At 39.9% G+C, this 576,716-nt stretch overlaps 1 protein-coding gene and 1 long non-coding RNA gene across 6 annotated transcripts; one reads left to right on the forward strand and one right to left on the reverse strand.

The window, feature by feature from the left end:
• Window positions 1-214,069: 214,069 nt before the first annotated feature.
• On the forward strand, window positions 214,070-435,285 carry CNTN6 (contactin 6). Of its 5 annotated transcripts, none has more exons than XM_043550995.1 (24): window positions 214,070-214,370; window positions 257,511-257,645; window positions 298,804-298,930; window positions 310,283-310,407; window positions 337,589-337,654; window positions 338,923-339,018; window positions 352,352-352,555; window positions 354,379-354,481; window positions 367,380-367,564; window positions 369,973-370,109; window positions 374,441-374,570; window positions 376,037-376,187; window positions 399,001-399,128; window positions 406,317-406,492; window positions 406,833-406,950; window positions 407,921-408,079; window positions 408,170-408,319; window positions 412,940-413,010; window positions 419,155-419,389; window positions 420,072-420,187; window positions 421,630-421,816; window positions 431,444-431,556; window positions 433,308-433,476; window positions 434,200-435,285. In XM_043550995.1, exons 2-24 carry the CDS (start codon window positions 257,591-257,593, stop codon window positions 434,298-434,300), a joined length of 3,102 nt encoding a protein of 1,033 aa, XP_043406930.1. In that variant the 5' UTR covers window positions 214,070-214,370; window positions 257,511-257,590; the 3' UTR covers window positions 434,301-435,285. The 5 variants fall into 5 exon arrangements, with proteins under 5 accessions (XP_043406930.1, XP_043406929.1, XP_043406932.1 ...); XM_043550994.1 differs by having other exon boundaries at window positions 214,071-214,370; window positions 310,232-310,407; XM_043550997.1 differs by lacking the exon at window positions 337,589-337,654 and having other exon boundaries at window positions 214,071-214,370.
• On the reverse strand, window positions 429,133-439,015 carry LOC122466539. Its single transcript, XR_006292152.1, has 3 exons — window positions 438,650-439,015; window positions 429,361-429,370; window positions 429,133-429,143 (listed from the first exon to the last, which is right to left on the reverse strand). It is a non-coding gene; the product is annotated as an uncharacterized LOC122466539 (long non-coding RNA).
• Between the last annotated feature and the right edge of the window lie 137,701 nt (window positions 439,016-576,716).

The raw sequence follows: 576,716 nt of genomic DNA on the forward strand, positions 1-576,716 counted from the left end.
TGTTATAGAAGGTTCTTGTTATACATGACAGCCTGGCAGTTTAGGAGGAAAGGACCTCTTTATGTTTGAACAGAGCTGGGACTTCATAGAGGGTGAAATTTGCCTTTCTTCTCTCAGTGTGTATGTTGTTGGGATCAGATTTGATTCTATGTGACATTCTCTATCAAGGGAAAATTTAATACATTTCATCTAGCAGTTAATGAACATCTCACTTAGAATACTTAGCTACCTGTTTCTGTTCATGCTCGGAAGCATCTAGTTTGCAGTTAGTCACACCACACAGCCGACTGGCAGCATCTAAAATAAGGTATTTCAACCTTGTTGAGGTTGCATAACTCAGATACCACTCAGTCCAGTGAGGTGTGGCTATTCATATGTGATCAAAACAGTTTAGTTTTGGATGTGGCTATAACTGTGGTCTATCAGAGGCAGGCTTAATGTGTAATACACATCTCTGAAATTGTGCTGTGTGTAACTTACAAAAAACAAATTAAACCAGTTAGATATAGTTTAAAATAGAGGTGTGTATTATATTTTAAAACTCACACCCTTACATTCATTAAAGGCTGATTTCAATGGGAGTTATGTTCCTAAATACTTTTGAGAATCTGGGTGTTAATCCACTTCAACTAAAGTCAGTAGAACTATTTACTCCTACTGACTTCAGTGGACAGTGGACTGATCCCTAAAATCAACTCCTCCTTATGCTGGCGAGCCCTTACTCAAACACGCAAGCATTCCCATCACAATGTTTGAGTGAAGGCTCATCAGTATAGCAATTGCAGTCAAGTCCTAAAAAGGTAGTAAAAGGCAATGACACCCATTTCCTTAGGTTTCCCAACTTCCTATCACACTCTTCACTAACCATGAATAAAATCAAATAATAAATACCATGCATCTTTGGAAGGAGGGAGTAGAACAAACATATTTCTAATTTTTTTTAGAAAGTTACATAAAGATACAACAAAACTAACCAAAACTGATTTTTGTAGCTTCCATACAACAATTAGAGAAGGGCAGCTTTCAGTAGCCTTCTTCACTCAAACAATAGCTATTGAATTGTTTGTTTTAAGTTGCTCTTGCTCTAACTACCAAAATTTTACTTAAATATTTCCCTACCTCTATTAACTGAATACCTAAAAGGCTTTCAGATCCATGAGTTCTGAATGCAGAAGTGGCATCAATACACACTGCAGCGCGTGCTTTCAATTATAGCGTAATCAGTTGTGTTAGGGCAGAAGAACTGATGAAAATAAGTATAATAGCAATTGTATTAGGCCAACAGGGTCAACAGCTAACCCTGCTATATTCTGAAGAAGGTTTTTTTTAATTCCAGTAATTGGCCACAACCACCAGCATCAATTGACATGCTGCCACTTTTACATTTTTCCTGCTCTCCTGGTTCATATGCAAGCTGCACTGTAAGATGAACACAAATTGCCCACTAAAGTCAATGAAAGTGATTGCTTTTGCTTATTCAGGGGGTACATTATTGATCAATTTTGTTCCTTCTGAAGCAGCTTCAGTCACTACACCACCTCTAGCTCATGGTAGATGAGCTGTTTATAAGTAACACAGGCTTTGGAAAGCAAAGGGCCAAGCTCATAATAAATAAATGACTGGCATTTATACAGTGCCTTTTATGCAATGATCCCAAAGCATTTTGCAAAGTTTGCAAGAGGATTTACAAACTAGCCCTGATCCAGCAAAACATGCAATCCTTATTTTTTATATATTAATTATCTGCATTGTGGTAGTGCATAGGGACTCCAAACAGAAATCAGAGACCCTGTTCCTAATTTGAATTTTGTGAGTAGTCCTGTTGGGGCCTGCACACAGTACAGGAATTACTGTAGGTGGGTTCCAAACCCCACCAACAATAACTGAAAATCAAGGAAATCACCAATTAAAGCAACCTTAGTTTGCATGCCTTAATTAACATACCTCAGAATAACCAAAACAAGTTACACACTCACCTCAAGAGGTTTCCTTGCTCTTCTGACATGGACCACAATTCCTCCACCTAATTCCTCCACAGCACTCTCAATGAACATTCTTAACAGCAAACTCACACTTTCTAATATGAAAAGTAACAATCCATGGTATACTAGTGCACATACTTCCATAAACTATATGTCAACCTTGCTGAGGTCAATTGTGCGTTGGAGTGTAATTTATAGGAATTCAGAAAAGGTGTGACAGATGGAGAGTTCATAATACATCCACCAGGTGGCACTTAAATACCTCCTTACTGTAGAGTCAGGTGTTTGAATTCCTAATAGATACATGATAGTTGATATATGTAGAATTTACTGTACTGCCTCTAGTGTTGCTCTTCCCTCTGGGCATTCAGTCTGACTATTCTGTTCTATTTGAGGTAAGCAAATCATTCACAGTCAATAGCTGTTTCTATTAATTTTGTCTTGTATTATTATGGTTCTTGTTATTAATCTGGGAAACAAAGATGAAACATGAGCAATGGATCTGTTCCACAGAAATGTGAATGTTGAGATGGATGAGTGGCGCAAGCAAGAGACAACCGGACGAGGAATTGGTATGTTAGAGATATGCTCAACCCATAAAAGGAAAAAAAAAAAAAAGAGGTAAAGGTTGTTTGGTCATGTAAAGTGCAGACCTGACTACTATGTCGGTAAGAAAGTCCAACAGATAAAGACTGAATTAGAAAAGACGGGGAGGCTGACCCCAGAAGAAGTGGTGGGATGTCATAAAGGAAGAGGTGGTGCCATAGAGGACATGGCATTGAACAGAGGACTTTTGAAGGAGAGGACTCGTAGAGTGGACCCCATTTGATGGGATTAATACAAGGAAGAAGAAGATTATTAACTATTTGTATTCAAGTAGTGCCTAGGTGCCCTTATCATCCCATTGTTCTAGATGCTGTACAAATACAGCTTGTGCCAGTTTAGTCATCATTTATCAAATAATTTTGGTGGATAATTCTAGGTCAGTGGATTGCTCATAAGCAGTCTATTGTGAATATTCAAAATTGTGAGCGATGGGTAGCTTTCACTGGACACCTAAGTCACATGAAGCTGTAGCTCACGAAAGCTCATGCTCAAATAAATTGGTTAGTCTCTAAGGTGCCACAAGTACTCCTTTTCTTTTTGATAAAAATAATTATAGAGGTATTTAATGTGGCTCAGAGATTGTCATAGGAGAGCTCCTTATTATGAGGGCTAAATAAAAACCCAACAACCCTGCACCCACTTCTGCAGTGATACTTGGCTTCCTTCTTTATGGATATTCAAAGAAAATCAAAATAGATACTTGTAGAAATTATTTTTTCTACTTGATTATGTTGGCGAGTTCCACATAGCAGAGATAAGAACCATATCATCTGCATTTTTCATATTACTGGTCTCTGTTATCCTTTTATGAGTAGAAAAGGACTCATTTTCAGCCTAAACAGCTGTTTTTTTGTTTGTTTGTTTGTTTTTAAATTAAATTAAAAACTCTGGTCAGCATGTGGGAATTTAGCTGTCTATCTCCAAGCAGCACACAAAATGAATGACACTGCGTTTTAGTTTTATTGTTACGCCCTCTCTCCCAATCTTAGCTGAAAGAAAATAAAATCAAATAAATAAATAAAAGAGTAATGGGTTCCATTTAACTTCCTGTTTTCCTGCCAAATATGTAGCAATTGGCTAGAAATTCTGCTTTTAAACTCTGGTAAAGGTGCACTGTTTTTGTTTCATTTTATACACTGGCCTGAGTGCAATGCTGAGGATAAGAGATGGGACTACTGCCAAATTTAAATTTTGTTTGTATACTTTGAGAAGAAGGGTGCTGTTCAGATGGGCTGAGCAGTGGGACAAATCCTGTTTCTTTCACTCATACAAGTAACCACAGTGAAGTCCCTTTTGAGCAATAGGAATTATTTGTGTGAGTAAAGTAAGCAGGATTTGGCTCTGGGGTGAGACAGATTTCAGTTACTTCCAGACTTTGCAGTCCCTAGTGGGGTTTTGTTGGGTGGATATCTAATTATTAGCAGATGAATTTGAGCCTTATGGGAGCTGGTACCATCCTGAAACTCCTGCCCCCCCCCTAACCCCCACAAAGTCACTTGTTTTCTGTTACATTATAGAACTTGAACTAAAAGGAAAGGAGTACTTGTGGCACCTTAGAGACTAACAAATTTATTTGAGCGTAAGCTTTCGTGAGCTACAGCTCACTTCATCGGATGCATACAGTGGAAAATACCTTGGGGAGATTTTACGTAAAAGAATAAATGGACACAAATCAGACGTCAAGAATTATAACATCCAAAAACCAGTCAGAGAACACTTCAATCTCTTTGGGCACTCAATTACAGACCTAAAAGTGGCAATTCTTCAACAAAAAAAACTTCAAAAACAGACTCCAATGAGAGACTGCTGAACTGGAATTAATTTGCAAACTGGATACAATTAACTTAGACTTGAATAAAGACTGGGAATGGATGTGTCATTACACAAAGTAAAACTATTTCCCCTTGTTTATTTCCCCCCCTACTGTTCTTGTCAACTGCTGGAAATGGCCCACCTTGATTATCACTACAAAAGGTCATCCCCCTGCCCCGCTCTCCTGCTGGTAATAGCTCACCTTTCCTTATCACTCTTGTTACAGTGTGTATGGTAACACCCATTGTTTCATGTTCTCTGTGTATATAAAATCTCCCCACTGTATTTTCCACTGAATGCATCCGATGAAGTGAGCTGTAGCTCACGAAAGTTTATGCTCAAATAAATTGGTTAGTCTCTAAGGTGCCACAAGTACTCCTTTTCTTTTTGCGGATACAGACTAACACGGCTGCTACTCTGAAACCTGACCTAAAAGGGTAACACTGGAATGTAATTCACTGAAGTTCTGCAGCAACAATGTCACAGTACAGCTACTGAAAAGACAACACAATCCATCTTCATTAGACCTTTCATGAACGTGTTATTGTAACTACCTTAACACATCTTCATCACTATTGTTGCTATATTCCAGATCTAATTTTGAATGCACTTCAATAGATAGTGCCTAGTTTTAATTTCACTGGCTATTGGAAGGAGGTTCCTCTGTGACGGCAGAGCTGGCCTACCCTGTTGAATTAGCTATGCAATGAATTTTTACCCATTGCTGTTTGGGTATTTTGGTTCTGAGAGTATATATGTGTCAGTTTTGCCTACACATTTTCAGCTTCCCCTGTTATTGATTCTTACTTTATCTGATAGAATTTTCTCTTAAAATCTGTACGTCTCTAACTTAACGTTCACTTCTTCAGTATGATTTGGCTTCATTGGCAATAAAGAACAATGAAAGCATGTGATATTAACATTTGCAAACAAACATTTTTAATAAAATTCATTCTCAAATCATCTTCTTACTATAGTTCTTTTTTTCTATGCAAAAAGCCCAATTTTAAAAACCATTCTGCAGGTCATAGGAAAGAAGGTAAATAGAAAGGTAACTTAATTTATAACTATTGGTCCATGTTTAGGTGCAGTGTTTTTATTTGTTGATTTCTGCCTAATTGACTGTGGATTAAAAACCAAAACCTCTGCTACAAGTATTCACACCGGTCAGCTGGGTAAATAAAAGTAAAAAAATATTACTAGCATGATATTGCTGGATTTTATCTCTATTTCTACTCTTCATACATTAAAATAATCAATATAATTATGGCAGCTCCATAGTAAGAATGTAATTTGAATTTGTTTTTAGATTAAAAACTTACTTCATAAATAAGGGTAAATTACTCACATGTCAGACTGTGTTCACACCAATAGCTTTTTTACCTGGGAATATTGTAGTTCTGTAGGATTTTCACAAACACATTCCAGGACAGACTTCTGTACTCAAAAATGAGTTGTTCTAATAAGAAATCATGTAGATTAGCAATAATAATGCCCCTATGCACCATTCAACCAATTTATAATTGATGCATTAAAGTCTAGTATATTTTCATTTCTTCTTCTAGAATGTTTTATTGCCTCCTGTCATAAATATAAAGGGAAGGGTAAACCCCTTTAAAATCCCTCCTGGCCAGAGGAAAAATCCTCTCACCTGTAAAGGGTTAAGAAGCTAAAGGTAACCTCGCTGGCACCTGACCAAAATGACCAATGAGGAGACAAGATACTTTCAAAAGCTCGGAGGAGGGAGATAAACAAAGGGTCTCTGTCTATATGCTGCTTTTGTCGGGGATAGACCAGGAATGGAGTCTTAGAACTTTTAGTAAGTAATCTAGCTAGGTATGTGTTAGATTATGATTTCTTTAAATGGCTGAGAAAAGAATTGTGCTGAATAGAATAACTATTTCTTTCTGTGTATCTTTTTTGTAACTTAAGGTTTTGCCTAGAGGGATTCTCTATGTTTTGAATCTAATTACCCTGTAAGGTATCTACCATCCTGATTTTACAGAGGGGATTTCTTTACTTCTATTTACTCCTATTTCTATTAAAAGTCTTCTTGTAAGAAAACTGAATGCTTTTTCATTGTTCTCAGATCCAAGGGTTTTTGGGTCACCTATGCAAATTGGTGAGGCTTTTTACCAAACCTTGTCCAGGAAGTGGGGTGCAAGGTTTTGGGAAGTATTTGGGGGGAAAGACGTTTCCAAACAGCTCTTCCCCAGTAACCAGTATTTGTTTGGTGGTGGTAGAGGCCAATCCAAGGACAAAGGGTGGAATATTTTGTACCTTGGGGAAGTTTTGACCTAAGCTGGTAAAGATAAGCTTAGGAGGTTTTTATGCAGGTCCCCACATCTGTACCCTAGCGTTCAGAGTGGGGAAGGAACCTTGACACCTCTATAAGTACTCTCAGTTTTCTGACTCTACTATAGCTCCTCTGATGTCAATAGAGCTATGCCAATTTAAACCAGCTGAAGATTTTGCAGATTGTTCTGCTTTGGGAGCATACACCTTATTACTTTAAATGCATTTTTATGATCAGACATTTTCCACTGGGATGTGCTGGCCACCGCTTCCCACCTCTCCCATTGTCTGGGAAAGGCGAACTGTGGCCACTGGGAGTTGCGGGCAGCTGTGAAAATGTAAACAAACTGTCTGGCGGCCCGCCAGCGGATTACCCTGATGGGCAGCATGCAGCCCCCATGCCGCAGGTTGCCCACCACTGATCTAGACCATTCCTGACAGGTGTTTGTCTAACCTGCTCATAAAAATCTCCGATGATGGAGATTCAAAAACCTTCCTAGGCAATTTATTCCAGTGCTTAACCACTCCTGACAGTTAGAAAGCTTTTCCTAAGGTCCAACCTAAACCTCCCTTGCTGCAATTTAAGCCTATTGCTTCTTGTCCTGTTCTCAGAGATTAAGAAAAACAATTTGTCTCCCTCCTCCTTGTAACAACCTTTTATATACTTGAAAACTGTTATTATGCCCCCCCTCAGACTTCTCTTTTCCAGACTAAACAAACCCAATTTTTTCAATCTTCCCTCATAGGTCATGTTTTCTAGACCTTTAATCATTTTTACCGCTCTTCTCTGGATTTTCTCCAATTTGTACACATCCTTCCTGAAATGTAGTGCCCTCAACTCGACACAATACTCTAGTAGAGGCCTAATCAGCACAGAGTAGAGCAGAAGAATTACTTCTTGTGTCTTGCTTATATGTATGATATGATAGGTATGCTATTAGGAATGAAGAAGAGGTTCTGGGCCTTTATTTTTTCAACTTGAATAATATATTTTACTAGATGCTTTGGTAAATTAGATTAAAAGTGTGTGTGTGTGTGTGTGTGTGTGTGTGTGTAACTGTACCTCAGACTTTCCTTAATCTGGGCACAATAAATCCATGAAGGAAAGCCACCCAGTTTGGCCCACCAACTCTATTACTTTCTCAAGTCTTCAGCCAAATTAGTCATCATCTCAGATTACAAATCCATATTCTTTATTTTAATTATACCATAGTCTTTTAGAGTTTCACTTACTCCTTGGTCTGAAAATAGGTCTTTTCTTTACGTAGTCCTTTCATGGAATTAGGTACCTATTTTGTGAAGCAACAGACAGTGATAAGGCTATTTTTTGTGCCATTCAAAATGATGGATTGTCTAACTAGAAGATCATGACACTGATGGACGGATATCTTCTTGGAAGGACCTGATTCTTGACACAACGGTAGACATCGTGATGAATGGTCTTTTATCATCATGACAGGTTAATGAGTGAAGTCTATCTCACTGCAAGACCAAAATGTAATGATGACCTCTTGGGTAATTAATTAGCAATATATTCTCCTCATCTGCTTAGTTATTTTTGAAGGAGAAAAAATACCCTGAGAATTGTCCCTAAACATGTTTTTAGTTTTTGTTTGACTGTTCAAGGTTTTATTTATGAAGACATCAGCAATAGGATTTTTTTAAATTCTGCATTGTTCTTGGAAAACTGAATTCCCCCTTTACTATTGATCATCACATCATTTGTGTCATTGTCTTTTCTAGAGCAACCTCTTTTTAAGACTTTTTTAAAAAATTATTCTTTGCCTCTGTCCTTCCCACTGACCGTATGTAGTGAGTTGCCTGGACAGCCAGGTGATCAGCAGTATTTTGAGTGGGAGCTGGAGCAGGGTTAGGAACAGTCTGTCAGAACTGCTAGATAGCAGGGAGAATCCCCAACAAGGTAGCAATGTTGAGCAGACTGGAGTAGCTGCTTTCATTAGGAGATCATATACCTGACTTGGGGGGTCACCTGGCTAGACTCTTGCTTGCAATTGGCTGGACATTTAGAACTCACAGATAATTACCTCAAATGATTCCTCAGGCTCAGAGGACTCAGGCTCAGAGATGACTCATCAGGCTCAGAATTCTCATCACAGGAGCAAGTTCTTGAGAGTGACATTAGCGACACTGGTGAACAAGCTTTAGAGCTCCTCACATGTCCTAAATGGAAAGTGGGTTGTTCACCATCTGACTGGTCTGCCCGATGATCTCCAGTTGCTTCTGACCTCCCGGGCATGTTAATTATTATTTCCTATTCCCTGAATCCTGCCAACTGACACAGGAACAGAGAGGGAGTATTTACTTTGATACTTTTCTGGTGGCCTCAATAGCACTGAGTTTTCTTAAGGCTTCACTTCCCCATCCCAAAAAGCACAGAGACCCTAAGAATGGAAAGCTCCCTGACTTCATGGTATGTGGTGGTGTTGGGGTGGAGGTGATGTTGATAGGCTCGAGAAAACAGCCAAAAGACTTGGTTGAGGAAGTTTGACAAATGTTTGAAACACAGGTTTATAATTTATATTTCTCTGTACATGTGTCTATGTATATATAAAATCAAATACACATTTGGTGAAACTGAGGCAGTTACTTGACCTTATTTCTCAATCACACCCAACCAGAAAATTAGGATAAAAGTAGGACCCAGTGAAATCAAGCTGCTGCAATTCATCTAGGTGTTTTGTGGTAGACTAATTTCAATAAATGTTGTAAATAGATTAGTTTGTCTGAAGGCAAGAATTTTTTTGTTACCAAGCTGTATTGTGAAATAGCAAAATATTATTTTCAAGGGAATCTGTACCAGCCCTTGTAGACTGTTAAAGTGTGATATTAATGCCACTCGGACACAAGTTGATACTGTAAGTTGAAACATCTCTGGGGCCTTTGGGAAATGACCCATGGAAAGTAGTGAAGGGCTAATTCACATGATTTGGAAGTTCAGTTCAGGTAAGCAACTAAAGTGACAATACCTATGTAAATGCTGTCTGAAGTCTCCAGAGTTTTTGGGTCTGTAAAACAGGTAGGAAATCTCATGAGAGTAGACTCTTATGCGATTACTAACACTCTCTGCTTCTAGTTTGGTTGGCACAACTCCCAGTATGAACTCTCAAAGCATCTTGGCACTTAAGCTTCTGGTTGTAACCAGGAAGTTCAATTGTGTATGAAGATGAACAATGAAATACAATTTCTGAACATTTGGAATCCAGGAAAGTTCAATTCAGAACCATTTCAAACTTTTGCGAATCAGTTCAAGTTGGTTCCTATTTTGTTCAAATTGGACATCACTAATAGAAAGGAAATGTGGTGCTTGTTATTTGGTGTCGTTTTGTGGTATTGTGAACTTTACCCTCTTTAAAACTCAGCAACATTTTTAAAATCTGCCAAAAATGTCAGTAACATGATTTGACACCATCAGAATCATTGCTTGCATTCTTTGATGACATTCCCTTTAGAAAGATCAGAGACAGATCAAATCAGTTTTTCTCAACAATGGAATAAAACACTTTTAATCACTTAAATATTTTTGATTGGGACTAAATATGTGTCTAACTTTAAGCATGGGAACAGTTCCACTGAAATCCATAAATGTAGGCATGTGCTTAAGTACCTTGCTGAATGAGAGCTTTAATTGTATTGCTCTCTTGCAACAAGATTCCATTTTTTCAAAAGAAAATAATGAGTTTTATAAAGGTTTTTTCCAGTTTGGTAAAAAATTAGAATATTTGCCTTAGCTCCAACTAAATGTCCTTTTCTTGCCAGCCATTAAATTATCCATTAGTCACTCAGATCTGAAAAATAGAGATACTGTCAGATTTACTCTAGTATTTAAGAAAATCCAATATATTTTTGACTGTTATTGAGACTGAGTTTCTATACGGTGGTACTAAAATTGCTTAAGATTCCACATATCAGTGAGAAGGAGATTGTAACCATACCAAAGCTCTTAGTGTTTATCTGGCTTGCCTGATCTTCTAGCAGTTAGCTTAATATGAAGCGTAAAACTCCATGATGGATCAGGCCCAAAACTACAACTAATGATAGACAGACACCTCATAAACCAGTGGATTTCCCCAGCCCTCTGACAATGCATTGATTTTTACATGATTCACACATTTCTTGCCATTAATCCAACTCGTTCTATTTTTGCTGGTGTTCATCTTAATCACTCATTATTCCTTGACATAGCCAACTTTTAAATGTCATATGTTTTCATTCCCAGAATGCAGAATCAATCTCATTATATCTTTTAATACAGAGCTTTTACTCTTCTATCCTCTTCCTAAGTGAATAAATCAATTTATATTTAACTAGGAGAATGGTATCTTTGCTGTTGGCAAAGTGGAAGAGTGGTTACATTTATTCTGTGTTAAAAATGTTACCTTGTTGGGTGCTGTTATAGAGTTTGGTGCTGAACTGGTTGCTAATTTACTCTGTCAAATCAAACTAATCTTACCTCAAAATTCACTCGGTTATGTTAAATGCAATAGGGATGAAACAAAAGTGTTTCAGTGGAAGGCCATGTCCAAATTAAACAATGTATTACAACAAAACTGCACGGAAATTCATAGCATTAGCTCAGCCAGTAAGAAAGGTGTATATGCAGATTTTATTTTCATAGAAAACCAGTATTTTCTATGTTCATCCACAAATATTTCGCACGCTTAGATATCTTTACCAGTAAAATTTCCCCCCTTTTAATTATAACATGGAAACTCATATAATAACATCATATGTGCAAAAGGGGCCTTAACATAGGGCTTGTCTACAGGGCAAGATACTATGCATCAAGCCATGGTGGGAAATTACAGCACACCAGCTTGTTGCACAATAATGTCTCATGTGGACACTGCTACAATTCACTGAATATCCCAGAATGTGGCTTGATGAACCATTACTTGACACCATGGTACGCCAAACCGCACTCTGGAACTTTCAGTGACCTGTAGCAGGGTTCCCATGAAACTTTACAGCACAGTAAGCAAGTGAGCTGTAGTTTCACTCCCTGGTTTGCTGCACCAAAACTTGCCCTATTGGCAAGTCCTTAGTTGTTTATAAGTCAATATACTTACATTGTAAGCAACTTGGGGCAGGAGCCTGCTTTTTGTTCTGTGTTTGTACATCACCTAGCTCCTAGGCACTATGGTAATACAAATAAATAACATATTCCCTTATTTTGATGAAATTGTCAAGCCAAACCAAATCTCCATTATTACAGATGCTCTTCTACAGTCACATATGATAATTCAGAGGCAAAACAAGTGGTTTTGGTTTACACAGTTGAGTGTTCTTCCAACCTTTTGTGTCCCAGATCATTAAAAAGTAATAAAGACAGCATGCAAAAGTTTCCAGTTGGGTTTCTAAGCTAACAGAATTAACAGGAACAGTTATCAGGACCACAGAGCACTTTTGTCAAATGATACAAAGCAGAATTCTTCATTAAGTTCATCAGGCTATTTTCTAAGTTGACCCTAACAAACACAAAACAAACAAATGTCAAACAAACAAACAAACACCACCACCGCCACCAACAAAAAAAATTAAGTTACAGAGGGAGACAAAGGAGACGCTACCTCCAAATTTCAGGATTATCCAAATAACTGGTGGATTGATGGTCATGTCTGAGTATTTTTTTCAATATAATTTGAATTCTTTATTAGGAATTTATCTATATTTCACTAAATGCACAGCTGTACCATAAAGTAATGCACATAGACATATATATTACATTCACATGGTATATTTCACCATTTATATCAGATTAGATTTTATATCTTTGTCACCGCATGGATGTAGGAAGATTTTATTGTTTGCCATTCAAGATTCAAATAAATGGGTATGGGTTTTTTCCCATGTAATAGTTTTACAAAAGGAGCAGAGAAGTTGGGCCTTTTGAAGCTTCAGTCATCATTTTTAACATTTTCAGAACCAAATGTATTTGTGCGAGCAAAAATGGAGGAGAATTAGCCAGCTTCAGAACAATCCGTAGCTTAATTTCTAAATGCTGTTTTTATTCCTTCACCCCTTTGTAACAGGAGAATGCAAATCCCGAAATCAGGGAGTTCAGGGTGCCCATTTTGATCTACAAAGTGCTAATCATGGGTTTTCAAAAGCACCTAATCACTTAACTCCCACTGATTTCAGGCCCTTTTGAAAGTCCCACTATACGTGATTTGAGGTCTAGCTACCTAAGAGGTGCCCAGTGATGCTGACACTGAAGGCAATTCATAACTTCAGAACCAGCATACCCTGAAATATGTCCACAAGCTATGTCATCAGCATTGCTATAGTAATCATGTTCCACTGGTTCCTCCTCTGCATTGTATAAATGTGAACCATAGAGCCACTACTCTACTGCAGTCATGTCAGCCTTCACATCTTGCTCTGCTGAACACATGTAATGCTGCATCTAAGAATTGGTGGAACACCCCAAGGGAAAATTCAGTGTTGACCTTTAACTTCCCAAACTCCTCTGTCAATATTTAGACTATCTGGGTGAAATCCTGGCCCACTGAAGTCAATGGGGAATTTTGCCATTGATTTCCATAGGATCAGCATTTCTCTCCCCAAATGAAGTGGCCAGATTTTCAAAAATCCTGAGCAACCAGCAGGAGGAGAGACTGCATGCACAGCTCTCTTTTGGAAATCATATACCAATTATTTACATGCCTAAACTTGGATTTGGGAGCCTAACTTTAGGAATCAATTTTTAAAATCTCAGCCATTTACACGATTGCTCCTCCTGAAATTTGGTGGCTAGCACCTTGAGGACCCCGACACAAGCATCCCATTGTTACCATTCCATTTGGTGACTTTCAAACTTAAAATTCATAATCAAGTTTGTTAGAATGTACTTCTTCTTTTTTGATGGATGAGACATGAAATGAATTTCATGCACAATTAAAAACCCTGCAGTCTATGGTTTGTCATAATTTATGAGCCTTTTCTAGGAGCACTGCATTAATTGTCCTATACTAATATTACATAACAAAGCTCATAGGGTACAGAGACATATTAAAATGATGTCATCTTAGGCAGAACAACCCTTGAGCACTTTTTTATTGGTAACATTTAATGGCCTTTATACCTTGACAATGAGTTAGATGTGCTTGTATCTGACACTTAAGGAATTAACCAGACACAAATCATCTGTAAAAGTCTCTTAATTCAGTGACAACTGATTAGAACTGTCTTCACTTGAAAGGGAGGAAAATTACTTATTAGGGTGCAATCCTGCAAGGTGCTGTGCATATGGAGAACCCATTGATTTTACAGGAGTGTTGAGCACTTTGCAGGATTGAGTCTTTAATTCCTACCCTGCTGGAAGGATTTGGAAGAATTTGCTTTAACAGAGCCTGTGCAGATCTATTTTATATGCATCATCCATAGCGCAGATGAACAGCACTAGATGTTTACAATATATCTAAGTGCAGACCTGAACCCTCGCAACTGTATCTTGTTTTACTAATAGGGGACCTCATTTTCTTAATTTATGTCAAAGCGGTTGCTGTGGGGAAGATATTAATAGGCTATTAAAAATAAAATCAAAAGCTTTAGAATTTATGGAGTTGACTTTTTTAATGTTTGTTTTCTCCACCAGGAAACTCAGAAGAAAGCTTAAGACAGAGGCCCAATAAATATCTTTATATGACACACTGTCTTATAATCTTAATGTTACTGGCACTCGATAGTAAATGGTGTTTTATGAGAGAAAAAAAGCATCAAAGTGCTACCTAGATCAGTGCCTCAGACTAACTGCACAAATTATAATCATTGATCTTTAAAGAATCTGAATTTAGGAGCTGATTTCCTCTCACCCCCCACTGTTAGGACTTAAACAAAGGGCTTCAGTGCTATGGACCAGATCCTTATCTGTTGTCAACTAGAGTAGCACCATTGCACTCAAAAGAACAATGCTCATTTACACCAGCTAAGGATCTGTCCCACAATTTACAATAGTGGGTCTAGTAGAAACTGGAATGCTAGTAGCTTCAGTTCATATATATGGTGACACCAATATCTTATATAATCTTCATATAAAACATTATTATTCACATTGTTTTTTAAGCTGCTGTTCATAGTAAGGTGTATAGATTAGATGGGTTGCAAAGTCGATGATTCTTAGGTTTATTTAACATAACGAAAGGCCCCTTCAAATCCTGATCCTGTGCTCCCTACTTGTGCAAAATTCCCATTGAAGCTAATCTTCCCTCTTTGTGCTTTCCTTTTTTCATGTGGTATTCTTCAGCAGTTTGATGAGTTTGATTTCTTGGTCTTGAAGATTTTAGGACAGATCTCCAAATGCAAATCCAGGCGAGCTTTGCAAAGATTTCTGAAGTGAACCATGTTCAGAATATCAGCAGTATCTTATATTGCCTCTTTTGTTATGCTCATTATAATGAAAGGTACATTTACTGTATAAAAAGTGTGATCCTACAGGCTACATGTAGGAAAAATTCTCATTGAAATCAAGCTCACTGTACTTGCAAAGAATAATGAATGAAAGGAGGAAACCACTGCAAGAAGACAGAGGGAAATGTAATTAATAGCACTTTCATTGGTAGCCACATGAGCCAGTTTCACTCAGTGTATTATCTATATACTTTTGGAGGTGAACTGTCACTTTCTAAATGAAGAGCTCTTGACTATCTTCCTTAATTTTTCCAAAGGCTCAGCAAAAACTGTTTAGTGAGATTTTCATTTGCTTTCTGCTTTAACTGAGAATTAAAGGAGAATGTCTGAAAGAGGCAACAATGAGAGAACAAGGGCACAGGAGGCGATCAGGCTTGTTTAACTCTCTCCTTGTATATGGTTCTGCTAAGCTTTGTTTTTCAGTCTCTGTTGTACATTGACAGGGCTGTCACAAGTTATTCTGAAAGCATTCTTATCTATCCATTAACTGTTTTTAATTTTATTTTTGGCTTGAAAAATGTATCCCATCCTGGCATAGAGAGATGTACATATCCTTGGCTAAATTCATCACTAGCATACGTGCATGAAATTCCCATTGATCTCAGTTTAAATTAGCGATAGGCCTGATCTGTATAGTTCAGTCCCAAACATAGATCCAAATCCAAGCATCCCCGGCTTTCAGGATGTACCATATCTGCTCACTAGAGGAAAAAACCTGTAATGTGAAGTTTGGATCAGGATTAAATTATTGTTCCTCTGCCTGAGAAGAAATTTGGATTTCCAAAGATAAGAGCAATTATTACATGGCTACCAAGAATTTCATGGTGGTAGACACCATACCTACTCATAACTCTTTGGATCAATGGTGATTGAAGCTTGTAGTTCTGGAGAAGAAGGATGCAGGTTCTTCTATCACTTGAGCCAATTAAAAAATTTCCTTTAGTCATTAGCAGTATATGGACTACTAAACACATCTGATAAAATCTGATTCACTTCATTGGAGCACACTGATATGCATATTCTCTAACCCATTATCACAATACAAAATAATTTTGGGCCCATGTCCTTGTTTTTAATTTTAAGTTAAGATCCAATCTATTATTTTGCATTCTCTATCGAATCTTATACCACCCTCATAACCATAGTACCTGAGTGCTTCCAGAAGTGTGTTAAGCAATACGATTCCACAGAATCACAGATTCCAAGGCCAGAAGGGATCATTGTGATCATCTACTCAGACCTCCTGTATAATACAGGCCCTAACGCTGCCCCAAGAAAACATCTAATCTTGATTTAAAAATGGTCAGTGATGAAGAATCCACCATGAGATTTAGTAATTTGTTCCAATGGTTATTTACTCTGACGGCTAAAAATGTTATGCTAGTGTGAATTTGTCTTGCTTTAACTTCTAGCTATTGGATTGTGTTATACCTCCCGCTGCTAGACTGAAGAGCCCCTTATTAATTATTTGTTCCTCATATAGATACTTATAGACTGTAATCAAGTCACTCCTTAACCTTCTCGTTGTTACGTTAGATTGAGCTCTTTGAGTCTAGCATTATAAAGCATGTTTTCTTGTCCTTTATTAACTCTTGTGATGCTTCTCTGGCCTCTTTCCAATTTGTCAACATTCTTCTTGAATTCTAGGCATCTGAACTGGACAGAGGAGGAAAAAGACCTGTGTGTATTGGCTGATCATAGGATGACTATGAGTTGCCAATGTGATGTCGCCGTGAAAAATGTTAGTGCACTCCCAGGATGCATGAGGCAAGGTATTTCTGGTAGAGACAGGGAAAGGTTAGTACCATTATACAAGGCACTGGTGAGACCTCATCTGGAATAATGTGTGCAATTCTGGTCTCCCATGTTTAAGATGAGTTCAAACTGGAACAGGTGCAGAGAAGGACTACTAGGATGATCAGAGGAATGGAAAACCTAACTTATAAGAGGAGATTCAAAGAGCTGGGCTTGTTTAGCCTAGTCAAAAGAAGGCTGAGGGGAGATATGATTGCTCTCTATAAATACATGAGAGAGAAAAATAACTCCTCTCCCTCACAGTATTTAAGTTAAGCACCAATGTGGACACAAGAACAAATGGATATAAACTGTCCATCAACAAGTTTAGGCTTGAAATTAGATGAAGGTTTCTAACAATCAGAGGAGTGAAGTTCTGGATCAGCCTTCTAGGGGCAGTGGAGAAAAAAAACCCTAACTGGCTTCAAGACCGAGCTTGATAAGTTTATGGAGGGGATGTTATGATGTGACTGCCTTCAATGGCATGCAGCCAATCTGCGACTGCTAGCATCAAATATCTCCAGTGGCTGGTGATGGGACACTAGATGGGGAGGGCTCTGAGTTAGTACAGAGAATTATTTTCCAGGTGTCTGACTGGTGGGTCTTGACCACATGCTCAGGGTCTAACTGATCACCATACCTGGGGTCAGGAAAGAAGTTTTCCCCAGGTCAGATTGGCAGAGCCCCTGGGGTTTTCTTCCTTTCCTCTGCAGCATGGGGCATAGGTCACTTGCAGATTTAAATTAGTGTAAATGGTGTCTTCTCTGTATCTTGAAGTCTTTAAATCATGATTTGAGGACTTCAGTAACTCAGCCAGAGGTTAGGGGTCTATTACAGGAGTGGGTGGGCAAGGTTTTGTGGTTGGCAAGGTGCAGGAGGTCAGACTAGATGATCATGCTGGTCTCTTCAGACCTTAAGGTCTATGAATCTAGTTGAATGGAAAGAGTGTCATTATCACTATCTGATGAGGCCATATCATCTGTTTTTTCCCCATATACACAATAGAAGTATTTATTGCACACGTCTGCCTTTTCTTCATTATTATGGATTATTTTACCATTTACATTTAGTAATAGACCAGTATGATTATCAGGATTCTTTTTGTTCCTAATATATTTTAAAAACTCCTTTGACCCGCCTTCTCTAACATAAATGCAGAACAGAATGCACATTTTAAAAGTGTGATTAGCATGCGGAGGAATTAAGGACAATAAGAAGGAGTGTGCCTTGTGCCTGGAATGTAAGATGGTGAGGTTTATGATGGACAGTTGTGCTTGTGCCAGTTTGTTTCACAGTTTGTGATACTTCTCTCAGAAACTTTATCGCTCTGGTAGAAAGTTCCATTATGCCCAAGGAGTGGAGTTGTCAATTACGGTCTTCATCACAGAACGTTAGATGAGCTTTCAGATAACATAGACCCAGGCCATTTAGTACCTTGAAGAGAAGGACTTTGAACTTGACTCAATGCCTGGGAATCCAGTGTATAAAGTAGAGGTCAGATTTGTTGTGCTTCCAGTAGCCTGTGTTGCAAAGGAGACGTTTTGCAGTATTTGCACTATTTGCAGTTGACGTTTTCTAAAAGTTGATGGTTTTGTGTTTACATATATTGGCATTGCTATCAATCAGATGAGGTGATGCCAGGATGGGAATGAGTCTTGTAGCCAATTCTATGAGAATGAGTGAGGGAAGCTGTGTGTTATCTGCGTATTGCCGACAATAGAGTCCATGTCATCTGACCAGGTCACTAAGTAGCTGCATATAGATGTAGAAGAAAGAGTGGAAGTTGATTTTTGTGGGATTTCACAAGTGAGGGGTCTAGTGGCGAAGGTGCAATTTCTTACTACCCTCAAGTTAAGAATCTCTCTTAAGATTCCTATTACTCTTTGAGGCACAGTTAATCTTTTCTGAAGCAACTTCACTTTTTATTCTAAATACATTTCAAACAAAAAATGGTTCAGTAGTCAATAGTGAGATATTTTGCAGCTATTAAATTTAAAGTCAATCCAGTCTTGTGTATGTGCAGAATAATTTGCAAGATTCTTCATCTTGAGAATAGGAACTAAAGAAATTGGCTCAATCAAAGATACTTTCAGGGCAACACTATAAGATGGCTGTAAAATATGAATTTAGCACCTATCCTGCACTTCAATTAAAGAAAAAGGGCCTCTTCTGAAATAGCTTTGCTGTATTTTGAGCAACCAGCTCTAGCATGTATTAATAAAATTTGGTGCATGAAAATTGTCATGCAGGGTTTTGGGAATGCTACCATGTATTAGTTATTTATTGCTCATTTCCTCTTCTTTTGGTTGATTAATATGCTTGAGGTTATATTCCATAAATATAGGCTAGGCCTAATAAGTGCCCTCTACTAATATACTGCTGTATGAAAATATCAGAGAAGCACAATTCACACAAATAGATACTGTGACACGGCTCCCATTGAAATCAGCGGGAACCAAACATGCGTGTGAGGGAAGAATTTGGCTCTTTTACACCTCAGGCATACAGTGAGGGATGCACCCATTCAGAGCTCACTGTAGGACTGGAACCTTTGATGGTTAAAATAGTTTCTGCTGAGTGATCTTAAGGGCCCAATCCTGCAAGTTAATTGATGCCAACAGGAGTAGTACAAATGAAGGTCTTGCAGGAACTAAGGCTCAAATCCCCAAAGGTTTTAGGCTCCTAACTTCCATTAATTACAATTGAAGTTGATTGTCAATGTATGTTAGGAACCTAAATACCTTTGTAGACCTGGGCCTACTGTAAGACATTTAATTTTTCAGTGCTACACAGTTTAGCACTGCAGAATCAAAAAAGTTCTGTCTAGAACATCTGCCTTCAGAGAATGATGCCTTCTCGTCTGTTTACTTCTTAAGTTATCCTCACTGATGCATTTAAAAAAAAAAAGATCCAGTGACTAAAACTGATAAAGGGTAATACTCTTTAAAAACTGCCAGAGTGTGTTGCTGTTGTATTCATAGATATTAAGGTCAGAAGGGACCATTATGATCATCTAGTCTGACCTCCTGCACAATGCAGGCCACAGAATCTCACCCACCCACTCCTGCGATAAACCTCTCACCTATGCTGAGCTATTGAAGTCCTCAAATCATGTTTAAAGACTTCAAGGTGCAGAGAATCCTCCAGCAAGTCACCTGTGCCCCATGCTACCGAGGAAGGTGAAAAACCCCCAGGGAAAAACCTCTTCCAATCTGCCCTGGAGGAAAATTCCTTCCCGACCCCAAATATGGCAATCAGCTGAATCCTGAGCATGTGGGCAAGATTCACCAGTGAGATATTAGCTCATGCTGTCGTATTTTAAATAAACAAATAACATTTTATTCCTGACAATTGAGGCAGGAGTTTATGTCCCTCTCAAGAACCCCGAGCCTTACCACCATCTCATGAAAGAGAAGGAAGTGACAGTACAAAGGGAGACCAACAGCAGCAAACCGAATACAGATGATGAAACAGAAATTGAAGCTAAACTGTGAAGAATTGCTTTGCACAAGTGTCTCTCTCATGAAAGGAAAGTTCCTCTTTGTAAATGTAGTCAGGAGCCTTTTTAGTTTGACAAAATGCAACTAAATCATATATCTGCATTTGTCTCTCTGTAAAAGGGTTTATGTTTTCCCAAAGAAGAAAACCGTAGCTGTAAGTGTCTGTAAAAATAATTTGGTTTTCAAAACAATTGCACTGTATTGCCTATTTTACAAAACAATAACAAAAATCCTGGGTTTGAGAGGATGATGAGATCATACCTACTGGGTAGACACAAGAACCTTCAAGGTCTGATCCAAAGCTCACTGATGTCAGTGGAAAGATTCATTGATTGCAATGGGATTTGGAGCAGGGCCATAACACTTTAAGGAAAACTTCATTCACTGAGCACAGACCTACAGTCTTAGGGCAAAATCATGTCCTGAGTCACATGAGTTTGCTGTGAAGAGGAAGGCAAAAGGCTCTGACCTAGATGCACAAAGTGAGTTAGGTGCCTAAGTCCCAGTTTCAGGATCACTCTTAGTCACAGAAAGTCTGCAGAGCCCTGGAGGTTCCCAAGCTTTTGAGGTAAAGGTTCCCTAGAAACCTATGTTTCTGCCTCTGAGCTCGTGCACTGTTGCCTTTCTCTAGGTGTCCAAATGCCGATCTCCCACCTAAGCCTCAGAGTGATTTACAAAGCAGGGAAGACAGCACTCACGGGTGGGCATGCTGACCACACTGGGATCCTCAGGTGAGTTCATGGAGAACAGCTGTGAGGGGGAATGATCTCACTCAGAACCTTTAGCCCAGTGATTAGGGTACTCACCTGGAGACACACAGACACACCCGGTTCAGGCACCCCTGCTACCTGGGAGGAGAAGAGATTTGAACAGAGGTCTGCCACCTCTCAGGGGAATGTGCTAATCATTGGGAAATTCTGATATGGAGGTTTCCTCAGTTTCTCCTATGAACTGTGTAGGAATAATGAAAAAGTCATTGAAGCAGGAGGACTGGATCCTGGGTCTCCCAGCTCCTGGGGGAGAGCTCTAATCACCAGGCTACAGTGTCATTGTCTGTCTCTCTCTGTGCTCTGCATCATACTACGTAATTCCTTTGTGCATTCAGATGTCTCTTCCTAGTGCACAGGCACAGCAGATGAGCAGGATTCCAAGGGGACTACGGGAATAGCTAATATGCCTCATCCCATAGGCAACATCCTATGGTGGTTGAAGAGCCCTAAGGCAGCCTGTATGAAGAGGTCTCTGCTCCTCCTACTCATATACTTCCTTTGGCAACTGGGACTACTGAGGAGAGTTTGCTGGTTTTGTCCTTTGGTAAGGCACTTTAAGCATTTTGCCTCAGTCCCTATGAGCCATCCTGAAATGTACTGGCGGATTGGCTCAGGAACCCTTTAGGCAACTCTACGAGCTTGGAAGAGCAAGATTTTGCCCTCCCTGATAGAGTTGGGTGGATTATTAAGGCTTTTGTGGATTATTTGTTTGCATTTTTAAACAAACTTGCTTCTAGTGTGTTCAAGCTCGCTTGTATTTACTCCCTGCAAATATTCTAACAAGTACGCTTGCCAAGAGGAATGTTCAGTAAAGCAGCCAGGTTTATGCAAATATTGTAGGGTATTCACAGAGAGTCAATTTCTACTTCACAGTCTCAGAGCTAACCTGAAATGAGGAGTTTAATCTCCTCCAGTCAGGGAACTGAAACATACTGTTTCATGTACCACATGCTGTGTAATAACAAGTTTCCCAAACTAAACTGGCTCTCTATTAAGAGAGCTCTTTACAGAATTGGTGCAGCTGTAGCTGGTATTCAAGCCAAGTGCATATAGACTGTCTTCCTGTTGTCCCCTCCAAATGCTTCTGTCAAGGTTCCTCCCCCACTCTGAACTCTAGGGTACAGATGTGGGGACCTGCATGAAAACCTCCTAAGCTTACTTTTACCAGCTTAGGTTAAAACTTCCCCAAGGTACAAATTAATTTTATCCTTTGTCCTTGGAATATCCACTGCCACCACCAAACTCTAACTGGGTTTACTGGGAAACACAGTTTGGACACGTCTTTCCCCCCCACCCCCCAATCCTCCCAACCCTTGCACCCCACTTCCTGGGAAAGGTTTGGTAAAAATCCTCACCAATTTGCATAGGTGACCACAGACCCAAACCCTTGGATCTGAGAACAATGAAAAAGCATTCAGTTTTCTTACAAGAAGACTTTTAATAGAAACAGAAGTAGATAGAAGTAAAGGAATCACCCCTGTAAAATCAGGATGGTAGATACCTTACAGGGTAATTAGATTCAAAACATAGAGAATCCCTCTAGGCAAAACCTTAAGTTACAAAAAAGACACACAGACAGAAATAATCATTCTATTCAGCACAATTCTTTTCTCAGTCATTTAAAGAAATCATAATCTAACACATACCTAGCTAGATTACTTACTAAAAGTTCTAAGACTCCATTCCTGGTCTATCCCCGCCAAAAGCAGCATACCAACAGACTCTTTGTTTCTCTCCCCCCTCCCAGCTTTTGAAAGTATCTTGTCTCCTCATTGGTCATTTTGGTCAGGTGCCAGTGAGGTTACCTTTAGCTTCTTAACCCTTTACAGGTGAGAGGATTTTTCCTCTGGCCAGGAGGGATTTTAAAGGGGTTTACCCTTCCCTTTATATTTATGACAGCTTCCTTCTTGGAACCTGTGGTCCTCTCTCCACATTCCCTGCAAGGTACTACATATACCATGTGAATGAAAGCGACAACCTTGTAGAGGGGTGTCCCCTCTATATATCTCTGGCAGCATGGATTTTGAGAAATTACGGTATCATTAGCTGCTACCGTGCCACATGGAAGGAGCAATGCAGAGCCGGTGTTGCTCCTACCAGTTATTAACGCCACTGGTTATGCAGATAGAATTTCCTCCTAGTTTTTGAGTGGAACATATGGTGTAAAATGACTGCTCCTTAGCCCTGACATTTCCCCAGTTTGATACATATCTTTCCTTTCTCTCAAAGCTGCTGGACATCTGACTGGGCGGTGTAATGTACTGGAATAAGTAACAGAGTTCTCCCCTCCCAATAGCACTTCTCTAGCTACAGCAAGTCACTGCGTGTTTTTGGGCAGTGTGTGTTAATAAAATTAATTCAGGACTCTCTGCGTGCGTGCATCTCACCAAGCTGCTATGCCCCAAGCCTAAAGATGCCACAAGCTGGTTCCAGGGTTCTCCAGATCTCCTGGCGTAGGATTAACAGCCTGTTTCAAAGCCCACTGAAATCAAGGGAAAGACTTTAATTGACTTCAGTGATTTGGGGCCTAGGTGCTTTTATTTTTTCCCCAGGGGTACTCCACCCCTGCTCCACCGAAGGCCCCACCCACACTCCACCCGTTCCTCCCAGGCCCCATCCTCGCTCTTCCTCTTCCTGCCTACACTCTAACCCCTCCCCCAAGCCTCCACCCTCCTGCCGCTCACTGCTCTCCGCCCTCTCCCAAGCCCCTCCCCCAGCCACCACACAGCTGATCGGCGCTGCCAAACAGCTGTGCCTGGTGGGTGCTGAGCATCTACTATGTTTTTCTGTGGGTTCTTGAGGCCTGGAGCACCCACAGAGTTGGTGCCTATGATTTGGGGTAAAACAATTCTTTATTGGACTAGGTGTTTGTGAATTATTTAGTGCATTGAAATTTTCTAGGCGTAAGAAAAAAAATCTTTATCCCAGCGGAGTCACATTAGTACTTTGTGGGGTGTTAAACCCATGGTTGTAGATAATGGATTAAGGCCCCAGTCCTGCAAAGAGAAGTCAATAGGTGGGATTCACAAAGGGGACTGAGGGGGAAAACTAAGAAGGAAATGTTGGCAACTCCCAATCTAGAAGGTTGGAGACCCAAGTTCAAATCCCTTCTCCACATCAGGCCAGAGGTGAGCCTGAATCCAGGCCTCCCACTTGTGAGTGAGTGCCCTACTCACTGGGCTAAAGGTTATAGGGGCGGTGGGGCATGCCCATCTCCTGTGGCTGTCTTGTGGGGTTTTAGGCATGCTACTGGACTGGACCCAAAAGCGAGGAAGGCAGAAGAACATTCAGTTTCTAAATCCTGCTGTGGTTTAGACATGAGTTCGGCTCTGAGCTGTTGGGCAGTATCAGGACTGAGGCAATTTTAGGCATACCCAGAAATTAGGGCACCTTGGGACTAATGGCAGAAACAGGTGCCTAGGAATTTTAGTTTAGAGGGAAGCTTAGCAGGGGTTTTGTGAATGCCTGGGGCACCTAAATGTTGGCCTTAGGCACCTATCGTGGTAGTTAGAGCTTAAATTTCAGCAGCCTCCAACACTCCATTAGCCCACAAGAGACATTTTAAACCTGACTCTGTGAATCACTGAAATAGCTGAAAAATAGTTAAATGAACAAAACACACAATTGCATAAAATAAGTGGCAAATGACATTCATTGCAGCAATTTTTACTGTAAATAGCTCTCTATTTTATTTTTTTATTGATTCACAAAAAAAGAAATCTACAAGAGCTTCTGTGACCTTGTGAAACACAAAAGGAGGGGAGAAAAGCCCCGAACCGAAAAGCTATTTTTGTAAATAAAATGTCACAATTACTGGAAAACAGCTTCTTTCACCAAATTACTTTAAAAAATATACCTGTTATTGTCTCAGAAAGAGAACAACAAATACTGACCATTATAAAAGGAATGAACATAGGCATTTAATAAAAGTTTTAAAATCTGTCAAATAATCAATCTCTCTCCCGCTCGCTAGGAAGACCCCCTAGTTAAAACTGTACCCTGGTTTCATTATAGACCCTATATTTGGTTCCTTGCCCTGTAAAAAAATTGTCTAGCAGTATGGCAGCAGGTCTAAGAAAATCCTAACAGTGATTATCAATGGAAGTATATTGGATCATACCAGAAGATGATCTGGCCCAATATCTAAATTAAAAAATAATTGTACTACTGGTAAAATTTTCTTATCTCTGTTTCAGCACTACCTTCCCCTGGGAGGAACTGCATTTCAGATTATAATCACCCTTTGCAATCCATAAACAGGCCAGGACCAGAAACTAAATAAAATGAAACCTACCAGCAAGAATATTTCTCTAAAGATAAGTAACCAAAGAGGGATTCTTCAGAATTTCTCAGATTTAATTGGGGACGGGGGACATTTTAAAATAGGCACAGACAACAGAACGGTAAATTTATTCAAAATATACAGGGCTCTCCGTGTTTATATCTTATGATGTTTATAGTTCTACATGTTGAATTTAGTTTAGGACTCTTTTCTGAATATGGGGTTCTTTGGTGTAGCAAAATACAATAAATGAAGATGAGGAGCTACTGCATATGAATAACAAACTATCAAAAGACATGTACATGAAGTAAGTTTTCCTTTAATAGTCAGGTAACACTTTGAAATAATAGCCTAATTAAGAGGTCTTCTGTTGGAATAGAAGTTTGTCACAGGATAATGGTCTGCCACCACTAGAGAATTTAAAGTATTGTAAAGCTATTCATCAGCCACAAAAATGGTTGCAATGTTGTAACATTAATTAAGAGCAAGATATTTATGCTCTGACAACTTTCTTTCACCATTGACTTTATTTTGGTTATGTCAGATAATTGCAGATGTAATTTGTGTGCTGAATGCAAAGGCTTTTCAGTTTCTATACTTTTACTGAATATCAAATTTTTTATAGATTTAGGGAGCAAATTGGATTTATCACCTGAAACCAGCTATTCTTAAGAGTAGTTGAAATATATGACAGCACTTTAATGGATAAACAATTGACCAATTTGAAGATTCCTTATTCTAGTAAATATGTCAGTGATGGCATTCTGATTGGCTAATGTAAATTATTTAGACCCATAATTTATTATTCCTCAGGATGCAAAACTCACCATGAATAACTACTTTAGGATGGTGGATACAATATGTATTATCTATCATTAATGAATTATTTTACTATTTAACAGCCAATAGTGTGCTTGACATCTAGAAATAATTTTGGATTGTGAAGCAAAGTTAAAAAGTCCACTGGCTTACTAAACCAACAAAAGCCTTTTGTTTAAGGCTCTGTGACAGAGGGTACTGGCCATACAAGTCTCAAGATGACCTTGGACACAGAAGGTAAGGACACCAGAGAAGGGTCAGACTCAAGAACAAACTCACCTTTTCTTGCTTGTCTTTAATATTTAAGAAACAGGCATGAGAAGATTAAGATTAAGGGTGGAATCCTGTTCCCTTTAAAGTCGAGAGTTTTGCTATTGACTTCAAAGGGGTCAGAATTTCATCCTGAGGGTCTGAGCAGTCAAGCCAGCTAATGTTCATCAGCTAATCAGGCCCAGTTGTTTTCTATAGAACATGGAGAAAGGATAGCCGGTATCCCAAAAACAGGATGAAACCATCTGGGCTGCTCAGAAGCTCAGAATGAGCAGCTTCTGGTTATGGTGGAACTGCTTTACCTCAGAAGGGAAGGACTTGATGCTGGAGCTGTGTTTTGTTTTCACCTGAGGGGAATGAGAAGAGCCCCAGTGAGGGGCATAGCACTGCACACACCAGACCTAGGTTTAATTTATATGTATTCAGTGGGAGTTTGGCCTGACTGACTGTGCAGGAACAGGCCCTTCGAGGATTTGTTTTTGTTTTTTAAATCCACAGCTAAATAAAGTTGTCCATTCTCTTTTTTGCTGCCTTCTGTTTCTTATCCCTTTCATTTTAAACAATGTTTTCTGGTGATGTTGCAGTAGTGGAACTCCAGACATGCCAGGCAGGGCTTTCTCAGGTCTGCAGAGCATGACAACTCCTCCTCCCAAATTTAACTGAAGAAAGCATTTCCTGTTTATCCCCTTGAGTTCCAGCATCTCACTACAATTTTTGTGGCTGTAATTCATGCTCAGCAATCTGGCTCGAGTCTCAAACCACTGAGCTGGCAATCAATTTCCCACTGTTATTTGGGTAGCAAGCTAAATCTAAAAATGGAACTATTAATGGATTACAAACAAGTTCTAAATCTGTTAAGTAGGGGCTGACAGATTGCATTAAAACATGTGCCCTTAAGCGCTGGGTGGCACTGAAAGTGACTAGTGATACATGATACTATTATTGACCTTTGAGCTGTGTAATTTATCAGAAAGGAAAAAAAAACAGTTTATTTTGTACTGCATGTGAACTAAACCACTATGGGAAAAGCTTCACACTAACACAGTTAAACATTATCTGTAAAAACTAGTAAAAGTCAAGTTACTGTGGTGCATGTTTTCTCTGATAATAGTCTAGAAAACAAATTGATTGCTGGGCCAGTTCCTTTATTCCACAATTAACCTCAATTCTCAACTTTGCATGGATGCAGCAATCTGTGGATTAAATGCAGCAATCTGTGGATTAAGGGAATAACTTGCCAGTGTGGTGTACATAGAATGCAGAGTCCCTCCATCGATCTTATTGAAGGACCAGGGCCTGTCCCCTGCAAGTAGAGATGCAGCTTCAAGAATCCTCCGGTGGGAATCACCCAAACAAGGAAACTCTTTTTACAACAGCAAGTTCCTATGTGCCAGCATGACTAAGGTGATACCTCCTGCAAAAGGGAAGAGCTTTCAGGTGAGAGCAAATCTCTTTCATTGGGTCTGTAGCAGGAGATGTGCAAAGAAAATACTATACCCAATTGAAATTTAATATTTAAAACAATGGACTTTTTGGGGGGTGAGATCAGCTCATTATAAATGGAAAAACTGAGAAAAGGGTTGTGGTTCACACTCAAGCTGCCCCAAGTTTAAAGTATACAATCTGCTTTATGCAACAGAGATGCCAAGAGCTATCTGCATGGCTTATATCTATCACTTCAACTGAGTGAACAGAATGAACTGGTCTTGAACCACTTGTTTTAAGCACATACTATATAGGTTTAGTAGGGTAACATCAGGCATGCACATTGTCTTTCTCCCTTGACAAGGGCATCAAATATAGAAGCCAAAGCACAGAAGCTATACAGATGGCAAATACACAGTGGCCAGGATCCAGAAGTCAAATGCACAGCGTCTCCAACAGCAGGGGATGAGGAATGCAACAGTTTTGTTGGCATTACAAATGTCATCATTTGGGGAACAGCAGTTTTAGTGTCTGTTGGGGTAATCCTCTTACAAAATATTGCAGTGAATTTGTTTTTCGCTTTAACCAAATCTGGCGACGTTTACCGTGCTGTAGAATATTGAATAAAGAGTTCTGTTTTGGCACATCATCGCCTCAGATCATCAAATAGCGGACAGTATCTCTGACCATATTTCAGATCTGTCCTCATGGACAGAGTTACAGTATCCTAACCCAAATAATTCAAATTTAGGGGCACAGGTCACTTTCAGTTTACACCAATGCACATCAGAAGCAATTCTGCTGAGTTATATGGTGAAAAACTAGTATAAATGTGATCAGTACCAGACCCACAATATGGAATTTCATACTGAAGACATGCACGCCTATCTTGCTGGGTAAACCATCAGCTGAGAACAAGGCATAAGGTGATATCCTCAGCTGGTGAAAATTGCCCTAGTTTCACTGAAGTCAATGGAACTGCACCAATTTAGACCCGATGAAAATCGGTCCCATGGGCTCAGAAATCAATTATTTGAGAATAGAATCTGAAATGTTAATCTTACTTCATTCTAGCAGCATGTTCTGCTTATGTAAGATTCCTTCTTCATGGTAGCTTTGAAGGCCAGTTCTTAATTGTGTGGAGAGTTTTTGTTTTTAATTTGTCGCCTATTTTTAAATCTTTTCTGATTATGAAGCAAGTAAAAGAGAAGGATTGCTTAAAGAATTTTCTTACACCAGTCTTCACTGGATTTAAAAGCCTTCAGGAAACATTTCAAGTAATCCAGAAAGACTGAAGAGTACGGATGTACATCCAAGGATGTAAGGACTAATGTATGTAATAACTGTATTTCTTTAAAATGACTTTCTCAGGCAGCGTTAAAGGCCTAGATGTAACTCAGGGATTGGATTCAGGCCAAGCTGTAATGGCTGTGCCGTTTATCTTTCTGTTTTGTTTTTTTCCCCCAGCAGAAAAAAGCAGAACAAGCAGTTTACTAAAAGATTTAAACTCTGCTTTCACTCCGTCTCTCACTTAGACCTTCCACCCCAAACAATCTCAGATCACACAAATCAAAAACTAAATTGACTAAAGCACTTCAAAAACAGGAGACCTGCTGCTAAAGCTAGTTTTACTTTCTTTGTCCACAGGCAAATCTTAGGAACACCAGCATCCTAACAACTAGAGTACTGAAATGGGACATGGGAGACCTGGGTTCTTTTGCTGGCTCTGTGGCTGGTCTGTTGGGTGACCTTCGGCAGATCATGTCCCCACTCTGTGCCTCAGTTTCCCCCGACTCTAAAATGAGGATAATGATACTGACCTCCTTTGGAAAGTGTTAGGTAGGGCTTTTCATCAGTGGATCCCAAAGTATTAGGTGCTAGTATTAATCCATTGATTTTCAATGTGATTTTGCTCCTTAGGCACTTGTGAATGTCCCATCTCTAGGCATCCAGCTCTAGGGATGGGGGGATGGGGAGGATTCAAATTGCATGGCTCATTCAGTCTTTTGATTCACTGTGTAAATGGCCAGAAAAGATGGCAACAGTGAGAGATAACGGTCCCACAAGGAGACCAACAACTCATTTCACCCTGAATAATGAAGCTTAACCAGAATTGTTTGTTCCTGAACACACAAAGATGCCATAAGTTTTAAGGAGTGCGTATATAGTCAGGGGTGGAATATGTTCCACATATGCCCAAGTTTATTATGCATTTCTGAGCCAGCAGTTGCCAGAAAGAAAATGGTGTAATGTCATCAGCCTGAGGTGGGAAGATCTCACCAAGAACATAGTGTTCATACACCTTTAATCTTTGATTTTTGTAGGATGAGACATGATTTTCTCCTTCCATTAGCCACTGCGTAAAAGATGATACCAAGTTAGCAGACACCTGGTGTAACACAGTGGTTCACAATTCCAGGTGGCCTAAGCATTATGTCACACGTGTTTCTTCTTTCCTGGGGTACTATGGCATATCTGCAAAGCACTGGTGTTGGTTTGTTTGTTTGCTTGGTGTTTTTGTAAAACATGCTCCCACTTCCCTGACCCTGCAGTGAACACCCCAAATCCCAGGACCATTTATCCTGTATCTACTCTTCCCCGCACCCTCACCAAAAATTAAACAAAAATCCTATTTTGACTTGATTTTTATATCCAGTGTTGCTAAAATAGTTTATATTAGAGGAGATTTTGTCAAATTATGGCAGACTTTAGTCCAGAGTGAGTCAAACTTCAGTGTGTTTGCTTTCCATTCAAAATATTGTCAAGCAATTTGTGCAGTTGGAAATGTTGCCCATCTTTAATTGTATTTAAATATCTGTGGTGTAATTACCATACAACTTAATTTATGAGAAAATCCAATCATCATATACAACATCCCGGTACTCACCCCATGCATGGCTGATTAGCTCCTAGGCGGGAAATAGAAACCAGATTCTGGGCCTTGCTCTGACTGTTTTGCACTGCTCCAGTGGTGCACAATCAGACACACTCCCCTCCCTCCCTAACCTTTTTACCTGGGGATTCCCCTTGTATAAAGGAAGTCTGCTCAGTCTCATACTAGGTGTACACCACCACCAGCAAAGGGACATGGCAGAGGGGAAAGTAGTGTAGCATGGATACCTCTGAACTCCATCTATTCCTAACTATTAGAAGGCCTTTTGTGGTCATTGGCAGGAATACAAAAGAGCAATTTTTGGAATCGTCCATCTTATGCTGGAGTACAAACAAGTTCCTGGCTGTCCTCAGAATCAGAGGTGGCTCAGTACCGCCGTTGCTCTATTCCCCATTCCATGGTGCATAGAACATGAGCTCTGGAGCCAGGCCTTGGTCTTTCGAGGGAGGGGAGCGTATTCTTTCACTTTGGTTTCCTTACCATTCCATCTTGTTTTCCTCCCTTTCTGTTTGGGAATAAATTCTGCCATTTGAAATCAACGGGAGCTGTGCAAATGTAACAGAAGGCAGAAATTGGATTCTTTAACTCATTTAGTTCTATCATACCAGAATGTCATTTTCAAGCTTAGCAACAGGAAAGGTTGGTGAATTTATTCGGAAGCAATCGTTTATAAGGTTTTTCTGTCAGGTGCTCTTTGCATGCTAAGTGAATGAACAAAAAGATGGGAGAGTGGCAATAGGCCAACACAGCAGAAGTTATTACTGGCCAGCTAATAGTTAAAAGAATTTAGATGTATGCAGTGCAACAACAACTAGCCTCCCAATAAAGTTTACATGGGGGAGTGGGGGGGAAAGGAAACTCAGCTATTTTCCAGCCAAAATAGCTGAAAACGAAAGCAACCCTCAAATACAACCCTGGTTGTAGAAGTGCTTCAGGGTGCCTGTGTTCCACAGCTAGGAGCATAATAAATTAAGTTAAGTAGTAGATGCCTAGGACAAAACTCGGTGGGATACCTGAGCTATCTCAACAGGTAGAGAAATTGAAAATGAATTGATAGCCCTGGGACAGATAATATTGGAACCAAGCAATTATAGTGCCAGACCATCCAACATGAAAGGCATGGGGGCCAATAATGATTTGCATTGAGATAGCACAGCATGTACTGTATGTCACATGATGTCTCAAGGCTTTTCACAGCCATGTAAAGTCATAGGACAGCTGCTGAAAAGAAAGACAAAAAAAAACAACAACAGGAGTATTCTTTTAAATAAATCCTAATAAACGGGGCTTTATCACAAGTGGAAAAAAGCATCACGTTCTTTATGTGCATGGTGATGTTTTACACCATGGAAACATCCATAACATCACTAGAAACCTGCGCTGGCATGGCAGTTTCACTCATCCGGCATGAGCGAGTTTGGTTAGAAAAATAGAATAAGGGAACCATATATCTCGGTCCTCTTGTTTCCTTTCAGTTCTGTGATGTTGCATCCTCCCCCTGTACTTTAGTCTAATGCTGCCCTGCTGGTCTAATGGAAGAGTGAGCAACAAGCAAACACTGTCTCCAGTTTCACTTCTTGTGTTGCATTGTTCGAAGCAAATAGGCACCTTCAGCATGTTAATGGCAGTACCCCTCCTCCCCTGCCCCATAACAAAGCAGAGCTGCAGGTTTTAGCAGAATAGACTCACTGTGATTTTGAATTGTGACCTTTTATTTAATTAAAAACACTTACCTGGGAGTTATTACAAATGTATAATTAACCTCTTCTTCCACATCCCTGATGATGGCTTTGTTCCCTCCCTATGGGCAGTCACTCTTCTCTCTGTTGCTTGACTCTATTCATTAGCACCAGGATACTTTCCCTAGGAGCTGTTACTCTTTGGGCCAAGTTGTCCCTAGCCCTAGCATTGGAAATAGAGGAAAGGGAGAGGGTGGCAGAAGCTTTTCACTTTTCCCTGCACAATGACCAGGGACTATCACAGCCCCTGTGTGCTAGGGAGCACCAGGACTCCTCCATTCATGAGCTCCAGGAGGCACAATTCATCCCAGCACTGAGGGGAGAAAGTAGGGCTTTGCCGGTGGAGCTGGCTGGGCACAGAGAGGGAAGCAGGCTGTACCATCTCAAGGCACATACACTTACTTGCTCCATCTGTGCAGCCAGGATTTTGGAGCGGGATTGTGCCTCTTGAGTTTTCCCAGGAATTCAAATACTCACCTGCCCCACACAGGCATTGGGAAGCTTAATATTTTTAAAGCATTTTGAAATAGTCAGAAGGAAAGTGCTAGAGAAAGAGGGGCTGTAATTACAATCCCACCCCTTTAAAAGCTTGGCTGTGACGCAGCAATGGGAGTGGTCCGTTTAGGAGGAAATGTTGGACCGCTCTTGCTGGTGCACCAGTCGTGAATAACATCATAAAACATGTGTTAGCATCCTGGAAACATGTTGATTGTTTTACTGGCATGAAGTGAGCTACGGTTTATTTCTGAGTGCCAAAGGCTCAACACATTTACTTACTGTTGGACTCGCGACAGCTACAGGTTATCAGTGCAGCTTAATTAATTTATGCTCAACTTCAAAATAGCTCTGATAAAAGCAGCACCTGGCCATGTGCTTTTTGAAGCACTTTCACTTCTGAGAGACAAACCCCCAAATTAAGGCTGTAGCTAAATGTGACTTTCTCACAGAATTAAAGGCACTTGTCTCTTTTCAGGATAAAGGGGAGTTGATGTCAAATGGGAGGAATGTACTTGGCCATTGACAACTGGTCCAGTCCCCTAAATAAAAGGATCTGGGATCTAAACTGATCCTATTAGCAGAAAGGTGACTGGATTGTATATGGTGTAACAGATGACCTCAGTATCCTCTCAGAGAGTTTCTAAGGAAGCATGAAGTAGAGTGTGTAAAGAGAGGACAAGTAGTTCAGGAGAGCAACCTAAGGGCAAGAATGATCTGACCTATGTGGCAAGGCAGAGGACTAAGGGCAAAGAGCTGGGGCAGAGAGGAGGAAGCAGGTAAGGTAGTACAGTCACTAAACTGTCTGCGCCAGCCTTGCTGGAGTGCCAGTCAGCATAGTGGGGGAAAACAGGTTCCACTGGGCAACTATTCCTCTTTGCCTATGACTGCCCAACTTGGGAGGGCGAGGAGGTATTTGAACCAAAACAACAACAACAAAAGGGGGTTTGCAAAAATGTTCAAGATTGACTTTTGTCCCAGTTCAAAGTAGGACATTTTTTCAAACTCTCTAATATTCTCAGGGGACCCAGCAGAAACATTTCCATTACTCCCCACTGCCCCACCTTGTGTTGCCCAGGATCCTCTCTTCTGCACACATGAAGGCAAGGCTCAGTGGCAATTCAGATCTGTGTCCCTAGACCCAAGGCTCTTGCACACAGCTCCGCCCATGTGCCCAGCACTGAAAAAAATCCTAGGATTGGAGGAGCTTCTCACGTCATCGTGACAGCTTCTGTGGGCTCCAAAATCCTGTGACTCATATTCAATTCATGAGAGTTGGCAACACTGCAGCTGCTCTGAAGGGACTCCCATTACCCACCGTACTGAGGGAACTGCCATCCTATCCCCTCCATCTTCCATGTTATCACTGTTCTCTGCACTCCCCTCAGTCTTCCACCTCTCCCTGTACCCCATTCCCCATCAACTCCTAAATCTGCCTCCTACTCCCTCAGCGTCCTGCTTCTCATTCTTCCTATTCACTTTCCATGGTGTGTCTGCTGCTCCTCATAATTCTGGAGTCCTGTCTAGACCCTTGAACCATAAAGTGGCAGCCATTTTGTCTGTGGCCATGGCTTCAGTTTCACTAAAAACAATGAGATGTGGCAGTCAACTTTATTAAGGGCAGCTTCACTTGCAAATAAAGGTAGACTGTAGGGTAATGGCAGCCATCTTTCTGGATTCAGTAGTAATAGGAGATGGCAGACATTTTGAATAAGGAATAAATCATGAGTTGGCACCTTTCATCTTGTTCTCCTGAGCTACTTAAAAAACACCCCAAAATTGCTAGAATCACAATAAAATAGAGCTGGCAATATTGGAACAAAGTAAATTACACCTCACAATCTAGAATGCATTTCCAGGGAAAAGGTTCTTCTTCAAGCCTTGTCTACACTCAAGCATAGCTCTGATTCTGCAATTGGTGGCCGGCAATCAGAGTAACTGCACCGGTGCTGACCCCTGCAGGTTGAGATGGGCAAGCCGGGGTTTGCACGAAGTGAATTAAACAATATTTAGCCCTCCCTTGGATGTAGATGTTATAACTTGTGTTCTTCATGCTGCACTTTTAAACAACTCCCGCATTCTGCAAAGGCCTTCAGAGTTGTTGTACCCACCACAGACGAAGCACATGTTACTTCATAAGACTTTACTTTGAGATTGTTTTTTGATGTTGTTCTCTTAATATAAAACAAAGATCATACTGCCTGAACGTTTATGATTGTGCTTAGCACTGTTTTATCCATCTCTAAAGAACAAAGTGTGAGACAAATAAAAACAGAGAGGCAGCCCCTTGAGGCTCTGTTCATGCCTAGTTTTTCACATACAAGTAGCCTTTATGAAGTCCTACTGGATTCACTAGAACGACTCACATGATTCAGCATTTGCAGGATTAGGCCCCATACCTACACCAAACATAAAATTCCATTCACACAAAAATTTTCCTTTATTGTTATACTTACTCTGATTTTTTGTGAAGCTTTAAGAAGTTAACTAGCAAAAATAATTTGTTTCCCCAGGCTGTTACATGTGAAATATTGCAGAACATAACATTTGCTACCATCGTGTTGTTCACACTGCTTGTATGATTTTTCCTCCTTCCTGTGTCCGTCTTGTCTATTAGATTATAAACCCTTCGGGACTTCCTTCTACTCTGTGTTTAGCAGTACCTGTGCAACGGGGCCCCGATCTTAGTTAGTCCCTAAGTGAAACCATAATAAATATGTTTAATAATAATACACTTTCTAGTTTGTTATTTCAAAATTTAAAAAAACAAAAAAACCCAAACCTTCAGACACAGTCTAGCAAAAAGAAATAAGATGCTAGTGTGAAAAATATTATTAGCCAAATTTTATTATTCGTTGTAACTCGTATGCATGGTTCTCATACTCCTTCAAACATGCTGTATCGTACGCTCTCATATTTTGTATTCTGAAGCCTTTTTGTAACAATTAACAGTGAAATGTATACACAAAATTAATATGCAGCCCAAAGCGTGGAGCAGATATATATTTTTGAAGTTTTGATAGGCTACTGATAAATAAGGCTAACTAGATTTCACATTTGACCTAATTTTTAATTAAATAAAACATGTAGAGATGCTAAATTAAAGAAAATGGATGATCTTTCATTACAATCTGGCCTACAGCCTTGTCTAGCCTCAGTATTACCCATAATGTAGCTACACTGATATAGCTGCACCAATGTAAATTTCTGGTAGAGATGCAGCACAGTTGCGTACACCATGCTTTACAATGGTTCATGCCTACAATAGCAGTTGGCTCAAGTGCCACTATACAAGGGTCTAAAAGCTACCAGGTAAACAGGCTTATGTTTCTGATCATTTTAAATACTGGAGTATGCTAGATTTAGTCAGTTCACAACATTAAAAAGGGGTTAATATTGTGGGGTGCATCAGAAATCAGTTCTTGGACACATTAGTAATGAGGTGGAAGCTGGGAGTGAATGAGCAAACACTGCCACTTGGTTACACAAAGTTTTGATCTCATTCAAGAGTAAGGCAGACTGTGAAGAACTCAAAAGACCTAACAAAACCAGGTAAAATAAAGAGCCACACAAAAGTAGTGAAATTCCGTATAGAAAAGTGCCAAGAATGCACACTACAAGAAGTAGTTGAAAATACTTGTAGACACAGGATTCTGAACTAGTTCTAGCCTCTCACGAAGAACTTAGACTCATGGTGATCAGCCAAAGGGACATGTTTGCTTCATATGACTGCCAGAAGAAGTCCAGAGGAGTTGTGGGGTTGTGTAAAGAAAAAGTTAGAGAATAATACAGGGTTAATGACATTATATACATCTTATACAGCCTCATCTTGATTAAAGCATTCCATTTTTGTCACAACTGATCAACTTGTCTCAGTTTGTGCAAGTGCCCTGAGGTGAGGCTATGGGGAACATCTACATGCCTACGCACTTACAGTACCCTTGAACAACCCATCTACTGTTCAATAGACCATGAGGATGATCAGTGAGGGGGTTGGCTACTTCAACTTTTTAAAGGGCTTCCCAGCACACATTTCCCCGTTCTGGTCTGGCCTGAGCCATACTGTCTTGTGCTGACACGCTTCTGCTGCTGCTGCTCTGCTCTTACTCAGGGCCCACCCAGCTCCACTTCCCACATCCACTGTGTCTCTTCAAACAACAAATACAGGATATAGAATTTTTTTTTATTCTTGCAATAAATACTGTACTTTTTTTACTAAGACAAGTTGCATGAGAAAAAGCTCTTTGTGCTGGGAATAAGCACCTGGAACTGATGGATTCCTACAAGACAAAGTCATAATCCTCTGTCTCCCCCATTATTATCATCATCGTCACAGCAACCAACCACAATGTCACATACAGAAGATTATGACTTCACCTAGAGAACAATCATACGGAATCAATGAATCCCTAAGGAACACAGATCCTGTTTTCATGCAAATCACCCTGGTAATAAAAATGAAGGAAGAACACTCCTCTAGCTCCTGACCTTCACAGATAAGCAATATGCTATATGAGCAGAATTCTTTCTAAATAGAATTGTTTTCAGACTTTCCCATAAGGCATAATCTAGTGACCAGATTCTAGTCTCTTTAAAATCACAGATCCCAGTTTCATATTAGAAGTGTTTTAGATTTCCTTATCTAAATCCATTCATTTCTTTTCCAAGTCTGTGTTACAGTCTTTGTGCATTTACCACTGATAAAAAGTTTCTGTCTTATATGGTGTCCATCACCATAGTATCTGAATGATTCGGATGTAAAGGTAGTTGAAAGAATGACAGTTGTTTTTGTTTTTAATTTCCTTCAAAAATATTTTTCTTTTTATGAAACAAACAAACATGAATATGGTTAGTTAAAATGCTTCAGTTTGGGGGGGAGAAATGTTTTTGAAAAATTAAAAAAAAAAGATGCAAAATTGTGAAAAGCAGATTTTCAGTTGAAAGAAAGAAAGAAAGAAACCAAACACCAGGCCTTTTCCCTGCAAAAAACAGTTTTGTCAGAAAAATGTCTGATTCATAAGGTTTAACAAATATAGACACTATTTCCTTAATATAGGCCTGGTTAAGAAATCCAGGATTGAGTGGGCCCCTATGCAGCCTTAATGTGAGCATTCTCGAGCCTGCATGTCTACTGTGCACGTAGGTCTGGTGCAAAAAGCAGTGCATGTGCTATAACCATGTAACACTTCCCTCCATAAAATCATTTGTCTACAATGGATTTTGCAGATGCACGAACACATACACAAGTGATAAACTACTTAGTGCATGTGCAGGCTCTAAATGCCTCTTTTTCCCCCGCATACTGTAGAGATACAGTTATGAAAGATTGGATTTGGAGATGCTCCCTCATAAGGCACTGTGTTGTGAGTGTGGGAATTTGGAGATGTGCCCTGGAGGCGGGGGCTGGGAACACTGCATGGTCGCGTGCAGCAGTTCATCAGAGATGCTCTCCAGTTTGTTTTATTAAAATGTTATTCCTTTCTCATTTAATGAACCCCAAGATCATTACACATACTACACTTAAGTCAGGGGCAATAAATTCTTTCTAAAGGTGGGGGGCCACAAGGGTCCGCCCCCACCATGGCCCCACCCTGCCTCTCCTCTTCCACCCTGAGGCGCCGCCCCTCAGCGAAGCCAGAGCTGGGCTGGGGACCCCCTTGTCTCCCCTTGTTCCAGTGCCCGGACTTAAGGATGTACGCACAGTGTTTTGAGCATTAACAACGATGGCCAGACTCAAAGACCCCAAAGTCTTGTGGGTTGGCTGAATTGGTAGTTGAATAACAGTGCTAAAGGAAAATGTACAGTGGTTTATGCAAATTATACTGTGCAAGGTATGTAGATATAACCATTATGTCAAAATGCATGAACAGTGAAATACAAGAACGGTCTGTGGGAAGTTACACACACACACATACACACACTCTTTTATTTTGTATAGTTATAGTCTACGTGTGTAGTAAGGCAAGTAGAGATGGGTTCCGGTGCTCATGTTCAGATGTGGCTCCTGATCCAAACATTCCCCAAATATGAGGGGTTTGGGATCTTCTTTTCTTAAGAAGTCCATCTCTACTTTGAACATGTGAAAAGGCAAACATCAAATGCACAACTGTGTGATGGGAGAACAGTTCAAACAGGCACTTAAGGTGAAGAGATTTACAATTTATCTACAGCAAAAAGGCTGATTGTAAACAATAATCTGTTAAGTAGGTTTAAAAGCTTGTATTTACCATTTAACAGCCCACAAGTACCTGCTTTGCTCCTTTATAATCACACTGTGTGCCCCAGGAATTTGCTCACAAGAAGTCTCTTTTCTCACTTTGACAATTTTCATTAACAGCTGCTTTTCCTGCACACAGCAACTAAGGAAGGCCTATGTGACCAGCATGCTCAAACAAATAAAAATATCTACATTTGATTTGATTCACTGGGCTACAGTGAATGTTTAAAAAGTGGAGGGCTGGGTTTAGAAATGGTGTAAGAAGACATGAACAATTACACTGTGGTAGCAAATGTATAAACAATAGTACTCATCTCTAGAATTGCAGTTGGCCACTAAAAGATCAGATGTATCAGAAAACAAGGGACATTTTTCACTCGTGCTTCCATAAATCATGTATGGCTATCGTGATATTAATGAACTGGCTAGTATGTATGCATACAACTACCCCCTACTGAATAGAACCAGAACGGCTTGTCATAGTCCCCAAACTGTTAAAAGGTAATTGATTCTTTAGCTTGGCTAGTAGAAGCCCTTGCTCTGCAAATTTTAAAGCAAATATATATATATATATATATATATATATATATATATTGCATGTAATCAGTGGAAGGAAGCTTCTGGTGTTAAAAATAGAAGATCAAGCAAAAATAAGAGCGTTGCATCCTCTAGTCTCAGTAAAAATAACCCTGCCACTCATTAAAACTGTAGGTAAAACTATTCCTATCAATTTGCAGCCTTTTTTCATCATAAAATCAGACTTCCCCCATTCAATAAACTTAAATAAACTAAATGAAAATAAAGAATCTTTATGGCATTTTAACATTTAGCACCAAAACATGCTGTGGCAACTTGAGTGAAACAGCTTATCTTCTTCCTTCTTCTGTTCTGAACATCCCATAAAGTACTAAAGTCCCAGATCTGCTACCCTTACTCACACTGAGTAGCACCTTTCACTCAGGTACTACCATTAACTTCTGGAATTGAGTTAGGGGATGAGGTCTGGAATCTGGGATGGAGCCTTCGGTGGCAGCTATTCAACTGATGTAAATTGGTATACCTGTCTAGTCAATGGCTGAGGATATGGCCCAATTTTAAAAGTGTCCTTTAAATAGCTAAAACTAATTTTTATTTTGTCTGTTCACAAATTCATTTTTAGTGATAAATGCAGAAAGTGCAAAATACATCTCTTGAGTAAAACTGAAGTATAAAATCAATGATACTCCAAGAATAACTACACTTCATGAATCCTAAATAAAATGGAGACAGTTAATCATAACCAAAGAGGAAGCGACTGCTTTGATTGTCCCCTGCTGGTGATTTTTTCCTTCTTTTCATCCAACTTTTGCAAAATACAAAAACACTTAGTGTGTGAAGATAAAAGGGGGAAAATGAGGATGATGTTATGGTAGGGGGTCTACTCTAGACCACCAAATCAGGATGAGGGGGTGGACATGGGAGGCAGGTGTCGAAGGCAGGGGGAGGCTATGCCTCCCCAAACAGCCTTGCGTGGCTCCGCCCATGCTCTGCCCCCAGGCCTTTTCTGTTTCCTGGGCTGTGATGTGGGGGGGCTCTTCCCCCTGTGGCCGGAGCTCCAGGCTAGGGCTGGGGAGCTAATAGGGGCTGGCCTGTGCTCTGGGGCTGGGGGAGCGAGATCACACTGCCCACTGTCCCAGCTCTCTGGGGCTGGGTGCCACCCACCCGGGGCTAGGCTGTGCCATCCGCTCACCCACCCAGCGCTCTGAGACTGTGGGGTGGAGACGTGCCTCCCGCTCATCCGCCTGGTTCTCCGGAACTGGCGGGGGGCGGGGTGGGCATGATGCTCGCTCACCTGCCTGGTGTTCTGGGGCTGGGGGCACTCAGTTGGCCTGTGGATATGGGGGAGGGCTGGCTGCTGGGATGGGGGGGACTCAGGGCTCTGGGGGGAGGGGTGGGGCCCTGGGAAGAAGGGATGGTCCGGGCCAGAGGCTAGCCTCCCCGAGCCTGGGGTTCACCCGCTGCCCATGGAGGTGGATGACGCATTTCTAGAACAAATAACAGAAATATCCAAAACACACGATTGGTTAGTAATGGGTGAATTTTAACTACCTAGATATCTGTTGGAAAATTAATGAGGCAAAACACAAATTGTCCAATAAGTTCTTCAAATCTACTAGTGACCTCTTGTTTCAGCAGGTGGAGGAACCAACCTGGGGAACAGCCATTTTATACTTGATTCTGACTAACAGGGAAGAGTTGGTTGTGATTCTGAAAGTTTAAGGCAATTTGGGTTAGAGTGATCATGAAATGATAGATTTTATGATTCTAAAGAATCATAAAGCAATAGAATAAGAGCAGCAGAATGACAGAGTAAGATGAGATGAAAACAGCAGAATAAGGACAATGGACTTCAAAAATGCAGACTTTAACAAACTCAGATAACTGTAGATAAAGTTTCATGGGAAGAAAATGTAAGGGAAAAAGGACTTCAGGAGAGCTGGCAGTTTCTCAAGGATACAGCGAACTCTTCTGATGCAAAGAAAAGATAGGACATCTAGTAAGAGCTCAATATGGATTCATTAGAAGCTCGTTAATGAGGTGAAAATGTAAAAGGAATCCTAGAAAACATGGAAACATGGACAAATTGCTAAGGATGAGTACAAAGAATAGCAAAAACATGTAGGGACAAAATCAGAAGGCTAAAGGCACAAAATGAGTTACACCTAATAAGGGGCATAAAAGGCAATGAGTCTCTTTAAATACAATAGGAACAAGAGAAAGATGAAGGAAGATGTAGGTCCTTTACTTCGTGATAAAATTCATCCTACGGTATTGAGTGATTGAGCTGAAGTAATAGCGGAACCATTTGCGATGATCTTTGAGAAATCATAGAGAACAGGTGGAGAACCAGAGAACTGGAGAAGGCAAAAAAAGGAACAATAGAGGATGTGGAGAGCTATAGACCAGACAGCCTAACTTTGAGACCTGGAAAGATACTGGAACAAATTATTAACATTCAATTTGTAAGTACCTAGAGGATAATAGGGCTATAAAGAATAGTCAGCATGGAATTGTCAAGAACAAGTCATGCCAAACCAACCTTATTTCATACTTTGACAGAATTACTAGCCTAGTGGATAGGCAATGAAGCAGTAGACATGGTATATCTTGATTTTAGTAAGGCTTTAGTATGTACTACCTAACATTCTCATAAGAAAACTAGGAAAATGTGGTCTAGATAAAATTTCTGTAAGGTGGGTGCATAATTGCTTGAAGATCATACTTGAAGAACAGTTATCAATGACTTGCTATCAAACTGGGAAACTATCTCATGGGGGCCTGCAGGGGTCTGTGCTGGGTCTGATACTATTTAATATTTTCATTAATGGCTTCGATAACCGGGTATAGAGTATGCTTATAAAAGTTGATTATGACACCAAGTTGGGAGGGGTTGCTAGCACTTTGGAGGACAAACTTAGAATTCAAAACAACCTTGACAGATAGGAGAAGTGGTCAACTAGAAGAAATTCAATAAAGATAAGTGCAAAGTACTACACTAAGGAAGCAAAAATCAAATGCACAATTATAAAATGGAATAACTGGCTAGGTGGTACAACTGCAGAAAAGGATCAGGGTATTATAGTGGATCACAAATCGAATGTGATACAGTTGTGAAAAAGGCTAACATTCTGCAATTATTAACAGGAGTGTCGTATGTAAGACATGGGAGGTAATTGTCCCGTTCTACTCAGGTCTAGTGAGGCTTCAGCTAGCGTAGAGTGCCAAGCGCTGGGTGCCGCACACTAGGAAAGATGTGGGCAAATTGGGAAGAGTCCAGAGGAGAGCCACAAAAATGATAAAAGATTTAGAAAAACCTGATGTATGAGGAAAGGTTAAAAAAATTGGGCATGTTTAGTCTACAGAAAAGAAGGCTAAAGGGGGACCTGTTAACAGTTTTCAATAAATTAAGGACTGTTATAGAGTTGATGACCAATTGCTCTCCAGGTCCACTGAAAGTAGGACAAGAAGTAATTGCTGTAATCTGCAGCAAGATAAATTTACGTTAGATATTAGGAAAAGCTTTCTAACTACAAGAATAGTTAAACTCTGGAACAGGCTTCCAGGGGAGGTTGGGGAATGCCCACCTTTGGAGGCTTTAAAGAACAGATTGGACAAATACCTGTTATGGATGATCTCGGTATATTAGATCTTGCCTCAGAGCAGGGGGCTGGACCAGATTACCTCTTGAGGTCTTTCCTAGTACTACATTCCTATGATTCTATTATTTCACCTACGAGGCAGGTTTTTAGAATGTTCGCTGTCATGCTGTCTCCACCCTATAGATTACCCACTTATTTATCACAAGAAACAAAGAGATTAATTTACACTAGTAAAACTTCCCCCTGAGACCAAACAGACGGTGTGTATACCATCAGTGCCTGATCACTCTCGATGATGTGTCTTTCATAGTTGGCTACTGGCTCTGTGCCAGTAATTGATTTCTCTCAAATGTCTTTCTTTCCTGGGTTCTTACTGGCCCTGTGCTAGTGCTTGCTCTCCTACACAGTTAATGTGATCTATCCTGACTGCTCTCTAAAGTGTGTACCTTAAGCATCACTGCGTGTCTTCAGAATGTAACTTCCTTCAGGTGGCATGTGTTTAGCTCTTGATCTCTTCATATGTACAGGACAAATGTTGTGGGAAGCTGTATTCATTTTGCAGTTGTAAAGAATGGCCAGGGTACAAGATGGAAAATGCCATTGTATAAATATTGATAGATCGGGGGGATGGTTCATTGGTCCAAGAATGCAGAAATAATTTAACCTTTGAAATATTCATGAGTATTACAATGTGTGTAGGCATTTAAATAAGGGCCAAAAGTGCTAAGTGAGAAACGAGTGCTTAAAAATTTGATCCCAATTATGGGTGCCGAACCCTTGAGATGTTGGTCCCGTGCACCTGATCTAAGACCCATTGAAATTACTGTAAAACTTCCCAGGGGGCTCAGTAGTCTTTGGGTCAGGCTTTATATAATGACAAATTATTGCTTACATAGCCCTGTGAATGTTAATAAAAGTAGGGGGCAGGGTTTAGAAGATCGTGTAAGTAAACATGTGAAATTAGAATATGGTAGCAAATGTATCAACAATAATGAAACATACTAAAATATAGAATTGAAACTGACCACTAAAAGATCAGACATGCCAGAAAACTAGGGATTTTTTAAAAGATCTTAAATCAACCACATTCAAATGAAAGATAAATTCAACGTAGATACAAATGAGGTAACTGCAAAAGTGAAATGCCAGTGCACTGCCACCTCACTTATCAGTGGATAAAAAATAAATTCAATATGACTATACCCCTACTATCCTTATCCCTTATTTTTTTATGAATGCTCATGCTTGCTTAAGAATCTTGTGTCAGTGACAGTGGAAACTGTAATTGGGATGTTTGTAAACCGTTTGTGGTCATTCATTTGTTTGTCTAAACACTTCATATTGGCTGAGAAAAGCTAGGTGCTTTTCTTACTAGTCATTTGAACATCTATTTTATAAGCCATCTTGATTTTCTTTTTAAACCAACATTAGAGCTGTATTTTTTATGGTATGGAAGTAGGTTTATATTTCTGATAACATTTGGACAAGGTAACAAAGATTCTGCCTTCTCAAAACTGCAAAATAGCCACGAAACTAGACGATGTTTGGGAAAACTCTAATCAAAACCTTTATGAGTATCAACACATCTGTTCTTATTTACAGGCATTAGAAGATACAAGCAGCAGCTCAAAATCAAAAAGAGGTAACATTAATCTGATCGACCACCCCTGCAGATTTTAAGTAGTTCAAACTTTAAAATACATATATATATAAAGGTTTGGCTTGACAAAACTCTAATTACGATTCTCATGTTATCTGTTCTGCCCTTGGCCAATATCCAGCTAGCAATATTTTCAATCCTGTGACAGAAGACATTGTTCATGGCTTTGAACTCTTCTCGTTTAACACGTGAAAGTATCAATGCACACCATTAATTTAGGCTTTTTCAAACCAGTGGGTTAAAGGTTTGTCCAATTATGTTACAACTTTAAGGAAGAGGAACTTGAAAGCATATGTATAGAAATATAGGTACCGACACTACGTTCAGAATTAGGATTGCAACACAAAACCAGCAAAAGCTGAGAATTCAAGGTTAAAGATGATGCCTTTTTTTCTTAACTTACAAGGCAAAAATGGTGAGAGTTACAGATGACCAGAGACGGTTATTTTTTAAAAGTATACAGCACTGTTTAAAAAAATAATAATTCTGGTGTACCAGATAATAATACTGCATTATACACAACAGTAATATGCACCTCCCTTTTCAGCTTTCAATGTTATGTAGCTGCTGTTGGCATGAAACCTAGCGGCTATTTAATGGTGCACAGCAGCAGTACACAACAGAATAAACTGCAAGCACTCCAGACCACCAAACCAGACCTGATTGTCTCTTACCTCTGCAAACGTCCATTTCCAGATCTGAATCTGAACACTGTGGCTCAGGATCCGTCTCTAGCTATAGAAGACAATATGTGAACACCAGGTCCTGCTGAAACTGCTAAGGGGATTTCTGTAAAGTAAGCAGGATGCAATTAATTACACAGTTTGGAATTGGGCCAGCACATCAGAGATAACACCCTTACACTTGTAAGTGCCAGTGACCGGGACCTCAGCTTTGCACCTTGTTCAAAGGGTAGCATCTTCAACCTCCCCCTCACCCCCGTGGCATCTGTGCTGTAACTGATCCAGAGGAAAGAGCATCACCTGCAGAATCACTAATGCCATTTCCAGAAGCACCATGGGCATATCTTGGAGACTTCATATCCAGCTACTGACCAGGCCTTGACTCTCCTTGGCTTGTAAGATATGCGTAAATTATAGCCCGAATAAGGAAAACAACGTCAGTAAAACAGCAATAAGACTCCAAGCCCACCATGAGATAAGCTAGATTGACATTACTTAATTCATTTATGCATATCATTAAGAGAAAAAGTGCTTCCTAACTGCTTTATTTGTTGTGAGCAAATCCCTCATTAATCATGGGCATATCACCTGAGAACACTGGTAAAGTCAGTAAAGTCAAATAGACGAGTGACAGGTCCTGAAGAGAACACAGTATATCTCATCTGGGAATGCATTTGCCCATTAGTCAATGCATAAACACACATTTGAACTTTCAGAGATTTTAGAAGGGGAGCCAAGAAGCGAAGGGCTGCATACACACTCCCATAATTAGATGCAAGAGGAGAATCACAGGAATAATTGTCTGTACTTTCCATGTTGCCTGTAGGTTATCTATTTGCTGTTACACACGAACCTTATCTTCTCCAGTCATGTTGAGTAGAGAGAGAGATGGCAGCAAATTAAAGGGGCACCTGGCCAAATTCATCATCCAAATCAACTGATTGGAGCTATTCTAAGGATGAATTCAGACCTTTGGTTCACCTTCAGAAATACAGGCTTTCTCTTGGAACTCTTATTCATGCAAATAGCCCAAATGAATTTGTTGGGAAAACTCTGATGGTCTTGTAACATGAGACTGAGTCTCATAATGAATGGACATTAGCTTAAAGGTTCCTATGTGGACTGTTTTCCATCAGATAGGCCTGTTCTGTTCAGGTCCAACAAAAAAATAGCCAAGTCCAAAAGCCTGCTTAAGCATTCTTCTATAAATAAAGAGGTAAGCAATATGATCAGCTGGTGTTCTGTGCTTCTGAAGAGTTTCTATAGACCGTGAACAGGGTAATATATGGAAGCATACATTCCACTTTTATTTTCATCCCCACATGAACAACATACTTACTTCCAGTGTGATGCAAGGTTCCCTGGTACATTCAATGTCTATGACATGTACCCAGAAAAAAAAAATGGCACAAAGATTTATTTGGAGGTGCCAAAAGTTGCAGAACCTGATAATTAAAATCAGTTATTTACCCAAAGTCTTAGAGTCATAATTAATATATGTTTCTACAATTAGAGATATGTATATGTCATGACATTTAGGTTTATTGGATACATGTTTTAAATTATGTCACATTATACCTATGCCACATGAATTGCACATACATCTGCTTCTCAGAGCTATTCAAGATGCTAACTTTCATCTATAAAACAAGGTATTGTTTAGGAGCAGCCCAAGATCAAGGATTTCTACCACCCAAGCTGAAGGAGAATCTGTTAGCTTTTAACAGTTTAGGGACTATGACAAGAAGTTGAGCCATTCTGATTCTACTTAGTCGAGGGTAGTTGTTCGCATACATACTAGACACTTTATTAATCATCACAATATCCACATATGGCCGATAGAAACACTAATGCCACATCTGACTGACATCACTAACACTGCCAAAACAAGGTGCACTGATTATGCATTGTTATTAAAAGAGTAACAATTTGCCATACAAAAGGAGAGGAAAAAAAGTGAAACAGCAAATAGGCAGTTGGTAATGAGCTGTGCTCAGCATGAGTAGAAAGTCTGAGCACTTGATGGGGTACAGCATATAATTAATTAGTAAAACATCTCCCTCTAGCAATATTTTGCTCTTCTCTCCACAGCAACTATGTTGCCAAACCAGGGGCCGACTACCATGCTAACCATTATTTGTATGCATGCCCATCCCCTCTCCAGTCCAAGGTCAGGGCATTCCCTCCAAAACCCTTGTTCTGTTTTTCAAGTATGAAACTTACTGGAAACACATCAAGAATCTTTGACAGTGCATAACTTTCTTCCTCCTCTCTGAGGAACACCACTTCAGAACAAAAATATAATAGAGCTCACAGTGTCACCAGACCTGTTGTAAAAGGCACTTGGGCATTGTGAAGATTCATGCTTAACACCTTTATATAATTTGCAGGAATATGTATGAAGTCTCCACTGCATACTAATGCTGTATTATGCAGTTGTGCAAAAGAGCAGGGTTGTATTAAAACAGTTTGGATGGCAAGGATGAAGAGTGAATAACAAAGGCCCAGGTAAAACTCTACCACATCACCTGTGATCACAAAAATATTAAGGAACACAGTGATGCTGGGCCTGCTCTGACATATACCTCGTGCAATCCCAGAGACAATCCTGGCACAAAGGCTGCATTTTGCGGGAGAGTGGGAGAAGCAGAGGAGAGGAGAAGGGGTGGCTGAAAGGCAGCCGGTGTACTTTATTGGACTTTTATGAAACGGGGAACCAGGGACTCTGCAGTTAGAGGTGCTGGAACTAGGGGTGCGGGAGGTGCTGCCGCACCCCTGGGCTTGAAGTGGTTTCCATTTCATACAGAGTTTACAGTTTGATTCAATGGCTCTCAGCACCCCCACTATACAAATTGTTCCCCAAACCCCTGTCTGCAGTTCTAACTCCAGCTCAGCTTTGCCTGATTTGTGTGAGCTCAAGCAAATCACCTAATATTTGCATCTAATTTCCTGATTTGAAAACAGTGATCATATTACACACTTATCTATGTCAGAAGGGTGCACCTGGTTGTTTGTGCAATGCACTGCAGGCATAAAGGTATGCAAGTGCAAAGTATTAGTGTTTTATTAGAACATAATAAAAGAATGACATTTACATGTCCTCATGTACAAAGAGAAACTTGCTTAATTTTAAGGAACCTCTTGACTCTGGAACTTCTGGAGCCCACAGTAACTTGACCAACTGGAGCTCCACTCGTGAGTAAGAGCCAGCTAGTTCACTAATATTTTGTTCTGTTGTTCTGCCAGCTGTGATGCGCTGAATCGGGCTATCATAACAGTAAATCTGTGTTTCGGAGGGGTAGCCCTGTTAGTCTGCATCCACAAAAACAACGAGGAGTCCGGTGGCACCTTAAAGACTAAAAGATTTATTTGGGCATAAGCTTTCATGGGTAAAAAACCCACTTCTTTGGAAAAAAAAAACCACTTCTTTATCTGAAGAAGTGGGTTTTTTACCCACGAAAGCTTATGCCCAAATAAATCTCTTACTCTTTAAAGTGCCACCGGACTCCTTGTTTTTTAGTAAATCTATGATCCATGGTATTATTATTTTATTCGTTGGCTGTATTCTGGCAGCAGTAAATACAGTCCAAAGACATTAGAAGACAGAGTCTCTGCCCAGGAGAGCTTACAAGCTGAGAAGACAAGCTTTATTTACATTTTAGAAGCCTTTTGTTTCTTTTAAATGGCAAAATATGATCTCCTAATAATTATCTTATGCCATCCTGACATTTAAGTTAACGTACAGTATGAAACCAGAAAACACCACCTGTTCTGCAGAGGATTTCATACTCTTCAGGGTAAAATCTGTTAAATAGCACTCTGGCTTGGATAAAAATACACTCCTTTACTGCGGGGCAGGCGCAATCTTGAGTGCAGACCGCTATGTAAATCAGATTAGTATAAATCAATCTATGATATATTTTTAATTGTTTAACAGGAAGCCTCAAATGCAGTGAATAGATTTTTGCATATTGGTCTGTTCATGAATTTTAAGAGGGGAAAAAGTCATAAAAAACAATATACAGCTGTGCTATTCTCTATCTGTATGGGGCCAATTCTGAGCATCTCCTTCGAGAATCCAACATGCCTTCAACTCACACATATGCCAAGTCCACCCAGCTCATGACAATTAGACTTCATCAGTTCAATTTTAATATAAAGACCAAACTAATTAAGGGCCTGATCCAACACATTGATAAGGCCAGTGGCAATTAGCAGAGATAGTGAAGGTCTCATAGTGAGTATTTCATATCCCTACTAGCCTTTATTGGACTGATAAAGGACCACTACAAAGGGTTTAATTGCTACTGTACTTTGTTCACATCATACCTTAGTTTTGGACATTTTAGCTTTTAAAATGCTCACTTTGCTTGCCAGGCCTTTCATGGGGCCAGAAGCAATGGAGACATCTTCTGTGGGTGGAGATCTCAACTGGAAACAGCTGAGGCAATGTTCCATATACCTGCCTTCCTCCTCCTTTACCTTCAGATGCTTCTTCTCTCTTGTACCCCTAACCACTTCCAATTCCTATGTCCTGCTTCAGGGTGTAAGAAGTGGGGTCGGGAAGATCACATGCTGCATCTAAGCCTAAGGCCTGAGCCACCCACTGTTACTGTCACTGGGAGTGGTACTGGTGCCTGCTGATTGGTTTCTGTTTGGTGATGGTAGAGGATTGATGCAGTTTGCTGCCCAGGTGTGCTAGGCATGGTAGAAAACTTGTTTCAGCCCCACCCTTACTCTAATTGCTGCATTTCTGGTGATGCCAGGGGCTAGGCTGATCACCCTTTTTGGTTCTGGAAGAGATATTTCCAATTAGGCAAACTGGGCAAACTGCTGTGTGGGTTTTTTCACCTTTCCAGAAGGGCTGGTTTGAGTAGTTTAGGTTCAGTTGTTGCAACTTGGTCCTGAGCAAAGCATTGCATGGTGAGGGGGGTTGGGTGGGACTCAAAGGTATTTAGGTGCCTAACTCTCCTTGAAACCAATGGGAGTTAGACACCTAAATTAATTTATGAATCCCACATTTCTCCTCCATGTCTCACACAGCTTTTGGCTTTCCCCATCTCATCTCTTCTACCTCCAGCGAGGAGGAGAGAAGTCAGGGTTCCTTTGCAGTCCTGGAGATGGAGAAGGGAATATGGGCTTCATAGCCACCCTCAGGTTTATAGTTCTCCATGGTCTTTGGTGCCATTTGAGATACGATTTGGAACAACCTGTAGGTGATTACCCCAGTTAGGTAATAGTTTAAAATAAAGTTTTAGCCCCTGCATTCAACCTCTCTCTGATTTCAGTTCCATTGTTCCCTTGTACACATGAATTGTGTCTGGCTGTTGTATGTTTAGTGTTAATTTAGCATTTGGCTTCTGTCAAATAATTACTACTCAGAGAATCAGAACAATGTATTTTGAGGTTCCAGTTTTCCAAGAGGATTTCAAGCCTGAAAATAACTGGCTTTTTTTGTAATAGGAAATAACATAAAATATTGTGTGTAAAAGAGAATGATGCCATTTGCCTGAAAATTAAATCCATAAGTAAATAATATAAAAACTACTAGGTAAGAGGTAAAAATGATTTATGTAATTAAAATACTCATGTATTATGAATAATCCTAATTTACATGAGTATATTAGGTCATTTTATAGTAATTAGCTGGTGCAGAGTTTTTTCATCAATTAAACTAATTGCTTTTTAAACTAGGTGTAGATTGAATATTGATCTTTTTATTCAGCTCACTTACATAAGCAAATTAGATCTAATTGCATGCTTGCCACATCATTACTCAGTTATCACCAATTGCAGAAAAAAATATATATATTCTTGTAAAATAATGCTCTCTTTCTGGTATTTGAAGTGGGTTATTTAATTGAGGTGCTTGAAACTGTGTTTTGTCATCTATCAAAATAGTAAACATTTTTGCAGGCAGAACAATATAGCACATTATCAGTTAACTTAATGCACCAGATCAGATCAAAACAGGTACAATAGATGCTTAGAAGTGTGGCTGTTTCTTCTGAAATGTGTTAAAAGGAGTCAAGAGAAGTGAACACACACATAGAAATAATGGATACTGACCATTCTGATTTACTATCACTTTACTTCTCATTTTCCAACATTAATTTGTTGCTTGGCTTAGAAAGGATCAAAAAGCTGGCAAATTTCAGGTTTTCACCAATAAAGAGCAGAACATCATTTTCAAAAGCTAAGTAGGGGGTGGCAAAAGTTGTCATGCTTTCTCTGCATGGCTATCCTGGATGGTTCACAACACAGTCACTTTCTATTTTAATTACAATGGGATAAGAAAGTGATATAATCCTTATATTCTAGTTATAGATTTCTTCTCTATGTGATCTAATTGTCACGCATTAGCTGTTGAAGAGAGGCTAGAAATAAAACCTCAACAGCTCATAATAAAGTGCTTTTAATTTTTTTTTGCTGGGGGGGGAGGGGCGTGGATTGGTGGATTGTCCCTGTCAGAGAGGCTTATTTTAATCCTCAGATCTCCTACTATTAAAATATTATGGAGATGGGGAACTAAACGTTCATACTCACATAAAACATACCTGTTACAATTCTTTTTTTTATTTTGACACTATGTGGGGCTCTGTTTTGATATACGTTTCCTATGTGAAATAAAAATAAAATAAATTGTTTTCACCTAGTTTTATTTATTATATTGTGTTGTGTGGTTGGTGGTTTTTGTTTGTTTGTTCAGAGACTCAAACTACAGAATTGCTCCTGCTGACAGACATTCTGGCAAAGTTAACTAGGTTGTCTGAATGTCATTTATATTATAGTAGGGCCTTAAGAACTGAACCAAGATCAGAGACCAGTTGTGCTAGGCCCTGTGCATATTGAGATAGCATATTAGTGTGTCAGGACAAGGACTAAGGACCAGATTTTAAAAGTATTTCAGTAGCTACAGAAGTAAATAAATGCCTAGTGGGATTTTTAGAAGCACCTAAACAGGGTAGGCACCTTACTCTCTCTATCCATCTTTTGTACCTAAATACCTTAGAAAATTTGGCCTTTAGGGTATGTCTACACTGCAATTTAACATGTGCGGCTGGCCCATGTCAGTTGGCTTGAACTCACGGGACTCAGGCTAAGGGATTGTTTAATTGTGGTGTAGACATTCAGGCTTGGGCTGGAGCCTGGACCCTGGGACCCCATGAGTGGGGTGGGTCCCAGAATTCAGGCTCGACCCAAGCCCGAATGTCTACACTGCAATTAAACAGCCTTTTAGCTGGAGGTCTGAGAGCCTGAGTCATCTGACACGGGCCAGTCAGAGGTGGTTAGTTGTAGTGTAGACATACCCTAAGTGTAGAAGGTAGGCAATGTATGGGGGGAAAAGCATTAGTCCATTTTAGAGACAGGCAACAGAGGCACAGAAGGTAGGCTTCCAAAATGACCTAAGTTAAATCAATTTCCAAAGTCATCAGGTCCAGATTTTGAAAGGTATTGATTGATGCAGATAGGTGCCTAGGGGAATTTTCAAAAGAATCTAGGTGCCTAACTCCCAAAGATTTATTAACAGTCAGTGGGACTTGGGTGCTTTTGAATATTTTAACCATAGAGATTACGTGAGTTGTTCAAGGCCATACAAGAAGTCTGTGGTAGCAGCAAGAACTCAGTCCATATCTCCTGAGTCCTACCCACCACCTCAACCACAAACCGTTCTCTCTCACTTCAGGAGAGTTTCTTGCTTCACACTAGGTACCCGTAGGAACTGTGATTTGGTGCAGATCCCACCGTACAAAAGGTTTTTCATGTAAACTGTACAAGTGACATAGGTAGATTACAGTCTTGCTTACCTTACAAAGAGTGTTCTTGCAAACAGACCAGTGGTCAGAGTCTGCCCTCCTCTATGGTGATATTGAGAGCAAAAGTATGAAGGAACACATGGGGCTTTAAAGAGTGTCTTTACCACAAGTGATGAAAAGGAAGGGCTGGGTGATAGCAGGCACTACTGTTATTCTGGAACAGGGCTGCTATTCGCCCTGTGCAGGTGGGTAGGCAGTGCGTAAACAGGAACGGGAAATGAATGGAGCTTTGACTCCATCCGATGGCTGTGAGCCAGTGCTGAAAGGAAAGCACTTTGCTTCTGGCTCAGGATGGGTGGAATCAAAAAAGCAATTGTGACTTTCAGTGTCACAATTTACCCCTTGGTTACTCCTGGGAATGTACAGCCATGTGCCAGTCAGGACAGATTATTTGTTAAAGGCTAGATCGTAATCTTACACCTATTACAGGGGCAGATCTAAAATGATGTAAATCACAGCACTATGTCTATTTACACCAGCTGAGGATTTGACCCATAAGGTTACAGATATGTATAGAATGGGCACTGCTATCCCTGCATTCATTACTTTCCCTTCCAAGCTCTGTCTGAAAAATTGGATTCTTCTTTTCTTTTGGAATTTGTGTGAAGAGTTTTGTTGTATTATTTTGTTTTATTGCACTCTGCTTTTTCCCGACTGCACAATAACCCCAAGTGCTTTTCCAAGGGTTTACTCTATAAACACAATCAAATATATTCCTTGTCATTTGATTTAATGGGTCGAGAGAAAGGGTTAGAGCACACATGCAACTGGAGCTGATCAAAAGCTGATAGCACTTTCACTGGGAAAGCCTAGACAGGAACTATCCTGTGTGCACTGGCTATTGATGAGGCCAGAGACCTAGCAAGATAGGATTTCCAATTAGCTCCAAATGGAGGGGGAGGCTGGTGTAACTATCATTCGCACAAATACATGTTATTTCCTTCAGACTGTCAGAGGTATGACTGTCTAGTCAGCTGGAAACTTTTCAGCTATAAACCTGCTCTAGCATGAATTGGTTTTGGGGTGGAATGAACTTTGAAAAGACAAAGGCTACTGTTGTAAAATAATAAAATAGGAGAACAGCAAGGAGGAAGCTGAAGTTTAGTCAATTCACTTGTTGCATCAGAACTCATTCTCAGGAAAAATGAGGGCTTGCAGGGAGCTGGATTCAATGAATCTCTAGAGAAATTCTTTGCAGACATTCTTACAAAAGATATGCTCGGCCGTAATCCTGGGTGTGCTGCACCACTGCAAAAGCAAATGGAAATTACTGTTTAATTGGCATGTTGAGGATTGTACTTATGTACGGGTAATCCCAAAGTGACATATAATTAGGCTTGACAGAATTTGATTTTTTTAATATAATTTTTGTCAGGTAATATCAGCGTCTATTTTAAAGTATTTTTCAGTGTTTATCCATTTAAATATTCACAGTCGTGCAAAAGCATGGAAGCTCAGACCATGGGGAGTGGATCAGTCAATAATTATTTAATGAGAGTAAACACTGAGATTCAAATAGTTAAAGCTTTATAATGGTTAAAACACAAACTGTCAATATTATATATCAACATGTTAGCCTTAAAGCAAACTCAAATGAGTTCTCAAGCAGCATTTTTCTTACCTTGCCTATCTGTAAATTCTGGTTATTATCGATGGAAATAATTTTTGTCTGTTTGTGTATGTACAGTGAAATTGATGTTTAAATTTCACTGTACATACACTGTTTGTGTATGTACAGTGAAATTGATGTGAAATTGATGATAAAAATCTAATCCTTCCAAGCCCACATACAATTGGTGTCACTGTATATATTCTCACCCAACTCCTCGTTATGCAGGGTTTCCAGCTAAAGGTGGGATGCTACTGGCTTACCCCATATCCTCTTGGTTCCTCACTGCTGGAATGGCCTGTTGAAACTGTGGCTAGCCAGGTGTGAATTAGAGCAGCCCCAAATTACACTGGGACCTGCCCTGCAGTGTAGCTGGCCTCAGTAACAGTGGGAATGCAAGAGTGGCTTATAAATAAAACTACTTGTCATTGAAAGCATCAGCTGAAGTAAGATAATGAGAACTGCCTCACTAAATGCAATGAGTATGTGTTATTGTTATTTAACTTATGCCGTGTATGCACTACTGTATTTCATTCATTTAACTCCAATACATTCATTTATAAATTTCTATCTTAAGGCTTGAAAATGTTTTCCTACACTTTATTCTTGCATAATTTCAAAAGTTTTGCACAGATATATCACACTTAGACCTCTGTCCCTTAGGCAGATATATCACACTTAGGCCTACTCCCATTTAAGCCAGTGAAAACATTCTCAGAAAATGACTCGATGGGAGCAGGAACATGGTTTTAATATAGTATTAATTGATTTAATTTTGGGGGAGGGGGGTGGTATTTATAGTTGATGGGTGGTTTGTTCTTTCACTTTTTCAAAGTTCTTCCCTATTGTAAAACTGGAACATATGGAGCATAGTTGTCGATGTCAAGGCCAGCTAAGAGCATTCTTATAGCAACTGTACCTGGAAATTTGATCAATAAAGGTATGCATTCTTTTTCCTGAACAAAATGACATTCTATTCCATAAGGGAACTTAGTGGTCCATACTATGGGAAAAGAAACTCAAGAAGAATATTCAACTACTGTTACAGTAGAACCTCAGCATTACAAATGCCTCAGGAATGGAGGTTGTTTGTAACTCTGAAATGTTCTTAGCTCTCAACAAAATGTTATGGTTGTTTTTTCAAAACTTTACAACTAAACTGACTTAATACAGCTTTGAGACTTTGTTTATGTAGAAGAAAAATGTTACTTTCCCTTTATTTATTTAGTAGTTTACATTTAACACAGTACTGTACTGTGTTTGCTTTTGTGTGTGTTTCTGCTGCTGCCTGATTGTGTACTTCTGGTTCCAAATGAGGCGTGTGATTGACTGGTCGGTTCGTAATTCTGGTGTTCGTAATTCTGAGGTTCTACTGTACATCAGTTAAATGTTCCTGCAACTTCTTTATTAAATGATGAAGTCTCATGTTTGCCTATGAGAATGTAACATAATCAGGCCAGATTGTCCAAAGGGAATATCTCCCTTTCTCAGACAAACCTGAGATGTGCAAGTATCCCAATTTAGGCACCTGGAATAGCATTGTAGGTGCATATTTTGCATGTTCTTATTGCACCTGCAAAGACAGGATTCCTATCCTTTTTAGATTAAAAAAAAAACCCTACTCAGATATATAAGAAGAGGAGGTTTATTGTATAGAAATATTATACTTTTCCTGAATACAGTTGGGAACCATCTCTCTGAAGAAGGGAGATAGATTTTTTTAAAGTAAGCCATATATTGCCTGTGCAAATAATCCCATTTACCTAAAGCATCTCTGTCTTTTATATCTAGATCACCAGGGCTGCCAGGTTTTTCTTCTTTCAGCCAGAAGTAGAAATGACTACATATCAAGTGCAGTGGATGATACATTGTGCAACTCCTTCTATGGACCTCCTCAATGGTAGGAAGATACTTACTCGTTATCATAAGTACTGAGTTCAGAATATGTCTCTAATTTTACTTGTTGAACACAGAACTTTCATTTGTTTGATTTTTTTTTAGTTAAGTGTATATTGGATCCTTTATACTCCACACATGGTATATTCTCTGAGGTACAAAGTATCCTAGAAGCCTGGGCCCAACTGTCCACTGCCATCTGAAACTGGCACTTGTGGACAAAGCCATTTCTATAAATAGAAGCTGCATGTGAGTTGTCCACTGAAAATCAAACGGACTACACATGGGTTTAAAGTGAAGCACATACTTAAGTGCTATTCTAGATCAGGACCTGATGAAATATGCTGATCCTGGTATTAGTTTTACAGCATCTAAGCCTGAAACAAACTCTGCCACATTTGTCTACAATACAAAATTACCATTTTCAGTGTCACTCAACTCTAAATACTGATTAACCATGTACCCTGTCTGATTCACAGCAATAAACTCACCCAGAAAGCAGGGCATAAATTAATGAATTATCCTAATTTCAACTGAGTATTCTTGTTTGTTTTCTAGACTAGGTGCTTCAGGGCTTCACACTGTCCTTATTTATATGCATACAAGCCCATTGGTATTCTGTGAGTTTCTACAGGTGTGAGGGTAGAGATTGGCCCCTGTGACTTTTCCTTCACACCATTTTGGCACATGAGCTTCCCCAAGACCTTCTCTCTTCTCCTTCCCATTGGCTTTTCAGAGCTATTTGAGAACAATTAGAAACCAGTGAAAGAGGATTTGAATGCCTGTGCATGGATGAACTAGCCATGATGCCCAGTTTGTTCACCACTCGTTTGATGTGATTGCTTTCCATATTTGAAAGTCTGTACTGAAAATGCACGTTTGCACTGAGCCAGGGCAGCCAAACAATTTGTTGACAAAGGAGAGAGTGGTGCTAGATAGAGATCCTCCTCTTTGCTGTCTTAACCTATAGTTCTGAAACACCTTTGTTGCTTACAGGTGCCTGGCATTCTGATATGTGAGAGGTGGAAAAGCAATGGTCATGTAATACTGGGAAGCAAGCTTCCTCACTTTGTATATAGAGCCAAATGCTGATGCTACGTGCTACCAGCCAACTCAATCTCAAGATATCTTGGCACATCTCTATAGATGGGGGCGGGCCTGGGGAGACTCTGGAGACATTGAACAGCAGCAGCATCAATATTGCAGAGTAGGTCTAGCCTAGTCCTGGAATGAGCAGAGCATGGTAATATTAGTCACAAAGAATCAATATACCTCTGTATCTGAGCAAGGGTATTTCTGGGATAGCTTTGGGGTTAGAAGCTGTGTGTGCATTTGAGGATACAGTGGCTGATACTTAGAATACCAATATAAACAAGAATGGAAGGACTCAGAGAGAAACTTTGCTGAACTTTAACATCCCATGCAGCAAATAAAAAAGAATGAAGCGTAGCAAGTATGGAATGGACAATCTATTCAGGAATGCAAAACTTGAAATGTCTTCATGTTTGCCTCCATTCAAGTCAGCAGAATAACTAAAATGATGCCAAGGGACACAATTAACTTTGAAAGCAAGTGTCAGCCTTCTCCCTGGAGATTGTTTTCTATTGTTATTGTAAGTAACAAGATTACTATAAGAGAGATTGGAAGAAAATATTTTTCCTCTATATTCACAAGTTACATTATATATTTGACAATACATTGTATAGAATCATTTCCTCTGGTTCCCTCATATACGAAGTTAATCTCTGATCCAGCTAATGAAGCCAGGAAAGCAGATGACTGTACCCAGATGGAATCACGTTGAAGTAGATTGGAGTCCCATGCAGGAACAGGAATCTACCTTTCTGAATCCACTTCCAGGATTAAAGTCTTTTCTGTCATCAGTGTCAATCGTTCAAACAGCAACAGGGAGATGGAAAGGGAGAGAAAATCACCACATTTTATAAATTTGGAATCTATCGCACAGGCATTTTTGTATTCAGAGAAGAGCTGTTAGAGATTTTTCAACAATGATATTTTTCACTGAAATTTTTAATTTCAACAACAAAATAAAAAAGGAAATGATGAAGTTCCCTTCCTCCTATTTTTTTCAGACAGCTTTACAAGTAGCTGAAGCTATTTAATATTTTTGAAATTGACCAGATTTTAAATTGATAGTGTCTCTATAAGGCAACAAGTCAATTTCGGTAGTGCCTATTTTCAAATGTTCATGACTTTCTGGAGCATTCCCTGTTGGGGATGAGTTTTACATGCTTGCCCTCAACTAAATATTCCCCCTCCCTTTGGAGTATTTGATCATTTCAGCCATTTTTAGTTATACAATCGTTAAAAAAAATCATTCATACGCATAAGAAATTTTGGCCACAATTTGTGTAGGGCTAATTTAAAAAGCTAGTGAAGCCTGAAAGCTCAGGCTGGGGATGCAGTAGGCTTTGATGAGTTTCAAAGGTCCCTCTGTGGGGATTTATTTTTAAGAGATTGGCTTAGAAATGAAGTTAGGATATGGGTCTAAGCCTGCCCAATGGAAAATTCCGTTCGTCTATCAATAGCCCTATTCCACCACCAGGTGAAGGAGGATGGGGTATGGGGAATGAGAGAGGCAGACAGCAAGGTCCTTGCAGCCCAGACCACCTGGCCACTGCAAGGACAGGTAGCCTTCCTCAACTGCCACATGGCCCATGGCCCCCCTCCAGCTCCTCAAAAACACTATTTCTTAGAAAGTGGGAGGTATACCTGGGACATGGATCTCCAAATGGGGGCTCCACAAAAGTAGTTTGGGGAACCTTTAGCCTAATGGTTTATGGCCAGGTCCTTAGCTCATTGAAAGCATGGCTCCCCCTATAAAAGGTTCTGAGCATTTCTGCAAGGCCTCCCCCGGTTACTTTATTTCCCATTGAAGCTGGTAGGAGTTGAGGACAGTCAGCACTTCAGCAACAGGCAGGATGGAGTATTTTTCAGAATCAATGTTTGTCTCTCCTGCTGCAGCTTACTCAGAGTCTATTCCTGATGTTCTAAACTTATTTCCTTTAAGAGAAAAATATTCTCAAAGAAACTCCACTTTCTGTAAGAACAACTGTCTGTCAAGCCCATGCTTTTTAGTGGCTTCCTAATTTAAGCACATTCTTAATTCCAGGAGGAGCAAAAGCTCCTTTGTTCTTTTTGCTTCATGCACTATTTCTTTAATGTATGTATGTGTTATTACAATACCTTTCTATTACTATGATTGTTCTCGACACATTTTTCCTAGCAAGGCAATTTTGGTGTCAGCTTTAATACAACTGTTTGAAAATTCCTCCAGTTTGTGGACAAATTCTCACTCCAGGTGCAAAAACCCAGTGACATTTTGTCACAAAAGTACATCCTGCATTTTCTCTCTTTGTGATACATTTAGGCTTGAAAAGATATTAAGAACTAAATGTGATATAAATCCAGTGAGCTATTTACCTATGCATTTTCACTACACCAGAGAAGAAAGTTAATCCTTTGCTGCTTTGTTGCAGTGTTTTATAAGGAAATGTCTCCAAAATAGTTTGGTTTTTTTTGTTTGTTTTTTTTAAATTTGCATGATTGCTGCAAGGTTTCTTTAATGAGCCTTCAGGGTGATAAAAGGCACAATTAAAAATTCTAGTTCCCTCATTGATATTTTTATTTTGGAGCTCCTAGTTACATGTTCAACTTTATAATCCAGATGACTAACCTTTCCTTTTGTGCAATAATTAGATCTCTAAATAATAATTTCCTAAAGTATTAATTTGGTTCCTGGCTCTTTATCTAGGATTATTTGCAAGATATGGTTCAGATTTTCCTCTTAATAGGTGAAGATGTTTAATTTAGAACAGAGATTACCAACAACTGCTTTAGTTATTAAATTAGCAAACATGAGACATGTTTATGATGTTTTGATATTTGAGCATTAAGATGGTTTAAGATACACATCATAAAGATGAAATATTCCATTGAGGAAAGAGCTGTTTTGTAGGGATTCATGTGAACATTTTTTCTGTTTTGAGCTCTGGGTTTCATACACCCTGAGTTTCATTTTGAGTTAACTCAGGCCATGTCTACACTTACCTCCAGAGTGATCGATCCAGCAGGGGTCGATTTATCACATCTAGTGAAGACGCGATAAATCGACTGCTGAGTGCTCTCCCGTCAACTCTGATACTCCACCGGAGCGAGAAGTGAAGGCGGAGTCTAAGGGGAAGCATCAGCAGTCGACCTACCGCAGTGAAGACACCGCGGTCAGTAGATCAAAGTATGTCGACTTCAGCTACGTTATTCACGTAGCTGAAGTTGCATAACTTAGATCGATCCCCACCTCCCCGCCTCGGGGTAGACCAGGACTCAGGGAGGGGTCTTTCACAGCTATGCTTTGGCTGCTTTGCATTTTGGTACAAGTGCAAAGTAGCCATAGCCAGCAACATACTCCTCAAAGAGGAGATACCAAGTGACAGCACCAGCTTACTAGTTCTACCGCACTTTTCTTGGAACATGGAGGGGAAGAATAAGAGAAAGGGGGTGTGGTCATTGCACCCCGACTCTCCAGGTGCTGGGATGGTTCCCTGCAGTCATAGGGAATTGGGAGTAAAATAAAGAAGCCATAATGTTCCTTTCATTTAACATAGGGACCAAACTAGCTGCAGGATGAGGAGGGCATAAAGGTGGCTTAAAATATCCTTTGCCTCCCCTGCCACCCCATTCTGAACTGCACTCACCACAGCTTGGATGCACACCAGGATTGTGACCACAGCTTCAAAGCCAAACTTGGATGATGAATTTTATTTGGTTTCACATCACAGCATGAAAGACCACTTGCATTTTTCATGAGCTTCCATTCCAACCTAGACCTTTAGCCCATATTGGCTCAAGAGCCGGTCCAGACTCACTCAGGACTGTGACTCTTAGATAGCCTTTCAGGGAAATTTAGCCTGGACTTTTACCAAGCAGGTGCCTATGGGGTTGGCATAGGAGAACGTCATAAAGCTTTCAAAACAGCAGTCATGCACCATTGACTGTGGTGTGCTAGGAAAGCTGCTCTCTAACCCCACTGGCTACCACTGTGTGATACCAGAGATACTCAGAATAGTAACTACTGTATCTCAGATAAAGTTGTGTGGCTTTTATTTATTTTTTTAAATGGTGGCCACCATCCTTCTCATTGGAGCTTCTTTTTTTCCCTCAGACGTCACACACCCACAGACAGACAGACACACACACACACACTGAAAAACCACACTTTCTTTACATTCTTAGAATCTCTTTACTCTGTTCCTTGTCTCCTAGCATTATTCTGCTGAAAAGCAAGAATCTGAGAGTTAAGATTTTTTTTTTGCAGCTATGTGCTATTTGATGCTAAAAGTGCAGCACAGAGAATTATGTTTAAAAGAAATCAGTGATACAGTAGAGATTAGAGAGAAGGAAAGGAAGAGAGTGTAGAAAAGTTAAAATTAATAACCTTCTTTGTGTAATATATTTTACAAAAAAGAAATATCCATCACCTTAAGCTTGAATCTTTCATTCTTTGGATTTTCCTCTTAGCAGAGGGACTGTTTAAAAAAACCCACCTTTTTAAAATTAATTTAATCATAATCTCTAATCTGGATTTAAAGAAATCTTCTGGGAAGATGGCACCCTTTGATGACTTCAGTGAATTATTTTGTTTAAGTAGTGCCTGGAAAACACAGTTAAACAAAATTTCAGAAATTTGGACCAGGGTTTGCTTAAAACTCACTCAAAATACAACTAAGAGTATGAAAGAAAACTGTTAAAGGCTCCATCAAGTTTTCCAAAGTCAGTCACAGCTTTTTAAATCTTTAGCTCTTTGTGAAAAACACTGTTATCTTCCAACTGAGTGATTTAAAACTTAGACACATAACAAATGCCAGAGCAGAGCAAACAAAAGGTCTGATTTTCACCATGCCTCAACTCAACCTCCCTTTTTGCTTCAATTGTAGATGCAAAATAGCAGGCTGGCTTGGACAAAGAGTTTTGCGGGGGGGGGGGGGGGGTTGTTTTGTTTTTTAAATGTCTGCTTCTGGTAATAGTTTGTACCATGTGCTTTCAAGGAAGGAAGGGGAAGCTCCTTTGTGATGCACTTAGGTCATTGTGCATAACAGTAACCACATTGCAAGCACCTTGAGGGAATTATTACTTCCTGATATCCAGTCATTCAGATGATATAAAGTACGAGCACCAGTAGATTTCTAGAAGTAACCTTTCAATGTGGGTGGAGAGAGGGTGAGTGCCTCAGACTGGTGCCACGACCACCACCTGCACCCTATCCTCCCCACGCGCTTTTAAAAAAAAAGGTAATATCCATTATGTACCTGCCACAAAAGGCAAGAACATTGACAACATTCAGGACACAATATTTGCACTGTTTCTTAATGGTTATTTCTTCTTAATTTTTGCCAACACACATTAATGTTTGCAGTAGCATTACTATTATGTGGAATTATTCCAGACTGTTCATACCGCATAAGATTTGGCTCATGTGACTTTTCTACAGCCCATTTTCCAAGTTCTACCACCTGTTAAGTTCTTTCAGGTCCTCGAGGAGCAAAGAGATAAGCCTCCTGACAGGCCAATTCTATCACTTAGTCGTAGCTCCAGATGTTTAACTGGATGTTTTGAGCATCATTGGCTGGTGTTCCTCCTCTCAGTGTGTTGGCCCATAGCTTCATTTGAAGGCTTTCCAGAAGAAATAATGGAAATATGACAAAACAAACTGCCAATATTTTAAGCTGGACAGTAACATGCTCCCCGTCCAACTTGCCTTTCTGGAGAAATAATGCACACTCTGTCAACACAATGTGACATTAGGTGGCTGCTGTCCAAGTCTGTTTTGAGTGAAGTAATCAAGATGCTGACTTATCTGAACATTATACACAGAAGTGTAGAGTGGGTAAGCAATTGAATTGCCACTGATACAAGTAATCCAGGTCATCTATTATTGCTTGAATCCTTAGCTCAGCTTTCTTTGCTGGATTACAGCTCCACATATAAACTATGTAATGTCCCTTGGATGATAAAAGACTTCTTAAATGCAGTTAATTCTAAGAATCAATATCACATTTTACAGGCCCTAATGATTAATAAAGTGTTGTGAGGAAAAGGCCAGCTGTACAGATTGCTGCTAAACAAATCATATAGCCTGCTTCTCTATTAGTCGGCTTTCAATAGACATAGCACAGCAAGTCAGATTTTGCTCACAGTCATATCCACACACACCCACTGCGGAACATAGATAAATAAAATGTTTGTGTTTGCACATGGACTAGGTTTTCACACAACTTAGGCAGGAATTTGGGTTTCTAATTTGTATGCCCAATTGCAAATTGGATAACCACTGAGTAGTTTCATTCATTTAAATGCACAGTTATCCCATTTGAATGCATAATCGTGGCCACTGCATGTATAAGTTTGGACCTAAATTTAAAACTCTGTCACATATTATTTAAAAGACAATGTCCCTTCAGTAAAGTATCTCACCTGAGAAAAATATATAGTTAAGACAATATAATCTGTTAAGACAATATAATGTATTATTATTTCAAATCAATAGCACATAAAACATTAACATGTGCCTGTTTGTCAAAGGCTCGAGATCTATTTTGATTGAGTTGGGGATTGCTCCTGTGTTGAGCAGGGGTTGGACTAGATGACCCCCTGAGGTCCCTTCCAACCCTGATATTCTATGATTCTATTATTCTACATTGGATATTTACATTATGGGACCAATCCTGCATACCTTTTGTTAAATGGGAATACTTTCAGGAGTAAAAGTTCCATTATCTTGAATGTATATTGCCTTATCCAGCACTCACTGCAGTCAATGAAAAACTTTCCACTTACTCTAACATTAGATTAGGGCCAATAGGACCTATCTCTGTTCTCACTTGCATGGGTGAAACTCATACTTCATGTTACAGAGCAGGGTTCAATTGAGATAGGCAAAATTTTGTTAAACTGAAGTTCTGAAAATCCAAAGCATTTTTTTCTTTAAGCTATAGTATGTTACTCTTCCATTATAATCTCTCAAACACCTGCATATCACATACACCATTCAATTCCATACATAATACTGTATACATAACCATGCTGCCGGGGACATAGCTGCCTTCACTTTCAATTAAGGAATATGCAAGCAGAAACAAGGGATGGGGGAATAGAAACTACAGGCACATATTCAAAGTAATGTTTTTTGGTTTGTTTTTTTATGCTGCTTTTTCAAAATGAATCAGACCCAGATTAAACTAGATGATCGGAGGGAATTTGACTTCAGCAAAGTTAAATGACACTTTATTAAAATAAAACATTTGGGTCAAATTCAGACCCAATGTAAGCAAATGGAACTTAATTGATTTGGGAAGGTTAGCTTACTTTCATCCACTGAAGTCAATGGACTCTGACCCACTGGAAAGCTCTAATGTTTGGGGTCCAATTTTTCCAAGAGTGGCTAGCAATTCTGGATGCCTAATTTGAGACACATTAACAGATCCAGGTTTTCTGTGGGTATGTATCCAGCATTTTCTGGAAGTCAGGCCCCTTTAAGCTGTTTGAGTTTTGATCCTTTTTCTTTCCCCTCCCCTGAAGAAGCACCCAAAATTATTAGTATTATTTGTATTTTTCCCCATAAATTTTAATCTATCCTTATTAAAAGCCAGTTATCAGCTAGAGTAACTGAATACTTTGAGCTTGTCTACAGGGTATTGCAAAGTGCACTGGAGGGGTGTGAATTCTAAAGCGTACTAACATGTTGCGTACTAACTGAGTCACATAGACCCTGCTGGTGTGCACTAACAATACCCTAATGTGCATTAACATATGGACAATAGGGAATATTTAGTGCACACCAGCAGGTTTGTTAGTGTACTTTAGAATTCACTCCCCTCTAGTGTGCATTGCCATACCACGTAGACAAATCCTTTGAAATTTAGAACTAAAAAATACACTGATTTCCCCAAGTGCTTTGTTGTACAGAGTCAGATAACTTCTAGCACACTAAAAGAAGCTACCCTTCTTACATAGCAGGTATTAGGAGTCAGATTTGCAGTGGTGGAAGGGAGCAGTAACCTGAAGATGAAATAAATCAAATGACTTCTGTCATTCTGGGTAGTATTAAATTTGCTATGGTGAGAGTCACTAAATCAAATGTGTGACGTCCTCTGACAGAAGTGGTTCATGTGGTGGGTCAAAATAAGCAATAGGTTTGTACATGAAGGGATCAGAGATGATTTCAAGTTACCCAAAGCTAACTCCCAATATAGTCCCAAACTGGCATAACAGGAGCTATAAAATAGCCATGGAACAACTATCATTTCCTTCAGGTTGACCTGTACAGTATTGTTCAGATGAAAAACAAAGGGTTGTTACATGTGAAAACAGTGCTACAATAACACCTAGACTTGTGGAATCAACTGACACAAACCAACCCTCCCCCTCCCATGCACACCACCTTGACAAACAAGATTCCTTCAAACACCTGTTGTCATTTAATCACAAACAGTTGTGGTAATAAATAAAACCTTGCCACCAGGATAAGTGCTCCCCAACTTCCATTGCTCAGATACAAAGAGAGAGATGTTCTCATCAGGCAAATACCAAGGTAGCAGTTTCTCTAGCAATGATCTCATGAAAGATTTTAAGAATTTTCTCCCCTCAATCCTGGGACTTTTTAACAGTTCCAGACAGTGTGTAGTCTGAATTTTTATTATGGGAGTATGTGTGTATGGGGAGATGGGGAGGAGAGGCATTAAAGCAGCTGCATAACCTATGATGTTGTCAGATAACCCTGACAACCCTGTTGTCAGAGTGTATGCCCAGTGTTTGAACTGTTTTATTCTTATCAGATTTATAGGGATGTTTTTTAAATGAAAAAGTACTGAACTTATTTATGACCCAGTACTACCCTAATAAAATTGCAACCACTTAAAGAGGTCAGAATTTGGCCAATAGTTTTAGCTGTATGTATAGGACGATAACAGTTTAGGCTAGTTTAAATGCATAACGATGTCCAAAATTTTGTTGTTTGAGTTATTTTCCCAGAGCCCTAAATCCAGCTACTCCTCTGTAATCCCCTTGTGTCATATGAATTTCCCATAGGGAAGTTTGCATTGTTTAAGTGGGGTAAACCTGGCTAAAGTGTTTCTTTGTCAAAACCCATTAAGATGGAGTGGTATCTGTGTGTGTGCTGTATGTTTCCAATTAAAATGGAAAACTAAAAGCCCAGGGATAAGTATTTCAGTCCTATTTCAATCTGTAAGCATGTTTAGGCTTTGGATTTAAAAGGATCCTAAAATAGAAGTTTGTAATTGTAATGGACACTCCAGTTGAACCGCATTAACCATCACCTTCATCCTCATTTGCCTTCAAAAATCACATCATGTGGAACCTAATTAACCCATTTACAATTTATTAATGATTGGCTTCTTGTTTTCTCTACTAACTTGGCTACTTGAGCTAAAAAAGAAAAATAAAGAATCCTTGAGCTGAATCTTCAAAAGCTCTTCTTCCTATTTCTTTATTTTGAAATTCCTAATTAAATCCCTAGGCACAAGTGGATATAATTTAGAAGGCAACTCAGGTCTTTAGGCCTATACAGATGTCACTAAAAATCATCTTTGAAGGATGATTTCAGAAACAACTATGGCACCATTAACTAGAGTAAATTGGAGGCACACAAGGAACAGACACTATTATTTTGACAGCAACTGAGTTAAATAGAGGTTACAAGGAAAATCTGCATATCGTTGTTGAGTTGATCACTAATTAGGAAGAGATTTCATTCGAGCATGAGTCTATTTTTTTTTTTTAAGATGTGCTGAAAAGAACCTGAACACACTGAAGAATTTGCAATATGTGAAAGGAAAATGTGGATTTTCAGGGAGAACTTAAAGAATGTGCAAAATTAGATTCTGATTCACAATGCTAAGTTAAGATGGCCTAGGGAAATATTTTTTCACATATAGGTTAGTTTTGTTTAATCTAATTATTTGTTGCTTATGAAGTCTGGTGCTCTTGAAAATGCTGGTCTGGAAAATCTTCCATACAGAATACGAAACAAGGTAAAATTCAGCTTGCTGCAGATTTCTTTATAACCTGAAACTCAGTCCATGTTCATAAGAAGGCCATTGAGGTTTGCAGACCTTTGAGCAAAACTGCACTGAGTTTGCAGGGAACCCAGGTCATTCAGGTAGAATTCATAATATAATACTCCAGTGGTTTACCCAGTATGCTAGCCCTCTGTGCACCCTTTATATATATATATACACCTTTCAGTGAAGCAGCCTGGACTAACTTAAAGACAGCTTGTCCTATGACCCACTGCGGCCGCTACAATCCACAGGGATGCTGTGAGTGAAACTCTAAAGGCTTTATTAGCAATACCTTGCCCCCACCAAAGGATTCAGAATAAGACCTGATCTATGCCACTGTAGTAGCTGTAGTGTAGACATGCCCTGAGATTACCACTTCAAAGGAAAGGTGACCTGTCTGGTTTTGGATCATCTTCCCACAATGACATTAGAACAGCCTGGTAATACTCCCCTGGAAACAAACAGAAAATCCTTTTGAATGACTTTTGCTGCACACTATTCCTCTTACACCCAGATTACAGAGTAGTGGTTGCCACATGAATGTCTAGATACAAGGCAAATGTGAAAATCCCTATGAAACCAAACTAGACCTCTTCAATCAGAAAGTGCCACGTTTGTCACAGGACTCTTGCTAGCACCAATCAGAGCAAGTAGGCAGTTGCTTAATGTCAGCTTGTCCTATATAACAGACAATTCAGCTTTACCATTATTTAGAGCACTATTCCCTAAAGAAGTATAAATAAGAGAAGCTCATCATAGACCAGAGGCTCACCCATTAGGATTCTTTGTAGGCTCTGAGCTCACAGGTGAATAGTGTCACCCGCAAATAATAAATTTAATCTAGCATGATAGCATCATATCGATTATATATATTGTGAATTTTCGGAACCCAAAATGTCAGATATTCAAGTAAATATGTTTCTGCTGTCATAGGAATGCTGAAACAGGGAGATTCTAATCTTGCCGAAGAAGAAGCTGTCCCTGCTTGCTGTCCTAGCCAGCCAATATTTTCAATTTCAGAGGTAAAATCCTAACCCCATTGAAGTCAATGGGACAGAATTTCACCCTAAGGTCCTTAATGCGAGGCATCCAAGTTTGATAATGTTGGCCATAGAGAACAGAGTTAAGATGTTCTTACTTACTGTTCTTACTATAAATCCAGCAGAAAGGACGCAGTTCTTTATATACTTTCAGTGTACCTTTTTTTTTTGCAGTACTTTAAAATAAGTCATTTTCTGATCAGCAAGAGTCTGATTCTCCACTGCCTTGCCCCAGCATCGTCATTTATACCCATATATTGCGGGTTTAAAACGCTACCACCAATATAAGCAAGTAGCGAATCCTGAGCTGGCAGCATTTTTCCCTAGCTTGCATATGTGTAAATGATGACAGATGGCGCAAGGCCGTGGAGAATAAGGTCCTTTGTCTGCTGAGTCATTTTGAATGCAAGCTCCTTAGGGCTGTGACCATATCTTCTTTTCTTCTGTATGGGAGCGCATACACAGATCAAATAATAAAAAAAACTATTAGCGACGATGTACAATTAAGGGAGAGGAGAGTTGGTTGCATAAAATGTATGTGAGGGAATATGCCCAAACACAGGCAGGGCTAAATGCTCCCTGTCTTATTTATTCCCACTGACGTCACTTGTCCCAAAGAACAATTAACCCATGGTTCTATTACCTAAGGTCATATTCCTTCTCTTATTATCCTGCAAAGGGGATCTTTACAATACCTTACCTAGGAATCAGAATTACAAGTCAGTCATTTATAGAAAGAGAGACAAGGTGGCTGAGGAAATATCTTTTATTGGACCAACTTCTGTTGGTGAGAGAGACAAGCTTTTGAGCCACAGAACTCTCCCTCAGCAAGTGAATGGCGGTTAAATACACAAAATGTGCTACAGCCTATGGATTCAATGGCAAGCAGGATCTGGCTTATAGTTTGACTGTGCTCTCCACATGGGGTGGCTGATCATTTGCTCCCAGCAATAGGTCTCAGTCTTATTGGAATAGCACGAGCAGGCAAAAATCACATCGAGTTACCCACTACAATAAGCTAAAACAAAAACAAAGCTGCCCTTTGCTGTAGCCCACCGAAATAGCTCCTCTCCAGCCAAGATTCCAGCTGTCAATGAAAATCTTGCTATAGAAATGTCCTTCCTCCTTTTATAATCTGCATTAATGAGGTTCAGATGCCTGCAACTCCCTCTTTGATTGACAGCTGCACGTAGCCCTTGAGGCGTGGCAGGGTTTTTCCCTTCTTGGGAGCTGGTTAATCCTGGCTTCCCCTTGCTGGGTGGGGGGAGAGATAGGGGTACATACACCTTGTTATGCAGATCCAAATCTAAATCTACAAGGGCCAGCATACCTTTGTGCATCCGTTTGGTGCCTTCCCACCATTCCCAGCATCTAGGGAGGCCCAGAGTATGAGGTTCCAAATGCTCTTTGCCCAGCTAGCGTTTCGACAGGATCTAAGGCAATTTTGTGTGCCGCAGACACAGCACTGGAGACACTTTGTTTTAAAGCTAAAATAAAACCAGCTCCATTTTATCCGGTAATGAACTCAGAGGCTTGGGAATTTACCTTGGGCAGCAGCCGAGAGCCAAGAAGGGAGAAAACAATAAAGAGGGTTGAGCCAGAGGGTACTGGTGGAAATCGAAAGGAGAACCGACTGTACTGCAATATACAGTAGCTCCCTAGGCACGGCCAACCTAGTGTGCCGCCGGCATGGGTGTCTTTCATTTTTCTAGGGTACAAGCAGCTCCTTCCCTCCTCTCATTCACTCTCATATTTGACAGACTAGTGCAGTAAATTCCACTTTTGCCCATGAGGGGGCTGGTCCTGTAAGGTGCCTAGCACTCTTGGGAGGTGCTGAGCACCCTGAACTTCCAGTGCGGTCAGTTGTGTTGCAGCATGTGACAGAATCCAGTCCTAATAGCACCAGTCTGTGAGCTAACTGTGTTTGTTTGCTTTTTTTCCTTCAGAGGTGTGATTTCTCTCTGCTGTCCCAAAGAATAACCCAGAAAATCAATGCATTGCAAATACAAGTCAACAATGAGCCATTGTCTCAGCTTATGCAAACAGCACAACCCCTGCATCCATGCAATCAATCATCTGATGGAACACAGCAACCTCTAAAGTGAACAACAAAGCACCTGTCTTTAGCAGTGGGGAAATAGGAAGCCGTACCTTGGCAGCAGAAATGTTTAAATGATGATAATTGGGGTATTAATTAACTTTTTATTGATATAAGGAGTGTAAGCTGCCCAGCCCATCCTGTAAGAAGAAGGGCTCTGTATGGAGTACAGAGAATCCCAGATGCAATAGTAGCATGTCTATTCACTAACTGCAGTTCCTCTATATATTGCAGATCAGTATATTGAGCGCAAGTCCACGTGATGGGAACAAGGCCAGCAGAAGATGGCTCAGAGTCAAAGAGCTGCTGATCTGTGCCGTATGCTCACACGGAAGAGCGCCTTCAGTTATGCAGTGAATTGCCTCAAGTTAATGCAGAAGTTTCTGTGTTAAAGCCACCACAAAGCCCAGCATAGGGCAAGGGTGTGTGCGTGTGTGTGTGTGTGTGAATGAACAGTAGGGAAGTGATAGAGGCATCCCATGGCAACAGGGCAATCAGCTAGATGAGCTACTCATGACGGGTATGACTATGCCAGGGAAAGACAGGAACTGGGTTTCCAGTGGATCTCTAGCCTACCAGACCGTTGCCAACCCTGTCTCCATCAGCCCTTCATTGAGAATGAACACTCTTTGATGCACTTCCCCAAATGTCACATAATTTATTTGACAAGCTTTTCCTCTTCTATGCTTTTTCAGTGTGAGAGTGGAACATAAGTGCCAGGCTCCCTCTTACTCTTACCTGTGTCTGCACTGTAAATTTTCCTTTGCTGCCCGTTCCCTCTCTTTCTCTAGCAATATGCTTAACAATGCACTTTTCTATTGAGCTCTTCTTATTAATGACTCCCTCTTTGTCTGCTTTAACTTTTTAGCTCTTACACCATACATGGTAGAAGCAGGGAAAAAAGTCTAGTTCTTTAAGACTCTTTGAGCTTACGTCCAAGAAGGTGCCTGTTTGTCAAATGGCCCATGCTATCTTATTGTATATCTGAATAGATTTTAGCCTGCAGATAGATTAAGCTTCCAAGGAGACAGCACAGGCAGGCACGTAAACTTTTCTGGAACTTAAATAAATAAAATCTTGGAGGAAAAACTCACCAGCTAGAAAATCCAGGCAGGGTCAGGACTTACAAATTTCCCTGGGGCCAGTTTTTGGGGCAGGTGCCTCCTGTCAGCTACAGACCCATTAATCATGGTAGATCAAAACATCATGCAACTGGTCAGGATATATGTGACACATCTGATGTAACCCAAAATGCAGCCCTGTGCCAAAAAGAAAAAAATGACATTTAATCAATCAATAAATAAATACAATTTTTTTTTTTTTTTTTTTTGCAAATCCCAGAAGAAAATGTCAGGGTGCAAAAAGAAAGAAACTAGTTTTAAAAAAAGTAATTCTGTATATACATAAACCGATTAATGTAGCTTGAATCCCACCCGCAGTAACAACTTAATTTCAATCAGTAAATGTCCTCATTATTTTCAAATAAAAAGGCGAATGGAGAAAGATTATACACAGCCCACCCGCAAGGCAGTGTTGGAATGATCTTTATAGATGTTTTTCACTGAGGACTCAAGTCACTTATCCAAATGTTGAGACAGAGAATTAGCAACTGAACTATTTTTTTCTCCTTATATCTCCATATAATAGTCAACCATATAACACCACAATTCAGAAGAGAAAGTTAAGGCAAACTTTCCCACTTTAAACTCCTTGGCAAATTTAAGTAGGAAGATAACAAGCACCATAGTGAAAATTTAGCCAGGATATGAGGGTTAACAGCTCCTAATTTTATGCGGCCTAATCTAAAGCCAGCTCACATAATAATATCGGCCACGTTGGGTCAGACCAATGATCCATCTAGCCCAGTAACTTGTCCTCCGACTGTGGCCGGTGCCAGATACTTCGGAGGGAATGAACAGAATGGGGTAATTATCAGGAACATAAGAATGGCCATACTGGGTTAGACCAAAGGTCCATCTAGCCCAGTATCCTGTCTTCTGACAGTGGCCAATGCCAGGTGCCCCAGAGGGAATGAACAGACCTGGTAATCATCAAGTAATCCATTCCCTGTCACTCATTCTCAGCTTCTGGCAAACAGAAGCTAGGGACACCATCCCTGCCCATCCTGGCTAATAGCCATTGATGGACCTATCCTCCATGAATTTATCTAGTTTTTTTTTGAACCCTGTTATAGTCTTGGCCTTCACAGCATCCTCTGGCAAAGAGTTCCACAGGTTGACCGTGCATTGTGTGAAGAAATACTTCCTTTTGTTTGTTTTAAACCTGCTTCCTATTAATTTCATTTGATTCATTTGACCCTTAGTTCTTGTGTTATGAGAAGGAGTAAATAACGCTTCCTTTTTTACTTTCTCCATACCAGTCATGATTTTATAGACCTCTATCATATTCCCCCTTAGTTGCCTCTTTTCCAAGAAAATCCCAGTTTCATTAATCTCTTCTCATACTGAAGCCGTTCCATACCCCTAATCATTTTGTTGCCCTTTTCTGAACCTTTTCCAGTTCCAATATGGTTTTTTGGGGATAGGGTGACCACATCTGCACGCGGTATTCAAGATGGGGCATGATCATGGATTTATATAGAGACAATATGATATTTTCTGTCTTATTATCAATCCCTTTCTTAATGATGCCCAACATTCTATTGGTTTTTTTGACTGCCACTGCACATTGAGTGGATGTTTTCAGAGAACTATCCACAATGACTCCAAGATGTCTTTCTTGAGTGGTAACAGCTAATTTAGACCCCATTGTTTTATATGTATAGTTGGGATTACGTTTTCCAATGTTTGCATTTATCAGCATTGAATTTCATCTTCCATTTTGTTGCCCAGTCACCAAGTTTTGAGAGATCCATTTGTAGCTCTTTGCAGTGTGCCTGGGACTTAACTATCTTGAGTAGTTTTGTATCATCTGCAAATTTTGCCACCTCACTGTTTACCCTTTTGCCCAGATCATTTATGAATATGTTGAATAGGACTAGGCCCAGTATAGACCCTTGGGGGACACCAGTATTTACCTCTCTCCATTCTGAAAACTGACCATTATTCCTACCCTTTGTTTCTTATGTTTTAACCAGTTACCAATCCATGAGAGGACCTTTCCTCTTGTCCCATGATAGCTTATCATGAGATCCGTTCCCTGTTTTTCAGTCTCAGCTTCTGGCAGTTAAAGGCTTAGGGACACCCAGGGCATGGGTTTGCATCCCTGACCAACTTGGCTAATAGCCATTGACAGACCTGTCCTCCACGAATTTATCTAATTATTTGTTAACCTAATTATAATTTTAGCCTTCACTACATCCCCTGGCAATGAATTGCACTGGTTGACTGTGCTTTTTGGGAAGAAATTTTGACTTATGTTTGTTTTTAAACCCGCTGGCTATTAATTTCATTGGGTGAGCCCCAGTTCTTGTGTTATGTAAAGGTGTAAATAACACTTCCTTATTTACTTTCTCCACACCATTCATGATTTTATAGATCTCTATCATATCCCCCTTTAGTTGTCTCTTTTCTAAGCTGAACAGGCCTGTTAATGGAACAACAGCCATTGACTAAAATGGATTTTGGATCAGGCCCATGAAGAACACCATGTTATATTTAACTGGTCACAAATATTTAGGAGTCAGTCCTTATGCTTTGCTCTTATTTGAAAGATTGATAGCAGCATACTTTTCCTAACACTATGCTGGGGAAGTTGCACAGCTGAGGTTTCCCCTCCTAGTTTGACTTTGTGTGTTCTTCTGGGATTATACAACAGGGTAGTATAGGGAAAGGATAGTTGTAAATTATGTTCAGCCAATACCAAAAATAAGCAATACAGGAATTCTCATAAGAAGACTGAGCTAATGAGAATTTCAAACGAAAGAGCTATAGATAAGTTATAAGCATCTTTTCCAGAGTTTATCAAACCAAACTTCTGCAACTTTCAAGGTTTACAAAGTACTATTCAATAGGGCTGGATGGAAATTCCATTTCACAAAAAAAATTGAAGGTTTAAAAATTTGTTTTAATTCTATATGGGAATTAAAATGAAATATTTCAAAATTACTCTCACACACCTCTTGAGAGAGAGACCGACTGCAGAATGACCAATAGAGTAGCAGTTAGGGCACTCACCTAGGACACTGGCTCAGTTCCCTACTCTACCTGATTCAGAAGAGGAACCTGAACTTATGTTTCCTACGTCGCAGTAGGAATTGGCTATTCTGACTATTGGCTATTCTGGGGTTTCTCTCTCTCTGTGACCATAAATTCCATCCTGGGCCTGAGAAAGCTTTGATGAAACTGAAGTGTTTCCATCAAGAGCTTTGGTTTTGACAAATCAGCATTTTCTAACTAAAAAAGGATTTTGTCAAAAAATTATTGACCAGATCTATTTCTGGTAAGGAATGAGCACCATGATAACGTCGCTTTCTGTCTTTCTCTTGCTCCCGTCCTTATTACCCCCTCCTTCAGTTGGCAAGAGATAACAAACATTTAAATATCTGGAGAAAAGCCCTTAAAGTTGTCATTTTATCTTCACAATATTTCTTGATTTTTAAAAGAAGGGAAAAGGATGCATAAAAGACTTGCTAAACCTCAGATATCGGAGCTCTTTATATCTCATGCCTTAATCACAATGCCACAGAAGACTTTTCGTTTTCAGAAAAATACAAACTAATGTTCAAATCTTCCATTTCTTTTGTTAGGACAGATAAAATGAAATTGTGTCAGTTACATATGCAAATAGATTAAGTATTTTTGTTTTTAAATTCATGAGCATTGTAAGAATACGTGACACTGTCATTGAACTTTAAACACCCCATAGTTTTAAAAAAGCACTTTTGGCTAGCAAAATAAGAAAATCTTTTCCCCCATGTAGATGCTGTGTCTTTGTTCCCAGTAGACAAGCTAATGGTGTATAAAAAAGCTTTAAATTTTTCACTCAAACCAGCTGTTAAGATAAAAAGAACAGTGACTCTCTTAGAAACATGTTGTATATTAAATTCACAGGTCTCAAAACAAACATGGCTTTAACTTCATACTGAACAGAGTGTGCTTTTGCCGCATTGGCATTTATCACATATTTGACAGTGAAGGAACTACTGAATCACAATTACAGATGAGAGGATCTCCAAAGGTACAGACATTTTGTTTTGTTCTACTCCAAAACTTGTCCAAACTTTATTACAACTTTTTGTGACAGTTTCCTTCTCCAGTAGGCTAGAGAAACATCAGAACTACCAAAAACCTCTAGGTTCAGGGATGACAAAGTTTGGGACCAATTCTTACATTTATTTCCCTAACAACTTCTCTTGTCCCCTAATCATATAACTGTCATTCAAAATAGAAATATTAGAACTGGGACAAATGAAGCTAAAGGTCAGATTTGGCAGAGAATAGGCTTGGTAGAATGGTGTAGGTGTGAAGTTTGACTCTTTTCTCAAGTACTCTGATGTAAATGAGAAATAAATCTGTTTAAGTCAATGGAGTTACACCAGAGTAACACTGTTATAAATGAAAGGAGAATCCAGTTCCATTGTCTCTGACTGTGTGAGGAGAAGGGTTAGTTGAGCATATTTTAAAGTTTGAAACAACAGCCAAACTAATTTATTATTCAACAAAAAGCAAACATTAAGTCCTGCCTAAAAGCCTTATTATCTTTCCAAGAGCCACTTTACAGGTTTTCATAATTCAAATACACATGTTTATAATATTAATTATGAAGCATTTAGACGTGTCCACTAGTGGAAAGGCTGGAACAGTACTATTTTTAGCACCTTGCATGAAGGCCAGTTGTTTGGCGTTTGAAACCTTTCAGGTTATAAAAGTGGGTATTGAAAAGTCACTGAGTCTCATAAGTGTTCCTCTTGTTCTGTACTGCATCTGAGACAGAATAAAGGGAGTCCACTCAGATCAAAGGAGAGCTCCCTAGTTCACTGGAATAGGCACGCCTGTATAAAATGGTATAAATACATAATCAAGCAATGCAGATTACACTGGGTCAAAATTACACTAGCCCAAGGCTGAGATGAAGCAATAAGCAGTCTTGGAATAGCAATGGGTTTAATATTCAACATTTTATGGCCTGGTAGAATAGTGCAGGTATAGAGCTTGATTCTTCTCTGATTTACTCTGATATAAATCAGGAATAAATCTACTTAAGTCAGTGAAATAACACCAGTGAAAATGGCTAAAAATGGAAGCCTAATGCTATTGGAAAGGAGACACTTTCCCAATGTGATACATAGCTCTTGCTTCTAGACTTGGAAGGTCCTAAAATAATGGATGTTAAAGTCGCAGCACTTTTACTTGGAGAAAAGCTACTTTAGGTAACTTGCAGAGGTATATTTATTAGAGTGAGTTGAAAATCAGAATTTTCATCTGGCAGGAAATTCCAATATTTCCATATTTGTTTTCATCCCATATTGAGACAAAATATTGAAATAGCACAACCTGGTTGGACATTGAACTTCATCCATCTGAGACATCATGGTGGCTCATGGAAGTTGCCTTATGAGTGTCTTGTGACCCTGTTCTCCTCTATGGGTCTGTCTCTATGGCCAGACTGCATCCTCCGTGATGCATTAGGATGATCATAGTATTCCCATGATGCACTGCAATGGTTCATCTATAATGGAGATGGTGGTGCATCATGGAAGATGTAATTCACCTAGGGAGCCCAGCCCATAGAGGATTATGGGAGCATAAAACACCTAATGTGCAACTCTCATGAAGCTCCACAACAAATTTTCCCATAGAAACTGAATTTTCCATCCAAAAATTTATTTCAGTGTTTGACGGAACTCATGAGAAATAAGGGTGCCTGATGTTACAGTTGCATGGATGAAATATAGACCCAACGAATAGTTTTTAATCTCTCCAAAACCTTCTTCTTCTTCTTCTCCTCATTATTATAGTGCCTAGAAACTGCAACTGAAATCTGGGTCACATTGTTTGTTTGTGGTAGACTCTATACATACTTAAAATAAGATGCAGCCCCTGCCCCAGAGTTTACAATCTAAATAGACATGAAAGACAAAGGGTGGGCATTATTCTGATTCCCATTATATAGATGAGGAGCTGTGGTATGGAGAGATTAAGGGCCATATTTGTAAAGGTGCTTAGGCACCTAAAGATGCAGGTAGTTTTTGAGTGGAATTTTCAGAAGCACCCAGGTACATAACTCTCATTGAAATCAATGGTATTTAGGTACTCAGGTGCATCTGAAAATCCCAGTTGGTGCCCAGCTGCATCTTGAGGTGCGTAAATACCTTTACAAATTGGTAACTCAACCAGAGTCACACTGCAAGTTTGCCTCTAGTGTGATAAATAGAGAAATCTCCTGTAATTTCTTGAATAAACTTTACTGAATTAATTTAAACCTTATCTAATTCATTTTAATACCTTTGGGGTTCATTTTATTAAAAATGCATTTGTTTATGTGTTATTGTGGGCCAGGGATTGTATGTATTACCAGGAGAAGGATGAGTACAGCTCTTCCAGGTACTGAGAACAGTAGGGGTGACTAGTCAAAGTCACTCAGGTTGTAACATCTCCAGAGAAGCACCATCCTCTGGAAAAGTTTGCATAATTTAGTTCATAAAAAAAGAAAAGGTTTTTGATTAAACAGCCTGATGGTAAACTGACTTATGATCTTCTTGCTGATCCAACAAACAGACAGGACCTCCGGTCCATGGGGGGCCCCAATCTTCAGGGAAGGGTTGGCAGGATTTGGCCTACTGAGGCCCCACAGACGGTGTTCTTGTTCTGTGCAAAGATTGTTATGAACTTGAAACCACAGGAAAACTCCTTGGTGGGGTTTGAAGGACTGCTCACTTGCCAGAGCCCATACTGGAGTTGGGATGGACTCTGATCAGCATGCGTGTTGGGTTTTTTATTGTTTTTAATTGTTTCCTCTGTACTGCTTTTAACTTTAGAATAAAATATGCTTGCTTAGAAGGAGCAGTGTGGTAGATTAGCTGTGTCAATTACATGCTAACCATCTCTGAAATGAGGGCAAAATAAACCTGCTCATGCAGCATGTGTTTTGCTGGGCAACTCACACTCTAGTCAGAGAACTGTGCAGTCTGGGAATACCTCAGAAGGGAGAGAGACGTGTGTCTCCATCCAAGAGAGGTTATGGCTGAGGAGCCTGGAGCCTAAAGTGGGTGCCCATGATGAAAGATAAAGGGGCAATATAGTGCAGTTGCCCTGAACGGACACACCCAGGCCTCCTGAGTTGTAGTTGAGTGCCTTCACCCCAAATCATCCTTACTTCACCGAAGAGTACAATAAAACGTGTGGCATATACAGAACATCTGATTGTATGCATGTTTAATCTGCCTAATTTATCCATGGTTTCATCCTCCAGCTGTGGTGTGGCCATCCCCAAAACACTTTCTTGCCACACACTCCCTACGTTCTCTTTGTGTGCAACCTCCACACAAAGAATAAATTGTTCAGTAAATATATATATATATTTTGAAGTAAATATTTACTTAAAGGAAAAAGACCTGAGATGCCTTCTACTAGTAACTGAATCCCTGACTTGCTTTTTGGTCATTTTCTATTTTGAAGCCACTGGCCTGACATGCCTATTAATACATACTTTATGCTATACATCAGCTATATTTTTACTCAATGAAAGAATGTGACCTACTTTATTCCACTTGTATGTCTCATCTTATCCATCTAAAGGCTGTGAGTTATGTTTGTTGTGACAGATAGTGCACTTAAGGGCTGTTAATCGTCTGTACTGTTGGAGACAGAACTTTGGAGAAATGAAGCCACTTGTATCTGCCAACTGTAAAAATTAAGCAACTGCTTATGAAAACACAAGGGGTTTGATCAGGCAATTTCCTTCATGCCCACTTGCTCCCCATACTATTCACTGAGTAGAATGTTACTCTACAAATACCTGCTGAAATCAATTTAGGTAATTTGAACAAAATATTATAAGCTTGATTGTAACTGGCCTTATGAAGTTGTGCAAGATAGGAAGCGTATTTAAATGCTTCCCTCCCTCTTCCCACAGCCTACCTGAATCATTGTTCTATGGGGCAGATGCTGCTGCGCACTCTGGTGAATGGAGAGGAGAAGATAGTGACTAGAGTCTTCAATATTGCTAATATCAAGCACTGAAAAATCACGAGTCAGGACGCCCAAAATCTATCTATCTTCAGTTCCATTTCTTTGTCTTCTGATCTGTAGGGGGCATATGCTTCACATTTTCAAGCTTTTCTCAACAACCATGCGGGGCTAGAACCTTGCTATTTTAAAATAAAAAATGAGTTTCTTGACTCCAGCTGCTGGAACGTTAAGAAAATTGTGACACTCGTGATAAAATCATGAGAGCCGTCAATGAGTCTTGACTCTGCCCCTACCATGCACCAGCCAATAGGGCCGAGAAAGTGCAAGCTAGGGAGTATTTCTGAACTGTAAAGGGCTATAGGAAACCACTAGCCCCTTAGGAACAAGAAAGGGAACAAGAAAAAGTGTGACTGCTTTCCTTGACTACTTGTGGGGTGCCTTAGCTATATGCTGTCCCTTATACAGAGCAAGATGACTCTGGGCTAGTTATCTCACAGCATAACTCCATTGTCTTCAATGAAATTATGCCATCAGAGAATTTGGACTACAGTCTAGCCCTTTGATATCACACATTCATCCAGCTGACTCTGGAACTCATTAGTTACCAAGATCCTAAATACTCTGAATCTGTTACCTTCAGTACATGCCGCAGACATCATCTATTAGCTTGGATTTTGTGAGAGAAGGGAGCTGGAATAGGGAGGAAGAATGATTTCCTCTGTTAGGATCAGTTTTTTCAGTTGCTTTATTTTAGCTATGTAGGTAAAGTTGTGCTACTGGATCTGCCATTTGCACTGATAGAGTTTTTAAAGATCTGTCAAAGGTCTAGATCACATGATAAGCTAATTGTATGTATTTGGTTGATAAACACATGTAAAATATGCCTAACTAATACCATGGCAGAAAACCTTTTTAATAAAATAAAATTTCCAGATCTGAACCCATCTGAAATTTGTGATGTTCAAAATGTAGCCTGAGATCAGATCTAAATTTTATCATTGCAGTGAGGAAAATTACCAATATTCTAAGGCCAGCATATATTTGCTGTGCTAATTAAAATTTATGCCCAATTTTGTGAACAGCGTCTTCTCTTGATTTATAAAAATCTAGAGAACCCCTCTGCAATTCTTGTTTTCCCTCTTTCTAGTATGATAGTGAATAAATAGTACATTATCAAAGCAAATTATCTCTCCAAGACAGTAAATTTAATACATCATCAAAATGAGACACCATGATGATGAATTTATGAATCATCCTTGACAGACAAGGTCAAATAATAGATTCAATATTAAAACTTCATATACAGTATTTTAGAAGCACTTCCTTTTATCAGGGTGGGAGTTTATATTTAAACTCACTGAAGATGTGCCTTATGCTGTATATTTTATGATGAAATGTTTAAACCGATGTGCCATCAATGACTGAAGCCTCTGCAATGGAAGGGAGTTGATGAACTCAGATGTGTCCAGATGATTCTAGCAGTGAGTCATGTCCCATGCTTCAGAGAAAAGTGAAAAACTTCCAAGGTCCCTGCCAATCTAACCTGGGGAAAATTCTTTCCCAACCCCAAATCTAGTGATCAGTTAGACCCTGAGCATGTGTGTAAGACATACTGACCAGACATCAAAGAAAGAAGATTCACTGTAGCTCTTCAGACCACTGGTCTACCCCATCCGCTGTCCCATCTCCAGCTGTGGCCAATCTTGGGATGCTTCAGAGGAAGGTGAAAACAAACCAAAACCAGAATACATCTGGCCAATTGTACATCGGGAAAAATAAATCCTTTCAGAACTCATATATACAACCATCCGGATTTTCCAGGTAAAGCAAAGATTCAAACATTTTCTCATGTATGAAGAATACAGTGTATTTTCCCCAAAATTACAGCTCTTACTCTGAGTGCAGAATGAATTTTCTGAGAATTTATAAAGAAATTCATTAATTAGTTTATGAGTTAAAACTTTGAGCAACCAGAGTCAGACTGTTCATCTTAATGGAATAATGATGTCACTTCAAACTTGGGGAACAACCCTGTCCCCTTAATTCTTTAGCCTGGCGTGCTTTTTACACTGCTATTCTGTCAGAATATCCACTCTTGGCCTGCTCACACAGCCTTCAACATGCAAATTTAATCCCAGCTAAATACATGAGAACTCTGACAAGCCACTTATGAATTAAACTGCTGGGCGACTCCAGCAAATTCTTAGTCCCAGCCTTGTTCCCCCAGAAATATGTGTCTTGTACTGTCCAACACACTACTGAACAATGCAAGCTCATAGAATGTCTGTCATTTCATCAAAGGAAAATGATATATGCACCAACCTTGTTATCCCAAATGGAATTTACCCACACATTGTAATCCAAATGCACTGGTTAAGATAAAACAATAAGACAAATTTATTGACTACAGAAAGATAGATTTTAAGTGATTACAAGTGATGATGTATAAAAGTCAGGATTGGTTACAAAAGAAAATAAAAGAGTAATATGCAAGCTAATACCTAACTTAACAAGCTAAGTGAACATAAAAGCAAAAGGTGTTGTCTCACCATGCAATGTAGTAAATTTCACAGGATGGGTCTCCTTTCAGCCTGCGACCACTCTCCCTTAGCTTAGTTCTTTGAGAGTCATTGATGTCATCAGCAGAGAGATCGGAGGAGAAGATGTGAAGTCAAGTGTTTTCCTCCCTCTTTATAATTCAGTCTCTTGTGCTAGAAACATCCTTGCTGATTCATAGTGACATGAAGTCCATAGCAGACATGAGGTTTGAATCATCCCTGTGATGAAATGTAAATTTCTTGATTACACCTTCCCCCACTGCTGGAGGATGGCTGTAGATGATGGCCCTTTAACACCTGACTGTGGTGCTTGTATGTCTTTGTCTCTGAAAAACTGGTTTGTGGGTGTTGCCCAGAATTAGAACATTAGCATTATGATACTATCTTTAACTGCATGATCACATACTATTTTTTCCAAAAGACCCCTATCTTATTCAATGCACAGGATGGATGGTGCACAATTAATGAGCAGCTATTTGATATTTTTTTTTATCTCATTGTTCAATTTGTGGCCACATACCTTATTTACTGCACATTATTCAAACTCTGCTATTAAGAGAGAATTATTAGTTTCCTCATGAGATTTGGTTTTGGGGATCATCACTATAGCATAGGAGTGCTTTACAAACATTAATTACTTTATCTTCCCAATAATCCTGTGAAGTAAAGGGGTGGTGTTATCCTTATTTTACAGATAGGGAATGGAGACACAGAAAGATTAAGGTCAAAAGTTTCCACAAACTTTGGTTTCCCAATTTGAGATACCTAGGGTCTGCTTTTTTCAGAGTACTTAGCTTTATATAGCACTTTATATAGTTAGGCACACTTTCCATTTTCTTCAGCTGCAGCTATGAGTGCTCAGCACTTCTGCAAATCAGAAACCAGGGTTTCAAGTTGGGCATCCAGAAGATGAAGAAACACAGAGGTAGTAACCACCTCTGAAATGTTTTGTATAAGTGACTTGCCTAGAATCACACACTAACTCTTTGACAGAGGCAGGGATAGAATCAAAATTTTAATGGTGTATTCAGCTGCCTTAACTGTGAGACCACCCTTTCTCCTCCTATAATCCCTTGACTCATTCACTACACACCTTCCAATTTCTGTGACAAATGAGGCACGGGTCCTACAGGCAGCAGTCTCCTTTACTACACAACCCTAATTTGTCCCCACAGCATTGCATCCTATGCACTGATGGAGGCTGGTGTCCTTAGGAAAAATAGTAGGTGATCATGCAATGAGGGAGAAAGAAGAAAAAAACCCTTTCATGTTTAAACATCAATTTAATATAATCTTGAATAACAGCCATGAAAGTGGCTTAATCACAATCATATGATTAGTGCACAGTGTCCCTACAGGCAGAGTTAAGGTTCTTTGGATGCCCTAACTGTGTGTTTCCATAACATAAAATATTTGTATATTACTTAAGTTTAACCCTAATTTTAAATTTCTCGAGTTAGGCTTGGGATAGTTATAACATACCTGTAATGTATTTTAGCTTAATATTACTGATATATACTCTAAAATAGAGAAAAAAATGACGTCAGTTTTCCATTGGAAAATTCAGGTCCACCAAAATTGAAACACTATAAGAAACTGTCAATTTTACTGAAAGTTTATTTTGGAGGAAAAAGGTTTCAACAATGTCAGACCAAAACATTTTGATCTTTGCTTTTGAAGTGACTTTTCTTTTGGACAAAAAAATATATTCTATTATCATTTATAAAAGTTAAAATCAAAATGAAATGTTTCAATTGATCAGATTTTTTTTCAGAATATATGTACACAGAGAATTTTAAAATTTTGGGATTTTGTTCTGAATGGGAAGGAAAACAAATGTTGAAATCTCGAAATCTTCCATGAAATGGAATTTCTGTTCTCTGTCCAGCTTTATTCATAACCTTAATTTTATTTTAACTTAGTTGTTTTATCTAGGAATATATGTATGTATGCATGCATGAATAAACTCACAGATGTGCTGGTCACTGATTGTTATTGTTTCAATGATGCTCCATATTCACATTGTCTAAAACCTTAACATTTGATAATTATGCATTACAAACTAATAACATATGATCATTCATCCATCCACCATAGGCACTGATTCTGCAAAGACTTCAACATTCTTCCTTTTATACATTGGAGTAGCCCCAATGGAGTCAATAGAACTGCTCACACTTGACGTTATTATTCGTGTGTGATGCTGTGTATAAGAAATGTGACTATTTATATCGTTGTTACCACTGTTACATGATTACCATAAATCTTGTACAAAGTATGTCATGTAAAGTATTAATAGAAAAGTTATGAATTGCTAAGTATGATTATCCTGTTTATATTCATGTATCATCTTTGCATCTAAAGTTATGTATATTGGCTACATTCTTGAATCTCAAACATGGGTTGTATTCCTGGGTGATAACCCAGATAGATTTACATCAGGAATAGACAACTATGTGTTGATGGCCCATTAAGGACACTCCACTCTCACAATGGGCCATTGAAGAAACTTATCCCACCCAGTAGACTTTTCCTGTGGTTGCCTCAGACACCAAGGAGCCAGTGGCCACCCTCCGTGATTCACCAAAACATATGGGGACATATGATGTGGACATGTGACCTCAGACTCCATCTTTGTCAGTAATTTTCCATATTCAGAGGCTGCAGACCTTGTTTGGAACAGTAACTTTCTGTGCACATGGCAGAAGATATAAAAGACACCTAAGAATCTCCATTTTGCCTCTTTCCTGCTCCAACTTCTCTGGACGGTGGACTTACAACTAAAGGAGTATTTTGAACTGTGAATCTTCCAATCTTTTGTAAGTTACCAGAGAGACTTTTGCAAACCAGCAGTCTACTCCACCACTGCTACAAACATGACATAAGAACTTTTCAATCATCTGTATGTATATAATGTATTAACCATTTTAACTCTCTTCTTTTCTTTTATTAATAGATCTCTGATCCTTTGGAATTAGTAGAACCTCACATATGTTGAATTAGGTTTTCAATAACTTCTCATTGTATTAGACCTGTTTGGATGGGAACCGGAGGCTGAAATGCCTAAAGGGGACTGTATTCTGGTTAAACAGGGTGGTGCCATGGAAGCTCTTTTGTTACTTGGTGAACCTAATTATAAAATAAACCACCAGTTTGGGGGGATTGTCTGCTTAATTCTTGAAGTCTGCCCTGACTGTGGCATTCTCAGTGTGGTCCATCCCAGGCACTCAGTCACAGCATGTGTGTAACCTTTGGAGAATTGGGGCATGTTGTGGAGCATGGCTTCCCTGCAGCAGCCCCTTCTGGCTGAGTGTGGTGCTGCTTGTGCTCCCTGCCTCACTTTTCCTCCCTAAGATGAGTCTCCTCAGGTTTGCAGACACCACCTATGCTGGAGATGTGGTTTACCCCTCCAGCCAAGTCACAAATAAAATGTAACTCCTTCCAGGGTAGCAAAGAGTCACACTAAAAAGTCCCCACAAGCAAAAGGTCCTTTTCCCCTTCAGGATTTATCTTCACCCTGCCTTTTGGTCTCTGTTCTCAGCCTCTTTCTGGCTCTGGGATAGAGCACTCAGCCTCCCAGTGGGTTCCCTTGGGACCTTGTGTCCTTCCTTGCTCCCATATACAACCTGGGACCCCAGACTGGTTCTCCTGCAGTACCCAGCCTCCTGCAAAGCATGGCTCAGGGTCTTCCACAGAAGCCATCCCATTCACTGGTCTTCCAATTCCCAGACTGAGCTCTATCAGTCCTTTTATCAATTTCAGGTGTCCATTAAGCTATTGTCTGACCCCTTACCTCAGCCCCCTCAGCCCGGAGAGCCCATAATTAATTATGGTACAGGGGTGGCTGGCCGCATCTCCCCACAATGAGACCAGTCACCCTGACAGGGCATAGTGTTTTCATAGCTCCAATCACTGTACAATGTAAAATAGAAGCTGAAATGTCTACATATTATATTCACAAATATACCTAAGAAACATTTTAAATATTTATTACTCTGCCTCTCGTCCCTTGATACAGTTATGACAAATGATGGTGACAATGTTATAATAATTTACCATATGACTAGTGGATTGAAGGTTTTTTTTAACTTAAAATACTGCATTCCTTTACTTACTAATATTTTTACTCATTTTTATTGAGAAGTTTGCATAGCTATGCAGAGAGATAAATACAGTGTGTTGTTAATCTATCCAGCAACAGATGTCTGATAGAGACTAGCTCTGTAAATCAAAACAGGAATGAAAGCAACTTCATGCACTCTCAAAGGCAGGATGAAGCGTGCTTATTCTTTCAGAAATCAAAGAGAAGGGTCAAATCCTGAACCTGTTTATATCTCCACACTATGTGGTGGATCTTGGGAATCTCACATCTGAGGCAACAACAAGTCTAACCGTTCTTTGTACACATTCCCTTTCATCATTTTCATTCCTGAGAATTACACATTGAGCCAATAATGCTGCAAACCTTAATTATTTCCTCAACACCTTCCCTATTGAAACATTATCATTCATTTTTGAAGCCCCAGGATAATTTGCTCATTTGTGCTTTTACATGTACTATGTTAACATTGTGTGTGTGTTTTTTTTTTATATTGAATCTTTCATCAGTGGAATTGGTCAATTCCTCTTCGTTGTAATTTTTTACTGACTGTGGGAAGTTCTTCTTTGGGGTTTTCATTGATACCTAGGGATGGGCCACCAGAGGAATTCTTGCTACTTACCAATGCCCTTGAATGTATTATAAATAAATACTGATAGAGCCCCATATGGAGTGCATCAGTGTCTAATATGGTAACAAAGACATGGCAAAATATAGCAAGTTTCACATCCAAAAGAAAAGGTCTTACTCATCTCACCAGGCACAGATGAGGCAGAGTACTCTTGGCTCCCTCTACTAACCAAATATGAAAGGAGACCCATAAAATCTAAAGCACTCTTTCTCACAAACTGTAGATTCTCTCCCTCAATCAGGGGTGCTGATATTGGCTCCAGAAACTCTTCCCATTGTTTCTCCCATCTTATCAACACTTTCTCAGTCTTGTCTAGACTGAACTTCAGCCAGCTAGCTCTCATCCAAATACCCAACTCATGCAAACACGGGATCAACATTCCACTGCACTGGATGGGTCAGACAAGAAAGAAAGAACTGAGCCACTTCAGGACATCAGACACAGCAGACCATGTGTCATACTAAACTCACCTCCCACTTTCCCCCAAAGCCTCATATCTATGTTGAGCAGGTGCAGTGATAAGATAGAATTGTGCATGTATTCAACATAATAAAGCCTCCTTGAAGCAAATGAGCCATTGCTCCAAATAACCCAATGGGGCCACCTTGAAAAAAAGGAGTGCCACTGAGCAATACAACCCATTTCTGCTAAGGAACCTAAGCAGGCAGCAAAACATATAGCTATAACTTTGCCCTAAACCCACTGGGTTCATTTGTGTAAGTATGTATGGATGTACACTAAACACCAATTTGCAACTCTGCTCCATCCGAGTTGGAAGTAGATTGCATGGTTCCAATACACCCTTCCAAGGAACAGATGAAGATAAGAGAATCATCATGACTCCTTTACCTCCCCTCTCTCCCATTCCATCCAAGCTCTTGCCCTGCAAAGTGGCACACAGGGATGTGCATGACACCCAAGTATGCTTCCCTGCCCTTTGGCATGGCACAACCACACCAGTCCCACACTCTAGGAGACCTCCACAAACTTGAGAATGGGAGCAGGATTCACTTCTTAATTAGCATGAGTGTAAACTGGTATAGGCTGGTGTTGTGACAATCAAGGTTCAGTCATTCCAAGAAGGTTTAACCCCCCACCCCAAATGAGAAGATAAACCATCTTATTGCATAATGTATTATTGTGCTACAAAACTGTATTGAGTAAGATATTTTATGAAAAATTCTAATGTTCTGAACTTGGTAGTCGTGTATACACATCGTGATTCTGAATTTATGTGTTTGTGCATACAGAAAACTGTGTTCATAAACTTCCACTCCACTTCATAAGAGGGCAATGAACAGTATGGTAGGGTGACGCACCTCCCAAACCAGTTGTTCGTACAAAAAAACTTCAAATGCCTATCCATTTTCCAGTCCAGGAAAAGACAAAGATGGACTATCAGAGTTAACTAGAAAGACAAAGTATATGAGGTAATATCTTTTATCTTTTATTTGACCAACTTCTCTTAGTAAGAGAGACAAGTTTTTGAGCTACACAGAGCTCTTCCTCAGGTCTGGGAATGGTGTATATCCTGGACTTTCTCCTTGGATTATATGCACCTTAACGTACTCACAACCACCTTCACCAAACAAGAACACTCCACCAGAGAAGTAAATCACATCAGGGAACAGGCCACCCAAATATCCCAAGGGAACCTGTTTCAATACAGAAATAAAATCCCTCTGACCGCACACTCCTAGTTTTCATCAGCCATACTGGAATCCATATGAGGTATCATCAAACAATTACAACTCATGCTCAATGGTGACACCAGACCAGGCCTGAAGAAGAGCTCTTTCGAGCGCTAAAGCTTGTCTCTTTCACCAACAGAAGTAGGTTCAATAAAAGATATTACCTCACCCACCTTGTCACTCTCATTAGAGTTAATTGGAAAACATTGAGACATCCCGGCTAGAAATTTCCCCACTCCGAGTAACCAGGAGTCACCGTGCCAGGAGAGAAAAAGAAAAAATTAAGAAAAAAGCCTTTTAAACAGAGGCTTGTAGCTGAGGTTTTAAATCTAGAAACTGAGGGACAGCCTCCAGTGGGGAAGCTGTCTGTGAAAGCTGGATCCTTCCTATACCTGGTAAAAGGCAATAAGTAACTTGCATTACAAAAGGGATTTTATCTAATATAAAAGTGTTAAGCCTGAGGTTTATATCTATATTATATTAATTTATATTTATATAAATTATATTATATAATTTAATTATATTATATTAATTTATATTAATTTCCTGGATAACTTGTGTACATTTGCTTCCATTACTATGTCATCTTTGACTCTTTCTATTAAATAAGCTTTTTGTGTATTTCTACCCCAAGTGGGTCTCTGGTGTACAAACTGTGTGGACAGTGTGCCAAAGTGAAGAACTGGGGGCTGATTCCATGCCTTCAGAGGTGAGGAACCAGGGAATTGTCTGGGTGTTTGGTACTTAAGAACTTGGGGAGGATGGATTTGGGGAGACTCCGGAGTAGAAGGCCTGTTGGCCACCCTGCAAAGAGTGACTAGGCTGGTAGAACCTTGTGCTGTGAGCAGGTTGCTGAACCATGGCTGCACAACGTAAAGACCTCAGCGTTATAGGGCAGGCAGTGATAGAACCCCTTGCCAATCTGGATGGGCCCCAAATATCACAAAAGAGTGATGGGGAAAGTGTAGCATGAAAACAGACCAAATGGGCGGCGGCGGGGGAGGGGGGTTTAATACAGTGTAAGATAAATCAAGGGGATGTTCATTATTTGGGGCAAAACATGGGAATTGTTCCTGCTTTGAGCAGGGAGTTGGACTAGATGACCTCCTGAGGTCCCTTCCAACCCTGATATTCTATGATTCTATGATTATTTTATACATTCTTAAAACCTATTGTTGGGCATTTTTCCTGCTACAACAGCTTGTTCTGTGCCCTTGGCATGTAACTTACAGTGGCCATTGTCACACTTCACCACCATTTATTGTCCAGTAAACTGAAAAGTAGATTTTCATCATCTCCACTTCTTCCTTTGGTCAATTTTATGCCACATTTCATTACCAAGTGTGTTTATTTTTATGTATTATTAATATCTTCTTTTATTTTCCATCCTGAAACTACATTAATATCTATAGCACATCAATAACAATAATAAAATAACAAACCAAACCCATCGTTATTGGCTTATTGAAAATACAGCTTATAAGGAGAACTGATTTTGACTGAGATTTTCCTGTTAGTACAATCATAGTGACAAAAAAGAAGACAATAAAATGGATTTTGCTGCATCTGCAATGAGCATTGCCAAAGCAAATCATGCTGGGTATATGTGGCAGCACCTAAAGGGTTTTTTATATAACAATCTTTGATCATTTGATTTCTTTTCTTCTCTTCTCTTCAAGGATTTCCACAAAACAAACAAAACAAGCAAAACAAAACACTAACATTTGCCAGTGGCCACTTCCTTTTTTTATTCATAAGTGATGGATATTACTAATGATAGATTCATAAACTGCAAAAGTTTTCACAGTCCCATCTGCATAGTTACTCTTCATGAGAGATGTATTATGCACATTCATCTGAAATTGTGAAAAATGCAATATAACTTTAAAATTCAGTTTATCAGTAGGGTGAAAAGCCATAATATGCTGCACTTGGGAAGAGGGAGGAAATGTATAAACATTTCTGTCCAGGGGATACCTGTTATACACCTTTTCCATCTTAAATTGAACCATTTAACACAACTCTATCATATATATCCACAAGGGCCAAGAAATACATATTCTGCTCTCTTTGGTTTATACCAGAACAAATCCATTTCATACAGCTCAGTATTGCTGGTGGGTTAGGGAATATTTGTTTATTGGTTATAATATGATCCAGTTAAGAAATTTACTACTGGCAATGGTGACAAAAATTGAGGCTTTTCATATCATTATATTTTCACAGCAAAGCAATATTTTTATTACAATAAATCTTTTATGTCCCCATCGGCATGCAAGAGTTTTTCATGGGATATATATATATATCCCATACATACACTTACTTTCAACTTAATCTAGAGGGGTATGGATACCATATCATGAGTTTGGGAAGGGCGATGCAAATGAAATGGCACTTTATTGAGTATGGGAATAACTGTATTAAGAATCTGAACAAGCCTATTGTGTACTAAATTGTTCCTGAAGCCTCAGCCCACTCAGAATGAGCTGAATGCTCATGCAGTTAGTTAAAAACAAACCAACCCAAAGTGTTGTGCCTTTTCTCCAGCCAACCTGACACATGAGTGCTCACCAAGGGTCGGATCCAACTGCCATCGATGGAACAGCTTGCTTTAACTTTACAAAGTGTTAAATTAGGCCCTTAAAGTTCCTGCCACTGAAATAAATTAATAAATAAAATAGGGTTATGGTTGCTCACATGTATTTCCTGATGTATTAAAAAGCAAGGAAATCAATTGTATCTTTCATGAACAACATAATGCAAGTCTCCAAGCATTAGCCCCCTACTATAATGACATTAATGTGCTGACAGACTAAAACCTTCTTTAACATTCTCCCTTTCAATTCAATAATATCATTAGGCCTGGTCTACACCTCAAAAGTTTCACCAGCACTATTATATTGGTAAGGGGTGCATCTCTGGACTTAATTATGCCAATTAAAGCCTCAGCATTGTGGCATAGATGCAGTTATAGCAATATAAGGCACTTTAGATTGGTACAGCTCTTTCACTTCACTGAATCAGAATAAGACATACTGGCATACACATCACCTGTATAACTGCATCTACTCTGTATGTTTGTGTGTTGCCACTTTAATTATACATGCATAGCTAAAGTAGAAGTGGCGGATTAGCAATGGGGCCCGTGCTCAGGGGTCCCAACCAATGGGGGGGCCCCAGAAAAATGGGCACTCCTATGCCCTGACCTACTCTGCCTGTCCGATGCTCCCACCAGGGAGTGGGGTCAGGGCGCAGGGGCTTGCCCTGCTCCGCCCACCCAGCGCTCCTGCTGGGGAATGCAAGCCCCTGCGCCCCAACCCCACTTCCAGTCAGGAATGCGGGTTGGAGGCCAGGGTGGGGCAAGCCCCTGCACCCTGACCCCATTTTCCAGGCAGGAGCACTGGGGAAGGGGGGGAGCTGCAGGTGGAAGGGGGGCCCCACTTGCTCTGGCCCAGGGCCCCATAAAAGCTTAACCCCCCTCTGTAAAGCAGCAATACGTTTAAGTGTACACAAGGCATTACAATTAGTTCAAACACCAGACAAATGAAAATCACACTGCAATACACAGCTGTAACTTGAAATTTTAAGTTATTTAATAATCTAATGATAATTAGCCTCTTTAAAATTCAGACATCTTCACATTGCGTACACCAGAATGTAAAGGAATGCAAAACCGATTACATACTCAAAATGTCTTCATTTATCAAAAACACCAAATAATCTATTATATCTATATTAACTTCTTCTATGTAAAACAGATCAACCTCTTCAATCTACATCTCTAAAGAAAACCAGATTGAAATATATTTCATATGGCCATGTTCTGTAATATTTGTGCTGGTTGAAATATTTCATTCAAAACTTTATTTTGACAAAAGATGGCATTTTTTCAAAAGCAAACTTTCACGGAAATCTTTATGTGTTTTTGAAATTTTCCAATTCTTTTTACAAAAAATAAAAACCAAGATTTGTTCCACTTCTTAGGTGTTTGCCTTTTCTGTCTTTTTTTAAACTTTCCCCTATTTTCTTTTTAATTTTCCCACTGAAAAGTGTGGGTGAGTAGCAGGTGAAAAGATGGAAAGGAAAGGAGAAAAGGGAGAAAAACTCCAAATAATAAAAATAAATAACCCCCCCGAAAGTATTTTGAAATGTTGAAAATTTCAAAAAATTCTGATTTTTCAGTGAAAAACAAAACACACTTCTCATTTTTCAGCACAAAGTTGGAACATTTCTTTGCATGAAAATTTCAGGATATTAAGCACTTTTCATACTTTTTAAAAAAAAACATTTACCATTTTTCAACCAGCTCTGCATAACACATTATAGAATGAAACATATTAATGGGATGGAATCAAGGATGTGTGACAAAATATAATTATATATTCCTTGATTTGTTCACCTACAGCAGGGATCGGCAACTTTTGACCCGTGGCCTGCCAGGGTAAATCCTCTGACAGGCCGGGCCGGTTTGTTTCCCTGTCACGTCTGCAGGTTCGGCCGATCGCAGCTCCCACTGGCTGCAGTTCGCCATCCCAGGCCAAAGGGGGCTGTGGGAAGTGGGGGCCAGCACATCCCTCGGACCACGCCGCTTCCTATAGCCCCCATTGGCCTGGAGTGGTGAACCGCAGCCACGGGGAGCAGCGATCGGCCGAACCTGCGGCCTCAGCTGATAAACAAACCGGCCCAGTCCACCAGGGGGCTTATTCTGGCAGGTTGCGTGCCAAAGGTTGCAGATCCCTGACCTACAGCAACAGCATTGTTAAATTTTAGTGTTTGTTATGGGGCAATACACTTAATGAACTTTTACCCTAAGTTAATGAACTTTTGTTTGTGGGCATTTCTTATCTGTGTATGTGTTTATGAATATATAAATAAAGGGGCTGAGGTTCCAGGGCTTGAAAGTGGTGGAGGGCTGGAGAGAGGATAGTTGTGAAGAGGAGCTGTGGAACTGGTCAAAGAATCATCTCTTGTTCTAGAAATTTAGCACTCTAAGAAAAGAAAGCATTACCATTCCTCCAGCTTTCTTTCTCTAAAACTAAAAGCAACAGCACACTGAAAGCTGGAAATCTTATGTGTTATTTAAAGTTTTCTCTGTAGGGAATGCTGAGGGAATGACTGAATCACAAAACTGGCTGAGCTGAAAGACTGTCCTTTTGATGAAGAAAGCTTGTGACTTACCCTGCAGAAATATATTGTACATCCCATTCTCAGTTGAAAATAGCTGACACAAAATCAGGTTGTGCAACCTTCATTTGGCCCCTTTGTGCATATGCATTATGATACAGTCTTTAATTACATGACCATATACTGGTTTTCCAAAGGCCCCTGCCTCATTCAGCATGAAGGATGTATGGTGTTCTAGGAATGAATCAAGACTGTTGGCTGTAAATCCCTTACTTCATTTATTGCAGAAGTTGGAGGATTGTTATGGTTACCAGGAGTTGAAGGCCCAAAGCTCTCTAAAGGCCTGCTCCCTCAACCGAGGGATAGAAGCCATGGGCCACAGATCAATCCTGGAGACAGCAAATGAAAAAAACAGGGATGGAAGTGATGATTAAAGGTTAAAAATCAGGGTTTCAGAGGGGGACACCAAGCAGAAAACTCCCAACAGCATCCACTGCTCCTCAAAGGCTAAGGGGTCAGTGGACACCACCTAACAGAACTCTGCCAGGAGGCATGATCAGATGAGGGACCGGAATAGACCCCACATTCAGTTGCCTCCTCCAACTTCCTCCTCCAGGTATGATGGATGGACATCTTGGTCAGTGCCAGGAGAAGGTTGATAAGGAGGTATTGCAACTTTGTTGGGACACAGATGGCGTGTGTGAAAAACAGAAGTTGTGGTGGAAAGTGCAGCCAGAACCTGAGTGAGAAATCTGGAGGGGCTGGAAGAGGGGCTGCAACCTGCATAGATGTGAACCAGGGTCTCCCTCTCACCACAGAGAGGACAGGTTTCACAGGACTTCATGAACCATGCCAGGTACATACCTGTGCTCATGGCTCCATGGAAAAGCTGTTGGAAGGTGTATTGTGAATGAGGCAGAGGATTGCAGAAAGAGGGAGAATGTTTTCCTGGTTAAGTCAATTGAATGACAATCCCTGCCTCTGCCACAGAGCCCCTGTGAGATGGTAGGCAAATCACCAAAATGAAGCTTTTCACAGGTGGCCACAAACTGTGTGTTCTTCAATTTATGGGTGCCTAACTTGAGACACCAGGGGTCTGAGCACTCACATCTGCAACTGAAGTCAATGGGAGCATGAGGTAAACACATAAAGTGCTATCAAATGCTAACTGCTCTGAAACATAGGCATCTCTATTGTGCCCCCCAAATTAGTGTACACTTTTGACAATAATCGCTCTGTGCCTCAATTCCACATCTGTAAAATGGGATTAATAATGCCTCCTCACACCTCTTGGGGTACTGTGGATAAAAATTAATTAATGTTTGCGAAGTACTCCAATGCTGCAGAGATGAGCTCCATAAAAAGAGCATGAAGAAATGAACAATTTTGTATTCAAAGCAGGGTTTCAACGGGGTGCAGTAAATAAGGTTTGTGACCAGACATGGAACAATGAAGTTAAATACTGAATAGCAACGCATTCAGTGAGCACCACTCATCCTGTGTACTAAATGAGGGAAGGGGCCTGTGGAAAAAACATCATGTGATCATTTAATTAAACACTGTGCAGTAATGCATACACCCAAAGGGATTAAATTGAGGCAACCTTAATTCTGACATTTCCTAACTTGTAAGTGCTTGGCTGTGAAACATTAACATTTTAAATGTATTTTTGGTGTATATTATATAGTACAGTGTAGTTCAGTTTTAATGTGGGGAGAAGGAAGATGGGAGTGGGGAGGCACAGTAAAGATCAGAGCTGGAAGGAGATTTTTAGTAGCTTGAAGAGTTAAAGGAAAAGTAAAGTGGTAAAGAGCTCCTGTTCACCAGCTGGGTGTTCCTGAGCTCAAAACATCTGTAATGATGATTCACCAGCTGACTATTTGTTTCATAGAATCACAGAAGATTAGAGCTGGAAGAGACCTCAGGAGGTCATCTAGTCCAACCCCTTGTGTGACGGTGCCCCCCATAAGGCTTTATGGAAATATACTTATGAATGTATATATATATGACGTAACTGGAATATGTTTTATGCTACATATGCCATGTAACATATCTCTATAGAGGTTATGATCTACTGAATCTATTAATCCTATTTGTGGGCATGTATCATTTTTGTATTCAAACTTATGAATATTGGCTGTATACTTGTCTGATTCTAAGTAGGTTTTAGTGAAGCAGTTGGTCAGCTTCCTGAGAAAACACTATTCTCAGTAAAAAGAAAAGGAGGACTTGTGGCACCTTAGAGACTAACAAATGTATTTGAACATAAGCTTTAGTGAGCTACAGCTCACTTCATAGGATGCATTGAGTGGAAAATACAGTGAGGAGATTTATATACATAGAGAACATGAAACAATGGGTGTTACCATACACACTGTAATGAAAGTGATCACTTAAGGTGAACTATTACAAGCAGGAGAGCAGGGTGGGGACGGAGACCTTTTGTAGTGATAATCAAGGTGGGCCATTTCCAGCAGTTGACAAGAACGTCTGAGGAACAGTGGGAGGTGTGTGTGTGTGTGGGGGGGGGAATAAACATGGGGAAATAGTTTTACTTTGTGTAATGACCCATCCACTCCCAATCTCTATTCAAGCCTAAGTTAATTGTATCCAGTTTACAAACTAATTCCAATTTGGCAGTCTCTCGTTGGAGTCTGTTTTTGAAGTTTTTTTGTTGAAGAATTGCCACTTTTAGGTCTGTAATCGAGTGACCAGAGAGATTGAAGTGTTCTCCAACTGGTTTTTGAATGTTATAATTCTTGACGTCTGATTTGTGTCCATTTATTCTTTTACGTAGAGACTGTCCAGTTTGACCAATGTACATGGCAGAGGGGCATTGCTGGCACATGATGGCACATATCACATTGGTAGATGTGCAGGTGAATGAGCCACTGATAGTGTGGCCCGTTGCCAGCTGTGTCCACGTGTCTGTTCAGGGGACACCATCATAGGGCCTAATCACATCAGCCACACTATCAGAGGCTTGGCTGGTAAGGAACTCAGTCATGCATGGACATGAGACTTGCCAAGGTGACTCCAGAACGCCATTTTGTAGCTGGACTTTGCATAGGAAAGAGGAGGGGGTCTCCAACCACAAAAGAAACACTACTTAAACCTCTGGAAGATCACTTTTTACAGAATAAAACGGATTTATTTGGGGTTTGGACCCCATTGGGAGTTGGGCATCTGAGTGTTAAAGACAGGAACACTTCTGTAAGCTGCTTTCAATTGAGCCTACAGCTCATAGGGGACGTGGTTCAAACCTGGGTCTGGGTTTGCAGCAGGCCAGAGGGTCTGGCTCAAACCAGGCAGGGCACTGAAGTCCTCAGCTGACAGGGCAGAAAAGCAGGGGCAGAAGTAGTCTTGGCACAGGTGGCAGTCCCAAGGGGGTTTCTGTGATCCAACCCGTCACACCCTGCTCAAAGCAGGACCAATCCCAACTAAATCATCCCAGCCAGGGCTTTGTCAAGCCAGGTCCTAAAAACCTATGAGGATGGAGATTCCACCACATCCCTAAGTAACCCATTCCAGTGCTTCACCACCCTCCTAGTGAAATAGTTTTTCCTAATATCCAACCTAGACCTCCCCCACTGAAACCTGAGACCATTGCTTCTTGTTCTGTCATCTGACACCACTGAGAACAGCCTAGCTCCATCCTCTTTGGAACCCCCCTTCAGGTAGTTGAAGTCTGCTATCAAATCCCCCATCACTCTTCTTTACCGCAGACTAAATAAGCCCAGTTCCCTCAGCCTCTCCTTGTAAGTCATTTGCCCCAGCCCCTTAATAATGTTCATTGCCCTCCGCTAGACTCTCTCCAATTTGTCTACATCCTTTCTGAAGTGGGGCGGCCCAAAACTGGACACAATACTCCATATATGGCCTCACCAGTGCCAAATAGAGGGGACTAGTCACTTTTCTTGATTTGCCGGCAATGCTCCTACTAATGCAGCCCAATATGCTGCTAGCCTTCTTGGCAACAAGGGCACACTGTTGACTCATATCCAGCTTCTCTTCCACTGTAATCCCCAGGTCCTTTTCTGCAGAACTGCCAAACAGTCCCTAACCTGTACCGTGCATGGGATTCTTCCGTCCAAAGTGCAGGACTCTGCATTTGTCCTTGTTGAACCTCATCAGATTTCTTTTGGCCCAGTCCTCCAATTTGTCTAGGTCACTCTGGACCCTATTCCTACACTCCAATGTATCTACCTCTCCCCCCAACTTAGTGTCATCCGCGAATTTGCTGAGGGTGCAATCCATCCCATCATCCAGATCATTAATGCAGATGTTGAACAAAACCGGCCCCAGGATTGACCCCTGGGGCACTCTGCTTGTTACCGGCTATCAACTAGACATCGAGCCGTTGATCACTACCCTTTGAGCCCGATGATCTAGCCAGCTTTCTTTCCACCTTATAGTCCATTCATCCAATCCATACTTTTTTAACTTGCTGGGAAGAATACTGTGGGAGATCATATCAAAAGCTTTTCTAAATATCATATCCACCGCTTTCCCCATAGCCACAGAGCCAGTTATATCATTAGTAAGCTAGAGTGTGTGAGATTGCATTGCCTGATGATGATACACCAGTGATATGTCATATTTGGTCCTGAGAGTCTAAGTGTATATTTACACTGCAATTAGACACCCGCAGCTGGCCCGATGGGCTCACAGGACTCAGGCTAGTGGCTGCTTAATTATGGCATAGACATTTGGGCTCAGGTTTCAGCCTGAGCTCTGGGACCCTCCCATCTCACAGGGTCCTAGAATCCTGGCTTGAAACATGTATCTCTCACCAACAGAAATCGGTCCAATAAAAGATATTACCTCTCTCACATTGTCTCTCTCTACTGCAATTAAACAGCCGTGGGTGTCTACTTCCCCTGTAGTTGTAATATCTAATGAACAATAGTCCTGCATCCCAACTGTCTGCAGTCAGTTCTTATTACTAGGAGATCTATTGCTATCAACAAACTGGGTCTTGTACAAAAAGTCAGGCAGCTGTGACTGGTTATTTCAGACTTCCTTACTCAAGCAAAAATCCCATTCAAGTTATTGTGAGTTTTGCCTGAGCAGAAATGCAGGCCTGAACTCCTTTTCAGAAACTACAAGTACTATGAGTAAAAGAAATTCTGAGGTTCTGAAAAATTGGAACTTTTATCTAATTCATTCTGAAACTTGCTGCTCTTTTTCAGCCCCCTCTTAACTCAACTGGTATTTCTCTCAGTCTGAGTCTCAAAACATTACAGAGCCTCCCAGATGTCATACCCATACTTTCCCCAGTAACAGCTACATCTGCTCGCCCTCCTCTTACAGGCTGTCCTTCCCTTCTAATGACACCAGCCCCGACTTGATTGCATCTTTACACCAGATGCTCTGTTCTACAGCAGCCATTGTTCTTTTGAAACCCACCTTTGCAATTCTATGGCCAGCAGCTCGTGAGTACAGTAGTTAATATTGGGCATTCAAAACAAACAAAACAAAATAAAAAATACTTTCTTTGTAGATTTCTTGTTCTGCTTAATGTCTATGGTGCCACTACAAACCTGCTAAATTCCACTAGAGGGTGTAGTAGCCATATGAAGCAAAGAGAAAAAAATAACTACTTTCTCTATTTCAAAAACATATATTTAAAGTTTCTTATTTTTATTTTGCATTTATTATGGTCTTCTGCTGAGATTTCAGTAACATATTATATACTTTCCTGTCTGACGGAAAGTACAGAACACTGGAAGTCAGCAATGATAATCCTATTACAGGCTTCCATGCATAGTACCTGTGATTAAATGTTACTGTTTATGATGTTGAAGTATAAAAGATAATAAATGTATCTAGAGACTGGTAAAAAGCAGGAATATACGTGAAGCCTTTTGACAAGTCAAATCTTTTTTTCTGGGTTCATGCATGCCAGACCTATGAACAAAAGACACTGAAAATGATTTTAAAATAATGTGACATAAAAATATTCGTAAAACATTGGGTTCCTGCCCAGACAGAAATTGAAAATGATTTGCTGTTTCCTTTGATATAAAGATGGTGCAAACATCATAAACTGGAACCATGTCTGGGTACAAAGTTTCCCAAAGTTCAGGGGTATTCACTTATGTGGTTTCAATTTAAACAGATCGCTCATTGGTGTGGCTGAGGTGAACTCAAGGATCCTTTTAAAAAGTGAATGTCCTATGAATGATATAATATAATTAAAGCATAATAGGATATGTATGTAATGTAAACAGAAGGGTTTGTGTTTTTCCTCATACAAATCTCTACCCCGGCCTTTACTGGGGAAGTGATTCAGCTGCAATCCTTATCCTAGTCAAGAGCCGCCATCCACCCTAAAGCTTAATGCTAGGCCACGGCCACCCTACATACTCAACCCTAGCTTCAGCCAGTGGCCCACTCAATCCCAGGTTGAGTTACCAGATCTCAACCTGGGTCCACTATCTGTCACCAATCATAAATCTAGGGCCAGGGCCACCATCTGCCCCATCTATATACCTTGCCCAAGACAATTATTGGGGCTCAACTCTACCACTAGTCAGGGCAACCCTCCAGATCTAACCTTAACCCTACATTAGGATCACTGCCCATGCTCAACCCTAACCCTTACCGCAGGCAATCATCCAATAGCAACCTTAATCCTGCCCTAGGACCTAATCCTAAACCTAGCTGGAGCCAGTAACAGCAGCCCAAGGCCTGGATCAGTCAGCCACCTTCTCCCGAGGCCAGGGTAACCAACTTGTCCCATCCCTAGCCGTAGCTCTAGGTGATCATCCAGCCCAATCCTAGCCCAGGGGAAGCAACAGAACCTAACCCTGGCCCAGGACCATCATCAGGCCACAGTGCCAACCCTTATCCTACTACCAAATTCCCCAATCCTAACCCTGACCCAACATCTGAATCCAGTCTTCACTCTAACCCTGGTCCCAGGACACTATTCAGCCCCAAACCAAGCCTTAGCCCAGAATAACCCTAATCCTTGTCTGGGTCTCCAATCGATCCCCAACCCTAAATTTGGCCTACAGCCATCATCAAGTGCCCAGCCACCATTCAGACCAAACTCTAAGACTCAACTGGTGTCACCATCTTGTCCAGACCCTAGCCTTAGCAAGGGATCACTAATGGGTCACAACCCATCCTGGCCCAACACTAACCCTTGCCCAGGAACATCATCTTCTTCCAGCCCTGGAACTTCCCCATGCTTTAGGTGTTCTAAGTCTCTAACTGCCAAAAGCTGGAAGTGGCCAAGGAATGGCTCACTTGATAATTGCTCTGTTCTCTTCATTTCCTCTGAAGCATGTAGAATTGGCCACTGTTGGAAAACAGAATACGGGGCTAAATGGGTGTTCTTATATTTATGTTCTTATGTTCCTTGTCTCAGAGGTCATAAAAAATGTACTGATACCATCCAATTCCCTAAAATGTCAGAGTCCTATAATCTTGTTAAAAAAAAAATGAAATTCCATCACTAGGCAATGACAAACCCTGCAAGCTTCAGCTGACCACTTGAGATTCCAGATGGGCCACGTACAGAGGGTTTTTTTTTTTCTATTAGAGATGGGTTAGAGAAACATAGCCTGAACGCAAATCACGATCCAAATTCAAACTTCCCCAAAATCTGGAGGTGTCAGATTCAACATTTCAATCCACAAACCCAGTATATGAAGTCAAGATCCAGATGTGAATCTGAGATTCCCCAGAATATAAGGGTTGATGTGGGCGGAGCGGATCTGGTGCTGGTATTCATGTTCATTTTTCCTTTCTCCAGGTATCAATTGTCCATATCCACATAATGTACCTGATTGTACCTCTCCAAAACAATTACAGCTAAAAGCAATTGATTGGACTACACTATTTTCTTCATTCTTACATCTTGTTCTGATTTACTGAAGCTGCTGTGTGAAAAAGGATGTTTAATTGTCAGTAACCTCTGAAAATAATGGGATGTATGCAGTGCTTGCCAATAGTATCTGCCAGTTACTGTTCACAGCTCTTCAATCAAATAATTAGATGCAATGTATCTAATTCTTGACAGCCTGCTCTACCATATTGTATAAGAAGTTGTATTTTCTTCAAGGAAAAGAAATACAGTATCATCAATAGACATATATATCTGTTGATACTGTAGTTCTTACATATATATCCTGCTTTTCTTTATGCAACAGTATTAGACCCATTAATGGAAAAGATGTTTTTGAGATAAGTAAATTCACTAGTCCTATGCTTATTTCCTTCATCAGTAGATTATCTAATATCTTTCTTATGTCTATTTTAGGCTTATGTCTACACTACCAATTTAAGTTGGTATAACTGTGTTGCTCAGGGTGTGGAAAATCCATACGGCTAAGCAACACAGTTATACTGATCTAACCCCCAGTGTAGACAGCATTCTCCCATCAACATATCTAATGCCTCCCAGGGAGGTAGAGTGCCTACACCGAAGAAGCTCTCCCGTCAATGTAGTAGAATCTTCACTAAGTGCAACAGTGGTGCAGCTGTAGTACTATAAGAGTGTGTCTACACTATGAAATTAGGTCGAATTTATAGAAATCAATTTTTTAGAAAGTGATTTTATGCAGTCGATTGTGTGTGTCCCCACTAAGCACATTAAATTGGCGGAGTGCGTCCACAGTACCGAGGCTAGCGTCAACTTTCGGAGTGTTGCACTGTGGGTAGCTATCCCACAGTTCCTGCAGTCTCTGCCGACCATTGGAATTCTGGGTTAAGCTCCCAATGGCTAGTGGGACAAAAACATTGTTGTGGGTGGTTTGGGGTACGTGTCGTCAGTCGCCCCTCCCTCCGTGAAAGCAATGGCAGACAATCGTTTTGCACCTTTTTTCCGTGCGGGCACCATACTGCTTTCAGCAGACGGTGCAGTAGGACTCCTAACAGTCATCATCAAACCACCACTTCCACTACAACTCTCCTGATGCTATGAATCCACCTCACAGGTCCTCTATATGACCATCGTCATCCATCGCTTCTGCTGTCACTCTGCTCTCCTGCTCTCCTGGTGGTCTCGCAGGGCTGCTTCCACTGCAACTCTGCTCGGCTGCTCTTGTCTCGCCATACCATGGCAAGCATGCAGCCCACTCAGCTGTTGTGTCCTGGCAGCAGACGGTACAGTAGGTCTGCAAAACTGGTCATTCAATCACCGCTTCCCCTGCAATTCTGCTCTCCTGCTCTCCTACAGGCACCATACCATGGCAAGCATGGAACCCGGTCAGATCACTGTGGCAGTTATGAGCATTGTAAACACCTCGCACATTATCATGCTGTATATGCAGAACCAGAACCTGAAAAAGCAGGTGAGGAGGCGATGGCAGTGCGGTGATGAGAGTGATGAGGACATGGACACAGACTTTTCTCAAAGCACAGGCCCTGGCAATTTGGCCATCCTGGTGGCAATGGGGCAGGCTAATGACATTGAACGCCAATTCTGGGCCCAGGAAACAAGCACAGACTGGTGGGACCACATAGTGTTGTAGGTCTGGGATGATTCTCTGTGGCTGGGAAACTTTTGCATGCACAAGGGTACTTTCATGGAACTTTGTGACTTGCTTTCCCCTGACCTGAAGTGCAAGAATACCAGGATGAGAGCGGCCCTCACAGTTCACAAGCGAGTGGCAATAGCCCTCTGGAAGCTTGCAATGCCAGACAGCTACCGGTCAGTCAGGAATCAATTTGGAGTGGGCAAATCTACTGTGGGGGCTGCTGTGATCCAAGTAGCCAACATGATCACTGAGCTGCTGCTATCAAGGGTAGTGACTCTGGGAAATGTGCAGGTCATAGTGGATAGCTTTGCTGCAATGGGATTCCCTAACTGTAGTGGGGTGATAGACGGAACGCACATCCCTATCTTGGGCCCGGAGCACCAAGGCAGCCAGTACATAAACTGTAACAGCATCACCCATGCATCCGATGAAGTGAGCTGTAGCTCACGAAAGCTTATGCTCAAATAAATTGGTTAGTCTCTAATGTGCCACAAGTACTCCTTTTCTTTTTGCGAATACAGACTAACACGGCTGTTACTCTGAAACCTGTCAAAAAGCATCACCCTGGCAATTTTGTTATTACTCATAAATGTGCCCAGTTCCCCTCTCAAGTAGAATTCCGCTGATGCATTTGGCTTCAGTGTGTCCTTCTTTTGGATATCCCTATATTGCCTAAGGCTATATGAAAATAATGATAGGTGCCCACAATTATTTGAACTTGTAATACTGCAGGTGCACAAATAGAGGCCTTGTGAGGTCTGGGCTGAAAATAAGACTCTGAGTTTCATTGCAGGATTAAACCAAGCTGACAAAGATTTGTGAAAAGGAAAACACGTGTTCACACCCAAATATCAGGACTAGAGAAAGTGACTGTCCAAGTAAATTCTTTTTATACTATTATTCTGTCTTCAAATGTGCTATAATATTTCTATCCTTTAAAGAAAAGTTCCAAATACATTCATACATTGAACGAAGTACCCAATAGGGCCTGATCTTCAGAGGTTCTGAGCACCCACAACTCTAACTGAAGTCAGTGGGAGCTGCGGGTTTTCGGTACTTCTGAACATCAGGCCCATAATATTCAGTTCAGAGCTGTGGAGCTACTGACAGTTGGAGCACCATTCCATTCATGATCTTATGGTCAGGCACCAAGTTGGGATCTAGATCATCTAGATTCAACTATGTCAGAAATGTTGTGTGTGTCCTCAGCCAAGTCATTTAGGGCCACATTTTTAAAGGTATTTAGGCATCTAAAGATGAAGATAGGTGCCTACTGGAATTTTCAAAAGTACTTAAGCAAGTTAGGCATCTAACTCCGATTGATCTCCTGCTTTAGGCAGCTTTGAAAATCCCACTAGGCACCTACTGCATCATTTGGTGCCTAAATATCTCTGAAAAATCTGACCCTTAGTGTCTGTTTCAAAGCTTGTACTCAATGGAAAGGCTCCCATGGACTTTAATGGGGTTGACAGCAAGCCCTTAATCTCTGTTTCTCACTTTCCCGTCTGTAAAATTAAGTTAATATTACTTCCTTTGTTCTTGTCTATTTAAATTATAAGCTCTTTAGGACTTTCTCTATGTGTTGCACTATGCCTTGTAAAGTGGGGTGTCGATTTGTGTTGGTGCTTCTCAACACTGCTAAAATACCATAACATGCTTCTGGTATTATTCCCAGATCTATCCATTCCTGTACTTGCTGGTTCTGATTTTCCTTTCACACAGCCATATAAGTGAGCAAAATCTGGTCCATTGTTCCTGATGATGGGAGTCAAAGGCAAAGAATTATAACAAAATAAAGTATTAAAAGTGACAGACATTGCTATCACCAACATTTCCTGATGTCCTATCCATCATTGTTGAAAACATATCCTCTAGAGCGGGTCAGGGAGTTTTTGATAAAACACAAAGAGTTGGTTGTTAACACATTTTTCAATTCAAAATAATTTTGAAAACAAAATTGAAAAAAGTTTTGTTTTGACATTTTCTAAATGAAAATTTCTGGTTTATGGTTCCAAATAATTTTTATTTCAAATATGAGCTAACTACAGTCAAAAAAATAAGTCAAAATCAAAAGGAACATTTTGAAATTATCAAAACAAAACTTTAATTTACTCAAGCAAACAAACAAACAAACAAAAGAATCAGATGTTCAGTTTGGGAAAATTTTGAGGACTTTTTGGGACAAAAATTTTGAAATCTCAAATCTCTGCAGGATGGGAAAACCATTTCCTACCTAATTCTTATTTGCTTGTTCACGACATAGGCAAAAGAGGAGATAGGGTCCTGTTTTAAGTCAATGAGCAAATTTTATTACATTGGTCACTTTTCCTTTGTTTAGCAGTGCTACACAGCTGAGATCTTTTGACACAGATGATTCAGAAATGATACTTCATTGCACTGATAACACTATTTTTAACTTCGTCCTTATTTATCAGTCCAGCCTTGGTCATTTGTGACAGCAGGCTGTGTTTTTGTGAGACTTTATTGCACAAGATAATAATAATTATAAAATACTGTAGTTATGGATCAAATCCTGCTCTTCTTACATCTGTTAGCTTCAGTGGGACAACTCCTGTTAATATACTAGCACTGTTTGTTCCTGAATGCTTTTCAAATAAAAGTAGAGGATGCAGTCATAAGAAATTAATCCTGTCCTCAAATCCTACCCATTAACCTTCCATCCTTGATTTCCAGTAATAAAAGATTTGTGATTCCGCACATAGCGTAATCTTTCCTTGCAAAAATAAAAAGAGCACATGGATAACCAGGAAACACTTAACATCAAATTAATAACACTTGAAAATTATAGTCCATCAATTCCTGTTATACAGTAGGTCTACATATTTCCACATGAATAATAAATTGAATCCTTATAATTAACATTATTCCAATGCATGAGGACTATAATATATCATGCATGATTGTGTGTCTGATTAGTTCCTTGTGACATTAACAGTCCAGTGGATAAGTTATGATTTTTCCTTATCAAAAGCAAAACCTAACTAGCATATTCTTTGACTTGTTGAAAGTAAACTCATGATCTGAATTTGAAACAATCTAAATTATTTACAAGAACAATGAAAGCAGGAATGAATTTTAAGACCATTTCTGTAACTGGGGTTTGCTGGATTTCCCAAGGTTTGTTACTTTGTTGTAAGCTAAGCCTGACTTAATCTGTTCACCACCACTGTATTACTCCAGTTAACTGGTGCAACTCTATTGGTTTCAATGCAGTGGCAAATCACTCCCTTCTTTTCTCTATTTCTCTTTGGAAGCTCTTGTAGCCCCAATCATCAAAATACCTGAGCTCATCTGTAGTACCTGAGCTCCAAAATAAAAATAGAAAACAAAAAAAGTGTGTTTTACACATTGGTGACTTTTCATTGTATTCCAGATAATCATGACATTTTCAGGAGACACGGAACATGACCAAGATACCTGTGGAGGAGTGGTAGAAATCAATAGCTGAGCCAGCACTCTGATCATTTAAATAACAATTATTTCCCCCCCAGAAGGACGTGTCTGTGCTTATTTAGTGGATAAGAATGGGGTAGGGGAGAGAAAAGAGCTAATTAGCCCATTTGCACAGAGTGTAGAAGAAGGCACAAAAAGGAAATGCTGGAAGGAGAGGCAGGCTAATGGAGCCAACCCCAAGAAGGATCTCTGAGTGCAGAGATCTCATCTCTCATCTCAGCTGAGAACTGAGGAGAAACCTGATGCTGCAAATTTGATGGAGTATGGATCAGTATGGTGTTGGGAAGAGCAATGTAAATAAACTACATGGTGGTGTTTAACAACTGAAGGTCACCAAATAGTCTGTGTAGCTAGAGCAGATGACAGGTGTAGGACCTCCCTCTGGTCCCAATACCTGATTCATCCTGCTACCTATGAGTATCCTTAAACAGTCTCTTCTTTCTTATGGATAATTCAAACATGTGGTCAGATGTCTTTCTATTTAATCCTGGGAAGCTATGCCTTTGCAGTGCAACACTTTAGGAGTGTGGTGCATGCTGCGGCCTCTCAGTATTAGCAGATGTCATTTCTGTAGGTACCACTATGGTAGAGTTTTACATAGATATATAATAGCAAAGGTGACATTTGTATGCAGTTTGGTACATGCGGGTATTTTAAATTATTCGGTATCATGTATATAGGGTCTGAGCTAAAGCCCAAATAAATCCATGACCAACTGAACTCATTGGGCTTTGGATCAATGTCATCAGCATGCTAGGCACTGAAAATAGGTACAAAACATAATCTCTCCCCTAAGCTTCCAAATATCTCCATGCTGTAAGAAGTCTTAGCCACTGGTAAATCATTTCTTATTTATATGGCTGCATGTTCTCCACTAACTGCAGCTTTGATTCATTTATTCTTGTTGTGTTTCATTCAAATAGAGAAAAGATATTTAAGCATATCATCTTGCCTTGAAATGAGGGTGCGAGGTGTTAGCCAAGGAACTCCCATTATAATTAATGTGATTTGTACTGCTTAAGCCCTGTGAAGTAAGTTGAGTAGCTTAGTCTTCTACACACACATTTTGAAAATATATTAATTAGTGAAATCAGCTTCTCTTTTTTAAGCTAAAATTAAAACGTCATTTGCTCAGACTGTACTATTCTGTGTTGTCCTTCTATATCTCTCATTGTTAAAGTCCTGGGTAACGTTAGACAGATGACACTATATGAATACAGGATAAAGTGTCTTGAATTCTGTTCCATGGTGCTACATTGTATATCCTTGTATTGTAAGCTTGGCAACCTGCACCTGTATTTTTCAAAAGGATAATACCAGTATTTATCTTAAAAGTTTATCCATTGTACCTGCTGACAATTTCTATGAAAGACACTGAATGATTTTCTGTTCTGTTTGTAGTCTTCTCCTATCCGGAACAGCACCCAAGAGATGACACTGATTTTGCTGAAGACAAAAATAAGTCATTTTTGCTTTTCCGCAAGCAGTGCATCCTGCTACTTAATATCACTTATGCATGTAATTTAGTAACCTGGACCAACAAAATAATTTAGACTCAATATTTTAACTGGCTGTATCTCTAACAGATATCTAATAGATATCTTTATTGTTTGATGAGAGTTGGCATATGAGAAAGCAAGTTTTGGTTTAAAATGCCATTTGCATTTAGTTGGGGATTGGTCCTGCTTTGAGCAGGGGGTTGGATTAGATGACCTCCTGAGTCCCTTCCAACCCTGATATTCTATGATTCTATGCAACTTCTTTGTTTGCAATAAGATGACCTCCACTGATAAAACTAGTATTAAAAATCTCAAAAGGGTTTTGATTTACCTTTTGCAATTTACCAGTTGCTGATAAAGTGCTTGAGAAACTGAGAATCACCATAATGGGAGGTCGAAGGAAAAGGGGTGGAAAATCAAAATAAATAACAGTAAATTTTGCACTTAGATAGCATCCTTCATCCAAGTATTTCAATTAATTAGGGCAACATCTTACATACATTATGACCAAATCTTCAGTGGGAGGAAATTGCCGTATCTCAAGTGAGTTCAACACCAGCTGAGGTTCTGGTAAAAATCAGTAGTATTTATTCCACCGAGTACTCCCACGTACTTCAGTGGGACTAACTGAGTGATGACTGAATGTGTGTCTTTTCTAATTTGCTCCATTAGTTCAGTCAACAGTGTCATGTCTGTCTGGTTTCCCTCATAAAGTTGTTTTGGGGCCATTTCATGGACTGGATGAGGCACACCACATGTTGTGACAGGCATGTGTAGGACCCATTAATCTTGAAAGGTGTGTTGTGGGAGGTATTAATGTGATGTGGTATGTCCTATATTGACAATTGTAAAAATGTTCTATTTATGTCTGTTTCAGGAAATAAAATATTTTTCAGAAAATTTTGTTGAATTCGACATAATTTCTCTCTCCCACACACACAAGTCTGGAATACTGTTTCAGTGAAAAATTTCCAATCAGCTGTAACTTGGAGGCCCTGTTTAGGCACTGTGTGCTAGGTTCTGCACACACGCATTACAAAAAGATGATGCCTGTCCCAGACAGCTTACAATCTAAGCACATAAACAGAAACAAAAGAAAGAAGTAAACAGAAGTCACAGCACAACCGCTGTTTCACCATCTACAAGTACTTTGTAGATCACATCTGCTAAGCAGTTCATTCTGGTTTGACTTCTCCACTGAAATTAGTGGAGATCTGTTGATTTACACTAGTGAGTATCTAGCCCCTTTAACAAACAATATGAAGATCTCCTTTTTTAGCTTCCCTTTAATCTGAGATTTGACTTAATCTTCCAGGCCTCTATTAGCCTACAGTTTTATAGTATTTTACATCTAGAAATATCCACCTGCTCAAACATCTCTCTAGATAAACCATCTAAAGCAAAAACATCCAAATAAAACAAAATAAAAAACACACTGTAAATATAGAACTGATACACAATTTGACTTTAGAATGAATACACTTATATATAAAGCCCTAAAAGTCGCAAGCAAAATTCATATTGTGCAGTTGTTCCCCCTATGGAAGCCCGACATACAGAATGATATGCAATACAATATCAGAGTTGCAGAGGCCCACAAAGGACACCTGTTACATCTCAATTTTTTATACTGCAATAGAGACCAAATTCTCAGGTTCAGAACCAGTCCTTTCCCTTATGTGGGTGTTTGAATTTGTTTAGCAATACTCCTTCTGATAGCATCTCTGTGCTCCTATGAATTTACTAATAGCATATTTAAAACATTTTGATTTCCTTTTAAAAGTATGTAATCTATAAGAATCCAGACTAAAGAAAATATGCATGAATATAAAAATCATGACAGAATTGAGAGACTATTTCACAATTATAAAGTTTCATCTGGTTTGAGGTTTGCATGGTTCTAGTTATATGCTTTCTCTGTCTTCATTAGGCATCAGTCTGAAAATATATTCCGAAATTTCGGGGAGCTAAGGGGGGGAGTGCAAATATTCAGATGTTTGGTCAGCAGGTTGTTTATTGGGTACTTAACTATCCATCCATACGTGGAAAGATTTTAATTTCCAAAAGGGAATTGTTCCAGGGCTGTCAGCAATATCCTTGTTTGAGTCCTCTTTGTATCTTGATGTTAACATAAGTATCTGTGATTGTACCTTGTATCTGTCTTATGTCTTTTCTATGTACTGTGCCATTCCCTTTTCCAAAAGCCATTCGTAGTTATAGATAGCCAGTCTGACAGAGTTCAGTGCAGTATGACCTGATATACACATGTGCTGAACACCTGCAAATTCTATTGACTTCCCATGGGACCTTAAGTCTTGCAGCATCTTTGCAAATCAGGCCATTACTGAGGAGGCAAACAAACTGCATGGTTTCTCTCCTGAAGACCTTACTTTTGTTCTTTCTCATTTTGTTGTTACTGTGTATAGAAAGAGATCTGTCACCCTGTAAATTTAAGAGACATTGGGATGTTTGTTATATACTGTGTGTTACCAAAAAAATGCAGAAATACTTTTGCTTTAGGAAGACATAGTGGGAATGTGTAGAATAATGGGAAATTTTGATACTTGAGAAGTATTAAATGCACAAAGGTAGGTCTGTACTTTCACATAATGGTCATTAAATAACAGTTCTACCAGAACTGCCAAACATCTGTAAAGTTGAAACTACAGATTCACGAGGAAAAGATTCACACCTAAAAGAGGTTCACATTGTTCTGTATTTAAGTCAGCAGGAAGAACAAGACCTAATTTATGTTTACAATGACTCAGTTTGATTAAAAAGTCATACTTCACTAACTCTAAAGATGCATTTCTGAACATCCATCTTTACATTCAATTAATTCCAAGTAATATTTGCCCTGAAAATGTAGAACATGTTCAACTGCAATAGTGATAATGCTAAAGCAAGAAATCCCTATTTAAAACACAGACTCACTTCTGTCCGCATTCTTGCAAGAACATTACACCTTGGTTTCCTCATTAATAATGTTCTACTTTAGCCTAATATGTAACTCAGTAATGTGTCATTCAGTGGAAATGAGCATGCAAACAGAATGCATTTTACATATGGTAGATTTCAAATGACCCTCTTCATTTTACTTACCATAAAGTCAGTAATTTCCACTACTGCAACAAAAACTTGCCTACGTTTCTCAAGTATCAGAGTAGCAGCCGTGTTAGTCTCTATTCGCAAAAAGAAAAGGAGGACTTGTGGCACCTTTGAGACTAACAAATTTATTTGAGCATAAGCTTTCATGAGCTACAGCTCACTTCATCGAATGCATCCGATGAAGTGAGCTGTAGCTCATGAAAGCTTATGCTCAAATACATTTGTTAGTCTCTAAGGTGCCACAAGTACTCCATTTCTCAAGTAGTATGTGTCTAAAATGGTCATCTGCTATATGAATTAATGTGCTTTTTTTGGATACTTGCATTGTGTGGGTAAAGATTGGGGGTGGGGATCATGAGACCTTGATTCTATATCCATTTGTGCCAGTAATTTTCAGTTGAAATTTTGTAACTGATGCAAATGAGAGCAGGAATAGAGCATTATCTGTGCCTCAGTTTCCCAGCCCATAAAAATGGGAATAATGAATGATGCTTACTTATATAAAGTGTTCTGAGATCTATAGATAGTACATGATTGACAGTACTTGACATTGCTGGCCCAGAATTGTTTGAAAACGAAGCCAGAGTTCTACAAGAAAAAATCTGCATGCAGTTGTAGTCCACATTTCCACCTGCAGTTATCATGACTTCATTCATAATTACCGCAATTGCATGACCAAATGGGTGATTAGATGTCAAAATGTGTATCTATGTATGCAATCCTAATTAAGGCCACATGCAAATGTTGGTATGCAATTTTGTTCCAGAACATTGTCCCCCTAAATATTAATGTTTTTTGTCCATATACCTGAAAATCTCTGTCACACAGAATTTCTGCTCTGTGACTTGCATAAAAAATAGCACTATAAAAACCTAATTCAAATTAAAAATATTTGAATATTTGACCTTTTTCCCACCAATATGCTGTTTCAAAATTGTCCATATGAGCTGTTTCAAAATTTCCCATAAGGATGCCAAGAAAAGATCATCTGAATTAACTGGTGCAACTGAGCATTTACCACCACTCGTGCAAAGTTTGTTAGCCATGGGAATTTAGAGTTTAATAATGTAATACAGTACAATTTAATGTGTAATATACAGCCCTGCGATGGAAACGACTGTAGTTCTTCATGGCTAGCAAACTTGGCAGGTGTGGTGCTTCATGTTTGCTCACATCAGTTAAGCATTTGTATGATTGTTAGCATCCCAATAGACAACATCATCTTTGACAGTAAAACCATTTCTAATATGTCTTCATTTACATTACCATCTTGCTAGGTTTTACTTATTTCTCTCTAACCTTGATGGAAACCCTCTTTGATATGTGGTTTCAAATTATGTAGCTCCACCCTACCCTCTGATGCATAATGCACATTATATATGTTGTAGAAAGGGATGCTACTGAACCAGGATTTGATCCCACCAAAGCCCATTGAAGTCAATTGGGACTCTTTCTATTGACTTGAAGGGGATTTAGATCAGACCCTTGATGTATTCAAGAACCAAAGCTTGTTTCCTCCACAGTGAAAATATCTATCAGAAGGAAGGCTCCTGTCTTTATGTTCAAGTGGTGAATGGTCTGGTATCTGAACTTTGGTATCTTCTCTGACAGTGGAGTATGCCATGTCAACAACCTTAGTTTACAAATCACTGTCAAACTGTCAAACCAGTCAGGCATTGAAAACACCTAAGAAGCTTTTTTAAATGTTGGAAGTGTTCTGACATAATACATTTACATATTGTTAAACTTCCACTAGATTTTATTTTTATGGAGTCTTTTAAATTGTGAACAGTTCTAAAGTGTTTCTTATGAACATATTTTATTGACTGTTTTGGTTTATTTCATTTAATTGCTTTCCAGAAAAAAATATTCTTTAAACCAAATTCTCTTTCTTTTACTTAGAATTAATTTAATCAAACAAGAATTTTGCTTTGGTGAAGATTGCAAGATTCAGCCCTTTGGTTACTGCTTAATGTCTTGGATTCAGCCCCTTAAACTAACAGGCTACGATTCTCAGAAGTGGCTTTCAAAGCAGATAATGGGAGAATATTAATATGGGGTGGTATACATCTGCTGACCTCTTCTAAGGCCCAGATCCTCAGGTATGGCTGAGGAGCAAAGAATGTAGCTCAGGACTGAGGATGCACTCATCCAACCATAGGATGGCTGTGTGCTGGCTGGTCTCGAGCGCAATTTAGAGCTCTCTGAAGGCTGCTGTAAGTTACAATGGCCCCAAAAGGCTGAAAGAGCAGCCATGTATAGACAAGGAAACCTAGACTATGCTCCTTTTTTCCTTGGTGATACCCAACCCCACCACCCCCCATTGCTGACATCAGGAAGGGGGCTGGCACAGGAGATGCTATATCAGTTCTACACCTCCAAACAATGTCTTTATACTGAGTGCTTTTCCCATGACTGGATGTGCTAGCATTAAAACTTGTGCTGGCAAAGTAGTCACTGCCGCAGAGGATCTGACCATGAGTATACACTGCTGCATGTCCAAATATATGTACAAAATATATCAAGCTTTCACCCAATTTTTAAATTATATATTTCAGACAGATACAGAAAGATGACAATGGTTCCATATGTTTCTTTATACAAATATGAGCAGAACAAAGAAAAATAACTTTTATATAGAATAGAATCATAGAATCATAGAATATTAGGGTTGGAAGAGACCTCAGGAGGTCATCTCGTCCAATCCCCTGCTCAAAGCAGGACCAACACCAACTACCATAACATTCTAACCAACACCAACTACCATAATGTTCTACCATAACTACCAGTATACCATAACAATGTTATACTCAGCCTCTTAGACATGCCCAGTCACCCTAATGCACATTCAGAGGATGGACTTGTAGTAATGAAGAATTAGTCATGCACAGATCACTCTAACTTGTGTGTTTACATCAGGCTTAATGAACTTAAACTGGGCAAAAGACTGCACTCACATGGATGCTCACTAGTTTGAACATTTGACCTTTAAGGCAGAGGAAGCCTGAAAGATGATGATATTGGTGAGCAAATAGGTGGCACTCTTTCTTTTGACTTTTGAAGCGAATCGGTACATTAACATGGTGTTAGGGGGCACCAAACTTCTGGGAGCACTGCCTTTTAAATGAAATGTAAAATTTTACAATTTCCAGTTCACTAATTGCCTTTGGAAATTTTTACAAGAGCAGAGATGTGATCTGGCCAGTTTTCATTATGGATAATTATTCTGCCATCTTAAATAACCACGTTGCTTGACTTAGATAAGGTACATTGAGTGACCTAAAACAAATCAAACATCTACCTCATTGCAATATAAATATCTCAAACAGAAAAAACTAGAGGTCCTAATTCAATTTTTACTCTAACTCAGTCAAACACCAGTTGGCTTCAATGGGTATTTGGTTGAGCAAGGATTAAGTAAAGGAACTCCAGGAGTTATCCCTGTGATATCATATTGGAAGTAAATAGAAAAGAAATTATCATTGTAAAATTAAGGTGAAGGTTTTCTCTTTATAGCAGTCTGCTGTAGTCCCCTTTCCCCAAAGTACTGTGTAGTGTTAACCAACCATTGCTAGTGATATAGAATGTGATCCCAATACATACAATGTTCCATATATATGCCTCTATCTAGCACAGCACTTAAGCATGTGCTTACTTTCAGCATGGAAGTAATTTCAATAGGACATTTGCTCTTGGCACGCAATTGTGTAAAGTACTGGAAACCTGCAAAATAGAAAAGACAAATTAATCTCTACTTCAGGGATTAAATCGTGGCTCCACGGAAGTTAATGGAGTTTTGCCATTTTCTTCAATGTGGGCAGGATTTCACTCTACATCTTTTGCAGTGTCTGTGGGTTAGACCAGGCAAGGAAAGAGAAGGTATTATAAGTCCAAAACAAATTAGCCTGTTTCAACTATTAAATCTTTTCCCTAGAGATTTCTTCACTGACTTTATACATGATAAATCTTAGTATTACTAGGGAAACCTGCGTATTCTGAGGCAAACTTGTTTTAATGTGCCACTGCTAAACTTCAAAGAAACAAGAGATGTAAGATTATATGCCCCCTGACACATACTGATGCCATTTTTCTAGACGTATGTCAAATATCTGTAGTGCATGGAATTGGTTATGCTTTCCTCAGGCTTGCAATTTTAGAGAGTACATTGTACGTTATTTTTAAGAAAATGGGAAAAGTTACATCACAACTGGGTATTTCCAATCTTTCTTTCAAAGCTCTAATAATTACACAAAATTGTAATTACTATCAATCAAGTTACTGTTTGTTGACTTTTGAAAAGCCACTGCAATAGCCTGACAACAATAAAGCATTTCTCCAGTACTTTAAACTAGAATTAAGCTGAGGTCTTTCAACACCCATTGCATTGTAATTATATCAGGCACCAGACCTATCAGTGCTTTTACTAGTCTGGCTTGAGAAATATAAGTGAGTCTCCTTGTCACAGCTATTTTTGTTAAGACTAAGACCATAAAGAAATATTTTTTCTTCTCTGGTTTGTTAAAGGCTTCTGCCGCTAGACTAAAGAATATTTTCAACGATCCACATTAAAATAGGGAATTCTTCTGTCTGCTCTTGTTCATAGATTAGAGTAAGGACAGGGTTATTGAAACCCATTGAAACACTCAGTTGTCCAAGACAGCATGAGACAAAATAAGTGATTCTATTTCATTTTTTACTGCTTAGAACACAATCCTGAGGCTTTCATTCAGGCAAAACGTCCATTAACTCCCACTGGCTTCTGCGCCTACTGACTGGGTGCTTCACTCTAAATTTAGATCTCATCCATGCTAAAAGTAAGTGGTATTGTTTGAAAAACAATAGTTTTCTAAGGACCAGATTATGCTCTGACAATAAAGGGCCTGTAGCATTATAGGAAAGAGCGGTCACCACATATTTCTCTTTACAAGCCCTAATATGGTCTGTAAAGAGGTATGAGGTAGCCTATCTGCATTGCAGCTTCAGGTGATTGGGGGCACTTTCCCACTCAGCTGGAACTCACAGACTTCAAGGCCAGAGGGGACCATCATGATCATCTAGTCTGACCTCCTGTCACAGAATCTCACCCACCGATGCCTGTAACAGACCCCTAACCCCTGGCTGAGTTACTGAAGTCCTCAAATAATGATTTAAAGACTTCAAGTTACTGAGAACCCACCATTTACTCTAGTTTAAACCTGCAAGTGACCCATGCCTTATGCTGCAGAGAAAGGCAAACTCCCCACCACCACCACCACCACCACCCCAGGTCTCTGCCAGCATGGCATGGGGGGAAATTCCTTCCCAGCCCCCAAAATGGCGATCAGTTGGACCCTGAGCATGTGGGTGAGACCCACCAGCCAGAGACCAGGGAAAGAATTTGCTGTAGTAACTCAGAGCCCTACCCATCTGGTGTCCCAGCTCTTGCTGTTGGAGATATTTGCTGCTATCAGCTGTAAATGGGCAATGTGCCAGGGTAAATGTAAATGGGCAATGCGCCAGGGTATCAGCTGTAAATGGGCAATGTCATCATACCATACCATCCATACATTTATCAAGCTCAGTCTTGAGCCCTCAAATATGCTAGCCAGTGCCATAGGAGAGTACAACAGAGCAACAGATGGGAAGCAACTTTGAGACATAATGTACTTGTTACTATGGGAAGCTTCCAAATAGCACAATCTATCCTTATATGGTTCAATTACTTATTTACTCCGTAAGTTATGTTGAATTCAGTGGGAGTTCTCTGCAAGGAATGCAAGACTGAGCCTTTAAAAGGCTTGAGACAGAAACATACACAAACAAGCTGAATGTAGGGCTATGATAAGAACTAAAATGCCACTATAACTGTATCACTACTAATATACTTGAACTAGAATAAGGAATAATATAAGAAATGACAGTCCTAAAAACCCATTTAAAGTAACTCTTTTAGGCTGAAGTCCTGCAAAGTGAAAACTTAACTTCAATGGATGCCAGATGAGTGCAAGGGGTCTGCTATGTTGTTCACTTGTCTGAAGTGGGACCTTAATCAGTAACTAAAAAATACAGGACAGCAAGTCAATGCCCTTTAATCTCATAATTCTCTCACATTGTGATTGATGCACACCTTATATAAATCTTTACCTTCAGAATATTTCAATGAGTGAAGGAGTCCTTACTTTATTCATAATATTTTCTTAGGCTATGAGTTGGTTTTTCTAATTTTAAATCATAGAATCGTAGAAGTGGAAGGTACCTTGCCAGATCATCTAGTCCAATCCCCTGCACTCGTGGCAGGACTAAGTATTATCTAGACCGTCCCTGAGAGGTGTTTGTCTAACCTGCTCTTAAAAATCTCCAATGATGGAGATTCCACAGCCTCCCTCGGTAATTTATTCCAGTGCTTAACCACACTGACAGTTAGGAAGTTTTTCCTAATGTCCAACCTAAACCTCCCTTGCTGCAATTTAAGCCCACTGCTTCTTGTCCTCTCCTCAGAGGTTAAGAAAAACAATTTTTCTTCCTCCTCCTTGTAACAACCTTTTACATATTTGAAAACTGTTATCATGTCCCCTCTCAGTCTTCTCTTTTCCAGACCAAACAAACCCAATTTTTTCAACCTTCCCTCATAGGTCATGTTTTCTCGAATGCAATATACCACATTCTGTCCCACTTCTGCTTCACTCCTGTTAGAATAAATTAGCTCTGCCAAGTGGATTTTTAAACTGGGGTGAGGGTTATCTCATTAGAAACCTAAATATATTTTCAGCTGTCAGTTATTAAAGGGGTTGCACTGAACAGAGAAAATCAATAGGTACAAGCTTATCAGTCACAGTAAGAGCCATTTAACAATAAACCTAGAAACAAAAACACACACACAGGAAGTCTAAATAGTAAAACAGCGAGAATATGTAATACAGTGGACGCCAGCCATAGGACACCAGTGATCATAGAGTTAGGCAGATAGGATTTCTGCTTTAATAAGAACAGATCCATACTCCTTCTCACCTTTTTCTAAAACACTGAAATTATTTGAATTATGTGAAATCAAGCTGTGAATTGGTGGTGGAGCTGAAAATAGAACTGAGGAGTCCTGACTTCTTTCCTGATTTGCCCCATTCTGATAAATCACAGCAATTCAGTCTAATCAAATTCTCAATCAAACACAAACATCTTTTTTATTGAGATAACACACACACCGTACCATCAAGTTGGGTTATTAACCACATACCTGAATTGATTGATAACCATTTTTCTGTGACGGAGACCCATGCACGCATACTTGTGAAGGGATGTCACATGGACTAGCGATTAGAGGAAAGGACCACAGACTAACAGAAACTTGATTCTAACTCTATCTGAGCCATTGACTTTTTGCATAATCATGGAGAAGCCACATAACCTTTTCATACACCTCTGAAATAGGCGGAAACTCACGATCACTTTAGAAAACAGATGTTGAATCTGAACTGGATTTTACTCCCCATGGCATGTGCCATGTGGCCCAATAATATTGTTCCTAAGAAAACAGGGAATCAGACCACTAGGAGCAGGCTGTTTGGAAACCTTTTGGAGAAGCTCTTGAGAGCAACTGATATCTCAGTTCTTATGACTCGCATGTTATGAAATTCTCACCCAACTTTCCTTGAATGTAATACAATTAGGCATAGCTACAATAAGAATCTGGATAAGAGCAGACCCATCCTAATAATTAATTTCAAATACCTGTTATATGAATTTCACTATCTTTCCATTGAAACAGGGATATTTATTATTTGTAACTAGCCATCAAATGTTCATGTAAACATATTTCACTCATTGTTTGTTCACTTAAACTGGTTTCTTTGCATTATTTCTGGTGGGTGATTGGTAATCTAAGAATTAGATATCTAATGTTGTTTCTGCTCCTAACATGGATCACTAAAACTTTTAAAAAAAGAAAAAAGAAAAGAAAAAGCAAACACTGGAGAACACTGAATGACAAAGAACACACCTCTGGCACAAATATTTGGAGGCATAGCCCTTCTTAATAAAACTTCTGAAAAATTTTTAGAATAACAACATTCAACAAAATTTGAATTTTTTTCATCAAAAGGTGAAATTTTGATCAAAAATGAAAAAAAAATCATGAAAACATTTGCATTTTCCCCATTTTCTAACCAACTCCATTCATGAATACCCAGCAACAATCTCAATTATTGAACAGTGAATAACTTGACCACCACAAATAACAGTGAATTGAATTCAATATTTGTATTTGTGAATCATTGTTTGTATTATTTGACCATCTCCAGATTGGTTTATTTCATTTTCTTGCAATGCATGCAATAAATTATTGCAATATTTAACACGTTCTATAGAAACAGGACCTTGGAGAATGTAATTATAAATGAATCCAGATTGTCACAAGAGGTCTTCATTGCCATATATAGATACATCTTCAGCAGCCTGCCTTTAATAATGGATTTTTTCAAAACAAGAGATGACAGTTTCTACTAATGAAACTGAATATGTTGGCCTTAAGCCTCCCTACTGCTGTGTGAAAGAGCAAAAACATAATAAGGCAAGAAGAATATCTGAAATCATTTGCAATATGCCATAGGTATTTCTAGTTAACAACTAGGAGTATACCATAAATAAAATTGCCCAGTGGTGAAATCCACTACCGATATAAGAGAGCGTATGTGTCTTTATATAGGTAACACACTGAAAATTGCCAACAAAATTGAGGATAGTGAAGCATTTAATTTAAATAGAGATTGAAAGGTTATATTTCCCCCCAAAGTATAATTTAAAGGATTGTCATTAATAGGAGTTGAGTGAGAAAAAAATTGTGAATATGTGATGTGAGCTATTTCTGAAAATTACTGAGGCACGTGAAATATGGAACCCCATGAGGTCATTTTTAAAACTCTTCTAAAGAGAAGAGCCATACATTAGTTCTACTTTCTGTTTCAACTGAATGGCCCTCAACCCAGTAAACTCCCTGATGTTCACTTTATCTACTTCAGCAAAATAAAGGCGTGAGTTGACACTGCCATGATTTTAACCTAAGATCAAAGCAAGTCAAGGTATTCCAAATCTAGGACCTAATTTCGATTATGCATACAACTCCCAGTGCAATCTATGAGAGTTGCACCTCTGTAAGTGGGAGTGAAGTAGGGCCCTTTATATTTAGGCCAGTAGATCTGGCATTCAGTCTGGCATTATCATCAGCACTGTTGGAATCAATTCTCTCTTAGCTACTTTAAAAATAGATGAAATACTGATTAAAATATTATATCATATTATGAGAGAACAGATAGATGTTTGTAGTTTTGATTTACCTAGGTTATATTTCAGCCATAAATCACATCATTATGTAGGAAATGCAAAAATACTAGTTAAAAGGCCAATATCTGGCAAAGCAGTGGTAAAATATTTCTTACCAAATTTTGGTAAAGCACATTTGAATCAGACTCACAATAACGCTGGCAGAGACAGTTAGCAAGATGATGCAGATTTCTTTTAGCCAATACTATTTAGATTGAAAAGTGGTTTTGTTTACTTTGGATTAATAGCATGAGTCATTGTCCCTTTTTAGCTATTCACTTTTGACTAATCTTGCAAATTGGAGGTCAGTCAAGGCAGGCCAAATGTGTAAACAAAGCTTCCAAACTGCCACTGCTTATGTAATTCAACAATAATTAAGCTGAAAACTGACAAAGAAGAACAGTCTTATAATATGATGACATTTTAATTTATTATAATAGCTAAGTAGAATTTATTGACAAAGGATTGAAAGAGTGCATCTCAAAATAAAGCATGGACATTTGTAATACTAATGATCTTCTTACATTACATTCAAGTCTTCGTGTAGTTATATCTGGGGGATCTGGAGGTTAGAGGATCACAAATTGAATATGAGCCAACAATATGGTGCAGTCCAGAAAACAGCTCATATCAGCTGGGGTGTATTAACAGCGGGGCCGTCCCTAGGGGTGTGTGGGGCCCGGGATATAGACGCTGAGTTTCCATCTGCCATGGGGAGCTCCCCCCTGGTTCCGCCTAGGCCCCGTCACCATTCCACCCCTTCCCTCAGGGCACCAACTCAGCCCACCCCACCTCTTTCCCGCCCAGTTCCACCCCCTCCCCTGAGCATGTTGGGCCCTCGCTCCTCCCTCCTCCACCCCAGCGTTTCCAGATGCTGCGAAACAGCTGATCGGTAGTTGGTGCTGGGAGGGAGGGGGAGGTGCTGACCGGCAGGGCCCGCAGGCAGGCAGGCAGGCAGGAAGCACTGGTGGGAGTCTCCTCCTCACTCCCCGCCCCCGCTCGCCCACCCCGTCTCCCACCTCACCTCCCTGCCCACCTCCTCACGAAGCTCAGAGCCCCCCCAAAGCATGGGGCCCGGGCCCCAGGGCAGTCACCCCAATTTGCCGTACCCTAGGGATGGCTCTAAGTAACAGGAGTGTCATATATAAAACATGGAGGTGATTGTCCTGCTTTACATGGCACAGTTACTGTGCTCAGTTTTGAGCCCCACATTTTAGGAAATATATGGACAAGTTGGAGAGAGTCCAGAGGAAAGCAACAAAAATGATGAAAAGTTTTAGAGAATCTGACTTCTGTGAAAAGGTTAAAAAATTGAGAATATTTAGTTTTAATAATAGAAGACTGAAGGGGGACCTGATAAGTCTTCAAATATGTTAAGGGCTGTCTTAAAGAGGATGGTGATCAATTGTTCTCCATTTCCACTGAAGGTAGGGTGAGAAGTAATCAGCTAAGGGAAACTGACGTTAGATATTAGGAACAGCTTTCTAGCAAAATGAATATTTAAGTATTGGATAGACTTCCAAGGGAGATTATGGAATCCCCATCACTGGAGGTTTTTTAAGAACACATAGACAAACACCTTTCTTGGATGGTCTAGGCATACTCGGTCCTAACTCAGCATAGGGGACACTGGACTAGATGACCTCCTGAAGTCCCTTCTAGCCCTACATTTCTATGATTCTATATATTTTTGAGTTTTGTAGTCAAGTAATGTGCCACTGAATTAACCCTGTCATAGACTCATGAGCAGATTCTAAGCTTTTGGAGGCTGGAGGAGGAGGGGGGAAGAAAATCCCTTTCTTGTCCTTTTTGTTGCAAAACAAACCTTCTGAACACGAACTGAGAAAAACAGATACAGTATTGATTTCCCTATCTCAATGGGTTGTTCATTCTGAAACATAAAAATATGTTTTTGAATGACTCAGTATTCTTAACTCTTTGCTGCTGATCACTTTAACATAAACATCTAGCTAATATGCTTATTATTCCTCAAAGTTGTGTGTGGGGGGGTACTGAAGGCAATGAGGTATCTAGGGTTGATCAAGAGTTGACTGATGAGGTGGTGGGGGAGGGAGGCATCAAGTCATACTTGTCTTTGCCTCAACCATCTTCCTGTGTGTCATAAGCTGTAGAGGTCCCGTATTCAGCTGTCAAAACCAGCAGCTTCCACTCTTCTACGATGCAGTTAAGTGTTCTCAATATACCAATCCTCAGCAGAGTGGAAATTGAAAATCTGGGAGTAGTTTAAAATATGTTATATTTAGTATTAAAGAATACAAGACACATTGAACTGATTGTATTATCTATTGTCATTTTTGATGTAACAATTAACATTCTGATTTTGAAACTTTTTGAACCAGTCACAGGGCATGTAGTCTGCTGAAAAATTCCATCATTGAGAGCTGGAGAAAGGATGGGCCTTTGCAGAACATTCACATCCGGTTTGCTGCAGAGTACATGTGATTGAGTAGGCTTCACCTTTCATCCTGAAAGAGTCACATTTAATACACTATTTAAATACAGCTCTCTCTCAGATGAGCAAAGCAAGTGCTCCACAAGCATGAAGCAATGCTACAAAAAATTTATGACCCCAATCCTCCAAGAAATTCAGTGCTACTTCGTATGGGTATAAGATCCTGCCCACTGAAGATTGGTTTTTGGGCTTGCTCTGTCCTCACAGCAAAAAGGGGTGCTTTTACATGGAGATAGGTATCTAGCTGTAAAATCCTACGAGACAGGTAGAATTTATCTTGATATAGCTAGCTAACGTGGAGCTGAGGTGGTGGGGAGTGTTGACCGCTAGATTCATCAAAGTAAAAACTACTTGTGCCTTGTCTCCATTAGGATTTTACTTAGTTTTCTTCACTTATTGATCTCAATCTTGATATGAAAACACTTTCTTTTTTGCCCGGAAAATATAGCTTTTAGACAAGAACATGATCATATCAAATTGATCCTGACAAGGACATTATAGCTATAATTATCTGTGCATCCAATGTTCTCTAGAGAACTTCCATCTCAGAATGATCAAACTCAATCGTGATTAGCTTTCTAAATCTAGCAATGTTTGAGAGCAAGTCACCCCAGAAATACCGTTTAGGTGTTACTGCTTCATTAATGTTGTATTTAGGATGTTATTGTGTACTGGGGATAGGTGTAAAAAGAAAAAGAAAGTAAGATCTGACCAGACACGCTTTCCCCAGATGAAAAGGAAATTGAGGTTCCCAAAGGTTCAGGTGCACTTTTTACATTATATTTTCACACTTGAGTGTCTCTGAACTTCTCTCTCCTTTGTAGTTCTCCTTTTAAACAAAGTAGCCCAATACCTGTGGTCTGATTCAGAAGTAAAGTGCTACATTGCAATTTCTGCTAAGAAAGGCAAATTGGAAAATTAAAACAAGATAGGGAAATCACTATTTCCTTCCAACATAGACAGTGTCACAGCCAAGAGTCAATCTGGAAAAAAATTGGTGTTAGAGAAAAAGGAGAAATAAAGACAATTTTTTAAAGTGCCTTGGCTTCAGTTGAATGATTTCCTTAAAGGTTGCTATTATCATTTAAATAGGTGCGGCTAGACTTTGAAGTTAATACCTTACTGAGGTGAATAGTGGAGTACAGGTCCCCCCTCGGCTGTTGCTATTGTTTAGCAAGAGACAGTTTTCTGCAAAGTTAGGTTAACAGGGCAAAAGATCATCCTCCTCTTTGTACTGTAAAAAACCTTCACCAGTGGAAAGGCTAGATATTTATTTTATTTTTTTTTAAAGAAAGCAAGAAAGAAACCAAAATTCTGGGGAAATTAAGAATTACAAGAGGACACTTTTTATTTATCCATTTACATTAAAAAAATGATGAATCGTACAAGTTTGGCCAAAGTAGTATCTCACAATTAAAAAAAAATACTGCCCTGTTATTGCAAGTTACTCTGCATGGATGGACCCATGCACCTACACAGAGCCAATTGACTTTAACTGGGCTACATGAAGGCACAGGGCATCTATGCATAGCCAGTTGCAGGATCAAGAGTTAGTTGTATGTGTGCTCTGATTGCATGTGTGCAGGTAAAAAGACAGATACTGTGCATCATGAAAAACCACTTCCATAAAGCCCCAATCCTTCAACCACTTATACATGTGTAACTTTGCTATCATGAGTAGCTCCATTAATTTAAATGAGACAATGTGTAGGACAATTCAGCACATGCATAAACATTTGCATGATCTAAGCCTTAACCGGGAAAAAACATCGCAAGGCTTTGCCTTGAATACCACTTGAAGCTATGTGTTGCTGCTAGTTTCCCACAAAAATAACACGGGACCAAGATTGCTGTTTGCATTTGTGTGTGTGCTGTCAACGCAGGGCACTAGGGTTTGCAGGTTCTGTGGTTTATTCCTCTCAAATGTATCACTGGTGCAAAAAAAAAAAAAAAAAAAATTGAATCTGGCACAGGGGAAACATGTACCATGTAAATGGGTTTAAAATCTGAAACCAAAGCCCAGAACAGTGTTGGCATAGTACCTGCAAAACACATCCTTGACAACAGAGGCTTTTTTCAAAACCAAAACGTGGTCACATTGGCCAATCTGTTTTAATCCTGCCTGTGGGTTGGCTTTCGATACTGGCATGAATGAAGCATCACTTATCCAATTACACATTGGCATATTGCAGCTTGTTAATGCAAATGAAACAGGAGACTATCATTTTTTGCTAGGATAGGGAAAATGGTTCTGAAAGGACATTTTTAATCATACTGTTAGGAAATATAGTGTTAGCCAATACATATATGCTAGGCATAGCATACACCACATTAATAAGTATTGTTATAATATACATTGTATACATGGATGCTGTAAAGTTATGTTAACTGAATGTATTATGCTCTTCCCAGAATTCAGTTCACCCATGTCAGGCATCCCACAACACTTTGCAAAGCTAAAACCAGCTTTGGCATAAGAAAATAGGGAACTTTTCAAAGCAAAGATGCATGAATAGTTTGTACAAAGTTCAGTTAGGGAGTACTCTGATGGCGCATCAATTCATGAAATGTAGTATTCAAAACGAGATATGGGAAAGCACAGGGAGATACTAAAGACAAAGCCGGCTGGTAAAACAAACTTTGAGTGATGTATAAATAGTGCTGTAGCTTGCAAAATCATTCTATAAATACTACTCGTTGAAAAGTATATCTTTGAAGTATACCTTCTGTGTAAGGTGAACTTTCTGTGATATGAGAATTGCTTCCCAGAAGAGGATTATGTAGGCCTCCTTTGTATTGTACTGCTTTGTCTTTAGACAATACGTTGCTATTTTTGTCTCTTGAACACTTTTAAGAACAAAACAAGAGAGTAGTCAAACAATTGGCTATAACTTTTAGTCAACAGAAACAATCTTATTATCAGTTCCTCCCAGACTCATCATATTCTTTTTGTTCCGAAATTCATGAGCTAAGTAGCTTGATCTCTCCTATCTTTTCACCTCAGCCTATCCACTGGTGTGATAGCCCCTCCACTGTCACAGGGCTTGCTGCAAAGCTACTGTAAGACAAAGAGCTTTTAGCTAGGAACAGAATGAGCTCTCCCTCCCAACCAGCAGCAATTTTCCTATTCCTGTGGCATTGGTTAGTGTTGCAGGATAGCCTTTGTTTCTTGAGACTCTGTCTTCCATTCATCTAGATTATGTCTCTTCTGGTTGAGCTACAGGCTGACTTTCTTGTTTTTGTGCTCGCTCTTTCATTAAATCAGACTTCACATCCTGCGGTTGATCAGAATTAAAATCTCTTTTGGACAAAGCAGACAGCCAGCCTGTTCAGTTTTGCCTTGCTCAAAATTAGCTTTAGTATAAATCATTCTTTAAAAATAATAATAATAATAATAATAATAATAATAATAATAATAATAAAGGTGCATCATGACAGGTTTTATTGAAAAATGTGGATTATTAAAATAATCTAGAAAGACGACATTTTCATGGATAACACAACTAGTTCTTTCAAAGGATATGATTGCAAGGTCTTGCCTACCCTGGGATTTCACTCACTGATATAGCTGCATTAGTGCAAACTCCTAATGTAAATATGAATTGCACCAGGGCTGCATGTTTTGCACTAATGCAATTCAAAACACCAATGCCTTAGAGAAATAGCATTGTGTTAGCAAATGACACAGTCAGGCCTGCTTGCTTATAATCCCAGCTCTGTCACTTTTTTGTGACTTTGGGCAAGTCTGTTAACCTCACTGTGGGAATAGTAATGGGACATCTGTCTATCTCACAGTGGTGTTCAATTAGTTAATATCTGCAAAAAATTTAGAGGTATTTGGAACAAAAGTGATTTATAAAAGCAAAGATTTAGTTTACCACGATTCTATTTTTGCTGTTATCCAAACATTAAGAGGGATAGATGAGAGACCAGACTGGGTGCTAGCACTGGATAAGGCCAATGTAAGGACATCCAGCTTCTATTAGAAAAGTCTTAAACTGTCAGTGCTTCTTTCCATCAGGATGAGTAATTAAGACAAAAATTAGAGCTTTTGTTGTGATTACTAGAAAAAACTGCCTTTATACCGACCACATTAGCTTAACTACTGTTGTAAATGAATCAGGTAAGCAGACAATAAGAATACTGGCCTGCTGTCATCTCAGACTGTGACCAGACCAAATAAAGACACCACAAAGTAGACAGTTAATGACTCATCAAACTTCTTAACAACTCTTTATTAAACACCTTTGAAGAGTATGAATCTTTGAGATGAAGTTTGTGTCAGTTACCGACTCAATAGAGACTCTTAATCGTCTAGATAAGCTCTAAAAGGCACTTCATAAAGAAAATCCCATTATTAGTCATAGTCCAGCCTGGCCTTCACCACATATACGTAGGGCAATATTTTGCCATGAAAGCATTTTATTTTATTAATCATTTATTTTAATATTTGTTATAACAGTATGTTTGAAAATGTTCCTTGTGTGTATACACAAAGTTCTTTATAGCGTCATTCCTTGCACAAAAGAAGGGCTATTTTATGCATTAAAGTATGGAAAACTATTGATTACATATCGTTAGACCTTCATTCCCCCTTCCAAGCTCATGCTTGCTAATATGTTTACTGCAACAGTGTTTCACTGCTTCACAGGACCAGCCCAGACAGTTTCATAGCTTCAACAACCCACTATACTTGCTACATGAGAGTTGCTTGTTTAAGATCACTTGATCCTGTTGTGGTCCAAGTTACGTGAGGATGTTATGTGGGTCATTGTCTTTGGTTAAACTTATGTTGCAGTGAGGAAAAAAAATTACAAATGCGTTAAATTTACAAAACTGAAACAAATGATTTCAAAATTATCACTGTGACTCATACAGCTTAATTGGGATGGCACCTCTTCCATCCTTTCTCCCACATGCAGCCTCACCCACATTTATCAAAGATGGAGGCAAAAGTCAGGATGTCTTTACCCTCGAAACAGAATGACATCTCAACCAGGAATAGTGTGATAGTATAGGATTCAGAACTCTGTCTGGTTCTCACAACCAGATCTTCATCTAGTAAACTGCCATAGTTCCACTGAAGCTAGAGTTCCAGAATCAGCCAGAAAACCTGCAGGAGCACATCTTCCCTGAAAAACAAGAATCACGTTAACTGTGCATTTGGATGCTTCTATACCGCACACCATAAGATTGGACTGTGACTCAGGTGGGAGCCCAATCCCCACTTTCATCCACATACAAATCACTCTGGCTCCGGTCAGCAAACATTCAGGATGAAGGTCCCAGGATTCTGCTGGAGAGGTGTGTCAGTGCCCGAGCTCCACTGTGACTTGGTTTCCTGTCATTCTGCATTGTGCATGCAGCTCAAACTCAGAAGGTCTGCGTAGCACAGTATAGATGTGTTAGCACAGCTGAGAGACCCGGGTCCAGCAATTTTAAAACCCAGGTTTACAATGAAGTGTGGAAACACCAAATCCACAAGCCTGGGTCCCACAGACCCTAGTTTATGATGGAGTGTAGACATATGCTTTGTCTCTCCAGAACAAGTGCTGTCTTTTTATTTGTGTTTATATAGTGTTCAGAACTAGAGCTAGCTGAAATTTTGTTGGTGAAAATTGAAGATTTGGTGATACCAAAATGTTTTGCAGAAAGAAAAGGAGGACTTGTGGCACCTTAGAGACTAACAAATATATTTGAGCATAAGCTTTCGTGAGCTACAGCTCACTTCATTGGATGCATTCAGTGGAAAATACAGTGGGGAGATTTATATACATAGAGAACGTGAAACAATGGGTGTTACCATACACACTGTAACGAGAGTGATCACTTAAGGTGAGCTATTACAAGCAGGAGAGCGGGGGGGGGGGGGGGGGGGGGGGGGGGGGGGGGGGGGGGGGGGGGGGGGAGGAGAGGGGGACCTTTCTGGTGATAATCAAGGTGGGCCATTTCCAGCAGTTGACAAGAATGTGTGAGGAACAGTGTGGGGGAGGGGGGCGGCAGGGAAATAAACATGGGGAAATAGTTTTACTTTGTGTAATGACCCATCCACTCCCAGTCTTTATTCCAGCCTAAGTTTATATTATCCAGAACCTCATAGACTGATCTGTGAAAGGGTTAATTCAACAACATAAGTTATTTGTAGTGAAACCCCTTACTGAGTCCTGCTGTAAAGTTTCAAGGGAGAGATAGGAAAGGAGATCTCAACGAGAGAGAGCTTCTTCCAATAGCCCTTATCTTAAAAAGGAGGGACTTGAAGATTTTTATCTCAGGGTAATGTTGTCAACACAGCATTCTCTGAAGGCAGGAGAAGCCACAGTGTATGCTAGTAGTTTTTGGATTCCATTTTGGGTCATGTGAAGTGGTAAGATTGTTAGGCTTATAAGTGCTATTATTTATACCTTTATACAGCACCATCGCCTATTAGGAATGCAATATTGCAAAAAACCGAAACCTTACTGCAACCTGCACAGAGTTGGAGGAGGCTAATTAGTTAAAATAAATTAGAAGTAGGAGCAAGGTAGGGTTACCATCTTTCAGGTTTCCCCCGAAAGAGAAAGCTGCCATGGGAGGGAGGCAATTAGTCTTATTGTTGCTATCTTTGACTGACTCTTGACTTCACTTTTTCAAGAGCCTGCATCCCATATCTCCCATGCTGTACTTTGACTGTACACAAAAGACCTTGAAACTTTGACTGTGTTTTGCAATGTACATGTCATTGAAGAAAAGAGTGGAGAAGGGGACAACAGCTCATAATTTCTGTTTTTCTATATTACATAGAAATATAGTTTAACTGAAGATACTTATTCACCAATTGACAGAACCACAGTGCAATGTCTTATATTGGGTAAATCTCCTTTATAAACCAGTAGGCTGAAAATGTCTTACAGGTGAAAATTTCTGATTCTGCAACAGCTGAAATACCCTAGTATAACAGAATCAGAGCTTTGTTTATTTAGGATCAGATTCTAATTCCGTCATCCATGTGGAATAGTAACTTACTCTGCTTCCAGTCCATGGATTTCAAAGGCAGCAGTCTAGCCCCTACTTACTTGTCCTCCTGCTTCTGAAATGGCCTGCTTATTGTAGAAAGAGGATTTGCTGGGTCTCTGTCACAGCTTATTAATTACCCCACATTGGGGAAAGGTCAGTTAAAAAGCTTTTTAGAGGAAGAGAGTTAATATATTTTCTTGGTTACAACTACTCTTTTTTAAGACAGGGTCACTAAATTAATCTGTATTAAACATCCACTCTTCTGGTCACAATTTTATCTTCCATTTAAAAGAAAACTTAGTAACAAAGCAGTTAATCCTATAGTTCTTTACCTCCAAAGGTCTCTCCCAGAAATTTCCTGTTGAATACTCATTAGGACTATGATCAGCTACTGGAAAATGTCTTAATTTACATATCTACATAGCCACACTGATAGATTCATCTCGTAGGTCCTCTTAACATCACAAGGGAGCGTCTCAATGGGGAAAAAGCTATAAACAGCAGAGTCTCAAAGGAATTCCTTCTCACTTCTTTGTTCTTGTCCATTATATTACTATCATGAGAACCAGCTTGCTAGTAAGGAAAATCAGATACTTTCTGAAGAAAAAGTAGTGTCTTTAGGTTGGTGTCTTAATATAGGCATTCTGTGTAAATCTAGGTTCGATCAGAAGTTCACCAGCAATGTTTTCGTAATCACAGAATCAGTTCTCTGGAGCTTAGAGCCCTATTATGAGTAGCTCTTGGAGGTAGGCACAGTGCTAGGTGCTGTACATACAAGAGTAGACAAAGCAGGGCCTCTGAGAGTGGTAATAATAAACTGATCTATTACTCTGTGGCAATATGAAGAGGTAACTGGAGTTAACTTGGAAATGACACAGGTAATGAATGTAACAGATATGGCTATATCTTTTGGAGATCTTACTGTATTAAACTTATGTATCACTGTGGGCCAGGGACTATATGTAATTACATGGGGGACTATGGCCACAGCCAATCCAGGAACTAAGAACAGTGGGGGTGATTAGGCAAAATCACTCAGCATTGTAACATTTTCTGAGAAGTATCACCACCAGGAGAGGCTCACATATATTAATTTAAACTGGATTCCCCAGAGACCAACGGATAAAGAGAGGACTTTGGGGTAAATAGCCTGAGTTTAAACTGACTCAGGGCTTTTTTCCTGCTCCAGCAAATGAGCAGGACCTTCTGACCAAGTGGAGGAAGGAAAGGCAATCTCTGTGATTTTTGCCAGACCCCTGCTGGAGTTGCGGGGTGAAGAGGATGATCTCTGGTAAGTTTATTAGTATTATGTAGGCTCTTGATTGTTTTTTTTAAAATATTTTTCTCAGCAATTCTTTCACCCTAGGTTAAACTATTACTTAGCAAGATTGTACTGGTTTCATTTCTGAAGACAAGTGTAAGCTAAGAAAATGCCAAGCTGGGTAGAGTCTTCTTTCATTTTTTCCAAGTGAGGAAGAAAATGTATGTAAACAAATTCAGACATATGTTTGGGACTGAGTTTTTTATCCGTTCTATTAATGGGCCCTTGCCTTTGTTACCTTAGTGTGTCTACATTTTTTTATATGCATATAGCTTTGTATAAATCATTCTGAGAATGAAAAATTAGATTCACCCTCACATTTGGTCTCCAAAGAGTGTCTTGATTTAAGTCCTGTAGTAAGCTTATTTCAGTCACAAAAATACAAGCTTCAGTTTTCACAATCTGAGCAGAAGGGAAATGTTTTTTTGAAATGAATAAAGGAAAGGTGTTCCTAACTTTGGGATGATTTACCATGTGACTCCCTTTACATATTTGTTGTATGGAAATGCCATAGTTAAGGTTGTCCTCTTTAACTATGCGATTATATGCTATTTCTCAAATGCAAAATGATAGCATACAGGATCTTCTCCACCCTTATATACATATGCCTTCTTACATTCTTTTATACATGAGCTGGACCATTATGACCATTAAATTAGTATATCTGTATTGACAGATATTTTTATGGAATTAATTCTCTTCTTAGTAAGGTCTGTATTCTGGTCATCAGCACTCCTATACTATACATTTGGGCCTGATGCTCCACTGCCTCACACCTTGTGAAGTCACGTGCAGCTGTGCAAACTGGATGTAAAATTTTGAATTAATAGAGTAAATTATGACAAGAGGTGCCACAGTGGAGGATTGGGCCCTTTCTTTTTAACCTGTGGTACAGCCTTCACATCTTGACAAAGGTATTCATGAGCATCTCACAATCTCTTATACGTTTATTCTCACAACACACCTGTGATGTAGGGAAGTGCTACAATTCCCATTTTACAGGTGGGAACTGTGACACGGAGAAACTAAATACCTTTGAGGATTTAAGCATAATTTACTTGCTCTGGGTCACAAAGAAAACATGTGGAAGAACAGGAAATTGAACCCAGGTCATCTGAAGGCTGGGCAAAGAACCTAACCACTGGATTATCCTTCCTTTCCTGAGGAAGTTATGGAAGGGTTAAGTTAACATAGTTATGAACAGAGCCCTTGCTTATATTGTGGCTTTAAGATGAAGTTACCGGTCTGTAGGTAAGATGGACCAATATTAGCTACATTAAAAATCTAGTGTAGACAAGGCTTTAGGTGGGTCAGCAAATTCTCAATATTACTGTTATACATCTAATATAGAGGTTGTTATGCACTTCTTTCATGCATGACTCTCCTGGACTCCATCTGGAATACAGAGTAGAAAACGACATTCAGTAATAACTAAGCATTTAGAAAATATGGTATATTACAATAACCTATCTGAGAAATAGTATGTGATCATGTAATTTAAAATTTATGAAAAAGAGTTTTACTCTACAACCTCAAAGTTCTGCTGATCTGCAAGAAGCTTGACAAGAACACATGTACATTCCAGTATGGGGAACTATTTAACCAGACTCGAGAAGAATGTCCTCTCCTGCTCATGATAAAAAGGTTCATAGGATGAGTTGCCCTGCCCCTTCCTCAGTATAATTCTGCCCCCTTCCTCCAATTTGTGCCTTTCAGCCTCTTCGCATTCCACAGGATGGCAGAAAAGCTGTGCATATTAACAAAGGTAAAGTGGCTAGAAGGAGTCAACATCATGCAGCGCTTTCTCTCTGGGAGACTAATTCTCATCCCTCTTTTCAAATGCAAATACTCTTTAAACACAGAGCCTGATGCAATGGGAAACTTACTGTCTGATCTTAGAAAGACAAGGTGGGAGAGGTAATGTCTTTTATTGGACCAACTTCAGGGTATAATTGGTGAGGAAGACAAGGTTTCCAGTTTACACAGAGTGCCTTGAAGAAGAGCTCTATATAAGCTTGTAAGCTTGTCTCTTTCACCAACAGAAATTGATTCAGTAAAAGATATTACCGCACCCACCTTGTCTTTCTAATATCCTGGGATTGACATAGTTACAACAATGATACAATCTTAGTGTTCCTTTGTAGCCAGCTCTGTATGCAAAACTGTAGAATGCTCTTTTGATGGTGGCGGCTCCTGTTGGGAGCAAGCCAACTTGCATTGTAGACTTAAACTGACTTGAGGGCTGGGTAATACATCCCTCACGCTGCATCTGTCCTGCAAGAGTGACACCCAAGATACAGCACCTCTCATCCCAAAATGCTGTACAAACTTCAATTGATATACACTGATCACTTCACCCCATATGTCTTTAGTGGGTTAGAGAGATTTAAAACCCACTCTTGTACTATCAGGCAGCTGTCTGACTCAACAAAGTGACAGGACTTGTGCATTTTTCTCTCCTGGCTCTTCTACCAGGCCAGGAGAGAAAAATGCATGAGTCTTGTCATTTTGTACCAGTGTGTGTATGTGAGAGAGAGAGAAATGTAGTTTCGTCTTTGCTTCATCTACCACTGAAGTGCAGCCACTTTTGGGAAATTGTAGCTGTTTTGCAGTGCATAGCAATGCGGCATAAATCTCTAGGACAGAAGGTGACTAGGACTTTATCCAACTGAATCTACAGGTAGTTTTAAGTCCAGCTGAGCCTTGTAAAACTTGAAGATTTTGGCTTATATGGATTTTGCAAATCATAAAATGTGCATTTGGTTCATAGGGTTTCTCAGAGATTAACCCTTCAGGATTGCTTCATTTTGTGGGTTCACATACATCTGAAACGCTGAAGCAAATTCAGTATGCTCAGTGTTCTGTGGCTCCCACTCCTGGTCTCTCTTCCCTCCTCCTTCTCCTCCACTCTTTTCCAGTCTGGGAAGATCCTCTTCAAGGGATGGTGTTGTAATGAAGGTTTGTGGTGTGGGCCAGAGCTGACTGGAAGTGACAATTCTGTTTGGTGGCAACTTTCAGGGTATCAAAATGTGTTTTAAATTCACAGAGGAACAAAAACAAAGCCTTTCAAAAGATTATGCAAAAAACAGAATGTGTCAAAATGACCAAGAGTGAGTGTCTGTGAGGCCGGGAGTTTAGGACACTGGCCTGGGATGTGGAAGACCCAGCTTCATGTCTCTGATGTGGCTGATTCAAAGAAGAGGTTTTCATCCCAGATCACTCTGATTCTGGAAGAGCAGGAAGCTGAGTCTCCAACATCTCAAGCCAATGCCCTGACCACAATCCTGTAGTGGGGGAGTCTCTTTCTGGTCCCCCCCACCAAAAAAAAATTGATGAAGACTTTGTCAAAACCAAAACAACGTATTGTGGCTAAATGTCATTTGTTGAAATTGTTCCACTGAGCTCTAGTGAGGAAGCACCTGGGCTAGCCACAGTGCCAGTGGAAGAGGTTCTTGAATATCTGTCATCCACAGAGCTGAAGAAGCAGGGTATAATTGTTCTCCTGCTACAGAAAGGAGTGGGGGTTGATCAAGTCTTTGAAGGATTGTGGGTTAAGAATCTCACCAAGCAGCCCTCTCCAAAAGCACTGGTTAACATGTGCTCCCGAAGAGTCATGTGGGAAGAAAGGCAGCTCATCCAGCTTATAAGAGAATGAGCTGGAAGAGGAAGTGGAAGGTGCTGGGCACTTCACAGACTCTTCCAGAGGACTCTTTGTTAAGCTCAGATATATATCATAGCCTTTTCAAAACCATTAAAACCATCTGAGACTTGGAGGGGAAAGGAAAACAAAGGTTACTTGCCTAGGGAAGAAAGTTGCAGAGGGACACCACAAAACATCCCTTTTGGAGTTTGGCCAGCTTTCCAACAACTAAGGTGCTAATAAAAGGACAGCACTCTCCCAAAACTGCAGAGCAAAAGTAAAATCACTTTGGCTGTTATTTGCTTTGACACTGACAAGAACACACACTCAGTCTGGGCAACCAACATTCTCTGCTCATCCATGGGAACCAAAGATTTGATTGGGGTGAGGAGGGGGGAGTGTGTGCAGGGGGGAGATGAGTTTCAGACATATGAACATATGGTTTCACATCAGATGATGGCAAAAAACTTACATGAACTGTGGCTTCTTTGCAGAATATTTAACCACTCACTTGCATCGTTCCCTGTCTTTTGCTGAACGGGTGCAATGAAAAACAATTTTGATTCAAGATTTTGATCCCTTACTACAAAGTGATTGATCATAGCAATTTCTTTCAGATAAACAGAACCCTCCAGATAAGCTCATTTCAGAAACCAAGGGCTATAAATGCACTACAGACCAAAAACTAATATTTTGCTTGTCATGTTTAAACTCAGAGCCAATTGAGCTCAGAATAGTTGTATCATAAAAAGAGAACTCTTTTAAGAATCTTGATTTAATTAGCTTCTGAGAAAGAGAGCACTCTCAATTTGTTTGGGAGTACAGTCGGACATTAGTCTTTTCATTCTGTAAAATTTCAGTGTATAATATGTGGCAAATCTTACAGCATTAGAAGAACCAGAAGCAAGAACGTGTCCTCTTACAGAAAAGGAACAAAGTGACTACAGAAGAGGCGCACAGATAGTCTGTGTCATCCAGAAACCTGTACATTGTTTCAGATAGATATTGGTTTCTCCTGCAAAACAACAATAACTACAAATTCATAAATGTGTAATTTTCACTGGACACATGTTCTGTGTATTACCCTTACTTTGCTGACAGGTTGCCTCAAGCAAATGATTGCAGAGGATGGAAACAGCAGAATTCTGAACACAACCACAGATCTGATACATAAAATTAAATTAGGGTTTTGTTTTGCTTATCAAATTATTACAGTCACAGAGATCTAGATGAGAACTGTTTTCAAAGTTCTAGAGTGTACAGACCTAAAAATGGAGCTCAGCTCATAGCAGGTATACGGGGACAGCCAAAAAGTTTGAATTTGGAGCTGAAATTTCTCAAAGATTTTTGGATTTGCTAACTACATGGAATTCCTTTTTTATTTTTTTATGGTGATATTTCTATGCAGAGAAGAATGATACATACTTCTGTTTACTAATTGGAAAAAATTACTGTAAATGCATGGACAATTTTAACTCAATATTTTTCTATGTGATGATTATTGAGGGGGAATCTAAATTCTGAGAATACTACATTTCAGCCATAGGAAGATGTAGCTCACAAAAGCTTATGCTCAAATAAATCTGTTAGTCTCTAAGGTGCCACAAGTCCTCCTTTTCTTTTTGCGGCTACAGACTAACATGGCTGCTACTTTGAAACCTGTCACTTCAGCCGTAGGCTTTCCAATCTTTCTTTCCTACCTTTAACTTACCTATTAGCATACTGATTAAATACATTGTAATGTGCATGTGAATTACTATACTCTCAAGCTGTGCATGAAAATTGTGAGGCTGAGATTTCCATGGGTTTCAGATTATATTATAAATTACAAACTCAGACCAGTTTCACTGAGAAGTTTGCTCAAGTTCACAAAACTTTGGGGTGAACCTGGGCTCATTTTTTATTGTTGTTTATCAAAATCATTCAGAATGTATAATTCCACATTGATTTCTACATAGAACAAGGGAGAACTCACCTGTTTCATTGAAATTTTGAAGTCATCTAGCTCCAAAATCTGAATGTGAAACTCAGTGAAAGGAGCATAATTTCTGGTGGATCAAAACAGAAGCAAATGTTCATACAAATCATGAAGAAGCATGGCTGACAAGTTTCAGACTGCTTTGCTGGTCTAAATTCATGTGTGTGCATACATGTAAATTGAGACAGAGCATCTCAGTAGGTTTATGAGGTGATGTTTTCAGTTTCTAAGAACAGAGCACAATATATTTCACTCAGATTAATCTCCTGTTCATTCATTCCTGTGGTGGCATTGCTGATTTCCTGTATCATAGCCCTTGCCATTGGCAAACATCAGGGGAGAAACAATATCCTGAAATAATAGGGCAAGGAAGGTTTGTGGAATCCCCGTCACTGGAGAATTCTAAGAGCAGGTTAGACACACCTGTTAGGGATGGTCTATATACTTGGTCCTGCCTCAGTACAGAGAGATGGACTGAATGACCTCTCAAGTTCCCTTCCAACTGTACATTTCTATGATTCTTAAGGTGGATAAATCCTTCTGAGGGTACGTCTGCAATGCATGCTTTTTTTTTAACAGTGTGTAGAGTACATACTCACTTAGCACCCTCAGCCCAGGTATAAATAGCAGTGTAACTGGTGAGGCAGTGCTTAAGCAAGTAGAGGAAAGACATACCTGAAGGTTGTTGGTGTGGATGAGAATACCTCCCCTATGCCCTCGCCACTTTTCCAAGCTGTGCCTTTCTGTCCTCACTGCTATTTTGAGCAGTGTAGGGTCCTGCTGCTGGGGCCTTTCCCTGTCACAGGAATAGACTCCCTAGAGGAGTGGGAAGGCAGCAGGGGAAGGCTGCCAGCCCCCCACCGCTGGAGCCCTTCCCCACTGTAGGGAAAGTCTCTGGCAGCAGAAAAAGGCTCTGACAGCTGCCTGCTGCTGGAGCATTTCCACTCTGTAGGAAAAAGCTCGGGCAGTGGGGAGACAGCTGGGAAAGGTTCATCTTTCCCCACTGCCTTGCCCCACCAGAGTCTTTCCTTATCACAGGAAAAGACTCTAGAAGCAGAGAAAGGCTCTGGCAGGGTGGGGAGGGAGACAATGCGGAAAACCTCCAGCAGCTCCCCACTGCTGGAGCCCTTCCCTGCTGCAGTGAAAGACTCCAGCAGAGGGGAAAAGTTCTGGCGGAGGGGCAGTGGGCAAAACTCAGCCTCCTCCCTGCCACAGCATTTCCTCACCGCAGTGAAAGATCCCCTCTGCCAGAGCCTTTCACTGCCATGTATATCTGCACGCCACGCTGTAGACACAGCAGGGTTTTCACTGCAGTGAGTAGCTACACATACCTTACATGCCGCCACCGTTGGTGCATAGTATAGACATAGCCTGAATCTTACACTGACGAGCGCAATCTTTAGTTAAATCCCTTACCTGCAGAGGCATTTTCTTTAATTAGCCTTGCAAATAAGAAACCTGAATCAACCCACAGTCAATTTTTTAAACACAGATTGGAGTATGTGTCCTGACTAATGAAACATTATTTTTTTCTGAAGTATGGTTTATCCTATTACATACCCTTTGGAAACAACCTCCCAGCATTTGAGATTTAGTCTTTTTATATGTGCACATATCTATTCTCAGTATTAATGGTGTGTGCACACACATGCAGCTATATATCTCTTTCTTAGTGGCAGTATAATTATGAGTGTGCATAAACGTACATACATATTTAGAGGAACGTCTTCGTGTCTCTAAGGTAAGCAGTCTAAGACTCTGAATAGATGCAGTGAAAAGATTCATTCATAGTAAGGAGCTAGATTTACATAGTCACTTTTCAGAGTAAATTCACACGTTACGAAATTTGGATCTGACTCTGCTCTCACTAAGACCAATAACAAAAAAACAGTGCATTCATATTACGGCAACATTGGGTCTTTATTTAGGACCAGTATAACTCCATGGACCAGAATGTCTTACTTGGCTAAGCGGTGAAGTAGAAGTCCATCCCCCGCTTGCCCTATCTGAGTCTTGGGTCCAGAGCTGATACAGAACATAGCTCCTGCTCTAGGGATACTCCCCCTGTGACAAGTGGATAGGGAGGGTTGGGCCTTGGCTCCATAATCTCTGGCTGCAATGGCTGGCCAAGTGTGAGGGGGGAAGTAAGATATTCCCCTTTTAAAGCTGCAATAACTTACTTCCGGCCAGGAGGAAGAACAGTAAGTAGAGAAGGAATCATGTCTGTCTTGGCTAGAACCTCAGCTAATGTAAATCGGCATGGCTCCACTGTATTACATTAATTTATATCCACTGAGGAGCCGGTCCTTTGAAATTCAATCCAATCCCAGGACATCTCCTGAGGGAAGAGGAGTTGCATTCTGCCCCCTTCTCAGGGCTGAATCTACAGGCTCATTCTAATCCGTTGTGAATGAGGGTTGCAGGGGTAGTCTGCTTACTTGACTTAAAGCTCATAAGAGGAAGGCAGAGTTAGGATATCTGAATGAAGTGAGAGATTATGCAGCTAATGGAGTGGTGAAGTTAACTCACTTGTTTGATTAGATGATGCATTTGCCAATATGGTTGTCTCTGGAGTGCCTAGGAAGTGAGAGCAGCCAAATGTGGAGAATTATTACTAATCCAATTTTAAAATAAAACAGAGCAATTTGAAATCATGCTCATTTACTGGGTAAACACTGACAGGAATTAACTAGGCATTCTTGGCTTTGGGGAAATATAAAGATATGAATACATGGGGAGATATTTTGCTCAGCTCAGTGGTTACAGGCAAGAATTGTGGTGGTAAGTAGCTCTTATTTTTACAGGGATACTGTATTAGTGCCCTCTGGAGAATGGCAGGAGAAATTTAAATTAGAAAATTATCAAGTGCCTAAATAACGTTTACACATGGTTATATATAATATCTTACACAGATACGTCAATGTTAGTTCAAGGAAATTCTTTTAAAACCATGTGCCGCTATTTTAGGCACAGATTGTGACTCTGCGCCACCTCCATTTCAACCATCTTCCCCACTGGCACAGTGGCATGCTGAACAGTCGTTAATTAGTGTCAGATAGTAAGGCTAGCTAACATAGCTTTATCCCATACATTCTGAAATGTGTTATAGATTTTGCCAACCAGAACCAATCTTAAAAAATCACCTCAGATTCTTAATAACAGCTATCTCGTGCCCCAGTCTCTTCAGGCATGCAGGAGAGTAAGCACCTTTTCCCTGCCAAATAATACCTTCCTGGGGCCCGGTGTAGTGTCACTGTGCCTCAGATATTTCCCACCTTGTAAGTAAAAAGGTAGAGAGGGCTCAGAGAGGTGCAGAGAGCAGGCAGAGCCTTGTCTGTGTTTCCCCCATTACTTTCTGGCCTGTGAGCTTGGCAGAGCAGGAGTCAGCCGCGCCTTTTTCAGGACGACAGGAAGGAAGGCATTGCAGATCCGAATCTAGGGGGAAGCAAGGTTGGACTGACTCTCTCAGACAGAATTTTGCATGGCGATGGTGCCAATAAGCCCTACCATTACCCAAGGCTGATAATAAACTTTCAGTCTAACCATAAAACTTTAAAATTGGTTCTAAAAGACTCATTTGAAAAAATTATTTTCACTCCAGCATTTTGCTGCTTTTCTCACTTTCAGCTGCAGAGATTTTTGATTCTTACTAACCATGAAGATCAAAATCAAAATGTGTTAATGATATTCCTATCTCCCAGCTGGCGCTGCAAACTCTTTTAGTACTCTGCAGGAGAAGTGCAAGTACAAATGTGAGCCCCAGCACCTTGTTGCGAGTACAGTATCCCACATTTCAAGCTAACCATTCAAACAACAAGACATGTAAGAAAACAATTTCTATTCTGAATGAATAATTGAACTGCTTCTGTGGGGAGGCATCTAAAGAGTCATGTGGCTGAATATCTTTTAAAGAACTTATTAAATCTATCCCAACTGGAAACCATCCCACACACACAGACCGCATTGTTGTTTCTCTCAGCTTGGTTTAATCGCTTGTTCTGTGTCTATACCGTATCTGAATACGCAATATATATTTGGTGAAGAAATATGGCAAACTACAGGAAGTGCTGTTAATTAATTATTAATTATTAATATTATTTTATTAATAGTTTTTTATTATAAGGTGGAATTTTCAAAAGCACAATTCCCAGTGAAAATCAACAAGAGCTTTTGAAAGTCACACCCCTAATGATTTATTGTCCAGACTATAGTAGCACCCAATGGCCCCAATAAGGATTTAAGTAATTTTTAACTCTTGGCTCATGAAACAATTATGTGGTCAATTAAAATTTAACAGTCAGAACCTTCACTGTTAGCCAGCTGTTTTGTTCTGCACTACTGCAAAAGTGGAACGTAGCTGGAAAACTATTTAGCCGGCTACCTGGGAATTCTTCCTGAGGAAGAGAAATCCCTCAGATGGCATTCTTTTCTAGATATTTTACTATCCTCATCACTATAGCATCTGTACACCTCCAGCAGTGCATTAATTGTCATGATTAATATCTGTCATGTATGGTTCATTATTTTTCTCATCCTCCCCGCAAGAAGAAAATTGTGTGTGCATTATAGTGTGTTTTTTAAACAAAATTATGCGTGCATATGTTTATTTTATCAAAAGCAAGGTCACAGGAGTTCACCTTGTACTTAAAATGGAAAGTAGTGAGGTGGTTTTTAATGCCTATGGGAGTTCATTCCACAGTCTGGGACCATTTCCAGTAGACTTTGCCTTCTGCACAGAGGAGTTTTACCTTTGCAGTAGCCAGCTCCATTATGCCTGAGGAGCAGAGTTGTCAACCAGAGTCTATTCCCCCACAGTTTTAGGTGATCTTTTACATCTACCAGACCCTTGAATGCCTTAAATACAAGCACTAAGATCCTGGACTTTTGATGTTCTGTTGAAACTGAGTGACACTTAGGAGCATCTCTATGTCACTCCCCCACAAGTCCTCAACATAGAGAACATTCCAGCGGGAAAGAGGATCTATCCAGAGTGCAGGTTTCATCTTTTTTAAAATCTGAATATTTTGTACATTTCTATGCAGTATGCAATTTTATCCATGAGCTGTTCAACCTATTTAGATTGTAACGACCTCTTCTGTAGAGTGCCATGCATTCCTATAGTACTATAAATTAATAATATTAACTCTTAAATCACATACAAATGGAAGGGAAATCAAAATAGAGATTTATTATTTATATTATCTCCCATCATTTGGTAAGACTTTGTGTTAGGGGCTTTAAAAGCAATTTTGTGCTGTAGTTAAGGGTGGGGGTGTGAATACTATGCAGATGAAATAGACAACAAATGCTAGAGATGGTTAAAATACCCCCTACAAAGATTCTGCTGTTTTGTGTTTATGGAGATACTTTCTTATCCTTATTTCTACCCTTCCCATAGGGATACTAATGTGTTTTAGATATAATTTGTAGAGCTTTGAAAGGAACAGTGCTTTCCTGTACTGAAAGTGCTGATTTGGTGGAACTGTACATCGTACATCAGGACCATACCTTCTGGGAATGATGTCAACTCACAGCAGGTTGGAAGGATGCTTGAGTTACTGGGATGCCTGTGGTTATCTGAGAATACAATAACTATCTGTCACTGAAACATGAAACCCTTTTCTAAGGAAAAAAAATAACCAAAACCTTCCCAGAAACAATACATGGAATTAATACCTGTTTCCTAGTTTGCAGTGTGATTTTTTTTATTTTTACTCAAGCTATGCAGTCTACCTTTCTTTATGGCTCATTTGGGGCAGTTCAGTCCTTACTCTGGCAAAATTCCATTGAGTTTTTGCCTTATTCCAGCTTAAAAGATATTGTATCTGATCCAAAGCTCATTGAAGTCAATAGAAAGACTCCCTATTGATTTCAGTGGGCTCTGGGTCAGGTTCTTGGCTCAAAGACTTTCCTGACTCTTCAAGTATCTTCTGTATTTAAAGTGCAAGGCAGCCTAGCCACTAATTGTTTCATGTTAACTCTTCTGAATACGGTGCTATTACTTGTTAGCTTTTTTCATTTAATTGAAGTCTCTGAGTCAGAGGCTATTAAATCTGGTGACAATCCATTAACTACTGTGTGCAGTGCAAACTCTCAGATCTCTCTTACTGAGGTGAAGTCATTGTTTGATGATCTTTGACGTCATATCATTGAAGTTTCTTATTGACCACTATAATACTGCTAAACTTTCAGCTAAAAGACCAAAGTTTTTTTTTTCCTTATGACATAGAATACAGGGCAATGTAAAGTATATTCATACATTAGCCACTCTTGTCCTTTGGCAGGCTTCTAAAGTGTATTGTGTTCAAGATTATGGAACAGACTGAGTCAGCGTGGTGACCCATTAAAAGCTCTTTGTGCTACTTGCTGCATGAAAGGTTTGGGTTCAATAACTTGAGCTGGCAGAGATTGGATTGGAAACAATACAAAGGCAGCATATTATCAGCCCCAGGTTGAAGGCTGAGGGAATCATTCATAATTAATTATTTATACAACAAATGTCAACTCTTTTTCTGTTAACAAATTATCCATGAACAGATCGTGATTTTCTTGAGGAATGTATTAATCTCTGTGAATAATTTATCATCTGCAGCTTATTTATGGAGAGTTTATTGTAACTGAAAGTTGAACAGGTTTGATTGGACATATAAGTCATATGGCATTTTACTGTCCCCAGCTGGATGAGGACTAAGATTCCAATAATTAAGCTTCAGGTGCAAATGCTGGCATTTATGAATTCAGAATGTTTTTGTGAATGTTCTAGAATATTTCCTTGAAGTTTTGCTATTTTGGTGAAAATTTCTGCTAGAGAACCCCTTTGCTGGAATATTTATAGGAAATGGGCATAAAGTCATTCAAATCAAAAGCATTTATGATATTTTTATTACAGATATATGTATAATTTGTTTTTTCAATATTCACCCAGCTCTACACTCCCATCATCAGTTCTTATGTGTATCATCTCAACACTCCATGTGATACAGATTTTTAAAGGTCTTTAGGCATTGAAATATGCAGACAGGCATCTAGATGGATTTTCAAACATGCCCAGATGTTTTTGAAAATCCCACAAGGCACCCATTTGAATCTTTAGACACCTAAAGACCTTTAAAAATCTAGCTCATATTGTGTAGGGCACCCATTGTGATAGGCCCTGTTCATTCACATAATAAAAAGCAGTCCTTGCTCCAAAGAACTTGCACTCTAAATAGACAAAGAAGAGAGAAAGGAAAGATCATTATGCACATATCACAGAAAGAGAAACTGAGCACAGGGAGATTAGGTGACTTGCTCAAAGATACAGGAAGTCTGGGACAAAGCCAGGGAATAAACCAGATCTCCTCGATACCAAGCCAGTGCCTTAATTGCAATCTTCCCTCTCAAGCCTTTCCTGCCCTCATTGGCTAATGATCACAAGAAACTCAGAAGCAACCCCCTCGAAACAGTAGTGCTTATAATACAGACTAAAGTTGAGTCTGAATCAAAACCCTGAATCCATGTGCTCTCCACAGTTGGGTTTGGGCACATCTTTAATTCCAACTTATTGACTGGCAGCATCTGCACACATCACTTTGTTATGTCAGGGTGGCAGATGAGAAATACACATATCCAAGGAGCTTTTCTAGAGATCTGCAGGTAATAGGCTGGAACATATACCTTTGCTGGGCTTATTTTCATCAGCTTATTCATTGCTCTATTACTAAGTAAGTCTGATTAGCAATACTCACCCTTCGTTACTTTCCCACTTGTGTGACTGTAAACTGTCCAGACAGTTGTACATTTATCCTCTCCAAATAACAGCACAGCATGTTTTAACATCTGCTATTTACTTCAGCATTATTTCTTTTCTACCCAATGAAGATGGAGCATACACTAGAGCACTGAGTTTCCTTCCTCTGCCAGGGCATTCACAGGACAACAGAACATGAAGGAGACCAAAGAGATCTAGGAAGAAGAGGCTGGAGAATTAGAAGAGCCTGTGTGCTAGGAGATCACTGGCAGGACCCTCCCCTGCTCTCATTTAGGAGGTTCCACAAATTTCCTCTCCTCTGGTCTCAGTGAGAAAGGAGGTGCTATCACATCCATGTGCTCCTCAGACTCAGATGGGTAATGCACAGCTCTGCTTCTCTGCCTCTTTAGCATTCTGGGGCTAGTGTACCCCAGATTCCATTGGGCAATTAAATGTGATTTCTACTTAAACTAGTGTAGTCAGGTGAGAATCTAGATCTTCATAATAAATTGCCAGTGCAATTGTAACACCAGCAGACCCCGGTCGTCGGCGGGCGGGATTGAATCTGGAGCCTCTGGAGCTTAGTGCATGAGCCCCTACCGCATGAGCTAAAAGCCAACTGACTTTTAGCTAAGGCTGTAGAGTAGACTCATTAATCTCTCTCTCTCTCTCTCTCTGTGTCTCTCTCTCTGTCTCTCAGTGGTGTTACTGCCACTAGATGGGAGAGAACACCACACCCAGGAGGTGTGTGGGTTACGCAATGTAACTGGGAGAAATATTTTTTGGTCCTATTGCTACCTGATCCTTGAAGAGCCTTGTCTTGGAGATATGGAGATGGAAGGGTAGAATATGAATTAACAAAATGTAACCGGGAAAGTGAGTTGGAAGAAGAACAGGAGGACACACAGCCATTCCCTGAAGACAGAGCAAAGATGAATAAGACTATTTAGCGACTCATACAGAAGACACCTCAAGGTAAGAAGGGAGAGCCTGAGAACCACTGGGAGAGGGAGGAGACTGATATTCAGAATCTTATCTGGGGGCTGCATCTCACCAAAATAATAGAAACTCCAAATGCAAGTATAATCAGAATCCAAAGATAGGACCTTATTCTGCAACAGGGCTGACCCTTAAACACACAGAGTCCCCTCATTGAAGTTGATGTCCCATGCAAGTGTATGGATTAATTTCAGGCTCTAATGTATTCATTTATCACCAACTCAAAGTAAATCACATTCCTAATGGAGTGAAAGACTGACTTTTGACTCCCATACTGGTTTGTATTATGATGAAATGAGGCAATGTCAATCATCAATGCCTTTATGAAGGCTGTTTTGGCCAACCACTATTTTAAATAAAAAATTGAAAACAAAACCAAAATGGAGCAAGGGATGGTTTTCAGGTTTTGCTTTTGTATCTGGAAAGTGGGCAGGTGATACCGGGTGCATCTGATTCATCAAAGGGACAAAACAAAGTTTGAATTTTTTTCTATAAAAAGTGGGACAAAATGTTCACACAATATTTTGTGGGATTCATCCAGTGTTTTTTTTACCAGCTATACAGTTGATCATAAAATTTCAAAACTCAACGTTTATGAACCCCAAAAAAGGGATACATTCTTCACGGTTTATTTTGTGTGTGAAAAAGGTTCCCATTTTCTGACCAATTCTAGTGGGTATTTTTAATGAATAACAATCCCTGTCATTTGAGCCAATATAAAACAAAAAATAGATATGTGGGCATATATATTTTAGCATAGAAGCTGCTGCACTCTATTAGCATAGCAAATGCAAAAACTTCTCTTGTGTTTATTCATTTAGGTGGTGCCAGTTGTGTTATAAGATCAACTAAAAGGTGAAAATATCCATAGAATAGATTTTCTAATGTTAACTGCCGATCCCCTCATATTAGTTGCATGTTCCTTGTATGGAAGCCAGTATCAAATGTATGCCCTTTATTGGTAATAAGAGTAGAGCAGCACTGGTGTTGAAAAATGGAAAATTGTTTTCCTGGTGTAGACAAGGCCAAAGGGAGCAGAGGAGGGTGCCGTCAATCTCCTGAGAGTCTTGGGCTAGGATGGCTAAAGTGATCTTACTTCTTTTGGCTTCTATGTGCCTGCGCAGCCCGCTCAGTGACTTTTCTTTCTGGAAAAAGGCACCTCCTTCTCTCCTGCCATTTGCACATGGTGGAACTGAACAAAGGAAATGTGCTGTCACCGCTCAAGAGAGAGAAACTGCCTCCTGAAAAGTCTTGCTCAGATACCAACTCGGTGGTCTTTTATCATTCAACTTCAAGCACAGAGAGTTCCAGTGGGAGTTCCGAGCATAAGGAAATGAACCTCAACCAACTGAACTGGCACTCAGAGACTGAATTACCCTGTTGCCACTGTGGGCAGGCCTGCCACCCTTTGGGGTTGTTGAGGCAGAAGAGCAGGGCTTGAACTATTACTCTCTATAGTGTACTTGTTTGGGGGAGAAATGACTCCATTTTCTAGTGCTGTCAAACTGGTGCCTTTCTTTGGCACTAAACTGACTTCAAAGCACTTATGAGGAATGTACCAGCAGGGCTCTCGCCTTAAGGGCTGGAAGGTTCAGGCTAGCCAATTCTGATTACAGAATGAGCTACACCTGAGAGAGATTAGAGGGACTGCTCTTTAATGAGCATCAGGGGGTTGCCATGAAGGTGGAAAGTTCAGCAATAGAGACTGCTTGGATTGAGTAGGCTCTAGAAAAAGGTCCTGGGAGTTAGGACTCAAATTCCAGCCAGGTAAGCGTCTTGAAGTGACCAGAACAGGAAAGGCCCCAGGCAGGAAGACCAGGAAGGAGGAAGAAAAACCTTTGTTTGTGTGGACTTTTGGATGGACTTGAAAACTGTATTATGAATGTTTGTTAAATGTATAAAAGGACAACCAGAGAAGGGATGGAAATGGACAAAAGGGTTTTGGGTATTTTTAGTTTTTGAAAAGTCCAAGGGGGAAACTGAGGCAGGCTGTCTGTCATGTGACTTTAGGCCACAAGGGGGGACATGGGAGGCAGCCAGCCCTGTTACTAAGAAACAACAGAAACACTGACATAATCATGGTGGCTACTAAAAGTTGTGTGGATGAATATATAATTGAGGGACTATTCTGAAGCCCACTGAAGTCAGTGGAAAGAAGTCAGCAGGAATCAATGGGCTTTTGTTAAGGACCTGAAGAGATAATTCATTTCCACAAGAAGAACCTTCTGTTCTCTCTTCTAGGTTGCACAATATCTCTAGTAAGACCCCTCCTCTTTTATAATTAGCTATTTTGCTAGATACAAATACTGTAGAGGGGCAGAAGAAGGGGATGGTAAAGGGTTGCAAAACCTCGGTGGTGGTGTTTTTTGTAAAAGCAAAATCAGGGACAGTGTGACTTTGAGTCCCATTGTATCTGAATCTTCCACATACAAATGGGCTTGTATTATTGGTACTGATTTTGGCCCATTTCTCCTGCTTACTGCGCTATCATTCAGCTAGTAAGGGACAAATGTTGATACCCCTACTCATACTAAGTAACACCTTACTCTGCAAGCAGTGCACCAGATAATGGAATAAGATACTACTCGATGTGAGCAAGGGTATCAGAGCTTGAAGTGCGTTAAGACACAGACTAGAAGTTTTTCCGTTGATCCTATAGTGGACAACAATTCCATTTTACCAGATGAAAGGGAAAAAAATATAATTTCAGGGCTATGATCTACAAAGTCTTCATTTAAGGGGGGAAAAATACACCAACGTGAGACAAGACTACATCTTAATAAACAGATTGTGTAAGAGTCTTTCCTTCCAGCACTGAAACAAAAACAATAAAGATCTTACGTCTTGTTAATAGTTCTGCCTTTAGGGGAGTGAAAAGAAAATTACCTAGAGAAAAATAAGTCTCATGGCAACTTCTTTCAGGCTGATGGACTCAAGAGACTAAGGTGTTTTTTCCCTCAAATATTTCCTTAAGTATTCAAGTAAAGAGTTGTCAGATCAGCATTGTACACCATCTTTTATAGGTAAATAGAGTCTATCTACAGTGCCATGGGTAATAAAGCACCACACTGCTGAAGCAAGGACATTCAGAGCCTCTCAGCTTTCACTACTGAATCCATCTACTGTATCTATCTGTCTTCCCAGCATACTAAGGTAGACAGTATAACACATCTGTTTATCATCATCACTACTCTATATGTCTGAAGCTATATACAAGGATATGTATAAGGAAAGGATAAATGTATTAGATTAACATGATGCAGTAGTCACAAGTCTTTTCTCTCACATTATCTGGAGAAAACACAATTAGCTTTTAGCAAGCCAACACAAGAAAACCCTTGTGGGTTTTTTGTGGGGGGTGACTAACAAAATGCCATACTATATTACACAAGGAATGTTTCCGTGCTTTTTAGGATACTTTTAGCACCTTGGTAAAACAAAGGTATCTTATTTTAATGAAGAGATAGGTATTGCCAGGAATGACTGGAAACCTTTTCAAAAAGTCTTCCCCTCACACTGCTCAGGTCACCACCAGCACGGCTGGCTTTGCTAACCAGGGCTCCTCAGATTTCTTTGTACCTGGAGCCAGCTATGACTAACTCTTGCAGGTGCATAGGGCAGCCCTATGCTGGAATGTCCATAATTTGGCTCTCTTCACATACACATACCCTTTAATGTAAAAGGGCTACCGTTTTTGCCTGCAGTGCTACTTTGTTGTGTTAATTAATGAATGACAGACATGTCAACTTTCACATTTAAGTTTTCCTAGTTTTTGCTTTTTCTTCATGAAATGATGAAAAAATATATATTAGAGGTAAAAGTTTGTTAAAGTCATTGCAACACCAACATCTAGTTCGATATCAGACGTGCAGGACATTTTACAACAAAAGCATAAAGATGACATGCCACAAAATCTTGGTCCCTTGGTAGCGAATGAAGCTTGAAATCATTGTGTTAATGGCTAGAACAGGAGTGTCAGAAAAAAGTTTTGTGGTATTTATGCTTTTGCAGAAGCAGAACTGGGCTTGGGAAAAGGTGGGGAAACACAGACAAAAGGATTGTCTGGTAGGTAGGGTGCTAATCTGGGAATAGAGAGATTAAGTATCTATTCCCTATCCTGCCACAGATTCCGTGTGTAACTTGGGGCAAGTCACTTAGTCTCTCTGTGCCTCAGGTCCCCTTCTGTAAAATGGGGATAATTACACTTTCCTATCTCTCAGGGTTGTTGTTAAATGATGATGTTAAATGATGATAAATGCAGCAATGATTGCAAGATGCTCACATTCTGGCGTAATGGGAGCCATAAACATTCCATAGGTAGAAAACAGTTTCTTCCTGGAGTCATTATGCTTTTGCAGGGGGGTGAATGATGTGCTACGTCTGAAAAAAAGATGTAACCTTTATTCTTTCCAATGCTCACTCCGTTGCGCTATGTTGCACTGATGCATAGCCCATCACCCTGACTGGACAACTGTGAGTCCAATAGCATCGCCTGGAGAACTAGTCAAGCTCCCTCTCCCCAAACCCTGCAGCCAAACAATGCAGACCTCATGCTTTAAGCCCCAGTCCAGCACAGCACATGTTTAACTTCCTGCACTTCAATTAATTCAATGGGACTTTTTCACCTGCTTAAAGTTAAGCTTGTGCTTAAGTACTTTATATTCATGGTCTTCAGGGATGTCTTCTTACTGCAAAGTAGTGATGTGCAAGCCAAAACAAGGTTCTGTTTAGGGGGGTTATTTGGAAGCTTATCCAAAATGTACATAAACTATCTGACCTTATTGGTGTTGAAAAGCTGGTCTGGAAATTTTGGAGGCAGGGCACTCCACATCTAGGACACTAGGCATTTTTCATCTGGCACATTTAGTACAATATCATAAGAGATGTGTAAAGAGTAAAATATTTTATTCATTTATCATTTCTGATGAAAAGTAAATTATTCTAACAACATTTACCCTTCCACTCATTTATTTGAGAGAGAGAAGAAGTGAGCAGCTGTTGAGAGCACTCTAGACACAAAGATTAGACTGTTTTGGTTTCACTGTGTCTATTTCCACTGTAATTGTCTTTGCAGTTAGACAGGCTGCCCTTTTCTCCAGTCCTTGATATCACTGCCCAAAATTCAAACACTCAGAAAGATTACAAGAAGGATAGCCGTGTGGTCAAGGATATGTCCTGGAACTTAGGAGATCTCAAGTCTGTTCCTGGTTGTGCCACAGACTTCCTGCCATATGATGGGCAAAGTCACTTCATCTCTCTGTCTTCTCCATAACAAAATAGAGAGAATATTATTTCCTGTTTCCCATCTGACATCTATCTTGCCTAGTTAGATTGTAAGCCCTTTGAGGCCAGGACTGGTTTTTACTACGTTTGTGGCATACCGTCTCCCACCCACCTTCCATGCTACCGAAACTGCTCTCACCAAAGTCTCTGACCACCTCTTCCTAGCTAAACTCAGAACCATACTTCAGCCTCAACCTCCCTGACATATCAGCCACTTTTTACACAGTCTACCGTGCTCTTGAAATCCTGTTCTCAGTTGGCTGTTATGCTTCTACCTCTGTAATCACTCCTTCAGCTTCAGAGGATCCTTCTTATTTTCTATCAGGGGTTCCACAGGACTCTGTTCTTGATTCCTTTCTCCACCCCTTCTATACCTTTTGTCTGGGTAATCTCATCTGCAAGCACAAATTCAGCTACCATCTCCAGGCACATGATTCCCATATCTACTTAGACTAGTCTCCTGTCCAGACTGACATTTCTGCTTGTCTTTCCGACATCTCCTTGTGGCTGTCTAGCCATCAGCTCAATATGGCTAAAGCAGCACTCTGATTAATACTTTCCCCCCATATTCTGTCCCCAACTCCTTTCTTAATCACTGTGAACAACAGCACCACCACCCTGCCTTTTATTCAAGCCTGTAACCTGGGCATCATCTTTGACTTGGATCTTTCTTTAGGTCCTGACTTCCAGGCTATATTTAAATCTTGCAGATTCTTTCTGCATAACATCTCTAAGATACGGCCTTTCCTATCCAACCCCACAGCACAGTCTCTTATCCAGATTCTCACCGTTTCATATCTCGATTACTGCAACATCCTTGTCTCTGGCCTTGACAAATGCAGTCTTGCCCCGGCTCATATCCAGTCAGAAGTCTGCTGCAAAGATCAGTCTCCTAGCCCATTGTTTTGACCACATCACTTCTTCCCCCCTTGTCTATCACATCAAACATAAGTTGCTTGTCTTCACTGTCTGGGCCCTCATGACCTATCTCCATCCTACCTATCATTGCACATTCACTCTGCCTGTGATCAGCCAATGATGTCAACCTCCATCTTAAATGTTTCACTAGTTTAATTTTTCAAACAAACACCGGTGTGCTTTGTGTCCCCCATTCTTGGGAGAAGCTCTTCACTCATTATCCTCATTCAAATCCCTCCTTAAAACTCTCCTTGGCCTTGGGGCCTCCAAAAACTTGACACGGGATAGGCCATTGGTGTGCCAAGGCCACTGCCTATCATGCTGACCAATATTGTCTCATTGTTTGCTTGTACTCCCCACTCCATCTGTCTGCATCTATCTTATACTTAGATAGTAAGTTCTTTGAGGCAAGAACTGTCTTTTTGTTTTCCGTTTGTACAAGCACCTGGCACAACGGAGCCATGACTGGGGCTTCTAGGCTTTGTGGGGTAATACAAATAACAAAAAAAAATGATCTCAGCTTGGGCTTCTAGGCAATACCATAATGTGAATAATAATGATGGATAAAAAGAAAATTGGAGTTTTGTCTGAGTAAGGGCTGTAGGATTGTGTCCTCTGACCCCCTTGTCTGAGCATTATTGTTATTATGATTTAATATTATGACCATTGTGATAGCACTGAAGGGCTACATTGTGCTATGCACTATGCAAACATATAGTAAATGATAGTCACTGACGCAGTTTGTAGTCCACATCATATTCAAGTCCTTTGTGTCTACATTAGACAGATGAAGAGCAACATAAGTAATCTGATTTCTTTCTTTTCTCTGATTTCTGTAGCTGAAAATACTTTCACTTTTATCTACTAAACGCTACTGAGATCTTTGTGAGGGTCCGTCGTAAAAATTTTTATATAATTTGCAAATAATTGAAATCTTCTTTTCAGATTTCTAAATACATAATTCACTGTCCCACTGAGGAACCCAAATTGTAGCCATTAAAAAACTTTGCTCATGAAGGACAACAAAGGAGAAAGTAAACATTCTTATCTAACCCATTGGTCTAGTAGGAAATATGAAGAGATGACATCAGAGGTCTTTACAATCTCAGATGGTAGGCATAAACCATTCTGATCCACTGTATAAAGCAGGAATGAAATGTTTGGAGAACAGCCATTTTCCCTTTCAAATGCTCTCTCAGCACCTAAAGATCATGCTGTCACAACTTGAGGAATCTCTGCAAGAAAATACATGCTGTTATTATCTAGTGGGATTTTTTTTCCTTTAACATCCTGCCTGATAAGGAATTAGAAATCTGGCTCTGTTTAATGAGTTGAGTGATAGTCCTTACAAGATAATGGGACCTTTGTCTTATTGCAAATGAGATTATAGCTTCAGTTATACTTTCAGGAAATGATCCATGTTCAAAAGCCAAATTAAAAACTTTGTTCAACCTTGGACCTAGGATGTATCTACAACTCACAAATTGTAATTGAGGATTTTGATCCAAACTTTTTTTTTCAGTGACTTTCCTAGACATTCTAGCAGAATATTGTAGCAATTTTTCCTTTAATCCTAAACTTGGAACATTCCTAATTAAATTATTGCCAAGACAACTACAGAAAGAAAGTTGGCTGCAATATTTATTGCATTCCAGAAATGCCAAATCAATTAAGGATGGAAAAAAATCACATTACACCCTTCCAGTATAATTTTTACTGGGCCTTGATTTAAAAATTATTTCAGGTTGTAAAATATTCTACTTACTTCTTTTTATATTTTTGTAAACCTCTCACTCTCAGACATTGACTGGCATCAGAGTGAGAAGTGAATATAGGCTTGTCCCAGGTCCCATTGCAGTTCCACTGGTTTCATTTGGAGTTGGATTAGATGCCAGAAGAAACTACAAGAACAATCTATCTCCAGTCATAACTGACAGGAAGTGTAATGACCTCATATGTAAATTCATCCAGCCCTACTTCAGATAAGTAGCGTTGGTCAAATTTTTCCACTGAAAGTTTTTTTCCCAATGAAATATGGGTTTCACTCAAATAGAATTTTTTTTTCACGGTAATAATGTGAATTTTGTCTATATCTTCCAATTTTTGAAAAGGAAACTTTGAATCAAAACTTTGAATGTTGAATTAACATTTCCAGAGGAAAATGATTTGTTTTGAATTAATATTTCAAAATGTAAAAGAGCTCAATATTTGAAAACAAAAACCTCTTTAATTCATTCAAAAATATATATAAAAAAATCAATGTGACTTTTCTGAATCTGAATTTTGGGAGTTTTTTGTTCCATGAAAATATTCAATATCTCAACTTTTCATCCTGGTTTGTCAAGAAAACAAATGTTGAAATATATCAGAATTTCCCTCAGGATGGATATTTTCCAAACAGCTCAGCTGAGAAGCATCAAAAATTTGGGATAGTTATCCAAAACAAATCTGTAGATCTTGTCCAGGACTGCTTGTCATGGTAAATCAAACCTAAATTACTTATTTCCTGCTTTGAGGAAAAGTGATCATCTTTCAAAATATCTGTTAAAAATACCAGTTTAAAATGCTGTAAATGTAGCAGATAGACACTTAGACTCTATAATATATTCGTCCCCAAAGTCCTTTAGTGATCTGATCTGGTTCTGCCTGGCCACACAGCATGTATGTGCTCCTTGAAAAGGTTTTTTCCTCTGGGGAATTTTCACTTCACTTAGACTATTCTTTGTAAATTAAGATCAAATCAGATCCATTTTGTAAATGAAGTGAAAACTCTATCGGGCTTCCTGAATAGATCAAAGGAAATGCAAACCTTTATCTTTTGTGTTTTACTCTGCTGTTTAACAATGTCTCTGCAGCTGAAAGTCTTCAATGGAAAAATATATACAGAAAATGTTTAATGCTTTCAAATTGTTTCAAACAAGCTTAAACATGATGGCAATGCACCTTAATAGTGAAAAAAAATCACTTTCACCAGTGCTGAAGCTCTGCATTTACCATCAGTTTTGGGTTAAATTCTTCTGTCAGAGTTTCCTACAAGGATCTCCTGATGTTTTGGCTTATTTCTGCATATGTGCAGAGCCAGCTAGATGCAAAGAATGTAGACCATACTTACTGAATGAAGGTAATGAGATCCTTAGATGTATAAACAGGGGACTAAGAGTAGGGAGATTATATTACTTATATATTTTCTACATGTGTGACTGCTACTGGAATACTGTGTCCAGTTGTGGTTCCCCAGTTAAAAAAGGATGATGATAAATTGGAGAGGGTTCACAGAAGAGCCATGAGAATAATTTGGGAACATACTTTATAGTGATAAATGCCAGAAGCACAATCTATCTCTCTTAACATAGAGAAGGTTAAGGGGTGACTTGATCACAGTCTATAACTACCTCCATGAGGAATAAAAATTGGATAATGGGCTCTTCAGTCGAGCAGGCAAAAGTATAACAAAATCCAATGGCAGGAAGTTGAAGCTAGACAAATTCAGACTATAAATAAGCCACTCCTTTTTAACAGTGATGTTTAGTAGCCATTGGAATAACTTTATCAAGGGTTGTGGTGGATGCTACATCACTGGAAATTTTAAAATCAAGATTAGATGTTTTTCTAAAAGATATGTTCTGGTTCAAGTATTTATTAATTCAGGGGAGTCCTATGGTTTATGGTATACAGTAATCAGACTAGAAGATCACAATGGTCTGTGCTGGCTTTATAATCTCTAAATCTATGACTTCATTTACTTCTTTGTCTAGAGGCTGGATATTGCAGTATTAGGGGGTTCCAGACTTACATAGCTCAAGCACGTGGTCCCACTTCAAACAACATCTAACTCCATATCTGTGTCTTCGTTTATATGAGTTTTAGTTAGTTAAGGTCATATGCTGATATGTATGCTCACAGTGTTCCTTGTTTTGTGACTGGGTACTACCAAAATCAATGGGCCTACTTGTAGAGTAAGGTACTATTGGATGAGTGGAAGGATATAAGAAACTAACCTTCCTTACTCCAATTGCTATGTGAGAAATGAATTCCTTCATCATCCTTGTGATGGGTTGGATCACAGAAACCCCCTCGGGGTTGCCAACTGATGTGCCAAGACAACTTCTGCCCCTGCTTTCCTGCCCAGTCAGCTTAGGACTCCAGCACCCTGCCCGGTTTGAGCCAGACCTGCTAGCCTGCTACAAACCCAGATCCAGGTCTGAACCACGTCCCCTGATAGCTGTAGGCTTAACTGAAAGCCCCTTACAGAAGTGTGCCTGCCTTTAACACTTAGAGGCCCAACTCCCAATGGGGTCCAAACCCCAAATAAATCCGTTTTACCCTGTATAAAGCTTATACAGGGTAAACTCATAAATTGTTCACCCTCTATAACACTGATAGAGAGATATGCACAGCTGTTCCCCTCTCCCCCAAGTATTAATACATACTCTGGGTTAATTAATAAGTAAAAGTGATTTTATTAAATACAGAAAGTAGGATTTAAGTGGTTCCAACTAGTAACAGACAGAACAAAGTGAATTACCAAGCAAAATAAAATAAAACACGCAAGTCTATGTCTAATCAAACTGAATACAGATAAATGCCTCACCAGTTCCAGTAAGCTTCCTTTTACAGACTAGTCTCCTTCTAGTCTGGATCCAGCAAGCACTCCCACACCCTGTAGTTACTGTCCTTTGTTCCAGTTTCTTTCAGGTTTCCTTGGGGGTGGAGAGGCTATCTCCTTAGCCAGCTGAAGACAAAATGGAGGGGTCTCCCATGGGCTTAAATAGACTTTCTCTTGTGGGTGGAGACCCCCTCCTCTCCCCTATGCAAAGTCCAGCTCTAAGATGGAGTTCTGGATCCACCTGGGCAAGTCACATGTCCATGCATGACTCACAGTTTTTACAAGCAGGAGTCATTGCCCACATGGTACCTTGAATGTCTTCAGGAAGACTTCTTATGTGGATTGGAGCATTCCAAGATGCATTGTTCCTTAAGTGCTTCTTGACTGGGCACTTAACTTTGCGAATTCCTTTCTCCAGGAACTGACCAAATGCTTACTAAGGTTATTTAGAAATCAAGCCAGTACTCGGCCAATATTCATAACTTCGACTAAAAAATGATACATGCACACAAATAGGATTAGTAGATTCAGTAGATGATAACCTTTACATAGATACATTACATGGTGTATGTAACATAGAACATATTCCAGTTACATCATATATATTCATAAGCATATTTCAATAAAGCCTTATGGGGGGCACCATCACAATCCTCCAACTTCATTCCTTACTCTGAGTGGGAACAGTGTTGTCCAAGGGACATTATACTTTTGCTTGAAGGTCAGGGACGCAATAGCTAATGCACAAGATTGATTCCAAATAATATTCTACAAAAATGTTAAATAACCAATAAAAGCCTAAAATTGTGTATGAGCTCTGCTGGATTATGTTTTGGATAATAATTACTTATTATCCAAAAAGGTCGTGTTTACTTTTATCCAGAAGGTGCAGCAGGAGGTTTTTTTTGTAATCCTGACCCATGTTAGGCTACTGGGACCAGGAAAAATAAAGACCAGTCTCTTAACAACACTCTACCTTTTCTATAAAATTCATTATTTGATGTACTTTTATCACATCCACTCTTCTTGGTCTTCTTTTTTAGGTAAGCAATCCCAGTCTTTTCAATCTCTTTTTAGATGAGAAGTTGTTTTTTTTCCCCATGCCTCTAATCATTCTTGTCACTTTTTCTGAACCCCCTCTAAACTTAATTGGCTTCCATAAGCAAGGAAGGAAACAACAGCAGGTGGCAAACAAACTTGCGTGGTGTGGAAAGTGAACAAAACTTTTGGCAAAATGAAGCTTCCTGAATACCACAATCAGGAATGGAACATGGCAGAGAACTGGAGGACATGACTGCAGCACTTTTACTGGAAGCAACTAGTTTTTCAGACATTGGTGAATGCAAAATCCTCCAACTGCTCCGTGTGGCAGGGTTAGTAGCGTTAGAAATGTGCAGTGCATTCTAGTGGGAATATGAAGAAGACTGCAAACTGCCAGACATAATCATTCAGAAATGTCAAGAATACTGTGATGTCCACTGTCACTCAAGAAAAACAAGACTTTCTTCAAAAGAAAATAGCTGCCTGTGACCATTAATCATTATGTTACAGACCAGTCGCTAAGTCATGTGAAACTGAATAGTTAAAAGATGTATGTCTTCACTTCAATAGAGTATGTCTTCACTGTAGTGTAAGCCCGGGCTCAAGCCTAACCCTCCTTATGTCTACACACAAATCGTGCTAACACAGGGCTCAGACCCAGGGTCCATGGACCCCCCCACCCCCAGGGCTGGAGGGTACAAAGTCAAGCCTGAACCCAGGTTCAAGACCCATTGCTTAGCAATGTAGACGTAGCCCCACTAGAAGTATGCTCTGGGAGTTAGCCAAAAATATTCCACAACCCCACAGGCAGACTCTTTGTCCCCTGGATATTGAAGTTTGGTGGACAGACAAGTTTTTCCACACTGCACCACAAACAAAGGGCTATAGTGTCTATATTTTGGGAGGTTGCTAGGAACTCTGGGATATGGGTTGTTAGACTCGGGCCTGCATAATTCACTGTAGACACTGGAGCCCCAGATTGGGATTCAGGGTCAACAATTCCTAACCTGGGTTTATGTACAAGTGTAGATGCTCACGCCCTAGGTTAACAAACCTAGAGTCTGCTAACTCGAGTTCTACTAAACCTGGGCTTACGTTGCAGTGTAGACATACCCTTAGAGACCACACTATTACTAGTCGAACTGATAACCAGGCCTAAGCACATTTTATTGGCAGTAACGGACTTGACTTTGCAAAGAACAGTGGATATTTGCAAAGCTAATAAACTGGGCTGCCCAAATTAAAGTGTTAGCAAGCAGCAAAAGAACGGAAAAATATCTAATTAAAAAGACAGAAAGAGAGAACACAAGGGTAAACAAATGGCAGAGACCAGATTTGTTTGTAATACATATGGAGGCAATCACCACAAAACTCAAAGGTGTCTATTGCAAGGGTTTCAGAGTCATGCAACTATTTCACAGGGCTGCTGCAGAGATGTATCTGTTCTCTTTATAAACAGAATATTTTAGACTCCGGGGTTGTCAATTCAGCATCTTTTACCAACACTAAGCACATGACTTTACAGATACTGATGTCTCAGAGAGGTTATGGTATAGTTTATAAAGCTAACACTTAAGAATCAATTGCGATTTTAGCATTCAAATCAGCTTTTTTATAAACTGATTAGTATTTCTGCTTCTAGGCTCAGATATTCTTAGAGTCCTTGCTACTGTAGGAATTATGACTTATTTCAGCTGACAGAGCTATCACTACCTCCCATCTGGTATTTGTAATCTATCACAACCCATAAAAATTCTCAGTGGCTTTGGCTGACAGCTACCTAAAAAAAGAAATGTGTCACAGCCATAGCTATATGAAATCTAGCTCCATCCTTTTAGGAGTTTACATAAACTTATTTGTTTGTTTTGTTTTGGTCCCTGAGGGCTTGTACAAACGGGGCCTAGTTCCTTTTTACAGAAAGGCTGCTCTGGTAAAATATAAAGGGGTCTTAAAAGAGGCAGAAATGCCCTCCCCTCTGAGAATAACCCCTGTGCTGCGGGACTTCCCACGGGAGTTAATATGGTATATCAGCTCTGTTCCCAGACCCCAGTCTAAAGGCTGGTATGAGGCATGGCCAGAGCTCACTGCATCATGCCTGTTCTCTCCTTCCCAAAACACAGAGGGCTTTCCTTGCCAGAGAAGACTTAACTTTGAGGGTCACTGAGGTACCTTTGAAAAATGCATTCTTTACCTTTGGAATGGTTTGAAAGAAAGGGATTTTTTTTTCCAGGGGGATGGATTCCTTTGGCCTTATGACAAGGTCTTTACTACCACCATAATTTAAAAATATATAAGGTAGACACTAGACTGTATTAGCAATGTACGCAATATATATTTTAAGGTGGAAAAACACTTCCAGCAAGTACAGTTAGTTGAAGTTCATTTGCCATCTGGTTTTGTTTCCTTCTTTGGTTACGGACAAATATTTAAGTTTAGAGAGAGTTCAGAAAAGGGTCACAAGAATGATTAGAGGCATGGGGAAAAAACTCTCTCATATAATAAGAGAGTGAAAATATTGGGATTGCTTGCCTTAGAAAGGAGAAGAATAAGAGGGGACATGATAAAACTATATCAAATTATAATGCTATAGAAAAGGTCGATAGTGTCTCCCTTCTAAATGACACAAGAACAAGGGGACAAATAAAAACTGATAAAAGAAAACACTTTTTTACACAAAATATAATTGTCTGGAAGCTGAAGCAACATGAATTCAGACTTGGAAATAAGGCTCACATTTTTAACAGTGAGGTTATTAACCAATGGAACAACTTATCGAGGGTTGCATTGATTCTCCATCCATACCAATTTTTAAATCAAGATTGGCTGTTTACCTAAAAGATAAAGCAGGAATTAATTCAGGCTTTGTTGTGACATTACCCCAGGTACAATCTGACTGTTGAACAGCTGCATCTCCTTAATTCTTTAGCCTGAGTTGCCTTTTACACTGCTTTGCTGTCAGAACATCCAATACTGGCCTGCTCACACAGCCTTCAGCATGCAAATGCATTGCCAGCTAAATATATGAGCACTCTGACCAGTCACTCATGAATTAAACTGCTAAACGACATCCACAAATTCTTAGTCCCAGCCTTGTTCCCCCAGAAACGTGTATTTTGTACTGTCCAACACACTACTGAACAATGCAAGCTCATGGAAAGTCTGTTATTTCATCAAAGGAAAATAATATATGCAACAGCTTTGTTATCCAAGATGGAGTTTCCCACACACTCTAATCCAAATGCACTGGTTAAGATAAAACAATAAGATATCTTTCTGTAATTAATAAACTTAAGTGATTCCAGTGATGATGCATAAAAGTCAGGACTGGTTACAAAAGAGTTCAGTTTTTTAAGAGTCATTGATGTCGTGAGCAGACAGATGGGAGGAGGTGATGTATAGTCAAATGTTTTCCTCTGTCTTTATAATTCAATCTCTTGTGCTAGAAACATCCTTGCTGAGTCACGGTGACATGCAGTCCATTGTGGATGTGAGATTTGAATTGTCCCTGTAATGAAATGTAAATTTCTTGTGTACACCTTCCCTACCTGCTGGAGGATGTCTGCTTAAGGAGGTGATGGCCCTTTAAACACCTGTCTCGGGTACTAATGTCTGTGTCTGAGAAACTGGTTTGTGAGTGTTACTGAGAATTAGAACATATTTCAGTAACAAGCATACAGTAGAATTGTATAACCTAGCACATAATGTTGCTATATATATTTTTACAGGATAACGATATTCAGCAGATTGTGACTTTTCAAATGATACTCCACAAAGCATACTTTGTACAAAATTTATCATAGTCTTGTGAAAGTGATAACCATAATAAAATAGGTTTCAGAGTAGCAGCCGTGTTAGTCTGTATCTGCAAAAAGAAAAGGAGGACTTGTGGCACCTTAGAGACGAACAAATTTATTTGAGCATAAGCTTTCATGAGCTACAGCTCACTTCACCGGATGCAGTGATTCATAGATGAAGTGAGCTGTAGCTCACGAAAGCTTATGCTCAAATAAATTTGTTAGTCTCTAAGGTGCCACAAGTACTCATTTTCTTTTTGCATAATAAAATAGACTATCATACTTGTCTTATACAAAAAGTCAGACAAGAATATCACAGTCTTTGGTCTTAGAATCTATGCATCTATGACTGTGGACCTCATTGTCACAGGATGTCATTGACATCAGCAACATAGGTAGATTAAAAAAGAGATTGAACATTTAAAGTGATAACAAAAATATCCAGAGTTATAATGGTATAAAATATTCAGAGTATAAAACATCTGACTTTGGGGTTTAAGCCATTCTCTAAAACCATAATAGATAAAGATGGTGTGAAGACTATCTCACATCTGCTTATTGAGGGGTTTCTTCCACCTTTCTCTAAAGTATCGGGTGCTGGCCATTACCAGAGACAAGATATGGCACTAGATAAATGATGTGTCTGATCCAGTCTGGCAATTCTTGTGTTCCTATCTTTAAACAAGAAAATAAATTAATATAGATTCACCTGTCCCTCATCCTTATGGTCTCTAAGAATATATATATATATATATATATAGAAAACTTGATAACGGTTAAGTTGCTGATGCACTGAGACCACAATCTATCATTGCTAATATTGTCTCATTGTTACCCTATACTTCCCCGTCTATCTATATCCTTCTGTTGTCTCTTGTTCTATACTTAGATTGTAAGCTCCTAAGGGCAGGGACTGTCTTTGTCTTCTGCATTTGTATATAAGAATTTGCTTTTCATCAAATCTTGGAAACACACAGAGTTTGAAAAAACTCTGTTTTTCACATTCATTGATTTTAAGAAAGCATTTGACTCCGTTAAAAGAGACACTCTGTGTAAAGTGCTCAAGTTGTACTGTTTTAGCAGCAAGCTGATTCAAACACTGCAGAGTCCGTGTAATATGGCTTGGCATTCAGCATGAGTCAGCTGCAAACTGACAGAATGTTTTGAAGTGAAAACTGGAGTCAAACAGGTATGGATATTCAATCCAATAATTTTTGTTCTCTACATAGAAAACATTTTGGCCAACTCCCTTAGTAACACTGATGGAGGCTGCAAGATATTGGGGCCAAATCATCAATCATCTTGGCTTTGCAGACAATATCATAGTGATAATGCTGACAGAGAAATATAGCCAAGAAGCAGCAACTAATCTGTACACAACAGACAAAGAATGGTGAATAAAAATGAATGAACAAAAGACCAGACGAATGGTAACACCACCCCCACAAAAAAGGGGGAAAAAAAGAAATAGGCTAAACAAGTCATTTATAGTACAGTATAGATATTGAACAAGTTAGACAGCTTCTCCTACTTTGGTTGCATCTTACCACGTGACAACAGCTATAGAGATGACATTGACAAGAGGATAGCTACTGCCAGCAGAATGTTTGCATGACTGAATACAACTATTTGGAATCTTATATCAGTGCGTATAACAATTAAAACTAGATTATATACAATTCTCATTGTATCCACGTTACTTTATGGTTGTGAAACATGGGTACTGACAAAGTGTCTGGAGCAAAAGCTGCAACCATTTGAAATGAGGAGCCTGCACTGTATCCTTCATGTCACAAGGCTAGATTGATTACAAAATGTTGACATCCATAGAAGACCAAAAGTGTAGTGCGTGAATACAATCATCCAAAAGGCACCAGCTGAAATGGTCTGGCCATGTTACTAGAATGACCACATACCATCTGCCTGAAATTGTTCTCCATGGAAGAGTGCAAGGTGACAGGCTGTGGATGTCCAAGGAAACAATGGTATAACACAGTATATAAACCATCCAGATAGACTCAGATGGTGGCTCAGATAGATGTGAGTGGACTCTGCTCATAACCTTGGCCCTACCCAAACTTGTCATTGGAAAAAACAGAAGATGATTGTTTGTACAGCTCCTAGTACAATGGGATCCTGGCGTAGGATGAGAGCCCCTAGGTACTATCGTAATACAACTAATAATACCACTAATATATATGATTTATTACAAACTAAGAAGGAAATTTGATTATGAGTCACTTGTTTATATCTTGGCCTCATAGCACTGGTTTTAGATTGAAATAAACCAAAAACTCCAAGGGAAACTCAGTCAGCTGCCCAACATTTATCTAGATTTGCATTAAACACATATTGAAACACCCAAGTTCACTTATAAACAAACTGCCTTTATTTTACATTGAGTCCAAATTTACCTAAAAGGGTTGTGACCCACAGCAAACCATTCAGTCGAGTTTCAAGTTTGAAAGAAAGCCAAAAATGAGGTGAGTTTCATGTGACCTCTGGTTTTGTAATGAAAGTTTCACAAGTCTCTAGAGAGAAATACTTGGTGCATATTCATGAGCTACGAATCAGCTGAGTAAGTTACCTGTTGCTATTGGATTGGTGAATAACCTTCATGTGGAAATATCCAAAGTGCTGTAATCATTCAGCATATTTTGTTTTTCTTAACCTAATTACCATTGTAACATATTCTGAGAGTATTAGTGAGACTGGAATTCCCTGATGTGATAGGAAAGTATTTAATACAAAATTAAATCTTATCATATTAAGTGTAATGTTTATCATATCAGTGACTTGACCAATTAATAAATGCTATTTCACTAATATGACAGTTCCTGATCCAAAACTTGATTATGTCAATTCATTTTTCCCCACTGTATTTGCAATATAGTGAAAAACAACACTTTGATCTTGTAGCTGGGGTGGTTACCTGCTCCTGCCCTGTGGGAGAGAGCCAGGGCTGAGGGCAAGAAAAGCTAGGCTGATTGGGGAAATGGCTGCAGCTGGGCCACGCCCACGCCCCAAACAGGCCTCAGCTGGGCCTATAAAGGGGCTGCTAGGCTGAAGCTTAGCCAGTCTCTTGCTCTGTGTTCAGAGAGGGAAAGGCCTGGCTGCAGGAACCTGAGGGAGTATCTAGAGTGGGGGAGCAGGAGAAGGAGAGCTCCAGCCTGGAAACCCCCAGGCTGTGAAGCCTCGATTAGGGCCTATTAGGTACTGAGGTTGCAACGGGGCAGCCCACGGGTAGACAGAGGCAGCAGGTCCAAACCCCCTCGCCTGTGGTGAGTGGATGATGCACTGCAGTCTGCCCTGGGGAGCAGGGCTAAGTGATGACTGGCAGTAGCCAAGACTGAGGCAAGGTGGGGGTAGTGGGTGGGGGTTCCCTGGGGAGGGGAGACCCTCAGGGATTGTTGGGGTTTACTACCAGGGGCAGCACCCCAGTGGGAGGAGGCACCGGGTCCTGAGAGGGACTGGGGCTGGCGGTAAGGTGGATCGGCAGAGGGTGCTCCAGAGGCTGATGAGCTAATTCCCAAGGACAGCCAGCAGGAGGCGTCTCCAGGTGCGTCAGGCTCTATTACAGATCTGAAGATATGAAATTCACTAAAGGTGATGTAAATTTCCTGTGCCTGTATATCTAACCTGCATTTGGTACTCAAGTGTAAAGATCTAGTTTTTGTGTCTGTTATACAATCATCTCTTTTCAGTTGTGTTTATGTATTGAAAAAGAAAAAGCATACAATAATATGAAAACTGACAAGTGAAATAATTGTTGAATTTTTAAACTAACCTGTATACAGTTAAATATTGACCTAGCCTGTTGAATATTTGATAGGCTCATTTTAAATTAATTTCCAATTGTCTTTTCGGTTAGTGGAAGGAGACATTTTAAGGTCTTTCTCAATATTACTTTTCCATTATTTCCTGACAACGTTCAGCTAAATTTCACTAAGCATCAGATATCATTTTACTCCAGCCCCCCATTTCTACTGGTATTGTTATAGAGACAAAAAAACATAGATGAGGGTTTAGATTTTACATATTTGTTTATTACAGGAGAGACCTTTCCTTTAGTTTGTGAGGGCCAAATGCTGGTTTTACATGGCTCCAAGGAAGAGGATGATTGGTTGATTTAATTAAAAGGTAAATACACTTTTATGCTTCATGAGGTCTCATACAAACTCAGATCCTGCAGCTGGTCCCAGTTTACCAACTGGCAAAATCATCACCACAAAGTAATTCAGTACACCTTAGGGGAAACAGTGCAAAGCTCAGAAGTCCACCAAACCTCAAGGATTTTGACAGGACAGCACATAAATTACTTTAAAGTTAAGCAGATTTTTAAAATGCTTTCCAGAATAGGGATGCTTTCTAAATCCAGGCCTTACAGACTTGGGGGCCCAGTCTTTAATGGTGCTGAAAGTTTTAAGGATCCATGGATTTCAATGGGAATTGATGGAAATGATCTAACTACCAGTTGAGTCAATGGAAACACTGGCCCTCAATCCCTTCCAGTACTCTGCAGTATTTCTTCCTTATACACTAGAAGACAGCATTATATTTTTCAGATCCAGTTAGCAGCAGTGTATCTATTTTTATTACCATCATTATTATTATTTCTGCTATTAGTATTTAGAATATAGCATTAATATTGCAAAATTATCACTATGTGATTACAATATATGTAGCAATATTCATTGCTGAAAAATTATGTACAGAGTAAACTATGACAGACCTACCCATTCAGCATTAAATTTAGATATCAGATCCACAAAGTAATATAATTTACTTTCACCTACTAATGGTAATATTTTGAATAATTAGTTACAATTGAGCCTGAAGGATCCAATTTGCATTTAACTATCAAACTCTTACAAGCACATTAAGAGCAATAAATGTGTCAGCAACGTTTAATCATGCAATACAATGCATAAAATACTTCAAAATATTCTTAATTGGCAATGCAATTTTGTTTTCTGTCACTGTATATTAAAGCTGTTGAGACTTTTTCAACAAAATGTGTTTATAAAAAATGCAAACTCATCAAAACCAAAACTGAATGTGAAACAGGACTGGTTTTAACAAATCTCCCAACTCACAATATTTTTTAAAAAGCTTTGAAATTGTTGAAACCTTTCATTCAGACATTTTCAAACTGATAATTCCACTTTTCCTGTTCAAAATGACTCATCATATAGAATTTTCATCTTATTAATTTTTTAAAAAATTAAAAAGAGGTTGGAATCAAATTATTGTAACAAATCATTCTGATTATCCCGAACCAAACTACATTTTGGTTCATACATTTTTTTTTTGGTCCTGATTTGGAATGGGGGAAATATTTCCCAAATATTTGCAGGATGGGGAAAACTGCTTCTCATCCAGCTTTACTATAAATTTCTGAGGTCTACATTTTATGCATTTCACACGACAGTAAAATTTAAATGAGGTGTGTCACAGACCTAATTGAGCTCCCACTCCTGAATGCTCCTCAGACTACTGTGAGAGGGTCCAGTTGCTGAATCCCATTTGCTTACGGCTTGCTGAGTCTAGGCAGAGTTTTGACATTATCTCTAGCTGTGGGCCTCAGGGAACACACTCCAGGTCCAGACCTTGTACGTGACCCCTCTCTTGATAGTGGATCCCTTCTATCCCTGTGATCCAATTGCACAGACCCTGAAAGTAGTCCATCATCCCCAAGACTCCCCAGCAGCTAATGTGCTCCCCTTCACAGAACTCCACCCATGTGGCTGCTCTGGGTTCACAGGTTAACTCTTCAGGGACACCCAACGTGTGTAGACTTTGCACACATGTCTAAAACACTATTCCTAGTTACTTAAGAGAGCACAGGACAGCCCAAATCATTTAGAAAACAACAAATTCCCTAAGCGCAAAGCACCTCTCTGTAGTTTGCCTTTCTCTTGGGAATCCTTGGGTACTATCTGTGTTCAGATAGGCAGGGTCTCCCCTGCCTCATCCAGACTGCTGCAGCAGCTTCCTTTGGATTGAGGAAAATGGCCCAAGATCATTAGTAGAGCAGTTCTGCACTTTTATAACCTCTGGACTCCTCTGTCAGGGGACTCCTTAGATCAGCCTCCTCAGGCAGTCCCAGACCTCTACAAACTTACTTCATTGTTAGGTGACTTCTCCATCGACAAACCAGTTTTCTTGAGTGGGAGCCAGCATTCTGTCAAGGATGTTTGTATTTGTAGAGAGGACCATCCCGGTTCAGTGACCATCTATTGCAAGCCCTGTATCACTACCCAATGAAATTTCAGTCCAACATGCAGTTAAAAGGACAATGGAGAAAAGCAAAGGGCTGAATATGGAGTTTGCAGCTAGGCAAAGATACATACAGAGGCTTCATAATCTCTCACATAATTCATAAATTGTATGGACAGATTCCCCAAATTGCCACAATGTGTAAATTTTAAAGAATGAATTCTGCAAGATAACAATAAAGAAACAGATTCTGATTCATTTACTCAGGGTGAGCTGTACTTTACTCCATAGATTTCTGTGGAAATAGTTGCTGAATATGTTACTATGTAATGAAAAACAAGGGTATCAGAGTCTAGCCTAAAGTTAGCCAGGTGGAAATATTGGTCCTGAGTTTGAAAAATATTGAAGAATTTACTGTGACATTTTAGGCACAGCCATATGTTGGGGAACACATGGGACTGTTCACCAGGGTGCATTCCCCAGATATCTCCCAGAGTTCCCAGACACTCACCAAACAAGCTGCTGCATGGCTGTCCATTAACTCAATGCAGCCTTACAGATGGAGGGTGAAATCCTGGCCACACTGAAGTCAATAGCACAATATCGTTGGCTTAAATGTGGCAGGATTTCACCCACAGTTACACCCAATGCCTCTACTGACCATATGCAATTTAAACAGGATTTATTTGTGAAGTTGTTCATATGAATGAATAAATGTTTCTCCCCTGTATCTTGTCTGAAAATCAAAACTATATATTATGTAAAGCAAGCGAGAGTTCTGAAATAGGATTTCTAAATTGTATTTGGTAAGCACCAAAATAATCCTTATTTTGTGGAATGCTTTCCTTAATTTGAAGGTATTGGAGCTAAAATAAAGACTTGCATTAAAGATTTTAGGAGTCTTTCATATGACAGCAATTTCAATTTTACACATATGCATAGATTTTTAAGACCAGAAGGGACCATTATGATCTATTTCAGAGTAGCAGTCATGTTAGTCTGTATCTGCAAAAAGAAAAGGAGTACTTGTGGCACCTCAGACTCACAAATTTATTTGAGCATAAGCTTTCGTGAGCTACAGCTCACTTCATCAGATGCATGCAGTGGAAAATACAGTGGGGAGATTTTATATACACACAGAGAACATGAAACAATGTGTGTTACAATGCACACTGTAACGAGAGTGACCAGGTAAGGTGAGCTATTACCAGCAAGGGGGGGGGGGGACCCCTTTTGTAGTGATGATCAAGATGGACCATTTCCAGCAGTTGTCAAGAACGTGTGAGGAACAATATGGGGGGCGGGGAATAAACATGGGGAAATGCAAACTGGACACCATTACGTTAGGCTTGACTAAAGACTGGGAGTGAATGTGTAATTACACAAAGTAAAACTATTTCCCCATGTTTATTCCCCGCCCCCCAAACTGTTCCTCACACGTTCTTGACAATTGCTGGAAATGGTCCACCTTGATCATCAGTATAAAAGGTGGGTTTTTTGTTTTTTCCCTCTCCTGCTGGTAATAGCTCACCTTATGCATCCGATGAAGTGAGCTGTAGCTCATGAAAGCTTATGCTCAAATAAATTGGTTAGTCTCTAAGGTGCCACGAGTACTCCTTTTCTTTTTGCGAATACAGACTAACACGGCTGCTACTCTGAAATTCTCCTTACCTGATCACTCTTGTTACAGTGTGCACTGTAACACCCATCATTTCATGTTCTCTGTGTGTGTGTATAAAATCTCCCCACTGTATTTTCCACTGCATGCATCCGATGAAGTGAGCTGTAGCTCACGAAAGCTTATGCTCAAATAAATTTGTTAGTCTCTGAGGTGCCACAAGTACTCCTTTTGTTATGATCTAGTCTATTCTCCTGTATAACACAGGTCACATAATTTCACCTGTAATCCCTGCATCAATCACATACCATGTCTATAAAAAATAAAAACCTCTAACCTAGATTTAAAGAGTTCAAGTGGTGAAGATTAATCCACCACATCCCTTGGTAAATTCCAATGGTGGTTAACCCTCAGTTAGAAATGTGTACTTTATTTTTAGTCTGAATGTATGTAGCTGTAGCTTCCAGCCATTAGATCTTGTTATACCTTTGTCTGCTCAATTAAAGAGTCCTCTGCTATCAGAAATCTTCTACCTATGTAAGTACTTGCATATCATCTGGCTAAAGAGATACATTTCCTTTTATGCAGCCAGGGCAGTTTCATAGGTTCCTTGCAGGATCAATGATAGATAAAACCCCATGCCTTTATTCTTTTCCCTTGAAAGAAATATCCACAGGAAACAGTAAATGCAATGTGTGTCCATCCCTCCCAGTGGTGCAAGGTAGGGAACACCCTACCTTACAATGAGGGGAACTGTGCCTTGAAATGAGAGGCACATTCGGGGTAAATAGTCTTTCCCACATTGCCTGTCTTTGTTATTTTATTACTCTTCCCTTGAAATGTTCTCAAAACTACCATTACCCCTTTGCCTGTGAGATTCAGTAAATCACATTCTAGGAAGCATCCAGACAGCACCTGTAAAGCTTCCCAGTCTCATACCATGCAATGGCCTTTCCAGCAATAACTTGGCACTTTTTTCCAACTGGAAATAAAAATATAAACATTTCCAAACCTCACTTTCGGGTTCCCTGTAAGTCACATTCTAAAAATAGGCATAAGTTCAGGCTAAGGGAAATTTTATTGTTTCAGAGCTGATTTAACCAACATGTGCTGAACCTTTTGAATCCAGATCTGTTGCGATCCCATCTGGTTAAAGCACTGAGCTAGGACTCAGGAGATCTGGTATCAATTCCTGGCTCGCCACAGACTTCCTGTGTGACCTTGGGCAAATAATACTTCCTATATTCCACCCTTCATCCAAGTAGACTGTATGATCTTTGGGATGGGGCTGTCTTAAGCCCCCTTCTCTGCATACGGTACAGAGAATAAAGGAACAAATATCACCTAGTACAATGGGGTCTCCAAGTGCTGTTATAATACAAGTCACAATTCCCTTTTTTTTAAAGAGAGGCTAATTGGGGGGTGGGGGAGGAGACTCATTTCTTTCCATTTGCTCCTTTGAGTCCCTTTTCTCTCCTCCAAACTTCTACACACTAGATGGATTTTCTCAGAGCAGAAATGAGCCCTTGCCAGAGGACACTGTCACAATATTCCTATTTCAAGGAGCTAGCAGCAGGTATCTCAAACCAGACCTGAGGCATTGGGTAGGTTTCAGACTTAAGAAATTAAATGCCTACAGCACCTCATATGGTTAATAAAACTGGACAAATGGAAGCACAGCTACAGCAAGGTTTGGCTTTTAAGCCCCAGACACCTTTAGTTTATGAATTAGCAAGCCTTTTTCATTTAATCGTCTGTAGGGAATTGCTGTTTCCTGCCCTGTTCCTTGTGGCTTTGCTATGCTTTTATTGTAACTTTTTTATTTTAACCTTCTCTTCCTTTTCATTGCCTTTCAAGAAAAATTCCCCAGGGGCGATATGATGTTCAGGTGAAGTTGGAAAGCATGCGACTGGCTGGTCTTTCACATAGTGCTTCATAATAATTGACAGCGGCAGGTTTTGGAAGAGACAGTCATCATTTTAAAAAAATAGGAATTATTCTACAGTTTATATCTCAGTTACCACAAGGCCAGTTTAAATAATAAAAGTATCTTCTCCAGGGTGTAGATGGGAGGGGGAGTCTTCTGATCTATTTCTTTTCAGTTTTGTGCTCACAGCTAAAGAGTCTGAGAACTCCCTCTTATGTTATATACCATCTGTGAGAATTGTGGCTGATATTGGTTTGTCAAGGTTCCTTCTCCACTCTGAACTCTAGGGTACAGATGTGGGGACATGCATGAAAGACCCCGTAAGCTTATTCTTACCAGCTTAGGTTAAAAACTTCCCCAAGGTACAAACTTTGCATTGTCCTTGAACCGTATGCTGCCACCACCAAGCGTTTTAAACAAAGAACAGGGAAAGAGCCCACTTGGAGACGTCTTCCCCCAAAATATCCCCTTTCTACGCACCCCCTTTCCTGGGGAAGGCTTGATAAGAATCCTCACCAACTTGTACAGGTGAACACAGACCCAAACCCTTGGATCTTAAGAACAATGAAAAATCAATCAGGTTCTTAAAAGAAGAATTTTAATTAAAGAAAAGGTAAAAGAATCACCTCTGTAAAATCAGGATGGTAAATACCTTACAGGGTAATCAGATTTAAAATCTGGAGAATCCCTCTAGGCAAAACCTTTAAGTTACAAGAAGACACAAACAGGAATATACATTCCATCCAGCACAGCTTATTTTACCAGCCATTAAACAAAAGGAAATCTAATGCATTTCTAACTAGATTACTTACTAACTTAACAGGAGTTGTAAGGCGGCATTTCTGACCTGTTCCTGGCAAAAGCATCACACAGACAGACAAACCCTTTGTTTTCTCTCCCCCCCGTCCAGGTTTGAAAGTATCTTGTCCCTTCATTGGTAATTTTGGGTCAGGTGCCAGCGAGGTTATCTTAGCTTCTTAACCCTTTACAGGTGAAAGGGTTTTGCCTCTGGCCAGGAGGGATTTATAGCACTGTATACAGAAAGGTGGTTACCCTTCCCTTTATATTTGACATGGTTCTTGAAGGAAAGAGTGGATTAGAATTGCATTTACACTGATTCTAAGGCTCCTTTATACTCTGAAAATGCTCTAAGACCCCCCCTTCACTGTCAGAGTAGTGTAAAGAGGCCTTAGTATACAAGAGAATCCACGTATTTAACTAGACGCCATATCAGTTGCCTGCTTGGTATACAATGTGGAGCAACATGCTATAATCTTGATACCTAAATCAATGTGAGTATGTGTATGCATGTGTTTTTAACAATAAACATATTGTAAATATAATTGTTGAACCAGAACCTATCAACTGTGGGCTAGACAAATTCTGCATAACAATAAAGCTTTTACTAAACATAACCGTGCTAATTCCATATGGTTTACTCATCACACTCTGTTGTTCCTCAGTAGGTGATTGGGTAAGTAATCTCTAGTCATTCTGAAAGTATTGATAGAGCCTCTTATTAGAATGACTAATAACATTTAACTCTCAGATTATGTTTATAAATGGCTTCCACTTAATACTTTAAATAGGTACTTTATTGTAGGCTTCTTTAGTACAAATATGTTGCTTAGGCTATGATAAAATGACACTCCTAGGAATACTTATAACAATGAGTAGTTTGGGTAGTGATAGAAAACAGACTTATAAATGTTTTATTTACACAACTCTCTGATTTTTTTGTTCCCTTTTGTTTCTGGAGTGCCGTAAGAGTCTCCTTCTAGAAAAAGCAAACCCTGCAGGGAATCTGTATTGAACTTTTTTGCCCATTATTAAAGCGTATTTTTAACATAGATTATTTCAGGCACAAACCACAGCTACAATTCTTTCTGAAGCAAATGACAGACTTAATCTTGTTCTGATCTCACGTGTGCTAAGGATCAGTTAAGCTGCTAACACAGGTACAGTGTCTAACATTTATTGGATGTTGTAGTCAGGGCAGAACTCTGAAGTTCAGGTTCATTCCTGACATTCATATCTTATCTCTGACAATTAGCTGTCCTGAAAGCACCTTGTTTGCGTTATCATCATGAAGGAAGACCGATTTGTACTCAGAACATTGCCTCTAATGTTCTTTTCTGCTTCTAGCATGTAACGTATTTCATTAACCCTTTTCTTAGGGAACAGCCTATATACTCAGGCATTGTTTAAAAACAAACAAAAAGTCTGCCCTTTCAAAATGGCCTGCGCAAACATCATTTATATATGACTCATTTATATAGCTTGTAAATCTGATGAATCTCAGGATGAACGGTGCCATATAAATATACACTATTTTTATATCTATTACTAAGGAATGAATTCTGGATTTCTTCTGAAAACTGAGATTAATAATCAGGGACATAAAGACACCAACCTAAAAAAATCATAGCACTTTGATTAAATGTGTGACAACATTTTTGTTCACTAACCTTGGTCATTTTTCAGCCTAATTATTTTCTTCCTCTGCCTTACACATATATGCTTTTCACGCTGATTTTGAAAGTTGCCCTGTCTGTGTGTGCTCTGCTGGCATGAAATGCACGTGGGATTTTGAGTAATTCATTTTTTTTAAAAGGAGCTACATGCAAATGGTCTTTACATATTTGAAGTAAAAGTGCTTTTGAAAGAAAAAGAGAAGTAGCAGAAGCTATGTGCGTCACGTCACCTATCACCATTCTGATTTTCTGCGTTCACTTGATAGAAAATAACGTGATTCATTATAAATTTCAATGGGAATTTGATGTTAATCCTCCAAGTAACATCCTGGTGTCTGCATTGTATGAATCTGTTATGTTTTCTTCAGTGGTCTGCCCAGTGTGTTTATTCCTTGCTAGTCAGGCTGCAGCTGCAGGTGCTTTTATTTAAGTTTTCTTGCTCTGTTCAGGTTAAGTTTTTTCTCTGAAACAATCATTATATAGAGAGACTACATCAGCCTCTAAGCTCTTGGTCATTAACACCTGCCTATTAAAGTGAATATTTTATTCCAGATATTAATTTAGAGCCACCACAGGGCTCACTAAGTATGTACTCTCCTTTCCTTCAGGGGCTTTTTCTGCTTTACAGCAGAGCTGCTTACAGTGCTACTTTGAACTCCATACTGCTGATCTTCATAAAAGCAACCCTGGAGTTCTTGCCCGAAAGAAAAGCCTCTTCATTAACACTTGAGAAGAATATGATGAGGCCAAGACAGAGCCCTGTAGAAGAAACATTGGCTGTTTGGAATACAAGATTCTTCATTTTATTACCATCTGTACTGCTAAATATTATGGTCCAAATCCTGCCATCTTTACTCATTCCGTATTTGGGCAAAAAAAAAAAAAATTTCTAACAGAAATATAACTTTGACACTAAAAATCACAAGTTTTTATTCTGATTTTCTCTTCATGCCTTCTTATACCATTTCAGATACATGAAGTCCCTTTTTAAAAAAAAAAAAAAAAAAAAAAAAAGGTTTTAACTTTCTTTTTTTCTTTACAGGTATGATTCATAGAGGGATTATAACTTCGCCAGAAGAAAATACCAAAGTGTTGACTTTTTATTTAATGTCTCAAATTCATTTTTTTAGCATTGCCCCTTTCTAACCTGAGAAGTTGGTCATAGTTCAGGGCCCTGGGATGTTCCAGTTGGAAGTAAAAAAGTTAATTGAGTCTAGTATTTTCTTTGATGCAATCTTGTTTATTTGTAAGGAATGTACAAGGTCCTGCTTCTCTGAAGACAGGACAAACCAAGAACAAAGAGCAGCTTCTCAGCTTACAGCCCCATGTCTCTTTAGCAAATACCAGACCCAAAAGCTCACTCTCTAGCTTTTTCCAAAGTCACACTGTGCTCACAGGCTACTGCTTGCCTTTCTTGCTTTGTGCCTTGCCTCTCTCTGTTTATGGTATGGTCTCAGTGTCTGTGTGTTCTGCTTCACTCGCATTCAACTCACCAAAAGCCCTCTGCTCACTCATTCAAAATTTTGGGCTGGTTCATTCTGCCCCTTTTGCCTTAGGGGTGTGTGTGGGCAGGGAGGGGCTTCTGATTAATACATCCTGTGAAAGTTATGCTAATCGAAGAGTGCATTCACATCAACTCCCAATGAGGTTTTAATTCAACCCCTAACAATGTTTCACCCAGCCTGCAACAGTATTTTAAGATACTGTAACTTTTTATAACAGGTTCATCCCCCCCCCCCCCCCATAGTACAGTTAAAGAATTGCAGTTAATAGGAAGCTCTATGAAGCTCACTGGTTCCTGAATTAATTCTTTCACTTCTCCGGTCTCTAGTTCCTTTCTTTAACTCTTCCCAATTTCAGTTGCCCATATGACAAAATGACCACCCAATGAACATAACTTAAAGAAGAGATTTCTTACTTTTCCACAATGAGGATTGTGTTAGAAATTTGCTAGAAGATTGAAAGCCAAATATAAGTTGCCCTTATATAATAAATATATACAGTGAATCATATCTTTATGCTCCTTATTTAATGAATCAGTTGCTACAGAAGGTCTAAAAACCTGATGTAGAATAAAAGTTTTAATTGATTTTATGATGCAATTTGAGAATCCATGAAAAGGCTTACATTAAAGATATACACTACTGATCTGTATTGTCTGACTGGATTTTATGCTAGCAGGAATTGTTTCATTTATAAACAACTTAAAAATACGTTATCTTTATTTGGTTTTATAACAGTCTATAGTAGCATGTCCTCACTTTGTGGACACCCCATCATCTCTGGTTGCTTATCACTTGTGGCCCTCTGCTGGACTCTCCTTTGGAACCACAATGCCCTTTCTCAGATTGCATCTGCTCCCACTTCCTCCCCTGGGTGTTCTGTAGCTTAGCCCTCTGGCCAAGTCATCACAACCCCTTCTGAGGTAACACAAACAAGTTTAAATGAAAGTCCGAACAACTCTTCATAAAAATATCCTTTCCATTCCTCTTAGGCTTCACTAGAGCTCTCTTGTTAGATCTATGTCAGGGCTTCCCCTGCAGGAGCAAAGCCTGCTCCTGTAGTATTCTTCCTCCATTGTTTCTTGTCTGTTTAATCTTACCTGAGGACTTGTCTCTGCCAGTGAGGCCTGTCTTCTGTACAGTCTCTCTCAGTCTCCTTACATAGCCTAGCTCTGTCTTCTCTGGCCAGGAGGCAATTAGTTAATCACCCCTTCCCCTACTCCAGGGGCAGGACGTGATTTCTTATTTTTGCCTTGCAAGTGATATGGGTTAAGCCCCATCACACGTCATTAAGAAATACTAAAGGAAAAGTTGCTTGTTTCTTTGCTAAGAGCTATGTAAGTGGATAAGCATCTATTTTTGTCACCACTTAGAGTGTAGGGAGCTAGAACACCACTTTGATGTGGGGCTTTAAAATAACTTAATTGCAAGGCAGAGGGTAAGGAAAAAATGTTATGAAGTTGGAAAATTGTTTGAGGAATGTTATAGTCTGGTTTAGAGAAATCTTTCTATTTGTAGGTTGTAACTGCAAACTCCAGATCTGTGATTAACCTTTAATATAGAAGAGATAACACTATTTAGCTGACAAAAACATGTCAACACAGCATGAGCAACAGAACAAAAAGCCAACTTTTCCCTCAAATCAATTCCAGTTCTGTAAACAAACCGTACATTCAGTTATAACAACTAACAAAAGATCCCCATTTTTTAGCATACAGTGTACGGGATATTCATATATAATGTGTATCTTTATAACTCAGGAACTACAGAATTGAAATATGACTCATATTTAGGCCCGTTAGGGTCCAAGGTTTACTTGGTGCCCAACTTTGCATATAATATGACATCGTGGATGAATGTACAGCCAGGGTCACAAATACAAACAAAAGAGTGGCTTACCTATCTAGAAAATAAAGAGTAAGCAGCTGTTCCATGCTCTTGAGAAGAGCCTAGCCAAAGGAGTGGAAATGTTAGTGGCCTCTTTAACAGGGAGCAAGGCTACTGGAGAAGTGTATTGGTGGATTTCTCCAAAACATTTTTATCTCTTGTGTGGGAAGAGGTATCTACCAGTGTAACCTATTCCTCAGATCTCCCAGTGCAAAAATAGACAAATACCTACATAATAATACCTAGCTATTAAATAAATAAAGTTAGGGACAAGCCTATGCTAGTTTAAAATGGCACATATAGTATGCTATTTGGAGACAGAGAAGAGTTTTGAAGATGAAATCATGTTGTAATACATTACAATACATTAGGATAAGAACTACAATTGCTCATATTCACAAAGTGACAAGATTTAAGCCAAGCAACAGCTCAGCCCTGCCAGGACATTAGCCCCATAACCCACACTGCAGAAAACAAATCAAGGATCAGTGAAGGAGATGAGGCACCTTGATTTGCTGACAGGCTGATATAATAGTTGATCCAAAGAAAATCATTTGCTGTACAGTGACTAGAAGGGGGTGGTGGAAGGGAAACATAGACTGAAACTGCAAATTGAGACCATTGTCAAACAACTGGGTTTCCAAAGGCTTATGATGACTTCAAAGGGAGTTAATGAATACAGTATTAGACAAATTTGAGAGTGGACGTTCAGCTGTCTGTACCTGTGGAATCACTGTCATCATTCTAGAAAAGGCCTAATTTACCCAACATGAATAATATTTTTCTTTGGAATCCCACTGTGAGTCTCTAGTAACCCTAACCTTTTAACGATAGCTCAGACTACATAATGCCAATCAAGTGTTTTGTGTTCTGTACAGAAGAATCAAAAAAGAAAAGAAACATTTTGACAAAGGGTATATTCACCTAAAACATAAGACAAAAAGAAAGAAACAGAGACTAATGTACTAAGCTGGGACTCAGGAGAAATGAGTTCAATTCTTGGCTCTATCACACTTCTTCCACTTGAGCCTAGTCTGGCAAGTCATTTAAATTCTCTTTGCCTCAGCTGCCCTACATAATTTGGGATACATTTTCATTCCCCCACCATTTTTCTCCTCTGGGTATTTGGAAGATCTTTTGAGGCCAGGGACTCTTTCTAACCGTAGCACTTAGCCCAATAGGGCCCTGATCTTGGTCCAGGCATATAGAATCATAAAATCTTAAGACTGGAAGGGACCTTGACAGGTCATCTAGTCCAGTCCGCTGCACTCATGGTAGGAGTAAGGTATATATATATAGGTACTAATCAAAGAGTGATAGAACGTAGGGCTGGAAAGGACCTTGAGAAGTCATCAAGTCCAGCTGCCTGCATTCAGACAAGTTAAATAATTCTAGATCATCCCAGACAGATGTTTGTCCAACCTGTTCTTCAAAACCTGCAGTGATGAAGATTCTCGTTGGAAACCTATTCCAGTGCTTAATTATCCATATAGTTAGAGAGTTTTTTCCTATTATCAAACCTAAATCTTCCTTGTTGCATATTAAGTCCATTAATTCTTGTCCTACCTTCAGTGGACATGGAGAACAACTGGTCACAGTCTTTATAACAGCTCTTAACATTTTGGAGACTGTTATCAGGTACCCGCTCAGTCTATTTTTTCTTAGAACTAAACATAACCAAATATTTTAACCTTTCCTCATAGGTCACTTTTTCTAAACCTTTTATCATTTTTGTTATTCTCCTCTGGATTCTCTTTAATTTGTCGACATCTTTCCTGAAGTGTTGTGCCCAGAACTGAGGCCTCACCGGTGCTGAGTAGAGCAGAACAATTACCTCCTGTGTCTTATATATCAGTGGTTCTCAAAGCTGGTCTGCCGCTTGTTCAGGGAGATCCCCTGGCGCCCCGGACTGGTTTGTTTACCTGCCGTGTCCGCAGGTTCAGCCGATCGTGGCTCCCACTGGCCGCGGTTCGCCGCTGCAGGCCAATGGGCCCTGCAGGAAGCGGCGTGGGCCAAAGGCCCCATTGGCAGGGGGAGCCGCGATTGGCCGAACCTGCGGACACGGCAGGTAAACAAACCAGTCCGGGGCGCCAGGGGCTCTCCCTGAACAAGCGGCAGACCAGCTTTGAGAACCACTGTTATATATCACACTCCTGTTAAGACACTCCAAAATGATATTCACCTTTTTTTGCAACTGCATCACTTTGTTGACTCATATTCAGTTTCTAATCCACTGGAACCCCCAGATCCTTTTCAACAGTACTATCACCTAGCCCAACAGTGAGTAAATCTTTCCAGTCATTCCTCCTTACCAGTCATGGAATTTGTCATTCCCCCCTACCACTCACCCCTGTCACTTACTTCTGGTCTGCTGCTGGCAACAGCTCTGCCTTTAGAGCTGGGCTGCTGGAGAACGGCGGCTGTTGGCCAGGGCATTCATGTTGTTTGTGGCACGGGAGGACTATTTTCCTAATCCTGCTCCGGTCCCACCCTGCAATACCCATTCCATTATCCAAGTCATTAATGCAAATGGAATAACACCAGACCCATGAATGACCGCTGTGGGACCCACTACATTGGCCAGCCAATTTTCACAGTGAACCATTGATCACTACTCTTTGAGTATGATGTTTCAACCATTAGCGCACCCAACTTTATAGTAATTTTATCTAGACCACATTTCCCCAGTTTGTTTAGGAGAATGTCATGTGGGACTGTGTCAAAAGCCTTACTAAAATCAAGATATATTGCACCTACTGTTCTCCCCCCCCGCCACATCCTCTAGGCCAGTAACCATGTCAAAGAAGTAAATTAGTTTTGATTCTTCAGGATTTATTCTTAACAAATCCACGCTGGCTGTTTCTTATAACCCTATTATCCTTTAGGTGCTTTCCTATTGATGGTTTAATCATTTGTTCCAGTATCTTTCCAGCATCAATGTTAAACTGACTGGTCTATAATTCTCTTCGTCCTCTTTCTTCCCTTTTTTATGTTTGTGCTTCTCCAGATCTCTGGGACCTCACTTGTCTTCCATGAGTTCTTGAAAATAATTAATTGCTTCAGCTAGTTCCTTAAATTCCCAAGGATGAATTTCATCAGGTCCTATGATACAGCTACTAGGACCACTCTAATGAAAATATGAATAAATACTGTTGACCGTACCTAAGCTGAAGAGAAGGGAAGAAGTTTAAACACCGGACTTGAAGTCAGAGAGCTGGGTTCCTTTCTTGGCTTTCCAATAGACTTTTTCTAAGACACTGGACAAGTCAATGTCTCTGTTTTATTCAAGTTCTTATACAGATGCCATCACTGTGTCACCTTAGTGCTGTGATTTCTGCGCTTCAGTTTCTTCATCTGTAAAATGGGCATAATATTTATATACCTTCTCCAAGGGTTCATAAGGCTAAACTCATTAATGTTTGTAAAAGAGTTCACAGATCCCTGAACAGAACGTGCTATGGAAGCAATGAATATTATTAGAAGAGACAGAGATCACAACCAATAGCAAGTCTGCTGTGAAATTAACAAGAACCCTCTTTGTTTAATTTTTCTAAATTTAACGAGTTCCAGATTCTATCTCAGGTATGTGCCATGCATTGTTTACTGTGTGGAAAAATCTGTTACTGTGATTGTGCTTGCATCTCCATTAGCAGGTCTTTTTCTTTCTTGTGAGATGCACAGAAATATATAATGCTCTTCTGAGATTAAAATCTGTCCCTAAATCTTCAAAGCAATTACATAGACAAAAAGCAGCAATCTCTCACCACCATCCAACTTTCAGCAAGGAGGAATCACCTGATGAGAAACCTACAGTAGATTACCAGCTCAGAGAAAAGACATATCCCCAAGAGTGATCAATAAATAAACTAATATGTCTAACTTGATCCTGCTCCTATGTGAATCTATAGGACTTGAGTTTTGTCTCTGATTTTGATGGAAGTACAATTGGGCCTTTTTATTTTTTTTCCCCCTTCAGGAGAAGTATAATTTACAGAGCTAAAGCAAAACAAAGGAAGAGCAGGAACCCAGGAAAATACAACCTTTTGCCATGTGCTTCTGTTCTTTCTCTGCTTTAATTTAATGCTACTTGTTTGCTGGTATCTTGAAATAGCTTTTTGAAAAGTTTATCTAGAAAAAATGATTAAAAAAGCAGCAAAAACAGCTGTTTTTGAGATCCACAGAATTGGATGTTTTACGTTTATTATAACTCTTTATATTTTCAATAGCTATCTGAAAATTACTAGGAAAAATCAAAAAAAGAATGAGTCATTAAGAGAAAGAAAGGAGTACTCTAAATTCAACCTAAATCACATATTATTGTATTCTCCCCTATGCATTTATACTAATAATTCCAAATGCGATCACTGATTATTAATGCTTTAAGGAAAAGAAGAAATGATTTTCAAAGTGGAGTGTGTTATCCTGGCCTCATTGAAATCAATGAGTATTGTGATTTCAACGGGGCCAGGGTTTCACCCCAAATATTGTCACATAAACAGGAAGGGTATAGTCCTGGCCCACTGATGTAAATGACAAGATTCCTATTTCAATGGAGCCAATATTTAACCCAAAGAAACCAGTGCGGGCCTGGTTTCAAAATAAGGTAAACAGTTGCATATGCAAAACTGAGAGTCATTGCACACCTAATTTACAAGTGCAATTGTGTGATTAATTTCAACATGCAATTATCATTGCACAGTGAATATCTTGTTGCACAGATTGCCAGTTCAGTTACATTTCAATCATGTGCATAGTTGTGTGCATGGCTTCTATATAACTTGTCATGCACAAAATCACTATAGCACAGCTAAATAATATCACAATTTTACAGATAGAGAAACGGAGACAAAATGATTAAAGAGCTTAACGAAGGGTACAGAAAACATTAAGAGCAAGTATTAAAACTCAGGTGTTTCAGTCTCTCCACACCAGCCTACACTACTTTCTCTCAATTCGGAGTAAATCCACTGGGATTAACAACAACAAAATTGTCTATGAAGTTCAATTGATTTAAAAATTGAAATAATTACATTCTGCTGTTAATCTTTAAAGAAAAAATTCTTTTAAAGACCACATTTCTTGTACCTTTATTTATGAATCACACCATTCTCCTATAAGATATAAAGGAGATGATATATTATTGTAGAATCTTTCTGTAAGTGTATGTGAATCCATGAATTATGGATGTGAAAAAAACCTGTAACAGAAGAAAAGATCATTGCTATCATCTATAATCTCAGATACAGGAGCAGTGTATGCCTGACCATGTACTGTAGCACTTAGTGGTAAGTGACAATGTTATACGATACTGCAACATTAAAAATGTAGATTTAGATCTGCAATAAAAGAACTGAAATTGATTCCAGTCCACCGGAGTATTCATGAAGCTGCGCTGTGCACAATTTGCAGTAACAAAATGGTGATTCTTGAGTGACTCTATACCTTTTTCCACATTACAATAGACATTTTGATGTACACATACATTATTTAAAGGGGATGATGCTTAGCTGTAGCAGAAACATGAATGTATCTAAATCAACTCTTGAACATCTGTAGGAACATTTTTTTCTGGCAATCTTTCATAAATTTGCTTGCACATTTTGTTAAATATTCATCAACTGTTTTAAACAGTACCTTATCCTTCTGTAGGATGAAATAGTGACATCAGGTATATGCATTATCTATCGTGATTATATTTGCCATAGAACTCTGGGGGGAAAGACAGGAGAATGAATGTTATGGTTCACTGCCCAGTTATGATTTGCCCTTGTCATTTTCAATAACATCTCCTCAAGTCCTGTGGTCCTTATACAGGCAAAAAATCCATTGATTTTATAGGTATTTACTCTGTCGTTTTTACTAAGGCTCATCGAGGGATACTTTTATTAAAAGCATAATCCAAATTCCATTAAAACTAGAGGAGAGGAAGGCGGGCCAGTGGCTAGTGTTCTAGTCTACTATTAGGAAGACTTGGATTCATTTCTCTCCTCTTATTGTGTGACCTTGGGCAAGTCACTTAGCCTCTCTGTGCTGTGGTTCCTCATCTGCGAATTGAGGTCAACAGCACTTCCTCACTTCACAGGGGTGTTGTGAGGGTAAATGCATTAACAAAACAGATTCTGACAGAGTCAAATATTATGGCAATGGAGTACATATAAGTTCCTAAAATAGAATGGAAAAAAAGAGAGTTGCTTTGAATTCCTAGAAATATGTATGTTTTATTTTTTTTCCTGTATATGAAAAACAGTGGCTAACTTTTTGTGGAAGGCTCTAGATGATTTCACTGATAATTAAAGAGAAGGTGTTTTATAGTTTTCTTTGAATCTTTATATTATTTCCTGCAATTCTGTTTGTGTATGCATTTATTTATTTATTTGCAGAGGGTAAAAAAATGAATCCAGCTAACAAAAAGAGAGACTTGAATTTTTTAATTTGAATTTTGTTATTGTAGGGTAGATTAATACCTGAAATAGATGTTTTCTCTTGGTGAAGATTTATGAGATACTATACTTAAGATATTATAAATATCCCGTACACTTAAGTAAATGAGATATAATCAAGAACTAAGCCCCACATCTAATCAACTAACTAATCGATGTATTGATCAATTGTTCTCAATAGATCTTGCTCTCTATAAAATCACACCTGTGTTGATTCAAAGTTACAGATGGCTTGACAAGTCTACCCTGAGTATTTTGAGACATATATTTAGGCATTTCTTCAATACTTTGACCTTGAAAACCTCTTAATTCAGAAAACATGTCAGTGACATAAATGAGGTCAAGGCTTGTGAATCTGACAACTCTTGGAGATTCGTTTCATTGCCTCTATTCAGGAACGGTTTTTAGTAGTCAGAAGCAATTATCGTCATTGTAGGGGAAAATAGGTTCAAAATATCATCTTAGAGACTGGGAGAATAATTTTTGGTCAAGCTATTGGTAACTTAGCCATCCACAGGTGACACACATGAAGAAATGGGGTCAATTAAGTAAGTTCTTGAAATGTTTCTCTGTTCACTTGGATGCTGAAATAACAATTTTTTCTCTTCTAATAAAAATGGGCCAGATTTATGGCTATATGGTGACTGGGACAGAGTTGGCACCACCTGTAATAACTTATGAAAATTGTATCTTGACTGGGTTATTGTGATGTTTACTGTATGCATATACTGAGTTAATGCAGTAGCAGGATTGTCAGGAAATACAGCTAGGGAAGTGAGGGGTGGGATCCTGATATAGATTTCTCTGCAAATTTACAAGACAGCGCAACAGCCATTCATTCTGAAGCCCTGGCTCAGCCCCCATGCTGGGCATCCTGGATAGGTTTTCCTAGGAATGACTAATCCCTGGGGTTGGGTGTGAATCAAAAGTCTTGGGAGGGTTTAAAAGAGACTTATGCTCCTTCAAGGAGAGACGTGTTTTTGACAGCTAAGATGAACCCATACTTCAGTGGTTGGGGTGTCCGGGAAGTCACACCTGCTTGGGTCCCCAGCAGGAGGATGGTTAGACCCTAGGTAAGACAGACGTGCATATAGACCTTTTTTGGTTTGTTTTAAATGCCTTTTTCTTTTATGTTGTGCTTTGTTCCTATGGTTAACTAAACAATGCTTTTGTTTTAAGATGGCTCTCTTGGATCATGGCATGAATCACTGATCCAAAAGCAGGAACTGCAGGTACCAATCACAGTCAGCCTTGCTTGGGTAAGCACGGCGTAAGAGTGAGAGAACTGTGGGATTCCACCCTGAGCCAGGCAAAGGTACAAAGGCTGAGACCTGGGGGGCTGCACTCAGAGAGATGTGAGAAGGGGTCCAAGATGTAACTTGTCCTGTAACCATCACAGCGACCACGGTGTGCCAGTCTGCTATAAACCCAGCAGAGCTGTCCCCTGAGGAATTCCCAAGTATGGTGGAATCTTCCTTTGGTGTATGACCACTGTAGCAGCGCTTTCATATTGTGCCCTCCCTGGCCCACCAGTGCAGTGCCCATGGGGAAATGGGGATTGCAAGGTTTCTGGTGCATTCATCTGAGTTCCACTGCCAGAACATTTCCTGGGGGCCACAGAACAGACCACCCCAAGACTACTATTTTTTCTGTTGGGGACTAGGCCAGCAAATGACAGCCTGACATCAGGGAGCTCATAAAGGGCTGGTTCTGGGATGAGTACAACTTAGCTGAGAATCTGGCCAAACATATTTGGTTTCAAGCAGCGCACTTTTCAATCCAGCACCCACAGACACATTTTTTGGCTTTTTTCCATGGGAGTAAGAATGATTAGAGCTGTTCAAAAGGAAATTTTCATCAACAATATGATTCCACATGTAAACTTCCTCTTTGTTAGGTTGCAGCTGCCACTCTGTCATACACTGTGCTCACAAAAGACAATGTTATGCGTCCGTAATGGAATTCTATACAATCTTTCACTGCCACATGGTATTACTCACTGACCTGGACGCAGGTTTGATATTTAAAAAACTTGTTTCTGAATAACTAGGTGAGTATAATTAATCTAATTTCATGAACACAGGAATGATGATGACATATTTCCACCCTCCTTCTTGATTTTCTGGATTCTAGGTTTTATCAAATACCCCAAAAATATATAAACCAATTTTGTCCGTTCTCTAAGGTTTGCAATTTTTTAATTCCCACAAGCAGAGCTAATTGTTCTCTATCCCAACATTGCTGTCTATCAAGCTGGGCCTTAAATTCATGTTTTTTTTCCCCCCCAAACATTATACAATGGCAATATAATTATTTCTGTTTTCAATAATATTGAAACAATAGACTCAAATCTACTCTCAGCTACATGGCTCTAACTCCTATTAAAGCCAATGGGAGTTGAGGATGAGGGAAATACTGTTTTCAGTGAGCTAAGTTCTGTTCTACATCAGTGCAAATTTGTAGTTGCTCCAATGAAGTCATTCGTGTAACTGTGGGTAGACGGGCATCATACTGTCCTTTAGTTGCAACTGTAATGACTTCCTGATAGATCGAGAGCAGGGTTTGAACTACAGGCCCATAGTAAAGGTGTCGAGTTAAAGGAATAACTAGGCAGCTGGTAGCACTAGTAATCAGTTATCTTTTATATACAAAAAGAAAAGGAGTACTTGTGGCACCTTAGAGACTAACCAATTTATTTGAGCATAAGCTTTCGTGAGCATCCGATGAAGTGAGCTGTAGCTCACAAAAGCTTATGCTCAAATAAATTGGTTAGTCTCTAAGGTGCCACAAGTCCTCCTTTTCTTTTTGCGAATACAGACTAACACGGCTGCTACTCTGAAACCTTTTATATACACTAGCCGTTAAAAAGGGTTGTGATACACAAACTTTGCCAGTGAGGTCTTGTTTACACAGACACCTAGTTCACAGCAGTCTGGGACGTAAAACTACTTCTCACTAGTTTGCTGCATGTTAAGTATCTGCGTGGACCCTACCACTGTGCACTAAAAGTTCCATAGGGAACTTCTAGTGTGTAGCAGCAGGCTCCACCCTAACACTGATTGCTCTTCAGGCTATTATAGGGCAGGTTTACACCCCAGGTTGCTGCAAACTTGTCTTTGTGTAGACAAGCCCTGAGTTAAACAGCTATTTGATAGACCTAGGTAGAATGTGATTATCATGATTAATGGGCTTTGTTCTTGGTTCTGCGAGGAGAGTGTGGTCTAATGATTAGATCAGGAAATCAAAAGATAGAATGTTGGCTGCTATTTGTTAACAGTTCTTTGTATTTACATAAATTGAAAATCTCATTTTCTCCTTGCTCTGGCTCTGATTTATGCAATATATAAATATGGTCTATTGTCCTTTTCACACGGTGTTTGAAACCACAGTACCAACAACTCTGTTTAAACACAATGACTTTCTGTTGAGGATCTATCTTAGCATGAGCTATTTTTGTCAAAATGACATTCTTTTCTAATATACAGTTCTCCTCTTCACCAGCTAATATTGCTTGTGCAAGTCACACTTCTTAATTGCATTATTCACAAGGCATAGGAAGTGCAAAGGAAGGCGAGGAGATTAAGTTAGGAAGCTTCTGCAGTGCTAACTTGAGCAATCATTTCCCCTCCTTCCTGCCTCCTCCACCCCCCAAGTTCAATTATAAGAATCTGACTTGTTTATAATGAAGGATCTGAATACACAGGATGCAGAAAACCCGCTCTTGTTTCACCTCTTTCTAGAACCTTTAGACATCCACAGCTGCCCTACTAGGGATAGTATTAATACATTACTTATTGGAAGAATACACATCGCCTCAAGGATTATGTACAAGCTATTAGCAGCAATATGTATTGGGTAATATATGCTGTTTACTAGTTGAAACAGCCATCAATTTGATTTAGGTTATCAGCACTCAGGCAGCACAAAGCAAAATTAAAATGAGCTACTAGGAATTTCTTTAGAAACAGTTGCTTTTTCAGTAAAGCTTAGGCACCAAAATAGAATGAAATAGTGCAAGAATTGCCTTGAGCAAGTTTGAACAAATGATATCAGGGACACGGGATCAACTTCATGTACTATCTATCTTTTTGTTTGGAAATTTCTCTCAATAACTCCCTCCCATCTTTTCCTATATTGGTGGACTGAGGAGCTAATTGGTTTTGAGTATGGATTACGTCTGGAGTTCTCAAACTTCATTGCACTGTGACCCCCTTTTGACTATAAAAATTACCAGACAACCCCTGGAGGGGGGACCAAAGCCTGAGCCTGCCTGAGCCCCACTGCCCCAAGGGGTGGGGGGAGAAAGGGGCAAAGCCAAAGCCCAAGGGCTTCAGCCATGAGCAGAGACCCTGTAGCTTGAGCACTTCCACCCAGAGCCAAAGGCGAAGCCTGATCCCCAGCGCCCAGGCTGAAGCCCTTGGGCTTCGGCTTCAGCCCTGGGACCCCGCAAGTTTAATGCCAGCTCTGGCGACCCCATTAAAACGGGATCCCAACCCACTTTGGGATCCCAACCTACAGTTTGAGAACTGCTGGATTAGACACATGAAGTAATTTTGGTATGAAGCCAAATAAAGGATGGGGAATGAGGAGAGCATCAAAATCTTATCTCTTCTGTGATTTTTCATCCCCAAATCACTGGGTTTTTGTTATTAGTTGACTGCATGAAAACTCCACTATCTTCAACAGTAAAAGAAATCTCACAAGATCAAGAGAGACTCTCTCCAGAATGGCTATTCTCCTGTGATTGAGGCTGCAGGTGAATCAGAACCAGAAAATAAGCCTCTTTAAGTTTTGCACACAACCTAGAATTGAAGGTTTCACATTCAGGGACATTAATCTAACCCTGCTTCTAAAATGAACAAATGACTGTTTATGCATTTTGTTTAGTAGTTCTGCATGCAGTTTTGTGGGAGCAGACTCAGAAGGTGTGTATGGAAATGTTATCGAAAATGATTTTCAGCTCACATAGAAGTGCACACAATTACCCCTAAGACATGCTTTTATTTCACTTCAGTAACAGTTATGCTATAACCTTTCAGACATTTAGGGTGTTTGATCACTGATAATAAATGTTTAACAAGCTGGGGTTTTTTTTGTTTGTTTTGTGTTGTTTGTTTTTGACTGTGTGGCATGGAGCCTGCATAGTTTATTTTTAGTAGTCTGATAAAATCCATGGTGCTGTTGAAATGTACGTAGCAATTTAAGCAGTGGAAAGGAGACTATACAGAGATTTATGCAGAAGACAATGATATGGGGAAAACATCAGGTTTTTTACAAGAGGATAATTACAGGGGCTATTAAACTGTTAGGAATTGGTTGTATATGAGCTCATTATGAGAATCAGTAGGTTTTGGTAGTCTAAGAAAATCAGGTAGCTGTGGTGCTATCCTTTATAAAAGTGCAATAATATTTGACATTGATAAACCGAAATACTTCAGGATGCAATAGTGCAGTGGACCATTACTGTGGAATGTATTAGTAATGGTTTAGGAGATTAATATGCCAAGCTGTCTGGAGTGGCTCATAATCATGAGTAACAACCTCAGGGCAAACTGTGAAGAAGCAGGGCACAAACCCCAAACTGGTTGTGAGTTCCATACTTAGATTTCCCCAACCAAGTGCCAAGTGTGGACTCCTCAAGCACTATAACACGGAGTCACAGACAGTCCCCTTGGGTACTACGGTCAAGCTTGCCATTGTGATAGATGGTCCCTTACACCAAAAATCACAACCATCATAGAAATGTAGGACTGGAAGAGACCTCTCTGGTGGATCGGGTCACAGAAACCCCCTCAAGACGATCACTAGATGTGCTGGGATACCACTGAAAAGAACCCCCCCCCTCCCGAGAAGGCTTCCCTCCACTCCTGTCTTGCTGAGTAAGACTCCAGTCAACTACAACACAGACCAAGACCCTCCAGTCAACTACAACACAGACCAAGAGGTTGGGCCATGCCCCCCTGCAGTTCACTGAAACTGAGATCCACTCATCTCAGAGGCTTCTTAGTTAACAGAAACTTTCCCAGCATCCAGTATTCAGTCTTTCTGGGAGTCTAAACCCCAAATAAATCTGTTTGAGTCTGTATAAAGCTTATACAGGGTAAACTCATAAATTGTCCACCCTCTATAACACTGATAGAGAGAGATGCACAGCTGTTTGCTCCTCCAGGTATTAGTTACTTACTCTGGGTTAATTAATAAGCAAAAGTGATTTTATTAAATATAAAAAGTAGGATTTAAGTGGTTCCAAGTAATAACAGACAGAACAAAGTAAGTTACCTAGCAAAATAAAACAAAACACACAAGTCTAAACCTAATACATTAAGAAACTTATTACAGGCAAAATCTCACCCTCAGAGATGATCCAATAAGCTCTTTCACAGAGTGGAGTCCTTCCTAGTCTGGGCCCAATCCTTTCCCCTGGTACAGTTCTTGTTCGCTCCAGCTCAGGTGGTAACTAGGGGATTTCTCATGACTGGAACCTCTTTTGTTCTGTTCCACCCCCTTATATAGCTTTGGCACAAGGCAGGAATCTTTTGTCTCTCTGGGTCCCCCCCGTCCTTCTAAATGAAAAAGCACCAGGTTTGAGATGGATTCCAGTACCAGGTGACATGGTCACATGTCCTGTGAGACCCCAAGCCTTCATTCTTCTTGGCCTGACTCACAGGAAGGCTTGCAAGTAAACAGAGTCATTTACAACCAATTGTCCTAGTTGATGGGAGCCATCAAGATTCCAAACCACCATTAATGGCCAACACTTTGCATAGTTACAATAGAACCTCAGAGTTATATTTCATATAGTTTCAGATACGAGAATGATACATTTATAGAAATAGGATGACCACACTCAGTAGATTATAAGCTTTGTAAATAAGCTTTGCTTGCATATTTATACCTGCCCCTGGAAATTTCCATTACATGCATCCAACAAAGTGGGTATTCACCCATGAAAGCTTATGCTTCAATACGTCTGTTAGTCTATAAGGTGCCACAGGACTCTTTGCTGCTTTTACAGATCCAGACTAACACGGCTACCCTTCTGAAGCTTTGTAATTATACCTGACAAGAGACCTGTTGCATGAAAAATATTCCAATTACATTATATTCACACCCATTAGCATATTTTTCATAAAATCATATGGAGTGCAATGTCACAACCTCAACAGGTCATCTAATCCAGTCTCCTGCACTCAAAACAGGAGAATAATATAATAGTATTCAGGTTACTCCCAGGCCCAAAGGATCAGTCACTTAACCCGGGGCAACTACACAGTAGATCTCTCACCAAAGACAACACTTGTAGCCATTCCTACAATAAACTATCTAAAGATTTATTAACTAAGAAAAAGAAATAAGAGAGTTATTTACAAGGTTATGGCAAGTAAACAAACACACTCAAATGAGTTACAGTCGTAGGTTCCAAAAGGTAATAGAAGCTGCTGTAATATGCAAGCTCTTTAAGTCTTCTAGGGCTAATCCAGGCGAAACAGCTGGCGATCTCTTGCGTTTGCTTAGAAATCTTCACACCTCAGAGTTCAAGCAGCATAGAGATAACAATTTTTTCATGACAAGGATTTTCCCTTCCCCAGAGTTCAAGCTAATGGGACCAGTGCTTGTGCAGGTCTCCCCTTCATGGGTGTGGGGAGAGCAATCAACAAAGTCTTTTGTCCACTGATGTTCCACAATGGCTTGGCTGGTATGTATAGCCTTTCTTTTGTTGGAGAGAAGATGATGCCTCTTTTGGTAAACTAGTATTGCTCACTTGATAATTCTTCTCTCCTGGCTGGGTTTACAGATTCAGAGAAAATATTTTCATAGTTACTAGCAAACACTTAAAGATTACCTTATAACCTGGGATACAGATATTACAAGAGACATGAATGTATGCAGCAACTCATAAGTGTTTCATAAAGTCTGAACACTGAACGTATTTTTATAAATCTAATACCTATTTTAATGATACTAACACACAGGTGAGCCAGACTGGTTTCCAGCTATGCATTTGTCAGTGTTCAGTGAGACCTAGGGGCCTTGGCGCGAGCTGACAGCAGATCCGCCAGTGTCACCAATATTGTTCTGAAGCTGGGTTATAGAAAGGCAACTCCAATAAACTGCCATAAAAAAAGTTTCAATGGGATTACTTGTGGAGTAAGGTGCTATTCAAAGTAAGTAAGTGAATGACAATCTGATCCTTTCCCTTTATTGAAGGATCTCTGTGAAACCTAAATTCATAGACCCTAGTAACTAATACATTATGTTCTGAATCCCCTATGAGAAAACATGGGTTATCAGAAAACATGGTGATGAGTGCAATATAGGAATCTGACACAGAACAGAATAGACTCTAATTGATTAGATTAGACTAGACTAGGCTGAAGTGGGCTAGAATAGGATTCCTAAATTTCCCACAGACTTTAGGGAAAGTTATAAAAATCAGTCATGGATCCCAAGTTATTAGTTTTGCACTCACAACTGTTTCTCTAAAAAGAAAAGAAGTACTTGTGGCACCTTAGAGACTAACCAATTTATTTGAGCATAAGCTTTCTGTTTCTCTCTTTCATTCAAAGAAAAAAAAGACAGAAAGAAAAAAGATCAAGGAAAGAAAAATAAATCCATGTCAAATGGAAAATCAAAGGAAGGATTACATTTGGAAAAGGAAGGATTAAAGGCAGAAAATAGTCAATGGGCCAAATGTTTCTTTGGAATTACTCCATTCAATTAAATGGAGGTTATATCAGGAAGGAATCTGGCCTATTTAAACAACACAAGTCTATTTTTTCAAAGAAAGTTATATCTTTTTTCACATCAGGTAAATCGATTCTGTACCATCTTAAAAACGATAAATGAAATCCCAGTCTCACTGAATTCAGTGGAGCCAGGATCTCACCCTGGAAGTCTATTCTTTTTCAGAAGTGAGTGCGGCCCACAGCTGTAATTCATTAAAAAATTAAACCCTTCCTGAGTTGAGATTTGTACCAAGCTCTGGCTTTTAAAAATTTATAACTCCTCTGAAAACAGGCATTTAAAATGGAAAGCCAGAATGATCCTTATTTACAATATCCCACCTCCTAACATAATACTATGAGCCAACCACAAGAAGAAAAACATTACTGTGTGTAACAAAAAAACTAGCCTGTACAGCTTCATTATAACTCATAACTGATGCTCAGTTTTCAGAGGCATTAATTTAAATATATGTATCTCTGAGGAGGAGGAGGAGGTTGATAGGATTATACATAAGGTTTTTTCCCCATAATGAAGCTTAATACAACTTTACAAAATTCAATTATTACTAGCCAATGGTGAATAAGAAATATTTAGGGATTGATTAAAACAATTCTTAAAACAAATTATACCACTGTCAGAAAACAAGAAATCAGGTTGTCAAAACACAAGGATATTTCTAGGCAAAGCATCTAGCAAGTGACTTAACACAGATGATTCCTGTCTGCATATTATATTAGTTTCATTAATTTTAGCTACATCTAGAAATAAAAATAATATTTTTGCATGTTTGCCATTTGGAAAAAAAAATCCAAATGAAAAATGCCTCCAAAGATAAACCAAAGAAGAATCCAGAGAAATTTTATGTTTTAATTTTATCCAAGCTAATTCAGTGCTGTAAAAACAAAAAAAATCTATGTACAGATGTATAGCTGTTGAGATCACAAAATAGCTACATTTTCTGCAGTAAAATCAGATCTATAAAATTCCATATACTGTTACCACGTATATGTAATTAATACATTGATGTTATGTACTACTTACCTGGATGAAAACCAGGCATAAGAGTAAGCAATATAAAATAAACTCTTGTTAATTTTTATTTTAGACTAGACTCCAGTGGTGGTGGAGGCTGGAGGTGCTCAAATACTACACTGCTGAGAAGTTTATGAGTAGATCGATAGAGCAATGCAAGGATGAATTAAGCCCTAATTTTACACTGGTGTTACACCTTTGAAATCACCCTAAACTGAGAGCTATACTAGCATCTAACTGGAGTAATATTGTGGTAATATGCAGATAATGATAATGTAGTGGTTATATACTGTACATTTATACAACACCACGCACAGTGGGCTCCAACTCACTTAATATACATATTTTTAAAAATCATAATCTAACAAAATACAGTCATTTTTTCCCATTTAGCTTGCATTCCATTCTCTTTTCCTTAAGTTTTGTGTAAACAAATTTAATGTTGATGAAATATGCTGGATTGGCAGCCCTGGAAATTGTCTACTGAGTTTTTGCCTTCACTGACCTGAAAATTATATCAGTTTTCTTCTGCAGGGATCACTTCTCGGAGAGAACTGGTCCATTGCCAGACACATTTGGTCATTGGGCTCTTTTTAGGCAAAAAGAGTATCAAATTGTGTAGATTAAGGTTATCATGGAGGATCCTTTTTCTTAGGACCATTTTAGCCCTGAGGAAGCAAACAGTGAAAACTTTCAGCCACTAAAATCCAGGAGCATAGAAGTGGAAGTCTCTCCATGTTTTACTAATCACTCCCTCCCTCTAAGCCACTGACTCCCAGACCTTCACTTCTCAGTCACTCAGAGCTAAAGATGTATAAATGGGAAATAGTCAATATTTGAGGAGGTTGAATTTTGCTAACTGTGAAAATTGTTCCTATAGTGTGGAAGAAAAGCCCTCAAAAGTTTACAAAACTTCTTGCTAAATAATGGGGCCATTGGAATAAGGAAGCTAATATTCCCTATGCTACCTATCTGACATGGACATCTTAAATATTTTAAATTTTCACTCATTGTAAATGTTATTTTCCTCCCCACTTTTCCTTTTACAGGTAGGAAAATTGTTGTTCAAAGCCAATATGAGCTGTGAATGATCAGTAGCTCTAAAAAATAGGCCACTTATTTAGGTGCCTGATTGTGTATTAAGTACCTAACTTTAGGAACTCATCTCTGAAAATGTTGGTTCAGCCCCAAATGAATAGTGCTTAAAAGGCCTAGCAGGCCCCAGGTGCTGTTTTCACTAGATGAGGAAGCAAGGGGTGAAGGTGGAAGGCTTACTGGAGAAATTTCATCTTTAAGATAATTCATTTTTACTTGGATTGAGATGGGGGACATAAGTCCATGAATAGAGTTTCTATAAAAGACTGGGGCACAGGTGGTCTGGCCTAGTGGTCACTGCTGGGCTGGTGTCACAGAATCAAGGCTGACCATGAGGCAGTAGTCACTGAACAGGGACCAGATTAACTGCTAGCTCCAGAATAAATAGGCAAGCATCAGTGTCAGGCTGGGGTCAGAGACCAGTGCCCAGGAGTAGTTATCAGTCTGAAGTCAAGAGGCAGGTACGGGGGCAGGGGTAGAGTCAGGCCCTGGGTCAGAAAGCAAGTTAAGGTCTGGAGCCACAGCAAGCCAGAAGTTTCTGTGGTTGCCCAAAATACATCCTGGGGAACCTCCAGGGTTAAATAAGAGATGTGGGACAATCAGAGGGTCACCGGTGCTGTCACTCTGCCTCTTTTGGGCAGTACTTCCTGCTGTGCCTAATCTCTACAGTGCTCTTGGAGATAGCTGTGTGGTCTCCCAGAGGCAACGTGGGAACATCAGCTGCTCCCCAAACCTCAGTTGTAGTCCTCTGGATCCTTATATTACCCACTCCCTTCAGGGTCACCCTTCCTTCATGTTGGTGCTAGGTCTGGATGGTCTTGAAACTTTTTTACCAAGTCAGGGGTGTAGACATGAGCAGCAGGTTCTCAGGAGCACTTTTTGGGAGGGCTATGTTTGCAATCTATGAGGCAGTACATTCTCTCTCTCTGCAGTCTAGAGTCAGGATAGTGCAGATTGCATATTCCTCGTGCTCTTGGACCTTGACCAGCAGGGGCAGCCATTGTGATTGGTCAGGAAAGGGGATCTCCAGTGTAAGACTTCAAGAGGGATTCATGGAAAACAGGGTGTATCTTAAGGGACCAGGGGATCTGCAACTTGAAGGTGATGGAGTTGATTTGTTGACAATCCAGAATGCTCCAAAGATCTGGTGGTATAGCTTGAGGGATGACCTATTCATCATGCAGAGGTGTTTTTCAGTGAACCAATATTTTCGGCCCACAGTGAGAGCTGAGCCTTCCTGAGGTTGATGGTGCACATACCATGTGTAGTCCTTTTCCTTATTTTCAAGGTGGTCCTTAAGCTCCTACTATGCATAACTAATATTGGATCCAGTTGGTGACTATTGGGTTCAGAGAGGCTGCCTGCAAGGCCAGGTGGAAGGAAGGGTGGAATACATAATTTGCAAAAAAGTGGACACTGTTCCATGGAGGGGTGGTCATCGTTGTTGTATGAGAACTCAGCATAAGGGAGGAGGTAGGACTGTTATCTTGGTGATAGCTGACAAAGCACCTTAGGTATTGCTCTAGTACTTGGTTCACTGTTTCTGTCTGCTCATATCTGTGGGGTGGTATGTGGAGGAGGTAAAAGCATAAATGTTCAATAACTTGAATAACACCAAAAGCATGAGACAAACTGAAGGCCTCGGTTTGAAGTGATATGGTCCAGAAGACCATGGAGACAGACAACATGCACCACTAGGAGTTGAGCTGTAGTTTCCACAGAGGGTAGGGATGAAGTGTGCCATTTTGATCAATTGGTCTACAGTGGTCAAGATCACCATGTAGCCATCAGAATTGAGGAGTTCCTCTATGAATTTCAGGGTGATTGAGGTTCAGGGTCTAGGTGGGCTCTTCAGAGGTACTAAAGTGCCAAGGGGCTTAACACAGGATGTCTTACTTCATGCACACATGTCACAAGAGTCAACATAAGTCTGGACTTCAGTTCATTTACGGGGCCACAAAAGGACATAGGAAGCCATACAGAGAGTCTGAAGGTGGCCAAAATGGCCTGCCAATGGAGAGTTATGGCAGACATAAAGCACCTCCAATGAGGGTTGCCCTAATGGTACATATATGTGCCCACCAATCTATGTTACCCCATCCTGTGTGGAGTATTGCATTTTGGCTCTGGTTCTCAATTGTTCAAACAGTTCCATCACCTTCTGAGCTAATGGATCATCCTGCAAGATAGATCAGATTAGGTTGAGCAAGACTTGCTTATCATAGCACTAAAGATGTTGCAGGGTTTTGGGAGTCAGGGTGGTTCTTGGATCAGCTCCTCACCTTCTTGGCAGTATTGTAAGTAGCAATCCCATGTAGCCCCATCATAGATCCATATGTGGTAGCCCCCCTCTGTTTGCTAGTTTAGTGACAAAACTTCTGAAAGGCAAAGATCCACAGTAGGCGTCTGGTTCTTCTACAGCAAGTATTTGCACATAGTATATAATCTTAGGGAACCACATGGCCTTATCCCCTCCCAAGGAATCGAGGTTAATAAGTTGCAATCCATAAGCCTTCTGGAAGAAAAAGCCAACCCCTTTTAGAGATGGGCCCAAGCCAGACTCTATCATGCAAACCTCTTTGATCTCTGGTGCTTTAGATACAAAAGGAATTTAGACCCAAATCACCACTGATCTGAGGTTTGCAAAACAAAAACTAACCGTTTGTTTGTCTGTTACTGAGATGAGAACCAAAACCTTACCTGAGCACCCTCCTTTCCCAGACTTTGGGGTTCTCATTAAATAGACCCAGATTCCAAATCATCCCTGATGCTGGCTCTACAAAACTAAGCCGAACTGATGAGGTTTGGCAAAACCAAATCTCATCTTCCTTGGTCCATCCTCTCTTTATTCCCAACACAATGGCCTCATGAACGTATGTGTAGTTCAACGTCAGAAAACTAAGCCAGGTAGAGTTTGATCCTGCCAACCCCAGTTGAGAACCATGCAGTGCAGGCACTGGGAGCGGAGTTGGGCCTTTTCCTTATGAAGTGTTCTGAAGAATGAAAGCATTTAAGAGCCACATCCTTACCAGAGTCCACAGCCCAGCATGGATCTTGGAAACTGTCTCTAAAGCCTTCTCCAGATGTCAGCTTTAATTAAGGGGAGTTCCATATAGGGCACCAATGGGACCTTCCATATAGCAGTGATTTGGAAATTCACTAAAGCTGCTGCAGGGAGCTCACTGTCCAGCATGTACAATCAGTGAGACTTAGAACTGCAACTCCCAGAATGATCTACAGGAAACACCATGCCAAGGGAAAGTGGATATGTGCACAGAACATACGAAGGGAATATGTTCAGTATCGTCTTGTATTGTAAAGGACAGCAAGGAATGAAGATGTGGTAAACCAAGACCGCAAGGGCCTGTATAGTTAATGGGGATCTGGTGCTGTTAAAAGGCTTATAATGCCATCTCAGTGACAAGATATCTCTTTAATGGTCTACTGCAAGGGTAGGTGGTCTGCTGTAGTGGTCACTGCTGGGCTGTTGTCCCAAAGTCAAATATGGCCACGAGACAGTAGTCAGTGAGCAGGGATCAGAGTAATTGCTAGAGCTGGGATCAATTGGCAAGAGTTGGGGTCAGAGTCAGGTCAGAGTTGGAGACTGGAGATTGAAAAGTGAGGCAAGGTCTGGAGCCATAGAAAACCAGAAGTCTGCATGGTGGCTTGGACAACTTCCTGGGGCACCCTCCAGGTTTAAATAGTAAATGTGGGCCAATTAGAGGGTTTTAGGGTGCTGTCACTATGGCCCCTTTGGGCAGTACTTCCTGCTGTGCCTAATCTCCACAGTGCTCCTTGGAGTTTGCACTACATGTCCTCCTGGTGGTAATGTGGGAACATCAGCTGCCCCAAGCTCCACAGACCTGGTTCTAGTCCTGCAGATCCCTACATATACCCTTAAAAGGAACACTGGCCCCTATGTGCAGCTATAATATCTAGTGCTTCCAGAGGAAATTCAGATTTGTCTGGTTCATTGAAGCCACTTTATTGGCTAAGCTACCTATTTGTTTCATTTTTAAAATTTTCCAACCTTTGTCTCTCTAAACAACCGTTATCTGCTGTCTTGCACTTGTACTCTAGATGGAAGAGAAAGTAAGCAGTTGCCAGGCCAAATATCTTACCAGTGGTGGAACCTTCCTGGATGCATGCACATATCATTACAGACATTTTTTTACTTCTTCAGCAAACTTTAGCTTGTATAAAAACCTCATTTTCTTTTCTCTGTATTTCTAGTTCAGACTAATAGCACTATTTTTGTTAAGCTACAACAGAACATATGTGGAATTACATATGGAGTTGCAAAATGGGTTTATCTCTCACTTGGCATTAAGGGTGGCATAGCTGACACCTGTGTTACCTTCTCTGTCATCCCTTGGATAGGATGTGAGAGTCTGAGAGGAGCTGGCAGTTAGGGGGCTCTGATCTCACAATTCTCAAAACTGAAGACAATTCCCCTAGGGACCGGCACCTGCTGGCATTGCCTGGACGCTGCTCTCTAATTGGCTGGAGTCAGGGGTGGAACTGTGCAAGGCATAGAATCAGCTCCTTGAAAATCCAACCCCCTCTCTTACACCCAGCATATTTTGGCATATGAGAGAATTTGACCCACAATTTTTACAAAAAATGACAAATTGTTTAGACTATTCTATGTTTAACACAAGGCTGGAGAACACATGAATGAAGCTGCAACTATCACTGCCAAATAGATGCTAGAGAGGCAATAATTTTACACCTCAAAAATGGGTGAGAGACTTATTGGCTCAACCTGCTTTGGATTTTATGTGAGCAGCAACACTGCGGCTAGGATAAGTAAAAAAAGTCACTTTGAAATGACTCATACTCAACTCTTGCCTGAGTTTGAGGCTGCACAGTCAGAGAAAGTAGCTTGGAGGAAACAAAAGGCATATAGTAGAGTGACTGATCTTGAAGCTAGGGGTTTGGAAATGAAAAAGAAGGGTGGGAGAGATATTTAGTGATTGATCTTCCCTGTTGTGCAGCAGGCATCAGGAAAACAACTCACAAAATATATCAGCAGCTAGAGAAAAAAAAATGCATACGGAATTCCAAAAGCATTTCTTCCAAACAGTGTAGAGGTGAATATAGCCATGAGCTGGGCTTGCACAAATGAAGTGCATACTGAGTAGAAAGGCGCTGGTGTGGTCAAAAAACAAGGCACTGATGTAGATTCTGTTCTTAAATACAGTGTCAAACATCTGGACTAATCTGAATGAAGTCCATAATGTTATTCTGGATGCACCAACATAGTGTACAGCAGAACTGGGCCAAAAGTGCAGTCAAAGCTCCATGTGCTGCATGCTGCCAATTCCCACACAAGGGCAGAGTGGCAAATGTATATTCAGAACACAAGTAAAAGCATCATGTTAGCCTCCCGCTCCCCTTTAGACAGACAAAAATTTGATTGAGCCACTGAAGGACATTAAAGAACATATGCTTTATGCATGCACCGATGTTTGCAACTGTGACAAAGCAGGTGCCCTAATTCCCGTACCCATTAAGGGAGGTCTAGAACCATGCCTTGGCACCAGTAATGTTGATTACTTTCCATAGCTGCAAAAACTAGTATTTAGTTCATTGTGGTCAAGAGAAATAGTTGCCTGTCGTAAGCTGTCACCAACCTGATGCATTGATACCCTTCTATTCTGGAGCATTCTCAGTATAGTTCCTCCACAATCACATTCAAAGGACTTATTAATGTGGCATGTTCCCTTTCTAACAGTAGTGTCCGGTTGATGTCCCCCTTTTGCTTTGTTATCCTTTGGCCACCTGTAAGTACAAGGACTTGACAGTGGCTCTGATACTGACCTTTGTTCTTTTTTTGGTCATAGTGCTGCTGATAGCCAAGTCCACCTGCACCTGGGTCACTGAACAAATATCAGTAAGTGCTACCCTGCTGCAGCAAATTTCTCGGTACATCTTTTCCTTCTGCATGGTTATTTCCACTAAATGGGCCAATCAGACCCCTATGGTGTGAGACGGTGAGACTGACTTGGCCTTAGGGTGAAATTGCGATTGCATCTTGGAGGCAAAGGGAATAAAAGGCCAAACTTTTCAAAGAGAGCTGCAGGTGTTCAGCACAACTGAAGATCAGGTTGCTTTTATTTAGGTGCTTAAATATGGATTTAGGTGCCCTGCATAAGACATCCAAGTTTGCACATTCTGAGATTAACTTCCATGAACTGTAAACAATACTTATTCTCGCTCTCACACACACACATGCAATGAAAGTACAAAAAGTTATAGATTTCACTATAACATCTACCCCCATATTCAATAATATGTTATATTTCTGGGTGGGCATTGAAAGGCCAGGAATTATGAGCCCAATCCAAAGCCAATAGAAGTCAATGGAAAAACACCTTGAATACATTATTATAGCTTAGAAATCCAGCTAAAACTTTGTCCTTACTAGAGCTGGTCAGAATTTTTTCATCAACAGTTTTTCAATGAAAAATGCTGCTTTTGTCAAAATTGACACCTTTTGAAAAAAGTGACAATTTTGACATTATTTCATTTAGAAAATACAAAAACAAAAACAAGCATTTCAGTAACATAGAAATGCCCCATTTCTATATTTTCCAAAGAAAACATTTCAATATTTTAGTTTTGAAATTATTTTTCAAAACAACATTCTTTTTTTTTTTTTCATTTTTTTTAAAGATTTAATGCTGGAATTGAAAGGAATTTTTAATTTTATTTTATCAAAACAAAACATTTCAATAGACCCAAAACAATTTTGAGGGAAGGGGAATTTAGGGAAATTGATTTTTTTTTCTAATTTGCAATGGGAAAAAAAAATCAAAATATCTGAATTTCCCATGTCATGTAAAATCCAGTTCCCATGTACCTCTAGTCCTTAAATCCCTGAGGACCAGTTTTTAGGTGGCTGAATCATGAGTGCACAAAATGGGTGGAGAGGAAGAGAAAGAGAGCCCCACATTTTGTGCTGACATAGCATTCCAGTAACATAAAGTCTTCTCATGCATGCCCTGGCAAGTAAGACCTCACACTCCAAAGATGGGGGGAAGAGGAGGTTGGGCAAAGACCCCATCCCAGTCACACACCAGTAGATTAGTCTGGAAACCTGTTGAGGTGTATGCAATACCCCCAAAGCTGCAGCCCGCTCCCTGAACCAAGGAGTCCAAGTTCTACAAAGACTAGTTACTTATAGACACCTCTGGAGACAGATGAGTAATAATAATAATAAGAGTCTGAGACAAATCAGCAAAATTGAGTCCCTCAGTGGTGCTTTTTTCTTTCCTTTCCACAGTGATATCTACTAGGAGAGACATGACAGCTTTAACTCTGAGTTTCTCTGCTTCTTTGGGTTTAAGAGAGGGTATTAAAGTTACTTTAATGTAGTCTTTTTGTAATATCATATCATTCATATTTGATCAGTGACATGTAATGTTACGGAACAGTCACACACTTAGGGAGGCCACAGGCAGGGATTTACAGAATGGCAATATACCAGCATTCCCTTTCCCACAGCCTACAATCAAAGTCCAATGTTTTTTTTTTACAATGAAACCCCCTGCCTCCCGCTGTGCACACACAATAGTTTAACTGTAAATCAGGGTTCACTATAAACTGAACTGCACTTTCCACATTTCATTACACTGAAACAATTTGGACTTTCATTCTACTTCAAAACGAAAGGCATTTTCTATTTGAGCCACAGTGTATTCTGTTTTAACTGTGATGTGTCCACATAAATTAAGAGCATTAGTAACAGTTAAGCACAGTTTATTGGATAGGAGAAACTTGCGAAGTCCACAATAAGCTCTTATGGCAAAGAACTTTTCTAAATATATTCGAGTCTAGTGTTCCAAGTTTTGTTCTCTCACAGTTACGTGGCTACTTCCAGCAGAACCCGTTGCGTGATGTCTAGTACCCTACATTTATAGTCACCAATTTCTTTGTAGGCCTCAGCAGAGCACAGAGGGTGGACATTGATCCAACGACCATTTCGCAAGCTCAAGAAGTGCACCATTGCAAGTTCCAGCCTCCATTCTTCTAGTTTTCTTTTCCTTAAGGAAAATCAATTTGAGAAGTGACCCACTTATCTGATACTTCACATCCAGGAAGCAGCAGCCACAAATAAAACCTAAAAATCAGGAAACACAATTGGTGCTTTGCCGGCCTGTTGATTGCTAAAGCAACAACAACAAACAACACAAACAATTTGTTTCTTAAGGTACATGCTATGAATAAAAAAATAAAGCTACAAAGCCATCATGAGGGTACTAAAAAGCATCGCTAAGAACGTTATAATTGTCTTGATGTCTAAAGCTTTTAATGATGAATTGTACTTGCACATGTATTTGAAATGGAAAGCACATTCAATACAACACCAGCAGCTATTTTAAAAATATCTTCAATAAAAGCTTTTGTGTTTGTTTTACTTATAGTTTTAGAGCTTCAGTTTCCAATTATCTCCAATCAGGCCTGACAGTTCAGTTCTAGGGTTAAAGAGCTTCCAGTCCCATTATAGATAAGCTCACAGGTATTGATTTGAGCCTTTTTTTTTTTTCATTTGGAACTAAATATCTGTGGAGGACAGAAAGTTTTCAAATCCTTTGCTATGTGGCAGAATTGCAACGGCAAAGAGAGAGTAATGTCGATCAAATGAAATGTAGAAACCAGTTTATTGTAAACGTTGGTTCCTTGCATTATTCATGCAGTTTCAAAGGTAATCGCCCACCTCCCCTACCCCCACAAAAATTGTCCTTAACAAACGATGCATTTTGCATGAATTAACTCCAACCCAACCCTTCTCCTTATCCTGAAGATTGAGAGCGATCATTGAACCTTAACACAGGGACTAACTTCATCAATATAAGCTCTCCCTTTCCTTTATCATGTTATAGACTCTCAGGTTCAAAGGTCTTGTTTTAAATTATTTATGTGTATGAGTTCATCTGATGGCTAATTACTGCCTATGTGCAATTAAAGCATTACTAACTGTTGCACTTCCATATTAGTGATTATATCTTGTCCCATATCTAATTTGTCATTACCTCCCAACCAGTAAAATTAGGATCATACCCTCGGTAAAATAAAGAGCAAGTAGATAGCAGATAAAGTTGAGAAAAGAGCTGTGTGGAATTCTCAGCTACAAATAATAATTAATAAGCAATAATTAATAAACTAGTGTATTTTGACTTTTTGATGGGTTTGGTATGAAAACTTCTAGGAAAGTTGGTGGTTTTCATTTCCTTTTTTATGTGCAGCAAAAAATCAGCTAAACATACACTGTATGTATAATGTATAATGGATTGCTATTGAAACTCGAGCTGGGTGAACTTGTTCTACCAAAATATTTTTTTGGAAAAAAAAAGACAAATTCCAGTGTCAGTGAAACATTTCACAAATTCATGTTGATTTCACTGAATGGTTCATTTAGATAAAACCAAGTGTGACACTAAGAGCATCCCAATGCCAGAAGGCCAGGGGCTTCCCGATGTGTAGCAATGAGTGTCAGCTGGCCTGACCAGCTCAATGTAAATCAGATTGTGTTTGGCAGGCAGGGCTTAAGTCACCCTGTTCTAGACAAAAAGAATGTAGTTCCTCCTGCTGGAGTATGTCTCCAATATAAACTGAGCAAAGAAAGACAATGAAATTACATTTACATGCCAGATAAACAAAGCCATCAGACAAACCAGTGTGGAGGATGGCCACTGAACAATCTTTGTGGGGGATGAAAGCTGCAGCTCCAGGAAACTTTCCTATCTCTTGAAGCAAGGTCATTGAACTTTGGAAGATATAAGCAGAGACATAAAGCCATTTTCACAGAATCATACATGATTAGGGTTGGAAGAGACGTCAGGAGGTCATCTAGTCCAACCCCTGCTCAAAGCAGGACCAATCCCAACTAAATCATCCCACCCAGGGCTTTGTCAAGCCTGGCCTTAAAAACCTCTAAGGATGGAAATTCCACCAGCTCCCCACGTAACCCATTCCAGGGCTTCACCACTCTTCTAGTGAAATATATATATTTTTAATATCCAACCTAGACCTCCTCCACTGCAACTTGAGACCATTGCTCCTTGTTCTGTCATCTGCCACCATTGAGAACAGCCTAGCTCCATCCTCTTTGGAAACCACCTTCAGGTAGTTGAAGGCTGCTATCAAATCCCCCCTCACTCTTCTCTTCTGCAGACTTAATAAGCCCAGTTCCCTCAGCCTCTCCTCATAAGTCTTGTGCTCCAGACCCCTAATAATTTCCGTTGCCCTCCGCTGGACTCTCTTCAATTTGTCCACATCCTTTCTGTAGTGGGGGACCCAAAACTGGATGCAGTACTCCAGTTGTGGCCACACCAGTGCCGAATAGAGGGGAATAATCACTTCCCTTGATCTGTTGTCAATGCTCCTACTAATGCAGCCCAATATGCCGTTAGCCTTCTTGGCAACAGGGGCACGCTGTTGACTCATTATCCAGCTTTTCATCCACTCTAATCTCCAGGTCCTTTTCTGTAGAACTGCCCCTTAGCCAGTTGGTCCCCAGCCTGTAGTAGTGCATGGGATTCTTCTGTCCTAAGTGCAGGACTCTGCACTTGTCCTTGCTGAATCTCATCAGATGTCTTTTGGCCCAATCCTCCAATTTGTCTAGGTCACTCTGGATTTATCCCTACCCTCCAGCATATCTACCTCTCCCCCCAGAGAGCTGGCATGCTTCACCTGAAAAGTCAAGAAACCGAGCACTTTGGGCTCTGAGATTGGGGTGATGGGTTATATCACAGAAACCCCCTTGGAGCTGCCACCTAATGTACCAAGACTACTTCTGCCCCTGCTTTCCTTGCCAGCTTGGGACTCCAGAACCCTGCCTGGCTGTGCCAGACATGCTCGCCAGCCACAAACACAGACCCAGGTCTGAACCACATCCCACAAACTGCAAGCTTAACTGAGAGTAGCTTACAGAAGTGTGCCTGTCTTTGACACTCAGATGCCTAACTACTAGTGGGGTCCAAACCCCAAATAAATAAAGCTTATACAGGGTAAACTCATAAATTGTTCAGCTGTTTGCCCTTCCCCCCCACAGGTACTAATACATACTCTGGGTTAATTAATAAGTAAAAAGTGATTTTATTAAATACAGAAAGTAGGATTTAAGTGATTCCAAGTAGTAACAGACAGAAAAAAAGTGAATTACCAAGAAAAATAAAATAGAACACGCAAGTCTATGTCTAAGAAAACTGAATACAGATAAAAACCTCACCAGTTCCAGTAAGCTTCCTTTTACATACTAGTCTCCTTCTAGTCTGGGTCCAGCAATCACTCACACCCCCTGTAGTTACTGTCCTTTGTTCCAGTTTCTTTGAGGTATCCTTGGGGGTAGAGAGGCTCTCTCTTTAGCCAGCTGAAGACAAAATGGAGGGTTCTCCCTGGGGTTTAAATAGACTTTCTCTTGTGGATTGACACCCCTCCCTCCCCCTGTGTAGAATCCCAGCTACAATATGGAGTTTTGGAGTCACATGGGCCAGTCAGATGTTCCTGCATGACTCAGAACTACAGGTAGCAGTCATGGTTCACATGCTACCTTGAAGGTCCTCAAGTAGACTTTTTATGTGTGTTGGAGCATTCCAAGATCCATTGTTCCTTAAGTGCTTCTTGACTGGGCACTTAACTTTGCAAATTGCTTTCTAAAGAAGTTAACCAAATGCCTTATAAAGCTTACTTAGAAATCAAGGAATTATACAGCCAATATTAATAACTTCAAGTACAAAAATGATACATGCATACAAATAGGAGAAATGTATTCAGTAGATCATAACCTTTATGGAGATATGTTACCTGGCATATGTAGCATAAAACATACTCCAGTTATGTCATATATACATCCACAAGCATATTTCCATAAAGCCTTATGGGGGGCACCGTCACTATTGTATCCTGGCTAAGAACTGGCCAGCCATGCTGGAAGAACAACTGTGATGAGAAAATCTGCTTTGAACAAAATACTCTAGTTTGTTAAATTAGGTTTTCATCTTATACTTGTATTTTTTTTCTTTTTTGTGGGTTTCTAACCATTTCTATCCCAATTCCTCCTGCTCAGTATCTCTTGTTTTTTGTTAATAAACTTGATCTTGTTTTATTACTCAACCATCTCAGTGCAGTGTTTAAACAGAAAGGTAAAGTCCTCAGCCAGGTATTCCTTCAATCTGTGATAAGAAGCTGCCAGCAGGGTTGATCTTTTGAGAAGTGATCTCAATCAACCTGGTTGAAAATGCCAGGGAAAGAACTTGGGATAAGCTATTTTGTGAGAGATAGGGGAATGCCTTGTTAGTTAAGTGTAGTCTCTAGAAAGCAAGTTATAATTTTGTTTTATATGTAACCACTTGTTTTCAATATTCTTAGGCTCTATCATTTGAATCTCTGTTCTTTGATAATAAACTTATTCTTAAAAAGAAAAGGAGTACTAGTGGAACCTTAAGGACTAACCAATTTATTTGAGCATAAGCTACAGCTGTAGCTCACGAAAGCTTATGCTCAAATAAATTGGTTATTCTCTAAGGTGCCACTAGTACTCCTTTTCTTTTTTGCGAATACAGACTAATACGGCTGCTACTCTGAAACTTATTCTTGTTATCACTCATATATATGTGTGCGTATGTCTGTGTTGAGCAAAGCCTGAGTTTAATCTTACTAGCTGGTGTGTATTATTCCTTTGGGAATAGATAATCTAAGAGCACTGTGAGTGTTCGGTGGAACAGGGACTGAGCACTCCAGAGGGGCACTTGGAAGACCTGGGGAATGGTGTGTGCCTGTTGCCAATCTGTACAGAAAGAGCGAGATTTGAGGAGCCTGGAAGATGTTGCTTGTCCTGCCAGATGATGGTGGTTTGAGGGAGCTTATCCACAGACAAAACTCCACAACTAAGGGCCGGAGGTGACGAGGTGCCTCCCAGCTCTGAGAATTGCCACAGAGTACCAATATTTAGACTTTATAGAGATGAGAAAAATAGTTTTAAATGGATGTGATGCAGCTCTGTTTTCTTCAGCTGGATAGGAGAAAAAGTAAGTTACAAAAGAGCACGAGGGCTTGTGAGAAATGGGTGATCATCAGCTCCACTACATGCACCTCCCTTCTTCCTGGAGGATCATGGAAATAACACCTCAGGATCCCTAAGTGACCAGGGCACTGTGACACTGGGATGTGGCTGGAATGATGGAGTGAAGACAAGGCATTTTCTCACAGGATCACCCTCTCTGTAGTTAATGGAGAATATGCAGTGTGAGTTGATGCTGAGCCTTGTAAGTATTGCCTTATATTGATTTCTGCCTCTGCATACCAGAATCTTAGAGGAGGGGCTATTTTGGGATAGTTGCTGCCAGGGAATCATTTTGCCATGAAGCATGTGTGTGGAGGGGGTGGACGGTGGGAAGGATTAGTGCAGAGGTATAGATCTAACATACAAATAACCCAGCCCTCCAGAGATGCCTTCTGACTCATGGGATTTCCCTACAGATATCAGTGAATGTGCACGTTGGAAGGGCCAAGCCATCTGTAAACCTGCTCCACATGTCTTTAAACAGAACAATCTGAATGTAATAAACTCTGGGATTTGACATTCACATAATTCCCTGGCATTTAGGATTTTCTCCCAAGTGCATGATATGGCCAGGATTAGTTGTCAAAACAAACACATTGCACAGGTGCTGGCAAAAGCCTGATCTTCATTTCCTGGCTGCAGTAGCCTGTCACAATTTAGCATTACAAGAGATTTTTCCCCCCACCTTTTACATGGCACTCACAAAATATATCATTTAAAATGTTTTTGTCAGATTTTCATTTAAATTTTGAAAGATGCCAACCAACTTTAACATAAAACACTCTAAGAATAACTGACACATTATATTAACTGGCAAATAGTTTGATAAAAAGTAAGACTGTTTTAGGACAGAAACACAAGTGGACAGAGTTAAGGTTGAACTTTGTATCATAATTGCATTTATTGAATTCTGAGGTTTTATTTTCTGAAACTTAATGTGGTATTCATTTTTTGAAATGGAAGGCATATTAATGAATACTGTATACCTCCCCCCACACAAACACATCAAAGATTTGAACTATATAGATGAACTGCACATAGGACATTTAAATTAAAATCTAACATGCAAGACATTTAATTGTTATGCCAAACCAAGCAGAAATGAACCACCATTATTTGACAGCATAATGACCTGAAGAAAATTGAACAAGTTATTGTTCATTCTGCGTCTGATTTCTTTTGCCTTGGAATCATCTAAACTATTTTTGTTCTCCTTTTTAGCTCTTCTGACAAGCTATGTTACATTTTTCACTAATCAATTAAATCACTTATATATATTTTTTATTTAACTTGTTAAGCCTTATGCACCAGATCCTTATCTGTTGTAAATTGGCATAGATCCATTGACTTCATATTACTATTAGTTTTCACTTTATAAGAATATACAATTTATAAATAGTTACTCTAAATTGTGTATGTTGTCCACATATTCACCAATATAAAGCTCTGTATAAAGAGGGACTTTTACAATATAGGCACACAAAAAAAAAGACCATGAAACCTCATTAATTTCAAAAGTCCAGCTTCCATTTTTGATGATAAAAAGACTGTCAAATCTCACTGACATAATGTTCATATTTCAACCATTTTCTGTTCCTATTCATTCATATACACTTACCAGGACTCAGGACAAATTAAGTCAAGGATTTAGAAAGCACAGGGAAAGGTTATAAAGTTTCAGAAACCACTATGTGATATCTATAGGTAAATAATAACTTTTTACTGGTGAGCGCTGCATTTCATTTTGACAGGTATATTTTCATTTTTCATAGATGTGAAGGCTAGAAGGAACCATGAAGATATTCTGATCTCCTGCATAACACACACCAGAGAACTTCAATTTAAAAAAAGGAATATTATTATTATCCCTATTTTATACACGGGAAACTGATTAGAAATTATATTAGTAAACAGAACAACAACCATATGTCCACTGTAATTATTAAATGGTTTTTATCTCTGTCTGCCAAAAAGGTTGATGAAAACCACAAATCTAGTTTAACCATAGCTGTTAATTCTGTGAAAATAGTTCCCATTTTAGATTCTAGGAAAGGTACTATGATTGCAAGAAATCCAATTTCCCATTCATAGACCCTGTGGCTCATTCTGCACTTATGCTTCTCATGTGTTAGGAAATTTTTTTAAAAACTTTATTTTAAAATATGTTTTCTGTAAACTCAGTCTTGCCAACTGGCAGCGATGGAGTCTAATTTTACTAAAAGCTATGCTTGAACTGAGTTTTGCCTGTGTAAGGAGTACAGGACAGGACCTTTAGGACCCACTTTCAGTGTTGCCAAAGTGACTAGTTTAGGATCAACAAGAACCTTCCAATAACAAAAACCCTACAGACAGTATAACTCCTAAATAGAAATTGGTGGTTTAATAATTCAGCTTCCAACCAGTAGATGGCACTGCCAAAATGAAAACAAAAAAACATGTCCTGGCACAGATTCTGATGCCTTTGCTCACATGGAATAGAAATTTTCTATCTGAGTTGTGCTTTTGGAAATTTTCTATATGAGTTGGAATGATTGGTATTATTCAAAGTGAGCACAGCAAAAAGAATCTTGCCCTATATTATTCACTGCCGCTTGGCAGTCAAACCACTAGTCTGAAGCCACGGAACTCATGCTACATTGCAGGATTCCATCAGAAATAAGTATAGCTGATATAAAATCCTTGATCTGATACACTTTATGAACTTGCCTGAAACATCCTTAGATTTGATATCACAGTCTGCATCTCACATTTTGAGTGACTGAGTACATTATTTTAAGATACAAATAGTATATGTTTCTATCTGACATTTGAAGAGGAGATGGAAAAACTGAAAGCCCAACCCTTCAAAAAAAAAGCATCAGAAATAAGAATGAAAAAGTTACTCCTTTTTGCAGGTGTATCGGCTGTGATATGTATACCTTTGGCAGCATCACAGCCTGTCTATAATTCACTTTTTTACTGAGGGGAAAACATCAATTATGGAAAGGCCATGATGCTGCTCAAGGGGAATTCTGAGTTTTTTTCTCAGTTCTGCCTCTGGTTCCTAACTCAGATTCTTGGTACTGGACAACACTTTCTCCTTCTTTCTCTTTATCCATTTTTTATTTTGTGATAAAAACACTGGAGTCATCTGCAGTTAATTTCAATAAACCTGACTGGTTAAAGATTCCCTAACTAATATAGATAGGCTGGATCAGTTACATGGGTTTGTGTTGACCATTTCATGTGTTCCAGCAATTTGAGACTGAGAAATCTCTTCTTTTTACAAAGAAAATGGGGCAGGAGAGACTATCTTCCAGACATTCAAAAGTTTTCTCAACAAACTCATCAGACTAAAACCTTCTAATTCCTATCTTTCAGTTCATACACTAGATTTCACTGTGACATTTTTAGTCATATCGGCATTCTGCTAGATTTAAGCTGATAAAACTCTTCCCTGTATATATATATGTGTGTGTGTGTATATATATATATATATATATATATATATATATATATATACACACACACACACCGGTGATTTGCTGTCTACTGGAGAAATCCCATTGAAATCCTTGTTTGAGTTCACTTTTCCTGGTTATTTTGTAATGCAGTGACTATTATACAACATGTTAACAGAAGTGAAAAGTAGTTGATAAATATAACAGGTGCGTTTTCATTTTCATTTTTGGAGAAACTTCTTTCAAGGGTTTTAGATTTCTGAAAGTACAGCATGGGTAGGAGAATATAATGGATTTTTGTGTTTTTTTTCTATTGACATTTTTAACACACAATTAGATCTGGTTGGAAATTTTCTGAAGGAAGTTCTTTTCTGCTGGAAAATGCAGAAGAAAAAAAAGAGAAATCCCCAATTTTCCCATTAAATGAAATATCCGGTTCCTGTCCGGCAATATAGACCACTTACTAAACAACACCATTTGTTTTGAGGGGACTTATCTCAAATCACAGAAACGGTTTCATTTTTAATTTTTGTTTTGTAGCTAGATGACCAACTTATTACATTGCAGGTATTTGCTTCTGCCTTTAGATTTTTATTTTTTATATAACTTAGGAAAGATACCCACATTCTTTAGAAGAAGAATTTTAGTGATAAATTACAAAAAATCCATTAGAATTTCCTCCCTAATTAAATATAGCACTATTAATAATATTATTTGCCTAATTCACAGGGTATTGAAAGGTTTAATTAACTGTGTGAAAAGAACTTTGAGATCCTCAAATGGAAGGTATGGTAGAACTGCAAAATATTGTGTTAGAAATTAGGAAGAGTGGTTAAACGTAGATTGAAATAGGAGATGGAGTTATCACCACATTGGACAATGGTGGACACGCCCTACTGTGTCTATGGTATTTATACAAGCCCCATGTTACCTGAGTGCTTAACTATATTTAGTGGTTGTTGTCTCACAGCACCCCCAATGAGCTAAGAGAGTACAATTATCCACATTTTACAGGCACAGAGACTAAGGGACTTGCACAAGGTCATACAAGAAGTCTGGGGGAGAGAAAAGAATGGAACATGGTTCACCAGAGTAGTAGGCTAAGGCCTTAACCACAGAACCAGTCTTCCTCCCTGCATGTGTGGCAGAGGGCTTCTTCAAACCAGAAAGAGTAGGTGAACTCTCTTCTCCTTTTGGGGGTGCTGCTTCCATCACCCTTCCCCCGCCAATGTGATCCCCCTTACTTCAGTCCTTACTCAGGAACATCTTCAAAACCCCATGATATGGCCAGCTGAGCTAAAACAGAATTGATGTTAGCCACAGTACTGTCATATAAAGGTTTATGTAGCCTAAGGGCTTGTCGCTGCCTGGTGTGGCATTCCATTCTGTAGAGGGCAATGGTCCACAGCAACACCAGCTATTATATACATTTCAGTGTGCATGACACACAATTGTGAGATACCTGCTGTCAAAGTGATCCTAAGTTCACGTATATGGCACCATCGAGTTGACTACACTAAAAAAGGGACAAATTAAATTTGGTGTAAATTCACCAAAGTCAGTAGAGTTATGCTAGAAGCTTAAACTGGTATTTTGCATGTATGTTTTATGTTAACTACTGGAGTCAATCCAAATGATCTAAACAAAATAAAACGTTCCCTCTGTTTTATTTATCTGCATGTCACTTTGGTCTTTTTGGCACGTGCATGTCTGTTGCCGTCTGACTTTCACTTCCTTTTGACGTCTTATTGCTCAGGCAGGCGTGCAATTAATCCCATTACAAACTAATGGATTTACATGGGGATTACATTAAACTGGTTTGGTGAAGCAATAGCTGTGAAACAATGCACTTCTTCCGGGCAAAATGTTCTGTAACCTGCCATTTCCATGCCCCTCTCCTGTGAATACAAATAATTTACTAACTAAAGTAGAAGCATCCTCAGCTCTTGGCCACTCCACTGGAACAATCCCAAAAAGAGTAGTGGAAATCAGGGTGGTTTTGAAGTTTATTAATAAATCGAATTTGGTTATGCATTACTTTAGACAAGCAAGTCTCTCTTTTTTTTTAAATATGCAAAGCACAGAAGGGTTATTTAAATGTTTCATGAAGAGAGCTTGTGTTAGAATGTAATCTCAGTCCAGACAGACTTCCTACTAGCTTAATCTGATGTAGTGCACGGAGCAGTTGTGGGATCAGGAAACAAACAAAATTATTTCCACTCCTGTTCTAAATCTACTACTGGTTAGTGACCCAGTTTTCAAGAAGAGAGGTTTTCTGATTACCTGACAGGCGCTCATATCTGTATGAAAAGAATTTAATCTTTCATGCACAAGTACAACACTGCAAACAAATGCTACTGGTGTGAAAGCTGGGCTTTTGCTCTCTCAGCTTGCATGAACGACGATTAGTAGAGAGCTGATTTTTATATGATTTCCAGATAAGAATATTCAAAAGCCGTAGCGGCTATGTGTACATGTGATTCAAACACGAATCGTGTGGGTCCTGTCACGAATACAGCAAGAAAGCGGTGTATTTCATGAGTAGTACCAGTGAAGAGACACGCAATGCTCAGTGGATAAAAGGCTTGTAGTCCCAGCTGGGAAAATAGTTCCATTATCTCCCAGCTGCATAGACATTCCATACAGCTTGGTTCTGCCTGGATGAACAGTGTGGCTTGCTGAGAGCTTGAAACAGTTCTGCAGAAAATTGTAAAGATCCTGAGAGATTTCACTGTTAAGATCTGTAAGTACAAAATTGTGGTGTCTACTGCAATGTGAATAATGCTGGGGAAGGTGCATTTTCTCTTTCTTTTGGTGATTTTCATGAGCATAAGAGGTAGAAAATGTAGAAAACAACAAATCACTGCTTTATTTATGCTGTGTTTCAATGAATTACTGATCCTCAAAATGTATTTATTCTTTGCTAAGGAAAAATATATATTGAATTTGTATTCAGGTGAGGTTAGGATGAAACATAATAGAAGACTGTGCTGCTACAAAGATACCACCGGGGTATATTTTTGAATGTTTCACAAGCTCTGTGTTGCAGTAAAACTAATGGGCAACACAGAGAATGACAGTGCTAATTTTGGCACTTTCAAAGGACTTGATACTGCATATTAAAAGGTGGGGAAGGTAACATGAGACTCATCTCATTTTCTAAAAGCTGAAGGTTCAAAAGCAATAAACATTCGTCTTCAGACGATTTAAGTGAGTCTTTAGATGAAAGTTTCCCCCTTTGTTTATTTAAAAGGGGGGAACAAAACAAACAAACAAAACAAAAAATCCAAACAAATGAGGTGATAACATATCCTGAGCTTGATGTTTTCATCCAAAGATTTATGAATGAGTTGCAATTTGGATTCTGTCAGTTATGTACATGGTATGTTGCAGCTTTAAAGGAACTGCAATACTTTATTAAAAGTTTTGGAAGTTTGTGGGTCCAGAAACAAACAATAGGAACTGTATGATGATCGTTCAGTTTTGCTTTATGTCATGGTATACTTCCATTGTGCTTTTTGGAGAACTGCAGACATTTGTTGCATCTTTAAAGGGACCCTTCTTATATTACTGATATAATGAGCCTCCAAGATAGGAATTTCTTACAGCATTCATAGAATAATTACACTTGTAAAACAATAGAACTGTTTAGATAATAGTCTATTCATCCTTTTGTACTTTTTTGCAGTATTTATAGGTGCATACTATAAGGTGAATGCAGAATAGTTACTTCTTCTAAATCACCTTTATTTTTTTTTCTGAAGGCAGAAATCAAACAACTTGCTTCCTCTTCAAATATCTTGAAAATCCTGTAAGTCTTATGTGGGAAAAGAAAATTAAACCTTACAATGCTTGCAGTTCTGAGCACCACAGCAACACAAATAATATATCTTCACCAGCAAGCCTTTGCCTTGGGGCTTCAGGGGTGTTGAGTCAGTGGTTTGTGTTTCTTGTGTCTCTGTTTCAAAGGTACGGTCACACAAAAAGTCCCCAATTCTTATCTAGGTGATGCTGGTGACTACTATATATCAGACTGTGCAAAAAAGAATAATAAAATGATCCCATACCTATGACAATCTTCTTAAAATTCTAGTGAGATACTGGTCTTTGGGGGTTTTATTTTTAGTAACTAGCACTGTCTTTCAACTCGAGAGTAAATCTATAAATAATGCAAAACAACTTTGACACTTTAAATCCAACTGGAGATATGCTTTTCTTTTTTTGTTTCCAGCTTTGCAACCATAATTAAGGAGGCTAGCCATGAATTATGGGATTTCCGAAAACCAGTTTCTTGCAGTTTAGGCAAATTTTGTATTGATCACTGTAGTCAGCACCACCATCAACTGTATCTTAGTGCTAAATTGTTGTCTTGTTTTGGTTTTATGTTATGTCTAATTGAGAGGGCAGAGGTTGTAGGAAATGTAGTCCTGCCTCTGTGTGCTGGAGTTGTTACTTGCAGTGTTCCAACAAATCCATTGATTTCTATAAGCGAGTATTACAATATTTTCCACTCCCAAAAGAAGAATGTAACAAGGGCCTGGCATCAGAAAGGGGGCAGAGTGCAGATTGTGTGTTTGTTTTGTGTGTCTGTGAAGCAGTACCATATCTTTTGTTTTGTATTTTAACAGAAATTATTCATTAAAATAATGTGTAACTATGTATACATCAATGTTGCTAAATTTCTTTCTAAGATTTTGCAGTAACTCTGTATTTACTTCATGTTACTACAAAACAACCCAATTTTGTGTTCTATCATTTAAATTATGGATTGAGTTTATAAAAGATACTCATCACAGATGCTCTCCCAATTGCCCTCACAATGCTGACAGATGAATGCAGTTTACCCTTCTAATGAAAAGAACACTCAAGAGAATTAAAATTAGGATTTCCCTAGCTCTGAGTCAGGGCTCCAAATGCTTTCCTTTCTTTCCCAACTCAGTGGGTGCAGACAGACCCTTCTTGATGATATGTTCCTTTGTGGCATGCCATTGAGAGATGACTTTCAAGTAAACTCTCTTAAAGTGGATGAATTCAAAAAAGATTGATTCAAAAGTTCCCCCTTTTGCTATCAAGGTTGTAGTCCAAGAGGATTATACAGAGACATATGGCCGAAGTTCTAGCCCAGTTTTCACTGGGCCTTCCATTGCTGGTTGTAGGCCTAAATAATTCCAGGTACAATTTTGTATTTATAGTTATTATCCCTTGGTCATCAAAGTGTCTGATTTGTGTGTATCATCAGTTATGTAGCTGTCCAGTTTTCAGAGTAGCAGCCGTGTTAGTCTGTATTAGCAAAAAGAAAAGGAGGACTTGTGGCACCTTAGAGACTAACAAATTTATTTGAGCATAAGCTTTCGTGAGCTACAGCTCACTTCTGTAGCTCACGAAAGCTTATGCTCAAATAAATTTGTTAGTCTCTAAGGTGCCACAAGTCCTCCTTTTCTTCTTGTAGCTGTCCAGGTGACTTTTGTGTTTTCAAAATGGCAGACCAGCATTTGATAATCTCTGTGACTTATTCACATTATCTAAACTCTTAATATAAAAATGGGATGTACAGAAAAATAATGTTTTCCCAAAACAATGTGGGACTGCTTCACACTGTAAAAATCAAAACCCTACCAAAACACTGCACACACGGTTCTCCCCCTGGGTTGAGCTTGAGAGGGAGGACAAGCCACATGTGACAGGTGTTCGTGAAGTTGCTAAATGTACTATTCGAAGGTGCTCAGATACTGTGGGGATGTGAGTGGTATAAGCACCTGAATAGAATAGAATAGAATAGAATAGAATGCTGGCAAGACACTTTTTTAGAAAAGGGAGCAATGAAACTTAGACATGCAAGAAGCCGATTCAGAATCTGTCCCTTGAGGTGTTGGGAGAGAATATGGTGCCCATTTTCTTTGTTTTATACCTTCATGCTCCAACTCCATCATCTCATTTATGACATTTTAGCACAGTGGATTCCTGCCCTGTGGATTAGATACAGTTAAGTAGATTAAAAAGCAGTTTCTCTGCTTTTTCTCCTGAGGACTAAAGGTGTTTTCACCCATTAGTTCAGGGACTATAAAATTAATTGCCCCACAATAGTCACATGATAATTAAAGACTCAACACCTCACTTCATTTTTAGTATTTTGCCTTACAAAACTGCTTCTTTGATGCCATTGCAGCAGATAATGATTTCCCAAGATCCCTTTATCTTCTAGTCTCAAATGTCTGTTTCTCTCTCATAAGAATGAAAAGGGAAAAATTGTGGGTTACCAGCAAAAAAAAAAAACCATATCTCCCCTGCTTTTCTGTTCATATATTCATGGTCTGCATTCTCTTGAATGTTGCAACTTCAGTGCGGACAGAAGACAGATGACCTCTTTTCAGTACTGCTAGCACCAGCTGTGTGCCATTTAATCAGGGTATTTCTCACTGATAAAATCTGTGGCTTGTTTTCTTTTGCCCCAGTTGCATGGGTGCTGCAAATCTCCTGTTGTCTACTTGGGATCTGGCAAACTGGTTGTCCTCTTTTCGGGGCAAGTTTACAACATGGCTCTGTCTACATTTCCCGCTGATGCTAACCCCAGTTCAGCTCCTTTGGCATTAGCAGTGCTGGAATATCTACTGTTTATGGCTGACACCAATGTTTTTAATACCCTGCTGTGTGGTGGGTTACTTGGCACAGTATTAAAATTGCCGGTGATCCATCCATGCTGGGGCCCACAAAATTACTAACGCTGGTGGAGCTGTGACAGCAAAAGCGGGTGGGAAAATTCCTAGTGTAGGCCTATGACTCTTGAGTTCTCTTTTATGTATATGCAGTAGTTGCATTCGTTCTCACCCTGTGCAAAGATATGCATGGTGTGCAATCAGGTTGCATGCATTCTGGCATCACCTTCTGCACCCTTTAGGTTTTAGACGTCGTGTAACCTCTTACCTGTGGCCAGGAATATAGTATCACCCAATTCCCATGTCTGATTTTTGTCACATACGCAGCAATGTATGTTTCATCGACTTTAGCAAGGTATGTGCACTTCCATTCTTTTTTACCGATGGCACAGAAGCAAGTCTTTACTATTAATATGGCAGTGATCGACATGTGCTAGGTGCTGTACATATAGGAAGCGGTCGTCGCTGGCCAGAAGAGTTTAGTCCAACCAAACAAAGACAGAGAATGGGGGAGGGGGGCAGAGCTGGGTGTGGTGGTGTGCTTGGAGGGGAAGTATAGAGACATAAATAACATATTCATGCAGAGGAATCAGGGTGACCATAGAGACATGGCTTGTTAATTGCTCCTTGCTGTTCTGGAGCAGGTTTTGGTAGAGCCTGACTCCTGTCCCCTGCTGTCCTAGCATGCCCTCACTGCCCCTCTACAGATCTCAGCTCTGGCTGAAGATTCTTCCAGTGGAGTCTTGGTGCAGGGTGGAGAGGCCCTGGTCTGTAGAATGTCACATTGTGGAGAACAGAAGTTCTGGGAGCAGTACCCCACTCTAACCCACTACTTTTCCTACTCTTGCCACACAGCACCTGTGCTACTGTGGGCTTTCAGGGGAGATTGTATTTGCTGCGTTTTTCTGCCGATCCATCTAAAGCCGTCCTTTGTGACTGCCCCTGTCAAAGAGCAGGTGCTTAGTGCCAGCCATATGAATAAGTATAAGCAGACATCCAAACATGCATGTGAATCAGTGGTGGCAGGACTCCAGGCCAGGAACACCCAACAACTGACTGTCGTGAGCTAAGATAGCTTTGATGATGTGCACATGCCTTCTCTAGCTCTGAGAGGAATTCACTGTCAAAAATTTAAAGCGGTCACATAAGATGGGTTCCTAGCCTACTGGAATCATGCAGAATACTGGGCAGGGCTTGGGCATTCGAAGGAATTAACCTGTCCTGTTTCATTCCCCATCAGAAACTCCAATGCACTGGGTAGTCTAAGTGTCCTTTGTCTGTCAAAGCTTTGAGCCAGATTGTAGCTGGTCCCTGAATGGGTGTGCTGAGGAGGGCACAAACATTTTTAAATCTCACACAAAGGGGCCACCCATGGTTACATCCGTTCTCTCAAATACAGGGACAGTTCCCTGCTAGCACACCTGAGGCGCTAGCTGCCTCAAAGACAGCAGGGAGAAAGCTGAGCCATGGCTCTTTGTCACACACAGCCTAAATAACTGGCTTATTGTGGAAGGGAGATCCCCCTCAATGGTGGTGTAGCAGGCAGGTAGTTCTGGGAGGCAGTGTGCAATGCCTCTTGGAACTCACACAGGTGCATTGGCCTAATTGGCACAATCTGGCATGTTTTGGGAATAGCTTTTCAGGTTGTTAAAGTGTGTACTGTGGTCTCTGTGGAGGGTTTTTTGTTTGTTTTGTTGATACAAGTGGAAGGCATGCATGGTACATACTGCAAATGGAGTGATCGGGGGAGAGAGAGAGAGTAATATGGTTCTAGCCTCTAAAGACGAGACCAAATGAAGGAAGATGGTCAGAAACACAGTCCGTGTTATTAAAATTCTTGGCAGCATCCACTGTAAAGTTCTTGTTAAGAGAGATGGAAAATGGCAAAAAGATGAGAGAAACAGTATTATGTCCTTTTCCTCTACACAACTTTAATAGTAGAGGGAAGCCACACAGACACAATTGGGTTCCAAATAACCAAGTTTATTAACTATACACAAACATGCAAGAGCTGGTGTTCTGACAGGGTTCTGATGGCTACACCAACAGAAGATAGGAAGAAGACCGAATACAACGTTTCCAAACTATTTAAAGGGACACCATCCACTTCCTATATAGTACATACTCCTCCCCCTACAGTATATAAGAACATATAAAAATTACAAATATATTACTATCAATAATATACAACATGCTACAAATTAAGTCTGAGAGGTGGTTTATGACTTCTCTCTACGTAATGTTTCAAAGACATCCCAACAGTATCTGGAACAGTGTCTGTACTTTCTGGTGTAGCTGTATCTGTGACATCTTCCTCCTCAACAGTGTCACTTGTAGTAGAAACAGGGACGTGAAGCTCACTGGTACTATTACAAGTCATTGTCTGCGTCTGTATTGTAGGTTCAGTATTTTCAACAGGCATCACTGGTGTACTTAGGTGCCAACTCCATGGGTCCTCTGGGGCTGGAGCACCCACGGGGAAAAATTAGTGGGTGCTCTGCACCCACCAGCAGCCAAGCTCCCCGCCCCGCCTCATCTCACCTCCGCCTCCTCCCCTGAGGGCGCCACATTTCCGCTCCTCCGCCTACCTCCCAGCGCTTGCCGCCGCCAAACAGCTGTAGCAAGCTCCGGGAGGGATGGGGGAGGAGTGGGAACGTGGCACGCTCAGGGGAGGAGGTGGGGCCGGGGCGGGGATTTGGGGAAGGAGTCGAATAGGGCCAGGGAGAGGGCAGAGTTGGGGTGGGGACTTTAGGAAAGGGGTTGGAATGGGGATGGGAGGAGCGGGGCAGGGGTGGAGTCAGGGCGGGGCCAGGGGCAGAGTGGGGTCGAGCACCCACAAGCCAGTAGAAGTCAGAACCTATGTTGGTGTAAAGCCTCTTGCTGAATGAGTGCCTACAAACTGGTTTACATGTCTTCTCCATGACATGTTTGGTGCTATTTCTGGCTTGATTCAAATGTGGGCCATAAAATAACAGCCCAAAGGTGAGTAAATATTAAACTTGTTTAAAGGCTCATATCTCTTAATTACTTCTCAAAGAATAATTGCTGATATATGACCTGGGTTAGGACTGAAGACATACCAAGCCAGTAGCTAGTTTAAAAAGATGTGTGCTGTACACAATTACATACAGAGAGCAAGGCAAGAGATTCTAGAATGTCTTCCAAAGATGTAAGCTATTTGGGAGGAGCGTACTATATTCAGTTAGAAAAATTAATATTTCTAATGTCTCATTACCCAGTACCAGATAGGGCTGCATAGGGTAACAATGAGAAAATATTGTCTAAACAGACAAGATAGACAAGGTGGGGGAACAGTTAGAACGCACAAGTAGAGTGAATAATGTGACAGTGGCAAACGTCTTGTTAATCCACAATTATTTTATTGTGTTTTGTTTTTTGGGTGGTGGGTTTACTTAGTTAGGATTAAGCTAAATGGAAAGAAAAGAAAAGGGAGGTGGAGTGCTGGGGAGGAGAGAGTAGAAGGGACATGTGTGGAGTGAAGTTTAGTTTGAAGAGACTGTGAGACGGTTGGATCAAACATCCAATCAGTGCATGGCAGAAAAAGTCAGAGAACTTTCTACAGTTTTGACCGGAATGTCCAGGCATCCCTATTTTGGCTGCTTTTGCCTCTACAAGCTCAAGTCTCTGGCTGGCTGTTAGGGTAACCAGACAGCAAGTGTGAAAAATCGGGACAGAGGGTAGGGGGTAATAGGCGCCTATGTAAGACAAAGCCCCAAATATCGGCACTGTCCCTATCAAATCAGGATGTCTGGTCACGCTACTGTTTTCTGCAGTTTTGCCACAACACCACATGGTAATGAGAAGAGGAGGTACCCTCTGGGTCTTAGTGCCCTGGAGTATGTGTGGAAAGTCTATCCTGCACAGTTCTGGGTTCAGGAGAGTGCTGTCCGGAGGGGAGGTCCCAGCAGGTCGCCATCAATCATACCCCTTCCCTTCAGTGCAGCCACCCCTGCTTTCACTGCTTCTTGTCCTACCAGCTGTAGTCTCCGGCATTCTACAGTGTACAATAGATTTACAGAGAACAGAGGGATATTAAACTAATCAGCAAAGTTAATTCTTATGCTATCTCTGGTCAAGTAATCCTTAAAAGGGCTGTTTGGCAGTCATATGCATTTGTTTGAGTATAGCAGAGCAATCAGTGCATTTGTAGAAAAGTACTTAAGCAACAGAAAACATCACCCTGATAATAAAGGGAGTTGCTGTCAATTGTGTTTGATAGTCTTAAGAGCCACAAAAACACAATGCAAGAGAAAAGACCCACACACAAGCTGCTCAAAAGTTTATTTTTAAGCAAGTGTCTTCAGTGCCACCTAGAATACAATTCCAAACAAGAAGAATACCCTGGGGACTATAATATGGGTGAGGAACTAAATGTACATAAACTAGATGAGGAAGAGCTGAAAAGCCCATAGAAGCAGCTGGGAGCAAGGAGAAACAACTAGCACTATGTGACCTAACTGTTCTCAGCAGACCATCAACTCGTGCTCCCAGGACCTGAGAGTCCCACAGGCCACAGAACTGCTGTCCTCCACAGTGACATTGCAAAGAATATTAATTCAATGCACCAAACTAAAATCACAGTTAGAAGGAAAAGCCCACATTTACAAGATGACAAAGCGAAAATACAAAAAGCTCATGGAGATGTTAATTACTGGATGAATTTCCAAAATGTCTTACAAAAAAATTACTTAATAAATCATTTCAAAGTAATAAAAAAAGAATATTTTTCAAAATTAAGAAGAGTTTGCGTACATCAAATAAGCATAAACTGGAGTCATTTGAGGTAATGACTGAGGTCTAAGTACCGTCGGTGACCTCAGAACTGATCAAGATGCTAAAAGAAATTTAAATAGAAGTGAAACAAATAAAAACATTGACAGACTCAGGATCCTCATTAGATACAGGCCTCCTGGAACAGGATACCAAATCCCTTTATAAGACCTGATGAGTCGAAGTCAGGCCTGCCTGTCTGCTGACATCCCTATAATGTCACCCAGTAGCAGTTGTACCACACTTCCACATGGCCCCATGACCTGCTGAAGACAAAGACCGTGGGAAGTCCTGTCTCAAGGGGTCTGACAGATAGCAGCCTCATGACTCCTGATTGGATCCCTACTCTGTATAACCCAAGCTGGATTCCTGGAAGTGTCCAGGCAACAGTGTGGAACTTCTGTAATTGCCACGATCATTTGTGCTCCCTGCTCCTGAACTCCTGGTTTTGACCTTGGGCTTGGACTCCTAACCCAGACCCTGACATCTGAGTCAAACTTGGACCTTTGGTATTGACCTTGGCCTGGAACCTGACCATGAACTGGTCCCCAGCCTGAGGTTTGACCCTGCTCTGACCCTAAGTCCTGACTGCCCTCGTTGGGATCATGACACCATGGCTCATTCTCAGAAGAGTAGGTTAAAAAATGGGAATTTTTTTCATGAGAATTTACACACACACACACACACACACACACACACACTACTCCTTTTTCATGAGAATTTTTTGTCAAAAAATTATTTTAAAAATGAAAATTCAGCTCTAATGGTCAGGAGAGAAACTCCTCTAAAATAAGTTCATCGCCACTTACAGCCTTAGTAGCCTTTTCCACCTAGTCCTTAAAAGACATCTTTTCTTTATATGTATTTGTTTATTTAAAACCAGATTCTGCCCAGCCCATAAAGTGTGTGTGTGTGTGTAAAGGGGTAGGGTGTCAAGTACCCCATTCCCTGTTCCTCATAAGGTCAAGCAGAATTATTGCATGTGTTCTTAGGGATTCATCCATTTTGTTCACTCTTACGCCTCAAGAATCACAGAGAGCCACAAAAAGGTGGGGAGAGACAAGGTGATTTCTTCTTTCCTCCCCCTACTCTATGTCCAGTCTTCATGCATAGGGAAATGAGCTTCACCTCACAATAGGGTATAGTAATCTGGATGCAGAGGCTGTGCACTTGGGAATTCTCCTCCATGTGTTTGTTAAGTGTGTGAAGAGTCCCACTGAAGTCCTTAAAGCTAGGCACATGCTTAAGTGTTTACTTGGGCTGGGGCTCCAAATACTCAGCAGTGCATCTTGGAAGACAGAGCCATTATATATCCCGGGCACTCCAGCTCAAGCATTTCCACTGACCTCAGCTGAGAGACATGGTCTCTCACAAAGACAGGTCCCAAGCCACTTATGGCTCTATAAATCAAACCCAAAATCTTAACACCGCCTGAAAACCAACAGGGAGATCAAGCAGATTCCAGAGCACTGGTGTGCTGGCTGAGATGCTCTGCTGAACAAATGGAGCACCAGCTTCAGTTTCTGAGTTGATTTACAGAGTAGACGCCTGCAGGGCATGCTCCAGTAGTTTAACCTGGAAATGCCCAAGGAGGAGAGTGCGCAAGAGAAAAAGATGTAACTTCATAATAAGACATCTTGATGACTCTTGCTACAGGATTGCATCACAGCAATGTAACAGAGTCAGTAAACATTGGCTCCCGCCATACGATAGGGTTATAAACCTTCTATTTATCTGATACATATCAGGCAACCAGTCCAGAAAATGAAAAAAAAATAGTCTATTACCAGCACTCCTGTGTGTTGTGCCTTTAGTACATGGCATCAGAAGTAAATGAAATCTTTGGCAAATATGAAGCCAGCTGAATCTCTCACCCTGAAAGGGAACCAGGGAAAGAACTAGCACTTCTAAACTTTCCTTGGCAGCAAGTGGTATTGAAGAGAAATCAGAAAGGGTAAGGTGCTCCTCACTGCTGCATATGGCAGGCCCAGAGGCATTGCAAATCTGCAGGGCAATCCCGTGGGGACAGGAAGGGGACTGCACTCTGCTAGACAAAGTCATTCCTATTTCCCAGAGTACTGTGACACATGCAACAATGTCAGTGGGGAAAGGCACATTGTTGAATAAATCGCATGAAATCAACAGAACTACTTCTGAAAATTGGCTTAATCCCTGAAGAGCAAGGTTACATCCCTTCCACATTTTTTTTAAGCCTTAACTCTTCTAACTCTGGATATATAGAAAACACAGATGTTGAACAGGTAATGCTAACAGAAATTTTGGGGAGAGAGATAAAACTTCATGATTCAATTAGGAATTAGGGGCAGGGTCTTTACTGGGGGCAGATTATTTTTCATCTGCCTACTGTGGAGAGTTTTGCACCTTCCTTTGGAACTGGCCACTGTTAGTGGACAAAAAGAAAAGGAGTACTTGTGGCACCTTAGAGACTAACAAATTTAGTGAAGTGAGCGACAGCTCACTTCATCGGATGAAGCTGTAGCTCACGAAAGCTTATGCTCAAATAAATTTGTTAGTCTCTAAGGTGCCACAAGTACTCCTTGTCTTTTTGTGGATACAGACTAACACAGCTGCTACTCTGAAACCTGTTAGTGGACAGTCAGGCCTAATGGTCAAAGGAGTCAGACCTAGGATTTAGAAGAGGCATCAGTAGCCAGGAATAGGAACCAACAGTCAGAACTGGGTTACCAGGAGTGAGGCAAGGTAGTGTCAGGGCTGGGTCCAAGACAGGGGCAGGGGCTGGGTCCAAGACAGGGGCAGGAGCTGTCACACCCATAAGGAAATGCTTTGAGAAGATACCAAACTGCTGGGTTTAACAGCTGATCTGGTGACTCTTCCCACCATTCAGGTGCTGTAGCCAATCAGGCACCCTGCTACAACTTACTCATTAGTTTTCCTGGAGATTGGCCGTTCTGCTAGTTCTGATTCCTGACACTGTTGGAGGCAGGAAACTGGATTACAGTGACCCTAGGTCTGATCCAGTATGTAAATTCCCATCTTGCTCTAAATCAGTAGAAATTCCTATGATCCCACCAATTGCATATTTGGGCCCTGTATTGATATATATTCTGATTTTGCCTGTGGTTAGTATTGTTGCCCTAATTTTACAGATAGGGAAAGCAAGGCTAAGAAAGATAACATTATTTACCTGGGATTAGAATGATTTGTATTAGATTAGGTGGAGGTCAAGAGATCTGGGTCCTAATCTGGGTCTGACGTTGACTTGTTCATTGACCTTGAGAAATCTCTGAACACTTCTAAGTCCTACTCTGACTTTCTTTGTAACTAATGTCTGTAAAATAAGAGCAAAGTATTAAAGTCAATAACAAGATCCAGACAGAATCCATGGCTTCCTTGTTCATTTAAGATCTGAACCAAAGCACACTGGAATAAATGGGAGTCTTTTCACCAAAATCAATGGGCTTTAGATCAGACTTTCTAGATCCCCAGAATTCATAAATGCAAACTTTCAAGTGAAGATGTCTGTCTAGTCTTAACATTATTCACTATGAATTTCTGACCCTCAAAATTGTGAAAAAACCCTGAATTTTGGAAATAGACAATTGTGCAAAATGAATAGTATGAACTTTTTGATGTTTTTCTTATTCAATTTCTCCCAGCTGCATTGGTTAAATTAATTGTAAACTACTAGCATCCCAAAATGAAAGTGTGACAACAGCTTTCTTTTCCAATCAAAGTCTGGAATGGATGTCACCAAGATAATTCCACTAGGCATAATGCTGTACCTCCTCATTTGATCCCATTCTTTAATCTATTTTTATGTATTTTCTTTGATCATGCATGAGAACCAGAAAATATTCCAGCAAGGACAGATGTATTTGACTGCATTGGTGAGAGCTGTTGTTTTTAAAATGGTAAAATGAAGAATTGGCCACATGTTAAAAAGATCACAGTGGAGATTTTTGCTGTTCTTTTATTTTACAATGTCAGAAATGTAATGTTTGCTTTTGGGTAAAATTCAAATCAATGCAACCCTCATAACCTAATAACAGGTTATATATGTTATCCAATATATAATTTGTTACACAGTCTATCTATGGCTTCTATTTATTGAGTCATTAAAAGTTTATTTTTGTAAAATAGACATTATGTGAGTAGGGCATAACAAGGAATAACCCTTCATACGTACCATGCTATACATTAAATTACCCTTAAAATAAGTCATTAATCAAGTAGCTGCAGCCTAATGAGACCAAAATACACAACAGCTTGAAACCTTTCTTCAAGGGACAACTTTGTATTTATAGTATCACAGCATTTTCCATATCTTTTTATAGATTGGTTGGGTGGGTCCCACATATTTTTCCCCCGCAAGTTACAAAATGGTGTGTTGGTATTTAAAGAATAAGTGTTTTTCATTGTGCCATAAACTACAGCTGCCTGTGGAAATATAAGGCTAGAAGAGGGATAATACACTGTGTCTTGAGTAGTGGGTAGTGAATAACTGCACTGACCCAGGAGGTGATCTGGTAGGTACTTCAGACTGCTTATTTCCCCCATGGCCATCTGCAATGATGCTGGGGGGGTTATTTACTCTATGCTTCACCTCTGTGCATTTGCTTCCTGGGGGAATATCTGGCCCATTAGATCCATTCCCCCACCATTCGCTCATCACCTGGAGGGAACATTCTGGTAACATGGCAATGCAAGAGAGGATGGGCATCCTTCATCCCCCAATACTCTTCTACACAGAAGGGTCAAATATAGCCCATAGTAACTTGTATGTATGTACCTCCAGATAGAATATTTAATACTTGCTGTTAGGATTGTGTACATAATTGTGAAGTAAATTTCAATTTGCTGTACTTAGCACTCAGGTATTTTTCTTTTCTAATATACATTTCCCCCCTTTCTATGTACACTGATCCTGAGGCTGTTCAGCTGCAAGGTGGTCGCAGCCATGAAGTAGAGCAACCTCAGGGCTGCTCTTTCTTACATTGGCTGTTCCAGAAGCTGGGGATTGCTGAGAGGCAGACTTGTCTGAGTCATGCCCCACAGCTAGGATTGCCAGTTTTGGTTCGACGTATTCCTGGAGATTTAGTCACATGACATAATTGTGACACTATGCCCCATATTCTTCATAGAGATATGGTTATGATATGATTATGGCATAACTAAGATGTATTTTATGCAAGATGGGTTACATGAGATATCACTGGAAAGGTTATGATTTACTGAATATGATTATCCTATTGGTATGCATGTATCATTTTTGTATCTTAAGCTAGGAATATTGTCTGTACGTCTATTACAAATGTGCTTACACCTGGCAAACCCCCACTAGACAGAATTCAATCAGTCTGGATGGCCGGTTTGGAAGGGCCATTAGGGAAAACAATAGGTCTTTGAAGATGCTAATCTCCCACCAGGAAGTCTTCCAGGGGACGCTACAAACAGCCTCTGAGTTATGGTTGCAGGGACATGTGACCAAGTCACCTGGTACTGGATTCCATGATAATACTAGTATTTTTCCACAAACTGGGGGTGGGGATCACACTGGGAGACAAAGGATTCTTGCCATATGCAAAAACTATTTAAGGCAGGGGAGTGACATCATCATGGTTCACTCTTCATTGACTCCCCACCCAAGAAAGAGGACTGCTGGAAACACCTGAGAACAAAAAGACTGGACTAGGGGAGAAGGGCTGAGCCCAAGCTAGAGGGTGTCTTGCCTGTGAAAGGAATATCTGGAGCGTTAAGCTACAGGCAAGTGCAGCTTGCCTTCAAGAATCTCTGCAATCTGCCTAAAACAGTATTTAGGGTAAGAGTTTGCTATTTATAACCAGGTTTTTTAGTATATTAAGCTTAGATTGCATGTTTGTTTCATTTGCTAGGTAATCGGCTTTGATCTCTTTGCTATCACTTAAAATCCATCTTTTGTAGTTAATAAACTTGTTTTGTTTTGTCTAAAACCCAGTGTGTGGAATTCATAACTTGCGGCAGAAAGCTGGGTATATCTCTCGCCACGTTGGGGAGGGGGGGGCGAATTTCATGAGCTTACATTGTACAATTCTCTGTGCAGCGCAAGATGGTACAATTTTGGGTTTACCCTCTAGAGGGGGTGTGCACTTGAGTACTGGGCAATTCCTTAGCTGAGCCTTCCCAGGCAGATCTAATCTCAGCATCTGCGTGTAAAACTGCAGCAGGCTGTGTCCCTACTTGTATGTATTTTGGTAAAGTGCAGTCTGAAGCCTGAGGGAGGGCTTGGCTGGCTTGCCTCAGCACTACAGTGTAAAGGGAGCCCACACTTATGGGTCAGGTGGGCTCAGTGGTACCCCAGTTCCCGGTGGTACCCCGAAGGTAGGGGGGAACCCATTACAATAATCTTTAATTAAAGATGAATCTTTAAATCCTGGAGACTCCAGGCCACTCCTGGAGGGTTGGCAACCCTATCCATAGTCAACCCCCTATGCTCACTGCCGGGAAGGGACTAGTACAGGAGTCACACCACATGAGTGGGGCCCTACCAAATTCACGCCTGTGAAAAATGCGTCACGGCCTGCGAAATCTGGTCTCCCCCGTGAAATCTGGTCTTTTCTGTACTTTTATGCTGTACTAAACAGATGTCAGTGTTTCTCAAGCGGGGGGTCCTGACCCAAAAGTTCACCGATGGGTCGTAAGGGGTTCGTGGTATTGCCACCCTTACTTCTGCACTGCCTTCAGAGCTGGGTGGCCAGAGAGCGCCAGCTGCTGGCCGAGGGCCCAGCTCCGAAGGCAGCGATGCAGAAGTAAGCGTGGCAATACCATGCCATGCCATCCTTACTTCTGTGCTGCCGGCTGCAGCTCTGCCTTAAGAGCTGGGCTCCCGGCCAGCAGCCGCCGCTCTCTGGCCCCCAGCCCTGAAGGCAGCGCCGTCGCCAGCAGCAGCCCAGAAGTAAGGGTGGCAATACTGTGACCCCTTACAATAACCCTGAGATTCCCCCACAACCCTCTTTTGGGTCAGGACCCCTACAGTTACAACACCATGAAATTTCAGATTTAAATATCTGAAATAATGAAATTAATAATGGTTTAAATCCTATGACTGTGAAATTGATCAAAATGGACCATGAATTTGATAGGGCCCTACGTATGAGGGTTATGCCTGGGAGGAGGAATTTTCCATAGGCTAAATTTGTTGGATTTTGGAATGTGTTGCGTTTCTGGATCTGTGCATAGCCATTCAGATGCACTGGAGGACCTGACTGTACGTCTCTCCTGAGTTTCTTCAGACTTCCCAATTTAGTTGTATGCATCCCTAAATAGAACTGACTAAACCAGCAAAACATATTTTGTGTTCATTTGGAGATGTTTTGTTCATTTGTCATGTGTTTTCTTAAAGATATGTTTGTGATACATATGGTTCATCTCAATCAATGATCTGAATCAGTTTCCAGCTGTTTAGGAAAGAGATATTTTTCATCACTGCATGAAACGTAACTATGAATCAAATAAGTTATTCACTTCTTATTTCTACCATATATAAAAATGTGTCATAACTCATTAATAAATGACTGAGAAACTGCAAGATTTTTTTTTTCACAATAGAGTGTAAACTTTTGAAACCAAACACACTTTCCAAATTGGAAACAAAAAACAAATGAATAACTCTTTTTCAATTATTAGAGAGATGCAGGGGTTTTTGTTGTTGTTGCTGTTGTTTTTTTGGCCCTCCCGATACAGGGATCATAAGTAGACATGAAAGGGAAATGGTTTTTCTAGTCCAGTAAGAATATTTTGAGATTTACAGAAAATTAGCCTTGATGAAATGGGACAAAAAATCAAAATCTCAAAATTGTTCACAAGCCAATAATCCAAAATAAACAAATAAACAGATAAATAAGTAAATTGATTGGGTCAATGGAAATATTTTGTTTCCATTTTAATTTTTTTAACTTTTTTTTAAAAAAATTTTTAACTATGGTTAAATTTTTAAACAAAAAAGTCATTCCAAGCTGAAAAAAGGAACTTTTTATAGTTTTGGTTTTGAGGAATCTCCATTTTCTGATTGTGACACAAAAACCCCTTGGCAAAGGGTCTCCTGTTCTTTGGAAACAACTCTCACGTCAGACCTGACAAACTCATTACACCAAATACATATCTTGTAGGACATTTACATATAAAGGTTTCAGAGTAACAGCCGTGTTAGTCTGTATTCGCAAAAAGAAAAGGAGTACTTGTGGCACCTTAGAGACCAACCAATTTATTTGAGCATGAGATGAAGTGAGCTGTAGCTCACGAAAGCTCATGCTCAAATAAATTGGTTAGTCTCTAAGGTGCCACAAGTACTCCTGTTGTTTTTACATATAAAGGGTAACATGTAACATATCTACAGAAAGTTGGTAATGTGTCAAGATTCAGTATCATCGTGAGATATATGTACAGGTAACATTTAAGGAATAATGCATTTATATTGAAAGTCTGTTTTATGGACTTGGAGTAAACAGTAAAGATTAGTGACCATGATGCTTCAATAACAGCCTATTCAAAAAGGGGGAGTTTCTGTCAATGCACCCTGTCAATGCAAGGCTCAATTGTTTAAACTTACACAATGCTAAGACTTTGAATGGGAAACCATCAAAGGCAAGGACAAATAATTGAAACCACTTAAAGGTAAAAAAAAAAAAAAAAGAAAGATTACAGGAAGACAAGGATTTATCCTTAAAAAGAAAAGGAGTACTTGTGGCACCTTAGAGACTAACCAGTTTATTTGAGCATGAGCTTTCGTGAGCTACAGCTCACTTCATCGGATGCATAGCATATCGTGGAAACTTTATCCTATCTCTGAATAGAAACAAAAGACTGGTTTCAGCATAACAGAGTGTGTGTGAAAGGACACTGCATCTATTCACTGAGGAAACCCTTTGAGGAGTGGGGTATGGGGGGAGAAATTTTTGAATGCTTAGATCCTGGTTTGTCTGAAACCAGCCAGCTCTGCAAAAGACGGAATTTTGGGTGGCAAATCTACTTTATTATGTAGGAAAAGTAATTATAAATGAGTGTGGCCACAGATTCATACTTTATGTTTTGTTTTGTGTTGTAACCATGTGTTTCCACCACTGTCTCTTATTCCTAGTTAACTCTTTATATATAAACCTATTTTTGTATTATTAAATATGCTCACTAATGCTGTGTGGTTCACAGGAGCAGTGGTTTAAGGTAAAACTGGTAAATCAGAGTACACTTCACCTTTGCGTGCAGAGGATCTGGAATTTCTCTGACTAGCCAGTGTCAGGGGCTGGATATCAGAGGGGAACGATTCAAAGGGGGTTGGGAATTGGGGTGTGCCTACAAGTCAACCTGCAAGGTGAAGTTAGGCCTAACATAGCCTAGAGGAGAGTGTTTGAGTAGCTTAAGAGCTGGTGGTGTCAGGGAGCTGCCACAAGAAAGACTCCTGTTCACTAGAGGCAGGAGGGTAACAAGGAGACTCCAGTCCTGGGTACTCCAAGGACCGTCACACTTGTGAAGAACAGATTGTTTATTGAAAAATTTCTGACCAGCTCGATTCAAAGTAAACTTTCATCAGAATGGCTGCACTGTGTAGGACTGTCTTTAAATTGCAATTAAAGATCTGTAGAGGGCCAGGTAGGTGAGGTAATGTCTTTTATTGGACCAACTCCTGTTGGTCAAAGAAACAAGCTTTTGAGATACACAAAACTCTTCTTTAGGTCTGGGCTATGTCTCTATAGAGATACACACCTAGAGATACAGGCAAACAGTAAGTGGAAATGCTGTTTAAGAATCAAGATTAAACGGACTGATGATCCTAATCGTTAAAGGCCTGATCCAAATCCCACTCAAGTCAATGGAAGTCTTTCTGCTAAGTAGCATGAGCTTTGAATCAGGCTTCATATAGCAAACATTAGTGATTCATTGTTCTATGACTTATGACCCACATAACATAATTAAGCTTGAGATATTTTGAGCTATGTGGTCTAAGGGGCTTCCTTGTATGTATTGTCTGGAGCTGGTCAGAAAACTGGTGGATTTTCCCGCCAAAATTCACAGAAAATGTTGATGAAAAAGTTTTCATCTAATTTTTCTGCAGAAAATTTTGATTTTAATCAAAATACCAAAACTCCACAAATATATTGGTTTTCCATGTCTTTCAGTGAATTGTCACATTTTTGCACAGGAAGCAGAACTTTGTTCAAAATCAGTCAATCAGTCAGTAAGTCAGTCTAAAACAGTTTTTTTCAACAAGTTCGTGGCTTCTGACTCCGATAGAGAGAGAGGAAGTATTTTTTTAATGCCAGTGAAGTTTACTGATATTCTAATGAGCTATAAGAGCTAAGGAATGTGGATTCTCTAAGTCCTAATAACATGCAGAAAGTCTTCTTAAACAGAATAAAGTCTTTTCATTGGGTAGGTGATCAGATAAGGAATACATTTTTTTTTTGGTCTGAGTCCAGGATTGGTGAAACCTTTTACATTCAAAATCATGTCGTAATAACATTGCTTCAGATGTGAAGGCAAGAAATGACAATGCTATAATTTAGACCAAGATCACTGGATGGACATTTTCATGCACATACCACAGGCTTCTCATTCTTTCTCCCATTCCTATTCCTTCTCCTAAGCTCTCTCCAAAGCAAGTAAGTCTGATGAATCAAAATATGCACACATTGCTAGAAAACATCTTGGACTGAAGAAAAGGCTGATACAACAATAGCAGTGACACCCATTGTAACATCATCAGAAATTACTAGTGCCTCTATACCCTATGTGAATGCAATCAAACATGTGGATGATAAGAAACCAGAGAAGAGCAGTAAAATCCCTGAAACCAATCTACATGATTAAGAACATAACTCTGTTGAAAATAATATTAGTATGCAAAAATGCAGACCCTTTTAATGTTGAGATCCTCCTCAGCTCCTGCTCTTCAAACAGGAATTTAGTCTAGCGTCATTAGAGACTGAAATTTATTTTTAAGATAAAATAAATTGAATTTAAAATAAACATATTGAGGTTTATTGATAGGAGGGCTTTACAATTATTTAAAATTGTATGTGCTAACACACCCATGACATGCATACTGTAGCCTTTATGTCTGAGAAAGTGTTTGAAGGCTGATGGACAATGGTTCAGGTATTACATGTTCTCTTTTCCTGTTACAATTGTGAGAGGTGCCCCCTAAAAATATGACAGATGGCTAGATGAACAGTGTTGAGACATAGACACTGTATGTGCATGCTGTATATACATGTAGAGTGTGCTACATGTCCACAGCTTTACATAGGAGAAGGATTTCATCAAGGAAATTCCCATGCCACAATTTGAATTCCATCCTCACCCCTTCTCATTGCTGTCTGTTCCTTTCCTTTTCTTTTCATATTTCCACCCTCACTTCTATTCAAATACTGTTAAATGACAGGAAGGCACTATATTGGGCTGAATGGGTGTTGGGATGAATCCTAGTTTGGTGGATTTGGGCACTAGTCCTGGTCTGGGTATATTATAGTATAATTGTTCTGTATGTTTGTAAAGAGCTTTGAACAGGTGTGTTTTCAAATAGCTCAAAATAAAGAAATAGATGGCTCAAACAGAGGTAGTTATTGACATGTAATTAGTTCACATGCAATCAAAACCTGTCATGGACTGTCCCTAAACAGCACAATCATTATGGTCCCCCATTGTGCATAGGGGGCAGGATGCAGGGAGATTACCTATTGGTTCATTGTTTTCTGAGTGCCATCATGTGCCACTGTTTCATGGAGACTCCTAATACCTTACCATAGGTGGGGCTGTGCCCAGGGAATCTGCAGCTAGTTGGATCCCCCAGGCAAACCCCCTCTCCTCCAGGCAGTATGAAAAATAGCAGTAACCGTAACTATATTACACAATGGCCTGAAGGCAGTGACTGTTCCTTTCCTGACCCCTGCAGAACTGTCTTAGCTTATAGGTGCCCTATCTAGCAGCATGTGTTTAATGATTAGCATGTGAGTAGTCTTACTGATTTAATGGGTACTGACTAAGATTAAACACAGTATTATGAATTACTGTTAATATTAATAGCCATGTTTATTACAATAGTGTCTAGGGACCAACCAAGATTGGGGCCTGATTATGCTAGGCACTGTAAAAATATGCAGTAGGAGACAGTCCCTGTCCCAAAGACATTACAATCTAAACAGATAAACACATTGTTAAATGGTTTGCTGGATCAAGGCCATGATCCTGCTTCTCTGGCTGTGCACTCACCAGAAAACGATCAATAATGAACAGCCAAACCACACTGTTGTAGGTAATTTGCTTCTCTTGATACAAAATCCAGGTCAACTTTTGCTGGTTGGTTTGTTTTATTTTTATTTATATGCTGCAATACATTTAAACTCTTATAAGCAAATATATATGATAAGATTTACTGAGTCAGGATGTTTGCTTTATTATGCTCTATCCATATTTGCATTTGCAGAGGTTTAAAAAAACAGGGTAACATAAGGAGATATGGAGAAATAACACACTGTCATAGTTATGTCAAAAACCAAAAATTGCCATTTGATTTAGGACACGTAAATATTCCGTGTCTTATAATAAGATTGACTTTAACCATATCAAACTCTACTAAACAATAGAAGGGACATTTTAAAAATGATCAAACATTTTAGAGCGGGTATGCTATCCTGGAGAAAGTAAGTACTTTCTATATCATTGTCAAAAGATAAAAATTGCTTCTTGATTTAGGGTCCTATAAAACTGTACACAGTTGTGAGTCACTAGAAGAAATCTATAAAACCATTGTTATATGCATGGTGGGTAATTGTGACATGGATGGAAGGATTTTGAAACATCTCTCTAGTCTCTGCTGCTACTACATCTGTATGAGCACTGGAGCCCTTTGAAAAGCTTCCTAATATTGGAGAATACTAAAAGATGACAATATATTAAGTGTTTAGGTAATGCTTTTTAGATATAGGAAATTTATAGGTACTTCTGGGAAAGATGTTTCCACTTAGAAAGTGATATGCCCTTGACTCATGTATAAATATTACAGAGCATGCATGAAGCTGTATTGAATTGACAGAGGTATATTCAGATCTTTGTGGGCATGCAACCATAAACCAGTAATCTTGGAAGGCACTGGGGAATGTAGGGACAATGGATCTGTATTCTGGTATGTTTAAAACATTTTGATAACACAAAGAGAATGAGAACATGCATTCAAATAGGAGCAATACAATGAACTAGGCAAGCATGAGAAACTGTTATTAAATAATCCAAATAAATTCAAATTAATTAGAGATTACATTTGTATCTATTTTATGGTCCTGAAGGATCCTTATGCACTTTACAAACTCCAAATAAAATTTTACTCTTACATCCGCTTGGAGGATTTTGATCCCAATACTCCACTCCCCTTTCCTAATGAAGGAAAAACAGAACGTCAGAGTTGAATCCCATGATCAACATCACTGAGATTTTCCTTCCTCTTTAAAAACAGAATGTTAGAACTGTGGATCTTGGAAGAAAACTTTGCCCTGAACATTGAATTCATTCCACCCACCGTTGAAATGCTGCCATATATGGGCTTAAAAAGTGGCAGCTGTTTAAACTATGTACAGACACAATATATAACTGTTTAGGATAGAAAATATAGAACATTGTAAACACAGGGAGAATTTAGCGAGATGGAAGGGACTTACCTAGACTGGATTCTGATCAAAACACTTGGGTTAAGAGTCTTTCAAATAGACAAAGCTTCAGGTAATATCAGTTTAATTTTCCCTTAAATTAATATGGACCTCTGAGTCTTGTCAATTTCAATTTGTTTCATGGTAGACTTTTAGTACAAAACTGTTATGATGACTAGCATTTAGACAGTAGGACGACATATGTGAATAAGTGCTATCTGACATAAGTGAGGCTTGCAGAAAATGGCCTGCGTGAGATAGGTAGATGTTAAATCTTTTACTGTTAGTTTTTTATACTTTAACAGGTAGTTTAGTGTTCTGCTATTCTCCCTTCCATTAATCACTATGATTCAGACTACATATTTTAGTGTGTAAAGAGTCTAAATTAAAGTGATGATTAGATGGGTATAAAAAAGGCTTCTCAGAGAAGTGATGGAACAAGAAAGCAGGTTCAAGTTCTATTACTTTTTGAATGTACAGTTTAAAAGATGAGAAAAGAAAGCAGAAATGAAAAGGCGATTCACTCTCTTAAAGTGTCCTCACCGTGTATTAAGCCATGGGGCCGTTTTGTCCTGGTGGATGGAGAAAGTGACTCTATTTAACTGTAGGGATAGAATTTGTTGGCAGGCTGGTAGGAAGGGGATCATTGCCCCTTTAAGGTGTCTCCCTCCTCCCCGAGAAGATTACTGGGAGACAAGATATACCTGCCAGTTTGTCTAGCTCAATCCCCAGGTCGGTCACTTTATGGATGGCCCTTCTGTTGTATTTTCAATAGAGAAGTTTTGACCAAAATATTACATATTAATAAATTAATATCTACATATTAATAAATCCTAAGTAAGACCATCCTTATTGTTCTTGCCTTGGCTAGATATAAAAGTTTTTTTCCCTAAATATATGTGCACCAGTTTCTTATCTGGCATAAATAAGCATGGCTCCATCAAATTCAAGGAAGCTATGCCAATTTTCACCAGCAGAGGATCTCTCCCATTGCATTTGTTGTCAAAAAATGTAGAACACCTTCAGAACAATAAGCTCAAGCACACATCACTTTAGTGTAGCCAGGAAGAAAAAAACATTCACAAATACTTATTATTATTCAAGCTAAAATTCTGTCTAACATATTCAGAATCTATATAAATTGTCTGCTGCATACACAGTAGATGCAAATGTATTAATACACACATCTGTGACTTGGACTGAGTGCAGTATAATTATCAGGAAAGAGAATCAATTAAAACAAATAATCTGTCATGTGTGAAGTGGGAGTCCAGTAGTAATTAATGTAATAAAACATATTCATGTTTCTCTCTATTGCCTTCTCTCACTTGTTTGGTGACAGTTGATATGGTCTGTCTTCAGAATCCACAAACAGCTCACATGTAGTTTAAAGGAAACAATGGATTTGGGAAGAAATTCATTAATAAACAGACATGAATTAATCTTAGTAATAGAATTACATCATAATTTCTGAGCAGTAGGAAGAAGTAGTGACCTGGTATGTGAACTGACTTTGAAGGAACTAGAATGTGACTTTAAAGTTCTACGTTTAAAAAAAAAAAGGATATTTTCTCATAGAGGGAAAGAAATTAGATATTAGTATTGCCTAAAATTCTGCCATTGCTCTGTATTCTCTAACGTTCTGTTTTCTTCACCTCATATTAACACATTTTTTCTGTATATGTTCAATATTATGGCTTGTGGTAACATATGCTTTATTTTATAATCTTCCATTTAAAGGGGAATTGCAATATTTTATAATCTACATGTTATAATATGTTTGATTATGCAACTTGCTATAGCGTGCCTGTTAAGAAATCAAAACTGCATATAATGCCTACTTTGTAACAAGCTATTAAAGTAAGACATGGCTATGTATCCTTAATTAAACATTCCTAAATCACTTATTATTAGAACTTTGGTGGAAAATATCAGCCCTTCTAAGGACACTATCTTAGCCCAGTTTGAGATACTGAATTCAGACAGAGTTTGCAAATTCTGATAAGCACCTGCAAATTTCAAAACCCTCAACCCTCTGCCTGTGTGACCTGTATTGGTGTGTGCATTATACACACAATTATACAATGTTGTACTAGGTGGTACGCTTTACACACAGCTCAGCATAGGGGAGGAATGGCACTCCAAGCAAGACAGGCTGCTTGGCCTTTCATCAACCAAAAGGAACAATGCAGATTGTTCCCTGCTGTGCACTGACCTGCTCCACAGGCTGGTAAAGAGGGGGGCAGAGCCAGGGGCTGACTTCCTCCCCACCTTTGTCCTTCCCCCACTGCCTTAGATGGAGTAATTACTGGGCAGATCCTAGTGACACAGCCTGTTGTTGTGATTGGCCCTTGCATGGATTACACAAGGGGTGGGCGGAAAGATCCTGGTACAGGACACCCGCTCCTTCCTGCACACCAGTACAAAGGTCAATCACAGTCTGGCCTTTACCATTTGGGAATATTCAGACTGTAGATATACCTGAAATTCATGGCCTGTGAAATTCAGAGGAGAGAAAAACAGGAGAAAGGAAAAGTTGTGACATTTTGCAAATTTGCATCCATTCTGTCCCCTTGCTGTCCTTGAGTATAGTGTCATTGGCAATGTGGACACTGCGTCATACTGTGGCTGTTTCTCATTTGTACCAAGGCATTGCCAGAGTAGTTTAAAGGGGCTTTAGTGTAACAGGCTTTGGCGTGCAATAAGATTTTGTATCCACATAGCATGTCTGTCTTTTTTGTTGCTTTTTGTTATGCAAATCCAGCACCTCCCTTCCTTTGCTGCAGAGGGCCTTTTGGCAGTGACACTGGTGGGCTTCTATTCTGCATGGAAGATGGGCAAATGGAGGTGGGAGTGATACACAGGGCATGTGTTGTGCACCACAGAACACTACACTCTGCAAACTCCCTGAAGTAGGTGGGGTATGAGTGATTCTTCAGCCATGTGAGGGTCTGCAAATAGTACATCTAACATTGGAGAAATGTGTAGAAAATGTGTCTACCAAATGCAGAATCCCACAGAGTCTGGAGAAATGCGACATTCTAGTTTTTGTTAATTATTTCAATGTTGCTCTACCTTAGGGTTGTACTGCTGCCCATCGCCATAATATCAGAAAGCCGTCCACACAACATGGACTGTCCTTAGTGAAGCCCTTTGTGGACCACTGGGTCTCATGCTTTTTCCCGTGGCTCTTGCTCAGATATCATCCTTCTCTTTTTCTGGATCCCATCTACATCTAATCCCACTGTTCTGCAGATTTGGTTATTAAGTTTGGGAGCTTCTGTTGCCACTGGATTAGGTAGAATCCTGTACAGAACATCTAATTTAATCAATCTCTTTAAAATGCTGAAATGGATTATCCCACTCACACATTTTCTTTTCTATATGGTAAGAAATTACTTTCACTAAGCCCAATTCAGACCTGAGCTAAAACCACTTGCTGCTTCCAGCTTTCTCGGTATTATCAAAAGAGATTCTAAATTATACTAATAAATAGAAACAATTTCCATCTGCTTAAGAAGAATGAAATGACAAAGATTAGCATTTTAACTTGAGTCACTTACTTGTTAAACAATACACCCTGACCTCAACGTTTATCTACTGGCATGCATGTACACATGGATGTGTGAATAGTGGTTATGAATTTATTCTTGGGGAACAAATACAACATATCAGATATCTATTGCCCAGTTAATATAAGACACCCTGCCTAGCAGCAGGAGATATAGAACTGCCTGGTTTGTATTTATACTATTTAGTATTCCGGATAGCCACATTTCTGGATGGTTCAAATTTACCTAACCCATAAGAATTCAGGCCTCCTTGCTTAATGTAGAAATTGACCTAGTCTCCTTATTTATTGTTTTGCAGCAATATCTGGCTATTACAAAATCTAAATATTTCTTGACAGCTCTCTGGAAAAATCTGAAGCTAAGAATTCGTATTCATGCTGCATTAATACTTTCTGCCAGGCTGAAGACTTGATTGTTATTAAGCTGGCAAAATTCCAGGTTCTGGCCTAAGAAGTAACATTAGCCCTGTTTTCACTTTTTAATTTGTTACAAGCTATGATACATACATTCATGAGCCTGGAGTGATAGGTGGCCTTGCTTTCCTCCCGACTTTAAAGGAATTTCTCAGAGTGCCTGGTTCAAAAGAGCATCTCACCAGCAACTCATGGAAGTAACTAAACTCTTCTGATCTTTTGCAGCTCCACCCATCCACTTTGTGTAGAGAGTTAAAAAGGAGAACCTGATTTACAAATTTCACTAACGCAAGTGAACTGGGAGGCCATTTGAAGTGCCCTTTCCCTCAGATTTTTGTTTGTTGGGGGTGGGGGGTTGGATGGGTCCGGGGTTTTGAGGGCTGACTGTTTGGGGAGGCACAGCATTCCCTACGCCGGTGTAGTGTATTAAATTTCTCCCTGTAGGAATGTGCTACTTACGGTGTACTACTTACGGCTGCCAGTCCTGGTGCTCTGCAAGTAGCACATTCCTACAGTGAGAAATTTAACACACTACACAGGTGGACAGAACCCCAGACCGACAACAGGCTGAGCAGCTCAGCCCGCTGCCGGCCTGGGGTTCCATCCGCTGGCTCCTGCCAGCAGGGGTCCCAGCCGCCGGCCCCGCTCAGCCCGCTGCCGGCCTGGGGTTCCATCCGCTGGCTCCTGCCAGCAGGGGTCCCAGCCGCCGGCCCCGCTCAGCCCGCTGCCGGCCTGGGGTTCCATCCGCTGGCTCCTGCCAGCAGGGGTCCCAGCCGCCGGCCCCGCTCAGCCCGCTGCCGGTCTGGGGTTCCATCCGCTGGCTCCTGCCAGCAGGGGTCCCAGCCGCCGGCCCCGCTCAGCCCGCTGCCGGTCTGGGTTTCCATCCGCTGGCTCCTGCCAGCAGGGGTCCCAGCCGCCGGCCCCGCTCAGCCCGCTGCCGGCCTGGGGTTCCATCCGCTGGCTCCTGCCAGCAGGGGTCCCAGCCGCCGGCCCCGCTCAGCCCGCTGCCGGTCTGGGGTTCCATCCGCTGGCTCCTGCCAGCAGGGGTCCCAGCCGCCGGCCCCGCTCAGCCCGCTGCCGGCCTGGGGTTCCATTCACCCAGGCCGGCATCTGGCTGAGTGGGGGCAGTGACTGGGACTCCAGCTGGCAGCAGCGTGCCAATAAAAATCAGCTCGCGTGCCGCCTTTGGCACGCGTGCCGCAGGTTGCCGACCCCTGGTATATGGCCTCTATGAGACTAGGTGACTGAAACATCCTAAAACAGAAGCAGGGAAAGAGGAAATGATAACCATATACTCAGAAACGATGCCACATAGATCCCCAGTTCTGCAGCATGTCTATATTGGATCCCTTGTCTTTTGAGTGCAAGGTGGCTTCCTAGTAAATTCCTATTTGTGAATATTTGTGAATATATATTATTCCTAGTATACCTACCTAGTGCCTTTCTTCTTGAAAGTACTGTTGAGATGCTAATTAATTCTTACACCCCCCTCTCTGAGGCAGCTCAACACTATTTTTGCCATTTCACAGACAAAGAGACTGAGTAAAAGAGATTAAGTGGCTTACCCAGGCTATAGGGTGATGTAGTGTTAGAGCTGGGATTAGACTTTAGACATGGCTGGCACCCAATGCAGTGTTCAGACCAGGACTCCTTTTCAGCAGGTTTTGATCCGCATTGTTAAGTCCACTCATTCCCTAGCAATCAGAGTACAATGTGTACCCTCAGTCCCCACTCATGAATACTCACACTGACCCCAGTGGGGACCCTTTCAGTAGGATCTGCAGCTGTGAAGGAACATGTCTGACCAGCTTGTTCTCCTTAAATCCCTGAGTGAAGCTGATGAAAAGTTATCTATCTTAAGTACTTACATGGCCCCATCACCAAAGCATCAGACTGCCTCACAATCTTCCATGCACTTATCTTCACAACATCCCTGTGAGGCAGGGAAGTGCTACTATCCCCATTGTACAAATGAGGAACTGAGGCACAGAGAGTTTAAGTGACTTGCCCAAGATCACAAAAGAAGCCTGTAATAGAGCAGGGACTTGAACCTAGGTCTCCCAAGTCCTCAGTCAGTGCCTAACCCCTGGACGATCCTTCCTTATACTACAGCTTTCCATAAGATTTTTCTGCAGCTGCCCTCTGTGCCCAGAAAACCTGCCACTTCTTTTCAAAGGAGTCTCAGGATTATTGCAGAGGTATATGTATAGGGGAAACTCTTACAGAGTGACTTTAATGGATGCAGGGTGTAAGGGAGCACTTGACCCAGCACTTATGCCCCATAGTTACTTTTAATGTCTACTTGTTCAGTATCACTTCATGTTACACTGGATTCCCTCCAATCTGCTAGCCTCTTCTATGTACTCTTATTCGCTTCACCTGGCATGCTTTGTATGCTAAACACATTATTCCTTTTCTCCCCCCTCCAGAATACAAAATGAAAGTGTGGGGAAAAAACAGTCATTTAACAAACTAACCATAACATACTTTTTTTAATAAGAAAAGTTACTAGGAAGTTACCACAAGGCTTAGCAATAGTCCCAGGATAATATTATGGAACCCAGATTTTCAAGCTGGCCAATTATACTGGAAGGAATAATAAATGACCAACAGTGAAATAAGAATCAGAAGGATCATTTCAGATGTAGGAGCAATGAACAGCAACTGAGATTCTATGCAGGTAAATATGCAATATGTCTGCAAGCCAAGAATTAAAAAAAGAGGGACTATCTCAATAAATGATACATTCCTGTTACATATTGATTTTTTAAAAAGAGAGAGATTTGTGTATAATTGTAAGAAAACCCCTCAGCTGCCAGCTGGATGCGTGGCTCTATGGTAGAAGACAAGTACTAGAATGGAGATGGGAGATATAATACAAATCAAAAGACGCAGAATTACTGCTATGAAAAACACTAGGTAGGCCTTTCCTAACAGATTGTGTCCAGCGCTGGTCACTAGTAACAGGTGCCTGCAATCCTAGTGAAAGTTGCCACTGAAGTCAGTAAGGTGTGCAAGGAGTGCAGGATCAGGTGCTTTGCTAGTAAAGGATGTTATTCCTCTTGAAGAGAGTGCACTGGAAAGGTATCAAAATAGTTTTAATATGAAAAGGAGGACTTGTGGCACCTTAGAGACTAACAAATTTATTTGAGCATAAGCTTTCGTGAGCTACAGCTCACTTCGTCGGATGCAACTCACGAAAGCTTATGCTCAAATAAATTGGTTAGTCTCTAAGGTGCCACAAGTCCTCCTTTTATTTTTGCGAATACAGACTAACACGGCTGCTACTCTGAAACCAGTTTTAATATGGTGTTTAATAAACAATCTGTGATGTTTAATATGAAGCCAGTGTCAGCCTTTTAAACACTGAATAAGGGACTTGATGGCATAAATTAAAGTGTTACTGTGACATCTGGCTCACATTGTAACAACCTCTGCATGAGATCTTGCAAGACAAAAGATCTTCAAGACACCACTGTAATGGTTTATCAGCAGTTCCATTATGAAACCCCCTTTCCTGAAAGAGACATCCTCCCATGTTGTTTAACTGCATTTCAGTTTTGATCCTGGATTATTAAAATAAAGAGGAGTTTTGCCACTGATTTCAATGGAAATAAGATCAAGCTATTTATCTTTATCATGCTTAAAATATTTTGGAGGCTATTTTCCAGAGTTCTTGATTTGAGTTTTCACTTAAAGCATATATTTAGTTTCTTTGTTATGTATGAATACATGTGTGTGCTCCTTAAACATACAGCTCTTAATATCTGAGTTAAGAAGGGATTTCTGAGAACTTTTAAAGTAATCGTTAATTACATTAGGAGTTATAATCATTTTAAAGGAATCCTTTACTGTTTTCCATATATCTAATCTAATCTATCTATATACCTCTCTCTCTCTATAGATATAGATATCTATATCTATATCTTATTTTTTTAATTGATGCAGCTCTATACCACATATCAAAATTTAAGACAGACTGCTTTTTAAGTTAATTCATATGCTTATTTTTGATTTTACAACACTATTATACAGATCACCCTTGAGGTTATTGTCATAGAATTTTTTATTCTTGAAAAATGTCTGTCATCACATGAAGACTCCAGGATCTAAATTTAAATACAATGTTTATAGATCTTATGATGGGGGCGGGGGGAGAGAAACCCTTGAAAATATGTTCAGACCCTATGAAAATCAGGCTGTAAGATTTTACCTCATCAGATTACATAGGATGAATTACATACAGGTTATTTCCTTAAAGAGTTCCATCTGGTTGCTGCATCTTGTTTGAAATGATGTATTTGCAGGGCTTTCATTTGAATCTGGCAGTGTTTTTCATCACATGGTATTGACTACTGAAAGTGTTTTGTGATGACATATTGAGAGGATACCTCAGGTGCTCTGTGGTTTTAGCTCACCATCAGATCAAGTGTTTATGCAAAGTTAGGTCTTGTGAGGTTGCCATTAGTTATTGCCATTGGCATATTGCTACGATTCTGATTCAAAGGTTCTGAGCAAGAAGTTGGACTTTCAGACAGTTTCAATAAGTAATATACCTTGGGTATTTACTGCATTATTTAAATACTTAACAATAAAATAATAAATAGCATGAGTCTGGTTCCTGTCATTCTTTCTGTTGGAGGACATTGCTCCTATTGTTAAGATGGGGGTGATGGCAAAGTCTAATAACCCAGTTATCAGTGGGACTAGATAGGTTTGTTATGCTATACTGTACTCCCGTGTCATCTACCACTAAATACACTCCTTTTACCTCCTTCTCTCACTCTCATCTGTATGCCTTCTTCTATGGTTTCAGAGTAACAGCCATGTTAGTCTGTATTCGCAAAAAGAAAAGGAGTACTTGTGGCACCTTAGAGACTAACCAATTTATTTGAGCATAAGCTTTTGTGTTTATCACTACAAAAGGTTTTCTCTCCCCCCACCCCACTCTCCTGCTGGTAATAGCTTATCTAAAGTGATCACTCTCCTTACAATGTGTATGATAATCAAAGTGGGCCATTTCCAGCACAAATCCAGGTTTTCTCCCCACCCTCCCCAACAAACTGCTATTACCAGCAGGAGAGTGGGGTGGGGGGAGATAAAACCTTTTGTACTACCAACAGGAGAGTGGGTTTGTTGGGGAGGGTGGGGAGAAAACCTGGATTTGTGCTGGAAATGGCCCACCTTGATTATCATACACATTGTAAGGAGAGTGATCACTTTAGATAAGCTATTACCAGCAGGAGAGTGGGGTGGCGGGAGAGAAAACCTTTTGTAGTGATAAACACCCATTTTTTCATGGTTTGTGTGTATAAAAACATCTTCTGTATTTTCCACAGTATGCATCCGATGAAGTGAGCTGTAGCTCACGAAAGCTTATGCTCAAATAAATTGGTTAGTCTCTAAGGTGCCACAAGTACTCCTTTTCTTTCTTCTATGGTGCGTCCTATAAATGAATAGCCCTTTCAGTCCCAATGCTCCAGGAACGCGCCCCCTCACTCTCAAATTCCTCCTCGCAATTCATTCATTTATGAAGCACCAAAACATTAGTCTACATCAGTACAAAGTTGTCATTAATTATTGTTATTAATATTTTTATTTTAAAAAACCCCAACCAGCCAAACTTTCTCCAGGCTTGTAACTTTCTGTTTCTCCCAGTGCGTTTCTGTTGAGATAGGCCCATGTCTTCTTCTGCATGCATGTTGCTGGTGCTTATCAGAACTTCAAAATAAAATAATAATCAAAGCAGAGAACTTGGAGTAAAGGTTTCTCACTACAACAAAACCCCAAAACACATGTTACGGCAATGGGAATACCCAACATAGAAGCAACATCCTAGTAATAGTCAACTGCCCCTAGGACACACAGCCACAAAACACACTCATACCCTTTCTAATAACCTCTCTTTTGATTTCAGCTATATTGTCACCCTCAGTACACACATCATGCTGCAAGTCAGCCTTTCAGAGCTAAATTATTTAGGGTTAGAACAGGTCCAACCTCTCACCCATAGCCCTATGAGCTGCTTGCCATATTAGCATTCTGGTCACAATGCTGAGGACCAGGTTACTTGGTGCTGCTACTCCCCCCATGAATAGGTCTGGACAGGGACTTTGCAGGGCCAGGGTTCTGACCCCACAACCCCAAATCCCAGCCAGCAGATTTGGCAGGGCACCAGGGAAGTAAAAAGTCTGAACTTCTCCCTGGTAGCACAGGTAGGAGGCGGGAAGAGGGAAGGGAAGGAATTGTGGCTCAGAAAATCTTCTTTGAAGCAGTACTGACACCAACAAGTGGGCAAGTTGGGGTATGTCTGCCATGTGCCAGGAGAGGGCTGCTTTAAACTCTCTCCAGAGCACTACATACAGCCTGGTGGCAGAGGGTCCCTGAAAGAGTCTGTATTGCAAATACTCGGGTCCCCTTCCCTTTCTGGTCAGCCTCATTCATTTTATGTGCTGTGCTCCTGGTCCCCAGAAGAGCAAGGGTTGCAGAGGGAATAGCCTGCTATGTTCCCACTATAGGAAGGCTTCCAGGGCCCTAGCTTGGTTTCCACCAGTGCAATCCAAGGAGTGAACTGAGCCTGTCAGTGAATGCTCCAGAACCCTCCTGTAAAGTAGAGAAAATTTATTTAAGTGATATCTCAGAACTGGGATTTAATCAGCGTCAGAGCTGGAGTTTGATCTTAGGAGTTTCTGTCTCCCTTACTTATATGTGCCCCAGATCATACATACTGGAAATTATATACTGGAAACAAAAAGAGAAGTAAACAGAAAATTGTATGTGAGGTTTACGTCTTCCAGCAGGCCTCTAAGATCTGTGTTTTTGACAATGCAGTGAGACAGGAGGTCAACGGCAGCCAATCTGTTGGTGAACCACTGTATATGTTGCCTATAGAAACTAATTAGAGTAGCCTTTCCTCCTTGGAAGAAGCGTGGCAGACATCACTAAACACTGCCATCACTGCTGCAGTTTTTTCTTTACACATTATCCATATTGCCTCCGGAAGCATTTGTGTGGCCTCTGTTTTCCTATCAAGCAACATGAGACATATAATTACCGCACTTTGTCTCACTTCAGTTTGATTTCATTTCTAAAAAGAGTTACAGGCTAACAGCCTATGGTCTAGGTCTGCCACATTTACTCCCGTTTTGAATTTTGGTTAGGGAACATGTTTCACTGATACCCTTAATAGTTGCGGTTGCTTCTGAAGCTAGGGACTGGTCTGTAGACCAGTGAGATGCAAATGGGGCTGGGTTTGGAACTGGGGCTCAATCACACCTGGGTTATGCAAGGCCTTTGCTCTTCATGGGGTTACCTTTAGAGGTATTGGGGGGTTAAAATGCTGCTGCCCCTTGTAAATGGGCATCGGCCATTGTCAGGTTCAAGAGGATATAGGGAATAAAGAACAATAATGGTTATGGAACTGGAACCCTGTAGCAGCGCAAAAGGGCCGGTAAATCAGCCAGGGATCAGTGGAGCACAGGGAAGCCCCAGCCTCCCATTCCTAACTGGGTATTATGGGAGTTATAATAGGAAGCATTGCTTTTGCCACTGCTTAGGGTAAAGCTGGGCAATTAATGGGGAAATAATTAGTGAATATTTGAATCGAAAAAAATCCATGAAAATGAGATACATTAATTGACAAATATTATTTGACCATTTCTCATTAAGCAAACTCTTCATTGAGTGACATCTGGGCAGCAGGTACTGTAATGGGAATGAAGCTACTATGTGCTAGAGACAGTTCAGAATAGAAACTACTGCCAACCAGCTGCTTGACTTTGGGCCTGTCCATTGTCTTCAGTGGGGTTTAGGTCAGGCCTTATGTGTTAATATAAAAGCTAGATCTTATAAACTGTCTTTTGTAGAATACTGAAAAATAAATAAGTGGCCACAAAGTCTGCAGCAAGAAGCACACAGTATAAGGCCTAATGCAAAACCCATTGAAATCAATGTCTTTCCACTGAGTTCAATGGGATTTAGATGGGCAGCTTTGCACAATTTTGGGGAACAAAAATGGAGATTTAATATAAAAGCAGTAACGTTTAAAACAGACATTTAACAGCCCAGCTTTGAGAAGATTTGAATGATCTGAGTATCTAAGCACTACACTGTCATTCACTGGTATAAATAAGTTTCTTTTTCTTATTGATTACTTTGAATAAATAAAATATTTTCATTTTTAAAAGTAGGAATTCCTTAAATGTGAATGATGTTCGTAGGGTAAGGTTGGCAATGTAAATGGATTGGAGCTGATCCTTTGCTGAAGCTAGTGAGCATACAGTGCAGCTCTAGAAGGGAGGGGTTGCAAAGCTGTCCAGGTACAAAGCCAATCTCATTGTGTAACCTAGAGCAGCCTGAAGGCTGCTATACATTATGCCACCCACCAATCCTAAAAATGCTAATAAGGGATCAGTGGGGTACAGGGAAGCCCCATCCACTCTCCCTTAATTCTCAGCCTTGTTCCTGCACTGACATAAGGGAGCAGGGGCCTCAGAGCCACTACACCAACTTTAGGGCCAACTTTGCACCAGAACAGCACAAAGGAGAATCTCAACCTTTATTTATCAAACATAGCACAAACTAGAGTGAAAATGATAAACACTGAAACTTTACAGTCCAAAAAGTTGTCTGGAGTTGAGATGATTGACCTAAATTATACCTTTGTTGGTACAGTCTTAAAAAAAAAGAGAGAGAGAGAGAGAGAGAGAGAGAGAAAGCTAATATGTCTAAATCTTCTATGTTATAGGGGAAAACCTCTAGTGATACTGAAATCTGAGTGTGTGAAGCAATTTCTTTTTTTTTTTTTTCTTTTTATGCCCAGGAGACAACCCTTTTAGAATGATTACAGCCATTGCATACTGTGTATCAACCAAAGAAAATTCGAAGTACTAGTAAATCAGCTTCAAAAAGCATGGTATTTATGAGATAACTGTACGTTCACTATGCTTTTCCAAAGGCTTGGGTTAAGTCCAAGGGTTGTGATTGTATTATAACAGCTATTTTCATTATGACTTATTGGTAAAGCAGTTTACTCTTAAAGGACATTTTTATGCTATTTGTGAACCATGCAACATGCAAGGGTTTATATCTCTTATTCTCTATAATTGTGTTAAATGCAGCAAATGATTACAAACTGTTAACGTTAGTTCTTTTATACGGAGTTTCAACTCTTCATAATTGTGGGCATTCATGCATATTTTGGGAGCACAATATTGTTGCTTGTATTTGCACTTGTAATAAGGTACATGTGCAAATGATCATCTAGATGGCCCACTGGTAATTTACACGTATATCTTAAATATGATGTGTGTAGTCACCATAACTGTGCATGCAAAGTATACACACATTCTTCAGTGTGTGATTAGAAACTCTAGAGACTGCATTGTAAAGCACAACTAGCTAATTTATATCTATATTGCTTTCCTTGTTTGGCTATGAGACATACACAATCCAAGCTCTAGACCATTAAATACTGAGGGTTGTACATAGCCCATTTTAAGTTACACTGCCCCCAGAAAAAGCAAGGCCAAAAACATTATGTCATAACAAGATTTGCTTTCTCTTCTTTTATCCAATAGTAATTTTGCATTTATACAGCATCTTGCATCCACAGATCAGCCTGGTAAAATGCTGGGTATGCAACTTCACTATCAATGGAGAGATGGGTTCAGCTGAGGAACAGACCTGCCAGTCCTTCAGAAGGAATTTCTAAAGTGAAGTTTATAGCATTTTAGAGGTAGGGGGTGTATTGAAACTATCTTAGTTATCCACAGGTACCATAGAGCCATGCAAATACTTGTGAAGTCGGTTGTAAAAGTGAACCAAGAGAAGCTGCAGTCACATATAAAAGGGGTAGAACTTGGTCGCTAGTGTTTAACAAAGGATGTCGAAAAAACTGACAGCATATATTCTGTCAACGGGTACATGCGTATCCCACTGAGGTGTTCAGAGTTAGGAATTTTCATTGAAGGCTGAAAGTATTTTAAAAAAAATAAAAAACCCAGAGATTTTGTGTACTAAATTTGAATTAGAAACAAGCCACAGTATTTTCAGCTCCAGAGAAACATTTTTCAGTAGTAGTCTGGAAGGTAAAACAAATGGTGACCCAGTTCCTTTTGCAACAAGAGAGGAAACAGGAGCCATCAGCATCAGGGAAACCTTAGGCAAATAGTAATTTCCCCCCCAACAAGATATGATTCAATAATTTGGAAATAAGCAATAAATGCCATAACAATGGAGGTAAATCTTTCCGAAGTCAGCAGAATTGGTCTCCCTTGCCTTTGCTCCATATAGTTACAAGTATTTGCTATTCATTCTGTTATGACTACCTGGGAAGGAGTCTGAATGTAGAGTGTCTGAGGGATGAAGAGTTTGAAAAGAAAAATGTATCTGTATATCATTAGTATTCATGAGAAAATTCACATTAGATGCCATAAATCAGGTGCTCAGGAGACAATATAGAGATCAGGAATAATGGTGAGCCAAAAATATAAGCCTGGCTGGGACAGACTTCAGCTTCTTTCCTGGTAGCTGAGTACATGAAAGGGAGAAATAGATATTATAGGCCAAATTCATAGTTAGATCTCATGACATAGATATTTGTGTAAGTGGATGGGAGGGAAGGTTGGGATTGCAGAATAAAATCTTCCAACACAGCTATCAAGAAGAGTAAGATAAGCACACTCCTAACTTATCTCCCCCTACTTTTAGACACACACTCTATCATATCCTTCTTTCTCTCTTCCTGCTACGCTTCCACACTTCCATCTCCTTGCCATGTGAATTATGCCAACACACTCTCACTGGTGTATATTTTGGTCCCATCATTAACATCACTAGTGAATTTGACCTACATCCTCTGCTGTTAAACCCTCTGTTTTTCCTCTTTGGTCAAAGTGTTACTATTTCCGCAATCATGGCACAGCATTTTGTCATCGGTAAAACTGTCAATGAGCTTGTATTTAACGAAGAGTAAAATCTTGTAATTTTCATTGCCCAACAATGTTCTCCTCTGTAAAATGTCGGTTTTCCACCTGAAGTGACTGTCTTTCACTTTTAGAAAACGAACAGACAATCACAGCAGACATGAGAAATGTTGCAGATTTTCATGAATATCTGTTACGTCACCAGAAATGACTCTGGCCCAGACTAAGACTATGTCTATACTGTGTACCTTGCAATGAAAATTACAAGATTACAAGATTGCTTGTAAGGTAAGCAGTGTAGTCACTCTTTGTCACTGGGAGAAAGCTCTCCCGGCGACAAAATAAAACCACCCCCAACGAGGGGCAGTAGCTTCAATGACAGGAGAGCAGCTCCCGCCAACAAAGCGCTGTCCACACCGGTGCTTTTCATCGCTAAAACGTTTGTCATGCGGGGTCACGGGGTTCACACCCCTCAGCGACAAAAGTTTTAATGGCGAAAGTGCCAGTGTAGACCAAGCCTAAAACTAGCAAATGGGTTATTCAAAAAGAAAGGTTAGTAACAAAATAAAGTTTTAGAAAATAACCCAAAGCACAAATCTACTGAGTATTGTTATGCTATTTCATTATATATCTGTCAGCTCATCCTAGTGCTGAAATAAATCTATATATCATATTCTTCTAAATTCTTCCTGTCTAAGAGAAGAACAATCAAATTTCAAACTTTGGGCTTAAGGCATAAAAGAATTTTCCCTTTATCTACCACATCACACTGGATACGATGTCACAGGAGTCAATACATTTGTTTACACCAGGCCTGAATTTGGCCCCAAATCATCAATAGTCTAGATGCCGAGACAGAAGTAATTCATGAGTATATTACACTGTGTCCATCCTTTCCAACAGAGCTGGGCAGATTATTGGCTGTGAAAAAAAGACTCAAAAGTAAGTCACACAGTAACATGCAACACAATCTGACTAAGGGTGGAAGAACTGGGCCCTTAGCGATTCCTTTATACCCACTTCAGCTATCTTTTTGTCCATCAGACTATATAGATATATTCATCTCAAGCATGCAACTATATATACCAAGCACATAACCATATGACCCCCACATATGACTTATTACTCATTTCCCCCCCTCCAATGTCAAAAGGAGAGGAAGTGACAACTAGAGTATAATATCTGATGGGTGAATTATTTTCCATTGATTTGTTTGCTCTAATGGGAAAGCAGCAAAACACCAGTACTGACTACTTTTGTAACAAACGTATTTGTATACATTACATGCTGTTAATAAATGGACATGCAACCAGTACTTCTATGGGAAAAATCTAATGTCTCCCCCATGATCATATTTAGCATGCCTTGTTTTTTATCTAAGTAGATTGTGTGTTTAAAGTATGGCATAACAATTATAATAAGTGATAGCACTACATCCAGAAAACAAAGAGTATGACGGCACGATTTATCATGTTAGTTTGCCTGATTTAATGCCAGACCGGGGTTCTAGTCTGAACCAGATTTTCTCCGACTATAAATATTTCAGGGTTTTTTCATTTATTCTTGATTTAGTTTGACAGTAAATAATCCCATGGAAGCTGTTGTTGGAAAGCTGTTGTAAAAATTATTAAGTACTTGTTTGCCCGTAAGGTCCTTGTTTCTGGCAGAGTTTAAATAAGTAAAATAGTTGGGCTACCTAAAGAAAATAGATTCAAAAAATTTTTTTTTTTTTACTATCATGTGCAATAGTTTGTGGGTTTGAGGTTAGAAGTGGGACAGCAGTTACAAATCAGAAGATTAATAAATATCTTCAGCTTATACGAATGCCATGATTACTGGATATGTAGTCTTTGCTATTGGCAGCAGCATGTGCCTCTGTGTTACAAGAGACCCAGGTTTAGATGCAGTTTAAGTGTGTATTATCACATGCTTCAGCAGAACAATCTGACTACTAGGTTTCTTTTTTCCAGAAACCACAAGCCATTTATATACTCATAGATTAATATTTAACTGCCTGTCTCTGAAAGCTAAAAATAGTAAAGCAAGGCTCAGCTGTGCATCAGACACAGTCCTGTTGTTGGGGGTAGTATGGAGATGCATCACCTCAGATGAGGGTGGGGCCACCAATGTCATGTGAAGAGATACAATGCTTCCAGCTCCCTGTTACATTGGCAGTTGAAGAAACCCCTTCAGAAGGCGTGTGTGAGAGATACTCTGCCCAGGATGGCCACCCAACTCCTCTGTCTGACACGTCTGGAGGTGGAGCTGAGGTACAACTCACTTTCCACCCCTGGTTCCCCACCCTCTTCAGTGTGCTGTACATCCTCAGGGGAGACGGGAAAGAGCAGTCACTGTACTCCCTGTGTCCAGAGGGACTGTGATTCTGCTAAGCCCTGACACAGGCTATGCCCTTTATTCCCTTCCCCCCCCCCCCACTGCACACCTGCATATCAGCCCAGGTCTAATCCTTAAGGTTTAGGACAGACCTATACAAAATGACCACCGTAGTTTCAGATTGGGCAAGATATTCTTACCCACTTCTAAATCCTTGAAAATCCCTTCTTTTCACATATTCGTAACTGTCTAAAACTTCACCTTTTGAGATACATTTTAGGTGAAATAATTTGGAAGATAGGTGCTATTAGTAGGGTACGTATACTGTGAATTCTGATTTGGTAGCATTTTACAACCACTTTGTGCAGGTGCAAATAACACCTAATGCAGAAACCGTAGAGACTCAGGCACTTGTTTGTCTATTATGAGAGCATCTGCAATCCATTAAGGCCAAGCTTTTAAAGTTAGATTCCTAAGTCCATATTTAGGCACCTGAATAAGTTGTGTGATTTTCAAAAGTGCCGAGCACCAAACATCTCTCACTCTCTTAAATCTTACTTCTTGCTTACATCAGTGTAAATTAGGAGTAACTCCACTGAAATAAATGGATCCACACGGCTGTAAAGTGGGACAAAAGAGAGGAGAATTGGGCCCTAAATGTCGAACCTAGTTTGTCACTGGACAATTTTCAGCACTTAAAAGGTCCAGAATGATTTTCTAATTTGATAGACCCACTTTATCGAGTGCTTTCCAGTTTTGACTTTTTAATGAATTGATTCCCAACAGTAAATTACTAATTTGCCATTTGGGAGTAAAGGCCAAACTGATCCTTTTTTTTCTTGATTTAATTCATCATACAATGACTGAAATGTCAGAGGAAATTAGCGCAAATTGTTATTTAAACCCTTGGGGAAACATGTTTTATTTCTGAAAAATAACCCTCCCCCCCAAAAAAAAAAAAAAAAAAAAAAAGATTTTTATGTGTATGATATTATATTGCTTTAACCTTAATTGTGAAAGTTACAATTCTACTATTAATATAAACCCTGTTCATTCCCTTAGATCTGCCAATGCATCTCTTCCAGCCCATGGTGAAGATGGAAGAGCCACTTCCTTTCGGCACTATGTCCCCAGCTCCTAGGGCATTATGGAGGGTTCTCTGCTGGGTCCCGGATTCATTCAAGTGTAGGGGAAACTCTGAGTTTGCTCATAGCTTGGGTGAGATGCTCACAGTCCCCCAGCAAAGCCCCATATGGAATGCATAGATATTTTTTTCCGATAAGCTCCCTGTCTTTAGTTATTAGCAGATATTATTTCTTTTATAGTTGCATTTTCAATCATACTGATAAAAATTGAAGGGGGATAACCAAGAAGGTCCTCATTAAAACCACAGTGATCCTCATTAAAACTGGCATTCACCATTTGCTAGTAAAATTAACATTAAGGTGGCATTCGTGGCATTTCCTTCCCGGGAGTGTATTTAGCATGTGGAATAATGTGGAATACTACAACATTTATCAAGGTTTGTGGGGGGATTTGTTTTGTTTTCTGGTGACTAATACATCTGATTTAAGGTATTTAAAGAAGACCACAGAACTGAGCTTCTATGAAATCCTATTGCTAGTATGAGAAAGTGAAGAGTTAAAGAGTCTAGTAATCTGTAATTTGAAAACCCACACAAATATAAACGCTTGTTTTCAGAATTCTTATCTGACTTATTAACTTTTATACATCTCTCTTATAAAATAAGATGTCTTATATTAAAGAACATACACCGGATTCTCAAGCTGAAAAACTCCTAATTTCAGTGGGACATTTATTTATTGCAGTGGGACAACGGGGCCATATGCATTTGGAATATGGGCCATGTCAGGGTTCCTTCCCCACTCTGAACTCTAGGGTACAGATGTGGGGACCCGCATGAAAGACCCCCTAAGCTTATTCTTACCAGCTTAGGTTAAAAACTTCCCCAAGGTAGAAACTTTGCCTTGTCCTTGAACAGTATGCTGCCACCACCAAGCGTTTTAAACAAAGAACAGGGAAAGGAGGGAGACGTCTTCCCCCCAAATATCCCCCCAAGCCCGACATACCCCCTTTCCTGGGAAGGCTTGAGAATAATATCCCAACCAATTGGTTACAAAATCATCAAAGACCCAAACCCCTGGATTTGGAACAATGGAAAAATCAGTCTTAAAAGAAGGATTTTATTTAAAAAAAAAAGGTAAAAATCATCTCTGTAAAATCAGGATGGAAAATACTTTACAGGGTATTCAGATTCAAAACACAAATGATCCCCCTCTGGGGAAAACCTTAAAGTTACAGAAAACAGGAATAAACCTCCCTCTTAACACAGGGAAAATTCACATAAAACAAAAGATAAACTAATCTGCCTTGCCTGGCTTACCTCTACTGGCTGCAATATTGGAGACTTGGATTAGGATGGGTTGGAGAAGATGGATTTCTGTCTGGCCTCTCTCAGTCCCAAGAGAGAACAACCACGTAAACCCAAAGAGCACAAAAAAAGTCTTTCTCCCCCCCCACCCCCACCCTAAGATTTGAAAGTATTTTGTCCCCTTATTGGTCCTTTGGGTCAGGTGCCAGGCAGGTTAGCTGAGCTTCTTAACCCTTTACAGGTAATAGGATGTTGCCTCTGGGCAGGAGGGATTTTAAAGCACTGTATACAGAAAGGTGCTTACCCTTCCCTTTATATTTATGACAGGCCAAATTCTGGCTTTTGCTGTGCATATGTGCATGACAGCAGAAGTTGCATGGATTGTAGGAACTCCATTTGTATTCCAGCCAATTCCAAGACAAAAACCATCTAGGAGAATTACAGAGCAGGCAGCATTTGGGGGTGTGATTTAGCCTATTTATGCACACGTACTGTCGCCCATCCAGCTAATGGCTCTCTGAACAGATCCATAGAGATTCTTCCTACTTCTTAGCTGGGGAAATGTATTCCTGTGCCAAGGGTCCATGAAAGGCCTATGCCCTATTTAAGTCCTTCTAGAGCAACATTTTGAGAGCTTAATGGAACATAAAGTACACACAGGACTTGCATGAGCTGTTTCCCCAGGGCTGATTTTCAGCTATTAAGTGGCAGAAAGAATCTGTAGGGATCTGTTCATAGAACCTCTTGCTATATGAGTGAGACCATACATGCATAAACATGAGGATCATGCTTCTGTGCCTGAGGTCTTTTCTAACATCTAGCAACAGCAAATGGCCTCTAGGGACAGAAACTGCTGTTGAGGATTACCATGCCACTGGGGAATCCCAGCCATGACCCCTTTCCTCTGGCCATACTCTTCTTCCTGCTATAGCTGGGAGGAGGAATGGCATTACAAGAAGCCTACATTTCAGGTCTATGGCATCTGAAAATCACCTTTACTTCCCTGCACGAGTTATGCCGCATTTGGAGACAGGCTGTCCCACAGTGCAGCTGGAAATGGCAACATCACAAGGGAAGTCCTGGCTCTGTGTATTTGGTTTATATTTACATTTTAACGATTCAACATGTCTCACTATTTTTTTTTTAAACAGAATATAAAGACAGTTCCAGGAAGATATATTTTATTCTCTGCTGATTGGATGGGAGGGATTTTTGACCTTGGAAAGTGGAGATGATGTTGCTATGGAAACTAGTAATTCTGCTGCCACTCCTGAGCTGCAACACAGGTAAAATGGCCCATTATTACTGTTTGTGATTGATAAATATGTCTGCATCATAATTCCTTTTTTTAAAAGAGAGGCAATTACCAAAACTAGCAGTACTTATTCTCATGAACCAGTGAGTAAGCAGCTTTTCTTTAGGAAATCCTTTATTGTTCAGCAATACACGCTGCTGACTTTGAACCAGAAAAAAAAAAAACCAACATGTTTGAAGTGCTACAAGAAAGCAAGATATTGGGCATCAACATACTTCTAAGCTGTGCCATTCAAAAAGGAAAAATAGAAAATTATATATCATGAGAAATGTGTGACTATCTTCCAATTTTCAGAGGATCGTCTGTTAACTGAAGTTTTCACTCAATGTGCATCTCAAAATGTGAAAATTAGCATGCCTATTTCTGATGGTTTTGGTCCATTAACCAAACAATTTGCATCTTCTTTTCTGCAGTTTATTTGGATTGTCTACGTTAAGGGCCCAATCTTTCTACCGACAAAGTCAACCCCTAAATTTGCATTGACTTTTAAAGGTTTTAAAGCAATTGGTCTATTTGTCAAATATTTATGATGTAATTATATTAATTATAGCAACCTCAAATGATGCTTAAATTAATTATATCATGCATGAATCAGCAGCTGTATTTGACCTGAAGAATGAACAGAAGATAATGTAGTATGCAGCCTGAGGTAGCATTTTAAAATAAAATTAAAATGTAACCAGGTCATATTTGATCTAATAGACTCTAGGTATAATCTAGAATTTTAGTATTTCAGTAATATAGATCTTGCCATTAGATGAATGCTTAACAGCAGCTGCGTCAATGACAAATAGCCACGTATTAAGCATTTTAAAAGACTGTTTGTTTCCTTGGCAACCTGGATTCCAGTATATCAATTAAAATAATTACATTCTGTTATTATCTCTGTTTTAATTCTGGACCAAGTCCTCTGCCTGTTGCACAGCCTGCGTACTCACAGACCCATCATCCCTGCCCTTGTCCTCAGCCTCTCCCCATATTCAAAACACCCTGGAATGCATGAAGACACTCAGTATATGCTGTGTGAACACTGCCTTCCCTCTCCCTCATGAGCTCTGGAAGTTCAGTTCCAGTCAGGGATCAGATGAGGGGGCAAACAAATGTACTGATCCTCTCCAAAGCTCTGCCCACAAATCAAGCTGTGACTGTTCCTGGGCATACCCAGGGTTATGAGGCATTGGGCTACACCTGCCCTTAGCATGAAGAAGTCTTGGCTGTGCCTTCCAGGGGTCAGCTCCCCAAACTCCACTAGTCACAGGCAACACAAGCACTCCGCACTATGCCTGCTCTCTCTCTCTTTCTCTCTCTAGATTAGCGATAGGCACACTTCAACCCCTGAGCCCACCAAATGACTTCCCAGAGTGTCCAGCCCCTGTTCTACTAGACCTTCATTCATAGTTTCTCTGCATCCAAAGAAACAGGACACTCGGCTTACTAGTTTCTCCTCAGATTGCCACTCTGTTTGGCACACAGTACTTCAATATGTTTATAGTGAAAACAAGTAAAAGTCTTTTAAACAAAGTATAGAGATTCGAGTGATAGGAAGTCGAAGTATTGGAAAAAAATCTTTACAGATAAAATAAAACTATAGCACACAATCTAGAACCTAGACTTACTTATCTAGATACTGTCATGTCTTATACAGCAATGCTTGCCCAAAGTCCTTCTAACGTTTTTCAGCCAAGCTTAGTTGTGATCTTCTATTCATGAGACAAGTCACACTGGCAGCTTGCCTCCTTACTGAAAGACCCGTGGTGTCTCTTTGCACCCCCAGACATACCAGAACAGTGCATTATCCTTCATAAGCAGGACACCCCCTACTGATTGTTTTTTCCCCTGTATACTCCTTTCTTATAGATTTTTCAATTTCTTAATCAGCATCTGGCTCAGTATTCAAATAAGCACACAATACACAATGGCCAGACAGAGGGATAAAAGTCTTTTACCCACAGCCTGAAAGGAGCCTGTCTCATACATGTCACCTCCTAGTTACCTGCCTTAAGAACATAATTTTCAGTATAGACACATAACTCCTTAAATACTATCCATCCTCACATTTAGCAATATTATCATGAAAAGTGGGCTACTTCCTCTCGGTAGAAGCTTCACATGCCACCTTTTAGTGAATTATTATGCTTATATCCAACCTAGGGGATCCCTGTAAAGTCCTATGCACCCCTTATGCCGGTTGGCATCAAGAAGTCCCTGGATCACAGAAGCCTCCACCTACTTGAGATGCCACTCACACCAGATTTATAGAGTTTTATTATAGCATTGTCCCTCTTCTTCCTTGCCTTCTTTTGTCAACAGTGAAGTAGTTAACAGTGCTGACATTTAAACCATCATCATTAGGCTTCAGAATCTTCACCCATTTGAGATGAATTTCACACCTATCAAAGCTATTGATTCAGGTTACCTGGAGACTCACACAGACATCACTACATCATTATACACTCAGTTCTCAATCTGCATCAGTGGATATACTCATTTTATTACTATTTCAAGATGTTTATTATCCTGCATGACTGATTTACGTTCTAACTATTCCCTTTCCTAGTGTTTATCAATATTTATTTTTAAAAGGTGTGCATGATTTTGTAATTATGTAAACTTATTTTCATATTCTTGTGCAAACGTCTTTTAAAAGGAGCTCAGTATGCCGGACACTTTTGAGTTAAGGGATCCAAAAAGTGTACTGTTACACTGGAATATTCAGTTTTGTGAAGACTATTAAAATATAGATGAAAGACTTGAAAACAATAGAAAAATGATGTCCAAGAAAGATAGCATTCAAAAAAGTCTCATATAATCGTGTTATTAGTAAATCAGGTACATAATACAGCAATCTGGGCTTGATCCTACTGCAATTTATATGAATGGCAAAATTACCATTGACTTAAATGAGAGTAGAACCAATCTGACCAGGTATATGAATGTTCATATTCTCAGCTAGTATAAATCGGCATAGCTCCATTGACTTCAATGCGGATTTATACCAGTTGAGGATCTGGCCTGAAATCTCCATAGTGGCCATAATCAATCCCACTGTAAAAAGACAAAACTTCTTTGATTTCTTAAAAGCACGAAGTTACACTGGTGTGGAACTGGTATAAGGGGAGTTAAGTATTGGAACCAATAAGTCTACAAATAATATCTTAATTAAATTAACTGCATGCAAGACAAATATATATGTGTATTATATATATATATATTCCCGAGAACCACAGATCTTACATGCAGCAACAAATATTCCTTCCATTTCTCATTTTTCACAGACTATGTTTATGTGGCTCAACAAGGTTTTTTTTGAATAAATAAAATAGTAACAATAATATATGCATGCACAGTGGCACAGTGAAGGAACAGATTGGGCTTTTCTTTTCTTCTTCTTCTGCTTCTTCTTCTTCTTTAATAACCCATTGCTATTTCAATGAGATAATCAGATCTCCACATATCACCAGAGGCAAGGAGGAGGATGAAGATAAACTCAGTGATCATTATTTTAAATTCTGTATTTTTGTTATAAGGATGCCTAGTGGCTGTCTCTTTCCCATTCTTGCTGAAATGCAAATGTCACTTGGTATTAATATGTTGAGGGAGAAAATCCAACTTCAGGAATAAGGACTTGGACAGAATGTTAAAAAGCTGATCATAATAGAGCAGTGGACATTCTATTTGTGAAGGAGAAGCATTCTTTCTTCTCACCATCTCTCGGTTTTACCCTATCTGCTCTGTCACTTCCAGCCCTTATTCTGCAAGGATAACGGCAAGTCATCTCAAAAATTAGAGGAAGGATGACCTTGTGAGTTAGGCACTATGCCGAGGCTCAAAATCAGGTTCAGTTCCCAGTTCTGCCACAGACTTCCCATGTGATCTTGGACAAGTCACTTAATCTCCCTGTGCTTCAGTTCCCCATTTATAAATAGGGAAAATAATACTTCTCTGTTCCCATTTTTTTTGTGTCTTTTCTCTTTAGCTTCTAAGCTCAGTGAAGTAGAAACTCCGTGTGTGTGTGTGTGTGTGTGTGGTGCCTAATACATTGGGGCCCCAACCCCTGCTGGGGCTACTGGGCACCACTGAAATACAAGTAACAGTGATATTATTAATATAAAAGAAAAAATATTGAAAGCAGCTCAGCGACTCTCCCATCCCTTTTCTCCCTCCCACTTTAGGCTGTGGGTGGGGGGGGAAAATAACCCTACTCTGAGATTGGGTCTTGAGGGAGGGGACACAGAAGTCCCACGTGTTCTGCACTCCCTCCCAAAAGCATCTCAAAATGATGTTAGATGGGAAGTAGAAACAGACCTGCCAGGGACTGCCTGTTGAGCAGTGAAAGGAGAGGGGAACTGTACGCTCTAGTCTGGTTTTCACAGTAGCCAGTCTGCTGTTTCATTCCCAAACTCCCCCTTGAGTTCTCTGCCATTTGGGAATAAGTGTGGGGTGGGGCGGGTTACCTTTGCCGCTAAGGTCGCCACCCATAGGTGCCGATTCCGTGGGTGCTCCGGGGCTGGAACCCCCACAGAAAAAACAGTAGTGGGTGCTTATCATCCACTGGCAGCCCTGAGGATCAGTTCCTCCCGCTTCCCCCAGCGCCTTCCGCCCACCATGATCAGCTGTTCAGCAGTGAGCAGGGGGTGCTGGGCGGGAGGGGAGGGGCAGGGGCAGGAAGAGGTGGGGGAGGAGGGCAGGAAGAGGCAGGATGGGAAGAGGCAGGGCAGGGGTGGGGGCTTGGGGAAGGGGTGAGGTGGAGGCCTGGGGAGGAGTAGGGGTCGAGTACCCCCGGGGAACTCAGAAAGTCAGCACCTTTGTTGCCACCTATTGTTTCTGGATTTAAAGATGCTTTTTTGCTCTCCCCTCTCCACCAAGAACCCTTCACCCTTACCTGCCCCCAAGACTCTGGGACATGAGCTCTCCCCTACCAGATTTCTTGCAGCTGCTGGTCTTCAAGGAAGAAACTGCTGTCGTTTTCTAAGATAGTTACTGCTTCTGCAGCTGGCCTGTGCCCTGCTGACACATGGACTCACTTTGTTAGGGTGTAAAAAGAAAGAAAGAAAGGAGATTGTGAGTTGGGATGCGCCTAAACATCCAAAATTAATCACACACATTATATATACTGAAGACCAAGACTGGCTAGACCTTCCTTTCACATTCAGTGGGAGATGTAGTTGTGTCTTCTGTGGCTGGATTTTGAAACCGTTTAAGCTGGGAGAGAAATTCCCTGACGTAAAATGCTCCAATATTCTTTTAGGTTGTAGCATGATGAATATGGAAGACATTACATCCCAGGCTGTGCCCACAGTCTCTAATAGTTTTATTTTTACTATAACAGCACCTTTAGGAATGGAACAACAGACCATATATTAAGACAAGTGACATCTTGTCCAGTCCAGAAATGTAGAGGCCTATCTGAACACACAATGACACTTGGAGGGCCACCAAGGAGTCAGAGTTCTGATGATCAGGCACCTCTCTGAAGAGATGGAGGTTCTCATGACCTGGGGAAATACTGACCATGAGAGTTTTCTGAAAATGAGTTCAAAGCAATAGAAGATGGGTTAGTTGGTGATGGGACATCCTTCTCAGAAGCATTAGTTGTGATATTTAAAGGAGGGCCTCTCCCTCCACCTTTCAGTGTATGATGGGATGTCAGTCTACATTCTGACACCAGTTGAGGTGCCTGTAATTTGGAGGCATTTCTTAAGATGGTGCAGCCTCTTTTCCCAATGCTCGGAGCATGCAACGAAGGCTGGTGTAGAGTGGGAGAGATGAGGCAATGCACCTTCCTCCTCCTCTTCAAGAATACCCATAGGGATCTTTCCCTGAAGTGCAAAGATTGCTGTTGTGGCTGACCTTGAGGTGGGCAATACAAGGGAGGGAGAAGGCTCCCACGCAAGTGCTAGCCACAGTCTGTCCCTCGGTGACCAGCAGCACATGCATTCAAACACAAACAAGAGTCTAAATCTTTTTTCCATTGACCAGAAAAATACTGTTGTCCAGAAAGCGGTAGAGCAGTAGAAGCACCAGCTGGCAGAAGAAATCCTCTCTGTGGTGCATAGCAGATAGGGAATTAAAAATAACTATTCCTAACAGATTGTACCCTTAAGGCTGTTAATGTAAATGTGTTGGTGACTGCCAGCTTTGCAGAAATCACTCAAGGGAGGTACCTATCACACAGGTTTTCCATGTAATGCCTAAAAGTAGTCTTACATAGAGAATGAGCCATTATTAAATACAGGGAACGTTTTGCTCTCAATAACACTCTGATGGTGTTTGCACAAAATTTGACCCACACTCCTTAGTCTTAGGAGTGATAGCTAATGCTAAAATGCTGTTTGTTTCCCTCTGTCTATTTAGAAGAACTGTGGTGTGTTGTTATCACAAGGGCACAAAACACAGGAAATCAAGCTTGTCTCTGGCTTCCTTCCCCAGGGCACACCCTAGCCCAGGCTCAGATACTATTGTGACAAGGAACATAGAAGTAGACTGATCAATAAGAATGTTTTATTGACAATCCATTTCAACAGAGGCTCATTGGTTAGGGTTTTCAAAACCAATCAGCGCTGACCTATCTCGAGTTCCAGGGAATTCAATGGAAGTTTTACCATTAACTTCAAGGGGAGGAGAATTTGACTGATGCTGAACACTTTTGAAAATCCCATACATTCCATTTTGAAATTGCAGAGATTTCAACGTTGCTTTTTAAATTTTTAAAAAAAAGACAACTAGAACAATGAAATATGGTGTCTTCACTTATCCCAAACACAATATAGCACATCAAACCGACCTGTTAAACACAAGGAACAAGAAGTCCTTTAAAATCATGTAACAATATTACAATCAGTATCGTGAATAATCTTTGCTCACAGTTCATTTCCAAGAAAACCATCGACTCTATTGTGAATTCCCTGTAGTGCACAAACATATGGTGCAAAAGAGGTTAGAGCACAGACGCTTCTTTGAGGATCAATTCACTTTCAGGTTTTAGGTTGCATTGATTTACGTGTCAGAAAGATTTTATTTACAGTTTTTAATGTTAAGTTATGCTTACTAGAATGCACAGAAGTCATTACTTGAGGTATCTGTTCAGCTGGAGGTTACTATATGTGGGCAATATATAACTCCAAATGTATAGCCTGAAAATCCTACCACCTAGTGCTTTAAAGAATTGTTATTTCAAAATCTCTTCAATGCGTTACTTTGTTAGACAATATATTCTCTCTAGTCAGTTTTTGTATGGTGTTTTTCTATTTTAAATCAAGTAATTTTATCTTTGCCTATGAGGCTTAACTCTAGAAAATAACATTCTTTTGGTACTTTAGAAATAATTTAGTGTTTTCATTTTGGTATGTAGCAGGTTCAAAGAAAATTCAATTGCACTTCATTATCTCTGCCAAGAAGCAGAGAATTGTAGTTGATTAAGGATTTAAAATATTTTTGAGCATTTTTCTATTGCTTAAAGTGGTAAAATAAATGTTAAAAAATCAAATCTGAGAAGGTAATATGAAAATGTGTAGGTAACGAGAGTGAATAAATCAGACCCAACCACTGTTTTCAAATGTAAATTTGTTCTAATTTCCTATAACCACAGAATGATGGAAAGTCTATGAAGTCACCTCGTCCAGTCTACTGTACCATCTAGGATTTTTCTCTGATCTAATGGACTTGATTCATTTTATTTATATGTAAACTCCTCTAAAGATAAGACTGCAGCCACCTCACCAGTTAGGGCTTTCAATTTTTCAGTTCACCTAACTATTAAGAAACGGTTTCTAGCATCTCACCTAAATATATCCTGGGCTGGCTTTCAAACCTTACTCATTGACTGTGGATAATCCTTCCCTTCCCTTTGTCTTATCTGATTGAGTCTTTGGCTTTGTAAACCTCTGCTAAAATGAGAACTAGTTCCCAGATGCAAAATTCAGAGCTGGATTTTGAATCCCTCCAGAGTTTGGGCTGGTGTTCGGATTTGGATTTCTGTTCAGCACATTCCAAAAATGAAAACTCAGCTATAAATATGGATTGAGAATGAGTTTCAGATTCAGCCTCTTCTCCTATCCCCCAAAGTCTAAAGGAGTTGGGAGTCACATTATTAGTTCCAGGCTATTTCTAACGTCTTGTCTACATAGAGAACTTAGTCCGCAGTGAGCTAGTGTGTGAATTTAAAGTACACTAGCTACTCTGCAGTAATTCCCTGTGTAGACGCTCTTACGGCACACTAAGGGTATGTCTACACTACAAAATTAGGTCGATATTATAGAAGTCAATTTTTAGAAATCTATTTTAGACAGTCAATTGCATATGTCCACACTAAGCACATTAAGTTGGCGGAGTGCATCCTCACTGCCATGGCTAGCATCGACTTACGGAGCGGTGAACTGTGGGTAGCTATCCCACAGTTCCCACAGTCTCTGCCGCCCATTGGAATTCTGGGTAAAGCTCCCAATGCCTGATGGGGCTAAAACATTGTCACGGGTGGTTTTGGTTGCATGTTGTCAGTCTCCCCTCCCTCCCTGAAAGCAAAGGCAGACAATCATTTTGTGCCTTTTTTCCATGTGGACTCCATACTGCTTTCAGCAGACGGTGCAGTAGGACTGCTAAACGTCATCATCCACCACTTCTGCTGCAACTCTGCTCTGCTGCTATTGTCTCAATAGCGAATTTCTCCATGTTGTCTGTCATGGGCTCCCGGGTATGCGTGTTCTTCCTTGGGAAATGTGCGTGGTGCTAACCGTCATCCTCCACCGCTTCAACTCTGCTCTTATGAATCCACCTCGCAGCTCCTCTGGTCATTCTCTATAAATATCTATTCTTGTGGCATCCGTCGTCAGCTACTGCTTCCGCTGCAACTCTGCTCTCTTGCAGACGCCATACCACAGCAAGCATGGAGCCCGCTCAGATCACCGTGGCAGTTATGAGCATTGTAAACACCTGCGCATTATCCTGCAGTATGTGCAGAAACAGAACCTGCAAAAGCAGGTGAGGAGGCGATGGCAGCACAGTGACAAGAGTGATGGGGACATGGACACAGACTTCTCCCAAAGTACAGATCCCAGCATTTGGACATCCTGGTGGCAATGGGGTAGGGTCATGCCATGGAATGCTGATTCTGGGCCCAGGAAACAAGCACAAACTGGTGGGACCACATAGCGTTGCAGGTCTTGGATGATTCCCAGTGGCTGGGAAACTTTCACATGAGTAAGGGCACTTTCATGGAATGTTGTGACTTGCTTTCCCCTGCCCTGAAGCGCAAGAATACCAAGATGAGAGCAGCCCTCACAGTTCACAAGTAAGTGGCAATAAGCTCTGGAAGCTTGCAACACCAGACAACTACTGGTCAGTCGGGAATCAATTTGGAGTGAGCAAATCTACTGTGGGGGCTGCTGTGATCCAAGAAGCCAATGCAATCACTGAGCTGCTGCTATCAAGGGTAGTGACTCTCGGAAATGTGCAGGTCATAGTGGATAGCTTTGCTGCAATGGGATTCCCTAACTGTGATGGGGCGATAGACGGAATGCATATCCTTATCCTGGGACCGGACCACCTGAGCAGCCAGTACATAAACTGCAAGGGGTACTTTTCAATGGTGCTGCAAGCACTGGTGGATCACAAGGGACATTTCACCAACATCAACATAGGATGGCCGGGAAAGGTACATGATGTTCGCATCTGCAGGAACTCTGGTCTGTTTGAACAGCTGCAGGAAGGGACTTACTTCCCAGACTGGAAAATAACTGTTGGGGATGTTGAAATGCCTATAGTTATCCTTGGGGACCCAGCCTGTCCCTTAATACCATGGCTCATGAAACCATTCACGGGCATCCTGGACACTAGTAAGGAGCTGTTCAACTATAGGCTGAGCAAGTGCAGAATGGTAGTAGAATGTGCCTTTGGATGTTTAAAAGCACGCTGGTGCAGTTTACTGACTCGGTTAGACCTCAGCAAAACCAATATTCCCATTGTTATTGCTGCTTGCTGTGTGCTCCACAATATCTGTCAGAGTAAGGGGGAAGATGTTTATGGTGGGGTGGGAAGTGAAGGCAAATTGCCTGGCCTCTGATTACACGCAGCCAGACATGAGGGCAGTTAGAATAGCACAGCAGGGCTCGCTGCGCATCAGAGAAGCCGTGAAAACCAGTTTCATGGCTGACCAGGCTACGGTGTGACAGTTCTGTTTGTTTCTCCTCGATGAAAACCCGCTCCCTTGGTTCACTCTACTTCCCTGCAAGCCAATCGCCCTCCCCCCTTCGATCACCGCTTGCAGAGGCAATAAAGTCATTGTTGTTTCAAAATCATGCATTCTTTATTAATTCATCACACAAATAGGGGGATAACTGCCAAGGTAGCCCGGGAGGGGTGGGGGAGAAGGGAAGCATCAGGTTGGGTGGTGGATGAAGGGAGGTGAAGGGAGGAGGGAAGGACAAGATTACACTGCACTTCAAAACTTATTGAATGCCAGCCTTCTGTTGCTTGGGCAGTCCTCTGGGGTGGAGTGGTTGGGTGCCCGGAGGCCCCCCCACCGTGTTCTTGGGCATCTGGGTGAGGAGGCTATGGAACTTGGGGAGGAGGGTGGGCAGTTACACAGGGGCTGCAGCGGCGGTCTGTGCTCCTGCTGCCTTTCCTGCAGCTTCATCAGATGCTGGAGCATATCAGTTTGATCCCCCAGTAGCCTCAGCATTGCATCCTGCCTCCTCTCATCACTCTACTGCCACCTCTCCTCTTGCTCCTGCAACCTCTCATCTTGCTCATCCCTCCTGTCCTCGCGTTCATTTTCTGCTTTCCTGGACTCTGCCATTGTTTGTCTCCACACGTTCTGTTGAGCTCTTTCAGTGCAGGAGGACTGCATGAGCTCAGAGAACATTTCATTGCGAGTACGCTTTTTTCACCTTCTTATCTGCACTAGTCTCTGGGACAGAGATGATGGGGGAGCGTTGAAACATTTTCAGCTGCAGGAGGAAAAAAGGGAGAGTAGTATTTAAAGAGACACATTTTAGAGAACAATGGGTAGACTCTTTCACAGTGAACCAAGCTGTTAACATTATATTGCATGTGTGCTTTCGGCACAAGGTCGCATTTTGCCTCTTATTGAGGGCCTACCAGTTTGGTGTGGGAGATCACACATGCAGGGCCGGGGAACAGAATTTGGCTTGTAGGCAGCCATATTAAGCCACAGTCTTTCGGCTTCTTCAACCTTCATAACATGTGGGAATGGTTTCAAACAGCAGCGCCCTCCTTTCCCATACCAAGCACCCATGGGGTTGGCCATTTAGAAGAAGGGGTTGTTGTTTTCAGGTTAACGTGCAGCACAAACCCAACTAACACCCCACCACCACCCAATTCTCTGGGATGATCACTTCACCCCTCCTCCCACCGCATGACTAGTAGCAGGGAAGATCCCTGCCAGCCAAGCGTGAACAGCTCAGCGTGAACCCCCACCCCACCGCATGGCTAAAAGCGGGGTTGATTTCTTTTCAGCCACAGGCAAACAGCCCAGCAGGACTGGCCACCTCTGAATGTCCCCTTAATAATGTCCCTGGAGGATTTCCGCTCCACATTCTGCCAGTACCAACAAAGCATGGTCAAAGATTCAGAGTCTGTTTCTGATATCTCTTCCACTATTTTAATGAAAAGAAACTCTACTGAGGTCAGTAATATTGCATTTGTGTAAAAGTAATGTGAGATCTGAAAAGAATCTAAGACCACTGCTTCCCCATTGGTCTGTCTGTTTCTTGTTTCATGTTTAATTTGTAAGCTCTCTGGGGCAAGTTCCATCTTTTTGTTCTGCTGGCACAATGTGTTTCTGGTCAAAGACCAAGACCTCTAGATGCTATGATAATACAAATAATCAACATCAATGGTGATGATAGATAGTAAGAAAAAATGAGTTCATGTGCACTCTCAGGAGTTGATTTTCAAATGTATAAATCTCAGATAATTGAAAACATTTTTTTCTTGAAATGTTAAAAGTGATTAGCTTACCTAATAAGGGAACTTGTAGACCAAACCTGATATATATTCTCATAGACAATAGAGCTACGCTCACTGATACCAGCTGTGGATATGGCCCAATATCTCTTTCCAAAACTAAAAGGACAATAGCTACTACTTTTCAGTGAGTCATTAAACACACAAACAAACAAAAACCCTCCATTTTTGGAGAAGCTTGAAAATAAAATTTCTTTAGTTGTTATTGATTAGCTACTTCCTTTTCATTTAACACATATTGAGTTGGTTTGGGATTTGCATGTTTCTTGTAAAGCAAAAAGAAAAGGAGTACTTGTGGCACCTTAAAGACTAACCAATTTATTTGAGCATAAGCTTTCGTGAGCTACAGCTCACTTCATCGGATTCATCACATCACACCACTGTAGCTCACGAAAGCTTATGCTCAAATAAATTGGTTAGTCTCTAAGGTGCCACAAGTACTCCTTTTCTTTTTGCGAATACAGACTAACACGGCTGCTACTCTGAAACCTATCTTGTAAAGCAGAAATTAACATGAACATTTCTTTGAATTCCTTATGTTTGCATCTACCAGTACATCTATAAAAGAAGAGTTGTTAGCAAATGCTGGCTAACACAGTCACTGTGTTTATGGACTCAAGAAAGCTATTTTTTCTCCTTCAATTTCTTGGTAACAAAAGGATTTTTTGAACTATTTTCATTGTTACTGTTGTGTTTATTGCTGGAATTTATCTGAATACTGAAAGCCCTCAAAAGCTAACAGTTTAATTTGGACACATGAAGTAAAATTCAGACACAGATGATCATGTGTAGATTGGAGAGGAAATCTATTTGGGGAGCTGGGCATTTTTAAACAACTATCTGGAACACCGACTCCCTATTGCCACCAAAATCATTGCTTGTTGGTTTGTGTGTGCATGAAGCAAACCATGAGTCAGAGCAAGACCCTTATCTATATATTGAGAACAGACTCATGTTAGATTGGGACTGCTGTGGAGAGCCAGGTGTAGGGGGGCTGCATTAAAGAGAGTGTGGAGATCTGAAAAGAAGACAGACATATAGCTTAGTTGGAGTTTTATTGACTATCAATAAAACTCACACTAAGCTACATATCCTCCTTCGATTGTCCCAATAGCCTGATGCTCTATGCAGTCTGCTCAATGCAACAACTGAGATGGAGTCCTGGAGGCGATCTTTCTTCTTTAGTTTTTCTGAAGTCTTTGTCAGAAAATGGAGGAGGTAACCTCAGGAAATTACAGGGGCATGCTTGGGCCAACACGGCTTTTAAAATGAGCACTAAGTAGTGGTAAGCTCCCCTCTGTGCCTTCCACTCTATGGCTTTGTCAGGGGATAAAACCAGTGGCAGCCTGATTCCTGAAGGGGACTCTCAAACTAGTGCAGAAGTCCATACTTCCTTGCTCATCTTCTGATTCTACCTGAAAAGAGGGCTACGTAATCGGCTTCATCCGGGCCCATAAACTCTGGTGCTATGAGGGGAATATAACGAGAAAACTCATGGCCTGGACAATCCATTTCCTTCCTGTGTATTTTACCACAGGAAGGTCCACTGCAGTGCTTAGTTACTAATCACTATGCCTTTACTATTATATGGCCACACTGCTTTTGTTCTTGTATCAATCCTATTCCACTTTGACACAAATAGCTTGTGTTATAAAACTTAATACCACCTTATTTTGCCCCTTTGTCCGATGTGAAAATATGCTATATTGTTCTTCCCTGCTTACAGTCCAATTATTTAATTGCCTAATAGACACGCTTACTGTCATTATTATTAATATGTTGTGGCAATTGAATCGGCATTAGTGTATTAGTCTGTTAAATCATTTCTGCTATTTAATTAAGTGACTATGTGTTATACTATTGAACTCAAAAATACATGCTCTTGCTTTTCAAGTTGCTATAATTAGGTGAAAGTCATTCATTTCTATTTACATAAACCAGTTCTTTTAATCCAGTGAGTCTCCTCTGAGTGATACCATAATGTGTGTTGCCTTGAATAGATGAGAAAAGAATCCAGTGGATGAAGCTGTTTATTCAATGACAGATTCACCTTCCACTTGGGTCACGGGAGATTGCTGGACTCAGCATAACTGGTGGAGTCCATTGATATTAGTAAGATCTTTGTGTGTTTGAAAGAATGGGGAAGCCTGTGAGGTCAGGGTGCAATGATTACCACAGGGCTCCACCAAAGATTGTCTCACACAGCAACCATGCCTGAGGAGGCTGCAGTACCAGTTGTGGAGTGGCTGCACTGAAATTCTGTCCCTTGGGAGAGAGATTTTTTTCTGTCATGCCTGCTCTGAATCTTCCCCAAAATAAAGACCATTTATCCAGCCTGTGTGCTGGGGACAGCATGTTCCCCACCTAGTGTCTTCATCTCCAATTTGCATTATTTTTTAATTGGTACGTATTTACTTCTGCTCCTGAACAACCAGAGGACATACAATAGGTATGTCTGTAAGATGCCATTAGTGTAAATTATTTCTGACACTGGTATTGATTGTGTGGTTATTTATTTGGGTATAACTCTGAAAAACTGCATATTTGCTCTTACTGATATGACACTGGTAAATTCTGTATATTGTGTTAACATTTTGTGCAGCATTTTGAAAATATAAAGTGCTGTTTATGTTCAATTGTTTTATAGACATTGGTTATAAAAAGTATCACCATAAAGAAAATATTTTTGAATCAATATGCTGAGCCTAATTTGTAGTCTTTGTAAATGAGTACATTATGTTGTAGAACTGCTTATTATAATGCCCGACATTATATTTACATACACAACAAGTGTGCATTTGTTAGTGGCATAACTATGTAAAAAGGCTGAGATCTGTGTCTTTTTTAGTTTATTTAATTGGATTTCTGTCTTAAAAAACAAATCAAATGAACAGAACCTCACTCTATATCAAAAGGCACTCCTGATATAGAATGGAAAACACACAATATCATTGGAAAGACAAAGCAAAAATAGTTTAAAGTTGCTACACATCTTCCTCCCCAACTCAACAATACCTCATCTAACTGCTAATCAGCAGATCAATATGCTTAAAATTGCCACTCCCCACCACACCATTTCACCAGTTAGAAACACCACCCACAGCTGCCTTACTCCTCCATCAATGCCTAATCAAACAGGTAGGTTTTGAAGATGTTCAAATGATCAACAGATTCAGGCTCTTTTGAACTGAGAGGGGAAGAAGGGAAAGAACACTCTAAAGAATGATGAGGAACATCTCAGCGCATAAGACAAAGGTACAGAAGCTCGAAGCTGGGCTGCCAGAACTCCTGGTGCAGGTCAGATCAAGTATCATGGAGAGTGTTGATAAGTTCATCTACCTAGGTTGCATGTAGAATTTGAATGGGTGCACCAGACCAGACGTTCTTCAACAAATAGGTCTCACTGCCGTCTGCATGAAGTCCCTGTCTCACTTGTGGACGCAAAAACATCTGGCTCAGGATCTATCAAACCTGTCTACGATCTGAATTACTAAATGGGTCAGAAACATGGATCGTTTAACATGGATCATTTGCAGGCAGACCTGGAGCAGCTAGAGGCATTCCATATGCTCTGTCAGTGCCAAATCCTGAGCATAAAGCAGTTTGACTTTGTGCAAAATGTCATAATCTCTCAGAGAACTGACCTTCCTCCAAACATTCTTTATATTCAAAAGCAGTGTTGGCTGCTCTTCAGCCACGTCTCCAGAACGTACAAAAACATGCCAGCACACAGGCTCTTAAAGTCTCCATTGATGCAGGAAGGGATGTATGTCCTGACTCAACCTGGTGTCAGGTGAAGGGCTGCCCCAGAGACTTGAGGAGTCACAGGATTGAGACACATCTGGGAACTTTGCTATATGACGCTTAGTGCAACACCATTAACTGGGGTCACTTTGGCTGGCACAATGGTCTTCAATAGACTACACATGTTTGATGATGATGCTGGGCCTCACAGATTACCCTCTGCCAGTAGCCCCACCTCACTTTTATACAAATGAGGGTCCAGCTTCAGTGCCCCCCAACAACTGGTTTCAGCAGCAGCAGCATGTCCCAGAGAGTCTCTCAGGTAGGAAGATCCTAAGTCATTTGTGGATCATTCTATGCTATTTTTATAAGTATGATTTCTTTTTTACACGTTGACCCTATGTGTATTATATTATTTGCAGTTGGATTTTCTTAAAAATGGGGAGTGGGGCAAACTATTACTTTGTGGGAAAATTCACTAGTAACATAAAAAAATGTTATAAAATCATAACAAATACTTCTATGTAATTTTTTACCCCTTTGTTGAATTACTATATAGTGTTCTCTAATAGACCTGAAGAAGAGGTCTGCGCAGCTCAAAAACTTGTCTCTTCCACCAGTAGAACTTGGTCCAGTAAAAGACATTACCTCTCCCACCTTGCCTTTCTTATATAGTTTTGGACAGTTCCTTGTTTATAGCATTTGATTACCTCTACAGACGTCTACATTGACTTTCCCTCCACATAGCAGCATATTCTCCATCTAATAGAGGTTGTCCTCACTCAGTCTAGAAACTTACTTTGTAGATTAACAGGAAAACCTGTTAAAAATGAAGTCATAAGAACTGATGCCTAAGACTAGATCACCTGCTAGATCATCCAAACAAAGACAAAATATGGAATGCAACTTTTTTTTATACTCTAGTAACTTTCTACTTTAAAGACTTGTACCCAATAACAATTGACAATTACTTGCTTTCATGCAGCTCATTGAGAAATTTACACCAGTAGGTGCACTGGCCAAAAAAAAAAAAAAAAAAAAACTAAAGAGGGTGGGGGTAAATTTCTATAATATCCTCATTAGCCCTTAACTGGATTTGTTGACAGTAATGTTATGGGACTGATAATGAACTCACGCTGGAGTAAATCCACTGAAGATATGCCAGATTTACATTGTTGTGACTGAGGTCAGAATCTGACATATAAACTCTAAATGCTGTTGATAATTAGATTTGTTATGCTTTATGCTGTATGTATTAGAGATGAAGAGAGCCTTTCCTGTATCTTTCTCCCCTGTAAACATTTGTGTATTTACAACTGAGAATATTTAGCTCTAGGCCAGAGGAAATGTAGTAATTCCCAGTGAGAGACACTGAACTCTTACTTGCCTGACAAATGATCTTATCTATCATGACTCGGCATCTTCTAATTAGTAGGTGTTTTGGTTTTTTGGCCAACTTAACCCTCAGACTTTCCGGAACATAAGCTGACAGTGTGTAAATTGTATGTGATATTGTAATTGGGAGAGTGGTCTATATGTGTTCTTCAGTTTTGTTTTCTATTCTGTTCTGTAAAAGCTTTTATACTTCACGGCTCACTGTAGTATTGGTGAACCTTCCAGTGGGACAGAAATGAACATGACACCCATCTGTCATATGTCTCTCATCTTCTGCCCAAAGGGCGAAGTATGTGTAGTGGAGTGTCATGTTTTGGTTTCTTTCTTTGCTTGATTTTGGAGGGGTTTTCTTCGTTTGTTTTATTAACTAAATATACCTGTTGCTATTTGTTTATATTAGCGAAGGCAAGGTCAAAGTAATGGGCCTGGCTCTTGGAGTGGACAGTGGTCAGGTTTGTGATGATCCTTAGTTCCTGGGGAAGTTTTGAAGAAAGTTTCCCAAACCATAGTAAGTCTTCTTAATATCACATCAAGCTGATTGTGGACTAGAGCTGTATGGTACAGCATAAAGGGAATGAGTCTAGAGGTCAGGTTTTATTATCAACTCTGCCACTGACTTCATATGTGCCCTTGACCAAGTCACTACACCTGTCTTGACTTCACTGCCCCATTTGAAGAGTAGAAGTAATTATACTTCAACTTTACAAAAGTGCTGTGAGATCTATGGACTAAAATCACTTCTGTAGTATTAAAAAATTGTTTGCAGAGTGCTGAAGACAAACAATGAGGTACTTAATCATCACTTCTGGATGTTCCCTTTAATAAAAGAAGCAATGAGAATCTTTCATTATAAAACCTGAAGCTACATGAAACTCATCTGTTTTCAAAGTTCATTTTGGTTTATTTGTTTGCATTCATCTCTATGGCATAGTATCTCAACTTCTCACAAACAATAATAGATATATCCTCAGAAAACTCTTGTGAGCCAGGTAAGTATACAAAAATGCCTAAGTGACATAGAAGCCTAGGCCCAGATCCTTAAAGATCCTTTGGTCCCATTTGCATCTTTAGATGTCTAAGCCCACCATTTAGTGACCACTGAAATGTTCAAAGTGATCACCTAATCAGGTAGGAGCCTAAGTACCCTAGGCACCTAAATTTCACCTATGTACCTAAGGCTGGCATTTGCAAAGCTACCTAAGCACTGACGTGTCCCCACATCTAACAACTTGCTTGGAGCCCTAGCTCAAACTGAAGCCTTGGAAGTCACAAAGCAGAACTGTCAAACTAGATGAGGGAACACCTGTCTCACCAGTGAGGCCCAATCCAGGAGGGGTGCTCAGTGCATGCCTAACACCTGTTAACTGCCAGCCCGCACATCAGAAGGGGCTGGAGGCAAACCACCAATAGGGGGAGGCGCCCTAGTGTTCCCACACAAAAGGCAGGGGTACAGGGAAACATAGGGAATGCCCAAGTCCCATTTTCAAAAATGACAGTCACTGAGAGCCAAACTTGTAAGGTATTTAGGTGCTGACAAATATGTACCTTGCAAGATTTTTAGAAGCACTGAGGGGCCTAACTCTCATGACTGTGCCTATCTGCTTCTTTAGAATCATAGAATATTAGGGTTGGAAGAGACCTCAGGAGGTCATCTAGTCCAACCCCCTGCTCAAAGCAGGACCAATCCCCAACTAAATCATCCCAGACAGGGCTTTGTCAAGCCGGGCCTTAAAAACCTCTAAGGAAGGAGATTCCACCACCTCCCTAGGTAATCCAATCCAGTGCTTCACCACCCTCCTAGTGAAAGAGTGGTTCCTAATATACAACCTAGACCTTCCCCACTGCAACTTGAGACCATTGCTCCTTACTCTGCCATCCGCCACCACTGAGAATAGCCAAGCTCCATCCTCTTTGGAACCCCCTTTCAGGTAGTTGAAGGCTGCTATCAAATCCCCCCCTCACTCTTCTCTTCTGCAGACTAAACAAGGCCAGTTCCTGCAGCCTCTTCTCGTAAGTCATGTGCCTCAGCCCCCTGATCATCTTTTGTTGTCCTTCACTGGACTCTCTCCAATTTGTCCACATCCTTTCAGTAGTGGGGGGACCAAAACTGGATTCAGTACTCCAGGTGTGGCCTCACCAGTGCTGAATAGAGGGGAATAATCACTTCCCTCGATCTGCTGGCAATGCTCCTACTAATGCCTACTATTTAGGCACCTAAATACCTTTAAAAAACTATTTTCTTCAATTAGACATTGGATCCTATGTGACAAAGTCACTTTTGAAAATGGGACTTGGGGTCCTAAAACACTTAGGCATTTTTGAAAACTTTTACCCATTATCTCTATTTTACAGTTGTAATGACCTGCCCTTCCTGGGCACACCAGTTTAATAACAGTGTCTCTGGGGCATTAGCACAGCCCTCTTCCCCCTCTAATCTCCCTCTGTGGATGCTTTTCTGTGAATATTGGATGATCTTGGCTGCTGTTCTTCGTCCTATTTCAAAGGCGCTGCAGATCTCTTGGGGAACGGTGGGACTGGGGAACCACCGATAAACTACACTTCCAACTTCTGGGTCTCAAAAACCACTAAACTTAATTAACGAGAGTAAACCAAATAGTAGTGTCCAGTAACCCTTCTACTTCTCGTTCCCAGATGGAAACTCTAGTTTTATAAGAGGCCAGCTGTTCTTCCCTTCCTGAGCACAGTCTAGCTCCCTAACTCCCTCTATGATCCTGCTTCCTTCCCCCTCTGCAGCCAGAGGCCAACTCTTTCAAATTCAATCCCCCTAAAGTTCTGAACACGTAGTGGAAGTGGAGCTTCCTTCCAGAAATCCAAGCCTCTGGGGGTATGTCTACACTTCAGAAAAACACTCAAGACAGCAAGTATCAGAGCTACGGACGTGGGCGATCGCTATCGCTCTGAGATAGCCAGGAAGATGTTCCTCCTTGGGCTGGAGCTCAGGCATCGAAATCCACCCCTGTCCCCAGACTTCATAGCCTGAGCTCCAGCGCAAGTGGGAATGTCTACATGGCTGTTTTTAGTGCTGTTGTGGACTGTGCAAGCCAGAGTCTGTAGATTAAGGCTCTGAGACTCACTGCCACAGGGATTTTTTTGCAGTATAAAATGTACCCTGTGTCTCTGTGTATTCAACAGTATATGTTCTTTTGGTCTTCAGCCAACAACATGCCCCATCATACAATTTTGGTTAACAACACTTATCTAATAACAACATCTCATATCATGCCATTTCAAAATAACATAGTCCCTTGGGCCAGAAAGGTTCAATGACTTGCCTAAGGTCACACAGGACAGAAAATCTGTGGCAGCACAGGAAACAGAACCCAGATTTACTGATTCTCAGTCTTTTGCCCAACCACAAGACAATTCTTCCTCCCTGTTTTTTGTTACAAACTCAAAATGTCCTTAAAAGACTCACTAATGGTTTATATTGAAATCATGGCTGTCCTGGGGTCAACCCTAAATTGGGTTAAACACAATATTTTAACTGAGTTTCATACCAAGTGTGTGTGTTCATTCTAACCTGACACTGAAAGTGAAACCTAGCACGTGGGAATTAACACAAATCAAAGCTAAAGGAAAAGGTCACTCAACCATCTTAGGTTAAGGATGTTAATGAGTTTATGAAACTCTAGTTAACAATACATTGATTAGATCTAGGTAAACAGTAAAGGGCTAGATCTTCAGCTAGTGTAAATCGGCATAGCTCCTTGGATTTACACCAGTTGAGAATCTGACCCAGAGTGAGAAGTGTTGTACAATTGAGTCAAGTTTTGGCCAATAAATATCAACAATAAATAAAATATAAAAACAATATATCATGTCATTATATATATGAGGCAGATGATGCATTGCATAGGAGAGGTTGTTTTTAGAGCTAACACATGTAAGATGAAATACTGCACATATAAATTAGCGAGTATATACAAAATGGGGAAAAATTCTTTTTACATGTATAGTTTTGTGGAATTTTCACACTAAGCCAAAATGTCCTAAAGCTTGAAATTTCATTACAATTCAGGTGCAGTTTTCAGGATAATGACACAATTTGACGCACAATAACACATGGAAAATATTTGGTACAAGAAGATTGATCACAATAGTCCCTTCTGGCCTTGGAATCTATGAAGTTATGAAGATGTGTTGTGATCCGCACCCCCTCCCCACAGATGGGCACGAATACTCAAAAAAGAAATGACAGAAGTTTTGCCCTGCTTTATTCCCTTGCAAACTGTGTCCCCTCAGCATATCTAAATCAGAGTACAGAGTAGCAGCCGTGTTAGTCTGTATTCGTAAAAAGAAAAGGAGGACTTGTGGCACCTTAGAGACTAACCAATTTATTTGAGCATAAGCTTTCGTGAGCTACAGCTCACTTCATTGGATGCATTCAGTGGAAAATACAGTGGGGAGATTTATATACACACAGAACATGAAAAAATGGGTGTTATCATACATACTGTAAGGAGAGCTATTACCAGCAGGAGAGCGGGGGGGGGGAGGGGGAAAAAACCTTTTGTAGTGATAATCAAGGTGGGCAACAAAAAGACTTCAAAAACAGACTCCAAGGAGAGACTGCTGAATTGGAATTAAATTTGCAAACTGGATACAATTAACTTAGGTTTGAATAGAAACAGGGAGTGGATGAGTCATTGCACAAAGTAAAACTACTTCCCCATGTTTATTCCCCCCCCCCCCCCCCCCACACACACACCCCACTGTTCCTCAGACGTTCTTGTTAACTGCTGGAAATGGCCCACCTTGATCATCACTACAAAAGGTTTTCTTCCCCCCTCCTCCCCCCCCCCCGCCCCCCGCTCTCCTGCTGGTAATAGCTCAAAGTGATCACTCTCCTTACAGTATGTATGATAACACCCATTGCTTCATGTTCTGTGTGTACATAAATCTCCTCACTGTATTTTCCACTGAATGCATCCGATGAAGCGAGCTGTAGCTCACGAAAGCTTATGCTCAAATAAATTGGTTAGTCTCTAAGGTGCCACAAGTCCTCCTTTTCTTTTTAAATCAGAGTACTATCACCACAATCAATCATTTTTGCGCCATTCCCTAAAAATATGGCCTTCAGGCAGTTTGTCACAGTGCTGTTGGTGGTGCTACACAGTAGACGTGCTGAATATCAATCCATGATAAAATTTTTCTAACCATTGCAAGTAAAACAAGTACATTCCCTACCTTCTGAACCAGGCTTTTCATGGAATGGATGAGTACAGCCTAAGATCTGTACTTTAAAGCAAAGGCACAACTCATGGACATTTATGTTCCATTGTAACGGATTTTGAGCACATATTTATTTGACCTACTGCCCTTGCATTTCAATTCCCAAATGCCCTCATGGCTTTTTGGTAGCATCTATTTTATGTTATTTACTGAGTTCTTTTTTAGATGAGAATACTTTTAATTGCTCAGTTTATCTCTACAGTTCAAACTCTCTCTCCCACTTATTTGAAGTGGTCCACCTACTGAGAGCATTTCTTCCTTCAGCATACCATAGAACCCTGCTTCTCTTTATTCTCATTATGCTTTTATCTGTTTCAGCCTGAATTTCACCACTGTCATTGATGAGGCGACTAATCCAATTTCCCTCAAATGCAGAGTGCCTCCTTGTACCTCTCTCTGCACATCTACTTTCTCCTGCATAGTCATCATTTTCACCGGGAGTGGGATGCACATGTGGGATTTCATTAGTGAAAACTTACAGTGAAGTTTAATACACCGTGTTTTCCCTGCATTTTATTATTTGCCCTGTATTGAAACATCTGTCAGGCTCTTAGTTTGCAGATAAAACCTCAACTCAATATTTCCATTTGAGCCAAAGCAGTCAAAGAAACTCAAGAAATTATCCAGTACTCAACAGCCTGAGAGAAGCATAAGCAGGTGTTAAATTAGGACTATGCTTGTCTTCCCATTTTATTACTATCCTATTTTCAGAAAACAGCCAGAGTGGAGAAGGCATTTGACTCAGATTAGTGTTTGTGGGCATCATGGAAAAGGGAGTAAAAAGAGGCATTTAAACTGAGGGAGACAGTGGAAGAGCAGTATAGAAATATGCATGGAAATTAGAGCTGGTTGATTTTTTTCCCCCTGAAAATAATTTTGACAAAAATGAAACTTTTTTTGGTTTGGTCAGCATTTTTCCTCAAACAATTCTGTTGGTTTCATTGAAATTCTTTCCTCATAAGAGTTTGGATGTCAGCCAATTTTTTCCAGTTTTCATGATTTCAATATCTGGATACAACCCCAAAACATTTAGAGGAAGATAGACATTTTCTGCAAACATTTTCATTTCTACAATATAGCTGTGTTTTGGAGGGAAAACAACAAAAAACGTGAACTAGTACTGGTGAAAATGGGGGTGAAAGGAGCATAAAAACAGGGTGGCTAAGCTGTCATCACTGGTGGAGACTGCACCAGAGATGACATGGAATTTTTCCACAGATTCGCTTGTGAAATTCATTTCCAGTGGGTAATTTCACTTGTGAAAATATGCTTGAAAAGCACAAAAAACAAAACCACTTCTTCCCTTCAAGGGAAATTCCATTCAAAATATTCTCTATATTCTACAATGTCTAGGTGATAGGCATTTGAGTGTGAGATAAAGGCTGTTTTCTCCATGCCTTCTAATATTTTTTCACATGAATTATAAAAGTAACAAAAGAAAATTCATGTAAATACTCTCTCTCAGGAGCACTAAAAATACACTGAGGAAAAAGGGCACTTATCTAGTCAGTTTTGCTATAATAGAATTTGCCATTTGACAGTTTAACCATTTTGTGAGCAGCACTTATTTTAGCTTCATAATAATGGCTATCAAAAACACCTTTCACAAGAGGCTTTAGAATTTGCTATTTTTATCATTTTGTTTTAAGAGTGAGACAATCATGGGCAAGTGCAGAATGAAACAAAGGAAAAGAAATGTAGCCATTGCTAATTTCAGTGATGGTCCAGTGAGTCAGAAAGAAAGGGGGTGAAAGATCAGAGATTCTGAAGTGAAGAATTGCACAGTTAGGACTTTAAATTACATCCCAAGAGGAATAGAGAGGCATGAAGACCAGTCTTAACACCTTTAAAAATGCTGAACTCCTCTAACCCTATTACTACTTTAGGTCACTGTAGTAGTATCACTAGTGTAAGCTGCAGTATTTGGAACCATTACTGTGGAATACCGTAGCACTCTTTTCATAAGGGCAGATCTGAAGCAGATGATCTCCACCACTCAGACCAAAAGGTGAAGAGGAACCTGAAAACCCAAGTGGCCCTCATCATAAGTCACCTATGAAAGGCTTCTGCCTTGCCAAAATAGCATGGGACAAATACTTTGCTTCCAGACTTCATCAATGATATTGCCCTTGAATTTTTTTGGGCCTGTGGCCTCTTCTCCAATCACATGTCTGACCTTTCTACTGAACTCCTCTCTCTCTCCTACCCTCCTTACCATCTTTCTGATCAATCTCATTCCCTTCCTACTTCTCTCTTTACTGCCCAAACAAACACCTTTCTCCCTGCAAAAAAAGAGAGAAACACTCAAAGTCACCACTTGAAACATCATTTTAATGGAGGCAGAGAAGGAAGTCCAGGGGCTTCCAAGAGGTCTGCTATGTATCACCATGACCGCTTGCCTGTAGGCTGCATTTTTTCCCTCCACCCTCTGTCTGTTGTTTTGACTATTTCCATTGTAAGCCCTTTGGGGTGAGGATTGTGTCCTCATTTATGTTTAGAAAGCACGGAGGACATTTTGCACAGTAGTGCAATATAAACAAACAAAGAAATATTATAATATAGCCAAATTTAGACAGAGACATGCTACAGATAAGCTCTGAAACACTCTACCCTATATATCTATGACACACACACACAAACACATCTAGCTGAATAAATGCTTCTGCTAAAATTTAGGATACTGACATTAGAACTGCTTTTAACTTAATCCCTATTTGTGAGAATAATTTGCACAGACTAAGATTAACATCAAGATACCAAATATTCACAAAAGACAATTCCCTCAAATCGTGTTTTTGCTTATCTATAATCATCATTTGCTTTGATAATTTTATTCAAGAAAATTAACACAGATCACTTGTGCTGCATTCTTAATTATTTTTTAAATATTGTGCTGCCACTCATGTTGAAATACATAACATGCAAGTGGCAGGTTAGTTTGAAATGCAACATACTAAACTGGTTTTTAATCAGTGAATGATAACGGTAGTTTGTGTTTTGACTTTTACCATTTAATTGCCAGTAATAAGATTGTTAAATTAGTAAAGTAAAATCTGAGTTCAGAGTCATTTCTCTCTGTTTATGTTTATTTTAAAACTGCCTATGAGCTTGAGGTGCTTGACACAACAACAAAAATCTACAACACTAATTATGTGAGAAACAGTAATGTGTAAGTTGCCATATATTTCCACAATAAAGAATTCTTGTGGCCTTTAAGAAGCTCTTGTACTTCTATTGTTTTCATCAGGCCTTGGAAATTCATGAGGTGCAAAGCCCTGAGACTATGTCCCAAGAAATTCCATTCAGGTTTGGCTGGAATATAAACTGGCCAAAAATCACCATTTCCCTTCTGTTACTACCATTACGCAGGAAATTTGGCAGAATGCCAAAATAATAACTGAACATGAATATTCCAAGTCTGGGCCAAATCTGAAGCAACAGCAGATGACACTATGCAGGGAATACCTGGCTTCTTACATCTTTGAATAAATCCAGACACTCAAGAACCAAAGCCAAATCCTCAGTGTTACTGGAATCTCCTATTTAACCAGATTTGTGTATTCATATGCACTCAGGCCTCATACAAGCTGTACTTCTTTTGATACAATCAAGAACTTGATCTGATATGAGTCATTCTCTTGGCTGGTGATTGTACAGTAGCTTATCTCTCCTTTAGCTGAGAGTTCAGCCCCAGAGCCTCTTGTCACTTTCTTTTGCATTTTAGTGCACATGAGGTCTGTGACATTCACTAATATAGTGTCTCAATAAAACAAGATTGACTTGGGCCCCTGAGGGTAATTTAAAGGGCATGTTAGAGTCATTTATAATTATTGGTAGCCCCCAAGATCAATATTGTTTACATTTATTACAACCACAACAGATAGAGTTCAGTCTGTTGAGTGCATTTTTATGTACTGGTTTCAGAGGGGTAGCTGTGTTATTCTGGATCTGTAAAAGCAGCAAAGAGTCCTGTGGTACCTTATGGACTAACAGACATACGTATTGGAGCCTGAGCTTTAGTGGGTGAATGATGCATCCGACGAAGTGGGTATTCACCTACGAAAGCTCATGCTCCAATACGTCTGTTAGTCTATAAGGTGCCACAGGACTCTTTGCTGCTTTTTATGTACTGTACATTTGGTTTTTCCCCCTTTCCACTAAGATTACTTTGATGTTTTGTGTATTGTTTCCAATAGGCTGCATGTGTTATGTTCTGCATTTATCACACTTTGTTGTTTTATCAATCTTCTCCTCAACCTTTGTGATGCTGTCTACCCTAGTGTCAGCTCAGGTCAGGGCTGCAGGCACATTCACTCATACCCTGATAGAAATGAAAGGAGTGTGAAAAGGTATTGTAGTGTAATTAGGCCACTTGTGTGTTACTTTAGTTCAAAGGAAAGGTTAATGATATTGTCTTCACTTATCTATAACCTGTTGATTGCTATTGCATTACATTGTGTATATCCCTGCAACTAGTTAATCCTAGATCAAAAGTGTGTGTTGTTAAGATGAGAATGTACTTGATGTATAAACTTCATGAAAACTAATGAAGAATTGTTGTTGGCTATTACATTGCCTTTTACAGAGTGTATATCCCTGTAATTTAATTACCCATCAAACACAACTGGAGCCTTGGAAATATAAATGAAGAACAGTGCTAGCTTCAGAACAAGGGTCATTATGGTTTAACAATGAGAATTCACAGACTAAGTCTCCATTTACTACTCATTGACATCAAAGGAAAACCCACATGGTTAGAGAGACTGGTTAGAGAAACTGTCAGATTGTCCTCTGTGAGAAGCAGATATAAATATAGATTCAAAGAAAGATCCTTTATCGCTGACAGTTTGGACTCTTACAGGGAAGATACCAAATGCAACGTGGAGACCCCCAGAAAAGACTTTTGGGAAACTAGCACTTTATTACATCAACTGCTTTCATTCGGACTTACAAACTTTGACTCACTCACCTGTTAATGTATTTTACCTGCTTTAACCTCTCAATAACTCTCATTTCTTTTTCTTAGCTAATAAATCTTTAGTTAGTTTACTAGAGAACTGGCTGTCAGTGTTTTCTTTGGGGTGAGATCCAAAGTACCCATTTATCTGGAGTAAGTGACTGATCCTTTGGGATTGGTAGTAACGTGATGTGGTGTGATTTTTGGTTTATGTGACCATTATCACTAAGTTCAGTTTGTCTGGGTGGCAAGATAGGCTGGAGTGCCTAAGGGGACTGTTTGTAACTCCATGGTAAGAGTGGTATAGGCATCCAGAAGTTCACACTTGTTACTTGCTTGGTGAAGCCTAACTGTCGAATATAACACAAGTCTGTGGTGCCTGCCCTGTTTTCTAACAGTTGTGAGTGTGACAGCCTTAGCCTTCAAATAGCCGCTTTACTAACCTAAGGATTTATTCTGTGTAGGCTTTTGCCTATATGACATTTTGCATGGGGTCAGTGTGGGACACCTTCCTTTGTTATATTTCAGCTGCACTACTGTACTGAGACCTACTTGGGGCTACATGAAATATAGCTAGGGTACAATTGGGTTACCCCACACTCTTCTCCTTCCCTGTGCATACAAAGGACCCTAAACACAGTTGAACTGGAATGATTCCACTGCACGTGCCAGGGAATAGGTTTCGGAGAGACCCCATATGGACAGTGCGTATTCCACTTACCTCTGTATGCCAGGTAGCAATGCTCTATGTTTGCTTTTTCAGTGGCAATGCAAAGACAGTGTTGGGGGCAGGGCAAAGCCCAGAACTGTCAAAAAGCATTAGGGCTGCAGCAGATTCTGCAGCTGAGGTCCTCAGAGTTCAAAACATAATTTTGGCCAACCATTAATCTGAGTATGGACAATGGCTGCTTTCTTTATTATTAGTTAGGGTAGTATAGGAAGGGTAGCGATTTGTGTTGTCCATCATAAGCAGTTGAACTAGACATGAAGCTGCATTTCATTTACTTAAAGTGTCTAGATGCTGTGACAATGGACACATGCAAATCAGTAAATAAAACATATTCCAATAACATTCTGGTTTTATTAATCTGACTTGAATCAGGATTTCCCTGGATTTAAAAATGTTAAATATTTTTCTTTCCTTTCCAATTATATGTAAGAAAATGCCAACCCTTTTAGTGTTGTCTGGTTTTACATTGTCCTAATTGCTTGGGATGGCTTTATTTTCCAAAGTTTTTTCCTCCCTCTCCCAGTTATCAATTTTCTGAAAGCAAGCAGTAAGAGGCAGTCTAATTTTTTTAACATATCTTTGTGCATTCTAAAGATTTTTGTCTTGAGCCCTACATTTGGCTAGAAAATTAATTTTCTCCATATAGTTTTACTTCCAGTGTCTCTTCATAGTCCCTCATGGTTTTAAGGGCTGTTGCTACATTTAAATCTTCCTTTCTACAGCCAGAATCATGTCTGAATCTAAGTTAAGTTGTTTTCATGGGTGGTTCATGAATTCACATCACTTTAGATAAGCTATTACTATCAGAAGAGTGGGGTGGGGGGAGAGAAAACCTTTTGAAGTGATAAACACCCATTTTTTCCATGGTCTGTGTGTATAAAACATCCTCACTGCATTTTCCACTTTATGCATCCGATGAAGTGAGCTGTAGCTCACGAAAGCTTACGCTCAAATAAATTGGTTAGTCTCTAAGGTACCACAAGTCCTCCTTTTCTTTTTGCGAATACAGACTAACATGGCTGCTACTCTGAAACACATCCAAATTGACAGTCAGTCTCAGTTACAATTACAAAACATATGAAGCAATCAACTTGTCCCAGCTATTCAGAGTAAAAATACATGTTAATAACCTTGTAACACAGGATTATACAGACACTTACTAGTTAACTTGGCTATAATTGCAATTGTACCAAATTCCATATAGGGACTTGGTCATTGTGAGCAATCATTCCACTGTAAAGACCAAAATAATACCCATCATCACATGTTTCCTACTAAACATGAATAGGACTAACAAAGAATGTCTGATGGAAACAAGGGGAAAATAGAGTTTGTTTTAGTACATTTACAAAAATGTAACTATACACCCTTTTACATCATTTCATTTTTCATTCAGATCCATTTGTTGTTGTTTTACTGCTTTATATCCACTCTACAACAATGCAGCTGTCTTCAGTATCCACTAGCTATTGCACAGTGTTGGTGGAATTTTCAGGCACTGTAGTACTTAGTAAATGGCTTATTTCCTGCACAACATACTGTAATAAGCACAAAATGAAATTTGAATAGAAGGGAAATAAGAAAGTCTCTTCTGTAATCTTTCTTTCCCACCAGGAATGTGTTTGTTTAGGTGTGCTTCTATCGATCTATATATGCACACAGTGTTTGCACGGTAACAGCATTTCCATGAATATATACACACAATTGAAAGATAGTGGTGTATATACTGTTATGTTCATTCTTAGTATAGGTTTGATCGAATACCCATTGAAGTCATTGACTTTCTTTTGACTTCAAAAGGATTTGACTCATGCCCTTTACAAAGAGAAAATTGATGAGGCACTCAGTTTGTGTCATGAAACTATATCTTAGTGCCAGCAATAAAAATGTAAGCTAATTCTATTATGCATCTATCATGCACCTATGAATATTTTTCTTTATTGCAACTGCAGTCATGCTGGGGAGGGGGAGGTTATTTTCTTATTCTCTGTATAAATCTGGTTGTATTTATCCCTTCTCTTCCTGGCAGATCCCATAATAAACCATTCCAGAAGGTAATCAGATAAGCAAGAAGCAAATGTGATTTTAAAGATTATATAAATGCCCCTAGAGATCATCATCTAGATTGTCCCAAACCCTCCTTGTCCATTCAAGGGACTAAGGAGAAATAAGGCACCCCCTCACCTCCTACCCCATACCTCCTTCCTTGACGCTGTTCTGATGGTCCTTCTTGCCACAGGGCAAAGATGAAGGGGGAGATCTGGGGTTACTCAGTCCCTGGGGGAATGGAAATGGGAGGAGCTAAAAGGAGTGGGAGAAGTCATAGCTATACACACAGACAGTCCAGCCATTGCTGTCTCCATGCAGAGCAAGCTACCTCACAAAAAGAGCTTAAGTAATTTTTTCCCTCCACAGAGCAATGGAGAAGCAGGGAAAATATTGAGCTATTCTCCTGAGCAGTGCAGTCAAGTGCCACACTTTCTCAAGACAGATTATAAAGTTACTCAATCAATGTAGCCTTATGAGAAGTACAATCTCTAAATATATAAAATAAGCCTTTTCAATGAAACACTGTGTCTTAATGTATTTAAATCAACCACTAGCATAAAGTAAACACAGACACACAAGCAAATGTTCTTCTGTCTTTAAGATACTTCCAATGCTGCTTCAAGCACAGAGGTTGACAACATATTTTTGGTGCAATATTTTGTTTTTGAATCTAAATAAAACTTTGCAATGGAACAAATATTATATGCTAGTGTACATAAAAGTCACTTTTCCCCTGTCTGAACATGAATCTGAGAGCAACATGCCAACTAATATAACTGAAATACAGGCAATATAGTTTAGAGTAAATTGCATAAGAATACAGAGCAAACCAACTTTAACAACTGTAAAAATTATCTGAACTTAATCATCATCCCTTTAGTGTAGTAAGCATAGTTATATTTTATTCAGAAAGAAAGTTATGAGAACAAAATGTTGGATTTATTTAACTGGCAGGATATTAAATAATATAGCTGTTATCTTTTCCTGTATTGTAAATTATTGAATTAAACCTTCAGTCAGTTTGACAATAGTGCCAAATGAATATTACAACAGTACAATGCAGCAAACAATATCTGTCACTGAATCTAGGTCTCACTTATAGCTGAAATTACAGTGAATAAAATGCTTGTGCAGTAGATTGGAAAAAGGTTCATTATTATTTATTTGTCTTGTCTGGTCACAAAAACTAATGAAATTTCACTGAGAAGAATGCATGTCAGGATTACTGTACATCATAAAGACACATCCCTTTAACTTCACTGTGGATATTTCTCTGTGTAATTAGATGCCTGTTCTGCAATACTTGTATATCCGAAGGACATGGCCAAGTTCATGACATAAGACAATTCACCCTCATAAATGAAAAGGCTTCCTTTATCTCTTCTGCATCTTACACGATAGTACAAAAGTCTTCTGAAAAATGTGCTGTAAAGACAGCGTAGCAGTTTACAGCAAGTAATTCCTCTCTAGCAAGACCCGTCTGTTGTAAGCTTGCCTGTCCTGATAATGCTCCAGAGAAAGGGAAGTGCCTAGAAAATGTAAAAGGAAACTTAGTTTGATAGCATCCTGCCTGGCAAGAACTCACTTATCAATAGCTGGCATGTGAAATCCTCATTTCTGTGTTGTTCTATCACTGTAGTCCCCATTTCCCTATTGTTTGTCTGTATAATCTCTGTCTGGTTCTGTGATTGTTTCTGTCTGCTGTATAATTAATTTTGCTGGGTGTAAACTAATTAAGGTGGTGGGATATAGTTGGTTAAATAATCATGTTACAATGTTAGGATTGGTTAGTTAAATTTCAGGAAAATGATTGGTTAAGGTATAGTGAAGCAAAACTCAAGTTTTACTATATAGTCTGCAGTCAATCAGGAAGTAAGGAGGGGAAATGGAACAGGAATGAGGGTGGGGAGATTGGAATCATGTTTTGCTAAGGTGGGGAAATGGGAACAGGGACACAGGTAAGGCTCTGTGGTGTCAGAGCTGGGAAGGGAGACACTAAGGAAGGAAACTGGAATCATGCTTGCTGGAAGTTCATCCCAATAAACATCAAATTGTTTGCACCTTTGGACTTCGGTTATTGTTACTCTCTGTTCATGTGAAAAGGACCAGGGAAGTAAGTGGGTGAAGGAATAAACCCTTTAACACCCTGTAGCTTCAGAATGGTGGTGACCTGGAGCATAATAATGCCTGGCTCTGTTGGAAGTCATTTAAATTATATTATATATATATATGGCCTCACCATGTAAAGTCTGAGTCTGAAATCCTGAGTGCCATTAAAGTCAATGGGAGTTTCTCAAGTGGCTTCAGAGAGACTAGGATTTCACTCCCAGTGCCTCCTAGGCCACCAGCACATTCAAGAGCATTTCAGAAAGCTGGGTTCCTTTCTATTTTTGTGTCTGATAGGAGACAAACTGGGAGGTCTCAGTTGCTCCTGAGTTGACTTTTTCCAAGAGAAACTGAAACCTGAAAGGAACCCAGTGTCTCTGAAGTGCTATACATCAATGTCTGGAGGGAAAGAAAGCACATGAAAGTTGAAGACTCCTGTGGGGAAAAAATCCCTACAGGCTTTAGGCTGTTTTTGTTGCTGAAGCCTGTAATATGTCCTTTAATCTCACTTTCTATATGTGACTCTCCTTGTTCAATATCAGGCTGGGATTTGAACAGTTTACTGGGGAAAATATGTCTCCCTGGGTATATGTCTGCTATGTCTCACATGTTTTATTCCTTTCCTTGGATGCTTTCATTCCATTTCCTTTCTGCCTGTCACTGCTTAGCGCCTTCCATGGCCAATATCTGACTCCTTGCATTAATGTTATTTTAAGTTTATCTGCCATTGGTGTTAACAAGCTAACGAACTGACACTACATATCATCCACTGCGTCTTCTTTTGCATCAGTCATACTATTCAAAGCCTTTAAGCCACTTTTTGGTTGAAGAAAGTATCCATTCTGTTCTGTTTCTAACAGGACTGATTCAAAATCCCTAGCATTATTTGCAACAAAAGGTTCACACACAGTTTAATATTTGTAGGGCCTAAACAGCATTTCTTCTTTGTGTATATGTGTGGTTGGTTTGGTTTTTTAAATATTGTCTTTTATTTTGCTCATGTTTGCAGGGCTTTCTTAGAGGCAGATGCTTACATCTTTACAGAGTTCATTAGCACCCACTATGGTGGGACTGTCAAAAATGCATGAGTGATTTAGGAGCACAAGTTCCATTGAAAGTGAATTGACTGAAGCTGTTCCACCTTGTATAAGCCGTTAAATATTCGTTAGAGCAGGGACTGAAACCTGGACTTCCTACGTGAGTGCCCTGACCAGTGGACTCAAGAGTCATTTGCACTCTCTTGCCCAATGACTAATCAAATTGAAGTGTAAGTCTTTTGGGTCAGATACCTGTTTGTATAGTGCCTAGCACAGTGGTTCCCCTGTACTGATTGGAGGGCCAGGTGCTACCAGAATATAAATAAGTGATAGTAACACAAATACAAAAAATTTTAAAATGGAATTATTGTTGAGAAATGTATTATTAAGATTGGAATACATTGCAGGGATATTGCAATTATCCCCACATGAAGCTACAAACCAGGAAATTCATCATTAAGAATACACTTAAAAGAAATTCAAACTTGTTGAGTATGGAAATGCACAGTCAAGGCACCCAAACAGTCTTAACTCTGCTCTGTATTGATGCCATGCAATAACTGTACAAGTATAAAAACTTTCTATGTGTCTAGTCCCAGAATTAAACTGATTTTCGAGACATTCTGGTTTTCCATATTTTTCCCCTCATGGTGTCACTACAGGGCAGAAGTGTCACTCAGTCACCTGTTCTGCTTTTTTGGAACCGGTCGTCACTATAAAGTTGCTAGAAAAGACACCTCTTAATCATCTGCTGGTTTTGGTTCGTAAAGTCATGTTAATGTTTTGAATCAGATATGAGGCTCTGTCTAAGGCATGGTAAGAAAGATTCATTAAAGACTCACTACCCCTGAAATTTATAACCTCTCTGGAAGGTAATAACTGGGATAAATTCCTCCTTATCTAGTTTCCCTATGTGAATGATTGCAGCTTAGCATTTAGAAGCTTTCTGCAGTACAGTGCTTACATAGTGCTTTCTTGTTCTAGCCTCTTCAGTGTTGTGATATTTCAGTGTATTTAGGCTGCCCTTAATACCCACCCATTCATTTTAAGGGGCAGCAGCTCTTCTGTCTCTGCTACTCAAGCCTCTGGGACAAAAGAGTGGCGGCAACAGTTTAAACTCTTCATGGCATGTACTGTCCTGTTATTTGTTCGTACTGCACCTAGCACAATCCAGGTCCCAGATTGGGGCATTTACATGTTATCACACAATACATTTAAGAAGAAATGCTGTACCCCAGTGATCTTCTGTTTATGCATCATTTATTGTCAATGAAAATTCGGATTGCATGGGCCCTACCCATGTCCAGTGTCCTCTCTTGTGTTAGTCTTTTTGGGGACTGCAGAATGCAGAAAGGCCTTTTTGTTTCAGTGGTGCACACCATGCACAGACCAGTTTCACCTATAATGAATAGAAGCTGCACTATAATAGTGATCATAGCCCTATATAAAACAGTGACTATAATTCCATTTTACATTGAATAAATATAATTAAAAGGAAACCTACATATTTCTGCCCCATATATATCTATTTGTGACAGGCAGTGGGGGTGTCAAAAGAAGGGGAGCTGCAGGTCATTCCTTGCTCTTCAGCTCCCAAGCATATCTAATATACTTAGAGTTTTACTTGATTTTACTGTGAGTGACACACACACACACACAGTAAAAATCTAGCGGGACATACTGAAAACTGTTTGACTGGATCTGAACTGACTACTTTAGCCCACCTAACAGAAAATATGCTGCCTACACAGACACTAAAGGAAAACACATTGAAATCCTCCGTTGATTTAGGATTCTGAAAAAAAAAAAAAAAGGCTTCCACCATATCGGGGTTAATCTTTATATTGGTTCAAGACAATATCACATAATGATTAAAGGAATGTTATTTCATTTCCATATTCCACATTTGAATTCGAGCTAGCATAATTATGGTGTTTATGGAGCTCAAACTGATCAGACAGCATAGAGAAATACATACATTTTAACTTTATAAGGATGTGTTTCATAATGAGAGTTTGTATTTGCTTTCAGACACTAAGCAGAAGATTCACAGCCAAGGTTTATGGACAAATACATCCATTTAGTCCAATGCTGCTATTCTAATAGACAAAAATCTAAATTCAATGTGTACAGGAGCAAGAGATACTAAAAAGATTCATTTATCATAACTAGTTATGGAGGAACGGGGGTAACCGGCCAATATAGGGAAAAATATATGACCACTGTCTACAAGAAAGGAAAAATGGAAGAGTCAGGAAATTACAAATGACCATGCCTGACCTTTCCTAGAGAGACAGTAATAAGGAATGGGTTCCCAAGACTACCGAAGAAATGTATGCTGATAAAACTTAATCCATATGGTCTCCTATAACGCAAATATATTCTGACAAACTTGGTGGCAAGCTCCATGGCTTACAGAGAAAATATTAGAGAGAAGACAGGATGACTGTGGCAAGCCGTGGCTCTTCCTGGGGCATCCAGGGCTGTGAGGTACCCCGCTGCCGCCTGCCCTTAGCCTGAGGAAGCCTTGTCTGTGCCTGCCAGGGGTCAGCTACCCAACTCCACTGGACATGGGTAACACGAGCACCCCCCCCTCTGCCTACACAGACCCTGCTGTCCCTCTGCAGGTTAGCGATAGGCTTTCTTAACTAGTTATGGTCATGTCTTACAGAAGAAAACTCACTCAAAATCCTTTCAGTGTAGTACAGCCAGGCTTGGCTATGATCTTCCATGCATGAGACAAGCCACACTGTCAGCTTAGCTACTCTGTGGAAAAGATCCAGGATGCTCCCTGCACCCCCAGTTAGACCGCTTACCCTTATTGTTCTCCTTACTCATAAACGGGATGCTGGGTTTGTTTTCTCCTATCTGTGCCTCGTTTGTCTCAGACTGTAGCTAGGTCTCCACTGTGATGCAGACAATTCTCAACACACTTGACCAGCCAGAGAGAGATAAAAGCATCTCTTCTCTCTTGCCTGACAGGAGCACATTTGTTGCCTCCTGGACACCTGCCTTAACTCACATCATGAGAACACAATTTTCAGTACAGATACATAATTCCTTAAACTTTCTCCATATGTACATTTCACAACCAGTATGACAACCAGTGGTCTGTTGGGCGAGACCTCACATGCCACTCTTAGGTAAACTTAATATTCATATATCGGATCCCCTGTGCGCTCTGCCAGTTGGCATCAAGAGGTTCATGTCAGAGAAGCCATCTTCAGAAATATACAAAAAAAGTCATGCACAATACCTGGGTAACCTTTCTAATAGGGGTAAGTAACACATGTCTCCCTTAAAGGACCTTTTAGATCACATGTCAATTAGTGTATCCTGATTTGACATCATACTGCAGTACAGAGACTTTCAATGGGAGTTAGGTGCCTAACCTGCACAGGTGGTTTTATATATCCCACTAGGCACCTATCTGCATCTTAAGTTACCTAAATACCTTTGTAAATCTGGCCCTTGGAAGTCTATGTCCCATTGACTTTTAATGAAATTTAGAGTTCTAAGGGCCAAAATCATGTTTGAAAATGGCACTAATGCTTCTGAAACACTTAGGTGCTTTTGAAAAATTTAGCCATGAGCCATAGGAAGATAATAACAATGAAAGGGCTCTGTAGATTAACACACAAGGCAAGAAAAGCACATTGTATTTACTGAAGGCAAGGCAATAGAGAGATAATTTGACTGAACCCTTGGAATAATAAATCTGAAATTTCAGAAAGGTAGTAAAAATAAGAAAGCAGCAGACACAGAGAGAGAATATAGATAAATTTTATTTACACAGTGTGTGGTCAGTTTGACAAATGTCCTACTAAGGGTAGTATGAGAATGATCTAGCGGAGCCAAGTTGGGAGAAAGTAGCATTGTAGGAAATGTTGAGCAAAAGAACAGTATATTTAATATGTTGGAAGTGTCTAGGGAGGTAGCTAGGGCAGATGTTTGAGTCACCTGGGCCTCTCTTTTTCCCTCAATATCTTTTTACAATACACGAGTGGGTTTGTTTTTTAATGCTATTGAAAAAAAATACTGTTTAATTGGGGCCTTGTTGTCCCTTTCCAATGAGAACAAATTCATGGCAAACTGTGCATTGCATCCTCTGGAATGAGTCACCTGCCTTGCCCCTCAAGGAATTGGATAAATGGAGCTGAGCCCTTTAAACCAAAAAAAAATATATGCGTAGTTTTTTGTGGACATTAGTAGAAGCCATCTGTAAGGAGGCCCAATGCTTCAGTGGAGCTCCCATCTCCATGGTAACACAGCTGACTGGTCTTTTGTGGTCCCAACCATTGGCTCCCCATCCACCCCAAGGGATATTCAAAATGTGATGGGGTTTACTGCATACATTGCTGCTAATGGACTTGGGGGATATTTTCTCCCTAGTCTTTCACCTCATCGAGCACCTGTCTGTGGAGACGCTTTAAGAGGACAGAGGGAAATGGGAGCAACCTTCACAGTGACTCCTCTGCTATCTGTCACTCCAGATGATCTTAATTTGATTCCTTCCTTATGGGACGGAATTATCAAGGCCTCAACTAGCGTCAGGGAAATTTCATTCTACAATATGGAAAATGTCTGTAGTTTTAGTAAAAGCAAACTGGACAGCATAGGAAGCAGAGATAAATGAGAGCCCTACTTAGATATTTACTGAGACTGGGGAAGGGACTGTCTTTTTATTCTGTGTTTGCACAGAACCTAGCAGAATGTGGTATGATAATAATAATTTTTGACTTTAAGCCCTGATCCAGCAAGGCATTTAAGTACATACTTATTTTAAAGCACATGTGGTCCCACTAAAGGCAAATGGTGAGGTGGTGTCAATGATTGTATTCAGTTATATTTTTGCTTTGCTATCTTTTGCATCCTGTCACTGGTTTTGCTTTATATTATTGGGGAAGCTTAATTTACGTTCACTAGAGATGGCTAAATGAAGAAATGTTTGAAGTCTCATTCAAGTTCAGATATAGCCTGCAAAGTTCAGCAGAATGTAAACAGTTTTGGAAATTGATGCTTTTTCATATGATTTACTTCATTTTATGGTCTGTTATGTCACTTATAATATCGCATATAACGTTCAGAGAAGTTTAATGGTTTACCTTCAAACTACTGGCTCATCTTAGCTGTTTTACTGGCTTGAAATATTGTATAGCTCTAGCTTTATATCCTAAACTTGGTGGATGTATTTTATCTTTCTATTGTATCTAATGTATGTATACCCCTACCATTTCCTTTATAATACAAGATACTCAAAAAAAAAAAAAAATGAGGTGTCTCCCCAAACAGCTATTGCAGTGTAAAATAAATCAATCTCTTCGGACTACCACTCACAGTTTAACTCCATCTCTCCTGAAGGCTACTTCTACCAAGTGCTACTCATAAAAATACACTCACAGTCAGGCTGAGTTCTGTGAATTTTTATGTAATTCCTGAAGTGTAGACTGAATATAGTTTATATTAGTGGGCAGAATTTCTTCAAGGGCAGATTTTAACATTAAAATATACTGGAAACACTTGTGTTTAACTTTGGGCGGAATCCTGACAAGGCCAGTGGTATTTGGATATAACTGTCCATTAAAAAGATTGGTAGCCAACAGGATGTTACACTTTTACAAAAGCAGCAGCAGGCACTTCTGGGGTTGAACAAAAAGCTGTTCGAGAGCTCTGCACAATACCAACAGTGTAGGAAAGGAAACGAATTATAACAAATCTAACAGTACTTATAGTACATAAATATTTATATTCTTATCTGATTGTTACCAATACCGTCCCCCAGAATATTATTCATCATCAATAATCAATCACTAAATAGGAAAACAATAAAATAAACAAGCCCAGACTGTACCAGGGAACAGGAAATAGGAGATTGCTTCTTACAAGTCTTTAAAAAGGCTTCAAAAATGTTTAAAAGCCTTTTATAGAGCATCCCTTTCCTGCAGTACTGTCTTGACGATCAGCTGCAGTTGTGTGCAGTTCTGGTCTCCCATGTTTAAGAAGGATGAATTCAAACTGGAACAGGTACAGAGAAGGGCTACTAGGATGATCCGAGGAATGGAAAACCTGTCTTATGAAAGGAGACTCAAGGAGCTTGGCTTGTTTAGCTTAACTAAAAGAAGGTTGAGGGGAAATATGATTGCTCTCTATAAATATATCAGAGGGATAAATACCGGAGAGGAAGAGGAATTATTTAAGCTCAGTACCAATGTGGACACAAGAACAAATGGATATAAACTGGTCATTGGAAAGTTTAGACTTGAAATTAGACGAAGGTTTCTAACCACCAGAATAGTGAAGTTTTGGAATAGCCTTCCAACGGAAGCAGTGGGGGCAAAAGACTTATCTGGCTTTAAGATTAAACTCGATAAATTTATGGAGGAGATGGTATGATGGGATAACATGATTTTGGTAATTAATTGATCTTTAAATATTCATGGTAAATAGGCCCAATGGCCTGTGGTGGGATGTTAGATGGGGTGGGATCTGAGTTACTCCAGAAAATTCTTTCCTGGGTATCTGGCTGGTGAATCTTGCCCATATGCTCAGGGTTTAGCTGATCACCATATTTGAGGTCAGGAAGGAATTTTCCTCCAGGGCAGATTGGAAGAGGCCCTGGAGGTTTTTCACCTTCCTCTGTAGCATGGGTCACGGGTCACTTGCTGGAGGATTCTCTGCTCCTTGAAGTCTTTAGACCACAATTTGAGGACTTCAATAGCTCAGACATAGGTGAGAGGTTTTTCGCAGGAGTGGGTGGGTGAGATTCTGTGGTCTGCCTTGTGCAAAAGGTCAGACTAGATGATCATAATGGTCCCTTCTGACCTTAGTATATATTAATCTATGAGCTGCAATCCTTTAAAAGCTTTTAAGCGATAAAGTTAAAATATACAAGCTTTTCATTTGATCATATCTTTTCAATGGACTTATTGCAAATGTCAAACATTATTGGATTTAGATCCATGAAACTATAAAATTCTGGTCTCATCTGTGACTAGAAGAAGCTTTAATAATGGCAAGAGGATCAAGAGGATTAAACCAATCATGCAGTATACTTTATAAGGCCCCATTCCCGCAAGTTGCGAGCTAAGTTCTACTTGCATGATCAGGGCCTAAATGTATACTTAAGTGTGTTGCAATATTTGATAGTCTTTACGTTACATGACATGTAACCAATGTATCATCATTTTCCAAGAAAAAATGATATTGAGACAAAAATGCATACAGAAAACTGCTGAGCACTATCAAAGTAATTTTAAACATTTTAGAGTGGTAGGATGGTTCAGCGGTTAAGGCACTAGCTTAGGATGTGGGCTCAGTTCTCTGCTCTGTCACAGACTTCCTGTGTGACCTTGGGCAAGTCACTGAGTCGCCCTGTGCCTCAGTTTCCCCATCTGTACAATGGGGATAAATAGTATTTCCCTACCTCACAGGGGTACTGTAAGGATAAATACATTAAAGATTTTGAGGCCCTCAGATACTGCAGTGTTGAGCACCATACAAGTACTAAAGATAGATTGATAGAATGACACCTCTTTGTCCTTCTCAGCTTCTACCCATAATCTTTATGCATAAGTGTGACGTTCAGAGGAGAGGGAGTAGATGTAATAGACATCCACATAATTTCTGTAGGAAACATGCAAACAAGCTACTCTTCACTTTCATTATGTAATGAAACCACAAATCCCCTGGAATGAGGTTTTATTATGAATCTGGTTTTAAATGTTTGCTCCATTACAGAAAAATCTGCAGACTGATGCCCAATAGTCCGCAGCGTGTTAGGTTTTAAATAAAGGGAAGAACCTTGGAAGCTCTGGTTTTTGTTTGTTTTTTATCACCTACATAAAGGCTAATCTTAAACTGTTGTTTTATTTCACAGAGGAAGATACTCTTCACAGTCCTATTTTCATCCAAGAGCCATATGACATCACTTATTCTATTGGTTCAGAGGACCCAGAAATACTGCTGAATTGTACAGCCAAAGGATATCCATTGCCATACTACAGGTGAAGTCAGCTTTGCAACTGTGTGGTCTCCCTGTAAATGTTTTAAACTATAGTTGATCAAAAGCTCGGTAGCACATCCCTTACATTGCTGAGTGCTTACACACACACACACCAATGGTATTAAGGGGTCAATGGGACTACCTTTGTTAGTAGATACTCACCAATATGGGTAAAAGTGGCACAATCTAACCCTCAAAAATGGAATATCTTCATTTGAGTCACAATTGTTAGATATTTAAATTAAAAAAAACATAACGACAATATAAACTGCTCAAAGAAACCACTGTTTAAAATATTATTAAGAAACCATATGTACGGGCAAGAAAACAAACAAAAAATTAGGCCCTTGGGAAATAATACATCCCATTGAGCTGGATTCAGATCCTACTGAAGACAATGGAAATCTTTCTATTGACTTCACTGGTTTGGATCAGGCCTGAGTTGTTCAGAGTTCTTTAAAAAAAGATGGTGAAAAAATACACAAAACACATCAATTTTGTGGAGTATGTGTCATTAAAATGTCATTTTTCGCTTGTGTAATTTCATGAGCTTTTAACATAAAGAAAACACATCACTGAACATTTCCCGTAAAGTGTTTAAAAACCTACAACATTACTTAAAATCCACAGAACAGCTGTGAAAACCAGAAAAGGGTAGCATTTGGCTGTGCATAAGTATTTGCAAAAACTTTCATCATAAAAGCTTGGAATGCAAAAAACACAAGTCTTGCTTATCTCTAATTCTAACACTTCATGTATATATTTATAAGGTTTATTTAGAGAAACAGCATGGCACAGTTCTGATTTCTAGCTTACTGTACCCAGTAGGCTCACTTAATAAAATCTAGGTCCAGAGCATTTTTTGTTTGTTCAATAACCATAGACTTTTATTTTAAACATAGCCTGTTGCTCCAATGTTCTGGAAACTTGAGTTTAATAAAAGGAGAAGCTGTAAGTTTAGAAAAGGATGCTATATGTTCCTCATTAAATAGGGTTAAAGCAAAGATTTGGGGAAAAGAAAACTGAGGAATGAGAAATCATGCATGCAAGATATTGAAGGAAATCAAGTGTTACTTAATGAACTGGAGAATATGTTCAATAACTTTTAAATATGAAGAGAAGGTTTTCCCTGCAAAGCTGCCAGTAGCAAGTGGGAACTTGGCTTCTCTGCATCTTAAGTGCCAATGTACCACAGTGAAATCTTTTCAGAGTTTTATATATGAGGAAGTAAATTTTCCTCCATTTTTTGGAAGAGTAGCCACTGTAGCAAAATACCTTGTTCGCCTCAGTAGGCTAAGTCCCTTTTAGCCTTGGAGACTCAGGTTTGGGGCAAGGCAAATCCTTATAGGTGGCACTGGGTCCTGTTACTCCTCTCCACAGTCAGACTCTTATGTTGGTCTTCCTTCTCTTCTGGGGAGCGAGTGCACCCTCCCTACTGGAAAGGTCTGGTGTCTTGCTGCAAACAGCCTACTGGCAACTTCCCTGCTCCTCTCACTCCCTCACTCTCCCCCTCCTACCACCCAGGGGAGGGTTTAAAAAGGTCCCAAGTAGTTGGAGTCAGCTGAACCTAATTGGTTCCCTAGCAACCCCTTTTCCAGCTGAACCTTATTGCCCCCTGGTTCTCTCTCCTCAGTGGATAGGGTGGGGCCTTTAAACCCCTGGGACCAATTACTACCCCCCTTTTGTAGTTGTTTGTCCTGGGTTTACCACACCGCTCACTATATATTTACTCCAGCCCTCATCCCACGAACCCCTGCTATCTACCAGCCTGGCCATCAGTTGGTTCAGGTCACTGAGTTCCAGGCTCTCCAATCCATCTACTCACCCACTTTCAATGAACTAGGGCAGAGAGAGCTTCCTTGGTAGCCTGTGAAAATCCCCAGCCCAGGCCTGCAGTATATTCTCTCTCTTCCACACATATGCACAAACAGTCTCTGCAGCAGCAGGAGTAGGCTTCAGAACCTCACACTCACTGGGGCAGATCCTCAACTTCTGTGAGTTGTCACAGATCCATTAAGAAAAGGAGTACTTGTGGCACCTTCTTCCCTGTGATGTCCCTATACACACACACTTGGAATATGAACTCTTCTCAATCACACCCCATACTCTCCTATTTCCCCCTCTTCCTCCCCTCAATTATTCTGTTTCTCACTTTCTCTCTCTCCCGCATTCCATGCACCTTAACTCCTTTACTCCACACCCCGCCTACTTTCATTCCACCCCAAAATACAATGGAATGAACAGGAGATAGGAAAAATAATTTGGTGTTGTTTTCTTTCTCTCGCTCCCTTTTCACTTACTTTGGTGTAAGTCGGGAGTAACTCAATTATAGTAAATGGAGTTACGGTGATGAGTAACTAGTGTGATGTCAAAATCAGTTTCAACATTTTTAAGCTTTGCATTATATAAAATATTTTGCAAAGCCCTGGTTACAATTATATGGTCAGATCCTCAGTTGGGGCTTCACCTGCACTGTTCAGGGCTTGCATTGACTTTACTGGGAGCAGGAATAAGACCTTCGTGTAAATCAGCTTAACTCCTTTGATTTCAATGCAGCTAAATCAGTTATACCCTCTGAGGATCTGGCCTACATATGTTAGGTTCCCATATATCTAGAAAAGTCAAGAACAGTATGAAATTGTAGTAATATGTTATGTTGAGTGTGGAGTTAAGGATTGCAAGGACTACTGCAAAGTTTTTCTTTGATTCATAAACACAGAAGCATTACAATAGGAATAAAGTTATATATAATATAATTTGCCAGCTGATACTTTTCTATATAAAGAAATATGCTTATGTGAAAATAACATAATAATAATGAATAATAATAAATGTTTAGTGTTTCCTAAAGGTCTTTTTATAAGATTTTCATTATAACTTTTAAAAATATCTGTTGACTCTAGTCATAATTTTTTGCAACTTCTTTTCAAAAACCCATAATGCTTAACAACCACACCAATCTCTCTCTCTCTCTCTCTCCATTGGTGAGAGAGAGAGAGAGAGAGAGCATGCACTCACTGAAATGGGCATAAAGAATAAGTAAAAAACCGAGACAATATATTCCACATTGTGCTAGAAATAGCAGAATGCAGACCAGATTATAATGAAAACAAAACTAAAGATAGAAATATAACTTTAGATACTGAGTAAAACAACATGAATATCCAGTTATATTACCTCACAATCTAATACCCTACTATGCCTTTTAATGTCCAACAAAGTTGGTTGTTAATAACATTATTTGGCCCAGTATTTCTATTGTACCTTATATAATATTGATGACAGGAAAAAATGTCACACAGGCTTGCAAGATAATTTCTAATTCACTGCACTTGAATATTTTCATTAGAGTGGAGTCAATAAGTCACAATGAATAATTTTACCAATATACTTAGCCTCTTTTTCTGACTGCAAAGTATCTATGAGCATATCATGGTTTTCTCTAATGTATTCATTATTCTGTTTTTCTTTTTATTTTTTAAAAACTCGGAGGATTGTTCATAAATAGTTCTCTGTGATACTTATACATTTCCTGTTTGAACTGTGGGTGATTACTTATGATTGTTCAGGTGCAACACGTGACATTTTTTCCTGTCACGGAGTGCAAGAGATCAAATGAGTTCTCTTGCATACTGAATATAAAATTTCATGTGAGTCTGAAAGTCACATCCTTTGATTACACGTGTCAGGAAAAGATATGTGTTTAAATAAGTAAGTAAGTAAATAAATAAGTGTCACATTTTACTCATTTGTGGTGTGTGTGTGTGTTGCATCATAACTTGTAATGGTGTTTTTCAGATAAGATAAAATGACCCAAATGAAATCCAAATCCAGATAAAGGTAACAGACAAGTAAAAGTGTTGGGAAAAGCAAAAACAAAGGGTAAAACAGCTACAATCGATATAACCCATGTTATATATTAGTAACATTGTATAAATTCTGATATTTTAAAGCTGTGATTGAAGTGGGGTCGGAGGGGAGGCGAAGCTAGCACAGGAGTGGAAGCCAATAGTTAAGGATTGGGTTTTGTGGAGAGATTTGAAAGAAAAAAGTGAGGAAGCATGGCATCTGGCTTATATGCTGTGTAGCGACTAGTGGCATTTGTTGTTTTACTGGCAACAGACTTTACATATTACTATTTCACTGAGTTGTTAAATTCTGAGAGCCTTCAGGTCCTGTTGATTACAATGGAAGTTGATGGTGCTTTGCTTCTCCCAGCATCTTAAATAGAAGGAGTTCACATTACTGTGCCCAGTGAATCTGAGAATACATTTTCTAGGTCTTGTTCATACTATTGAAAAATCTGAGAATGACTGATGGATCAATCCTTTCTGTTGCCTTCCCCTTGTCTAACATGTTGTCCCCTGGATCACTCTAAAAATAAATATCTATCTCCAGTAGGCTGCCTAGGGCAATGAATTTAGCAATTAGGCAACTATCAAACTTATATGTTGGACATGGTGTTAAGAACATATCAAAAACATTAGTGAATTATGTCAAATCAAAATGAAACGGAAATCATCTGTGTATCCTTTCCCCCTCTGTTTTAGTCACTACATATTAGACTTTTTTTCTGTGATCATTCATGTGCATTAGCCTATCTGGCTTATAAATAAATATTGATCACAAAAAAGAACTGTATTCCTCTAAAGAGTTGTGTAGGAGATTTTCCAGCTGAATCCAAAGGATGCACGACAAAAACAGAACTCTAATAATGAAGGCTTTGAAAAAATGCTCTTTCTACAGAAGATATTGTTGTTACAATAGATATTCTTAAAACACATATTTTGTGTTGGTTGGTAAATACATTGGGCCAGATAATCAGCTGACATAATTAGATATAGTTTATACAAACTGAGAATCTTGCCCTTACAGTGTACTTTTTTAATCTCATGACTTAATTATCAATATAACCTCAATCAGCTACATGACTGATACATTTATTTGTCTTCTAATTAGCGATGAGCCTCCACATGATGCTACCATGAGGGTGTAAAAGTGGTCTAGTGGGAGCAATGAATGCCCAATGCTTACGTGGCTTCTGATGAAGCTGCTGCTACCTCAGAGAGACGATAGAGAGGTGTAGGAGGTCAGAGGAGAAGATTTAGGACCTAATTCAAAGCTCGCTGACATAAAAGGAAAGTCTCCCACTGACTGCAGTGGGCTTTGAATCAGTCCTCACCCCACCCCACCCATGTCCAGTTAACTAGGGAACATGTGTTACGCTTACACCAAGGTTTAGGTACTGTGAAGGTATGGGGGAAGTGGAGGAGGAATGACGGGGAAGCCATGCTTGTGTGGTCAGTCTCTGCCCCACTTCTTGTTCTCTTTACTGACAGCGAGATTCTGGTGGCTCTTGGGGATCTGGATGCCATTTGCTTATTCTAGAAACTTCATCTTAGATTGGAAAATGAAGGAAAATTACTACAACAGATAGGGTTTTTTAAGTCTGTACAGTGCCATTTTTTTTTTTATTAAGCACCACTTATAGCACTCGTGCTGTATGGAGCCACTTCCGATTTCCAAAAAATGTAGTGTGCTTGCCCAGCCCTTATACTGATCAGTTTGGCTTTTGGTTGTAATGATTAGAATGGAAATGCTGTCTTGAATGTTTTCAAAGACAGGAATGACTTCCATGCCTCAGTGAGTGCCACTGAGCTGCACATAAATATTTTAACCACTTAAAAGAGCATCAGTAAGGACCAATAATAATAATTTGATTGACCTGAGTTGGCAGTAACATGCCTCATAGAATCCATTCTATCTCACTGAGATAAAGGGTAGATTTTGCTTCTATGCACATCTGATTTGAAAGTCCATGATTTCTTGGATCTATGGATAGTGCTTGTTCAGGTGCAATGATCAAAGAGAGGTAACGTGGCTGCTCTAATTAATGCTTATAACAAACTCCCAATGTATATTTTAAAACAAAAATGGTAATACAAATCTCACCCTCCTTCCTTCTATGCTTGTGGCTAGCATTTTTTGGTATCATATAGAAAGCAATCCAATATGTGAAGAGCTGCTATGAGGATGTTTTCTGACGAGATTACTTTAATTTCAAACCAGGACCCCAATCCTGCAGTGAGTAGCACCCAGGCAGACTATTGTACTGTGTAGAACCTACAGCTGGGTGTAAAATGGAATTGCCATTCTACAAGAAGTTCTGACATTTCAAAATTTGTTTTTATTCCATATTAGAATAAAAAGCCAAAATTTTGACATTTCCTGTGGAATGAAAATTCAGGAGGGAAAAAAAATCTATGTAGTGCAATCAAAACATTGTGTTTTTATAATGTTGAAACCTATAGTTTAGATAAAGTTAAAGAATTAAAGGAAGTGACTATTATCAATGCCAGTCAACATGGTTTTATGGAAAATAGATCTTGTCAAATGAACTTGATATCATGTTTTGATTATATTATAAATTTGGTTCATAAAGTAACTGCGTTGACATCATATATTTAGGCTTTTGTAAGGCACTTGTCTTAGTACTGCTTGATATTCTGTTTAAATTATAGCACTAAACTATATCAATGTACTACATATTAAATGGATTAAAAGTGTCTAACTGATGGATCTCAAAAGTAATTTTAATGGGAAACCATCAGTTAGGGGTGTTTCTTATCTATAAGAAAGTCAAGAAGTGGCCTGATCATAGTCTATATATGGAGAATATATCTGATAAGCCTTTAAACTAGCACAGAAGGCATAGTAAGATCCAATGGTTGGAAGATAAAGCAAGATAAATCATACTAGAAATTGGGCACATGTTTTTTAACAGTGATGATAACTGACCACTGGAACAACTTACCAAGAGACATGGAGGATTCACCATCACTTTAAGTCTTTAAATCTAGAGTGGAAGTCTATTGTATTAAATGGACCCAAAGACTCACAGGTGTTAACATGACCCTGTCATTGTTCAGCATTAAACAGTTTTAAACAGTGCTCAGAGTCTGGAATGCAGAGACCTCAGTGTGCTTAGTACCATGGCAAACACACCATTACAAATATTTTTAATTTTTTAAAATTAAAGATACAGAAAAGAAGGAAAAACAGTTAAAGCATTTGAAATGGAAAGTTTTAAATAAGGCTTTCATTTTACCCCTATCCCCTGTTTCCTTCCCCCTTATCTACAGAGAGTTTTTATGAAGAAAATTCCCTTTTTTTTGGCTGTCTCTTAGATGGTAATAACTATCCTTTTTGGGGAGGAAGAGAAAAGGTTAGTTGAGATGGGCTGGAGCTGTTATTTTTGCTGCCTGATCTCATTTCCTAGAAGACAAAACAAGACACACACAGGAGGGTACAAGTAAGTACAGGAAAGATAGAAAATGCAGCTTCTGTCTCCAGTGCTTATTGTCACCTTGTAGTCTCTCAGCTAATAAAATACAGCCACGTTAGACCATCTTATTAGGCACTCTGAGACTGGGCAAACTTGTAGCAGCAGTGAGATTTTTAGGGCATTGCTTTTAGCCACCTCTTTGGTCACAGGCTTACAGCAGTGTTGAAAAGTATTCTGTTTTGGCTGGATAAGACAGACTCTTATTAAACAGAAGGCAAAAGGAGAGGGATAGGAAAAACAAGAAATAAGGCAGGGAAGGGGGAAAAAATCTCTGACGAGGGAGGGACACAAAGTCTCACATCTCAAGTAGTGTTTGGGATTTAGTTGGAACCAGAGGAGGTTAAAATGTCTTATGGGTCCACCTCTCTGGCCCAATCTCATCAGGACCTCTCTCAAGATTAGAGTGTGGAATCTCCAATAGTGTCACAGTGGATTTCAGGGTCCCAGGAGATAGTGGGAAGAGGCTCACTCCTTCTTATTCTCCATCTATCAGTCAGCCAGCATCCATGATAACTAATTCCTCCCTCCCAAAGTATCTTTTTGAGGATCCCAAAAGTGGGGAAGTGGATGGAAACGGAGCCTAAGCCCTCATTATTTTGTCCACCAATTAGTCCTAATTTCCAACACACCAGTTTAGGTTCATTGATTTTCAGTCCCATGCTTCTGTTGTTTACGAGGGCATAATCTTAACATAGTCCTTGAATTATATCTGTAGGCCTTTTGTATTTGGCCTGATTGAGTCTGTCTCCCTTTTGTACCTTTTTCTGAGAAATATTTAGTGTTACAGATTATTGTGACTTTTTAAAAACTGTTATTCACTTTCTTACATTTAGGCTCACAACTGGGGAAGCCCTGCTAAGCCCCAGTTATCACTACAGGTCTTTCTAAAAGATATGCAGTCGCTCAACCAGAAGTTATGAGCTTGATGGAGGATTTATGGGGGACAGTCTATGGCCTGTATTATGTAGGAGGTCAGAATAGATGATCATACTGTTCACTTCTGGCCTTAAACTCTATGAATCTATAAAACAGGTGTAGTATTTACTTCACTGAAGGTCATGTTTTTGTCAGTCTAATTTGAGAACATTTCCTTCCTAGGCAAATATTTAAACCAAGCTCAGTGACTTGCATATTTTTGGTTTATATGCTGAAGATAAATTATTATTCAGTGATGTGTTTTCCACATACAATGATAAAATATATATTTTTAAATGACTGTATTCAACAAGGTTCATAAAACTGTTAGATCAACTGGGCTTAATATAAAGATATTTAAAAAAATGATTTGAAATAATCCTTCATGGATTAGTTAATATCAGATAAATACATTAGGGCACACATGCTATGATTAAACACTTGTCTGGCAATCACATGGATTCGTTAATTTTGTTCCTTCATTGATTTAAACATATTAATTAGGAAAAAAGCCCACACCAGGAGCTGAACCCCTGATCTATATGCACAGTTTAATAATCATTGTACCATGGTTATTAGAATGATTATGGGGATACTGTGAAAAATTCATTTGCTGCAACTAAGCCAACAACTTTGCATTTGTGTTGAAAAACAATTATGGAGCTTAATTGAGAGCCATGTAATGATGACAGCAGTTATTTCAGTGATTGATTCCCAAATTAAAGAGAGCTGGCAAACTATATACCAGTATTTCCTATGCTAGAAAACTAAAAGGAGAACCAAGGTCCAGAGAGCATGCACAGTACACAAATTATGAAATATGGTGAAATCCTGACTGTGATATAGAGAACTGCTTCATGTAAAAGGCTGATGGATGGCCATTACCTACAGCTCTGCTTGTCCTGATAACAATGTGAAAGATAAAATAGGACATAGGAATTCAAGGATCAAAATTAGCAGCAACTGGAGGCAAGCAAAATATTGATGTTCTGCAGTTGCCACTAGACTCCTTAATGTTAAAGCATTCATAAAACAGAAGTCAGAGATATGGAGGGTCCAGCTAAATTATTTAAAGCTCCTAGAATTTGTTCATGAAATTCAATTGATTTGATATTTGATCAATCACTTCTCATCTTTAAAAGCATATATCCTCCTCCAAGGTCATGTTTCTTGTCTTTCTCTGTACATATTTGTCAAGATTTTCCTTACAGCATGCAATGACATTTCACATGATTCTTTGAAGCATCTTCTCCTACTCACAGATATTCCTCTCAATCAAATTCTATGGAGAAAACCCTCTCAGTGGTTGGCTCATGTAAAGTATTTTGCAATACACAGCAGGGCCAGCTCCCCAGATGATGTAAACAGGTATAGCCCTATTGACTTTAATGAAGCCATGCCAGTTTATGACAGCTAAAGATCTAGCTTCCAGTGTTTACATTTGTGGGAAATGATTTTAGTTTAGAAGATGCTGGTGAAAGTATAAAAGTTTGTTTCAAGTTTTTGACTGTAGAATCTTGTTCAGCTAAACTACCATCACTGTGAATAATCTTATTGCTGAAGCTAATTAGTACTCTATATTTTACTCTGTGATTGTATGGATAATTAACAAACAAAATTCCCCTGGTGCAGAGGGCTCACAGAAGGCATCTGTGCCACTTAAGCCATCCAGGAAGTGTCTACATCCTTTGCAGGCCACAGAGCTGTCTACACCACCTTCACATGCCAGTGCAGGGTGTGAAAAGTGGGTAGAGTGGAGTGTGGTGACTGGATTAGGTGAAGAACCACGGGATCATGAGGAGCCAATTGTGCTAAAACCCTATGTATAGGCAAGGACAAGGCTTCAGATTTCAAAGTAGCAGCCGTGTTAGTCTGTATCCACAAAAAGAACAGGAGTACCTGTGGCACCTTAGAGACTAACAAATTTATTAGAGCATAAGCTTTCGTGGCCTACAGCCCACTTCATCGGATGCATAGAATGGAACATATAGTAAGAAGATATATATATACATACAGAGAAGTTGGAAGTTGTCAACTGTCTAAATGGGTCATCTTGATTATCACTACAAAAGTTTTTTTCTCCTGCTGATAATAGCTCATCTTAACTAATTAGCCCCCTACAGTTTGTATGGAAACTTCCAACTACTCTGTATGTATATATATATATCTATCTTCTTACTATATGTTCCATTCTATGCATCCGATGAAGTGGGCTGTAGCCCACGAAAGCTTATGCTGTAATAAATTTGTTAGTCTCTAAGGTGCCACAAGTACTCCTGTTCTTTTTGAAGGCTTCAGATGTGAATCAAGACCACCCCTGGAGCAGCATCTATTGAGGGGCTTCAACCCATATGAATGCTAGTTCTTTGGGCTTTAACTTGAGTTATGTTAATTTCATCCTAATGTGACTAATGGCAAAGCCCTGGAACATTTCCCTTTCAAAAATAAAGAATATTTATTTTCAGTGAAGTATAATGTTTATTTTGACATTTGTAAGTAGCTGTGAAATGTTGCAGACACAATCTTTCTACTTAACAGACTAACAGAGACAAATCATGTTTTAAAATAGCAGCATTCTCATTATTACATTATCAATCTCAGACATGCTATATAAAACCTTTCCGCTTTCTTCTCCTTTTTGAAGTATAATCCTTTCTGATTTATATCTCTAAAACATTTCTATAACCAAATTTATGACATCACTTGCAAGGGCCATAAAACACTTTCAGGTACCATTTATATTATAAAAATAATGTATCTCCCGTCAAGGCATATTCTGCACTTCCAATTGGATGGATAATTTAGTTTTTATGAATAAGTTATCATTACTTTTTGTAAATATTGGTTGAACGCTGGTGACTAACATAAAAGCAGCAAAGATTTTTAAACAATAGAATTACTGATAATATTAAGATTGATATAAAAAGCATTCTGATATTTAACCATACTTTTATTGTTACAGGTATGCTACAGCACGCTATTTGATAAATATGAATAGGCTCTGTAAATTATAAGCATAATTTGATTTTTTTCCCCTCAAAGGTGGAAGCAAAATGGCACAGATATTGATCTTACCATGAGTTATCACTACAGGTTGGTTGGAGGCAGCTTGGCAATCAATAACCCACATACAAAACAGGATATTGGAACATACCAGTGTTTGGCCACAAATTCATTTGGAACAATTCTGAGCAGGAAGGCAAAGCTTCAATTTGCATGTAAGTTGCTAAGACTGCATTTATTAAAGCATTTCTAAGTAATTCTGTATGTGAAATGTAATTTATTTGATAATTAAAGTATCACGATGACCACAATAAAAGGGAGGGATTTACCTCTGCAGTGCTTTTCTATTTTAAATTTAAAAAACCCTATTTTCTCATAAAATATTAACAACAAAAACAGACTTCCAATTCCTTACAGCACTCAGAGAACAATAATTACCACTGATGATTGAAAGGTCAAGAAAGATGAATGCAATTACTTTTGTTCAATAAAGCTGTTATGGTTTTTTGTTGTTTTTTTAAGAGGGCTTTTATTTATTTTTTTTTGGTGGAAGTGATATTCATTAGTTATCTAGTTTCACACCTAGCCACATGCAAAAAAAGTTGCAGGAAGAGTAGGCTTTACATTTGCTACAACATAATGATATCCAACAGAGTCACATAAATGTCACACCGGTAATTACTTCAGCGACATTTTGCTACAGTAACAGACATACAGTAAGAAACCCTTCTTCCTTATACACTGTGCAAAAGGATACTGTTCTGCTGTGCTGAAATGTGTCATATTTCAGCCAGGTTGGGTACAGGTGCAGATGTCAATTTGAACCAGTTTGAGAATTATTATGCTGACTCTTTTTTATTTCTTCTGCACGTTTTTGAGTGGTCAGTGAATGCTGTTGGTACCCTCAAAAGAAACTTGAAGGAAGCCACACGTTTTACTTGCACTCATTTTTTTCAGTTTAAAGGTCTGCATTGTCTGTTACTGTGAGAAAGCAATTGTTTTCAAACCTCATTAATAAAACATACTTCTAAAGCCAACCTTATGTCACTATTTCAGACATCAGTAAATGTATTAATTATTAATCCTGTTCCATTTCTCATAGGAAGTCTCATGTCACAGAGGTTATACAAAGGAGACATCAGAGGTTGAGATGGTTCACAGACATTTTTTTCGTAAAGCTGATCATTTGGTTTATCATTTGTACTGGGTTTTATAGTTTTCGCACTGAATTTCTTAAGCAAAGAGCTTTGGTCTCTGGAGCTGGGCAAATGAAAACTAAATTTTAATTCATCATATTCTGACCCTTTTATATTTGCTTTTCTCAAATATTTCTGCAAGTAACCTTTCGTTCATGGGAAATGAATTCCACGCTTGAAGGTGAAATATGCTTTGTGACAAAACAAAACCCCTGTCAGGCAGAAGTAATGGAACAGCCATCTTAGAATTTTGTTTGTGGAGATTGAATGAAGAAGGAAGCAGGGCAGGCTACTGGGAGTAAACTGGGGAATGAATGGAGGAGGAGGAGATCAAGAGAGGAAAAGGAAGATGCCCAGGAGGCCCTAAGAGGAGGAGGCTGAAGGCTACATATATGTCACAGATATACCTGTAATCAAGGTGTCTATCGGAAGGTGTCTATCGGAGTCCAGCTCCAAATCTGATGAGGGGAAACTCCTCCTTTTCTTCACCTGCCAGCACATTGTCCTGCCAGGAGGAAGATACATCTACCTGAAAAGGGAGCCTGTAGAAAAAAAAAAAGGCATCTGGGCCCTACCCACAGGATTTCCTGAACATTTCTGGGAATATTCTTCTTCTCACAGCCTGGGTAGGGGAAGGAGGGAGCTACAAGATGAAAGGAGCATTGGAAGAGTAGAAGAGGAACCTGGAAAAAAGAGAAATGGGGCTTGCAGGAAGGACTGGAAGGAATTTCTGTCTCTTTTCACTTGGAAGAAGGAAGGGAGACCATTCTCTGCCAGGCTGCTGTTGCATGTTATTTTTACATAGTTCTTGGTATGAATCACATGATCAAGAGTATTAGCCAGGATGGCTCACAGAGACACATTCATAGAATCATAGAATATCAGGGTTGGAAGGGACCTCAGGAGGTCATCTAGTCCAACACCCTGCTCAAAGCAGGACCAATCCCCAATCAAATCATCCCAGCCAGGGCTTTGTCAAGCTTGACCTTAAAAACTTCTAAGGAAGGAAATTCCACCACCTCCCGAGGTAACGCATTCCAGTGTTTCACCACCCTCCTAGTGAAAAAGTTTTTCCTAATATCCAACCTAAACCTCCCCCACTGCAACTTGAGACCATTACTCCTTGTTCTGTCATCTGCTACCACTGAGAACAGTCTAGGTCCATTCTCCTTGGAACCCCCTTTCAGGTAGTTGAAAGCAGCTATCAAATCCCCCCTCATTCTTCTCTTCCGTAGACTAAACAATCCCAGTTCCCTCAGCCTCTCCTCATAAGTCATGTGTTCCAGTCCCCTAATAATTTTTGTTGCCCTCCGCTGGACTCTTTCAAATTTTTCCACATCCTTCTTGTAGTGTGGGGCCCAAAACTGGACACAGTACTCCAGATGAGGCCTCACCAATGTCGAATAGAGGGGAACGATCACGTCCCTCGGTCTGCTGGCAATGCCCCTACTTATACATCCCAAAATGCCATTGGCCTTCTTGGTAACAAGGGCACACTGTTGACTCATATCCAGCTTCTCGTCCACTGTAACCCCTAGGTCCTTTTCTGCAGAACTGCTGCCGAGCCATTCGGTCCCTAGTCTGTAGCGGTGCATGGGATTCTTCCGTCCTAAGTGCAGGACTCTGCACTTGTCCTTGTTGAACTTCATCAGATTTCTTTTGGCCCAATCCTCCAATTTGTCTAGGTCCTTCTGTATCCTATCCCTACCCTCCAGAGTATCTACCTCTCCTTCCAGTTTAGTGTCATCCGCAAACTTGCTGAGGGTGCAATCCACACCATCCTCCAGATCATTTATGAAGATATTGAATAAACCGGCCCCAGGACCGACCCTTGGGGCACTCCACTTGATACCAGCTGCCAACTAGACATGGAGCCATTGATCACTACCCGTTGAGCCCGACAATCTAGCCAACTTTCTACCCACCTTATAGTCCATTCATCCAGCCCATACTTCTTTAACTTGCTGGCAAGAATACTGTGGGAGACCGTGTCAAAAGCTTTGCTAAAGTCAAGGAACAACACGTCCACTGCTTTCCCTTCATCCACAGAACCAGTTACCTCGTCATAGAAGGCAATTAGATTAGTCAGGCATGACTTGCCCTTGGTGAATCCATGCTGACTGTTCCTGATCACTTTCCTCTCCTCTAAGTGCTTCAGAATTGATTCCTTGAGGACCTGCTCCATGATTTTTCCAGGGACTGAGGTGAGGCTGACTGGCCTGTAGTTCCCAGGATCCTCCTTCTTCCCTTTTTTAAAGATGGGCACTACATTAGCCTTTTTCCAGTCGTCCGGGACTTCCCCCGATCGCCATGAGTTTTCAAAGATAATGGCCAATGGCTCTGCAATCACATCCGCCAACTCCCTTAGCACTCTCGGATGCAACGCATCCGGCCCCATGGACTTGTGCACGTCCAGCTTTTCTAAATAGTCCCGAACCATTTCTTTCTCCACAGAGGGCTGGTCACCTCCTCCCCGTGCTGTGCTGCCCAGTGCAGTAGTCTGGGAGCTGACCTTGTTCGTGAAGACAGAGGCAAAAAAAGCATTGAGTACATTAGCTATTTCCACATCCTCTGTCACTAGATTGCCTCCCTCATTCAATAAGGGGCCCACACTTTCCTTGACTTTCTTCTTGTTGCTAACATACCTGAAGAAACCCTTCTTGTTACTCTTAACATCTCTTGCGAGCTGCAACTCCAGGTGTGATTTCGCCTTCCTGATTTCACTCCTACATGCCTGAGCAATATTTTTATAATCTTCCCTGGTCATTTGTCCAATCTTCCACTTCTTGTAAGCTTCTTTTTTGTGCTTAAGATCAGCAAGGATTTCACTGTTAAGCCAAGCTGGTCACCTGCCATATTTACTATTCTTTCTACACATCGGGATGGTTTGTCCCTGTAACCTCAGTAAGGATTCTTTAAGATACAGCCAGCTCTCCTGGACTCCTTTCCCCCTCATGTTATTCTCCCAGGGGATCCTGCCCATCAGTTCCCTGAGGGAGTCGAAGTCTGCTTTTCTGAAGTCCAGGGTCTGTATTCTGCTGCTCTCCTTTCTTCCCTGTGTCAGGATCCTGAACTTGACCATCTCATGGTCACTGCCTCCCAGTTTCCCATCCACTTTTGCTTCCCCTACTAATTCTTCCCGGTTTGTGAGCAGCAGGTCAAGAAGAGCTCTGCCCCTAGGTGGTTCCTCCAGCACTTGCACTTGCACATTCCATATGCGGAGCTTGTGTTGGAAGTAACATCCACTGAAAGACCTCCCTGATGCAGAGAAGAGAAAACTTTGCCAAGTAAAGAATAGAAACACAAACCTCTATTTGGCCAAAGAACTTGAAGGTGAGAATAAATCTGAGGCAAACTGCAAAGATACATATGTCCAAACTGAGTAGGAGTTAACTTTATTGCATGGTGCTAGGCCAAAAGCAGATCCACTCCTTTCAGAAGGATGACTTAGATCTCAGAAGACTGAGGACATTGTCTTTGCCAGGCAAGTATTATTAGGATCTACAAACAAGAATACAATAATCAGCAGTGGAAAGCAAGGATACTACTTAGGAGACTATGAGAACTCTCTCACTCCTAGATTAGCGTACCAGCAACTGGCCACCAGTTATCAGGGGTGAAGTTAACCAAAACCTAAAGGAAAACACAAATGACTTTTCCCAGGCAATTCTGCTGGCCAGAAAACCTGCATAAGGAGTATATAACTGAATGCAACTAAAGCAATTCAACAACTAGTAAGGACTATGGCTATATGGATAGTGTTAAATGGTTTTGTCTCATTAATACACAGTTTTTGGCACTCTACATTGGTGAAGCATTCTACCAGAAGAACTTAATTCACTGGGAGATAAGGTCCCTTAGTGATATACCACAAGCTCCAAAGATTAAAGGTCAAGCAGTTTGTTTATTGAGGCTTCATATCCCCAGAGATACACTTCCCACAGCTACTTGTGGGACCAATATGGAATACAAGATCCTAGTTCTCATTTGTATGGACTAGATGAACCAGCAAGTGACAGCAAACATTAGTACTAATATGCAGACGTATAAGAAAGAGGAATGCAAACAGATATGAGATCCTAATTTCAGGTAGAAGGCTTCATTATCAGAGGAGATGGCAGAAATGCAGCAAGAAACTGAAGTGAAAGCACCCAATAAAAAAGTCACTCTGAACATATGGCTCATAACCTGGTTTACAGAAAGAAAAGACAGAGACATTGAGAAAGGCACCTTGGTGAGGGGTCTAGTACAAAGTCCATGACAGACAGGTGAAAAGATAGGAAGACAGAAAGGGATTTTAATTCATTCAGTCTAGTCACTTTCATGAATGGCACCTGCCTGGCTTTTGGCCCCAATCCTAATACAAAAGCTTCATAGCTTTTAATCAGTTTTCCACCTATGGGTCCAATCAAAAGAGAATTAAAATTGTGGTGCAAAAGTAGAGTCACAAAACTGCTCTTATAAAAGGAAGGGAAAGGCCTTGATAAATCAAACGCTGACTTTTCTTTGATTTCAGAGTAGCACTGCTTCATAGCCAGCTGGTACATTGCCCACTCCAAGGCCCCGTAAACATCAGCAGGAGTTTGGGGTGTCTCAGGATCCCATTAGTGCATTGGGTGGGAACTCTGAAAGTTAGTACAGTAGGATCTGGTCCTAAGTTTTCATTTGTATTTTTGTGCCTGAAACAAACAATGACTCAGTTCTACAACTCTTCCATAGAACAACGCCTTATTATACGAGTGGTCTCATTGATTTCAGTGAACTACTCACCTAGGCCCTGCGCCTGCTACTGTGTCTGCAGGGACTTCAGTAGGGCTTTGTGGGAGTGCAGGGGTCTGCCCAATTGGTTCCAGCTTCAGGATCAGGTCCCTAGTAATGTATTACTCATCAGATTTAAGTGTGGCATAATCAGACCCTATATAAATAAATAGCAATGGTGGAAGTAATTATAATTATGTAGTAACTGCTTATTCTTATATATGAAACATGATTATTTCACTGTTACATTCTCCCATTCCCTATCTTCGCACCTCCCTCCATTTGTTTCTTATGTACACCTGTTGTTTCATATCTTACGCTAACCCCTTTGTGATTGGATGTGTCTATTTTATTATACATGTGTGCACTGTGCCTAGCACAGCGGGGCCCTGATATCTGATTGGGGCCTCAAGATGCTATTACAATCTCAGTAAAAATAATAATTCTCATAATATATTTGGGAAGAGGAATTTTAAGTCTATTTGTTTCCTTATTACAAGGTAAATAACCATAAGTTATAATGTAAATTACTGTTACTCAAAATAACTTCATGTCTTCCTCCCTCTTCTCAAACTTGTTGGCCACAAATTCATTGCACACCTCGACAAGATTTGTGAAATTATGAGCTTTTTCTACTTAGAGAAACAAAACAATTGTTCCATAAGATTACAAATAGGTGTTCAGATTCAGCTGGAGTTTCCCTCTTATACTTCATTAAAAACAGAGCTGTCAAATCAAAGCCTGCAGGAGGAATATTGTGTGGGAGGAAGTGACATAGATTATTAAAATAAAAGACAGTATCATTGAGAGAGAGGACAGTGTGAACACATAGATCAGGGATGGGCAAACTTTTTGGCCCGAGGGCCACATCGGGGTTGCAAAATGGTATGGAGGGCCGCGTGGAAAAGGCTGTGCCTCCCCAAACAGCCTGGCCCCCGCCCCCTATCCACCCCCTCCCACTTCCCGCCCCCTGACTGCCCCCCCTTAGATCCACCGACCCATCCAACTCTCCCCCCCATTCCTCATCCCCTGACCGCCCCCTCCCGGGACCCCAACCCCCAATATCCCACCCCCCCATTCCCTGTCTCCTGACCAGCCCACTCCGAACCTCCAACTCATCCAACCGCCCCCTGTCCACTGACTGCCCCCCGGGACCTCCTGCCCCTAATCCAACCCCTCCCTTCCCCCCACCCCCTTACCATGCCACTCAGAGTAGCAGGACTGGCTTATTTGAAAGCCTGGGAGGTGGGCAGGCGCAAGCTGCACTGCCCACGCGACGGCGTGACTGAGGGGGAGGGGCCAGGGGCCAGCCTCCCCAGCTGGGAGTTCAGGGGCCAGGCAGGACAGCCCTGCGGGCCGGATATGCCCCGCGGGCCATAGTTTGCCCACTTCTGATATAGATGCTTTAGCAGGACACATGGCATGGCCATGCCTAGGTTATTCATACTTCTTGGTGAAAGTTTGTGTCATCCTAAATAGAAAGGAAATTGTACATATTCCCTATAAAGAATATACTTTTAAATTAGAAACCGCAATTCAGCTTTGATTATTCACTGCCCAATATGCTTTTCAACAGTTAATGGTTATCTAGATAATAACTGGAGCTGCATAATTCAAATCCAAATCCAGATCTGGATTTCCAACCCCTTCAAAGGAGCAGATCCTGGATCTTGCTTTTGCAGCCAGCCACAAAAAAATGGGTCCAGAATTAGATTTAGATTCTGAATCGCCCCCTCCACCTCCAAAGTCAGGAGTCAGCAGCCATCTATTTTATCATCACCTAGGTGACAAATTTAGCCATGGTGCAGAGGTCTAGCATGAGGGTCTGTGCATGGTTAACTGCTGAGTGGGGGAAGCCTTCAAGAGAGCTGCCATGCAGAGATGCCGCTGCATTTCCTTTGGGCAGTGCAGAGCGAGTAGCTTCAAATAGGGTGGTGACGGGGGAGGACTAGGGGCAGGTCAGTGCTGGAGCCATGGAATCTGAGTTTATGTGCACCCAGTGATCCCAAAACATGACACAAATGGTGCAAAGGGACTTCAGCTCTATTCAAACTCATATGCTGGAGTAGCCACCAAGGAGTCCTTGGCTCATCTTCACCACCCTTCACTCAGTCTGAAAAATCAATCAGATTAATAATTATAGCATAGTCTGAGTGACGATGTGCAAATATTGAATGACCATTAACTAACTGCTGGTTTTGCATTCAACATGGTATTTTGTAAAACAAAGATGTTACATTTAGCCTGGGTGCAGGCTTCCCGGACTTGAGAGTTTTAGTTTGCTTTTTCCCGTCATGAACATAGCATTAAAAATGTTCGCTGCCCGCATCCTCCTAGATACCTAGAGTGCAATGACAGGATCCTTGGTGATAATGCCACTAGAAAATGGCGTTTCTAGAAATTGTCACAGAGCCAATCAAAGCAGCCATTTGGGGTGTCATTTCATTGCCAGAAATAGCAAGGGTGGAAGCACAGGAACATCAGAAAATCCACAAGATGAAAAAGCATCCCAGTTCATGGAAGAGTTTTGACCAGTGAGTGTTTCTCTTCTGCTTTGGAGTTGAGAGGCATTTTCTTCATACATATGAAGGAGTTGTTTTTCATAAAGCCAATCTATTTTTGTGAATGAAGATTATATAACTCACATTTAATTCCTTAAAAAAACCAAGTCATGAAGAACTGTCAAAGTGCTGTTTCAGCTGGGATTTTATCCCTCCAGCACTGGGGATTTGCTTTAATTATTTCATCAGTTTTAAGTAAAATAAGTACATGCAAACAACTGAGCTTGGGGGAAATACCCATAACCAGTTCCAGTAAAGCAGTCCATCCTTGCCCATTATTATTTCTTTTAGTTCCAAGTAATGATCCAAACGTACACAAACACATTCCAGAAATGACAAGTCAAACAACATACTGAGGGAAAAAAGACTATGTTGTGAATCAAATTATGTGAAACAATATCATTCATGACTATTCATAGAGAGTGAAAACAGCAGACCAAATATTTAAAACATCCAATTTATCAGGGATCTGAAATGAGAGTCTTTCTAATACATTAAAATCATTTTGTCATATATTCCATTACTAATCAGAAGAAGTGATTATGATTTCTATTTAACACAGGTCTATTCCTTTCCTATGTAAAAGTCAAGTGACAGTCAGAAATCCTTATTTTTTACTTGTGAACTCCAATAAACATTCGCAGGAACTTGAATTCAGGTACAAGATTAATGGGTTTCAAAAGAAAGCAATACTCTTGGATCAGGCAGCACAGATCCACATTTTTAAAACCTTCCCCCTTTATTTTAAACAGAGTTCTAGTTGTATTTTGCTTGGCGTTTTATGGCCACATTTAGATACCCATTGATTTCAATGGGACTACTCAGATTCTACTCCATGCAAAGGTATCAGAACCTGGACATTATTATCAGTGTTAAAGAGAACATCTCATGTTCCATTTTCATGTTCCCTGCCCTTGGCTGGAGATAAGGTTTAGTGCTGGCACACATGCGCCAAGAATTTTGGATGCAAAAACGGGAATTGGAATAGATGGAAGAAATCTGGATTTCCTGAATGCTCTAACACAGTGTTTGCCTGACTGTTGTACGTGTAGAACACACAAAATATTTTCTTTGTTAAAGTGACAAATGGAAGAGGAAATAGCCCCTCTAGGACATGATCTTCTGTTTTGTAACAGGGAAAAAATAACCCCAAATCTTTATTAGTATCTAACCATTTTAGGATAAGATATTTAAAAACATTCAGATCCATTTAGTCGTAGCTAGATCATGACAGTATCAGGTGCATGCAGAGCCCTTTTAGACGTTTTTTGTATGAGATGCTCAGAAAGCATAAAATCCCGCTTTTCATCTGATTACTTCATCATGTTGTTTACCTTTGACTGCACACAAATTACACGAACATCGCCAAGCAACATAGCATGCCTCAAAATGTCATAATTCTTTTTACTTGAACCATATGTTTTGAAACAGAAAATGGAAAAATCAATGTCGTTAAATCAGATCAGGTATTCTGAACTTATGAAGTCTCAACATGCATGAATTTCCCTCCAAATGGCTCTTACACTACTAGCTAGGCTGATAGTATGCTACTGTACATGTGTTGAGATGCCCATTGGAATTATTAGGTCATGATTAAAGATGTAGTGGGTGTAGTATTTACTCCCCAGGAGTAAAAGCTTTCTCAGGTAATTTGCACCACTGATTACCAATTAATTAACTTCAAATGCTTGCATACTGATCAGCCAGACTTTATCTACTTGTACTGTATGACAAAAATCATTGCAATATTTTTTCTCCTTAACAAATAATTCTATGAATTCCATAGTATTGTTTACATTTTATTCATTTTTGCCAAGGTTGAGAATTATGGATATGATTTTCAAAAGCTCCTAAGTAAACTAGGAGACTAAGACCTATCTTCAAAGGGGACTTAGACCCAAATCCTCAAAAGTGTTAGGGAATTTGGCACCTAAATACCTTTGAGAATCTGGCCTTAGACCTTTAAAAGTTTAAGTCCCATTAACTTAGACACTTTTGAAAATGGGCCTTTGGCTCCTAACTCACTTAGGCACTTTTGAAAGTGAAACTCACTTCTGTGTCTCATCTTGGGTAAGGAGCAGCCCATTACTGCACCATCCTTGGAGTATCCCAGGGAAGGAGTTGTGACTTCTAGAGATGGAAGCAATCTGCAATTGACCCATATTGGCAACAAAGTACTTCCCCAGCAGCACTGACTCTCTATCACTGGCCAATGATTGGGGGAGGTGGGACAGAGCCAAGTATCCATTTATTCCCCACCGCTCTCTGGCCACTCTTTATCTTCCTATGGGGGGAAGGAAGTAATACTTCCAAATTCAGACCAGGAACACCACAGAGAGAAGTAAAAGGGGCACTCGAAGCCTCCTTACTCCCCTGTAGGAGCACATAGGGCAAGTCACAGTTTTGCCCTTTGTTTTACATGGCATTATCATGACACCTAAATAGAATAACGCCTAAAACACACAATCATTGCTTAAAATTGTTCCCATATCATCAGTGGAGAAGCTTGTCTCAACTTGTATGCACATATAGGACCAGATAGAGTACAGAGGAACATAGGACTGGAAGGAATTTCCTGGGTCATCCAGTCCCCCGCTATCCCCCTCTATCACAGGCAAATCCTTCATCTAATTCCATTTACAAATGTATCAAGCTCCATCTTAAAACTAATTAACTTGTTTGCCCACTACTCCTACTGGAAGATTGTTCCAGAACCTCACTCCGTTGATGATTAGAAACTGTGTGATTTCCAGCTGAATGCATTGCACCTCACTCTGTCACCAAGGCAAGATATGCCCCAGTGTGGATTCACCCTCAAAGAGTTCATGCAGTGGCAATGAATTATTGCCTGCCCTCCCTCAGCATTTCTCCCAAGTGAGGAAAGAGCAGCCCACTTTACCAAACTCAAGCAAGACTAAAGTGATATTGGTAGTAGGAGGGGAATGCTTTGAAGATATCCCACTGCTGACTGACATGTGCCTTCAGGTTGTTAAATGGGTCCACAACCTGAGTTCCTTGTTGGAGTCTTCATTATGACTGGGAACTCAAATAGCTAGCAGCAATAAATGCCTAATCCCATCTGTGACTGGCTAGAATGTGACCAATAGGAATGGGCATAATCTGCTGTATATAGAGTTGTAATAGATAAGCCTGATGTTCACAAATGCAACTCCTTATTATGTAGAAACAAATCCCTATTGGCTGGAAAAGCTCTGCCTTGTACAAAATGAATCTATCCATCTGTTTATGAGCACAGATCACCAAAGAACCCTCCACTCTGAAGCCCATCCCCACCCTAGGCTTCAGAGTCCAAGTTGCAACTACAAAGCACGGTCTACACAGCTCTTTTTAGAGAGCTAGTTCAAACCCTGCTAGCCCACGTCTTTCGACCCAACATTGTGTAGGCATACCCTGGGAGACCTGGGTTCAGTTTCTATTTCCGCCATAGACTTTCTGTGTGACCTTGAGTATGTCACTTGTTCTCCTTGTGCCAAAGTTCCCTGTCTATAAAATGGGGATAATAGCAATTCCATACATCAGAGAGTTGTTGTGAGGAGCATTAAAGATTATGATTTGCTCAGGTAATAGGGACCATATAAGTATTTGAAGGTTATTTTTTAGTTAGATATTATTTACTCTTCTTTTATTCCTATAGAAAGGTTTATCCTAAATCAGCCTGTTGTAAGTTGTCCTGGAAAAAGCAATATGTGTGATTGAGATATTGTTGGTAACAAAGCATCTATAGGTCCCAAAGCTGTTGGATTCTGATTGATACAATTTAATATTTTTGAAGGGTAAAACCAGTCTCTTTATTTGCGGTGTGGGTGAAGTTCCTTTTTATCTATCCGAGTTTCATTGAACACAATATGACTTAGCTTCCAATAAATTATGGAATGCAATATCTACAATGTCCACGTGAGCTTTTTTATTTTTGGCTTGGCACAAAAAATAAAAAGATAGATGGAGATTTGGAAAAAATAAGAAAACCACATAAAATTCTCAGTAATAAATGACTGTTTTCTTTGAACAAAAAGTAATTAAATCAGTTTTTATTACTTATTTATTCTTGTACCACAAATAAATCTTGCTTAATATCAGTTTCAAAGACATAACATAAAGCTCAATTATTTAGTCTTTATATTATACAATTTATGTTCAAGGGACAGAAAGAGTCTTCATCATAAATACTTTTAGTAATAAAAGTGAGAAAGGCCCCAAAATTAGCTATTCAGGATAAAAAAGATAAATTCTGATATGAAGAATCACATTGTTTTTACCTCACAGGGCTATAAATAGCCACGTCTAAGATGTTAAAATCTTGAGTTGAAATTGAAAACCATAGAACTGGGGTCACATTCACAAGCAGGATTAAGGCCCCTTTTCACTATTCAGGTGAATTCCAGAAAATTCAGAGGGATGTCCCTGCTGGTGTTTTGTGCAGCAACTGGACCCTGTCACTCCCCCCACTCCTCCTGAGGTACAGGTTGTGTGGGGGAGAGAGAAGGTGGGGGCATGTCAAGGGTCCAGATGGGCAACCCTGCACTGGCTCAAGATCTGTTAAGGACCTACTGCAAAGTTAATCTTTCTAGACAAGCATTTGGATAGGGCAACAATGGGTGGGATGGGAATCTTTGTTATATTCTGTGTGGAAGGCCCATGTGTTGTGAGATCTTCTGCTTTTTCTATTACTTATATTTTATTGGCATGGATTATCATTCATAATATTGTGTGAGGGTGCCCAGGGCCAATCAATATAAATAAGTAACTGGAGATGAGGGCACTCAGTATTTCACAGGGGGTGCTCAGCACCTTGCAAGATAGGTCTGGCTTATGGTGAACAAAGCCCCTGTCATGAAACTGGTTTTGTGCAGGTTCATTCAGTACTACACATGCTCAGAGGCAATTGAAGGATCAGAGTCTGAGTGAACAAATGACTTAGTCATACATAAACACCCACATGCATACTGAGAATACAGGTCCAAATAGGAGAGTCGGGAAACAGAAATAGAAGAGACCAGTTCAAGGTGAGAATGAATGCCTCCGCCATGAGATACAGTTTGACACCAGGGGCCAAGTCCATCCTGAGTGTAGCTGCATTGAAGTCAATGGAGTTACATAAGGATTAATTTGGCCCATTTGATTTAGACTTTGGAGAGAAATCTGTTTTTAAGAACACTCCAATCTGGGAAAACTCATGCAGATGGTAAAGTGACTCTGTGATGACAGGTGACAAATTGACTCTATGATGACAAGCGAGAAAACGTAAATAATATAAATATTAAATATATATATTTTGTTTCCTTTTGTGAGGGTAAATTTCTTGGCTGTATCTCTGGCCTCCAGCTGGAGTTTAGAGTGAAAGCCTCCATCAATACCCACTGCTCAGTACAGTTCACCGTGGCTTGGTTCAGAAGTGAGTTTTAATATTTTATGCTGTTAACACTAAAGATGTGGTCCAGCTGAAGGACATCAGAGGATATGCTTTGCAGTGAATTTCTTTGTGCACACAGCAAATATAAACTCAGTCAAGGATTTTTCTGTCCTTCAATGTTTAATTTAATTATGGTCTTTTGCTGTTCCTCCATTGTGGTGCTTGATATTATCTTGTGGGGGGAGCTTACTTTCTTAATTTACAAGGCAGACAAAGTGTTGCTATCCACGTTTTACAACAGGGGAACTAGAGCACAGAGAGATTGAGGGCCATATTTTTTAAGGTATTTATGCACCAAAAGAGGTAGATAGGCACCTATATAGTAAATACCTTAAAATATCTTGTCCTAAGTGACTTGTCCAAATTCACCCAGAAGACTGGGATTGGGTCATAAATTTAACCCAAATCTTCAATGTCCCAGTCCAGTCCCTTAATGGCAAGCCAACCTTATACTAGCTGTTACTCCTGAATGATGGTTGTCTAATATTCAGTATAGGCTGCCTATCATTGCAATTCAACTCTCCATCAGAATCTGCAGAGCCAATTTATGCTAATCAGAGACCTCCTGTGAAGTTATTCAATTGGATAGATCTCTAAAGGGATGAATTTTGGTGACTGACTTTCTTCTCCCACCTGTTCCAAAGAACTCTGCCATGACAACTGGGGACAGAAGAGAGGGGATTCAGTCTCAGAGTGAAGGAGAAATCATGTACTATGCCCAGAACTAGTGTGTCTTTGTGAAGGGAGATAGGAGAAAAAAACGATGAAGGTTTTCTGTTAAACAGAAGGTAGGGTAGGTCTGTGGAATATCCCAAGTGGGACAATGGAACATGAGCAGTAAATATTACATCAGGATTTCAACCTGTGCCTAGTGGAATGGGATCCTCAGCATTCTTTGTGGCTGTTAGTTCAGCCATGATCATTGTGTCTCTATAGTGTACTATGGGCTATTGTCACAATACAAGATTATATTAATGACAATTTGGAGGCTTACCCAACATATAGTTTCAAAGGGGACAGAAGAGATACATTATAGTAAAGAGAGGCTCTTTAAAAGTTTAGTGGAAAATACAAGGATTTAAATCAGAAAGTGACTAATGCTTTCAGCCACCTTAATTAGATATAGCATTGCTCTTAATCTTAAGAATGAATTGATGGAAAATCAATTAGAAAGTAAATACTGAAGATTAGATAGTGTTAAAAAAAGAAAGAGATCAATAGCATCAACACCATTATCAGGATATAGGAAGCGTTAGAGAAATTACTTGATAAGTTTACTTCACTTTTGAGAGTTAAAAAAGTATTTTGTGACTCTATGAGGTTTCTGAGCAACTTGTGATCACTATGCACCACCATAGTGATATCTGTAGAAAATGAGGGTGCTTACCAAGGTAACTACTTTTATGAATACATGGCCCTTACAGATCCACATTAAAGTCTCAAATGCCCTGCAATGTGAAGGTGGAACCCATTTGGCAGGTGGGGGCTGTTATACCCTTGGTTCTAGAATATTGGAACATACTCCTCTCCTCCCCAATGTTTTTCTAAGGGTATATCTACACTACGAAATTAGGTCAAATTTATAGAAGTCATTTTTTTAGAAATCATTTTTATATAGTTGATGGTGTGTGTCCCCACACAAAATGCTCTAAGTGCATTAAGTGCATTAACTCGGTGGAGTGCTTCCACAGTACCGAGGCTAGCGTCAACTTCCGGAGCGTTGCACTGTGGGTAGCTATCCCACAGTTCCCGCAGTCTCCGCCCCCCATTGGAATTCTGGGTAAAGCTCCCAATGCCTAATGGGGCAAAAACATTGTTGCGGGTGGTTCTGGGTACATGTCGTCAGGCCCTCCCTCCCTCCGTAAAATCAACGGCCGACAGTCGTTTCAGTGAGCTCTGTCAGATTCCACTGCTTTGTGGCAGGGCATCTGATTTCACAGTGGGAACCTGTGGTGGTAACGCCATGAGGGAAATCATTTATCATATGGTCTTATGTTTGTGACGAGATCATGTCACCAGGATTAAAAAAATGCCTTATATATTTAGAACCTTTTAATTGCAATGCACAGCCCTGTCATTTGAGGTGTCATGAACAGGTCCACAGTCAGTTGTGACCCTTTCTCTCTTTATGTCTAGATGGAAAATGGGCCCTTTTGTAAAATGAGCTGATAGTATGAAAAAGGTCAAAAGCCTCTGATTTAGATCACTGAGCATAACACTGAGCATTTACAGAGGAGCAATAGCTCAGTGGTTTGAGCATTAGCCTGCTAAACCCAGGGTTGTGAGTTCAATCCTTGAGGGGGCCATTATAGGGATGTGGGGCAAAAATTGGGGATTGGTCCTGCTTGAGCAGGGGGGTTGATTAGATGACCTCCTGAGGTCCCTTCCAACCCTGAGATTCTATAACTCCTGAAACACATCAGACCAACATTCAAAAATAACATTTATATGCTTACAATGGAGGTTTCTAAAATAAGTGTTCAAGTATCATTGTTTTTACATGCTAAACTGTGGGTTGCCATTGATAAAATTGACTTCTTTCCCTCCCACCCTGATTGTTAACATACTCCAAGGTTACCTGATCTTCTGTTGTTGTTTTTGTTTATCATAATATTGGTTTTCCATGATGTTGAAAAAGAGTTATTTTTTGGAGAAAAAAAAATTTAAGGACTCTGATCTTAAAGACTTTTTTTTTTTAGGTATCTTCAAAATTTTTAAAAATTGATCTTAATTTAATTGACTCATTTTCTGATGTTCAAATTCAGTTCCTATAGATGTATAGATAAATTATTTCAGGGCTATTTCCATTGTGCTGAATTCTTTTTTCATCAAGACCATTGGACCAGACATACATTACAAGTAATGGTACCAATAGTACAGTATTGTATATGTTGCTGTATTACTTACTTGTTTCTGTTTAAACAAATCAGCCATATGATGCAGTTAATAACAAACACTTAGATTGACAATTATCCAGTCTCTTCTATTACTGGTTGATTGAGACAGAAAAAGAGATAATATCTTTTTTATTTGACCAACTTCACTTGGTCTTCCATCTCTCTCATATTCTGACACCAAAATGGCTACAATAACACTGCAAACAGCAAGAATTAATTGACGACTTATGTTGAAGTCTCACTCTACTGTCTTTTTTAGATGAGTTTTCCTCATGCTGTTTAAAGTGAGAATACTAGATTTCATTGTGAGCCACATCCTGCTTGCTTTACTCAAGCTAGTAGACCTACTGATGTCAATGAAATTTCCCACGTGCCCAAATGGAGGTGGCTCTGGTGCAACATGCATCCTGGTGCCCTGCACTCTTTTGGATGTGCATCAGGGCCAATCACAACTATCTGACCCTAACTATTTTTGTAGCCCTGCTGAAGTCAATGAACCTTCTTGCATGACGAAAGATGATGACTAAGAAATAGCAACAAAGGTAGGAATGAGTCTAAGGTCTCAGTTCTGCAAAGCTTTGATCATATGAGTAGCCTCATTGTTTGCACGGGGGCTAACTCATGTGAATAACAACCATTCATAGAATCACAGAATATCAGGGTTGGAAGGGACCTCAGGAGGTCATCTAGTCCAACCCCCTGCTCAAAGCAGAACCAATCCCCAATAGCTCCCATCTTCAACAACATATCAGGGAACTCCAAAACTAAAAGTATGAACTGCAACAGCTTAAGCTAAGGATCCAGGTTCTTTAGCTGGGTGTAGTAATAGAGACTCATATCGTCTGTGAATCAGGCACAAAGGGCGACTTGTAACATACACTATAACAGCAGTGAGTTATATGAGTAATTTGCACCACAGGAAAAAAAATTAGGTAACAAATAACCAGTCTCTAATCACAGATGGTAGAATTGCTTATTGCAAATTTTAACAATGGGCTTTTTCTGAGAACTGCTGAGTTCACAATTTTTGGTCACATTTCCCGGTGAGGAAAATTACATTGTGATACATCATGTCATGATCTATCACATTCTCTAAAGCAAAGGAGAAACTGGAACCCAACGTGTTGTATCACAAATCAGCACATCTCCACAGAAATGTGAGAAAGCCTATTGATTTTTCCTCAGCAGGATTTCTAACTTGTGAAGTGCTCTTACTTCTAATGACTTAGCATACATAGTATTATTCAATAATGGCCTTTAATTATATCAGTAATATTTGGGATTATATAATGACAAAACATTCATGGAAAAAAATCAAAAGTTCAAGAAAGCATGAAATTGCATTAATTCAGATGAACTGTTAGTAATTATGCAAGGTGATAAATTTGACTTGCTTTAATTGTCTGTAACAATCTCATGTATTAAAATGCTCTTATTTCCTTGTTTGCTCATTAGTAGTACAGGGCTGTTCAATATTTGTTCCTAAAATAGGTTAATAGAGTTTTATTTTTTCTAATTATAAAAAAAGAAGATTTTTTTTCTTCTAATAAGCTATTGGCAATAAAGCAACATCATTTATCACCAGATCACCAAATCTCATGCACCAAATCAGTGTCGTTTTATCATCTTCATATAAATACACCAAGAGTATATCCCTTGCATGGAATCCTTAACATACTGTTGCATCAGACCTACTTTGCTGCATGACCTGCGTCAGTTGCCCAAAGAGTGGTGCAAATGACAGTGACTAACTAAAGAAGATCCAAAAAGAACATGGTGTCCTGGCTGGTGTCATGGAAAGTTCAGTATGCTACTGCACATATTGTGCAATCTGAAAGTCAGGAAACATGCGTAACGTGAAAATACATGCGGGGTCTTTCTGGAGCAGTGATAAGATTGGTTTCTGAGCACTGCCTTTCTGAAACAGTGTCCTGCACTAGCAAGTTGGCTCAAGGATGCACAAAAAGACCAGATCTACATTCTTCTCTCAATCCGATATCCATTGTTTCTCCAGTATGCAAGAGATATTTTTTTCTCAGTGAAAGAAATTGCTAGGCTTAAATCTAAGGTCAACAGTGTTGGATAAAATAAAACTTTCTGAACCTTGGCCCATTTTTAGAATTCATAACTAAATCGTTTTTGGAACTGGTGAAGTATTTGGATCAAAGTTTTCTTTATGACTTGGCACTCATGTCTTGAAAAAAGGTGATGATGATTCCCTCCCGACACTGCAGTTCTACTTTCTTACTTCACGTTTCTGGCCAGGATTTCAACAAGAAATGCTGAACTGCCATGATAAACGCTATCCTCATAGGTTTCAGAGTAGCAGCCGTGTTAGTCTATATTTGCAAAAAGAAAAGGAGTACTTGTGGCACCTTAGAGACTAACAAATTTATCTGAGCATAAGTTTTCATGAGCTACAGCTCACTTCATCGGATGCATTCGATGAAGTGAGCTGTAGCTCACAAAAGCTTATGCTCAAATAAATTTGTTAGTCTCTAAGCTATCCTCAGAATGTTCCCAGCTATACTGGGAACAGAAGCAATGGAAATGTCAGAAAACATCATGAAACAATCACTTCCTGTGACATTTTTAACCCAAATTTACCAACTCAGGAGGCCTAGATATTTCTGGGGTTTTTTTATAAGCATCCCAACTGAACCCAAACTAGGAGCATTCTGATGCTCAGCTGTCTCAACTTAAATCATGCAATTCCTATTGACAGTGTAACACCAACAGACCCTGGTTGTCGTCAGGCAGGATCAAACCTGGGTTCTCTGAAGCTTACCTCTACTGCATGGGCTACAAGCCACATGACTCTAGGTTAGGGTTGTAGCAGACTCAATCTCTAGATCAGTGGTTCTCAACCTGCGGCCTGTGGGCTGCTGGCGGCCCAATCAGCACACAGCTGCGGCCTATGTGACATCCTCGAGCCATACAGGTAGTTTTGGATGCGGCCCATATAACACACTGCAGGCCACACCTGCGGCCCACAATGGTAAATATGTTGAGAACTACTGCTCTAGATGGTCTATGTGCCACTAGAGGGGGCCAGAGTACCATACCAACCAGGCATGGGTTACAATAGCACTATTTATCACTCACTTGGCATGAGTGTCATACATTGGATTTAATTTATTGCAAAGTGTGTATCAGTACTTCATGGCCTTGATGCCTGTTCTGCTTCTACTTCACGGAATAATACACAGTTTTATTATTTTCTGTACATTGCCCTCACCAGGGTATCAGAACGCCATGTATCTGTAAGCAAGCATGGCAGATTCTGGTATATTTATCTGTATTCAAAGCACCTAAGAGCACTTTAAGACCAGGGAATTAGTTATTAGTAGTGCATTGGCCATATAGGTATCAGTTGCCAAGGCCCACTAAAGAATGTGCTCTGCTCAATATTGAAAAAAAGAGAGAAATCAGCTGTATGATTTGGGCTAAAAATGGAGGGGTGAAGTAGGGGATTCAGAGTAAGACTAGATGAAGGGGATTTTATCTAGAACAAAAATTTGTCTTCGGACAATCAGCTCAGAGCCAGACCAGTTCATATTTTACTTGAACTGGTTCACCCTTCCCTATCTACCAGCTTCTGTCTGAAAGGTGAGGATTCTGCCATCTCCGTCTCTGGCATTTTAAAATGCATGTGAAAGAACGGAATAACACTCCATCACCCTGAAGAATGATGTCCAATTAAGCTGCAGATTCAGAAGTGTCCCAACTACCATTATGTAATTTATGTAGCTTTGACCTTACCATACATAGATTAATATTAAATTATTTCCTCCTCCTGATGAGATTTTGATACCCACTGTATGAAAATGCATCATCTCCCCACATCCAGTCTGATCTACTGCTTTGTGACATGTTAGGATACATTGTTGTGTGACTTAAAATAGTTACTCCATCACTTTTATTTTAGAAGAAGTTTACGTTAAAAAAAATAAATCAAGCATCCTGTAGGTAAAAATAAAAATAGTTATAAACTCCTGGTCCAATCAGCATTCATAGGAGTGGCTGGCATTGAACACTTAAAAAAAAAGACTTGGGAAATAGTCTCCTTTCAGTGATTGATCATCAGTCCTTTTAATGCAGTATCATGAGCACATTGAGTAGGAAATGTTTGTGTATATTACATTAGTACATTTCTCCAGATATCATCATTCCTCACCTTAACTAAACACTTCACTGATCACTGTGGATTTGCATATCTTCTGCTAACTGCAGTGCAGTACTTAGCAAAACTGCTCTGATGTTCATTTTCCTCTAAAATACTGTTCATTTTACCTTCTCCTTTTACTTGTAATTGAATATCCAAATTTAAGAATCACAGGCCATACCCTCAGCTGGTGTAAATCAGTGTAATTCTGTTGACTTTGACAGAGCTATAACAATTTATACCCATTAAACCAACTTCCTTCCCATATTTACACCTCATGCAAATCTGGAAACCCCACTACCTCAAATTTTTCAACCTATATCAGAAATGGTCCTGTCAGCTGCTAATTTGGTTTCCACTGGGTAACATATGTTTTTCCTGTTCTAAGCATATATCTCTCTTGCTGAGGTCTGCAAATGTTCCCTACTGAAGATGATGACTTGCTGCCACACACAGCTGAGTCCATAAATTTCCACACTTCACTGTGAAGAATCACTTATTCACCTGAGTGTTTTCTTTGTCTACAGGACCTCATTATTACATTTGACTGATTAATTGTGCCATACCAATAGTAATCTGCCAGCACACACAATTCTGAAAAGGGGATTATTTTTTTGACTTGCTGCTCATATGTACAACGCAATTTGTGGCAACTCATTATTCACAAAGGGAGAGAAATGCAGGCAAAGAATGGAAGGAATCACAGAGAAATAGGTAATATCTTATTTATAGATTTCTGCAGAAACTCTATAGTTAGCAAAATATACCATCTGTTACATATCCACACTATTCCTAAGTGCATATTAGCAATCTAAATACATGCCAAACACCTGATCTTTGCTATCTTATTTAATACTGTTCTTGACAGGCAACATTGCGCTTTATTAGGTTATGTCATGTTGTGTTATAAAGTTATGCTAGGTAACACAATAACAAAGGAGGCAGTGTGGTTCTGCTGCTGCTATTGTAAATGTTCGTGTCGGGGCAGATTTTCAAAGAGTTCAGCACCGAACACCTTACATTTACTCACTTATTTCAGGGGGCAGAATTTTCAAAACAGTTCAACTCCAGAGCTGATTGGAAAATCGAGTGGTTGAGGAGGGAGGTATGCTCAGAAAAAAATGACAAAAACTAAAATACCTTGGTTTTTAAGTGAAAAACTAAAAAAAACCAAAACTTTTGGCCCCAAATTGAACATTTTCAGCCAAAATGTTGGATGAGGAAATGCAGCTGTGGTGCCTCATGGGAGTTGTTGTTCGGTGCCTCATGCCACCATTCTCTTCCATGGGCTGGGTTCCCTGGCTAGACTATACCTCCCAGTCTCCTGCTGTCACAGTGCATCATGGGAGTCCCTGGCTGCGATGCATCATAGGAGGTGTAGGCTGGTTGAGAAAACTGGCCCATAGAGAAGAATAAGGCACCTGAGCTACAAATCCCATGAGGCCCTGATGAGGCATTTACCAATCATTTCCCCCTCATTTTCCAGGTGTTCTGGGGGTTTACCCAATTTTCCATTAGATAAGAGTTTAAGCAGATTTTTTTTTTTTTTACTAATTCTTTTAAGCACTCACTAAGTGTCCATTGGTGTTAATGGGAGGTGCTGAGCACCTCTACATGATCTGGTCACTTCCTTTAGGTAACCAGATGGGAATTAAATTATTTTGAAAACCTGTCCCCACCTGTGGTGAGCGCTGCACACTTTGGCAGATCTGACCTCCAGTATACTGCCAATAACGCCAATGAAACAGGAAAGATTCCTGCACAGGGATTTTGGCACATCACTTGTAGATCAGATACTGAAGATAATTTCTTACCACATCAAAATTAGTCTTACTAATTAGGAAACTGTTGCACTATTGACATTTTAATCAGAAGTGGAGTCTGTGATTTTAAACGAAAAACAAGGGGAAATCAATTCCTTAAGGAAAGGTAGAGGGTGGATGCAAGACAGATTACTGTAGCCCCACCAGACAAAAGTTTCTCCTTACAGTCTCCTGCTTTCTAGCAAATGTACCAATTTCCAGAGTCACAGGCGCCGACTTTTCCAAGTGCGGGGGAGGGGGTCTGCTTGACCCCCTGGCCTTGCCCCATGCTCCACCCCTGTTCAACTCCTTCCCCCAACGCCCCCCCTGCATGCCCCACCTCTTCTCACCGTGCTCCACCCCCACCCTGCCTCTTCCTGCCCAGTTCCACCCTCACTCCTCTCCCCTCACACCCCAGAGCTTTGTGAACGTTGCAAAACAGCTGATTACAGAGGGCAGGAGGCGTGGGGAGGGAATGGGAGGTGCTTGACCCCCTGGCCCTGCCCCATGCCCTGCCCCTGTTCAACCCCTTCCCCCAACGCCCCCCATGCCCCGCGTCTTCTCACCCTGCTCCACCCCCACCCCACCTCTTCCTGCCCAGTTCCACCCTCGCTCCTCTCCCCTCACACCCCAGAGCTTTCTGAATGCTGCAAAACAGCTGATTACAGAGGGCAGGAGGTGTGGGGAGGGAGTGGGAGGTGCTGATCCATGGGGCCCGCCACTGGGTGGGAGGTGCTTGGGGGAAGCTGATAGCGGGGCTGCCAGTGGGTGCTCAGCACCAACCATTTTTTCCCCGTGGGTGCTCCAGCCCTGGAACACCCATGGAGTCGGTGCCTATGTCCAGAGTGATGTGTAATATTACTGGCAGGACTCTAAGAACAGAAACTTGGTTAATTTTGCATCTTTGTGAAAACATTCTTCACAGTATTGCTCTTCCACTCCCCCCCCCCCCCGCCCCGAGCTTCTTTTACCAGCAGAATCTTGTTCTTAGCAAAAATGTGAATCTACGATTTACAGTAATGGAAGGGGATTGGAAGCCCTTGACTAAACTATGTATATTTTTCAGGGTATTTTGTTTTATTTCATTCTCTTTTAAGAAAAAAAGATAAAGCCTTGTCTTCTGTGTGCTACAGTAGCAAAAGGGAGGATAAAATGTGCTGGGATTTCTGCTGGTTTTTATTACTAATGCACAAACCTCAAAAGGTTTGGTTTATTTCATCCCTGTGGTAATCTGACAGTTTGAAACTTTGTATGCAGTGTAGTTGTAGCTTGTGTTGGTTCTATAAGATTAGAGAGACAATGCAGGGGAGGTGATATCTTTTATTGGACCAACTTCTGTTGTTGAGAGAGACAAGCTCTCAAGACACACACAGCTCTTCTTCAGGCCTGGGAAAGGAACTCCCAGTGTCCTGGGAGATGGAACAAATAGTTTAACATAAGTAGTTAGCACATCCACTGTTCAAGGTAGAGTGGCCCATTAACACTTCTGCAGTCATAGGACAAAAGGGGGGATGAGTGGGTTACAGATTGTTCTAATAAGCCATAAATTCAATGTCTCTGTTCAGTCCATGTTTTTTACCATCTAGCAGAGTTAAGCTCCCAGGCTCGTCTTTTGAAAATGTTGTGCAGGTTTGAAACTTTCTGAGGGTTTCTGATCCTTCTTTTATTGAAGACAATGAGGGTTTTTTTTTCCCCACAGTGTAATTGGGTCCCTTCTTCTAAACTCTGAAATTTGGGATATTCAGGCCTGAACCATCCCCAGATGTTATGGCGACATTTGAAGTCTGAGGCAGTGTTCTTAGGAGGATCTACCCAATCCTCACAAAAGCACTTCCTAGAGGTGTTTACCCGTGTTCTAAACACTGGTTTTTCACAGCAGCCTTCACATGCCATCGCCAGTATCTTCATAGCAGTGTTGGCTATGTGACTTGATTTTTGCTACATTCTAATAAGCACACAATACTCTGTGAGGCACTTATCTCTATATAAACCAAGTCAACGCTAAGGCCTATGCACCATTGCCTGACTTTGGGACAAGGTGTAAGTGGGTGCTATGCACCTACTAATCTCCCTTCCCAAGAAGATGGGTAGGTAATTGATATGGATCTATAGCAAATATGGATCTGGAGAAAAGGGAACAGGCATAATCCAATGACTCTATTAGTACTTCCTTCATTTATATTGTACTAAATTTTCAGAACAAGTACGAAGACATGTTTGTAAAAGGTTTAAAAGACTGGGTGTTTCGTTAGTACACCAAATAAATAAAACAATAAGTATCTGTTAAGTTTGAATATAAGTGAAGCATACAGAATCATGCCATTCTTGGTTTCCTTTCTGTTTATGGTAGTGAATACAACAAACTATATGCTCTTTTCCTTTTTGTCTTTTCCCCCCATAGAATACTTAGACTCCAACCCAGAAAACTAGCAGACAGGCAATTAAAGGGACATCAGATATCTCCAAAATGTTTTTCCAATGAATTGAGAGATACCTTCAATTGTCACCATAACAGAGTGTAGAACGTGCTCATGAGGTGTTCCAGCTGCCTAATTCAATTCAGCCACCTCTGAAAAGAGACTATCTGTCCAGGAGACCAATATACAAAAAGAGGGAGAGGAAGAAAAAAAGTAAAGTCAGTTGTGTAAGATTCATCTAAAGGGGAGCGAATTCAGGTATTGATAAGCAAGAGCTGAGCCTGTCCAGATAGTGACTACTGTTGTTTTGAGTAGATTAGGCTGGGTTTTTTTTTTTTGTTATTTGTTTTTGTTTTTTATTATTGTTCATAAATTCTCTGCCTGCTGGCTCAGGAAGATACCCAGTTGTTGAAAATAAGGGGAGAATAGTGGCTGTTTGTGGAAATTGTGAACAAATACAATGCTGAAACTGAATCCGAACAAAACTGTCACTCTATTTTTATCACTTTGAAAAAGTTAGTTTGGTGCAGGATTGACCACCCTGGAGGCAGAATTCTTCTATTGACTAGGTGCAACACAAGCAATGGGACCATTCTCACCTAAGCCTTGCCAACATACCTACATCTACCAATGTGCCTCCATCTTGGATTGGAAGGAACTTTTGTAGGGATGAGATGTGATTTCAGTGTCCCTGACCCCTTTCATCCTGAGCCTCCTTCATGTCATTTCCAGAATTCAGGACCCATAATTATTTGGAACCCTTGACACTCCCCTCCCCTCATTTAAGCTAAGGGACTATAAACTTTAACGCCTCAGCTGATCAAACTGCTGTTGAACCACATGAAGAAAAAAGTATTCTCTGAGAAAGCCAGGTCTTAAAAAGAACTTTCTAGATAAAAAAACAGCACTTTGAATCTGCCCCCACCCAAATCAGCCAACAGTGAGTACAGATTGTGAAGCACAAATACAATACGTTCCTTAGGGGAAACACTGGAAGAGCCCCAAGTTGCAAACTTGCATAATAAATGGGAAGCACAGATATAGACTCCTCCATTTCTTCTGGTTACCCACTAGGTATTACCTCATTCTTATCCTCACCAGCTTGGTCTCATCCTTAACCTCATAATTAGATGTTAGGCAAGATGCTTGACAGCAGGAGAGATTGAAGAGACTGACATATAGAACTAGTGGGTATTGCATATTGATGACATCACAGTTCATGAATTCTAGCTAGCTATATAATGATCCCCTACACACACTGGGAACTGTTCAATCCTGTGGAATCACCAATGTGAGAGCCCAAAAGGGAAGTTGAACAATTGGTCACTAATACTTTCTACATCTTCTCAAAAAAAAAAAGAAAGAAAAAAAAAAGAACAGAGCCATTCAAGTGTGACTCCACTTCCTCATTTTAAGGTCCACTAACGTGTCAAAGAACTCCACCGGGTTAGAGCTATCACAAGCAGCTGACAAATACAAAAGAAACAGAAATGTGATCTTCTTTGCCTGCTGACCACCACAATCAACATCATCTCCATGTTATAGCATTCCTTAAAGCCAAAGTGGGTATGGTAAATGTACCTGAGAACTCCATTAGATTCTTGACCAGTTCCACCAGAGCCTTCTTGATAATCCTTCTCAGGAAAAGAATGGTTAAAAAAAAGATATTTTTAAGAGACTGTGATTGTCAGGGAAGGCTCTTATAACCATCTCTTTCAAAGAAAATTGTATGTCCCCCTACCAGAGACAGCTCATGGAAATAATTTCCAACAATATCCCCAGCAACTTTCTGATGGCCTTCACTAGCCAAGAAGGACATGTATTCAATGTGCAGGTCCTAACAGAAAACTTTCCTATCACCACCAGCATATCAGCAAATGACATTGGCAAAAATTCAAAACAAAGGTGACTGCAGGAGCAGACAGCCTGGGCCAAATCTGAGCTAATGTAACCACAAAATAATCTGATTATTTCTCACAGTGAGAAACAGTTGACTCTGTCACTGGATACAAATGACCTGAATTAACCCTGACATTTAACAGCCCCATTAACACAGTCCCCTGACACATCTATCTCCCTGTGCAGCATTAAATAAAATATTTAAAATAAAAAAAAAAAGTTTAGCTCATAGGGAAAAAAAGCAAACATTATTTACCTGATTTCTTGTAGGTTATAAGTTTGATTTGCATGACACTATCTACAGGACTAAATTTCCATGCCTAACAGGACCTAAAGGTACGTTTCAGAGTGTGAACATAAAACCCTTATGGTAAGATAAATAAAGCAAACAATATGTGAAATTATATGGGATAGATAGCTCTAGGAAGGAGATGATATATCCTGTTATATTTTATTAAAACACAGTTTGAATGAAAAAAAAATGCATTTGATACATCCCCTGCCATAAGGCACGCTGACATAAAAGTAATGAATCTCAGCATTTTAAATGAGAGCTTTTGGAACAAAAAGAAAACCATTGGCTTTGGTGGAATTTTTTGGAAGATACATCTGCTATGTTATCTTTTGTCATTAGAGTCACATTATTAATGGGGAACCACACTGAGAAACTTATTATCTGCACCTTTTTAATAAGCAATGAAACAGAAGGGTAGATTCTTCTCTTGATGTATATTCATAGCTTCAGTTAAAAGAAACTGACAAATAGCCATAGAAATTACACTTAGGGGTAGGTTATGCGTGTGTGTGGGGGGGGGGGGGGCGGGGGCAAAGGGAGACTTTACTACCATAATGAATCTCCTAGTGTCCATTTATTTGTCTCCTGTAAAGCTCTTCATTTGCTCATATAGGTCCAGATACAAAGCCCATTGATATTAACAGAGAAATTCCCCCTGACTTTAGTGGGGTTTGGATCAGGACTATACTGATCAGATTCCTTTGAAAAAGGTCTGCCAGCATAGGCATTTAAGTACAGATTCTCATCAATGTACCAGAGTAAATGCTAAAGTTACTGCCCACCTAATAATTAAACAAATAAAACATTCATTATTAGAAAAATAGGCTTTTTCTCTATTGACATGAAAGACTTGTAAATTTGAAATATACAAAAAAAAAGTCCAAGACAAGCTTCTTTTTTGTGTTCAGTATCCAAAAATGGTGCTATAGAATCATCAGATAATGCTGAATGAGCTTGCAAAGGGGAATATAATGTATTACAGAATGACAGGACTTGGGAAGTAACTTCCCTATGAACAGGCTATTCTATAATCATGCACCTCAAGGATTTTAGCACCTCCACCTGAAGCATCTGGTTCTGGACAACCTCAGAAACAGGTTACTAGATTAGAGGGACCACTGGCCTGACATGGTACAGTATATGAGCATGTATGCAGATAGAAGTTTTATTATACTATTGCAATAAAAGGTCTGGCTCTTTTAATTTCAATTAGATTTTTGTCAGAGTAAGGATTGCAAAATCTGACCCATAATTTGCAGCTAAATAAATCTGACAGTTAATATTTGTTTTTTGTTTTCTTTTGTTCAAGATCTTGGAAATTTTGAAACCAAAACAAGAAGCACCGTCTCAGTCAGAGAAGGACAAGGAGTGGTTTTGCTTTGTGGTCCTCCACCACACTATGGAGGTATTATATGACGTTCTGAATTGTGCAGTTGATGTTGATTTATACAGATACTGTCATGTCCAGCAAAAGGTAGCCTGCAGCTCACAAGGTGATGGACAGTAGAATACTGTAAGATGGACCCAACACATTGGTAATTTTTGTTTCAAAGCATTGCATTCCTAAAAACAGAATGAAATGGCAAGTATATTTACTACCTTACTGTAAAATCACCAGATATGAGTAAGTATTCTTCAGATTCAAACCACTAATGCTGTGCTCTTAAATGGGTTTCTTACAACGTGTGGGTTTTCAATATTAAGACCCCTAAATTGGACTACTCGTGGCAATATAGTTAAGCAAGTGCATAAGTGTTTGCAGGATTGTGGCCTAAATCTATACTTGGGTGCGTACTAGAACTGTGTAAACTAAAAGCCACGTAAATCTTCACTCTGATATCAAACTGTACTCAAACCTTTTAGAGTTTCAGAAAAATATGGACAACTTTTACCCCTATTATTTTTCATTTTCATGTTCCTCTACATTTCGAATTTCAGCCTGAAGTACAAGTTCCAAAAACATCTGGAAAAGTGTTATCAATACAATGCAGTATGATAACAAAGACTGATAAAAATTGTTTTCTTAACAGAGTGAAAGGTCTTCCAATAACAGTAGAGCAGAAATGTACACGGTATACTTCAGAATATTTTGTGGTAGCATCTTAAGAAAAGGATTTGCCAAAAAAAGGACAAAGTATATTATAAAGATTTCATTGTATTTCCAGATCCACCAGAAGCAAAAATTAATGAAAGCCCTGTTTCATGAGATTGTCAGTCCAATTTCAAAGATCAAAGAAATTCAGATAGATGATAGTTCTTTTTTATAAGGTCATAGAAGAACCCATATTTTTCTTTATTATTATTCATATTGCAACCCCATGCAGAATCAAGGCTGCATTGCACTAGTCACTGTATACACATGATGTAAATATGATCCCTGTGCTAAAGAACTAAGTACATGCAGATTGGTTGTTCACTACCTGGTAATGACTGTTTGGGTTAGAGCAAATATTCCCTCATCAGTATTCAACACCTCTTCATCAACAGAAAGAAAGTGGGAACTCTAAAAATAGGGATAAAATTATGTACTCCATATCACTAATTTTGACCACATGCACTCTGACAGCTTGAGAGTTGTGTGAAACATTTGTTGAGAAACTAAACAGACTTTCTGAGATTGAAGAGCTTCTGTGGAAAATGCTTCATGTCAGTGAGTATTAGCAGAAGTTAGGCATGGCAGTGTTTTCAGTTAAGTGTTTAGCATCTCAGGTTGGGTTGTTTGGGTATCAACACGTGAATGAAGTCGCATGACATTTCTTCAGGCTTCTTGATGGGCTTTGGCTCTATTCTGTGTGCTTGAAAGGATCAACAGAAGCTATTTTCTCTTGTTTCCTAAGCTTGTGAGAGAGGAAGCAAGAAGATATGCTGAACAGGGAGCAGATATGAGGTTTACTAAAGCCACTAGCTAGGGATGCTTGGTCACTAGTGTTACCCTCCAAAAAGACAACTTTAGCTGGGGAATGGGGGAAATCAGGAGAAGGGTCTATTGGAAGGCCTACTAAGGCGCAAAAAATAGGGTATTATTGCACTGATATTTTGGTTTAATTATGCGGGAGTAACTTACTGTATTCTCATATTTACTTTCCATTCAGTAACGCTAGAGTTTGTATTTCATCTCTCCTCATCCTACCTTGTAATGCTAGAATGATTTCAGAGGGTAAAAGAGTGTGTTATTTGTCTCTGGAGGACAAAAGTGAGATGGGGAAACTAGGAAAGTTGAAAATATTTTGTCTCTCTCTATGCAGTGAATCCACAAGCAACACCACCTCACTTCATCCCATGTCAATTCCTCCATTTTCTATGTGTAGTAACTGAACCGCAGCCTGCAGTAAGAACTCCATTATACATTACAATCACTTTGGGTGGTATAAAAGCGCCTCCATTTGTCTTTGTGGTCACCATTATTTTGGTTTCATAATTTATACATAAAATCTGACATGGAAACTCACTTTATTCTCTGAAACATCTCTGATTCTCTTCTGAAGCAAAGCCCATCTTACCTGTGTGTGTGTGTGTGTGATGCTGTGACTGTTTGTGTACATAACAACACACAGTAAAACTTTGACTAAACCCCATAAAGAGTGGGGGAGGAGTCTTCTGGGGAATTGCTTGAGAGGTTTCTTGATGCTTCTGCTGCCCCTACTACTGCTTCTTGTGAGCCCTAGGTGCTCCTGAGCTGCTGATGTTTGCAATGGTGGCCTCTCTTGGCTGGTGAAGTAGGGGGTTCAGCAAAGTTCCTTCGCAGGAACTTGTGATCTAGGTTTTGCTTGTAGTGCAGGGTCACATGTAACCTTCTCACATTTTCAGTACATGTAGCACAACATTTCAAGCCCCTGTTTTCATCTAAATTATTCTGAGACCTTAGATACTATGCTCACCTGCCCTTCCCATTGGCTTCCTGTACAGCCTGTTCTCTACTGCTCTCCATCATCAGTGTCACACATATATGTATTTTAGTATGAATGCATTTATATGTGTATGCCTTTATGCTTATATAGATGTATTTTTTTTTCCTCATGGTATTTATTTCCCTACCAGAAATAAGTGATATGACTCTCAAGAGAACCTGTTCTTCTGAGATTTTGCAGCTCAACCTTGCAGATCTGAAGAGGGCTTGAATAGTCTGCATGAGCAAACAAAAATTCTGGGTGTTATAACCCAGATCAGACCTTTTGAGAACTGCCCATGAGCAATCAAATGCTCACAGCCCCATAGTTTTCTAATGTGGCCCAAAAGGCTCCCTGTATTACCTCTTAAAGATCATAGAAAATTTCATTTAGAAACAATAACAAGAAGAAATAAGAAATAGCACAATGGCCAAATCAGTTTTTCAAACTGAAAGCAGCAGCTACTCTTCGGTCATTCATTTTTTCTGTCTTCCAGGGGAGGTGACCACACATACTTGGGAGCTCAAAATAGTTTACTGCATGCTAGCACTGACCTCTCTCTCTCTCTCTCTCAGCAATATTTTCTCAATTCTTATTAAAGAAACAGAGTTATAAGACAAATTCTCAAGAGGAGAAGATAAATAGCGATCTGTAAAGGGAAAGCAGTATATCAGAGGGGGAAAGAAGTCCATCAATCAGCTTAAGCCCAGAAAATCTTATAGAGAGATGAAATGTCAGTTCATGTAATGTTTACAGCACTATGAAAGAGGTATATAATCAGGGAGATTAACTGAAACCCAGTCCTTAAAGGCAGAGAAAGCTCCAAAGGGAGTCCCTGAGATGGATCAATGGGATGGATAGGACAATTAACCATCCTCAGACTATCAGGCTCCTCTAGACTCAAAGTAAAAACATTATACTGACATAAAGCCGGGGAAGATGTTCATAATGGAAACAAATAGTTAAAGGTGAGTTGATCCCAGCTTAATTGAACTGACAGAAGGATAGTCACAAACAAACCTCTTCCATAGTGTTTTATTGGTTGAAATGTGAGCTGCTGACGAAAGGGCATGAAAACAAAAAACATTATTTGGAATAACAAGCCTCCAGGGAATGGAAATTGAGTTCCTCTCCTTCTGTGAGCCATTGACACTGTATGTGTTCCAAAATTATATGCCATAGGGATGAGGAATAAGGTGTAAACTGCAGTATAAATTGTATTCTATTTTAGGGCACTAAGACAGTGAAACACTTCTATTACTGTGGAAAAGGTGCTTTGATTGAAGCTCTCTCCCCTGACACTAAACACTTAAACGAGAAAGGCCTAGTGGCAGTATGCATGGTTCCCACTGAATTCAATGGAAGTTCTGCGTGAGTAAGGCAGGCAGGATTTGGCTCTTAAAAAGAGATGGGAAAGAAACTGGTTAGCTATCAAATAGTTTGCTGTTTACTTTCTTGGCCTGTACACCATGCCAGAGAAAAGTTGCAAATGTGTTGAATTTCCTTGTTTTATACAAAAAGGGTGATTTGGATTAGAAGAAGGAGCATCATTACAGGATGGACATTCTTGTAACATTCATTAGAGAGAGAGAGAGGTCATATTACATTGATCTTTGTTTCTTTAAACAGAGCTTTAGTTTCTACAGGCTGTACTCTCTACATTTACTACTGAAGACAACATGTTCTGTCCATTTGTTGCAATCTAAGATTAGCCTCAGAACTAATGATGAGGTTATTATTATATATTTGTATTACAGTAGTACCTAGAAGCCCTAGTCATGCACCAGGACCCCATTATGCTAGGCACTGTACAAACACAGAACAAGGATCCCTGCACCAAGATTGCCTGAATTTGCCAGTGATGATCCTTTTAAGGCCTAACATTATTCCCACAAATATTACAATGAATAAGATCCAGACTTTACACAAGATCTCTGTTACTTTGCCACAACTCTCATTCCTGATATGGTTAGTTCACTCAAACAAACTCATCATTAGATTTCAGCTAATAATTTTGTTTAATATTTTGAAATGAACAAATGAGTCATGTAGCTTGAAGAACCCTTGTAATAAAAATTACCACCACTTAACATAGACTGAATAGTATTATGCTATCAAGAGGCTTTGAAATCAAACTGTCATCTTATTCCTCACATTATTTGTAGATGATCAAGATAAGGAATAGTTATGTTCTCTACTCTGTACTGTCGAACTCTATGTGCATACTATAGAGCATGTATGCTCCATGCATGACATTCCATTGATGCCAATGGAATTTCCACATGCAAAGCATAAAATAAGGACCCACCATATTATTTATTATCTTATTACTGACAGCCGAATGTAATATGCATCCCTTGTGTTCTACATATTACAGAGAAAAGACTGCCTTGAGGAATTCACAGTCTAGTTCAATGTGAGACAATATACAAAATAATATGGGAACTTTCAACCCAAGACAGAGTAGAAGAACTGAAGCTAAATATACACATAGGAAATGCTGATAGTGAATACTAAAGAAGAAGATCTTTCCTTACTATTTTAAGTACAGATAATCCTGAGAGCAGAAATCCATTCCCATCTCCCCCATTGCACTGCTAGAAGATTGGAATGCAAAAGCAAGGGGAGGGGAATGAAGGATAAGGCTCCAGCTGGGATCTTAGGCCCTCATGTTCATCAGACCCAGAAATAAAAACATGAAATGATGGATGAGCGGTGGGGAGATCAGACTCCTAGGGATGGATCCAGCCGCTGAGAGAAGAGACTATTCCTCCCACCTCTGACAGAAGCAGTGAAGTGGGGGTTACGGGAACAAAAGCTCCGCTTGGGCCTCACATCCCACCACACTGCTGGAGCTGTGAAGTTTTACAGCAGCTGAGGATCTGCCCTTCTGTTTTATAAATGTTTTGAAACTAGCCTTACCACTAGTCCCACATTTGCTAAAGGAAAAACAGAGCAGTGGACACTAGTACATTTCCAATTCTGAATTTGCAGTATGGAGATAGCCACAAAGGTGCTCTTCTTTTAATGCACTTTAAATGTGGTTGAAAGCTAACTTTTAAAATAAGCTGATGTCCCAAAAGTGTAAATGCTATGTGTATGAGGTAAAAAATTGTCAGCTGTGCCTCTAAGACTATTTATTCCCAACCCAAGAAATAATGGTTATCTTCCATTTCCGCAGCAGAGCAAGGAGAAATTGACACCATCTCAAAAAAAGAGGTCAATTATATATTGGGTAGGAAGGTTGTCATGTGGAAAGGAGATAAAGATCTTCAGCAAGAAAGCAAGAGACCCTGAACACCTTGATGGAGTTTAAATAATTTGGCAAAAATTTTCAGTAAAAGCCTTAACGTATCTCAAATTGTCCACCTTAAAACTGCCAGTCACTGAATATGCCTGAAACTTTCAGCCTAAATCTGTCCTTTACTCACATTAATAGATAGAGACACTAAGTTTTAGAGCAAAATGAATGTTACAATCAAGAATATTCTGACTCTTCAAGGCTTTTTGGTCGCCCTAGTCAAAAGAAGAAATTTTAAGGGAAGGCTTTCTTCTGCCAAGTTCAAAGTAAGCAAAATAATGCACAGCTGATTTAATCTAGGTTTAAAATAAATATCAAGGCTCATAAATAACTCTTCCACCACAATACCCAAGCAATCTTGCTCTTTTCTGCTTCCACTTCCATGTGGATTTATATACCCAGCCCCACGCCCCAAATAGATTCAGCCACTTATTACTAATTATGCTCATCAACACTCTGCAAGGTGCAGCTGCTAAACTACCTGGACTGGGTAGCAAGGTTCAGGAAGGCTGATTGTCATGGGAGGTGCTTTAAATCTATCTCTGCCGCAGTCTCTGTGAGAACTGTCAGCCACATCAGTTACTAACTGGTAATTCTGTGCAATTGTAAAAAGTAGAACAAAAGAAAAAATAAAACAGCAAATCTGAGGATGTTGTCCCTCTTCCCTCCAGTTTTATACAAGTTAAAAAAGAAGTTGTGACCTTATTAAGTAATGGGTGTATTCATGAATGGATAATATATAACAGAAGTAAATAAAAATGCTGTTAATTAATTCAAATGAATGCACCAGACAACATGGATGTTAGTTTGTTGGAGCTGATTATTAAGAAAGTTGGATTCTTTTGTTGTTGCACTGGAACCAAAGACCTATTGTCACACTTCTTTACTTTACCAGTATGTGAAACCTGAGGCCCTGCTCCTTCAAACTATTACACAAGAGTTTAACTTTAAACATCTGAGTAGTCCTATAGATCACAGAGGAACTACTCATATGCTTACAGTTAGGCATATGCATAAGTGTTTGCAGGATTGGAATCTAATTCCCTGTATGTAAGTTCATGTTTAGCTTTCCTACTGTGATTTCAGTGGGACTATTCATAGGCGTAGAGTTAAGCACATATGTGTTTTCCATATTAGAGCACTAGTGGAGGCTTTGCTCCGTGTATATTTGAGTACCAGGGCTGACATCCACAAACAGGCTGAGCCCTGGTCTACACTATGAGTTTAAGAAGAATTTAGCAGCGTTAGATCGATTTAACCCTGCAACCGTCCACACGATGAAGCCATTTTTGTCCACTTAAAGGGCTCTTAAAATTGATTTCTGTACTCCTCCCCAACAAGGGGATAAGCGCTGAAATGGACATCGCTGGGTCAAATTTGGGGTAGAGTGGATGCAATTCAATGGTATTGGCCTCCGGGAGCAATCCCAGAGTGCTCCATTGTGACTGCTCTGGGCAGCACTTTCAACTCAGATGCACTAGCCAGGTACACATTGCTTTGAGCAAAGACCAACCAGCAGTAACTGCTCATAGGAGTTGTGGTTCAGTGCTTATGATGCAGTGGCTGAATATAATCACAATATTTTAATCAAATTGGAACAATTAGACTTTGTAAGCTTGTCTGAGAGGCTGGCACCTCAGTGTTACATTAAAAATGTGAGGAGAAAATGACATGAGTATATTCCCATTTTGCTGTGGATTTTTTGCTCAGCAAATCCTAAAAGTTTCACACTTCTCTGAATTTGATTTTCCATCATTATTTGCAAGCACACATAGCCGGGGGATTCTCTCCAGGTGTAAAATTGCCATAAGGTTAGCAGAATATTTTTACAACCTAAGGGTAAATTACACTCTGTTCCTACAGTATCCTGGGAATGAGTCCAGCTGGTATCGTAGATGATTTTGATGCAAAAGTTTGCAGAAAACGCCATACATGTGGTTGGGACCAAGGTTCTGCTTGCCTGACAATGTTTGATGTGCCACTAAGCAGGATTCACTCCTATTTAGCCCCATCCAGCAATAGATTACACACTGGGTCTCTGATGGAGCCTATGCATATCCCCAGTAGCTTCATTATAATCAGCTATACTAGGATTTGGGCCAAAGTGGAAAGAATGTCATCCGCTAATATCATAATTCTTCATTCTTTTCAATGTCTACAGCATATTCTGGAGAGTGTGTTTTTCTTTTCAGAACAGCACAAGATCATTCTAAGGATATTTTGTTAGCTTAAAGTATGAATGAATGATTTGCCTAGTTTTTAATCCATTGTGCGTTAAATGTGGATCTATCTATCTATCTATCTATCTAATCTTTTATGTGGTCTTACCACATCTAGAAAAGACTAGGTAATTTTATGACTACTTATAATATTTCTTGAAATAAATCTCATATTTCAGGGAATAAGCTTATCGCCTGCAGCGATTCTAAAAGAGCTACAATTCCCCTGACCCATCCTGCCCACCATGTGCGAGACTGCATATTTTGCTAAATGCATTCATATTTCTAAAGCGTGAGACATTGGCTACTGTTGAAGAGAACAACTGAGTAAATAGACTAATAGTGAGATCAGGTGTGGAAAATCCTCTATTCCCTAACTTCAGAAATTTTGTTTTATTTTAATTTCATATAGAAGTAGTTACCCCAAAGGGAAATTTCAAAGGTACTGTTCTCCGAACAGAAAAAACAAAACAAAACCCAAAACCCTCATCACTGCTGATGGGTAAAATGTGCATCCCAACATACAACACTGTAGTCCTTACACAACAGTCTCTGGAATTCAATAATTCTTCGGAGACTGTCACAGGTATGTTGATAGCAAGAGGTGTGATTCACATAACTGCATTTTTCACAAAGATCCTGTAGATAAATGAAAAACAAAATAAAATAAATTAAAAAAAAAGATAATTGTGCCTTGGAGTTGCAAATATGCAGTGCAACGGCCTGCATATTTGCAACTTCCAAGCATTTTAATTTCAGTAGGCCTCATTAGCCAGGGGAGATACTGTCCACTTCTTTCTCTGTTCTTTTAGTGCATCTTCACACAACTCCTATCTACTTGTCCAATATTATTCCTACCAGACTCTTTGCTGAGTTACTGATAGTAATAAAAATGAAGGAAACCCCACACGTGGCAGGCATGGTCTCTGCACACCTTCCTTTCAGTAATACACCAGTTTAATGACTCTGCCTTGAATCTGTTTGGCAGATTCAAAATCTGGTGAAAGGCGTGTACATTGTCTAAGTAGTTGTACCTTAACTTTTACAGAGAAAATAGCTCAGAAAATGTAGTCCTGCATTATAAAAGAAGCAACTGCATATGGAGCTAGCCTGGCAGTCTAGTATTATGCCATACAGGAGAGCTCTAGAATCTGGTCTCTTGCTCTCCAGGGATTTGATCCCATTGAACTCAGTTAAAACTAAGGCTTCCTTTGACCTCAGTGGGAGTTGAATTGGCTGCTTGGCAAGTCTGACCCATGAGGAAGGAAGGAGGGAGGGAGAAAAGGTGGTGGTGGTGAACCTCCAGTTAGAAGACTGGGAGCTCTAATACTACTTCTACTGGGAGAAATGTAGATTCAGATATGATGGAGAAGGGCTTGCCCTTGCTCCCAGATAAGTTAATGGAAAAACTCCCATTGACATTGATAAGCCCAAATGCAATAATGTGATAGGGATGTGGGGAGATGACTAGCAAAGTGTGTGGTAGCTGAGGCTGACTGGAGACTACTGAGAAGGAGAGAGAGAGAAAGCTGACCCTTCTTTGCTGATTCATTAGACTCTGAGATCAGCCTTATGGAATAGCTCTATATAGCATAAAGCCAGTATGATTTGATAGACATTTAATAGGATTCTGTAGAGTTTTTCTTAAATTACATAGCATTTAGTAGGGAGTAAGATCCTTTCTATAGGTTTTTTGTTTGTTTGTTTGTTTTTTAATACCACACGATTGATCTCTATAGCAGGAACATAATTTTCCATTACATTCTATGGAATGGCTCATAACCTCTGAACAGGCGTTGGTTTTGTATTTCATTAGAGAGAACAGTGCAAGCTACTGAGTCCATCACAATACTCTGTGAAACAGGGTAGTCTCTGGCACCACACTGGGGCATTGGGTTAGTATTGCACCAGAAGAGAGAGCCTCTGAATCTGCTGAACTACCTACACCACTTTCTAGAGTACCCTAGGTTCATCCTGAGACGTGAAGTGGTCTACAAATCCAGTGCTAACTAGGGCTGACTCTCAAAGGTGCAACTGTATAAAAAAAGGTTGAAGAGGGGGGAAAACAAAAGTTTAAATGCTTAAGTCCTGCAGCTGAAGTGAAGGGGATATGAACAGAATGGTTGAAAGATGTTGGAAGGTTATTCTAAGAGGTTATTCATCCTTCTCACCCTTCCCCATAGGATGCACACTACACTTGTAAAATTTGATGAAATCACAGTCTCAGCTGACTGCTTGCAATAAACATCATGAGTCACAAATCTACCTAAAATTTGGCTCTTTTCACTTTGGGCATTTACTGTTTAATTCAGATAGAAGAAAATTAAAGTGTTATGAGCCAGATATTTAATTGTTTATGTATACAATCCCTAATTTTCACAGACAGATACCTACAGGTAAGCAGAGCTATTTATTGATCTATCTATCTATCTATATAGTAACTGGCAATTCCAAAAAATCAGGGGGAAAAATTCATTTTGGGTCAACTTGATAATACATTTTTTTGAAATTTCAATCAAATGAAAAGAAAAAAAGGTGTGGGTAGAATGAAACATTTTATTCAACCTGCAACATTACATTTCAATTTCAATTTTGACTTTTATTAGGGCATTTTTAATTTTTGTAATAAAGGCAATTTCAAAACAAAGTCATTTTGAACCAAAAAACCCTAAACATTTCATTTCAAGAAAGCTGAAACAAAACTCTGTCTTTTTTGGATTATTTTTAACACAAAGAATATGAAAAACCAACTTGAATTTTCAAAAATGTTGATGTTGGAAAACCTGCATTTTTCACCAAAAAAGGTTTTGCCCAGCTTTACATGTGACTGTAAACTAGAGTTTGCATCAGAGTAAGTCCATGCACCAGCTGGCCATGCACACTTCTGAAAATCTGTCCCTATATATCTTTTCAAAGTATGACATTATTTTAGAAATTGCCAATTATTCTTGGTTTATTGTACATCCAAATAGCGTGGTGTAATGTCTAGTAGTAAAACAGGCTTTAGCTACTTAGGGAAAGTGTCCTTGATCGGTCCCCAGAGATGTGTCATTTCTAATTATACTCATATAATGTTGTAGGGTGAGAATGTAAAACTCCAACAAACTACTGAAGTTTACAGACTTCTTATCACACCATACTGATGTCATAACTGAAAAACAAATTATGTTTTCAAAAAGGAGGTTGATGATGGGGGGGGGGGGGGATATGTAAAAATGAAGCTGTTGGCAGAACGTTGTTAGCTCATGAATTATACATTTAAGAAAAGCTAAGCTGCTGGATTTTGAAACTTGTGATTTACTGTGTTTTATTAAAAATAGAATTTCAGTACTAGTCCTGCCACTTTTGGAACATGATAGAAAGATCTCTGCAGTCAGCTGTCAAACTCCAGGCAGCAGAAAGGAGCAGCTGTGGCAGAGGCAGACAGAAAACTTAGAAACAGCGGGGAAACAAGAGGAAAGGGGGTGAAAGAAGAGGGTTAGGAAAGAGGGAGGCAAGGAATTCAGTGCTGCATGCGGAGCACAGAGAAGTGAGACATAGAAGGGCGAGAGTTACAAGAGATCAAGAGGTAGATGGTAGCAAAGGGCATGCACGTTGTCCTATTCTTAAAATAAATTATAGATAAAATAAAGTATGACCATATGAGGCCCTCATGTCCTCTTGGGAATATGGTGATATACCCTTGAATCACCCTATTTTTTCTCATGTTGCTTAAAACAGAAGAGAAGGGGCCAATAGAATATTGGGATGAACATGGAACTTGATGTACAGGATTCAGCATACTCCTCCATTTGGGTATTCAAAATAGAGTAAGTTATCTCACAGTATACCCGTGATAATTATAACAGAACTCATGATTTTCTGTTACTGACCCTACGGAAAGAGTTGTTTAGATGCAGTAGTATTAAGGCCAATCTCTTATATGAGAAGGTGAGATAAATGCACGTTAGGTCTTGTTTGATTCCATCAGGAAAGAGCAGCTCTACACTAAAAAGCAGAAGGTATACAATACTGGGTGTTGGTGTGATACCTCTCCCTATTTCTTTCTCTTTCTTATTCCCTGGCAGAGGGGCTGATGCGGGGCACAAACCCCATCTCTTTCCCCGGAGAGAACAAAGGAGAAGTTGACAAAACTGGGTTCCTCTTCCTTTGCTTCATGGATGGCAGGGAGAGCTGCAGGCTTCTTCTTGTTCTCCTTTCTCATTTGTAGGACATTTCTGAACTTTAAGTTGCCCAACACAGTGATCATCACTTTGAGTGTTATCCCTATTCTAAAACCTAACCCCAGCCAAAATTACCAGAACACCAGTCTGTGCAGACAGTGTGTTAGCACAGCTGACAGCTGAAGCCATCAGCAGAACCCAAGTATTTTTCTTAAATCCAAATGTCAGTATGGAGATAAGTTGATGGTCTCTGTCCTGATAGTCAAAGCCCTTGATGAGATTTGCCATAACTACTTGAGAACTCACCTCTCCCTCCATAATTGTGACCTCCCACAACATATACGTACCACCAGTAGAATAAAACTGTCAAGAATAAAACTGTGTGGAAGATATGTACATTTCACCAGATCTGAATCTATGAAACTGTCTCTTAGAGCAGACGAGAAGTGCCATAGAACTATCTTCCGAACTAAAAAACAAATTCACACCAAGTTACACACCCAAATATAAATAAGCCATCCTACAAAAACTTATGCTAATATCAAACCATTTCTCCTATGGGGTGGAAAGAAACAGAAAGCAGGATTGTTATTGTTGTTTCTTTTCTCAAATATCTTTAAAGCTTTCAGACACTGTGGTAATGGGGCCACAAATACCTAGAAATAGCTTACAAATGTCTCAATGAAGAGATGGGATTCAAATAGCCTGCAAATATCTAGATGGATAGCTGGGATAGAAACAAGCTTTTTCTACACACATATAAACACAGTAAGCTTCCAGAATAAATATAAGGATATGTGGGAGCCAAAATGCCATGCAAAGAGCAATAGAACTGTCAGATATTTAGAAGGACAGTATTATAAATGGAAATTACTTACTAAAACAGCTTTTCAATGGCACTTCAGCACTTTTGTTTCTTCTTCCTGTTGAAGCCAAGAAATAGATTGGCAATAGAAAAAGAAAATGAGTGGTGCACAAAAGTTGGTGAATTTCTGAAAAGGTTTGATTTATGTTTTAGGATGAACAAATGCTTATTTAATCTGAGTTCATACCAAATTTCTCCTGTAAGGATGACTGGATATTTGAAACTGGCTACATTTGGGTTTGACTCTAACATGGAATAGAGTACATTGGAAAGGATGCGTGATGAATATTTGATGTTTTCCAGACCTTTCCTATGCTTGGATCTTCAATGATAACCCCTTGTATGTTCAGGAGGATAGTCGTCGATTTGTATCCCAAGAGACAGGAAATCTATACATCGCCAAAGTAGAGCCATCTGATGTGGGCAATTACACCTGTATTGTAACTAATGCTAAATCAGAACAAAGTGTTCGGGGCCCACCCACTCCACTCATCCTCCGTAGTGATGGTAAGTTCTTTTAATGTGACTATCTGGAAAAAAATACAAAACTTATTAAAATCATTTATTTGACTTTGATGTTAGCTATTCATTCTGAGGCAATAACAAATCCCTGTAGACAAACATGCAGATTCATACTTCTTATTTGGATCCTGATCCAAAGATTCCTTTTTACCTTTAGTGGACTTTGGATCAGGTCTTAGTTGGTAAAATGAAGAAAGAGGTTCAGTTTAGGGTTAATTAATAAACATATCTACAACAAGACAAAATGTAATACAATGGAAAGAAAGCAAAATAATGCCATTTCCCCATTCTAATTTTATTCTTCCCAGGAAGGCTTATGTTTGGATTTGAATTTGACAAAGCTTTCTAAACTTAAATTCAAGTTATTACTCAAATATAAAATCCAGAGGTAGCTCAAAACTAAGTGAGTCACTGGAGTGAGAAAAAAACAAATACCTTTTAGGTAGCTGTCTAAATAAATGTTCACAATGGGGAATATATAGCTGGGAAACCTGTTAGCAAAGTTTTTTGATGGCATTGTTTACCTAAATTGTAATCCTTCATACTGCTTTCGAAGTACTCTGATAAACTAACAAAATACAGCAAACGGTTATGTTCCTAGAATAAATAAAAGACAAATATGCATTATAGGGCAAGGTCTGATGGTCTTTTAATTCAGAAGATCAATTTTTGTGTTGTTTGCACAAATACCACAGCCCCCAGACAAATGTATAGCCCCATAGCTCATAAGTTAGTTATTTTATATAAAACATGGGTACAAACACCCTATGTTTTGCTCCTATTCTTCTTTGCCCCTTTCTACCAACACGCTCCTTTTTTCTACTCTCCTTCCTCCATCCACATTTTTTCCATACCTCTTCTGCTCCTTATCTTCTACCCTCTTTCTTTACATTAGGGAGAGTAGGGGCCTGATCCAGAGCATACTGAAATTCATGGGAGTATTTCCATTAACATCAGTGGGGTTTGGATTAGGCCCCAGGCCAATGATCTCTGAAGCACTGTGCGACAGTGAAGAACAACACACATAATGTTAATGAAATTCTTGTTAAACATAAAAAAAAAGAAGCACTGGTTTATAGCCAATATGGAATATGGATTAAGACACTGAACAGATTGAACAGCCCTGTATAGTCAGGAAATTCAGCTTTAAGCATATTGACTAAAAATATAAGCCTACAATCACTGCAATGCTAAACACCCCCAAACAGATCCTATTCACAGTAAGCATTGCAGATGCTAAATCCTTAGTCAGATTTTCCAAAATGCTCAGTACAGAAAATTGGGACCAGATTTTCCAAAACTTTCAGATCCTGTTTAGGTACCTAAATTAAATGATCAGATTTTCAAAAGTTCTCAGTACCCAGCTGCTTTCGTTGTTTTCATCTTCGCCCACATCTCATACTGACTATTAACAATCTTGCTTTTTATACTTGACAGCATTGTGGTTAACACTGTTTGTATTAGAAGTCATTGCTCTGAATGGGAGCTTCTGGGTGCTCAGGTTTTTTCAAATATCTTGACCCACAAGTGAAATTTACCCTGGGCAAAACCTATGCACTACTTAAGATCCACATAGACTCAAATAATTCCTGGGCCTTGTAGTGGCTGCTTGCACAGGGGTCAGATTTATGCAGAACCCCAGTCCTACTCCCTCTGAAATCATTTGAAAAATGCTGATTGATTCCCATGGGAACAGGATGAGGCTCTAATTTTAGAAATAACCACATCCTTTCTTTTACACTGAAATCCTGTTGTACTAGACAGGTCTCAAACACAACTGGAGTGCTAGCTGTTTTGATGTTCAACAGGTGTGATGGGAGAGTATGAACCAAAGATTGAAGTACGTTTTCCAGAAACAACATATGCAGCGAAGGGTTCATCTGTTAAACTGGAATGCTTTGCCCTTGGAAAGTAAGGAATTTTTGGTTTTGTTTTAATGTTTGTTATTCAACAGTGATAGCCACTGTGAGTTGTGAATATCTTTAGAATGCTGGGTCACGGTGGAGATTTTTTGATTGGTTGTCATCCAAATGTCAAAAATACATAGATAGGTCCTTTAAAAAAAACAACCCTTATTTTGGTTTATTATTGTTTCTGTATTAAATATTCACAATGATGCAGGCCAGCAAACAAACAAAAATCTGAAGCTGACTTAGTGGCTGGTTTTGTTACAAACTCAGAACTAAGACTGCATTCACTGAAAGGTTCATCAAGCTGTGTAAACCTTGGAAGGAAGCCCAAGCCTTAGTTGAGAACAATCTTGGGCTGATTTGCAGTTTTCAGTGAAGATCATGTAAAATACTATGTGAAACCAAATTTTGTGTTCAAATTCACATCTCAAAACAGAACTTGGGATGAACCCATGCCGATTGAACCTGAACGTATTGTAAGGAACCTTCCAAAATGGAGCTACTGACGTTTGTGCAGTCCACTTTATAACTACTGTTGAGAGGTGCTGATTATCTCTTGAGAGGTGCTAAGGATCAAACCTCACATTATAGACCATCAGAGTTACAGGTACTCAGCATCCATCAGGACTGGACCATATCCTCTAGGCATAGTATTTATAGGAATCTATTGTGCTTGTCGAAAAGGAGTAGTTGAAGTAGCTTGACTTTTTACCTCATACTTCACAACATGTTGTTCAGTATGACATTCAGTCAGCAATAGAGTGAGCCAGATCCTCAGCTGGTGTAATTCAACTGGTGTAATTCAAATTGGTGCTGTCCCAATTTACACCCGCTAACGATCTGGCCAGTTTCTAAGCTATCCTGTTGCATGATTAATTGGCGTTTTCAAATAAAAAGCATGTTCCTGTTTTGAATATTAAAAACAATTAACTGACATCTGTAAAGGATAATTACAGATAAACTGGAACTGCTTAGAGATGGAGAAGGTGTTATATCCCCATCTCATAGTACGTCAAATGTTGCTGGGAGTACAGTTCTTCTGAGAGATGATTGGCCCTTTCAGCTACAACATGGGTCTTTCTAAGAACAGTGTTTATTAAATGGCATTGAATTGACTGGAACTGCTATGATAAATACATTTTGGAAAAAAAATTGTAATGGGAACTTGCTAAACACTGTAGTGAATCTCTTCTTAGATTAGCCATCAATGCTCACCTCACTATAATGATATGCTTTCATCAAACACAAGTTATTCAGCTCAATAAAGGGACAACAGGATGAAATTCTATGGCCTGTGTTATACAGGAGGGCAGACTGGATATTCTAAAGGTCCTTTCTGGCCTTAAAATCTATGAACTGCAGGAAACTGCAGTTGATTTGCTTTCCTAATCTTAGTCCTGGTCTACACTGGGCGGGGGAAAGGGTGGTGTAGATTTAAATTACGCAACTTCTGCTAGCTGAAGTCAGAGTATTTAGATCTACTTACCGCAGTGTCTTCACTGTGGTAGGTTGACTGCTGATGCTCCCCCGCCGATTCTGCCTAAGCTTCTCACTCTGGTGGAGTACCGGAGTCGACGGGAGAGCACTCGGCAGTCGATTTATTGCGTCTTCACTGGATGCAATAAATCAACCCCCACTGGATCGATCGCTCCGGAGGTAAATGTAGACATGCCCTTAATCTCCATGTCTAAGGAAGACAAAGATCCCAGTAGAGCACTCAAGATCATTTCCAACATGTCCTGTAGGGATCTGTGTCAGTTAACACAATAAATGTAAGGTAGGTTAAGAAGATCAGAATGTTCCCTGAGTAAATATTTTCTTTAGAAAAGCCCTCAGATTGTTGACATCTATTTAGTTTTCGTTCACTTTGACAGTCTGTTTTAAGGTTGTGAGCTTTTAAATGTTTAGAGCTTTCCGGAGGTTAAAAGGCTGAGTTGCAGAGAAGACAAATTAATCAAATGTTCCTGCAGAAACCACTGTGAGAAGAAGAAAAATAAAACAAATTAACAAAACAAACAAACAAAACTAATAGGAGGAAAAAAATCAACAATTTTTATGACAATTTCTCCCAGATTAGTCTTCTACATTTAACAAATCTGATTCCCCCTCTGCAAGACTGTGATTTTGCTTTATATACTTACAGTTATGCACATTTAAAGCCTTGATTTAAGAAAGAGTGGGTGAGTCAGTGCTGGCTTTACATTTCAAAGGTTTAAGTAGGAGTTTTATCAGATGTATGGTGAACATACGACAGAAAGAGATACTGGCTATATGGAGTCATCTCAAAAGGCAAGTAAGTTATACATTAAAAAAAATGTTGCCATATTATTTCAGGGAGTCCAAGAAGGGCATAATAATGTGGTGCATGGGTCTTGCTCACATTCTAAGCACTTTGTAAAAAAATTGAACACAATCTGACTATCCAAAAGGAGGTGAGGCTAAGGCTAAATCCCTTAAACAGTATGGTACTCTCTGAGTTGTGTTTAAAACAGGGAGCAAGTTATACCTGTTCAAAGCAGCTTCTGCTACTCCACATATGTAATCACAGCTGATATCGGTACTGGTATGATATCTTTGGGGTACATTCAGTAAGTACCAGTGACTACTGTACAATAATAAACAAATAAATATGGGTATCATTGATACCGTACTGACAATAAGTACTGAGTGGAACAAGTGTGTATTGGATGGGTGCTGTTTGGTGTTCAAATCTGTGTAATGGAGTTTTAGGAGAATATTTCCATTATACATTTGCTATAGTACAGATATACTCTCTTTTCTTTCATGCAGTCCTTGATTTTTTTAAATTGAATTCAGCCATGCACCACATTTCTACCAGGATATGAACATGTGAAAAGACACCATTCCAGAGTTGACAAGCATGTACGAGAACAGCAGGAAAACAGGATAGTATATGCATCATTCTTAAGCAGGTTACATAGGGCCATTTATTAAAGGAAGTTAGGAGCGTAAATATGCAAATATGTGCTCATTAGAATTTTCAAAAGCATCAGGGTTCCTAACTCCCCCTGATTTCAACTGAAGTTAGTCACCTATGTAAAGATGGGCAACATTTTTTGACCGAATTCTTCTCTTTTTTTGGCAAAAATTGCAGATTTAGGTCAACCAAAAATTTAATGAATGTGTGTCAAATTTGCTGAATTGGCCAACCTGTTCACCCACCAGAATAAATAAATAAACAAACAAACAATTCTAAAAAAAAAAAAAATGTGCTATTTCAACATTTTATAAAGAAAATGTTTTGTTTTTTCCTATTCAAAATGACTTCGTTTCAAAATTTCCTTTCCCTTTATTTAAATACATATATATTTTAAAACCTCAAAGTCAAAATAAAGCATTTCATTTCAGATCTAACAAAATATTTAGTTCGATCCAGAATGATTTTTTTCAACTTAGTCATTTGCCAGTAATTGCAAAAAAAAAAAAAAAAAAAGTTAATTACAGGTCAACCTGAAACATTTCTTTTTCTGGAACTCTCAGCAAACCAAACAATCACTTCACACAGCTCTAAGTGTTGCGGGGAGGATAGCTCAGTGGTTTGAGCATTGGCCTGCAAAACCCAAGGTTGTGAGTTTAGTCCTTGAGGGAGCCATTTCAGGATCTGGGGCAAAAATTGGGGATTGGCCCTACTTTGAGCAGGGGGTTGGATTAGATGACTTCCTGAGGTCCCTTCTAACCCTGATATTCTATGATAAGCCTCAGTGCTTTTGAAAATCCCACAAGGTGTGTATAGGCATCTGGCCCTTATATTGTCTAAACATATCAGCTCAACATTTTTTTGAAATATACCTCTTATATAGCTCAGCTGTTATGAGGTATTGTCTCTCTTAGGCTTCAGAACTGCATTCCCATTATCCACTCATATATATTCATACTATTAGTCCACTTGGGTCAGCCAATGCCATCAGCTCTCAATGTCTTTGTGCTGTGTATTACAGAGATCTTTCACATCTAAGCTGGTGATAGACAACCTGCTGTACTTTTGCGCTCCAAAAGCCTTAAATGAAAGTACTTGCACGGTGTTTAGAGAAACGCGACCTTTTCCTTTTCTGGAACATAAAACCACACCACTGACTGCTGCTCGCAAAACACATGGGCACTCTAAGATATAAGAGCATGAGAACAGAGTTAAGTTTGAACTGTAGACATTGTTTGTATTTTCTGACTTCTGAGTCTTTTGTTCTTAGCCATCCCATTTTATTAACCCCAGTTTAATGGATTCTAAATCGCATAAGAATGAAGATGTTGACTTATTGGCAATTCTACGATTAGACTTCTCCTTTTTGCTTATATGCAGTGATCTAACATTTCTTTCTAAAAGAATATTGACTTTTTAAATATATCTTTTCCTCACTACAATATTTCCTACACCCTGGACATAGCATGTAAATTAGTATATCAATGATTGGGACCTCAGGTAATTCTGAAGCATCTCAATTAAGAATTAATAATTTTACCTTTTCTGCAATATTTATGGCACAGTGCTGCAAATAACAGTAAAGAACAAGCATTTCCAATTAAAAAATGCTAATAAATATCTCCTTCATTTTTAATTTCATTTTTTTCTTTGTAGCTTTTCAATACTAGCACTGTAGCTGTTAAGAAATAGCCAAAAAATGGTGTTAGATAAAGACCTTAGCCTCTATGCTATGGCTTTTTATTTTTTTTGGTAACACTCTGGGGGGGCACTGTAAATGATAAATGATCATTATCTGCTATTACAGATGGCAAAATGAATATAGGTATAAATACATAAAAAGGACATTATAGCTGAAATGTTGACCCTTAACTCTAGTGTGCTAGTGGGTGCCATATATATAATAATTGAGAGTGAGAAAACAATACCACGTAGAAAATTTCAGATACCGAAATCTGCCAGAAACTAATAATAGAGATCAAATTCATCCAGTGACTTAAAAAACTAAAGGACTAGTGGGGAAGCCGGGGGTGGGGGTGATCATTAGAATTATTCTGCCTCCAGAGGTAAAGTCTCTTGTTGAAGACCTGCAGTCAAGCAAGAAACAGAAGAAAAAGTTCAGGTAATAAGTACAGCTGCATAATAAATTGTCAGTACTAGAAAGAATAATTTACCATTAATTGTAATTAATGGACTTAATAATTCATGACTTCAAAATCCATTAGTCTTGATTTGTTTTTGTTTTCCTTAGTAGTGGTGATTCAAGAAAAAATGTTATGATAGTTTAGATCAAGATAATTAAGGTGGTGTATTTATTATTATATATACACAAGGAATGATAATACATTAACAAGTGGGATAGTAATGGATTGGTGTTAGGTTGATGTAAATGCAGGGTACATCCAATGATGTCCGGGGACTTACTCTTCTTGTAAACGAGCGTAACTGGAGTCTGAAACTGTCTCGATTATTATTATTTATTACAGTAGGATTAAAAAACATTAGGTGACAGTGAGAATTAGAAATGACAAAAGACCAAGAAAGAGGTTTTATTGTATCAAAAATTGTTTTTCTATCTCTAGTTATAAGTGAAAATAAACGTTGTGCCCATTGTATTTTGGTTGTATGGTTCTGGAAAATTGAAGGTCAAAGGATAAATTTAGCTTCCTCTGTCTCTTACATTATTTGACTAATTACTGGTGCCGGAACTTGCCCCTCCCTCAACTTATCCCCTGCAGATTTTTTTCCATCCAGCAGAATAATAGATTCTGCCGGGGAGGTGCTGCTATTATACCTTTCACTAGAGGTTGCTGTGTTGTTAGAAGAGCGGGCAGCTGGCTTACTACCAGAGCAGCCACCTTCAGAGAAAGAGGGGGTACTTTGGCGCCCCCCCCGCAACTTCTACAAAGGTGTTGGTGCCCTAGGCTATAATAGATATAACCAATAGTGAAGTACCAGACTGAAGAAAGACCAATTAATATACTGCGGGGGGCAGGGGGGGAATCCTTCCAGAACTCTGCTTCACTGGCACTTTGGCTGCCAAGAAGAAGGCAAATTTTTGTCACAATAGATCTCAGAAATCAGCAAGTTGAATTGCCAAGAACGTGAAGGTGGACAGAGCATCAATATTAGATTAACTTGGTTGAGGTGGTTTTCTGGTAGATGGAGAAGCTGCATGTAAGTTAGCTGTTCACAAAATATTTGAAGGACAGGAATGTACTACCAAGCTAAAAACCAACATTAATATCAAATTATAAAACAAGCATGAAGGATCCCATAATTAGTGGTGAATGGAGCAGGCAGTATTCCATCAAGTTTGGAGCAGGCAGTATTCAAAAGTAATTTTCAAATCATGAATCGTCTACTGACAGTGAATTGTATGCTGGAGAATACAAGACTCTGTGTATAGTTTCCCCAGACCATGAAGGAACCTTGGACTTTTAGATGGAAAATAAATTAATATTGAAAGTGTTGGATGATTGGGTGGGTTGGGGGACACAAATATCTTGCATCTCCATCAGAGGAATAGCAGTTACATTTATGATTAACTAGAAGGGTGAACAGAATAGGACAAATGAAGCATTTAAATGTGTTTTAGTTTTATCATTTTACACAGAAGGAAACTGAAATTCAGAAGAGTTACTTGACTAAATTCCCGCGGCCACACAGCAACTCAGTGGCAGAACTGAGATCTAAACTTCTGAGTTCCAGCCTTGTGTTCATTCCACTGAACAACATTACCTCCATGCGACATTAAAGGTCACATTTTAGAATTAACTGTATCAATAGTGCTAGATATTCTTACTTTCATTATGCTTTTGAAAGGGTTTACTGCAATAAAGGATCAGACACATTGCCTTTAACACCAGAAGGGACCATCATGATCATCTAGTCTGACCTCCTGCACATTACAGGCCACAGTACCTCACCCACCCACTCCTATAGTAGGCCCATAGCTCTGGTTGAGTTACTGAAGTCCTCAAATCTTGACATGAAGACTTCACATTACAGAGAATCCACCATTTACTCTAGTTTAAATTTGCAATGACCCAGACCCCGTGCTTCAAAGGAAGGCAGAAGCCACCCAGGATCTCTGACAATCTGACCTGGGTTAAAATTCCTTCTTAACTCCAAATATGGTCATCAGTTAGACCCTGGGCATGTGGGCAAAACCCATCTGCCAAACACCTGGGAAAGGATTCTCTGTAGCAACTAAGAGCCCTCCTCCTCTAATGTCCCCTCTCCAGCTATTGGGGATAATAGTGCTAATAGTGGTCATGGATGGGCTGTATGTCTTTAGTCCAATCATACCAACCCTATTATAAACTTATCAAGCTTAGTCTTAAAACAAGTTAGGTTTTTCTTGTCTTCTTCTAGAGTTTCACTCCTTTGATAGGTAGGAACCTTCACCTAATTTCAGTTTGGTGGCTGAACAAAACAAATGGAAAAAAAAATCATTTCAGGTCAAACTGAAACAAAAATGTTTCAATTTTTTCAGCAAAACTAAATGTCAGAACAGTTTTGTTTTGATTTTGAGTTTTTAAAAAGCATTTTAATATTTATGTTTTTGATAAAATGAGGGAACTTCCAAAATGAGACACCTTTCCAGAAATGCTTTTTCACCCTGACCTGGGCCAAATGGGAATAGGAGTATGCTTACTTGTGAAAATAAACAAAATGGCTCCCAAAACAGGCACACATGCTGCAAATGCAAAATTCACTTGTATTCTGACTGGCAGTAACCCTGTTCATAGCCATTCCCCATATAGATTATCTCTGCTAACATCAGGAATAATACTTTTGGGAGCTTGTGTATATGGCCATTGCTGGATCAGAGAACATACAAGCACATACATGGGGACCATATAGCTCAGGCCCTTTGAATCATAACCCAGAACACTTATCATGGGGGGTTCCCCATCATCTTGCCACAGTTTTTGGACAGAGATAGCATTGTGTCTATACTTTCCAAACATGCTTACTAACTATATAAAAAACATACAAGGTCTAGCTAACTCTACACACTGGTACTCTGCTAGGATCTGGTGGCTTCTGAAATAGAAGACATGGAGGATCACTAGAAGGCTCCTGTAATGGGGCAGTCACCCTCCTCCGGCTCAGAAGGGGTTAAAAGTCAGCACTTGGAGAGGGCTGGGGTGGAGAGCCAATCAAAAAAGGCTGGGAGGCAGACAATCAGGGCCAGGCTGGGCCCTATAAAAGGGCTGCAGGGCCAGAAGGCAGTCAGTCTCTCTCCAGCTTTGGAGGCAGATGGACCTGGCTGCCTGAAGGACCAAAGGGTACCTTGGACAGCATAGTGCTGGGGAAGGGCAGGAGGAGCTGAGGGAGCTCCAGCCTGGCAAACCCCCAGGCAGAGGCCTTGCTGTCAGGGCTGGAAGAGGTATTAGGGCTGTGGGGAGGCAGCCAGGGAAGGAAGAGGCAGCAGGTCCAAACCCCCTGGCCGATGCTGAGTGGTCACTTCAAACTGCAGTTTGCCCTTGTGGTAAGGGGCTAGATGAAGACTGGCAGTGGGTCACTGAGGTGAGCTTGGCTTAGGAGATTGGGGTTCCGCGGGGAGGGGAAGACCCCGAGTGTGGGAGCATTGCTGTGGGGCAGTACCCAGGAGAAGGGGCACCATGGGCTGGGAGGGATGCAGGGCCTGAAGTACAGAAGTGGAGACCAGGAAGCAGGCACTGGTAGGGAGACACCAGCCAGCAGGAGTTCCAATGTGCAACAAATGGGTTGGACAATTTCTAGCTCACACTCCTGATTCAGGGAATGGATATTTTCGCTGATGCTCCGCACATTAACTGCTAGAGACAACAGATCCTTAGCATTACATCACCAGTTACAAGCTCCAGGGGGATCATCTCCATCTCCCTGCTTGAGGTGGATCACTTGATTCTTGTCACACTTCTGACCAAACATCTCCTGCAGAGGAATGGAAGCCTCAGCTGCTCTCCAAGTAATAAAGCGGAATGATTGGAAGCTTGAGCCCTTTAATTATTATGCCCTTTGGAACTTAATTCTTTCGTGAGTCGGTATTTGATGCAGACATTATAGGAGCTTTCAAATCTCAGCTTTGTCTCATTTGTTTAACCAGGCATGGTCTTAATTATCTAAGCTGTAAATTTAATTTTATTGTGAAATGCCCTGAGATGCACAGCATGAAAGATGCGACGAAAGTACAGTGTGATCGACTGGCTGTTAGGCTATCTGTGCCTTCATTTCATGATGAGATGGAACTTTCCTATTGGTGCAGATTATGGTGTTACAAACACATTGAATTGAGGCCCAGTGTGATAAGACTTATCCCCCCAAATAAAATATTTTTTGTCTTCTTTTCTAATTTAGTAACTTATGGATGCGTGACTCCGCAGTCTGTGCTGTAGAATATGAATAAAAGTAGTAGCTGTGGCCAGTGGCCCTAGGTTCTCTGGAGCTTTCAGACAAACTATAGATTTATGTTCACAGACTTGCACGCATTTATATACTGTGCTTTTTTATTTTGGAAGAAAAGATCGAGACTTTGCTGTCTGTGAAGTGCAATACATTTTAAAATTGTCCTCATTGTTCTTAGACTAAAATAAGTAATTGTTTAGGGCAGGGAAGATTTGTAATGTCATTTAAATCTGTAGAAACCAGATAAAAAGCTGCCTTGTGCAAAAAATAGTGATTGAAGACATGGAAAGTCCATGCTAATGAGTTACCAGAAAAGCCAATGGAGAAATGCAAACCTTCTCAAACGGCCCAGATAATGCAGATTCTATTTATGTATGTTAGGCCCATAACAGAAACACTGATCCTACTATAGACTGCAACAGCAGTCATTTAACCTATAGTTTGGGTCGAAGAAGGTCTGCTGGAACTGCTGTCCTCGCAAATGAATTCTCTCTTTTTTGATAAAACTAGGCCACTCGCTCGGTCTAAGCCTCTACTGTGAGAGAACAAAGTACTGTTGAGTATTTATTGCAATTACTAATGTAAATAGTGCAAAGTTGATGAGCCAAATGCTGAGTTTTACTTCTGTCATCCTGTAATAGTTCACAAGAGAGGAGAAATGCATTTCAAATCATGTTGGTACAAAGGTAAGGGGGGCAGGGCGGGGCAAAAGGAGATTTTGTCTTGAAAGATCCCCAAGGAAGTAATTATAAGGCTCTGGTACGGATAAGGAAAACAGGAGGACATCTTCAGCTCAGGCCTTGCTAAACCTTTGAGTTAACAGATTGACTGCAGAGGCATTTTTCCACAGAGCCCTGCCTCTGGCCTTGGTGTCTGCTGAAGACTTTCCTTATTCATGAATAGTGATTGCTCAGATAAAACAAACCAGTAACTGGGTAGGAAATATTTAAATAATCATTTCTGGATAACAAAGTATGAGTGAATACACTTAATAGTTTTTCTTTTTTTTTGTCTTCTTTTACCCCCTCCCCCCAATGGTCCCTACTTTCTCATCATCTTTTTGCCAGCTAACTCCCACCCCAGAAGATACAGTTTTTAAAAGTTTAGCAATTCACCTATTGTTTAATATGCAATACCATTTTTAAAAGCCTGCCATGGTCTCCTGCCTGTTATCAATGGTTTCAGTCAATCTATAGCAAGATCCACTCCAACTAATCTTTTTCATAATCTTGATCACAATAATGAGGGGACAGGCCTTTTCTGCACACTAACTGCAATTTTTACATGAGTTTAAGAAGCAGTGTGTTTTGCAATAATCCGGTGCATGGAAGCAGAGCCCTGGATAAGAGTGAGCTGGTCTTCATCAGCAAAAAAGAGTATAACCTCCTGCAGAACCACAAATAATAAAAGCAATCATTTTACTTTGTAATAAAATTAATCAGTTTACAGCCACTGCTATCAGATCATCCAGAAGAGACTTGGTCCAAAAGTGCTGTAGGTTACAATCCTGCACAACAAAAGAGGGCATAGCACATTAATTGTGGGCACTGATAAAATCTTGCTTGCTTCTTCCAGATGCTTCCCTTGCTACTGACATTACCTCAGTTTTAATTCAGTTAAGACTCCTTCAGCTAGCTCTCAGCCATTCCCCAGTCTCACTTAGAGTAACTTGTTTAGCTACATTGGAGGGGTCAGATTAGAATCATATATATACACACTCAGGACTGGCTAAATGCCACAGTCAGGCCCAGAGTGAATTGCATATAGACGCACACTGGCTGTGTAAGCAGCATAGTTATGATGAAATACTAAAATAGCTGGATAGATCACGGAGTTCTCTAATAGCTCTTAGAGGGTTTTCAGCTAAAGTTCTGGTCTTGATGCTATACTTTTCTGTTTCATATAGCAGAAAGGAGCTTAGGTTATAAGTCGTTCTTCTGCTCAATTTATCAACTTCTGCCAGGACTAGATTGCTGAAAACATTTGCAAAGTTTTCAGTGCATCTGGTCTTAGTTTTGCGTTTGCAATGGTACCCAAACCAAGTGAGGTTTGCATGATTTTGTCTTTCATTATATTTCATGGTGCTCTAACTGTAAATTGTTGTGTGCACATTTGTTTTTTCCTACTTAGATAACTATATTTCCATACAGATAACATTTGACCTCTCTCTCAATATAATTAGACACAGACTCATACACACTATAGCTTCTACTCTACAAGTGGATACAGGTCAGTGACGCTGACTCTCAGAGCCCAAGCTCTAGAGTCCTCTCTGCGAGGTGGGAGGGTCCCAGAGCTTGGGCTGCAGCCCAGGCCCCAATGTCTACACCACAGTTAAATAGCCTGAGCCCTGTGAGCCTGAGTCAGCCAGTTGTGAGGTTTTATTAGCAGGACAGACATACACAATGAGGCTCCATGCAGGAGCAGAGATCTGCCCATGAAGATGAACATGCAGGATCGGGACATATACTTACTGGTCCCTTGGAACATGTATACAGCAAGTTACACAAAATATATTTGTTGCCATTGTAAATTTTAGTATGGAATATTTTCTGATGACATTACTAGCCACAGGGAAGAAAAATAAATAAAACCCTCCAGCATTCAGTCAAAGCCTCTTCAAAAAGCTGTTCCCAGTGTAACAGATCTTCTACAATGGAAAAGCAGCTTACTTTACTTTTCAGTACCATGAAAGGCAACCTTGAAATGCAAGACTATTAATATTTCAAAGTGTTCTGGTGACACAATAAATCATGAAGGTGAAGCGTGTATTGTCTGTGATATTACCAGAAACTCAAGAAGTATTTATAGCCTTGTTCACACTTGACTATTTTTTATCATATAGAATACATTGATCCAAACGTAAATGGAAACGATAAAAAGCTATAAAATGCGAAACAAGGAAATATTCTCCCTTGTCTCTTTACCTTCTTCCTGACACAGTCAGTCATCCTCTTTTCCTGTTCTCTGCTCATTTCTCTTTTTTTGTACTCTCCCTTCACTACATCTTTTTATGTCCTTATTTACAGCTCTTCATTCCTCCTTTGTGTTCCTGTCTGAAGTTTCATCATTCTGATTAGCGAGGAGTATCTGAAATGGTGCAGATTGGTTGGTTTTGTTCTGAAAATCAACCAATAATTCAGATGCTTGCATGAAGATTAGCTGCCCTTTCAAGCTTTCTGAGCTCTCTCCTCCCACAATCTCCTCTCTCTCTCTCTCTCTCAGTTATCAGATGGCAGAATTTGGTCCTAAAAGTTGAGCAGATCTGGGTGAAGCAGTACTGGCTGAGGCTGGAATTTTCAAAAGCACTTAAGGGACTTAGGAACACACTTCCAATTGCCTGTCAATCGGATCTGTGCTTCTAAGTCGCTTGGATGCCTCTGAAAATCCCATCCTTGGAGACCATTTCAAATAAAACTTTTAGAAATGTGCAAGTGTTTTTAAAATTTATTTAAAATCCTTCCCTCTTCCCCCTGGAGTTATTGTTAAGGGATTACACTTTATCTTTTCTCTGATGTATTGATTGAACTATCCCCACATCTAATGCAGTATAATTATTTAGTCCAGTTCCCAGTATTAGCTGGAAGAGGAGTGATGGACACCCATTGGCAAGGAAAATCAAACACTACAAATCCAAAGGAGTCCTTGAAATCCCAGATTTTCAGCAGGAAGATGAAGGCTTTTATGAGTGTATTGCAGGAAACATTCGAGGAAGAAACATTGCAAGAGGTCAACTAATAATCTATGGTGAGCAAATGGAATTGTTTTTACATTAGAGTATGTTAGCATTTGAAAATAGTCTGTACAAGACTAAGATAATGAAGTCCGTTAGCCCCTTGCCAGGAGATATCAGTGAAGAATACAGTTTCAGGTTAAGCTGATTAATAAAAGGATTGGAGGTTTGAAATGACCTCTGAATTACAATTTAAACTTCAGCGAGTACAAGATATTGTGTATTAGTATCAGATTGAAAAATGTGGGCTGTGCCATGCTGCAGCTATGAAAGTTAATATAAGGCAGAAAGAAATCTCATGTATTTACATGAAACATTAAGGGATGGACAGAGAATTTACTCTCAGCCCATATCATGGGGGCAGCATGTAGCTGTGATGTCCCATGAACATAGGGAAGGAACTGTGACCCTCTGATCTATACCAGTAGCAGATTCCTTCACCTACCATCCCGGTTTAGCTGTGTTGACCAATGTGTTGTAGAAGGGAGTCATTCTCCAACTACCCCCTTGCCCACCTGCACAGAAGTGTAGAGTAGCAGCCTTATGAAACCAATCACCACTCCTATTCTATGACCCATGATGCATGTAGCCCTCACAGGAAAATCAGGGGGCATCTTATCACCTTTGTTCTCATGCATGGGTACACAGGACAAACCCACATTCTTTCCCTAAATAGCAAAGTATGGCACTCTTCTTTATAGGCCGGAAATAATTGAAAAGTAAGGACAGTAAAGAAAAAAACAGGACAATGAGAAAGGATCGTTCCAAACTAAGCTCTCTGATCCTGCAGGTGGCTCTATGTTAGCAGACACTTTCTTTCTTTTGGAAACTTTCATTCTAATGTACAGAGTCTGGTTTAGCTGACAGGCTAACAGTCTCCCGGTTAACGTCAAAGCACAGGTTTATGCCAGGAATAGAACAATTTGCTGCTGCTTTAATTGTTGTTGATGGTGATGCTTTGGTTGGGGTTGCTTTGTTCTCATTGTCTAGTTGTTTTCATGGAATGTGAATCAAACGGTTGGATTACATTTAGCAGATTACCTTGCCAGGACTAATAACTACAAATTTAATTATACAATTATGAATGGAGTAAATGCAATTAAGATTGCAAGCTTATTAATTGTGCTTTGCAGTTTCATTCATAATTGTTGGTAGGCCATGAAATGTATATAAATAGCACAGATATTTTCACAAGCATTTTTCATGATTTTATAAGCAGGCTGGCATGATTTGTGTGATTTACTTCCTCATGCTTAATTCCCACACTGTTGCAGAATGTTCTGTCCATTCCCTCTACCCTGTGTCTGTCTGGTCTATTTAGACTAAGTTCTTGGGGACAGGAACTGTCTGTGACCTTGTGTTTGTACAGTGCCTAGCACAACGGGCTCCATTCTTGGTTAGTCCTCCGGCACTGCTGTAATAAATATGATTCACAATTAACAGTAAGCATGGTCACCTTTTACCATCTTGTTCTTTTATTACAAATGCACATTCCCAGTGCAGGGACTGGACTCTAAGAGTGGTTTGCATCCAGGGATGAACAATTTGGGGACACAGAGTCAGGATTCAACCAATAACTAGCTGTGTATCAGGAATAACACTGAAGGATATTTTGTCAAAGTATCATGTTCTGATCATCCCCTGAAAATACAGTGATCTTTGTTAATTAAGGCAGGACTGCGACTGGCCCTTACAATGGAGAGTGAGATGGTATGTGCACAAAGAGCCTCTCTATGTTTTGAACACGCTGCCCAAGAGTCTCTTACAGGAGAACGCAGTGATGGCTCCCTGTGTATGCCTCTCAGGGATGCCTATCAGCTCAAAGAAGGCAAACAGTAGCAAGGAATAGGAGGGATTGTGCGCCTGCTCTCCTCTGTGCTAGTCTCTGGAGCAGGATCAACCCACCAGGGAGAGCAGATGTCATCATCCTGTCACAGTCCCCTGGTTCACTGAAGAGTTTACAGAGGGATATCTCCCAGTGCACCCCCCAAGGATGTAGTTTGTTATTTATTATTACTTAGGGTGATCAGATGTCCCGATTTTATAAGGACAGTCCCAATAGTTGGGGCTTTTTTTTTTATATGGGCTATTATTATCCCCCACCCCCATCTGGATTTTTCACGCTTGCTATCTGGTCCCCTTATTATTACCTGTATTATTACTGTAGTGCTTAGGAGCCCCAGTCATATTCCAGGATCCTATTGTGCTAGCCGCTGTACAAACATAGAACAAATAGATGGTCCCTACCCAGAGAGTTTATGATCCAAGCGTAAGACAAAAGACAACAGATGGATACAGACAGACCGGAGCGTACAAGGAATCAATGAGACAATATTGGTCCATGTGAAAGGCTGTAAACTGAGCAAACCAAAAGCCTAGCTTCTATTTACAATGTTTTGCACTTTTTGTCTTGTTAATACAGCACTCCCTGAATGGGATAAAAAAATTCAAAATGCCTATCTGTCTCTCTATGACAGCTTGTTTTGGGAATGTAAAGCAAGTGGAAAACCAAGTCCTTCCTACAGTTGGTTAAAAAATGGCCAACCCCTTATGCCAGAGGTAAGATACAACATTTTTTACATAGTTTAGCAGATGGGTTTGACTTTGGCTTTTCTAAAAAAAAAAACAAAAAAACACCTGATCATTTTGTGAGTATTGTTCCCCCTTCTTAAGTGGAATTATCCAGTCTGTCTTTGAAGAAGGAGATGTTATTTACAGCCTGCCATTTTCTAATGGTATTCTTTTAATAAAAGAGGGATAAAATACTGTAAAGTCTCACTAATATTTTCCACCGTAGTTACAGTACATTGTAAATGGAATACTTCAGGCAACAAAATGTAGAATGTTATTGCTCAATGGACTAAATGGATAGTTTGCAGGTGAATGTACAGTGAGTGTAATAAAATATTCACTCTTTCACAGCACTATGCTTGCTGAAACTATCGTAGAAAGCTGCTTTCCACCCTAAGATTTATTCTATAGTATAGGTCCACTGTTTAACAAACTACTTCTTTCTGACCACACAGCTGGTCATCTCTACGTTATTTCTGCTTGTGTGCATGTGATGCTGTACCCTTCATTTTGTCTGAATAACTCAAAAAATGAGTCAGATGAAACATGGGAGGGGGGGATTCAGCTTCTGCGTGAACTGCTTGTATTACTTTTTAAAAGGGTTTTTCAATTCATAAACTGTCTGCTATAAAAAAAGAAGAAGAAGAAGAAGAAGAAGAAAAAATACATTGAGAGGATAGCAAACACCCTGCAGGTAGAACTAACTATGCAGAAGATATCTGTAGTCAGACTCTCGATGAAAAAAGTGGATAAGTAATGTGATGTTGTTAATTAGTTAGCAATATACCAACTACATAACCCCAGGCTATGCTCTCATCAAATTTTCAAGGTTGGATTGGGTCAGTACGTGGTTGGGAGACCTCCAAGGGGAAGAAAAAAAAAAACAGGATGCTGAAGAATTTGTTTTTGCTGACTCAATAGGTGGCACTCCTTCCTATGCATCGAAGTAGTAACAAGAGGACATCGAATAATCTCTGCAACTAGCATTATCTTTTACTATTAGGAAGTTACATGAAATGCATTGACTAGTTCACAAACGTATATTTTATTTTAGATGCATACAGTATTTCAGCTGAGGATTCTATTACATACTGTAACGCTGTATGGTGCACTCTAAATTCTATGGAGACAGTGTAGCCCGTCTCAAGAATATAATAATAAAACAAATCTGTTGCTTCCAGACCTGCATTCAATGATGGGATTTATATTCTGTTGTTGTGGGTTTCTTTCTCACTGATTCATTTTGGAGAGAGTACTCTCTCTTGCTTTCTGGTATTCTACTTTACAGTGTGGCTTTTACTGTCCCTGGAGGATAGTGATAGTAAGACTTGAAATATTTGATTTTAAGTTATGTTAGTAGTATGGCGCCAGTTTTATTGTGTGCTGAGGAAAAGGGAAGAAAAAAAAAATTGTTTAAAGCATAGAAACAAAAATGTGGGCCAAATTTATCAAGTGTGTGTGTGGTCTTTTTATTTGTTTTGTTGTTGTTGTTTTTTACTTCAGCAGCACTACACTGTTGATTAAATTGGCCTAGTAAAAGCTGAAATTCAAGCTAAGCATATCCAGCCTCCACTAGATGATCTGTGCTGCCTGCCTGTTGGTTTCCAGGTGAAGTTTAAGGTTAAGACTGTCATGTAAAGCCCTAATTGACTTGGGACCTACCTACCTAGAATACTTAATATTTTACCCTTTGATAACAAGGATACCAAACTGTAGTTATGGATCAAATTGCAAATTGTTGGACAGTAACTATGTGTTTTCACAAATTAAGTATATCATTAAATGATCCAAAGTTGGAGGACTAAATGTGCTTATCAATGGAAAAAAGTCCAAAATTTTATTCTGATTGTGAGGATCTGGTTGTTTTCACATGACTCATGCCTTAAATGTTTTAGGCAATATTATCTAAACTGCTGGACACCTGAAATATTTAACTGATGACTGAGGTCAGGCTTAAGGAGAGTTTATTTATTTAACTAACAATAAGAAATAACGTTGTGTGCTGTTTTGTAGCCGTGTTGTTCCCAGGATATTAGAGAGACAAGGTGGGTGAGGCAATATCTTTTCTTGGACCAGCTTCTGTGGATGAGAGAGAGACAAGTTTGCAAAGACAGTCGTGATGCTGTTGTAATCTAGCCTAGCTGTATTCTCTGTCTTAGTCTCTTCAGCTGCTTCTCTATGTGGGAATATGTGAGTGTTAGGTGGGGCAAAAGATCTATCTGGCTTTAAGATTAAATTTGATAAGTTTATGAAGGAGATGGTATGATGGGATAACATGAGTTTGGTAATTAATTGATCTTTAAATATTCATGGTAAATAGGCCTAATGGCCTGTGATGGGATGTTAGATGGGGTGGGATTTGAGTTACCCAGGAAAGAATTTTCTGAAGTATCTGGCTGGTGAATCTTGCCCATATGCTCAGGGTTTAGCTGATCGCCATATTTGGGGTTGGGAAAGAATTTTCCTCTAGGGCAGATTGGAAGAGGCTCTGGAGGTTTTTCGCCTTCGTCTGTAGCATGGGGCACGGGTCACTTGCTGGAGGATTCTCTGCTCCTTGAAGTCTTTAATCCATGATTTGAGGACTTCAATAAGCTCAGACATAGGTGAGAGGTTTGTCACAGGAGTGGGTGGGTGAGATTCTGTGGCCTGCGTTGTGCAGGAGGTCAGACTAGATGATCATAATGGTCCCTTCTGACCTTAGTATCTATGAATCTATAAGTGGCACAGCATAGTGTCCTGCAGGTTGTGTGGTATATTTATGATTTGTAATAAGGTAGCCTTTGATCATAATCCTTAAATCATTAAGGGAAAGTCTAGAGAACATACAGGCAGAGTGAATATTGGCAAACATCATATTAGTTCCATGATTTAAAGAAAATGAGAGGGAAGGTTTATTTGGAGGGAATTAGATAAACAGCAAGGGAAGTGGAGAAAGCATTGAAGAGAGGAAGGTGAAGAGAGGGGAGGAGAGAAGAGAAGGAGAAATGAAGGGAGTATTATGGGCAGGTGGAGTGAGGCTGAGGTAAGTGACTGTTAAGGAGGGTGAGTGACTGTTAGAGAGGGTGTGTGAGGGGTTGGAGCAAACAGCCAACCAACAGAGAGGAGAGAATGTCCAAAGTAAAAACTGAGAAACAGTCTGTTGACATCATAAATGTCCAAAGGCCCCTAATGCAGCTTCTTCTTCTGTATCTGCTCCTGCCTGCTGAGTTTCTGGCTATGCTCTGGATCTTTTCTCTTCCCCAAATCTACATGGATGGAGGGGAAGGGTGGAGTACATGGGGAGGGGTCTCCCTTCAGATTCCTGTCTCTCAGGTGCTGAAGGGGGTAAACCCCTCGGGGCCTCATTTTTCACCTCCTCTCATGGTGCCTCTGTCCCTGATGCAGCTGCTTTGGTCTCCACTTCGTGTTAAGCATAAGCCTTTAGCTTGCAATGCAGAAATGCCTTTAAACAATGAGACTTCAGCATGTGCCCATAGTTAAACATATGTTTAAGTGCTTGGATGAACTGGGGCCTTAAAGCTAGAGCTGGCCGAATAACAAATTCTTTGGTTTGCTGGCAATTTTAATAAATTGCCAAAGAATTCATTTTGGGTCAAGCTAAAAACAATTATTTAAAAATGTTTGGCAAATGAAAAATTGAAATCAAAACATTTGACCCCTGACTAATTTTTTCAAACTTTTTTATAGGTTTCAGAGTAGCAGCCGTGTTAGTCTATATTCGCAAAAAGAAAAGGAGTACTTGTGGCACCTTAGAGACTAACAAATTTATTTGAGCCTAAGCTTTTGTGAGCTACCTCCGACTTCATCGGATGCATCTGATGCTGTAGCTCATGAAAGCTTATGCTCAAATAAATTTGTTAGTCTCTAAGGTGCCACAAGTACTCCTTTTCTTTTTGCAAACTTTTTTATGTGTGTATTTATTAAAATAAATTAAAGAAAGTTTCTAAAATAAAGGTAATTTAAAATAGAAAAATAAAATATTTTTCTTTTAAAGTTTTTTTAACTGAAACAATTAAATCAAAATCTAGACAAATTTGCAAAATATGTTGGTGTTGCTGAATCTGAATTTTTCTCCCCAAAAAATTTTCATGAGAAAAATTTTGCTTAACTCCTCTTATATCATTACAGCCATCATGTAACCTTTATTCTAAGGTATATATCTGAGCTAAGCTACTTGGCTTCTTTATTTTATTTTTTTTTAATTTTCATAGTGTTTTAATAAGCATTCAAAAGTACAAAATCTCAGCTTCTGACTCATGACCACCAGCTTTTATGTTCACTTCTTGAGACAAAATGTTTGCTTGTTTTTCCTTTATTAGGAGAGAATTCAAATAGAAAATGGAACTCTTACCATAACTATGCTGAATGTATCAGATTCTGGCCTCTATCAGTGTGTTGCGGAAAACAAATACAATACAATTTACGCCAATGCTGAGTTAAGAGTGATAGGTAAGTAAATGAGTCAGCTAGAATGTAAAACTAATTTCGAAATTCTGAAAGTGAGAAATGAAGAGAGCTGACTGAATACTTCAAACACAGCTTTTGTGGACTATTTGAATTCCACAAGGCTGTTTAGTTCAGCTATGTTTGTATCCCTTACTGTTCGCAAACATTTGGGCAAACGTGTTTTGTTTGCATGACTGTTTGGGGGAAAGGATGTTCTTTATCAGTATTTTCATGTGAGCAGCATTTCTGTGGGTGAACAAGGGTGCTTATTGTGTGTTATTCCTTACTTACTGGAATTAGTATTTGTTATTCTTCAATTTAAAAACATCAGTCATCATTTCAAGCGAGCAAAAAATGTCATGTGATTTAAGCAAACAGCACAATTAGTGCATATAATCTCAATATGAATCTCAACAACACCCACAGGCTGAAATTTGTTCACATGTGATGAAATTCATCCCTGTACAGAGAGTCATTTTGCAGCCTATACAACAATCAGGACCCACTTCAGCCATCAAAACACGACCTCCACTTGCACTAAATGTTGCGTAGGTCTTGTGCTGCTCCTCGCAGCAAGATTGAATTTCACCCACAAATTATTTGACAAATACCAATGAATAATGAATGGATTTCATACATCAAGATCAGATCATGAACAGAAAAAAAAAAGCTAATTGAAAAATGTATTTGCAATGAATAATCTACACTCTAGCAATGAATACAATGGACTAGATTCAGGCTTAATGCAGTTAATTCTGCTCAAGCTTTTGGTATGTCTACACTGCAGCTGGGCATATGGATTTGTAGTTCCTGTAGACATATCTGCTTTAGCTTTTAATCCAGCTAGCTTGCTAAAAATAAATTGAAGATGCAATGGTGTGGTCTTTAGCATGGGCTACACAAGCCTACCTGACCCTGTCTAGGTACACACTCACTGTGCAGCCTGTTAGAGCTCTGCTAAATCACCTCATTCCTGATCTAAAATAAACATTCCTTCCAGTCCTCAGACTGTCCTAAGCAAAGCCTACCACAGAAAGTTGGGCTATTCTCATCCTTTTAGAAAAAAGAAAAGGAGTACTTGTGGCACCTTAGAGACTAACAAATTTATTTAATGCTCAAATAAATTTGTTAGTCTCTAAGGTGCCACAAGTACTCATTTTCTTTTTGCGAATACAGACTAACACGGCTGCTACTCTGAAACCTGTCAGCTGGTAAAGTTCATGAAACCCATCTAATCCTTTTGTTTCCAGGTGGACAAAATTCACAAAAGGCAATATAAATAGAAGACCTCTAAACAGGTTTAAGTTCCTAGAGTTCAAATAAAAAATTTGAATTCAAATCTGCAAAGGCAAAAAGGCAATTGGATTCACCCACTATGTTCAGCAGAGAGAAAAATTCAGAAAATTAATTTACTTTGTCAGCTATATCATGAGTTTCTTCATTTTTTCCTTTCCTTTTCTTTTTTGAAGCTTCAGCCCCGGATTTTTCCAAAAATCCTGTGAAACAAATGTCAGTTGCTCAAGTTGGGGGTGAAGTTACCATTGAATGTAAACCAAATGCTTCTCCCAGGGCAGTTATCAACTGGAAAAAGGGCACCAATGTTCTGCGACAAAACAAAAGGTACTTTGGTAAACTGATTGCTGAGCTCTTTGGGTTTTTTGTTTGTTTTTGTTTTTTTTCTGGTATCTGAACATTAGTAAGTATCACATTTGACAGCTCATTGCTAGAATACTCTAATGCTGCAGGCCTATTCATCATGAACTCTAGCCATACCATTCTAGATAAAAAGCTGATTGACAACAAAGCTGGGTTAAATATATTTGGGTAACTGTAAATTCTGTCTGTGGGACACATGCTTTGCTTTCTTGAACAGCTATAGCATTGCAATATTCTCTGGGCCATCTCTTCTTACTCCATGCAAAGCCTGATTGAATCAGCTTCATGGTAGGGAGATCAGTGGAGGTTTGAGTGGATGAAATCTACCTCGTGGCTCCAGATCAACTGCACAGTAGCTGTATAGGCTGTACTGTGACCCATGGCTACATCATTCACTGTCTGTGCCTTTAATACTTAAGCAAGGAGATTTTGCCAATGGATCAGCAAAGCAGTAGAGTCACTTGCCATGTGCTGGCCCTTCTGCAGGAGTCCTCCACCTCAAACTCCTTTGTTTACCTTGAGCCACCCATGTTCATGCCTGCCTGACACCCTGAGTCCTAGCTTGGCTGACCAGCCTGTGCTGCAACAGCTAAACTGCTATTTTTAGCACACTAGCTTGAGCAGGTTTAGCATGAGTCTGACTACCTGCTCTGGGAATCATACCTCCCAGCTGCAGTGTAGACATACCCTAAGATTTTAAGGAGAGATCTACCTAAGATTTTCAATCACCCATACAGGGAAACATCTATCTATCTATTTCAGGGTTAATGAATCCTGTTATCTATACTTAAATTTCCATAACACTCTTTTAAATTATAATTCATTGGCATTACACCAACCAAATGTACAATGTGGAGATTTCAGAGTAACAGCTGTGTTAGTCTGTATTCACAAAAAGAAAAGGAGGACTTGTGGCACCTTAGAGACTAACCAATTTATTTGAGCATGAGCTTTCGTGAGCTACAGCTCACTTCATCGGATGCATACTGTGGAAATTGCAGAAGACATTATATACACAGACACAATGAAACAATACCTCCTCCCACCCCACTCTCCTGCTGGTAATAGCTTATCTAAAGTGATCATCAAGTTGGGCCATTTCCAGCACAAATCCAGGTTTTCTCACCCTCCGCCCCCCCACAGACAAACTCACTCTCTTGCTGGTAATAGCCCATCCAAAGTGACCACTGTCTTTACAATGTGTATGATAATCAAGGTGGGCCATTTCCTGCAGAAATCCAGGTTCTCTCACCCCCTCACCCCCCTCCAAAAACCACACACACAAACTCACTCTCCTGCTGGTAATGTGGAGATGTGTCTCCATATTCAATATTGCAATTGTGTATAATGGCATTAAATATAGGAACAGAGGGCCTGATTCTCCATTTGTTTGCACTTTGTGTACTCATTTACACCTGTACAAAGTGAGTGTAAAACACCACCAAATCAAAAAGAGAGCACTTTGCATCTACTTTGCACAGATGCAAATCATTACACAAGATAAAGTCAGTAGAGAACATGGCCCAGAGACTGTAATATAAGATGCTATTATACAACAGAAGTTCCTAATTATTTTTCCTCTGAGACAATAGCAAAAAAGCAATCTTTAAATTATGGGGAAAACATTCAGCTATTACTTACCATACTATCGTTTTAATTAGTGTTTAGCCGGATCTTTCAGATGGTTGAACATAGTGTATAATCTAAAAGTAACTAAGTCCCTGGCCAAAATGCTACTTCTATAATATGCAGAGAATGATTGGGCTTCCTTATGTACAGTAATAAGGAGATAAAGACAGCCTAAACTTTATAGCACCAAGGTCTGCACTGGCAATGAGGGTCCCATCTGATTTGCATGTGCATGAGCATGTTATATATATAAGTCCAAGTAAATATTATGGCTGTGTGCATGTATGTTTAATTTTATATATCTATATCATTATTAACTATTTATATACACAATGTATACAATATATATAATGTTAATAATGATATAGATATAGATATATAAAATTAAACATACATGCACACAGCCATAATATTTACTTAGACTTATATGTTCCCTGATAATGTTAAATTATTAATAATAATTATAATAATCTTGCATTTATGGGCATCCATCCTGAACAGCTCCAGGCACTTTCACTAAAATAAGCCAAAGAAGTATAATTTCCATTAAAAAGGCAATAGTTGGGTGTTTGAATTCACCAGCCCCCCCATTCCTCGCATGCAGTTAAAGCATATCATTTGGACATAAGGTAACATAGTAACCAACAATCGATTGTAAATTGCTCCTTCTCTTGATTGTTAAATGATAAAGTAGCTGTTGCCACAATTTCAAAGATGATAGAGATAGTTCTCTGTAGTAGAACTCTTCCAGAAGTACCATAGCATGTGAGGTAGCATACAGAAAATGAAGTAAGGACTTGTCAGAGTTTTTTTTTTTTTTCTCACCTAGCAAAATCATATGTATCTTTACTTATAAAAAAAGGGGGGAAACATCCCCTCTAGCTTTTTATATGTATATTTTAATTCTAGCAGGACACAAAAATCTGAACTACTTTAACTAAAGGTTACCTGAGTTTCTTTTCCTATTTTATTGTGCAGCATTTATAATCTCCACGGACCCCTTTTCTAACCTTTCTGAAAAGCTGGTCATCATATTATCTGAGAAAAAATATCATTCACAGTTCTGACAGAAATGTGATGATGGACAAGTTGCTAAATAAGTCAAACCACATAGCTCCTTTAGGATGATCTAGACAAATTAAATCCTTTGTTAAGGAGATGGGGCTACCAAACCTTTGGAGAATATTTTGCCTTAAAGGAGAAAAGACACTCATTTTCCCCTCATTGTGTGCTTGCTCATGATTTGATCTATTTCTGATGGCTATGCATAGTATTATCATGTCCAGCTACTCCTTTTTTAATATCACATGATCTGAAAATGTTACCTCTTATGTATTTTATCTCCTACATATAAAAACAAAGAGATTATTAGGCAGAACTGACTAATCAACTGAGACCCACCTTCTTGTTCTGTCTATAAGAGTATTTTCAAACCTTGATTATAGATGTTTGCTCAAACTGTGAATAATGAGGAAATGGGGCGGGGGAAAGAGTGATTTGTACCTCAGATAAAGCAAGTTTTGAACTCTAGACTTTGATCCTGCACAAGTCATTAGGAGCTTTGCCATTGACCTCAAGGGTGCAGGATCAGGACCTAATGAAAACTTTGCTATATATTACAAGTTATTTTCAGCTAAAACAAGTTGGTAGATGGGAATCTTATCCCAGTTGGTCATCTGTGAGAGATGCTGTTTCCTGAATACAAGGGTAAGGGATCTCAAAATGCTGTAAACACATACATACATGTCAGGTTTCAGAGTAACAGCTGTGTTAGTCTGTATTTGCAAAAAGAAAAGGAGTACTTGTGGCACCTTAGAGACTAACCAATTTACTTGAGCATAAGTTTTCGTGAGCTACAGCTCACTTCATCGGATGCATACTTGCATCACTTTAGATCTAAAGTTCTAAGTGAGCTGTAGCTCACGAAAGCTTATGCTCAAATAAATTGGTTAGTCTCTAAGGTGCCACAAGTACTCCTTTTCTTTATACATACATGTGCAAATCACCTACCCTCTTACAGGAAGCCTGCTGAGGTAAAGCATAGAAATCATTTAATAAGGCAAGAGGAAGGATTATATTAATTGTACAGCTGTTTCAATGCATTAATAATCAGTAATAAAGCTATTCATAATTTTAAAACTCCAGATTTGTTTATGATATTTTATTTTTTTAGGAAACAATGCAACTGGACAAAAAATTGGTCTAGCAATCTACAAAGGGAAGCATTATTTTACAATATCTGTTCCCAGTCTGACTCGTAAGCTAAAATTTTATTCCAGTTCCATCACTACAGACATGAGGGACATTATCTATCCAAAATCGAAGCTCCAATACTTGATGGACTTTCACCATTATTTTATATAAGGTTTTCAGTATTTACCATGCACATTATTGCCATTTATCAGAGGAGGAATATGAGGAAATCCTTTAAAAGAAGAATTAGATGCTGGCTTTTAATAACCTATCTAAAGAAAACTTAGACAACTGAACAGATGTTGTCATTGCAGACTTTTATTGCTGCCTAATAAAGATTATCCAGTAATTGCTAAAATCTTACAGCTGACCTTTGGAGTCTTAAACTCAGAGAGATCTTCCCATTTCCAACATGGTGTGTAGTGACCCAGAAGGTTTCATTAAGTAAAGGATTTCAATCTGTTTATAGCAAGGTATTTCATTTGAACTATGCCACCAGCCTTCTAAGCAGGAGGGTTCTTCCAGGGCTCTGTGTTCTGATGTACAGATTTTATCAATTCCTTGTGTCTGGAAAGATCTAGCTTGCACAATATTGTGAGAGTAGAAGGGCCTCGTTCTCATTTACACCATTTACACCATTTTTATGCTAAAATAATACATTTGGTCTTGATGCAATTCGTCCTTATTTACAGTGATGTGACTCAGACCCCGGTCAGGCCCAGCATGTCAAAAGTTAAAATATTTATAACATCTGATGAGTAGACATGTCTCCTTAGGTTTGTGTTTGCTATTGATGCTTTGGATGGTTTGGAGGTTTCTTTGGAAGGGGGGTGTTGTTTTTTGCTATTTGAGGAAGAGGGAAAAGATACTGTGGTTGGGGGTGTTTTTTTTAGCTAGGAAAAAATACCAAACATAGATACCATGGAGGAGGAAGAAAGGGATCATAAGTTTCCGTTTTAAGGCAAAGATTTTCTAATGAATTTAGTGCTCGTGGAAGATGCTGTGTTGAGAGACCTCAGAGCTGAAATTCACTGTTCATAGGACAGATACAAGATAGTCAGCAACAGTGTAAACCACCTGCATGTTTGCTAACGTAATTTAACCCTGACCCTACAAGTATTAGGTCCAGTCCTACAGCACAGAAGTATTGCGTGTTACACAACTCAGGGAACACCTCAACCAGGTGTCCTCAACCAGGCTGATGTTGGGCCAGCCCTCAGCCCCTAAAGGCTTTATTTATATGTATTACAATAGTACTATAGGCTCTAACCAAAATCAGAGCCAATTGTGCCAGGCACTGTACAGACACTGAGCAAGAGACACTCTAAATAGACAAGACAGAAGAGCTGGTCAGGAATTTTCAGTGAACATATATGCCAAGGGAAAATGCAGTTTCCACAAAATCAAAACATTTCAGTTTTGCCAAAAACATATCTTGTGTGTGTGTGTGTGGAGAAAAAAAATGTTTTGTTTCTGGTTGAATTGACCCAAAGTGTAATATTTCATTTTGTTTAACTGACTCAAAATATTTAGTTTTGAATCAGTTCAAGAAAACATTAAAGTGCAGTTCCCTATCAGCACATTGCTTTATGTCTCTCGTAGGTCAGGCCCCCATTCTCTCCTGTTCACCAATGGCTACTATGCTCCCTGGAGGATATCTCATATAATAATCCCTGGACATCTCATATAATGCAATGCAGACTCCCTTCTGACCAAGCTGCATGGTACATCATGGGAATCACATGATTTCAGATGCATCATGCAAGATGTAGTCTGGCCAGGGTATCTGGCCTTCAGGGGAGATTAGGGGCTTCAGGCTCTTAAACTACAGCTCCCAAGAGGCAATGCACCACAATGGGAAAATGCAGATTATTATTGAACTGATTTGAAATGAGGCATTTCAGGTCAGTTCAACGAACGGAAATGAAATGTTTTGATTTCAGAATGTCAAAATGTCACAATATTTCATTTTGATTGAAAATGGTGAAACAAACCATTTCAACATTTCCTTTTTGAAATGTCTGTTCCACAAAAATAATTCAAAATATCAGTATTTTGCTTTGATTTGTGATGAAAATGAATGTTGAAATATCTAACAAAGGGTTTGAGGAGCAAAGAAAAGGCAAAGTGATGTGCTGAAGGTCACACATGAGAGCAGTGGCAGAAAGAAATAGACCCCCCAGGGCTCCTGACACCTAGTTTAGTAACCCAGCCAATAGACCACACTGCCTCTTGCACCCCCTGCTACCAGTGGGGTGGGATGGGACCTTCTGTGCTGACTTTACAGTTTTACATGGGAACAACCATTCTCTCTGTATTTCAGCACTTCTGGCTTCGGGTTTTTCTAACAAAATGTTTAATGAACATATGTGCACCTACAAAATAGTTTGGGTTTGTGTAGTTTCAATTTTGGGGCCTGGTTTCAGTGTGTTCTCCTTTATCCTTGCTCCTCCTTCAGTAGTAATTTTTCATAGCTTTGATACTTCCCTTTAACCCAGTATCTTATCAGTGTGTATACTTGTAAAGAAGAAAGTTCATTTCCCCTTCTAGTTTTTAAAGAGAGCAGGTGAAGTATTGGCATTAGCAGTCAGAACAGTTTTAGATATCTTAGGCAGCATCACTGTAAATCAACATGAATACAGATTAAGCTTATCTCTTCATGACATTCTAATTTGATTTAGGGAACCAATGGAACTGATTCCGCATCTGTTAAATTTGATTAATCACTTCAGTTCTATTCTTAGCTAACAAGCGAACTGACAGAAATCAAATACATAGATTTGCCTGCCTATTTCCAGTGCCCATGTATTGCTCGTTCTGAAACCATCTATTGAGATATGAAAATGCATGCAAAATCTCAGATTGCTGGACAGAATCACCTTGATTTTTCTTCTAGCAAAAAGCACTAAACATTTAACATACTCTGCTAAACTGACAACATCATCATTACATCTCTTTCAAGGGAATGCTGATAACAGTAATGAGTATTTGAGTTGTAAAACTATATTTCACTGTATGAGCACAGTGACTTCTCTCTTTATATGGAAGGATGGCAAGTGATGTTTTGTGGCAAAAATATGTAAGAAGAGGGGATTTATAGACCTTGACAATATATTTATCTGTTAATGACTCTATTGTTATCCTGTTTGCTGTGAATTATGTACAATTTTAGCCTCAATTCTACAAATACTTCTCCACACGCTTAACTTTGCACCTCTGAATAGTGTCATTGAACTCAGTGGGTCTGCTCACAAATGAAAAACTAAGTATTTGCAGAAGTGTTTCCAGAAATAGGGCCTTTGGTCTAACAGCAAGGAATGTGGGAACCCAAAGACACTGACACCCAAATCCAAAGACTGTGACAAAAAACGTTGTCTGAAAAGTTGTCCTTTCATAAGAATGTTGGGAAATTGCTCAGATTATTCCAAGATTTGTCTCTAGGTTCAATCATTTTTCTGTCCTTATCAGTCTCTCTTTCCCTTAAGATAAGAGGGAGGATTGCAAAGTAGAAGGAGCACTAGCTCTGCCTGGAGTGCTGGGGTGGAGGGAGACAGAAAGACTCTAGGCAAGGCTAAGGCCAAAAATATAACAGGGTTCAAAAAAGAATTAGATAAGTTCATAGAGGATGGGTCTGTCAATGGCTGTTAGCCAAGATGGTCAGGGATGCAGCCCCATGCTCTGAGTGTCCCTAGATTCTGTCTGCCAGAAGCTGGGAGTGGATGACAAGGGATGGATCACTCAACGATTGCCTGTTCTATTCATTCCCTCTGAAACACCTGGCATTGGCCACTGTCAGAAGACAGGCTACTGGGCTAGATGGACCATTGGTCTCACCAACTATTGTCATTCTTATGTTCATAAATGGGTGAAGATGATGAGAGAGAAGAGAGATTCATAAATCCCAAGGCCAGAAGGAACCATTGTGCTCATCTAGTCTGATTTCCTCTATAACACAGGCCTTAAAACTTCCCCAAAAAATTTCTAGAGTTTATCTTTTAGAAAAACATCCAATCTTGTTTTAAAAATTGCTAATGATGGAGAATCCACCATGAACCTGGTAAATAGTTCCAATGGTTAATTTCCCTAACTGTCAAAAATGTATACTTTATTTTCAGACTGAATTTGTTTCGTTCCAACTTCCAGCCATTGGATTTTGTTATACTTCCCTGCTAGACTGACGAGCTCATTATAAAATATTTATTCGCCATGTAGATACTTGTAGACTGTAATCAAATCACCCCTTAACTTCTCTTTCATCCTCAAGTCTATCACTATAATATATGTTTTCTAATTATTTAATCATTCTCATTACCATTCTCTAAAACTCCTCCAATTTTTCAACACCTATCTTAAATTGTGGTCACCAGAACTGCACAGCGTTCTGGCATGGTAGCAGCAGTGCCAAATTAAGAGGTAGAATAACCTCTCTACTCCTATTTGAGGTGTCCCCTATTCATGCATCTAAGGATCACATTAGCACTTTTGACCACAGTTTTGCGCTGGGAGCTCATGTTCAGCTGATTATCCGCCACATGCCCCAAATCTTTTTAGTCCTCCATACAATAAGTATGATCACATTCTTTGTTCCTAGATATACACATTTATATTTAGCCATATTAAAGGGCATATTGTTTGCTTGCACCCATTTTACCAAGAAATCCAGATCGCTCTGTATCAATCAATCATTTACCACGCCTCTAATTTTTGTCTCATCTGCAAACTTTATCAGTAATAATTTTATGTTTTTTTCTAGATCATTGATAAAAATGTTAATTAACGTAGGGCCAAGAACCAATCCCTGCAGGACTTCACCAGAAACACACTCCCATTTACAATTCCCCATGTACAATTACATTTTGAGTTCTTTGAGTTAGCAAGCTTGTAATCCATTTCGTGTGTGCCATGTTGATTTTATATTGCTGTAGTTCTTTAATCAAAATGTCGTGTGATACCAAGTTAAACACCTTAAAGAAATCTAAGTATATTACATCAGCGTTATTACCTCAAAGAAAGATAGCTTTGACAGATCTAACTTTGACAGATCTATTTTCCATGTTGATTGGCATTAATTGTATTGCCTCCCATTTAATTCTTTATTAATTGAATCACATATCAGCTGCTCCATTATCTTGCCTGGCATCAATGCCAGACTGACAGGCCAATAACTACTGCAGTCATCATCTTCACTCTTTTTTAAATATTGGCACAACATTGCCCTTCTTCCAGTCTTCTGGAATTTCTCCAGTGCTCCAAGACTTATTGAAAATCAACATTGAGCTCCTCAGTCAGCTCTCTTAAAACTCTTGCATTCAAGTTATCTGAACCTGCTGATTTAAAAATGACTAACATTAGTAGCTACTATTTAATACCCTGCTGAGATCCTATAAACAGAAAAAAAGTGTTTTTGTACGATATGACTAAATCATTAATTCCTCCCCCCGCAAATGTAGAACAGAAATATTTATTGATAATAGGAGAAGAATGAGCAGGGATAGGAAAAGAAAAGGGAAGATCCTCCTTTTTTTCTTATCCTATCACTTTTGTTTCATTGTTCCCCTTTCTTCCTTTGCTGCTCTTTCCATCTGAAACCACTGCACTGAAACTTAATGAGAATGCAGAATGGCACCCAGATAGCTACTTGACCCAATGAAATGTTTGCAGCCTGCTGATATTAAAACAATAGTGCAACCAAAAGCAATAAGAAAAGAGCCTTTTCTTCACCTTCCCCCTCTCCTTAGAGAGCTTCATAATGGAACAAGCCAATAAACCTAATTTTATCTTATATCACCACTTCTTCACATAACGTGTTTAGTACAGCAGCTAGCGCGAGCGTCAAATAGGCAAATGAACCATATGTTCTCATGCTTAAGGAAGACTGACAACCTGCATAATAATTGACATGTTACAATTTACCTTCTGTGTGTTGTCTTTGTAAAAAAGTTCCGATTCAGCTGCTGGGAGCCTTGTTAAGGTGAGCTATACCAAGGGGGATGCAGTACCTGCTGAAAATGTCCCAAACAATCTGCCACTCTTACCATTTCATATGGAGTTGTAACAAGCTCAGATCCTGTGAGTGTCATTAATGAGCCCCCCTGGTCACTCTTTCTGAGCTTCATACTCAGCCCTTGATTCATGAATATAAATATCATTGATATTTAAGGCATGAGCCAAAGCCAAACGAAATCTTTCCATTGACTTCAATGGCCTTTAGATCCAATCCATAACTGGGAGCTCTGCATCATGGAGAAGGAGAGTTTTAAGGAGGGTAATGAATTAATATTGTGAATGTTTATGGTCAATGGAGGCTTGCATCATGGGATGATTGGAGGTGGAAGATAATAAGAGATGATAGATTATATTGACTCTAAGTATGTCCTGGAGGAAGGAAGAATCTCTCTGGGAGTGAATTCACTCCCACACAAAGGGTCACATAAGGCTCACTTCACCATTTAAATCCCACTTAAGTCCTGTATTAATGGTTTAACTTTACATCAGGACTGAGTTTGGTCTTATCAGTGGCAGTATCTGAACTCATAATAATGCCTGAACATCATGAAAAATAATGATCAGTGGTGGACACGGTCTCCCACAGTATTCTTGTCAGCAAGTTAAAGAAGTATGGGCTGGATGAATGCACTATAAGGTGGGTAGAAAGTTGGCTAGATTGTCGGGCTCAACGGGTAGTGATCAATGGCTCCATGTCTAGATGGCAGCAGGTATCAAGAGGAGTGCCCCAAGGGTCGGTTCTGGGGCCGGTTTTGTTCAATATCTTCATAAATGATCTGGAGGATGGTGTGGATTGCACTCTCAGCAAATTTGCGGATGATACTAAACTAGGAGGAGTGGTAGATACGGTGGCAGGTAGGGATAGGATACAGAGGGACCTAGACAAATTGGAGGATTGGGCCAAAAGAAATCTGATGAGGTTCAACAAGGATAAGTGCAGGGTCCTGCACTTAGGACAGAAGAATCCAATGCACCGCTACAGACTAGGGACCGAATGGCTAGGCAGCAGTTCTGCGGAAAAGGACCTAGGGGTGACACTGGACGAGAAGCTGGATATGAGTCAACAGTGTGCCCTTGTTGCCAAGAAGGCCAATGGCATTTTGGGAGGTATAAGTAGGGGCATAGCCAGCAGATCGAGGGACGTGATCGTTCCCCTCTATTCGACATTGGTGAGGCCTCATCTGGAGTACTGTGTCCAGTTTTGGGCCCCACACTACAAGAAGGATGTGGAAAAATTGGAGAGAGTCCAGCGAAAGGCAACAAAAATGATTAGGGGTCTGGAACACATGACTTATGAGGAGAGGCTGAGGGAACTGGGATTGTTTAGTCTGCAAAAGAGAAGAATGAGGGGGGATTTGATAGCTGCTTTCAACTACCTGAGAGGTGGCTCCAAAGAGGATGGTTCTAGACTATTCTCATTGATAGAAGATGACAGGACAAGGAGTAATGGTCTCAAGTTGCAGTGGGGGAGGTTTAGGTTGGATATTAGGAAAAACTTTTTCACTAGGAGGGTGGTGAAACACTGGAATGCGTTACCTAGGGAGGTGGTAGAATCTCCTTCCTTGGAAGTTTTTAAGGTCAGGCTTGACAAAGCCCTGGCTGGGATGATTTAGTCGGGGATTGGTCCTGCTTTGAGCAGGGGGTTGGACTAGATGACCTCCTGAGGTCCCTTCCAACCCTGATATTCTATGATTTCATGATTCTATGATTCTATGGAATTAGATCTAATAATAGCTGTGTAGGCACTCTGTCAGAGGGTAAGTGAGATTTTCTCTGGAGCTCCTGCATTGTTAATGTCTTTCAAAAACAGCAGGATTTACTAGCAAATAGGGGAAATTGGCAGGCTATCCTTCTGACAATTACATTTGACATTTACACTTCTACTTTCACTATAGAATTCAACAACCAGTGGAAGCTGATTCTTTCCCTGTCAGTAGAAAGCTATATTATATTTCTTCCTACTGTGGATTCTTGGCTCAGGTTCCCAGGTCTGTAAGGACTTTGTTTCACTGTGCCCCCTTCACATGGCAGAACCATACTGAAGAAGCCTTTGACCTCTCTTGGCCGGACTATGAGTTTTGGTATATGACTGTTGACAGCATGGGAGGATTATTCCTCCTCCCTTGTGCTAATAGAAGGTAATCTTCTCACTGTAGCTGCAGCTTTCAATAAGGTGGCAGTCAGCTGGGTGGGTGGTACTGAACAGGTTGGGACACTTGAATTGGTCCTTGATTAGCTATGCTGCGTAATATTGATTGCTAAATTTGTAGTTGGGAGTATTTTTTTCTTCCTACACAGATTGCCTGAAAAAGGAGTGAGTGAGTGTGTGTGTGTGTGGGGAGGGGGGAACAGGAGTTGGCTTCCTTGGTGTACTTTTGCAGGAATTGCTGTGGTTTCTATATTTATTGATTTTTCTTTGAGCAGGCTGGCTAGTTATTTTTCATTTGTAGGATGGAATGTTATCTCCATTTGTAGTTTGGGTAATTTGATCCTTCACAGACACCCGAGGAGCTAAGTATTGTACATATTGTCACAACTTTGAGGTTGGGCAAGTACCCTGGAACAGTTTCGTAGTCTTCTCTTGGAATGAGAAGATAGGGTGGGGCTAGACAGAAAGTGGGGACATAACTAGTGTGGATGAGCCTTAATACTGAGAGCTTGTCCTGCAGTTGGGACTACAAGGGTGTGAATATCAATGCTCAGCAAAGTATTGAGCTGTAACTCCTCCATGTGGATGCTGATGTGCAAACACAAAGGTTCTTAGTTCGCATTAATTAGTCATCTTCTAACAGGACTACATTAAGGTGAACTAGAAAACTTATTTCACACCCACGTATCCCCATGCTGGAATTACATCAGAGCACTTTGGTTCATACAGTTATTCACACCTCCATAGTCTGAACTGTGGGGCAGAGTATATAGTGTACATAGTCTGAGCTCACATGAAGCCCAGTTTTCCCCTTCGGGAAAGACCAGGATGGGGAGTTGCGGTTTAGAGTAGTGGATTGGGGGTGAGGATATGCTATAGATAGCCAATATTAATGGAGTGGGAGACAACAGGAATTTGGGGATGCTGAGTAATGGTTTTATTCAGGCTGAGTTAAGCCTTTAATGGAGTTTCAGCCAGTGGCCTTTAAACCAGTTATTTGTGTGGTATGGTGATGGGATGTCTACGCTACACAAGGACTGACCAAGTGGAAAGGGCCAACTAACCCTGTGACAGGGTGCACCTCAAGGAGAGTCATGGCTGATAAGGCCTACTTGCTGATGAAGCCCAGATAGGGGAGGAGCTGGGGCAGACATAAAGAGAGGAAATTGGTGTTAGGAGTGGGGCAGGGTAACAAGCATTGTGGAGAGGGGGGAAGAAGTAGATGTGATATGTCTTGAATTTAGTAAGGCTTACAAGACCGTCTCAGAGGAAAGCAAACCCAAGGAAATATAGCCTAAATTAACCTATTATGAGGGGTGTACAACTGGTTGTAAAATCATACTCAGAGAGCTGATATCAATGGTTGACAGTCGAGCTGGAAGGGCATATTGAGTAGGGTCCCACAGGGATCCATCCTGGGTCCATTTCTTCTCAATATCTTCAATATGATTTGGATAATGACACAGAGCATACACTTATAAAGATTGCAGACAATACCAAACTAGGAGGGGGTGCAAGTGCTTTGGAGGACAGGATTAGAATTCAAAATGATCTTGACAAACTGAAGAAATGGTCTGAAATAAATAGACAGAAATTCAATAAGGACAAACGCAAAGTAATACACTTAGGAAGGAATAATCAATTGCACAAATACAACATAGAAAATCTCTGTCTAGGAAAGAGTACTTCAGAAAAAGATTTTGGAGGGGTATAATGTATCGCAAACTAAATATGAGTCAATAATGCAAAATTTAAAAAAAGAGCAAACATAGATTCATAGATATTAAGGTCAGAAGGGACCATTATGATCATGTAGTCTGACCTCCTGCACAATGCAGGCCACAGAATCTCACCCACCCACTCCTGCGATAAACCTCTCACCTGTGTCTGAGCTATTGAAGTCCTCAAATCATGGTTTTAAGACTTCAAGGAGCAGAGAATCCTCCAGCAAGTGACATCATCCTGGATGTATTAGTAGGAGTATTGTAAGCAAGAAATAATTCTTCTATTCCACTTAGCACTGTTAAGGATGCAGCTGGAGTATTGTGGCCAGTTCTGGGCACCACAGATTGAGAAAGATGTGGACAAATTGGAGAAAGTCCAGAGGAGAGCCCCCCAAAAAGATGAAAGGTCTAGAAAACATGACCTATGAGAAAAGTTTGAAAAAGTGTGTTTTTTTAGTCTGAAGAAGGGAATACTGAGGGGAGACAGGATAACGAGTCTTCAAATATATAAACGGTTGTTATAAAGAGGAGGGTGATGAATTATTCTCCTTAACCACTGAGGAAGTAATGGGCTTAAATTGCAGCAAGGGAGATTTAGGCTACACATTAGGAAATATTGCCTAACTGTCAGGGTGGTTAAGCACTGGAACAAATTACCTAGGGAGGTTGTGGAATCTCCATCATTGGACATTTTTAAGAACCGGTTAAACAAACACCTGTCAGAGATGCTCCAGATGATACTTCGTCCTGCCTCAGTGCAGGGGTACTGGACTAGATGACCTACTGAAGTCCCTTCCAGTCCTACTTTTTGATGATTCTGTGATTTATCCAGATGCATCAGGGTGCTTTGTGTCATATGTATTTTGTACTGAACAGTGAGTTGCTGGTTAACAATGGACCCCACTATATTTTTTTTTTTCTTAGAAAAAATTAAATCAGGTCACTGCACAAATGACCTTATGGGTTGTGTTTGGTTCTTCTGTATGATGAAATGGGGGACTCTACTAACTTATCTTTTATGGAAACTTAGTTTCCTCACCATATTGCATTTTGCCTTGAAGCTTTATCATTCAGTAAAACTCAATTCAGATGTCTGTCTATATTTGCATAAAAGAAATATTTGTCTTCACAAATTGTACATAGATCCTACACCCCAGGTTATGTGAAAAAATAGTAAAAATAAGAGACCTTGCTTTTTAATTAGCAAGGAACAATGCTGTGTTATCGCTTATTATGATTGCTTTATAATATTCTTTATTTAAATATTTTAATAACCCTGTTCAGTTAGATATTGTAACTTTATTTTGATCCAAATAGTACACATTGGTTTTAATGGTATTTATTTTGTTTGCAGTTAATTGTGCCATTTGATTTTGAAGCTCATTAATATCAGCCTGCAGATAAAGAAAGTTTTCTTTTAAACATAGTTTATTAAATAGCAATACTATTAGCAAACAAATGAATACTCTGTATGGGATAAACAGGTACAAAGATCATTAACATATAATATAAACAACTGGACCTAAGATGGAAGTCAGTAGAACCTTTTAACTAAAACCAAAGCTGTCATGAGACACAATTCATTCACTTAGCTAAATTTAACTCTAAATGAAACCTTCGAAAGTGTAATTTGACTGACTTTAGCGAAGTTACTTGAGAATCTGGCCCACTTTTCTATTTTTCTCTTGCTTTCTGTTATACTTATCCAAATCACTGTAATCCAGTCCCTCTCTCATTTGACTTCTGAATATATTCACCTGAATTTTGAAAATGAGGCTATTAATTTGGGTGCCTAAATATGGATTTCTGAGCCTACCTTTAGGCTCCTATTTTTAAAAATCTGGTCTCCTGGCCTAATTGGTAAATGTAGTTACCCTGATTGTATATGCAATTCAGATAATTAAATTCACAAATGGCTAACAAATACACAAATGGCTAACTTTGTGCATAGGGCTGGATTAAACCAATTTAGGCCTATTGGCACACCACAACATGGGTCCCTGCGTAGTTTTCTCCCAGCAACATCACCCCAAACCCCCTTGGAGTAATGATAGTAAAGTGGGCACTTTCTGTCCACAAAGAGTGACTACAAGGATACTCTTCCCTCATACTTATCTCAGCAGCTAGGGTTGATGGGCTTGGATGGATGTGCTGACTCTGTTGCACCCTCCTCCCACACAGGGTCCTCTGTTTGGGTGATGTTGGTAAGACCGAGCAGAGTAGTTGGTCTTGGTGTTAACAATCTATTGAAATGCATGGGATTGTGCACACCAGTCTCAACTGTTGTTCCAGCCTGTCTGCAGACTCAGGCAGATGTTGCTGGGTTGATCATGATTGATTCACAGTTTAAAGCTTTTCATCACATCCCTGCGGACTAGAAATTACTTCTCCCCCATCCCCAAAATGAAAGCAGAGATTCCATTCTAATCATATAATTCCAGTTCTGTAGTCCCTAGTCATATGCACAGACCTCTTTGTGCATGCAGTTGTCAGACTTGTGCATTCACTTGTGCTAATTGTGCATACAAATTGGACACAAAATTTCAGATCTAATGTTTAAAAAATTCTCTCCCTCATTGTCCTAATTGCTGTAGATTTAAATCAACACCAATTTTTATAATCAAAAGGCTGTGATTCTGCAGCCCTTAATAAGGAAAAAAGACCCATTGGCTACAGTAAAGACTATAGGACTTGGACCTTTGGGTCTGACTCACTACAGCGTTAGTCAAACTTTACACCTGTGTAACTAATGATTTCAATGGCATTAGACTGGTGGTGTACTGAAGTACAGCAATGGTGAAGCAGGGGTGCAAGTGTGTAAATAGGTAAAACGAATGACATAGCAGTGCACAACTTGCCTTGAATAATTTAGCAGGGTACGCATTACCTCTGCCACAGTTTAAAATCTAATGTGTTGACATCTGCTACCTCTTCCAGCTTTTATTTTCTATCAGCCTTGTTAAATACATATCATTCTTTCATACTCTCAAGATCAAGAGAAATAGCTGTCAACAATCATTTGTTCTCAGGAGATATCACTTTGGGAGATGATTTGTTTGGCACAGTTAATTAAAAGTTGTACATATCGTCTCTGCTTGAATTCTTAAGCTTTTACTTAGGTGAGGCTTGATTTCTTAAGCTTTTACTTTACTTTTAATGAACATTTTTGGTACTGCTCAGACTTGCGTCTCCTGCACAAAAGTGGCAAACCATTTTTATTACTGGAGACCATTAAGAAAATTTTGACTCAGGTGAAAATTTACAGAGTCCTTTTTATTTTCTTTTGTAGGGTAAAGTCATAGGCATCCAGAGCTAAGGATTCCAGTTATAGAGATAGGACTTTATATTATGTTTATCTCATAGATGAAGCAATAATTCTAGAAATAATGGATTAATTCAAGTCTGTAGTGGGTGTGTGTCTATTTTATGTGTTTATAAAGCAGGATTTTCATTCATTGCTTCATTTCCACACGGAATGGTCACCTATTTGTGTCATTCACCTACACTACAGTAGCACAGCTCAGACCCAGATTAAAATAGTAAGCACATGACTACCTTTAAGCCAGTGAGCCTTTCCATTGACTTCACTGAGACTAGTTCATGCTCAGAGTTAGGCACGCGCTCAAGTAACTTGCTGACATAGGGCCTCAAAGAGAAAACCAATTATATCTTTGAAAAGCCCATTGACCTCTTGTCTCATGACATCTCTTAATGGAGATGCTTTCAACAGATTCACCTTAACTTTTATTCTTTTTTCCTTTGACACATGGTAGTTTATTTGCTGGCAAATACTGACTTTCTTGGAGGAGAAAATGTATCCCATGGTTACTTGTGTTAGATCAAACTTTAAATATTAATGCACATTAGTATCTTGTTCAAGTACTTGGAATTACCTTGACTTTTGATATAAACAAGAATTATTATTACCAAGCTTCATTCTGTCCAAACCTTGTGAAAAGTTAGTTTTATAGTAAGCATTTCACAAAGCAAAATGGGGTCACTTTTCACAGCTTCTTTTCTTGCTAATCATTTGCTGCGGGAGCTTGATCCAAAGCCAATTGAAGTAAGTGGAAATATTCCCATTATCTTCAATGAGCTTTGGATCAGGCCCACAATTTCACTATATAAAAAAACATACTGAAAAATACAAGAAACAGGCCAACCAGCCCAATCCTCTGAGTGAAATCCAAGATTTCACCCCCTTATTTTTCTGGATGTATTTAAATTTTCTGCCATGCTCTGTATCCCCATCCTTCTCCAGAAACAAACTTACACTCTTTGTTTTAACTGCCTTTCCTTTTAACTAATTATATGTTCATTACCCTTTGAAATAATTGTGCCTATGTCCTGCATTTACTGCCAGCTTCCTAATTTTTAGGTAATGTGACTTCAAATTCTAAAACAACTCTCAAACTTCCATTAGCTTTTGTCACAGTTTCTCTTTGCCAGCATATATTTTGTTCAGTAGAGAAAGCATGTCCAGTTTCAGACTGGCTGATTATTTAAATATTTGTGTATCAGCAGCGATTCTCTAGGTCAAGGATTATCTGACCAACATCTGAGTGGACAGTGAGCAATCCTAATGGATAAACGTGTATAGCCAAGATGTCATGCATGATATGCACTAATCATTGTGCTCAACCCCATGGAGGCCTAGATTTCTAGAAGAGAATATAGAAAGATATCTCAGTTTGCACAGCTAAATTCAGGAAATGAACCATCAGCAGTAATCTCTCTCTCTGAGCTGGATTAACTTCATAAATTTGAGGAATTTTCCATTAGAGTGAGTTTCAATCTCCAGTCACTTTGGCAGAATGTGGTGTTGAATGTCTTAATAATGAAATCTTTACACCTTTTTCAGTACCTGTGAGAAGTCCCCATGTAATGTTCCGAAACACACTTTAATTAGAATAAAGGTTGGCAGGATGCTGAGGACTGTTTTGTAGCATTCTGTGTGTATGGAACACATCTATTGTAAATGAATAGCAGTGCTTAATTTGTAATCAAAGAGGTCTCTGGGCTCAAGCAATTCAGTGCTGGGAGTCAAGCAATTTTTTTACATTCATAACTGATGCAGCAAGCCCAGAGGTGCCGGGGCTATGCACTGCCAAGCCTAGAGGTGCTGGGGCTCAGCCCTGGCACAAATTAAGCACTGATGAATAGACCCGAGTAGAAGTGTCAGTGCATTCTAGAGTTCCCTATCAGATTGCTTTACACTGCTTTGGCAGTACAAAGGGAATGTAAAACGGCCTTATACAGGGGAATGCCGTGGCATGGGGTATGCTCTGCTTATGCAGAGTGGTGTAGCCAAATCTACACATGTTCCTCATACCACCTCCTCACAACCCAACGTGCTCTGTTGCTACCTGCTCACATAATGGCATCTGGGGGCCATTATTACAACCTGGCGTGATTTAGAAGAGCTGTAAATTACACTAGGAGCTGAAATGAACTCTGCTGACCTACAAGTGGGGTAACAGAAAGCCGCCTTTGACTTCTCAGTCCCTGATATACAAAGTGCTGAACAGCTCTGGTGCACGCAAAGATCCTATATATAGCCAAGCAGTTGATCTTTCCGTCAGTAGGTATTCATTTATATCTTTATTTCATTAGCTCATACGCTCTTTGGACTATCTTTTTGTTTTATATTTGCACAGCACCTAGCACAGTGATCCATGACTGGAGCTCATAGGAGCTACCACAATACACATAATAAATACATAGTATCTGATTACTCTAAACTCGACCTCCTGCTCAGTCTGAGTTATAACTCAGGCATACAGTGTGTGACCATCTGGTGATCCACAGGTGAAACATTCTTTGATTTTCACTATACAGAATGAATAGTCTTTGCTTATTAGTCACCTCAATCTATTTTATCACCCGTATTTTCTAATGGCTGTTATCTGCAGCTGTGGTGTAGACCCATTTTAAATGCTAGAGAAGCTTGCAGCAGAGAGAATGAAAGTCTTGCCAGTGTAGGGCCAAACCCTGTTGGCTGTATCAAAGATAAAACCTGAGGGATGTCATTTGACCCAGTTTGTAAGCGAAGACACTCAAGCTGTGCTGTAAAAAGAGCCCATGTTGCTTTTAACAAATGTCACATTTGTCAAATACTTTGGCATAGAGGGGCAATCAAAATTACTGTATAAAATTACATTGTGTATAGGGAATAACAAGGCAGATGCACAGAACATTGGTTGGTTTTTCAAAGGGAATATTTTCAGTCCCTGGCTTTGCTGTGTATCAATGATTGTGTTGACATCCAAAGACTTGAGAGTGTAGTAATCTTTTCATCAATACTTACTATGGGCTAGTGTGGCCTGAGGCATAGCCCTGCACAATGGACAGTGCACAAACTGCAGCACCGCCTAGAGTAGCCCTGGGAAGAACACAGTCACAATGCCTTCCATGATTCCCTCTTCCTCTTGTCAGGGACAGGGAAAAGGGGGAGGGAAATGACTTACTGGTCAGGACTGGAAGCGAGGCAGGGAGAAGAATAGACGCCCGCTGTCTCACAGAGGGCAGCACTGGTGTTAAAGACCCTGAGCTGATGTAAGATCTGAATGCAGCCATGTCTTTCTCCCCAGTATGGCTATACTCGGGCTAGTGACAACTTAGCAATAAATGAATTGGGTCATTCCTCTATCAGGCTTCCAAAAGGATTAGGTCCCATTTTAGCTACAAAGTTCCTCAGTGTGGCATGGGGAGATTAGGCTGATTTAGCATTGTCCTTCTTTGGTCACTAGGTTGAGTATAGTATAATTTATGGATGGCATTTTCTAAAGCACTTGTGTGATGTAGGAGTGGGACTTGGACTCCTAATTCAGTTAGGGACCTTGGAAAATCCCTCCCTTCCCGGATTTCAGTGGAGTTGTGATCGATTTACACCAGCAGAGAATTTGGACCTCTTTTCTGCCTCCCCGCACAAAAAAAATTCACATTTTTAGGAGATGAACGGTGCGAGAATAAACAACATGAACTATACCTGGTGAAAATGTAGACCTGAAGGTAAGTTTAGTCAGTTCTAGGATATATGAAAGCATCCTGCTGATTCAGCAATAGTGGCAGACAGAAAAGCCTTCCTCCTCCATACCCACACAGGTCTAACTTTTGTACTCACAGCTGATCACCCAGCACACTAAACACAGGTGTGAGAGCTCCCTTTCATTGGACAGGTAGTTGAACACAGTTTTAATAATGTCTCTAGCTCCACGCAAATCAGAGAGTGTGGTGATGCTAGAAGATGAATTAATTATTATTTGTACTTCATCAAAACTTGGGCCAGATTCCGTATTCAGTTACACAGAATGGCTCTCAACTACATAAAGTAAATGAGAAGTGTAGCCATGTAACAGAGTAGAACATAGCACATGGTATGTTATGCAGATAAACACAATGATATAAATATATGTAGGAATACAAGATACAATAATATTTTGTATATGTTTAATATATTTGATATTACCGCCAACTTCCTGTTGTGCTCTAGTTGTTGTTCATTTGCTTTAATAATGTAAATGTTAAATCATCTAAATTATTGTTGTAAACATTGAACACCCTGGCTGTGAGGCTTACTTTTTTTTTTATGTAAAATGTGTTTTTTGTATCAGATTTATATCTTCCTCCCTGCCAGAAAATTTCCTCAGTTTTTATTTCCAGTATTTATTGTTCCATTTAACTCAGATTTGAAATTAAATTTTCCCACTTCTGGATGGTTGCATATTGTGTGTATGTCTATAAAATGACGCAGCAAAAGTCTAGTGTTATTGTAAGGGACTGCGGAAGACTTTGTTATGGCCTAGCTAGGGAACTTCCGCTTTCTCGAGGCAGCCCAGTCACTGTAGGACATGGAGAACCAACTCTAATCGGTTTTAGGCTGGTTTTGTCTGCCTTGTATGGCCCGTTGCCAGGTAGCGGAAAGCCCCCTTAGGAAAGTACCTAATTATATATTCATGAGCTGTTTCTGTGTACTGCTTATTGTGGCTCGCTGGTTGCCCCTTCGTTGGACTCCATCCCAGGCAAAGCTCCAGTGTGCTGGGTTCTCCGCCTCCGTGACAGCAACACTTGGAGTCCCCGTTGCCGGTGGGTCACTAACCTTCAATAAAGCCAATAACTCGCTGCTTAGCTGCGTGTGGGTCTCGTTTTCCAGAGTACCTCTGCCGGCCTGCGGTGCTTCAAACACCTTGGCCCAGAACAGTTATCTGTTCATATTCATCATCTGGGAGGTAACACAATGTTGAGTCCTTGCTCAAGCCCCCTAAAAGTTTAACTAGCAAGAATTTAGGCCAAAATGTGCACTTGATTATACTCTGAAATGCCACGTTGACTCAAAGAGGTAAAAATCAGTGAAAAATTTGAAATATAAAATGCAGGAATTCGAGTTTACATTGCTTGAGACCGTTCTGATATACCATCGCTGCTTTCATCTGGCATCTATTTCTACAATTTTCTTTCCACATATCTCACCATTATCTTTGAGGTTCTCATAATATTAATCAGTATAAACTAGTCAATACTCACAAATCAGTGCATAACTAAGCAAGGTAAACCATAGTCACTAATAAGGTGATTTCTTAGAGCAGTATAACAAAGCTGTGTATTTTATGTTTTCATTGTCTGTGAGATGGTGTTTCAGGCTCTCATCTAGACTGGTAACAACTTTTCATAAAACTGACAAAATTACACAGGCTGTCAGTTACGGTTTCACATCGTAAGCGGCTTAGCATCTGGGGTCAGGGAAAAAATCCCCTCTAGTATAATATAGCATAATTAGCTGCATTATTGGGGTTTTATTTCTTCTTCTGAAACATCCAACATTGAACACAGAAGGACATAGAATATTGGACTAGACGGATTGATGGTCAATTCCGGTATGTCACTTTTATGTTCCTTATACGTTGACAGTTAATAGATGGAGGTGAAGAATACATTTAGTTTGCTGTAGAAAAACATAATCATCATAGTAGTACCTAAATATTAGCAATGCAATGTTACTTTTATTACAGTCCCTGTACAGGAAGTTGGCACAATATCCTGTTAAGTTTATCTATCTATCTATCTGTATATTTTTTAGGATCTTTATGCTAGAGGATGACAGTCTCAAGATATATAATATTACCAAAACAGATGCAGGAGTGTACACTTGTATAGCAATGAATCAATTTGGAGTTGCCAGGAATTCAGGAACCCTGATTGTGAAAGGTATTTTATTGTCTTCATTTGTGCTTTATGAATATTGGAAATGTACATACATATTTGATGAAACATATTGGGATGTCAAAGATCATAATAATACTGTTATGATGCAGGGTTTCAACTAAATCTTTACACTGAAACAGAGCTACCAGATGGCTGCAGCAACTGTTAAAATGCCTGGCCTATCCACAGGTAGTGACTATGCTTTAGTATCATTCTTAGAGGACATGGACAACAAAGTCTTATTCTTTCACCAGGGCCCTCTGAGTTATCAATATCATTTTAGATCAGTACTTCTAAGAAAAACAGTGATAAAATAACAGAAATCTGGCAGTCGATTACTTATATCAAATATATAGCAGTAATTATTTATTATTTGTATCGTAGTAGTGCTTAGGAGCCCTTGTCCTGGACCAAGACCCCATTGTGCTAGGTGCGGTACAAACACAGAACAAAAAGACAGTCCCTGCCACAAAGAGCTTGCAAGCTAAGTACCAGAAACTTGAAATATAGTGGCTGTGGGCCTCTGAACACCTTTCTGTTCTCCACTATGTACAATGGGTTGAATCAATGCTGCTCATTTATAGCTTACGTTGGATCTCAGGCTACAAAAGATTATTTCTGCCACTGTAAATTAAGGAAAAGAGATTTAGTGAATTAATCTAGAAACTGGATTGTTTCATTATTTTTGTTTTTGTTTTAATGTTTTGTTCTATTTTAAAAAAGACTGGTTTAGAAGCTGAATAAAAATTTCACTCTAATAAAACACAGAATCGCAAAGAAGCTGCTTCCCCCATCACAATTGTGGTTAACCACCTTGGCACATGACACTAAAACAACACAGAGCTGAAAGAGGAGTGCTCTCAGGCCCTTCAGACAGTTTCCTATTCTTAATATTAAAATGCTCCCCGCCTACACACACACACACTCCCAAAGAACACAAGGAGCAGTTATGATATCTCCTACACTTCACTGCTCGTTACTTTCCTGAATTTTAACACCTTAACCTCCCAGATTCATTTGTGAGATTTCACTGCCTGCTCCAACAGCTAAAAATATCTGCTTCTTGGGGGAGTAATCTGAACTGCCAGCTAACCAGAAATGTTCACATCACCAAGCAAGTCATTTTAGTGAAGGAAAAAACACCTTCTTCTCATGTTAATTTTTTATTTCAAACTGCATATTAGTTGAACTTCTAATCCTCTTCTTTGAAAGAAATTGACTTGATGTCACTTTGTGAGACATCACTATGGACTTGTCCTAGTCAGGTTGCATTCTGACAAATCCAGCCGGAAGTGTTCAAAGAGAATGTGACTGAAGTAACCTGATGGGATATGTCAAAATGCACCCACCAGGCTAAAATACGAAAAGAAGTTTTCCAGAATCTGAATGGTCACTGAAAGTGTTATGGAGTCAACATAGTAATTGCTGCTACCTATGAGCCATACCTAATTTTTTCTAAAGGGGCTGTTTACAGGTAATTGCCTACCTACAGGCCCATTGAGGGAAATTTTGAGGCTCCGGTACATCGTGTTCTCTGGGACCTGATGTTTTCCCATTTCACTTTATTTACACAGATGATACAGATATTTCGGGGACTCCCTGAGCTCAGGAGCCCCATACAATTGCTCCCTCCCTCCCTATCCTAAAGGATTTGTGAGAAAGAGAGGGACAGGGTTTTTTTTTAACTCTAAGTATCCAGATCTCTTTATATACTACATAGAATGCTTAGTCACGAAGTGTGGAAACCTTAACAGAATAAAAAACAAAGAAGTTTTCATCATAGGAAAGGGTTACATTCACCCCTGTGCAACATGCCAGGTCAGCCTATGCACCTCTTACCTTATTAAAACAGGGTTCTAGGTTTGTATTGGAAGGGGGAATTTCACCCTACATGAGAAGCTAAAAGGGAGGATTGACCATTTTGTAGCTATAATATCTCTTTGTGATTGTCAACTTAAATGTCTCTGACTTCCTACTGCTGTTCTGGGAAGCATGTTAAAGTGTATTATGCTTGTATGACCTTTTTCTCTCTGTTGTGAATGTGATATACTGACTAAGGCCTTGTCTACACTGGGACTTCATCTGCAAGCCCTGAGTGCATCTGTGATTGACAACGGTGCATTTTACCTTTGCCTTTAATATCATTACTTTTTTTTTTAAACATAGGCAAATTGCACTGCATCAATGTAAATCATGTCTATATTAAGCATTTTCACTAGTGCAACTGCACTGAAGGCTGACATAGCAACGTAGACAAGCCTAACTGTATCTTGTCGTCCATTTCATGGCTGAGCCTCCTAATTGTTAATAATATACTCTTGCTAACAGCTCATAAAGATACTTCCTTATCTCAGTAGTAGGATGCTTGTGATTGGTACTGAAGATTCTGGGTTCAGTCCCTGCTGATCTGTGGATGGGTGAATCATTACATCAATGTAGCTGCCAACACAGGAAAAACTGGGGGAAATTTCATACCTTCTCTTGCTGCTAATTAAGCATGATTGCAATTCTCAATATATATATTTGGTTTCTTATGAAAACATCCTGGTGACATTAAATGGTAACAATAAAAGGTGGAGAAAAGTAAGTTAAAAACATGTAACTTTAAATTCAATTATCAGAGTTATGAGCAGAATACTCTCGATGTTAGATAACATTAGAAATGATAGTAGTTATAAGAATGACAGATTACCCAGCATAATTTGTAACTCAGCTTTTTTTCTGATTTGGCTAATTTTAGGTAACTTCACAATCATTTTCTCTAGCCTACAGGCTTGACTTTCCTCCTTACCATACCGCAGCTGGCTAAGATAGTTTTCACGTTCAAATTTTGGAAGTGCAGTTAGTACCAATGCGATGTGTAATTTGAGAAAATGTTACAGCACCGCTAGCAGTGAATAAAATGAGTCGTGTAGTGTTTGAGGAGCTTTTCCTTCATGAGAGTTAGATACCATTGCGCATACCGCCATATATACACCCTAATGGAGCAGTATGCAAAAAATCACATTAAAAACAGCAACAAAATTATTTCATTTGGCATTTACAAAGTGTATTAAAAAAACAGAGTAATAACATGGTATAAAAATGATCTTGTTTGCAGGGAACATTTGTTTTTGTTTTCCCTCTGGAGAAGTTTTGGCTGTTCAATTATAGGGCTCATTGCTTCAGCATTATTTTCAACTGAAATGTCAGAACTTGGAAAAGCATATCTAATGTGCAAATTAAGTTTATTGCTGCTCATTGAGTTGTTTATTCTTTGTGATAGAAGTCTTTATTATACCTCAACACACAGCATCTTATCTATTGTTTGTCTCTGGGAAAAAAAACCATTCTATATAATACATCTCTGCAGTTAGTAAGCAAGATGGATAGATAATGGGAAACCAAGAGTTTTTGAGAGGCATTTGAAAGGATCGGAGGTGGAGGTTGTAAACACAACTTCATAAAGGAAACAACAAAGATCATACTAAGTGAGCAAGTAGGCATGAGGCATGTCATGTGACATGGTCCAGCAGGAATGATGAACACAAAGGAACACACACACACAAACCCTATATAATTCAAGTTTAAAAATATATTTGCGGAAAAATAAAAAGATACCTGCCATTGAGCAGATTTCAGAAAGCAGGGCTCTTTTGCAGGTAATGGTTAACTGTGTAGTTATGGACTTTCTCAGTGTATAAATGGAAGCCTTTTGATATTCCAAAAGAGCAGATCTGTAGTGGGAAGCCCTAGTACTACACTTTCCAAACTGCTTGCCTATCCTTATGGATCAGTCCTATGGAATTCTATAGAAAATGACAAGTTGTCTATTGGAGTAAGAATTCTATCTATACAATTCTATAACAGGGGTATTCCTGTCAAATGTTAGAATAGTGGTTTGTTCTCAGTCTCTTTGGGCCTGTGACTCAAATAATTCCCGGAAAAAACAGTCTTCCAGCTGACCTTACTCAACAATTCATTGTGGTCACAATGACATGGTTAGGGGGAGATAGCAATAGGCAGACACAGTGGAAGTTGGATGTACTGCAGACGTGGGTGCTAACTGCTAGAATGGGCACGGTTGGGGGGGTTCCCCTTCTCCCTCTCTTTGCGCCTGCCTGTGCAATGCTAAGATCTGGAGTAGTGAACTGAGCACTGTGGTAGAATGGAAAGGGGAGAGGGGGAAAACAAAGCTCTGGGTTTGGAGGCAGTAGGAGGCAAAAGCAGAAGAAAGAAGGGAGGGATAAATTGCTCCTTCTTTGTGTTCATGCTCCTAGCAGGTTTATACAGATTTTTTTTCCTTTCATGTGCACATGTGACTCATCAGACCCCACCCACTCACAGATATTACTGGGTAGAAAACAGTTTTCCCATCCTGCATTTTTTTCAAGATTTCAAAACATTTTCCTACCCCACATTGTGACACATACAAGTCACCAAAAAAACTTGCGAATTGGAAATTTGTTTAAAAAAAAAAATCAGCTTAGGTCAATTATTGAAACATTTTGTTTTGATTTTGACCATTTTTAAACTATAGAATCTCAGGGTCGGAAGAGACCTCAGGAGGTCATCTAGTCCAACCCCCTGCCCAAAGCAGGACCAATCCCTAATTTTTGCCCCAGATCCCTAAATGGCCCCCTCAAGGATTGAACTCAGAACCCTGGGTTTATTAGCAGGCCAATGCTCAAACCACTGAGCTAATACTTCAAAATGAAAAGTCCTTTTGAAGCAGAAAACTGGCATTTTTTTATTTAGAAAAATCTCAAAGATTTCATTTTGGCAACTTTCCTTTCCAAATGTTTTTTAGTTGAAAAAATTGTCAAAGCCAACCCTCTCTCATGGAAATGTTTAGATTTGATGAATTGGCAGTTTCTGACAAAAAATTGTTGAAAAATCCCCAGCTCACTCTAGTCACCTAACTGAGGCCAGTGTTCCATGTATTGTGAAACTGTCCTAGGCAATGGTTTAAAATTCAAGAGAAAGGATATCATTTTCTGTTACATTCCATAGGTCTCTGAATGATTTCTATGGAGCCCCATTTAACTTACACACAACCCTATTGGTTTAATTTCTAACTTTTTATATAACTTTCCTATAAGGCTAAATTGTTTTTACTAGTAGTATTAGTATTCATAGAGTGCTATAACTTTACACGTAGCTTTACAGAATAGGCAAAAGGTACCTTTCCCACTGATTTACCATCCAATACAGATGAGTAAGATTTGCAGGAGAACAGCTCAGGCACCAGGTGGTGTTCAAACATCCTAGAAGAGATTGACACAGCAAGATTTCTGTGAAGGATATATGTTGCAAAGAGGAATTTGAAGGACAAGAAGGGCACTTGGCACATGGGAAATATAATGCACATTCACAGCTTTATTAAAGATTAATCAAGCTAGGCATAAAAGGTTAACTTAATCCCCTAGTGTAACGACACTGATGTTATATGAGTCGCAAGATTTTTAGAGCCAAACTCTTTTTGGGTGTTTTTCAGAGTTTGAGTATTTGTAGTCAGTGGAGTCATGCCAACAGAGAATTTGGCATTTGAATCCATGTGAAATGTAATGCACCTGCCACTCTTGCTTCCAGACAGGGAAAATTTTCTCTATTCTACTGGTTAAAAAAAAATCTTTAATAGTGTCATGTCATGCCTTCACCCTTGGGCAAATCTTCAAAAAAACAAGTGATGTGAAACTCTTCTGATCTTTAAAAGAAAGGGTTCTAAACAGCAATTAATTCACGCAATGGAAACCAAGAAAAAGTCTGCTCTGCTTCAGCAATTGAGTTGAAATTGAATTGAGGTTCTTCAAAGACTCTTTTTCCTTTCCTTGCAATGTGTACCTGTTAAAGGTGGAGTCCAGCAAAGAAAAGATTTTAGCACCACCTAATCTGTTTTAACAATACAAAGATCTTTCTTTGAATTCATTGGGAACTGCCAGTTAAAGACTGAGGTGTAAACACTATAACTGGAGACCCAGTTTTAGTTCAAAAGAAGGATCACAGAAAATGCAATATTCCTCCTCATTGCCACTTGACCGCTGTCTTGACAGTCCCAGAAGTTGTAACTCAACTCTGTGAGGAAGTCACTTGAAGTTCAGGACTGTACAGAATGGTCCCACCTACATAGTTGCTTTGGCAACTTGCTTAAAAGTGTGGTCTGAATAGCAAATTAATAAGAGTTGAATCTTCCACCTTTAATAAATGAGTGATCCCTTTGAAGTCAAGGCCCCATATTGAATAAAATTCTCAAATACTTTGCCAATACACAGGGTTAATCCTAGCATGGGATAGACTTACTGAACTAATGTAGTCCCTGAAACCCTCATCTTCCCCCCACCGCCACACACACATACACTTACTTTTTTCAGAAGATATTACTATCATTGAATGGATTCTGTGCACATTTTTTTCACATGCATCTGAATTCTCATGATTTTATAATTATTCAGGAGAATCGCTCACACAAAGTTTATGTGCCAAACATGCCAACAATAGTAAAACCGTATAAACCACTGTCTTTCCCCTTCAGCAAGCTACCTTTCCCTTTAATGAGAGCTGCTTCTCTCGTTATTTAGTGTATGGGGGTAAAAAAGATTAAATGATTTTTCAGTCTTTCGAGTCTCTTCCTTTGGAGCCTAAATACTGCAATGCACATGACACTGTAGGGAACTGCCAATGAAAATTAAATTTATTAAACTAATAAATAAAAAGGGCAAGAAATCTCTATTTAAGAAGTAAGAAAACACAGTGACCACATTTTATTTTGCTGCAATATTCTGCAAGGACAGTTTTTCAAAGTCTGCATCATCATGTCTCTTCCTCTTCCCCATGTAGTCTTAGCAGCCTCAACAATGTCTGCTCTTTTGTTTGAATTTAAGTCAGGTCGAGTGAGTATGGGATTTATGAATCAGCATACTATAGGAGATGAATTTTGGTATGTTGCACATTTTCTGTTCTTCTCTAAGATATACATAGCACCCATTGTATTCACAGTGCTCTTGGCAAGAGGCTATAAATGGTTTATAATGCACTGGAATCATTAACATGTCAAAGATCAGTTTCTTTAATAGGGACAGTAGCAGAACATTAGATCAATTTTAAGCCATTTCAGAAATGTTGCAAAAATCATTCAAATATTTTTTTTTATTACAAACGTATACTGGTATTTTTATACACTTGTTTATAATAAAGAATGATTTTTCTCAACAGAGAGGACTGTAATTACTGTTCCACCTTCTAAAATGGATGTTACAGTTGGAGAGAGTATAGTCCTACCATGTCAGGTGTCTCATGACCCCTCCGCTGAGGTTGTGCTCACATGGTCATTCAATGGAGATGTGATAGATTTTAAAAGAGGAGTGAATCATTTTGAAAGAATTGGAGGAGTAAGTTCTTCAAACTGTTTAGTGCTTTATCAAGCTGTTCTTAACAGTCCTTAAACCACATAAACATCTTTCGTAATTCCCATTTTCGATATGCATGTCAAATCACTGCTCCTTTATAAAAGTTACATCCATTTAGTTTGCTTTCTTATATTTCATAAATATGCTCAAGTTATTTGTGAAGCCATAATAAAAGTGTCAAACTGATATAAACTGATGACAGCAATGAATGCTTTAATTTAAAAGCTGCATTTTTATTAATATTTAGCAAGTTATAAAAATGTCCGTTTGGAAAACATGTTGTGAGTGATTAGTTTTATCTTTTTCTTCCTTTTATCTCCAGGAATCTGTTGGGGATTTGATGATAAGAAATATTCAGCTAAATCATTCCGGGAAATACGTTTGCATGGTACAAACAACCATAGACAGTCTATCTGCAGCAGCAGATGTAATTGTAAGAGGTAAGTCTATTAAGTGTAGAATTCTAACATAACTTATGTAAGAATGTGAAATGGGTAACATCAGCAACTGGGTTGGTGAAATTTAAAAAGTTTGTGGGTCTCTGGTATAACAATGCAGTTATGTGATGGCGTTTCCTACACTCATTGCTCTCTTTGGACCAAACTATATTGGGTAGGTACTGGCCAAAGTAAGGGTGGTGAGTAAGTGCTCATTCCAATTGAAGCAAGCCCCATTTAAGGTAAGGTGGCAAACATCCTCCCCAAGCATTCAAGTAAATGGGGAGGTTGTCTCCGCAGTTTGCACCAGCCTTCAGAATGGCACATCCTGCTCCCCCACAGGTGTGCCCAGGTTATTCTTCACATTGGTGCAAAGAGGCAATGTCATGATCCTGCCTTCTCTCCTCCCCGCATTTAGAGTTCTTAGGATGGAACATTCTGTGTATTCTACTGGTTGCTGGGACTCCAATTTTGTGGCCCTTGCTAAAATACAGGGATACAATTAAGAATCTAAGAAGATGCTCTACGATAGATGTTGAAGCTCAATTATGCATCCATTTCAAACTTTAGGAAAAGTCAAATTCTATTAGATATAAGGCTCCATCTCACAACCTTTGCAGACCCTAATCTCCCATTAACTTCAGTGGGAATTTTGGATATTCAGAGAATGTGAGGTCCAAAATCTTATTTTACATAGTCATATAATAAAGCTCTTTCAACTGAATTCTGGTTCCTTCATGCTAACAATAGAGATATTTATGTTCAATATCTTGTTTTAAATACCACAGGAATGCCATTTTTTCAAGCATTTAATGGAGACATGAAACCTTGAGAGCTAGATTATGTAACTCTTACTCATGTGGGTGAGCCCTTATTTCCATGAGACAGGCCCACTGACTTCAGTGAGTGAATATGGGTTGCACAATCCAGTCCAACAATGAATTCAATATCCTAAAATATATGTTTCTATAAGGCCCTCCAGGTCCTCCACAAGATGTTAGAATCGAACACATTTCTAGCACTACTGCCCTGCTATGCTGGAGACCAGGAACAGATAATAATAGTCCAGTCCAGATCTACAGTGTTCAGACAAGGACTCCTTTTTCAGTTGGATGGCAGGCAGTTTCAACCGGTAAGCAATCTGAAATTTCTGGTTCACTTTCATGCATATCACAAGACTTACTCCTAAGGTGCTTTTCATTCGCATGTCTTTTGTATTTAGTTCCTGAAGTTCTCAATGGTAGAACCTATTCAGCAACAGTGACTGGTTTAAACCCTTGGGTTGAATATGAATTCCGTGTGGTTGCTGGCAATAACATTGGGATTGGGGAGCCAAGCAGACCATCAGAGCTGCTAAGAACAAAAGCATCAAGTAAGTTTTCCTGATTTATTCCAATGATTTTAGAAACCTCCTAGTCACTACTCTGTTCTATTTAAAAATGAAATTACATCAGGCTATGGGACTGCTCCAAAGCCCACTGAAGTCAATGAGGATTTTGCATTGATATCAGTGAGCCATGGTCCACGCCCTGTGTACATTACATTTGTGGAAGCATCTTTCAGTTCATAATATGCTAATTCAGTCTTAATGAAGCTCCAATTATATCAATGGAGATTATCTTTCTTACACCGGGTCTGAGGTTGGTCATACTGTTATAACAAGACATGAATTCTATTGTTTAAACACTAATCATAGATCTTGTTTTCTGCCTGTTATAATGGTGTGCACATGCCCGCCACTGAGCAAAGCATCAGTATGGAATGGTTAATGTCATCTTCCTGAGTAGAATCCCTAACAAAATTTTATATCTTTATTCAAAATTTGTCTGAGATCACCTGAGTATCTGGGCATAGTTGAAGTAACTTAGGACGTCATCCAAAGACCACTGAAGCCAATAGGATTGTATTCAATGATTTCAGTGGCCAAAACATCAGTCCCTTTGCTACAAAGTCAGCCTAGCCCATACACATTTCTCTAACCACCTCCTCCTTCAGCTCTTTTACCTACTTCGTGAGGGACTCTACCAACAAACACCTCTTATGTTGGTTGGTTCCCCCTGCTTGGCTTTTGCCAGTGGGGATATGCAGACTGCATTCCCTGCAAGTCAAGACTACAGCCTGAGCAGAAGCCACCAGGGTCATAACACCTATCTGGTGGGGGCCCCCATAGGTGCAAACAGAGGAAAAGATAGCAGTAGTGTTGGTGACATGCCATTTTTCTCCCATTGTGGGTTCTTCCTTGTAGAGTACCTACAAGTTAGGGAAAGGATTTTTTTTTTTAAACCTACTTTCCTCAACTGGCAAACTCCCTTAGGCTCCCATCTGCCTTCATCTTACCAACTACTTGAAGAATGTCTACACTGCAACTAAAGGACAATGGCCAGCTGATGTGGAGCTTGGGCGAAGGGACTGTTTAAATGTGGTGTAGACATTTGGTCTTGGGCTGGAGCCCAAGTTCTGGGACCCTACCCCTTCTCAGGGTCCCAGAGCTCAGGCTCCAGCCCAAGACCAAATGTCTACACTGCAGTGAAATAGCCCCTTAGCCCAAGCCCTACAAGCCTGAGTCAGCTGGCACAGGCCAGTCTCAGGTGTCTAATTGTAGTGTAGACATACCCTGGTACATACTTTTAAAAGTGTGGGCCCCACACATAGCAGGAATGAGTGACTCAACCCCTCTCACTCAGCTGCCTCTAATATTGGTCTATTCAAATAAAAACTGAACTGCTCTGACTTCTAAAGGCCTTGCCAAAAAACTGGTGCTAACTCACCTAACTGCAGGGCAATCTAGCCCAGACAGTCCTCAACCACATCTAGATTTCAAAACACAGAAACCAGCCCAGAATCCCACCAAACTCAATGGCAAGTTCCCAGTACAAAAAGAGCTCCTCCTTTGTCCCCCCGAGTTAATTAGTAATAATAAGTCAGAAGTGCTCACCAACTGCCTAATTCCCTTAGTCTCCCAGCTGCCTTCATTTTACCATCCCCTGGGAGCCTATGTGCTTTTTAAAGACTGGGGCCCAAAACAGCTGGAAGGGATGACTCATCCTTTCTCATTCGTCTGGTGGTGATGAATAGAGTGAAGATACAGTCTAGCTTTTCTTAAGAGCAAGGGGAGCATGCTGTAGCCCCAGAAGGGGTATAGTAAATTGCTACCTTCTCCCCCTGGAGCAAGTGGGGAGTATGAGAGGAATTGTGACTTACTAAAACTGCTCTTGGGACAGTTCAGCTGTGTGCCATCCTTCACACAGGACTGAGCATGAAAGTTCAGTATAGCCCAGGGGAGGTTCTAATTCCTCACCAACCTAGAGTGATACAAATACCAAAATACCTTCTCAGGATGAGGTTTCAGAAGCACCTGTTGCAGTCAGGGACTTTTGATTCCCTCCCTTAATTAGCAATGTTGCTGTTTACATGATGCTTCAGTGAGTACTAGTGTGTTGGAATTCAAGCTTCCTTCCATCAGGAAAAGCTTTCAGTAGCTTTGCTAGGGGGCTGAACAAGACTAGATGTGAAGAGATGGTACTTGCACAGCAAAAACAAACAAAAACCCAACAACAACAAGACCATTTAAAATAGAGAATTGGGGAGCAATTGAAATAAGAGAAAAGAACAACTTTCTCACAATGCATTCACTAGGGCCTGACCCATTGCCCATGGAAGCCAGTGCAAAGACTCCCGTTAATTCTATTGGACTTTGGGTCAGGTCCTAGTGCCTTAAACACTTTATTGCTGTAAAACATTCCAGCTGCTGTATATACAGCCTGAATACAACTGCTGTGCAGAGAGATATACTAGACACAGCCTAGCATTCTTTTCTTAACAGAATATGAATTCACAGCGAGAACACAGCAGTGGCACCAGAAGACTAGAAGTGAAAGGGTAAATTGTAAATGCCCTGTTTTAATAGCTATTTTGCCAGCTAAAACCTGATTGAGCATTAGTAGATCTGTGGATGCAAATGAGCCACTGCTCATTTCATTAAAATGCAGCTGAGAATTAATTGAGCATCCGTTGGTGCACTCAACCGTAAATTTTCATCTGTTTCTCAACTATGACCCAGTTGAGGCTCTGTTGAGCAGTAGTATAAATTTTTCCCCATGCAAATGTAGTAAAGACTGAACTCATTTAACACATGTGCTAATTGAGCATCAACGGGTTCATGGAACAGTGGAGCACGAGTTGAGTCTGGCTTGAAAGTCTTTTTCTTCATTTACTTCTTTAGATTAATCCCCCTCCTTCCCATCTTAAATTCCTTAACTATGAAGCACACAGTGACGTTGGATATGAGTGATAAAATGTAACCACCAAAAGATCAATACTTTACTTTCATCAAATACAGTCATTTTGAACAATATTCTCTCCAAATTTCTAAAAATGGAAAAAACAAAGCAAAACAATTGGTCTGCACCCAGTCCTCTGAAATGTTGCGCAGAAGATATGAGCTTGAGGCTAAACTTGCGCTATAGAATATGTTCTCTTGGAGAGAGACTGTGATTTATATACAAAATTGCTAGAGGGGATGAAGCGTCACAAAGGTTTAGAACTGTACTGGAGTAATTAGTGTGTGGTCATGTATCTGGTTAATAACAATACAAAGCACGTCAACATATATGGCTGCTATCTTTCTGATATTGAGTAGTAGCTTATTTATGTCATTAGTCCCATAGACGATTGACAAGAATAAGGGACTTCTCAAGGTAAAGGTGACTGAATTTGGCCCATAAGGTCAGATTCCTCTACCTGTACTCTGGTTTAATATCAATTTAGTCCACAAATTGTCCCTCTGAAGTCAATGGGTGTGATTGTATGGTGTGCCTCTGAGAGGCACAGCACAAAACTTGCAGCTCAGAAGGTTTTAAGCCACCTTTGTTCACTCTCAGACCTGGCCTGCTTGAGGTGCATTGAGGCCCCAATAATTTGAGGGACCTATGAAATGTAACCCTACCCTTTCCACCTCTGACATATCCTTCTGGCCCACATCACACAAGGGACACAGACTTTACTCTACATCAAGTCTTGCAGTGGAGGCCTTGTAAGGCAGAGTAAACTGCCTTGAGCAAAGCTACTAATGAGGGGAATGCTCTTTTGGCTAGCTCCAGCATTCTATTTTTTTTTTTTTTTTTTACATTGCTGTGGTAACGTATAAGTGCCATAGTGGAGGTGAGAATCCTTCTCAATGGTGCTACTTGGGGGCTGCTATTTAATCTGAGTAATGCTGTCAGAATCTGGCACATTGTGAGGTAGCAGAATCTGGTTCACAGAAAGAATTGAAAACAGTTTCCTTTTGCTAGGAACTTATTGCAAGATGCAGGGAATTTCCTGGGCTTTCTTGCCTCCCTTCCCCATCCCTCACTTGGGATTTCTATGAAGTATGCTCCTCAGCTTGAATCACCACTGCATTACATTAGTTGGACACTGGAACTATAGTGTCATGGTGAATCAGGCCCCCATATTTATGCACCATTGGCCTCTTCTGATTGCTTGTCAAACGACAAGAACAAATGTGGTGGCATTTTTTTTTGAGTGCTGAGTTTCTTAAGAAAAAGGAAAACCTATATTTAATTAAAAATATATATTTCTCTAGCAACATGTTTACTGCACAAATATATAACTAGCCAGAAAATCAATAGTCTGAATGGAACATTTGCCATACAACTACAGTCTGAATGGACATAGCTACAGTCTGAATGGAACATTTGCCAATCATTTGATGCATATTAGCGTCAGATGCTTGATGTTACTAAGTTCTTTAATTTTTCGAGCCAGGATACCCATGTATCAGGCACATCTGTGTCCCCAGTCTTAGAAAACTGAAAATGTGTAAATATAATTTAAACTCATTTGAAGTATACTGTTGTACCATAGAGTCCATGTATTGCATTTTGAAAAGCGGAATCCCTGTATATAAAAACAGCTGAAATGCGAGACTGCAATCATGCATTTGACAACAGCTGCCGTGAATCGCAAGTCACAAATGTCCTTTGTTCTTTAGTTCCTCTAGTGGCACCTACAAATGTGAGCGGAGGTGGAGGGAGTCGCTCTGAGCTTGTCATCGCATGGGAGGTAACTTTTAAATCAATTGATCGAAACAGTTTTCTAAAAGAATGTGGGTGAAATCCTAGGTCCCTTGAAGCCAATGGGAGTTTTGTCATTGATTTAATTAGAGCCAGGATTTTTCACCCTCTGCCTGGCAAAGAAATACTCAGAAAGATACAGATCAGGTTTTCTTTGTCATTAATAATTTATAGAACTAAACAGTTTGAGAGGCATACTCTAAATATATTTAGAACACGTCTATAACCCTGTTATCTCTATTATACAGAAAATTGCTTAACACGCTAATCTGCTTGGCCATTTTCTGCATTAAACATTTTTTACATTTTTGTTTGTATGTTGTTTATTCTTGAATACTAAGCTGACAAGGCAGGTTTCAGAGCAGAAGCCGTGTTAGTCTTTATCCGCAAAAAGAACAGGAGTACTTTTGGCACCTTAGAGATTGACAAATTTATTAGAGCATAAGCTTTCGTGAGCTACAGCTCACTTCATTGGATGCATAGAATGGAACATGTAGTAAGATATATAAGTTGGAAGTTACCATACAAACTGTGAGAGGCTAATTAGTTAAGATGAGCTATTAACAGCAGGAGAAAAAAACATTTGCAGTGATAATCAAGATGGCCCATTTAGACAGTTGACAAGAAGGTGTGAGGATACTTAACTTAAGGAAATAGATTCAATATGTGTAATGACCCAGCCACTCCCAGTCTCTATTCAAACCCAAGTTAATGGTATCTAGTTTGCATATTAATTCAAGCTCAGCAGTTTCTCCTTGGAGTCTGTTTTTGAAGCTTTTCTGTTGCAAAATTGCCACCCTTAAATCTTTTACTGAGTGGCCAGAGAGATTGAAGTGTTCTCCTACCGGTTTTTGAATGTTATGATGCCTGATGTCAGATTTGTGTCCATTTATAATTTTGCAACAGAAAAGCTTCAAAAACAGACTCCAACGAGAAACTGCTGAGCTTGAATTAATATGCAAACTAGATACCATTAACATCCAATGAAGTGGGCTGTGGCCCACGAAAGCTTATGCTCTAATAAAGCTGACAAGGCATAACCTATCATGTATTAAAAGAGATGAGGTCTTCAGTGCATACACTTAGTATTAGAGAATTAAAGACCAATCACACATCCAAAGGAAATCTCTTGCTTAAAATATACAAACCACAAGATACGGTCTGGACTAAAACTCCAATCACCACTCCTAGAATCAGTGATAGACACCTAAAACACTTCCTTCCCTTCAGGTTTTTTGTTACAGATAAGAAACGTGGCTTGGATTTTCTGAGCTAATTAGAGGATTTAGACACACACAACTCTCACTGAAATTAACGGGAGTTACACTGTTAAATATTTTAGTTGTCTTAGAAAATGTCAACCTGTATCTAGATATATGAAAAGGAGGATTCAACCCAGATTGCAGGGTGGAGACCAGGCAAGAAGGATTAATAAAAATAAATCTGCAGCTAGGGTTTTTGATTTCAAAAGGGCTGACTTTCAAAAATTAAGGAAATTAGTTAGGGAAGTGGATTGGACTGAAGAATTTATGGATCTAAAGGTAGAGGAGGTCTGGGATTATTTTAAATCAAAGCTGCAGAAGCTATGGGAAGCCTGCATCCCAAGAAAGGGGAAAAAATTCATAGGCAGGAGTTGTAGACCAAGCTGGATGAGCAAGCATCTCAGAGAGGTGATTAAGAAAAAGCAGAAAGCATATAGGGAGTGGAAGAAGGGAGGGATCAGCAAGGAAAGCTACCTTATTGAAGTCAGAACATGTAGGGATAAAGTGAGACAGGCTAAAAGTCAAGTAGAGTTGGACCTTGCAAAGGGAATTAAAACCAATAGTAAAAGGTTCTATAGTCATATAAATAAGAAGAAAATAAAGAAAGAAGAAGTGGGACCACTACACACTGAGGATGGAGTGGAGGTCAAGGATAATCTAGGCATGGCCCAATATCTAAACAAATACTTTGCCTCAGTCTTTAATAAGGCTAAAGAGGATCTTAGGGATAATGGTAGCATGACAAATGGGAATGAGGATATGGAGGTAGACATTACCATATTTGAGGTAGAAGCGAAACTCAAACAGCTTAATGGGACTAAATCAGGGGGCCCAGATAATCTTCATCCAAGAATATTAAAGGAATTGGCACAAGAAATTGCAAGCCCATTAGCAAGAATTTTTAATGAATCTGTAAACTCAGGGGTTGTACCGTATGATTGGAGAATTGCTAACATAGTTCCTATTTTTAAGAAAGGGGAAAAAAGTGATCCGGGTAATTATAGGCCTATTAGTTTGACATCTGTAGTATGCAAGGTCTTGGAAAAAATTTTGAAGGAGAAGGTAGTTAAGGACATTGAAGTCAATGGTAAATGGGACAAAATACAACATGGTCTTACAAAAGGTAGATTGTGCCAAACCAACCTGATCTCCTTCTTTGAGAAAGTAACAGATTTTTTAGGCAAAGGAAATGCAGTGGATCTAATTTACCTAGATTTTAGTAAGGCATTTGATACCATGCCACATGGGGAATTATTAGTTAAATTGGATAAGATGGGGATCAATAGGAAAATTGAAAGGTGGATAAGGAATTGGTTAAAGGGGAGACTACCATGGGTCCTACTGAAAGGTGAACTGTTAGGCTGGAGGGAGGTTACCAGTGGAGTTCCTCAAGGATCGGTTTTGAGACCAATCTTATTTAATCTTTTTATTACTGATCTTGGCACAAAAAGCGGGAGTGTGCTAATAAAGTTTGCGGATGATACAAAGCTGGGAGGTATTGCCAATTTAGAGAAGGACAGGGATACCCTACAGGAGGATTTGGATGACCTTGTAAACTGGAGTAATAGTAATAGGATGAAATTTAATAGTGAGAAGTGTAAGGTCATGCATTTAGGGATTAATAACAAGAATTTTAGTTATAAGCTAGGGACGCATCAATTAGAAGTAACGGAGGAGGAAAAGGACCTTGCAGTATTGGTTTGATCATAGGGTGACTATGAGCCGCCAATGTGATATGGCTGTGAAAAAAGCTAATGCAGTCTTGGGATGCATCAGGAGAGGTATTTCCAGTAGGGATAAAGAGGTTTTAGTACCGTTATACAAGGCACTGGTGAGACCTCACCTGGAATACTGTGTGCAGTTCTGGTCTCCCATGTTTAAGAAGGATGAATTCAAACTGGAACAGGTACAGAGAAGGGCTACTAGGATGATCCGAGGAATGGAAAACTTGTCTTATGTAAGGAAACTCAAGGAGCTTGGCTTGTTTAGCCTAACTAAAAGAAGGTTGAGGGGAGATATGATTGCTCTCTATAAATATATCAGAGGGATAAATACCAGAGAGGGAGAGGAATTATTTAAGCTCAGTACCAATGTGGACACAAGAACAAATGGATATAAACTGGCCACTAGGAAATTTAGACTAGAAATTAGACAAAGGTTTTTAACCATCAGAGGAGTGAAGTTTTGGAATAGCCTTCCAAGGGAAGCAGTGGGGGCAAAAGATCTGTCTGGCTTTAAGATTAAACTCGATAAGTTTATGGAGGAGATGGTATGATGGGATAACATGGTTTTGGTAATTAAATATTCATGGTAAATAGGCCCAATGGCCTGTGATGGGCTATTAGAAGGGGTGAGATCCGAGTTACCCAGGAAAGAATTTTCTGTAGTATCTGGCTGATGAATCTTGCCCATATGCTCAGGGTTTAGCTGATCACCGTATTTGGGGTCGGGAAGGAATTTTCCCCCAGGGTAGATTGGAAGAGGCCCTGGAGGTTTTTCGCCTTCCTCTGTAGCATGGGGCACGGGTCACTTGCTGGAGGATTCTCTGCTCCTTGAAGTCTTTAAACTACAATTTGAGGACTTCAATAGCACAGATATAGGTGTGAGGTTTTTTTGTAGGAGTGGGTGCTTGAAATTCTATGGCCTGTGTTGTGCAGGAGGTCAGACTAGATGATCATAATGGTCCCTTCTGACCTAAATATCTATGAATCTATAAGTAGGCCACACCCTTTCCTGTGTAGGAGAGCGCTGGGGAGAGTGAGTATATATGACATTCTACAAAATGAAACACGTTTTAAGGGGAAAGACTCCCATTTATTTTAGTGGACTTTGGGTCAGGCTCCTCAATTCACAGTGCTCCCTCTCTAAGTGGTGGAACTTCCTCCATCGTTCAGGGTGATGGGGGAGCATGATCTGATCCTGCCCCTAGAGTTTGCTTCCCTTTGTAAAGAGTGGAGAGTCCTGAACTCATAGATAGGGTGTAATTCTAGAGAAGATTAAGGACAATTAAATGGTGCAATTTCCATAATTAGTGGCCACAACTAATCAAAATTCAACTGTGTTTGATCATATGTTAAACTGACATTTCACTCAGCCACCTTAGATAAACTCTTCTTCTGTTACACAATGTCAAGAAATAAGTGGCAGCTCTTGATTTCCATGGCCTTGAGAGATGACACTGCTGTTATTTTCTTCCCTCCATGGAAAGAATCTAAGAGCAAATGGTGATTCCAGTAAAATATTTTACAGTTTCTTACTGAGCAAATAGGAATCTTGGAATCAGAGTTTAGATTGCACAATGGGCTTTTTGTTTTTTATAGGGCTACAAAGGTATTTCTCATCTTGTATATCAGGCACCCTGTGTACCCATGTCAGTTCAATGATGGTTTTCTTATTTTTCAATATACTATTTTCTCCACTTTTTGGTTTCCTCTCCTCTGTTCATCCATCATGAAGAAAGAAAACAGCAACAACCCCAAAACACCCACATCAAATTATCCCTGTTTTGAAATCTAACATATTGGACTCTACAATCTGTCCTGAGGAGCAGCCATGGGAGACACTTATTATACCAGGCTAACAAAACAGAACACAACTCTTCTGCTTCCTGTGATGAACTGACTAACCACCCTGATTAAATCTGAGGTCACAAAAGTCTCAAACCAAATTAAATGCTCTAGCAAATAGCTTAAACTCTGACATATCCCCCCCCCCCCCCACACACACACACACACCATAATCTATCATAGTTAACTCTCTCAATCCTGAGTAAGAAATAGAAGGGGGAACTATACTATGGAGGGTTTTGAGGATTAATGTTTGTAAAGCACTTCAAGGATGGTAAGCTCAATATAGATGCTAAGCTTTACTATTTCATGTCTTGCTTGCCATTGGGCTCAGGAGGATTAAGGAAAATAAGCTAAAATATGATTCTTAGGAAACTTGTTATGCTCTTCTTGCTTTTTTTCCTCCTTTTTCCAATATTGATGGTCATGGTGATTCCAACACACAGTAGATCTTTGAACTGTAAGCTAAGCTCACTGAAGCTTCTGGTGTTCTTCCTGCCTTTGTGTATACCTCCAGATTTTCTATCACTTTTGCATGGCTGCTTTTCAGTGCATCTTTGTTTGATGTGACTATTTGCACGACGTGATATATTGCTAAGGAATACATCCAGTATATCTTGTATCATGCAGCACTGATCCTTTCACTTTCTTGTTCAAAATATTACACAAATGTTCTCTCTCCTTGAAATGTCAATGTGGCAGTATTTTTTTTCTCATAAGAAAACGGGCAAACTGGCAACAGCGCTGATGAAATTGCCCGCTTGGTATGAGTCATTAATAGATACCTTGAGAGGAGATTTCAATAACATCTCTATGCAAGACAAACTTAAATAAGGACATTTTTATGCACTTGGGATGGCACTCATGCTAAAAATTGAAATAAAAGTGGTGTGCTTATAAGTATGCAATTAACATACACTTATGTATATACATTTGCTCTTTTACAAATTCTTTTCTCCTTATAAATCATCCAAAATTAGCATTTCAGTCCCTGTGAGGGGAAAAGATTCAGACACATCCTGAGTTGAGTGAAATGCTTTTAATTTTAAAAAAACTTCACACTTGCAAGAGCATGCCTTTAATGGGACTGATCAAATCTTTTGTTTCTAAATTGATTGCCTCAGTGGATATATTGTTTTGATTTTTATTTCAATATTAAATTGACTGATGGAGAAAACATTATTATCTTCTTTAAGGCACAGTCAACCAGATCAATACAACTGAAATATACTGATAGAATGAAGGTTCAATTAAAACCATATATACTTTCAAATGCTTATTGATTGATTTCCTCTCCATCTACAGTCAGTTTCTGAAGAACTACAAAACGGGGAAGGTTTTGGCTACATCATTATGTTTCGGCCTCTTGGTTCAACAAGCTGGACAAAGGCAGTAGTGGCTTCAGTAGAAGCATCAAAGTATGTCTACCGAAATGAAAGTATTATACCTCTCTCTCCTTTTGAAGTTAAAGTGGGTGTCTACAATAATGAAGGAGAAGGGACTCTGAGCTCTATATTCATTGTCTACTCAGGAGAAGATGGTAAACAGTATTTATTATTATTTATTTATTATTATTATCATTACATTTATTTGTGTTCTATTAGCATTTGTAGACCCCCAGCCATGATCAGGGCCACACTGTGCTAGGCACTGTTCAAATATTCTAAGAAACACTCCATGCCCCAAAGAGATTACAATCTAAATGCACAAGACAGGCAAAATGTGGTAGAAGAGGAAAAAAACATTACCTGTGTTTTATAGATAGGGGCTGGAGGTGAAGAGAGCTCAGGGCCAGATTTTCAAAACCACTCCGTATCTAGCAGCCCCCACTGAGTGGATTCAGAAGAAGGCTAGACAAAGCTGCTTATTGCCAGATTCTTCTAAAAAGTTTGGCATCCAAAATGTCAAGCTCTTTTACAAATGTGGCCACTTATTTTGTAGCTTAAATTAGAGCTGAGCTATTCTGAAAATCTGGCTCAAGGTGTAGGTGCTAAACATTTTTGAAAATCATGCCCTTACTGACTTAGCCAAGGTCATATATGCTGTCTGTGCAAAACCAGGAATTGAAACCAAATTTCCTGAGTCACAGACTAGTGCCTTAACCATAATACCTTTTACTCCTTTTAAGTTCTTGCATGTTTGATGTTCTAACTTTTAATCAAATGATATGTTCTGTAAATTGCATTTATTACAGACATGCATTTTCTTTCTTATGATCCCAGAGCCACAGATTGCACCAATGGGGGTTTCTGTGCAGAGCTTTTCAGCTTCTGAAGTTGAAGTATCTTGGAATGCTATTGCATGGAACAGGCATACAGGAAGGGTACTTGGCTATGAGGTGATGCACACTAAATTAATGATATATTTTGTTGAAAGATGTTAATTTCAGACTTCGCTGCAATCATATCTCTTCCGAAAACCATGCATATTCTAGCTTGCCTTCCATTACAGCGAGTTAATGGATAAGAGACCTTCACCCAACTCTCATTAGCAACATTTCACCTGAAATAAGCATAAGTATTTACAGTCCAGTACCGCAGTTCTGTCTATGCCTAATGGACTAAAGTAAATTAAATTTTTACGAACAGCACTTAGGTCTACACTTTTGCATTGAGTACTATAAGAAGACTTGCATTTTATTCTAAAAACCATAACTATCTAGCCATCCATTTATGTTGTTATAACATAATCATCACTATAGTATCTGAGCAACATCGGGTGGCTTTGAGGCATATAGAGGAGCTAGAGCATGTATTTTAACATTGGGTCACCAGTACAAATCCATGTGAAATTGAGAGTAACTGGAAGTAGTTACCATCAAGAGACTGTTCTGTAGCTTATATGAAATACATTGGTATTCTCAGTCCAGCTCCTAGCGAATAGCTGTCCAGGTCATAAAAAATAACAGCACATTTCTCCCCTTTCACACACTGATTGGCAGTCTCTAGCTCTGAATGGTCGTGAAGACTTGATCCAAACTCCACCTGGATGTACACCACATGCAACCCCATTGGTATCCATGGGTTTTCCTGGGATGTAAATTGGGAAAGAATTGATCCCAAGAGGTGGTGCCTTCAGGAAGGCACACTGGTGAAGGTTGGGGGGAAGTTTTTTTACATTACCATTATTTGTGCTCTATATGGTCTATGAATAACACTGAAATATTATTTGTGCTTCCAGTGCTGTAAATCCAACCCATTTCACATGCACTATGAAAAAACCCACTTCTCTACATAAAATAAGCCTAGAATAAATCAAATGCAGACAACAGAAATATTTAAAATTCTATTGTCCTATCATTATGAACATACGTATCAAACAAAGGGGCAGGGGTGTAGAGTATGCAAGCCTTACTAAATCAAACATCCATTAGAGCAAGAGAAAGGTCTAAGTAAATAATTGCTATTATATCAAAACTCATAAGTAAAAACCTCCTTGATGGCTGATATAAGTGTCTCACTGTGTCTTTTTAAGTCTTTTTCAAATATGCTCAAATAGTAAAATCAGACAAGCCTTTAAAATATCTTACCTTATCAAGGTTTCCCTTTTGGACATCTATAAAGCTAAGGATTTCTCATTTCCTTTTCTAATTTGTATTCAGAGTCTGAAATTTTATTTCTTCTCTATAAATATTCATGGTTAATTTTATTTCCTGACAGTTTCAATTACAAAACATGCTGTCTTTCTTGAAACCTTAGTTGTTGGCTTGTCTCGTTTCCAATCAAGACTGTAATTGGCGGGAAAACAATGAACTGCCTGTTCTTTGCTCTTAATATTCAGGTTTTATACTGGACAGATGATTCCAAGGAAACCGCAGCTGGTAAAGTTAGAGTCAGTGGAAATGTAACAGCAAAAAACATCACAGGACTAAAGGCCAACACAATATATTTTGCAACAGTAAGAGCTTACAACACAGCTGGGACAGGACCATCCAGCACTCCAGTCAACATCACTACTAAGAAGTCACGTAAGTATTTAATTTCATACGCAATAAGTTATACAAAAGCAGAACAAATGCCTAACCTTAAATCAACATATCGCAATGCATCTTTGTTTTATGTGGTGATGTTAATAAATGGATCCATAATAGCTTCACAGAATTAAACAGTACATTTACAAAATAAAATAAACTAATTTATCTCTCCCTCTGCTGTTAATAGGCAGAGTAGTCAACATTAAAAAGTCAACATTTACCAACAGTTTCCTACTCTGTGATATCTGAGATGCCAATTCAGTAAATAGGCAAAGGGAACTCCTGGGGTGAAAACCTGGCCACAATAGATATGACTAGGCTACAACTAGACACCTGTGTCTGGCCTGTGCCAGCTGACTAGGGGTAAGGGGCTCGAGCTAAGTGTCCGTTTAATTGCGGTGTAGACATTTGGGCTCCAGCTGCAGCTTGAGCTCTGGGACCCTCCCACCTTTCAAGGCTCTAGAGGGCTGAGCCCGAATGTCTACACCAGAAATAAACAGACCCTTAGATCAAGCCTAAGTCAGCTGAAATGGGCCAGTTGCGAGCAATGTAGACTTATCTAAATATGTAGACTTATCTAATGTAGACTTATCTAAATGGCAAAACTCCCAGTGATTTCAATAGGACCATGATTTCACCCCTGCAGATTATTTTATCTGTTCTATTCTACCTTTAGGTGATTCCCCCAGTAATTCCCCATTTTTAGAACATAAAATTACTATGGCATTTCAGATGCTGCCATGTGGCAGCCATTGATAAACATTTACTTTTGAATAGCAATTATGTGCTGCATTTCTGCATGTTTTCATATGCGATTTCAAAAGAGATGGCGAGTCAATAAAGAAAAACTGTTCCAAATGGCAAACAACAATATCTGGAACCAGGAATATGAGTTTGGGGTGGGTTCTTTTGTAAATGTTACTGGTTACATTGCTGTCTTCCACTGTTCTGCAGAGTGAGACAAATATGTGTATTGGATTCATATAAAGGCAGATTTTTAGTCATTTAAATTTCCCATAGTAACAGAATTATGACAAAACATGCCACTCCCTTTTTAGACTGCTGTCCAATTAAGCTAATAACTGATGGTGTTTTAAGGCTTGATTCTCCAAGATGCTGGAAGTAAATCAAGTGCAGTCCAGGAGCTACCAAGCGTCTTGCAGGATAGAGTCTTTAAAGTGGTGTGAGAGACCTATTAGTTAACAGTAAACATTCATTAGAAAAAGCATTATGCCACAGATCTACAAAGAAGGGATGTATTTGTGGAATCAAGATAAGAATAAGATTTAAGACTGATCCAATTCCTGTGGAAGTCATTGAGGTCAGTGGGCACTGGATAAAATGGATAAAAATAGCAAGAGTTTGCAGAAACATTTTGTGCAATATTGAACATGCATGTGCATACCATATGGCAGATTCAAAACAAAATCTGAATATTAACCAGACATGTCATGTCTAGATGAGATCTAAATAAGCACATTGTTGTCAAAGGCTTAAATCAGCTACTTAAACTTCTTTTGACCCTTGAAGATTGATAGCATTTACAGCTAGAAATTGTACTGATTCTTAATTAGATACAGTGGTGGGAATGTTAGACATATAAGTTACTAAGTGGTATTCAGTTTTTCCTTGCTATAAAATACATTCAGAATACCTGTCAAGGTTCCTTCCCCACTCTGAACTCTAGGGTACAGATGTGGGGACCTGCATGAAAGAGCCCCTAAGCTTATTCTTACCAGCTTAGGTTAAAAACTTCCCTAAGGTACAAACTTTGCCTTGCCTTGAACAGTATGCTGCCACCACCAAGCATTTTAAACAAAGAACAGGGAAAGACACCATGTGGAGACGTCTTCCCCCAAATATCCCCGCAACCCCCCCCCCCCCCCCGCCCGTTTCCTGGGGAGGCTTGAGAATAGTATCGTAACCAGTTGGTTACAAAATCATCAAAGACCCAAACCCCTGGATCTTGGAACAATGGAAAAATCAGTCAGGTTCTTAAAAGAAGGATTTTATTAAAAAAGAAAGAAAGGTAAAAGTCATCTCTGTAAAATCAGGATGGAAAATACTTTACAGGATATTCAGATTCAAAACACAGAGGATCCCCCTCCGGGCAAAACCTTAAAGTTACAGAAAACAGGAATAAACCTCCCTTTTAACACAGGGAAAATTCACATAAAACAAAAGATAAACTAATACGCTTTGCCTGGCTTACCTATACTGGTTGCAATATTGGAGACTTGGATTAGGATGGGTTGGAGAAGATGGATTTCTGTCTGGCCTCTCTCAGTCGCAAGAGAGAACAACACACAAACAAAGAGCACAAAACAAAAGCCTCCCCCCCCCAAGATTTGAAAGTATCTTGTCCCCTTATTGGTCCTTTGGGTCAGGTGCCAGCCAGGTTAGCTGAGCTTCTTAACCCTTTACAGGTAACAGGAGGTTGCCTCTGGCCAGGAGGTGTTTTATAGCACTGTATACAGAAAGGTGGTTACCCTTCCCTTTATATTTATGAGATACCTCTCACATATTTATCTTAACCCGAGTCATAATTCTGCTTTTTTTCTGCCTTTATTACATATCATTTCTAGAGATGAAAAAATACACATACAAGGGGCTCTATAAAGCCAAATATATTATTATAGTGCTGTCTGGAAACTCTGCTATACATTTTTGGCATCATTTTCATAATAAATTCCTAATTTTCAGTGGTTTCTGAGTTGGAAGTGAAAAGTAACTTAGGCAGAAACCTGGCATAGAACCTGGAAATATGGCATATCCTGGAAGCAAAACATATTGGCAACTAAGAGGAACCAAATGACTTTTTAATATGTAGTGTTATGATACATTATGAAAGCTCAAAAGTGTCCCAGTACATCCAGCTTATGAGGACAGTTTTCCTTTTCTCTTTATATATTTCAAGTATTATTAGAAAAATTAGAGTTAGAGTGGAGTTCTCAGTCCAGAATTAGAGTGTGTGTGAAAAGCCCTCAATGTTCTCAAAATCTTTTGCATTTGCTTGTTGCTCCTGAATAATCTTCCCTTCCTCCTGAATATTAGGCTTTAGAAAGAGTGAATCCCCTATTAATGTCAATTTAAGAGAGAATTTTATTGAGTATTGCCATGCTTATTTTTGTTTAACTGCATCTCCTTTTTAGATTGTATACTTCTTGTTTGCATATGGAGAGGTGGTCATGTATGCACAGGTAGAGGACTTTATGCTGACTAACAATGCATTTAAATATAATCATGAAATTCCCTTTTAGTAGTACACATCAAAATGCCACAATGTATCTTTTTATGAATTAGAAAAAGACTGCAATGCTCAAAAGGGATTTAGTGAGTTAGGTGTCCAACTCCCATAGAAATTCAATGGGAATTGGACACTTAGCTCCATTGACAGAATCATACTTAGGGCATAAGGGAAGGCCAAATAATTCAAGATCTACCCTTCTCACTTCGGAATGCATCCGATGAAGTGAGCTGTAGCTCACGAAAGCTTATGCTCAAATAAATTGGTTTATCTCTAAGGTGCCACTAGTACTCCTTTTCTTCCTTCTCACTCTACATTTCAGTTACAGTTCATATAGTTTATTTTACCCACAATAAATTTGGTCATCATAACCTTGGGTCCCATCTCCTCACCTTCAGCCCACAACTTACATACTGCTTCCTGGAATGGATCTACAACTTTTGCTGCTAGAAAAATTAAAAGGTATCATTTTGATTGTCTTGTAGAAGAGAGAAAATGTGTGTTTTCTTTTTGTAACCTTCACTATCAGCAAAACTGCATTTTGCCTATTCCTCAAAAGAGTACATCAGAATTAGAGCTGAACACAAAATTTGTAACGAACAGTTTATCCAGTGAATTTAGTCCTTTTTCCTGTCTGAAGTGACTGCTTTATGCAGATTAACTTACCCTTCAAAATGATTATTTTGGGTGAAACTTTTTAGCCTATGGATTTCTTGTGAGCTGCTTACTACATATAGCAGTTTGAATATGTCATTGTGTGGCTGAGTGCCTTCTTGTGGCCTCAAGGCAGTCCTGCAAATAGCCCCTACCTCAATTTCTGCCTTTTAGGGGCTTCTTCTATAACTCACAAATCCTTTTGTCCTTTCACACATCTCCTCAGTTTCTGGTTTATTAAATTAATAAATATTCAAATCCCTCCTCAAGTTGATCTGTTTACATCTTCTCATCAAGTCACTTGGAGGCCTCCTGCTCATGATCTCAATCCCAGAGTCCCAGATTTCTGTGCTGGAACCTACTTGCTCCCAGCAACTTTTTTATCTCTCTCTTAGAAGTCCTCCATAACTCTCTCAGCTCAGCTCTGGTATCTCAGTATTCTCTGCTGTAGCCTGTTTGCTCTCCACAATCAGTCGTCTCCCTCCATCCCCACTCTATTTTCCTAGGGAATATCATCTCTGCAGCTTTCTGCTGCCCTTAATAGCAGATACGGTTGAGCCCTGCTTGGGTATGCCTGCTTTGTAACTAGGGTTGGCTAGCACTTAAAGAGGTGAGCCACCCTGTTACAGAGTATTTGAAATTTACAGTCTGTCATTCAAGTGATGCGATTGGTCACCTACGCACACAGTAAGGTGTTACTCACCATGACTGAAAATGGCAGAATCTGTCCCTTAATTTCTTAGAACCTTAATTTATCTATCTATTAATGGGTGCAATTATACTCCAACATTATGAGGTCTTGTTTACTAATTTTTGAAAAAAGCTAAATTCCTCAGAAGATAGGTTCTTTATATGCGATAAGAATCAAGTAATAGTAATAATAAATGAAACTAGATACTAGCTCTCTAGATACTCTAATATTTATTACTAGAGGACAGTGTATAAGAATGTAGAGTAGGTATGGGCCTGAACTATGAAGTTCTGATCTAGAACTGAAATTCCCCACAGTTCAAGGGGATTTGGATCTGTGTGTTTTCGGCCTGTCTTTAGTATTTATTATGACTGACAGCAAAAAGGTTAAGCACTTGTAACTATGTTCACTAGCAGCTTCATTGATAAGTTCCCACCTCCACCACCAAATACCCACTTCTCTCTATGTACCAAAATACTTGTGATTTAGTAAAGCATCTGTGTTTTCTTTTGATTATCATGGCACTAGAATGATATATCAAAATGAGATCTGCCTATCAGAATATTCAATAGGATGAAGCTTCTAGCTCAAGAAAGTCTAATTCCAAATATTGCAAAGACTGTTAGGCTTTTGTTTGTTTGCTTAATTTAAGAATAATATTGTATTCACATTATTTTCTCTCTGTAGGCCAGATCTCCCAGTCCAGTCACATGGCTTTCTACACAGACCCAAGGAGGTGTGAGGGATGGGAAAGATAGCTGTAAGCCACCTTTCTTGTCCACCAATCTAGGACTGGCTGGGGGCCAATCTGACCTCCAAAGTAATTTGGAGGACTGCTCTAATTTACACAGGTAGTGACTGCCCCACTGACTGTTCCATTAGCACAGTGAACTCCAGCTACACCTTCAGGCCTCCCCAGATGTATCCCCTTCAGTGGTGGGGCTAGGAGTGGACAGAGTACTGCTGGCTACATGGAGGAATCCCAGAATACCACATTAGCTATACAAGGTTTGCAGCAGCCAGGTGGAGGGCAAAGGATCTGGCCCGGAGCTTTTATGTTTTTATTTAATTTATTTATTTATTTATTTGTGAAATCTGCCTTACAAATAGCTATGGAGGGAAAAATAGAGGCGTAGGTAGGATGGAGTGAGGCTGGTGAATCATACATCCTCCCCTCAAACTCCTCAGGGATTCTCTGGAGAGGATGGTAGTACCACAGGCCATATTACCAGTCCTGTTATAACCCTCTTCACTGATGGGATCCCATTTTAAGGGGCAGTTGAGACCACAGGGCATCCCTGGTCATATTGCTCCACTGGAGCCTTGTTGATGGATAGTGCAGTGGGGAGGGGAGCCTCTTGGTTCATTCCACTTTGGGGATGGTGGGGGGACCCCACTGGGATGGTTGAGGAGAAACTGAATTTCACTCACAAAGTTTTCCCTTCTTAGCCCATTTTTATTGGGAATCCAGCCCTGCAGCAGGCACATTGAAAGTGCTCCTCCTCCCTTTGTTCTTCACTTGGTGACCACGCTAGCCCACAATGCTGTCTATGTACACACTGTGCTAACAGTGTCCAGTGGTGCCTCACCACCAGGACATGGTAGCAGCAGTGAGTGTGGAAGGAAGGACCTGGGCAGATACTGAGAAAGCAGCCTGAAAGGAGGCTGTGAAGGTACTGAGTGGGAATGGGTAGCACAGCTGAGATTCCATTTTGGAGCTAACTGATTGTTTGATAAAGCAAGAAAATTAATGTGCACTCTTCATTTTTTTATTCTATGTAAGCCAAAAATTATTAAATACAACTAAGATCAGAGGGTGCTGTATATTTATCACAGCAAGGACACCATTACACAGAGCCATATGATTGTTTATTAGGTTGGCAAATGTGACTGCCATGAATTTTTGCTCTTGGCTACATGTTTTGGAGGTCTTGGTTACTCCTCTGGTGTTTAGGAAATTCATGGTGGCTGGCCAGCCTACAACCTTGTGCCGAAGGGAACAAACACTAGTTCTCGATTCTGGGTGGCTTTTACATACACATAGTAGTATGGCACAGACTCCCTCTGGAATCTCCTTCCCCTCCCCCTCAGTTTTGCTGCACAAAGGCAGCCAGAATCTAATTAGGCAAAGTTTTTGTATCTTCAGGGAAGTCCATCTTATTGTCCTTGGCACAGATCAGTTTATCCCCCCTTTTTCTTTGCACATTATATGGGACAGATTTCAGTTTTTAGAGACATAAACCCCAACAGAGCCAAGCACATGCTTAGCATTAAGCATGCGAGCAATCCCATTGCTTTAAGGTTAAGCACATGATTAAATGCTTTGCTGAATTGAGGCCATGCTCATTATTACAATCTATTTGATGAACACTAGTTGTGAGGATATTTCACTCTGTGCATTTTAGACTTTGTGAACGCTTCATTGCATCTGTTGCTTTGAGTTATGACTATGGTATTTGTAATTTGCTATTCGTGCTGTATGACTAGTCACCTCACTAACAAAATATTACCTATGCTCTCTGATCAGATAACTGCAACTTTCAGATATAGGAGGAGGTTTGGATAACTCTCCTGTGATGCAGACAGATGCATTTTGGCACAACAAAGACCTTTGTGGTGGCTCTTTGGAGAGGGGTGACGATCATCCATGCATAAGTACTTGCAACACTACCATGAAAATACCTGTGAGAATACACAATTGGTTGAGGATTTGTGACCCTTTCCCTTCACTGAACATCCTTGTGAACAAGTAATTTCTTTAAAAAAGTGTTTGTGGAAAGCAAATAAGAGGTTGTGAACACCATTTAAGTGAATTCACTTTTTATGCAAGCTCATGAATGTTTTTTAAAAAAAGAAATCAGTATTCACCCAGCTTTCGCACTATTTCTCAGTGAGGGAGCAGCTGAAATATACACACATCTGTTTGGTTACACCTCGGTTGTTCACCAACATCTTCCTTTCCTCATGATAAAAAGGATTAAACTTCTCCACAATTATGAAACAAAAAACACTACTTTTCTTGCCTAATGTAACAATTAGTTTGTTCCATCTCTGAAGGAAACAAAAGAGATTACAGAATGTTACCAAATTAAAAGTTCCTTATAAATTTACATACTTTAAGTGTCAAGGTCAGATGTGGGAACAGCAGTGCATAGATTTAAAAGGGGAGAAAATGGATCCCAGAAAATTAACATGTTAATTTTAGGTCTGAGTCATGAAAACCAGAGGATTCCTTCTGGTCCTAATGAATTCATTTTCTTCCTTCCAATCCAAGTCTCCATTAATAGACTTTAAGGCCAGAAGGGACCAGTGTGGTCATCTGATCTGACCTCCTGCACATTGCAGGCCACAGAACCTGTAATAGATTTATAACCTCTGGTTGAGTTACTGAAATACTCTCATCGTGATCTGAAGACATCAAGTTACAGAGAATCCACCATTTACACCAGTTCGAACCAGCAGGTGACTTGTGCCCCATGCATCAGGGGAAGGCAAAAAATCCCCAGAATCTCTGGGGGGAAATTCCTTTCCAATCCCAAATATGACAATCAGTTAGATCCTGGGCATGTCAGTGAGATCAACCAGACAGACACCTAGGAAAGAATTCACTGTAGTAACTCAAAGCCCACCCCATCTGGTATTCCATCTCTGGCTGTTGGAGATATTTTCTATTAGCAGTCACAGATGGGCCACATGCCACTGCAGGCAATCGCTTCTCATTCCCTTAATTTCTAAATGCTTTCTTCCCAGAAGTGTTCCCTAGCCAAGAAGGATACACCATACAGCAGGATACAATCCACCATTCTAAATCTCAGATTTACTTCAGAGATGCAGTTTCAACTTCACACATCTGTGGAGAACTCTGAATTTTGCATGATTTAATCCCAGTCATTTTAGGGTAGATTTTCAATGTCACAAACAGCACTTAGGCACTTGGTCTAGATCCATAAAGGGGACTTAGTCCAGCAAGCTGAATGAGGAGCTCCCTAAACTAGCCACTAGGACATGCCAAGGAGTGGGGAGGGGCTCAAGTCCCCCCAGTCTCCACTCCAAGATATTTAGGTGCCTAACTCCAGGGAAAAGGGAGGCACCTACCCCTGTTTGAACCATGAACCCTCTCCTGGAATTAGTCTCCTAAGCCTAGTCAGTCCTTTCTCATGAAAAAAGAGACAGAGGATTCTGAGCATACGTACCAGATTGGGCCCCACAAGAAAGGCAGGCAGGGGAACACCTCATTTAGGAATCCTGGCATGGCTAGGGCACCAAGCAACTTGGTGGCAGTCAGAACTTAGGCATTTTTTGCACATGCCCACAAGTGGAAGCTTAAGTTCCTTGAGGACTCCAGGTGCCTACTGGGTTAGGTGGCAGATGAGCAGGGTTTTGAGGATCTCAGTGGTGCCTAAATTCAACACTGGATCTCAGTGGTGCAGAAAGGTTCAATTTAGGCACTAAACTTTTACAGGCATTTAGGTGCGTAACTCCAATTGATTGTAGCAGGAATTAGTCACCTAAATACCTTTGAGGATCTGAAACATTGTGGATCTAGCACCTAATGCATGTTATTTGTGCCTTCAAAAGTCTACTCTGTCTACTGTACACAAGGGTTCCTAAAACCCTGGCAGTCTGATCTATCAAAAACAGACTTGTACATTGAGCTTGTTTCAAGCTTTGTGACCTCATATTTTGGTTTTTTCTGATATCCACATAGAAAAACATTTTGTAATACATTACATCTAAATACTCATAATAGTTCTTAAAACTTAACAAAATCTATTCAGTGAACTTAGTATAGGCCAAAAGCAACAGATTCTTCCTATATTCCAAAATTTCACTTTTCTCAGTAGGTAATTTGTGTTATGAGCAGAACTTTACAATTCTAACCAACATGTTAGTGATGACTGACCTAAAAATATTTTTACTCCTCTTGGTTTGGATCAGCCGTGCATTAGTTACTTTCATGTCAGCAGCTCATTCAATTATACTATGCAAATTAATATCCAGTTGTATCTTGTGATTATCTTTTTTAAAGCACCAAGTCAACCACCAGCAAACATTGCATGGAAACTGACAAATTCAAAAATATGCTTGAATTGGGAACATGTAAAAACAATGGAAAATGAATCAGAAGTGTTAGGCTACAAAGTAAGTAATTTCTTTGTCTAATTATTCATACTTATTGGTTATAATAGAGGCACCACAACTAAAGCAAATGCTTCATGGCAATCATACTTTCCCTGAAACTAATCACTAAGTGGAAAATATTGACTTCTTCAGTGTTCTTCAGACAGTTAAATAGAAAAATTAAAATTGGGCTGCTATCAGCTCTTATAATTTGTCAATGCCTAAATGCATCTCCACACAGATCAGAGGATAGACCTCTAGATAACAAAAGTGTCAAGGAGCTCTACATGAAAATCATTTAAATAAATCTATTGTTTTAAAAAGGTAAATTTAATATAAAGCCTGTTCACGGTGCTTTTGACCAAGGAGGGATGTGGCCACAGTTCAGTTCAAAAAAGGAAAAATTCTTCATTCCCATCGTGAAGAATTTAGACACTGGCCTTTAGGCCCAGTCCTGCAAAACTCTTACTCACATGGGTGAAGACTTGCATGAGTAAGGGTATGCAGGACTTTTGTATCATCGTTTTACTCCCCCCAAGGCTATGCACAGATATTTCCCGTGAAAAAAAAAACCCTGTCCAAAAAACCAAAAACTGTGCAACATTTCTGGAATGTGACGAGCTGCACACTTTTGGGGACAGACTAGACTGTTGAGCTCTGTTACATTCACTCCTTTGTGCTTTAACCATTTGCTTCCAGGCAATACTTTTCTATTATATTTCAACATTCTAAGAGCTCTTTAAGTACTCACTGCAATAAACCCATTTTAAAATGCCCATTAACACCATTTCTCCATCCACTTCACTCTGCAGTTTATATCTTTTTAGCATAAAAGTGTCAAAAAGCTGCCAAAGGGAAGGAGTTATATACTGTCATTGCTGTGCTGGCAAAGAAGAAAGACTTCCTGAAGAAGAGCTTATTCTTGCACGCAGGATATGCATCTCAATTTATCTCTGGCTAGCCCTCATGCACCAGTGAAATAGTCCAACCAGTCTGTAAATTGGCACAACGATATAACAAAAAGACCACATGAATACAGTGAGTTATGTGTTAGGAGAGAAGGAGTTCTAGTTGACACTATCCAAATTACTGTCACCTCTTGAGCTTTTTTAATACATATACCAACAGGTTGCTTTACTTTTTTCAGATCTGCAGATAAGCATTACATTGCAGTCAATGGGAGTATTTGTATTGATTCTGATGGACTTCGAATCAGAAACAAATGGGCAGATTTTCAAGAGAACTCAGCATGATGGGTTCTTTGCTGTTTTGAAAATGGGGCCATAAGTGTCACAAGGGGAGATGTTGGGCGATATGCACTTTTGAAAATAAATCCCTCTTTTGGATATCTTAATGAGAGCTGAGCTGTTTTCCAATCAGGCCTCAATTGTGGATGAGAAACATTAAAATCCGGCCTTAAGTGCATCCTCAGCAATTCCACACTGGGTGAGATAGAGACATGAATAATACATTTTTAACAATCTTTCATGACCTTACACTTTAATTTATGAATACTGTGTTGCACATAGGAAAAGGACTGGCATTGTCATTGAAGCAGTACACCCATTGGGCCCCATATGCTGAGTCTACACAGAAAATGATTGTAGCTTTCTGAAGTGGTCTGTGTTTCTGCTCAATAAATCTGCAAGTTTCTGAACATGCAGAATTACATGTGTGTGAGATATGAGAAATAATGCTCTCTCAGAGACCTTTAAAAAAAGTAACTACAAAAATCCAATTATTTCTGTTTTTTCTAATCCCTTTATATTTAGATTTCATACAGGCAAAATAGACAAAGCAAAACTCATATACTGGAGACAAACAACACCTCAGCTGAGCTTCTGGTACCATTTGAAGAAGATTATCTCATAGAAATAAGAACAGTCAGCGACGGTGGGGATGGCAGCAGTAGTGAGGAAATTAGGATTCCAAAAATGTCAAGTAAGTTTTTTTTTTCTGAATATTATCGTCTAAAATGAAGCTAGTGCACTTCTAAAGGGAAGGCTAACTAGACCTTCACCACCGTCGATGAGCAATAGCATGGCTTAATGCTGCGTAAACCTAGAGCAATCTCTGGTATAGTTTTATGTTTAATGCAAATAGGGGAAAGCAATTTATATAGTCTGTGTGTGGTCTAACTTTTCAGGGTCTCTCTCCCTCTGCAGTGGCCAGGAGAGTGGGACCAAAACTCCTTGTGGCATAAGTGACTCTATTCAACACAAGGGTGTGCTTAATAATAGTGCCATTATGTAGCACTGAGTTGTTGGTAATAGACTTGGGGGTGCATCTCCTCCTAAAATACCTTCAAAGAAGGTGGCAGCTGTCATGAAAAGGTTCCTCCTTTTCTCTTGTTGAGATGAAGTTATGTCATTTTACTTCCGTAATTCCTGCGCAAGGCTGCTGTAAAAAGTATTATGTGAATCCATTAACAGTAACGAAGCACCATGGTCCTGATCTTATGAAGTGCTAGCAACTGTGGGTACTGAGGACATTCAGCACCTTGCATGACCTGATTATGAATTATTATAATTCATAACACTTGTATATGCATTTTGGTTGAAGAATTTGAATGATTCTGAATTCTGTGAAAAATAGATCTGACACAAAGTACTCTTGCATATGAATTTACTTGCCTGAGGTGATTTTATTTTTGTATTTTTATAGGTTTAAACTCCAGAGGAACAAAATCATTCCCGTTGGTAGTCCATGTGGTAACAAATGGGATTACGATTCTGAATTGCATTCTTACTTTCTCAGCTCTTTGATGATTAAAGCCAGGGACAGTCATGGACTTTTGAAAGTAAATTGTCTATAGATTTTATCCTGATGCCACAGCCAACATTCCAGATGACTATACTATTGGGGGGTGCGAATATACACTGTACATTATCAAGAATGTAAATATCAATATTGCATTAATAAAAATATATTAAAAACTGAGGATAAATATATATAAATAAATTAAATGGAGTGGTACCAAAATATAGCTGTGTGATTGTAACAAGTGACACCTATTATATTTTGCAAACAATGAGGTATGGTACAAATACAATTTAATTATATGACCCACATGAAAGACCCGGGCCAACTCATAAATGGTGAATTGATAACAAAGAGGGAATAGGTTTGCAGGTGTTTGTGAAGTGGATATTTATCCTGTCTTCCTCATTTTAAGCTATAAAAAAGAATAATAATCAAACTTTACAATTTAATGAAAAAATATTTGTTTACATTTTGCACCTATTTGTATCAGGTTACCACCGGTTAGAATGTTGCGAGACGTGAATCAACATATAATGTACCCTTTTGGCCTTTACCAAATTATTTTGTCTCAAAAAAGGGAAATAGTCATCTGCTTCTACAAAAGGAATTAGAGTCCAATCCAAAACCCATTGAACTCAGTTAAAACAATCCCATTGATTTCAATCCCAAAGGCTGTGGATCAGGCCCTTAAAGGGACAATATTTCTTATGATACAGCATACACTAAACCACTATATTCTCAAATACATTAAAAAAACTTTTTCATGCAAAGAAACTATTCTGGTCAATAAATCAAGCATTTCAGAGGGGGGCTAAATATTTACATTCATATTATTATAAAAGGAACATCTTCACGGTTGGTCTGTGAAATATTTGATGTACTATTTTTCTTATAACTGTTTGGAAATTCAATGTAATTTTGTGTTTCATTTTCTAAATCATCTGCTTCAGTTCTGTTTTTCTAATAAATAAATAACTGAATAATCCAACCATAGAGTTACTTAAATATTTAAGACTATATTTTCATCTTGCTGCTTTGGGTAAAAATAAGCTTAGGGGGGTTTTCATGCAGGTCCCCACATCTGTACCCTAGAGTTCAGAGTGGGGAAGGAACCTTGACACCCCACATGCAGGGTCCTGGCCTCATGCCCGGGGCTCCACACCCACCCCTAGCTGTGGCCCCAGCCTCCGCCACTTTACCCCGTCCTCATCTCCCTGTCCCGGAGCCACGGCCATGCTCCCAGCCCCAGCTGTGGGGGGTGGTGAAGTGCATGGACAGGGGTAAGAGGGGTGCAGCTCAGCACCCCCACTCCAAAAACTGTTCCAGCATCCCTGAACTCTTGCCATGTTTAGGTGAGAGCAGGTGTCATTCTGCTGCAGGAGTTGAGACCATATACAGTCCCCCTAGCTCCTGAGGCCCAGTATTGAGACAGGATTGGCAGTAGGGGTAGGACTGATAGATTCACAGTTGTATAGATTCACTATTTACTGCCCTCTGAAAGGTACTGATGGAATACAACCTACTGTAGCACTTGGGCCACTCAGAAAATGAAAAGTTGATGTGTGACCTTATAGAAAACTCACCGCACATTTGCACTATATCTTTTTTATACCAATACTACCCTATCGAATAAAATGCAATCACTGAAAGAACTAATGATGAATCTGAGGAGAGCTTTTTTCCATTACCAGTAAAGCATACAGAGGCTTGTTGAAAAGCTCTGCATATTGATTTGACATAAATAATCTGAAATGTTGAAAAAGTTCTGAAATGTTTTGTGCTCAGCCATATAATTGCAGAGTATTCACATTTATGTAGTCCCCGCTGCCTGAACATAGTGGATGAAATCCTGGCCCTACTGAAGTCAATACCAAATCTCCCATTGACTTCAATGGGGCAGAATATCACTTGAGGATATTACATCACTGACTAATCTTAAAGGACCCTTAAAGGGATCTGACCAGGAGATACTGAAATCATGTGGTGGGAGAATAGGGTCCAATGTCTTTAATGTTTTGTAAAGTTGATCTTTAATCAATTCAGCAAGAGCATTAGTCATAATTTCCACAGATTGTCTTTCTTTCTCTCAGTTACTATATACAGTATAGATTTTACCAACCTTCACAAGGAAAAATCTCAGTCTTCCCTTCGTGTTTGACTTCCACTGTTTTCTCACATTTACCAGAGCAATGATATCATATCAGAGCTTGTTAAAATCCTTTGTCACTAAAAAAAATATACTAGTCTCCCGACAGATTCTGTCACTGTGTATTAACTGGTATTTATTTTGTCACTGTTTGTAACTGTAGATTCATCTTCAGGTGGAAGTGTGAGGGGGAAGGAAAGGAGCAATGCTTTATATTTATACTGCATGATGATGAAAATCACCTGATTAAGTTCTTCAGTTGATTCAGTTATTAGACAGTCAAACTCAGCCCCATGGTATGTGTCTATAAACCATTTAAAATAAATGAGTTTGGCCCAAAATGTGAAGTGACACTAGTTGATTATAGCTTGACAGCTTTAGGAACACCAATATCAATGGACTGACTCTCTCACATTAGGTTTGGGGAACCAAAAAGTTCCTCAGCACTTCACACTAGTTTTGTATGCTCTCTCCACTGCTGAATACAGTGAAACGTGCACCCTCAGCATAAAGACCTGTGCTGTGTCCCCTTTCCTTGTTAAAAAAACCTGAATATGTAGAAAATATTTACCAACACCAGCCCTTTTCATGAAACATACTTGCATGTTCTGAATGTTCCTACTGATGATTATTGTGTACCCATTCCCCTTCACAAAAGGTCCCGAGGGAAAAGAAATCTATTCACATACCAAGGAGTAAGAACAGATTCTTATTAAGATTAGTATTTATTTTGAACAGGGTCACATTTTTCAAAGATCAAAACAACATGCTCATCCATAGACATGGAAGGCCTGATCAGCAGCAGAGCCAGTGCTGCCTGTAACAGATGTGAGCTCAAATGGATTGGGGGATGTCATTCTGCAGACTAGTCACCCCCTGGCATACAGTTTTAAAGCACTGATTAAAACACCACAGAACTATGTTGAGATTGAAAAAGAAATGCTGGCAGTTGTGCTTGGTTGTGAGCAGCTTCATGCATATGTATATTGGCAGAAATCTGTTGCGGTAGAGATTATAAACCATTGGAAACCATATTACCATTGGTTTCAGAGTTGCAGCCATGTTAGTCTGTATTCGCAAAAAGAAAAGGAGGACTTGTGGCACCTTAGAGACTAACCAATTTATTTGAGCATAAGCTTTCGTGAGCTACAGCTCACTTCATCGGATGCATAAAGTGAAAAGTACAGTGAGGAGATCTTATATATACACATAGACCATGAAAAAATATACATTGTAAGGAGAGTGATCACTTAAGATGAGCTATTACCAGCAGGAGGGTGGGGTGGGGAGAGAGAAAACCTTTTGAAGTGATAATCAAGGTGGGCCATTTCCAGCACATTTCCAGGAGTTAGCAAGAATGTCTGAGGAACAGTGGGGAGAGGGGGAGGGATAAACAAGGGGAAATAGTTTCACCTAGTATAATGACTCAACCACTCCCAGTCTCTATTCAAGCCTAAGTTATTGTATCCAATTTGCAAATGAATTCCAATTCAGCAGTCTCTCCTTGGAGTCTGTTTTCGAAGTTTTTTTGTTAAAGGATAGTCACTTTGAGGTCAGAAATCGAGTGAACAGAGAGATTGAAGTGTTCTTCTACTGGTTTATGAATGTTATAATTCTTGACATCTGATTTGTGTCCATTTATTCTTTTACGTAGAGACTGTCCAGTTTGACCAATGTACATGGCAGAGGGGCATTGCTGGCACATGATGGCATATATCACATTGGTAGATGTGCAGGTGAACGAGCCTCTAATAGTGTGGCTGATGTGATTAGGCCCTATGATGGTGTCCCCTGAATAGATATGTGGGCACAGTTGGCAATGGGCTTTGTTGCAAGGATAGGTTCCTGGGTTAGTGGTTCTGTTGTGTGGTGGTGTGTGGTTGCTGGTGAGTATTTGCTTCAGGTTGGGGGGCTGTCTGTAGGCAAGGACTGGCCTGTCTCCCAAGATTTGTGAGAGTGATGGGTCGTCCTTCAGGATAGGTTGTAGATCCTTGATAATGTGTTGGAGAGGTTTTAGTTGGGGGCTGAAGGTGACGGCTAGTGGCATTCTGTTATTTTCTTTGTTGGGCCTGTCCTGTAGTAGGTAACTTCTGGGTACCTTTCTAGCTCTGTCAATCTGTTTCTTCACTTCAGCAGGTGGGTATTGTAGTTGTAAGAATGCTTGATAGAGATCTTGTAGGTGTTTGTCTCTGTCTCACATGGAACCCTTCTCCACTTCGGCCTTCAGAGTTCTCGTTTGAATATTTGCTACTACCACCAAGATCTGCACCTGCAGCGGCTCCACCCGGGCCCTCGCCCTAGGCTTCAAGGCGCACCGCAGCGGCCCTCCTACTCGTCGCGGCGTAGCCCCCGCGGCTCATATTGCCGGTGACGGCCGGGTATGGGCCTGACGCTCCAGCGCCATCCATTTTCAGGGCTAGTTGATTCGGCAGGTGAGTTGTTACACACTCCTTAGCGGATTCCAACTTCCATGGCCACCGTCCTGCTGTCTATATCAACCAACACCTTTTCTGGGGTCTGATGAGCATCGGCATTGGGCGCCTTAACCCGGCGTTCGGTTAATTACCATTGTGAGAGGTGACACAATTACCATTGTGAGAGGTGACACCTACACTTCCATAAATTAGCATGCACTTGCAAAAACCCCTCATTAAATGTGAAATACAGGCCCAAGGAGGAACTTCCTATAGTGGACACACTTTCAAGAGCAAGTGAAAAGAAGGAACTGCAGGGAGAGGAGTTTGCAATAAATACAACAAAATGCAGAAAAATCACAGATCATCTGATCACCCTTCCTGCAAGGCCATCATAGCTAAACTAAATAGAAAATATTACTTTTTTTTAAGTGGACTAGTACTCAGTTTCTGTGGAAATTGAGCTGTTGGACAACCCCCTGAGTAGCAATGTAATTGATCATTACCATATATTGTGAGTCATAGTTTGTTCATAAGTGTTAAGAGCAGATAACTGACCCCAATTCATATATGGTTCACTTCAGGAACTCTGATATCTAAGCACCAACCCATTACTAAATAAATGGTTGAATGGATTAGCAGAAAAGTCACTGCAAATAGCAAATTATCCCCGATTAATTCATGGGAGTCATACTTAGCATTATTTACAATATCAGATTACATTTCCCATATGTTAGTAGGATCACCATTCTGGAGACATTTGGGCAGAATGACAATATCTAAAATGCTTCCTGAGTCAAAGAAATTGACGTTAAAGTAGATAAAAACTAGGGTTGACAATTCCAATTTACAGCAACTTTTGAGGTTTCAGAATTTGTTTTTGTTCCACGTTGGCATGAAAACAAGCCATTTCACATGTTTTTTATGAAAATGGAATTGTGTTGAAATGTCCATTTTCAGACAAACACCTGAGATTTTCATTGTGTGTGTGTGTGCGTGCGCGCGCAAAGGCAAGTGCCCTAAACACCAGGCTGTATGAAAGTCTCTCTCTCCTTTCTAAGGTAAACTTTGTCAAAACCACTACACCCCCATAAACTGTTTCAGCTTTGATGAAACAGCATATGGCAGCAAAATGAAATTTTTCAGAAAATGTTCCAACCACCTCTACAAGAAACTGATATGCTAGGAAACTTAAATGGAGGATAGAGAACAAGAAAAATGTCAAGCAGTTACCCCATGTCAAGTGGGAGAGAAGGGCAAATTTCAAACAGAAATCGGCACCCAATGTGATAAATTATCTAGATAATCTACCATATGATTATATGCAATAACCAGTTGTGCTGGAAGAAAAGAAGATATTTAAACAAAATTAAGGCAGACACTGTCTATTTCTTGCGGACATCCAGAATGCTGCTGACAGAGGGAGGTAGCAAGTCACCCAGTCACTGGCACTGAAAAACACAGGCTTTAGATGGCAGATCCAACTCAGAAGCCAAACCAGGCACAGAACTGTTCTGAGAACATAAAATTTTTCCATCTCTATTGGTGTATTCCACTGATCACCTGTGCTTGTTGATGGTTGCTAATTTTATTGATACTAGGGTTTTTTTGCATTTAAGAAAAAGATTTAATGAAAAGAAAAGGTAACAATAAACACCGGACTCAATAGACAATGATCCCTGGCATGTGACAATAGTGTAGCCTTTTGTAATCTGGACTCATGTCAGTTGACTGAATCAGAAGTTGGAAATAAAGATTAATCTCTTACCAGCACACTTATGAATCACACCTTTTTTACACTGTTTGGTAATACGTAGGGATAAGATGTGCTATGAAGGGTGCCCATATTCAGGAATGTGACAGGATGGTCTGGTGTTTTGTGGGGTATATAGATGTTTCTATAGCCTATAAAACTCAGTGTTGTATGTGGCTTGATTAAGTGAGTAAATGTGATGTAAGTGGAGTATGAAAGATCATCTTGTCTTGTTTTCTCTTTCTGTACTATGCTCTGTCTATGCTGCAGAATTGTTGTTGTTGTTGTTTAAATTCCTCTCTCACTCTCTTTTGGGAATCAAATGAGCCTCAGAGATTCCTGACACCTGGGATTCAGTTGAGTTGCCTTAATAACTATTGGCCAGACAAGACAGGGCTAATTGTCTTGGTTTAATTCTCAGCAAGCCTAACCTTGCCTCTGAATAAAACAGAGTCTGGGACCAATCAGGACCAAGGAAGCAAAATAAATGCAGCTTTCCTGTCTATGAGAGAGGGGTAATTCAAATGTTGGAAGCTTTAGCTTCCTGCTTCCAAATGCTGGGGCAGTTAAGGTACATATGCTAGGGGAATTGCAGCCTGGAAAAAGGTACATATGCTAGGGAACCTGAATTGTTTACTTTGGGGTCATTGCTTTGTATTTGGAACTGTTTGGAACTCTCCCAGCTACAGGGAAGACAAATACAATTTTTATTCCACCCTTGATAGAGAGAGAGACAGCATCTGTGACTTTGTTTTTTTCAGTGTAATCCACACCCACTACTTGGCACATCAGTAGGATATAGAACCAGTATTTATGCTACAGTTAGTATATTTATTATATTTGTGCTTTGTGTATTAATGTTAAAAATCCATGTAAATTGGGGCAGAACACTTAGTCTGTAGGCCAGGGATAATCAATTATCTTTTGTCAAGGTCCAATTTCTTGGTCAAGGTATAGTCAAGGTCCAGACTCCAAAGAAAATAATACAAAAACAACAATAATGATGATGATAATAATAAGTAAATAAAAATATTTTGGAGTCTGTTCAAAAGCATTTGGCAGTCTGGATTTGGCTTGTGGTCTGCCTATTGACTAGCCCTGCTGCAGGTAGTCTCTCTTCCAGATATTTACCCACAGCATTTGTTCTAATTTCAATCTTTTAACACTGTTGTCTCTCTGTTTCCCTTGAAGATTTCCTGAAACCCAATGGATATATGTAAGCGTGAAAAGAATGAATAATAATTAATTATTTCCTCTAAATCAAAGAAAGGCACTAGGACTATCCAGAGCTCACCTCAGCCCTAGCTAACAAATTTCATGTCCAAAATAACCTGTGTAGATGGAGAGGCTGAAATATTTTCAAGAGTTTCAAATGGCAATCCTAGCTGTTATAGCAATGTTGAATGATCTTTGAAAAAGGAACAGATGGATTAAGAGTAGGATGGTTCTGATTCTTCTCACCCGTTGGAGTAAATCAGGAGTCATTCCAATGTAGTCAGTAGAGGAAGATCAGTGTGAGACCAGAGTAAAACCCAATAATTTCAAAGTGAGATTAATTTTAAAAAAGACTGTGTTGACATGACAATCAAATCCACTAGTGGGCTTCAAAATCAGAACAGTTTATTGTCTACTTCAAAATGAAGAGACTGTCTCATTAAGTTACCGTTGCATGTATCCTTGCAAGCACATGCTGAGTTGCTCCCACGCTTCTGCGTTGCGGAGAGCTCACAGTCGGCGCAGGATCCCAACGCAGATATCTGACTGCATGCACATCCCCACAAGCCATCTGAACATTGTTTAGAGTTGCTTAATATTTTATGACAGATGACATTTAAAAATAGAGATCAGCAAAACTATTTTCAGCTAATTTGAATAGTCAGTGCAAGTGCTGTATCTGTCAATTTACAGACACAGCAGGTAGGTTACAATCCACGTGGCACCTTTCCATGCTAATAGCAATTTCAGATTTCTGTAATCTGAATTTGTTAGTGTCTACCAGACAAAGAAGTAACTTGGGGATGGGAGGCTGAACATCCTTACATTCTCTTGTTAGATTGTCACAAAACAAAAGTATAGTTCTATTCCAGAAAGCCATTCTGTCAGCGTGCTGCTGGGAGTTTCCATGTTAATTACCTCTCAATAATCAATCATCTAACTTCCTCAGTTCACAAGTAAAGAGATGACGTCTATCTGTACAACTTCCACAACTTAAGCAGGCTCTGAATGTTATGCTGGTTCTTTCTGGGCTGTATGACATTATAATTCATAAAGATTCTGCAACTGGAAGCAGCTTTTGCAGAAGCAAAATTCCCTTTGGCCCCAATCCTACTAACACTTATGCACATACTTAAATTTATTCACAAGCAGTTTTAACATTTATCATTCTTATTTATTCATTATTTGTATTGTGGTAGTGCCTAGGAACTGCAATCAGTGACCATTATGCTAGGCACTGTACAAACAGATGACAAAAAGGTGGTCCCTGCCCCCAAAGACCTTACGATTTACGTTGGAGGCAAGAGGCAACAGGTGTGAGCACAGGGAAACAATGAGACAATATTGATCTGAGTGATCTCAGCACTCCAGGTGCTTAACTATTGTCAAGTGTTTTTATTAAGCATCATATCAAAGAAGAGTTTCAATGAGAGATTTGAAGCAGGACAATTAAATAGTTTTGTTGATATTTACAGGGAGTTGCTAAGCATGAGAGGCAGCCTGGGAGACAGCACAAAAGTATGTGTGTGTGTAGATATAGATATATACTCCAAATATCATGATACTTGTGATAAAATCATGAAAGCTGATATCACTTGTCTTTTAGAAAGACATCTAATCTTGATTTAAAGATTCTAACCAATGGAGGAATTTTCACATCTCCAGATAAACTGTTGCACTCGTTAATTACCCTCACTGTTACAAATTTGCACCTCATATTGATGATACCAGAGCCAGAAGAGAATCCATTTCACTCTCTCATGGATGTACGGCTTGTGTAGTGTTACCAGGAAGGTGCCATAATGAAAAGTTTTGCTTTGTTTTGGTTACAGGTAAGCTGATATTAGTTACAGTTAGAGCTGGTCAGAATTTCTCTGAGGGACTGGCTTTCCATCAGAGAGTGCAGATTAGTGGAAAATGAAACATTTCATGTGAACAGTTTGATATACAGTGTTGCTCTTTCTCCCTTTTTGAAGAAACTTTTCAAATGGAAGTATTTTTTTCTATCCATACCTTGCTATTCTCATTCTAGCCTCAAATATTTACCTAATCCTACAAACCCTTTTTCATGCCACTAGACCCATTGACTGCAATAGGATTATTCTTTTGAGAAAAGGTACACAAGTCCTAGCCATGAAACTCCTCATAGTGTGTAACTTTACTCATGTGAGTGGGCCCCTTGAAGTGTGGAGCTCCTGCAAAGGCAGTGGGACCACTCGTGTGAATAAAGTTACCTGTGTATTAAACTCCCTTAGAACAAACTGGAAGCAAAGAAGCAATTGTGCCTCTTTGGGTCACATTTCTGGCCTGGGGCTGTCCACAGGGCTGAGCCTAAGGCACAGTCTAGCCCAATATAATTATGTTGCAAATATTTATTAGCAACAATCATTATTTATCTGTGCAGCCCCAGCAGTCTGCTAGTTGCTCCTGTTCATTCAAACGGTTCGATTAAATTATGTTCTAAAGATGTCTGCAGGACGCAGGCTTTTGGTATCATACAACTGGAATAAACTATTCCACTGATATAGACACATCACCTGGTTTTAACAAAATATTTGAATCTCTTTCCTGAAGAAAGTTTAACAGAGTAAAAGGAACTGAAATTGAACCTGCTCACTGCTTTAGTCTGCCATTTATAGCATCCTGCCCTGTATTTATACGGTAATAAAGTATGTTATTCTGAAATAACATTCGTGAGCTAATACTCTCACCTGAGAGTATGCCTACCAAGCTGTTCCAAAGAGCAAACCTTTAAGTAAATTCACAAATAAAAAAAAATGTACAGTGTGCACGGGAAGGAGATTAAAGATAATCTAGGTATGACCAAACACTAAGTGAATACTTTGTCAGTAAGGGTGACAATATGGAACAGGCACATGAAGGCAGGAAGGCTGATGCAAGTGAGCATATAGAAATGGAAATGACCACATCTGAGGTGGAAGAAAACTTAAAGAATTTAATGTGCTCAAATTTGGGGGATCAGATAATTTCCATCCTAAAATACTGATAGAATTGACACATGAGATTGTTAAACTGGTAGCAAGGATTTTTAATACAGCTATCTATTCAGGGGTAGTACCATATGTCTGGAGAATAGCTAATGCCTTATAGTCAAGAAAGAGAGAAAAAAAGTGACATAGGCAATTACAGCCCTGTTGGTCTGACCTCAATCGTATGCAAGGCTTTAGAAGAAATTGTGAAGAAAAGAATAATTAAATTCATGGAGGTAAACAGTAAAAGGGATGTAATGCAACATGGGTTTATCAAAAATAGATCATACAGACTAATCTGATTTTCTTCTTTGAGAAAATAACTGATTTTTTAGATACTGGAAATGCAGTACATTTAATACACTTGGACTTTAGTAAAGCATTTGACAGTGTACTATATGGCAATATCATTTGAGAAGATGGGGATTAGTACAGAAGTGTAAGGTGGATAAGGAATTGCCTAAAGGGGAAAAGGCAAAGTGCTGTGCTGAAAGGTGTATTATAGGACTGGAGAGAGGTTACTGTTGGAGTTCCTCAACGATCGGTCTTGGAACCAATCTTATTCAGTTTTTTGATTAATGACCTTGACATAAAAAGTAGGAGTGTACTAGTGAAATTAGCTGATGAGACAAAGTTGGGAGACAGTCAATACAGAGGATCAGAATATCATACAAGGTCATTCCAATCTTCCTGAAAGCTGAAGTAACAGAAATGGGATAAAATTCAAAAGTACAAAGTGCAGGGTCATGCACTTGAGGTCTAATAGTAAGTATTTCTATTAAAAGCTGGGGGCTCATCAGCTGGAAGTGACAGAGGAGAAAGACATGGGTGTGTGGGTCAATCACAATATGATTACGAGCCATCAATTGGATACCGCTGTGAAAAAGGGAAATGCAGTCCTCAGATGTATTAGGTGAAGCATTTCCAGCAGAGATAGAGAAGTATTAGTGCCATTGTACAAGGCACTGGTAAGACATCATTTGGAATACTGTGTATAGTTCTGGTCACCCATGTTCAAGCAAGATGAATTCTAACTGGAACAGGTGCAGAGAAGAGCTGCTAGTATGGTCGGGGGATGAAGGGACTATTTTATGAGAGGAGACTGGTAGAGATTGGCTTGTGTAAGCTAGCAAAAAGAAGGCTGAGAGGGGATATAGTTGCTCTCTACAAATACATCAGGATGGTAAACACCAGGAAGAATGAAGAGCTATTTAGCTAAAGGACACCATTAGCACAAGAATAAATGCATATAAACTGGCCATGAATAAGACTACGATTTAGTCACAGAGGTTACTGCGGTCACAGACTTCCGTGACTTCTTCTGCTTCAGCTGGGTTTCTTTGGTCTCCTTCCTTTGAAGCATCAGGAATGGCCATGTCCAGGGATAGGACACTAAGTGGGAAGGGCCAGGGCTCTGAGGTGGCATCGAGCATTCTCTCTCTCTCAAGTGCTTTGTTGCCTGGTTCTTGTTCACATGCTCAAGAGCTAACCGATCACCATATGTGGAGTCAGGAAGGAATTTTCCCCCAGGTCAGATTGGCAGTGACCTGGTGGAGGTGGGGTACAGTGTGTGGCTGTGGGTCATTTGTCAAGATTATCGGTGTATAGCTCACGTAACTACTTCCTTGCCACTGTGGGGGCCTTGGGAAATGGTGCACCTTGGTCCTTCCTTTTCTCTGCCTGTGGCACATAATAGACTAGTCTTCTGTGGGCTACAATACTTTGGTCTACTTTGAGCTGTTGGGTTTAGCATGTGGTGTTGGTGTCCTGTGGTATGCAATGGATCAAACTAGAGGGGACCTTCTGGCCTTAAACACTATGACTTTGTCACATACAATTACCCTTTGAAAAGAAACAGTGTAACTTACCACAATACAAGCCCAAAAGAGCACAGCAGGTGCTTATCCAAACCCAGTCTACTTTCCTTACAGCTCCTCCCATGACTCTTCTTAGTAATAATGTTCTGGTCATTTGAGGAAAATCAGTTATCAAAGGCAACCACTGCCATGACAACCAGTACAATAGTCATTCTCCCCAAGTATGCAAATGAACTGGAAGGAGGGTGTGATGAGTGGTTGACTGTGTCTGATGTCACATTGTTACTGCTTAGTTAGCAGCAGGGAACAGCAAATGTTCACAGTGAGGAAAAAAATCAAGTTTTTCCTGTGTTCTGGTTTTCCCAAATTTCCTAACACATCAACAACAGAGCAACACAAAATACACATTGGAGATCATTCCAGACACATAGTAATTTGTGGCTGAAATTTGGTTCAAATTTCCTATGGTATGTTTACAAAAAATGTTTCCAAATAAAGACGAGACACTAGGTTACAGACTCTATAAAACAATATTGAGAGGGAAGCTTAACTATGGTCTTGCTACTGCAAGACCATAATACAATAACAAAGAAAACTGTACACCATGGGCAACCCATCGTATTGTGTGTCTTACTGTGGTATTATCTTTCACACTTTAGCCCTGGCCTTCCTTTGCAGTGTCTCACTATGGAGAGGATCTGTTGTGAGGAGGCCTGTTCTCTAAGCTGTCAAAAGTCCAACTCAGCCTGTTCAAAAGAGTTGTTTGTGAAAGTTGTGTAAAAATTACAGAAAAACTGACCTGGAACAAACTGGATTGTTTAAATTAATAGGCCAGTGATAAGGGCAGTTTTGCCAACTCTTGGTGTTATTTCAAGTCTTTTGATGTTTGACATTTTCATTGCGGCTCGATCTGCTAAAACGAATAGATTCTAGGAGAATTTCAGCTTTCTTTTTTTTTTTTTTTTTTTTAAACATAAATGTTGGTCCCTCATGGTTTGGGGGGGAAGCTTGAACATGTGAAGTACAGTAAGTGCAACTTAAAGGCTCAGAAACCAGAAGACAAAGGCATTTTAATTTTTTTTTTTTTTTTTTTAAAAACATGATTTTTAAGCTGAACTCATGATTGTTAGGGGCCTGACTCCTGATCTTTGTAAGGCTGGGGTTAGCAATACTGTGAGGATTTTTCAAACCTCCTCATAAAACCATTGGTTAGCATGACAATGAGCTCAATGATTCTAGAAATGGGAGGAAATGTTTACAGTTAAATCACCAAAATGTGTTTTGATTGAATGGAAGGAGGAAACTTTGTCATCATCCTCCGCATCTCCTGGGACCCCCAGATCTAACACAACACCACTGCGTCTTTGTTGTTCTGACCCCGTAAGGCACTCTGACCAGACCATGCCACAGAGAGGGAGCCAAATTACATTGCCACCCCTCCCTGGCTTCACCTAGGAAATGAGCCTGAGGTTCCTACTGCCGCCCTTCTCACCCCTCATTGTCATTGTCCTTCCCCATTTTATTTCTCCTTTTTCTTATTTTCTTTCCCAGCCTTCTAGCTAATTAGAGTCTGGTCCAGCTGGCCAAGGCAACCTTTGTAACAACTGCTGTGAGTCTGTAACACGACAGACAATGCCTTAAGCAGCCCAATGCTAATAAAAGCTTGCCACATCTTGGAGTGACCAATCACTGGGTCTGTGTTTCCCAGTACCAAGGTTGCAAAGTCAGCAACAGAGAGAACTGTTTCTATCTTTTTGCTGCTCTTTTTCCTTCCCTCTTCTGTGCATTTGTTTTGCATTGTTTTAAAGGAAACAAAGTTGGATGTCAGCAACTGCTCAAGACTACCTATACTGACTTGTTCTCTTCTCTACTGAAAAGGGCTGTTAATACCATCTTTAACCACCTCTAAAAGACTGTCAAAGAGAGTTTTTCCCTATAAAACACTGTTTACAATCAAAGGGAAAGGGTATAAGAGACACTATTTAATGAAGGTCTTACTTAGTACTTTACATTTCAAATTCTTTAACTGGTTTTCCTTCTTATTCTGTCTCTCTAATAAATGGCAAAGATTTTTAATGGTGTTTGTTACAAAAGCAGTCACCAGCAATAACTTGATTTGAAACCCCAAACCACACTTACCTGTTCAACGTTCTAATGGTGAGGAAGGATTTTATTAACATCTTATTTCTTGTTGGGCAGGAAACACCCTGTTATCAACACAACAGATCTCAGAAGGATCCCTTACATGCATATCCACTCCTTCCATTTGCATTGGGGAATGGGAACTCAGTGGTGAGAATAGTGAGGCAGTCCTCTGTGATGGCTCTCAGAAGAGTACAAATCCCGACTACATTATGGTCACAGGTGGGAGTGTGTGATAGTCGGCAGAGATTGGGATTGAATATGTTTGAGGTATGACAGAAATCAATAGCTATTAGATACGTTCACGTGAAGGTCTTGGGAATTATGCATGTGAAGTATAATTATGCAAGGTCCAGCAGCCTGTGTGTGTTTTTGAGTCTTGATTCCTTACTCCCTCACTAATGTGTGGGTTTGGAGAATCCCACTCATCTCACCATATTCTTTATCTGGAACAAGTCACTTTTCCAAGCCCCCATAATACCCTCCATATTGTCTTTTTCTAGTGCCTGTACAGAATATTGGTTGGGCACTACATATATACTGGGCTGTCTCTTACACTGCTATGGTGGGTTCCAGCTATACCAGTTCCTTGTGCTGACCTGCCTTCTGCTATCGGAAATATATGTGGGATACAGCTGCACATTTATACTGCTTACACTTGGCACTCTTCCTGGGCCGTCCCCTGCGTCTCTTTTGTCAATGTCTATATGCTACAGCGTTTCTTCTAACATCTTTTGCTGTTGGCATATCTGAGTATGTGCGACACACTTGGCTTTCCTGGGGGTCTGGTTTGCTTAAGGCTTACTTGTCCATCTGCCAGGCCTCAGGGCACCGTCTCTGATTGACTGTGTTGGTGTTATATGCTGGGGGATTGTTGGCCACTCACATCAACAGAAGGCTTCCTTCCCCCCACAGACAAGTCTTCCCCTCCTCTTCTGGAACATGCAGTAGCTAAAATGACCTGTGTTTTGATAATGAATGCTCAGTAGGACGTGCTCCAACTGCTCTGCACAGCTGAGGCAAGAATACTCCTTGTTCCCTAATGAACTAATGAGCTGAGCCTATAGCTTCACTCTGCTTCTGCTAGTATGTTTTTGACATCAGCTGACATGACAAACATGAAAACAAGATCACAGTGGGATGGATTTTCAGCTGCTTCATGCACCTCCTTTGGCTTCAGTAGAGGTTGAATGGTGTTTTCGAAGGCAGTATTTGGCCTACTGCACACACCTTTTGGGGAGAATATTTTAATATTATCTGGGCCAATATTTTCAAATGTGAACGCATAGTCAGAGGTCTGGCTTTCTGAGGTGTCTGGCACCCACAATTCCCATAGAGGTGGACCAGGAAATCAGACCACTTTTACATCAGTGCCTAAAAATGGATTTAAGGACTTAATTTTATGCAACCAGATTTGAAAATGTTGGACTTTGGGTAAATGTGGATTGACATATAGTAAAATTATCAGACTAATGACCTATAAATTGGTTCAAAAAGGATGTATCTGAGATTTTCGAAACATATAGTGTGGAAACATACACTGCATCTCTCTTTTTGGCATAATTTAAAAAAAGTAATTCAACCTCTCTCTCCCATTGCAATGATATAATGTCTATAGCCTGCCTTCTAGTACTGAGTGTGTATTATTGGAGTTCTGCTACTTATGAGGGTAGCTTTGTCCGACAGGGGCAAAAAAAGATAGAAAATGGCCAAATGAGGTATTAAAAATATGAACTCTTTCTGAAAATTTAAACAAGTTGCAAAACATCAGGATATAATTCAAATGTTCCCCATGTCAGCTCCAGAGTACACACAGGGGCTTGGCATTTCTCTCACACTGACCATTATCTAATCCTAAAAGCAGGAGAGAGAAAAAACAGTGTTATTAAATGATTCATAAATAGTCTTTCTTGGAGAAATTTCCCATGTAGAAAAGGTCACTTGGACATTTTGACAGAATGCTAAAATGAAGGCCTCTCCACCGCCCTCAGTCATTTGGTTTTCTAATATGAACTTCTTTTCTGTGTAAATTCCTAGCACTTAGTACTTGAAAATATGTCTGAGATAGCAATTAGAATGTCAATTTTATAATATTGTTATGTATCTTTTCATTACTTAATCTGCCCTTTCATATGCCAATATGTTTCTTTAGAAAGAGACTTATTTGTTGGCAATAAGTCTGAGATCCACAGTGGTATAAAGGAATACCACTAGGCCCTCCACAACACTTAAGCCCTTCACAAGATTTGTGAAAGGAGAATAGAGCAGTAGCCACTACTTTGTGCCTGTACACTTGTACCACAGGTTTCAGAGTAACACCCGTGTTAGTCTGTATCCGTAAAAAGAAAAGGAGTACTTGTGGCACCTTAGAGACTAACTGCATTCCGATGAAGTGAGCTGTAGCTCAAGAAAGCTTATGCTTTAATAAATTTGTTAGTCTCTAAGGTGCCACAAGTACTCCTTTTCTTTTTAGTTGTACCACAGAAACTGTCTTTGTGTCCATTCTGCTTAGTGAACGAAGGCAAAAGGGCTACAATTGAATACCAGGTATGAGGAAGTTGGGGGAGGGCTCACAGCAGCTCTGTTCATTGTCTCCAGATTGTGTGGTGGCTAGCAACATCTCTGTACTCTAGACAGATAGAGCACAATTAGGGCTTTATTGGGTTGGATAGAAAGGATGGCCCAGTGGTTAGCACCCTAGGCTGGGCTGTAGGAGATGCAGGGGAGGGTCAATTCCTGCTATTCCACAAACATTCTGTGTGACGCTGGGCAAGTGGCTTCGTCTCTTTACCCAAGGTTCGCATCTGTAAAATGGGGATAATAGAGCTACTCTACTTCCAGTGGCGTTGTGAAGATGGATACATATATATAAAGATATTGAGGTGTCCAGGCCCAGATTTTTAAAGGTGCCTAGCAGGAATTTCAAAAGTAACTAGGTGCCTAACTCCCATTGATTTCAATGGGTATTAGGTATCTAGTGCTTTTAAAAATCTGATTAGATGCCTATCTGAATCTTTAGGTAGGTCTAAATGCCTTTTAAAATCTGGCCTGTAGATACTAGAGTACCTGAGATGTATAGAGAGATGGAGTAGATTTCACCCTGAGAAATACCAAATACCCCAAAGTGACTTCAAAAGCCCTCTTGTCTCCTAGACAGAAACCTGATCAGAAACAGTAAAGTTTCACTCAGGTAACATAATCAACACCATCCTAACTAACTGCCTAACTAATAAACAAACAAACAAACAAACAAACAAACACAGCTTGAATTTTAAACTGCAGCTACTGAATAATTCTGATAACAAATAGATTTTTAAAATAGCATTTTCTCCATGGCCTTCTCAATAAGAAAAAGGATTTGTTTTATTGGTTAGATATTCATTTGTAATTGTTATTAAAGCTGAGATAATAATGTTTTGTGGTTACATAGTGCCTGTCATCTGAGGATTTCAGTTTCTTTTATCTTCAATGTTAATATTCTGTCCAGTCATCTCCTGCTTCTAGGGTATGTCTATACAGCAGCCAGGAGTGTGCTTCCCAACACAGGTAGATGGACACATGCTGGCTCTGCTTGAGCTAGCATGCTAAAAATAGTAGTGTGATGGGCACTGACTCAGGCTAGCAATCCAAGTACATACCCAAGGGTCAGGTGGATTTGTACACGAATGGATAGCTTGTGCTGCCCCCCAGACTGCCATGGACATGCAGCTACTTCTAGTGTGCTAGATTTAGCAGAACTAGCATGTGTGTCTACCTCTGGCAAGCACCCCCACAGTGGCAGTATCGACATACCCCTAGAGTTCACTCACTCACTCAATCAGAACTCAAAGTGTCTGGGGGGTCAGCTATTCCAGCCTGCCCTGTGGCAATTAGATTTGCAAATCTACCCTTATTTACATCCATGAAACCCTAATGTCTTCAATCCTGTGCTGCCCAGATTTCATTCCAGCATCCACTAGTCCTGGCCTTTCTCCCTGAGTCATTGCCTCGTGTTAATTTTCTGTGCTGACAGGTATCAGCTAAAGGATATTTCCTGGGGTATTCAATGTGCCATGAAGTAGACATTTTAGGTGGTGCTAGTGTGATTTAATCGTGTTATTCTGCAGCACTGCTACCCTGGAGATTTTAAAGGGACTGCATATGTGCAACAGGAATCTGTCACACATCTCACTATCCTAAGTAAATTGAAAGCCTACAAAGTTTGAGTGGGTTTGAAATTTATCTGAGGGCCTTCTTACAGCTGTACAATTTATCCACTGAGATCAGCATTTTACAGCATATTGACGAATGTGGTTATTGATTTATTCTGCGATTGTACAGGCCTGGTACGTATAGCACTGGAAAGAGCTGTATTCCAAGAGTGATTGACTCCTCTCTGTATTGACAAAAATGAGCTGATGAAAGTCTTCCTCCTGGCTGAGCTAGTGCTCCATTTTTATATGCCTGCTTCTAGCACAGAAATTACTAGACGAAAGCTGACTCCAAGAAAAGAAGCTCCCACCTCTACATGGCTCAACCCCTGCTATATCACTGTGGCTGAGCTAACCCATAATCTCAGGTAGGGTATGAGCTGGGACACTGGGACATTTTGAACTAAAGGATCAAATAACTATTTGTTCAAGCTTTTCTAGGTGAGTCTTGGAGTTTACTGCTGTTCACTGATGCTGGTGGTGAGCTCTGTCCTCCCTACAACCCTCCATCCCATCTTCAGGAGGGTGGAAAGACCAGGTAGACTTGTAAAGGAAAGAAATGTGGGGGCCTTACTGTCCCCAGAAGGAACAGGGGAAGAAGTGTTGCTTTGTATGGTTTGGACTGGTTTATTGGAAGGGTGTGTTGACCAGTGAAAGTCAGAACACCTAGGGCTAGATTCACAAAAGGATGTAGGCACCTAAATGCCACTTTAGGGACCTAAATCCCAGATTCCAGCCCCACTAGGATTCCTAGGATTCACAAAACCCTGCAGATGCCCAAACTTGCTTGGTGCCTACATTTTTGCAGTAAAAGTTCCCTAGATGCCTATATCTCCTCCTCTGAGCATGCACATTTCAGCCAGATACCTGTGTAAAGCTGATATACCCCTGTCATTGGCAGGCAGAATTGAACCAGTGACCTCTGGAGCTTAGTGCATGAGCCTCTTCAGCATGAGCTAAAAGCCAGCCAGTTGCTCTACAGCTAAGGCTGTAGAGCAGACTCCTTTTCTCTCTCTCTCTCTCTCTAGTGGGTGCCACTAGATGGTACAGAGCACCACACCTGGAAGGTGTGTGGGTTACATACTTCCTCCAGCTGAGGAAGTACATCCCAAGCTTCAGAGACTTCCCAGTTGAGACCCCTCTTGTAACGCCCACAAGTTGTCGGCAGGCGGGACTGAACCTGGGACCTCTAGAGCTTAGTGCATGAGCCTCTACTGCATGAGCTAAAAGCCAACTGACTGTTAGCTAAGGCTGTAGAGCAGACTCATTTTATCTCTGTCTTCAGGTGGTCTTGGTGCCACTAGATGGGACAGAACACCATACCCAAAAGGTGTATGGGTTACACCTGCACCCCAGAACCAGGAGAAGATAGGAGTTCCTCCTCCTAATTCACCCAGGAGGTCTGATCCAGCAAGCGTGCTCATAACTCACCTACTGAATCCTATAGGTCAACTGTTTGGGGTTTTTTTTGGGAGGTGGGGGGGTATGAGGTGGAATGAGAATAATCAATGGGACACCGTAATACCAGGGTACAAAATATATCAGAAGGACAGAACAGTTCATGCTGGTGGGGGAGTAGCATTATATGTGAAAGAAAGCTTAGAATCAAATGAAGTAAAAATCTTAAATGAACCAAACTGTACCACAGAATCTCTATGGATAGCGATTCCATGCTCTAATAACAAGAATATAGCAGTAGGGATGTATTACTGACCACCTGACCAGGATGGTGATAGTGACTGTGAAATGCTCAGGGAGATTAGAGAGGCTATAAAAATAAAAAACTCAGTAATAATGGTCGGTTTCAACTATTGACTGGGTACATGTCACCTCAGGAAGGCATGCAGAGATAAAGTTCATTGACACCTTAAATGACTACTTCTTGGAGCAGCTAGTCCTGGAACCCAAAAGAGGAGAGGCAATTCTTGATTTAGTTCCAAGTGGATCTGGTCCAAGAGGTGAATATAGCTAAACCACTTGGTAATAGTGACCATAATATCATTCAATTTAACATCCTTGTGGTGGGGAAAATATCAGAGCAGCCCAACACTATAGCATTTAATTTCAGAAAGGGGGACGACAAAAAATGAGGAAGTTAGTTAAACAGAAATTAAAAAGGTACAGTGCCAAAATTGAAATCCCTGCAAGCTGCATGGAAACTTTTTAAAGACACCATAATAGAGGCTTAACTTAAATGTATACCCCAAATTAAAAAACATAGTAAGAGAACCAAAAAAGTGTCACCATGGCTAATCAACGAAGTAAAAGAAGCAGTGAGAGACAAAAAGGCGTCCTTTAAAAAGTGGAAGTTAAATCCTAGTGAGGAAATTAGAAAGGAGCATAAACTCTGGCAAATGAAGTATAAAAATATAATTAGGAAGATTAAAAAAAAATGAAACATTTAGTTTGTCACAAAACAAAATACATAATTTAATTTTGAGGGTTTTTTTTTAACCTTTTAAAAATAAAATGACATTAAAATTCAAGACCAAAAGTTATTGCAAATAAAAAGACTGAAAGAGTGCTATTACAGATGCCACTTTCCTACATACTACTGGAATCGAGCCTAAAATAATATATATATATATTCTTCACTTGCCCACACAATGGGAATAGGCAATGTTCCTGCTAGAGATGTTTGACATTTTTTTTTTTGGTCTGAACTGTTTTAATCAAAATCGAAACATTTTATGGTAATGTGTCTATTTCAGTGAAATTTGACAGAAAAAAATTGAAACAATTTCTATCAAAATGGAGTATTTCATTTCAACTTCTTTTTTTTGTTCTGATTTTCCTGTTTCATTTTGACTTTTGTTTTTCACTTTTGTAACTTTTAATTAATTTAGTATAATTTTATATCAGATATTATATTCAATATATAATATTGAATACATTATATTTTACATTGTCAAAATGAAACATTTTAATAAGTTATTTGTGATGGTTCTGAAATAAAATATTTTGACCTTTCCATCACAAACTAAATTTAGAATTGTTGACTTTTTCATCTGGATTTGGGACAAAAGCACACTTCAAACCTCAGAATTTCTTTCCAGACAGATATTCCATTTTCTGACCAACTTCTTCCTGCCAGTCTGTGTTGCCCTCAACTTTCAGGATATTGATGCTATATTTATAAATATGTATACAAACATCTGAAATGCTCCCAGTGTGTGGAGCATGTACAGTATAATCATTGCAGCCTATACAATTGATTAAAAATTGTGCCATCCTACTTGTCTAGCAGTGATGCACTGAATCGGAAGGTGGTACTGTGGAACTGAGCCGTTAATTACACTTATGCTTCAATCAGAAAGAACAAAAGATTAGAGAAAGGGTGTAATTTTCAAAAGCAGCTACATGATTTAGGAACCAAAGTATCTTTTCAAAAGGGACCTAGGAGTGTCTACACAATGGGGGAGTGTGCATAATGGGGTTTATGATTTCTAAAAGCACTAATGTGTTGCACATTAATTAGTCCATGTAGACCCTGCTCATGTGCACTAGGTATCCTTGACCATAAAAGATTTGCAGTTGCTGTTTATTCCATTAACTGATGAATTTCAAATGTTCCTACCCTTCTGAATAGAACAGTATGAATTTCAGATTTATATTGGTTTAATTTGTTGTCTCTTTAAAAAAATCATTTTTTTGCAACCTCATTTTCATGTAACCATATAGCCTGAAAACAGCAGGTTTGATCTCACTAAGAGACAGAGATTTGAATACAGGGTGGTTTGATTAGGATATTCCAAAAGGACCTTCCTGTTATTGAGGTTTGAAATATCTAAGCTGCCAAATCTTTACATTGTTCATGCACAGAAAGATAGAGAATGCTTAGAAAAATAAAATAAAAAAGAGTTAGTAACTAAAAATCCGTATTTTAGAAACAGAACATAGTCAAGAGATAGGTAAATTATTATTCATCCCTCTCTCCCAGAGAAGGAAAATCAAAGTGATTCTGAAATATTAGGCAGTGCATAGCAGCAGACATTTGTATCTAAGGCCCACCATAATAATTTATCTAATTTATCTATGATACTACACTCATAAGTATGGATTCCTAATCATTTCCAAACATTAAACTTTTTTTTCCCAGCTCCTGGAAGATTTCTTCTATAAATACATCACTGGTTCTTTGATATACAAGTCACTGCGAGGAAGTAAAAAATGGTAACATGCCCTGCTCTATAAAACCTTGTCTGTAAAGCATTTTAATAAAAACACTAAATGACAAGTATGACATAAAATCACAGTCTGCTGCTTATCATTATGCCAGCCTAACAGTTGGGTTTTTTATTTTAAATTAAAGACATTAACTATGGTTTGGTCACTGTGCGGTAGTTCACACTTTAAACAAAATAAAACTGCCAAGCCTTAATGATTCATAGGTTCTCCAAGCTATTATGGTATTTAGTTTGGCATTTAATAAAATTAAATATCCAGAGCCCAATTACATCATCATTTTTAAACCACAATTCCAATGTGGTCCCTGATGTTTAATAAGATATTGTTCTTTACTTACTATGGACAAAATGCTACTCTCTGGTCCTTAGGCTTCCAATCCCAGACTCTCCAATATTCTGCTCTCCTTCATTTCACAGAACTCACATTCGCATCACATGGACCCTGTACATTCCAGTTGAATAGAATATTGGAGTCAAAATTTGCTATGTGCATCTGAGAGGAGAGTTTTTCCATTTGTATGCGAGACATGCATGACTTTATCAGAGCTACTTGCTTTATCGGATACTTCTTTTGGGGTTTAACTACACAATGACATCCAATCATCATCCAATTAAAGACTTCATAAAGGCAATTGACTTGGTGCCAAAAGCGCTGCAAGTAACTTGTGGAAACTCTCAGGCAGGGTTGTAGCTTCTCTCGTCTTTTGGATAGAGCCACCACCTGCCAAAAAATTATGTCCTAGCTGCAGTTGTGAGAAGAACAAAAATTTAATGAACAAGATTTCAAAAAAAAAAAAAAAAAAAAAAGTCATTCCAATTAGAAACAAAACCTGAAAATTTCAAAATGATCCATGAAAGAAAATTTTGGGGGAAATATTGTTTTGGTCGAGCTAAACTTTGTTTCAATTTTGACTTTTACATTAAAATAAACAAATTTTGAAATGAAAACTCATTTCAAAAGGAAACATTGAAATGGTTCATTCCAAAAGTGTCAAATAAGGATGTTGTGACAATGGGAGAACTATTTTTTTCCCTTTTTTGCTCAAAATACCCAACAAAATCAACATGATTTTACAGAGCTTTTAGATTTTAACAGAACTGCATTTTTTGCACTGGAAAATGATTTCTTCAAAGTTTTTTTTCCAAGCAGCTCTAGTCCCAGCATTCAATATTCCAATTTAAGAAAAGAGAGATAATAAAAGTCCTAGCATGTGATGCAGCAGCAGTTCTGTTCAGATTAAGATGTAGTATGGAATGCTGGAACTTGTAGTCTCTGTAGACCTATTAAAGACGAAGATGACAGCAAGCCATATTTCACAATTATATTTGGCCTGTGAGTCACACTTTGTCTGTTTCCACTTATCTTTTGTTCCTAACTGAGCGCTACAAAGGTTAAACTGAGGAGACTTAAATTGCAGGATTAATTTTCTAGGACTTATTTGTGGATTTTAATTCAACTGAACTTTTGTTAAATTAAACTACATCTTACACATTGGTTTATTTCTCAAAGATTAATGTATGAAAAGAAGGGAAATTAATAATTACCAGTTATTAAACTAGACTTTATTTTACAGAGAACATTTTGTGCTTAATGGGCTACAGGCACAGACAATATTCTGCAACTGTTCTGATTAATAAAGATTTATATTGTGCATTTCACTGTACAAACTTAAACTGATATCTAAACTCCAGAAAAGACCCTTGTCTTTACTAGGAAAACAGTTGTGTTCTTGACTCATGTTAGCTAACATGGTAACTAGCATGAAGTAAAATCTTAGCGAAGACAAAGCAATTTGTAGTTTTAAAATGTGTTAGTGGGGTGAGATAAAACTATAGGGGAACCAAGATTTTTAGGCCAGAAGGGACCACTGTGATCATCTACTTTAATCTTCTGCATAATATAGGCTATAGGACTTCCTTGAATTAATTCCCTCTCAATGCCCAATAGCTGTGGTTGAACTAGAACATAACTTTTAGAGAAACATCTAATCTTGGTTTTCAGTGTTGGAGGAGCCACCACAGCCATTGGAATGTTGTCCCAATAGTTAATTAACTTCCAGTGATTTTAAAAAATGCCTTATTTCTAGTTTGAATGTGTATAACTTCAACCATTGAAACTTGCTACACCCTTATCTTTCAGACTGAATTCCTATCACCAAATTTCTGTTCCTTATGTAGGTACATATCAACTGTGATCAAGTCACTCCTTAACCATTTCTTTAATGAACTAAATCAGGGGTCAGCAAACTTAGGCACGCGGCCCATCAGGGTAATCCGCTGGCAGGCCGCGAGACATTTTGTTTACGGTGACTGCCCACAGCTCCCAGTGGCCATGGTTCGCCGTTCCTGGACAATGGGAGCTGCAGGAAGCTGCAGGCTTCAGGGACATGCTAGCCGCCGCTTCCTGCAGCTCCCATTGGCCGGGAACAGTGAAATGCGGTCACTGGGCGCTGCGGGGGGCTGTGCCTGAGGATGGTCAATGTAAACAAAATCTCTTGAAGCCTGCCAGCAGATTACATTGATGCGCTGCATGCCGAAGGTTGCCAACTCCTGAACAAAATAGATTGAGCTCATTGACTCTCACACTCCAAGGCATGTTTTCCAATCCTCTAATAATTTTTGTGGCTCTTCTTTGAACCCTGTCCAATTTTTCAACGTTCTCCTTGAAACGTGGACATCAGAACTGATTAACTTATTGGGTGGAGCGGTTGCACCAGTGTCAAAAATAGAGGTGATAAAACCTCCCTACCTCTATGTAATACTCCCCTGTTTATATATCTAAGGATAACATAAGCACATTTAGCCACAACATTGCACTGATGATATCAAGTGCCCCCCACAAGTCATGGCCCTCCAAGCCTTTCAGATTCATTGCTTTCTAAAATAGAGTCCCCCTTCCTTTAAGTAAGGCCTGCATTCTTTGTTCCTTCCATTTGTCCTTATTGAAATGCAGATTGTTTGCTTGTGCCCAGCTTATTAAGTGATCCAGATCACTCTGTATCAGTGACCTGTCCTCTTCATTATTTACCACTCCCCCAATCTTTGTGTCATCTTCACACTTTTTCAGTGATGATATTTTGTTTTCTTCCAGGTCATTGATAAAAATATTAAATAGTGTTGGGTCAAGAACCTCCCTCTGTGGAATACCACACCATCAGTGATGATTCTCTGTTTACAATTACATTTTGAGACCTATCAGATAGCCAGTTTTAAATTCATTTCATATGTGCCTTATTGACTTTTTATCATTCTATTTCTTAATCAGAATGACATGCGGTACCATGTCAAATGTCATACTTAAATTTATGCATAGTACATCAACACTATTATCTCTGTCAACCAAACTTGTAAATAAGGTATACTTTGCCCTAATTACTGGTGTTATAACTATAAATTGCCTTGTCATCATGGGACTTTACATCGTTAGTCACCATGTGTTCACTAACGTGAGTGAACACATCTTGTTCACTAATAAAAACATACCAAGACTTCTACCAAACATGCATTCTGGAACTTGGGTTGCTTTTACATCATTAAAGAAGATGTCGTTACACAGGTACAAAGAGATGTATCCCCCACTACAGTGAAATGCAGCAACCGTTTAACAGTGCCTAGCAATACTACATAACAATTTAGGGCAGGAAGTGAAGAATGGTAGAATGTAAGTAAGTAATTTGGAAGTTGGCCAGGATTACAGTGTTTTAGTATGCTGCCTCCAGCAAAAAAGTCTTTTTTTAGTATAATTAGCTTAAATTTCAAACTAGAAAGCCATTTTAAATCCATAAGAAAGGGATTTTGCATTTTGAAAATGTCAAGCTGGATCACTTTGACAATTTCAAAACTTGTTTCCACTTTATTTAAAATGAGAAATTAATTATAACTAACCCTTTCCCACAAAGAGTTTCAGTTTTGACAAAAAAAAATTTTGCTGAAAAATTTCTGACCAGCTCTACTTTTGAGTGCTTCTGCTCCCAATGAGAGAGATCTCCATCAAACAATACCCAGTGAAATCGACCGCCTGCACCAGTAAGTTTCTGTCTTGGCTCCTGCTATTTCAGCTATGTACTCCCAAAAGTTGCTTAACTTTTTCTTACATTTATCCTGGATGAAGGGCAGCTGTCATGCCCACCTGCGTCAAGCTCCATCATAATAATATTACCCGAGCTCCATCATAATAATATTATCCCAATGAATAACAGTTATAAATCAGGTCTCACACAAATAAGATAAAGTATACACTCACAGTGTTAATATGGCTGGTGTTACTAACTCTTTTAAAGAAGCTATTGAAAAAGCACCCAAGTGCTAGATAGCATAGTTGATTGCATTTTTTATACTAGTGGAGTGTATTAATGGGAAAAAAAGTTATACCCTAGCATTATAACTCTTTCAGCTGATATTATCATTATGTGCATTTCACATTATCACTAATTTTATATTCAGAGTATCAGGACCATTAATTCAAGTTTAGTTTCCAGCTGAATAAGCCAGATCGCTTAAGAAAATAAATGTCTATTTCTTTTTATAGGGTGAAGTTCATTTACAATTCCAGACTGAGAGAACTAAAGATGAGAATTAAAACCATGTTTGCTACATGAGATTTCCCAAAGATTAGCATTCATGCATGTTGTGAACATATAAAGTGTCTTAAATAACATTTGCAAATTCTCTTCAGCTAAAGGCATTTTTCCTTAGCTCATTTTGATCTGTTTAGCAACTATGTCTTTAAGCTTTCCTTGTAGCATATACATATCAGTGGAAGATTAGACACTGAGGTTACTGAATTAAAAGAGAATCAGTATTTACAACTGTGGTCTAATACAAAATGTGTTTCTGGTGGCTCACAAAGGAAGGTAAATAGAACTTCTTCAGGATGGCATGAAGGAGTTTCATCCTGATCTTGTGTTATAGATAAAAAGTTTGTCACATTCAATGGAATTTCTGAAGCAGCAATATGGCATGTTAACTAGTACACAAACTGAAGAGCCTCAGGTCAACACAGCTAAGCAGTTAAAATTTTGGTGAGGAGAGAAGAATTCAATAAAAACGCCAAATTCAAAAAACAACGTTCTGTCCATATCAATCTTCCTTTGGAAATTAACTAGCATGTAGCTCTGGAAGACAGAGCTGGAGGATAGGGGTGGAGTAGCTTATGTTGCCTATCTGCAACCTGTTTTCATTGAAGTCACTGGAACGTATGCCCCTGACTTCAGTGAAGAGGATAGACCCCTCTGTTTTCTGTTACAGTGCAATTCATACCACTGAAGAGGGCCAGCTCAAAACCTGTACACTAATTAAGACCCAATTAAGCATTCAAAACAACATGTAAGTAGTTCTTAGTCCTCATGGGGGCCATCTGCACAGCGGTGAATTTCGTACTTAGCTGCCCTCCACCCACCCACTCAGTTCTGCTAAGAACTCCACACAGGCAGGCCCTATACTCGCACAGAGCTTACTGAAGCATTGCCAACCTCAAGCATTCAAAATTAATAAGTTAGCCCTATAAAATTATGAGTTTTTTCCCACTGAATAATAAATTTGGGGTTCTTTTTATTTGCCTTCTGATTTCTGAACCTGAGAATGCCCTCGGGTCAGCTTTTGTCTGCAATCCCGAGGGCTAGAAAGGACTTTTTGGGGGAAACAAAAGCTGAGATTTTGATGCAGTCAATCTTTTTTTTTCCCCTCCCCCAGCAGTTGGAGCTTTCTCAGCAATTAAATACAATAAGACTCACAATAATTGTGAGAACGGGTGACTCTGTCGTAGCAGGATTGGGATCTTAGTCAGTAATGTACTTCCTAGAATCCCCTAAAAACTGAATTTTTTGCTGAAAGAGAAATACAATTTAAATTTAAAATCCATAGTTATAATAAGCAACTGAGTATGAGTGTCCTAGTTAAATGATGTGCCTTTAAAAGTCCTGGAGGTTTTTGTACTGTTTTAGCTTACCTGTTAAAAAAAAAAAAAAAAGGCCACCGTTTAAAGGCCTCTCTGGTGAAAAGAGATGGTGATATGAGTCTATCCAGGCATTTAGATAAGGCTCATCCCCCATACCATCTGAGCATGAGTCCATTTCATAGCATAAAGGACACCATATCAATGGGCACCAGTGTAAGTAGGAAGCTAAGGACTGAATGAGCATGTGAGCTGATGCAGAATCATTGGAGGTGTGTGGCCTGGTGTGAGACGCTCTCAAGCAGATAGAGTGAGAAAGACAGGAAGCAGATCAACGTGTCATGGTACTTCATGTTGTATGTCACAAGGAGCCATGGTTATAAAGCTTACCTTTCATACACCATCCTTGCTTGCACAAAGGCTAAAGTGATCTCAACATTTTGGAGGCCAGGGCAGAAAAATGGTATGTTTCAAAAGAAATGTACAATACTTATCTTAATATATGAACTATGATGGCACATCAGTGTTTTTCTTGCAAAGATGCAGCATGTTTTGATGTCACACTGAGACTCTAACAGCTGAAATCAGACTAACAATTGTAGAAATAACATTGCCTCATTTTTTTTTAATAAACGGTGTTTTTAATTCTAAAGCTAAAATCCAAATGCAAGAGTGTTATTTTATAACAATTGTTCTTATATCATGAGCTATTTTCCAATGTTCCATCGCAATGCCTATGTAATAATGGTTTAAGAACATAAGGATGGCCATCCTGGATAAGACCAATAGTCCATTTAGCCAAGTATCCGATCTTCCAACAGTGACCGATGCTTCAGAGAGAGTGAACAGAATAGGGCAATTTATCAAGTGATCCATCCCCTGTTGACCAGTCCCAGCTTCTAGCAGTTAGGGGTTTAGGGACACCAACAGTGTGGTGGTGTGCTCCTGACTATCTTGCTTAAAAGACATTGATGGACCTATCTTTCATTAATTTATCTAATTATTTTTTTGAACTAAGTTATACTTTTGGCCTTCACAGCATCCCCTGGCAAAGAATTCCACAGGTTGGCTGTGCTCTGTGTGAAGAAGTACTTCCTTATGTTTGTTTTAAACCTGATGCCTATTAATTTCATTGGGTGACCCCTGGTTGTTGTGTTATGTGAAGAGCTAAATCATAGAATCATAGGACTGGAAAGGACCTTGAAAGGTCATCTAATTCAGTCCCATGCACTCAAGGCAGGACTAAGTATTATCTAGACAATCCCTGACAAGTGTTTATCTAACCTGCTCTTAAAAACCTCCATAATGGAGATTCCACAACCTCCCTAGGCAATTTATTCCAGTGCTTAACTACCTTGACAGGAAGTTTTTCCTATTGTCCAACCTAAACCGACTTTGCTGTAATTTAAGCCCATTGCTTCTTGTCCTATCATCAGAGGTTAAGGAGAACAATTTTTCTCCCTCCTACTTGTAACAACCTTTTATGTACTCAAAAACTGTTAGCATGTACTCTCTCAGTCTTCTCTTCTCCAGACTAAACAAACCCAAGTTTTTCAATCTTCCCTCATAGCTCATGTTTTCTATTTTGTTGCTCTTCATTTTTGTTGCTCTTCTCTGGATTCTCTCCAATTTGTCCACATCCTTTCTGAAATGCAGGTCCCAGAACTGGACACAATACTCCAGTTGAGGCCTAATCAGCGTGGAGTAGAGCAGAAAAATTACTTCTTGTATCTTGCTTACAACACTCCTAATACATCCCAGAATTATGCTTGCTTTTTTGCAAGAGTGTTACACTGTTGACTCATATTGATTTTCTGATCCACTATGACTCCTGGATCCCTTTCTACGGTACTCCTTTCTAGGCAGTCATTTCCCATTTTGTATGTGTGCAACTGATTGTTCCTTCCTTAGTGGAGTACTTTGAATTTGTCATTACTGAATTTCATCCTATTTACTTTAGATCATTTCTCCAGTTTGTTCAGATCATTTTGAATTTTAATCCTATCCTGCAAAGCACTTGCAACTGACACTTCCATATTCACTTTCTCAACACCATAGATGATTTTATAGATCTCTATCACATGTCCCGTTAGTCATTTCTTTCCTAAACTGAACAGTTTGTCTTTTTAATCTCTCTTCAGATGGAAGCTGTTCCATACCCCTAATCATTTTTGTTGTGCTTCCCTTTACTTTTTCCAGTTCTAATATCTTTTTTGAGATAGGGCGACCTGAACTGAACACAGTATTTAAGATGAAGATGTACTGTCGATTTACACAGTGGCATTATGATGTTTAATGTTTTATTATTGATCCCTTTCCTAATGGTTCCTAACATTGTTAGCTTTTTTGAGTGCCGTTGTACACTGAGCGGATGTTTTCACTATCCACGATGACTCCAAAATCTATTTCTTAGCGACCACTAATTTAGGCTAATTTCATTTGTATAGTTGGGTTTATGTTTCCCAATGTGTATTACTTTGCATTTATCAAAACTGAATGTTTAAAATGGGAACTTTTATTTTTGCCCAGTGTTTAGTACTTTCATAAGAAAGAGGGCACTAATTACCATCACTGACTTACAAGGGTCAGATCAAGAGGAGAAAAAAATGAAACTAAATGTTTCAGAAAACAGGTAAAGTACCCTGCTGTGGCAAATGTGGATGATTTAGCTGAATGCTTAAAAAAGCTTTAACTTTTTCTTCTATAGTCGATTGGATACACTGAAATTGTGATTCCATTGCACTCATCTTCCATTTATTTCAACCCTATGCAATTCAATTCAGCAACAGGTGACTCCTTACAAAGGCTTCCTCTTTCCATTGGTTTCATGGGAGGTAGGATGTCCATCCAAATAAAAACATTCAGAGGAGTCTGAAGACACAGAAATGGATCAAGTGTTTTGGTTTTTTCCCTTAACAATTTTGTTTCCGAAAAATGTTAAAGTCCTGGAGGGTAAAACTACTTGGAGTTTTCTTATTCCTCACTACACTATCAGATCACAATGCCATATTTCAGCGATGGCCTAACATGAAAGGCAGTAGGAAGAAATAGAGATAGTGGCCCAGATCATCAAGTGAGCCAGAACAGAGCATTGGTGCACCTGAAAGGGGAGGGTCTATGATGGCTTCAGGTATACTTGGGACAACATACGTGGGACTGCTGGGGCTGGTTCAGCTCCCAACCTAATTTAGGTCAGCTGCTTCACCATCTGGGAAATCACTGAAGAGTATTCCACTCTGCCCATATGCCCTTCTATCCCCATTATCCCATCAACATGTACCATGTACTGTGGGGGGCTAAGAGAAGGTGATGCAGAGTTGGCTGTGCCATATGTAGATTCTTCTATACAAGGAAACTCCATAGCTGTCCTGTTAGATCAACTTTGACAGGACCCAAAAGGAGGAGAAGGGGCAAAGGTAGGGTTACACAATCCAAAAGGCAACCAAAGTCCAAATCAGCCCCTGAATATGGCATCCTCCAAAGGGGCACAAAATCTACAGGTCTGAGTTTTGATCCATAGACTGCCTGGGGACATCACAGACATTACTGCAGTGAAAGGTCACCTTAGGGATAGTCGGGATCTTCTCAGATTTAGCAGCAATGAGAAAGCATCTGGGCACTCCTTCAGGAAATGAAAAAGAAATAGTTAAATACATGCAGGAGCATCCTCCCTCCCCTTGCTGGATAATCGTACTCTGCCACAGATATACTGGCAGGATCCACTTAATAGAATACAAGAAAACAATGAACAATTACTTGGAATGCCTGTAGATTTTGGTATCTTGGGCTTAAACAAGATGAAACACTCGCTCACATGAACAAATTTAAACTAAGTGGGAAATTTGGGACCAGGAAGGAAATATCTCCCCGGGGCACACTGGAATTTGAGTTTTTTCTTGTTTATTTTTTTTCTTTGCCTTCCTGGGGAACATTAAAAAGGGGGCTCTGTCATTATGATCACTTGGACTTATTCCATATGACCAGCTTAGTGCAGGTGTAGAGGGTCAATCACTGAAAAGACCACGACTTCTCTCTCTCCTGCGATTCCCTCCTAATCTGAGAAGTTCTCATAAGAAATAAAGAAGTCGATAAAATCATTTTATTGCCTGACAGGAGGGGAGACTGCCTTAATTTTGTTGTCACTAGGAGTCTAAATGTATAAGGACAGCTGCTGTGCTCAAGCAACAATGCAATCAGTTAATGCTTTCAGCAGGGAGACATTAGCTGCTTCTTCCTCCTGCCAAGCAAGTAGAAACAAACTTTTTATTTTGGGAACTTTTTAGAGAATTTATCTTTTTGCATGAGCTTCTTAGAGCTGAGGAAAGGCGAATTGAACAATTGAACAGTGGCATACCATGGACGATCTTCCCATTGCTGCATATGGCCTACTGATTTGTGTTATTTGGCATTTTGATTGGATTTTGGCCATACTACATTCCCTTGGCCTACTTCTGGTGATTAGCCAGAAGAGAGCGAAATAACATGAACAACAGTATACTAGTCATTCAAGGCCTACTAGTGCACCAGTGAAGTCATGGGGAGTTTTGCCATTGACTCCAACTGGAGCAGGATCCAGCTGTAGGGCAGTTATTGAATCAAATATGAAGCAAGGTTAGGAAACCATAGAGAAAATAGATACCCTTCAAAGACAGACAAAGTTGCAATGGGGGAGGTTTAGATTGGATATTAGTCAAGTTGCAATGGGGGAGGTTTAGATTGGATATTAGGAAAAACTTTTTCACTAAGAGGGTGGTGAAACACTGGAATGCGTTACCTAGGGAGGTGGTAGAATCTCCTTCCTTAGAGGTTTTTAAGGTCAGGCTTGACAAAGCCCTGGCTGGGATGATTTAACTGGGACTTGGTCCTGCTTTGAGCAGGGGGTTGGACTAGATGACCTTCTGGGGTCCCTTCCAACCCTGATATTCTATGATTCTATGATTCTATGAAAATCAAGGTAACCAAATGAAGACGTTAACTACTGGCACATTCCCAGTAACTGTATATTTAGGGACAGCAGAATAAACAAGGATATAAATTAAAACCGTGTAAGTAGCTGTGACACAGTCTATTGCTTTGCCCCAGAGCTGAAGAAATGTAGGACTCATTAAGCACTAGGAACAGGTTTCAGTGGCTTAGTATGCTGACTTCTAGAATTATCCTTAGAAAAGCTTTTAAAGAGTGATGAAAAGAAGGATCACAGCAAGCTCAGTCCTGTCTTGGCAGATTTCATTGTGCTCTGTTTTCAGATATTCCGTATGGATCTAGATTAATCTAGAGTTCAATTGTCCTCCTTAAAAAAAATAGGTCAAGAAAAGAAGACTGAGGTTTACACCAGAGGTTATCAATCTGTCCTCCACTACAGGAGTGCACTTGTGCGGAAGGATGTGGAGAGTAGAAAAGGGCGGTTTCAAGTAATTTCTCCTCTCTTCCCCCCCCGCCCCAAGTTACTAACATTTTCTAGTCTAGAGAAACACATCTTAATAGCTCTATCTCTTAGTGCCAATACAGGGATGCAACTCCCACTATATTAATCATAGGGGGGTTTCTGTCATGGCTTCATGGACACCATGATGAAAGACAAGAACAGCAATCACAGTTAACTATATTTTATTAACTATAACTATAACTATAACTATTTTATTGCTAAAGAAAGGGGGGGATTAAAAACAAATCAAAACAGAACAAAGAGCAAACTACAGTTATTTTGGTTACAGTCTCTTCTTTATGGGCTTCTGTGGAGAACTTTCACCAGAGATTATACCATTCAGAGGTGGTCTATCCTTGTTCTCAAAATCAGGAGTGAGTCCTGTTTTATGGAACCATAGATGACTAAATAGTTTAAAGATGGGCAAAATAATTTCATTTAAGTGCAGGTGAGTCTTGTTTGGTTTATTATGGATAACCTAAACAGTCTGTGGGCAAAGTTGTGTCGTCTCCACTAAGTCCTATAACACCAAAGAAAGAATTTGTGAGTCAAAGTAAGCCATACAAGGAGCTGTCTTGAGACCCACAGATGAATGAAATATTCACAATTTTAAATCTGAATTAAATCCCATTATATCTCCTTTCCAGAAATACACTGTCTAAAAAACTGTGTGTTTAATAGGAGAAGCTGTTAGTATCTTAAATTACCATAGCATTTCAACATCCATTTAAAATCACTGAAGATATATTTTAAACTAATTCTTTGGCAGTGCTCTATAATTTCATCTGACCAATACGTGACTTCAACATGGATGATGTCAGCTGAACTGGAAAGTTGATTCTTCATAATGCTTCTCTGTGGCTGTTTGCTCTTCTTAGCTGTAGCTTTGCAGCTGCTGGTTCCTTACAGAGGTGAAATGAACAGGCTGAGTCATGATGAGCTCTGTAAAGGGTGCGGTTATATTAGTTTAGCTGGAATAAATGGGCCAAAGGTGTTAACATAACCTAGTCACTGTCCAACATTAAACAGGGTACAGGATTTGTTATACAGAGACCTCGGCCTGCTTAGTACTGTATCAAACACACCTTTAAAAATCCCTTTAACCTTTTATTAAAGATAGAGAAATAAAAACAGTTAAAGTATGTTAAATGTAAAGCATTAAGTCAGGCTTTCATTTTGACAGCATTTCTTGTTCCCTTTCTGTTTGGCTGGAGAGAGTTTTAAAAGGAAAAAAATCCCCTTGTTTGGCAGTCTCTTACATGGTAAAAAAAAATGGTAATAGCTGTCCATTTGGGTAAAAGAGAAGTTAGTTGAGATGAGCTGGAGCTGCTTGTTTTCATAGGCACCAACTCCATGGGTGCTCTGGGGCTGGTACACCCCCAGGAAAAAATGGTGGATGCTGAGGCAGCCCCCCTACCAGAACCTCTCCCTCCCCACAGTGCCTCCTGCCTGCCGGCTGTCCCTGACAATCAGCACCTCCCACTCCCTCCTAGCACCTACTGCCTGCCATGGATCAGCAGTTTCGCAGCATCAGGGGGTGCTCGGGGGGGGAGGAGCGAGGGCATAGCACACTTGGGGAAGAGGGCGGAAGTGGGCAGGAAAGAGGCAGAGTGGGAAGAGGTGGGACGGGAAGGGGTGGAGTGGGAGCAGGGCCTGGGCAGAGCCGGGGGGAGCACCCCCTGGCAGGTTAGAAACTCTGCACCTATGGCTGTTGTCATTGATGCTATTGTTAAATCCAATCCCTTTTTATTTCAGGCCATGTTTGGGATTTAGCTGGAGCTGGTAGAAGTGGCAATGCCATCTGTATCTCTCTTTCTGACCCGGTCTGGTCAGGACATCTCTCAGGATTATGAAGACGAAGGCTTAGGGTCCCAGGAAACTGTGGGATGGCAGACATGATAGTGAAGCTTGCTCCAGAGCCTCCATCTGTTTTTCCATCATTTAAGTTTCTTTCTTTAAGGACCCAAAAAGGGAGTGATGGGTGGAACAGCCCATGCCCTTATTATTTGTTTTAGTACATTAATTTTCGGTTCCACTTCTTCTGTTTTTACCAAGCATGATATCAACACAGTCCTTGAGTTATATCAGTAGGCCATTGTGTTTAGACTAATTCAGTCCATCTCCTTTTTGTACCTTTTCCCATTAATGTTTGTTACTATAAGTTACTGTGACATTTTATGAACTTTCACATACAAATTTACACCTATTGTGAGCTCAACGGTAAAAAGTATGTCCAACTATCACAACAGTGGGGAGCAAAGAGCATTGCTTGTTCACTTCAGAAAGACTTTATACCGCTCTTTTAATTTTGCTGAAAGAAGAAGACACACCTCTTTTAGGGATAGCTGTATTCAAAAATGAGCTGTTGTCACCCTTTTATTGGCTTAATGACTTCATGGGTTAGTCTTAGTAACATCTTCATCTCATAAAGTCGGTCTAATGCATATATAGCATAAATTTTCCTCCCTACAGATGGACTGTGACTCCAGACAGTGGAGTTCTATTTCAAGCTCTCACACAGAACACCTTGTGCATGCCACTTAGTGTGAGATTTTCAAAAGAGTTCAGTGTTTGGCCTAACCGTGCTCCCAATGAGGTCAATGGTAAAACTTACATTGACTTGAATCGGAGCAGACCTGAGTGCTTTTGAAAACCGCATCTTTAATCTTTTCTGCCCATTGAAGTCAATGGGAGTCATTTCATTGCCTTCAATGGCCATTGATTCAGGTTATCTGTGCCTCAGTAACCCATCTGTAAAATGGGGATACTACTACTCATCAAGGTGTTGGGAGGATGTAACTGAAATGCACTCATTAAATAACAGTTGAAAAGCACTACATAAATTACAAGTAAAATAAGAAACTAACACTTGAGCCTTGCCTGAAAGAAGACTGATTTTAAAGGCTGCAAACAGGACAGTTACTAAGAGAGTTTGACTGATAATTTGGTGAAGTGTCTAATAAGGGACCACAACTAAAGCTTTAAATCATGATTTCATACTACAAAAATATGCATCACAGGAAAAGAAATTTCAGAATGTAAATGACTTAATATGTATTACTAACAGTCTGAAACGTCTGGAGGTAATTGGGTGTTACACCTCAAAAAAGGTGGATTGGGGAAACAGGGTAAGTTAATACCCCAAAAGCACATGTTGCTTAGAAAATTAGACTTCAGAGACATTGGTGAATGGAACACTCAATAGCTAAAATGTTTTATTATTACTGAGAAAGATGAAAATGAATGCACTACACTATATACACACACACACACACACACACACACACTGTATATATAAATAAACGTAAGAGTCACACATAGGATGAACTGACACCTGCAATATCTATGTGCATGTGAAGTTCAATATTTCTCCAAAGGGAGATCTGAAAATAAAAAGTAATAATGCAAACATTAGAAAGTTATTAGGTGTTATTACATTAAAAATTCATTTGAGAGTTCTGGAGCGGAGAAGAAGTATTTGAAATGGTAAAACAGGTTCCTTCTCTAGGGAAAGAAAAGCACCCCAAAATGAATAATTTGGGGCCAGATAGTTTAGCACTTGTTCACTGAAGGAATCCCATTGGTTTGACTTGCACAGGGCTTGGCAAATGAATCCCTCATCTTCCCTCCTCTGCTGAGCTTTAAAAAAAAAAAAACATCAGAAGATCTGAGGTCACTTTCAAACTTAGGTCTCCCAAAAGACAACATAAAAAGCAATGTGCTGTATGCAAATAGACGATACCAGGTTAAGATCTTTCAAGCACCAACTCTAATGTATAGCAAGAGTAGTACAAAGCAGACAAAAAAGAGAATATATTTAAATATAAGAGGGTGGCAACATTATGAGCTGAAAAGAAATATGGGAATGACAGTTTTAATAATTCTTTAAAACTATTAGGCCATCACCGGCTGAAATAAAAGAATTTTTCTTAATTTACTTTTAGCCCCAATCTTAACCTTATTCATCATTATTAAATGTTGGAAGTTTAAATATTTAATATAGATGAGATGAAACTATTTAAAAGCTACTGAAGCCTTTGCAAGAGAACCTGATTAATCTCTAAAAATTGTGGATAATGTTGGGACCAGACACATCAGAAAAAAAAACAAAACAGAAGACAAAATAAAATTGTTGATTAAATCATTTATTTATATCATCTTAATTTCAAAGATTACTGAAAAGGGATTTAAAGAAGATGTATTAGTTTTAGGAAATGACAAACTAAGCCTTTCATAGGGACCAGCGATTATATGTAGGTGTATTGAAAATAGAAGAAAGAATGTTATGTAGATGTGCTGGACAGATACTATAATGTAATTTAGATATTAATCTAGAGAAGTGGATTAACAGAATCAGCTCATTGGTCATTTTCATGAGAGCTTTTTATTGTATTGGTAAAAAAGCCTACAAAGAATTAATTGAGGTTTTATATCAAAGAGAAATCACCAGAGATAGGCGGTGGAGGGTGGAAACAGGAGGGTAGAAACAGGTTTAGTTCATCTGAAAAGATTAAACACTGCTTTAAAATAATTTTATTCTTTGTTCTTCTTGGTGGAATCTTTGGAGCTTGTTGTTTTTCTTCTTTGCTTTCCTCCCTCCATCCTGAAATGCCCCATTGTAGGGATTCTCCTTTGTGACATAAAGGCTCTCTCCAAAGTCTGCAAAGGTTGCTCTGAGCCTCAGCCAGAGCAGCAAACTGAAAGATCAAACAAAGCAAAGATGTAAAGAGACTAATCTTTAAAACTTCTTGTTGATTAAATGGCAAAAATCTGAACCTGAGCCTTTTCCCAGTGAGGTCAATGGCAATTTTACAGCTGATTCAACAGGAGTAGGAGCAGGATTTGTGCTAGCAGTAATCAAAGGCCAAATATGGTGGGGAAAAATATCTCCAAGTGGAGAGGATACTGTAAGCAGGAAGCTTTTGCTTGAATATTGGCCAGTGGATATAACTTAATAAATTAATTAAATTAAAAAAGATGCTACCACCTTGCTGAAAACCATTCTTGATCTGATATTTTCAACATATCTGGGGATTTTGCAATGACTGTTTGTCCTGGGAGATTTGAAGGAATGGCACTTTGAGGCATTGTGGTAATGTGACATTTGTCTCTGGAAAAGTAGCATTAAAAGAGGGATAAACCAGATTATATTTGTGAGATGAGATTATGCAGTAGGACTGACTTTGCATGTGTGTGGGGAGAAGGGTTTATATGTAGAAGGTTAAAATGATCTGTCAAATGAAATGCTTTCATCAAGGAGTTCAGACTAAGTTTCTCAAGTTAATGGACCCTGAAAAGTTCTGAAGAAAAGGAATATAATGAGGATGCAAATAAACAGGATTGAGAGACTATTTCAAAACATACCAGTAATATGAATTGATATACAGTAAATAACCAACAACTATTGTTATAAAAACCAGGAAAATGTCAAAAAGAAAAAGGAAATTAAACTAACTATAACCAAGCAGAAAATAAAGCCAGTTATGGTCCTGCTTTGAGCAGGGGGTTGGACTAGATGATCTCCTGAGGTCCCTTCCAACCCTGATATTCTATGATTCTACTGTTAACAGTAGTTATGAGAACTGCTTTTATCTCTGGGGAAAGAAAAATCTCAAAAATTCTCTGTTCACCCTTTTCCTCTGCTTTAGGCAGGTATGCCACAGTGTGCTCAAAAATGTACATTCTTCTCTCCTGTAAGACAACTGTATTTTAAGTTGGATATTTTAATACCTAGCTGTGTGCTGTAAAGTAGATGCCAGGTTTCACCTCAGAGGTGTCTGCCCTTCACTGGTAAATGAAGAGATTTCTGTATAACGGTGGTTTCCAAACTTGTTCCGCCACTTGTGCGGGGAAAGCCCCTGGTGGCCCGGGCCGGTTTATTTACCTGCTGCATCCGCAGGTTTGGCCGATCGCAGCTCCAAGTGGCCGTGGTTCGCTGCTCCAGGCCAATGGGGGCTGCGGGAAGCGGTGGCCGGTATGTCTCTTGGCCCACACCACTTCCAGCAGCTCCCATTGGCCTGGAGCAGCGAACCACAGCCACTGGGAGCCGCAATTGGCCGAACCTGCAGACGTGGCAGGTAAACAAACCGGCGTAGCCAGCCAGGGGCTTTCCCTGTACAAGCGGCGGGACAAGTTTGGGAACCACTGCTGTATAGATAATGACTCTGGGCAACTTTGAGATGAACAAAATCCTAAAAATGTAGGATATTGTTATGTCACAAGGCACCAGATGTCACTGGCACAGATAGTCTCTCTTTTTCTTGGCGTGCAAGCAAGTTTTTAGTCCTTGAAGAAACACTGTATTGTCAGTTTTGTTATGTGATGGCCCTTTGAAAGAAGCTATGACAGATGGAGTTTGATCTTTGCTTTATTCTCTATTTAGATAGAATTATTGGGACAGAGTAGCATCCTGGAAACTAGGCATTGGTGAGGGGATGGAAAGTTCTCAAGAGGACAGTACCTGCATCATGTTTGTGACTGTCTTTGTTCCATGAACGGTGTATGTGCTTAACTAAAGCAAGTGGCACTTTAAATATAGCCAGAATCTATTTCATGGATTTCTCCTCCATTATTATCACTTGCCAGATGGATGTTAGGGGTACTGGAATGGTCACTGGTGCCAGCAGAAGGGGTGACAAAATTATCAATAGAGCTGACTGGGAAATGGAAAAAAAAGAATGCTAGAAATTAGTTTTCATTTTGAATCAAGATTTCACTGTTGTTGAAACTTCACAAATCAGAAAATGTCAGGTTTCTAGCTTTTAACAGCAGCTTCACCATGGCAGGTGACTTTTGTTTAATTCTACATGAAAGTCATAATCATGTTCTACCCTTAAATTATGCTCAGACATAATGCCCAATGACATAATCTGCTCAAACGGAGTAAATGCAGAATGTGTCCCAATGTGCTACAATAATCTTCTGCTTCTGAATGTTTTAGAGCCAGATCCTTTTCTCATTGAAGTCAATTGAAAGGATCACATTGATTTCTGAGAGAGTTGGGATCAGGATTTTACTGCATTGCTGTTGACAATTTCTAGGCAGTATTTGTCTCACATCCTGAGCCTGTAGAAAACAGACTGTATTTTCCCTTCTTTTAAATAAGTGCTGAAGTGTATACAAATAAGAAGATACAGTAAGTTGGTTTGTCTCCTCTGTAGTTCTTTGAAATTGTTCCCCTTTAATTTTTGTCTTTAAAAAACAAATGACTTTAAACAGCTCTTAGAACTCTAGAGAAAGCTATAAAATGTTTCTTTCCAGGCAATCAAAGGCAAAATATTTTGTTCTCAATTAAATTACAAATATAGGATTTTAAGTTGAAAAAATATATAAACATAGAAATCATATTAAAGTGTTGTCATCTTTTAGATAGTCATACTCTATTTTCAGGTTAGAAGGACCTTTGGGGCACATTTCAAAAGACAATTTATTTTCCCAGGCTTGGAATGAAGTAGGGCTTTGGTGGGTGTTCATATTTGCAGGAGAGTGGAGTTTTGCTGGGTAGAGATTTGTTTGTTAGGGGCTAAAAGCAGCTTAGGACCTGTTCCAGTGCCAGATTCTGATAATCTTGTTCACACTGAGTATGACCGGACTCTGTAAGTAATCCCACTGAAATCAATGAGACTTCTACTTGTGAATTAAGGTACTAGTCATTTTGAGTAGGGTGGCCAGATTTGGTCTTAAATAAATAAATAAATATTTAAGGGGGACCAGATCCTCAGCTGGAGTGATGTTGCTGTAGATCTGACCCTGAAGTTTCTAGTGTTCATATTTAAGTTTGAGTCTCCAGCAAACAATATAAGAACATCTCCTTGTCATCACATCATATCTGAGAAAATTATTGTTGTAGGTGTACCCAACTCAGATTAGTCATCAGGCAAACACCCAAAACTGACAATTTAAAGGATGGTGCTGTATCTTCATAAATGAGTTCAAACGAGAGTTAGAGCGATTTGCTTATCTAGCCACCTATATATCACAGATGTTGAGAAACTTAGCCCTACAGAGTTGCTAGCATTAAAAAAATAAAAATAAAGGAGAGCTACTTAAAATTTAGCTTTATTGATTTGCATTTTGAATGAGGAATCTAAATTAAATTTATGCTAATATGATACATATATTCTTCCCTGAAAGATACCATTAAAAATGGGACTACACAGATCAACAGTTTAATAACTTTGGTTGTCAGTCACAATTATTCAAACTGTTTTGCTGATCAAAGTTTTAGAAAACTTGGATTGAATTCCCTTGATAACATTCATGAGTAACTTGGAATATAGGAATAGACTAAAAATAAAATGTTTTAGTTTAAATTTATTCGGTAGGTTAACTTTTGTTCATAATTGATCAAATAAAAGTTTGTGTTGCACAGTAAGCAATTACACTGTTTTTTATTTTAATTTTATTTTAATATCATATAAATAAGATCCCATAAAATAATAAAGTAATAACCAAGGAACTTTAGTAAAATAATGCTTATGTTAAACAGATAAACCTGTTTGTGCACCCTGCCAAATTTCTAAGAGCTCAAAGATAGAATCAAAATCTTCAAAAATACTTAGCTAAGGAAATATGTCAGATACTGCCATATGGCAACTGTTAATAAATGTTGATCATACTTGAACTGAATATCCATGCCAGGTACTGTAAGCGTCCAACATGCAGGAGTTCCACTTGCAGCATGTTTGCAGGAAGGAATCTGTTTGTATCTTCCACAAGTTTCATTTAGGCCAGGAGAATTCAGCAACCACCTCTGAGGTGAGAAGTTCCAGTATCTCAGGGCTCATTCAACCTTTGCCCTCTGTGCTTAGACTGTCACCTAGGTTCTCAGTTCATGCCACTTGTAATAGGAGATTTTTGATATAGCTATGTCTCTATTAGGAACAGGACTGAGACTAGCAACTCATTTCACACTGAACAATCAGATGGTAATGACTTTGTCATTTTCAAACTCAGTCAGATGTGGTCCATTGACCTAGAGTTGAAAGACTACACATCCTGTTACCAATACCTTGAAATCATCCAGTTTCTACTTTGTTTTATTTTTGAATCTAACTCTGCTGTTAAAGAAACATTTAAAAAACACATTAAAGAAGTGTGTCCAGTAGTCATTATATTTTCAAATTTTGTGGCTTTTAAAGTGGTATGAAGAATGTATTAAGTGAGGCATGGATGCACAGTAAGAAACAAGTTTTTAAGAGCTGGCCTCTATTTTTGCATTCACTATTTGCCTCTGATTATTTTCCACCCAAAAAATGTGGGTTTGAAAATTGAGACCCAGTTAATACTAGGAAGAAGATCAGATCTTAGATTATAAATAGGCAAATGCTTTAATTTCCATTTTATCAAAAGCACGTTAAGGTGCTCTTATCTTTTTGCTCTGTCACTGGAACTAAAATAGTGTCTTCTGAAGAAAGATATGCAGAAGTGATTGCTAGGGTCTGATCTTGCAGCCACAATTCATACATTTCGATTTACTTCAGTGAGACTAATTTTGTGAATGAGGACAACTGGTGTGAGTAAGTGTTTCCCAACTGAGCCCATAGATTAAAGTTCTTTGGGGTCTAGGATATGTCTTACTCTATGTCTGTAAAGTACTTTGTATATTTATAGTGCTCTATGAATGATTATTAATAGCACAGATTAAGGAATAAATGAGGCAACTGAAGTGAATTCAGAATTCCCAGGTCTGACATTTTACTGAAAAAAACATTTATAGCCATTTTAAAAGTCTCTTTATTCTCCCTTTGGAGTGACCCAAAGTGGCATGGAGGGGCAGGGAAGAGAAGGGGCATAGTCCCGACTTCCACCAGCCCATGGAAATGGACCATCATGAAGGGGGAGTGTGTCCTAGAAATGGGTGTAGAAATGCACATGCTCCCCATGTGTGCTGTGAGTTCTGGGAGACATTCTGCAGCGTGCCAGTTGGTGCTTCTCTGGATGGTGCAGCTCTGCATGGCCCGCAACACAGGGCTCACTGTCTTAAAGGTACAGTTAAGCTGATGCAGTTTAGAAGAGAACATGACATGTTAAGCTATCACTATCCATATGTTTATATTGCAAAGTTTGTTAAACAATAATATGATTAAAAGAACGTTCCCCTAAACACCGCAGTCTGAACATTTTGCATGTCAGTTCTCTGAAATTCATCAAAATATTTTGTTCCGTGACATTTATCATTGTTCTGTTCTAGCAAAGATTGTTGTTTTATTTCCCAATTACTTTCTGACCTGTCTTTAAAGTCAGCAGTCTAATCAGTCTTAGCTGACATACAGAAAATAGTAACATATTGACTTTTACAAGAGGTAACACAACATGAAGAGATGAAAACTTGGCACTGAATTTTCCATATGAATGGAAGTGTCAACAAAACAAGAGAAACATCCACTCTTCATATAGTCAGTGTATTTTCTATATATGTGCTTCCTATGTGTGTGTGTATACTTTTATATAAAATGACTCCAATGTACTTCTGAACTTATCTCCTGAGACTGATTTAGGGATTCTAGTTTAAAAAACATGTAACCTTTTATTTGATAAAAACATGGTGGTTCATCTCTTTATGGATTCCTAAAAATTGAAAGAAATTAAATTGCTTTGGGCTGTGTGTTTGGCTTTATGGAAGAACTCAGCCTTCAGAAATCTGCAATGGCTTCCAGTCCATTTAAGAATCCAATAGAATATGTCTCCTTATAATTGTCAAGGTCCTTTCCTGAAACCTTTCCTATTCTCCAGTCTGTTCTCTTGTCTCACATTTTCTCCCGTGTTGTTCCACCTTCTGGACCCTTCTGACTCCCTTCAAATCCCATCTCAAGACATAGGATTCATCGTCATACTAATTCCAGTAAATTGTATGCTCAGAGAAAACAAAGGATAAAGGATCAATCCATTTTCAAATATGTAATATGGTTTAGATAGGCTAAACAAAAACGATTAGTAGTGCTGGTTGGAGTTTTCAGAATTTTCAATGTAAAGAATCTTGAATTTCCACCAAAGAACAGAGAAACTGTTCAGTGACACTTTCATAGTGACATTAAACCAGTTTTTCTGGAGAAAATACAAAGGATACAATCAACAGTATTGTAGAACGCTGACACAAATCTGGCTCAAGAGGGAAATTAGCTAAAATTAATAACAACCGAGGACTATTCAGTGGCCTTGCGAGTTGAATGCCTCAGTCCAGCTCCTAAGTGACTGATGATCACCACAACAGCAACAACAAACAATGAAACTGTCACTAATTGACCCGTTTATGCTGGCGGTGTCATCACAGAGAACAAAGACTCTTTCTCTCCTTGTCAAGGCTATCACAAACTGGGGGAGTATTGTGAGGAACCTTACATTTCTGCTGTCCATTTAGTAAATGGTGTATAGGTATATTGAAGACGTCAGTCTCTAGTGCTATCTATAGAACTTTCTCAAGCACAATAGTTTCCTTCAAATCTGCTTAAGAGTAGTAAACTCCATCCCACTAATTATTATTAGTTCTTCATGGAATGATATAATGAAATAATTGGTGTCTTAGTGCCCTGAAGCTATAGGGGTCATTTAAATGCAAATATAGGGAATGAAAAAGCTACATGTTGCTGATAAAACTCCAGAATTTGTTAATTTAACATTTCAGTCTTTTGAACTGGTTTAGTAGATTTTAGAAATGAATCCAATATAGGAAAGTGGACATAGGTTGAAAATGACACCACAGTTCAGTATTTATGAAATGTCATTTTTTCCTTAGAAATACAGATATTCAGGACCAACTGTTTACCTCCCCATAGTGAGGTGGAGTGACCTCCCACTAAGGCTGATTGGGAGGAACCACTCCCCGCCCTCTGGTGGGCAGAGCCAGGCCAGGCCAGCCACCAATGCCAGAAGCAGAGGGGCGGGGCAGGAAGTATACGAGGCAGGGCCTCCAGCTCAGTTGGGCTGGAGCCAGAGAAGGAGGCAGATGCCCCTGCCTTGCTGCCCTCTGTAAAATACCCAGAGGGCTAAAGCCTGACTGTGTTTGCTGTCTGCCCCAGCCAGGGAGGCTGGGACCATGGACACATTAGTGAAACTGTGCCAATGACTGCTTTTTAACCATCAGAGGAGTGAGGTTCAGGAACAGCTTCACAATAGGAGTTGCGGGGGCAAACAACTTAATTTTTAAGAGAGAGCTGAACACACTTATGCATGCAGTTGTATGACAGGATTGCTTGTAGTGGTAGGGGATAGGGCTCAGAAACCCTGAGGCTCACTTCCAGTTTGTCTTACTTTCCTAAGTCTCATGCTCCACAGTGTCAACCAGCCACTGTCAGGGATCAGAAAAGGTAACTGCTAACTGCTCTGCCCCGCCCTGAGGCCTGGAGCCAGATGGTGGTTGCCATCTACCCAAGTGAGGGAGCTTGGGTGATTGCTGGTACCTGCCCCAATGGTCCAAGCCCTAGACCATTAACTGCTACTTGCTAATCCCCTGCCAGTTGATTATTGATAGTTAGGTGGCATAGTGAGACCGAGTGGCCTCCCTTTGAGGCTGACCAAGAGGAACCACTCAAAGCCACTACATCCCCTCTTTCCTTTCTGTCTGTGTGTGAGATCCTAAACCCAGTGAACTACCACAGATACACTGCATGGCGAGAGGAAAGGAAAAGACAGAACAAACTATGGAGAGACTCTGAACCTCCAACACACTGTGAAGCCCCTCTCCCCATGCCAACAGAGACAGGGGTTTCAGGTATGACTGGGGCAGGCATGGTGTGAGTTTTCCCAATAGATCCATCACTACATGGATCCACAATCTTAACCACACCTTTCCTAACCTCCCCTGGTTGATGTAGGGTGACCAGCTGCTACTACAACTCATTGCTTGTAATTATTTCAGTGGAGCAGCTGCACATCTACTCGAGCAATGTCAGAGAAGTGGAGAAGTGGTGTCCTTACACCCAACCCCATTAGCGTCTTAGATCTCCTGCACATAGTCCTTGTACTTATTCATTTGTTTTCAGTGAACAGAGAGAACTGGGAAGAGCATTTAGCCCCCAGTACTAATCACTAAAAGTAGATTTTGTCATTTATCTACTTTCCCATTTTTAATTATTTTCATTTGTTAAAATGGAAAAGCAAAAATAATCTGTCCATTATTTTACTGATCAATTTGGCCCTTTAGGCTCATTGGCATGGATTTGTTTCCCACTGGATCAATCACAAAGTCACATAAGAAAAGCTTTCCCCATTTTGCTCTGTGCAACGTTCTGAAAGCCTTTGCAACAAGCCCTTTATACTTTTATAAATGTATATGAGATCAGAGGTAGCCGTTGATACCAGCTTTTCGCAGACCCATAGATACAGGGTGCACCACAGTTTCCAGGCAGTTTCAGTACAAATTTAACAAACAGGGGAAAAATGTTACCTGTTTAATATTTGACAATGTGTTTAATATTTTAAATAGTAAAATTCTTCTGGTGGTTAAACCAATATTAAAGCAGGATGGAAACTACTTACTGGCTACTGTCTATCAAAGAAATGAGTATTGAAGAATGGTTCAGTGATCGTGTTAGCTGTCAGTCCAGAAAAACACCTAGACAATAGGGCACTAAGGGCAGTGTGAACGCTCTTCATGGTTTTAAATACACAAGGGGAGAAAAGTGCAGAGGGCCATGCAACCCAGTGCCTTGTGCATGGGTGAATTGCACCCTTAGATAGCCTGCAGTACAGTGAGTAAGTATTATTTCTTCCCATTGTACTTCCTTCCTCTCTTACGTTCTTGTTTGAATGTGTGCAATGGTGGAAGTTCCCTTTCTTACTCCAGCAGCTGGTAAATGTTGAGGAGAAAAATACTTCTTATTCAGTGTCTTCTATGTAGGATGACCACCTTTTTGAAAGGCAAAAGCCAGATATATGTAGGATCCCTGTGTCCTCTGTGGCCCTGCCACCTGATTCTCCTTTCCTCTTCCCCACCTTCCCCCAAGGTCCTGCTCTCTGGCCAGTGGTAAGAGCCTCCTAGGGAGCCTGGGCCACTCTAGGGAGCCCTGGACCCTCCATTTGCCCTGGCCAGGGGGCCCGAGACCATCCCCCATCCCCAGGGCATGCCACCCAGGGCAGGTGGAGGGTCCAGGGATCCCCACAATGGCCCAGGCTTCCTGGGCAGCTCTTACTACTGCTCGGGTCTGACTTAAGGTCTGGATACGGGGAGGGGGTTCAGGGGAGCAGAGGTTGAGGCCTTGTGGCAAAGGAGGCTAAATCCCCTCCTCCCATCACCGGGAAGAGGCTGGTGCCACCCCCGTGGTAGGTGTGGAGCGGTGCCATGAGGAAACTGAGTAATGCTGTCTCAAAGTCATTCAGCCTGGGACCGGGACCTGAAGTCTGCATTTCGGGATGGGTCGTCACCCTACATCCATGGCTGTGCACTAACCATTTTGTGGTAGTCAAGTTACTCCTTTTATTTTCAAGGAATCATGTCTTGGGTAATTTTAGTCTGGCCAAATGAGCCGCAAAAAAAACCCTAATTACTTTTGATAAGAACAGATAAACCTCTAATTGTGATCATGGTCAGCATGAAAAGTGTTTTAACTCCTACCAACAAGACAAGGGATTCTGTTCCGGCTAATTCCTTTGAGAGTTACTCCACTTTCTTCCTGTCTTGCGTTTCTTCCTCAGACTGTCTCCTAATCTTCCTTTTCAGCTCTTTCCTTAATATAGTTTACTGCTGAATATTGCTTTATGCTGGAAGTTATCCTTAATCAACTTCCTAAAAAGCACCTTGTACCTACTGCAAAATAACTGTAATAAGCCTGATCCTTAGCTATTGTAAATCAGCCCAGCTCACTGGCTTCAGTAGAGCTATGCCATTATAAACCAGCTGAGGATCTGGCTTTTTATTTTGTGCTTTCCTTCCCACTGTATTCCTTTAGGTGGTCCTTAAAGGCCCCATTTTGTAGCTAACTGGGTAGTCCCTCATTTGGTCCAATTACTTTCCCACCTGAAACCCAAACCTCTCCATTCACACGAATTCCTGAACTACTCTAGGGAAGCGATGTTACAATGCAATCTGAAAGTGAATTTGTACAGTTCACTGTTCTTATATAGTTCACTTCCCTTTAATTTTCCCTTTATTTCAGGTAGCCTTGTTATAAATTTCTATTGATTTCTCTAAACAACGTTATTGTGTTCAAATATTTCATTGATTGCTAATAGAGACCCACAAAATACATGAAAGCAGGATATCAATTCCTTTTCCAGTTGAGAGAGGATGCCCAGTGCCACCTCAGAGCCCTTGCCTAGCCCCCACCCAATGTTCCATCTCCAGTCATGGCCATTCCTAATGCTTCAGAGGAAGTAGATGGGGAAAAAAACCTCCCAGAATACCACTGGGAGGAAAAATCCTTTCCTGATCTCTACAGTGGCTGGTTGACACTGAGACTTAGGAACATAAGACAAACTGGAAGTGAGCCTCAGGGCTTCTGAGCCCTATCCCCTACCATCACAAGCAACCCCGTCATACAACCACACTCATAAATGCGTTCAGCTCTCTCTTAAAAATTAAGTTGTTTGTCCCCCCAACTCCTATTGTGAAGCTGTTCCTGAACCTCACTCCTCTGATGGTTAGAAAGCAGCCACTGGCACAGGTTCACAAAGGTGTCCATGGCCTTACTTCTTCTGATTGCCTTGTGCGACCATGTTAGGACAGGGTACAATCTAGCTCATGATTATAAAATCAGTTTTGTAGTTTACCTATAGGAACAAAAAAGTATCTGAAAGAAAGTGCAACCCAACTTACCTCAAAAATGAGGTTACCAGTCCCTCTCTATCATTATGACTCAAAGGAGAGCTGTTATATAATTTACGAGTTGCCAGCTTTACTTTTCTACAGATGCAAAATAAGAACAGAAACAAATGGTTTCATGCTAATAAACAAATATACAAAGCATGATCAATTAGCCACAGTGAATGACTCATTTGTCATTAAGACAGCTGTGCAGAGATATAACTCATCTATACAAGGATCCCACTCATCATCTGAGCATTCGGTCTGTGGTGTATATTCTTCTCGAAAGGATCTATATAAAAATAAACAAATCTACAACCTCTTAGTTCAAGAAGTCCTACCACAAGGAATCGGGGGTAAAGTAGTCCACTGCCTGTTGAATATATTTTCTTACGTTTGAAGCAGCTGCATTGTATTAGTCTCTGAGTGTAATAAAAGATTGTTGATCAGTGCTCTTTTCCCCTTTTTATTTTTTATGGTACCATAAAAAATAAATAAAAGCAATCTCCACTTTACAGCTCAGAACAATAAGCATTCAGAGGTCTAACAAAATTGCTTCCTCAACAATACAGTCCAATACAATATTGTCTAATTAATCCATTGCAATCAGCAAACCCTTTCTTTTTTGTCTCATTGTCAATTCCCAAATAAACACAGATACCGGAATAAAGATGTACATAAACATTTTTCTTCCAAATCCATTTTCATGAAAGGTTTACATGAAGTCAAGTTCTCTCACAAAAAAAAATAGTTTCTTTGTACGAAATCTTTTAAAGTAACAAAATATTCCAAAAGCGAGTAAGAACCAGATTCCACGACACTCACTCACACTGGGTAACATCTTATTCCACGAATAGCCCCATTGAAATTAATGCAAGCGGGACAGAATTCGGCCCAATGGGACTAGCCATGGAATAAAAGTTAGGACTTAGCATTAGTCATGGGGAGACTGAGGCCCTGAAGTGCATAGTTTAAGGAAAACCCTTTTATGGGCAGTGGAAAAACTTCAGAGGAGGTTTGGAGGAGTCTCAAAATGTTCAGTAGAGTGGGCCATAGAGAGCTAGATGTTATTGTTTGTATTATATATTAATCGTGAAGTAGTCTTCTGGCCCACATTCTCCCGGCCTCCCAATCAAGTCTGCACTCACAAGCATACAAAATCTCTGTGGCAAATTATTATTATTATTAATAATCATGTTTATTACAGCAGTGCCTAGAGACCAACCAAGAATGCCTAAAACAAATGGGCCCTGAACACACACAGTACAATCTGAAGAGACAAGAGAGAGTCATGGGATGCTAGAAAGGAATGTAATACAAGATGTGATGGCAGCAAATGTCATGTTAAGAGCCACATTTTTTGGGTGGGGTAGTTAGGAGGGGATCAGGTAGATGAGAAAAAAGGTGAAGGGAGAGTGGACATTTAAGGGAGAGGATGTAAGAGGGACAGGGGAGGGAAGAAGAGGGTAAAACAGACAGCAACGGAGTGAAGCTAAGGTAAAGAGACTGAGGGAGGAGGAGGAGGAGGAGGAAGGGTTGGAGCAAACTGCCAGTCAACACGGGGCAGAGAAAGTCCAGTCAAAACTGCAGAAAGGTCTCTGAAGGTCCAAAGCTTTAACTGCTTCTCCAGTGGCTCCCACTGGCTGGAGTATTGGCCAGGTGGTGGAGGCTCAGTGGTAGGGGGGAAACGCACACCCTGAGTCCTAATTTCCACAAAGCCGGAGGGGAGGGGGGTGATGCTTGAGGGTGATGTGGCCTTGGCTGAGCCCCATTTAACCCCCCTCTCCCCAGTCCAGCAGTCTGTGCTTTGGCTGCTCTGCAGCTGCTCCCACCAGTTGGGGTCTCTGGCTGTTTCCTCCCTGCTGTTTTTTATCAAGGCCAAAGCAGTTGTTTACAGGGAGGTGCTATAGTAGGAAAGTGTGTGTACTTGAACTGTGTTTAATGTAGTATGTTTGTTTTTGGCCTTTTTGGCGGGGAGAAATAGAAACTATCTCCCTCCTCCATCTGTTGTGTCTTCCCATCTCTTGTGCTGCTAATGCTTCCCTGTTGCATGTTCCTCTGCCCGTGGTGGCTCTTCCTCTTCCACTGTTCACTCCCAGTTGTGTTCAGCAGCTGTGGCCTTACTGGTGTCACAAGTTCCAGATGGCAACTTAGTAGTAGTAGGGGTCAGTAGTGGTAATACTGTGCTAGTGCATACCATGGTGTATGGGAATTGTAGGCTGTCACTTTAATTTGCAAGGATTTTCCTGGTCCTGCATGCAGGCTAGGGCACTCTGCAGGGAACGGTGTGATAAGAGTAAGCATGGAAAAAGCCAGCCTAGCACAAAGTACCTAAAAAAGCATTTTTTTTAAATCTAACTTCTCTGTTTGTATGCTATGAATGTAACACACAGGGACCCCCACACATGGATCCAGGGCTCTGGAACAATTTGTATATTGGGGGTGCTCAGAGCCATTGAATCAAACTGCAAATCCTGTATATGAGAGAAACCACTTCAAGCCAGGGGGTGCAGCCGGACCCCCAGAACCCCTAGTTGCAGCATCTATGCATGGATCAGGACACCACTGCACTAGACATTGTACAGTACATTATGAAACAACTCTGCCCACTCCAAAGAGCATGCAGTCTGTTTCCTCTCCTCTTCCTCTTTATGTAGCAGTGGCCCCTAGTAAAAGCAGATAGGATAAAGGTGTGGCCCCTAAGTAAAGGCAGCTCCTCCTCTGCCACATTTCCAGCTGCTTCTATCGATATCCATACTCTTCCTTCCATCCAAGCTCTTCTGTTCCCCCTCATTCTACTGGCTTCAGTTCCATAATTCCCCTGTAACCTCCATTCACGTTCCGTGCTCTATTGCTGGTCTAATGAATGCTTCACAGATGCTTTTCCAGTGCTATGTCGTGGTTATTTTTAAAGCTATTCCAATGACCAGACTCTGCCCTCTGTACAGGTAGATTCCTTTGAAGTGAGAGGGAGCTGTGCAGACCTACCCAATGACAGAATTTGGTCCAGATTTCCTCACCTTCTTTCTCTCCAGTGCCATGTTTTCTGTACAAATAGATAATTGCATTGCTGCTGTTCTTTTAATACTGAAAAAAATATATCCCACAGAAATATTATTCTGGGATGTAGAGCTGGGCATGATGGAGAGCTGTTTTCCCATTCTGCACATATTGTCCAGAGTATGCGTCTTTTTCCATCTCACATTGAGATTAGAAGTCAAAATCTCAAATATTGGCACATCAAAAACCAAATTTTAAACATTTTGTTTCGATCATTAAAGGTTTCATGAATTCAAACATGTTTTTCAGTCTGATGACCAAGTTTCTAAACAAAAAGTTGTTTTGAATGGGAAAACTGGAATTTTTCATTTTTGAAAAATGTCAGAATGAAACTTTGCAACAATTTCAAAAAACTTTTTTTCTCAGCATTTTTTGAGTCAAGAAATTCCTCAAACTCAACCCAGTTTCACAAACAGTTTTGGTGCCAACAAATTGGCACTGGTCAATGAAAAATTATTCCCGACCAGCTCTATTGGGATGTATATTTTTCACAAAATGCGTGGTAGCCACCATTATGTGGACATTTCTTATGCACCTTTCTCCCCCTTTCACCATTTTGCAGCTGTTTACTCTTACTCTGACCTTTGTCCGTTAGCCTCTGTCGCCTGTATGACTGAGTTTCTGGCTGTGTTTCCTCTTCCCAGACAGCTCTGCATAGGGGGATTATCATATACTCTTAGTGATTCCTTTATGCTATCAGCACAGGTGCTACTCTCTCCTTTCACTTGCTACTTTTACAGTCTGAGTTGGAAGGGGTGGGTGGGGAGAAGCAAAGAACGTGCAGTGCCTTCATCTCCCCTCCCCCCGATGCACACACACTCTTGCTGGCTAGTGCAGCCGAGATGAGGGAGGATTGTAATTTTCTGCAGCTATAGGCCATCAGCAAAGTATTAATCCCTTAGAGCAAGTGGGAAGGAAGGGAAGAATTGTGATAGAAATGTGATTCTGAGTCATGATGTCTCCAGAGACTACTCTTGGATTGATGCTTCATATCACCTCTTGCTCAAGCTTGTGCCTGATGTCACATTCTAGCCATTTGTGAGTAAATGGATTTAAGGAAGAGACAGATATGATTGTCAGATTTGTGGATTTTGGCCCATTGGGATAAATCTTTCAGCAACCATTCAAGCAAATTCCCATCAATACTAGGGGGAGTTTTTCCCCTCAGTGAGGAGTGAGTAAAAATTGCAGGTTCAAACCCACTGTATTTAAAACATTCCTTTGATATTTATTCTTTCTGAAGTCCACATTCTGTCTTTTCATCCTGGTTAGTTGTAGAAATTTTGTTTTCTGAAAATGAAAACTTACATTCTGGAAAATATGATAAAATCTTCAGGAAATCTTTGTGAAGACCCTAAATCCTCAGAATTCACCGATTTTCCACATCCACAGATTTCTATAGCCCCAGGCTATAACTCCCTGACATGCCATTAAGAAACAGAATTGCAGCAAGCTGCGCACTAGAGTTTCGATGTCTGGAAAATAAGCCCCTCAAAGCTTGTAAGCTAAGTGCCATTCACCCCATAGGCTCACTTGTAATTGCAAGAGTGCAATTGCAAACATAGCATGGTTTAATAGAAAGAGAGCTTGCTTGGAAGCTGGATTTTCCATAGTTTTCAAAGCTCAGCCAGAAATCCAAGCTGATAACCACTCTTTTGTAGGATGGAGGCTCTCAAGTTTTCATCATCTGTTAACTATAGATGAAAATATCTTGTCAATAACATTGTGGAGGGTTTATTTTTATGAGGCTGCATGCTGTGAAACATGGTGCACTAATTGGTATATAGGTGGTATGTCAGAGGCATTAATCACTGTTTGTAGGATTTCTGTTCCTTTTGTTTCATCCATATGGTTCCACTTCTTTATTAGATCAGCAACAAGAAATTAGGATGGTCAAATAATATGATTAAATTGTAAAATGAATCATTACAAGTCTTCTTCAACATGCATCATTGCTGGGGATTTCATTAAAATGAGAAGGAAATAGCCAAACAACACAGTAGAAAAATGTCATGCAAACACACACATTTTTACATTCATGCAAACAGACACAACTTTATACATCTCTCCAAATCCTGTTGCTTCCTTTATTTCACAATATCTTTACTCACGCCCTGATCCTGCAATGAGATGAGCGGGAGCAGATTCCAATGGATTTCTCATGAGGAAGATCAGGGACTTAATCACAAATTCCAGAGAAGTTTCCAGCTGGCATTAATATAAAGTTAGCTTGCACGTGAACACAGACAGTCATGTACACACATGGAGTGTGAGTGTGAGTCTGTGTGTGTGGAGACAGAGAGATAAGTGTGAGGTAATATCTTTTATTGGATCAACTTCTGTGGGTGAAAAGTTTTCAAGCTTACACAGGCCTCTACTTCAGGTGTCTCGCTCTCTCTCTGGACATACACACACATACAACAGATAAATTGACATGACTTTACAGCAAGCGTGGATCACATTATTTTTCTGTTATGGAGTTGAGAGAAATTCTTATGGCAGTGTTTATGTGCAAAAGTCAGAAGAGAAAAAAATTATGTAAAGGGCCTGAGTAAGGATGTTACAAAATAAGGGAAGGGAATTTATATATGAAATCTTATTATTATTCTAACAATAAAAAAAGAACATGATTGATAGAATTTGCTTTGTAAAGTTAGAAAATTGTTTAGGGAAAAATGTAAAAATATCAATATGCTAAATTGTCCTCTGTTCCACTGCCTTTATGCTCAGAGTGCAACATGAACAAGGTTCTCTCTCATTGACATTTAGAGCACGAGTGACAGCAAACAAGGCAGAAACTACAATACTCTTTGGAACCCACTTTGAATTACAAAACTAATAATAAAAAATCATTTTGACTATCTCCCTAGCAACACAATTGCTAATCTTATTGAGCAATTAATTGCATAATTGTTCAACAACCACAAAATGTTCTGCTGGCTTTGGGACTATCAAAGCAAGCGTAACAATCCTCCCTAACAGCATTGTATAATACGGATATAATTAAATGGGAAATATAAAAAGAAAACAGACTAAACAGCATACAGAGTAAACTGTTGGGATATGACATTTACTGTGATCCTTCCCACTTCACTTTCAGTCAAAAATGTTGCTATATTGGTATTCCAGCTACACAGGCATATCGAAGAAATTCCTGACCTTGTCTAATAAAGTTTTAACCTGCTCACTGATAGCACGGTTGTGTTCTCTATGGACAAAACATTTTGCATGGGGAAGGAGGCATGAGGAGTCAGCAATTAGGATAGAATTATAAATTCTGATATCTCTATGTGGCACCCAATACAGTCTAGGGGAAAAAACTGACACAACGAAGCTGATTGAAAAATTACCCATTACCTGTAATGATCTTAGAAATCTTGGTTATTTTTAATTAATTGAAATGAATTTACAGTGAATGCCAGGTGCGGGAATGGAAACACTGGGTGCTGGGGAAATTGGTGGTCTCATAACACCTGGGTCTGACAGAAATTGCAATACTTCTGCAATACCTTTGGGGACCATATTGTATTAAGTTTATAAGTAGTGTAAATATCACTGTGGACCAGGGATTGTATGCTACTTGGAGGAGGAGAGGTACTGAAGCTCCACCAGGAACAAAAAACAGTGGAGGGTGATTAAGGTGAATCACTTAGGGTGTAAACACCTCCAGAGAGGTAGCACCCTTAGGGGAGGCTTGCCAATACTGGTTCACATTGGATTTTCCAGAGACTAACAAAGAAAGGGTTTTGGATATTAAAAAAAGATTGTTTAAACTAACTCAGGCCTTTTTTCTGCTCCAGCAAATGGACAGGACTTTCTGCCCAGGGAGGCCCCAACTCTTGCAAAAGGATTGGAAAGACTTTGGCCTGCTAGGGCCTCATAAGTGTGATGGGTGGCCTCTTGTAAGCTTTTAGCATGTGTATAGGAATTTATTGTTTTTAATGCTTTTTCTCTATAATGCTGTTGCCTTAAGAAAAAATGTGCTTGCTTAGAAAGAGCTGTGTGGTAACTTGTAACTCCTGGCAATAGATGGTTTATAGCCCACAGAGAAAACAATGCACAGGCACCAGGGGCGGCTCTACCAATTTTGCTGCCCCAAGCAGTCGCCGCCAAATTGCCGCCACCTCAAGACCGGTGGAACTGCCACCCAAAAGCCTCCCTGATGGGAAGAGCAGTGGGGCTGTCGCCGAATTGCTGCCGCGGCACATAGACTGCCACCCCATTTTGAATGCTGCCTCAAGCACCTGGTAGGAAAGCTGGTGCCTGGAGAAGGCCCTGACAGGCACTTGTCGTTAGACAGATTCACTTGCTGGAGATATCACAGCGTAGAGCAGGAAGCTGTGCAGCCTTAAAACTCCCTGGTTGGACAAAAGTCCATTCTCAGAGACAGGAGACAGCTGAAGACCTGAGACCAGAGTAGGCACTTCTGGAGTGGACCATGAAGAAAGGGATACAGATGCAGTTACCCTGAAACTGTGACACTGGGTTCAATTCTTAGCTGTGCTAGAGGCTTAATGTGTAACCTACAGCAAGTCACTTAGGGACAGATTCTCTAATCAGTTTCCATTCCCCTTACATCACCAAGGAGGGGCAAATGGAACTGCAACTAGACAGCTGAAAATTCCCACCAGAGAGGATCTCTGAGCAGTCACAAATGTGCTGGCTATGGGACCTGCACCTCTGACACCCCAGTGCAAGGAGCAGGTCAGAGTTCTCCTCTACCACAGCAATAATGCACTGTCAAAGGATGCATTTGTTCAAATTAAAACTCATGGCAATTTTAACTCAGGGCAGGTGTGCCCTCAATAATCAGGGAGCAGGAGTTGGCAATCTGACACACTAAGCCCTGTATCAAGCAAAGCTTGGTGCAGGAGCATCTGGCCTTTTAGTCTCCGTGCCTCAGTACCCAATCTCTGTAAGGAGGATAATAATGCTTTCTTCCCCCACGGTTTGTCTGTCTCACCTGTTTCGACTCTAAGCACTTTAAGGCATGGAATTTGTCTTAGTGTTTATACAGTGCCTAGAATAATGGGACCTCCTTTTCAGTTGGAACCTGCAGGCAATACTATAAATAATAACTTCTCTCTTCATTCACAGAAAAAAACAGGGAAGCTGGTTCTTCTTCCACTGAAGTCAAAAGATACTTTGCTGTTCATTTCACTGTCAGCAGGTCAACAATGCCTACAAATCCCTGCTAATATGATGATGACGCTCCGGTCTATGTTTTGAATATATGTGACCCAGCTGGAGCAGATGAGTGCATTATCCACTGTCTGGCAGGGAATGGGCTTGTGACAAATTAGGGATGTGCACATCATCTGTCGCCTCACTGCAGTTTGGGAAACGCATTGCAGCAAATCTATTATGCTCTTCACATTGCCGAGTCACAATCCTTGTAGCAGGAGACAATTGATGGCTCTACATACTCGCATACTGTGCATTTTCCAATTCCAAAATAATTTCCTACCCACCAGTCACATGCCAACATTGCAAGTTTCCTTGGTGCTATCACCACTCATTTCTCCACTGGCAATGCAGCTCTCAGTGTCCCTGCGCAGGAGGAAGTTCAGCACACAGTTCCAGGAATGTGGCCTTTTGCATCTCAAAGTTATGCAGCCACAGCTGATCATCGCAAACCGACACTACGATGCAATCCCATCAGTCAATGCTTGTTTCTCTGGCCCAGAAGCAGCACTCCAATGTATACAATTGCTTCATGAATGCCACCAACAATCTTCAATTGTTTTTCACTATGTCCCTTAGCAATCTGTCCTAGATGAAATCGTTGTGGTTTTTCCTGCAGCTCTGAAAATAATGGAATATTATTCATCCTAGGTTTGCAACACTCATGACATTAGTGCAGAGTTCTGCAAGCTCCATGCTTTTGTCAGAGACCACATACAGCAAAAAATTAGTGCACAGTTTGTGGGACTGAAAAAAGAACAAAATTTGTGTCATATAGATGGCATTAAGGAATAGTGAAAGTTGTATTGAGGGAACTTGATCCCTTGCTCCCAGTCATCTCTGTATGACTTGTTTCTACACCAAAATGCACTGCAAAAGTGTTTCTCAAAAGGCAGTGTACCAAATGGTGCTGCATGGCATACTAGGAGACCTATCAATAGTTCACCTTGCTGTGCATCAGCACAAGCATTCCTGGTGAGCATGTATAGTGCCAATACAAGCACCCAAGCATGTACACACACAACCAGTAGAATAATTGCTGCAGCTTTACACCACCATAACTTGCTTCACCAACGTTTGCAATTTAGACGTGATCTAAGACTACTTTTATTCTGAATGAGGGTGTTCACCCAGTGGTTTAATGCAGTTAAACTAATCCACTTCACAATTTAGTTTATTTGGATTAACTTCCCTGGATGTCCCTTTGTGGGCAAGTCCTGAATTAGTTTCACAGTCTGCACGCAATTTAAGACCACACATTAAATTTCAAATCTCAGAGAAGAAATAATCCGCAACAAAAAAATACTAAAAAAAAAAATCCCCTCTATTTAAAGGGATATTAAAATAGTGAGAGAATGAAAGCAAGGAAATTCATTTCAAGCCTCAAAGGCACGTCCTGTGAACCAGTTCTTAGAGGCTTCCCATTGTTTTAACAGTTTGGAAACATTCCATGCTTTCAATACTTTGTCACAATGGTTCTTCTTTTGTTATGTTTTTCCTTGGGTGGAACAAACACAGTCACTTCTTGTTTTCCTGTTTAGCTATTTCAACTCAAATTTGATTAAAACAATAGTTTATTTTTCTATTTTCTCTTGAACTGTATATCAATCATTTTAGTACTGCACATATCAGTCAGTTCTGCAACATGCTTATTATAATGCTCTTTCTGGGTAAAATTTTCAAAACTACTAAATCCCTTTGCAAGGGATAGTAATGAGTGACCATAACTTGCATGCTGACTCTAAATCTAACTGAAGCCTAAACAATAGCCAGACACATGGAGTTATATTATTTTCATGTAGGGTTATATGAAACAAGCGTGTACTTCTTGTGGTTTTCACTAGATGAAAAACGAAGAATTGGAAAAAAGTTCAAAGCTGCTTTTCATCTTTGGTGAATACCACAGAAGAACAGACATACAGGGTCAGACCAATGGTCCGTCTAGACCATTATCCCATCTTCTGACAGTGGCCAAAGTCAGATGCTTCAGAGGGAATGTACAGTATAGGAAATTGAGTGATCCATCCCTTTTGTCCACTCCCAACTTCTGGCAGTCAGAGGCTAGGGACACCCAGAGCATGGAGTTGCATCCCTGACCATCTTGGCTAATAGCCATTGATAGATAAGTTCATGGAGGATAGGTCTAATTCTTTTTTTAACGCTATTATAGTTTTGGCCTTTAGAATATCCCCTGGCAACGAGTTCCACAGGTTGACTGTATGTTGTGCAAAATGCTTCCTTTTGTTTTAAACCTGCTGCCTATTAATTTCACTGGGTGACCCCTCAGTCTTGTATTATGTGAAGGAGTAAACACTTCCTTATTCACTTTCTCCACGCCAATCATGATTTTATAGACTTCTATCATATCCCCCCTTAGTCATCTTTTTTCCATGATGAAAAGTCCCAGTTTTTTTAATCTCTCCTCAGAAGGAAGCTGTTCCATATCCTTTGTGATTTTTTTTTTTGCCTCTCTCTGTACCTTTTCCATTTCTAATATATTTTTTGAGATGGTGTTGGCATATTAAAGAAGGTCTGTATTAAAATCACAAGGGAGTTTGATTCCCCATAGTTTAAATTCCAGGGTATTACTTGAGACTTGCAAGCTGCTAATGGTGTCTGTCCTCAAAGCAATACTTTGTAACTGCCCTTTGAAACAGTGCACGGACTCCCACCCTCTGTAGTTTTTAATCTCACTTTGTTATGTTTGTGACACCCCGAGAGTTGTTAAAGTCGGAAGAGGCAGCAAAATAACACCTGTGATTAAAATAGAGATAGAGGATGTATGTGGATGGATGCTTGGTTTAGATCATAAATGAATGATCAGGGAAGTGCCAGCCTAAGAATTCAGTATCAATTGGCTGAAGAATGCTCAGAGTGGAGATAATCGGATGACCCCCAGAGGGCAAAACCGGAATCCACTCAAGCATCCCAAGGATGAGAAAACTGAACACTTGATAGCCATCATGGAGCCATCATGACAACATTATGATGAAGCAATTCCCATAGACTGGTATAGGAACAAATTCCTATTAAAATGGACTCTGAAAACTGAGAACTTTAGTCTGGTTCTGCTACCACCCTCCAGGAGCGTCGAATGCGCATCTGACAAAGATTTGGCTCCACCCTCGTGTACAGGCTACCTGGCCAGTACTCTTTCACGAGAAACCTCTAGGCTGGTAACTATAACAACTGTGCAGAACTTGCATGAATGAATGTATGAATTGATATGTGGATAAATAAGGAATAGTAGTGATACAGAATTTTATATTCTGATCTTTTTATTATATTTACAATAAATACGGCATTTTGCCTTATTCCCTTTACAAGATCCTGTTGGTCTTATTTTTATGATATAACAATGGGGTGGCCAGAACTGCATGCAATATTCAAGATATGGGCATGCCATGGATTTATATAGTTGCATTATGATATTTTCTGTCTTATCTATCCCCTTCCTAATAGTTCCTCACATTCTGTTAGCTTTTTTGACTGCCGCTGCACATTCAGAGAACTATCCACAATGAGTCCAAGATCTTTTTTGAATGGTAACAGCTAATTTAGACTTAATCATTTCGTATGTATAGTTTGGATTATGTTTTCCAAAAATAGGATTCTGTTTTCCAACAAAAAAGGGTTGTATTGAAAAGAATGTAATTTTCTCATGATCAGTTCTGACCTAATATAGAATGAGTCAGAGTCCTCCTTCCTGGTTCCAGTGAGCAACTCAGGATTTAAGGTCCTAAATCAAGTAGGCACTTTGGAAAATGTTACCTTGTGTTCTCCAGGTGATCATCTAAATTCATGTGTACAGAGGGACTATATATCAGTAACTTAATGATCTGAACAATGAAGCTGAACAAAAGTTTCCAGTTACATTAACCTAACCTGGCAATGACATTGTATTTTGAAGATGCATTATAATCCTGTGATCATTGCAATTCCTAAACTTGTCAATATTTGAGAAACATTTATCTTTTGTCTCTTTGCTTGTAAATTTGAGTATTTCTTGATATACAAATGGTCTTACACACCAAATCCTATAGAATTATCACTAGAGCAATAGTTTGTTAACCTATGAATATGGAAACCAACTGCTTCTGTGGTGTTGAACATTTTAGAAGCCACCTTTCCTTCTTTCTTTACTGTTATTAGTAAATTATTAATTATGATTATTATTACTATTAATAATAATATTTCTGGTAGACATTTTTCTCTATTTAAACTTAATTAAAATGAAAAATCCGAGCTAAAAGAAAAGCACTAGCATCTTTGCTTGTACAGTCCATCCCTAAAGATGTTAAGAAATGTACAGGCTCTCAGGGTCCTGAACTAGTTTTCCCCACACATATTTGCATTCCAACTTCCAGTCACAGCACAGAAATCCTACACTGATCAGATTAGAAAAAAAAATGCCCTAGCCACCACATCTCACTCCACAATCGTTAAAATCAGTTTCAAAATAACCCTGCACATCCAAACATGTTTCAATCCATTTTCGGCAGTTCAACTGGGAATATTTATGCACTCCCATTTGGATACCTGTCAGTTTATCTTCAGGGCCACATTCCACTTTTCTACTCACATTGGCCCGTATGCAATACATCTCTTAAGCCTGGGCATAACTTTAAATATTTGAGTAGTCCTATTGAAGTAATGGAATCTAATATTAAATAAAAGACATTGTTTATAATTGTAATCAATCACTCCTAATCACCACTACAGTACACTAGGATTATCAATACCTTGGTGGTAGGGGAGATAGGTCTTTTACCTGTGTCACTCAGAGCACACAGTGAGTACTCAACAAATAACTGTGAGAAGGTTATTTCCTCTAAAGCAGAAAAATGTTTTCTGCAAATATGATATCCAAAAAACAATGGTATCAAACTAATTAAAGGGAGACTATGTGATTCCTATACAATATAGTGTGCATTAAAAAAAACCAAAAAAACTGGATACCTTGTGAAAAATAAGTTCACGAGATTTCTGGCTTACAATCAGGTTAGAAATGCAATGAGAAAAGCCTTTTTCATGCCTTTTAGGGGGACTCATGTTTTTTTCCTCAGAAACAGTAAATGTTGAGATGTATAAAAATGAAAAATGACGGTGAAGAAATGGCATCTGAAGTTTTAAGACACTCAGAAAAAATGTTCAGAACCACTGGACTTTGGTTTAAATTTTGAGTGATCAGTTGGGAGAGGGCTAATTTGATTAGCCTCCTCCAAGCCTAATAACAAATTCCCCATTAATATATATTCTTTACAAGAAAGTCTAATTCAGGAAACATCATTGAAATATAACTAGACAGAAAATGAAATCTAACCTAATGGTGATTACCAGTATTGATCCGTTTTATGACTTGTTGTTTCATACAAGGACAATCATTTGCAATTACAAAAAAGGAGAGAGAAAGAGAATCTTCATGCTATATTATATTTTGTGTCTCCCATTTAACATGTAATCAGTTTTATTGACAATCCCTTTTTCTACTTCCTTGTAGTAGTAATCATAGAATCATAGGACTGGAAGGGACCTCGAGAGGTCATCTAGTCCAGTCCCCTGCACTCAAGGCAGGACTAATGTTATTAAGCAAATCTGTGGGTTTCCTGTTTTTTAACTAAGTGATAATCACCTGATTAAAACAATTTCATTGCCAGAATACTTTCATGTGAGATTCTAAAGCAGCATGCCACATGGGAATTGTATTTCTTTATGTCAAGAGATTAGATTGTATAATAGCATATAGGGTTGTATTGACATCCTTTATCTCTCAGGCTTTGTACAGTTATCCTAATAGCTTTGAGTAAAAAGCAATTTCTTTTGAAGATTATAGTGGTTGTCATTAAAAAAAAATCAACATTTGCCATTCCACAGTAACCACAATGCCATGATATCAATTTTTCTTGGTGTGTTTTAGTGATTGTAAAAACACATAGTGGGAAAAAATCCCAGCACAAAAGCTTATAACTAAGGGTAAGATTTTGTCATGGATATTTTTAGCCCAAGTCATGCACAGGACAGGGGCAAAAAAGAAAAATTCACGGAAGTCCGTGACCTGTCCCTAACTTGGACTAAAAATATCCATGGGGAGCTGCTGGGTCCCTACAATCCTCTCTTCAGCTGGGCAGCTGAGGGGGGAGGAGGCGCTAAGAGCTCTGGGGGGCTCCCACCACCCACGGTGGCTCGGCGCTTGGAGTCCCCCCACTGCCTGCCATCTGTGACAGCTCAGCACTCTGGGGCGCCCCTGCCGTGGCTCAGAGCTGCGGAGGAGATGTGGGGTCTCCCCGCTACCTGCAGCTGCCGAGAGCTGCACTATTCCCCACTGCTGTGAGTGGCAGCTGGGTACCAGAGAGCTCCTGGCTGCCATGGGTGGCAGGGGAACCCTGCAGCTCCCAGCTGCTGAGGCTGAAATCAGATTCCGTGATTTCTGCGACCTCCGTGACAAAATTGGAGCCTTACTTATAATTTAGATAGACAAAGAGCTGGAGGGGAAAATGAATTACAGAAAGGTGAGGTGACGCAGTAGTTCATGAACAACCTCTGTCACAGAACCCAGGTTTCTAGTCTAGCCCTCTATGCATTAGATCACACTTCTTCATATAGCAAGATTTTGTAGCTATTACAGGCAGCTGGGGAAGTGAATGAGTTTTAAATGTTCTCACCGGGTGTTCAGTGATCGTTTTAGAACACCATTTTAAACTCAGTCCTTTCACATTCAGTTGAATCAATATTCTAAAATCCAGGGTAGCTCACACCTTTTTATGAAATGGTAATTACATTTAATGGTCACTTCCCATATTTAGTGTTTCCAAGAGTTTATATCTTTGATTCAAGTAATGCAGCATATACGGTGACTTGGTGGAACCATGGAAAGTATATATTGATGGGGGAAATATTTGAAAACGCTGATATTATTTATCAGCATTCATTACCACGTTAGAAGCTTTCAGTGTGTTACATGCTTATGGAGACGTAACAAAATGGGAGCACCAGAGTAAGAAAACAAACTAGAAGACCCCTTGGTCCAAATCTAAGATTAGTTACTCACACTTTATACTAGTGTAACTTTTACTTTAGGGTAGTTATTTCAGATTTGCACTAGTGTGAGGTCAGAATCAGACCCTTATGCTTTCCCTTCCAGAAATACAAACCTATTAAGCAGAAAAGAAAAAAAAAAAGAAATGAGACAGTATCTTGTAGTCAGAAAAAATAATCCAATTGCTTAAAACTGGAATGACCAGAATAAGTTAAAAAAAATACGAAATATAAAATAATGGGGTGTAAGGAGCACCATGACTACAGCTTGCAATTTATCTTCACCCCTTCTGAATCAGTTAGATTATCAGTAATGAGTTTTTGATCTCATTCCTAGAAATGTATCCCTGAGCACCAGGCAAAACACCATGTGGTTTGCACTTCAACATAGCATATCTAGGAAGGAAAAATGGATGTGTAATGAGGGCACAGGCCTGGGATTCATGAGATCAAATCCTAACTCTGCTACTACCTTCCTGTGTGACCTCAGGAAAGTCACTTAATCTTTGACTCAGTTTCCCCATCTGTAAAATGGAGATAATACTTCCTTTGCCTATTAAGCTGTTTAGAGCAGAGACTCTCTTACTACATGTTTGTGCAATGCCTACCACATTGGCGCCTCTAATAATACAAATGATAGTACCTCGGTGTAATATTATTATGCCCATAGGAAAATATGCAGCCTTCTGAGAGTATCCATGGGTACAGGCAAACAGCAGATATTTCCACTCTTTCCCTTTACTACCAAAATGTGATCTGAATCATTCTACAGTAACCATATTTCTTCATGAAAAAAATTCTTATGGAACAGAAGTTCAGAGGAAAAAACAGATGAGAATGTTTATCAAACTCCTTTGGTGCCTTGAGCTATAGCAAGCTAGCAAAAATATTTTGGCTAATATAAATGGCCTGAGTTTTTTTTTCCCTGCCATATTTTAGCTCTCTTTCACATACCAGAAACAATACTGCATCGGGTAATTATGTGACTCTTGAAAGCCAGTAATTTCAGATCCTGTTAAATATAATTTGAAAAATGAAAAATATCCTGTGCTCGATAATCATTCCTTAGCAGACAAGGAAGCCTCTGGTGTTAATCAAATATGAAGATGACTTTAGGAGTTAATAATTGGTTACCAGGGTGATTCACAACATTTACTGGGAACACCAGAACAATTTTATAAAACCCTTCAAGAAAATTATGCACACACACATCTCCCAATATATTGGGGAAGGGGAGGGATTTGCACCTCAGAGAAGGGCTGCTGATGCTTCTGGAATGTTAATGCACAAATAAGGGACTTGCGGTGTTATTCCAACCCAGGGGAAGTCAATTGGCGCGTGCACACGCACACACCACACACCCACCCACATTTTTCTCTTTGCATCATGGACAGCTACAATGTTCCTCAAATCAGCAACCTAGAGCTCTGATCATTGAATCCTATCTGGAAAAACGTGTAGTAGCAAAGAGGTTTCCTTGAACTATAGCAAGCCTTTAAGAGTTATATACAATGATTTTAGGAATATGTCCTCTTGCCATGAAGAGCACAAGATAATTCCCCTTAGAATCAACAAGGACATAATGGGACTCTCAGTTTGGGTCGCTTTCTGAAGTTCTGTGTGTTTCTTTCATACTTCATGACTTATAAAACAGCAGCAAAGACAGGTACAATGTTACTATGCTCCACTAATGATAATACAAGTCTATCAAGTCTTCTTGTATCTTCTTTAATGTATATCAGTAGGGTCAAAATAATTTTCATTTATGTCCCTGCAGACAGAAATGTCCAAATATCTAGACTGCATGGGAAAATCCTGTTAATAGGCTATATCCAGAAGCACAAATAAACAGCAAAAACTCATTCCTCCCAGCTTGCCTTACACTGCTATTTAATCTATATAGGAGCTTTGTAAACCCTCTACTAGAGCAGAATAAGCCCCCTTAGCTAGTATACAACCCCTTCCTAAGCCTTGTAGGAAGAGTTGCTTCTTATAGGACCTTTTTTCCCCCAGCATTCCTTTCTGGGGTGGTTCCTTTAAATTTGGCAGAGGCGAACAGCTGCAGCCCCTAAGTAGTCATTTTGTAACTGGCTGCTGTGCTGCTTGCTACATCTTTATTTCTTTCTCCTGCAAAGTGCTTTTAAATCTTTTGTTTTGATGCAATTTTTTCTCTTTCTTCTACCTCAGGAGGTGACCCATTTTCATATATACATCACCCCTTGCAGAGTGATATCCAGTTTTCTGTTTCTGCCTGAGTACTTCACTTGGCATGGGGGTTTGTTCTAAATTCTGTTGTGGCAGTGGTTCTAGAACAAACAAACAAATGGAAGCATATTAGGGATCCCAAATGAGTTTCATACTGGGCAAAAACAGCCATATCTCTGGCTGTTTTAACTCAAGTCCTTTGCTTCCTGTAAACTGTTCAAATGCAATTGAGAAAATATTCCCTGAATGTGGTTTAAAAAGAGAAATCCCATCTTTGTTTCTGTATATCTAGTGTTCCATTTGTAATGGTCTATCATACTTATTAAATAGTGGGCACCAACTGCTAAGAATCTGCCCAGAACAAATCTGGTTTGAGCAAGGTAAAAAGGCAGAAGAGTGACTTTCTCCAAACTAAGAGCTCCAATTTTTGTGAAACTTTAAAGGGTCAGAATGGGATTTGCACCTTACTTCAAGAAGACAGAAACATGGATTAATTAAAATGACACCTTTTTTTGTCTCTAAAGAATGTTTATAAACCTCATCTAAAAATGGAAGTAATTTATCACTGGATGTTCTGTGAAATTCAGCTGTATATCCATCTGGTCATGGTGCTTTAGTAAGTAATATTGCTTGTAGGGCACTTTTTATTGCTTATCTCCCAGGAGGGATATCTAAGTCTTGCCTTGATAATGCTGGCGGCTCTATTTCATCCCAAAAAATCACTTCTGTTTCTGAAGCATATAATTCAGTATAGAAAAAAATCATTCATTTTTTTCTCCCTCCAATCCTGAGCCTCTCCCTTTTTGTAACTAACCTTTTGGAATCTTGAAACTGAAATCTGTTCCTTGCCACCTTTCTTATCCTCCAGCATGAGGGCATTGATTTTTAGGACTGTTCATGAGTGCTGGATTGTATGACATTAATTTGTATTTAATAATATGGGGGAAAAGTGTCATTGAAAATGCAAAAAAAAAAATTAAGTCTTATACAATCTTGAACAGTGTCCCTTAAGCTCAGATTTGAATGAGTCTCCTTAGTAAACCTTTTCAGCTGCAAGCAGGAGTGAATGTGCTATTTAGGGTGCCCACTGAACAAAAATGTTAGTGTCCCAGAAGATGCAGGCCTATGTTTTAGAACAGAACATATGTTTTTTTGTGAAATAAGTCCAAATATTGCCTTGTGTTTATGCAAATAAATAGTCCAGATAAATATACAGTTCTCGGATTGGGCACCACTACATGAGTCATCAAAGGGATTTTGAAATCAATTCCATATTTAGCAGAAAGCCACTGTGACTTCTCCAGGGTTGGAATACCACCTCAAGTCCCCTCTTTGTGCGTTAACATTCCAGAAGCAGCACCAACACTTCTCTGAGCTGCAAATCCCTCCCCTCCCCCAGTATATTGTAGGAAGGCCATCCAACAAACCACTGCGTAGAAATCATTGGCTAACTCATCCTGGTAACAGTAAAAGGACATGAATGAAACTGGGACTCGAGATGTACTGGAATGGAACTCCACTGGACACTTCTGGCACCAGATTCATCCAAATTTAAGGTGTCACGGACTGAGCCAGGCCTCAAAGACTGAAATATATCTGATCATCTCCAGCCAATCTGTTGGGGGTTATTCAGCTACCAGTGGCCTCACCTATCTGTCACTATAGGAAAGTCTCTTGTGGAATGTAGCTTAGGTAAAGCTTGTCTCTTGTGTGTGTGTGGGGAAAGAATCTCCCTCAAAGGCTCCACCTAATTGTTTGTTTTTCTACACACTTTCTAGAAACAGGTGTGTAGAAAAAGAACATTTCCAGTATGTTGGACATTTCCAGTAGTGTTCAAGCTGAATATGCTGCACAGAGTATAGTATGCCAGTGACTGCACATCATGAAACAAATTATGTCTGGACCTGATACACAGTCTATGGGCTTTAAATAAGGCCCTGTGTGCATTGAGCATGTGTTCTCTGTTTTGTTTTGTTTTTTAATTTGAAGCAACATTCAAAATGTGCTGCAACAACCCATCCTCCTGAATGCACCCAGGATCAGATTCTGCTCTGTTCAGATGTAAATCCACGGTAACTCCAGTGAAGTCTCAATATATCCGTGGAGAAATCGCCACTGGAACTGAGATCAGAAACTGTCCTTAACATGCGGTGCACCTATACCTATTGGCAGACCAATGCACAGTAATATCAGTTTCCAAGCTGAGAAGAATAGCTGCACTACTGGGAAAAAATAATTGCAACCATGTCGGTTGAACTAAAAATTCAAATGAATATGGTGGGTTTTAAAAACAAAGGGGCAGATCCCATCTGATGTAAAATGGCATAGCAGCTGATTTGCGCCAGCGACAATCTGGATGGAGTGCAATGTGCAAACTTACAGGAGCCCATGGAATATTTGGTGGTAGTTAGTTTGCACAGAACAATTGGCTTGCTTGCTGATAAAAGTAGCACTAGTTTAACATAAGTCACAGTACTCTAAATCAGAGAATATAAGATATACACCTAGGACTCAATCTTTCCCTCAGATATGCATGAGTACACAAATGTAAGAACTACTTTTACCAGTGGTGTGATGCACACAGAACAAGTTCTCAGCAGTTTCAAACGGCATCTAAATAGAGCTTCCGAAATACGACAAATGTATTTTGAGGACATTCATTTGAATTCCAAGGGCCTGTTTAGTTTTCACCATGTTCATTCCCCTTAGTATTCACTATTTGCAAACACTCTTAAGAAGGGATTCTGTATATATGAATACTTGGGACATGGGTGTTCTTTCCATAAATACACTTATTCACATGTGAGCAAGGGTATTTGCTATTGCTTATATGTTAATTTCCTGTTAAAGAATGTCAGCTATCTAATAAGGGATCAGACATAATGCACGTGACTTGGGTGACCAATAACACACTATAAATAGTGAATAATCAATAATCAAAATGAACAGGTTATAAACAACCATATGAGGAAGAGAGCTTGTCCCAACTATTCATTGAATAATGAATACATTTGCAAAATCAGGATCAGATCACAGCAAGTCAGGAGCAGAAAAAGAGCTCAGCTCATGGAATAATTTCTTTGCAATGACAAGGAACTCTAATTGTAGGAGTTAATGATTTAGACTGACAAGTACAATATTGGATTTTGACCCTGATCTTGCCATTCAGCTCTGCTCAGGTCGTTTCCTGAGTTTGGAAAAGGAGAGAGCTACAGCAGTTGAAGTGTTGCACTGTTGCCAACTCTTGCAATTTTATCACAAGTCTCAAAATGTTTAGTGGTTTTTCTAAAGACTGAGCCACTGCAATCGTGACATTTCAGGAGACTTATAACTTTTATTTTCAAATAAAAAGTAAATTCTTAGGCCTTGTAGCTGAGAAAAGTTTGAAAAAACGAAGCACGTGCACTCAAAGGGCTCTCAACCAGAAAGCAAATAAAAAGAACCCCACATTTATATTTAAAAAAGAACCCTTATGATTTATAAGTCAATCTCATGATTTTGGCAGGCTGATGTTTTAATGCTTGGGCCTGGCAATATTGAGTTTGCGGCTAGTCTCTGTGCAAACTTTTAAAAACATCTACAGCTATTGCATGTAAAGCATGCCAAGGAATGTTAACTTGAATTCAATGGAATAGAAAGGGACTTGATCATGCATGAGTTTCATGTTATTGGCAATTTTGGAAATTGATCAGCTTTCCTGTAGGATAGAAACGAAATGGAGAAAGTGCGGGAATAATACACTCATTTTTTTTTTAGGACAATTTACGAATCAGGGTCAGGGAGCATAGTGAGTGGTACCTTGGAGTACCCAAACTTCTAAAAGCATGAAATAAGGCTCTTCTTGATCAGACAAGGATAGATCTGGCTCATGCTCCCCCAGTGATTCATGATAATTGTAGTGATCAATCTACTGTAACAAGATATGAGTGTCAGATAACAGGACCATAAAGAAACCCTACTGAGAGAGAGAGAGAGAGAGAGAGAGAGAGAGAGAACTATGTTTCCATGCCAAAACCAAGCACTGAAATACATTTACATAATATAGGAACTATTTGGTCACTGGCAGCTCAGTTAGGCCTTCTCTACACTAGGAACTTACATTAGTATAGCAATGTCTCTCAGGGGTGCAAAAAGTCCATGCCCCTGACTCATAGACATTAAGACATAGCTATCAGTGTAGACAGTCGTAGGCCAACAGAAGAATTCTTTTGTCAAATTAGTACCATCTCTAGGGGGATGGATGACCTGTGCCAACTGGAGAACCCCTCCCATTGGTGTAGGTAACGTCTACACTGAAGCACTACCGCAGTGCACCTGCAGCAGTGTAGCTGTACCATTTTCGGTGTAGAAATACCCTTAGTTATTAGCATGGTCCTAGGTGCAACATGATTACCCAGCCACATCTACTGCTGCATCATGGGAGGTTGTTTCCAAATGGATGCATGATTGTGCTCAATACCTTTAGCCCAGAAGTGTCTGAAAATAAAATTCAAAATACAAAAGGGTTTGAACTGATGCAGTCTGTCCTTGAGTCTGCGGAGAGCCTGAAACAATAGCACTAACGTGCTTCCATTCATGACAATGGTGGGGTAATGCGGAGGTTTGATTACAATTTAACTTAAGTACTTTGCTGGTTATAGCAGAATCTACAAGCTAAAGTAGTTCTTTGTCACTGCTACATGGGTGGCTTGAAAGATTATTTTATTACTCCTATTATGTTTCTGCAGTGTTTCTGCCTGGAGTATAACTCCACCTACTTATAACGCGCATAAAATGAATGTTGTTTTCTTCAGATATACATGGCATCTCCAAGAAATGGATCACATAGAGACTGTATAAAATGTGATTTATTTCACACAGATGAGAATCTGGATCTTCAAAAGAATGCTTAGATCAAATAGAGAAACAAACTGCACTGTGACTGATTCTAAGGCCAGTGAGTGACGTAAAAGCCAGTGAACGGATTTATGTGAAAATCATACTGTTATGTGTGACTCAAAGTCTTTAGAACAGATTTCTGCCTAAACCGTACATGGCAAGGTGAGATTACTAAAACAGAACCTCTGCAGAGATTAGCGATATCACCAAGACTTTACACAGAGCCACAAACGGACTGGAATAGGAATAGTCCTCTCTTGCTCTCGCATTCTCTCAGGGAAAAAAGAAAAGGCAGCATCCAGGAGAGCAATGCTGTGTAGAGTCACAAAACCCATCGGCAGACCCAGAGGCAAAGTGAAAGCTACCAATGCAATTGTCAGAAACATCTCCCAGAGAGGCAGATGCTACTGATGCAGAAATATATTTTGAAGCTTGGTATCTGGGTCCAGTGAGAACTATCCAAAGAAGAGAATAGTTCACTAAACTTATTTAACTTGCATCATAGCAGGGAGAGTGTGTGGACATTTCAACATTTCCTACAGCTGTGATTTCTAAGGGAGATTTATTTGTTTTGGGGTTTTTTAATATATTAATACTATTAAGGAAATAGCTTGCCAATTCTCTTTTGATCATATGCCCTCAGTGGCAAGTCCACAGTAGAACCTGGAAAATCTGAAAGTTCCAACTCAATTTCTTTCCATTATCTCATTAAAGAGTCCAGTTTGTTCCACAGCGGAATATGAAGAGGAGATGTCCCTGCTAAATCATGGCTGACAAGCAATCCATGAAGAAGTCCCATAGCTACCAAGGCATAAAGTGTGGGATGGGGCATTTGGGTAGAGGAGGAGAAGACAGTGCTGTCATGGTTTGCTATCATGTTAGGGGGAGTTTGCATGAGTGTAAGGAGAACCTGTGGAAATTAATGTTGACACTGTTAAAATTAATTCTGCAGGTATTTCCCCTCTGGTTTAGAGGCAGATGATGACTTATAGGAGAGTCTACCCCTAGTTTCATCCCTTCCACCCAGGAAGATAGAGGGCCAAATCTCTTGCCTCAGGACTCAAACCTATGGAGCCCTCAATGGGCAGATATATTACAGAAAGAGATAGGAATTCTAGGTCTTAGACTCAACCATCCCTTCCCTCTTCATAACTGGGATATTCCTGCAGTAAAAATCAGTATGCTCTATCCCTTTAGACCTTTGCAAATACTATACACAATATAAGATAGATAGATAGATAGTTTGTGTATGAAATATACTCCATTTAGTGAAACATATCATTTCACAGCTATCATCATTTGAGAAAAATCTCTGGTTTATGCTGCAAAACAAAGATGTTTAGTGAAATGTTTGGTTTTTTCCCTCTAGACTGATAACTCAGGGCAAAATATTTTCACTTTTCACTGATTTCTCTAGTTTTCCTTCATTTAATGGAAGTTCCATCAATTCTGATAATATTTTATAAAATTTTATTTCCAACAGTTGTCCAAAACCCCATAACTTCATAACTCTGTTACTTTATGTAGGCCTGCTGGGTAACGTTATATGTTACCTTACATTATTTAACAGGCCCACATGAAACTGTGCATTATTATAAAAGGTTACATGATTAGATATAAAGCCCTGTATTATAAAAGACTGGAAAAACTGTACTAAGCATTTAACTCACAGGCATGTTTGAAACATCAAAGCTACACAAACAAGAAGAAATTTGCACAAATTTTGATTGTTTCTGTATATGTAGGGTTTGAGTCAAACCAGAGTCTTTTCATTGACTTCTATGGGCTTCAGAACGGACTCTTTTCTAATTTGAGAGTTAGACATATAGAACTAATTTTACACAAGAGGGTGCAAATGACTGATTTACCAGTGGATTTGAATTCAAGCCTACGAGATTTGTTTTACTTGAACACTGCTTGGTCTCTCTGTAGAAACTGCTGCTATTTATTTAATAATTTCCAAATCAAGAGAGTTTCAGAGGGGTAGCTGTGTTAGTCTGTATCAGTAAAAACAACGAGGAGACCTTGTTGCACCTTAGAGACTAACAAATTTATTTGGGCATAAGTTTTCATGGGATATAACCCACTTCATCACATACATGGAGTGGAAAATACAGTAAGCAGGTATAACTATACAGCACATGAAAAGATGGGAGTTGCTTTACCAAGTGGGGGGTCAGTGCTAACGAGGCCAATTCAATTGGGGTGGATATAGCCCATTCCCAACAGTTGACAAGAAGGAGTGAATATGAACAGAGGGAAAATTACTTTTTGTAGTGGTAACGAGGCCAATTCAATTCAAGTGGATGTGGCCCATTCCCAGAAGTTGACGAGAAAGTGTGAGTACCAACAGAGGGAAAATTATTTTTTGTAGTGACCCAGCCACTCCCAGTCCTTATTCAGGCCTAATTTGATAGTGTCATGTTTGCAAATTAATTCCAGTTCTGCAGTTTCTCTTTGAAGTCTGTTTTTGAAGTTTTTTTGTTGAAGAACAGCGACTTTTAAGTCTGTTACTGAGTGTCCAGGCAGGTTGAAGTACTCTCCTACTGGTTTTTGAATGTTACAATTCTTGATGTCTGATTTGTGTCCATTTATTCTTTTGCATAGAGACTGTCCAGTTTGGCCAATATACATGGCAGAGGGGCATTGCTGGCACATGATGGCATATATCACCATGGTAGATGTGCAGGAGAATGAGCCCTTGATGGTGTGGCTGATGTGGTTGGGTCCTTTGATGGTGTCCCTTGAATAGATATGTGGACCGAGTTGGCAATGGGGTTTGTTGCAGGGGTTGGTTCCTGGATTAGTGTTTCTGTTGTGTCATGTGTAGTTGCTGGTGAGAATTTGCTTCGGGTTGGGGGCTGTCTGTAAGTGAGGGCTGGCCTGTCTCCCAAGAACTGTTAGAGTGAGGGATTGTCCTTCAGGATAGGCTGTAGATTCTTGATGATGCGCTGGAGAGGTTTTAGTTGGGGGCTGTAGGTGATGACAGTCTCTATTCAAAAGAATAAATGGACACAAATCAGACATCAAGAATTGTAACATTCAAAAATATGGTCTTAGCTTTCTCTGTGAATAGAAATAGAGTGAACAGAAATAATGCTTTCCATACTAACATACTTTTAGACCCCAGTATTCTCTTGTAGTCAATGGAATTGTGAGGATTGGCATCAGGTTTTAGCCCTCTATCTTTAGCTATGTTTACATAGGGATAAAAGACCCACGCTGGCCCGAACCAGCTGATTTGGGCTCACAGGGCTCAGGCGCTGGGACTGAAAAATTGCTGGGTAGACAGTCAGGCTCAGGCTGAATACACAGCAATTTTTAGCCCTGCTGCCCAAGCCCCATAAGCCTAAGTCAGCTCATCTGGGCCAGCTGTGTGTGCACCGTGGGGCCTTTATCCCTGTGTAGATTCTGTGAAGTTCACAGGCACTAGGAAGTAGAAATGTGATCAAGTGCAAAACTCCAATCTGAAGTTTGAATATCTGGAATTTTGAGAGTGTTTGAGCTATTTACAAAATTTTCAACTGTATTTCAAACTTCAAAATTTCAAACTGTAAAAATTTGCAACTGCTAAACTGTGGGTCTTTGCCCCTGGAGTTTGGACTCAGCGCCCATATCCATTATTTATGCAGAACACAGACTTGAGCTTGGATTTTGACTTATGCCCCAAACAATTAATAATTTTCAGAAAACAGAATGTATTTGGGAACATAAATGTTATTACAAAGACATTAAAAAGATCTACAATCAAAACATTCTCTGTTAACGACAACACCGTTTGTTTAATTTTCTTCTTTAAAATCTTAAAAAGTTAAAGGTGAATTACACAACCTGCAATGCAAGTCTCCACATAGTAACTGTAATGATGCACAATCTGTTAGCTATCTGAAGACTATAAACAGACTAATATTTCGAGAAGTATGGGATAAATCACCCATTCAGAAGCACTGAAGAGAAAATGATGAAGCTTTGAGTGAGTTGTGAAGCAGAGAATAAGGATGTATTACACCACAGGAAACCATCAATATTTGTTTATTATGTCAGTGTGAAAACTAAATCTGTTAACTAATTTGTATTCTCTTCAGTTAATTCCAGTGTTTCAGCATGAGCTTTTGTGTTTCAGTTTGAGTGCTACACAGCTGCTTAACGGTGCTATCAAGTATTCTGGAGTCATGGTTCCTTGGAGATAAGGAGACACTGTAAAGCATAGTATCAATTCATAGATGATGAAATAACATTCCTTTAGGTTTCAATCAACACTTTATAACTCTTTGCCTTCCTATTGATGGTGTTTATCTAATGCATTGAACACTCCCTATTCATTATAAATCAACAGCTTAATAAGCCAACCCCTTAATTTAATTATGTTGATATTAATATAATGGACTGATATACGTATAAACTGCCCACATATGACCTACATTCTTTTCATTTAACTGCTGTATCAACCCCCATGGCTAAAATTTTCAAAAAGGTCATGGATTTTGAATGCCTAAGCCTGATCTTCAGATGTGTTGAGCTCCCAAAACCGTCAATGGGAGCAGTAGTTATTTAGCACCTCCAAAAATGAGGTCCTAGATGTCTCCAGTTGGGTAACCAAAACTGATGCACCCCAAATCAGTGGCCAGGTTAGTAAATTTTGGTCTGTTTGTTCTCTGTCCCGGGAGGTTTCCAACTGTTGCTTTAATAATTACATTTCCATGTTTGACCAGTTAAATTTACTTGCATATAAACCTACCCCAAATGACATGCTTTTTTTTTTTTACTTTTATGGCTATCCAGCAGTCAAAACCTGGTGGGTTTTAAGTGTGCTTATGAAGAATTTAAAAGAAAACTGTAGAGTTTTGGTTTTTGGACATGATACAGTACTTGTTGAGTGAGCTGGAAAAAAGAAAAGAAACAATTGTTATATATTTTAATGAGGCAGACTTCAATGCAGTTATATTTTGTTAGCTAGTAATTGTCTAGGAGAATAGAATTAATCTTGTGGCTGCTTTTTGGGCTAGCTGAACATGTTATGAAAGCTGGATCAAGAATATAGATAACTTATTTAGATCCCTGCCTCTCTCAAAGTCTTCTGCCAACAAATATCATCCGAATTGTTTGTTCACTAAAGATTTATAAAGGTCTTTTTAAAAAACTCATTTCAAAACTCTGCTCTAAAGAGCTGCAAAGGTCACCAAAGTTTTGCTTTGACTCCCTTTCCAATTTCTTCACTGATCTTCTAATTTCTGTCATTTAATAAATGTCTATAGCTGCAAAGTTTGATTGACTCTGGTCAACTTGTATGCAAGCATATTACTTGTTTTTTCAATGTACTTTAGAAAACTGAAAGGAATGATATTGGTGTGACGTGAAATTAACATGGAAATAATGTACTGTTATAGGGAAAAAAGTGCACTTCAGAAAACTTGGCAGATTCATAAATTGGAGTGGAGAGGGAAGCAGAGAAAAATCTAGGAAAAAAGGAAGGCACTGACTGTAATAATCATTGTCACATCAGAGTCAAATTGTTCTTGATCAATGAGTTTCAGATGTGGATGGAGCATCTAGAGTAGGTGGGACTAGTCCAGAATCTGCCCACCTTCTGGACACTTTGTGGAATGCTTCTCTTTAACAAAGCTTTCCCACCACAACCAAATCAATTGAGGAGAAGGAAATAATCATAAGAAGTATGAGTAAATGAAATGGACTTGTGGCCAGATATTTGTCCCATTTCAGTAAAAAGTAAAGCACTAAACTGTGGCACTCCATGCTACTGAAAGGTATTGAAGAAAAATTTGGCCTACTACTTATGCAATTAACAATATCTCCTTCAAAGAAGGCAACCGACCAACACAGCTAAAGAATGCACCTGGCTCTTAGAAAACCAAAGCTTAATTATATTTTGCCAGGGTGTACAATTTTCAGTGAATAACTTATTGGTGATTATATCATTTTCTGTTGGCAAATTGTCTGCAGACAGACTGTGACTTTTTATTATTCTTTCACTATTTATTATTGCTTGATGAAAAGTCAGTCAATTGCTAGGTTAATTGTGAACTGTTCACTGCAGAAATTCATTTGAATGTTTGATATTTCTGTTTCACCATTTGAGCTTATTGATTGAATAGCCTAAACTGCATAAATCACTTATGCTGCCTGGAAACATTTTTCTTTCATCGTGAAGCTAACTTTGTTTTATGATTAAAAGAATCTTGACTACCTGCAATTCACTTTCAATGAACATTTGTAAAAACACAACTTTGTGAAGAGAGACTAATCAGAGATTCAAACATAGAATATCAGGGTTGGAAGGGACCTCAGGAGGTCATCTAGCCCAACCCCCTGCTCAAAGCAGGACCAATCCCCAATTTTTGCCCCAGATCCCTAAATGGCCCCCTCAATGATTGAACTCACAACCCTGGGTTTAGCAGGCCAATGCTCAAACCACTGAGCTATCCCTCCTCCCATTGTCAAAGGTAAGTTCTATTCAGAACTTGTAAACTCTTCAAGAATATTTTTTTCCACTTTTCAGTTAACCCTGCTGATAATCACCCAACTGAGACTCGCTCCATATCTGGCCATGTTATTCTTGGCAAAATCATCAAGAAAGTAGTGACAACAAAACTCCAAGAAGACATGGTGTGAGGAACACAGCTAACTCCCAGCCTGGTCACTAGGTGAGCTCAGATGGACTCCGTGAACCCTCTACAAAGAGTTACGCTTGGTCAAGGGAGGCAACGGTTTGCTATGTGAGCCTTGTAGCAGCAGCGGCACAGCGGCTGCTCTCTCTGTACCATGCCTGTTTACCTGCTCTTACTTCTGCTTCCTGGACCAGTCTTTGCTCCAAGGCCTGCTTCTGCCTTGCTCCCAAACCTGTTCCTGCTTCAGACCAGATAGAACCTGTACCTGCTCCAGCCTCATCCTCAACTCTTTGCTCCATTCTGGTTTTCCGACTCTGGGCTACATCTCTGACTACAACTCCATCTCACCCTTCGGTTTAGGATTGGTTTCTGGCTCAGGTTCTGACCTTTGGCTTGGCTTCTCAACCCTGACTTCACCTTTGGACTGGTGCCTGATTCCTGGATCTATGCTCACCATTACCCAAATTGCCATAACAACCACCAGCAAAGTCCTGCTCCACACATTAGGTAGGTCACCCAAGCCCTGGCAGCTTACACTTGGTGTTAGTCAACTGTGTGGATTGTTCGCAATCCAGCTTCACACCACAACATGGTGCAGACATCTTGTGTAGTACTAATGAATGACTGAGATAGAGAATAAACCTCAATATTTATAGTACTTGATATCTGTGTAGACTTCAGCTCAGTTAATCACATGTTGCTACTGACCTGCTTACAAATGGACAATGCAACATGGCTTTAATCAATCCTCTCAGAGGTACCACATACTTTTGACTAGCTGTTTGCCCCATTATTCAGAGTCCTCCCCTTTGTAGAGATCTGCAGACATAAGAACTGTACCCTTTTCTTCACACAGTTTACATGAGACCTTGAGGAGAGGCTGTGGGAGTACCCCAGTCTCCTTTACCCCAATGAACTGAAGACACCCAGCTTCATATCTCCTTGTCAACAGACATGATCAATGCTGTTGCCAAGATCACATGGTGTTGGTAAGAAAATAGCGCCTTCAAAGTGAACCTGTTAACTTGCGCAGGGTTATAAGTCCCAACACACTTCCACTAATTATGTTTTTGATAGTCTCATCCATTGGCATGAATTTTCCCTTCCCCATATTGCATGAGGTGTCAGTGCTTTGTCAATGTTAAAATGAATAACACAAAGGCTTCTGTTTTTCTGAGAATTGAATTAAGGCATGACAGCAACGAAACACTCAGTCCTTGCTGAACTTAGTACTATCCTTGACCTCCAGATGTCTCTTCAAATCAAATCATTCTAGATTTTGTTTTCCTTTTTCAGATAAGGCACTTTAAATCTCCAATGGTTCATTTAATCCCATATTCCAAAGAGCTATTTTATTGTCAGTTGAATTACTACCCATTAAATCTCAAATAAATAGTGGAAGACAAGGACATCTATAGTTGCTATGTTTACAATATAAAAGTAGCCATATGGAAGTTTAAATATTTTTATAATGATTATTTAACAGATAAAAGGAAAATCTCAAGGTCTCACTCTCAGCTCAGTATAACCTCCTTTAAGGTACTTATCAAAAAAATAGAAAACAGAAGCAAACAAAGAAGCACCAGGCAATTATAGCATGCTGCAAGGCAAAGCTACCACAATGAACACAGTACATGGGGAAAAACGAATTAGGAGGCTAAAGCCAAAATATGTAGCTGCATCAAACAATAAATCATTTCCTTTATCCACCCCAAACTGAAAAGTCTGAATCAAAAGAAAGATTTCTATCAGACTGTTGTAACATTGGCTACCATGTTCTAGCGTTACCAGTGATAAGGAAGAATCACCCTTAGAAGAAGGCTGCTAGTGCTACCTGATCTATGTTCCTTTTTGGATTCGTGCACATACTTCAAATTGTGCTGATGGGAATGCGTGTGCACCAAGAGATTAATTCTGCTTCCTCCTCCACAAGTACAGAGGATCCACTGGTAATAGGTGCAGTTCTGCTTTACAAGGGAGAGACCATGCAGGGAATTCAAAGACTGCTACATGGCACAGAGCCCAGCTCTGTGGTGGTTCACTGTACACCAAGTAGAGACAAGACCGATGCAGATCTAGGGTGTGCATTGCAGCAGACTCTCACCCTCTCCCATACCTAGGCACTCCATGGCCAGTGACAGAGAGGCAGCATGCACACAGAGATAGTAGGCCTGATTCAGTACCTACTGAAGTCAAGGGGTGTTTTTCCCTTGATTTAAGTAAACACTGCATCAGGTCCAGAGTCCAGAATTCAGGCTGTATTCGCAATGGAACCATTTGGTACTGGAACCATTGACCAGCTCCTTCTCTCTATACTCAACCATTCTTGGTTTGACAAAGCAAATAATCAGCTAACTAGGAAACACCTTCTCCTTGTTCTACCCGTGGACCCCACACCCCACTTGAAAACTTACTTTGGTAACAACTTTCGGGATGAATTGATTTGTTTAATGTCAATGAGACTTAAGTTAAGCATGTGATTAGGTGCTTTGCTAGAAACAGACCTTAAGGGTTGATCCTGTGGCCCCTGAAGTGAATGGTATAACTCTCTTTGAACTCAGTGGGGTGGATTCAGGCCCTTTGTGCCTAAAACATGGATTTAGTTACTTAAGTACAGATCTAGGTGTGAAAACCATCTAAGTGTGAAAACCAGGTCCTAGGTTTTAGCCTCTGTGGCAAGGAACCAATACATGATCATTTAGAGACAAATATATTGCAAGCCTGAAGACTGCTCTATGGAATCATTCATGGAGACAAATCTGACTCCTAGCTTAAGATACACCTCTGGGCAAGGGAAGATTTGAGAAGAAACTTAAGCAAATATCACAGTACTATCTGCACCAGTGACATTCATTTCAACCTAGATTTTTGAGGTATCTACCTATGACAGGGATTGGCAAACTTTGGCATGCGGCCCATCAGGGAAATCCGCTGACAGGCCGGGCCGGTTTGTTTACAGTGTCTGCAGGTGCAGCCAATCACAGCTCCCTCTGGCTGCGGTTCGCCATTCCAGGCCAATGGGGGCTGCGGGAAGTGGCGGCTAGCACTAGTTCTGCCCAAATTCCATCCAGCATCACGCTGATTGCCTACTCCACTGCATAACCATTTGTCCGACAATAAGGAGCAGAGGCAGAAATGCATCATCACCCTGATGCTCCATGTCTTCCACCCCATTTGGCAGGGAATAATAGTGAGCGAGCAACGTGAAACTGGCATCAGCAAATGTGTGAAGATGCAGGCCAGCACCAACCAACAACACAACGCAAAATAGTTCCTAAAGTTCTGTGGTACACAGAACCCTGGGATACCATCCCTGAAATGGTAGCACTAACGTCATGTAACTACACGTGGCAGTGTGGACATGGGTATATGTGTATACACAGCTTTATACTTATGTCAAGCACAGCATAATATGGACATTCGGGGCAGTATGGGGAGCATGCACATGGTCCTTACTTGAATATGCAGGCCAGTGTAGACATACCCTAACAGGGAGAGTTTGTCATGAGTTGGTAGAAATGATCATGATTCCCATTAATGGCTGACCCATCACCTGTAACAGCTTCTCCTTACCTACAGCTAAAGGGGTTCACTTCTAGCTCCGGTGGCAATGGCTTCTGCTCTGGTACTGAAGACTGCTGATTTGATCCTTGCTGATAACCCTGGTGTTTGTGTGTATGTGGCTATGGTTCTCAGGACCAGTCACCTTATTTCTGAGCTAGGTGAAAGTCAAGAAAAATATCAGTTTTTAAAAAGAAACTGCAAGAACTGAAGACAGGACAGTGGACAGGATAACCTCAATGGGCTGTATTCTGAACTCATTTACATCAGTGTAAGTCAGGAGCAACTCAGAATTTCCCCTTTTAATGGACATACTCTTGACAAATTCCAACGTCACTAAGTGCCAAGTCTGACACAATTTCCTCTACTCTTCTCCCATCGGCATAGCACGTCTTCATCAGATGCGCTACAGTGGCGCAGCTGCATCTGTGCAGCTGAGCTGAGGTAGTGCTGTAGTGTAGACTTGCACTAGGATTCATTCTGCCTAAGTTGGGTTGCATATAAAGAAAAAATCTTCCCTTCAGTGAAGCTTAGAATGCCTTCAGCTTTTTATTTTTTATTTTTTATGAAGCTGAGGTTCAAAAGTTCACCATTTATAGATGTCAGCTGTAGTGAGGAGGAGAGGAGAAGGTCTTCAGAAGATAAATAGCATAACAATGAGCAACTGAAAGAAAACCTTGACAAGGATGTCTCTTTCCAGTCCTGACAAGTTTAAAGCCTGTCTTCACCCTGCCCCTGACATGCACCCTTTTCATGAACCTGCATTAGAATCAGGGCTCAGAGGAGACACAGGCTTTTGCAATTTGCAGGTACTGTAGGAAAGTAACTGAAACATCTTTGTGTCTGCCAAAAAGAAAATCCGTATATTTCCAGTGTTATGATCTTTTTCACTCTGATGATCTGGACGGTTTTGGGTGTTTTTTTTTTTTTTTTTCAGAATAACACATAAGAATTTAAGACAAATATTTTGCATTTAATTTCTCTGTACCTCAAACTTTTCCACCTTCAGTAATAAATAATTAATGGTGAACTTAGTCCCTGATCTAAATCAAATTGAAATGATCTTTGCATTAAGCTCGTAGCTAATAGGGCCAGAATGTTGCTTTTGTTGGAAAACTCAGAGATTACCCCCATGCTGAGGGAAAAATCCACTGGCTCCTCCTTGCATACCAGAGCAAATTTATATTTCATTCCTTACCTCTAAGGCTCTACCCTGTTCTGCCATGGCCTAGAACTCAGATATAATTTCTTATAATGTTGGTCCTCATTCCCAGCACTCCACCAATCAAGCCTGCCTCACCACCTCCCTTCATTTCCTTCTCCTGCTCCCATGTTTTCAACTTCTTCCCCTATAAGTTTATGTCTACACTATCGTGGTAAGTCAACCTACGCAACGCAACTCCAGCTACGTGAATAATGTAGTTGGAGTTGACGTACCTAAGCAACGCAACTCCAGCTACATGAATAACGTAGCTGGAGTCGACGTACCTTAGGTCGAGTTACCACAGGGTCTGCACCATGGGAGAAAACAGGAGAAACTCTCCCATCGACTTACCTCACTCTTCTCATCATGGGTAGAGTACAGGGGTCAACCAGAGAGTGATCTGCTGTCGATTTGTCGGGTCTTCACTAGACCCGCTAAAATGACCGCCAGTGGATCAATCTCAGAGTGTCGATCCTGGCTGTAGTGTAGACATAGCCTCAATATCAGTGTGAAGAGAGACCAGGATGATTGAAGGGGGTGACTAGTTTATTCTTTTGGCACATAATGATATGCCCTAGTTCAACTCCTTGACTAGGAGATCAGTTTGGATGGTCACAATGGCCCCTTCTGGCCTTAAAATTTCTGTGTCTATGGATCTGTGAATTTAATTCCTCTATCAAAAAGCAGAATATTCCACTGAATGACCTTGAATGGATCAAAAGTGATAAAATTCACAGGCCTTTCTGTGAATGGAAGGTGAAATGAATTAACAGGATGAAATTCAAGTCATTTTTTTGGTCAGATAATGAGAATCATCACTTGGTTTTGTTTCTGTTTCAGTTGTTTTATAGACCATATTTTTTGTTGCTGCTGTACTTTAGAAGAAGAGTGCAGTATAAGGCAGCTGGATATATATTATTGAATAATTTCCTGTGCACATGCAACTGTGAACTGTTGATGAGTCCTGATATTGGCATAAAGGAGTATTTCCTCCTGCCCATCCATGATTTATATGTCTATTTCCATTTTTAGTTTAACCCTCCCTGTGCTGTAGAAGAGGATGAACTGTATGGTCCATTTTATTTTGCTAAAAAATGTATTCCTTTTATTGTTGCTAGATTTCAATGAAAACCTACTGATAAATACAAGTAAAGCAAAAATTAGGCCCCCATGTTAAGCCACAGCAACTCCTTTCGAGTAAAGGGCATTAAAACTTGTCCCATAGACGGAAGCAAATGACTGGTATTATATATTTGGGGTATTGTACATTGTACACATGTCTCAATGAGCAATCTTGCCTCTTCTCTATATGTTTCTGTGCCTTATTGTTTGCAACGGACATAAAATTTCCTCTGAAAAAATGGAACATCACAAATTCATGCAGGTGAGCCCACAAAGTAATACATCCTGCTCCATTTTCCTCACAAACCTTTCTCATTGTCCCAGTCACTTCAGGTTCTATCCTACACCTTTTGATCTATTAGGGCATAACTCTACCTGGTACATTCTGCATGCACGTTCCTAGACAGATTGAAACACACACACACACACACACACACACACACACACACACACACACACACACACACAACTATTCATTCTGAGTGGTACCTGAATTTGTAAATAACCTGATTTTCTGAAATGGGACTCCCCACAGTGTAAGATATTATTTAACGAGGGAAGCAAAATCAACCCTTCGGCAGCAGTAATGCAGTGAATTGGAAGCAATCCGGGTGGCTCTTTATAGAGAAGTCTTTACTAACTATGCTTCTGTTTTGGAGAGTGTTGAGTTCTTATGTACACTCTGTTAGTTTTCTATCAGTTATTTGATTTATTCTTCATTACACTTTTAATAGATCAGGTTTTATTTATTCTGTAATTTATGTAAATGTGTCGGTATTTTGCACCTACTTTCTTTTCCCCCCAAAGCATATCAGAATTTTCTTTGCCACAGGAAACCTAAAAATCAACCATTAATTGTCTGGAGCGAAGGAGTGGGTTAGTAACTTGTATTTTATGATTGACCATGTAATTTCCATTAGGTTGTTTTGGAGCTTTTAGAATTACAGTGATTATTTTCATTTTTACTCAGGAAGTATGATACTTTGGGGTTTATCAGTTTCATCCTAAGTGCTTTGCGACAAATTCTTCTCTGATTTACAGCAGGGTAAATCCAGCACAGCAGCATTACATAAAAATCCTAACACAGTTACAACATTGTAATGGGAAGCAGAATTTGACCCTAAGTTCTGCCAAACACAAGAATGAGGAAGTAACTCAGGCCAATGGAGTGAGTGAGGAAGGAATCAGGCGAGCTAAGCAAGTTCAGGAGCAAGGAGAGATATATGCAGAAGAACATGAGGGAAAAGTCTCTTGTTTATAGGTACGGAAGGTTATTTGCTTTTTTTCTTACAATTCAAAGGATTTTTTTTCACTTGCATCACATTAAAACACTTGTGCTGCATAGTTTTCTTATCTTCTTGTATTCAGTTTTGTTTGTCTAATGCCTGTTCCGCTTTTGATGTCTGACTTTATTTGTCTTCATTCACCAATCTAGTCGCTGTAATAATCCTTTGTTATTATTTATCTTTGTTTGACTTACATTTCCTCAGCGGTCTTCTTCTGACAATATTCATCTTCATTCACTGGCTATCCACTAAACAGAACTCGTCTGACATTGTTCAGCTTTGCTCTCTTCATTTCTACTCAGCAATAGTTGCTTAAAGCCATTCTTCTTCATTTATATATCATCCAGCCAGCCTTCTCTTAGCCTCACTTGTGTATATTAGAAATGATCATCTGAGTTCAATTTGTTTTTACTTCCCAATACATCCAGCAATCGTCAGCTGACATTACTTAGTCCTCCTCACATGTACTCCAGGATTATTCATCTTTATTCACTATCATTCACTGGACAATTATGAACCTCTACATCTTGTGCCTGGCTGCAACATACCATACCATTTCTGTTCCAATCGTGCGACATTTGTCACTATGTATTTTCTACTTCTGCCTTACCACTGTTAAGCACTCAGTCTTTCTCATTCAATTAGATATATCTGTCCTCTGTAAATGTATCTACTAATGGAAATAAGAAAACAAGCAACTCTTGGGTATGTTATTGTCATTCACAAATCCCTTTGATATAAATGCAGAAATACATGGTCTTGTAGTTGAAGCACAAGACTGAAGGCTAGGAGATCTTGGATCTGTGGTGGACTTCTCGCATGGACTTGAGCAAGTCACTTAATCACCCCATGTTATCAAATGGGGATAACATTTTTCATTATCAGAATGGAACTGCTGGGCTTCCTTAATGAATGCACAGTGTTTTGAGATCATTGGATGGATGATTCTATCAAAGTTTAAAGCATCAAGAACCTGATTCAAAAGCTGATGAAAAGACTGTGTAGTATTAGGAGGAAACTTCTGTCATAGAACTGTTATAGCAAAGTATCCATTGATAGGGGTTCTGCATAGTCTTCTGAAGCATTTGATGGAGGATTTTTAGAGGGGCTGAATGCCTACAACTCCAACAGAAATCAATGAGTTGAAAACCAGGCCTTAATGTCTCAGGCTGCCAGCTGGGCACCCAAAAGTTATGCACAATTGAAAGTTTTGGCCGTAGTTTCAGTGTGTCATCATTAAACTGCAAAATTCAATCCACAGAATGGGATTGTAAGGCTTAAATAATACTTACAAGGAACTGTGAGATCCTCAGATGCAAAACTGCATAGAAGTGTCAAATATAATTATCATAATTTTCCAAAGTATATGTTTGTTTGTTTATAAAACTGCCTTAGTGGCTTCAGAGTGAAACCTATTTTATTAGCAATTTTCCCTCCTCTATCATGTGAGCACAAAGGGTTTGTTTGGGTGTGTATGTTTGTTTTTAGCATGAATTTGTTCATGAATTCTGTGCTGTTTGCATTGATTTGGGGTTTTTTTTAAGCATAAGCGAGAATTTGTTTTGTGAAACAACCCTGGAGACCATTTCAGGAACTTTGTAAACATATCTAAGTTAAAAATGAAGGGTTGGTCAAATTTAGGAGCTATCAATCTTGACAGTATTACTTAAACTGGTATAGGAGAAAAAACCTACCTCCCCTAATTCACTGCACACAAGGCATTAAAATTAGACTGATACTTTTAATGGCAAAAGAAATTACTTGTGAGATTAGACCATATCTCGATACTTTTCTAATGCAGTGAGAAAGATTGTATCTATGTGTCTCAAATGAATTCATTGGAGTGAAGGGGCTGAAAGAAACCATGCACATTTTGGAAAATTTAAAAGTTTGTCATGTTTCAGCTAAGAGCACATAATTTAACACTTTAGCATGTTGAAGGCTGTAAATCACAAACGGTTAATCCAGTTTTTCTTCTGTACAAGCATAGCACATTATTTATTTCTAAATTAAACCAAGGTGTAGGAAAAATTAAAGTACTATATAGCCCAAACTACCAAAAGTGGGTAGTGGAATGCATACAGGCATACGTACTTTCTCTTCAAAACATGTGTGTGCTCCTAGAAAAGTTCGGATATTAAAGAGGTGATATATGTAACGTGCTACAAAGAATGGCAAGGCTGTGTGGCAGAGAACACAATTTTTAAAGCATTTTCTAAATGTTAGGAAACAAATTCTAAAGTGTGTATATGCCTAATATGCACATGCAATTGTGCACTTGCATTGTCAAAAATCAAGGTGATTTGAAATGCTTTAAAAAATATTAACAAAGGAGGTTAAAATATCAAATCTTCCAGATGATCTCATTGAAATTGAAACCTGGTGCAAGTAAGCACTACTCCACAGAAATCAGTCTGAAATCAGTGTAGTTATCTTGGTTAAAATTGACCTTTACAAGAGTAAACATAAAAGATACCAATATATCCATTTATAAACAAAATAATTGAAAATGGAAATGGAACTAAGCCAAAACTTCAGATGTCCCTGAACTTGGGAAAGACTGCTCAAAATTCAGATCAGGACCTGTATCAAAATTTTGTTAGTGCTCCTATCTTTATATTGCACCTGTCAAAGCTTCTGATCCTCAGACCCCAACCCTGTACTTTGGTGTGTTCAAAATCCAGAACTTGCAGCTTCAGCCTATAAGAACGGCCATATAGGATCAGACCAAAGGTCCATCTAGCCCAGTATCCTGTCTTCCAACAGTGGCCAATGTTAGGTGCCCCAGAGGGAATGAACAGAACAGGTAATCAAGTGATCCATCCCCTGTCGCCCATTCCCAGCTTCTGGCAAACTGAGGCTAGGGACACCATCCCTGACCATCCTGGTTAATAGCCATTGATGGACCTATCCTCCATGAATTATCTAGTTCTTTTTGTTCTCTATGTCTACTTAAAAATCAGTTCCTCCTTTACTTTCCCTGCAGGAACTAAGCTGTGAGCCTACCTTGCAAGGAATAACAACATCAGAAGCTCCTAAAGGATTGAAGCTTCCTTCAATGCTTAGTTGCATGTGCTGTCATCAACTGACAATGGAGAAATAAAGTATCTTTTTGTTCACCTTTAAAATCTGTGGGTCGGATCCTTAGCTGATATGCATCAGTGGCGCTCCATTATGATTTTGTAAAAGTTAAGTTCACATGTATTCATTTAGTGTCTGATCCAACAGTACAGACTTAGACTTACTTCAAGGGGTATTGGACTGGTTTGTAATATTTAAATAAAATAAGCATGTCAATTCACCTTTGTTTATTAAACAGTTACTACATATAGATTTAAAAGCTTTTCATTCAAGAGGAATATGTGTAAGATATTTATTGCAAGTGCCTTTTTTTTTCTTTTTACATCTTAATTTATGGAATTTTATAGAGCAGTAGATCGAAAGGAGAAGCAAAAGTATCAAACGAAAATGGTATATTTCTGCAAAAGTCCATTCTGAGTTTTTTATCGTCTTGCATTGCACCAAATGCATTTTGTATTTAAAGATATTTTATTCAAGGTAACACAAATACCTATAACTTTTTATACGCTACATAAATAGAGTATGCAGGGAAGTTGCTAATACATCACCCGTTTTTTATTTTAACATAAAAATCTACAGAAGGTCTGGAAACTCTAAGAGTTCCTACTCTGGTAATATCCAACACATTGTGACATTGAGGGCATGAGTTGGGATTAAAACTCAGTAGAACCTGATGGTGTTACTGAGTAGACCTAGAAAAGACCCTAAAAAGTAGCTGTGGAGCTAAAATAGGGCGTCAGAGGGAAAATGGAGGGCAAGTCTGTGCTCCCCTCCTTTCGCACCCAGTCATCCTCAGGGTAGCATGACAAAACTGTCTGTGGCTGGCTGAATGTGTGGACATGATGCTGACTGAGAATTCTCTGAGGCACTGCACTAGAGAACAAAAACACTGGAATCCTGATTGTCATCTCTGGAATATGAATGAAGCTTTGAAGATATCTGTATGGAGAAAAGAAGTGTGATGTGCACCTTACCAGCCCCAATCAGCCATCTCAAAGCACCTTGGGTAGAGTGTTCAGGCAGTGTGGCTACAGGGGATGCACCATACTCAAATAAGTGCAAGGAACTGTACTGCCAAAAACCAATACAGAGACAAGGCTTATGCTGGCAACAGACCTTAGGGGTGATGTCAGAGAGCAGCCAGCTCTTATCCTTGTGATGTCCAAACATGATTCCAGATCTGACGGCAATCAGGTAACATAGGACATACAGCAGTCCTTGTGGACAGGGAACTAAAGTATATAGGGAACAAAATACTGACACACACAGGAATTAAAGAACAAATTAAGTCACATACGGTCAGGATTACATCCACAGTGTCCTATGATGAATTAACCATAGACATGTCATCTGAATATGGCCAGTTTGCCCTTACTTTCTCCGGCTCTTATGTAAAAACAATTTTATAACATTGTCAAAGGCAACACAAACTGCAGAGATCAAAGGGCAGGATTACAGAGAAGCAAGATAAGTAAAGACCTAGACCTTTTGGGGGCAACATAGAAGCTGTATACACAAATGTTCTCTTCTCTATGCAGCTGCTTGAATTTTCTGCCCTCCTTCTGCACTATGGTATGCCATGTATAATAGCGATGAAGCCATGTCATTTCTTTACCCCGTGGGCGTTCAGCAGCCTAAGGAGAACCCACCTTCAGCTGCTTTATGTTACACATGTGTTCTGTAGCTTTCAGGTATATGTAAGTGAAGGAATGTGGACATCTGGCCATTCTTCTATGACCACACCTACTTGGCATGCCCCCTCTCTTATTCCAGCACTTGCTGTGTGCTTATGCCACCTATCATGCTGTACATACTGGGGAAGCATCATAGCTCAGACTTTTTTCATACAACATGCCTACTTCTCATCCATACCATCTTCAGGGCAATTTGCACCTATTTTGCCCCTTGACCTGTTTGTTGCAGATTGAATGCAATGGGTCCAATCATATGAGTAAAGTAAGGAGATGACCTAGCCTTGAGTTCTGAAAAAAATCTCCCATGTTTTCCCTAGCTCACATGCATATAGCAGTCCCATTCAAAATAACATAGGTCCTGAGCTTGCTCCCATTAAAGTCAATGGTGGAACACAAGTCAGTAATGGAAATGATCTCCCTTGGAATATTTCAGTAAGTTCTAGTAACACTTTGAGTTCCCTTGCCCAGGGTAGTTTGCATTTCTCAGTGATTTGGTGGTATGATTTTTTTCTAAGTTATTGTACAGCCTCACACTGAAGAGCAAGGCCACCAGATGAACAGCGGGAATCTTGTAAGTTTTGAGTGCCTTGAGAAATATCATTAAATCCCTTTCTATGGTTCTACCAAAAAAGAAAAGAAATCTTTACAGAGGAGAGGCAAACAATTGAACTACAGCAAGTGTGTGTCCCTTTTAGGCACTGATTGGGATTTGTTTGTTTGTTTGTTTCAATGATCTGTTCTGCTGTGATATTTACATGTTTTGTACTCTTTGTGTGAGAAAACCATAATTGGCTAAAAGTTTCTTTCTCTCCTAGTGTCAGGAATGAGGCCCTGCAGCTGAACCTGCTCAGTCTCCCGAACGCCCTAATGAGTCAATTAGGCTGCCTGACAGACCACCTGGCCCAGAAGCAGCAGTAGCTTGTAGGCTGCTCAGTGCACGTGTCTGTGGATTCTCTGCCTCCCTGTGCTTGCCTCACTCCAAGTCCTGCACTTGCCTAAACTGTGCTCTGCGTCTGACTTTGATCCAGTTCTGTCCCAGCCTGGCTCCTGCTTCTGAACTAGCTCTATTTTGCCTTCTCTGATTATGGATCTGACCTTTGGCTCCAGTTCCTGGCTTTGACTTTGTGTTTGTCTCAACAATTGGCTCTGGCATTTGGATTCTGTCTACAGTTCAGACCTCATGCTTCAACCAGTAGGCTGACCACTATGACGTGGTCTCCTGAGACCTCACCTCCTCGTTTGTAGATTTTTATCCATTTAATCCAAAACTGTTCACAAGTCTGAAGGATTTCTTTTCTATCATCATCTTTCCCTCCCATGAATAACTTTGTGCTAAAGATTACAAGTCAAATTCGTAAAGGATGGAAATCAGCATCGTTTTACTGACTTCAGTGGACCTATGCTGATTTGCACCAGCTGATGATCAGACCCTACAGGGGTATTACTAGAGTGACACCTGACTATGGATCTGATCTCTGCAGCCTGTACACACATGAGTAGTTCCATCAATATTAACTGCACTGTAAGCTCTCTGTGGCAGGATAAGCGCTACCTCTTTCTATTCGTCCAGCAAAGTGCCTAGCTGGGCCCATATATAAGGGTTAAATTGCATCACCCTTATTGTGGTGAGAACTTATTGTCTCAAATGTAGAGTGTGCAACCTTTATGCACATTGGTGAGCACTTAACCACTGGTGTCAATATGTGTGTGTGGGTACCATGGCTCACCACAGCAAAATTATGTCCTGTATTTCTTTGTCCTTTTCTTGAAGAGAGTGTCTTGTTTTGATCCTTTACTCTAAGGTTCGTTTTTCTGAAATGTATTTTTTGTCATCTACCAAGCTTCTTATAGGTCTCAGCTATTCTATATCAGATCACATTGCTCAGTAAATACTCTCCTCTCACCTTAGCATTTGTAAGCGCATGCCACTTTAATATTATCGTTATTTATAGTCCAGTAGTGCCTAGTCCCCCGGTCATGCACCAGAACCCTATTGTACTAGCTGCTCTGCAAACACAGAACACAAACACAGTTCCTGCCCCAAAGAATTTACAATCTAGGCAAATATTAGGAAAAAATAGATCTGACAAGACTGATATACAGTAAAGATGATACTGCTCCAGTCACCTGAGGATTTCAAGGCAATTTATTGAAGTTAAGGAAGCCTCTGAGCATGGTGAGTATATGTCTTCATAGCCATTTTACAGATGGGTGAATTGAGGCAGAAAGAGCTTAAGAATTTGCTCAAGATTACACAGAAAGTCAAGAGCAAATTTAAGAATATAATTCAAGAATCTTGCTAACTCTGCCTGGAAAATACTGTCTCTCACTAATACATTCATTCCAGTTTCATGCAGTTCCATTTATTGCTTCTTTGTCTCTTGGCAGCTGTCATTCTGTTGAAGACAACCATCACTTCTGCTCCTTGTTTGGAGAGAAAGCACAGCTAAATGGCAGCGGTTTAACATTTTTCTTACTCTATGATTTCACACTGTAGACATAAACTCCCAAGATATGCCTTTGGTAATGTCTTTATGAACAGCTGAACATTTGGTGCCTCTAACCCCTAGGGCTTCTGTGGGATTCATGCTTTTGAAGAATTTACAAATGTTAGTGAGGCATGATCTTCCGTTTCTTAAATCATATTGACTATGTTTAATTCTGCAATGCTTTTCTCGGTATTTCCCTTTTGATCTCTTAAAACGGAACTTTCTGTGACTTTCACCATAAAGTTATGTTACGTTTTCTGATCTTCATTTTTTTAAAAACATGTATCTAGGACTTTGATACAAGCCCTCCTTGGGACAACATGCACCATTGATACAAGGAGCAAAGTGCAGACACAGACAAGTGATGTAATTATTGTGGCGGTTCTGTGACAATGTAAGTTAGGTTGGCTTAACTTTGTAGTTTAGACATAGCCTAAGAAGGGCACAATATTTCCTGGAACCACTCCTGGGTGGTGCAACTTACTTACCACTCCTTGGCCGGGGTTGTCATTAAATAGTTAACTTTTTAAAGTACATTGCACTAAAATAGACTAAGGTTGAAGAGAAAAATGTCATACTCTGAAAAACAATACTAAGAAATTAGAGATGTTCAGTAAAGAACAGTAGTGAGAGCTGCATTTGTATCTGCTCTCATAAATGGGGGAAAAAAGCACATTCACCTACACTTTTGTCAGAAAGTACCAAATTAGAAAGTCTACAAAGAACACCCGATTCAATATTAAACATGAGTAGAATTGATGATGAACATTAAGAAATAACATCTTTTAGATATATGTGTGCGCAGTGCCTAGCACATTGGAGCATCTTGTCCCAAGGAGGGCTTGTATCAATTGTCCTATCAGTGTGGGGCATTGTGGTACTGAAAGCCAGTAACAGTTGACATAATCTAAGTAGTATCTACACTGACACTGCATCAACCTAACCACATGGACTTTGACTCTTCGCTGCTCATGGAGGTGGAATTATTAAGTTGGCGTAGAGGGACAGTTATATCGGCGGAAGCGAAATTTAAGTGTAGACATTTCCATAGTTAGAGCGACATAAGTTGCCTTGTATCGACCTGACTCTGTACTGTAGACCAGACCTTAGTCACAATAACCTTCCTATTCACTGTTTTCTCAGAAGAAGGGGGTGTTCAGTAATTTTCTTCTTGCCTTTAGCAGCAGCAAATTAGAGCATTCACAAGAAGAGAGGGCAGGTGTGGCAGACTGTACCCTTATGTTCACCACTTTCACAAAACTATGATAAATAAAGTATGTGTGGTATCATTTGAAAACTCATAATTTGCTGATCATTATTGTCCTGGTAAAATGTGTGGCAACATTGTTTGTAAAGTTATAAGATTCTACTGTATGATGCTACTAAGGCATATTTCAAATCTGGGGAAGCGTCACAAAACAGTTCCTGAGAGATAAAATGCAAATGGATGCCTCAGCCAGGTGTCAACAAAATCAAATGGATAATCACTTGGATAAGCGGCCACTCTTTGGCAGGAAGTAAGGTGGAAGTGAGAAATGTATATCTTGGCAAACAGTCTTGCTATCGCCTGAACCTTAATTGGAGATGATTCTCAAAGGAGAGAAATGCTATAAGAAGAGAGAACAGAGGACATAAATCACCTCTCTCCCCTCATCTCTATTCATAGCATCAACAATGTTTGAAAGACAAAAGGAGCATCATTGAACTGAGGGAGGGTGCCTGACAGAAAAATCCAGCCAGACTGTTAGAAGCAGATGGTGAGAGAAACCTTTTGCTTTAAATTAACTTAGCTTGTTAAGTTAGATATAAGTTTGTGTTTTACCAATTATTTCTTTGCAACCAATTCTGACATTTATACCTCATTATTTATATTCACTTAAAATCTATCTTTCTGTAGTTAATAAACTTGTTTTATTGTTTTATATAAAAAGGTGTGTATTTGGACTGAAGTGTTTGGAAACCTCCATTTGAGATAACAGGGTCTGTGTATATGATTTTCTATTAAAGAAATGACAGTCTTTCTATGACCTTGTATTATCCAGAAGGAAAGAGCTTGGCAGTAGAAGACACACATTTCTGGGGACAAGTCTGGGACTGGGAATTTGCTGGTGTCACCATGCAATATAATTCAGGAGTGGCTGGCTAGAAGCACGGGTATAATTCAACTGGGAGTGATTTTGCATGCTAGAGGCTTTTTGTAAACAGACCAGGAGTGGTTGTTCTCAGGGTGAAGCTGTGTAAAAGGCACCCCAGGTTGGAGAACTGCAGGGGCGCTGCTATTCAACCATCCAGATTGTACTCTGGGGAATGTCACAATGGGGCCAAGGAGGAGTCACCTCTGTTGTTGGCTCCACTCCCCTTTATCATAAGTAAGGGTGTGGACCCAAGGTCCAGGTCGCCCACGCCCTTTCATTCCGATGCTCTATGTCAGTTGATCTTCGGGTTTTCCCACTTTTTTTCTCCTTTTAACTTTGAAACACTCTGTTTTTGATATTTGGTCAATGCCGAGTATGGAGACAGCTCTTGACTCTTGCCAGAAACAAGCACCTTTTCCAAAGTTCATGCCACAATTTTCAATCCATCATTCTCTCCCTTCATAATCTGTAACAATTTCCCACTGTATAATTATCTCTGTGTGTGTATGTATGTGTGTGTGTGTGTGTGCGTGTGCGTGTGCGAGAGAGAGAGAGACCATTTAGGTAGCCTGACTTTTTAAGTCACTTTTCTTACATTTAATTCTACCCAGACTTATTTTATTATGCTGAGGGTTTGCAATTATGATAGTCTTTTACATGAGCAAAAGCATTACTTGCTTGAAGGTGTTTTTCAAAGACCTCATATATTCTGCCCACTGAATGTATTTTTCTTAATTTACATATTTTTGATTGACAAGAGGAAAAATATATTATGAATAAGGCTGCTATAAAATCATGGGCTTGAGAAAATGATACATGTTAGTGTTTTCCCCCCCTGCAGCTTGCAATTTTCTATTCTCTCCAGGCAATTTCTGAATGAAAGAAAGTGACTTTTCTAAGGTGCTGATCCACTGCTATGCTATAAAGAGAAAATTGAACATGGGAAGGAAACAAACAAAGAGTAAAATAGACAGAGGGGTGAGACCTTGGGCAAGTCACTTCCCCTCTCTGAGACTCTGTTTCCTTTATCTGTCTTGTCTAGTTAGATTGTGAACCCCTCACGGCAGGGATTCTCTTACTGTATTTCACAGTGCTTAACACAATGGGGACACCAGATGTGAGGATTCTGGTGCTACCACAACCCAGATTAACAACAAACAACAATAACAATAATAATAATAATTAATATAATTAGACACCACATGTAGATTCAGCAATACTCAGTCATGCTCACTAAGCTCCCTGAAACCAGAAAAGGAGTCTTTATTGTATTGTGATGCTCTTCAGATGTACCCAGGTTTGAGAGGCACCTCACCACTACCCGCCCCTAGCGTGAAACAGCCTTGTTTGTGTCTACTATAGTTCAACACCCTGAAACTACCCATCACTGGCCCCACTAGCACTGCCTTCCAGGACTCTGCAGATTTTGTTCTCTCTATGCAGGCTGCTAATAAGCACAAAACAATCCCTTAACCCCTTTGAAGCATCCCCTGCAATGTCCAGCCCTTAACCACTGGACACTCCCAGAAATTACTAGGTTGCTGGCAAAACCTGTTTGACAAATCTGCCTGGGACAGACTCTAAGAGATATTTTCAGCACATACACATAACTCCTTAAATATCATCCATCCATCCATCCATCTCACAGTGATGGTGAGGCTCAGTATGACATAAGTTTTTTATGAGACACCTCACACTATCCTTTTTGGATAAATACTGTGAAAGTAGCATGTTAGGTGTTAGCATGTTAGGGGCTGGAGAGCTGAGAAAATGATTATCTGAAGCTGGCTACAAACTCTCTCCTTCCCTGGCACACAAGATAGGAAAAAGGTTCTAAGTCAAGCTGTCAGAATAACGACTAGGGGGAGAGGGGAATAAGGGAACATTGTTAAAACGCAAATAGTTAAAAATAATCTTTCATGAAAATAAGTATGAATGAATTTGACATCAATGAGTATTTTGAACTATGAACAATAGTTCTTTGTTTTTGGAGGTGTGGTGAAGGGACTGGGAATGAAGAGTGTTTTGGGGACATAGAATAAATTAAATTAGCCACAAAATGTAAGTGATCTTGCAGTAAAATTTACTAATCTGTGTAGCTTATCAAAGAGAGGGTTAAGAGGCAACTTGATCATGGCTTTCAAATATCTACACAGAAATAACTTTCAACAGAAGGGGGCTTCTTTAAGCTAGCAGCCAAAGCCATAACAAGATTCAATCACTGGAAGTTGAAACTAGACAAATTTGGGCTGAAAATAAGGTGCACATTTTTTAACAATGATGAGGACTAACCATTGTGACAACTTACCCGAGGGATGTGGGGGATTCTTCATCACTTGAAGTCTTTATATCAACATTGGATTTTGTTTTTAAAGATATGCTCTAGCTCAACCAGAAGTTATTGGCTTGGTGAAAGAATTACTGGGTGAAATTCTATGATCTGTTATGCAGGAGTTCAGATGAGCTAATTATAATGGTTCCTTCTGGCCTTAAAATCGATGACTCCAAGAGTTCAGCAGTGGTAGCTGCATAATTTGTGAGGACTTGATAATAGCCACGGTCTTCCATGGGATTTCATCAGTATTGTACACAAATTGTCTCTTCGTTAAAATGACTAAATTAAAATCTCAGAGTAAGCAAAAAACAAACTTGGGGCCTATCTTTTGAAGGAGAGGCAGATGGAATGCAGTATATTTCATATGGGATTCCACTAGTAAGTACAGCACCATTCCCTTTAGAATGCAGTGCAATATGCATACTAGCTACATATATATAGCTAGCAGATAGGGAGAGATTTTTCAGAATCTTAGTATCATTACTGCTGAATGTCATCTTTACTGTTAATCATCACCTGTTATGTCATGTTTCCTTTCCATCTGGCCATGCGTCCGGTGTGACGCTGAATAGCTGCAGTACGTGAATTTCCAACTGGTGGCTACTAGTGGCTGGCAAATTAGGTTACTTTGTGACTATTTATTATCTGTGTTAATTGTTTGACAGATCGCTATTGAGTACCATTCAGAGGATGGCAGATGGCCAATAAGACACTCCATGTAGTTTGCTGTCCTTTTGTGACACCTTTTTAGATTTCTTAAAATAAATAAATAAATAAACAAGCCGCATAACATATTCTGTCCTCAATTACATGTAAGTAGATAAATGATTGAGATTGTGTAGCACAGACCTGAAGTGTGAGATAGGGCAAATCTAAATAAGAATATAAACAAACTGCATCTTGGGTTTGAGCCTTAAGCTATATCAACAACAAAAGAATTCAGATCCTGCTGGATTTCTTCTTAGATGAAATCATTAGCATGTGTGACACTGAAAATGTCAGAGATGTAAAAAAGGAAATGAGGCTCAAACCCACACGCTATGAAATTGTCCATGAGTTCGCTCAGTATTGAAGCTGGTCAGCAGTTTCCCATCAAAATTAGTTCTTGATGAAAAATGCAATTCTGGAAATTTTTGCTCAGCTCTACTAATTTATTAAATAAACCATTAATTATAAAATATGTTTTAAGCTCCAATTTTCCTAGTGATCCAACCATTTTTTCTCTGAAACCGTGGTCAAACCAAACTAGTTAATGGGAACCCTGTATGTTTCTGCAGAATTTAAGCTTGCAAGAGATTCCAGAAATAATGTTGTGAATGTCTGAATATACAATAGAGCTGGCCAAAAAATGAGAGAGGATTCATGATTTTTTTTCATATGTTTTCCCTCCCTGGATTATTTTAATTCTAAATGTCTTTGAAATTTCAACATTTGAACAATTTTGACTTACTCTAATATGTAGAGTCATCTGACTGCATCTGCAATGGCTTCCATTTTCAAAAGTGAGAATCTTGGGTGTCTCGGTGTTTGTGTTCCCAGCTTGACACATCTCAAGGGGACCTGATTGCTGAGTTGGGAATGGGAGCTCAGCATGTTGTAGGATTAAATTCTTGTTCTCCCCTGCCCAATAACTCCAGACCTCCCTAGCATAAGGGAGTCATTATTTTCTGTTTCTATAAGCCAACACTAAATCATTGATAGATCCCACCCAAGAGCATGGACTCTGAGTCACACTTACTCCCAAAGCTACCCCAACCAATATGCTGAACCAATGAAATGTTTCATTTCAAGTCAGTTCACAGTCACATGACTCCCATGTGCACCACACAGCTTAAGCAGTACCTCTAATCGAGAGCTGTGTCCAAAGTGAAATTCTATCCCAATTTTTTTTTTTTTTTACTGTCTGTTTAACTCCCAAATGATTAATCCACCAAAAAAACACTCAACTTTTCTCACCTCGGTACTTTCCTCCGAAAAGTCACATTATATTATTGGGAGATGTTTGTAAATAAGAACGCCTTGTATTGTAGCTGAAACAGCCTGATTAACAAAGAGAAGATTACATCAATATGCAGTGGCCAGTACATACAGAGTTAATAGGATCTGCAGTAGTAATTGCTGTGTGAAAATATCATTGAAATGAGTGAAGTCAGATAAATGCTAAAGAATTTCAAATTATGGCTTCTCAGCTGAGTTCTGAAAAATCATTGAAAAAGTAATTCTCTACGCTGAAGGGCAGTGGCTCGTTGTCCATCTGGTAAAACATTTTCATCAGCTTTCGTGAGAATGCCACAGAGATTATATTCTCTTCTGTCAATTTGTTTAATGTCAACACCTCTAGAATTTGCACATTTCACTGATTCTAGAATTACGCAGCTTTTATATGATGCCACATGCATCATATTTTATGTTGGTTGCTTCTGAGGCTTGGATTCACGTCTGCTAGCTCTGTCTTGCATTCTGTTTAGTTCATAGAATTTCCCATTCTGGGTCCAGTTATTTGGCAGATAGTGTTTTTATCTATGGACCTTATAGCCTGTATCACAGGCTCACGGTGCTCTTTTATAAGCTTGTTGCTATAGTTATCGTGGTGGTGAGGAGGATTTCTTTGTGCCTGTAAAAATGAAAATACAATTCTTATTCAACATCAGTGTTTAGGGAGGGGGTTCCCTATAGAAAAGGTGATTTGTGCTTAATTATGATGAAGTATGGAGCTATCACAACACAGTTTTTTAATCAAAATATTGTGAAATGACACAGGGATATGGTGATATTAACGGATATTGAACTGTTTTTTTTTCATACAACCGGCTCAGATGCTGTCACATGAATATTTCACTATTTTCAGTTATAAAATATATATCTAGTGGTAATTTATTGTGGACATTATTCCCTATATATGCTACCCATAAATGTAAGTAGTGTCATACCAAGATCTGTCTACTGTTATATCAAATCTGTTCTATTCTCTCAGTGAGTGGCCAAGGCCTGGTCTGTACTTAAAAGTTTTGCTGACATAGCTGTGTTGGTGTGAAAAAAATCACAACCCTAATTGACATAAGCAAAAGCCCCATGGTAGATGCAGCTATACTAGCAAAAAAATCCTTTTACCCCTTGTGACACTTTTCTTGGGGTGCCCAGGACTGTGACTCACCATGTTACCCTCCTTCCTCAATGACCGAGAGATTGGCTGGTGCTAAACTGGGTAAAATTGGGTTAAAAAAAGAATTAGAGAAGTTCATGGAGACTAGGTCCATCAATGGCTATTAGCCAACATGGTCAGAGACACAACCTCATGCGCTGGGTGTCCTAAACCTAACCTGCCAGAAGCTGGGACTGGATGACAGGGGATGGATCACTCAGTAATTGCTCTGTTCTGTTCATTTCCTCTGAAGATCTGACATGGGCCACTGTCAGAAGACAGGATAGTGGGTTAGATGGACCATCAGTCTGAGCCAGTATGGCGTTTCTAATATTCTTACAGGTGTCATCTCCCTGCCATCTGTCTATTAGCCCCTGACAATCTCCTCAGGGGTCTGCCAGCCACTGCTTTGCCTTGCAGGTTAACACTTGTGTGACAGGGTGTACCAACCCCACACTGCAGATGCAAGGGTTAAAAAGCTGCTTTGGGCCCAAGAGGCCCTGCTTCCTCACCTCCACTGGTCATGCTCCCAGTGAAGGGACCATTTAAAAGGGAATGACTCAGCTCAGTCTGGGCTGACTGAGGAGGAGAGTAGTCAGGTGCAGCAGCCTCCTGCCAGAAACTGCCAGGGCTCCACAACTCCTGGACCAAGCGTCATAGCCAAGCCACTGGAAGCCTGTTGATCGCAGAAGTCAGCAGTGGAAGAGAGTCTGGAGATGGATCAGAGGGGAACGCAGGAGGAACCCCAAGTCCAACTTGTGACAATATTGGAGTGACTGGAACAAGGGTAGGAAGTGACTCAGGGAGCGCACTTAGGAATATCAAGGCCTGAGCCCTGTGCAAGGGCCACCGTTTCAAAGGGTCCTGGGTCAGAAGCCAGTGGCATAGGGTGGGCTTGGGTTCCCCGACTACCAGTGAGTGACACTACCCCGAACTATAGCCACTGGGCAAAGTAGCTTTTGGATTTATACCAATGGGTGATACTACCCTGAAGTGTAACTGCAAAAGGAATCAACCCTTGGAATCTTGCCACTAGGTATTACACCCAGGAGTATCACCATTATGTGGTGATGCAGGCCTGGAGCACACAGCTAACTCCCCTCCAACAGCTTGATGTACCCCAGTCCCCAGACTCCTCGGAAGCGTCCCCTGGTAGTATCCAGCCACTGTCACTGGACACACAGAAATTACCAGTTAAGCAGTTCCCAAAGGAACAATACACACACAATCTTTTTTTGGCTCAACTGAGTATCAGCTGTAATATGAGAACAGCAATCTCTTTATGGTAAAAAAAAATAAACCCTATAAACTCATTAACAAAGGTTAAGATTTAAGAGATAGTGAGCAAGCAAATAACAGGGTACAAATAAAGCAAAAAAGGTATAACTTGTTTCTTGTAGTCTAAACTTAACTTTACCAGTCTAATCCCTTACCCAAATGTCCTTCACAGTGCTTTCAACCAAATTCTGCCTGAGATCCTGTTTTCATGAATGTAATTGCACTGCCCGGTTACTTCATAGGAAAAGGATAAAACGGGTTCTTTTGTCTTCCTATTATACCCCAAAGTTCATGGTCTTTGCACCACAAAGAAGGTCAACCTTGTGTGGTTTTAGTCTCTGGTGTCTTCCCATGGTGATTTCACATCCTTGTGTTGACTTGGAATGCAACTGTATCTCCCACTGGGTTTGCCTTACAGTGGTTAATTTACATCAGACACAGCAATAGGGAGTAGACATGCTTTGTCTGGCAGAAAACCTGTTTGTCAATGCTGCATGGTTATATAGTTAACATTTTTAGTCGGTACACATAACTCCTTACACACCATCTGTACATCTCATAAAGCATATGATAACCAGTGTGTCACCAGCTTTCATTTAAGATTTCAGATGACATTCTTTACAGATAAATACTATCACAGCAATGTGTTGGCTGTAGTAAGTTTGTCAGATCTGTTAAGAGCTGCTGACACAATAGTGAACTCTTTGCCAGCTAGCCCAAATGGACCTCTGTGTCACACCACTATAGCTTATAATGCACTAAGGACCTGATTCAGGAAATCATTCCTGTTGAGGATCGCACCTAAGCACATGCTCTGCTTTCCTGTTGATTTCAATGGGACTCATTGTGGAATAAGTTACAATTCAGCATGAGTGCAGATAACACAGTCTGGCCCAATGTCAATGAGACCATCACAGTCTATTCCTGCATTAATATTGCATTTATAAATACTTCATCTAAGAGCATATATTGAATGGCCACATAGAGGACGCTTTTTTTCTATATGTTATAATGTGTTTCATGATTGGCACAATCACTTTAAAGATACAGTTTGATTAACTTTAGTCCTATGAAAAGCATTTTATTACAACTTTCAGAAGGCATGTCCTGTCACATTGGGTTTCATCAGTTTTACTTTGCTATGGGTTTGCCAATAAAATCCAAGACTAAACCTATCTAATTTTAGATGATGTATGTTTCTCCTCATGATAAGATATCAAATATTCTCTCTGCAACAAGTCATCTTTAATAACAATTTAAAAAAAAATTTAAAAAGTTCTTTCAGATAACATTTGACTCTGCAATTTTCTTTCTTCAGTCTAAGAAGGACAACTTGAAAATACTAGGAGTGCACTGAATCATTAAGCATTGACAGGGGACATTTGGCTGACACATTTAACTACACTTCTATTAATAATCAAACATGCCAAAAAGATGGTGTTGCACTCAGGTGTTAACCAGAATTCAGTATGGCCCTGAATAAATTCCCTTAAACTGATTAAGAAAATGCGGTACTGGATTAATGGAGAATCAGTGGGAAATATGGAAGCATGACATGCACGTGCCAGTGAACCTCGACCATGGTGAAAAGAGATGATAACGATGCTGTTGTAGAAAAGGCAACTGTATTTAATAGACACTATTACAACCCTGGCTTATAAACCCATGCAAACATCCCAAAAATACACTAATATCTGGAACTGGGGGAACCACTTCAGCTGCTACCTAGCTGCTCTCTCTGTCTCAGCTCATATTTGGTAAATATGAAAAAAATGGAAGGGGTATAAAGAACGGTGCTTTAAGGCTTAAGATTAAACCAATTTCTAACCATTAGTTTCTAACAGATGTCCCTAGAGGCAAATTATCCCACATCTGCCTCCTACAGGGGTTTTTGCAGCCTCCGTTGCAGCATCTGGGGTTGCCACTGTCAGAGTCAGGATGCTAGAGTAGATGGAACATCCGTCTGATCTAGGCTGGCAATTCATATGTTCCAGCTGCATCTGTACATGCTTAGAAATGGATTCTAAGAAGTAGAGGCTTGAAAGATACTGGAACACAGATTTATAACAGAAGAACAAGGAAAACAAGTAAAACATTTTAGTTAAGACTTTACAGAGTAAGCATCAGCAAGTTAAGCTCCACCAGGCTAATGACCATGCAGTTACTTCATCAGGCATTCCCCCCCCCCCTACTTTTCACATCCAGTCTAATAAAAATGACGGCACATTTTAATGTCAACTGATAAATCAATCCATTCAGTGTGCTGGTGACATGTTCCAGGACAATATGGCATTAAAAGCCTAAAGGGAGGACATTGCAGAACAATTATGATATAGTTGAAAATACCTTTTCTCTAAGCATTACACCTTGTCTCTATTTGCAGTTAAATATCCTATACAAATGACTACACATTTATATTCCAACAAGTGCTAAATGTCTGAGTTAGATCAGTATCAGTAAGGAGACTTATTCCTGAAATTTGGTATGGATTTTTCAGCAATAATTCATGTAGTTTAGCCTATTACAACGTAGATTCAACTGAAGATTCAATGTAGTTTTGCCTATTGCAATGTAGATTCAAGAGCTCTTATTGGACTCAGAGCCAGACTGAATTTGACTTCTGTTTGCAAGGATGGAACAACTTGAACTGTTTCAGGACTGGACACTGTTGTAATGGGTCATTCAGGGTTTCCTGAAGACAAGTGTCTAATCAATTGTATAACTCTGCACTATCCATTCATTAATCACAGTCCTTCTCCCTCTCTCCATCCCTTCTGTCCGTCAACTAATTTGCTAAATTTCATTGTTAACTCTTGCTTACTTCATATTTACCCAGTTTGTCTGTCTGTCTGTATCTATGAAGCATCTAGCTAGGTAGCTATTAGTCTCATCTTTCACGGTATATAGTGAGCATCTTCTTGGAAGTGCTAATGTCCTCAGTTCCCATAGACATCAGTGAAGGCACATAGTTTTAGATTTTGTTTGTTTTAATGAATTGTGGCTTATAGGAACAATTAGTAATACTTGCTTGTCATTTATTTAGTGCCTTTTATAGAAGGACCTGACGGTACAAAGGAGATTGAAATTCAGCCACCTTTAGGAGCTAATATAGCTTTTTGCATAGCCTCATTACACAATAGCATAGGCTAAGAAGAGGGACACATCGCAATATTCCAACACAATCAGAGGGCATATTTAGGCAGACACTAATAGTAAATTCAGTGGTTCTCTCTACTCACATTTATGCAGGTTTACATCAGTGTGTCTCCCCTGACTTGAATGGAGTTCTTGCTTACAGATGTGTAAGTTAGTGGAGAATTAGCCATGTTTGTGATTTTAAACTCTTCCGCATAACAAACATTCTTGGGCTCACCAGTTAACTGTCAAATTGAACTTTTAGAATTATCTCTGAGTAGCCTGGATTTAATGCAGTTAATTCATCCCCATAGTGCTACCTTATTCGTTTTATCCTACAGCAATTCACTTTATTCACAATAGTGATCATATTGATTACCTACATTAATAGAGTACGAAGAATTTTGCCTATTATTTGAAATCTAACTTACTTTTATTTTGGCAGTCTAATGTATATAATCCCCCTTTCAAAAAAATGCATATTACTTACATGTTAGTCCATTATGCTTTAATGATTTCAAGAAACATCAGATTAAAAAATGGACTAAAACATATATACTACTCGGTTAACCCATCTGGAGTTATTAGAACCTAGGTATATGTTGAGCCTGCCAGAGAATTTTTATTTCCCCAAAATCAATGAGCTATTCTAAAGCATCATGTAATTATGTAATGCGGTAAAAGGAGCAAGGGAGGTTTAGGTTAGCGATTAGAGAAAACTTTCTAACTATAAAGGTACTTAAACTCCAGAAAAGCTTTCCAAGGGAGGCTGTAGAATCCCCATCACTGGAGGTTTTTAAGAATAGGTTTGACAAACACCTGTCAGGGATGTTCTAGGTTTACTTGGTCCTGCCACAGCACAGGGGGATGGACTTCATGACTTCTCAAAGTCCCTTCCAGCCCTCCATTTCTATGATTCTAGTACATATCACCTGTAATAAAAAAGCTCAAGGAAGTTTGTGAAAAGTATTAACAGCATATGTACAGATGCCAGTTTTTGAATCACGATTTGTAGACTGTTTTAATTGTTAGTACCCTCAGCCTTTCACTGTGGGAATCTCTACATTTATCCATACACTCTAAAACAAAGTGGATACAGCAAGGGTCGGCAATCTGCGGCACGTGTGCCAAAGGCGGCATGTGAGCTGATTTTTAGTGGCACTTTGCTGCCAACCGGGGTCCCGGCCGCTGGCCCCGCTTAGCCTGCTGCCAGCCTGGGGTTCAGTCCATCCAGGCCTGCAGCGGGCTGAGTGGAGCCGGTGGCCGGGACCCCAGACCAGCAGTGCAGGCGACAGATGGAAACCCAGACCGGCAGCGTGCTGAGCCGCTCAGCCCCCTGCCAGTCTGGGGTTCTGTCGGGGGGCCCCTGTAAATGTAACATTTATTACTGGCACGCAAAACCTTAAATTAATGAAGACTTGGCACGCCACTTCTCAAAGGTTGCCGACCCCTGGGATATGGTATACATAATCCATCTCTAAAACTGATAACACTGTCTGGTGTAGACTAAAAATCTCAACATCCTGTAATCTTTATTCAGGGCCAGACAATTCTGTTAAAAATAAATAGTCTGATATTGCCTTCAGTTTGTTAGTTTTTAATCTGGTCCTTCCTCAGTTTCTACAAAATCCTCTATCGAGGAAACACGAACTCATATCAAAGGGAGATTCCCTGAGGAAAGCCTCAGCATCTAGGCCAGTTTTTAAGGCAGTTCTTTGTGGCCAAAAATTTAAAACTGGATGCCTATTTAGGAGAGAGATTTTAAAAGGCAAAAAAGACACTTAGGTGCCTGACTGCCATTGAAAGCCAATGGGAGTTGAATTTCCAACTCCCTTTTGTGCCTCCATAAATTTCCTTCTAGTTTCCTAACTAAGGATTCAGGAGCCATATCCCTTTCTCTTTGTAATATCTCTTGCCTGATATCTGATAGAATGGCTGCTTCCTCTCCATTTCCTTCTTTCCTGTGCTCACAACCTTTCTGCTACTCTTGTGTCAGCCTATGGTGCCTTGCAGCTGTGCTCAGTGAGAGGCATTAGAACAGCAACTGCCAGCAGTTACCCTTTGGTTCCCTTTGATGAGAGGTCCATCATTGTGTCAGGCAGTGTTAATTGTCTGATGCTGTGACATGGTTCCCAGTGGAACTATCAAGAGCGACAAGACACAATGGCAGGGTTCACTGTCTAGAAGCAGGACATGACGATTCTAGTTACTGCTTCTTATTTGGCCAGTGTGTTTGGAAGATTGTGAAAGTTGTGATTCCTGAGCAATAAACTAGGTTCAAGACTTTGGTTTGTGTGTGAAATATACAGAATGGGTTTCAGTACCCCTGCAAGATCTCATTGGACTCACTAAGCTTACGATCTTGTATTTGGCAATATAGCAAAGTTTGCAGGGACTGCAGGGACTTTTTGCAGAAAGCAGAGAGACAAACATATTTATAAGCACTATTTTCTTTCCTGGAAGGCAACCTTTACACGACATTGATTTTCTCTTTAGTTAATACTCAGGCAGCATCTGATTTTCCTACAAACCAATATTCACCATTAATTCCACTACCAATTTCCCATAAATACACACAACTAAAGATGTGATAAGTGTTTTAGAACCCTAAGCTTGCTTCAAAATGGTGAGCAAGTTAATATTCTGATGGTTTTGGTATCTCTTCTATTTTCTGTGTGCTCAATAGAAATATCAAGAGGTTACTGTATTCATAGTACACTATTTTCTGCTACCTAGCCTCAACTGAATAAGTCATATAGGAAAAAAACCCTGCACCAGTAGTTCTGCAATAAGGATGTGGAAAAAAGATGATTCAATGAAAATTTTCCCCTTTTATCTGGTCCCTACTGTTCTTTTTACTGCCCTGTAGTCTGTAGTGTTACCTTGGGTGCTTTTAAAAAGTCCAAGGAAAAAGTAACACTGACTCATAAGGAAGCCTGGTCATCTTCAAGAATCTCTGTTCCCTTATAAAATCAGGCTGGGGCACTAATGAATAGAAAGAGAGCCAGCCATCTCATCAAAGACACACGACAGACTGTGGCCCAGTCCCACGTTGTAAGAACTTGGACCTCAAGTGTCTAAGTACGTTTGAGGATCTGGGTCTTTCTTTTTAAATCTTCTCCCCCCACCCCTTCATTTCTCTGGCCCACTGACTATTTAAGTATTTATTCACACTGGGGCAGTCACTGGGCCAAAGAAAGAGTGAGAATGATTCTGTAGTCCTGTAGTTACTGCACCCGCCTGGAAGTGGGAGATGTTGGGCCCTGTCCCCTGCCCAATCACTCTTTCATTATGTACAGCGAAATGGTTTCAAAAGGAGAGACTGAGGGAGCCCCACATCAGAATATCCCATCACGTGATGGGTAGAGCACTTTCCTTAGAGAAGTGGGATGCCCTTTTTCAAACATTTTCTCCCACTCTGGCAGAAAGAGGGGATTTGAACTTGTGTTTCCCACATCCCAGGTGAATGCTCTAACCACTGGACTAAAATTTGTAAGTTGGGCATCACCCCCACCTCCTTCTCCAGCCTAATTTTCAATGGGACCCGGTCCAGCAGGCAGCTACTGAGCACACCTACCAGATGGGGCTCCACATCTGAGTTAGGCAGCCAAAAGCTTATCTTCCCCCGGTCCACGAATCATCCTGGGGCTTAGCTGTAGATAGAATTTTGTATGCCTAGAGACAGAGGCAGAAGCATAGGCATCTTAGGGAACTTTTACCCTGAAATTTTAGGTGCTGAGTAAGTTTAAGGCATCTATATAGGGTTCAACAGGAGTTTTGTGCATCGCAGTGGTCCCAAAACTGGGACTTAATGCATAACTCCTTTTACGTATTCAGGCCTTAGAAAACAAAACCAAAATCCCACTGTGGACAGTTTTCAAACACATAAAAGGGTTACATTTGTCAAGCGAACCAGTGGTTGTAAATTCTTCACCTAATCCTGAGAATGATATTAGCAATCTTTTTGAATCCCACCTTGAAGGGACCTTCAGTAATGTTTCCATGTGTTTGCTGCTGCAGATCACTGAACCTCTGCACGGCACGTAAGGAATGAGATATTCTGATAGTTACTGAATAATGATTTCCCACAGCTTGTAAGAAACACCTGCCCATTTGGGCACAGTATATAGATTTCCTCCAGGGTATCGCAAACTGATCAGCACAGAACTACTTAGCACAGGTGTTTCTGTAATTTTGATTAATAGGAAAAGCACAAGATCTTAAATAACTCTCAGATTCACCGTTGTACCTGTCTAAGGTAGTGCTCTGGAGTTTATAACATCAAACATGAGAACACTGGTTGTCTCCTAAATTGCTTTTAAGGAATGTCCTGATTTGCTTGCATGGGTTCACATGTTAGCTAAATCTGCCACCAGAGTCCACACCACAGAGCTATACATACGCCATACCCCACATAGCTACATCTGCACTGACAGTTGCACATTGCATATCCCATTGTTCTGAGTGCTCTCATGATGTAGCACCCCCCCAGTGCTAGAACTTTTCTCTCTTTCTCCGATACCTTTTAATTTCAGCCTGCCATATTGTAAATTACTTCTCACTGTGCAACCTGCTCAAATTCTGTCCATTCCAATCTGTGGGCAGAATATGGATGTGTCTGATCATCTGCTCCTGTTTGCAAGTGAATTATCCCAGAATAAATATTTGGCGAGATGCTGGATGACATTTTGGGAAGTTTCTGAGACAAAGAAGGTGGAGGAGTGCTAAGGGGGGGGGGGGGGTCCATTCTAGGGTTGCCAACCCTCTGGGATTATCCTGGAGTCTACAGGAATTAAAAAATAATCTTTAGTTAAAGATTATGTCATGTGATGAAACCTCCAGGAATATGTCCAACCAAAATTGGCAGCACTAGTCCATTCATGGCAGAATGAAGAGCTCTATTGATTGCATCCACTGCAATTTATTTTCCATGTGTGTAACAGCTTTCTGGTACAGCATAACTAGAACAGCATGGTGGGACCACATTGTCCTGCAGACTGGGATGACCCCAAAGTGGCTCCAGAACTTCCTCATGAGGAAACAGACATTCCTGGAACAGTATGTGGAGCTAGCCCTGACCCCCATGCACCAGAACACTTGATTGAGGGAGGCCATTCCAGTGCAGATGTGGGTTGCTATTGCGCTCTAAGATGGCTATCCCATTCTACTACTTATTCATGGCTAACCAATTTGGTGTGGTCAAGTCAACTCTGAGTGTTGTGGTGGTGGACGTTTGCCAGGTGATTGTTATTGTGACATACCCACATGTGGTTGACACTTGACATGTGCCAGAAACAATAGCCAGTTTTTAGAGAAATGGGATTTCCCAACTAGGGTGGGGTGATTTATGCCACACATGTGCCCATAATTTGTCTGCCACAGGGAGCAAGCAAATATGTAAACTGCAAAGGGACTTATTCTATCATTCTGCTGGCCTTGGTGAACCATAGAGGTAGGTTCATAAACACAGTGTGAATAGCACTGAAAAAGTGCATGACATGAGGGTTTTCAGGAGATCTGGACTGTACCTTTTGGAAGAAGCTGGGACCTTATTATATCCTAAAAACATTGTTGTCTACAGGGCTTTTGTGCCTGCATACCTGCTGCTAGCATGGTCCATGAAACCATACTCTGACAATACAGCATCTGCTAGAAGAAGATTCAGTTACATGCTCAGCAGTTGCAGGATGGTTGTGGAGTGTGTCTTTGGCAGACTGAAGGCAAGGTGATGCAATTTACAGAACCCTTTGAACAGTACAGCCAATGCTTGTGGTTGTGCAGCCAATGCCTGACGTGCCCTCCACAACATCTGTGAGGATGCAGGTAAACATTATGAAGACACTACTGGTTTTCAGGCTTGGTACATGCAACCAGAAAATGCACCTTTCCTCTCTGGGTCCACTTTCTGGAGTGCAAGGAAAGTAAGGGATGCCCTCTGTGTCCACAGGTTTCCACGTCAGGGTGAAGTTAGTGAAATCTGAGGATGTTCTTGCCTTACACTGTGTGCACTGTTAATAAATGTTATCTTTTTCAGTTTTTCAACATCAGTTACCAATGCATGCCTTTGTTTATGGGTGTAATGTAATCGGTCTTTGCCACCTCAGAGCCCAGCACAGATCATGGACTAAAAGCCTGTGGGGCCCTGGACAGTAGCTCTCATTGTTCCCCCCGTCACCTATCAACCCCTGCATGTCTGCATGGGTTGAGGGATGAACAGGGCACCATAGTGTGGGAGGTTATTGCAGCCCCAGAGCCCAGCCCCAGAGCCCAGCCTTTTTGTGGGTGACTGTATCCCAATGTGCATTGGGGTTGTGGGTAGTGGGCAGATGGGTCCTCCACCTAAGAAGTTCATGGTTATGGATGCAGTCATCTCATAGGGTTGTGCAGCTGTCCAGTGACTGAGGCCTTGGATGGCACTTCATGTGTCATTCCTTCCTCTGTGATACTAAACCCCTTAATTCGGATCCTTTAGCACTCTAGTTGTCCATGTCACAGAGAACATAATTCACAAACAAATTCAGTTAGTCAAAAATAAAAACATTGATTGTAATATGGGGAGAGGGAGGAAAGACATATACAGGTGCGCTTTACAGTACAAGCTCAACATAACCCCCAACACTACAAAGCATGAAAAAACAAATAATAAATTCCACAAAGAGAAATTTGGAACAGTGGAACAAAAAATATGCAACTAGGAAAGACAGGGAAAAGTAACATCCGATGAATGATTGTACAATTAGGCTTAAAGGAATAAAACCATAAATAACAAAGTGTGGAAGTTTCAACTGTGCACACCAAAACCCTTTCAGATATATAAAATACAGGGGACACGCCAAAAAAAAAAACCCTAAATGTGCAGTACAGGTCAAGTGCAATATTACATTGTTGTTTATATTTTCTGCCCTTTCAATATACCCTTGAACTTGTACTGTATTGCACAGTTATTTTTATTGGGGTTTACCCTGTACTTCATATGTCTTATAGTGGTTATGCACACAGTTGAAAGTAACACACATTGTTATTTATGGTTTCATCCCTCTTTAAGTATGGAACTGTAAAGTGTGCACATAACAAACCCATCAGACATAAAATACACAGGAAGCCCCAATAAAAATAATTTCGCTGTAAAGCAGAAGTTCAACATTACACCGAACGGGATTACACCAGAAATAACACTGTGTGGAACTGAAAACTGCCCATATGAAAAACCTTGAGCGTATATAAAATTCAGAGAAAATCTTAATCAAAGGTAACTGTACAGTCAAGCACTACTGCAGTATACATTGCCTACATACGTTTACACACATCACTAAGAAATAACCAACTCTGCTATACAACATTTTCAAGTTAACAGAGAATTATATTAGTATCACATGGCAGACAACCCAGTCTGCTTTCAAAGCACAAAAAAGTGAAGAATGTTTTTTTTATAGAGAAGCACAGATAGAACAGAAATAAGCAAGTGTGCAACTGTCAGTATGGAAGGAGAACATTTCTACAGTTCAAACTTGCAACATCCACCGTACTGCACTGAAGCAGTAGTGGAAACAGTTGCTGGGCGTGGCACTTCTAGTCCCCTTGCCCTCAGGACCCTGCCAGGATCTCCTTGCACAGGGCTGTGCAGGGGTTGATGTTCATGCAGGAGGTTCATGGGGAGTCAAATGTTCTCCAAACCCTGAACTGGTTCCAAGTTGTGCTGCAATGGAGGAGACCACTGTCTCTCTAAGCTGTGCACGTGTGCATGCACACACAGATCCTAAACCCCCCACACACAGCAAAACACCGCACACACAAAAATTTGCACAGAAGCACAATTTGCACAGAAGAAATTTTTTGTGCACACGGCCTGTCAAAAATTAGAGGGAACGCTGGAGGAGACTCCAGTTGACTTGCTACATGAACCTGGACAGCAACACACAACATAGCTGGCACAGAGCTCCAATTTTGGGAAGCTATGGAGCTGTCAATGGAGCTTGCTGAACCACCCTGGTGGCTTGCATAGTGATGATCCACTCCAGGAACAGGCTGTCCTGCTCGTGGTTTCCTCTCTTCTCTTGAAGGAAAAGTTCCAGCATTCTCACTTCTTGCAGAATAGGCCTCTTTTCCTTGGCTCTCTGGAAGGCAAGGAGCTCCTAACTCCTTTGGGCCACCAGTCCAAATAGCTATTCCATATTCCTCTTTTTCCAGACCCTCTGCTGGCCACTGTGCCCCCTGTCTTGGATAGGAAGCCTGGCTCTGCAGATGTCAAAGTGCCTGCCAAAGGAAGAAAGCACCCAGTATGTTAATTGCATTTCTATGTAGAAATAAATAAATAATAATAAGATACCCCACTAAACTAATCTTTAATCCTAGACCCAAGGCCACAATTGGCAACATTATGGAATGTTTAGAAACCACTCCTTCATTGTTTCTCATGGGCAGACATTCTCATTTCTGGCACTGGAAGAATGAGGCACACACAGCATGGTAAATAATGTTTATTTTTTTGAATTATGAAAAATATTTGGGATTCTGGAACTTGTTTTGGGAGGGAAGGGTGAAATTCTTTTTAATGGACACTCACCAATGGTGGCTTTTACTACAGTTCCAGACAGGTACACCCCTGAAAAACATAAATATTTTTTTAAAATACCAGCTTGAAAAAGGGAAATTTTGTTTTAGACAAATGGTGGGATTCCCATCAATTCATGCACTGAAGATTTTTAGGGAACTGATCCTGGAACTGCATATCATTGAGTGGAACAGCATGGTGAGCTACCAAGGTGGTTCAAGAAAGTTTTCTCTCCCCAGAAATCTGCAAAATTATCTGGAATTTCTGACCCATGAAAAAGTTTCAGATATTGTCTTCCAGGAGTGGAGTGAAATCAGGATAAAAATTGACCGACTTTTGCAGTAGCATGCATACTTTCACTGGTGGCAGGTGGAGGAAGAATTGAGGAATTATTCCCGTTAGGGATCTGTGGTTAATTGGCACAATATTAATGAGGCGGAAGAAACACAAGCCAAAATATGGGAAGAACAGGTTAAAGAATGTTTAGAGAAGTTGGATGTATTCAAGTCAGCACAGGCTGATGAAGTTCATCCTAGGGTAGTTAAGGAACTAGCTGAAGCAATCTCAGAAAAATTAGCAGTTATCTTTGAGAATTCATGGAGGACAAATTAGGTCCCAGAGAACTGGAGAAGGGCAAACATAGTACCTATCTTTAAAAAGGGGAACAAAGAGGACATGGATAATTATAGACAAGACAGACTAACTTCAATACCTGGAAAGATACTGGAACAAACTATTAAAAAATCAGTTTGTAAGCACTTACATAATAATAGGATTATAAAGCATAGCCAGCATGGATTTGTCAAGAACAAATCATACCAAGCCAATCTAATGATATCCTTCTTTGACAGGGTTACTAGCCTTTTGGATAGGGGGAAGCACTAGACATGATATATCTTGATTTTAGTAAGGTTTTTGGCACTGTCCCACATGGCAGTCTCATAAGCAAACCAAGAAAATGCAGCATAGATGAAATTACTGTAAGGTGGATGCCAAACTGGTTGAAAGAGCTTATTCAAAGAGTAGTTATCAATGGTTCACTGTCAAACTGGGAAGACATACCTCGGCAGATCCCATGGAGGTCAGTCTTGGATCCAGCAGTATTCAATAGTTTTATTAACGACTTGGAGAATGGAATGGAGAATATGCATATAAAATGTGTGGATAACATCAAGGTGGGGGGGGCACTGAAAGCACTTTGGAGGATAGGATTAAAATTGTAAATGACCTTGACAAATTGAGAATCAGTCTGAATTCAACAAAACGAAATTATAGACTCATAGACTTTACTGTCAGAAAGGGCCACCATGATCATCTAGTCTGACCTCCTCCATATTGCAGGCCACAGAACTTCACAAATCCACTCCTGTAACAGACTCCTAACCTCTGGCTGAGTTACCAAAGTCGACTAATCATGGTTTAAAGACTTCAGGTTACCAAGAATCCACCATTTACACTAGTTTAAACCGGCAAGTGAGCAGCGCCCCATGATGCAGAAGAAGTTGAAAAACTCCCATGGTCTCTGCCAATCTGACCCAGGGGGAAATTCCTTCCTGACCCCAAATATGGTGCTCAGTTAGACCCTGACAAGTGGGATACCGGGAGGGAACAGGAGAGCGTGAGAGGGGAGGGCTCCTGCCTCATACTGAGAAAGAGGGGGGATCAGCGGGTTATCTCAAGTGCCTATACACAAATGCACGAAGCCTGGGAAACAAGCGGGGAGAACTGGAAGTCCTGGCAAAGTCAAGGAATTATGATGTGATTGGAATAACAGAGACTTGGTGGGATAACTCACATGGCTGGAGTACTGTCATGGATGGATATAAGCTGTTCAGGAAGGACAGGCAGGGCAGAAAAGGTGGGGGAGTTGCACTGTATGTAAGAGAGCAGTATGACTGCTCAGAGCTCAAGTATGAAACTGCAGAAAAACCGGAGAGTCTCTGGATTAAGTTTAGAAGTGTGAGCAACAAGGGTGATGTCGTGGTGGGAGTCTACTATAGACCACTGGACCAGGGGGATGAGGTGGACGAGGCTTTCTTCCAGCAACTCACAGAAGTTAGTAGATCGCAGCCCTGGTTCTCATGGGAGACTTCAATCACCCTGATATCTGTTGGGAGAGCAATACAGCGATGCACAGACAATCCAGGAAGTTTTTGGAAAATGTAGGGGACAATTTCCTGGTGCAAGTGTTGCAGGAACCAACTAGGGGCAGAGCTCTTCTTGACCTGCTGCTCACAAACTGGGAAGAATTAGTAAGGGAAGCAAAAGTGGATGGGAACCTGGGAGGCAGTGACCATGAGATGGTCGAGTTCAGGATCCTGACAAAAGGAAGAAAGGAAAGCAGCAGAATACGGACCCTGGACTGTAGAAAAGCAGACTTTGACTCCCTCAGGAAACTGATGGGCAAGATCACCTGGGAGAATAACATGAGGGGGAAAGGAGTCCAGGAGAGCTGGCTGTATTTTAAAGAATCCTTATTGAGGTTACAGGGACAAACCATCCCGATGTGTAGAAAGAATAGTAAATATGGCAGGCGACCAGCTTGGCTTAACAGTGAAATCCTTCCTGATCTTAAATACAAAAAAGAAGCTTACAAGAAGTGGAAGATTGGACAAATGACCAGGTACGAGTATAAAAATATTGCTCGGGCATGCAGGAGTGAAATCAGGAAGGCCAAATCACACCTGATTTGCAGCTAGCAAGAGATGTTAAGAGTAACAAGAAGGGTTTCCTCAGGTATGTTAGCAACAAGAAGAAAGTCAAGGAAAGTGTGGGCCCCTTATTGAATGAGGGAGGCAATCTAGTGACAGAGGATGTGGAAAAAGCTAATGTACTCAATGTTTTTTTTGCCTCTATCTTCACGAACAAGGTCAGCTCCCAGACTACTACACTGGGCAGCACAGCATGGGGAGGAGGTGACCAGCCCTCTGTGGAGAAAGAAGTGGTTCGGGACTATTTAGAAAAGCTGGAAGTGCACAAGTCCATGGGGCCGGATGCGTTGCATCCGAGAGTGCTAAAGGAGTTGGCGGATGTGATTGCAGAGCCATTGGCCATTATCTTTGAAAACTCATGGCAATCGGGGGAAGACCCGGATGACTGGAAAAAGGCTAATGTAGTGCCCATCTTTAAAAAAGGGAAGAAGGAGGATCCTGGGAACTACAGGCCAGTCAGCCTCACCTCAGTCCCTGGAAAAATCATGGAGCAGGTCCTCAAGGAATCAATTCTGAAGCACTTAGAGGAGAGGAAAGTGATCAGGAACAGTCAGCATGAATTCACCAAGGGCAAGTCATGCCTGACTAATCTAATTGCCTTCTATGACGAGATAACTGGTTCTGTGGATGAAGGGAAAGCAGTGGACGTGTTGTTCCTTGACTTTAGCAAAGCTTTTGACACGGTCTCCCACAGTATTCTTGCCAGCAAGTTAAAGAAGTATGGGCTGGATGAATGGACTATAAGGTGGGTAGAAAGTTGGCTAGATTGTCGGGCTCAACGGGTAGTGATCAATGGCTCCATGTCTAGTTGGCAGCCGGTATCAAGTGGAGTGCCCCAAGGGTCGGTCCTGGGGCCGGTTTTGTTCAATATCTTCATAAACGATCTGGAGGATGGTGTGGATTGCACCCTCAGCAAGTTTGCAGATGACACTAAACTGGGAGGAGAGGTAGATACGCTGGAGGGTACGGATAGGATACAGAAGGACCTATGCAAATTGGAGGATTGGGCCAAAAGAAATCTGATGAGGTTCAACAAGGACAAGTGCAGAGTCCTGCACTTAGGACGGAAGAATCCCATGCACCACTACAGACTAGGGACTGAATGGCTCGGCAGCAGTTTTGCAGAAAAGGACCTAGGGGTTACTGTGGACAAGAAGCTGGATATGAGTCAACAGTGTGCCCTTGTTGCCAAGAAGGCCAATGGCATTTTGGGATGTATAAGTAGGGGCATTGCCAGCAGATCGAGGGAAGTGATCGTTCCCCTCTATTCGACACTGGTGAGGCCTCATCTGGAGTACTGTGTCCAGTTTTGGGCCCCACGCTACAAGAAGGATGTGGAAAAATTGGAAAGAGTCCAGCGGAGGGCAACAAAAGTGATTAGGGGATTGGAACACATGACTTATGCGGAGAGGCTGAGGGAACTGGGGATGTTTAGTCTACGGAAGAGAAGAATGAGGGGGGATTTGATAGCTGCTTTCAACTACCTGAAAGGGGGTTCCAAAGAGGATGGATCTAGACTGTTCTCAGTGGTAGTAGATGACAGAATAAGGAGTAATGGTCTCAAGTCGCAGTGGGGGAGGTTTAGGTTGGATATTAGGAAAAACTTTTTCACTAGGAGGGTGGTGAAACACTGGAATGCGTTACCTAGGGAGGTGGTGGAATCTCCTTCCTTAGAAGTTTTTAAGGTCAGGCTTGACAAAGCCCTGGCTGGGATGATTTAATTGGGGATCGGTCCTGCTTTGAGCAGGGTGTTGGACTAGGTGACCTCCTGAGGTCCCTTCCAACCCTGATATTCTATGATTCTATGTGGACAAGACCCATCAGCCAGACACCAGGGAAATAATTCTCTGTAGTAACTCAGAGTCCTCCCCGTCTAGTGTACCATCACTGGCCATTGGGTATATTTGCTGCTAGCAGTTGTAGGTCAGCTACATGCCATTGTGGGCAGTCTCATCATACCATCTTGAAGCCAGTCAGTTTTTTTCCCCCACTACTGCTCCCCTAATCAATAAAGATAAGTACTACATGCCACACTTAGGAAGCAAAATCAAATGCACAATTACAAAATAGAACTGGCTAGGTGGTAATATTGAAGAAAAGTGTCTGGGGCGTTATAGTGGATCACAAATTGAATAAGAGTTAACAATGTGATGTAGTTGTGAAAAAAGCTAATATAATTCTGGAGTGTATTAACAGGAGTGTTCTATGTAAGACATGGAATGTAATTGCCCCTGTCTACTTGACACTGGTGAAGTCTCAGTTGGAATAGTGTGTCCAAGTCTTGACACTACACTTTAGTAAAGATATGGACAAATTAGAGAGACAGCCCAAAGGAGAGTAACAAAAATGATAAAAGGATTCAAAAGCCTTAAAGGAAAGGTTATAGAAACTGGTCATGTTTAGTCTTGAGAAAAGAAGATTGAATTGGGACCTGATAATATTCTAATATGCTAAAGGCTGTTGTAAAGAGGATAGGTTTCAGAGTGGTAGCTGTGTTAGTCTGTATCAGCAAAACAACAAGCAGTCCTTGTGGCACCTTAGAGTCTAACAATTTTATTTGGGCATAAATATATTTGTCTCTAAGGTGCCACGAGGACTCCTCATTGTTTTTGTAAGAGGATGGTGGATCAATTGTTCTCCGTGTTCACTGAAGGCAGGACAAGTAATGGGCTTCATCTGCAGCAAGTGTGATTTGGGTTAGATATTAGAAAAATCTCTCTAACTGCAAGGGTAGTTAAGTACTAGAATAGGCTTCCAAGAGAAGTTGTAGACTCCTCGTCATAGGAGTTTTTAAGAACAGGTTGGATAATAACCTGTCATGGATGGGCTAGGTTTACTTGGTCCTGCCTTGGTACAAGGGGCTGGACTTTTGACTTATTGAGGTCACTTCAGCCCTGCATTTTTATGATTCTATTACTCTTCCTCCCCACCCACCCACCCACCTCTAAAATGGATGCCAAGATGGAAAAAAAGAAAAAAAATATTACTTTTTTTTTTTTAGCTCCCAGCTTGGCATCCAGTTTTTGCTCCCACCTTGGCATCCATACTTCATGGCAGCTGTAGCAGCAGGAGTGAGAGAAAGTACCAGATGGGGGTCTGAAGTGCACCAGCCACCATCTAGTGTAAACACACAAACACACATCCTCTCAGCATGAAACACCCTCTCCCAGGATAATTAAGTTACTTGTCATAACCCACAAATCCTGCCCTAAAAACCCAAAATGAAGTTCATGTACATAATAAAATGCATGGTGGTTTGGCTCTGACCTGGATGCAGCTCGTTGCCCTGTCCCTGCTCCACACTCTGTTCAGACTCTGTCTCCAGTCTGGTTCATGTCTCCATCCTGAAACTAATCTTGAAAGACTCCTACAGGAAAATCCTCAAACCCATCCTGTTGGGTGGCCTCCATGGGACATCAAGCTCTGTGGACAGCACTTGAGAAAGTGTGTACCGTGTACTGCCGTCCTCCACTGAGGATGCTTCTTCCTCCTGCCTCACAGTTGGACCCTCAGCATTCAGGAGGACATAGTGGATGATGGTGGGAGCTCTTGGTAGCAGGAGCACATAGCACTGTTGAGCTCTTGGTAGCAGGAACACGTTCTGGGAGCGTTACCAGATTGGCCATTAGCATCCTTTGCCTTTTGATACAGGGACTTGAGTGTTTAATCCTCTCCCTGCATTGCATTTCTGTCTGGTAGAAGATCTCTGACAGGTGTTTGTCTAACCTGCTCTTAAAAATCTCCAATGATGGAGATTCCACAACCTCCCCGGGCAATTTATTCCAGTGCTTAACATTTTTCTAATGTCCCACCGAAACTGCCCTTGCTGCAATTTAAGCCCATCACTTCTTGTCCTATCCTCAGAGGTTAAAGAAAACAATTTTCCTCTCTCCTCCTTGTAATAACCTTTTATGTACTTGAAAACTGTTATTATTTCATGTTACACAAATTCCTTCCATAATCATGCATCTGTGTGTAGTCACACCAGACGGACACCAGCCCCTTGGCATCATTCTCTGGGCAATTTGAAACGTGTTGGGGGATGGACATTGTTTTTAAAATGGCGGTACAGTAGTTAGGTGGAGCGAGTTGTTAGGTGGAGCACCAATCCACTTGGACAAAAAGGGAGGGTTCAGTGCTGCTCAAGGGAAAGTAAACATCAGGTAACTTCTGGTCCACAGAGAAAAAGTGGGAGGGAACAAAGGAGGCTGAAAGGTGAGAAGACACATGACAGGGAATTGTGGTAGTGACAATGGAGGACTACATAGACTTGAGTGTTGTTCACCATATCATTGCTACATCCACATCACAGACTGGGCGGATACAGAGGTGGGTTAGATGGTGGTATGTGGTCGTACCCACACTCCAAGGCAGGCATGGTACCTCACATTCTACATGCACCTACATTCAAACACCCCTGTCTGGGGTGGGAAGAAGCCTGGACAAAATAATGTGATGGTGGCCAGTGTTGGTTGGTGGTGAGGAGCAGCGGCAGAGAGAAGGGTGTAGGGATTTGTAGTCCACTTGGCCTGCATGCTATCAACAGCTGCCACCATGACCACTAACTCTCTCAACAAGTTTTCTTTCTGTTAAAAACTAAAGAATTATACGGCAAAAACACACACGCACAACACACTTTGTTGACACAGAGTTAAGGTTTCCCAGTGACAGCTTGTGTCCTTCCAGAACACTAAGTTCAGTTAAACTTCAGGAATCCAGGAAATACAGAGATAAGGTACATGCCCACGTAACCTAAAACTTGGCCTTTTTGAGCGATACCCCAAAACCCCAATAACACATATACCCACACTCTGCCTTTTCACTGTACAGGAAAGGAGTTACTGCACTTGCCCTTCACTCAAACAGTTAGCCTACTCTCCTGACAAAATACCCACACTTGTGAAATTTAACACACCCAGTCTTAGGATACCATCCAAACCTAAACTTTCCCTTAATCATTTGTAAACCCACAGGTTGCTCTCACATCCCTCCTCACTACTGACAATTCCTGTGGCAAGAACCCCTCCACCCTCAGTGCCTCACTAGTGAGACAACCTATACAATTTTGCAATAAAATGATGCAGACTAGCTCCTTGGCATATATGTCCCCGTTTCCTTTGCTCTCATACATGGGGTGGGCACAACCCTGATTTCCCCATTACACAATCACAGCTCTGTGACTCCTCAAACTAATTCCCATCTCTGCAGTTCACAGACACACCTCTACCAACCTGCCCCTTCTACTGTCCCAACCATTCAACAACCACAACTCACACACTGAATGCAGCTGCACTGCATGCAGATAAATCCCAGTGGCTATTGCCAGCTCCAGCGGGCAGACTCAAGGTTACATGGGCATGTGCCTTAACTTTGCATTTACTGGTTTTCTGAAATATGAGTTTTGCTGAACTGGATATTTTGGAAGGACATGAGCTGTCCCTGGGAAACCTTAACTCTGTGCTCACAAAGGTCTTTTTTGCCTTTTATATATTCTATTGAATAAGAATTGCACCCTTCCATTTTGCTGGTCTGTGTGAACAGCACTTGAGCACTGGTAATGGTCCTAGAACTCCTGGGAGGAGAATGATACCAAGAGAAAGAGACCAAGTTGTCAGACTGTCAGGAGTCAGAGAATGATGTTTTTTTATTGAATGTGCCAGTATTTCTCAGAAGCAGGTAAGCAGAGAGAAAGAAAAGCACTCACCGAGAAACATGATTAGTCTCCTACCCTTCAAGAAAATTGTTATACTCAAGACCTTGCATTTTAGTGGAGCTTTTTTGTTCTGATTTTAAAGGTTCAGATTAATTGCTCTAATTTGGACAGTAAATAAGCCATTAGTCTGGCTAGCTCTAACAAATGTCTGTAATGTAAGGACTTTTAAACACACTCCAATTGCCCATGTATTTCTGCTCACGCAGGATGCAAAAGTTTGTGTATTGCAGTGTAGCACAGCCTTCAGATAGTGCTCTAGGGGCAGAATCTCTGCTGTGTCCGGATTACAACGTAGGACACCAGGGAGCTGGTTCTGGCTCCCTATTAGGGCTAGTTGAAAATTTTCCATCTAAACTGCTTTTAATGGGAAATCGGGTTTTTAACTGAATGAAGTTTTTCATAAAAAGTCTTTGCTTTCAAGTTTTTGTCAAAAAAACCAAATGCCCCCAAAACCCAAAATTTTCAGCCCCATACCAAAATGATCAATTAGGAATGGAAACAAAAGGTTTTGACATTATCAGGTCAAAACGTTTGTTCTCCGGCTAGTGAGACGTGACACTGCATCCTCTTGAGCCACCGTACTGCCTCATGGTGGCTGAAAGCATAATTGCCCTTGGAGACCATAGCCATCTGGCTCAGGTTAGAGAAGCAGAGCAATGGGGATGGAAGCATAGCAGTTGACTCCATCATCTCTGTGCCTGCTGGGGACAGCCAGAGAGTTTTAACTGCTTTTGCATTGCCTGAATAGCTCAAAAAGAGTGAATCAGGGCAGTGAATTTGCCTCTTACCCTTCGGAAGCATCACAGATTTGTCAACACACCAACCAAATTTCTCCCATTTGGCACTGGGAACAGAATGGGAATCAACTCCCCCTCCAGGCAGTGGAACCAGTGGTGGAGGAGACTACACATAGTTTCTGCCCCATTATCTTGCCCCCCTGGATAATAAAGGACTTCACATAAACCCAGAGAACTGTAAGCCTGACCCTGGAAAGAAAGAGACGTGTATATCTAGTTTTAATTTCTCTGAGTCCTTTACTCATATCATGTGAGTCTTTAGCAATTATAAAAGGTTTTTAATAAAAGGCTATTTTTCCCCGACACAAACTGTACACAACTCAGGGTGGGAGCAATATTTCATCCCAACTTAAGTCACATGTTGTAAGCATACCATCTGAATCCTCCTTCTGCTTCTATTATAATTTATTTTGTTCATAGCTTTTGGTGAACCGTGTGGGCTGAAGCATTATGGCTTTTCAATATCTCACTAATATATTTGGAATGCCTAATTGAAGCTTAGCCTTCAGTTTGGTCAATAAATATATTCTCACTCTTATAGGTATGAAAAAAAAATCTGGTCAAGGTTTTATTTAGCTAGTTTTGTGTGCTTTAAAAGACAGAGAACATGAAGGCACGGCTACGGATTGCTATAATAGAGAATCAACAGGGTAAAAGACAATTTTGATGATTTCTTCTTTGCACTGAAATTATATCAGTACACTTGACAATGAAATAAACAAATAGTACAAATGAAGCCATTAATTTCTTTCCTATCTACACAGTTTTAATTAGACACATTTAATTAGACTTGGGTACAATTTCTCAAGACTTTGCAACATGTATTTAAGCTAGTCTTCTACAAGGGAGATGTATTTATCATCATTTATTAAGTACAACAGCTAGCTACAATGGTACTAGGCAGCTCATGATAAACATTGCTGTCAAAAATAATCTTTTATTGCCAAATTTATTGGAAAACAAAGGTCTCTCCAGGTTCATTAGTTATTAAGCTTTTGCTATTTTAATTGTTATAATAAATATACTGACATATTTAATATAGTCACTAATTTTTTATGACACGTCATTTCTAGACCTAGCAATAAATGTCCTTAAAGATCCTGATGTATTTCCTTATTCAGCTTTCTGTCTCTACCTTGTGCTTTTAAAATTGAATATAAAAATAGGTAAGAAATGTCAGATATCTGCAATATGTAAAATCAAAATAAAATAACTCTTGGGTAGATGGGTCAGTATCACAGCTACAGAAATAATAAACACACATCATTCTAGAGTATTAAAAGAAACCATTGTCAGAACTTGAGAAAATGTTAAAGGGGCCAATTCTCCCTATTATCAGGGTGATAAGTAAAGCTTGGGCGAATAATTGTAACAGGTACCTGATGAATATATCTCCTTTTTCTTTGAATGGTGCGCAAACATCACAATTTTCTCAAATGTATTCTTTATTCAGAATTATTCACTGAATAGTTTCAGGAAATTATTCTTGGCCTGTAACTCATTCACAAGCAGCTTCCCTACGGTATTCATTTTTCAAAATTCAAATTGTTTTTACTGGATACATGTTTGACATGGATCCTGCAAATGGATTTGCCTCATGTAGAGATCCATTGTCTTTATGGGGTTCCATGCAAGGACAAGGAGGAACCTGGACGATTCCATTTTCAGCATCTAGCCCATGGTTAATTTGCATTTCTTGATTTGGCACCTGATCAAATGCACATTAAAGTCAGTGGAAGGAAACACATTCATTTCAGAGGGCAGTCGATCAGTCCTGTGATGGACATAACACTTAGAATCAGGTTGCCAGGGCAAATACTTCTTATGAATTCAAAGTATGCTTTTTGTGACTATTCTTCTATAAGTGCTTAAAAATCACTATTTCTGTGAACATTCCTGTGAACAAATGAATTTAGTATCATTATTATACGGAAAGTTGGTGATTGCCTGGAGGAGCAGTGATCGTGACCATATTACATTCAATGTGGGCAAAAAAAAGACAGTCCCAACCAGTAATATATATACGTGGTGCTTCAAAAGGGCTGATATTCCAAAAATGAGGAAAATTATGAGCAAAATTGACTAGGAAGAAAAAATTTAGGCAGAAAAAAGTGAATGGAAATTGGGAGTTCTTTAAGAAGAGTTTTTTAGATGGCCAAAAAAGCATGATTCCACAATCAAGAAAGAGCACAACTTTGACTAAAAGCCCACCTTGGTTCAGTGGTGAAGTGAAGGGAGCAACTAAAGTTTAAAAAAGCAAAATATAACAAATGGAAAAATGGGGAAGTAGCAATCAATATACATTTAAAGTTATGAAGTGTAGAAAAATGATAAGGGAAAAAAATCCCTGTTTTGCAGGGCCCAGGGCAATAAGGACTTTTTAAAGTGTATTAGGAATGAAAAAAATCCTGGTAATGATATAGGTAGCTAGAAAAGGTAAAACTGTTAATACTGATGTAGCTAGGAACAAGGGATGCAGGCCACACATTCAGAATGGGGGACTGTATCCTGGAAAGCAGTAATTCTGATCCAGGGGTCACAGTGGATGGACAACTCAACATGAGCTCCCAGTGCAATGGTCTGGCAAAAGGGGGAGTGGTGACAAAGGGCCGATCTACACTACCGCTTAAGTCGATGTCACTTACGTTGCTCAGGGGATGTGAAAATGACACCTCCTGAGCAACGTGAGTTCCATTGACTTAAAATGGTGTCCACACTGCGCCCCCACACTAACGGAGTTTCCGCCTCTTGGGGAGGTGGAGTAATTATGCCAACAGGAGAACGCTCGCCCATCAGCACAGCATGTCTTCACCAGATGCGCTATGACGGCGCAGTTGCACCGATGCAGCTACACCAATGTAGCGCAGTAGTGCAAACTTGCCCTCAGAGTAGGGAGGTGACTGGGTATGGCATTGGTGAGACTGAGCCTGGCATACTAATACTGCCACCTTTTAAAAAGGATGTTGACAAATTGGAGAGGGTGAAGAAAAAGAGCCCAAAAAGAGCCGAAAATGCTTTACAGTGAGAGCCTTAAAGTGCTCCACTTAGTTTATCAAAGAGAAGACTCAGAGGTGACTTGATTATGATGTGTAAGTATCTTCACAGAGAGAAAATATTGGCATCTTTAATTTAGGGGAGAAAGGCATAAACAAAGAACCAATGGCTGGAAGTTGAAGCCAGACACATTCAAATTAGAAATAAGGCGTGATTTTTTAACAATGAGGGTGATTAACCTTTGGAACAAACTGCCCAGGGAAATAGTGGATTCTCCACCTCTCAGTGTCTTGAAATCCAAGACTGGATACCCTTTTTTGGTAGTTATGTGTTAGCCATGCACAAATTATTGGGCTCAATACGGGGTAACTGGGTGAAATTTAATATCTTGTGACATACAGGAACTCACAGCAGAGGATTTAATGGCCTCCTCTGGTCTTAAATCCTATGAATCTATTAATTATTGTTATGATAATTATTTGTATTGCAGTTATACACCCATGTATCCCAATCATGATGGATGTATTTTTGTACTGGTCATGGTACGAACATATAGAAAAGAATAGTCCCTGCTCCAAAGACTCCATCTGTAAGATTATATGTAAGACTTTCTGTATAAAGTGAACAATGACTGGGTGCACTCAAAATGTATTCATTTAAACATTTGAACAAATATTAGTGCAAAGCTCTGGTATAAAACGACTATACTGTCTTTTTTTTTCTTTGAGACACAAGGCAAATAAAATAAACCTCTTGTCTTAGGCAAAAGGTAACTGATCTCTTTATGTATATATGCTGCATCACACAAGGATTCTCCACTTCAGGGGCTTTGTGAATCCACACAAAATAATGAGCATTCCACAGGATTTGTAGCAAAACTTTCATCCAAATTCTATATTGACATGGGTTTCACAGATACATGAAATTATTAATATCATTATTGATAGTAAATATTTATATTATGATCCTACCAAAAGGCCCATATTGGGATTGGCGCCCCATTATGTGCTGGGTGCTCGACAAACAGAAAAGAGACATTCCCTGCCAGGCATGGCTTACAGTCTAAAGACACAAACCAATGAAAGGTAGAGGGATATACAAGCAAACATTTAAAATGAAGGATTGCCACAGTTTTGTTAGTTACTCGCGTTGTATTTGATTTTTGTTTGTTTAAATGGGGGGAAGGTACGGCGAAAAGGAGTAGGAAATAGAGGTGGTTGATTTTCTTTTTGGTCAAGATGATTTTCCAACAAATAATATCAAGGAGAAATTTGAATTTCGCTGAAAAAATTGATTTTCTGTTGGGAAAATTGAAATGACAGCTCCCCACCTGGAAGGCTCTTGTCATCTTCACTTTCTGTCAGAGAAATTGACCAAAGTCTTCCAGGAGGGGGGCTGACTCTGAATGTCCTGACTCTCTGCCTCCCTACTGGTTCCAGGCCAGATAGATAGAGAGCTGAAGTGTGAAGCCTCTCCAGCCTGGAGCTGGAGGGTGGGCTTAGTGGCTGGGCTTTCTGCCTCTATGGCTCCAGAGCTGGATGGTAAGATAGGGAGGCTGAGGGTATGTCTACACTGCAATGTAAGCGCAGGCTCAGACTCAAGGTCAAGCCCAACCCCTTCCATCTACACATAATTCTGTCCAACTCAGGGTTTCTCAAACTTCGTTACACTGTGACCCCCTTCTAGCAACAAAAATTACTACACGACTTCAGGAAGAGGGACCAAAACCCGAGCTCTGCTGCCCTGGATGGGGGTCAAAGCCAAAACTTGAGAGCTTCAACCCTGGGTGGGTGGCTGTAACCTAAGCCCCGCCATCCAGGGCTGAAGTCAAAGCCTGAGCCCTGCTGCCCAACGCTGAAGCCCTCGGGCTTTGGTTTCAGCCCCGGGCCCCAGCAAGTCTAATGCCAGCCCTGGTGACCCCATTAAAACGGGGTCATGACCCACTTTGGGGCCCCAGCTGGCAGTTTGAGAACCACTGGTCTAACTCATACTCAGGCTCAGGCCCTGGCCCCGGCCACAGGACACTGCAGGTGTGGAGGGTTTGAACTCAAGTCCCTCTGGGGCTCAGGCTTAAACTTCATCATTTGACACTGTGGACACAGCTCAGGCCTAGGCCCCCAGACTTGTGACCTCGGAAGCCACCAACGCTATCCCACAATCCCATGGGGCAGTTTTCTTTGGCCTTTCTATCTCAAGAGTGGCCAAAGGATTCCCAGGAAATGGAAGCAACGCCCCTGGCTCTCAAGTACAGCTGCTCGGCATTTAATCCTTCCATTTTGTTCTGACCATTCAGCTGCAAGCAGAGTGAACCTTCCCCTGCATTTGTAATGGTCACTGACACAAAGAAATCCTTTGCTATGCACGCTGCTAGCTGTGCATGGGATCACAGACAGATTTTGGTTAATTTCTATTGTAAGGTGAGCAAACAGTTTGATTTTAGCAAGAGTTCCAGGAATGACAACACAGACTAGATAACAGCAAAGCAGCTGGCAGTGTTGGGGATTCATCAGACCAGTGACCAATGCAGGGAGAAGACTGACTACCGGCAAGCCAGGGATATGAACTGCACCTCTGGGAACATGCTGTCATCCTGCCCCTCCTACAAGTGACCGGTGTTGGTACAGCACCAAACCTGAGCTGGGTACTGCACTGAGCACAGTGCTTCACGACAGCCTGGTCAGCTGGGATGGTGCCTTTGTCACCCCTGAATCCAGTACAGAAGTGGAGGGGAGCCAGCAAGCACTGGATGACTCTGGATGCTAAAATGTCTCTGGTACTCAAACTGGTCTCTGAGGAGACCAAGGGTATGTCTACACTACCCGCTGGATCGGCGGGCAGCGATTGATCCAGCAGGGGTCGATTTATTGAGTCTAGTCCAGATGCGATAAATCGACCCCCGAGCGCTCTCCCATCGACTCCTGTACTCCACCACCGTGAGAGGCGCAGGCGGAGTCGACGGGGGAGCTGCAGCAGTCGAGTCACTGTAGTGAAGACACCGCAGTGAGTAGGTCTAAGTACGTCGACTTCAGCTACGTTATTCACATAGCTGAAATTGCGTAACTTAGATTGATTCCCACCCTTAGGGCTCGGGGCCCTAAGCAATTACTTTGTCTGCTTATGCCCACCACCGGCTCTGATTGTAACTTACCATTGCCTGTGTGGTCTTTTCACTGTGATTAACTGAATTTTGTTCAAGGAAATTCTGGGAGTTGAGGCTTTCCTCTCAGAATATACTGAGCTCTGTTTTACAAAGTATAATTTTTTGGCCTTGATATCCCACAAGGCTTTTTGCCTGGGGATGCTCTGAACCTGTTGTGAAGTACTCAAACAATAATGGACGGTTTGATGTCTGCTTTTAGGCCCTTTGAGCTAGGCTGGTTCTCCCAGCTCAGCAACGTGAGCCCCCCTGAAGGAGGTTCCTGGGATGTGGAGCAGTCATGGACCAGTCCAAGTGGAAGCATTACTGTGATCAACTTCTGATGGCCATTCTGGACAGAGCCAATAAACAGGTGCAGTGCTGTAGGGAGAAGGGTTCACGGTTAGTAGAAAGGCAAAGGGAAATTCAGTCAGGCTGCAGAGCGAGAGGACAGAGGAGAGGCTGGCAGTGCAGTTTCTGGTGCAGGAACACTGGCTGAAGGAAGAAGATAGAGCCCAGCAGAAAGATCTGTTTGAGAGGCTGCTTACGCTTATGGCCACCAGAATACAGTGTCTTGCTGCACAGCCATCACCTCCTGAGTCCCTTCCACGGTTCCATGTGCTGCAGACCAGGAACACTTTGGACAATTCTATGGTTGGCTGGCCTATGCAATTGGGACTTAACAGCAACTGAACAAGGCAAACCTCCACCCCCATGCCGACCATCTTCCCCCTTCAGGCCTCCACTCCCATGTAGCCACCTGCCCCCATGAACAACTCCACCCCCCTCCCCGCAGCAGCATCAAGTGTGTGCTAAACATGGAAGAAAATGAAAGGATAATGGTGGGGACAAGGGACACACAACACTTGGGGTCCATTGTTTAGAACTCGTGTCACCGTTCACACAGTTTGTTTTAGTTAAAGATTTTGGTATTGGTTTATTTCTAGTGTTTTGCTGTGCTAATGGCAGCTGGTCTGCCTGGTAATAGTTTAATATTGTGCTTTTCCAAAATATGCTCAAAAATAAAGATTTTTTATTTTATTTAGAAATTTTACCGACATCACTTCATTACATCATATAACATATATTTCAAATAATAAAGGTAAACAGATGTTACTGGACAACTGGGAAGTTAGCATGCAAAACACAATTTTTCCATACATTTCTCTCCATCAAGCTATACTGTAAATCCAAATTTCTTGCCACTCACCCCCCCCCACCCCCACCCCACCATTTTATATGCGGTCATGTCATTCATAAGTACAATGCCTGGCAATCCCCACACACACATTTCCTTGTGTGATGTGACAGTACCTGATTTACTATAAAGACTGTACATGCACATTCAGAAACGTATGAGTCTCCCTCTTCCATTGGTCCATGCAAGTCTATAACATGGGGACACAGAGCATCCCTGATTTGTGTTGCCCAGGTGCACCCTGCCCCAACTGGGATAGGTGCACTTTCCAGTTGCGTGTACTGGATCAGCAATCCTTTCCTGCCATAGCCCCATTCAGGGGCAAATGACTTACCTTTGGCTTCACAAAGTTTATGAAGAGCACAGCAAGCCACAATAATGCACACAGCATTGATGACACAAGAATACAGACATGTCTGTAAACAGTGTCAGCGGGATTTCACAAATGGATTTTCAGCCATCATTCTGCACCTGCTGAGTGCCAGTACCTTTTTTTTCCAGGCCTTCTGAGATCAGGATATGGTTTCATAAGCCAAGGCTTATGTTGGGGGGGTTCCCCAGGATAACAGTGGGGACAGTAACTCCATTTATGACAATGTCATTTGGTGGGAATAATGTCCCAGGCTTACTATGAATGTAGACTCCCGATCGCTGGAAAATCCAAGCATCAAGAAGTTTTCCAGGGCAGCCCATGATGGTGTCCATAAATTGGCCCTGTGATCCACAAGAGCGTCCATAAAAATGGAGTAGTTCACTTTATGGTTTATGTACTCATGTGTTCCCTGAGGAGGGCAAATGACTCCCATCAGTGGCCCCAGTGCAGTTTGGAAACCCCATAACCAGCAACTACTTCAATGATATTGTTTATGCACACCACCTTTGGGTAAATCACATGCCTAATTGCTTGTGAAACCTCCTTGACCACTTTACCTTTGGTTGACTTTCCAACACAGAACTGGTTAGCAATGGACCTGTAGCAGTTTGGGATAGCCAGATTCCAGATGGTTATAGTAACCCACTGCTTGACCTGTTTGGCTGCCCTCAAGCAACTGTTGTGACTCTGGAGGGTCGGGGCAGGCTCCCCAGAAAGCTCCAGAAATGCAGCTCTCTTCAAGAGAATGTTCTGGACCCACTGCTGGTCACACCAGGTCTGCATGACAATATGAACCCACCAGCGTATGCTTGTGGCCCTGCACGAGAGGCATTGGTCTACATAGGGAGCATTAGCAGCTATATCTAGAGTCACTAGCAGCAGCATCCAGTTGGATTCTTCCATGTCTGTGTCATCCTCCTCCTCCTCTGCCATCAGGCACCTTCAGTAGGTCAGAAACTGCCACTGGAATGTGTGCCATCATCTCATGGGTGTTTTGCCTGTTTGCTGAAACAGGAGTGGAAGCGCAAGCAAAAGAAGCTCTTCAAGCAGTGACTCCTCTGTGTTGCTGGGAGCTTGCAAACCCAAAAGAAGGCCTGGCAGGATGGATTGGGAACTTGGTGGGGTGCGACAACTTTCTGTAACATGGACAGTCAAGTTTTCACACATACCACCAGGAACGAGGAGGAAAAGGGGCCACAGAAGGGGAAGGCAATAGGAGGCTTGGAATATGGTGGTTTGACTCGGGTCTGCATAATGCAGTGTGGATGCTGGAGCCCCAGGTATGGAGCCTGGTCCCAGAAATTCTAAACCTAAGGTCAATATGCAGCATGGATGCTCAAGTCCCAGTCTTGCAAACCCAGGATCTGTGGACTCAAGTCCCACTAACCTTGAGCTTACATTGCAGTGGGGTCATGCCCTGCATGGCCTGCCCCCACATCAACTGGGCTGGAAGGCTTTTGTCGTTTTCCCTTGTGAAATTGACGGGAGCTTCCAGAAGGGCAGCTAGGAATCCAAAAAAGTCCCCAAATGGATTTTTTTCTTGAAAACCCTTTCTGCATTTTTAACATTTCATCCTAATTTGTGATTTTTTTTTAAATGCTATTTTTTTCTCTGGAAGTGTTTTCCATTTTCCAGCCAGCTCCTGTAGCTCCTGTAGCAAAAGGAACTATGAGAAAGAGGAATAGTGCCCTCTCATAACCTGGCCTGCTGATCCTGTAGGCATCACTAATAGAGGTGGATCTTAAGGAGAGAATTGGACACTCACGACGATAAGGGCACTATGGACTATACCCCGCTATTGTTACTCCGGGAGAACTACGGTTTAAGTTCATGTTGAAGACACAGTGAAGTTAATGGGATTCTGCATAAAAGTCAATAGCAGGACACGGCCTCACTTCTTTAATTCCCTCTGTGATGGAGCATGGGGTAAAAATTTGCTGATAAATGAAATAGGGATGATTAACTGCAGCCTTAATTTTGATTGTCCTGGCTCTTGTATTTAAAAGCATTGGGCCACACCCTTGTGTGCACTTGCATCATGCTAGTACCACCTCGCTTTTGATGCAAAAGCTTGCTAAGTTATTAAGCAAGTGTCACTGCAGTGCAAGTGTGATCCTGTACGGACGTTCGGCTGAGGCTCCTACACTATATATGACCTTGTGGTCAACACAGAAGGACAGGGGGTGGTGTGGTTACTAAGTGGCTTAGTAGGGACAACAATGTGCTACAGCAATCCTAGGTTAGCTATTTGGTACCTTGTGGCCATTACAGGCAATTATAACTTAGAGCCCCGATCAGGATGCTTTAACACATAATATAGGATAAGGGCAGCATCAGAATCATGGCAAGCCAGGTAGGATCTTTTCTCTACTATTGTTCATCTGATCCTGAATTTCTGCTCTGTGAACTTTGTGGATACCTAACATCTTGCTGTACATGCTTTTTTTTCGCTTAGATTTATACCTTTAATAGAAGGCCTAAATGGCATAGGGTCAAATTAATCCCCGGAATAACTCCCTTGAAGGTAGTGAGGTTACATCAGGAATGAATTTGGCCCATTATGTTTATGCAAGAGACCACAGCAGCTCCAGTTTGGGTCCCATGGGAGTCAATACAATGCAGCTTTTATCTACACTACAATGCCTTGCTTTTAAACTGTGTATATTAATATGAGGTTTGTGTCTTGTAAAATAAAGCACTGGCTGCTCTTCCCTGTCTGCTATGATGCATCAGTAACATCATGAACAGCATGGCATGCTACACTGGGGAAAACACGGGGAAATTTAGCAACCTAATGAGCAATGTGTGCTTTCTTTTTCTTTTTCTTTTTCTTTTTTAATAGTTACAGAAATTTGTTGTTCAGTCAACGAGCACAGTGGATCATCCTGTGTTGCTGACTATCTGCGAATCACAGAAGGCAATAAATTCAGTGTAGCTTTGACTGGAAAATCACCCCATAGTAACATTCTAACTAGTTCTACAGCTTTTGGAACTGCTTGTCACTAGTGGTCCAAATATCCCAGCAGGAAGCTTTCAAATAATGTGCTGACTGCTAGCACCATGGGGTTAATACATGAACAAGAGCAACATAGTGAGCATAACAGAAAATTCTTGAATAACCTCATCAGTAGTAAGGTAAAGTTGATTCTAACAAAGCTGAACCTGTTTCTGTGATGTCTGCCTTTCCGTTTAGTGGTTTTGTTTGGTAGTCCAGTGAATTTAGAACGAGGTGTCAATAGGTCCTGGGCTCCAGCCACGCAAGAGCTACTGATGCCATATTGGGTAAACATTCAAACGTTGTGTATTCATTTTCAAGTCACAGTAAAAGAGTCAAATAGTTAAAGTGATAGGAGATTCCCTTAGAATACTCAGATGCAGTGATTTGAATATTCCCTCCTGCATGCCCCACTTATAGCCACATAATCATAAAGCCAAATGTCATCTTTAGTCACACCTACAAAATCCATCATCGGTAACAGAAGAGGAAGATTGGTGAGCACCGATGCAGCTGCTGTTGTGCGTCTGGTGAAGATGCTCTATGCGGACGGGAGAGCACTCTTCCATTGGCAAAATTATTCCACCTCCCTGAGCAGTGGAAGAGGTGGAAGCTATGTTGGCGAGAGAGCGTCTCCCACCGACAGCGTGGGTATGAATAGCGCTTAGGTCACTATAACTTGTGTTGCTCGAGGGCTGGGGGAGGGCGGGCGGTCTTTTTGCACATCCCTGAGCGGCGTAAATTATATTGACTGAAGCGGTAGTGTAGACCTGCCCTTAGTTTCTCACTTGTATAATGGGGATAACTTCTTTTCTCCCATTCTTTGCCTGTGCTGTCTGCATAGACTGGAAGCTCCTCAGGTCAGGTCAGGTCTCTTATCCTGTGTATATACTGTGCCTAGCATAATGTGGCCTTGAACTTGGCTGAGGCCTCTAGACACAGGTGTAATTCAAATACATGAACAATAATAATAAAAGGTGTCACAGACATAAGTAAGCTCAAAATGTGGCCTAGGGAATTATAGAAATTCAATATCCCTGCCAGTACAGTACATGGCCAATTGCTGAGTCGAGTCTTTTCAAATCCCTTGGCAGACTGTTCCACAGCCTCATATTCTACATCTCACTATCAGGAAGTTTTTCCTTGATTTTCAGACTACGTGCAGCTTAGTTCCCCTTTCTTAAGTTCATCTGTCTACACCTAGTTTTATCCCATAGAGAATTTCCCTCCATCCATAGCAAACACGACCTTCAAGTGTTTGTGGACAATGATTGTGTCCCCTCTTTGTCATCTATCACCCAAGCTACACGTATTTATTTCATTTAGTCTCTCCTCATAAATCAATGTAACATCCCAACCCTGGTAAATTTGTTGCTCTGCTCTGAGCTCACTCTTATATGTTGCTATGTTTCTGGTAGTGTGGGATACGTAATACCTAGGTGCAATCACAGCAGTCATTAAAATAGTCTGTTACCTGATATCTTCACATGTTCAGTCCCAAGTCACATTCTTTTCTGCTACCATATCACAAATGCATGTCTAAATTAGCTCCCCATTATCACCCCAGAGTCCTTTCAACATAACTGCTTCTCCAGATTTTTAGAGTGAAAATGTGAAATAAAACCAGATCTAAATCCAATTACTGTGGTAACCCACTGAACTCCTCCTTACAATTTGATTGATTACTCTTTATTGTTGCCCTTTATTTATGATCTTTGAGTCAGTTCACAGTCTACATGAGAATGTTCCTGTTCAAACCAAGTTTAATTAACATTGACAATAATATTGTGGATGGCACAAAATCAAATGCTTTACTAAAATCCAAATACATTGAATCTATTGCACTCCTTCATCCACTCATTTTGTAAGTGAAGAACTAGTACATTTCAATATTAATATTTAAACAAATCAAGTGTGTCTAACAAGATTCATTATTTATATTCCCACCTGCCTCTTGCTCCACGTTCATTTATGGCTCAATCCTGCAATGGGCTGAGTGCTCTGGACCCTATCTAGCAAAGCTCTTAAGCATGCATTCAACTTAAAGCATGGGCTTAGTCTCACTGACTTCAGTAGTAAATTTATGCACATGCTTATGTGTTTACAGGCATCAGGGCTTACAGCCCATTATTATACCCTTACTCATATAATTAACCTTTTCTCACACAAGAGATCTCATGGATTTCACTAGGATGATTCCCATGAATAAAGATCAGTTGCTTAAGTAAGATGAGGTTCTCCTTTCTTACTCAAACAAAAATATCCATTCAGATCAATTGTGATTTTGTCTGATGAACAAACAAATACCTGGATTACCTGGATCGATTGCTCTTCAGCTGTTGTTAAGACTGCGCTGATCACAACAAGTCCACCATTCTTCTCGTACTCTTGCATTTCTTCTCCATGTTCGTCCAAAATGTTTAACAATGTCATCTTCCCATCTTCTTGGAGGCTGACTGGGTGGTCTTTTCTCTTCTCGCAGGTACCATTCAGCAATGATTGTGGTCCACCTATTGTCCGTGAGCCATGCTGTGTGGCCCACCCATTGCATCTAGTTATGTCTGCTTTCCACGACAATATCTTTCACACCACTGCTTCTCTGATCATTTCATTTGGGATGCGATCCAGAAGGGAAATTCCCAACATAGCTCGCTCCATTGCCCTTTCAGCTTCCGACAGCCGCTGTTCTTCTCTCTTCGTCGGTGCCCACGTTTCACTGCCATACAGCATGGCTGGGAGCACTGTTGAATTGAAGATATTTGTACGTGTGGTCTTGTCGTTTTTCCTTTGAGGACGTCCTTGATGGAATTAAACGTGCACCATCCTGCCCGAATCCTTCGTGAGAGTTCTCCGTTCCGGTCTTGGCACATATTAACTTCTTGGCCCAAATATATGTACTGTTCCACTTCTTCGATTTCTTCTCCTGTTACACTATTCGGGCTTTTTGTAAGAAGTCTGATTGCATGTATTTCATTTTGCAGAGGTTCATTTTCAGGCCGACCTGACTGCTTTTCTTGTCGAGACTTCGTAGCATGCTCTGCAGTTGGTTGGTGCTTTCAGCAATTAGTACGATGTCGTCCGTGAATCTGAGATGGGATAATTGTTCTCCATTTATGTTGACACACTCCTCCAATTGATCTTGTTCATAATCATTTCGAAGCAGGTGGTGAATAGTTTTGGTGAAATTGTATCTCCTTGCTTTATGCCTTTCTTGATTGAGATTCGGAGGGAAGTTTCGAGGAGAGTAATATCTGTTGTACATCCAGTATTCACCTCCTTCAACAAACTGATGTACTGCATGTTAATGCCCTGCTCTGTGAGCGCTTTTAATTTTGCGTTAAACTCAACGCTGTCAAAGGCCTTTTCATAGTCAATGAAAGCAATGCACAGCGGAGTTTGTATTCTCTCGCTCTTTCTCGGAGCTGGCTAAGGGTAAATATATGGTCGATCATGCTGAAATTTCTTCGAAACCCTGCCTGCTCTCTCAGCTGTTGTTCGTCCAGACTCTGTGAGAGTCAGTTCATTATCACCTTTCTAAAGAGCTTGTAGATGTAGGCCAGCAGGCATGTAGGGCGGTAGTTCTTAAGATTTTCCTGATCGCCCTTCTTGTGCAGCAAGATGGTATTCAACTCCTTCCAGCTTGATGGTATTTTTCCATCTTCAAGATATCGACTAAATCTTAAAGCGATTGCCTTCCAAAGTTTTTTGCCTCCTGCAGAAATCATTTCTGACATTATTCCATCTTTGCCTGGAGCTTTTCCCTTCTTCATCTGGTGTAGTGTGCTTCGGACTTCACTGATGATTATTGGGAGGATGCGTTCTTCTGATTCTTGGAGCGTTGGGAGAGGGACATTGATTCTTGATTTGAACAGTTCTGTATAGAAGTCCTTGCAGACCTCCTCCATCCCTGCTCTGTCGATTACTGTCTCTCCATCCTTGTTCTTCAATGATGTTATGCTCAATCTATACTGCATCAATTCCTGCTTGCATGTCCTGAGGCTCTTGCATGATTCCATGTTTTGAGGAGCTTTTCTTTCCGGAAGTTCTCAAAGTCGTCCTTCGGTTTTTGCCGTATAAGCTTGGAGTACTCGAGGTTGTTATCTGAGCTCCTTTTCACGTTTCTCCACTTCTCCAACAAGCTTTTCATTTCATTCGAGATTCTTCCCTTCGCCTTCTTCAGCTTTTCAATTTCAGCTGCCTTTATGCAATGTCTCAGCTTGTCAGCAAAGATATTATAGTCCTCATCACACTTTTCCGTCTGGTTCCAGTCAAACCCAGAAATCGCTTTCTTCAGTTTTGCTTCATCAAATGTCTTCGGCTGCTGTTTCCTGTTTGCCATCCGTAACGCCTTCTTTTCCACTGCTTCGTCGAAAATCAACCTCGCTCTAAGCAGGTGATGGTCACTGCCAGTGTTGAAAGGCTGCACCACAGAGATGTCTTGAACGATGCACCTTTTATTGACTAAAATATAGTCAATTTCATTCTTGCTCTTCGCGTTTGGCATGATCCATGTCCACCTTCTTGCGGTCTTCTTTTTGTACCAGGTGTTTGCCACGTACAGTTCTTTTGTTTTTGCCATCGCTACCAGCCTTTCTCCTCTTTCATTCCTTTTGCTGCTGCTGTATCTCCCTATGAACTTTTAGCCAGCTTTCCCTTGCACAACCTTGGCGTTGAAATCTCCCATCATGACAGCGTACGTGGACTTTTGCGTGAGGGCTTTTTCGAGCTCTCGGTAGAATTCTTCCACTTCTTCATCCTCACTTGTGGGAGCGTAGGCCTGGATGATCTTGAGGGTAGCTTTTGACTCCATCTGAAGATGCAGCACACCAATACGTGATAATATTAGCTGGCATGATATGACTTTCAAAGACCAATCCTTACTGACAATAAATCCGTCTCCTCCAACATTTCTAGCACCATCTCCCTTTCCGAGCCTCACAGCACTTCCATCCTTCCAGTTGACTTCCAACTCCTTCTTTCGTTGGGTTTTGCAGACACCGAGGATATTGCATCTTATCCTTTTCTTCTCCTGCATCAGATGGTTTAACATTTCCTCCCTCGCCAGCAACCTACACTTGTAAGTACACACAGCGAGGGTTGTCCTTTTCCATGTTGGCCTAGCACCTGACATTTTTAGCAACATCTCATCGCTCATTTTCCGCTCCGCCACCATAGAATGGTTCGATGATGCGCAGGGAACTAAGACCCATTTACTCATGTTGTTTTAGCTGTTAACTTCAAGCCATCCCACTGGCTAGGCAGGCAGGCATGCACACCTCCTCAAACTTAGCTAGCCTTCAACCTCTAAGGAGAAGGAAAAGCGCTCTTTCCTCTGAGAGAGCAATTCCCCTCCCTGGATTGGATAGTCCAAAACCTTTGTAGATGGTTAGACCTACCAGGGCATACGCCCCACTACCATAGCCGTCAGATGGCCAGGGTCACCACTGCACCACAATGACGCGCTGAGGCAGGATTTTGCAGCGGCAAACAAACAAATAGGTCTTCAGAATTGGGCCCTCACTTCAAAATACTGAAATCACTGCTTTTTTTACTTAGCTCCTGTAACATGAAATAAGTTCTGCTATTTTTCTTGATTTACCGTAAAAGTTAAGTATCACATTTTAGCCAAATGAAAATGATTAAAATATGACAGCTGGCAAATTATGCTAACATCTGGCAACAGATTTTTCTTGACAGTTCAACAGTACACTTCTTATAACACAGCTATTAATAATATAAATAGTGAACTGCAAAAATTGTAATACTTGACTAACATATAACCTGAAGCGATAGAAGAAATGCACTGTTTATCTTAATATGGAAGAAATGTCATCCTTTCCTTCATCAGTTTTGAACCAGATTGAAGATGAATAACTATAAATACACAAATATTTTAAGTAACATTAATATTGTGTATCAAAGCAACTGAAATAGGGAAATTCAAAATGCAGGATGACACTCTGGCCATTCAATGTGCTGATAATGCAGTTAATATGTCTATGTGTCAGCAAAGATTTTAGAATATGCATTATTTGGATGATATCTCACATTGATTCTGTCAAAGCCATTGTGATCCGTTATGTAATCATGGCAACTGGGAATATTTAAAATAAATGCTATTGACCAAATAAATTAAAATATTTCTTAGAGAGATCTCACACTTATTTTTATCTGAATGTATTCTATCTTGTGAGGCCCAAATTTAGCAAAACACTGAAGCATGTGCATAACCTTAAGACTACAAAATTGATTTCAGTGGGACTACCCACTTGCTTATATGTTTTGTATGGATGCTTAAGTACCTGTTGAATCAGAGTTTAAATGTGTATTTGAGGGCTTTCATACTATGGTGTCCAAATCTATCTGGAAACTCCTTAGTATTCAGATCATGGATAGCTAAAAACTCCCCAAATGGATCGTATGCAGGTATAGATTTACCCCACTGTGTCTACAACCCATACCCATGCACTAAAGGTAACAGGTCCCCAGCTCACAATCCAAGGGAAATGGTCTGTGTACTGCAGAGAACCATAGTAGATGGAGACAACAGAAACCTCCTGCAGGCCACGGAAAGGAATCAGAACTACTAGTCAGCTCAGGTTTGCAGTTTCTCCCATGTGCTGTACCTGCCCCTTTTAAGCAGTATGCAATGCAGCATCCAAGAGATGTAAAGATTTTGCACGGGCTCTTCAAATCCCATGGAACAAAGTCATTCTAGCCAATGGAAGTTGGAAGTTCACATCACTTCTCAGGACATGGCACATTGTAAAGAGTTTCCCCAAAACCCATCAGTGCAAGTTATCCATACAGAAATTAAACCAAAGATCAATAATCTAATACCCAATTATACTTGAAGGATTAGTCTCCATAAGGCAGAACCTCCCAGGTCTTTGTCTAGCACAGTATATCTCCACTCTGCATTTTACTGAGTGCAATTGGCACAATGACATACAGATCTTTAGCCCCTGTTCCAGCTGCCATGTGCCCCTGTAGCTGGCAGGAGAGCAGCCAAAGGTTCCCTTTAACAGTGTGGGGAAGGAGTCAGGAGTAATGAGGGGGAATGCAAGGACACAAAGGGAAGGAGTGAAGCAAACAGCATTCTTCTTGATTCTCAGCCAGTGCCAAGTCCCTTATGGCAGTTCTAAGTTTTGGCCTCTAGCCAGCAAACGATTGGAAAAGCAAAAATGTACCTAAGAGCCATCTCACCCTCTCTCTTCAGCTGCACTGAGTGTTAAACTCAACACAACTGACACCCTGTCCCTACATCTGTGAATCATAAAAGAGGTACTTAGTGTACGCACATCTATCATACACATTGAAAGTGGGTGAAATCTTTCAATACATATCAAAGTGTCAAACTATGTGACATAGACTCAAAAAATACATCTGCATCCTAGTGACTGCTGTCTATTATAAAATTAATCTATGTTATTTCTAGGAAGAAATGAGCAGGAATTTCACAGTTGGATTTTGCACATTTTTGATTAGCAATTTTTCTTTTAAATACTTGTGTTCCTAGTTTAATTTCAGTGTGCTGCCATGGAGTAATTGTTTCTCTGATGAACATGCTGTTGTGTGCAGTTTGAGGATCTAAAAATAACCTATAGCAGAGGACTCATAGATTTTACCACTTTCACAGATAATTTATGGAATGATTTTGCACTTCTGCGACACTCAGCTCACAATTCACGTTCCAATACATGAGGTATCATTTGGAATTTGCAATAGATTCTTAATGAAATTCTCTGAGTTTTACTTTCTAAGTGTTTTATTTTATGCTTGGCCAGAACATTGAAAGTGTGTTCACACAATACAAGTGGAAATAAATCTATTGTACAAACTTTAAATACACATTGACTTCGCAACATTCTGCCATCTAAAGTTAGTGAGGATAATACTGCCCTAAATGTACTATAAGAAGTATGTCCTTGCATTTATCTGCGAGAATTGCAATCTTCAGGAGTTCATTTCAACACATATGTGAAGCCTGAGGGAGAAACAATGTGACAACTCAGGCTGCAGTTCCATCTGCATACATAGATGACGTTCAACACTGGTGGGTCCTCTCTTTTCTCCTCAGTTCCAGAGAAGTTTGGAATACATGGGGCAAAGATGAGAATGAGGTAGATCACAGATGAGGGTGAACTGGCTAAAGATTAATCCAAACAAGAGGGGCTGTGAGTCTGATGGGGAGGAATCAACAACAAAGGCAATATCTGCCTGGTGAAAGGAGGAGTGTTTTTCTTTTGTCTCTGAGGTTCACAATCTAGGGGTCCTTTAAGATCCCTGGGTGCATCTGTGCTTCCAGGTATCATCACTAGCCTGGAGAGCTACACACTTGTGAATTTTTGCTTCAGACATGATTAACCTTAACACAGTTGTCCATAACACTGAGTCCTCCATATTGGACTGCTTCAGTGGGATCAATTTTCAGAGTAGCAGCCGTGTTAGTCTGTATTGGCAAAAAGAAAAGGAGTACTTGTGGCACCTTAGAGACTAACCAATTTATTTGAGTTAGTCTCTAAGGTGCCACAAGTACTCCTTTTCTTTTAGTGGGATCAATGTGGCTTTCCATTTGAAGAAAGCACA

This window comes from Chelonia mydas, chromosome 7, assembly GCF_015237465.2.
Source record: "Chelonia mydas isolate rCheMyd1 chromosome 7, rCheMyd1.pri.v2, whole genome shotgun sequence".
Lineage (NCBI taxonomy): Eukaryota > Metazoa > Chordata > Testudines > Cheloniidae > Chelonia > Chelonia mydas.

What these genes read in the sequence shown, in the direction of transcription:
- CNTN6 (XM_043550994.1), top strand. Translation starts at nt 257,591, where the DNA reads ATGATGTTGCTATGGAAACTAGTAATTCTGCTGCCACTCCTGAGCTGC. An exon ending in ACTCCTGAGCTGCAACACAG is followed by an intron (nt 257,646 to 298,803) that starts GTAAAATGGCCC and finishes TTTATTTCACAG; the next exon opens with AGGAAGATACTCTTCACAGT. An exon ending in TGCTGAGTTAAGAGTGATAG is followed by an intron (nt 374,571 to 376,036) that starts GTAAGTAAATGA and finishes TCTTTTTTGAAG; the next exon opens with CTTCAGCCCCGGATTTTTCC.